This window comes from Phyllobates terribilis, unplaced genomic scaffold, assembly GCF_046119375.1.
Source record: "Phyllobates terribilis strain yellow unplaced genomic scaffold, ASM4611937v1 Scaffold_1__5_contigs__length_1240528914, whole genome shotgun sequence".
Lineage (NCBI taxonomy): Eukaryota > Metazoa > Chordata > Amphibia > Anura > Dendrobatidae > Phyllobates > Phyllobates terribilis.
Genome location: NW_027362761.1, coordinates 922,141,807 through 922,563,166, shown reverse-complemented (window position 1 = coordinate 922,563,166; position 421,360 = coordinate 922,141,807). Strand labels below are relative to the sequence as shown.

The 421,360-nt window shown below is 43.8% G+C and overlaps 2 protein-coding genes across 2 annotated transcripts; one reads left to right on the top strand and one right to left on the bottom strand.

Annotated features, from left to right (window-relative positions):
• Positions 1–20,904: 20,904 nt before the first annotated feature.
• CUNH4orf33 (chromosome unknown C4orf33 homolog) lies at positions 20,905–152,482 on the bottom strand. The gene is made up of 6 exons (XM_073641666.1): positions 152,216–152,482; positions 89,037–89,217; positions 57,962–58,022; positions 36,933–36,984; positions 24,979–25,178; positions 20,905–21,344 (listed from the first exon to the last, which is right to left on the bottom strand). Exons 2-6 carry the CDS (start codon positions 89,215–89,217, stop codon positions 21,254–21,256), a joined length of 585 nt encoding a protein of 194 aa, XP_073497767.1. The 5' UTR covers positions 152,216–152,482; the 3' UTR covers positions 20,905–21,253.
• On the top strand, positions 152,451–359,655 carry SCLT1 (sodium channel and clathrin linker 1). Its single transcript, XM_073641640.1, has 23 exons — positions 152,451–152,589; positions 155,705–155,779; positions 160,860–160,906; positions 174,645–174,712; positions 187,898–187,953; positions 188,182–188,254; positions 188,456–188,511; positions 206,731–206,866; positions 208,050–208,172; positions 210,286–210,351; positions 225,650–225,720; positions 226,071–226,161; positions 231,468–231,559; positions 253,530–253,707; positions 261,176–261,274; positions 268,030–268,101; positions 283,706–283,780; positions 288,335–288,480; positions 303,717–303,909; positions 314,322–314,518; positions 345,028–345,106; positions 357,167–357,262; positions 359,345–359,655. The coding sequence occupies exons 3-23, from the start codon at positions 160,870–160,872 to the stop codon at positions 359,405–359,407; spliced, it is 2,067 nt and encodes a 688-aa protein (XP_073497741.1). The 5' UTR covers positions 152,451–152,589; positions 155,705–155,779; positions 160,860–160,869; the 3' UTR covers positions 359,408–359,655.
• The last annotated feature ends 61,705 nt before the right edge of the window (positions 359,656–421,360 follow it).

The following is a 421,360-nucleotide window of genomic DNA, read 5'->3' as shown; positions in this document are numbered from 1 at the left end:
ACTGTGTACTTACAATTGCTTATTTTGCCTTTCTACCCAGCTAATTCTTCTCTTTTCCATTAGATCTATGACATCATGTGATTAAAAACTGACTAGCTGAATCCTTCTAAGCTCTATGTAGAAACAGGAGGTCAATTTTCCCTGCATGAGTCATAAGTCACTGCAAAAGTCCCTGGCAGGGGATGGGGGTGGTGGGAAGCTGGTTCAGGAGGTGAAGACGAGGATGACTCATACAGGGAAAAGAGACTTCCTATTTCTACATAGAGCAGAGAAAAGAAAAAAACAGAATTAACTGAGTAGAAAGGCAAAATGAGCAATTGTCAGCACACAGTGCTATATAATATGATGATTGCAATATGATAAGAGGATACAAATTTTGATGGGAGTGCTTCTTTAAAGGGGTAGAATGGGACAGGATTTGAGAAATCCCATTCTCAAAAAAAAAGCTACTGGGACCCCCATCCATCAGAAAATCATGGCATATTCCGATGAGAATACCCCGTTAACATCCCCGCACCTGTTTGAGCTGTGCATAATCAGAAACTGTTCAATATATTGAATGGAAGCATGAAAGTTTCCATACATTGACAGCAATTTAAAGAGTGAGTAATAGGAACACAAAGTATATTAGAAACTTGCATGCTATTCATTAGCCAGTGACGGAGATTTCTTTATATAAAACCCTTTAACTTATTAACATACCAGATGCTTGCCGGCGGTTACAATGTCATTGGTCCCTATAGGGGAGGAATGCACCGGTGATAAACACAATGTAATAAGTTATGCCCCTGATATACTAAGAGAGCAGATGTCGTTTTACTACAAACATCAACAAGGGTTTATACGACAACTTATAAACTTCTGCTTAATCTTTTACTTTACTTGATTATATTGTACATTCATTCATGAGGCTGGTAAATGACAAGTACCACAAAAGTGTACATAATAAGAAGACCCAATTATATTCTCATGTCGTGAGGAAAGCGGTTAGTGTGCCACCTGAACAAACATACCGGGTGAATGGTTAACAAGCATTTGGTGAGCGTTCAAGGTAAAAGGTAGAATTTAGCTATATTCTAAAGTAAAAATTGGAAAAAGCCACACCAACCTAAGGAGCATCTGGGTGCTGAGCCTCTTAGGTAGTTACCAAGCTTCTTAAAGGGAATCTGTCAGCAGGTTTTTGCTACCTCATCTGAGAGCAGCCCGATATAGACAAAGAGAAGCTGAACCCAATGATGTATCACTTAGATTACTGGGTGCAGCCGTTCTGACACAATCAGAGTTTTTAGATTTAGCAATGCAGCAGAGCTGAGGAAGCTAACCCCGCCCACACCAGGCTATGTATGTACAATGGCTATAGACAGTGAGGTGCTTATCACAAGAGGACTAGCATACAGGCACTGCTGTGTCCCAGCAATGATAACCTCCTGGTGCTAAAACAATCACTGCAAGCAAATAAAACTATGGAGCTTGATAAGAGAGGTATTGCTAAAATCTGCTTGTTAACCCCTACAGCATGTGGTCTTCAGATTACTTAGCAAAAACCTGCTGACAGATTCCCTTTAAGAAAAAAGGGCAAAATACAGGAAGCACCACTTCAAAAATATGGTGCAATAGTTATAGAACTTTATTGGCCCATGTGGTGATTTTTCGGTTCAGTCTGACCATTTTTCAAGCAGTTTACTGGAGCTACACATCCCATATTTAAGAGAGCATCATTAATTACATACATGCAGTAATTACACATCATGTTCATAATTCACATACATTCATTTAAATACATGCAAATAAACCAATACATAAGCCCCGATTCATCACCAGATTTTTGCCAACTAATCTGAGAGCAGCATAATGTCGAGGAAGAGACCCTGATTCCAGCAATGTGTCACTTACTTGGCTGCTTGCTTTACTTTTGATAAAATCACTGTTTTAGCAGCAGGAGATTATCAGTAGAGGACTTGTAATTTAGTGCATAAATTGATAATAATGGTACCCCTGTGCATGAAGAATTGGGATTGATAGCTCACTTACTCAATTATGGTCAGACAACCTCACATATCGCCGTGTTTGGAGTTCTAACAATCCCACTGTGCATGTCGAAATCCCTATAGTACATGGAAGGAAGAGACAGTCCAGCGGTCAATGACCGTGTCCGCGCACAATGATATTGAGGTTGCAGGCGCCATATTAGTATAGAAAACTTGGATTTCACTGAAAAGCGCACACGCTTTAAACATTAGAAGTCAAGGGCGCCATATTGGTAAAGTAATTTTTCTATCCTAGATAATATATAGTGCATCTGTACAACTTTTAGTTGCATCTCCAAAGTAGTGAGATCCAAGAACACAAAATGGATCAAAAGTTGTCAGAATGGTAGAGACAGATTCAAAGATAATGTTCAGAGTAAAATTCCTTAAACTGACATGATTGGTAAATTGTAAAGTATCAGCGGGAATCTGATCACTGTGTTCTCTGCCAACCGCTAGAGCAGGGGTGAGGAACCTTCTTTCTGCCAAGGGCCATTTGGATATTTATTCCATCCTTTGGGGGCCATACAAATCGCACGCTAATTCCGCCCACAAAGTACATCCTGACGCTGACACTGGTGTCAGGACATTATCTTTCATTGGACGTATCTCAGAGTTTAGTAGTGAATACTGCGTCTGCGTTCTCACAGAGCATCAAGAACTTGAAATGCTGGTGGCCATCAACACACAGCTGCCGGCCCAAACACTGTGGTCCCCAGGAATCTGCCCGGGGGCCGAATAAAAGGTCATTGAGGGGCATAAATGGCCCTAGGGCCCGAGATTCCCCACACCTGCGCTAGAGGGTAGTGGTACAAGGAAAACACTACGCCACTTCATCTCCTGTTGGCGCCACTCTATCTTGCAGCCCTCGAAAAAGCTAAGCTCTTCGCTCTGGCAAATCGCAGCAGTCACAGCCGCCATTGAAAATAATATTCAATAAAAAAATGAGCATGGCCAAAATTCAGTACTTTTTGGATGCCATCTTGAGCACTGCCATGTGGCTCCAAAAAAAGCTAAGTTCTTTGCTGCAGCATATGAAAGAGGCCAGGGCCATTAATAAATGTTTTGAGATAATCCCATCAACAAAACCATATTTAACACAGAAATGAGCACGGTCAAAATTCAATACGTTTTGGATGGTGGTTGTAAATGAATTATCTTAAATCACTATCCTTATATATAAGAAATAAACTGAATTAGAGGGGAAAGGCAAGAGATCCTGACAACTATTGATAGAAGCACCGCTGTGATTGCTGGGCAGGGAAGACTGAGAGGCCTCTTAAAAACACATTAAGCCATAAAGGCATTCTTATTCATCGATTTTGACCAGTCATCAATTAAATTTGTTCATACGTGTAATTACAATTTTGAGCAGATTTCTTTCTAGCTCTGATCATTCAAACAACTAGGGAGCCCCGGTGCACACCATTTATCAAGTACTTGCCCTGTCTATAGCTCAGGATACATGTTAATTATTGATCTTTAAATGGATATTCCATTTTCTATTTTATTTATTCATAAAATAGGAAAAAATGTGATTTTCTAATATTTATAAGCATAAAATAGTTATCACATAGTATTCCTATAACAGCCCCATAGTCCCCTGTCTGTGCACAAGTTACAGCTCTTATATGAGTGCAGTGTAAGGTAGCCACAGGCTACTACATAGGACTAAACAATTTATTACATGGCCTCTAAACATATCGTGAGCCCACCTGGCATTCAGTTAGCAACAGGGTTATATTAGATGTGATGTCAATAATCAGGACCCATGCGCTCGACACATGATAGCAATAATATTAAAATAATGGGGTAGATTTATCAATCCTGTCTAATTTTTAGACAGAGCAAACTTAGCCTGGACCAGATTTATCATAGAGGTTCATGCTGTTTGATAAATGTGGCATATTTTAACACGGTCTAGTCTAAGTTTGCATCAGCTATTATTTGACTTACTTTGTGCCAGAAATTTGCTCAAAAATTTTGGTGCATTTTCTTATATAGTGGGGCACTTTAGGCCACACCACTTTCCACTATGCCATGCCCCTCTTTTCAAGCAAGGCCACGACCATTGTCAGACAAAGTACAGAAAGTGACTAAAGCACATCTATGTAGTGCGAGTCAGGAGAGATATTTTTAGACATTTAGTATAATACATCTCCTTTAATGTGTCAATATTACTTATTGCCACTGTTTGCTTCCTAGTCACCCAGCCCCCCACACTGGCTGCTTGTGACATTGAAGTGAAGCACTGTGAGATGACAACTGCAAATGTGTTTGTAATGAAACAAAGTTCAACTCTGCTGTGCTGTGTTGGTTATAATCAGGCACGGCTCTGCAGCAAAACTGCCAGCACGATGAGAGGAAAACCGTAGACGCAAATGTGTTTGTAATGAGACAAAGTTCAGGTCTGCTTTACTGTATTAGCTCTGCTGTACTGTGTTAGTTCTGATCTCACTGCAGAGCTGTGTGATAATGAGAGCAAACTATTAGTCATTTCATGGTAACACCCGCTTTCATTGAAAATAAGCTTTGGAGGCAGATTCTCAGGGAGATCTGTGACCTACCATTTGCATATAAGAAAATAGTGGATTTCAAAGTATCACTTAATTCAACTTTTTATGACCTGCATGCCCATGTAGATGGCTTAGGAGGCTAGATCTTAGTGGCAGATTCCCTTTAATCCCCAGCCAATGTCCACTCATTGCCTAAGTAATATGGTTTCTAGGTTCCTGATATGTTAAATATATGTATTTTCATATTTGCTATTCTTGGTAAAGACCTGGCTAGTTTCCAGACCATGATCTTATGATAGTTATCTGATTACCATGAGTTGCATGATTTCCACCAGCCCTGAACTACTGCCTGTTAACCATGCTGCTGCTTGTTTGACTTTGAATTATGCCTTCTTACTTGGTACTACACATTGTGACGTCTGTCCATCTCCACGAAACGCAAAGTCATCTGCAGCATACTTAGTCCGATTCATTTTTAGTAGGGATGGAAAATTCATATGGTCCTTAAATCCAAATGGACCAGCAATGACTAATCAAAGTTATGGGATTGCATCCAAGGCGTGTAGAAAATGCATTGCTCTTTTCCTCCAGCACGCCCATAGAATCTATCCATCTTCACATCAGCAGCTGCTAATGTGGACTAACCTTGGAAAGGGACCTACGGATCCCCTATGGAAAAGTCCACATCATAATAATTCAATTTCTTCAGCCCTCCATAGACATTAGGCTTATGTCGGCTGCATCCACCGATGTCAACTGGTTCGGCAAACATGTGTATGGGGTCGTCGACCAACTGATTGTAAGGGGAGGTGTCAATTAAGCTAGTCCGAATTTGGACTGCTGTTCGCGTTGTTTTTCTGGAGATAAGCCACCGCCAATCATGTTTGGAGATGACTGTCTCACAGAGGACACAGGAGTGCTCATCTCGACAACCATCTAATGTGCATGGCAGTCTTCAGATTGTGCTCCCTGGTTTAGCCTATGGCAGCATGGACTATTTTTGGGAGGCCTTGTGTTGTAATAATTATTATTATTATGGTTACTACATTTACTTTAATATGTATGAATTTATTTGTCGTCTAAAGCTAAGCAATTCCCCCATTTGTCTACCCTTGTTGTCTATAGTGGAGATCGACTAATGCTCATCTCCTTCCTTCCCTAGCCTTAGCCATACACCAGGGAAAGTCAGGGAAAGGCACGCGTGCGGCGATTGGTGAAGAGCCAATATAACGACGGTAGTTGAGACAGGGTGACACTAGACCAGACTAGGAGGTCTCCACTCCCCCCTTTCCCTAGTGTCCGGGCTCCCTTTCCCTCTTACCTCCGTGTTGCACTAAGTCTTTCCCACACCTTGCGTGACACTGTCCCTGAGTATTGTATAACAAGGCAGCCTGTCCCCGGGTGTTGTATAACCAGACTGCCTGTCCTCGGGTAATATATAACAAGGCTGCCAGTCTCTGGGTATTGTATAACAAGGCGGCCTGTCTCCAGATACTGTATAACAAGGCTGTCTGTCTCTGGGTATTGTAGAACAAGGCTGCCTGTCCCCGATTCTGTATAACAAGGCTGCCTGTCCCCGGGTGTTGTTTAACAAGGCTGCCTGTATCCTGGTATTGTATAACAAGGCTGCCTGTATCCTGGTATTGTATAACAAGGCTGCCTGTCCCCGGGTGTTGTATAACAAGGCTGCCTGCCTCTGGGTATTGTATAACAAGGCTGCCAGTCGCCAGTTTTGTATACCAAGGCTGCCTGTCCCTGAGTATTAAAACAAGGCTGCCTGTCCCCAGTGTTGTATAACAAGGCTGCCTGTCCCTGAGTATTATAACAAGGCTGCCTGTCCCCGGTGTTGTATACCAAGGCTGCCTGTCTTTGGGTATTGTATAACAAGGGTGCCCGTCTTCGGGTATTGTATAACAAGGCTGCCTGTCCCTGGGAATTGTATAACAAGGCTGCCTGTCCCTGGGTATTGTATAACAAGGCTGCCTGTCCCCAGGTATTGTATAACAAGGCTGCCTCTCCCTGGGTGTTGTATAACAAGGCTGTCTGTCCCCGGGTATTGTATAACAAGGCTGCCTGTCCCTGGGTATTGTATAACAAGGCTGCCTGTCCCCGGGTATTGTATAACAAGGCTGCCTGTATCCTGGTATTGTATAACAAGGCTGCCTGTATCCTGGTATTGTATAACAAGGCTGCCTGTCCCTGGGTGTTGTATAACAAGGCTGCCTGTGCCTGGGTGTTGTATAACAAGGCTGCCTGTCCCCGGGTGTTGTATAACAAGGCTGCCTGTCCCTGGGTGTTGTATAACAAGGCTGCCTGTCCCTGCATGTTGTATAACAAGGCTGCCTTTCACCAGGTATTGTATAACAATGCTGCCTATCCCAGGGTGTTGTATAACAAGGCAGCCTGTCCCCGGGTGTTGTATAACAAGGCTGCCTGTCAGGGCCGGCGTCAGCACCCGGCGCACCCGGGCAAGTGCCGGGGCCCTGAGCAGGCAGAGGGGCCCACTAGCGGTCGCGCACCCCGCCGGGCTATGGGCGGAGGAGAGCGGTGCCAGGGCCCGCTCTCTCCCGCTTGCTCAGGGCCCCGGCAGCCGGATACTTACCTCTCCCCGTGCCTTCGCAGATCCGCTGTCTTCCTGCTCTGCGCTCCCTGTGACGTCTCAGGTCAGAGGGTGCAGTGACGTCTTTCCACCGCGCCCTCCCCTGAGCCGTCACAGGGAGCGCAGAGCGGGAAGATACCGGCGACGCTGGAGTCCGGACCCGAGCAGCCGCAGCAGGTGAGGAGGAGTGAGGTGAGTATTGGATTTTTTTTTTAATGTATGGAGGCATGGGGCATAATATGGGGGGTGACATCCTGCATGGGGCATAATATGGGGGGGTGACATCCTGCATGGGGCATTATAAAGGGGGGGTGACATCCTGCATGGGGCCTTATAAAGAGAGGGGGTGACATCCTGCATGGGGCATTATAAAGAGAGGGGGGGGTGACATCCTGCATGGGGCATTATAAAGAGAGGGGGGGTGACATCCTGCATGGGGCATTATAAAGAGAGGGGGGTGACATCCTGCATGGGACATTATAAAGAGAGGGGGGGTGACATCCTGCATGGGGCATTATAAAGAGAGGGGGGTGACATCCTGCATGGGGCATTATAGAGAGAGTGGGTGACATCCTGCATGGGGCATTATAGAGAGGGGGTGACATCCTGCATGGGGCATTATAGAGAGAGGGGGTGACATCCTGCATGGGGCATTATAAAGAGAGGGGGGGGTGTGACATCCTGCATGGGACATTATAAAGAGAGGGGGGTGACATCCTGCATGGGGCATTATAACGAGAGGGGGTGACATCCTGCATGGGGCATTATAAAGAGAGGGTGGTGACATCCTGCATGGGACATTATAAAGAGAGGGGGGTGACATCCTGCATGGGGCATTATAAAGAGAGGGGGTGACATCCTGCATGGGGCATTATAAAGAGAGGGGGGTGACATCCTGCATGGGGCATTATAAAGAGGGGGGTGACATTCTGCATGGGGCCTTATAAAGAGGGGGGGGTACATCCTGCATGGGGCATTATAAAGAGGAGGGGTGACAGTCTGCATGGGGCATTATAAGGGGGGGAACAGTCTGCATGGGGCATTATAAGGGGGGGCAGCCTGCATAGTGCTTTATGTGGGGGGAACAGCCAGCATGAAGCATTATAAAGGGGGGGGGGCAGCCTGTATGGGGCATTATGTGGGGGGGTAACAGCCGGCATGGAGCATTATAAGGGGGGGACAGCCTGTATGGGGCATTATGTGGGGGGTAACAGCCTGCATGGAGCATTATATGGGGGCCAGTATCCTGTATGGAGCGTTATAAGGGGACCAGTATCCTGTATGGAGCGTTATATGGGGGGGCAGTATCCTGTATGGAGCTTTATAAGGGGACCAGTATCCTGTATGGAGCGTTATATGGGGGCCAGTATCCTGTAAGGAGCTTTATAAGGGGACCAGTATCCTGTATGGAGCGTTATATGGGGGCCAGTATTCCGTATGGAGCCTTATATGGGGGCCAGTATTCCGTATGGAGCCTTATATGGGGGCCAGTATTCCGTATGGAGCCTTAAATGGGGGCCAGTATTCCGTAGGGAGCCTTATATGGGGGCCAGTATTCCGTATGGAGCCTTATATGGGGGCCAGTATTCCGTATGGAGCCTTATATGGGGGCCAGTATTCCGTATGGAGCCTTATATGGGGGCCAGTATTCCGTATGGAGCCTTATATGGGGGCCAGTATTCCGTATGGAGCCTTATATGGGGGCCAGTATTCCGTATGGAGCCTTATATGGGGGCCAGTATTCCGTATGGGGCCTTATATGGGGGCCAGTATTCCGTATGGGGCCTTATATGGGGGCCAGTATTCCGTATGGGGCCTTATATGGGGGCCAGTATTCTGTGTGGAGCGATTCGCCGGTTTCTGAGCTATTGTGGAATTTACAATAGATATCGCTCATGTAATGTAAGAAGTGAAATCTTTGCATTGTACTATATATATATATTTCTCTGCGGTATCTGTGCATCATGAATCGTGGTATGTATTAAAGGGGCCCACTGAGACTCTTTTGCCCGGGGCCCAGAAAAACCTGGAGCCGGCCCTGCTGCCTGTCCTCGGGTGTTGTATAACAAGGCTGCCTGTCCCTGAGTATTGTATAACAAGGCTGCCTGTCCCTGGGTGTTGTATAACAAGGCTGCCTGTCCCTGAGTATTGTATAACAAGGCTGCTTGTCCCCGGGTGTTGTATAACAAGGCTGCCTTTCACCAGGTATTGTATAACAATGCTGCCTATCCCAGGGTGTTGTATAACAATGCTGCCTGTCCCTGGGTGTTGTATAACAAGGCTGCCTTTCACCAGGTATTGTATAACAATGCTGCCTAACCCAGGGTGTTGTATAACAAGGCTGCCTGTCCCTGGGTGTTGTATAACAAGGCTGCCTTTCACCAGGTATTGTATAACAATGCTGCCTATCCCAGGGTGTTGTATAACAAGGCTGCCTGTCCCCGGGTGTTGTATAACAAGGCTGCCTGTCCCCGGGTGTTGTATAACAATGCTGCCTGTCCGAGGGTGTTGTATAACAAGGCTGCCTTTCACCAGGTATTGTATAACAAGGCTGCCTATCCCAGGGTGTTGTATAACAAGGCTGCCTGTCCCCGGGTGTTGTATAACAAGGCTGCCTGTCCCCGGGTATTGTATAACAAGGCTGCCTGTCCCCGGGTGTTGTATAACAAGGCTGCCTGTCCCCGGGTGTTGTATAACAAGGCTGCCTGTCCCCGGGTGTTGTATAACAAGGCTGCCTGTCCCTGGGTGTTGTATAACAAGGCTGCCTGTCCCTGGGTGTTGTATAACAAGGCTGCCTGTCCCCGGGTGTTGCATAACAAGGCTGCCTGTCCCCGGGTGTTGTATAACAAGGCTGCCTGTCCCTGGGTGTTGTATAACAAGGCTGCCTGTCCCCGGGTATTGTATAACAAGACTGCCTGTCACCGGGTGTTGCATAACAAGGCTGCCTGTCCCCGGGTGTTGTATAACAAGGCTGCCTGTCCCTGGGTGTTGTATAACAAGGCTGCCTGTCCCCGGGTATTGTATAACAAGGCTGCCTGTCACCGGGTGTTGTATAACAAGGCTGCCTGTCCCCGGGTGTTGTATAACAAGGCTGCCTGTCCCTGGGTGTTGTATAACAAGGCTGCCTGTCCCCGGGTATTGTATAACAAGGCTGCCTGTCCCCGGGTATTGTATAACAAGGCTGCCTGTCCCCGGGTGTTGTATAACAAGGCTGCCTGTCCCCGGGTGTTGTATAACAACGCTGCCTGTATCCTGGTATTGTATAACAAGGCTGCCTGTCCCCGATACTGTATAACAAGGCTGCCTGTCCCCGGGTGTTGTATAACAAGGCTGCCTGTCCCCGGGTGTTGTATAACAAGGCTGCCTGTCCCCGGGTGTTGTATAACAACGCTGCCTGTATCCTGGTATTGTATAACAAGGCTGCCTGTATCCTGGTATTGTATAACAAGGCTGCCTGTCCCCGGGTGTTGTATAACAAGGCTGCCTGTTCCCGGGTATTGTATAACAACGCTGCCTGTATCCTGGTATTGTATAACAAGGCTGCCTGTCCCCGATACTGTATAACAAGGCTGCCTGTCCCCGATACTGTATAACAAGGCTGCCTGTCCCCGGGTATTGTATAACAAGGCTGCCTGTCCCCGGGTGTTGTATAACAAGGCTGCCTGTATCCTGGTATTGTATAACAAGGCTGCCTGTCCCCGGGTGTTGTATAACAAGGCTGCCTGTCACCGGTGTTGTATAACAAGGTTGCCTGTCCCCGGGTGTTGTATAACAACGCTGCCTGTATCATGGTATTGTATAACAAGGCTGCGTGTCCCCGGGTGTTGTATAACAAGGCTGCCTGTATCCTGGTATTGTATAACAAGGCTGCCTGTCCCCGGGTGTTGTATAACAAGGCTGCCTGTATCCTGGTATTGTATAACAAGGCTGCCTGTCCCCGATACTGTATAACAAGGCTGCCTGTCCCCGATACTGTATAACAAGGCTGCCTGTCCCCGGGTGTTGTATAACAAGGCTGCCTGTCCCCGGGTGTTGTATAACAAGGCTGCCTTTCACCAGGTATTGAATAACAATGCTGCCTAACCCAGGGTGTTGTATAACAAGGCTGCCTGTCCCTGGGTGTTGTATAACAAGGCTGCCTTTCACCAGGTATTGTATAACAATGCTGCCTATCCCAGGGTGTTGTATAACAAGGCTGCCTGTCCCCGGGTGTTGTATAACAAGGCTGCCTGTCCCCGGGTGTTGTATAACAATGCTGCCTGTCCGAGGGTGTTGTATAACAAGGCTGCCTTTCACCAGGTATTGTATAACAAGGCTGCCTATCCCAGGGTGTTGTATAACAAGGCTGCCTGTCCCCGGGTGTTGTATAACAAGGCTGCCTGTCCCCGGGTATTGTATAACAAGGCTGCCTGTCCCCGGGTGTTTTATAACAAGGCCGCCTGTCGCCGGGTGTTGTATAACAAGGCTGCCTGTCCCCGGGTGTTGTATAACAAGGCTGCCTGTCCCCGGGTGTTGTATAACAAGGCTGCCTGTCCCTGGGTGTTGTATAACAAGGCTGCCTGTCCCCGGGTGTTGCATAACAAGGCTGCCTGTCCCCGGGTGTTGTATAACAAGGCTGCCTGTCCCTGGGTGTTGTATAACAAGGCTGCCTGTCCCCGGGTGTTGTATAACAAGGCTGCCTGTCACCGGGTGTTGTATAACAAGGCTGCCTGTCCCCGGGTATTGTATAACAAGGCTGCCTGTCCCCGGGTATTGTATAACAAGGCTGCCTGTCCCCGGGTGTTGTATAACAAGGCTGCCTGTCCCCGGGTATTGTATAACAAGGCTGCCTGTCACCGGGTATTGTATAACAAGGCTGCCTGTCCCTGGGTGTTGTATAACAAGGCTGCCTGTCCCCGGGTGTTGTATAACAAGGCTGCCTGTCCCTGGGTGTTGTATAACAAGGCTGCCTGTCCCCGGGTATTGTATAACAAGGCTGCCTGTCCCCGGGTATTGTATAACAAGGCTGCCTGTCCCCGGGTGTTGTATAACAAGGCTGCCTGTCCCCGGGTGTTGTATAACAACGCTGCCTGTATCCTGGTATTGTATAACAAGGCTGCCTGTCCCCGATACTGTATAACAAGGCTGCCTGTCCCCGGGTGTTGTATAACAAGGCTGCCTGTCCCCGGGTGTTGTATAACAAGGCTGCCTGTCCCCGAGTGTTGTATAACAACGCTGCCTGTATCCTGGTATTGTATAACAAGGCTGCCTGTATCCTGGTATTGTATAACAAGGCTGCCTGTCCCCGGGTGTTGTATAACAAGGCTGCCTGTTCCCGGGTATTGTATAACAACGCTGCCTGTATCCTGGTATTGTATAACAAGGCTGCCTGTCCCCGATACTGTATAACAAGGCTGCCTGTCCCCGATACTGTATAACAAGGCTGCCTGTCCCCGATACTGTATAACAAGGCTGCCTGTCCCCGATACTGTATAACAAGGCTGCCTGTCCCCGGGTATTGTATAACAAGGCTGCCTGTCCCCGGGTGTTGTATAACAAGGCTGCCTGTATCCTGGTATTGTATAACAAGGCTGCCTGTCCCCGGGTGTTGTATAACAAGGCTGCCTGTCACCGGGTGTTGTATAACAAGGTTGCCTGTCCCCGGGTGTTGTATAACAACGCTGCCTGTATCCTGGTATTGTATAACAAGGCTGCCTGTCCCCGGGTGTTGTATAACAAGGCAGCCTGTATCCTGGTATTGTATAACAAGGCTGCCTGTCCCCGATACTGTATAACAAGGCTGCCTGTCCCCGATACTGTATAACAAGGCTGCCTGTCCCCGGGTGTTGTATAACAAGGCTGCCTGTCCCCGGGTGTTGTATAACAACGCTGCCTGTATCCTGGTATTGTATAACAAGGCTGCCTGTCCCCGATACTGTATAACAAGGCTGCCTGTCCCCGATACTGTATAACAAGGCTGCCTGTCCCCGAAACTGTATAACAAGGCTGCCTGTCCCCGATACTGTATAACAAGGCTGCCTGTCCCCGGGTATTGTATAACAAGGCTGCCTGTCCCCGGGTGTTGTATAACAAGGCTGCCTGTCCCCGGGTGTTGTATAACAACGCTGCCTGTATCCTGGTATTGTATAACAAGGCTGCCTGTCCCCGATACTGTATAACAAGGCTGCCTGTCCCCGGGTGTTGTATAACAAGGCTGCCTGTCCCCGGGTGTTGTATAACAAGGCTGCCTGTCCCCGAGTGTTGTATAACAAGGCTGCCTGTATCCTGGTATTGTATAACAAGGCTGCCTGTATCCTGGTATTGTATAACAAGGCTGCCTGTCCCCGGGTGTTGTATAACAAGGCTGCCTGTTCCCGGGTATTGTATAACAACGCTGCCTGTCCCCGATACTGTATAACAAGGCTGCCTGTCCCCGATACTGTATAACAAGGCTGCCTGTCCCCGGGTATTGTATAACAAGGCTGCCTGTCCCCGGGTGTTGTATAACAAGGCTGCCTGTATCCTGGTATTGTATAACAAGGCTGCCTGTCCCCGGGTGTTGTATAACAAGGCTGCCTGTCACCGGGTGTTGTATAACAAGGTTGCCTGTCCCCGGGTGTTGTATAACAACGCTGCCTGTATCCTGGTATTGTATAACAAGGCTGCCTGTCCCCGGGTGTTGTATAACAAGGCTGCCTGTATCCTGGTATTGTATAACAAGGCTGCCTGTCCCCGATACTGTATAACAAGGCTGCCTGTCCCCGATACTGTATAACAAGGCTGCCTGTCCCCGGGTGTTGTATAACAAGGCTGCCTGTCCCCGGGTGTTGTATAACAACGCTGCCTGTATCCTGGTATTGTATAACAAGGCTGCCTGTCCCCGATACTGTATAACAAGGCTCCCTGTCCCCGATACTGTATAACAAGGCTGCCTGTCCCCGATACTGTATAACAAGGCTGCCTGTCCCCGATACTGTATAACAAGGCTGCCTGTCCCCAGGTGTTGTATAACAAGGCTGCCTGTCCCCGGGTGTTGTATAACAAGGCTGCCTGTCCCCGGGTGTTGTATAACAACGCTGCCTGTATCCTGGTATTGTATAACAAGGCTGCCTGTATCCTGGTATTGTATAACAAGGCTGCCTGTCCCCGGGTGTTGCATAACAAGGCTGCCTGTTCCCGGGTATTGTATAACAACGCTGCCTGTATCCTGGTATTGTATAACAAGGCTGCCTGTCCCCGATACTGTATAACAAGGCTGCCTGTCCCCGATACTGTATAACAAGGCTGCCTGTCCCCGGGTATTGTATAACAAGGCTGCCTGTCCCCGGGTGTTGTATAACAAGGCTGCCTGTATCCTGGTATTGTATAACAAGGCTGCCTGTCCCCGGGTGTTGTATAACAAGGCTGCCTGTCACCGGGTGTTGTATAACAAGGCTGCCTGTCCCCGGGTGTTGTATAACAACGCTGCCTGTATCCTGGTATTGTATAACAAGGCTGCGTGTCCCCGGGTGTTGTATAACAACGCTGCCTGTATCCTGGTATTGTATAACAAGGCTGCGTGTCCCCGGGTGTTGTATAACAAGGCTGCCTGTATCCTGGTATTGTATAACAAGGCTGCGTGTCCCCGGGTGTTGTATAACAAGGCTGCCTGTATCCTGGTATTGTATAACAAGGCTGCGTGTCCCCGGGTGTTGTATAACAAGGCTGCCTGTATCCTGGTATTGTATAACAAGGCTGCGTGTCCCCGGGTGTTGTATAACAACGCTGCCTGTATCCTGGTATTGTATAACAAGGCTGCGTGTCCCCGGGTGTTGTATAACAAGGCTGCCTGTATCCTGGTATTGTATAACAAGGCTGCCTGTCCCCGGGTGTTTTATAACAAGGCTGCCTGTATCCTGGTATTGTATAACAAGGCTGCCTGTCCCCGATACTGTATAACAACGATGCCTGTATCCTGGTATTGTATAACAAGGCTGCGTGTCCCCGATACTGTATAACAAGGCTACCTCTCTCTAGTTAATATATAGAATTGATGCCTATTTCTAAGTAATGCGTTTATGAAAAGATAAGCAAGCAGCTTTTTCATCAGATACGGTAATACTTTAAGTGCAATTCCTTTGAGATTAAAAAAAAAAAAGCTAAACATTTCTTATGAACATTTCCTTATTAAAACAATTGTTACATACCCATGCAGCTTAATAGAAATAGAGTTTTTTTCTACTCAGTTGCAGCACAGAAAATGGCTCTCTATGTGTTAGATAAATTCAATAACATTTAGAATAAGGAATGGGTTGACAACTTTTGGCTTACAAATACTGAGGTAAAATACTGAACGAATACTGAACGTGTGCACATAGCTTAAAGTGTGACTATTGCACCTGACAATCTGTAAAAAACTAACAATGGAGGAAAACTCATGGATTCATGTTTTACAGAAGTGTACTTGTATTATTTGAAATGGAAATGCCCTTTAAGTTCTAGAGTTTACAGTTCATATTGACTAAACAGGACCACTTGAAAGCCTAACGTGTGTATCAAGGGAATGTCATCAAGTCTTCTAATGGCAGATTTCATTTCTTTTTTCATTCTATCCCTTTGTTAGTCTCATCTTAGAATGTGCCGCCATTCGCCTCAAATTCTTCAATGCATTTTTTCCACTCTTAAACACTGGAACCTATCATGCACGTTCCAAATTGTTTTCTTTCTTGACGATCATTTTCCGGTTTGTCATTAGCTCACAAATGACATGCTCCATTTCTCCTCTTTCTTCCTATTTCTGTCGATATAATGGAAAAGAAGGCTCAGGGCACCGGCCACATTCACCACATTTCCAGATTTGTGATTAAAGTATGCTGTATTTGATCATGAGAAATGCTTTCCTGGGTGCACAGAAGCTGGCCCATCACAGGCTTGATTATTACTCTGGAAAAACAGAAACAATGTTCCCATTTATCTGCAGTTCCACTCCAACTGTACAAAAAAAAGGCATCATCAACCCTGGTGTCTATAGCTGGAATAGGAAACGCATCCAAAATATCTAGGCATACCCGAGCACTGGCTACTAAGGTAATGGCTGCCATCTTTCCTGACATCAAACCCCGTATCATAAATGAGTACGGAAATTTCTTATCTTCGGTCATGCTTATATTTCTCAGTACAATGTCACCAGAAAAAAAAGTTCCAGCAACATCTCCTTTGTCCAGCACAGATTGGTCATTTACTAGTCAATAGCACTTTCATCCAATCATCTGCTCTACGATTGCTTCACTTTCACACGCAGTCATCTTATTTTTATTTTTTTCCGCTCTGGTTTTCATTCGGCTTTTCTATTTGTAAATGTCATTTCATTCCGTTGATTTCTTATAGTTTCTGCTGATTTGTTTTCAAGGAATATTGTTTAGGGTTTTCTACCCTGACGGTATGATGGCTTCCTTGGTCTACCCATATGTATTCCTGTTAAAGCCAATTTGTTCTTATGTCTGACTGTGATCTATCAACCTCTTTTGACATACCTTTTGTCCATTGTCAAAGAGTTTTATCATTCTATTGTTTTAATTGAGAGGTTTCTTGTTGGAGCCATGGTTTCCTCCAATAAGTCAACAGCTTATTAAAGGGATGACCACTCCCTGATTAACATTGGTTAAAGAGTGCACTAAAGATGGTGGTGGTCAAATGATTTACCCAAAGTGTCCGCTTTCCCAGCTGCATCCTCTTCTGCGGGTCTAAAAGTGTTCAGCGCATGGACATGCAGGTAGCTGAATCTCATGGATTTGCACGTCATGAACACTGCTCGGGCCATCTTGAGTGCAATGGACAAACCATCTATAGATGCCCACTGCTTACATACTGGATTCACCATACAGATCACGGCAGTCGCCTGCCAGCTTAACTCAGGCTTTGCCATTAAATAAAGGCACATGAAGCCTGGTTACTGACACGTCTTGATTGGGTGTACAGTAATACATTATTAGACAAACTGTCTACAAAAAGAGAAAACTTAGGATGGTTGTAGGTCTCCATAAGTGTAAGCATCCTGATAAGATCACACCAAAAAAAAACAATGGACAGTCCAAAAAGAGGTGAGAAATAACGTCAAGTCTAAACTTAGTGCAGGACTAATGGATGTTGCATAATGCTTCTGGGAATATATTCTATGGAGAAACGAGACAATAGTACACTGCCACCTAATACTCCAATGCTGAGCCTGCTGTCAGTCAGTGCCAGCGGCGCGGTTACAACCGCCGATCACTATGTACTGAGCGGTGACAGAAGTCGCGTCGGGCCATTGCTTATGACTGAAATCCGAACGCTGCCAGGAGGAATAACGTTCATGTCCTCTTGGCAGTGGGGCTTTCGGTACAGGCGCCGGGCAGATTCAGAACGGTTCCCTTTAAGTAAAATAAGGCCCATTTAAAGCACCACTTCAGCGTTTTATTTTGTTTTTTTTCAGTGCTGGAGTGGCGCTTTAAATGTAAGCCCCCTGTCACCTGTCATATATTCACCCTCCGGCGTCTTCACCGTTTTTCGGCACCACTCCAGTCCTGCGGCGTCATCTTGTGAGCGCAGCTTCTGATTGGTTGGAAGTCAGAAGCTACATCACAAGTTATCAATGCTAGTCTGTGAGAGCTAGAACAAGGCTGTCATAGACTTGTATTGAAAAATGATCTCCGGCGCGCTCCATGAAACACTAGAGCTGTCGGCAGGTCACTTTTCGACAGAGACCAATGGGAGCGATGCTGGAAACGGATGAAGGCGGCGGCAGTACATGGAAAGCACAACTCCAGTGGTGCAATAAAAAAAACGCTGGAGTGGTGCTTTAATAAAAATTTTAAATAAAAAGAGCAAATATGACAATAAAAAAAAATTCCCACCTATTTTATATTTTAAGGGTTTCAAGGCACTTTAATTACTAATTGTTCTGTAAATGACGAAAAAAACTTGCTATTTTACAGTAAGTCAAGATGCATGTTAGAAAATCCATGATCCGGAAAAAAATGAATTCATAAAAAATAGGAAAGGTTTGCAGAAAAATATGTGAACGGGTGCCAGAAATGTAAATTTTTTTCTATATTAAAATAAAAGATGTTTCTCGTGAATGAAAATTTGCTTACCAGCAAGTCCACTTAAGTATGTAAAACAGATGCATGAAGGAAGGTAAAAGGAGCTAGTGTATGGCATTTTAAATATGATGTAGATATTGTAGCCCTGATTAATCAATTCCACAGTGGTCACCTGCCACTTTTGTGCTGTGAAAAGACCCCCCCTTCCTTCTACCCTATGAACTGTTCATTAAAATAAGACCGCAGCTGAATCTTTTTAGAATGCAGGCATTTGACTTTAAAATAGCAATAAAAATCTACACTTTTTTATGATGAATAACATTCTCTATGTGTCAGTTGAATCCCAGTTATACCAAATACTCATTAATCAAGGTTAAAATAGCAAGCAGAATTTTTTTTTTTTTGTTCTGGGAAAATAATCTCAATATATCATAAATGTAATTTTGTTCTAATGTACAATTGCATCACTAACATTAAAAATTAAGCTGCCAACACTACATATTTTTTTGTCAACTACTGCATTTTTCTAGGTTTATGCATAATGAACATAATTGTAGGGAAACAGAAAATGAGGAATCGGGGACATTGAAAAGATCGTGATTGCTTGGAATAAATTTGCCGGGAAAAGCACCTGAAATTACATACACTGATATATGTAAGATTGTAAGGTAGGACCATAAAGCAGGAGCTCTATAAAAGGAGCCATTTACCGCTATTTAGTGTTTCCCTCCAGCGGAGAAGACAAAATGCTCGGCTTCAAGAAAACTCATATATTGAGATTCTTTATGCACATTTCGTCTTCTACAGTTTTCCTTGGAGGAAAACCACAGCAGAAAGACTGTACACACCAGTAAATGTGATGTTTAAAAATTTAGTGAAGATCACATGGTTTTAGGATTATATATGTGTTTTCCTATCTTTAAAAGATAAATCTCATAACCTTATACCTAATATTTATCTATCTCCCCTCTCTCCGCTTCCAGTAATTCAGGTATTCCACATCTCATCATCTTTCTCTCTACTGCCTCTCCGGAGGGATTGTGTTTCACATGCTGGGCATCAGATCATGTCAATCAGTACCAGCACAGTAGAGCAGGGTCTCAGTAGTAAGCATGTATTATCAGTGAAGATAAACCTACCTCATATGTGCTATGGAGGCAGCTATGAACAAAGGCAGGGTGTGTGAAAATGTGAAGGAATTATGGATATTTGTAGTCCTTTCCATCAGTAATCTTGTCTACATCTAGCCCTGGAGCTCCAGAGTGGTGGGCCTTGTAATGTAAAACACCCCTGGGAAATAGTGGTATTGTTCGGTGAGTATTCTGAGAAATAATGTAGGTACTTTTCTAGATTTTTTTTAAGACCAGTCTAGCCCCTGAAAGCATTTTAAGACCATGTTCAGATGGCCATATTTCAGGGTAGGGGGCCTATGCAAATTGTCTCTTCAGAGAGGAAGAGTACTAGAACTCTAGTGCCACCCATAGGAAATAGCAATTCTAGAAGTCAATATAGACTCTCTAACGAGCCTTGCCGTAATTCAAGGAGTCACCACAAGTCTGAACTTACAAACGCATAGGCATATATGAGAGTATAATTTAAGATTGGGAGACTTATGGTCTGGTCCTATTGTGGTCTGTATACGGCTATCTGAACCTGGACTAAGCCACAGTCTGTCTTATACTTTGTGGCATACAATAAGGTGTATTGACTTCAATAGAGGAAAACCAGTAATCATGGCACTGGCAGTGATTACGGCAGTTCAAGGCAGGTGGCAGCCATCACCCACCATGCAGTGACGAGCTAGTCAGGAGCCATTGCTGAGGAGGAGCTGAGCAGACTGGGGAAAAGATTCAGTACACCTTATATTTTATTCTGCATTGTGCACATAATTTGCAACTATGAAATTGTTTTACAACACTTTTTCTTGTACTTTGATGTATCAGTCCCTTTAGACCCTCAATTCATCAAGACTGGTATTTTGCACGCCATTCGTGATCGCGCTGGAGTAAGATGAGCCAAAATCATTAATAGCCACCAAGATGTTGACAATAATGACGAATTTGTCAGCTGCACTTGGACATGCCCCCACCATGTGAAGCCTCTTTTCAAAAGTGGTGGAGCTGGCCTAGAAAGACGTAAAAATGCCATAAGTTGTAAAATTTCAAGCACGCCATTATATTAGTGTAAACTGGTTAATGAATTTGACCTGTAGGGTGCACACAGACTTGTGACCCATAGCTAATCGGCTACATAAAAGCTGATCGGCAGTTGTTAAGTGGCCTGGCTAGACAGGATGATTGCACTTCCCATGTGCACAGAATGATCTTTCTGTGTGCATAGAATATCATTGTTCTTGGCAGCACATCCTGTTTACACAGGACCATGTGCTGCCGAAAACAATGATTTTTAAGCAAGCTTAAAAATTGTTTCACCCAACGAACTAGTGTTTTTCTCGCACGTCAGATGATTGTTTAGACATTCTGGAGAAATGAGTGTTCCTAGGAATGCCCATTCCCAATAATCGGCCAGTGTTATTGCACCCTTACTGAGGGTAAAATAACTAGAATGTTTTTCTATATAGTCTAATACATAGCGTTTATAGTTACCTACAGCCAGCAGTAGAGAGACAATATTCTTCACTCCAGAATTGCAGAAGGAAATGGATTATCAAAAGTGGTTTATGAATTTCCTTTTTCGAAGAAGAAATAATGGAGCTACAATAATACTTTGCCATAATCAGAGGTTTTTATTGATACACCATTCCTTTAAGTAAACAGGAATATAAAAAGATTATAGAAAAAAAAGTTTCCAAGTAGTAAGTATTAGAGAAATATAACATCAGTTTTATGAATTGGGACAAGAATCTCCCATCTGAAGCAAGGTGATAAGCTGATGTGATTGTTTTTCTACAGCTGGAAGCTTTTAATACAGAACTCTCCCAGACTGTAAGAAAAAGTATCCCAGCATGTGAATGCCATGCTCCGCTGTCATTTTCACTGCTGATATTTAAGAAGGAACCTGATCTGAATAATTAGAAGACATTTACAGTAGAAACGTAGGAGGGCAGACAAGTTACATTTTCCACAGGCTGGATGCAGGCACTTTCCAATCTTCACCCATCAACACATTGAAGTTAAACGGCCTGAAATACTCCAACCGGTGACTATAAAATAAGGAGAAAACGGAGCACATTCTGGTAAATGTAGATGTGATTTGTCTTGTTGCATTCAGCTATTATTTCCCTTACATTGTACATGCGGCTGCTCGGAGAATGTGACACACGAGATCTATTTCATATCACAAATTACCAATTTCACTCACTTTCTACATTACTTTATTTTACCGGAAATTCTTCTTTAACAGTATTTTATCAATAGGTTTTCTTTATGTACAGCAGTGAGCTATCAGCAGGAGATGGGATGCGAAAGTGCGGGATGAAGAGGAACTCCAATGTTACGCACATTATTCATGATCTAGCTTGGTCTATGAATATTTTTAGGGATGTCAGGGGACAATTTATAGAAAAAAAAATAAAATAACACATAACGACGACCCAAGGTGGATGAGAAATATGAAGCTTTTCTATTAGAAATGTTGTCTTTCTACCATTCTGTATAGAAATTCACAGACTGATTTTAAACCCCCTAAGAATAAAGTCTATTTTTTCTCCTTTTGTCACCACATTTCAAGAACTATAACTTTTCTATTTTTCCAATGACGTCTTTTTTTATTTGGGGGGTGGAGGGAGGGACAGATTGTATATTCTTGGGCACAGTATGAAGTGTTATTTAAGTTTTTATCATCTTTTTTTTTATTATGAAGAGCAAATTCCGCCATAGTATTTTGTGTTTTTATCTTTATGGATATAATGGATTAAAAAGTGTTATCCGCTTTCCACGAACTGTTCCAAATGTGACGATACTACATATATATTATTTTAAAAAAATAAAATCTTGATTAGTGAAGAGCGCAAGTGCTCATTACTCGAGTTGGCCTAGGGTGCTCGGGTATGCACCGAGTATCGCGGGTGCTCGAGTGACATGTTCGAGTCCCTGTGGCTGCATGACAGTCACAAAACAAGCGGGGATTGCCTGACAAACACAACCAATCCCCGCATGTTTTGTGGCTGTCTAAAAAAACACAGGGCCGCGAGGATTCGAGCATGGCACTCGAGCACCCTCGATACTTGGTGCATACCCAAGCACCACAGGCAAACTCAAGTAACGAGCACTTGGCCTGATCACTTATCTTGATTTAAGCTTTTTCCCCCAGATTAGGGACTAGAAGCTGTGTATTCCAAAGCATTATTACCTACCATAGCAAAGCATTAATCACATTGCAGGATGTCAAAGGCGATGGCCAGAAATTGGGAGCCCTCTACCTCTGTCAAACTCCTTAGATGCCTTGGGCGCTATTGATCACAGCATCGAGGGAGTTACCAAAGCCGATCTCAACCATCACACACTCCTTTCTCCCTATACTTCATCCATTGCTGCATCAAGAAAGGGTATGTGCACACGGTCTTTCTTTTAGGTGTTTTTGGAGCAGAAACTCCAAGATTTTGAGAAGGATTTGAAGAGTTTCTGTTCAGTTTTTGCATCAAAACTCCTAAACACCCCCAAAAAAACTAAACTCTGTGTGCACAAACTGTAATGAAGTGGTTGAAAAAAATTGAGACGCAGTACTGTGGTCTTAGGGGGGACTTTAAGATGCCTTTTCATGTGTTTTAGGACATAAAATGGCAGTAAGCTGATGGAAGTGTTTAAAGAGGACTTTTGTCCAACATCTGTAGCTAAAATTGATGTGTTCCTATTTTTTTTTAAGTTAGGGGAGCTAGTTTTGATTGATATAACTGTAATTATTAGTGTTTTATAGTTTGAATCTAAAGGATTTAAAAAAAAAACTTTTCAGAGAGAAGCAAAATTTAGAAAATAAAGAAAGAACATTCATTGAATCCTAGGCTGCACCAGCACTTTGTTGGTCCTCACCAATCCTGCCATGATTACATGCTCTACATCAGTCACATGCCAATTACAGCTGATCACTGGCCTCAGTGATGTTTGCATGTAGAGAACTGGACTCCGGAGGCAGGTGATTAGTTGTAGTCGCCATGTGGATGTTGAATGGGACACCATCACTGCAGGACCACCGGGGACCACCAGAGTGGCAACACCTGCAAAGTTTGCAAATGGCAGAAAATCCTTTAAATTCTGTAATGATCTTCTATATTCAGATAATTAATAACCAAGATTTAAAATTTTGATTTCATAAATTAATAGTACACATGAAAATAAGCAACTTTGTAATATATTTTATCAGATAAATCTCCTTCTTTCTCCTCCTGATCTGATCTTTCACTCCCAAAATGTTCAATTCACGGGTACAATTTGTATTAAGTGAAGACAGATTTTCCCATTGCTGAGATAGGAGATGACAATTGGTACAGATAAGATTCTATGTAGACAGGAGGAGAAGGGAGAAGCTACAAAAAGAGAATAAAAACCTATAAAATAGTAAATGGATGCATAGTTTAAAGGGAACCTGTCATGGTAAAAATGGTGTCTGATCTACAGACAGAATGTTATGAAGCAGGAGGAGCTGATCAGGTTGATATACATTTTTTGTGTGAAAAGTATCAGTAAAACTTGCATTTAATCCATTGAAATCTCTGGAGTTTATATACGAGTCCAGTAGGCGGTCCTACTCAGTGATTGACTGTCTTTCCTGTATGATTGTGCATGTAAAAATAACTGTCAATCGCTAGTAGGACCGCCCATTGGACTTAAAGGTATATGAACACCAAGGATTTCAATAAACACAAACTACGGTATATGGAATCTTTTCCAACAAATCTATATATCATTCTGCTCAGTGTCTCCCTCTCTATATCATGCTGTCCCCAGATCGGCTGCATGTACGACATTATGGGTTCCCAAGGCAGCCTGGTTACTAGTACAACCTTCACATTGGCTACTAGGTGGGTAAATGAGGTTACTAGGCAGCACAACTTTAGCATCCAGTCTGGCTCGATTATTCAGGAGTTCATGGATAAATTGGTGATGAGAAAGAGGATCTGCAGTGATCAACCCCAACCTTTTACTATGTGTAAGTATGATGATAATCCAAAGCATAGGAGAACTTCTTTAATGCAGTTTTATGGATGTAACAAATGAAAATCTCTGCAAAGGTGGCAATGCGCATCTGAGATTGACAATATAATGGGGCATCTATTGCAGGGACCTTACCACCTTTTAAGGTCACCCACACAACAGACTAATGTCAACCGAACCTGACGATATTGGTGGGATCGGCCGACAGTCTAATGTGTACGGTATGTGGACTTCCCAACTCTCCCCCGACAGATGGTGTCTGAAGAAAGATTTCCAAGAGCAGATTCTTGCTATCTATTGTGAATGTGGGGCTATAATCCTGCTATGTACCCTAAAACGGGATCCAACCCCCCCTCATGAATATATGTGACGTGGTACAATTATGACATTGCTGTTTTCCAACTTTCCCTACCTGCAATATAAATGTTTCCTAATTCGGCAGCTTGAAAGGTGTTTTACAAATTGCTTTTCCCAGTAAACTATTCTATACACATTGTGACTACTGCAAACAACTTTATCAAATGTTTCCAATTAGTGATCAAAGCCTTCACCGTAGCTGGATTTCTGTTCCTACCATGCCTTTTGTTTCCCTCGTTACTTGTGTTGTCTTCAGCCCATTGTACAGAGATCAATTACTCCTTTTCACATAAGAAAACAGATGTCCGCATCGATATCTGGAGCACTTACAAGTCAGGTTGCTGCTCTTCTTGAACTTCCTTTTCAGGGATGGGATAAAGTGCCTCGTATGTTCTCTTCAGCCCAGAACCATGAATTGCATAAGCATTAAATCGGTCTATGGAAGGGGGAAAGTATTCCCAAGGAATTAGTGCGGTGCCTTCCCAGGTCTCCTGTGACATGGACGCTCGAAAGGACAGTGGTAGACATTCCTGTACAAGGCATTAATAGAGGATATTATCCAGATATCATACACTCAGGGTCACACGAGTGAGTTAGAGAAACAGCGGCATTCATTATTACTACACATGCCCTGAACACGGGAGCGTGAAGGACAAAATCTCAGCCTGACAATGACAAATGTAACATGTTAGCACACGCTGCTGCCCAGTGGACAGCCCCATCCATAGATTTAGTTATGTGCTCATGTCTTCTGGATAAAACATACCCTCCGTGTGCATGCAGATAGATTAGGCTCAGATAGGTGACATAATGCACAAAAAGAGAAATATACACACTACTATTAGGAGTTTACTGGTAACAACAGTGTACAAGAATGTAGATATAGATCAGATCTGCAGACCTTTTGGAAACAATTGCTTTTATTCCCCAAGAAGAAGCAGTTTGTAGAAAGCAATGTTATTTTCATTCTGGGTTTTCTTTTTAGGGAACCTGTCATCGGGATTTTAGACCCCAAACTAATGTCATCTATGTAAATTCCTGAAATGTTGGGAACATGCATACCTTTGTTTTAAAAGTCTGTGCCTTTGTTTTATAGAAATCCATCAGCGAATTTTCATGCAAATGATCTGCAAGTGCAGGGGGCTTGGCCCTTTAATTACAGCTCCCCACCTGATGGCAGCCTCCTGTCAGTCACTGACAGCTCACTCTTCTCTGTGACCGAGATCTTGCACAAGTCATTCCCGAGGGCGACGCATGTGCAGTAAGGTTTTGAGAGCCAGACTATTGATCTGCACATGAGCAACCCCCAGATATGACAGAGCCTGCAAGAAACCTCGGATGTGGAAGAAGGCCACAGAAGAGTGACCTGTAAGTGACCGGAGGTCGAGGGTGGGCAAAGAGGGAGAGAAAAATGAGGAAAAATTCCAGTTCCTAAAATTGCAATATTTATGCGCTTGGAACGCACGCAGGCGTTCTTTATCAGAGCTAAATAATAATGAATGCAGTAAAGCTATATATAAAGGCGTGACCAATGGAATGGTTACATGAAGGTATCTCAGATGTTCTGTGATGGATCCAATACCTGAGACAATGGGTCTCATAGGTGGCGGATTGACTGCTTTGTGTATTTTAGGAAGAGCGTGCAAGATAGGTAAAATCGGATGTTCTACCTTTAAATAGTCTCTTTGAGATTTAGTGAGGATTCCCAGGGAAAGTTCATATCTCTGAACATTTGACTGATATTCTTTGTTCCACCAGTTCACATAGTACCAGGAGAAGGCGTTCTGGATTTATAAACTTAGCACATGCTATCCGCAGGCAAGGAGATCCTGTTTCACTATTGATAGTATCGAATGTTTTTTCAAACATTTTAATTAGGTCAACAATTATGTTGGCTTTAACATGTGACCTTCATGTAACAATTCCACTGGTCACTTCTTTATATATAGCTTTAATGCATTCATTACTATTTAGCTCTAATAAAGAATGCCTGCGAGGGTTCGAAACATGTTGTTCTGCATTGTGTGGATTCATGTTTTTAATATTTTGAAATAAATATTGGAATTTTAGGAGCTGGAATTTTTCCTGCTAACACACGTGTGGTCACACGCTTTCCCTGCTCCTGCACACCTAGGACCAAAGAGGTGGGCTCGTTCCCTAACTTTTTTCTAAAGGGGGAGAGAGGCCAGACAGCTGTAAGTGCAGGCCGAGCCCTCTGCACTTGCAGGCAATTTGTATGAAAATTCGCTGATGGATTTCTTTAAAATGGAGACAAGGACTTCTAAAACTTAGGGGTGGAAGTCATCAAGATTACAGAACTTTACAAAGACGACGATAGGGGTTCCCTTTAAGGTATTTAGTTTAAAACTGTAAAAGTTCTCCAGGAAATCTATTTCACTTCCCTTAGTGAAGTCCAACATGATGGAAAACTCCCCAGGAGTTTTTGTTTATAGGTCTGTAATCTCACTGCTCTTACAGTAAAGAATCTGCGTCTGTGATTATGATTGAATCTTCTTTCCTCTAGACCAGGTCTGCACAACATATGGCCCGCTGAAGTATGTTCTGCTGCCCGGGAGATGCCGCTTCCTCCTTCCTAAATTCAAATGTATTTGCATCTTTTAGATGCAAATACATTTGAAAACTGAGGTGCCATTACTGCGGCAGAGCAGCGCTCATCTGTCCCGACCCCGACGGGCAGTGGCGTGATGAGGTCAGCACGCTGCTTACGTCATCATACTACTGCTGGCGCCAGGCCACAGAGGACGTGGTGGGCACCGGTAAGCACTCCAGGAGCCAAAGATGAAATGTTTGTTTTGTGCTTGGTGTTACTTTCCAGGGGCCATTATGGGGCAGTGGGGAACATTATGGAGGCCATTATGGGGAACATTATGAGTATATGGGGAACACTATGGAGGCGAATATGGGGGACATTATGAGGCAATGGGGAACACTGTGGAGGCCATTATAGGGGACATTATGAGGCAATGGGGAACCTTAAGGAGCAATGGAGGACACTATGGGGCCGCTATGGGGCAATGGGGGACATTATGGGGCAATGGATGACATTATGAAGCAATGGAGGACACTATGGGGCCTTTATGGAGCAATGGGGAACATTATGGGAAAATGGGGGATATTATGGGGCAATTAGGAGGGTTGTGGATGGGATCATTATGCAGAGAGGAAATGTGATGGAGATATTATGGAAAGGTGCAATTTGGGGGTACATTATGGATAGGGGTAGTATGGGGGGATACTATGGAGAAGTGCAGTGTGAGTGGGAAAGTTTGTACAGGAAGCATAGTGAGGGGCAATTATTTATTCAGGGGTGGAGCATGGGAGATATTTATATTTATGGGGCAGTATAATGTTACTTTTAATTCTAAGGTCACAGTGTCAGGGTGTGCAGCTGAAGATAGAGAAGAGGGAAGTCGGCAGGGATGTGCTCTGGGTGTAAAATCTCATCATGGCGTCTGTACTACAAGGAGACAAAAGGGATGGGAATTACTTAAATCAGAGAGGTCATCTATAAGGTACCTAAATACAAACATTTATTAGTGAAACTGACTTCAGTGCTGTGGTTCCTGGTTACCATTAGTAAGGACATAGTGGGAATTGTGGGTTCAAGCAATACAATTATATATAGGGCTGACCTTACATTAGAATTGATCGCTGTACTAAGCTTGGTGCTGTATACATTTACTGATGGTGATTCTGATGCTGCATTCATGTACTGAAGGTAGTTCTGGTGCCGCATACATGTGCTGATAGTGGTTCTGATCTTGTACATGTAGCTATCCATATTGTGCTTCATGGCCATGTTAAAATTTAAAAATTCTCAAAAACTTAAGGAGATTTGAGATTCTGAAGAGGATTTGGCGAGTTTCTGCTGCAAAAAACTCAGTTTAAGTTGGTGTGTATTCATACGTATTTGTCTTTGGAGAAGAAACTCTCCAAATCCACCTCAAATACTGAAAACTTGGTTCTGGTGATGTATTAATGTACTGATGGTGGTTTTAGTGATGTGTTCATGTAAGTAACTCTTAAAAAATTTTTGCGGCCCTTTGGATTAGTTCAGTATGACAATGTGGCCCTTGGACCAAAAAATGTTGTGCACCCCTGCTCTAGATGACCCCCTGTCCCCATCGCTGGTCTAAGTGTAAAAAGATCACTCATATTTCTAAATTGTAATAAGATCACCCCTAAGCCTTCATTTTTCCAAACTGAATAACCCCAAGTATAATAACCTGTCTTGGTATTGCTGTTCACCCATTCCTTTAATAATCTTGGTTGCTCTTCTCTGCACCCGCTCTAGTTCAGCTATGTTCTTCTAATACACCGGAGGCCAAAATTGTACACAGTAGTCTATGTGTAGGCATACTAGTGACTTGTATGAGGACTTGCCGACCTTGGGACCAAATAGCTACATATTCCCCTTCATGGACATGTTCCAGGCTCTGACCACATATTATTTTTGTTTACTGTAATTGCTATAAAGAAGCTATCGGGTGGATGGGGGGGGCAGAGGGAAAACTCGCCCTGGGGCCCCACTCGAAGCTATGATACTTTTAACTGCATCGGCATGCGCAGCGGGTCGATAGTTAAACTCTGCAGCAGAGCAGAGAGACACAACCCTGCACTGTCACGTTGCTGCTATGAGGGGGTTGAACCCAGTGCCAGCAACAGTATACAGTTGAAAGCCGATACAGTTGAAAGCAAGGATGAAAGAAGGAGCGTCAGCTGACGCTCGTTCACCCATCATCCTTCCTCGGCGCAAACATTTTGATGGCCAGAATACTGGATAGAGGACTATGGGGAGCGCATTATACTGTATGGAGGACTATGGGGAGCGCATTATACTGTATGGAGGACTATGGGGAGCGCATTATACTGTATGGAGGCAATGGGGAGAGCATTATACTGTATGCAGGACCATGGGGGGGGCACATTATACTGTATGAATGATTATGGGGAGCACATTATACTGTATGGGTGATTATGAGGAGAGCAGTATAAGGTATGGAGGACTGCGGGGAGAGCAGGATACTGTATGGATGACTATGGGGATCACTTTACATTGTATGGATGACTATGGGGAGAGCATTATACTGTATGGAGGACTATGGGGAGAGCATTATACTGTATGGAGGACTATGGGGAGCGCATTATACTGTATGGAGGCAATGGGGAGCGCATTATACTGTATGCAGGACCATGGGGGGGCGCATTATACTGAATGGGGGGCGCATTATACTGTATGAATGATTATGGGGAGCACATTATACTGTATGGATGATTGTGAGGAGAGCAGTATACTGTATGGAGGACTACGGGGAGCGCAGGATACTGTATGGATAACTATGAGGAGCGCATTATATTGTATGGATGACTGGGGAGCGCATTATGCTGTATGGATGACTATGGGGAGAGCATTTTACTGTATGGAGGACTATAGGGGCACATTATACTGTTTGCAGGACTATGGGGGGTACATGATACTGTATGGAGGACTATGAGGAGTACATTATACTGTATGGAGGACTATGCGGAGTACAGTATACTGTATGGAGGACTATGGGGAGAGCATTATACTGTATGGAGGACTATGAGGAGAGCATTGTACTGTATGGAGGACTATGGGTAGAGAATTATATTGTATGGAGGACTATGGGGAGTGCATCATACTGTATGGAGGACTTTGGGGAGAGCATTATACTGTATGGAGGACTATAGGGTGCATTATGCTATATGGAGGACTATGGGGAGTACATAATACCATATGGAAGGCTATGTGGGGGCTATTATAATATTTGGAGAGTTATGTAGGAGCCTTTATACTGTATACAAGCAATTATACAGTGTGAAGGTTTGTGTGAGGTTCATCATACTGTGTGGAGGGCTGTGTGGGGCCATTATACAGTGTGGAGCGGTGTGGGGCCATTATACTATATGTAGGCCTATTATACTGCATGGAGGGCTGTGTGGGGTCACAGTTGGGGGATCATACTGTGTTCAGGTCACGTTACTTTCTGGGGAAGTTGAGAGGTGGGGTACAGTAGGGTCATCATACTGTGCGTGTGAAGGGTACTGTGAAGGAATTCACTGTCGGGGTATCTTACAGTGTTTGTGGGGAACTTTTGTTGGTACAACCCCTGGCAAAAATTATGGAATCACAGGGCTCAGAGGATGTTCATTCAGTTGTTTAATGTTGTTGAAAAAAAGCAGATCACAGACATGGCACAAAACTAAAGTCATTTCAAATGGCAACTTTAGGGCTTTAAGAAACACTAAAAGAAATCAAGATTAAAAATGTGGTACTCAGTAAGGGTAATTTTTTTCAGACCAAGCAGAGGGAAAAAATTATGGAATCACCCTGGAAATTTTCATTTCCAAAACTAACACCTGCATCAAATTAGATCTGCTCGTTAGTCTGCATCTAAAAAGGAGTGATCACACCTTGGAGAGCTGTTGCACCAAGTGGACTGACATGAATCATGGCTCCAACACGAGAGATGTCAATTAAAACAAAGGAAAGGATTATCAAACTGTTAAAAGACGGTAAATCATCAAGCAATGTTGCAAAAGATGTTGGTTGTTCACAGTCAGCGGTGTCTAAAATCTGGACCAAATACAAGCAACATGGGAAGGTTGTTAAAGGCAAACATACTGGTAGACCAAGGAAGACACCAAAGCGTCAAGACCGGAAACTTAAAGCAATATGTCGCCAAAAAAGGAAATGCACAACAAAACAAATGAGGAACGAATGGGAGGAAACTGGAGTCAATGTCTGTGACCGAACTGTAAGAAACCGCCTAAAGGAAATGAGATTTACATACAGAAAAGCTAAACATAAGCCATCATTAACACCTAAACAGAAAAAAACAAGGTTACACTAGGCTAAGGAAAAGCAATCGTGGACTGTCAATGACTGGATGAAAGTCATATTCAGTGATGAATCGCGAATCTGCATTGGGCAAGGTGATGATGCTGGAACTTTTGTTTGGTGCCGTTCCAATGAGATTTATAAAGATGACTGCATGAAGAGAACATGCAAATTTCCACAGTCATTGACGATAGGGGGCCGCATGGCAGGTAAATAAAATGGACGAATAAGGGGCTGTGTCCTCGAAACGCGTCCAGTTGTTCCCCTCCTAGGGACATGTTGTGATTTTTAATTTTGGAATAAAAGGATTTATTGCATGTGGCACCGGATTTTACCTTCTTTATATATCCTTGCAAGTGTATGCTGGACACTAATCCGTGAGCCTGGGATTCCTGTGAGTATCAGGTGATATGAGCTAATTATCTTTTTTTTATGTCAGGTAAAGGCACTGGGGAGATGGCTGTCATTACATCTTCAATATTTGATATTTTGGACAGTTTTCTTATCCCATCAATTGAAAGGATGTTTGGGGATGATGACATAATTTTTCAAGATGATAATGCATCCTGCCCTAGAGCAAGAACTGTGAAAATATTTATTGAAAGAAGACACATAAGGTTAATGTCATGGCCTGCAAATAGTCCAGATCTCAATCCAATAGAAAATCTTTGGTGGAAGTTGAAGAAAATGGTCCATGACAGGGCTCCAACCTGCAAAGCTGATCTGGCAACAGCAATCAGAGAAAGTTGGAGCCAGATTGATGAAGAGTACTGTTTGTCACTAATTAAGTCCATGCCTCAGAGACTGCAAGCTGTTATTAAAGCCAGAGGTGGTGCAACAAAATACTAGTGATGTATTGGAGTGTTCTTTTGAGTGTTTGTTTTTCATGATTCCATATTTTTTTCCTCAGAATTGAGTGATTCCATAATTTTTTTCCTCTGCTTGGTCTGAAAAAAATTACCCTTACTGAGTACCACATTTTTAATCTTGATTTCTTTTAGTGTTTCTTAAAGCCCTAAAGTTGCCATTTGACATGACTTTAGTTTTGTGCTATGTCTGTGATCTGCTTTTTTTCAACCACATTAAACAACTAAATGAACATCCTCCGAGTCCGGTGATTCCATAATTTTTGCCAGGGGTTGTATCATACTTTGAGTGCAATGAAAGGGAAATCTAGGGCTACAGTATTAGGAAAAATTAGAGGGCACAAAGTAGTAATAAAGTCACATACTGAAGCAGCATTGGGGTATCAGCAGGATAAGGAGTTTGTGCAGGGTGGGGATAGATGGGGACGATGCTGGAAATGTGAGACGTCAAATGTGTCTTTGTTGCAACCTCTGCATCAGAGTCCAGGCTGGAAGAAGTTGACATATCGTTCTGGGCCACATAGAAAAGATGGAAAAAGTGAACGACTCCATCAGAAAGAACGTCAGGTGTAAGTCACAATCTGTAACTGTACAGTAATCTCTTATGTATTCTGCAGTACTGGTATCTACCACTATATGGTCACCATATGGCAGTAATATCAGTGTTGGTCTTTGTATAGAGATTTTTTAGTAACAGTGCGGTCATTTCCTGAGGCTCTCCTACATCCACTATTAGGGTGCACCACCGTAGTTGTAACCAGGGTTACCTGGTTAGAGGGACACTTATAAGTTTCGCCCCCCTTGAACCAAAACCCTAGATACGCCTCTGCATCATTAGTATACATGTTGGGAGTACTTTCTGATGTATATGTTGCAAGATGGCTGCCGGACAGGTCTTTGAGGTGAGATATTTATCACTGAGGTTGGTAGCTTTGGTGATGTAAACCCGGGAAAGCATGCTCCAGTGCATATAGTGCTGAGAGGTTTAATAGGGAGTATCAGGGCCGGTTTTTACGAGCAGTCATAAGAGATGGGAGGGAATGGCTGCTCACATATCCCCACCCCAGGGTGTGTTTTTTGTACATAAAATGGAGACCGAGTGTCTCATTCAGTGTCTGTGGCTGGAGGTGTGGAGACCTCCAGCGTGTCTGTGCTACAGGGCACTGACTGTGAGCGGGCGAACCCGCAGTACTGCATGGACTGTTTATTTTCTGTTTTGTTACTCTGTGCCAGACAAGGCTGTGTTTTGTTTTGCTTATACGGAGCGGTTTATGGAGTTATAATAAACCTGCCTTGGACATTTTTAAACAAACTGCTTCCTGTGCCTACCTCAAAAGCAGCTGAATGAGTAAACCCTACAACATCCAGGGTGCCATATACAATATTGTAATGGTATCCACTGTAAAAATGAAAACAACACACTTTTTTTTTTTTAACTGGATACCTTTGAAATTAAAGTATCATAGAATCATAGAATGGTAGAGTTGGAAGGGACCTCCTAGGTCATCTGGTCCAACCCCCTGCTCAAAGCAGGAGACACATATCAAGTATCAAGTAGACACATATCAACCTGGCATTTTCCTAAAGGACACACTAGACATATGTGTGCATAGATACATTTGTTATATATACTTTTTTGTCAAAAACAGTTACAGGGTTGTCCAGTCACAAGATATTCATGACCTATTCTTCGATAGCTGATGTATAGAAAAAAATACATGCATGCAGAAAGAGGACAAACTCCAGATACAATTAATCAACACTTTATTCAGTATAAAATTAAATAAAAATAACATAACCAAGATCTATACTAATACAAAACATGACAAAAAAGAAACATTAAATGACACACACAAAACTCCTGTCCAAGAAGGCAGGCAAGGGAGATAACCATGCCAATGCCTAGAATATAAATGGAATTAAGGAAATTAATACAAGATAAAGTAAAACCAGATTAAGAGATCTAGCAGACAAAACTGGTCACTAATTAATATAAAAAACATTTAATATATCTTTTATGCCCACTTTTCTGCTACTGTGGATTTTGGTTATGTTGTTATTTGCATCAATTTTGTATTTAAAATGGGTTCTCTGAGAATGTAATAAATGAGCCTCATTATGTAATTCAAATGGCAGGCTTTCCTAGTCGTGTGTGAGAATGGGTTGCATGCTTTAGAAACACGAATGACTGAGGCTGGAGAGAAAAATCCTTGGTGCACAGTCAGCCAAAGAGAAGATTTATTTCTTCTCATGTCACAGCCCTTCTTGACTCATCGATATATTTGTGATTACGAGTCAGCTCTTCTGTGAGTTGAGTGAGACACAGGTCTCGGGAGCTGTGTTTCTCCAGACTGCAGCCAGTCTTGACTTTTGACGAGGACAGGCTGCCGTTTGAATTACGTGACGGGGGCCATTTTATTACATTCTTAGAAAACCCGGCCTCTTTCTGCATGCATGTATATTTTTCTATATACAAGTTAGTGGTTTTTAGTATACTTGACTAGCACTCCACTTTTTCTTTGGTGATGACCATTGTATCACATTTTACAGCTATTCTTTTTGACAGGTCATCAATATTAGATTAATGGGGGATCTAACACTCAATAATCCCATCGAACAGCTTTTTTCAACGCGCAATGGGTAGGGATTAATGTTGAGAGAGTATGTTCTGTTAACCCTTTCGTCGAGTATGCTCGGGCTGAGCTCCGAGTATTTACAGTTTCTCGGTGATATGTTTGAATCGCTCCCGTGTGCATGATTTGCGACTGTTTGACAGTTTTAATACATGTGTGGAATGTCTATTTCTTACACATTCCTCACATGTAATAAAGCTGCCAAACAGTTGCAAATCATGCACATGGGAGCGATTCAAACATATCACCAAGCAGCTGTAAATACTCGGAGCTCAGCCAGAGCATACTCGGTACAGAACATACTCGCTCAACACTAGTAGGGATCGCTGCCGAGTACAGCAGAACATCTCCCTATTCTCTTCAATGAACAGAGTCCTACTTGTAGCAAACACGTTTTTAGATTTAAAATAACTTTATTCTATTTTTTTGGGCCACACATTTTGACTGTCTGGTAAAAAAAACTGCAAACTAAATCAGAAATCTTAAAATGCTATAAGTAAAGCACAAAAATAATTCTGATATCTTCCTGATTAAAAAAAAATAAAAAAATAGGGTGGGTAAACTGTCGGAATTTTATCTAGGAAGTTCTCTACCCTTAACCCTTTCCTACTTGTGCCATAAATATACAACACTGGCAACAGAGTTGTAAAGCCCATGGGTGTACATTTGCATATATTTCAGTAGTACACATGGACATTTCACATGTTTTTTGTGAATGCAGCCTAAGACTTATACTATAGCTCCCAGGGCCTCTGAACATGTACAATAGGTACAAAATGCTTCTAAGAAAAAACAGTGTGTTGACAAAGCACCATACAGTGGTAAGGAGAGTGATATTAGGACCCTAAGACACTGTCAGACAGGATTTGTGGACAATGCAATAAGTGCTATTCTGATTGTATGTAAATTTCCAAAAACCTGTGTATAACAACTTTATCAACAATGATAACAATTAGGAAAATCATTTCCAGGGGGTAAATCTTTTTTTTATCAAAATAAGGTAGACTTTAGGTGACATTTTATTTCGGTACAAGCTGACACGTACAGCAAAGGGCTACGTGGGCCAATTGCGGTGGACAGTTAGATGCTCATCTTAGATTACTTCCCACATGGATCACTAGGAATCTTCCCCTTCAAGTAAATGAAGTTGACCTTAGGCTGAGCTGCAGATAATAGAAATAACGCTGTCAGGAAATACGGCGGCCACATGGGCTAGACCGCCACTATCAATATTATACCCTGGAAAAAAAACATTTAACGGAAAATAAGACCCTTTAAAAAAAAATAGATACCTCTGTGGTGACATGTTTTATTTTATGTTATACGGGCAATGTTTAATTTTCCATCCCTTGTACTTGTCAGCACTGATAGTAGTTGGTATATACAGCCATGCTACACACTTCTATTACATTTCCACCAATGAATGTGAAGCTGCCATTACGTCTGGGGTTATACAGATGCTCTTAACACTCTGTTCAAATTATCAATTAGATCTAATCATCCTGCGATGAAGCCAAGAGCTGCAGAGCGCAGACACATTCTAAATTTGGCAAATCACCACTAATTATTCATGGAGCTAAGAAGAAAGGAGGAAGCTAAAGGTTTCCAAACTGTATTATCCCTAATCTTCGCCCGCCCTCCTGTTTTATAGCGGACAACTGTGTTGTGCAGAATATGCCAGCTTTAATTAGAAATTTCATTTTATTAAATGGCTGTTGGCAGGGAAAGACTAGGAATGAAAGTACGAGGATGGAGAAGGCAGACGATCCTCCAGGTAGCTCATTTGCTCTTCTGCGGTGCCGTGTTGTGGATCTGATTTTCAGCTGTTTTAAATGTTTATGATCCACGTTTCAGGCTGCTCAGCAGGATTGGAGACTCCGCAAAACCATTACCCTCACTTACCTTCCAAATATTCCTGCGTTGTGAGAGAAGCAGCACCAAATGATGCCCGTGCCTGCAAAAATAAAAATGCACAGCAGTCTATACTAGAGTCAATTCTAGGATAAGTACCTTAATTCTACAGCTGAAAAGAGAAACATGTAATACAGGTATGATTGTTTCACACTGCGCACACAGCGGCACCGGCACAACGGCATAATGCTAAGCCAGCGCTGCACCGCTATTTATAAGATTACAGCTCATTCTGATGAAAAGCTACTCTCCTGCAGGAGCCTCCTTTGGTTCTTAACGAGTGGAATAATAGCCTGTACTTTACACTTTTAGGACAAGCTTTGGTTCAATATTTTGTACAAGGAATGAACCTTTATAGGAGGAAAACTCAGGATATTGTAGAAGGAATGAACCTTTATAGGAAGAGAACTCAGGCATTTATATAGCACATTCTTTTGGCCATTTCTAATATAGGTGTATATACACACACACACACACATATATGTCTCTCTTGCTCTCTAATATGCGTGTTTAGAAAAAGAGAGAGACCAAGAAAGATATTTGAACAGTGGCCGAATCTTAGATAGGAATATAAAGATAAATATTTGGACAGTGACAGAATACTTGTGATTTTCAGCTCTGCATGTCACTATTTTGATTTAAAGGGAAACTGTCGCCAGGATTGCCCCATATGAGATATGGCCACCACCTTTCAGACCTCATATACAGCATACTAATATGCGGTGTATATGCCCTCGATCCGGCCTGCAACAAAAGAAAAAAAAAAAAAAAAATACTCACCTGCGGGGCGGTCCGGTCCGAGGGGTGTTGCTGGTCCTGGTCCGGTGCCTCCAGTCTTCTTCTCAATGCCGTCCTCCTTCTTGCTTTGTGTGGATGACGCATGCTACGTCATCCACACAGTCTCCCTGGCATGGCGCTCCTGCGCAGGCATACTTCTCTGCCCTGTTGAGGGGAGAGCAAAGTACTGCAGTGCGCATGCACCAGGAAAGGTCAAAGAGAACCGGCGCATGCGCACTGCAGTACTTTACTTTGCCCTAGTCAGAGCAGAGAAGTACGCCTGTGCAGGAGCGGATGCCAGGGACCCTGTGTGGATGATGTAGGATGCGTTATCCACACGAAGCAGAAGAGAGGAGGATGACATTGAAAGAAGAAGCGCGGCACCAGACCAGGACCAGCAACACCCCTCGGACCCAGAGATGCAACTGAAGTGTAGATTTTTAGGGTTAATTAAAGCACCACTCCAGCATTTTTTTTTCAGCGCTTGAGAGGTGCTTCTAACATAAGGTCCATGCCCCTAGTCTGATACTTACTCGCCGCCGTATTCACTTTTTTCAGCGCCGCTCCAGTCCCGCGGCACCATCTTGTGACAGCAACTTCTGACTGGCCACAAGTCAGAAGTTACGTCACAAGCTCTCAAAGCAAGTCTAAGACAGAACGAGACCCTCATAGACTTAATGAAAAGTGATCTCCAGCTCGATCCAGAAAACACTGGAGTGATCTGGCAGTGGCGATAAGATGGTGAAGACGGCAGCGGGTAATTCTAAGACTGAGGGCTGGGACCTTACATTAGAAGCACCACTCCAGCGCTGCAATAAAAAAAATAAAGCTGGACTGGTGCTTTAATAGGGTAGAATAAAACTATCCTGTGAAACATTTAGAAATTGCAACCATATTTCTACATAGCCACTTCATTTCAGGGATTCAAAAGTAATTGGATTAATTAACTTTACCATAAATAAAATGTTCATTTTTAATACTTTGTAGAGAATCCTTTGCAGGCAATGACTACCTGAAATCTAGAAGCCATGGACGTCACCAAACACTGGGTTTCCTTCTTTGTGATGCTTTGCCCGGCCTTTACGCAGCTGACTTCAGTTGTTGCTTGTTTGTCTTTCTGCCTTAAGTTTTGTCTTAAGCATGTGAAATGCTGCTCGATGGGGTTGAGATCTGGTGACTGACTCGGTCATTGCAGAATATTCCACTTCTTTGCCTTAAAAAACTCCTGCATTACTTTTGCAGGATAATTTGGGTCATTGTCCATCTGGACTATGAAGTGCTGTCCAATCAACCATGCTATCTGAGCAGAGAGTACAGCCCTGTACACTTCAGAATTCATCCGGCTGCTTCTGTCTTCAATCACATCATCAATAAACACTAGTGACCCAGTGCTACTGGAAGACATACATGCCCATGACATCACACTGCCTCCACCATGTTTTACAGAGGATGGGGTGTGCTTTGAACCATTGCAAGCCTTTTCCATACTTTCTTCTTCCCAGCATACCGGTACAAGTTGATCTTAGTTTCATCTGTCCAACAAATGCTTTTCCAGAACAGGGCTGACTTCTTTAGATTTTTTTGGCAAAGTCTAAATCTGGCCTTTCCATTTTTAAGGTTGATTAATGGTTTGCACCTTGTGATGAACCTTCTGTATTTGCTCTCATCAAGTCTTCTCGTTATGTTAGACTTAGATACTGAAACACCTACAGTACAGACCAAAAGTTTGGACACACCTTCTCATTTAAAGATTTTTCTGTATTTTCATGACTATGAAAATTGTACATTCACACTGAAGGCAGCAAAACTATGAATTAACACATGTGGAATTATATACTTAACAAAAAAATGTGAAACAACTGAAAATATGGCTTATAATCTAGGTTCTTCAAAGTAGCCACCTTTTGCTTTGATGACTGCTTTGCACACTCTTGGCATTCTCTTGATGAGCTTCAAGAGGTAGTCACCGGAAATGGTCTTCCAACAATCTTGAAGGAGTTCCCAGAGATGCTTAGCACTTGTTGGCCCTTTTGCCTTCACTCTGAGGTCCAGCTCACCCCAAACCATCTCAATTGGGTTCAGGTCTGGTGACTGTGGAGGCCATGTCATTTGGCGTAGCACCCCATCACTCTCCTTCTTGGTCAAATAGCCCTTACAAAGCTTGGAGGTGTGTTTGGGGTCATTGTCCTGTTGAAAAATAAATGATGGTCCAACTAAATGCAAACCGGATGGAATAGCATGCCGCTGCAAGATGCTGTGGTAGCCATGCTGGTTCAGTATGCCTTCAATTTTGAATAAATCCCCAACAGTGTCACCAGAAAAGCACCCCCACACCATCACACCTGCTCCTCCATGCTTCACGGTGGAAACCAGGCATGTAGAGTCCATCCGTTCACCTTTTCTGCGTCGCACAAAGACATGGTGGTTGAAACCAAAGATCTCAAATTTGGACTCATCAGACCAAAGCACAGATTTCCACTGGTCTAATGTTCATTCCTTGTGTTCTTTAGCCCAAACAAGTCTCTTCTGCTTGTTGCCTGTCCTTAGCAGTGGTTTCCTAGCAGCTATTTTACCATGAAGGCCTGCTGCACAAAGTCTCCTCTTAACAGTTGTTGAAGAGATGTGTCTGCTGCTAGAACTCTGTGTGACATTGACCTGGTCTCTAATCTGAGCTGCTGTTTCTGAGGCTGGTGACTCGGATAATCTTATCCTCAGAAGCAGAGGTGACTCTTGGTCCTCTTTTCCTGGGGCGGTCCTCAAGTGAGCCAGTTTCTTTGTAGCGATTTAAGGTTTTTGCAACTGCACTTGGGGACACTTTCAAAGTTTTCCCAATTTTTCGCATTGACTGACCTTCATTTCTTAAAGTAATGATAGCCACTCGTTTTTCTTTACTTACCTGCTTTTTTCTTGCCATAATACAAATTCTAACAGTCTATTCAGGAGGACTATCAGCTGTGTATCCACCAGACTTCTGCACAACACAACTGATGGTCCCAACCCCATTTATAAGGCAAGAAATCCCACTTATTAAACCTGACAGGGCACACTGTGAAGTGAAATCGATTTCCGGTGACTACCTCTTGAAGCTCATCAAGAGAATGCAAAGAGTGTGCAAAGCAGTTATCAAAGAAAAAGGTGGCTACTTTGAAGAACCTAGAATATAAGACATATTTTCAGTTGTGTCACACTTTTTTGTTAAGTATATAATTCCACATGTGTTAATTCATAGTTTTGATGCCTTCAGTGTGAATGTACAATTTTCAAAGTCATGAAAATACAGAAAAATCTTTAAATGAGAAGGTGTCCAAACTTTTGGTCTGTACTGTACATCCTGGAGAGTGTTCTTCACTTGGATGGATGTTGTGAATGGGTTTGTCTTCATCATGGAAAGGATTCTGTTGTAACCGTGGATGTCCAGGCATTTTTGAGTTCCCAAGCTCACCAGTGCACTCTGTTTTGCAGAATGTAACAAAGGCTATGTGCGCAGATAAGGATTTGAAGCAGAAATTTCCTGAGCATTTCTGCATCTCCTTGGCAGGAAAAGAGCTCCAGAAATGCCGCACATTTTTTGACGCGCGTTTTTGTACATCAATGAATGCTTTTTGGAGTTAAATAAAGTCATTAGTGGGACATTGCTTAAACCCTTGGATTACCATCAGAACTGGGGTGAGTATATTGGTTAATTTAAATGATTAAAGAATGTGTCTGTTGTATTTTGAATAAAGTCTTTGCTCTGTGTCTGTGTGTTTATTTAACTCTTTACTTTACTTTAATTAGGTTTGGTCATGAAGGAAATGTCTGATTGACACCTTGACATCACCAAACAAAAGAGCTGGGTGTCAGCTGATCCCATACACCCAATATTCATTGGCATTTCTATTCATGTACTTTATGCGCCTGCTGTGAGCTGCTATTTTTAGCCTGGGAAGGTGCCATTTGCAAACATGGTCCCTGGCCATTACCAGCAGCTCACAGTTGGTTCGTTAGCCGCTACGTCCCCACAATCAGCACTCAGCAGCGCTTTCGACGCAGCGTATTTTTGTTGCGTCCAAAACACGGTGTGTTCTAATGCCGCACTTTTGTTATCGGTACACGTGAATCCACCGCATATAATGACACTCAAATCGGTCAAAATCTGCAGTGGAGACTAGCGTGTCCGGTACAGAAATTGACATGCTGCGGGTGAGTTTGGGTATGTGGCCACGGTCAGGAGCCGCTGCAGGTTTGACTCTGCGTGTTTATACAGCGTCAAACCCGCAGCGTCCAGACGTTACAGCATAGTTGATGGGATTTCTAGAAATCCCATGTCCACTATGCGTGCATCAGAGGCTGCGAATCACCCGTGGACACTTACATGCGGCGGGTCTTTCAGGACCGTAGCATGTCAAATTCTCTAGCGGAGTCGCTAGTCTCTGCAAGAGAAATTTGACCACTAGAATGTATTGAATGCGGTAATATGCATGGTTCAGTGAACACATGCGGATTTACCTGCGTTCAATAGAATGCAACATTTTGGACGCAGCAATAATACGCGTCCAAAGAGCTGCTACATCCGGATCAAGGGCACAGAGCCTAAAATTGAAATAAAAAAATGGCTTGGGCTCCCGCGTCATTTTTATAACGAGCAGAGGGAAAGCCAACTGTTGGGGGCTGATATTAGTAGCCGGGGAAGGGGCCATTAGCCAAAAATGTTCCCTGGCTATTAATATCAGCACACAGCTGTTTGTTTAGCCTTTACTGGCTAGATTACAGGGGGACCCTAGAAAAAAATTTAAGTGGAGTTCCCCTATAAAATCTAACCAGAAAAGGCTAAACAGACAGCTGTGGGCTGATATTAATAGCCAGGGAAGGGGCCATGAATACTAGCCCCCTCCGCGGCTATTAATATCACTCCTCAGCAGTCCATAAGATGCGCCAAATCTGGCGCTTAGCCTTCGCTCTTCCCACTGCCCTGTAGTGGTGGCGAGTGGGATAATGGGGTTGGGGTTCACGTCAGCCTTGTATTGGCGGCTGACGTGAAGCCCAGGTTCGTAATGTAGGGCGTCTATAAGACGCCTCCATTACTAACCGCGCAGTAAACCGTTCACCGCTTTTTCAATAAATACACGGGCAAAATAAAGTATTTTAATTAAATAAAAAACACACTTTTTAAAAAAAAAAAAAATTATTGTACGGGTCCGTGAAGCCATTGATCTTCTGAAAAAAACATAAAATAGCAAATAACCATATCCCTCACCTGTCCGCCGTCAAAGCCGCCGTCCACATACCGCCAAGGATTGTCCCACGGCGATCTGGGTCACTTCTAGAGCAGTGGATACTGACAGGGGTGTAAAATCACCCGTCTGTGCACATTGCTGTGCAGGAGGTCACTGGGGTTCACCAGCTGAAGATCAGCTGTTCAGCCCTGATGAGCTCTCACCACCAGTACCCTGGGAACATTCTTCAGAGTGTTCCCAGGGTGAGGTCACATGAGCGATCAGCTGATCGCTCACAAGACCGCAGGTCCTGGAAGCACAGTATACTGCGGGAAGCGAGCTCGCTTCCCGCAGTATACCGCCAGCAGGAGAGGATAGCCAGGACCGAGGACCGCCGGACAGGTGAGTATAAGATGGTTTATTTGTTTTTCACTTTTTTTCACTGCCGGTGGTTCCCAGCTCTGCTGAGGAGAACTACTGCTCCCCTCAGCAGCGCCACTATCACTGCTATCAGCGAAAAAAGGCTGTCGGATGAGAGGCGTTATAGTTCTCCTCTCCCGACCTGGGTACAACCCGCACCGCGTTTCTGGAGCGTTTCCCGCTCATTGGCTTTAATTGAAACTCAGCAAATCCGCAGGTATAAATATTAAACCTGTGGATTTGTTGCGTTTCAATTAAAGTCAATGAGTGGGAAATGCTCCGGGAACACTGGGCATAATCGTCCTGCTGCGTTTTTTTCCGCAATGCTAATCCTGAGCGGAAATTTCTGCATCATGTGCACAGCACATCAGGATTAGCATTGCTATAGTTGGCAGACCTATTAACAAGCGTTTTTGCAGCGATTGCGCGGCGGAAAACACGCCACGAAAATGCGTCAAAAACACTTCATGTGCACATAGCCAAACTGTTGATTTCGCCACTCCTAACATTTCTGCTATCTTCTCTTCCATTGACAGATCCTTTGATCGCATGTTGTGGGTTCACAGCAACAGCTTCCAAATGTAAATGCCACATTTAGAATCAGCTACAGACATTTTACCTGCTGAATTGATGCATGCAGCCCATCACAGAGCTTTTGAAAAAATAACTGTCCAGTTACTTTCGGTCCCTTTAAAAAGAGACGGCTACATATTACATAGCAGTAATTCCTAAACCCTTACTCCAATTATCATGTGAATATCCCAAATTAAAGCTGAGAGTCTACACTTTAAGCCCATATTGATTATATAACTGTTTCTTGACTATGTTTTGGTAAACAGCTAAAATGCCAATACTTGTGTCACTGTACAAATATTTCGGAACCTATATATATACCTAAACATACACATGCGAGCGCGCGCACACACGATACTGTTCATAGGTTTTATGCAGTTGTGGAAAAATTTTGCAAAGTAAAAACACTTCCAAAAATAGACATGTTTTAGTTTATTTTTATCAATAAATTGAACATGCGAGAAATCTAAATCAAATCAATATTTGTTGTGAAGATCTTTTGCCTTCAAAGACTAGCACAGTTTTTGTTGAAGGACCATGGCAGAGATGTTGATCTAAACAACTAAACTCTTCTCTTCTGTTGATGTAGGCTTGTGCAAATTCTTCTGTCTCTTAGTGTAATCCCACACAGACTCAAATGATGTTGAGATCAGGGCTCTGTGGGGGCCATATCTTCATTTCCAGGACTTCTTGTTCTTCTTTACGCTGAAGAGAGTTTTTAATGACATTGGCTGTAAAATTGGTGTCATTCTGCAGTAGAATAAATTTATAGCCAATCCTTAACGCCTCCTTGATGGTTTTGTATGATGGATAGGTATCTGCCTGTATTTCTCAACATTGAGGACACCTAGAAATGGACAACCGTGAAGCCAATGGATGCAGTGGTCGGCCAAGAAAACTTAATGAAGCAGATAAAAGACACAACATGCTTACTTTCCTTACAAATTGGAAAACGTCAATCATCAGATCATGTACTGTTCGGCGAAGAAGGTAGACTTGTGGCCAAAAAGCCATACATTTGACTTGCAAATCAGGTCAAGAGACTTGACCATGCATGAAAACATAAGAACTGGGGTGCAGAAAAATGTCAGCAGGTTCTCTGCACTGTTGAATCAAAATGTGAAATATTTGGCTGTAACAGAAGGTAATTTGTTTGCTATAAGACTGGATAGCGAGTGTCTACAGGCAACAGTGAAGCATAGCGGAGGGTCCTCGCAAGTTTGGGTCTGCTATTCAGCAAATGGAGTTGGAAGGAATTATTGGTGTCCTCAATGCTGAGAAATACTATAAATGAAAGAAATGGAGATACTGTTCCATCATGCAATAGCATCAGGCAGGCATCTGATTGGCTCCAAATTTAATCTGCAGCAAAACACTGATAATAACTTTGACTATATGTTTTTTAAGAACTATTTTCAATGCAAAGAACAACAAAGAGTCCTGGAAGTTAGAATATGGGAGACACAGAGCTCTGATCTTAACATCTAGTTTGTGCGGTATTTTGATAAAATCACTATTTTATCATCAGGAGATAATCACTAGCGAGCAAGTAATCCTACTGCCAGGTAGTCAAACACATTCATGAGATCTGTGTAACCCTGCCCCCACCACTGACTGACAGCTTTCTGTGTACACGGTAAGTGGGCAGAAAGCTGCCAGTCAGTGGGTTATAGAGTTCAACTTTCAGATAACTGGTAGATCTATAGCAGATAAAACAATGATTTTTTCAAAATAACAGCAAGCAGCTCAGTAAATGACACATTGCAGGAATCAGGGTCTCTGCCCCTACATTATGCTGCTCTCAGATGGGGTAGCAAGACCTGGTGACAGTTCCCCTTTAAAGGTAACATAGTAACATAGTTTTTAAGGTTGAAGGAAGACTAAGGCTGAGTTCACACGATGCGTATTTCATGCGTTTCCGCGGCGTTTTTGCAGTTGCGTAAACGCCGCGGAAACGCATGAAAAACGCATGGTAGAAGGGAAGCAATGTTCCCCAATTGAAATCCGCATGTGCTGTGCCCATGATGCGGATTTTTCCGCAGTGTAAACGCTGCGCTCAAAAATCCGCAGCATGTCATTTAATTTTGCGGAAACGCGGCGTTTTCGCCGCCATTGACTTGCATTAGAACGTGCCAATTCCGCAAGACTGCATCCGTACTTCCGTTATTGGCGCGTTCTAATGTGCGGATGGTACCCGAGTGTGGAGGAGAGGAGAGTCTCATCCACACCCAGGTACCATTAAAAAAGCTGTAAAAACAAGAATAAAATAAAAAATATATATATACTTACCATCTGTCGGCCCGCGCAGCGCTCCTGCTTGGTTCCCGGCACTTGCAGTGAGTTGTAGGACCTGCGGTGACGTCAGAGTCATGTGACGGGTCACGTGACGCTGACATCGGCAGGTCTTTCAATTCAAAGTTGCCGGCAGCCGGGAGAACGGAGTGAGCAGGACAGCGCGGGCCATCGGAGGTAAGTATATACACTCTCTCGGGTCACACTATATAAATCCATGCCGTTTGCATGGATTTATATAGTGTGACCTAGTTGTCAAGCACTTTCCAGGTGATGCTAAAATCGCCTGGAAAGCGCTTGTCAATCTGCATGCGGAAACGCATGTGAATCTGCATGTGGATCCGCATGTATTCTGCAGGAAAAACGCATGCACAATCTGCATGCGTTTTTTCTGCCAGGGAGATGCAGAAATGATGCAGAAATTTTCTGCTTCATTTCTGCATCGTGTGCACATAGCCTAAGTTCATGTAGTTAAACCCATAGCCTAACATGTTGATCGAGAGGAAGGCAAAAAACCCATGTGGCAAACACTAAGCTCCACATTGGGGAAAAAAATTCCTTCCCGACTCCATACGACAATCAGACTAGTTCCCTGGAACAACGCCCTGTCAAGGAATCGAGTATATATAACCTGTAATATTATACTTTTCAAGAAAGGCATCCATGCCCTTCTTAAATTTTAGTAGTGAATCACTCATTACAACATCATGGGGCAGAGAGTTCCATAGTCTCACTGCTCTTACAGTAAAGAATCCCCGTCTGTGATTATGATTAAACCTTCTTTCCTCCAGACGTAGAAGATGCCCCCTTGTCCCCGTCTCAGGCCTCAGAGTAAAAAGATCAGTAGAAAGGTCTTTGTACTGTCCCCTCATATACTTGTACATAGTAATAAGATCACCCCTAAGCCTTCTTTTTTCCACAGTAAATAACCCCAAGTGTAATAACCTGTCTTGGTATTGCAGACCCCCAGTCCTCTAATAACCTTGGTCGCTCTTCTCTGCACCCACTCTAGTTCAGCTATGTCTTTCTCGTACACCGGAGACCAGAACTGTACACAGTATTCTAAGTGTGGTCGCACTAATGACTTGTATAGAGGTAAAATTATCTTCTCCTCATGAGCATCTATGCCTCTTTTAATGCATCCCATTATTTTATTTGCCTTTGCAGCAGCTGCCTGACACTGGCCACTAAACATGAGCTTGTCGTCCACCAATACACCCAGGTCTTTTTCAGTTACAGTTTTGCCCAGTGTTTTTTTCACTTAAGCATATAATTATACATTTTATTTCCTCTGCCCAAGTGCATTACCTTACATTTATCCCCATTAAAGCTCATTTGCCATTTATCAGCCCAAGCTTCTAGTTTGCATAGATCCTCCTGTAATATAAAATTGTCCTCCTCTGTATTGATTACCCTGCAGAGTTTAGTGTCATCTGCAGATATTGAAATATTACTCTCTATGCCCCCTACAAGGTCATTAATAAATATGTTAAAAAGAAGGGGGCCCAATACTGACCCCTGTGGTACCCCACTGTTAACTGAGACCCAGTCTGAGTGTGTTCCATTAATAACTACCCTTTGTTTCCTATCACTGAGCCAGTTCTTAACCCACTTACATATATTTTCCCCTATCCTCATTGTTCTCATTTTATGTATCAACCTTTTTGTGTGGAACCGTATCAAAAGCTTTTGAAAAGTCTATATACACAACATCCACTACATTTCCTTGGTCCAGTTCAGAACTAGTTTGACAGGAACGGTCCCTTGTAAACCCATGTTGATATTGGGTCATGAGGTTATTCTTCTTCAGATACTCTATTATAGCATCTCTTAGGAAACCCTCCAGGATTTTACCCACAGTAGAGGTTAAGCTTACCGGCCTATAATTTCCAAGTTCGGTTTTTGTCCCCTTTTTGAATATTGGCACCACATTTGCTATACGCCAGTCATGTGGTACAGACCCTGTTATTATGGAATCTTTAAAGATTAAAAATAATGGTCTATCTATGACGTTACTTAATTCCTGCAGTACTCGCGGGTGTATCCCATCTGGGCCCGGGGATTTGTCAACTTTAGTGATTTTTAGACGCCGCCGTACTTCCTGCTGGGTTAAGCAAGTGACATTTAATGGAGAATTTTTGTCATCACTAATCATGTTTTCTGTCATGCGATTTTCTTGTGTAAATACGGTTGAAAAAAAATAATTTAGCATATTGGCTTTTTATTCATCCTCATCCACCATTTCACCCAGACTATTTTTAAGGGGGCCAACACTATCATTTTTTAGTTTTTCTACTATTTATGTAGTTAAAGAATATTTTGGGGTTATTTTTACTTTCTCTGGCAATGATTCTCTCTGCCTCAATCTTTGCTGCCTTGATTTGTTTTTTACAGAATTTATTTCATTTTCTGTATTTATTTAATGCCTCATCACTACCTACTTGCTTTAGTTCTCTAAATGCTTTCTTTTTGTCACTTATTGCGCCCCTTACAGCTCTATTTAGCCATATTGGTTTCCTCCTATTTCTAGCATGTTTATTCCCATAGGGTATATATTGTGCACAGGTCCTATTCAGTATGCTAATAAAGGTCTCCCATTTGCTTTGTGTAGCTTTATGTCTCAGGATATCGTCCCAGTTTATTGCACTAAGATCATCTCTCAACCGTTGGAAATTTGCCTTCCTGAAGTTTAGTGTCCTTGTAACCCCTCTACTACACATCTTATTAAAGGTTACATGAAAACGTATTATTTTGTGATCACTATTACCTAAGTGACCCCCAACTCGTATATATTTGATATGCGGTCTGGCCTATTGGTTAATATTAGGTCTAGCAGTGCCCCCCTTCTTGTTGGGTCCTGAACCAGTTGTGAAAGGTAATTGTCTCTCATAGTTGTCAAAAACCTATTACCTTTGCTTGAACTACATGTTTCTGTCCCCCAATGTATTTCAGGGTAGTTGAAGTCTCCCATAATAATGACTTCTCCTTGAGTCGCTGCTTCATCTATTTGCTTTACGAGGATATTCTCCGCTGCTTCCATTATTTTTGGAGACTTATAACAAACCCCTATCAGTAATTTATTATTTTTTCCCCCTCCCCTTATCTCCACCCACAGGGACTCTACATTTTCATTAGATTCACATATATCCTCCCGCAAGACGGGTTTTAAGGATGATTTTACATATAAACACCCCCCCCCCCTCGCTTGTTTGTACGGTCATTACATAAAGAAGTTATCATGATCCATCAAATAGATATTAACTGTTGAGACCACAATTGATCATGAAAACAGGGGACCACCTGCTTAATAATGTTTAAGTTTAAGTTTCTCTTGGGACAAAAAAAGCCTGACCTGTAAAGGCAGGGTCTTCACAAGACGTTTAAATGTCATTTGGTAACTGGCACTAAAGTGTTAGAATCTGGGTGAACTTGGAGTCTAAGTAAAGACCTTTGTCATGTTCCTCAAACAATTAGGGAATAATTTTGCCATGACATTCTGCATCAAGGGTTTGATAAAAGGTACAATTTAAGTAACATACACTTTTCCATAAAACCCAAAATGATTATCCAGCAAAATACTGTCCACAGTATTACACGGCCTCCATTGAATTGCCATTTTCCAGTAGCGCGGCCATGACACATTGGCTCATTTCAAAATCACTCAGTTCCTTAATTTTGCCTATTTTTCCTGCTTCCAACACAAATTTTAAGAAACTGTTTACGTGCTGCCTGATATACTCTACCTCTTGCCAGTTGCCAATATCACAAGGTAATCAATGTTATTAATGTCACCCTTCGGTGGTAGTAGTGTAATGGCTGATCATTGTATGTAGCATATATATTATATCTTTACATAAATAGATAATGTCACATATATATCTAAAATATTTTTTTTTCCCAAAATACATACATTTTTCATGTAGAAAAATCCAATTTTTTACAATACATTCATAGTCTATGTATGTAAAAAGTACTTAAAAGCTATAATAGAAAGTTCAGATTTTTAGGTTCACGTACAAATACTGACATGTAATGACTTCCTATCTTTATTTCATTTTTTCCTTTCAGCAGGTTTTGGTGAGTTAGCCCTAAGAAAAGTCAGCACATTTCAAAAAATAATTAATATTTCTCCTGTCGAAGAGGATATGCTGCAACCAGCACGCGGTCACCATACCCTCCTGGTCATCTCTTGTGATATCAAAGACTTCAATGGAACTGCTCGTAACTTCTTATATTCTTAAAGGTTTAACCGCTGTTCTAGCAAATTATCAGGACGATACACCAAAATATACATTTTTCAAATGAAAAAATAAAGTTCTGCACCAACATGTCTGTTCGTTCCATTCAACAAACAGTAACATCACAAAATAATGAAAAAGTGATGACCAATATTACATAGTGACCATCATTATTCACTGATCACGAGAATACATGATCAGTGGGGCTGTTGATCAAAGTTATTCCCATTGATCACTAGGCCAGGAGTCACATTGACTAGAGTAGTTTAATAACAGTTCTTTGGAAAAATAAGGCAACCAAAAAGCGCACATAAAAATTACACAGAAAAAAATACTATCAATCATTCAGCTGAACTCAAAATTATTCAAATTGCAAAATTAGGTTTATTAGAAAAATTTACAAACTTTGTGCAATTTGCAATAAACCAAACAAGAGCAATATAAATGGCTTAATAAAATTATTCTCCAGATTCAACAGACACGACACTTTAATGACTATTACAGTTATACACCCCCTTCATGACAAGAGTCTTAAGAACTCAGTAGATCACCTTTGGCTGTTATGACCTGCTGCAGACATGATTTATAGTCAAATACCAGCTTCTGGCAGTATTCCTGAGGAGTCATAGCCCATTCCTTGTGTGTAATGGTCTCCAGGTTGCTAATATTCTTGAGTTTGTGTGCTGCAACAACCTTTTCCAAACCCCATCAAAAACTGACTACAACGTTCAAGTCAGGTGACTGTGACGGCCACTCCTGAATCTTCCTGGACTTCTGAAACACAAGGTGTTGGTAGAATTTGATGCATGCTTGAGATCATAGTCTTGCTGGAAGGTTCAAAGATGTACAAGCTTCAGTTTTCTGCTAGGATTTCTGGCTACTTGATTAAATGCATCTTGCTTCCACATGGTGCAGATTTCCAGTGCACAACAAAGCAAAGCAGTCTCAGAGCATCACAAAGCCACTGTCATGCTTCACTGGAGGCTGGGTGTTCTTTTCAGCAAAAACTTCATAGCTACTCCAGACATATCACTGATCCACAGGCCCAAAATGTTCCAGTTTTGTTTCAATGCTCCGCAGAACAAAATTCCCAAACCCCTCTGGCTTATTGATAAGGTTCTGAGTATATTGTAGCTTTTGATTTTGTGTCCATTAAAGGTATATGTCTTGGATTTCGAGCATGGACACTTTCATAGTTTCTTATGCACCTTAATCAGTGCCTGCTGCCACAAAATCTTGTTGCAGGTCTCATGCAGGCGGTCAAAGGTTTTGTCTCCTCAAGAATCTGGAGGCAGTAGGTGATGGCTTGGCTTCCTCTTTCTCCCACAGAGTGTAGCCAGTGTTCTTTTAGTTTTGAACTTGAGAATTCTGCTTTCAACTGTATCTCTGAGAACATTCAATACCTTTGCTAACTTTTTATATCCTTTTCCTTGATTGTGTAACACAATGATTTCTTCTCTTAATTTTTTGAACCACTCACTTAACCAAGGACTATAAGTGACCTTGAGGCCATTGGAAATGAGTCTTAAGCCCCCGTCTCACATAGCGAGATCGCTGCTGAGTCACGGTTTTGGTGACGCAACAGCGACCTCACCAGCGTCGCTGCTATGTGTGACATTTTGCAGCGATCAGACCTCTGCTGTGAGGTCGCTGATCGCTGCAGAATGTCCTGGACCATTTTTTGGTCGTTGCCTTCCCGCTGGTCAGCACACATCGCTGTGTGTGACCAGCGGGACCAGCGATCAGGCTGGTAACCATGATAAACAGCGGGTTACTAGGGGCACACGCACCTAGTAACCCGCTGTTTATCATGGTTACCACTCTGCTACGTTGAGCGGGAGGTTACGCTCACCGTAGCAGAGTGGTAACCATGATAAACAGCGGGTTACTAAGTGCGCGTGTGCCCCTAGTAACCCGCTGTTTATCATGGTTACCAAGAAGCAGGCTGGTAACCAGGAGCAGGACATCGTAGAAAGATTCTTTCCACGATGTCGCTGCTCCCCTGATCGCTGGTGAGCCTGCCTGTTTGACAGCTCACCAGCGATCACTTAGCGACGCAGCAACGATCCCTGACAGGTCGTATCGTTGTCGGGATCGCTGTAGCGTCGCTAAGTGTGACGGGGCCTTTAGGCTAGGTGCCCACGATGCAGAAATGCTGCATATTTTTTCCGCTTCTCCCTGGCAGGAAAAACGCATGCGGAATTAACATGCGTTTTTCCTGCCAGGTAGAAGCGTTTGTCAAGCGTTTTTGCATGCATTTCTGCATGTGGGTTATCAAGCGCTTTTCCAAGCGATTTTAGCATCACTTGGAAAAGTGCTTGACAACTTGGTCACAATATATAAATCCATGCAACCGGCATATATAGTGTGACCAAGTAATAGTTAAAAAAAAAAGAATAAGAATGGTAAAAAATAAAGCTTATATTTACCTTCCGATGGCCCCCGGTATTTTCTCCGCTCCGTCTGGTCTGTTGGATGGGTCGCGGTGGTGTGAAAAGAAATGAGATGACGTCATTGAGTCATGTGACAGGTCATGCGACCGCCGACGTCAGCGGTCGCGTGACCTGTCACATGACTAAATGACGTCATGGCAGGTCCTCACACCAACGCAACCCATACAACAGACCAGAAGCATCGCTGAGGAGGCCGGGGGCCATCTGAAGGTAAGTATAATCTTTATTTTTTATTTTAAATTCTTTTTTTAATAGGTTCTATGGTACCTGGGTCCAGAGGAGAGTCTCCTCTTCTCCAAACCCGGGTACCATCCGCACATAGAAACGCTTATTATCCGTGTGTGCAAATGTGCTGACACGGATAATATGTGTTTGAATGCAAGTCAATGGCTTCAATTAAGCTGCATGTCCGCAAAATTAATGGACATGCTACATATTTTTCCGCAATGATAATCCGCAGCGGAAATTTCCGCAGCATGTACACAGCACATGCGGATTATCATTGGGGACCATGGGGCATGTATTACCAAGCGTTTTTTAAGCGTTTTCGCTGTGGAAATTCCGCGGCAAAAACGCTTGAAAAACGCACAGTGGGCACGCCGCCTTAGGCTAAGATTTCTCACGAATGAGACCAGAAGCTGTCATCTGGCTATGCATCACATTTGCAGAATGTCATAACAGCCAAACATGTTCTACGGAGTACTAAAGACACTTGTCATGAAGGGTTGAATAATTCTGAGACTGTAGTAGTCAATAAAAGTAACATTTTGGACCCGATACATCAAGACCAGCGTTGTTCACATCGGTCTTGATGAGGAGATGGTCTGGAGTCAGGCTTACCAGACAAGTTGCATGCACCTATGTGCACCTCACTACAAATCTTGCTCAAGTCCCTCCTGAAGTAAGATTTGTGGTATATCGAATTCCACTGCTCGTCATGAATTTGATGAGTGGCGGTTGCCACGACCCTGCTGACTTTGTTGTAGCTGGATGAAAGCAGCTTGAGAAAACTAAAAGTCACATTATCTTAGCGCAGTCTCCAGAATACTGGGGTTAAAGCTTTGATGAATCAGGTCATTTGTATTGAATTTGGTGAAGTCACTTATTATATTAATAAAGTTGAGCTATTAAAGACAATCTATCAGCAGGATTTCACTCCCCAAACTATTTATATGTATCTCTTTCACAGACATGTATAGCAATATCTTTACAAGATCAGTCCATTCATCCATTACTGCGGAATCAGTGTTTGAATTGATATTCAAATGACTATGGTAGATCTGAAGCCTCTGTCATTCCAGCTCTATTCCCCACCCAGTACCGCCTCCTCCTACTGACTGATGGCTACTGATGTCACACAGCATAGAAGAGGTCAGCAAAGGAAGAGGAGGTGGCGCTGGGTGGGGTGACAGAGGCTTCAGATCTATAGCCTTATACAAACACGGATTTCTCAGTAATGGAGGAACGGACTGGCTATGTAAGGATATTGCTTGTCTTGTGACAGAGCTACATGCACATATAAATAGTTTGGGGGTGAAATCCTGCTGACAGGTTCCCCTTAAGGCCACGTTCCCCCAAGATAAGCATTTGTTGCTTTGTTGATGTTGCATAATTTTTCTATCTTACAGCTCCAAAGAAGTGAATGGATTCTATAGAAATCTCATGCCCTCTGTGCTTTTTTTACACTGCATAAACTGACCTGCGGTGCGAATTTAAAATCTGCAACATGTCAATCTTTCTTGCATTAAATATTTGTTTTATTTGAGGATTTTCCACATAGACTTAAATGAGATGAGGAAAATCCGCAGATAAAAAAAAAAAAAGCTTATTCGTTTTTATTGCATTTCTGATTTAGGTGTTTAAGTTTTATCAAAACGGAGTAACAAGAAGCTTCTAAAACAAAATAACTTTATTTAAACACATGACATAGCACAAAGACAAAACACGAAAAAAAATGCACTGAAAAACGCAAGTAAGCTAATATTGCTTGTAGGTGTAGAAAGTCTACAACATCAAAAACGCACAAAATACTCATCGTGGGAACGTAGCCTTAAATTGTTCTTTTTTGATTGGTATATTGCAAAATGCAGAAAGTTTATAATTTTTCTAATCAACCTAATTTCCAATAGAGGTTAAATAATTTTCATTGCAACTGTATACGCGGACAAGAAAAATACCCTACAATACAGATAGCTTGCTTGTACAATAGGGGCTGTGTGAACTGAAAAGAGGTGGGGGGATAGGATTGATCCTTGAGAAAACCTTATAGAAAGGGGAAGGAGAGAAGTGAAGCCAACAAATGAGACATTGAACAAGAATTCAAGGAATCAGGAGTAGAGGTTACCAGAAAGAGCTACGTAAAAAAAGACCACAAAAATTACGCAGGACAATTTTCCATTTAGGCACTTCACAAAGTGGCCAATTTTCTTCTGTGCATATAGGTATGGTTTTCTTTCTGTGTGGACATTCTTTGTTTTTTTAATAGAACAGTCTTTCGGTACCATCTCGCCACTTATGGCACCCTCCCAATTCTTCTTGGGACATCAACTCCACAATACTCCAAAACTCCAGTGATTTTTTTCTACCCCTTTACTAAACTATCTAAATCTGATGATTGCATTTCAGTCTGTGGTAATAAATAATCATTTTATTTACATAGTGCCAACATATTTCACAGAGTAACACATAACTCAACCGTTACAGGAGGAGTGAGGGAGCTGCTTGCAACGCATACAATCTATAAGGTAGGACCATAACTCCGGCCAGCACGCTGGCTTTCTGAAAGGGAGTCTGTGTACTCTTGGCGTGGCAAAACATTTATGTTCTCCTTCCCACATACTTGTTTTCTCTCTATCTCTTCCCTTTTCTGGCTTTAGAAAGCCAGAGCTGTCAATCAAAGAAGGGGGTGGGGGGAAATGGGGGGGGGGATAAGCAGGTGGGAAGGAGGACTTAAATGTTTTGCCCCGCCAAGGGTGCACAAAGCGCCTATACTGGGTTTAAACAGCCATTCTGTGCCGACAAACTCCCTTGAGATGGGCCTATAATCGGGAACGGATGTTTGTAGGTATGATCATTCCCAACTGCTATTGGACCATCTACAACACTTCGACATCATCTAATGAACTAGCAGAACAATTGCTTGTTGGGTGCAGTGATTTTTAAAATCTGTCACCACTTTGGAGTTATCAGACCTCTACTATGGGCATACAGGGTATAGAAAAGTAAATCTATACATACCAGTATGGCCCATAGTAGAGGTTTGATTGCAGAGAAAAGCGCTTTAATCAATTCTATTTTGTACAGGGGACGCCAAGCAATCCCTGCCTATATGCTTATTATTCCCCCAAATCCCCGCCTATATGTTTAATTATCATATTCCCCCCTCCCCTTCACGTCACAGAGCCCTGTGACGTGCACTGTGCTCCCTGACTTCCGGGCATGCGCAAAGCGCCGCTCACATAGAGGGCGCTTTGCTTCATCCTGGCCCCGTCTGCCTGTGCACTGCGCTACAGGGTTCTATTGCGCAGGCGTTGGAAAGTGGTGACAGATTCCCTTTAACCCCTTCACCCCAAAGCCCACTCAATTTGAATTGCCCCCCGGTGTGCGCCAACGTCACATGAATAGGCTTGTTGTGGTCACGCTGATGCTGTGAGTGACCCATGCTTGTGCAATGCGTATTGAACGGAAGCGAGTCGCCGTGCGTGCGCAGTGATGATCGGCCCCAGGGTGCGCGCATGAGAGCCGATCATCGTGGCGACGTGCGGCCGTTCAATACGCATTGCGCAAGTGTGGGTCACAGCATCAGCGTGCCCACAACAAGCCTATTCATGTGATGTTGGCGCACACCGGGGGCAATTCAAATTGAGTAGGCGGGACAAGCCGGACTGAATAAGGAAAGGAACTCCCCTATGATTAAACGAGCAAGTAAGATATAAAGTACATAAAGTGCTTTTTACAAAAGATTATAGCACCAATTTTAATGCAAAAGGCGTTTTAGTGATGCATATTGCATCACTAACAACCACCTTGGGGCACTTTACACTCTCCAACTGACATAACAGGTTCCCTTTAAATTTCTTGTACTTTGGACATGTAGGGGTGTTACCACCCTCTTTGTGGGCTGTGCAGTTTTGTCTATATAGTTTTCCATGGGCATGTGTTGAAAAGGCTAGGTCTATTTTGAGGCCTGCTGGCAAGTAGCTATTTACAAAAGATTACAGCACCGATTTTAATGCAAAAAGCGTATAACAACAACCTGGGGGCAGTTTACACGCTCCAACTGACATGACAGGTTCCCTTTAAGAAAAATTGAAGAAATGGATAGGTACACATGTTGGTATAAGTGCAATGTCTAGGTGCACATTTACACTGTGGCCATTAAAAACAGAACCTAGGATAATGAGCAAATACCCTGCAGTAAGTACATAAAGGGTAGTAGTACAGGTAAATATCATAGGGTACTTAGCTGACGCTATTTGGATCGAAAGAGTGTAAAAGCCATGACACCGTGACAAGGTGAACCCAATCAAGATGGTCAATAACTTGTAGTTCACCTTGTTACATGCCAGCAGGCCTCAAAATAGATGGGGACAGAGAAGGGCCTACACCTGACTGCTTCACTAACTGCCCATGGAAAGCTATATAGAGAAGATGAACAGTCCAAAAATGGAAAGCCAAGCCCCTGTATGTACAAAATACTAGAAACTAAAGCAAAACTGAGGAAATGGACTGACACAACTGTTGGTATAAGTGCAATGTGTAGGTGCACACTCACACTGTGGTCTTGGTCTGTTAATGGCTACAGTGTGAATGTGCACCTACATATTGCACTTCTACCAACAGGTGTGCCGGTCCATTTCTCTTTTTGCTTTCACATTAAGTTTCAAAAGCCTGGTGACAGATTCCCTTTAATGACAATAATGAATGCAGCCAAATAGCAATAAAATTAAAGCTGCTATCAATTCTATCCGCTTCTCTCTTTCTGAACATCATTAGTGCTGTCTGAATACTCCCAACAATTAAATATTTTCAGAATTTCACTAAATGCATTTTTACGAAAAAAATATACTTACGGGCCAAGTTCAACTTCCAAATATTGTTCCTTTTCAGAATTAAGGAAAAAAGCTTCAAGAACTGAAAGAAAAAAAAAGAAAGAATAATATAATATTAGAAAATGGCCAACCCCCGTGCCCTTGTTCACTGTCGCCCTGCTGAACGGAAATATGCTGTTTCAATGCAGTCATATCGATGGCGATTTGTCTTAGCCATGGATGCCCCACTGGGAACATCCGACAACTAAATACAAAAATGGCATTTAAAGCTCCGTGACCCAACACAAAAATTGTAACAGGGTCCCGCCTACATGGTGCCATTTTTGACTCTCGTGCCTTCTCATGGGGCAGAGGCATTTGGGGCTCCTCGGGCACCAGGACCCGATCTCTGCATATTGCTATGAGAAGTTTCTTTACCATTACCTTCATTTGTAATTTGCTTTACAGTAAACAGTGCAATGTATATAGCCACAATTCCCAATTATATTTAGGTTTTTCAACATTTGCAAAATGAACGAGCTGTTATGTTTTTCGGCTTTTATTAGCAAACACGTCACTCTCTACAACATCACTCTTCGCAAGTTGATTCTTAATAAGTTAATACACAGTAATGTAAAATACATCTTGATGTCACATACGTTTGATGCATTTTGTCTAAACTGCCTTTGTAAGACTTGTCTAATTAATTTATAGGAATGGAAAGGTGTTATGTTCTTTACTGCTGGTGTGATAAGGACCCTTTACTATTCAGGGGTGTTTCTGTTAATCGTCGAAATTCAGAGGATTTGTTAACCAGCCCCATTACATCTTACTGCACGGCTGCCTCCGGTGTTAGCCAACTTAAAGCGATAAAGAATGTCTACTACCAATGATCACTGCTGTGATACCAGGAGTTGAGGTCCAATAGCACAAGGTTTTTTTGGACTAGTTAATGTCATCCGTTATAGAACCAAATTCTAATCTAGATTGTTAATAATTCAGAGCAGTCCAAAGACAAGCCCCCAAGAGAATCCTGTGAGCCACGCCCCCTTGGCAAAGTCCATAAAAATCAGCACTAAATAAAATGGCCCTTATCTCTGGGAAAGTATCACTATTTAAAAAAAAAAAAAAAATGGAATAGTCAAGGTGACCAAGTATGGGCCATGAGACTGGCCATCTAGTGCACCCAATCGATCCCGTTGTGAATGCGGTTTGATACGCCCAACTAGTGCACCTGACTGATCTGCGCCAGTATTTAAAAGGGTTTCTGATATTTGTGATGTTGCAATTGCACTATGGGACTTGCCATCAAGGGCACCTGATCGATCCTGGTGGAATTATACATACTATTCTTTTACGCATGGTAAATATTAATTGCGCCACAGAAATTTTATTATATCTGGGTCTTATAGGATATACGGTACTCACCTTGACTCGCTTCAAATTTCATTCACTAAAGCATTTTTCTTGTAAAGCATCTCCCTGTAGATGTATTACGAGATATGGGTAATGTATAGATATGCGTAAAGTATATCTATCTGTGATTGGCCAATGGATTTCTGATGACGCCGATTGTATTCCCCACCACCAGCAATCACTTATCTCATTTAATGGATACTATATAATTCTGGGACTTTATGCATTCCTGCATTTCGCCTGAGGAAGCTGCTTGTTTGCAGCGAAACGCGTAGGGTTCGTTTTCTCTGGCTTACTTGCTAGATTTCTTCTGGTCTCTGGATCCCATACTGCTGAACCCTTAAATGATTGGTATGATATATTTGTCAGGTATTTGCCAGATATTTATGGATGATTCTTCCTCTAATAGGTATAAGGCATAATTACCAGGAATCACATTTGGTTATTGTGGATATTTATTTATCATATGCATAATACATTACCGTAATTTGCGGACTAAGACACACTGGACAATAAGACGCACAACAGATTTTGGGGGAGAAAAATAGGAAAAAAAAGTTATAATAAAATAGTGGTGTGTCTTATAGACAGATTTTATGGTAGTTTATTGGGGGGTGGCGGCGGAGGAGTGGGATCACAGGAGGCAGGGTCGCTGCTGCAGGAAGCTGGTGGGAGTGGGGCGATACTGCGGACCCCAGGCTGGGAGGGAGAGGGTGCCCCGGCGGTATGAGGCTGCGGGCCCTAGGCTCTCAGAAAATGTTGGCGGTGACTGGAGTCCTCACAATCCCCATTGATTTCCCTGCGATGGGCTTCGGAAAAATGGCCACCGGAGGCGGCACATGCGCTGATTGAGATCTCGGAAGCCAAGATCCGTGTTTTTGATTAATATGGATTGGTGTGCTAATCACTTTTCTAATGCTCTTTCTCCTTGTTTTGTTTTTTTTGTGTCAGGCTGATCTGGTGACAAGTGCTAAAGGGAAATCTATATTTCTGCAATAAATCTGTCATGTGTGAATTTACCCACATAGTAATGAACGTCGTTCAGCTAGGCACTATACCAATTCAAGTTGCTTAGATTGGACATAACTGCATCTATCCCTAAGGGTATGTGCCCACGGTCAGGAGCCGCCTGTATCCAAGATGCTGCGGAATAGCTGTGCGGCTTTCACCCCCATTATGCAAATGAGTGGCACCAATTTTTTTTCACATGCGGACTTTCATCACAGATGTTAGTCTATGGGGAAAGTCCACATGCGGACCTGCAAGAGAAATTGACATGCTGCGGGTCTGAAAGACACAAGTACTGTACATGTATGAGCAGTGCTCCAATCACTGTCACTGTCTGTGGGATTTAGGTTAATTCATACAGCAGGATTCTCATGAATGAGGATTCCTAGGAATGATCATTTCAAGATTCCTATCACCTGGCAAACAAGCATATTACTTGTGAAATGATCATTTGTCCTGAACAAAATTGTATTGTTCTCGGCAGCATATTGTTCTGTGTCAACAGGATTCATGCTGCCGAGAACAATGGCAGCCTATGTGAGGTAGTGCCACCCTTTGGTTACTGTAAATGGACCCTAAAGGAGATGGAGCACTGTGTAGGGTTATTTCCATCAGGGCTATGGAGTTGGTAAGACAAACCACTGATTCTGACTCCACAACCCTGCCTCACTACTGAGCATGTACATAAAGTGCAGCACAGATTCATCTCACTGCCTCACTACTGAGCATGTACATAAAGTGCAGCACAGATTCATCTCACTGCCTCACTACTGAGCATGTACATAAAGTGCAGCACAGATTCATCTCACTACTGAGCGTGTACATAAAGTGCAGCACAGATTCATCTCACGGCCGCACTACTGAGCATGTACATAAAGTGCAGCACAGATTCATCTCACTGCCTCACTACTGAGCGTGTACATAAAGTGCAGCACAGATTCATCTCACTGCCTCACTACTGAGCATGTACATAAAGTGCACCACAGATTCATCTCACTACTGAGCGTGTACATAAAGTGCAGCACAGATTCATCTCACTGCCTCACTACTGAGCATGTACATAAAGTGCAGCACAGATTCATCTCACGGCCGCACTACTGAGCATGTACATAAAGTGCAGCACAGATTCATCTCACTGCCTCACTACTGAGCGTGTACATAAAGTGCAGCACAGATTCATCTCACTGCCTCACTACTGAGCGTGTACATAAAGTGCAGCACAGATTCATCTCACTGCCTCACTACTGAGCATGTACATAAAGTGCAGCACAGATTCATCTCACGGCCGCACTACTGAGCATGTACATAAAGTGCAGCACAGATTCATCTCACTGCCTCACTACTGAGCGTGTACATAAAGTGCAGCACAGATTCATCTCACTGCCGCACTACTGAGCATGTACATAAAGTGCAGCACAGATTCATCTCACTGCCTCACTACTGAGCATGTACATAAAGTGCACCACAGATTCATCTCACTACTGAGCGTGTACATAAAGTGCAGCACAGATTCATCTCACTGCCTCACTACTGAGCATGTACATAAAGTGCAGCACAGATTCATCTCACGGCCGCACTACTGAGCATGTACATAAAGTGCAGCACAGATTCATCTCACTGCCTCACTACTGAGCGTGTACATAAAGTGCAGCACAGATTCATCTCACTGCCGCACTACTGAGCATGTACATAAAGTGCAGCACAGATTCATCTCACTGCCTCACTACTGAGCATGTACATAAAGTGCACCACAGATTCATCTCACTACTGAGCATGTACATAAAGTGCAGCACAGATTCATCTCACTACTGAGCATGTACATAAAGTGCAGCACAGATTCATCTCACTGCCTCACTACTGAGCATGTACATAAAGTGCACCACAGATTCATCTCACTACTGAGCATGTACATAAAGTGCAGCACAGATTCATCTCACTACTGAGCATGTACATAAAGTGCAGCACAGATTCATCTCACTACTGAGCATGTACATAAAGTGCAGCACAGATTCATCTCACTACTGAGCATGTACATAAAGTGCAGCACAGATTCATCTCACTGCCTCACTACTGAGCATGTACATAAAGTGCAGCACAGATTCATCTCACTACTGAGCATGTACATAAAGTGCAGCACAGATTCATCTCACTGCCTCACTACTGAGCATGTACATAAAGTGCAGCACAGATTCATCTCACTACTGAGCGTGTACATAAAGTGCAGCACAGATTCATCTCACGGCCTCACTACTGAGCATGTACATAAAGTGCAGCACAGATTCATCTCACTGCCTCACTACTGAGCGTGTACATAAAGTGCAGCCCAGATTCATCTCACTGCCTCACTACTGAGCATGTACATAAAGTGCAGCACAGATTCATCTCACTGCCTCACTACTGAGTATGTACATAAAGTGCAGCACAGATTCATCTCACTGCCTCACTACTGAGCGTGTACATAAAGTGCAGCACAGATTCATCTCACTGCCTCACTACTGAGCATGTACATAAAGTGCAGCACAGATTCATCTCACTGCCTCACTACTGAGCATGTACATAAAGTGCAGCACAGATTCATCTCACTGCCTCACTACTGAGCATGTACATAAAGTGCAGCACAGATTCATCTCACTGCCTCACTACTGAGCATGTACATAAAGTGCAGCACAGATTCATCTCACTGCCTCACTACTGAGCATGTACATAAAGTGCAGCACAGATTCATCTCACTACTGAGCGTGTACATAAAGTGCAGCACAGATTCATCTCACGGCCTCACTACTGAGCATGTACATAAAGTGCAGCACAGATTCATCTCACTGCCTCACTACTGAGCGTGTACATAAAGTGCAGCACAGATTCATCTCACTGCCTCACTACTGAGCGTGTACATAAAGTGCAGCACAGATTCATCTCACTGCCTCACTACTGAGCATGTACATAAAGTGCAGCACAGATTCATCTCACTACTGAGCGTGTACATAAAGTGCAGCACAGATTCATCTCACTGCCTCACTACTCGGCATGTACATAAAGTGCAGCACAGATTCATCTCACTGCCTCACTACTCAGCATGTACATAAAGTGCAGCACAGATTCATCACAACTAAAAGCAGAGACCCTAAGATTAGGAACAGAACAGACATTTATAGGACATTTCATAACTTTCCCAAATTCTTATGAAAACATTTAAAGCACATCCTGCATTGAATTACTGTACCCAATTGTATTATATATTTTAGGAGTCGGTCCATTTTATACCGACTCCAACTCAGAGTCAGCCTCCACCAAACTGGACACCGACTGCACGACTCAGACTACACAGCCCCGATTTCCATACATCCTCTGAACACTGATTACAGGGAGCTGTCCCAGTGGAGGTTGGGGGGGTATGTCCCGGCTTCAGCTGTATCAGTCTTCAGCTGAATATAACCTTGGAGTAGGGAACCATGAGACTGATCGGCCTGTGCTCACAATGGAGATCCTGCCTGGACTCTTTGTTGATTGAGTCCAATGTGAGAAAAGTGCAATACAAATGTTTGCCGTCACGTGGCATTCTCACATGACCGACAGATCCTGGCAAGACATTCAATTTCTGCTTAGACTGAACAGTGGAGGAAAGATCAAATGGCTAGGCAGCAGACAACAGGAGCAGGACACATGCAAGGTGTGTGTATGCGTTGATGTAGCGGAGCCCATCATACTATATGGGAGCAAGTGGGGGCTATGAAAATGGCACCATACTGTGTGGGAACACTAACGGGCTTCACTAGGAGCAATAGGTTTGTGTTGGTACATGTGAAAGAGATTGAGGGCGAGGTTATGATACTGACTTAGCATAACATAAAAATTGCCACACCGCAGTGTTTCCCGCTTTCTTAGGTTTCATAGTTGGGAGCTATGTATATGCCTATGAGGCTGTCGAGTTTGGGATACCCACGGTTTGTCATGGTCCATGAACGTAAAACACGATGTCTGAATGAGACCTTAGGCCTCATTCAGTCGTATCATATCATGCTCTAAAACCATGATTTAAAGACTGAGTTCGGGTCTCCTAACCCGAAGGTACTTACATATGAGCCTATGAGGCTGTTGAGCTAGGGTCAGGAGTCCAGGGGTCAATCACGGTCTGTACTGAGACCACGATATACAAGTTTTTTAAAAGGGACTGTCAGCGCAGACTGACTGTCCAAACCAAGTAGGGGCGTTCGGTGCACCCTTGGGGTGGCCAAACATATACCTACACCTTACTACCTGGTTGTTTTCCCTCTATCTCCACCCCACCCCCTTTGATTGACAGCTCTGGCTTCATAGAGCCAGAGAAGAGGGGATATAGATGGAAAACAAGCAGGTGTGAAGATGTATTTCTATGATTGACCCCGCCATGATGCACAGAGTGCCTGTACCTGGTTTCAACAGGGACAGAGCCCTTTTAATTCAGCCTTAAGGCACAAACTAGCTTACTTTCGGTGCTTGTACTGTTAAATGTTAGCCTAGGTGTGGTGAAATGATTACAGCATGCTGTAGTCAGGTCCGATTTGCAGGCCAAACTAGTGCAAGAATGTGGACAAGCACAAGGAGCCAGTCAATTTCTAAATTTGCAGACATGACTGGCCCAGGTTTTACAACGGTCATCAAAGTATAGCATAAGAAATAGTAGTAGATACACTAGCCCTCTGACCCATATTAACCTGGAATAAGGACGCAATATGGCTATTATGATTTGTGTGCACAGGTTGTGGCTTGCGACCATCTCTCACAGCAGAATGTGACTCAAGGTGAAAACGGTTGGGGACCACTGCAGTACACTCAGTATGCCAATGCAATGGTTTTGCACTGAGGAATGGGTTAAACCCTTAGCATCTGTCTCTACAAAATTGTAAAAAAAAAAAAAAATCTGGTAGCAAACAACAGACATGTTTTTCCAGGAAAAGAAAAATTGATTAATAATTTCAGCCTCATAAAAATTGCAAATGACAGAAGAAAACTCAAATCCGCTGATCAACAAAAGCGGCAAAGGGATTTCTATCTATGAACAATGAATCTGAACCTAATGTCATAAAAATTAAAAAAAATAATCTTAAAATAGTGCATCATGCATTTATTTATTCAGAAGTGTCATGTTTATTGTATGAGGTTTATTCATCACACAAGGCGCACGTCAACGAGAATATGACCCAGAATAAGATATACATTGAACACATCCATCCATGCATATAAGAAAATCCAGCTCTACTGAGATTTCCATTCTCACTCATACTGAAAAAGACTGGGGGCTGAGGAGACTCCCTGTGTAACCCCCCTCGAAGAGGTCAGTTAGCGAGCAATTCTGCAGAGTGAAATTTTAGTATTGCTTAAATTATGCAGAACTTTTCCTAATCCCAAAATTCATAGTAAATAAATGGCCTTTTTTAGGAAAAGAAAAATTCTGGTTTTGATTTCAGCTATATAGCCAATTCTGTGACTACTAGATCACAAGTATTTCAGGCATGGGTATAGGAGGAGGTGAGCAGTAACGCATACATGCTAGCTCATAATAGACTGTCATGTCTACATGAGGAATAACACCATTCCTGGCCATCATACAGTCATGGCCGAAAGTGTTGGCACCCTTGAAATTGTTCCAGAAAATGAAGTATTTTTGCTAGAAAATTATTGCAGTTACATGTTTTGTTATACATGTTTATTTCCTTTGTGTGTATTAGAACAGAAAAAAAACTGAGAAAAGAGGCAAATTGGACATAATTTCACACAGAACCCTATTGTGCAGTTTGCATAGAGTGATTGGAGACTTTATCCCCAAGCCTGGACAACTACTTCATATAATACTCTACATTTTCTTTGTGCCCTCAACTGATCAACTGCTTCAGGCTGTGTGCCCATGATGCGTTTTTCAAGCGTTTTTGATGGGGAATTTTTGCAGCGTAAACGCTTGTAAAACGCTTGGTAAGCCTTCTCCCATGGTCCCCAATGTAAATCCGCAATGTCAATGCCCATGCTGCAGAATTTTCCGCAGCGTTTTTGATGTGCAGAAAATTCTGCAGCATGTCCATTATTTGTGCGTTTACGCATGGGGAATTGCCATCTTCAATGCATTAGAAAAACGCAAGGCAATTCCGCATGTGCAAAACGCTTCAAAAATGCGCAAAAAACACATGTCAAATTCCACACACGTTTTTCCGGGCAAGGACATGCAGAAACTAAGCGGAAATTTTCCGCTTCATTTCTGCATCGTGGGCACATAGCCTAATAGCAATAACATTTTCCAATTCATTGTGTTATAAGTAATACGAGAAGATTTTTTCAGATCTACGTTTTGGAGGAATGTGAATGTAGGTTTAAAAAATGTTCTAACAAAATAACAAATGAGTATACACATACAACTGAGATACCTAGTTTATACGGGATAATAATTGACTCAAGAAATTGACATTTTGAAAAGGTACTGCTATTTAATAAGAGTAAATACACTGCTAAAAAAATAAAGGGAACACTTAAACAACAGAAAATAACTCCAACTAAATCAAACTTCTGTGAAATCAAACTGTCCACTTAGGAAGCAACACTGATTGACAATCAATTTCACATGCTGTTGTGCAAATGGAATAGACAATAGATGGAAATTATTGGCAATTATCAAGACACTCAATAAAGGAGTGGTTCTGCAGGTGGGGACCACAGACCACATCTCAGTACCAATGCTTTCTGGCTGATGTTTTGGTCACTTTTGAATATTGGTTGTGCTTTCACACTCGTGGTAGCATGAGACGCACTCTACAACCCACAGAAGTTGCTCAGGTAGTGCAGCTCATCCAGGATGGCACATCAATGCGAGCTGTGGCAAGAAGGTTTGCAGTGTCTGTCAGCGTAGTGTCCAGAGGCTGGAGGCGCTACCAGGAGACAGGCCAGTAAACCAGGAGACGTGGAGGGGGCCGTAGGAGGGCAACAACCCAGCAGCAGGACAGCTACTCCCGCCTTTGTGCAAGGAGGAACAGGAGGAGCACTGCCAGAGCCCTGCAAAATGACCTCCAACAGGCCACAAATGTGCATGTGTCTGCACAAACGTTTAAAAACCGACTCCATGAGGGTGGTATGAGGGCCCGACATCAACAGATGGGGGTTGTGCTCACAGCCCAACACCGTGCAGGACGCTTGGCATTTGCCACAGAACACCAGCATTGGCAAAGTCGCCACTGGCGCACTATGCTCTTCACAGATGAAAGCAGGTTCACACTGAGCACATGTGACAGACGTGACAGAGTCTGGAGACGACGTGGAGAGCGATCTGCTGCCTGCAACATCCTTCAGCATGACCGGTTTGGAAGTGGGTCAGTAATGGTATGGGGTGGCATTTCTTTGGAGGGCCGCACAGCCCTCAATGTGCTCGCCAGAGGTAGCCTGACTGCCATTAGGTACCGAGATGAGATCCTCAGACCCATTGTGAGACCATATGCTGGTGCGGTTGGCCCTGGGTTCCTCCTAATGCAGGACAATGACATACCTCATGTGGCTGGAGTGTGTCAGCTGTTCCTGCAAGATGAAGGCATTGAAGCTATGGACTGGCCCGCCTGTTCCCCAGAACTGAATCCGGTTGAGCACATCTGGAACATCATGTCTCGCTCCATCCACCAACGTCACGTTGCACCACAGACTGTCCAGGAGTTGGCGGATGCTTTAGTCCAGGTCTGGGAGGAGATCCCACAGGAGACCATCCGCAACCTCATCAGGAGCATGCCCAGGCATTGTAGGGAGGTCATGCAGGCACGTGGAGGCCACACACAATACTGAGCCTCATTTTGACTTGTTTTAAGGACATTACATCAAAGTTGGATCAGCCTGTAGTGTGTTTTTCCACTTTAATTTTGGGGGTGACTCCAAATCCAGGCCTCCATTGGTTAATAAATTTGATTTCCATTGATGATTTTTGTGTGATTTTGTTGTCAGCACATTCAAGTTTGTACAGAACAAAGTATTCAATGAGAATATTTCATTCATTCAGATCTAGGATGTGTTATGTGAGTGTTCCCTTTATTTTTTTGAGCAGTGTATATATACAGGGTGATTATAAAAGATTCATCGGGTTTCAAAAAGGTATATTTCAAAATGTATTACATGCAGAGTAGTGGCCCATGATAACGAACAAACTCTCCAAGCTTAGCACATAATGTTTACAAAAGTTCTATGTGTCCTCCTTTTGTCAGACGACACACATCTATGCGATTATCCAGTTCGATCCAAACACGCCGCAGCATGTCCCCGTCGATGGTCATTAGAGCGGAAGTAATGCGATCCCAGAGCTCATCCAGTGTTGTGGCCAAAGGCGGCACGTAAGCAAAGTCTTTGACATACCCCCAAAACAAGAAGTCACACTGTCAGATCAGGAGACCTGGGGGGCCATCTGAAGCATTCCAAGTATTGATGAGCGAGCACTAAAATGCTCGGGTACTCGTTGTTCGAGTCAAGCAAATTGGAATGCTTGAGTACTCGGTCCGAGTAACGAGCCCAATGTAAGTCTATGGGAAACTCGAGCATTTTTCAGGCGGCTCCCCCCCGGCGGTCTGCAGATTGACAAAAAATTGCCCAAATCGATGGGAGCAGTGCTCAAATGACATGGAATCAGCATGGGGAAGACCCCTGGAAGCATTTCCGACTCCCAAGTCACCGCTCTCAACAACATTGTCAGAGGTATTACGCCACTTTTACGGACTCACAATGAAATATACAAAAACGAAACCAAAATGGATTTTCATGGGAAATATGTTTAGGAACATCCTTTGCAGGGTAATGCCTTGTATATAAGGCAAAATAAATATACAAAAACAAAACTTCTCCTCCACACCTTGGGCTATGTTCACACGTAGCGTTTTTGCATTGCTTTCAACGGTGGAAAATACATTCACTGGTAAATGTCATTTTAACATTTTACCACCTTATCTGGCCATGTGGTGTGTGACACATCATCAGACACATCCTGTTTTATTTATGAAGGAGGGACTCTGAAAGTCACAAACACTATTTTTATAGGGCCATCAGACGGCCCTTACTATTCTTAATAAGCAAGCAGTCGGCCCTCGCTATTGTTAGAGGGCCATCTGTCGGCTATACTTTGTTGTTCCCATTATTAAAGAGTCGGTCTCCCATACTGTTATTGCATATGCAGTGACTGCAAGGGCTGCCAAAAATTTGACCGCACCCCAATAACCTTTTGAAGAGACATAGAGGAGGGTCTCATGAAAATTGTTTTCCCATTATTAGGAAGTGGGTCTCCCATACAGTTATTGCCTATGCAGTGAATGCAACGGCTTTGTGACGGCTTACTCGTGAATCCTCACATCACGCAGGGCGCAATGCAAGTAGAAGGTGCCTCAGCAAGGTAGTCGTGGGCGAGCTGTAGCCCATACTCACTCTGGCACCCTACAAAGTGTGTCTTCCCTCTGATGTGCTGCGGTGTATTTCACTTACTTCTGACCAGCCGTTTTTCTCTTCTGGAACCAGGGCAGCAATGAATTCAGAGGACACAAAGTTCATAATGATAACTGGAACTTTACTTGATAACTGGCAGTATTTACAATATTTAGAGGCAGGTATAAAGAATAAGGCCCAACGGGTTGTCATCTTCCCCACAGGTACTTGATACAACGTCAGCCCTGGTTCCCAATTTAGGTGGAGCATCTCTGTTGCTCTGTTCTCAAGCCCTAGAGAATCTTCCTCACCAGTGACCGTATATCCGGATCTTAGGACTCAAGACTAGTATGTGGAGAGAATTAACTTCTTCAGCAAGCCTGCAGACAGAATGCGCCCCTAGGTCCCCGACAACTCTCTTGAGGTTTCCAGGAGGGCTAAGGGGACTCTTGAGAAGGGATTCTCCTGTTTGATGATCCACGGTCTGCGATACTAGGCCCACGTCTACCCTAGCACCCAGAAATAGAGCCTGTCAATTTTCTGAGGTACTATACACTACTGAACAATTCACTTCCTGTACTCAACATTAACACTGGGTTCCCCCTCCCTCTACTGGGCTGGCTGTTACAGTTAACCCCTTCCTGGTCCAAACTGCAGCCCAGAGATCTAACTTGTGGGAACATGCTTTTAACCCCTTTTTAGTGCCAGATGGAAACTACTTCCTTCACCACTACTACACAAGTATTCTCCAGTGCAGTCTGTGAAACTGAGCGGTCATGTGTCTTCAAGTATGCAATATGCATACTCCTGGCCACATTCCGACTAGACGTTCGTGGCCTCGCTCAATTCACTTGTATTAAACGAGACCGCGCACATCTAGTCGGAATGTGGCCGGAAGAATGCATATCACACACTTGTGATCACATGATCGCTCAGTCTCACTGCCTGCACAAGAGAATCCTCAAAGCGAATAGAGTGACTGCAGACTTGTGAAAAACTTGGACAACCCCTTTAAGATTTGACTAATAAATATTGCAAAAAAAGATTTTAAGTGGAAAGAATCCACCTAAAAACACACAAATCATTATTTTGGTAATTAAAATGCTTTATTATATGAAAAATAAAACAGACCTATAGAAAACTGGCATCACCAGGTCCATAACAAACTTATTAAAAAAATTGGGAAGAAAATTGAAAACAATGCAAGAACTGATGTTTTTGTTTATCCCGTCTCCCAAAAAAGAAGTGAATGCAAGGTAGTTTTCATAATCCTCTTCCAGTCTAACTTAGAAACAAGAAAAAAGAGAGGGGTCGCTCACTGGTCTATTCGGGTGCTCTGAAGAAAAGAGTAATCTCAATAGCAAAAAGAACTTCGGCACTCCATACATGAAAATATAAGAAATATTGTATCTAGACTAATGTCATTTTGAAAAATGAAGGTTTTTTGCGCATAATTTGGCCAATTTATGTGTGCCCATCAACCACGACAAGGTCACCTTCGTATGATGGGAAACTACGCTATGCTACCACTGGATATGCCACTCTTGGGCTGTAAACCTGTATGGACAATATGTCTCTGCTTGGGCTTTTAACCTACAATGTATGGGCTGGTAGAGCTAGTTAAAACCACCTGTGACTGAATGGGAGGGACACATGGTCAGAAAAAAGGCTGTCAAACTTCTAATAGTGTGAACACGTACCTGCTGCAATGCTCCAGGAGCGGGATCCCAAAAATGATTAATAGAAAAAAGAGAGGGGTCGCTCACTGGTCTATTCGGGTGCTCTGAAGAAAAGAGTAATCTCAATAGCAAAAAGAACTTCGGCACTCCATACATGAAAATATAAGAAATATTGTATCTAGACTAATGTCATTTTGAAAAATGAAGGTTTTTTGCGCATAATTTGGCCAATTTATGTGTGCCCATCAACCACGACAAGGTCACCTTCGTATGATGGGAAACTACGCTATGCTACCACTGGATATGCCACTCTTGGGCTGTAAACCTGTATGAGTGGCATATCCAGTGGTAGCATAGCGTAGTTTCCCATCATACGAAGGTGACCTTGTCGTGGTTGATGGGCACACATAAATTGGCCAAATTATGCGCAAAAAACCTTCATTTTTCAAAATGACATTAGTCTAGATACAATATTTCTTATATTTTCATGTATGGAGTGCCGAAGTTCTTTTTGCTATTGAGATTACTCTTTTCTTCAGAGCACCCGAATAGACCAGTGAGCGACCCCTCTCTTTTTTCTATTAATCATTTTTGGGATCCCGCTCCTGGAGCATTGCAGCAGGTACGTGTTCACACTATTAGAAGTTTGACAGCCTTTTTTCTGACCATGTGTCCCTCCCATTCAGTCACAGGTGGTTTTAACTAGCTCTACCAGCCCATACATTGTAGGTTAAAAGCCCAAGCAGAGACATATTGTCCATACAGGTTTACAGCCCAAGAGTGGCATATCCAGTGGTAGCATAGCGTAGTTTCCCATCATACGAAGGTGACCTTGTCATGGTTGATGGGCACACATAAATTGGCCAAATTATGCACAAAAAACCTTCATTTTTCAAAATGACATTAGTCTAGATACAATATTTCTTATATTTTCATGTATGGAGTGCCGAAGTTCTTTTTGCTATTAACTTAGAAACAACACATTTCCCATCATGTGATTATGTTTTGCATAACTTTTCACAACCAGTTTTCGATATAATTAGCAGAAAAAACATAGAAATCAATTTGCACAGTGTTAGAGATTAGTTTCCATTTCAACACATTCAACCTTACTGTGATACATTGTGGCGCAATTTTTTTTGTGTCTAAAAAAAGGTTAATGTTTTAAAATGTAACTCCTTATGAACCGAGCCACTTTGTACGTCAATGACCAAGCCACATTTTTCGAATGTGACAAGTGTTACTGGAATGCTTCTATATATTCCGAGGATTCTGAGATTGTTTTCTCGTGACACATTGTACTTTATATTAGTGGGAAACTTAGGTCGTTAAGGTTTTAAAATATTTTTGTGAAAGTATCTGACATTTGATAAAAATTTCTAAAAATTAGCGATTTTCAAACTTTCAATGTTCATATACTTAAATCAGATAGTTAGGCCGCACAATATAGTCAATAAATAACATCTCCTACATCTTTGTGTCAGCAACATTTTTCAAACGTCCCTTTTATGTTGTTAGAAGGGTTAAAATTTAGCAGCAATTTTTTTCAAGGATATTTACAGATCTAATTATTTTCTACGGACTTATTCAGTTTTGAAGGGACTTTGATGGGCCTATGTAGCGGAAATACCCCAGAAGTGATACCATTTTTAAAACTGTACCCCTAAAATTATTCTAAACTACTGGGAAAAAAAACAACTTGTTGTTAGGCCTTCTTCAGGTGCCACACAGGAATTAAGGCAAAACTAGAGTAGGAAAACTTAAAAAATCGATTTATTCCACTAAAATATTGCTTTACCTGCATATTTTTCATTTTCATAAAAGGAGAAAATGGATGCTACAATGTATTATGCAATTTCTCCCAAATGTTTCAATATCCCATATGTGGTTAAAAACTGCTTTCTGGGCACAAGGCAGGGCTAGAAAGAGAAGAGGCACTGTTATTTGGAGCTAAATTTGGCTGGAAGAGATTGCGGACACCATGTTGAATTTGCAGAGCCCGTAGCAAGTGACAGCAGAAACACCCACAAGTGACCCCGTTTGGAAACTAAACACCTCAAGGAGTTTATCTAAGGGCGTGATGGGCATCTTGCACCCACAGGTGCTTCACAGAATTTTAAAACATTGGACCGTGAAAATTAAAAAGTAAGTTTTTTTCCACAAAACTGCTTTAGCTTCAAATTCAAAGAATAGCAGGAGGAAACGGACCACTCAATTTGTTGTGCAATTTCTCCTGAGTATGGCGATACACCAAGAAAATTAAATATTACGTTTTTTCAATGGAAATGATGCTGAAGGCCCAAATTTTTAATTTTCACAAGGGTAACAAGAGAAAATAGACTCCAATTGTTATGCAATTTATTCCGAGTATAGGGATACCCAACATATGGTCAGAAACTGTTTGGGCAAACAGTAGGGCTCGGGAGGGGGTAAGAAAACTTCTTACGTTTGCAATTTTTGCTAGAATACAGTAGATAAAAGGACGATATGTCACACTGGCAGAGCCCCTGAGATCCCAAGACAGCAGAAACCCCCATTTTGGAAACTACACCTCATGAAGAATTCCTATAGGTGTGTAGTGATAATTTTAAGCCCACAGATCATTACCAGAATTGCATAACATTGGGCTGTGAAAACGAAAAATGTATTTTCTCATTGGTGCTACACTTTAAGTACTGCAGCTGAGCACCTTCAGAATGCTTTGACCCTGCAAATTAACCCTGTGTCTGCAGGTTAATAACATTATCGGACCGGACAGGTTCCCTTTAACATCCAATGGAATAAATAGTTTCTATATGCGATAATGGCATCTAGACACACAAGACACCAACCTCACACGGGAAACTTATTATGTTGCACATATATAATTACTACACGATTTTGTCTGTGAAGAGTTTTGCTCTTTTGCTAGTCTGTATAGTTAGGATAATATATTCTAATTATATCATGCTGGGGGGGAGTGATGGGATGGATTTTGAATATTCATGAAGCATCATTCTGATTAGCAAACAGATGAAATTAACTGGAATTACAATGTAAGCCTTTTAAAGGAAATAGCCCTTTTAATAGTGCAAAATAAATTGTCATTAAAAAAACAATTTGTGCAAAAACATACAAAAAAAACATTTTGATGACATATGCTCTGTAATAAGCATCTGGCAGTGCTTAAAAGTTTTAATGCGTTATCATCTAATTCATTCTTTTGGAGTATTAATTATGATTTCCTACGTTCCTTTTGACTTACTGTCCTACTGCTGGAGATCCCAATCATGGTCCCTGTGGGTCAGCTGGACATCTGAAATTATTCTTACAGTATTGCCATTTGTTTTAGACTTTTCTCATGTGCCACGTGTATGGTCTTATACTGAACCTACAGTGGCATGCAAAAGTTTGGGCACCCTTGGTCAAAATTACGGTTATTGTGAACAATTAAGCAAGTTGAAGATAAAATGATCTCTAAAAGGCCTAGACGTTAAAGGCTCTAAAAGTTAAAGATGACATTTCCTTTGTATTTTAGGCAAAAAAAAGTAAAATAAAACATGAAATATATGTTTTCATCTTTTACATTTTAAAAATTACAAAAAGGAATGGGGCGATGCAAAATTTTGGGAACCCTGCATGGTTAGCACCTAGTAGCACCCCCTTTTGCAAGTATCACAGCTTGTAAACGCTTTTTGCAGCCGGACAAGAGTCTTTGAGAGGATTTCATCCATTCTTCCATGGGAAATTCAGTTCTGTGAGATTCCTGGGTCGTCTTGCATACAGTGCTATTTTGAGGTCTAACCACAGATTTTCAATGATGTCCAGATCAGGGGACTGTGAGGGCCATTCTTAAACCTTCAGCTTGCGCCTTTTTAGGTAGTCTATTGTAGATTTTGACGTGTGTTAAGGATCATTATCCATTTGTAGAAGCCATCCTCTTTTCAACTTCAACTTTTTTACAGATGGTTTATGTTTGCATCAAGAATTTGTTGAAATTTCATTGAATCTATTCTTCCGTCTGCCCTTGAAATGTTCCCGGTGCCATTGGCTGCAACACAACCCCAAAGCATGATTGATCCACCCCATGCTTAATGGTTGGCGAGATGTTCTTTGCTGAAATTCTGTGCCCTTTTTTCTCCACACATACCTTAGATCATTGTGGCCAGAGTTCTATTTTAACCTCATTGGTCTTATTTTCAAAATGCATCAGGCTTGTTTAGATGTTCCTTAGCATACTAATAAGGCTGAATTTTATGGTGAGGACACAGGAGAGTTTTTTTCTGATGACTCCTCCATGCAGTCAATATTTGTGCAGGTGTCTCTGAAAAGTAGAACAATGTACCACAACTGCAGAGTTTGCTAAATCTTTCTGAAGGTCTTTTGCAGTCAAGCGGGGGTTCTGATTTGCCTCTCTAGCAATCCAACGAGCAGATCTCACTGAAATTTCGATTGGTCTTCCAGACCTTATCTTGACTTCCACTGTTCCTGGTAACTGTCATTTCTTAATTACATTTTGAAATGAGGAAAGGGTAACTTGAAAACGCTTTGCTATCTTCTTATAGCCTTCTCCTGCTTTGTGGACCTCCACCATTTTCATTTTCAGAGTGTTAGGCAGCTGCTTAGAAGAACATATGGCTGCAGTTTTTTGGCACATCTCCTGGCCTTTCCTAACGTGAACAAGCCAAAACCCTTACAGGCTAAGGTGGCACACAAATGTCCAAGAGCGCCCAAAACTTTTGCATTGGCCATTTTCCTTTTTGTAATTTTTAAAAATGTAAAAGATGAAAAAAAAAAAATTTAAATACTTATTTTTTTATTTGCCTAAATTACTAAGGAAATGTATCATCTTTAACTGTAGGCCTTTTAGAGATCATTTAATTTTTCACTTGCTTAACTGTTCACAATAACAGTAATTTTGACCAGGGGTGCCCAAACTTTTACATGCCACTGTATATTCTGATATAGTAGAGCCTGTTTGATCGCTCTTCTCTTCAGTGCTTACTCCTCCCCATACAGCCACACAATCTCTGCCATGTACACCCACGTCCCTCTCCCAGCAACTATCTCTAACAATGAAAAAAAGCAGTGGAGAACAGAGAGACCTTACCCAGATAGGAGCAGAATGCCATTGGTTGTATTTCAGATATAGCAGGACAATCGGCTATGTTAAAGAATTGCTCAGTCTCTACAACAGTTAATGGTAAGGAATTTTTAGTGGAGTCTATTTATAAAGTTGCTAATTTTAAGGAAGCGAATGAATAATAAAATACTGAACAGTTGTCCATAGCCTTTAGGAAAAAAAACATAAAATAACTTAAAATGTCAATATTAACACCTTCCCGACATGCACCATATATCTACACATACACGATGCTGTGGGAGCTGTGCTGTATTTTTTGGACTATAAGATGCAACGGACCATAAGATGCACCCCAAATTTTTGGGTGGAAAATAGAAAAAAAATATTTTTTATAAGATGGGGGTCTGAATAGGTACGGTATATAGGTATCTTACCTGGGGGGCGGTGGAGCAAGGGTCACAGGAGGCAGGGTCCCTCAGGAAGCCGGCGGCTGCAGCAGAAGAGGTGAGATGCTGTGGATCCTGTGCCGGGCCAGGGTCTGTGCCTGGCTGGGGCCCTTAGCCTGGTCGGTTCCTGTGGCAGATGCCGAGGCCTGAGGCTGGAGCCGGGACCTGTGGCTGGGGCTGAGGCCGGTTCCTGTACCGGGCTGTGAGCGGCGTCGGGCGGCGAAGCAGTGCGGCCTGCGCAGGTTTCCGGTGTGCGCGGCCATCTTCCTAGAGCTGTGATCTACAGGAAAATGGCCGCCGGAGCACTCCGTCTGCACATGTGTCTGCTCAGGCAGCCATTTTCCTGTAGATCACAGCTCTAGGAAGATGGCCGCGCACACCGGAAGCCTGCGCAGGCCGCTCTGCTTCGCCGCCGCTCACAGCCCGACACCGGCTCTAGCCCCAGTACCGTCCAGGCACAGGTCCCGGCCCCAGCTGCTCTGCCATACCTCTGCTCCTACCACCACCTCGTTCCTGAAGGAGGGAGGGCCCTGCGATCCCGCTTCACCACCACCGCAGGTAACATTCGGAAAATAAGATTCACCCCCCATTTTCCTCCCATGTTTGGGGGAAGAAAAGTGCGTCTTATGGTCCGAAAAATATGGTATATATACGGCTCTGAGATCGCACAGGCTCATGCTGAGCGCCGCTGCGATCAAATGCGGGTGTCAGCTCTATGTGAGAGCTGACACCCAGCGGCAAAGCCCACAATCGATGCTAGCACCGATCGCGGGCATTTAACCCTTGTGATGCCGCTGTGAATCGAACAGCAACCAGGACACATGGTTCCATCAAGAGGGACATAGATTTGACTGTGCAGGATGTCAGTTTAAGAAACCAAGTCCCCAGCTGGAACACACACAAATCTGCTACATTGAATATCACTGAACTCATGGATACATTTGGGGAAGCTAGGATTTTGACCCTCTGGTCACCTGACCCCAGGGATACGTTTGGGGAAACCAGGTTGGGATCCTCCGATCACCTGGTCCCATGAAGATGTTTGGGGTAGCCAGGTTGGGACCTTCTGGTCACCTGGAACCCATGGATATGTTTGGAGAAGCCAGGTTGGGACCCTCCAGACACCTGATCACGTACCTCAATGGACAGTCAGCTTCCTAAGCTTGTCGTTACCTCCTTTCTGTGGGTGCCCGCCAAAAGCGGGGTGTCACTGGTGGGGGTAGTCAACCCTGGAAGCCCCGAAGTCACAGCCGCTTTAATATCGGCGAACAAGCGGAAGGGTGAGACTCTGTCATTTTGCACCATCTTGTGTACATGCTGGGATTGTTCTATATGTTATTGTCTGTTTGGTGGATCAATAAATTATTGCCACACTGTTTTACCCTCACTATGTTGTCTGAGTAGTATTATGCCCATGGGAGACACAGTGTCTCCACAGGATTGAACAGTGCTCTGAGATGTTCAGAGCGATTTTTTTTTTAAATAACCTAACCCTGCTTTACTTTTCTCCACAACTTTATCCCTGACATGTTTGGTGAGTTCCTTGGTTTTCATCACGCAGTTTGATCCCTAATGTTCTTAAACAAGGAACAGCTGTGGTTATACTCAGAATAAATTACGTACAGGTGGACTCAATTTACTAATTATTTTACTTCTAGAGGCAATTGATGACTCAGGATTATAATTTTGTGGACAATGCAAGTCACAATTTTCAGATTTATATTTTAAAATAATTAGAAAGCCCTGCATCATCTCCTTTACACTTCACAAATACTTGCTACTTTGTGTTGGTAAATCACATAAAAGCCCAATAAAATACACTCACAAATGTAAACGTAACGTGAAAAATGTGGAAGAGTTCAAGGGGTATGAATACATTTTCAAGGCACTGTGCATATTTAATTCTCAAAATATTTAAAGGGAACCTGTCACATCCTAGTAGCTATGTAAACTGCCCCCATATTCTTGCTAGTGATGCAATGTGCATCACTAACAAGCTGTTTTTATGAAAATCGGTGGTAGTATAATGATGTTATAACGTTTTATACACTTTGTCCTACCTGCTCGTATTCAGTCATAGGGGTGTGATCCTCTCATTCAGTCAGTGCTGGCACTGCCCATGACATTTGAATACCGCTCTCAGCAAGCGCGATGTTTGAGGGGTGCATGCGCATTTGCACACGTTGAGCCGCTGGTCCGGCACGTGCGCACTGAGGCTGTGTGATTACCACCTTCAGTGTGCATGCGCTGTAACCTGTGGCTCTCGCCGCGTGCGCAGTCATATATATTGCGGTCACCGCTGCAGTGGTACTGCGCATGCGGTGACCACAAGATACATTGACTGCGCACGCGCCGAGAGCCACAGGTTACAGCGCGTGCACACTGAAGGTGGTAATCACACAGCCTCAGTGCGCACGTGCCGGACCAGCGGCTCAACGTGTGCAAATGCGCATGCACCCCTCAAACATTGCGCTTGTAGGGAGCTGTATTCAAATGTCATGGGCGGTGCTAGCACTGACTGAACACGGCGACCGCTCATGACTGAATCTGAGAATCACTCCCCTATGACTGAATAAGAGCAAGTAAGATAAAGTATATAAAATGGTACATTATAATACCACCGATTTTCATAAAAACAGCTTGTTAGTGATGCACATTGCATCACTAACAACACTATGGGGGCAGTTTACATAGCTACTAGGACGTGACAGGTTCCCTTTAAACTAGCATTACAGATTATAAATGCAGATAATTCAAGATAAAAGCACTAGAATAAAAGAGACATCAGAGTTTAAACAGGAAACATACATCTGCAAGGCCATCCACAACAATGCACATACTATCAATCATATGGATTACAATTGTTAGACTTCTAATACTGTTGTATTGCATATAATATAAATTCTAAATGCATCATGCCCGACTACCAGTATTAAAAATGGTCTGCCACCAGCTCCAACACATTATTAATATATATAGAATCCTCAGAGCTTCGATGCCACCTGAGGAAGCCATATATGTGAAACTTACTCAGGGATGGCTGTCAGGCGTTAAAGCCCTTTGAGGAAGCTAACATACAGGTGCATCTCACTAAATTTGATTATCATCAAAAAGTTAATTTATTTCAGTTCTTCAATACGAAAAGTAAAACTCATATTATATAGAGTCATTACAGAGTGATCTATTTCAAGTGCTTATTTCTGTTAATGTTGATGATTATGGCTTACAGCCAATGAAAAAGCAAAAGTCATTATCTCAGTAAATTAAAATAATTAACAAAAAACACCTGCAAAGGCTTCCTAAGCGTTTAAAAAGGTCCCTTAGTCTGTTTCAGTAGGCTCCACAATCATGGGGAAGACTGCTGACTTGACAGATGTCCAGAAGGCAGTCATTGACACACTCCACAAGGTCGCAGAGGTCCAATTTTCATTTGGAAATCAAGGTCCCAGAGTCTGGAGGAAGAGTGGAGAGGCCACAATCCAAGCTGCTTGAGGTCTAGTGTGAAGTTTCCACAATCAGTGATGGGAGCCATGTCATCGGATGGTGTAGGTCCACTGTGTTTTATCAAGACCAAAGTCAGTTCACCCGTCTACCAGGAAATTTTAGAGCACTTCATGCTTCCCTCTCCCGGCAAGCTTTTTGGAGATGGAAATTTCATTCTCCAGCAGGACTTGGCCCCTGTCCACACTGCCAAAAGTACCAACACCTGGTTTAAAAACAACAGTATCACTGTGCTTGATTGGCCAGCAAACTTAAACCCATAGAGAATCTATGGGGTATTGTCAAGAGGAAGATGAGAGACACCAGACCCAACAATGCAGACGAGCTGAAGGCTGCCATCAAACCAACCTGGGCTTCCATAACACCTCAGCAGTGCCACAGGCTGCTCGCCTCCATGCCACGCCACATTGATGCAGTAATTGATGCAAAAGGAGCCCCGACCAAGTATTGAGTGCATTTACTGAACATACATTTCGGATTTTAAAAACATTTTTCAAGCTGGTGTTATAAAGTATTCTAATTTACTGAGATAATGACTTTTGTGTTTTCATTGGATGTAAGCCATAATCATCAACATTAACAGAAATAAAGACTTGAAATAGATCACTCTGTTTGTAATGACTCTACATAATATAGGAGTTTCACTTTTTGTACTGAAGAACTGAAATAAATTAACTTTTTGATGATATTCAAATTTAGTGAAATGCACCTGTACATGAAACATGTGTTGGCCTAATGGCTATCATTAATATTGGTACTCAGGAATGATGCATTTATCACATTAAACCGCTAAGAATAGAATAGTCTATGTCCAACACACTTTAAAAGTCCTACTTCCACAGTCCTTAAGATCTGTGGTGACTTCTTGGACTGCAGATGGAGATGTACCAGGAAGTCTTGCACAAGCCAATGCCACCACGCTCAGGGAGGATAGCAGTAGAACAGATCTGCATAATAATGAAGCTATATCTCTTGGCATATGCAATGTACAAGAAGATCTCAGCCAAGTGACAACATTTTAAGCAGTACAATAGAATAAGCCATGGATTATCACACATCGTGACAAACTATTTCCAGATTTTACATCATTATCATTTGAAAGAGCAGACTTATCAACGAGTAATTTTCTTCTCCTCGTCCCACTTTCCTTAGAACTGCTATCACATGGGAAGAGTTAATTATCTCAAGTTAATTTAATGTCACACAGGCTATAAAAACACTAGCATTCACCGCTAGTTCCGATCTATGGGAAATCTGACATAAGCCGTTAACAGTGTAAGAGACAAGACTGAAGAAGGAAAGGTAGACTTTTAATTTAGATGAGGAATAAAGAAACTCACTTTTTGTTGCTTGGGTCACCCTACTCTAAAAAGGCATTTAACATCAATTAACAATCTCAAGCCAAGATATCATTTAAAAGTACGTGTGAAAAGTAGATAAAATATCTCCTTCTGAAACCAGACAGGATGTTGGGTAAGGAGACTTTGAATTATCGACAAGAATACATTTATGCGCCTGGACAAAAAAAGTGTGCTTTAGTTATTCTATTTTAAAAATCTGTTTCTGGGAAAGCCATGGAGTCATCATGTAGATTTCCAAAGCACCGGAAAGGTACCGTAAATGTGCCTATCACGCTGTGATGCATTATGAAGGCCCATATAAAAAGAAAATGAATACTATTGATGAAACAAAGCCTTCAGGGTGTAACTGACATGTAGACTTTCAGCTTTCATTCAAGGGTTTTTTTTGTTTTTTTTAAATATTACACTAGGAATTACAAATGATGAAAGGGAAGTTGCAGAAACAGTGTAGCTCGATTGTCCTCGTTTGCTTCCGTTGACCCGCCGCCGGTGGTCGGCACACGAATGGATTTATTCCCAGTTCATTTATTAAGGGATGAGATGGGAATAACCCTTTAAGATTAAAATGAAACAATCCTAATCGGAGAGATAGCCGAAACTAAGGACGTAGCCAAAATAAAAAAAAAAGATTCATACTTAAAAACAGGGAATGTACTGACTAGTTCAGCAAATACAAAAAGCCCAAAAAAGAACAGAAGACAGCTAAAGTGGACAAACCCAGAATCATTTCATTGACAGAGGAGACCTTCATAGCATCAAGCACACTCTCAAAAACAAGTATTACTGTCAAAGTCTACAATGAAGAGACACTTTCATGAGTGACAATCCAGAAAGTTCATCTCAGGATGCAACCCCCCATATACTCATTAGATAACGGTCAGCCAAACGATCATTGGACCAAGAGAGGTCTTCTCCTTGATATAGGAAACTCAGGTCAGCAGAGCACTCCTATATTCTCTGAGATGGCCACTGCCAGACTCATCTGATAGCTGCTTATCTCCATGGGAAAAAAGGATCAGCCATTGAAATTGAGCAGGCCAGATTCTTCCATGACAACATTATCTGTATGAGGAATAGTCGAGAGGCCGGAATACACAACATCAGTGAGTCTGGCTGACTTTAGTCTAATGTGTATGGGGTCCTTAAAGCACAAGACCAGATGTTTAATAGACTTTACATGAGACATCTAAATGAGATGCCTAGTTCTAGACCAAGAATTGACAAATAAAATCAAGATCAACTTATACTAGTATGGTGGGAAGAGAAAAATGTGACAAAAAAGGAAGTGCTCACAATCCAACACATACCACAGTGAAGGCAGTGGTAGGTCATGGACATGTATGGTTAACAATGGAAACAAGTCACTGGTGTTTACTGATAATGTAACTGTGGATAAAGAAACAGGATAAATACTGTACTAAACTATACATTCTGCTAAGATTTAATACAATGCTGAGAAAGTGATAGCCCATGCTTCTCAGGACAGAGGGATAATGACCAACACTTTGGCTGGGTTAACATAGTGTTTGTCAGTTTGCCACTATGTTCTGTGACTTCCGTCCTAACCCCCACAAAACAGTATTCAGGCACATGCACAGACAGGGCCATTGACTATAATGATGCAGATGGACTCACAGTGAGCCTTGTCATATGACATTTTTGGCTGTATACACCTATTGCAGGCGGGCAGCAAGTCAGAATGCCCGCTGTCTAGGGGTTATATTTTACGCAGATCTTTCCTTCACTCCCTATAGCCAGTCACTCATGTCACCTGCACCTCAAAAACATCTCTGGAATTCGACCTTTCCTTACCTTTGTCTCCGCAAAAATTCTTCTTGTTACTTTGTTTCATCCTCACCTGGACTACTGAAACCCTTTACTAATCGGTCTCCCTCTTACTAAACTCCCCTATCTCCAAACTACCATGAATGCAGCAGCCAGGATCATATTTCTCTCCAACCATTACACAGATGCCTCCACCCTGTGCCAGTCTTTGCACCAGTTGCCCATCTACTACAGAATTCAATATAAACCTACCACTTTTACACACAAAAGCTTTCCACAGTTCTGTACCTCCCCACATATCCGCCCTCACCTGACTACCATCCTAACAGTCCTCTCTGTTTTGCTAATGAACCAAGCATAAAACTTTCTAATGTAATGTGTACCTCCCACTCCCTTCTCCAGGACTTCTTTCGTGCCGCACCATTTTTCTGGAATGCACTACCCTAGACGATAGAGTTAATTCCCAGTACCCACAGCATCAAGCCTGCTCTACAAACAGATTTCTTTGAACTGGCCCATCACCTCACCTCACTACTGTAACTATTAACTGTTCTCCCTTCCATGTACTCAGCAGCATTATGTATCTGTACAGATACTGCCTCATGACTGGTTCATGCAGCGTTATTTGAATACCCTTATTTATTATAATGATACGTTTGGTTACTATATTAACCCTTCATATTCCTAGGCCTCCTAAAGCCCACTCGGGTGGCTCAACATATTCAGATAGTGCTGTTGTCATGTACAGTATATTCTAAATTCTGATCACTTGACTAATGCAGCTCTGTTATGGCTGGGCAAACACGCCTATACTGTTCCAATGTGCTGTCTATACATTAGGCTGCTAGGTAAATGCCTGCCAACTAGTCTCTGCTATACAAAAAGGTGCACACTGAGCTGTGCTACTACTATGTACCTGTCTTCCAACTAGGATCTGCTATTCCAAGGTGCAGTCCGCACATTTGGTTTTACTACATCAAAGTGCCCGTCTGCCGTCTCGACTCTGCTGTGCCTAACTGTTGACTCAGCTCTGTTGTTCCAAGATACTGTCCACTTTGCTTCTCCAAGGTGCCTAACTGCATGGATCCGCGGCTCTGAGGTACTCACTCTTCTGATTCTGTTCCATGTGCCATTCAGAAAATCCAGATATGCTATCCCACACTGCTTCAGGTGTCGATTGGCTGTTCCAGCGATGATGTTCAGACTATCCAACTACATTGCATCAGCCGGCCGATGCTGCTCACCCTGACCTATGGATTCGAGAATCCACCCTACTAGGTGAGCACACCCATATGGGTTGCAGAATTGCAACTTTTGCAAATAAAGTAATGTGGCTCTACATGGTAACTAGGTCATATTGTTGGAGTTCAATCATGACCAATCTGTTCATTTGAGATTTGTAACCTTGTCTAAATTACTGCTCAGTAATACTTCCCTTGATTACAATAAATCATATATCAGTGACTTTACCAGGTAGGCCTATGAACAATGTAGTCATGTAAATTAAATTCAGTAGTACTTATCTGTACTTTATCTTCAGTTTTTCTTTTAAACCCAGTCGTGTCTCTACGGGCTTGCCCTCTTTTAGCAGAACAGCAGCAGTGATGGTTAGTTATTCTCCACTGTGAGAATCAACAGCACTGATCGCTAAGGTCAGGGCTTCACAACAGACTCCCGCTGAAGCAGAGATGGCTTAATTATTAGTGATGTCAATTGGCACAAGAATGAATGAACCACTAATTAATCCCACTGAGCACAAACCGTGCGTTATCAAATATACAATGCTAGCAGTCAATCAGGAAAATTGTGTCAACTGCCGTGATATGGCAAGAAAGTTACAGGGATGTAGTGGAAAGTATTGTTTGATGGTCAAGCACAGAAGCCTGTATGCAGCTGGACATTGACTAATTATTCGGATTCTTTATTTGTGGCCAGAAACCGTCCTAAAAGGCATTCCAGGTAAAATTGTATTGCTGCATGGATTAAAGGGAATCTGTCAGCCCAACCCGACAATATAAACCAAGCACGCAGGACCCGATTCATTGTTGCATCCCTCCTCCCCGCTGTCTTTTGTAGAGTTTTTAGTGTTTGCACCCTTTTTGTTTGTGCCAGATTCATCTTTCCATTTTAGCCTTTCAGAAGTCTATTTTATATTTGTTCAATTAGAGATGGAGTTTAGGGTTTCCTGATGTTTTCCCATAATTTATCAACTGTGACTTTTCGAAAAGTCACAAAATTTGTTGCAAATGAACTCTAGATCCTTTCTGGAGTGAAATTTGCCACAATTTTTGGGCCACTGTGCAAAATGTTTGACTTTTTGCAGTTAAAAAGTCCCAAAAAAAGATAACAATGACAATTTTTAAATTTGTGTAAAATGCCACAAGACATAAAAAGAAAAAATGGCTTAAAAAAAAACAAATGGTGATAAGGGACTATAGCAAAGCAGAACAAAGCCCCTCTAAAAATCACAGCTTTAGTGTACCAATTGCTGCCGCCGTTCTCTCATGGAGGCTATAGAAGCATGTAAAAAGTGTAATGAAAAATGTGTTTTTAAAAATATAAAAAGTTTACATCACCCCCCTTTAACCCCATTCAAAATAAAACAGTAAAAAAAAAAAAAAAAAAGCATATACACACACATTTGGTACCGCCGCGTTCAGAATCGCCCAATCTATCAAAATAAAAAATGAATTCATCTGATTGGTAAACGGCGTAAAGAGAAAAAAAATCTAAAATGCCAGAATTACTTTTTTTGGTCACTGCAACATTACAATAAAATGCAGTACAGGGCGATCAAAACATCATATCTGCCCCAAAATTATATCAATAAAAACGTCAGCTTGGCGTGCAAAAAATAAGTCCTCACCCGGCCCCAGATCCCGAAAAATGGAGACGCTACGGGTCTCGGAAAATGGCGCTTTTTTTTTTTTCTTTTTTTTTTTTTTTTTTTTACAAAGTTTGGATTTTTTTTTCACCACTTAAATAAAAAAAGAACCTATACATATCTACAAACTTGTAATGACCTGGAGAGTAGTAATAAAGGCAGGTCAGTTTTAGCATTCAGTGAACATGGTGTATTAAAAAAAAAAAAACACAACTGTGGTATTGCACTTTTTTTTTCCATTTCACCGCACTTGGAATTTTTTTCCCATTTTCCAGTACATAATATGGTAAAACCAGTGATGTTGTTCAAAAGTACAACTTGTCCAGCAAACAATAAGCCCTCACATGGCCATTTTGACCGAAAAATAAAAAAAAAGTTATGGCTCTGGGAAGAAGGGGAGCAAAAAACGAAAACGCAAAAATGCTCCGGTCCTGTAGGGGTTAATAGCCGCCGGGGACCAAGCCATGCTGTGCACGAGTTGTACAGGCAAATACCTGGCAGCTTCTCCCAGGCCACCGACAGTGACTGACAAGCCCCTGCCTATGTGCAGCTATTAAAAATATGCCGCAGCATTTCAGAGAACAACATACAGTACATGACTGTGAACGGACAGCCAGTGGCTGATACATGTTGCTTACAGTTTGGGCAGCATGTATCACCTGTCAGGTTTCCTTTAATCAAATATGCTAATGAGGGTTCTCAGTACACCCTTGGTGTGGCCAAGAGGCTCAGTGCACGGTTTCGCATGCCTTCGCCTCCCTCATCAGTGACTGACAGTACGGACTTGCCTGCGCTTTCTCTGTAGACAGTGCTTTCTCCAGTAAGCCAGCAATGCTGAGGGAGTCAGATATATGCAAAATCAGTGAGCGGAACGGAGCACCGAGCCTCTTGTCCAAACCAAAAGTGCACCAATCACCATAGTTAGCATGTTTGATTAAACTTCACATTGATTAAGGCATTGACAGAGGAGAAGGAAGGAGAAAGAATATGCTGTACAGGAAACACACATTGAGCACTGAACTTGCGGCTCCACAAGCAGGCATGTGAGAGAAAGGAGGTCTTTAAAACAAGACAATACAGAAATCAACAACACAATGTATCTTTAACAAGTACAAATCTAAAAAGTATTTTCTACATAACAAAAGGAACTTTTAGGGCTCATTCAGACGTCCGTATTTTACTAGAAAAACTGACAGATTATTCTGATCAGAGCGTGTTCCGATTGTCATCAGTTTTTCTCGTACGTGGGAAAAAAAAAAGAAAGAAGTTTCTCCACCTTCGCCTGACAGTCTGTGAAAATCGGACCACACTCTGGGTCAGGGAAAAAATCTGACCACACTCGAATGACATCAGAGACTAGTATTGCCGATTTTGATCTGACCCTCGGATCAAAATCAGACATGTGCACCGCCCCATAGAATATCCTGGGTGCGAGTGTGATCAGAGAAAACCACGGATAGCACTCGTACAAGAAAATCGAACGAGCCTTAAAGGGGTTGTCCACTACTAGGACAACCCTTTATTCATCTAAATGTTTGGCCCCGATAAAATAAATAAAATAGCTTATACTCGCCTCCCGTGCAGTTGCCATTTCAGCGGTTTCAGCACTACCGTTCCCGGGGCTTTCATGCGGGTGTTGTGACATGTGACCCTGGAGCCCAATCAGCACTGGCAGCACCGTCTCCGCCTGCGGACAAATCGATCATGAAGAGGAAGTCCGGGCTGCGGGGGCTCTCTTCCTCTTCATTTCAACAGGAGGCGGGGGACAGTGACGCCAGCGCTGATTGGGTGCCAGTGTCACGTGTCAAAGCCCCAGGACCCAACATCGTGGGAACAGCGCCAGCAGGGCAGGCGAGTATAAGCTTTTTTTATTTTAACGGTATGGAACAGTTCTCAATCATGAATCATGGCTACAATTAAGTAAAGTACTAAATTAAAAGGTCTCTAGTAAAAATTCATATACATTAGAAGTGTTACCGCTCACTTTTACGGTTGATGGAAACAGATGTGAGGACAGTTCTTACTTCACAGTACTATTACTCATGGAATAGATTAGGTATTGTCGGAGCGGGTTTTGTTTGGGGAATCAATGAATACTACTGTAGGTTTTCAGTATTTTCCATCAGTGAAATCTTCAAGACTCAGAGGAATGTACATGATTTTTACTGAATAAAAGAGTCCATCTTTCTAGATCCTGGTCATGCTCTTCCTTCATTACTATTAACTATGGCAGGTATGTACCTACTGACCTATGTTATTGCTCAAAAAGGACAGAGCATATCCCTGCCCTGAGATGATGGCATGATCAATAAAATCTAAATATAGGAATCAGCAAGACAAGCTGCGCAAATACTGGGCATAGATGAGGTCTTTACACTAACCTTAACCCTGCAAGTAAGGGTCGCTAATATTATACCCGGCACATTAACGCTCATTTCTTTCCTTATCCGGGCTCAGGCCATAGTTGTACCACTGTAAGAGTCATGTGTAATACAAGGTACATAATAAAAATATGACATCCATTTTATACAATGTACATTATACACAAAAAAAAGTATACACTGTATACAAACCTTCATAGTCCCAGAGTGCATTGAAGGGTTCTCCTGCTGGGCCTTGAGGGGCAGGAGGGTCATTAAAAAATGGGGCAGAAACCTCCATCTGCAAGCCTTCAGGCGCTGGCTGTAGACGGACTTTCACTGGCTCATGTGGCACGCGGGCACTATTCCATTCATGTTCAATTGTAAATTCCATCTACACCGAGAAAAACATAATATGATGTTTTAGAAAACTATTAGTATCATTCAGAATTTTAAACCTAATAGAGTAAATGCAGGAATAAAAAGTTCATAGAGGAGTTTCTGGCTGAAAAATGCAAAAGAAACAGTAAAGTGCTAAACTGCTCTGAAGAATTACAAAGCTGCAGGAATTGCAGCTCATTAGGTAGCCCTTGGCATCAGGGCTGTGGAGTCGGTGTCCATTTTGGTGGAGTTGGTATAAAATGGACCAACTCCAACTCTTAAAATATATAATAAATTGGGTTCAGAAGTACAATGCAGTATGTGGTCTAAATGTTTCCATAAGAATTTGGAAACGTTATGAAATGTCATATATTTGTTCTGTTCCTGATCAAAGGATCTCGGCTTTTAGTTCTGATGAATCTGTGCGGCACTTTATGTACACGCTCAGTAGTGAGGCCGTGAGATGAATCTATGCTGCACTTTATGTACATGCTCAGTAGTGAGATGAATCTGTGCTGCACTTTATGTACATGCTCAGTAGTGAGGCAGTGAGATGAATCTGTGCTGCACTTTATGTACATGCTCAGTAGTGAGATGAATCTGTGCTGCACTTTATGTACATGCTCAGTAGTGAGGCAGTGAGATGAATCTGTGCTGCACTTTATGTACATGCTCAGTAGTGAGATGAATCTGTGCTGCACTTTATGTACATGCTCAGTAGTGAGATGAATCTGTGCTGCACTTTATGTACATGCTCAGTAGTGAGGCAGTGAGATGAATCTGTGCTGCACTTTATGTAAATGCTCAGTAGTGAGGCCGTGAGATGAATCTATGCTGCACTTTATGTACATGCTCAGTAGTGAGATGAATCTGTGCTGCACTTTATGTACATGCTCAGTAGTGAGGCAGTGAGATGAATCTGTGCTGCACTTTATGTACACGCTCAGTAGTGAGATGAATCTGTGCTGCACTTTATGTACACGCTCAGTAGTGAGGCCGTGAGATGAATCTGTGCTGCACTTTATGTACACGCTCAGTAGTGAGATGAATCTGTGCTGCACTTTATGTACACGCTCAGTAGTGAGATGAATCTGTGCTGCACTTTATGTACATGCTCAGTAGTGAGGCAGTGAGATGAATCTGTGCTGCACTTTATGTACATGCTCAGTAGTGAGATGAATCTGTGCTGCACTTTATGTACACGCTCAGTAGTGAGATGAATCTGTGCTGCACTTTATGTACATGCTCAGTAGTGAGGCAGTGAGATGAATCTGTGCTGCACTTTATGTACATGCTCAGTAGTGAGATGAATCTGTGCTGCACTTTATGTACATGCTCAGTAGTGAGATGAATCTGTGCTGCACTTTATGTACATGCTCAGTAGTGAGGCAGTGAGATGAATCTGTGCTGCACTTTATGTACACGCTCAGTAGTGAGATGAATCTGTGCTGCACTTTATGTACACGCTCAGTAGTGAGGCCGTGAGATGAATCTGTGCTGCACTTTATGTACACGCTCAGTAGTGAGATGAATCTGTGCTGCACTTTATGTACACGCTCAGTAGTGAGATGAATCTGTGCTGCACTTTATGTACATGCTCAGTAGTGAGGCAGTGAGATGAATCTGTGCTGCACTTTATGTACACGCTCAGTAGTGAGATGAATCTGTGCTGCACTTTATGTACACGCTCAGTAGTGAGATGAATCTGTGCTGCACTTTATGTACATGCTCAGTAGTGAGGCAGTGAGATGAATCTGTGCTGCACTTTATGTACATGCTCAGTAGTGAGATGAATCTGTGCTGCACTTTATGTACATGCTCAGTAGTGAGGCAGTGAGATGAATCTGTGCTGCACTTTATGTACATGCTCAGTAGTGAGGCAGTGAGATGAATCTGTGCTGCACTTTATGTACATGCTCAGTAGTGAGATGAATCTGTGCTGCACTTTATGTACATGCTCAGTAGTGAGGCAGTGAGATGAATCTGTGCTGCACTTTATGTACATGCTCAGTAGTGAGGCAGTGAGTAGAGATGAGCGGTGTTCGACTAGAACTGTTCGCCAATCTCAAATTCGAGCTGTTTTGGGCGGTGTTCGAGTTGTTCGACGAACCCGAACGATTTGCAAAAAATTCGGCTGTTCGAGGTTATGTTCGATAACTGTTCGTGCACCAAAAGCGTGTCCTGCATGTCTGGCGCTATTTAGAGCACCAATCATGCAGGGATTGTCTGCCACTCACTGTAATGCCACAGCCATGGTGGTTGTGGCATTACAGTGATTGCCCAAATCGATGGGAACAGTGCCAACAGTGAAACATGAAAAGCCGGCAATTCAGCAGCGGCATACACCGGTACCCGACAATTTAGAACCGAAAGAATAGAGCTTCACACATAGATTAGATAGATATAAACATGTCAGCCACATATATACGAAGTACAGTGACAGTGTTGCTTACTGTACTTGTCATTTAGCGTAAAGGATTTATCAAAAAAAATAATAGTGTTTTCATGCACTGTCTCTTTAAAAAAGCCGGCCGGCAATTCAGCATCTGTACCCGACAATTTATAACAGACAGAATAGAGCTTCACACATAGATTAGATAGATAGAAACATGTCAGCCACATATATACGAAGTACAGTGACAGTGTTGCTTACTGTACTTGTCATTTAGCGTAAAGGATTTATCAAAAAAAATAATAGTGTTTTCATGCACCGTCTCTTTAAAAAAGCCGGCCGGCAATTCAGCAGCGGTACCCGACAATTTATAACAGACAGAATAGAGCTTCACACATAGATTAGATAGATAGAAACATGTCAGTCACATATATATGAAGTACAGTGATAGTGTTGGTTACTGTACTTGTCATTTAGTATTAAAATAAAGGATTTATTATTAAAAAAATTGGCGTGGGGTTCCCCTTAATTTTAGGCTCTAGCGGAGGTTAAGCAGACGGCTGGGGCAGATGTTTGAAGCCTGGGAAGGGGGCAATACCCACGGAGCTTCCCAGGCTACTAATATCAGCCCCCAGCTGAATACATAGCCTTTACTAGCTATTAAAATGGGGGACACCCCAAAAAAAATGACGTGGGGTCCCCCCTAATTTAATAGCTAGCAAAGGCTAGGCAGACAGCTGGGGGCTGATATTAATAGCCCAGGAAGGGAGCCATGAATATTGGCCCCCTCCCAGGCTAGAAACACCAGCCGTCAGCCGCCCCAGAAATGGCGCATTCATAGGATGCGCCAATTCTGGCACTTAGCCTCGCTCTTCCACGCTGCCCTGGTGCGGTGGCAGGGGGTAATAGGGTTGGGGTTGATGTCAGCTTATAATGCCAGCTGACATCAAGCCCAGGTTAGTAATGGAGAGGCGTCTATAAGACACCCCCATTACTAACCCCATAGTCAAAGTTAAAAAAAACACAAACACCCAGAATAAAGTCCTTTAATTGAAATAAAGACACAATCCTTTATTGTTCTAAATTAAACCATACTTACCGTCACGCCCATTCCAGCTGAAGCCAACGATCTCCTGCAATAAAAGAAAAATAATAAAGCAACCTCATCCTTACCTTTCCATGGTTCCCACGACAGCTTCAGCTCTGCTACATCGAGATGACAGGCTGGACCGCAGCAGAACGCTGCCATCCAGCCTCTCATCCCGCAGACACTGAGAAGCGCAGGCTTGCTTGCGCTGCTCAGCGTCTCTCTGTGACGACATCCAGATGAGCCGAGTTCATGTCCAATGAACTCGGCTCACCTCATGCACGTCACTGACAGCGTGGGAAAATTCTCACGCTGAAGCGGTGAGTGCAGGAGAATTCTCCCACGCTGTCAGTGACGTGCATAAGGTGAGCTCATGTCCAATGAACTCAGCTCACCTCCTGCACGTCACTGACAGCGTGGGAGAATTCTCCTGCACTCAGCGCTTCAGCGTGAGAATTCTCCCACGCTGAAGCGCTGAGTGCAGGAGAATTTTCCCACGCTGTCAGTGACGTGCATAAGGTGAGCTCATGTCCAATGAACTCAGCTCACCTCCTGCACGTCACTGACAGCGTGGGAGAATTCTCCTGCACTCAGCGCTTCAGTGTGAGAATTCTCCCACACTGAAGCGCTGAGTGCAGGAGAATTTTCCCACGCTGTCAGTGACGTGCATGAGGTGAGCCGAGTTCATTGGACATTAACTCGGCTCATCTGGATGCCCTCACAGAGAGACACTGTGGAGCGCAAGCATGCCTGCGCTTCTCAGTGTCTGCGGGATGACAGGCTGGATGGCAGCGTTCTGCTGCGGTCCAGCCTGTCATCTCGATGTAGCAGAGCTGAAGCTGTCATGGGAACCATGGAAAGGTAAGGATGATGTTGCTTTATTATTTTTCTTTTATTTCAGGAGATCGTTGGCTTCAGCTGGAATGGGCGTGATGGTAAGTATGGTTTAATTTAGAACAATAAAGAATTGTGTGTTTATTTCAATTAAAGGACTTTTTTCTGGGTGTTTGTGTTTTTTTTAAATACTTTACTAGAAATTCATGGTGGTCATGTCTAATATTGGCGTGACCCCATGAATTTCGGGCTTAGGGCCAGCTGATAATGCCAAGCTGGCCCTAACCCCTTTATTACCCAGTGAGCCACCGCATCAGGGCCCTGGATGAGTTGGGTACAGCGCCAGAAGATGGCGCTTCTATGAACGCGCCATTTTCCGGGGTGGCTGCGGACTGCAATTTGCAGCGGGGGTGGCCCAGAAAGCTTGGGCCTCCCTGCGCTGCGGATTCCAGCCCCCAGCTGCCTAGTTGTACCTGGCTGGACACAAAAACAGGGCGAAGCCCCACGTCAATTTTCTTTAAATTATTTCATGAAATAATTAAGAAAAAAAGGGCTTCCCTATATTGTTGTGTCCGGCCAGGTACAAATAGGCAGCTGGTGGTTGGGGGCAGCCCGTTCCTGCCTGCTGTACCTGGCTGGACACAAATATAGTGCGAAGCCCCACGTCAATTTTTTTTAAATTATTTCATGAATTTCCTGAAATAATTTAAAAAAATTGAAGTGGGGCTTCGCACTATATTTGTGTCCAGCCAGGTACAGCAGGCAGGAACGGGCTGCCCCCATCCACCAGCTGCCTATTTGTACCTGGCCGGACACAACAATATAGGGAAGCCCTTTTTTTCTTAATTATTTCATGAAATAATTAAAAAAAAAGTACGTGGGGCTTCGCCCTATTTTTGTGTCCAGCCAGGTACAACTAGGCAGCTGGGGGCTGGAATCTGCAGCGCAGGGAGGCCCAAGCTTTCTGGGCCCCCCCCCGCTACAAATTGCAGTCCGCAGCCACCCCGGAAAATGGCGCGTTCATAGAAGCGCCATCTTCTGGCGCTGTACCCAACTCATCCAGGGCCCTGGTGCGGTGGCTCACTGGGTAATAAAGGGGTTAGGGCCAGCTTGGTATTATCAGCTGGCCCCAAGCCCAAAATTCATGGGGTCACGCCAGTATTAGACATGACCGCCATGAATTTCTAGTAAAGTATTTAAAAAAAACACAACACCCAGAATAAAGTCCTTTAATTGAAATAAAGACACAATTCTTTATTGTTCTAAATTAAACCATACTTACCATCACACCCATTCCAGCTGAAGCCAACGATCTCCTGCAATAAAAGAAAAATAATAAACCAACCTCATCCTTACCTTTCCATGGTTCCCACGACATCTTCAGCTCTGCTACATCGAGATGACTGGCTGGACCGCAGCAGAACGCTGCCATCCAGTCTGTCATCCCGCAGACACTGAGAAGCGCAGGCATGCTTGCGCTCCTCACTGTCTCGCTGTGACGGCATCCAGATGAGCCGAGGTCATGTCCAATGAACTCGGCTCACCTCATGCACGTCACTGACAGCGTGGGAAAATTCTCACACTGAAGTGCTGAGTGCAGGAGAATTCTCCCACGCTGTCAGTGATGTGCATGAGGTGAGCTCATGTCCAATGAACTCAGCTCACCTCCTGCACGTCACTGACAGCGTGGGAAAATTCTCCTGCAATCAGCGCTTCAGCGTGAGAATTTTCCCACGCTGTCAGTGACGTGCATGAGGTGAGCCGAGTTCATTGGACATGAACTCGGCTCATCTGGATGTCATCACAGAGAGACGCTGAGCAGCGCAAGCAAGCCTGCGCTTCTCAGTGTCTGCGGGATGACAGGCTGGATGGCAGCGTTCTGCTGCGGTCCAGCCTGTCATCTCGATGTAGCAGAGCTGAAGCTGTCGTGGGAACCATGGAAAGGTAAGGATGAGGTTGCTTTATTATTTTTCTTTTATTGCAGGAGATCGTTGGCTTCAGCTGGAATGGGCGTGATGGTAAGTATGGTTTAATTTAGAACAATAAAGGATTGTGTCTTTATTTCAATTAAAGGACTTTATTCTGGATGTTTGTGTTTTTTTTAACTTTGACTATGGGGTTAGTAATGGGGGTGTCTTATAGACGCCTCTCCATTACTAACCTGGGCTTGATGTCAGCTGGCATTATAAGCTGACATCAACCCCAACCCTATTACCCCCTGCCACCGCACCAGGGCAGCGTGGAAGAGCGAGGCTAAGTGCCAGAATTGGCGCATCCTATGAATGCGCCATTTCTGGGGCGGCTGACGGCTGGTGTTTCTAGCCTGGGAGGGGGCCAATATTCATGGCTCCCTTCCTGGGCTATTAATATCAGCCCCCAGCTGTCTGCCTAGCCTTTGCTAGCTATTAAATTAGGGGGGACCCCACGTCATTTTTTTTGGGGGGTTCCCCATTTTAATAGCTAGTAAAGGCTATGTATTCAGCTGGGGGCTGATATTAGTAGCCTGGGAAGCTCCGTGGGTATTACCCCCTTCCCAGGCTTCAAACATCTGCCCCAGCCGTCTGCTTAACCTCCGCTAGAGCCTAAAATTAAGGGGAACCCCACGCCAATTTTTTTAATAATAAATCCTTTATTTTAATACTAAATGACAAGTACAGTAACCAACACTATCACTGTACTTCATATATATGTGACTGACATGTTTCTATCTATCTAATCTATGTGTGATGCTCTATCTTTCTGTTCTAAATTGTCGGGTACAGATGCTGAATTGCCGGCCGGCTTTTTTAAAGAGACAGTGCATGAAAACACTAATATTTTTTTTAATAAATCCTTTACACTAAATGACAAGTGCAGTAACCAACACTGTCACTGTGCTTCTTATATGTGTGACTGACATGTTTATATCTATCTAATCTATGTGTGATGCTCTATTCCTTCTTGTCTAAATTGTCGGGTACCGGTGTATGCCGCTGCTGAATTTGCCGGCCGGCTTTTTTAAAGAGAGTGTCTTCTGAGCAGTTTGTCAGCTTTTGGACACCTTTGCAGGTGTTTTCTATGTGTTTCTATGTGTTTTTGTTTGCCTGCCATTGGTTTTAACGGTGTTCGACGGTGTTCTAAGGTGTTCGACGAACAGTTCCTCGAACATCCCGGTGTTCGACGAACCGAACCGAACACTACGGGGGTGGCTCAACACTAGCAGTGAGATGAATCTGTGCTGCACTTTATGCACATGCTCAGTAGTGAGGCCGTGAGATGAATCTGTGCTGCACTTTATGTACATGCTCAGTAGTGAGGCAGTGAGATGAATCTGTGCTGCACTTTATGTACACGCTCAGTAGTGAGATGAATCTGTGCTGCACTTTATGTACACGCTCAGTAGTGAGATGAATCTGTGCTGCACTTTATGTACATGCTCAGTAGTGAGGCAGTGAGATGAATCTGTGCTGCACTTTATGTACATGCTCAGTAGTGAGGCAGTGAGATGAATCTGTGCTGCACTTTATGTACACGCTCAGTAGTGAGATGAATCTGTGCTGCACTTTATGTACACGCTCAGTAGTGAGATGAATCTGTGCTGCACTTTATGTACATGCTCAGTAGTGAGGCAGTGAGATGAATCTGTGCTGCACTTTATGTAAATGCTCAGTAGTGAGGCAGTGAGATGAATCTGTGCTGCACTTTATGTAAATGCTCAGTAGTGAGATGAATCTGTGCTGCACTTTATGTACACGCTCAGTAGTGAGATGAATCTGTGCTGCACTTTATGTACACGCTCAGTAGTGAGATGAATCTGTGCTGCACTTTATGTACATGCTCAGTAGTGAGGCAGTGAGATGAATCTGTGCTGCACTTTATGTAAATGCTCAGTAGTGAGGCAGTGAGATGAATCTGTGCTGCACTTTATGTACACGCTCAGTAGTGAGATGAATCTGTGCTGCACTTTATGTACATGCTCAGTAGTGAGGCAGTGAGATGAATCTGTGCTGCACTTTATGTACATGTTTAGTAGTGAGGCAGTGAGATGAATCTGTGCTGCACTTTATGCACATGCTCAGTAGTGAGGCCGTGAGATGAATCTGTGCTGCACTTTATGTACATGCTCAGTAGTGAGGCAGTGAGATGAATCTGTGCTGCACTTTATGTACACGCTCAGTAGTGAGATGAATCTGTGCTGCACTTTATGTACACGCTCAGTAGTGAGATGAATCTGTGCTGCACTTTATGTACATGCTCAGTAGTGAGGCAGTGAGATGAATCTGTGCTGCACTTTATGTACATGCTCAGTAGTGAGGCAGTGAGATGAATCTGTGCTGCACTTTATGTACACGCTCAGTAGTGAGATGAATCTGTGCTGTACTTTATGTACATGCTCAGTAGTGAGGCAGTGAGATGAATCTGTGCTGCACTTTATGTACACGCTCAGTAGTGAGATGAATCTGTGCTGCACTTTATGTACATGCTCAGTAGTGAGGCAGTGAGATGAATCTGTGCTGCATTTTATGTACACGCTCAGTAGTGAGATGAATCTGTGCTGCACTTTATGTACACGCTCAGTAGTGAGATGAATCTGTGCTGCACTTCATGCACACGCTCAGTAGTGAGGCCGTGAGATGAATCTGTGCTGCACTTTATGTACATGCTCAGTAGTGAGGCAGTGAGATGAATCTGTGCTGCATTTTATGTACACGCTCAGTAGTGAGATGAATCTGTGCTGCACTTTATGTACACGCTCAGTAGTGAGATGAATCTGTGCTGCACTTTATGCACACGCTCAGTAGTGAGGCCGTGAGATGAATCTGTGCTGCACTTTATGTACACGCTCAGTAGTGAGGCCGTGAGATGAATCTGTGCTGCACTTTATGTACATGCTCAGTAGTGAGATGAATCTATGCTGCACTTTATGTACACGCTCAGTAGTGAGGCAGTGAGATGAATCTGTGCTGCACTTTATGTACATGCTCAGTAGTGAAGCAGTGAGATGAATCTGTGCTGCACTTTATGTACATGCTCAGTAGTGAAGCAGTGAGATGAATCTGTGCTGCACTTTATGTACACGCTCAGTAGTGAGGCAGTGAGATGAATCTGTGCTGCACTTTATGTACACGCTCAGTAGTGAGGCAGTGAGATGAATCTGTGCTGCACTTTATGTACACGCTCAGTAGTGAAGCAGTGAGATGAATCTGTGCTGCACTTTATGTACACGCTCAGTAGTGAGATGAATCTGTGCTGCACTTTATGTACACGCTCAGTAGTGAGGCAGTGAGATGAATCTGGGCTGCACTTTATGTACACGCTCAGTAGTGAGGCAGTGAGATGAATCTGTGCTGCACTTTATGTACACGCTCAGTAGTGAAGCAGTGAGATGAATCTGTGCTGCACTTTATGTACACGCTCAGTAGTGAGATGAATCTGTGCTGCACTTTATGTACACGCTCAGCAGTGAGATGAATCTGTGCTGCACTTTATGTACACGCTCACTAGTGAGATGAATCTGTGCTGCACTTTATGTACACGCTCAGTAGTGAGATGAATCTGTGCTGCACTTTATGTACACGCTCAGTAGTGAGGCAGTGAGATGAATCTGTGCTGCACTTTATGTACATGCTCAGTAGTGAGGCAGTGAGATGAATCTGCGCTGCACTTTATGTACATGCTCAGTAGTGAAGCAGTGAGATGAATCTGTGCTGCACTTTATGTACACGCTCAGTAGTGAGGCAGTGAGATGAATCTGTGCTGCACTTTATGTAAACGCTCAGTAGTGAGGTAGTGAGATGAATCTGTGCTGCAATTTATGTACATGCTCAGTAGTGAAGCAGTGAGATGAATCTGTGCTGCACTTTATGTACACGCTCAGTAGTGAGATGAATCTGTGCTGCACTTTATGTACACGCTCAGTAGTGAGGCAGTGAGATGAATCTGTGCTGCACTTTATGTACACGCTCAGTAGTGAGGCAGTGAGATGAATCTGGGCTGCACTTTATGTACACGCTCAGTAGTGAGGCAGTGAGATGAATCTGTGCTGCACTTTATGTACACGCTCAGTAGTGAGGCAGTGAGATGAATCTGTGCTGCACTTTATGTACACGCTCAGTAGTGAAGCAGTGAGATGAATCTGTGCTGCACTTTATGTACACGCTCAGTAGTGAGATGAATCTGTGCTGCACTTTATGTACACGCTCAGCAGTGAGATGAATCTGTGCTGCACTTTATGTACACGCTCACTAGTGAGATGAATCTGTGCTGCACTTTATGTACACGCTCAGTAGTGAGATGAATCTGTGCTGCACTTTATGTACACGCTCAGTAGTGAGGCCGTGAGATGAATCTGTGCTGCACTTTACGTACACGCTCAGTAGTGAGGCCGTGAGATAAATCTGTGCTGCACTTTATGTACACGCTCAGTAGTGAGGCAGTGAGATGAATCTGTGCTGCACTTTATGTACATGCTCAGTAGTGAGGCAGTGAGATGAATCTGTGCTGCACTTTATGTAAACGCTCAGTAGTGAGATGAATCTGTGCTGCACTTTATGTACACGCTCAGTAGTGAGGCCGTGAGATGAATCTATGCTGCACTTTATGTACATGCTCAGTAGTGAAGCAGTGAGATGAATCTGTGCTGCACTTTATGTACATGCTCAGTAGTGAGGCAGTGAGATGAATCTGTGCTGCACTTTATGTACACGCGCAGTAGTGAGGCAGTGAGATGAATCTGTGCTGCACTTTATGTACATGCTCAGTAGTGAGGCAGTGAGATGAATCTGTGCTGCACTTTATGTACACGCTCAGTAGTGAGGCCGTGAGATGAATCTGTGCTGCACTTTATGTACACGCTTAGTAGTGAGGCCGTGAGATGAATCTATGCTGCACTTTATGTACATGCTCAGTAGTGAAGCAGTGAGATGAATCTGTGCTGCACTTTATGTACACGCTCAGTAGTGAGATGAATCTGTGCTGCACTTTATATACACGCTCAGTAGTGAGATGAATCTGTGCTGCACTTTATGTACACGCTCAGTAGTGAGATGAATCTGGGCTGCACTTTATGTACATGCTCAGTAGTGAAGCAGTGAGATGAATCTGTGCTGCACTTTATGTACACGCTCAGTAGTGAGGCAGTGAGATGAATCTATGCTGCACTTTATGTACATGCTCAGTAGTGAGGCAGTGAGATGAATCTGTGCTGCACTTTATGTACATGCTCAGTAGTGAGGCAGTGAGATGAATCCGTGCTGCACTTTATGTACATGCTCAGTAGTGAAGCAGTGAGATGAATCTGTGCTGCACTTTATGTACACGCTCAGTAGTGAGATGAATCTGTGCTGCACTTTAGGTACATGCTCAGTAGTGAGATGAATCTGTGCTGCACTTTATGTACATGCTCAGTAGTGAGGCAGTGAGATGAATCTGTGCTGCACATTATGTACATGCTCAGTAGTGAGGCAGTGAGCTGAATCTGTGCTGCACTTTATGTATATGCTCAGTAGTGAAGCAGTGAGATGAATCTGTGCTGCACATTATGTACACGCTCAGTAGTGAGATGAATCTGTGCTGCACTTTATGTACACGCTCAGTAGTGAGATGAATCTGTGCAGCACTTTATGTACATGCTCAGTAGTGAGGCCGTGAGATGAATCTGTGCTGCACTTTATGTACATGCTCAGTAGTGAGATGAATCTGTGCTGCACTTTATGTACATGCTCAGTAGTGAGATGAATCTGTGCTGCACTTTATGTACATGCTCAGTAGTGAGGCAGTGAGATGAATCTGTGCTGCACTTTATGTACACGCTCAGTAGTGAGGCAGTGAGATGAATCTATGCTGCACTTTATGTACATGCTCAGTAGTGAGATGAATCTGTGCTGCACTTTATGGACATGCTCAGAAGTGAGGCAGTGAGATGAATCTATGCTGCACTTTATGTACATGCTCAGTAGTGAGATGAATCTGTGCTGCACTTTATGTACATGCTCAGTAGTGAGGCAGTGAGATGAATCTGTGCTGCACTTTATGTACACGCTCAGTAGTGAGGCCGTGAGATGAATCTGTGCTGCACTTTATGTACACGCTCAGTAGTGAGGCAGTGAGATGAATCTGTGCTGCACTTTATGTACATGCTCAGTAGTGAAGCAGTGAGATGAATCTGTGCTGCACTTTATGTACACGCTCAGTAGTGAGATGAATCTGTGCTGCACTTTATGTACACGCTCAGTAGTGAGATGAATCTGTGCTGCACTTTATGTACACGCTCAGTAGTGAGGCAGTGAGATGAATCTGTGCTGCACTTTATGTACATGCTCAGTAGTGAGGCAGTGAGATGAATCTGGGCTGCACTTTATGTACATGCTCAGTAGTGAGGCAGTGAGATGAACCTGTGCTGCACTTTATGTACACGCTCAGTAGTGAGATGAATCTGTGCTGCACTTTATGTACATGCTCAGTAGTGAAGCAGTGAGATGAACCTGTGCTGCACTTTATGTACACGCTCAGTAGTGAGATGAATCTGTGCTGCACTTTATGTACATGCTCAGTAGTGAAGCAGTGAGATGAATCTGTGCTGCACTTTATGTACACGCTCAGTAGTGAGGTCGTGAGATGAATCTGTGCTGCACTTTATGTACATGCTCAGTAGTGAGATGAATCTGTGCTGCACTTTATGTACACGCTCAGTAGTGAGATGAATCGGTGCTGCACTTTATGTACATGCTCAGTAGTGAGGCCGTGAGATGAATCTGTGCTGCACTTTATGTACACGCTCAGTAGTGAGATGAATCCGTGCTGCACTTTATGTACACGCTCAGTAGTGAGGCAGTGAGATGAATCTGTGCTGCACTTTATGTACATGCTCAGTAGTGAGGCAGTGAGATGAATCTGTGCTGCACTTTATGTACACGCTCAGTAGTGAGGCCGTGAGATGAATCTGTGCTACACTTTATGTACATGCTCAGTAGTGTGATGAATCTGTGCTGCACTTTATGTACATGCTCAGTAGTGAGATGAATCTGTGCTGCACTTTATGTACATGCTCAGTAGTGAGATGAATCTGTGCTGCACTTTATGTACATGCTCAGTAGTGAGGCCGTGAGATGAATCTGTGCTGCACTTTATGTACACGCTCAGTAGTGAGATGAATCTGTGCTGCACTTTATGTACACGCTCAGTAGTGAGATGAATCTGTGCTGCACTTTATGTACATGTTCAGTAGTGAGGCAGTGAGATGAATCTGTGCTGTACTTTTTGTACACGCTCAGTAGTGAGATGAATCTGTGCTGCACTTTATGTACACGCTCAGTAGTGAGGCAGTGAGATGAATCTGTGCTTCACTTTATGTACACGCTCAGTAGGGAGATGAATCTGTGCTGTACTTTATGTACATGCTCAGTAGTGAGGCAGTGAGATGAATCTGTGCTGCACACTATGTACACGCTCAGTAGTGAGGCAGTGAGATGAATCTGTGCTGCACTTTATGTAAATGCTCAGTAGTGAGATGAATCTGTGCTGCACTTTATGTACATGCTCAGTAGTGAGGCAGTGAGATGAATCTGTGCTGCACTTTATGTACACGCTCAGCAGTGAGATGAATCTGTGCTGCACTTTATGTACACGCTCAGCAGTGAGATGAATCTGTGCTGCACTTTATGTACATGCTCAGTAGTGAGGCCGTGAGATGAATCTGTGCTGCACTTTATGTACATGCTCAGTAGTGAGGCAGTGAGATGAATCTGTGGTGCACTTTATGTACACGCTCAGTAGTGAGATGAATCTGTGCTGTACTTTATGTACATGTTCAGTAGTGAGGCAGTGAGATGAATCTGTGCTGCACTTTATGTACATGTTCAGTAGTGAGGCAGTGAGATGAATCTGTGCTGTACTTTTTGTACACGCTCAGTAGTGAGGCAGTGAGATGAATCTGTGCTGCACTTTATGTACACGCTCAGTAGTGAGGCAGTGAGATGAATCTGTGCTGCACTTTATGTACACGCTCAGTAGGGAGATGAATCTGTGCTGTACTTTATGTACATGCTCAGTAGTGAGGCAGTGAGATGAATCTGTGGTGCACTTTATGTACACGCTCAGTAGTGAGATGAATCTGTGCTGCACTTTATGTACATGTTCAGTAGTGAGGCAGTGAGATGAATCTGTGCTGTACTTTTTGTACACGCTCAGTAGTGAGGCAGTGAGATGAATCTGTGCTGCACTTTATGTACACGCTCAGTAGTGAGGCAGTGAGATGAATCTGTGCTGCACTTTATGTAAATGCTCAGTAGTGAGATGAATCTGTGCTGCACTTTATGTACATGCTCAGTAGTGAGGCAGTGAGATGAATCTGTGCTGCACTTTATGTACATGCTCAGTAGTGAGATGAATCTGTGCTGCACTTTATGTACACGCTCAGCAGTGAGATGAATCTGTGCTGCACTTTATGTACATGCTCAGTAGTGAGGCCGTGAGATGAATCTGTGCTGTACTTTATGTACATGCTCAGTAGTGAGGCAGTGAGATGAATCTGTGGTGCACTTTATGTACACGCTCAGTAGTGAGATGAATCTGTGCTGCACTTTATGTACACGCTCAGTAGTGAGGCAGTGAGATGAATCTGTGCTGCACTTTATGTAAATGCTCAGTAGTGAGATGAATCTGTGCTGCACTTTATGTACATGCTCAGTAGTGAGGCAGTGAGATGAATCTGTGCTGCACTTTATGTACATGCTCAGTAGTGAGGCAGTGAGATGAATCTGTGCTGCACTTTATGTACACGCTCAGTAGTGAGATGAATCTGTGCTGCACTTTATGTACATGCTCAGTAGTGAGGCAGTGAGATGAATCTGTGTTGCACTTTATGTACATGCTCAGTAGTGAGGCAGTGAGATGAATCTGTGCTGCACTTTATGTACACGCTCAGTAGTGAGATGAATCTGTGCTGCACTTTATATACATGCTCAGTAGTGAGGCAGTGAGATGAATCTGTGCTGCACGTTATGTACACGCTCAGTAGTGAGATGAATCTGTGCTGCACTTTATGTACATGCTCAGTAGTGAGGCAGTGAGATGAATCTGTGCTGCACTTTATGTACATGCTCAGTAGTGAGGCAGTGAGATGAATCTGTGCTGCATTTTATGCACATGCTCAGTAGTGAGGCCGTGAGATGAATCTGTGCTGCACTTTATGTACATGCTCAGTAGTGAGGCAGTGAGATGAATCTGTGCTGCACTTTATGTACACGCTCAGTAGTGAGATGAATCTGTGCTGCACTTTATGTACACGCTCAGTAGTGAGAAGAATTTGTGCTGCACTTTATGTACATGCTCAGTAGTGAGGCAGTGAGATGAATCTGTGCTGCACTTTATGTACATGCTCAGTAGTGAGATGAATCTGTGCTGCACTTTATGTACACGCTCAGCAGTGAGATGAATCTGTGCTGCAATTTATGTACATGCTCAGTAGTGAGGCAGTGAGATGAATCTGTGCTGCACTTTATGTACATGCTCAGTAGTGAGATGAATCTGTGCTGCACTTTATGTACATGCTCAGTAGTGGGGCAGTGAGATGAATCTGTGCTGCACTTTATGTACATGCTCAGTAGTGGGGCAGTGAGATGAATCTGTTCTGCACTTTATGTACACGCTCAGTAGTGAGATGAATCTGTGGTGCACTTTATGTACATGCTCAGTATTGAGATGAATCTGTGGTGCACTTTATGTACACGCTCAGTAGTGAGATGAATCTGTGGTGCACTTTATGTACACGCTCAGCAGTGAGATGAATCTGTGCTGCACTTTATGTACACGCTCAGTAGTGAGATGAATCTGTACTGCACTTTATGTACATGCTCAGTAGTGAGATGAATCTGTACTGCACTTTATGTACACGCTCAGTAGTGAGATGAATCTGTGCTGCACTTTATGTACATGCTCAGTAGTGAGGCAGTGAGATGAATCTGTGCTGCACTTTATGTAAATGCTCAGTAGTGAGGCAGTGAGATGAATCTGTGCTGCACTTTATGTACATGCTCAGAAGTGAGGCAGTGAGATGAATCTATGCTGCACTTTATGTACATGCTCAGTAGTGAGGCCGTGAGATGAATCTGTGCTGCACTTTATGTACATGCTCAGTAGTGGGGCAGTGAGATGAATCTGTGCTGCACTTTATGTACACGCTCAGTAGTGAGATGAATCTGTGCTGCACTTTATGTACATGCTCAGTAGTGAGGCAGAGATGAATCTGTTCTGCACTTTATGTACACGCTCAGTAGTGAGGCAGAGAGATGAATCTGTGCTGCACTTTATGTACACGCTCAGCAGTGAGATGAATCTGTGCTGCACTTTATGTACACGCTCAGTAGTGAGATGAATCTGTACTGCACTTTATGTACATGCTCAGTAGTGAGATGAATCTGTGCTGCACTTTATGTACACGCTCAGTAGTGAGATGAATCTGTGCTGCACTTTATGTACACGCTCAGTAGTGAGATGAATCTGTGCTGCACTTTATGTACATGCTCAGTAGTGAGGCAGTGAGATGAATCTGTGCTGCACTTTATGTAAATGCTCAGTAGTGAGGCAGTGAGATGAATCTGTGCTGCACTTTATGTACATGCTCAGAAGTGAGGCAGTGAGATGAATCTATGCTGCACTTTATGTACATGCTCAGTAGTGAGGCCGTGAGATGAATCTGTGCTGCACTTTATGTACATGCTCAGTAGTGGGGCAGTGAGATGAATCTGTGCTGCACTTTATGTACATGCTCAGTAGTGAGGCAGAGATGAATCTGTTCTGCACTTTATGTACACGCTCAGTAGTGAGGCAGTGAGATGAATCTGTGCTGCACTTTATGTACATGCTCAGTAGTGAGGCAGAGATGAATCTGTGCTGCACTTTATGTACACGCTCAGTAGTGAGGCAGTGAGATGAATCTGTGCTGCACACTATGTACACGCTCAGTAGTGAGATGAATCTGTGCTGCACTTTATGTACATGCTCAGTAGTGAGGCCGTGAGATGAATCTGTGCTGCACTTTATGTACATGCTCAGTAGTGAGGCAGTGAGATGAATCTGTGCTGCACTTTATGTACACGCTCAGTAGTGAGATGAATCTGTGCTGCACTTTATGTACATGCTCAGTAGTGAGATGAATCTGTGCTGCACTTTATGTACATGCTCAGTAGTGAGGTAGTGAGATGAATCTGTGCTGCACTTTATGTAAATGCTCAGTAGTGAGGCAGTGAGATGAATCTGTGCTGCACTTTATGTACATGCTCAGTAGTGAGATGAATCTGTGCTGCACTTTATGTACATGCTCAGAAGTGAGGCAGTGAGATGAATCTATGCTGCACTTTATGTACATGCTCAGTAGTGAGGCAGTGAGATGAATCTGTGCTGCACTTTATGTACATGCTCAGTAGTGAGGCAGTGAGATGAATCTGTGCTGCACTTTATGTACACGCTCAGTAGTGAGGCCGTGAGATGAATCTGTGCTGCACTTTATGTACATGCTCAGTAGTGAGGCCGTGAGATGAATCTGTGCTGCACTTTATGTACACGCTCAGTAGTGAGATGAATCTGTGCTGCACTTTATGTACACGCTCAGTAGTGAGATGAATCTGTGCTGCACTTTATGTACATGCTCAGTAGTGAGGCAGTGAGATGAATCTGTGCTGCACTTTATGTACATGCTCAGTAGTGCGGCAGTGAGATGAATCTGTGCTGCACTTTATGTACATGCTCAGCAGTGAGGCAGTGAGATGAATCTGTGCTGCACTTTATGTACATGCTCAGTAGTGAGGCCGTGAGATGAATCTGTGCTGTACTTTATGTACACGCTCAGTAGTGAGGCAGTGAGATGAATCTGTGCTGCACTTTATGTACACGCTCAGTAGTGAGATGAATCTGTGCTGCACTTTATGTACATGCACAGTATTGAGGCAGTGAGATGAATCTGTGCTGCACTTTATGTACACGCTCAGTAGTGAGGCAGTGAGATGAATCTGTGCTGCACTTTATGTACACGCTCAGTAGTGAGATGAATCTGTGCTGCACTTTATGTACACGCTCAGTAGTGAGATGAATCTGTGCTGCACTTTATGTACACGCTCAGTAGTGAGATGAATCTGTGCTGCACTTTATGTACACGCTCAGTAGTGAGATGAATCTGTGCTGCACTTTATGTACATGCTCAGTAGTGAGGCAGTGAGATGAATCTGTGCTGCACTTTATGTACACGCTCAGTAGTGAGGCCGTGAGATGAATCTGTGCTGCACTTTATGTACATGCTCAGTAGTGAGGCCGTGAGATGAATCTGTGCTGCACTTTATGTACACGCTCAGTAGTGAGATGAATCTGTGCTGCACTTTATGTACACGCTCAGTAGTGAGATGAATCTGTGCTGCACTTTATGTACATGCTCAGTAGTGAGGCAGTGAGATGAATCTGTGCTGCACTTTATGTACATGCTCAGTAGTGCGGCAGTGAGATGAATCTGTGCTGCACTTTATGTACATGCTCAGTAGTGAGGCAGTGAGATGAATCTGTGCTGCACTTTATGTACATGCTCAGTAGTGAGGCCGTGAGATGAATCTGTGCTGTACTTTATGTACACGCTCAGTAGTGAGGCAGTGAGATGAATCTGTGCTGCACTTTATGTACACGCTCAGTAGTGAGATGAATCTGTGCTGCACTTTATGTACATGCTCAGTATTGAGGCAGTGAGATGAATCTGTGCTGCACTTTATGTACACGCTCAGTAGTGAGGCAGTGAGATGAATCTGTGCTGCACTTTATGTACACGCTCAGTAGTGAGATGAATCTGTGCTGCACTTTATGTACACGCTCAGTAGTGAGATGAATCTGTGCTGCACTTTATGTACACGCTCAGTAGTGAGATGAATCTGTGCTGCACTTTATGTACACGCTCAGTAGTGAGATGAATCTGTGCTGCACTTTATGTACACGCTCAGTAGTGAGATGAATCTGTGCTGCACTTTATGTACATGCTCAGTAGTGAGGCAGTGAGATGAATCTATGCTGCACACTATGTACACGCTCAGTAGTGAGGCAGTGAGATGAATCTGTGCTGCACTTTATGTACATGCTCAGTAGTGAGGCAGTGAGATGAATCTGTGCTGCACTTTATGTACACGCTCAGTAGTGAGATGAATCTGTGCTGCACTTTATGTACACGCTCAGTAGTGAGGCAGTGAGATGAATCTGTGCTGCACTTTATGTACATGCTCAGTAGTGAGATGAATCTGTGCTGCACTTTATGTACATGCTCAGTAGTGAGGCAGTGAGATGAATCTGTGCTGCACTTTATGTACATGCTCAGTAGTGAGATGAATCTGAGCTGCACTTTATGTACATGCTCAGTAGTGAGATGAATCTGTGCTGCACTTTATGTACATGCTCAGTAGTGAGGCAGTGAGATGAATCTGTGCTGCACTTTATGTAAATGCTCAGTAGTGAGGCAGTGAGATGAATCTGTGCTGCACTTTATGTACACGCTCAGTAGTGAGATGAATCTGTGCTGCACTTTATGTACACGCTCAGTAGTGAGATGAATCTGTGCTGCACTTTATGTACACGCTCAGTAGTGAGATGAATCTGTGCTGCACTTTATGTACATGCTCAGTAGTGAGATGAATCTGTGCTGCACTTTATGTACATGCTCAGTAGTGAGGCAGTGAGATGAATCTGTGCTGCACTTTATGTACACGCTCAGTAGTGAGATGAATCTGTGCTGCACTTTATGTACATGCTCAGTAGTGAGATGAATCTGTGCTGCACTTTATGTACATGCTCAGTAGTGAGGCCGTGAGATGAATCTGTGCTGCACTTTATGTACATGCTCAGTAGTGAGGCAGTGAGATGAATCTGTGCTGCACTTTATGTACATGCTCAGTAGTGAGGCAGTGAGATGAATCTGTGCTGCACTTTATGTACATGCTCAGAAGTGAGGCAGTGAGATGAATCTATGCTGCACTTTATGTACATGCTCAGTAGTGAGGCCGTGAGATGAATCTGTGCTGCACTTTATGTACATGCTCAGTAGTGGGGCAGTGAGATGAATCTGTGCTGCACTTTATGTACATGCTCAGTAGTGAGGCAGAGATGAATCTGTTCTGCACTTTATGTACACGCTCAGTAGTGAGGCAGTGAGATGAATCAGTGCTGCACACTATGTACACGCTCAGTAGTGAGATGAATCTGTGCTGCACTTTATGTACATGCTCAGTAGTGAGGCCGTGAGATGAATCTGTGCTGCACTTTATGTACATGCTCAGTAGTGAGGCAGTGAGATGAATCTGTGCTGCACTTTATGTACACGCTCAGTAGTGAGATGAATCTGTGCTGCACTTTATGTACATGCTCAGTAGTGAGATGAATCTGTGCTGCACTTTATGTACATGCTCAGTAGTGAGGCAGTGAGATGAATCTGTGCTGCACTTTATGTACATGCTCAGTAGTGAGATGAATCTGGGCTGCACTTTATGTACACGCTCAGTAGTGAGATGAATCTGTGGTGCACTTTATGTACATGCTCAGTATTGAGATGAATCTGTGGTGCACTTTATGTACATGCTCAGCAGTGAGATGAATCTGTGCTGCACTTTATGTACACGCTCAGTAGTGAGATGAATCTGTGCTGCACTTTATGTACATGCTCAGTAGTGAGATGAATCTGTGCTGCACTTTATGTACATGCTCAGTAGTGAGGCAGTGAGATGAATCTGTGCTGCACTTTATGTACACGCTCAGCAGTGAGATGAATCTGTGCTGCACTTTATGTACACGCTCAGTAGTGAGATGAATCTGTACTGCACTTTATGTACATGCTCAGTAGTGAGATGAATCTGTACTGCACTTTATGTACACGCTAAGTAGTGAGATGAATCTGTGCTGCACTTTATGTACACGCTCAGTAGTGAGATGAATCTGTGCTGCACTTTATGTACATGCTCAGTAGTGAGGCAGTGAGATGAATCTGTGCTGCACTTTATGTAAATGCTCAGTAGTGAGGCAGTGAGATGAATCTGTGCTGCACTTTATGTACATGCTCAGTAGTGAGGCAGTGAGATGAATCTGTTCTGCACTTTATGTACACGCTCAGTAGTGAGGCAGTGAGATGAATCTGTGCTGCACTTTATGTACATGCTCAGTAGTGAGGCAGAGATGAATCTGTGCTGCACTTTATGTACACGCTCAGTAGTGAGGCAGTGAGATGAATCTGTGCTGCACACTATGTACACGCTCAGTAGTGAGATGAATCTGTGCTGCACTTTATGTACATGCTCAGTAGTGAGGCCGTGAGATGAATCTGTGCTGCACTTTATGTACATGCTCAGTAGTGAGGCAGTGAGATGAATCTGTGCTGCACTTTATGTACACGCTCAGTAGTGAGATGAATCTGTGCTGCACTTTATGTACACGCTCAGTAGTGAGATGAATCTGTGCTGCACTTTATGTACATGCTCAGTAGTGAGATGAATCTGTGCTGCACTTTATGTACATGCTCAGTAGTGAGGCAGTGAGATGAATCTGTGCTGCACTTTATATACATGCTCAGTAGTGAGATGAATCTGGGCTGCACTTTATGTACATGCTCAGTAGTGAGATGAATCTGTGCTGCACTTTATGTACATGCTCAGTAGTGAGGCAGTGAGATGAATCTGTGCTGCACTTTATGTAAATGCTCAGTAGTGAGGCAGTGAGATGAATCTGTGCTGCACTTTATGTACATGCTCAGTAGTGAGATGAATCTGTGCTGCACTTTATGTACATGCTCAGAAGTGAGGCAGTGAGATGAATCTATGCTGCACTTTATGTACATGCTAAGTAGTGAGGCAGTGAGATGAATCTGTGCTGCACTTTATGTACATGCTCAGTAGTGAGGCAGTGAGATGAATCTGTGCTGCACTTTATGTACATGCTCAGTAGTGAGGCAGTGAGATGAATCTGTGCTGCACTTTATGTACATGCTCAGTAGTGAGGCCGTGAGATGAATCTGTGCTGTACTTTATGTACACGCTCAGTAGTGAGGCAGTGAGATGAATCTGTGCTGCACTTTATGTACACGCTCAGTAGTGAGATGAATCTGTGCTGCACTTTATGTACATGCACAGTATTGAGGCAGTGAGATGAATCTGTGCTGCACTTTATGTACACGCTCAGTAGTGAGGCAGTGAGATGAATCTGTGCTGCACTTTATGTACACGCTCAGTAGTGAGATGAATCTGTGCTGCACTTTATGTACACGCTCAGTAGTGAGATGAATCTGTGCTGCACTTTATGTACACGCTCAGTAGTGAGATGAATCTGTGCTGCACTTTATGTACACGCTCAGTAGTGAGATGAATCTGTGCTGCACTTTATGTACATGCTCAGTAGTGAGGCAGTGAGATGAATCTGTGCTGCACTTTATGTACACGCTCAGTAGTGAGGCCGTGAGATGAATCTGTGCTGCACTTTATGTACATGCTCAGTAGTGAGGCCGTGAGATGAATCTGTGCTGCACTTTATGTACACGCTCAGTAGTGAGATGAATCTGTGCTGCACTTTATGTACACGCTCAGTAGTGAGATGAATCTGTGCTGCACTTTATGTACATGCTCAGTAGTGAGGCAGTGAGATGAATCTGTGCTGCACTTTATGTACATGCTCAGTAGTGCGGCAGTGAGATGAATCTGTGCTGCACTTTATGTACATGCTCAGTAGTGAGGCAGTGAGATGAATCTGTGCTGCACTTTATGTACATGCTCAGTAGTGAGGCCGTGAGATGAATCTGTGCTGTACTTTATGTACACGCTCAGTAGTGAGGCAGTGAGATGAATCTGTGCTGCACTTTATGTACACGCTCAGTAGTGAGATGAATCTGTGCTGCACTTTATGTACATGCTCAGTATTGAGGCAGTGAGATGAATCTGTGCTGCACTTTATGTACACGCTCAGTAGTGAGATGAATCTGTGCTGCACTTTATGTACACGCTCAGTAGTGAGATGAATCTGTGCTGCACTTTATGTACACGCTCAGTAGTGAGATGAATCTGTGCTGCACTTTATGTACACGCTCAGTAGTGAGATGAATCTGTGCTGCACTTTATGTACACGCTCAGTAGTGAGATGAATCTGTGCTGCACTTTATGTACATGCTCAGTAGTGAGGCAGTGAGATGAATCTGTGCTGCACACTATGTACACGCTCAGTAGTGAGGCAGTGAGATGAATCTGTGCTGCACTTTATGTACATGCTCAGTAGTGAGGCAGTGAGATGAATCTGTGCTGCACTTTATGTACACGCTCAGTAGTGAGATGAATCTGTGCTGCACTTTATGTACATGCTCAGTAGTGAGATGAATCTGTGCTGCACTTTATGTACATGCTCAGTAGTGAGGCAGTGAGATGAATCTGTGCTGCACTTTATGTACATGCTCAGTAGTGAGATGAATCTGTGCTGCACTTTATGTACATGCTCAGTAGTGAGGCAGTGAGATGAATCTGTGCTGCACTTTATGTACATGCTCAGTAGTGAGATGAATCTGAGCTGCACTTTATGTACATGCTCAGTAGTGAGATGAATCTGTGCTGCACTTTATGTACATGCTCAGTAGTGAGGCAGTGAGATGAATCTGTGCTGCACTTTATGTAAATGCTCAGTAGTGAGGCAGTGAGATGAATCTGTGCTGCACTTTATGTACACGCTCAGTAGTGAGATGAATCTGTGCTGCACTTTATGTACACGCTCAGTAGTGAGATGAATCTGTGCTGCACTTTATGTACACGCTCAGTAGTGAGATGAATCTGTGCTGCACTTTATGTACATGCTCAGTAGTGAGATGAATCTGTGCTGCACTTTATGTACATGCTCAGTAGTGAGGCAGTGAGATGAATCTGTGCTGCACTTTATGTACATGCTCAGTAGTGAGATGAATCTGTGCTGCACTTTATGTACATGCTCAGTAGTGAGATGAATCTGTGCTGCACTTTATGTACATGCTCAGTAGTGAGGCCGTGAGATGAATCTGTGCTGCACTTTATGTACATGCTCAGTAGTGAGGCAGTGAGATGAATCTGTGCTGCACTTTATGTACACGCTCAGTAGTGAGATGAATCTGTGCTGCACTTTATGTACATGCTCAGTAGTGAGGCAGTGAGATGAATCTGTGCTGCACTTTATGCACATGCTCAGTAGTGAGGCCGTGAGATGAATCTGTGCTGCACTTTATGTACATGCTCAGTAGTGAGGCAGTGAGATGAATCTGTGCTGCACTTTATGTACACGCTCAGTAGTGAGATGAATCTGTGCTGCACTTTATGTACATGCTCAGTAGTGAGGCAGTGAGATGAATCTGTGCTGCACTTTATGTACACGCTCAGTAGTGAGATGAATCTGTGCTGCACTTTATGTACATGCTCAGTAGTGAGGCAGTGAGATGAATCTGTGCTGCACTTTATGTACACGCTCAGTAGTGAGATGAATCTGTGCTGTACTTTATGTACATGCTCAGTAGTGAGGCAGTGAGATGAATCTGTGCTGCACTTTATGTACATGCTTAGTAGTGAGGCAGTGAGATGAATCTGTGCTGCACTTTATGCACATGCTCAGTAGTGAGGCCGTGAGATGAATCTGTGCTGCACTTTATGTACATGCTCAGTAGTGAGGCAGTGAGATGAATCTGTGCTGCACTTTATGTACACGCTCAGTAGTGAGATGAATCTGTGCTGCACTTTATGTACACGCTCAGTAGTGAGATGAATCTGTGCTGCACTTTATGTACATGCTCAGTAGTGAGGCAGTGAGATGAATCTGTGCTGCACTTTATGTACATGCTCAGTAGTGAGGCAGTGAGATGAATCTGTGCTGCACTTTATGTACACGCTCAGTAGTGAGATGAATCTGTGCTGCACTTTATGTACACGCTCAGCAGTGAGATGAATCTGTGCTGCACTTTATGTACATGCTCAGTAGTGAGATGAATCTGTGCGGCACTTTATGTACACGCTCAGTAGTGAGGCAGTGAGATGAATCTGTGCGGCACTTTATGTACACGCTCAGTAGTGAGGCAGTGAGATGAATCTGTGCTGCACTTTATGTACACGCTCAGTAGTGAGATGAATCTGTGCTGTACTTTATGTACATGCTCAGTAGTGAGGCAGTGAGATGAATCTGTGCTGCACTTTATGTACACGCTCAGTAGTGAGATGAATCTGTGCTGCACTTTATGTACATGCTCAGTAGTGAGGCAGTGAGATGAATCTGTGCTGCACTTTATGCACATGCTCAGTAGTGAGGCCGTGAGATGAATCTGTGCTGCACTTTATGTACATGCTCAGTAGTGAGGCAGTGAGATGAATCTGTGCTGCACTTTATGTACACGCTCAGTAGGGAGATGAATCTGTGCTGTACTTTATGTACATGCTCAGTAGTGAGGCAGTGAGATGAATCTGTGCTGCACTTTATGTACACGCTCAGTAGTGAGATGAATCTGTGCTGCACTTTATGTACATGCTCAGTAGTGAGGCAGTGAGATGAATCTGTGCTGCACTTTATGTACACGCTCAGTAGTGAGATGAATCTGTGCTGCACTTTATGTACATGCTCAGTAGTGAGGCAGTGAGATGAATCTGTGCTGCACTTTATGTACATGCTCAGTAGTGAGGCAGTGAGATGAATCTGTGCTGCACTTTATGTACACGCTCAGCAGTGAGATGAATCTGTGCTGCACTTTATGTACATGCTCAGTAGTGAGATGAATCTGTGCGGCACTTTATGTACACGCTCAGTAGTGAGGCAGTGAGATGAATCTGTGCTGCACTTTATGTACACGCTCAGTAGTGAGATGAATCTGTGCTGTACTTTATGTACATGCTCAGTAGTGAGGCAGTGAGATGAATCTGTGCTGCACTTTATGTACACGCTCAGTAGTGAGATGAATCTGTGCTGCACTTTATGTACATGCTCAGTAGTGAGATGAATCTGTGCTGCACTTTATGTACATGCTCAGTAGTGAGGCAGTGAGATGAATCTGTGCTGCACTTTATGTACATGCTCAGTAGTGAGGCAGTGAGATGAATCTGTGCTGCACTTTATGTACACGCTCAGCAGTGAGATGAATCTGTGCTGCACTTTATGTACACGCTCAGTAGTGAGATGAATCTGTGCTGCACTTTATGTACACGCTCAGCAGTGAGATGAATCTGTGCGGCACTTTATGTACACGCTCAGTAGTGAGATGAATCTGTGCTGCACTTTATGTACATGCTGAGTAGTGAGGCAGTGAGATGAATCTATGCTGCACTTTATGTACATGCTGAGTAGTGAGGCAGTGAGATGAATCTGTGCTGCACTTTATGTACATGCTGAGTAGTGAGGCAGTGAGATGAATCTGTGCTGCACTTTATGTACACGCTCAGCAGTGAGATGAATCTGTGCTGCACTTTATGTACATGCTCAGTAGTGAGATGAATCTGTGCGGCACTTTATGTACACGCTCAGTAGTGAGGCCGTGAGATGAATCTGTGCTGCACTTTATGTACACGCTCAGTAGTGAGATGAATCTGTGCTGCACTTTATGTACATGCTGAGTAGTGAGGCAGTGAGATGAATCTGTGCTGCACTTTATGTACATGCTGAGTAGTGAGGCAGTGAGATGAATCTATGCTGCACTTTATGTACATGCTGAGTAGTGAGGCAGTGAGATGAATCTGTGCTGCACTTTATGTACATGCTCAGTAGTGAGGCAGTGAGATGAATCTGTGCTGCACTTTATGTACACGCTCAGTAGTGAGGCAGGGCTGTGGAGTCTGAGTCGCTGGTTTGTCTTACCGACTCCACAGGCCTCTCCAATAGTCTGCTGCATTTAAGCGTAACCACAATGCAGGTGTGAACAGAACCTAAAGCCACTGTGGTAAAAGCCTTCCTTTCTGACCTTGGCACCCACACTGCATTTTGTGTCATCCATTAGTTAATACTGTGCTTGATGGATATCTCCTGAAGAGACAATTTAGAATTGAGGGCAAAAAGAGTCCTCCGTATACATTTCAAAGTGTGAAAACTGTTTTTTAGTGCTTTATATGCTAAAATATGATTGCTTCAAGGTGAAGGCTCAAAGCCTCAGTCTTCTGCTGGGATTGTGATGACACTTTTGGCCTGCTTTCAGTGGTGTTCGTCGTTTTTACGGGACCCAATAGCATGATAGACTATTGCTGGGTGTATGTCTAAATTGTAGTTTAATAGTTTTTCCAAAATTGTAGCAAAACTGGTTTTGCCTCGATTTTAAGAAAAAAACAACCCACAATATAACTGCAAGTATACATCCTTATTATATAAGAGCTGAGCAGCAAAGCAGTAGGGAAAGGTGATGATTTGTTGAATAGCTGCGATGTCCAGTAGATTTTCCGAGGATTTTCTGCAGTTGGATATTTTCTGGGTTCTTGTAAGACGGCACTTTGTCACTTTTCATTCTGTAACATTTACTTTCAGAGAAGCCTTATACATCTTTAGCGTCAATGTTTGTCAAAGGGCAGTTGAATCTTACTGACAGCTGTCAGGGTAGATGTAGCTGGGGATTGATGAGCTGTTCAGTGCATCTATGCAAAGGCACAGAGCAGGCGTGTATATAACTAGTATGGATGATGCATACAGCATAAAAGCCTGGGACTGGTAGAAAAAATGCAGAGTACAGTGTGAAATAATACATCTATAATTGCGACACAAGGTGTAGGAAAGACTTAGGCTATGTGCCCACAATGCAGAAATGCTCCGGATTTTTTCCTGAGCGTTTCTGCATCTCCCTGGCAGAAAAAACGCATGCGGATTGTACATGCGTTTTTCCTGCCAGGGACATGCGGATGTGAAGCGTTCTTCACATGCATTTCCGCATGCGGGTTGACAAGCGTTTTCCAATCGATTTTAGCATCACTTGGAAAGTGCTTGACAACTTGGTCACACTATATAAATCCATGCAAACAGCATGGATTTATATAGTGTGACCCGAGAGAATGTCAAAAAATAAAAAATAAATCTATACTTACCTTCCGATGGCCCCCGCAGTCTTGCTTCGCTCGGTCCTGGCTGCCGGCAGATCGCGGTACACTGAAGGACCTGCCGACCTCAGCGTCGCGTGACCTGTCACATGACAATGATGTCAGCGCAGGTCCTCCAGTCCATCGCGATCTGCCGGCAAGGTAGGACGAGCGCACCGGGGGCGTCAGAAGTTAAGTATAACATTTATTTTTTATTTTATTCTTTTTTTTTTTTTTTTTTACAGTTTTCTATGGTACCCAGGTCCGGAGGAGAGAGTCTCCTGTCCTCCACACCCGGGTACCATCCGCACATTGGAACGCATGGAATGCACATCTACATATACAGTGATGAGTAATCCATGCGATCTAATGCAAGTCAATGGTGGCAAAAACGTAGCGCTTCCGCAAAATAATTGGTAGTGCTGCGTTTTTTTCCGCAATGATAATCCGCAGCGGAAATTTCCGCAGCATGTGCACAGCACATGCGGATTATCATTGGGGGACATGGCAGGCCTTCTACCATGCGTTTTTTAAGCGTTTCCGCAGCGTTTTTGCAGCTGCGGGAATGCTTAAAAAACGCATCATGGGCACACAGCCTTAGTGCAACACAAAGGGAAGAGGGAAAGGGAGCCTAGACTCTAGGGAAAGGGGAGAGTGGAGACCTCCTAGGTAGATCTAATCTCACCCTGTGTCCACTAACGTCCCTATATTGGTTCTTCGTCGCACACGTACCTCCCCTGTCTTTCTCTGGCATTGGGCTCTGGCTAGGGAAAGGAGGAGATGAGCACTAGTTGATCCCTACTGACCACTACAGACAACAAGGGGGGACAAACAAGGTAAAATTGCTTGGCTTTAGATTACTCCAGACAAATGCGCACACGTCCTCTAGCACCAGAGAGGTAGAAGTACTGCTCTTGCTAAAGCCTTCACAAGGGATAATGTGAATATCGCTGGCTCCTCCCTCTGGCACACAGGAGGTGTAATCTACATACACTGTCAGGTGGGCGCTGTTACACTGAGTAAAATGATACCTATGTTGATGAACTCCGTCCAGTGGTTCTTTTATAATCTTTTTTTTTTTCATTTTTGCCATTATGATATGCTCATTCTTCAGGGCGGCCTTCGGGGAGGGGCTGTAACTGGTACTCTCATTATGTATTCATATTTCTGCCTTCTGACAGGCCGCTGTGCTTTCAGTGACCTGCCTACTATTTTACATACTGCCTGTGCAATTTGTGTGCCACACATGCCTGCACCAAAATGGCCCCGCCGCCCGCGCATGTGCAGTAGCATTTCTCGGTTGCCGATAGATGCCACTACGCAAGCACCGCCATTTTGCTGGAGGAAAAAGAAATTTGCCCGCAGCAATATGGCCAACGCCGCCCGCGCAGTAGCATTTCTCAGTTGCCGAGAGATGCTACTGCGCATGCGCGGCACGAGGCGCCATATAGCTGCAGGCAAATTCTTTTTCCTCCAGCAAAATGGCTCCCGCGCGCCTGCAATAGGATCTCTCGGCAACCGAGAGATGCTACTGCACATGCGCAGGCAGTGGAGGCCATTTTGGTGCAGGCAAATCTCATGTGTGGCACACAGGCAGTATTTAAAAAAGTAGGCAGGTCACTGAAAGCACAGTGACCTGTCAGAAGGCAGAAATATGAATGCATAAGCAGAGCACCAGTTAAAGCCCCTCCCCAAAGGCCGCCCTGAAGGACGAGCATCTCATTATGTCAGAAATGAAAATAAAGATTATAAAAGAACCACGGGACGGATTTAATCAACAAAGGTATCATTTTACCCAGTGTAACAGCGCCCACCAGGCAGTGTATGTGGTTTAGTAAGCACAATCCTGCTGAGAGGTGCGCTTTAAGGGGAAAAAGAAATACAAACCTAGGGCCCTGTGTGAAAAAGGGATAGCCCCTTAAACCTAATAACTGGTTGGGCCACCCTTAGCAGCAACAACAGCCATGAAGTGTTTGCGATAACTGGCAATGAGTCTTTTACAAAGCTCTAGAGGAATTTTGGCTCACTCATCTTTGCAAAATTGTTGTAATTCAGCCACATTGGAGAGTTTCCGAGCATGAACCACCTTTTTAAGGTCATGCCACAGCATCTCAATCGGCTTAAGGTCCGGACTTTGACTAGGCCACTCCAAAGTTTTAATTTTGTTTTTCTTAATCCATTCAGAGGTGGACTTGCTGGTGTGTTTTGGATCATTGTCCAGCTACATAACCCAAGTGCGCTTCAGCTTGAGATCACGAACAGATGGCTGGACATTCTCCTTCAGGATTTTTTGGTAGACAGCAGAATTCATAGTTCCATTTACCACAGCAAGTCTTACAGGTCCTGAAGCAGCAAAACCGCCCCAGACCACCACCATCATATTTTACTGTTGGTATGATGTTCCTTTTCTGAAATGCTGTGTTACTTCTACTCCAAATGTAATGGGACATACACCTTTCAAAAAGTTCAACTTTTGTCTTATCAGATCACAGAGTATTCTCCCAAAAGTATTGGCGATCATCAAGATGTTTTCTGGCAAAACTAAGACGAGCCTTTATGTTATTTTTTATGTTATTTTTGCTCAGCAGTGGTTTTCGTCTTGCAACTCTGCAATGCATGCCATTTTTGCCCAGTCTCTTTCTTATGGTGGAGTCATGAACACGGACCTTAACTAAGGCAAGTGAGGCCTGCAGTTCTTTGGATGTTGTTGTGGGGTCTTTTGTGACCTCTTGGATGAGTCGTCGCTGCCCTCTTGGGGTAATTTTTGGTCGGCGGGTCAAACCTGGGAAGGGTCAACACTGTTGCATGTTTTCGCCATTTGTGTGTAATGGCTCTCACTGTGGTTCGCTGGAGTACCAAAGCTTTAGAAATGGCTTTATAACCTTTTCCAGACTGATAGATCTCAATTACTTTGTTTCTCATTTGTTCCTAAATTCCTTTGGATCGCAGCATGACGTCATCTAGCTTTTGAGCATCTTTTGGTCTACTTCACTTTGTCATGCAGGTCATATTTAAGTGATTTTTTGATTGAGAACCGGTGTGGCAGTAATCATGCGTGTGTGACTGGGGAAATTGAAATCAGCTTTCCAAAGGTGGTAAACCACAGTAAATTTATTTTTTAAAGGGGGGGGGCAATCTCTTTTTCACACAGGGCTCTGTAGGTTTGGATTTCTTTTTCCCTTAATAAAGACCTGCTTTTAAAAACTGCATTTTGTGTTTACTTGTGTTATCTTTGTCTAATATTTAAATTTGTGTTGTGATCTGAAACATTTCAGTGTGACAAACATGCAAAAGAATAAGAAATCAGGAAGGGGGGAAATACTTTTTCACACCACTGTATTAGTTCAACTTTAAAGGCAACCAGCAGATTCATGCTGCAATAATCAAGAGCAGCAAGCAACAGACTCCCTCAATATACTAAGTCTACTGTAGAATTTCAGAGATCTGTCATTCAAGCCAAGCTGGGTGGTCAGAAGGTAATGCAGAGCTGCCCGGCATACACTTTTCTCTCGGGTTCTGGGATTTTCTAAAGGGAGAAAATAAGAACAGAAACCCCGATTTTATCGCAATGTCTCTTAATGGGCTTCTTGCTGCAGTTTTTAAATGTTTTATCTGTTGCAGCTCTACCAATCTTCTCAATGATGGGTTCTGTCTAACCCCGCATGCATCATTAATTAACAGCTTTCTAATTACACTGACAGGACTGCATGCTTGGTGCTCATCACTGAGAACTGCACAAATAAAGCCGTTCGTTGTTAAAACTACAGAAAGAAGCCCAGTAAGTGATACACTACTGGAATCTACCCTCTAATAGGATGTAGAGTCTCTTTAAATAGGTTTTCTCTGCGTTCCGCACAGTTCTTTACCATTAGGGAGCCTATAGATACTGCACACTCCCCGTGGATAGGGAAGAATGATTTGGCTTACTGGTTTCTATTAAAGGCTAGTAGTCTTGGGGAACTACATTGTCCTCTTTCTATTACCTGCTTCCCGTGTGAACACGGTGATTCAGAATAAATGCAAACAGCGGCTCATATCCAGCTGTCGCCAGGTGACACCGCATGCGATTCCTCTGCTAGCTGTGCGCTATTAAGATCCAGTTCTACTGAGGGACACCGCAAGTCTTTCCCATCCTTCAGGTATAGAATAAATTGCTAACGGCAGAAGGAAACAGATGGAAAAAAATTACTGTTCCATAAACGTGAAAGCCAAACGCAATCGTTCTTAAAGGGCCGACCAACTAAAAGATTACTTATACATTCAAATGCCTTATAGACCTCTCAAAGCTGAAGGAAATCTAAAGGTTGGGAACGGCTGCTTTATTCCGAGGAGAATGCCATGTAAAACTAAAAACGACCTGACTTTCCTATGATAATAAAGCAACAATGGCTTAGTAATGTATGCCGGATTTAACATTTTACACAGATAAGAAGTAAGAACTCTATAGGGCACATTTATAAAAAAAAGTGTTTCTTTTGTATCAGCAAAAATTGAGTGACATCCACCAAATCCACAAAAAATATATACTGGTACAAGAGCAAGACAGAAAATAAGCGAAGGATGGATAATGATACCACACCTCCGAGCTAATAGAGCTATGACGTCCAAAAATATAACATACCAAGCCGGATTCACACCAACGTTGTTCTTGGTAGTGTGATGTCCGCGTGCGCACAGTGATGCAGGAGGACAGATGACTGACCAACGTTAGTAAATGTACAGATGTGCGAATGGATACACAGACGCAGTATGCACTATTCTCCGCAATGCCAGGCAGCCCGTCCACCTGCCAACACTGTAGACAAGCTGTAATGGGCAGGGTGGTGGAACCACTGTGCCAAGACCCGAGGAGAGCCTGGATAGGCGTGACTAAGCGTCACACCAAAGCTGACCCCGGATGGAGAGGCAAGACCAGGTGCTACACGGCAACTGACCCTCAAGGGACTGGTAGCAGGAAAGGCCCAATAGCAGAGTACAGCTGATACAGGCAGGCATGGTAGGAACACAGGAACCATAGATAAAGAGGGATCCGGATGATACACAGACTGGCAAGACTGGTGCCGGCAGATCCGTCTGATATACAGACTTGTTCGGCGAGTGGCAATGGGTCCAGCTGAAAAGCAGATTGGCACGGCAGGTGCAGGTGGGTCTGGCAGATATACCGATGGGCACTGAAAGCGCGGACGGGACCGGCTGGTTTACAGACAGGCAGGTGCTGACGGGCACGCGAGAAATACGAGCAAGCAAGTGCTGGTGGACAAGGCTAGTCTACAGACAGGTAGATGATCTGAAAGATGTGACTGTTACACAGGTAGGCATGGCAGCCATGGATATACTGGGATACGAGCATGGGGATCTGAGAACAAGTCAGCATGCAAGACTAAACTAACACGTTGCTCAGGCACCTCTCATCAGGTGGAGGTGCCTTGAATAATAAGTGCCTCCCAGACATTGGCTGGGGACACTTTAGGACGGCGGGCGCTGTCCCTTTAAGAGGGCGGAACCGCTCGTGCGCACCCCAAGCACAGTGCCCAGGGATCTGCGAGCCGGGCAGTAGCAGCAGAAGGAGGATGAAGTGCGGGGCCACGGGGGTGAGTGAGTCGGTGTCTCTGCCGGGTGAGAAAGAGTGAAGACGCTGGCGTTACACAAGCGCACAGGGCTGCACATCGACTGGTCCAAGTATCAATCAACTCGGCCTAATTGTGTACCATACTACACACATATTCCAACAGCCCTCCTTATCAATGTGCACCCTTATCATTCAAGGGTATATGCCTACTACTACTTTTTTTCTCAGCAGGGAAAGCAACAGCAAAACACACAGCGACATCTGCATATTCTACAGATATTCTCCGCAGCATTAACATGCGTTAAAATCTCATTCACAATGTTGCTCATTTAAATGGGTTATCCAGGACTATTTGCTAAGTACCTGCCTGCTCTGCCTGGTGCCGATTCAGAGCAATCACAGACAGCTCCTGCCGGCGATTCTGCTGCTTTATGTCAACAGAGCAACTTTTCCTCTTCTGAGCTGCTTTGTCAATGGGGCGTCTGCCGATGTCATGCTGATTGACAGCCGGTTACCTGCAGTTAAACTGTCAGATTTGTAAAGTGAGTAGAAGACTTTGTTCTTCGGGTCGGTGCGATTATAGCGATGAAAGTTTTTGCATTGCCATATTTTGAGAGATATAATTTTTCCATATTTCGGCCAACAGAGTCATGTGATGGCTTGTTTTTTGCGGGACAAGTTGACGTTCTTATTGGTATCATTTTCGGGCACGTGACATTTTTTGATCGCTTTCTATTCTGATTTTTGGGAGGCAGAATAAACAAAAACCAACAATTCAGGAATTGTGTTTTTTTACATTTTTTTTTATCCTGTTCCGCGTGTGGTAAAATTGATAAGGCAGCTTTATTCTTCGGGTCAGTACGTTTACAGCGGTACCACATTTATATATTTTTTTTATGTTTTGGCACTTTTACACAATAAAACCTATTTTATAGAAAAAATAATTGTTTTTGCTTTAAGTAATTGTTAATTCGCTTTATTAAGGGAGCTATAACTTTATTTTTTGGCCGATGGAGCTGTATTCCATTTTTTGTTTGGCGGTATGATGACAAAGCATCATTTTTTGCTTAGTTTTTTTTTTCTTTGCCATGTTCACTAAAGGGGTTAACTAGTGGGATAGTTTTATAGGTCAGGTCGTTCCAGGCGCGGCGATACCAAAAAATGTGTACGGTACTTTTATTGATTTGCTTTTTTTTCATAATAATATTTATTTATGGATACAGTATATATATTTTTTTTATATTTTTGCATTTTTGTTTTCACTTTCTGACACTCTTTCACTTTTATACTTTGTCCCACTATGGGACTTTCATTTTTTGCAGGCTTATGGCTTGTATAGCATAGGGATGCAGCAGCATCCTTAAGCTAGGCAGGCTGTCAGCTCTGCACTAGCACAAGTTAGATCGTGCATTGCGTACCATTTATCTAACTTCCTGATGCCTGGTGACCTGGATGTCGTCATCGGGTCACCATGGCAATGATCAGGACCCCGCTCACACAGCGCGGAGTCTCCGATCCAAGGTAAGAGGGCCGCGCTTACCTCTGCCTGCTACCGCAATGCTATCGACTTAGATCATAGCATTTCGGGGGTTAATGTACCAGAAGCATTGCGGGACCGCTCCTGGCACATAGTACTGGGTGTTAGCTATCAAAATCAGCCGACACCCGGCGGCGATAGTGCCCGTACAGCTTTTGTGCTGGCGCGATCGCCAAGGCGTAATAATACAAACCTGGTCAATAAAACCCAGGGCACAGGTACATATTATTGCGCCCAACGTCAGAAAGGGGTTAACAGTTAGGAGCTTTTCAAAAATCTGCTGCATATACGCCCTAAGTGCACTTACTCTAAAGGGCAAGTTTCTATAAAATATCACAATTGTTTTATTTTTTCACATATAACAAGAAAACAACCACAAACAAAATGACAGCTCAACAGGTCATATGCACCCACAGCACAAGCCAATGCGGCCCCTTCTACCAACAATTGTCCCACTTATGGTCCCAAATCAATTGGAGACGATCGACTGAAGTATCGCAGAAGTGAATTCTAGTAATTGTTAGGAAATGCAATTTACACACACACACACACACACACTTGTGCTGAAACAGAGGGGGAGACTGATAGTGCCATTTTCCAGTCTTCATCTATCCATTCAGTCAAGGTGGGCACATTAAAACTCAACTCAGCATCTGTCATCAGGGGTCTGTCAGTCGGATCTTAGCCACCATAGATTGGTGAGCCTAAACTAATGATAGGTTTGTTTCACTTGATAGAAATTATTCTTGATGGCAGAATATGTCGGTGCTTGGAAATGAAAAATTATTATTACTATAAATGAGAGTTTTCAAGTTAAAGGGATGTAGGTAGCTGATACAAGCGGTCCAAACCACAGGTCATGTATCAGACACTGGCGCTGTCATTTCAGCCAGGTAAGTTTCACTCTGGAATGCTGTGCCCCGCTCCCCTTGAGTGACAGGTCTCTCCTAATACACACACAAATATGGGGAGAAACCTCACTCAAAACTCTTTCCTGAGAGGCTAAAAAAAAGACACCCTGGATGACTTTTACAGGCGGGCATGGCCACACTCCTGTCCCATGACTCCTCTCTAGCTTCGCCCATTTACTTGAAGCGGATTCAAACTGGCGTGAAAATGCCAAAAGTTACAACATTTTTCACAACTCTCAACTTGCGCAATTTTGCAACTTTTCAAAGTCGTACCACCGGTTTTCTGGCATAAAAGCTTTGATGAATTGGCCCCAATGTCTCTGTAGGGGAAAGAACAATCCTACTTTTGGGGGTTTCAGGCTGAACTCCCCATGGGGTCTGGAACATGGATGTCGTAGTCTGAACCTGGCCTAACCAATGACAGTACTCTCTAGCAGCCATTATCATGCTGTATTTGGCGGCTTTTGCATTGTGCTCCTATCTTTGGGTGTATGTATACTCATAACATGAGCCTGGTGGAAAGTTAGCAAAACAAAAGTGTAAATTCTAATCGAATAGTCTGACCACGCTGTATGCAGGAGGCCAAGCTCATTGGCATGCCAGGCCTGTGCTGCCACTACAGTTAGTCTGATTCTACAAAGTCGGCTCTGGCTGAGAACAATATAAAACCATGGATTTAAGCAAGTACTGTAGTTCATGAATGATGGATGGATAAATATTAGTAGAAAGTGATATAGCACAGAGGGAAGTGAAGAATTCCTTTGTTTAATTTCATGCTGAGATGTGCTTATGCTAACAACCAAATCTCTATATTATGATGGGAAAGGTCAGGAAGAAATGTCACAGTGAATTTACATGAGCGTACTTCGCTAAATAGTAGAAGGTAGGGGCATTAATGTTCATGTGATCTGTCAAATATTTGAGATTTTCACAGCTTTACTGAGTGGTTTCAAGGTGAATTGCAGAAATATTGAGAGTGTAAAGATGGGCTACTAATGGCTTCTGCACCTAGAGCCATCACGGTTCCATGGCTGAGGATCAGGCTACACGCTGGAGCACTACTGTATATTACAGCTGGTCTCAGGCTTTGTAGCTGGATACAAAATGCATCATTTTCTATAGGCTCATCCTTTCCAATGTATCAAAACATCACCACAGTTTTTCAATCTTTTGAATCTTCAAATCTGCATTGAACTGTGTCTTAAAGGGAATGTGTCAGCAGGTTTTTGCTATGTAATCTGAGAGCATCATGATATTGTGGCAGAGACCAGGGTTGCAGTCATGCATCACTTACTGAGCTGTGTGTTACTGTTTCAATACAATCATTGTTTTATCAGCAGGAGATTATCACTATAGGACAAGCTTCCTCGTGCCTCGTAGTCCAGCCACGCCCCCACCACTGATTGGCAGCTTTCTATGTACACTGTATATTGACAGAAAACAGCCAATCAGGGCTGTGGGCGGAGTTATACACAAACTCAACATCTGAGCTCTGCTAAATCTGCAGCAGAGAAAACAGGGATTCTGTCATAACCGGAGAACCCAGTAACGTTGTAATACCTCGCTGGAATCAGGGTCTCTGTCCCTACATCAAGCAGCTGTTAGATTACATAGCAAAAACCTGACAACAGATTCCCTTTAACGGCGGCACTACTGGACCCCATATGAAAAAGGGTTAGGGTGAAACTTACAGGTTTGTTTTTTTACGAGGTTTTCAGTTTTGATGCATTTTTTTTAAGCCTTTTTTAAAGGGTTATCCGGGACATTGGGTTTTTATTCTTATGGGGCTAAGAACTTACAGGCAGCTGGTTGCTACATACCAGCCTGTTCTGCCCAGTGCCGATTTCTGTCAGCGATTCTCCAGCTTCCTTTGACCTCAGTTCAACAGAGCAGTTTTTCCTCTTCCGTTGATGGAGCATCACTGCCGGCACCATGCTGACTGACAGCAGCCTCCTCATAGTCAGGCAGTGGTGAGCCGGCTGTCAGTCAGCGTGACATCAGCAGGGATTTCCTGTCAAAAGAGCAGAACGGAAAAGGAGTCACTCTGTCGTTGTGATGTCCCTGAGAGCGGGGGAAGCAGCCCGGGACCACTCTGGGCCAGAGAGGATAATCGCAGGGCAAGACAGGCAGGCAGTTAGGAAATACCTGCCGGTAACTTCACAGCCAAATAGCGGAGAGAAGAAAAAAGTCCCAGATAGCCTCTTAAAGCCCATACAACTCTGATGCACTATTTGGAAGAAATCGGATCCATTAAATTGCTAATATTATGAAGTCTGACAAGCTACTAGTCATTTAAAGCTGCTTGTCTGGTGCACATGACTGCTGCCTTTATGATATAAAAGTGACACACTAATTAGTCTCCATTAGCAAAGATGCCCTCATTGCCCAAACAAAGGAGCAATCACATCACCTTGAAAGTCATCAGAGTTGTCACCACTTCTGTTGTCATTAGCATGCTGCCCTTTCTATTTCAGCTTTTTAACCAGCCCCTGCACCCACCACTGAAATATGCAGTCCAGCCTGTATTCCACACATGACCACTGATGCACCAAAATGGCTCCTTTCACCTGTACGACCAGTGACACGCTAACAATATGGGAGAGTAACATACGGCTGTGACGATACATCACAGAAGAACGACCACACTCATGACCACGCCACCATTCAAACGAGGGCATTTCAGCTGTGCGTGGGGCCTCCAGACAACCCCTATAAGGCCTCGGCCCCACTATCAGTATTCGGTCAGTACTTTTTGTCAGGAGTCAGGGCCAAACCAGGTGAGGAACAATCAGAGGAAAAGTATAATAGAAACAAGTCACCAATTCTGCATTTATCACCCACTCCTGGTTTTGGCTCCCACTCCTGAGAAAAAATACTGACCGAATACTGATAGTGGGGCCGTTGCCTAAATCAGATATCAGCGATCCTAAGCTGCCTCTCAGCTCCGATATATCATTAACTGCATTGGAGATGTCTACTATAAGGAGCGTGGGTTGGTGATCAAGGCTTTTATCTCAGCCAGATTGATCTGTCATACCTTTACATTACATAGGCAGACCACGTCATCGTAAGAGGACTGAATACGTGGACGTCTGCATTCAGTATATGGTCGTTAATGGATTAATCCAGTGGATCCATGGGCTTAAACTTCTGGACTCATGGACAGAACATGGCCTCTCTACCCATAAGCACTGAGTGATGACTTTCCCCTACTAAAGGTTGTAACACTATACGCTAATATGCCATAAGTATACAGTTAGCGAGGCCGAGCCGTGATCTCCTACATTACAGTACACAGCCTAACTGAACAACATGGGTCCTAGTGCTGACCGTGTCGTGTGTTTTTCATGGACAGTATTCTTAGGGAAAACATGGCTGTGTGAACGTAGCCCGAACTGTTCTGTACGGTATGTACCCGCTGCTTCCAGCTCATTGACAGCTGCCTTTGACTACAAGGCTCTGGAGGATTGGAGCTTATTTTACATCCCTTACAAGCAGAGTTGCTACTGTGCATTTCTGATGCCTCATGAATGACCTTTAGATACTAATACAATCCTTCTGCTTCACCGGCCACATCAAATACATTTTGTATTAGGTACATGCTCATATTAAGATTTTGTACAAGTTACAACCATATATTGTACACAAAGTTTGGACTTAAAGGGGTTTTCTATTATCTGTTTGTCGTCCACTTTCCTGAAAGTGGAAAACTGCTTAAATGGCCAGGAACTAGATTGCACGTTAAGGGCTGTTCTCACAGTGTTTCTTCAGGAACGCACCGCTCCTCTGAAGGACGCCATTCTGGTTGCCAGGGATGGTGCACATCTAAAGATTAACAGTTCCAACCAGCGGCCCTCATAGACTTACAGTCAGTCAGAAGTTAAGTTGGGGGAAGGGGGGTCACAAGATGGCGGATCATGATTGGAGTGGCGCTGGGAAGAGCTGAAAACTAGGGGAGGGGGATCTTACATTTGTGCCACCCCTTCAGCACTGAAATGGAAAAAAAAAAACACTGGAGTGGTGCTTTAATAAAATCACTCATCTCTGCTGCAGATCTACCAGCTCTCTGAATGCGGAGCTTTGTATAACACCGCCCACACCACTGATTGCCAGCTTTCTGTGCACACTGTGCATAGGCAGAAAGCTGCCAATCAGTGATAGTGGTGGTTATACAGAGCGCAAGAATATGATTGACTGCATGGCAGCAGGTTTACTAGTCCTCAAGTAATAATCTCACTGATAAAACTGATTATATAAAAACCACAGCAAGCAGCCCAGTAAGTGAGACATGGCTGGAATCAGGGTCTCTGTCTCTACATCATGCTGCTCTCAGATTAGGTGGCAAAAATCTGTTGACAGACTCCCAATAGATTGTAAAACAATACATTTAACATAAAACCCTGATTTAAACAATAATCCCAAATAAATCTATGCATAGGAGCGGGATAAGCAGATAGCCTACAACACACTGCAGCTCTGTATGTAGCAAGGTGGCAGCGCTGGTGTATTTATCGCTTAGGATTTAAAGCGCACCTGTCAGCAGGATTGTGCTCAGTAATCTACATACACTGTCAGGTGGGCGACATTACACAGATTAATATGATACCTTGGTTGATGAAATCCGTCCTGTTGTTCTTGTGTAATCTTTACTTTCAGTTTGGAGATGATATGCTCGTGCTTCGGGGCGGCCGCTCTATCTGGTGCTCTGCTTACATATTCATCTGTATGCTCTTATGGCAGGTCACTGAGCCCTCACTGACCTGCCTCCTATTTTACCTCAACCCGCACTACTAGATGCATTATGTAAAACAGGAGGCAGGTCAGTGAAGGCACAGTGAGCTGACATAAGAGCATACAGATGAATATGTAACCAGAGCACCAGATAGACAATTCCATTTGTCTGTTAAATGGAACTTTACTTTAGGCCTCTTTCACACATCCAGATATTTCCGGCACTGGAAAAACCAGTACCGGAGATATCCGTGTACGTGTGTACGATACGTGTGGCAACCGTGTGGCGCATCAGTATCACAAGAATCAGCACCAGGGAATCAGGGGTACAGTTAACTCTGTTCCCGGGTGCTGAACGCTGCCCTCATCTTTATCCCCTGCTGGCGCTGCAATCAGCACCAGCAAGGGACAATGTTGAGAGTAGTATTCTGCTCCTGCTGTGTCCTGGTGTAAAAATATGAATAAAATAAAGTCCTTATACTCATCTGTCCTAAGTGTCCCCCGCTGTAATCCATCAGACCGTTCACGCTGAGGAGCCGGGGAGAATGACTCGTTGCAGTGAGCAGGCCCCTGCTCTGCGGTGAGCTCACTGACTGACAGGACAGCGCTCGGTGAGCTTAGTGTGGCACCCCAGGGGTCCGGTTGCCACGGTGACACTGCCTCCCTCAAAAGAGGTAATGCCATGCCTGGAAGCAAGCGGGGATCCCCTAGTCAGGTATACTAAACATGCAACACTTTCCTGGCTCCAGACCAGCAAGGGGAGCCACTCCCCTTGGCAACTGGGATCTGGGGGCGGGGTTAGTTAGTCTTAGTGTGAGAAGTTGAAGAGAGGACGTAGAGGAGAAAGGAGCTGGGGACTGGAGCTGCGCGGCAGCTCACCCCAGAGAGACACAGAAGAACCGGACACCGGGGTCCGAGACTGTGGGGCACCGAAAGGCCCAGCAGTAGAAACCGGAGGGCAGGAGATTGCAGGTCTCCTGGCCCCATCAGACGCCCGGAGGCTCAGCAGCACCGCAGGGTCCAGCACCGCCACGAGGGAGAGACGCAACAGCAAGGCCCGAGCTGCCTGCCATACGGGTGAGCACAGACACACCGCACTCAGGGACGAGGGCCACCGCATCGCTACAAGTAGCAGGGCCAAAGAGTTTAGTGGAAAGGGAAGGCCTCCAACTTCACCTGACAAGGAGGATTCTTTACTTGCTTCCAGGCTGCCCGGACTTCCACTTCTAGCCAGTACCCTAGTCCCGGCTTGTCTAATCAGCACCAGTAAAGACCCTGGGACTGCACTTCCTTGTCTCTGTGTTTCTTGCTGCGCCGTCAACCCCTGTACTACAACGCCCAGCACAACCTGCAACATCTTCTACACTGCACTGCCCTGGAGCTAGCTCTTCCTGTGGAGAGCCACACCATCCCTGCTGCAGTAACATCAGCTTCAGAGGACTGCTCCGCAGCGGCGGCTCCCTTTAGCCGCATTCCACAAGTGGCGTCACAAACTCTATAAATCCCCTATACATAATCCCTTTTATTGACCGCCCTGGGTCACGGACCGGGTCAAAGCCACTGACATTCCCCCAGCATCTACCGGCCTGGCACCGGGTACCCCACGGCCCAGGGGGCGCGTCAACTTGGCGGTTTGATCACGTGGTTTGCCGCCCGCCGAGGGGAAGAAAGAAGCCCAGATCCGGAACCGCCGGGTAAGAGATCCTTCCGCCTGCAGAGCAGCATACTGGTACGTCAGGAGACGCCCAGGACCTGGCTGAGGTTCACTAGGGGGGGAGGAAGATGCCCAACATGGAGGAGGGTTCAGCCGCAGGCACGGCCACTGCCACTGTAATGCCGTTATCAATGCCATATATGCCGGGGGCGTGGTTGCCCTAGTACTCAGGGGAGTCGCACACCCTGAATGACTTTGAGGAAAGATAGCGCAGTTTGTTTAAAGTATACCCCCCTGTCTGAGGAGCAAAAAGTCAGCATCCTCATAGGACAGCTAATCGGTGCAGCCCAGAGAGAAGTGAAGTCCTGGCCAGGCAGAGACAAAGGCACTGTTAAGGAGATACTGGCCCGGTTGAAGGATACCTTTGACACCCGCACCGAAGCAGAAATAAAGATGAAGTTTTACGGGTGCAAACAAAGGGTGCAGGACAGTGTACGGGACTATGCTCTAAACCTGCAGAAGGCGCTGCGGGCCATCAAACAGGTAGACCCTGACAGTATGCATGATGAGAACAGATTGCTGACTGAGCAGTTTATTGAGGGGCTCCTGTCCAGTGCTCACAGGACACAGCTGCGCATTATGGCTCTGCAAAACCCTGATCTGGACTTTGCACAATTTAAAGACAGAGCCTTCCGGGTGCTGCGGGAATCAACACCAGGAGGCGCTGCATCCCACCGGCGCCCAGCTATCACCTACCACAAGGAGGTGGCCTCCTTTTCCCCAGAACCTGTGGAGGCAGATGCGCAGACTCTGGACAATGACCCGTCTGCCGACCTGCGCCTTCAGGTCCAGGAGCTGACCAAAAGTGTGGCTACACTAACCAAAAAAGTGCAGGCCATGCAAGTGTCTCCCAAGGAAAAGATCCAGCTGGCTTCCAGTCCAGATGACGTCCCGTGGCGGCAACAGAAGAGAATTCCACCGATCAGAGGGAGGAACAGCGATCGCGATGACCAGGACGGACAACCCATCTGCTGCCGCTGTCAAAAGGCGGGGCACTTTGCAAGATTCTGCGGTTTAAAAAGAGCAACCCCTGGGGCAGAGGGCCAACCCCCAGGAGTAAGACGACCAGGCCCACGAAGTTGGCGAGACAAGTACATGGGAGGACGGCCGGTCCTACCTGTCATGCTTGATGGCATCCCAATGAACGCGTTGCTGGACACTGGGTCCCAGGTGACCACGATGCCATATATCCTTTATAAGCAATACTGGACTGATTCAGACATTACCCACAGTCCAGATGAACATCTTAAATCTATGCCAGCAATGGTCAGCACTTGCCTCAGGTGGGGTATAAAGAGGTGACCATAAAAGTTGGCAAAGTAGAATTGCCATCACAAGGAATGATTATTGTTGATATTGATCGCCGAGAAAATCATCCCATGATAACCTTAGGCACTAATGTGATAGAAAATTGTCTTGGAGAGATTATTGATTTGTTACAACAGGTCGCAGAGACTGCCAGTTCCAGTCAGCAGCGGGTTCTACAGAAAAAAATCAGAGCCCTGATGAAAAGACAACAGGTAGAACTGTCTGGTGGAGAAATTGACAGTGTAAGGAGTGATCCGTTCCCCATTGCAATGCCCCCTAGGAGTGAAATGTTGATATGGTGTCGAGCAGCAATTGGTCTCAGGGATCAAGATTATCAGGCCCTGGTGGAACCCGTATACTCTGACAGTAGGCTCACCATCTTGACAGCCAGGGGGGTGGTTGATGTCCGAAAGGGGAGAGTGCCGATCCGCATCCTGAATTGTGGGGAGAAAGAGGTCCATTTACCCCGGTAGGCTACCCTTGCTAAGTTATTCACTGTCCGTAACAACTCAATAAAGACAGTGGAACCCTTGCCTCCATCCAAACCGGCGGAGGATAATGGCTCCAAGGGGCAGATGGAGGATTGGTGTCAGAAGCTACAAGTGGGCACTGACTCCACCCCTTTGCACCAAAAGCATGAAGTATAGCGGGTGGTCCAAGAGTATGAGCGGGTCTTCAGTAAACACCCATTACACTTTGGGCAGGTAAAAGGGGTCCAACATCATATCCCCATGGGAGATCATCCACCCAATAAAGAGAGGTACCAGCCTGTACCTCCAGCTCACTATCAATGTGCCAAAGGAATGTTACGGGAGATGAAGGAGGCTGGGGTGATCAGAGATAGTTGTAGCCCCTGGGCAGCTCCATTAGTTTTTGTGAGAAAGAAGGATGGTACAATGAGGATGTGTGTTGATTACAGGCAGATTAACCGCATTACACATAAGGATGCCTACCCATTACCCAGAATTGAGGAGTCATTAGCTGCATTAAGATCTCCTAATTATTTCTCCACTTTGGATCTCACCAGTGGGTATTGGCAGGTTCCTGTGGCAGAGGCGGACAAAGAAAAACTGCGTTTACAACACCAATGGGCCTCAGCGAGTTTAACTGCATGCCATTTGGGCTCTGCAACACCCCAAGAACCTTCCAGCGGTTAATGGAGTGCTGCCTAGGACACAAGAACTTCGAAACTGTCCAGCTGTACCTGGACGACGTAATTGTCTACTCGAAGACATATGAAGACCACCTGGAGCACCTGGCCGAGGTGTTTGAAGCCCTATCTGGTTTTGGCCTGAAGGTAAAGCCGTCCAAATGCCACCTGCTGAAGCCCAAGGTGCAGTACCTAGGTCATGTGGTAAGCGCCGAAAGTGTAGCGCCAGACCCTGAAAAAGTCACTGTAATCAAGGGCTGGCCAAGACCCTCCACTATCAAGGAAGTGCGGCAGTTCCTCGGGCTGGTAGGCTACTACAGAAGATTTATCAAGGGCTTCACCAAGATAGCAGCACCCATGCAGGATCTCCTGGTAGGCCAGTCCAAGAAGGCCAAGAACCTGAAACCTCCTTTCAAATGGGGTAAACCAGAAGACGAATCTTTCACCCGACTGAAGATGGCTCTAACCGGAGACGAAGTCCTGGCCTACCCCGACTATGGCCAACCCTTTATACTCCATACAAATGCCAGCAACGTGGGATTGGGAGTGGTGCTGTCCCAGGTACAGCAAGGCAGAGAGAGAGTGATTGCCTACGCCAGCAGGAAGCTCCGACCCACGGAAAGGAACCCCGACAACTAGAGTTCCTTCAAGTTGGAGTTTCTCGCCATAGTCTGGGCTGTAACAGAAAGCTTCAAGCACTATCTCGCCTCCTCCAAATTTACAGTCTTCATGGACAATAACCCTCCGATGCACCTGGAGACTGCGAAGCTTGGTGCCCTAGAGCAACGATGGATGGCCCGACTGTCTAACTAAGAGTTCACCATCAAGTATCGGGCGGGGTATAAAAATGCAAATGCTGATGCGCTGTCCAGGATGCCAAACTTGCCAGATGGGGGAGAATACCCGGAAGAGCTGGAGGAGATAGAGATACCCGCTTTCCGTCGTCATGGGGTGATCCAGTGCTCCCACTGTGTGAGGGACAAGCGCTCCGCCAACAGAGAGGCCACGTTCAACCGATTGCCCCACCATGGATGGGCAGAAACGCAGGATAGCGACCCGGCTGTCCACCTAGTCAAGGAGTTGCTGAAGCAAGCTGACTCGTACCCTGATCCAGATGCTCCACAGGAGACACAAAAGTTGTGGAAGGAGAAGGGCAAACTGTTCATCTACGAAGGAAAGCTGTGTCGACGAAGCATCAACTCCCGGACACATGAACTGGTCTGGCAGGTGGTAGTCAAGAGGCGGGATGCATCAATGGTCTTAGAAGCGTACCATGATGGAGCAGGACACTTCGGGTGGAAGAAGTTGGAAGTCCTGCTACGTGAGCGATTCTACTGGGCTGGAATGAGGAAAGCAATAGAGAGATGGTGTCGAGAATGTGGTCCATGCAACCTGAGACGAAAAGACCGAGATAGCCAGAGGGCTCCCCTGCAGCCCATCATCACCAAACAGCCACTAGAACTGGTAGCCTTGGACCACATGAAGCTAGATCCAAGCCAGTCAGGCCATGTCTACGCTCTCACCATAGTAGACCACTACTCCCGGTTCTTGGTAGTAGTGCCAGTGAAAGACCAGAAGGCTCAGACGGCAGCCAAAGCGTTCCAACAGCACTTTTGTCGCCCGCACGGTTACCCTGAACAGGTGCTTACCGACCAAGGTCCAGCCTTTGAAGCAGAGGTGTTCCAGGAATTCTGCAACTTGTACGGCTGCAAGAAAATCAGGACGACGCCGTATCATCCCCAGACCAACGGGTTGTGTGAGAAGATTAACAAGGTGGTAATAGACCTGTTGAAGACGTTGCCCCTTGAAGAACCTAGCCTGTGGCCAGAGAAGTTACCAGATTTGGTGGACCTATATAATCACCTCCCGGTGTACTCCACCAACTGTACACCAGCTTACCTGATGAGAGCAAGACCTGGTAAGCTACCCATTGACTTAGACAAGGGAGTCCTAACACCAGAGACGACTTCACCACATGCGGATTGGGATACCGAGCGGCAGCAACAATACCGCAAAGTGCAAGATTGTGTTGAAAGAAGTTTGTCCCAGGCAAGATAGAAGCAAGAGAAAACTTATAATCAGCACGCACCTGCCGTTCCCTTGTCACCTGGAGAACAGGTCCTTAAGAGAAAGAGATGACTCCACAAGTTAGATGACCAGTGGGAGGTTGAGCCATACACCGTCTTACCCTCGAATTACGATAACACCAAAGTGTGCCTCATCAGTAAAGATGGAGGGGAAACTTCAGCGGCAGTCTCAAGAGACCACTTGAAGATCTGTCCTGAACGGTTGAAACACCCAGAAGAAAATCAAGACAACTCTCAGCCCACAGAAGGAGTGGAGGAAGTGGTCCAAACAGTACTCGGAGAATTTCCCCGGTTTTGGACGCAGGTGAAAAATGCGATTGTAGTACCGGTCCTTACCTTTCTCCAAGCAGCCTCACCGGAAGCTGCAGAAGTCCCAAAACAGCTGGAAGACCAGTCGGCCCCAGAGACAGAGGTTTCATCATCAGCAGACCAGGAGAATCTACCCTCTGCTAGCAGTGAACCTGTCGTACCCATGGTGAGCCAAAGAATTCGTAGGAGGTTACCCAGCCTACCAGTGTTACCTCAGACTACCCGTAGAGTAGTTCACACTGAACCCACCACACCAGGGGTAGACACAAGGGACCAGGGTAGAGCAGTAACTACCAATGTACTTACGTAGATCGACCAGGAGTACAAAAGGTCAGCTCCCTGCCCGTTGGAGAAACTAAAATGTAAAGAATTAAAGTATAAGAGAACTAAAATGTATGCTGTATATAGTTACCAGTAAGGGTAAAGCAGAAAAGTTGTGTTTTCAAAGTGAATTGCAAAAGTTGGTCATGTGAGCATTTATGTCACCCTGGCCTGGATGCCACAAATATAATAAAGCTGTGTCTGAGAGCAAGGGGGAGGTTCTCTAGTCAGGGGAACATTAGCATGCAATACCTCCTGTCTCAGGCCAGTAGGGGGAGCAGGCTGCCCCTATAAAAGCTGGAACTGGGGGCAGGGTTAGGGAGAACTGGACGACCTGTCTCTGGACTGAGACGTGTCCCAGAGCAGTGAGGGACAGTTGTATTGCACCCTAAGAGGAAGTGTGGCAGTAGGAGAGCCACAAGCCAGGGACAAGAGGCGAAGTGAGCCTGTCTTGGCAGACAAAGAACTCCATTTTACCAGACTTTGGTGTCTGAGGCTGTGAGGATTCCACGTCCTGCAGCAGATAACCAGTCCGCAGGGGACTGTGTATGTTCCTTGGCCTGAGAAGTCCGGAGGCTCTGCCACAACAGAAGGGACCAGCAAAGCCGTACCAGGCCGGGAGTAGAAAGGGACCCACGTTGCAGGCCATACAGGCGAGAATACACGGTGAGCTCGGACCGTGGGCTGTTACCCTATCAGGAGGAGATAGCCAGAAGGAGCGCAGAGAGCACGGTAGGCCTACACCCTCACCCTGACCAGGGCCAATTTCCCAATTGGTCTCAGACATCCAGGTCCCCTCCTAGCCGGGACTGTTTGTGGGTCAGTTCACCTGTTCTAGTAAAGACCCTGGACTGCAACCTGTTGTCTGCGTGCTCCTTGCTCCTCCAGCACGAACGGTACTGGGACGCCCTACACCATCACCCCCATCTTCCATTATACTGCCCTGGGGCCGCACTCTTCCAGTGGGGAGTCACACTATCCCAGCTGCATACATCATCAGCCCCAGCGGTCTGCCTTGCAGCGGCGGTTCCTAATAACCGCAATCCACGGGTGGCGTAGTCGGACATCACTTAAAACTTATAAAGGTACTACCACTGGTCTGACCACCCTGAGCCATGGACCGGGTCGCCACTACTACCCCCATCGTTCCCCTATTGCCCGGATCAGAGTGCCCCACGGCCCAGGGGGCGAGTCACATTTAGTTACCCGGTAAGGGTATAAAGACTTGTAGGTTATGGACGGTGAACCAAAGAACTTTCCATTGTAAATAGTTGCACTTATTAGAGTGCCCCCTATTGGTTTTATGATTACAACAAATGACCTCAGAACAAAAACGCGTTGTGTGGCCGAAGACGTGGTCCAACACCTGGATCATCTATGCCCTGCAGCCACGCCCAGGGCCTACGTTGAGGGTTTTCGGACGGGTCCCTCATGTTGCTAAAAATTGCACCTGACTAAAGAAGAATGTTATTAACAGTGTTTTATAATGTTTTGATAACCAGTAACGTTCAAGAAATGTTAAATTCATAATCTTATAATGTGAATTGTTATTGTTAATTTTGAAAAGAATCCTCAGTCCGGGAGTACTGAAGTTAGCTAGGGAGGAATGTGGCACCCCAGGGGTCCGGTTGCCACAGTGACACTGCCTCCCTCAAAAGAGGTAATGCCATGCCTGGAAGCAAGTGGGGATCCCCTAGTCAGGTAACACTTTCCTGGCTCCAGACCAGCAAGGGGAGCCACTCCCCTTGGCAACTGGGATCTGGGGGTGGGGTTAGTTAGTCTTAGTGTGAGAAGTTGAAGAGAGGACGTCGAGGAGAAAGGAGCTGGGGACTGGAGCTGCGCGGCAGCTCACCCCAGAGAGACACAGAAGAACTGGACACCGGAGTCCGAGACTGTGGGGCACCGAAAGGCCCAGCAGTAGAAACCGGAGGGCAGGAGATTGCAGGTCTCCTGGCCCCATCAGACGCCTGGAGGCTCAGCAGCACCGCAGGGTCCAGCACCGCCACGAGGGAGAGACGCAACAGCAAGGCCCGAGCTGCCTGCCATACGGGTGAGCACAGACACGCCGCACTCAGGGACGAGGGCCACCGCATCGCTACAAGTAGCAGGGCCAAAGAGTTTAGTGGAAAGGGAAGGCCTCCAACTTCACCAAGGAGGATTCTTTACTTGCTTCCAGGCTGCCCGGACTTCCACTTCTAGCCAGTACCCTAGTCCCGGCTTGTCTAATCAGCACCAGTAAAGACCCTAGGACTGCACTTCCTTGTCTCGGTGTTTCTTGCTGCGCCATCAACCCCTGCCCAGCACAACCGGCAACATCTTCTACACTGCACTGCCCTGGAGCTAGCTCTTCCTGTGGAGAGCCACACCATCCCTGCTGCAGTAACATCAGCTTCAGAGGACTGCTCCGCAGCGGCGGCTCCCTTTAGCCGCATTCCACAGGTGGTGTCACAAACTCTATAAATCCCCTATACATAACCCCTTTTATTGACCGCCCTGGGTCATGGACCGGGTCACCGCCACTGACATTCCCCCAGCATCTACCGGCCCGGCACTGGGAACCCCACGGCCCAGGGGGCGCGTCACTTAGCGAAGGTCAAGGGCCCGCTCACTGTAGCAAGTCATTCTCTCAGGCTCCTCAAAGTGTGTGGTCAGATGGGTTACAGCGGGGGACACTTAGGACAGATGAGTATACGGACTTTATTTTATTCTTATTTTAACAAGTTTTGGACACAGCAGGAGCAGAATACTACTCTCAACATTGTTCCCTGCTGGTGCTGATCGCAGCGCCGGCAGGGGGACAATGATGACAGATGACTGCATCACCCGGCGCCAGTGACAGATAACTGTAGCGCTGATTCATAGGCACCAGTGCGTGTCACACTGATGACACAGATGTCATCTGTGTGGACATTTTGCGACTCATGCTGCGGGTAAAAAAAGACATGTCAGCATGTTTTGCACACGGACACACGGTCCGTGAAAACACACTGACATGCGCACAGACCTATTGATATGAATGGGTCTACGTGTGTCAGTGTCTCCGGTACGTGTGGGAACGTACAGCACACGTACTCGAAAAAAGAACTTGTGAAAGAGGCCTTAAACAAACTATATAATAATAATAATATAAGTCAATGGTACAGGCTGGTATAATAAACTTTGTAATGTATCTTAGTGAAAACTGCTTCTTTCTCCACTTACTAGCCACTTGTCCCATCCCCCCTGCTTCCTGAACTCACAATTCACTCTATAAAAAAAAAAACAGTTCAACTCAGTCTGGCATAAAACAAGTAGTACTTCCAGAACAGTGAGGCGTCAGGTTGCACCTTCCATTATATTCTATGGAGAGGCGAGCAGGAAAGAGGAGTGAGGAGCAGCATAAGGAAACAGATGTGCTGAGCTCTCTAAGGCCTCATTCAGACATCAGTTTTTCATGTACGAGTGCTATCTGTGGTTTTCACGAATGGCACTTGTGTCTACAATTCATACAATTCTACATTCATATGTCCATGATTTTCTGCGGACCAAATGGTCTATGGAAAATTGAGGAGACAAGTCCGATCTCGATTCAAGGATCGGATCAAAATTGGCAATGCAAGACTATGGGTCCATGAAAAAAATCAGACCGCACTCAAATGACTGTCAGAAAGGATAAGGAGGAGAAACTTTTTTCTCTTCACGTATGAGAAAAACTGACGACACTTAGACCACAAACAAAAAGAGTCAGTCTGTTTTTCTCGTAAGTAAAAAAAATCAGACATCTGAATGAAGCCTCAGCCTGCATTTACACTGGCTGACTGACGTGAACGCTTATTCGCTGGGTGAAATATTTGAAGGGAATCTGTCAGCAGGTTTTTGCTACATTATCGGAGAGCAGCATAATGTAGAGAAACAGACCACGATTCCAACGATGTATCACTTAGTTTACTGAATGCAGCGGTTCTGACACAATTTGTAGATTTAGCAATGCAGCAGAGCTCAGAAAGCTAACACCACCCACACCAGGCTCCGTATGTACAACCCCTGGCAAAAATGATGGAATCACCGGGCTCGGAGGATGTTCATTCAGTTGTTTAATGTTGTTGTAAAAAAAACAGATCACAGACATGGCACAAAGCTAAAGTCATTTCAAATGGCAACTGTAGGGCTTTAAGAAACACTAAAAGAAATAAAGATAAAAAATGTGGTATTCAGTAAGGCTAATTTTTTTCAGACCAAGCAGAGGGAAAAAATTATGGAATCACCCTGTAAATTTTCATTTCCAAAACTAACACCTGCATCAAATTAGATCTGCTCGTTAGTCTGCATCTAAAAAGGAGTGATAACACCTTGGAGAGCTGTTGCACCAACTGTGGATGATTGGATGAAAGTCATATTCAGTGATGAATCGTGAATCTGCATTGGGCAAGGTGATGATGCCGGAACTTTTGTTTGGTGTCATTCCAGTGAGATTTATATAGATGACTGCATGAAGAGAACATGCACATTTCCACAGTCATTGATGATATGGGGCTACATGTCAGGTAAAGGCACTGGGGAGATGGCTGTCATTACATCTTCAATAAATGCCCAAGTTTACATTGATATTTTGGACAGTTTTCTTATCCCATCAATTGAAAGGATGTTTGTGGATGATGATGACGACATCATTTTTTAAGATGATAATGCATCCTGCCATAGAGCAAAAACTGTGAAAACATTCCTTGAAAGAAGACACATAAGGTCAATGTCATAGCCTGCAAATAGTCCGGATCTCAATCCAATTGAAAATCTTTGGTGGAAGTTGAAGAAAATGGTCCATGACAAGGCTCCAACCTGCAAAGCTGATCTGGCAACAGCAATCAGAGAAAGTTGGAGCTAGATTGAAGAAGAGTACTGTTTGTCACTCATTAAGTCCATGCCTCAGAGACTGAAAGCTGTTATTAAAGCCAGAGGTGGTGCAACAAAATACTAGTGATGTATTGGAGTGTTCTTTTGTGTGCTTGTTTTTCATGATTCCATAATTTTTTCCTCAGAATTGAGTGATTCCATAATTTTTTCCCTCTGCTTGGTCTGAAAAAAATTAGCCTTACTGAGTACCACATTTTTAATCTTGATTTCTTTCAGTGTTTCTTAAAGCCCTAAAGTTGCCATTTGAAATGACTTTAGTTTTGTGCCATGTCTGTGATCTGCTTTTTTTCAACAACATTAAACAACTGAATGAACATCCTTCGAGCCCGGTGATTCCATAATTTTTGCCAGGGGTTGTACATTGTCCACAGACAGTGAGCTGCTTATCAGAAGAGGGAGAGGAGTCAGACAAGCAGCAGTCACAGTAATGGTAATCACAAGGTGGTAAAACCTTCAGTCTAAGTCAGGAGTGAGGAACCTTCTTTCTGCCAAGGCCCTTTTGGATATTTATTCCATCCTTCGGGGGCCATACAAATCGCACACTAAATCCGCCCACAAAGTACATCCTGACGCTGACACTGGTGTCAGGACGTAATCTTCCATTGCTCGTGCCTCAGCTTTCAGTAGGGAACACTGCGTGTGCGTGCTCACAGAGCAAGAAGCAATTAATGGTCCGGTTGCCATCAACACACAGCTGCCGGCCCAAGCACTGTGGTCCCCAGGAATCTGCCCAGAGGTCGGAAAAAAGGTCTTCGAGGGCTGTAAATGGCCCTAAGGCCTGAGGTTCCCCACCCATGGCCTAAGTAAACAACAGCACATAGCCGGACATGTGACACATCGTTGAATTCTGTGTTTTAACCCCTACCTCATGCTGTCCTTAGATTACATAGCAAAAACCTACTAAAAGATTCCCTTGAAAGGGAATTATATCAGATGAGCTATTAACATGCAGCTATAGGGTTATCTGCAGGTTAATAGCATTATGAAGGTGCCCAGCTGCTGTACTGAAAGTGCAGCACCTGAGAGAAATTAACTTTATTCCTCCTAGGAGCCACCAGCCTTCAGTCGTACCGAAGCATCTATAGTCATCGCTCACTATGCTGAGAGCACACCACAGCACCTAGACAGCTGGCTCTGCAGTGCACAAGTACACAGTTTACTGTCTATCCAAGTGCCGAGGCATGAATATAGCTGCTGCTCACTATGTACTGAGTGGTGACATTGGTCACCGACCCGCCTTCATGACTGAAAGCCGGCGGCTCACAGTTAATTCTTGACTGGCTCCATTTCTGACTGAGCACTCGTCCCATCAGCCCAAGGCTGTTTTTAGTTAGTGCTGGATCCTACCTGTCCTTTAAATTTGTAGGCTAAGGCTATGTGCCCACGATGCAGAAATGCTCAGGATTTTTTCCTGAGCATTTCTGCATCTCCCTGGCAGGAAAAAAAGCATACGGATTTTACATGCGGATTGTACATGCGTTTTTCCTGCCAGGGACATGCGGATGTGAAGCGTTCTTCACATGCATTTCCGCATGTGGGTTGACAAGCGATTTTAGCATCACTTGGAAAGTGCTTGTCAACTTGGTCACACTATATAAATCCATGCAACCGGCATGTATTTATATAGTGTGACCCGAGAGAATGTCAAAAAATAAAAAATAAATCTATACTTACCTTCCGATTGCCCCCGCAGTCTTGCTTCGCTCGGTCCTGGCTGCCGGCAGATCGCATTACACTGAAGGACCTGCCGATGTCAGCATCGCGTGACCCGTCACATGACTATGACGTCAGCGCAGGTCCTTCAGTCCATCGCGAACTGCCGGCAAGTGAAAAGAAGGAGAGCGGGGGCCGCCAGAAGGTAAGTATATATTTATTTTTTATTTTATTCTTTTTTTTACAGTTTCTGCAGCGCTTCTGCAAAATAATTGGTAGTGCTGCGTTTTATTCCGCAATGATAATTTGCAGCGGAAATTTCCGCAGCATGTGCACAACACATGCGGATTATCATTGGGGAACATGGCAGGCCTTCTACCATGCGTTTTTTAAGCATTTCTGCAGCGTTTTTGCCGCTGTGGAAATGCTTAAAAAACGCATCGTGGGCACACAGCTCAGGAAAAAATCCGGAGCATTTCTGCATCATGGGCACATAGCCTTAATCCTGACCAAATCCCCAGCTCCAACTACTGAAATGCAGCCTGTAACGATTCCACCCCTCAGTGCAGCGCTGTCTGTGCAGCGACTGACAGCTCATGAGTCCAGTCTGTTGCAGGGCCGTGCTGAGCTGTCTGTATTTTGATTGACAGCTCGGCCGTCCAATCTGAGACCGGGAAGTGCTGAGCTCTCGTCAGGTGCTCAGAGTTCCCATTATTGCTCAGCTATTTAAATAAGCTGGCAGTCCCAGATAGCTGTCAGCCGTAACTTCAGCTAAGTGTGGCTGGTTTACTCTGTGCCTTGTATATTGCTTATTGATCTATCGATGTTTGATCTTGGACCTCGTTCTGACCCTCCATCTGTTTAACCCCTTTTCTCTGATCCGCTATCTCCCTGGTATTTTGACCCCAGACCGTTACCTGACTACGACTTTGTCTCTTCCCTGTTTATGACGTACCCTCCTAGCTATTGACCTTGGACTCCTCGATTATCCCGACTCACGGCTTGTCTGTGAGAAGTGACTCAGCAAAACACAGCCCAAACTTATAGATTTTGAGCCCCCCCATGCCTCACGGTTGCCTGCAGACACACTTTGTACCACCCTCCAACTCTTTGGCCAACAAAATGCCTTTTGTAAGGCTGTGTGCCCACGATGCGTTTTTTAAGTGTTTCCGCAGCGGCAATTCCGCCGCAGAAACACTTAAAAAAAGCTTGGTAGAAGGTCTGCCATGTTCCCCAAAGATAATCCGCATGTGCTGTGGATTATCATTGCGGAAAAATCCGCAGCACTACCAATTATTTTGCATAATCGCAGCGTTTTTTGCTGCCATTGACTTGCATTGAATCGCTTAATATCCGCATGATTACATGTACACATGCGGATATTAAGCGATTCAATGTGCGGATGGTACCGGGGTCTGGAGAAGAGGAGACGCTACTACAGACCCGGGTACCATAGTACCTGTAAAAAAAAGAATTTAAAATGAAAAAAACCTTATACTCATCTTCTGATGGTCCCCGGTGTCCTTATCCGATGCGTCCTGGCTCCCGGCGGCTTGCGATGGTCTAAAAGGACCTTCCATGACGTCATTTAGTCATATGACGGGTCACGCGACCGCTGATGTCGGCGGTCATGTGACCTGTCACATGACTAAATGACGTCATGGAAGGTCCTTTTACATCACCACGAGACCCCGGGGAGAACAGACGCATCGGATAAGGAGACCGGGGGCCATTGGAAGGTGAGTATAATGTTTTTTTTGTTTGTTTTTTTTACCATTTTTATTATTTTTTTTAACTAAATTGGTCACACTATATAAAATCCATGCCGGTTGCATGGATTTATATAGTGTGACCAAGTTGTCAAGCACTTTCCAAGTGATGCTAAAATCGTTTGGAAAGCGCTTGACAACCCGCATGCAGAAATCGCATGTGCAAAACGCGTGATAAACGCTTGTCTCTGGCTGAAAAAACGCATGCACAATCCGCATGTGTTTTTTCTGCCAGGAGATGCAGAAACGCTTAGGAAAAATCCAGAGCATTTCTGCATCGTGGGCACATAGCCTTACAGGGAAATAATTAAAGTTTTGACCGGGTCCCTCTAGTTGCTGCCAGTTCTGAGCTCATGGCACTGCTGGACATCTTCCAACTTCGAAGTGAAATAAGATGAGATGTTTTTCACCTGCTGCACTAAGTTCAAAAATAAAAAACACACAAAAAAATACTTTATTCAAATAAACACTCCCCAAACACTTTCACCACTTTATAAAAAAAAAAAAAAAAAGATCCGGCTACTCTGATGAGCAGTAACGTTACTGATGTCACCAATGTTCAGAGCCACCGGGTCTCGCGCAGCATGACCCCGGCAGTGGCCGTTTGCATAAGAGGCTCCATAGCACGGAGGATTCAATGGACTATGTCTGATTCGGTGGACCAGCATGGGATTTTTTTTTGCAATAAATTAGTGAACCAGGGAAAGTAACATAGTTTTTAAGGTTGAAGGAAGACTAAGTCCATCTAGTTCAACCCATAGCCTAACATGTTGATCCAGAGGAAGGCAAAAAAAAAACACATGTGGCAAACACTAAGCTCCACATTGGGGAAAAACATTCCTTTCCGACTCCATACGACAATCAGACTAGCTCCCTGGATCAACGCCCTATCAAGGAATCTAGTATATATAACCTGTAATATTATACTTTTCAAGAAAGGCATTCACGCCCTTCTTAAATTTTAATAGTGAATCACTCATTACAACATCATGGGGCAGAGAGTTCCATAGTCTCACTGCTCTTACAGTAAAGAATACCCGTCTGTGATTATGATTAAACCTTCTTTCCTCCAGACGTAGAAGATGCCCCCTTGTCCCCGTCTCAGGCCTCAGAGTAAAAAGATTAGTAGAAAGGTCTTTGTACTGTCCCCTCATATACTTGTACATAGTAATAAGATCACCCCTAAGCCTTCGTTTTTCCACAGTAAATAACCCCAAGTGTAATAACCTGTCTTGGTATTGCAGACCCCCAGTCCTCTAATAACCTTGGTCGCTCTTCTCTGCACCCGCTCCAGTTCAGCTATGTCTTTCTCGTACACCGGAGACCAGAACTGTACACAGTATTCTAAGTGTGGTCGCACTAATGACTTGTATAGAGGTAAAATTATGTTCTCTTCATGAGCATCTATGCCTCTTTTAATGCATCCCATTATTCTATTTGCCTTTGCAGCAGCTGCCTGACACTGACCACCAAACGTGAGCTTGTCGTCCACCAATACATGCATGTCTTTTTCAGTGACAGTTTTTCCCAGTGTTTTACAATTAAGCATATAATTATACATTTTATTTCCTCTGCCAAAGTGCATAACCTTATATTTATCCCCATTAAAGCTCATTTGCCATTTATCAGCCCAAGCTTCTAGTTTACATAGATCCTCCTGTAATATAAAATTACCCTCCTCTGTATTGATTACCCTGCAGAGTTTAGTGTCATCTGCAAATATTGAAATATTACTCTGTATGCCCCCTACAAGGTCATTAATAAATATGTTAAAAAGAAGGGGGCCCAATACTGACCCCTGTGGTACCCCACTGTTAACTGAGTCCCAGTCTGAGTGTTTTCCATTAATAACCACCCTTTGTTTCCTATCACTGAGCCAATTCTTAACCCACTTACAAATATTTTCCCCTATCCCCATTGTTCTCATTTTATGTATCAACCTTTTTGTGTGGAACCGTATCAAAAGCTTTTGAAAAGTCCATATACACAACATCCACTGCATTTCCTTGGTCCAGTTCAGAACTTGCCTCCTCATAAAAACTGATCAGATTAGTTTGACAGGAACGGTCCCTTGTAAACCCATGTTGATATTGGGTCATGAGGTTATTCTTCTTCAGATACTCTATTATAGCATCTCTTAGGAAACCCTCCAGGATTTTACCCACAGTAGAGGTTAAGCTTACCGGCCTATAATTTCCAAGTTCAGTTTTTGTCCCCTTTTTGAATATTGGCACCACATTTGCTATACGCCAGTCCTGTGGTACAGACCCTGTTATTATGGAAGATTAAAAATAATGGTCTATCTATGACGTTACTTAATTCCTGCAGTACTCGCGGGTGTATCCCATCCGGGCCCGGGGATTTGTCAACTTTAGTGATTTTTAGACGCCGCCGTTCTTCCTGCTGGGTTAAGCAAGTGACATTTAATGGAGAATTTTTGTTATCACTAATCATGTTTTCTGTCATGCGATTTTCTTGTGCAAATACTGTTGAAAAATCATTTAACATATTGGCTTTTTCCTCATCCTCATCCACCATTTCACCCAGACTATTTTTAAGGGGGTAAACACTATCATTTTTTAGTTTTTTACTATTTATGCAGTTAAAGAATATTTTGAGATTATTTTTAGTTTCTCTGGCAATGAGTCTCTCTGTCTCAATCTTTGTTGCCCTGATTTGGTTTTTACAGAATTTATTTAATTTTCTATATTTATTTAATGCCTCATCACTACCTACTTGCTTTAGTTTTTGTCACTTATTTCGCCCCTTACAGCTCTATTTAGGTATAGTGGTTTCCTCCTATTTCTAGCATATTTATTCCCATAGGGTATATATTGTGCACAGGTCCTATTCAGCATGCTAATAAATGTCTCCCATTTGCTTTGTGTAGTTTTATGTCTCAGGATATCGTCCCAGTTTATTGCACCAAGATCATCTCTCAACCATTGGAAATTTGCCTTCCTGAAGTTTAGTGTCCTTGTAACCCCTCTACTACACATCTTATTAAAGGTTACATGAAAACGTATTATTTTGTGATCACTATTACCCAAGTGACCCCCAACTCGTATATTTGATATGCGGTCTGGCCTGTTGGTTAATATTAGGTCTAGCAGTGCCCCCCTTCTTGTTGGGTCCTGAACCAGTTGTGAAAGGTAATTGTCTCTCAAAGTTGTCAAAAACCTATTACCTTTGCTTGAACTACAGGTTTCTGTCCCCCAATGTATTTCAGGGTAGTTGAAGTCTCCCATAATAATGACTTCTCCTTTAGTAGCTGCTTCATCTATTTCCTTTATGAGGATATTCTCCGCTGCTTCCATTATTTTTGGAGACTTATAACAAACCCCTATCAGTAATTTATTATTTTATCCCCTTCCCCTTATCTCCACCCACAGGGACTCTACATTTCCATTAGATTCACATATATTCTCACACAAGACGGGTTTTAAGGATGATTTTACATATAAACACCCCCCCCCCTCGCTTGTTTGTACGGTCATTTCTGAACAGACTATCGCCCTGTAAATTGACTGCCCAGTCATGGCTCTCGTGTCGGGAGTGTTTATTTGAATAAAGTATTTTTGTGTGTTTTTTACTTTTTATTACTGGGTTAATAATGGGGGTGTCTGATAGACACCTCTCTATTTTTAACACCAGGGCTTAATGCCAGCTGTGTTTTTGAACAATTCACAGCTGTCATCAACCCCAAGCCCCATTACCCCCGCACCAGGGCAATCGGGAAAAGCAAAGACAAAGAGCCAGAATTGGAGCATCTCATGTGATTCGCCACTTCTGGGGTGACTGAGGGCTGGTATTTTTAGGCTGGGAAGGACCCAATAACCAGGGACCTTCCCAGCCTGATAATATCTGCTCAGAGCTGTCTGCTTTACCTTTGCTGGTTAACAAAAATAGGGGGTCCCACTTCATTTTTTTTTCATTTATTAGGTTAATCCATGCACAGTAAACTACACACACTACACTAATTATATATCTCACAGATATCTATCTCTTTGCCCATCTAACACCTAAAAATCTGTAATTTCTATTCTGTATTCTATTCCGGTCCGTGTTACACAGACGGCACACATTATGTCATCTGTGTGCAAGTGGTACGCATTGTCATCTGTGTTGCTGGAAAAAATGGACATGTCCTCTTGTGTGTCACATAGACACACTGTCCATGTGAAAACATGAGACATGTGAGCAGCCCCATAGATTATAAAGGGTGTGCATGTGTAAGTGTCTCCTGTAAGTGTGAAAACAGACGCCACATGTACTGGACAAATGGACATATGAAGGGGGCCAAAGAACAACAAAGACACTTGGAAGTGATGATATGGCTCCACAGAGCCCTGATCTCTACATAGTCAAGTCTGTCTGGAATTACGTGAAGAGAAAAAAGGATTTGCAGAAGCCTCCATCCATAGAAATATGCGGTTATTAGCCGAGATGTTTGGAACAACCTCCTGCCAAGTTCCTTCATAAACTGTGTACAAGTGTACCTAGGGTATACATGTCAAACTCTGGCCCACGGGGGGATTATATTTGGCCCACGACACCAGAACCACCACTTCTATGTGGGGCCCCAGTATTCTGCATGGAGGACTACGTGGGGCCCCAGTATTCTGCATGGAGGACTACGTGGGGCCCAGTATTCTACATGGAGGACTACGTGGGGCCCAGTATTCTACATGGAGGACTACGTGGGGCCCAGTATTCTGCATGGAGGACTACGTGGGGCCCAGTATTCTGCATGGAGGACTACGTGGGGCCCAGTATTCTGCATGGAGGACTACGTGGGGCCCAGTATTCTGCATGGAGGACTACGTGGGGCCCAGTATTCTGCATGGAGGACTACGTGGGGCCCAGTATTCTGCATGGAGGACTACGTGGGGCCCAGTATTCTGTATGGAGGACTACGTGGGGCCCAGTATTCTGTATGGAGGACTACGTGGGGCCCAGTATTCTGTATGGAGGACTATGTGGGGCCCATTATACTGTATGGAGGACTATGTGGGGCCCATTATACTGTATGGAGGACTATGTGGGGCCCAGTATTCTGTATGGAGGACTATGTGGGGCCCAGTATTCTGTATGGAGGACTATGTGGGGCCCAGTATTCTGTATGGAGGACTATGTGGGGCCCAGTATTCTGTATGGAGGACTATGTGGGGCCCAGTATTCTGTATGGAGGACTATGTGGGGCCCAGTATTCTGTATGGAGGACTATGTGGGGCCCAGTATTCTGCATGGAGGACTATGTGGGGCCCAGTATTCTGTATGGAGGACTATGTGGGGCCCAGTATTCTGTATGGAGGACTATGTGGGGCCCAGTATTCTGTATGGAGGACTATGTGGGGCCCAGTATTCTGTATGGAGGACTATGTGGGGCCCAGTATTCTGTATGGAGGACTAGGTGGGGCCCCGTATTCTGTATGGAGGACTAGGTGGGGCCCAGTATTCTGTATGGAGGACTAGGTGGGGCCCAGTATTCTGTATGGAGGACTAGGTGGGGCCCAGTATTCTGTATGGAGGACTAGGTGGGGCCCCGTATTCTGCATGGAGGACTATGTGGGGCCCAGTATTCTGCATGGAGGACTATGTGGGGCCCAGTATTCTGCATGGAGGACTATGTGGGGCCCAGTATTCTGCATGGAGGACTATGTGGGGCCCAGTATTCTGCATGGAGGACTATGTGGGGCCCAGTATTCTGCATGGAGGACTATGTGGGGCCAAGTATTCTGCATGGAGGACTATGTGGGGCCCAGTATTCTGCATGGAGGACTATGTGGGGCCCAGTATTCTGCATGGAGGACTATGTGGGGCCCAGTATTCTGCATGGAGGACTATGTGGGGCCCAGTATTCTGCATGGAGGACTATGTGGGGCCCAGTATTCTGCATGGAGGACTATGTGGGGCCCAGTATTCTGCATGGAGGACTATGTGGGGCCCAGTATTCTGCATGGAGGACTATGTGGGGCCCAGTATTCTGCATGGAGGACTATGTGGGGCCCAGTATTCTGCATGGAGGACTATGTGGGGCCCAGTATTCTGCATGGAGGACTATGTGGGGCCCAGTATTCTGTATGGAGGACTATGTGTGGCCCAGTATTCTGTATACTGGTTGGTCCATGACTTGGTCCAAGTTTTTTTATTTTGGCCTTCTGTGTGCTTGAGTTTGACATCCCTGGTCTAGAGGATCTGATGCTGATTTGGAGGTAAGGGGTGGTCCCACCGGATAGAGATGGGATTTAGCTTTCTCTTTTCTTCATTCACTTTGTATTTTGTTAATTAATAAAAAAAAAAATCTATTAACACTTATTTATGAAAGCGTTCTTACTTTACTTCATAGCATTTTATGCACACAAGCCTTTGCCCAGTACTGTATACACACAGGATGGCTTATTCTGCCAGGTTAGGGGGTCTGTATACAAGTAGGGGTCTGTACTTAGGTAGAGGGTCTGGACTGGGGTCTCTTTAGGCTGGGGCTCAGGTTTGTTATCTGTAATTAGGTAGGGGTCTGTATTTAGATAGGGGTCTGATTTGGGGGGGGGTCGGTATTCAGTTAATGGTGAGCTGAAGGGGGTGATACACATTATTAGTGGCCCCACTACAGGACTATAGGTGGGTTTCCCATATAAATGTCCAGCACGTGATAAAGCCCAGCCCTGATACATTTCTGTCTATTCCCGGCCTCAGTGCGGCCCCGGGACCCGGTACCGCGCTGTCTGACCGTACCTCACAGGAGCCGCTGCAGTTCCCGTCAGGAGGCTCTGCCACTTCCTAGTTCAGCAGGCTGGTGACGCGGCAGGACAGGCACCGGGCTGAGGGTCCCCGAGACACCGCTCATCAGCTCCTGTCAGATCACAGGACACCGGCCTCACACACACACCCTATGTCGCCGACAGGAGCGGCTGATCACGCTTATCTCCGACATGAGAAGTGAAGCGCTCACAGCAGGAGCAGCGATGTGATTGGTTGTTTCAAAACAGTTGGTTCGATTGGCTGTTACTGCAGGGAAGCTTGTGGTTACCAAGGAGACGAGCGCTTCCGGTTTCCAGAGCGGTTCAGTTACCGGATTGTCTGACAGAGCCTCTGTACCGGGGAGGGAGGTAGGTGCCCTGAATACATCAGGTGGGTGCCCTGTACACAGGAGGGAGGTAGGTGCCCTGAATACATCAGGTGGGTGCCCTGTACACAGGAGGGAGGTAGGTGCCCTGAATATATCAGGTGGGTGCCCTGTACACAGGAGGGAGGTAGGTGTCCTTCACCCTGAATACTGGAGGTGGGTGCCCTGCACACAGGAGGGAGGTAGGTGCCCTTCACCCTGAATACAGGAGGTGGGTGCCCTGTACACAGGAGGGAGGTAGGTGCCCTTCACCCTTAATACAGGAGGTAGGTGCCCTGTACACAGGAGGGAGGTAGGTGTCCTTCACCCTGAATACTGGAGGTGGGTGCCCTGCACACAGGAGGGAGGTAGGTGCCCTGCACCCTGAATACAGGAGGTAGGTGCCCTGCACACAGGAGGGAGGTAGGTGCCCTGCACCCTGAATACAGGAGGTAGGTGCCCTGCACACAGGAGGGAGGTAGGTGCCCTGCACCCTGAATACAGGAGGTAGGTGCCCTGCACACAGGAGGGAGGTAGGTGCCCTTCACCCTGAATACAGCAGGTGGGTGCCCTGCACACAGGAGGTAGGTGACCTGCACCCTGAATACTGCAGGTGGGTGCCCTGTACACAGGAGGGAGGTAGGTGCCCTTCACCCTTAATACAGGAGGTAGGTGCCCTGAATACAGCAGGTGGGTGCCCTTCACCCTTAATACAGGAGGTGGGTGCCCTGTACACAGGAGGGAGGTAGGTGTCCTTCACCCTGAATACAGGAGGTGGGTGCCCTGTACACAGGAAGAAGGTAGGTACCCTGAATACAGCAGCTGGGTGCCCTGCACCCTGAGTACAGGAGGTGGGTGCCCTGTACACAGGAGGAAGGTAGGTACCCTGAATACAGCAGCTGAGTGCCCTGCACCCTGAGTACAGGAGGTAGGTGCCCTGTACACAGGAGGAAGGTAGGTACCCTGAATACAGCAGCTGGGTGCCCTGCACCCTGAGTACAGGAGGTAGGTGCCCTGTACACAGGAGGAAGGTAGGTACCCTGAATACAGCAGCTGGGTGCCCTGCACCCTGAGTACAGGAGGTGGGTGCCCTGTACACAGGAGGAAGGTAGGTACCCTGAATACAGCAGCTGGGTGCCCTGCACCCTGAGTACAGGAGGTGGGTGCCCTGTACACAGCAGGAAGGTAGGTACCCTGAATACAGCAGGTGGGTGCCCTGCACCCTGAGTACAGGAGGTAGGTGCCCTGAATACAGCAGGTGGGTGCCCTGTACCCTGAGTACAGGAGGTGGGTGCCCTGTACACAGGAGGGAGGTAGGTGCCCTTCACCCTGAATACAGGAGGTGGGTGCCCTGTACACAGGAGGGAGGTAGGTGCCCTTCACCCTGAATACAGGAGGTGGGTGCCCTGTACACAGGAGGGAGGTTGGTGCCCTGAATACAGCAGGTGGGTGCCCTGTACCCTGAGTACAGGAGGTGGGTGCCCTGTACACAGGAGGAAGGTAGGTACCCTGAATACAGCAGGTGGGTGCCCTGCACCCTGAGTACAGGAGGTGGGTGCCCTGTACACAGGAGGAAGGTAGGTACCCTGAATACAGCAGCTGGGTGCCCTGCACCCTGAGTACAGGAGGTGGGTGCCCTGTACACAGGAGGAAGGTAGGTACCCTGAATACAGCAGGTGGGTGCCCTGCACCCTGAGTACAGGAGGTAGGTGCCCTGAATACAGCAGGTGGGTGCCCTGTACCCTGAGTACAGGAGGTGGGTGCCCTGTACACAGGAGGGAGGTTGGTGCCCTGAATACAGCAGGTGGGTGCCCTGCACCCTGAGTACAGGAGGTGGGTGCCCTGTACACAGGAGGAAGGTAGGTACCCTGAGTACAGGAGGTGGGTGCCCTGTACACAGGAGGAAGGTAGGTACCCTGAATACAGCAGGTGGGTGCCCTGCACCCTGAGTACAGGAGGTAGGTACCCTGAATACAGCAGGTGGGTGCCCTGCACTCTGAATACAGCAGGTGGGTGTCCTGTACACAGGAGGAAGGTAGGTACCCTGAATACAGCAGGTGGGTGCCCTGCACTCTGAATACAGCAGGTGGGTGTCCTGTACACAGGAGGAAGGTAGGTACCCTGAATACAGCAGGTGGGTGCCCTGCACTCTGAATACAGCAGGTGGGTGTCCTGTACACAGGAGGAAGGTAGGTGCCCTGCACTCTGAATACAGAAGGTGGGTGGCCTGCACACTGAGTAGAGTACAGGAGGTGAGTGCCCTGCCCCCTGAGTACAGGAGGTAGACTCTGCTTATGGAGGCTAGCTGTGTGTGGGCACTGCTGTAGAATCACTATGGGGCTCCCCTGACTGACACCATATAGGGCCACTCTGACTGGTGGGCGGCATGTATGTGGCCCCTGCCCAGTGCGCTGTATGAGGCCTTTCTCTGGGTGGCAGTAGGAGTTGGCACATGCTGTTTATGGATGCACTGGGCCAGGGACATTCTCTGGGGGAGCAAATTTTTACCCCGGCACCAACTCCCAATGTAACATGATTGGTGTCTGCAAGCATTACTTGGAGGTTCAGTGAGTGCCCGCCTGGCGTAGAGCATAGCGGGGGACATAACTTTGTCACTGGATACTACACTCTGCATAGGCAGAAACCCGGAATGACAAAGCTCAGCTTAAAAAGCGCTCTCTAACTTTTTTACATGCATGTTCAAACACATGTAATGAATAAAAACAAGTCAGTGGAAGTGCAGAATGCAGCAGCTGATGACAAGCCCTCTCCATCAGCAGCGCCCGAGATGACCGCATGAGCAGCTGGTCACTGACAGTGAGAGTCAGTACTGTCTTCATTCATTACTATGAACTGGTTTTATACTTTTTTTTCCAAACAATTAGGGTTAGATCTAGGGTTATAACATTTATACTTTATGTAATAAAAAACAAAAATCTAATAACATATGTTTTTAAAATTTCGTCTGATTTTAGAGCTAGAATTGCATTAGAATTTCTCATATTTCAAAACAAGAGTGTTCACCTTCATGTGTTAAGGGGAGCAGAATGCTTGTCCCAGGCCCTGGCAGCCAATGCTGTACTACTGTCTGCATCTTAACACCTGTCTTTTCTTCACAGCTCGTTGCCTTGGAGACCGACCGCTGCTGCTGTCTTGCTTGTAAGCCCTACGCTGACACTGACCAGGATTAGGAGGTAACAGCACGTGCCAGCAATCCTGCCCAGCTTCAAAACTCAATAGAAAAGAGCTTTTAAAGCACTGCACTTCTGTTGTCTAGTCGCAGTGGAAGGTGTGAAGATCTAATGTTGTGGGTTGTAATAATCACTTAGGCAGGTTAACGATACAACTATTTTTTATTCCTTACATCTATGGTCTTACAGCAAGTCTGGGTAGATGGTCACAATGCAATGTCCCCAGTCCACAAGATCCCATCCCTGGACCAATACTTCCACTGACCCTCTACCAGGAGATACCCACTGTCTCCCAACTTTTTGTTGGCCCACAGGTTTTGTATCTCCCTCCAGTATAGTCTATAGTGACAGTCCATGCTCCTCCAAACAACGGATATCACGACCGTAGCACATATATCCTACTTCAGCCAGCAACAACAGTCCTTAGGATAGTCCCTCAAATCCAGTCGACAGATCCCAGAACCTTAGCACTTGTAACCAGCTCTAGCCGGCAACCAATCTCCATAGGCACCAGGACCTCAGGAAAAGATCCTCTCCCCTCAACGCCACTGCACCAACTCCCCCACTAAATATGTAGCTTATTGTTCTCCCTCTCCTGGGATCAGCCCCCTGGATGAGCAGAAGTGTTCACACCCTCCCCTTTAAACAATTGCTGAAGAATGTTCCAGAAGCCCAGTCTCCAGCCTATCTGCAAGGTTGTGTGTTAGGCATGCCCACTGCAGAGAGGAACAAAGACACATGCCCCCACCAGATGCAGGACGGACAAAATTGCTAATGTAGGCCATGTGTAAACAGTCTTCCTCAGCCCAGTCTTCCTCTGCTTACTGTCACTGAATGGAAACCTTGATTCGTGAGGCTGAACACTTTCCAGGAGAGATTTGTGGCCCTTAAACTGCCGAGCTAGCAAATCTCTAATAAAACACAGCAATAAAATCGACAGTCAGTATCCAAAACAACAAGCTGTAAACGAAAGTGTTAATATCTCAAGAACAGCCAAAAATTGCTAATAACTACAGGCGCTATCTGACATTACCGATTATGAAGAGCCCTCTTCCCGCATTGGTACATCTAACATCGGGTCTTTGTTGTAGTCTCAGGAGCTGAGCCTGCATTATTGCTGCATTAAAGCGCAGCTGTCAGCAGGATTGTGCTCAGTAAACTACATACACTGTCAGGTGGGTGCCAATACACTGATTAATATGACACCTTTGATGATGAAAACCGTCCTGTGGTTCTTTTATAATGTTTATTTTCGGTTCATCCATAATAATATGCCTGTGCTTCGGGGCGGCCTGTGGGGGGAGCTGTAACTGGTGCTCTCATTATGTATGCCTATCTCTGGCCTCTGACAGGTCACTGTGGTTTCAGTGACCTGCCTACTGTTTTAAATACTGACTGTGTAATTTGTGTGCCATAGTGAAATTTACATGCAGCAAAATGGCCGCCGCCGCCCGCGCAGTAGCATTTTTCGTTTGCCAGACTTTTTTTTTTTTAAAATACAAAATATGTAGTTTTTCTATCTCTAATTATACTGACCTGGAAAGTTAGGAGGTTATTTTTACAGCATAATAAACACCATAAAAACTATTGTGGAATTGCATTTTTTTTTACGCTGTGTTCCTCCACTTGGAATTTTTTTCCTTTACATTGAATGTAGTTTCGTCTGTAAAAAAAACAAGCCCTTTATACTTCTATATCAGCAAAAAAGTTATGACTCTTGCAAAAAGGGAGGATAAAATGAAAAAAAAAATCCCAGTGTTGTACTTTGTACAGATCCTTTGGATTGCACTGCTGAGTATAGACGGCCCCTTCGGGCATGTGTCATCAGAGGCATCAGGAAGCGCCTGTTTTGTTTATTGGGGGGGCTGTAGGTGAAAGAGCATTATGTTAAAACAAAATTTTAGAAAAATGCTGTTAATGCTTTTTCCCCCCATATCACAGTCTGTATTAAAAAATCTAGAAATCTTTCAGTTTTGACACTGGCTGCTTGTTCTATTCTAGACTCAAGTCTTGTATATTAGCGGCAGTAGACGGACTGACCATAGCTTTTGTATGGAGCATCTAATGAGCTTGTGCCAAGGTTATTTGTGAACACAAAAACCTGATTTAAAGGGAACCTGTCACCAGAAATAACGCTATTAACCTGTAGATATGCGATTAATCTGCAGGTTCATAGCGTTCTTATGCTGCCCGGTGCCTGCACGCATCTGAATGCAGCGGGGAGAAAATTAACTTTATTCTTCACGATTGATAGCATTTGGTTTCAGTCATGGACTCGGGGGTGACGTTGGTTCAATCATCGCTCTGAGAACACAGAGCGGCGGCTGTCACCGCGCCTGTGGCCCTGACTGATAGCTGAGCCCCAATGCAGAGGGAGTGCTAGTTACCAGCATTATTTCTGGTGACAGGTTCCCTTTAAATAAAGGTAATTTCTGATGACACATTACCTTTAAGAGGGGGACATGACCAGCCACGGCAGGGGGTGCAGACATCTTACAGGCACATGCCAGGCTTCCTCTTGCACCCAGACAGCTGTTATATGTCTGCCCCTCCTAAGTGGGGTCTACCTTGTAGCTCTCAAAGCTTATGGCAACCAGCTGTCCAGAATGGACGCCCTGCGCTCCAGTCACAGCTCCCTCATGTATCCTCTCTTTGCTGTAGTTACACCACCCCTCACATTCTTCTTCATCACTTTAGCATCTTTCTCAGCATCGCTGCTACCCATTCTATCTTCTGCGGTCACGAGCAGCATGGTCATCATTGGTATTTTCCCCTTAAAGGGACTGCACCCAATTACCGTATGTCCTGGGTACACCCAATACACCAACCAAAGGGATGTTTGCTGGGGGTGCTGGAGCCTGACGCAAGGCAACTAGCTATTCACCCCGGCAGCCGCATATTAAGGGCTGTTGTCTCTGATTAGACAACCCCTTAAAACTTACTGGTATAAAACAATCCATTTCACCAGCATCAGGTTTATTGGGGGTTAATGCTTTGACACCAGTAAATCAGAAGCAGGGCTGTGGAGTCGGAGTCGGTATGAAATGGACCGACTCCAACTCCTAAAATATATAATAAATTGGGTACAGTAGTTCAATGCAGTTTGAATTTGGGAAAGTTATAAAGTCCTATAAATGTCTGTCCTATTCCTGATCTAAGGGTCTAGACTTTTAGTGGAGATGAATCTGTGCTACAGTAAATTTATCACTTAAACATGAGCCATGTATGAGGGAGTCGGAGTCATGGAGTCGGAGATTTGGCTTACCGACTCCACAGCCCTGATCAGAAGGATATGAAATATGGTAGTAGTAGGTCATCTTTGAGATGTGCATTTGTGGCTGAAAAGTGTTTCTACAATAGGGTTTTATTGACCCTGCCATTTCTTTTGGCTTCTGCAGGTTGTGTGTATCACCGTACATAGCAGACAGTTCTGTGATCAATCCAACTGAGAGCTCATCTGACAGTCTGTTCTGTGGCCATTGCCTCCACTCGCATGTACAAACCTTTATGCTGATTAAAGGGAATCTATCACTAGGTTTTGCTGCCCCATCTCAGAGCAGCATGATGTAGAGAAAGAGACCCTGATTCCAGTGATGTGTCACTGAGCTGCTGTGTATTTTTTTATATTATCGCAGTTTTCTCTGCTGCAGATCTAGTAGTTCTTTGAATGCTGAGCTCTAACTCCGCCCACACCTCTGATTGGCAGTTGTGTACACTGCATAGGCAGAAAGCTACTAATCACTAGTGGGGGCAGGGGTATATTGAGCTCATAAATATGGACTATATGACAGCAGGTTTACTAGTTATCTAGTGCTAATGTCATGCTGGGATTTTATCAAAACTACAGCAAGCAGCCCAGTAAGTGACACATCGGTGGAATCAGGGGATCTGCCACTACATTATACTGCTCTCAGATTAGGTGGTAACAGGTGCCATTTAAGTCTGATTCCATCATCTGCCCTGCGGTTGCATCAGGCAGTAATATCACACAGTATGTTAATGGCTACAGATATTTCTCAGCTTAGTTCAGCATCCAGAAAAGTGTGCTTTATACCCAAGGGTCCCTCTAAAACTAAACGGCAGCCATTTTCTTGAAGCCTCGAGCTCGTCTAGCTCTGTATCAACTGTACTCTTTGGTCCTCTAGCTCGTCTAGCTCTGTATCCGCTGCACTCTTTGGTCCTTGAGCTCGTCTAGCTCTGTATCCGCTGCACTCTTTGGTCCTCGAGCTCGTCTAGCTCTGCGTCCGCTGCACTCCTTGGTCCTCGAGCTCGTCTAGCTCTGTATCCGCTGCACTCTTTGGTCTTCGAGCTCGTCTAGCTCTGTATCCGCTGCACTCTGTGGTCCTCGAGCTCGTCTAGCTCTGTATCCGCTGCACTTTTTGGTCCTCGAGCTCGTCTAGCTCTGTATCCGCTGCACTCTTCGGTCCTCTAGCTCGTCTAGCTCTGTATCCGCTGCACTCTTTGGTCTTCGAGCTCGTCTAGCTCTGCGTCCGCTACACTCTTTTGTCTTCGAGCTCGTCTAGCTCTGTATCCGCTGCACTCTTTGGTCCTTGAGCTCGTCTAGCTCCGTATCTGCGGCACTCTTTGGTCCGAGGTGTCTGATCTCCTACCTTGGTCATCTCTATACCTCAGTAGTATAATACTTGTTTTGGACCATGCCGGTAATTGCAGCCACCCCCATCGTGCAGAGAAACTCTATAAAGGAGGGGGCTGATCTGTCTCCATAAAGCCCCGTAGTTACTTTTTACTAATTGTATCCTTCTATAAAGGGACATGTCATGGTAATGCCTGTAAATATTAATGCACAGACGAGGCAGATAGTAGAGGGTGTGACAAATCTGGTGGAGCCTATAATTAGAGCTGGATGGGAGCTGTTATTATATTGCCTTGAGCTGCACAAATCCCCTGAACAAGCACTGGGCCTTTATTGTACGGCCTGGTATTGGATGTGTGTTATACTGTTTATTCACTATCGATCCATCTTTTCTGGTTGTCATTATTTTATTTTAATAGCCATTGTAGGGAAACGTGTCATTTCTGAATTATTCACCTGGTAACATGGGAAATGCTTTTGTGTTTTTAGGGGCAGTGAAATGGCAAACGCAGAAGCGGAGTTCCTTCGAGACCAAGGTGAGTAACATATTGATACCAACAGGAGGAATAATACTTGGCTGCAAATCTCATTGTATTTCTAAGTGTCCTTGGTACAAATCTTTTTAAAGGAACTTTACGTAATACAGAAAAAAAAGTAACCTGAAAGCTGCCTATGGAGCAACATAACAAATGCGCCTGTACTGTCCTTTTAAATCCTGTCGCTCCAGTACCTACTGTTCCAACTTCTCAGAGTACCTGTCATTTCACCCCAAGCCAGAGTTCAAGATTGGTTTTGCTGTCCTTATCCCTGGAATCAAATTTAAAGGAATTGTCCACTTTTGGAGGCTTTATTTTTTTTTTACTTAAATGCATGTATTTGGGGATAAAAATCATTTTGCAATTGAGTTTCATTAAAAATGTTGCAGCGTTTGGCTTTTCAATGCTCATTGTTTTCCTGAACAGTCAACTTTATAGGGGATGTTCATATAAAAGCATTGATGCCAAAGCTCTTGGAGTTTACATATCATTATTATCCCACTTGAGCGCTGCAGCTAATCTTCTGCTTGGCTCACACTTCCTTCAGATGAACCTTGGACGTCCGAAGGGAGTGTGAGAACTGCAGCATATTAGCGGCTGCCGATTGGCTGCAGATATCAAATCACACAATATCACAGGAGACCCGTGCCGGATTTATGTGCCTGTTATTTTTATTTTACACTGGAGAATATGGCATAATTTTTTTGCCTTGTAAACTGTACTTTCCTGCACATAGCAGCAGGAATGTAGAACTAAAAATTTTTTATTTTTTTTATTATTATTATTTTCCACTCCATTGTGACACTGAAATTACTGGGGCCAAATATATTAATGATCCTTTTCAACAGGGCAGTTCATTTCGTTCAGCGCTGTCATTGTTTAGGTAGGAAGACGTAAATGTCCACATGGACAAAATGAAATGCCCACTGAGGTCATGAAAAAAAATCGGAAATTTGGTGAAAATTTCACAATTTTCAAACTTTGAATTTTCATTCCTTTAAGTCAGAGAGATATGTCACACAAAATAATTAATAAATAACATTTTGTCACACTGTCACAGAATACTGGAGGTAGGGGGCCTAAGCTGACCCTAAGCTGGGGCCCTGACTAATCCCTCATCCTGGAGGTACTGTTAAAGGTACAGAGGTCCAGGCCGCCAGCGTAACCCCTACCTCCTGAGGATCCCTGCACCACAGTAATCTAGTCCTGAGAAGGACCCTGATCACAACAATTGGGAACCAGCAATAATATGCCCACACACAGTATATAGACGAACGAGACAGTACAAGGGAAAAACCAAAACCACCTTGCATACAACTTCAACAAAACTACAACAGAGGGAACACCAACGGGAAAGGAGATAAATGATAAAGCGAGGAAAGGGAAATAACACTTTCAAATACACTTATCTCAGCAACTCCAAACACCACGATCCGCTCTGTAAGTCTGAATGAAAAGCTTTCACCGACACCTCACAAACAGACCTGCAGGAATATAAAGGAGTCTCACTAACGAAGCATTGATTGCAGCTGGGCGAGGCTGGACCTCAGCTAGCCCAGAGAGAGAGAGAATTAACTCCTTCACTGCCGAGAAAACACAAAGCACCAACAAGTCAGCTGCGAGAAGTCAGGCTGTGTACTCGTGACGATCTTCGTGGCAACACACCCGTGACAGTACCCCCCCTTCTACGAGGGGCCTCCGGACCCTCAGGGCCAGGTTTATCCGGGTGAGTCGTGTGGAAGGCCCGAACTAATCGGTCTGCGTTAATATCCGACGCAGGAACCCACATCCTCTCCTCAGGACCATACCCCTTCCAATGAACCAAGTACTGAAGGGACCGGCGATTAAAGCGTGAATCAATGACCCTCGATACCTGGAACTCCAAGTTACCATTGACAACCACAGGAGGGGGAGGTAAAGGTGACGGTACCACCGGCGCCACATACCTCTTAAGCAATGATCTGTGAAACACGTTGTGAATTTTAAACGTAGGGGGGAGGTCAAGACGGAATGCCACCGGATTAATAACAGAACTGATTCTGTACGGCCCGATGAACCTGGGACCCAGTTTCCAGGAGGGAACCTTAAGTTTAATATTCCTGGTAGACAACCATACCTGATCGTTCACACTTAAGTCCGGACCAGACACTCTCCTCCTATCAGCCATACGTTTGTATCGGTTCCCCATAGTATTCAGATTCTTCAGCACCCCTCTCCATACTGAAGCGAGAGATGAGGAAAATCGTTCCTCCTCCGGAACCCCCGAAGAGCCCCCCCTACTGAAAGTACAAAACTGGGGGTGAAAACCATATGCCCCAAAAAACGGGGACTTACCAGTGGACAAACCAAAACCACCTTGCATACAACTTCAACAAAACTACAACAGAGGGAACACCAACGGGAAAGGAGATAAATGATAAAGCGAGGAAAGGGAAATAACACTTTCAAATACACTTATCTCAGCAACTCCAAACACCACGATCCGCTCTGTAAGTCTGAATGAAAAGCTTTCACCGACACCTCACAAACAGACCTGCAGGAATATAAAGGAGTCTCACTAACGAAGCATTGATTGCAGCTGGGCGAGGCTGGACCTCAGCTAGCCCAGAGAGAGAGAGAATTAACTCCTTCACTGCCGAGAAAACACAAAGCACCAACAAGTCAGCTGCGAGAAGTCAGGCTGTGTACTCGTGACGATCTTCGTGGCAACACACCCGTGACACATTTCCCACATGTCTACTTTACATCAGCACAATTTTGGGACAATTTTTTTTTTTGTTGTTAAGTTATAAGGGTTAAGAGTTGACCAGCGAATTTCTAAATTTACAAAACTATTTTTTTAGGGACCATATCACATTTGAAGTGACTTTGAGGGGCCTTTATGACAGAAAATACCCAAAAGTTACACCATTCTAAAAACTGTACCCCTCAAGGTGCTCAAAGCCACATTCAAGAAGTTTGTTAACCCATCAGGTGCTTCACAGGTATTTTTGGAATGTGAAATAAAACAATGAACATTTAACTTTTTTTCACAAAAATTTTAATTTTCACCCAAATTTTATTTTTGCAATGTAACAGGAAAAAAACGGACTACAAAATTTGTTGTGCAATTTCTTCTGAGCACGTCGATACCCCGTATATGGGGGAAAACCACTGTATGGGCGCACGGCAGAGCTCTGAAGGCAGGAGCACCATTTGACTTTTTGAATGTTAAATTTACTTGAATAATTAGCGGACGCCATGTTGCATTTGGGGAGCCCCTGATGTGCCTAAACAGTGGAAACCCCCCCCACAAGTGACACCATTTTGGAAACTAGACCCCCTCAGGGAACTTATCTAGATGTGTGGTGATCACCTTGAACCCCCAGGTGCTTCACAGAAGTTTATAACATGGAGCCATGAAAATAAAAAACAATCCCATTTTTCCCACAAAAAAATGTTTTAGCCCCAATTTTTTTATTTTCAAAAGGGTAACAGGAGAAAATGGACCTGAAAATTTGTTGTGCAATTTCTCCTGAGCACGCAGATACCCCATATGTGGGGGAAAACTATGGTTTGGGCACACGGAAACTTTGATGAAATGGTCTGTGGGTGTCATATCGTGTTTGGAGAGCCCCTGATGTGCCTAAACAGTGGAAATCCTCCACAAGTGACCCCATTTTGGAAACTAGACCCCTCAAGGAATTTTAGATGCGTGTTGAGCACTTTGAACCCACAGGTGCTTCACATAAATTTACAACATGGATCTGTAAAAATGAAAAAAAAAAATTCACACAAAAATGTTGTTTTAGCCCCCAATATTTTAATTTAAACAAGGACAGCAGGAGAAAATGGATCCCAAAACTTGTTGTGCAATTTTTCCTGAGTACACAGATACCCAATATGTGGTCGAAAAATACTTTTGAGGCACAGTGCAAAGCTCAGAAGGGAAGAAGCGCCATTTTGGAGTTCATATTTTGCTGGGTTGCTTTGACGATGCCATGTAACATTGGCAGAGCCCCTAAGGTGCCAAAACAGCAGATCCCCCCCCCCACTCCGCATAAGAGACCCCATTTCACAAACTACACCTCTCAATGAACTCATCTAGGGGTGCAGTGAGCATGTTGACACCACATGTGCCTCACAGAATTTTACACCATTGGGCGGTGAAGAAATAATAATTACATTTTTACCACCAAAGTTTTGTTTTAGCCCCAGATTTTACATTTTCACACTGGGAAATGGGTAAAAATGGACCAAAATTTGTCACACAATTTTTGCTGAATGTAGAAATGCCTCATATGTGGTTGTACAGTATTGCTTAGCCACACGGCGAGACTCGGGAGTAACGGAGCGCTATTTGCCTCCTGCAGCGCATCCGCCTCCTACTCAATTGACCTATTCAAAGGACTTCTGGCCGCCGGCACCGATAACAGCTGATTGGCGGGGATGCCTCGTTCGGGACCCCTTCCGATCATACATTGATTCCCTATCCTATGGATAGGGCATCAATGTGAAAGTAGTGGATAACTTCTTTAAGTCCCCAAAAGCAACTATAAAAGTTAAAATGAAAAAAAAAAATAATGATATTAATAAAATAAAGTTTAAAAATAAATAAACATATGTTGTATTGCTGCGTCTGATCTTCAAAAATATAAAATTAATTAGCCCGTATGGAAAATGCAAAAAAAAAAATATAGAAATGCCAGATGCTATTTTTCGCTTCCCCAAATACTGTGATAAAAAGCGATCAAAACACTGTATGTAAACCAAAATTGTATTAATATAAACTAAAGCTCGTCATGCAAAAAAAGACGTCCTCACACAGCTCCATCCAAGAAATAATCTATATATAAAAAAAAAAGTAATGGGTCTCAAATTGCCTAACTGGTAATGGGTTAAATCCATGTCTGGGAGCCGGTCTTCCCTGGCACACCGTCTCCTGTACAGACACTTACCAGACTACCTCTATCTGGTGTGTATTTCTTCTAATGATCTTTTTTTATTTTTTCCCTTAAAGGGATTGTCTCAGGAGGTCTCATTTTAAAGCGTTCTCTCTCATACAGGCAGACATTTCCACAGCGTGACTTCATGGCATTAACATATTTCATGGGAGAAATTCTTTGTTTTCGGTGTCACTCACTGTACATTTGATAAATGAGATGATAAAGGCCTATCATCATTATTATTGTTGGTATTAATCGGAGTCTCATTACACTACTGCACATACAATAAATGTATTTGACATTTTAAAGCACACATTTAAGACATGGCTAATGAGTTTCTGCCTGTCACCTTGCACATCTGCTGCGCTCCCCAAGTGCGTGCTTGTTGGCAGTAGAGATGTTTACGAGCTTCACTCCCGCAATCCTCCGGTGAATAAGTCACTTCTAGAGATCTCTGCGCGCATTGTGCCATTTGTACTGAGAACGAGAGGTTTTACATAAGAAATTGCTGACTTTGTGGGAAGCTATTAGGGTGTGTAATATTATCCTGTTTTTACTCTGTGAATAAAGATTTGTAAGTTAAAATTGTAGGGCCATGTTCACATTATGCAGTTTTCTGAAAATATGGTACAGCTGACAAACTCTTTTACCACGTTTTTAGAAAATGACAGCAAAAAATAAACGCATCATGTGAACAGGGCCTTAGACTTCAGGATTTAGCGACTTTAGTGTGTCTGAATTTTTTGTCATTTACTTTTGTTATTGGCATGTTAATTCCAATATGCGCATGAGCGTCAAACAAATGGTTTATGACAGACCTGGGAAAAGTGCGGCCCGCGGGCTACATCCAGCTCTCTAGCTGATCCGACCCGCGGACTGAGACAGCGGAAGGGCTGAAAGAGTGGCCCACGGGCCGCACAGTGCTCACCCCTGCCCGCGGGCCATAGCCCACCTGCTGCCCACTGTCACCGCTGTCCGCATCGTTGAGATGCAGACAGTGGTGAATAGATTTTTGATAGAAAGGGCTGCCGGCCCCTCCTCCACCAATCAGAGTGTGAGACAGCTGACGTGATGATGTCATTTCATTGTGTCAGCTGTACTCTGTGGAGTGCGTGCGTCGGAGACCAGAGCAAAGCACGGAGGGAACGGGAGTGAGGTGAGTATGTTGTGGTTTTTTTTCATGTTTATGAGATGTTTTTATGTACATAGTAGGTTATGTGGGGGCTCATTCTGTATATAGGGGTCTGTGTGGGGGCTCATGCTGTATATAGGAGGTCTGTGTTTGGGCTCATATGGTATATAGGGGATGTCAGCATACTTAATATTGAGCAGAATTAAGTGATACAATTGTGGCACCCCAGGGGTCTGGTTTCCACAGTAACAGCGATGTTATGTCTGAGAGCAGGTGGGAGGTCTCTTGGTCAGGGATCCTATGCATGCCACACCTCCTGCCCAGTCCTGGGAGGGGAAGAACTTCCCCTATATAAACCTAGGGCTGAGGCAGGGTTAGTGAGTAGAGAAGAAATAGAGACAGAGAAGAGCAGCAGATATAGGAGAAGAACATCAGGAGCTCTGTGGGAGCAGTGCTATAAGGAGTCAGGGGCTGGCAGCTGCAGAGCTCGCCCTGACTGAGAAGCTATCACCGGACCCGGAGTCCGAGGCTGTGGGGACTAATCTTTACCCAGCAGCAGAAACCGCCCGGCAGGGGATTTCAGGTCCTCTGGCCAAGAAACCCGAAGGCACGGTCACACGCGTGGGACCAGCACCGCCGTCGTGGAGCGGACGCCACTAGAAGGCCCCGAGTCACCGGCCATACGGGTGAGCACCACACGGTACACTCAGGGACGTGGGCTACTTATACCCGCCTCTAGCAAGGTAGCCAGAAGAGTACAGTCAGTTTGGGAGGCCTACAACTCCGCCTGGCCAGGGGAGATCCCATCTGCTCAAGGACTGACCAGGCCCCGATCGCTAGCCAGTACTCCGGGAGGGTCTATCTTTATCACCAGTAAAGACCCTGAACTACCCCGCATCGTCTGAGTGATTCCTGATACCCCCATCATCCACGTCGGCTGCCCTGAGGCCATACCCCTCCCGTTGGGGGTGATACTACCACGCTGCCCAATCCTACCACCGGCCTCAGCGGTCTGCCCTGCAGCGGCAGCTCCTTCGCTGCATTCAACGGGTGGCGTAGTCGTCCAACATCTACCGCTAATACAACGCCACTTAGTCTGACTCCCTGGGCACGGACCGGGTCACCGCCACGAGACTACAACCCTCAACAGATCCGGCTCCGGGTAAGCTCCTGCATGCGCAACGCTGTGCGACACAGGCCCAGGGGTGCGTCACAATCATTATAAAATAATTATAATTAATGTTATTAATATTGAGCAGAATTAATTTCAGCCTATTGGTTTGGCCCTCCACAACAGTCACGGTCTCAGATGTGGCCCCTTGGGAAAATTAATTTCCCACCTCTGGTTTACCTCATAATCTCCTCTCCTCCACTCCAATCTTTGGTGGAATAAACGTCATTTGATTACATCTTTTAGGTAGCTTTCAGTTGTTTCAATGCAAGCCGCCATGAGGTTTTCAGCCACAATGCATTTCAACTGTATAAACTACGTGGCTAAAAACAGCAACTCAAAATTGTAATTTGAAGCTAAGCGGGAAAAAAATGCTAAATGTTCGGACACCATTAAAGAATTACTCTCATTATTGATCTTCAGGAGCGCAATTCCACCCTGCCTCCAGGCTTCCCACTTGCCAGTGGTTGGTGAGCTCCTGATATTTGAGCATTGTCCCCTGGTCACGCTGATCTGAGGGAGAACAGGCGACAATGATGTGGCTGCACTCAGCATCCAGCCCCTGTCCGGCACTAGCGCTACCATGAGACCCGGTGGCTTGAACTCAGGTAACCTTTCACCAGAGTTCAAAGCCATCGGGTCTCCCGGCAGCTGCGAGACCTAGGAAACCTCATGGGAAACTTTGAGGTACGTTTTAAAGGGGTTGTCCGGTCTAAACCGATAAGACTGCAGGCACACAGAATCCCCCTCAGTGCACACATTGTGTGCTGCGGGGATTCGCCGGTTTGTGACCGGGACCGGAGGGTACGTGTGTGTGACCTCCATAGACTTGTATTGAGCCGAGGCCACGCCCCATCTTGTGGGCGTGGCCGACTAGAGGGCGCAGCCTCGCTCCATACTAGTGTATAAATATATATCTTATACATACCCTCCGGTCCCAAGTCTGAAACCGGCGAATCCCCCCAGCGCACAGTGGGTGTGCTGGGGGGGATTCATAAGACTGCAGTCACACAGAGTGACTGCAGACTTATCAGTTTTGACTAGACAACCCCTTTTAAGATTACTGGCTTTTCCAGCTGCTGGAACACCTGGAGGCTGTGAACTAATGTTACCTTGGGTGTATATTTTAGTGTACTTGTTAATAAAAAAAAACAAAAAAAAGCAGAAAAAAATATGGCATGGGGTACCCCATAATTTTCATAATCACTAATAGCCCTAAAGGTTCCTAGGCTATTAATATCAGCTGACAGCTGTTTACTTAGACTTTATTGGTTATTATAGGGGAGACCCCCCCCAACAAAAAAAAAATTGACGTGGGGGTCCCCCCTATACTCACTAACCAGCAAAGGCTAAACAGCCACTGTGGGCTGATATTAATAGCCTAGGAAGGGCTACTTTCTCATGCAGTGCCGTAAGTGATATTACCGGGCCTCATCAGCTGATTAAAGCGCAGTTGTCAGCAGGATTGTGCTCAGTAAACTACATACACTGTCAGGTGGGCGACATTACACTGATTAATATGATACCTTGGTTGATGAAAGCCGTCCTGTGTGCCCTCACTGACCTGCCTCCTATTTTATCTAGCCCCGCACTACTAGATGCATTATGTAAAATAGGAGGCAGATCAGTGAACCATTAGTGACCTGTCATAAGAGCATACAGATGAACATGTAAGAGCACCAGAAAGAGTGCCCGCCACAGGCCGCCCCGAACCACGAGCATATCATTATCTCCAAACTGAAAGTAAGGATTACACAAGAACCACAGGACGGATTTCATAAACCAAGGTATCATTTTAATCAGTGTAATGTCACCCACCTGACAGTGTATGTAGTTTACTGAGCACAATCCTGCTGACAGGTGCGTTGTAACTCCTGTGTACTTTCTTAAGGCAGCTCAGCCCTACACACTTGCCTGTGTCAGTGTATAGCCGTCTGCCGGGTAGATGTGACTACTCTACAAGTGATCCGGATTGTCGTGGGACTGTATGGGTTACAGCGGATAGGTGAGTATTATGGTGTTTTTTTATTTTTGATTTTTTTTTACAGGGGACAAGGGCATTGGGGATTAGGGGTTTTCCACTACGTTTTCACCCCACATTATATATCATAGGTCTTCAAAACAATACCTTTTTGGAATATACTTGTATTAGATGTATAGCTTCTATGAACGGATTTTAGCAGGGATCACATGGTACTGGATTGTTATGGAGAGTCTTCTTCCTCCTCTGTTTTGTCTGATACTTCCTTTTCTGCCACAGGAATTGTACAAAATGAAAGGAAGTCGTCACTGTGTTCCTGGTGGTGGGTGTAGACGTTTTGGATTAAATGACCTCTTGCCTGAGCATGCTTCCTGAAGAGGGAGGGAAGAGTCTGGGTGGAGAATGGAGAGGCTGTGATAAGTGCTGGCTCACAGGCCACTGCAATGCATGATGGAACCTGTAGTATTAGAACATGGTAAACCTGGGGAGAGGAAGTGATTGATATAAGCATCAGAGCTGCCGCGGGCAGACACCAAGTGATGCTATCTGCAGGATAAAGGAATATATAACTATAATAAATGTATGGATGCATTTACTGGCACATAATAGAAAGATTGATGAATAAAAAATGAAATGAGTTAATGTAGTGGATAACTTCCTGAAAGGTGAGTATAAATTTGTTTATGTTTAAAGTGAAAAAAAAATAAAAAGTTGAGTACAGGCATCGGCTGATGACTGCTGTAATACTTTTTCCTGTATGACTTGACCAATCATAAGCCGGCAGCACCACAGCAGAAAAAAATAAATAAATAACACGCCCCCGACCATAACTTAGTTTTCCCAGTGTGTAAAATATAATACTACAGCTCTGATCTGGTCCGGCCTCCTGTCATTCAAGAAAGTGCAGCAGAGCTTAGCTGTATCTCATTACAAATCTTTCTATCAGCTCTCCTAGTACTATCAGCTCTGTTGTACTACATCTCTCCCCACACTCCCTGTCCAGAGATGAGTAACACTTAAGTCTGTTGTGCTCACAGCAGCTTGTAATCACTCTGCAGCAAGAGCAGGGTGTTGTTACATCTCACACAGGAGTAGCTTATTGTGCTTTCACTGCAGAGCAGTTACAAGTTGCCCTTAGCACAACAGACCTAAAGCCCCCGTCTCAAATAGCGAGATCGCTAGCGAGATCGCTGCTGTGTCGCGATTTTGGTGACGCAACAGCGACCTCACCAGCGATGTCGCTATGTGTGACACTTTGCAACGTCAGGCCCCTGCTGTGAGGTCGCTGATCGCTGCAAAGTGTCCTGGACCATTTTTTGGTCGTTGCTCTCCCGCTGGTCAGCACACATCGCTGTGTGTGACCAGCGGGAGCAGCGATCAGGCTGGTAACCATGATAAACATCGGGTTACTAGGGGCACACGCGCACCTAGTAACACGTTGTTTATCATGGTTATGAGCCTGCTAAAGTGAGCGGTAACCTCCCGCTCACTGTAGCAGAGTGGTAACCATGATAAACAACGGGTTACTAGGAGCGCGTGTGCCCCTAGTAACCCGATGTTTACCATAGTTACCAGCCTGCTCCTGCTTCAGCAGGCTGGTAACCAGGAGCAGGACATCGTGGAAAGATTCTTTCCATGATGTCGCTGCTCCCCTGATCGTTGGTGAGCCTGCCTGTTTGACAGCTCACCAGCGACCACATAGCGACGCAGCAACGATCGCTGACAGGTCGTATCGTTGTCGGGATCGTTGCAACGTCGCTAAGTGACGGGGCCTTAAGTGTGACACATCTCTGAATAGGCAGTGTGGGGAGAGGGGCAGTACAGCAAAGCTGATAGTGCTAGGAGAAGAAGAGATATGATAGAAGGGTATGTAATGTGACAAAGCTAGCTAACTCAGTTGTGCTGCCCCTCCCGCCTCAGGGACCTTATCTGAAAGGTGTGAGTCTTTTGTGCTCTCATTGCTCAGCACTCTCTAATCACGCAGGAGGTAGACCGGGAGATCGGTGCTGTATATTTACATCTCATGTCTTCTGTGTTGCTACAGGGAGAAGTACACCCCCCCCCCCCCCCCCTTTTGAAAACTCTGATAACTTTTGTTTAGGCTAAGTGCCCATGATGCAGAAATGCTGAATATTTTTTATGCTCCCTGGCAGGAAAAACGCATGCGGATTTTACATGCGTTTTTCCCGCCAGGTACAAGCGTTTGTCAAGTGTTTTTGGTGTTTTTGCATGCATTTCTGCATGTGTGGTTATCAAGCGCTTTTCCAGGCGATTTTAGCATCACTTGGAAAAGTGCTTGACAACTTGGTCACACTATATAAATCCATGCAACCGGCATATATAGTGTGACCAAGTAATAGTTAAAAAAAAGAATAAGAATGGTGAAAAATAAAGATTATACTTACCTTCCGATGGCCCCCGGTCTCCTTCTCTGCTCCGTCCTGTCTCCCCGGTGTCTCGTGGTGGTGTGAAGGACCTGCGATGACGTCATTGAGTCATGTGACAGGTCACGCGACCGCCGACGTCAGCGGTCCTCACACCACTGCGAGCCGCCGAACACATCGCTGAGGAGACCGGGGGCCATCGGAAGCTAAGTATAATCTTTTTTATTTTAAATTCTTTTTTTTACAGGTACTATGGTACCCAGGTCTAGATGAGAGTCTCTTCTCCTCCAGAACTGGGTACCATCCGCACATTGAACCGTGTGATATCCGCATGTGCAGATGCAGTGATGCGGATGTCACGCAGTCCAATGCAAGTCAATGGCGGCGATTACACTTCGTGTCCGCAAAATTAATGGACATGCTGCGTATTGTTCTGCAATGATAATCCGCAGCGGAAATTTCCGCAGCATGTACACAGCACATGCGGATTATCATTGGGGACCATGGGGCACGTATTACCAAGCGTTTTTTAAGCGTTTTTGCTGCGGAAATTCCGCGGCAGAAACGCTTGAAAAACGCATAGTGGGCACGCAGCCATAGGTCAAGTTGGTGTTTGCTATCAAAGTATTTGTCACCTAATTATTTAATATATCCACAACAGAGAGGAAAGATTAAAAATACAGTTTTATTCCGCTCTGCTGCCTCTATTACATTGGGTGTCCATTTTAACATGAAAAATTTAGTGAAAAGTTCTCTTTAGGCTGCGTGCCCACGATGCGTTTTTTAAGCGTTTCCGCTTATTGCTGAAAAATCCGTAGCACTACCATTAATTTTGCGTAATCGAGGCATTTTCGCCGCCATTGACTTGCATTGAATCGCTTAATATCTGCAGAGACTCTCCTTCAGACCCGGGTACCATAGTACCTGTAAAAAAAAAAAAAAGAATTTAAAATAAAAAATAAACATTATACTCACCTTCTGATGGCCCGCGGTCTTCTCTCCGGTGCGTCCTGGCTCCCCGGCGGCTCGCAATGATGTAAAAGGACCTTCCATGATTTCATTTAGTTATGTGACAGGTCACGTGACCGCTGACAACAAAAGTGCGGCATTAGAACACCGCGTTTTGGATGCAGCAAAAATGTGCTATGTCCAAAGCGCTGCTGAGTGCTGATCGGGGGGACATAGCAGCTAACGAAACAGCTGTGAGCTGTTTGCAAATGGAACCTTCTAATACTAAAGATAGCAGCTCACAGCTGCCGTATAAATTACATGAATGGAAATGCTAATGAGATTGGGCGAATGGGATTAGCTGACACCTAGCTCTTTTGTTTGGTGATGACAAGGTGTCAATCAGACACTTTTATGACCAAACCTAATTAAAGTAAAGTAAAGAGATTAAATAAACACACAGACAGAGAGCAAACACTTTATTTGAAATACAACAGACACATTATTTAATCATTTAAATTAACCAATATACTCACCCCAGTTCTGATAGTAATCCAAGAGTTTAAGCAATGCCCCACCAAATAACTTTATTTAGCTCCAAAAAGCCTTCATTGATGGTACATGGATGAAAATTACCCAGGAAACTCGGACGATTTTTCACACACTTATCTGATCCTGGGCTGTGAGACAAGCACTTTGCAATCATCTGTCACCAACTAAAATATTCAGAGAAACCTCTTCAGAGATCTCCAATGTATGACCAATGCTCTAGGAAAGTAACGAAACCCCTGGGGGGAGGTCCGCCAGAGCGGAGGAGCGCAGTGGCACTGGAGCTGGCCGGATCGGCTTACAATGCGCTCCAGTGATCTGGTCAGCTTCAGAGCAGGGCTTACAACTTGCCAGCAGTGCACATGTTCGCCCACCACAGGTAGACCATAGCCGTTGCCCATGACTCAATGTTCTTGAGAATGTAGAGAAATAAAAAAAAACTTGCAATTTTACCTATTTGAGGTGATGAAAATAACAATTTAAATGTTAAAGTACTTCACACTCATTTTGCTCAGGACACCTGTGTGAAAAGTGTTTATTATGTAAGAAGGTGTAATGTATAGGTACTAATGAATAAACCTAAGATATTAACCTCTGGGTGCACATTATTCCAACGTTTTTCACACTTTTTTTTTTGTTCATTTCTAGTTCAAAAATTAAGAGAGAAATTAAAGCATTATGAAGAAAAGGACTTTTCTGAACACGAGTTTCTACAGGTACGTGTTACAAGAATATGTTTAAATTTTAAAGAGGGGTCATCATCAGAAAGTGACCCATTGGTTGAATTCGGTTTTTGTGTTACATGTATTTTTTAGAACATATTTGGCAATTTATTTTTTCATATCACGATCTTTATTAGCAAAACAAAGTTAGTAATCTTACAACTTCTTTCACACTGACCACTGGGGCTTTTATTTTTTTTTTTTTACTTTAAATTCCAGTGGTTTTAAGAAAACACAAGAACAGAGTCTGACCCTGTCTTTTGTATTGGAGCATCTAATGAGCACGTGTAAAGGTCATTGTGAAGTGAGGGTGGAGCAGGGTCAGCGGTGACATCGCCTATTGTGATTGGTGGAACCTGTGTTATCAGTTGTGTATAGAGGTGTTACCTGTCATAGTAATCCTGTCTCTGGTGATAAAGAGCCTGGTGAAAAACTTATCTGGAGTCTAAAAAAGCACAGTGGCCATTGAGAAAATCACAAGATTACTCATTTACTTTTTTAATCTACAGGGTGGGCCATTTATATGGATACACCTAAATTAAATGGGAATGGTTTGTTTTATCAACTTCCTGTTTGTGGCACATTAGTATATGGGAGGGGGAAAACTTTTCCAGATGGGTGGTGACCATGGCGGCCATTTTGTAGTCGGCCATTTTGGATCCAACTTAATTTTTTTCAATGGGAAGAGGGTCATGTGACACGTCAAACTATCAGTGTGTCAGGAGTGGGAGAAGAGGGTTGCATTGACAATCCAACACAATGGGCAGCACTTTGAACACATTTTATCAGTGGTCATAAACTTGTAAAAAACTCATAAAACATAGGGTAAGGTGCCATGTCTGGTCCTTCAGCAAATATAAATATATATAGTGCATGGCGCCTTGTTTGTTGAGTGCCCCCACTGCTATTTTTTATATCCCTCCTACACACGTCTGTTTTATGTCTATACCTGTATGTATTTATTGACTCAAGTATTTGTTCTAATAAAGTCATGTTAACTTTTTTCACAAACCTGAAAAACTCTGTTTTTTCTTTGTTGTTTTATGTCTTTGGAGTGGTTTTCTTGGCGACACACACCCGCTGTATATTTATTGATGTGTCTACAAGTAATATGTTTTTGGGATCTTTTGTGTGTGTGTGTGTGTTTGTGTTTATGTATATATATATATTCACTGGTATGATATATGAGGGGAGGTATGTGTCATGTAGGTTGCTAGCCTGTGTGAACTGAAACCAATAAACTTTCTGCCTGCATGTTATATGCTGGGGGTTAACTCACTTAAAGGGTGTGGTTTTATGGGAATAGCAGAGGGTGGGAGGCCATTCCCCTACCTCCCCTCAGGGTGTGGCTGAGCAAGGTTTAACCCCTTAAGGACCTTGGGTTTTTCCGTTTTTGCATTTACGTTTTTTGCTCCCCTTCTTTCCAGAGGCAGAACATTTTTATTATCCTATCACCCATGACAGCACCTACAACGAGAGGGGGGATCCGCCCTTCCAGGACAGGAAACCTACAGAATAAAAGGGCGGCGCCTCTCCACCACCTCAGTTGGTTTCCTGTCCTTGAGGGGGAACCTTGTTAATAAGCACCTCCTATAAAGAGGAAGAGAATTGCAAGTGGACCTTTTTAGCCGTAGACTACTAGAACAGTGTCCAACCTTCATTGAATAAGCAAGGATTGTGAAAGTGAGCTTTGGATCTAGGCCCATTTTCAGTCCAAAGATGGCACCCTGGGATGTGAATCCAGTGCTTACGGCTATAACAAGCCTTCGCTTGAACCCATGGATTCAGGGTCTTCACATTGAAGACTATTATCCCGATGGCCCTGACTTCAGCATGGTAAGTTAGTGACATTCAAGCTTTTTCGGTTAATCCTTTGTTTATACAGATCCTAGAAGATGGGTCGGTTCGGGAGCTACTTTATCTTCTGAAGATAGCTTCCAGTTTCCATAAAAGTCAGGAAGTTATGCACCCTACTTTCTGTGCTAATCCGGGGAATCCATGGCAGAACAATAAGAAAGCGGATGTCCCCATCAAGCATTATGTAAGGTTGCGATTCAGTCTTCACCTTGCACCTTCTATAGACACTATAGGCTTGACCTGGGATCTTCTGCTGTCCTTTCCTTTAGGAAAACTGTTCTACAGGCTGTGGTCCCACCCTAACTTTAGAATTTTTTCTCTGTAAATCTCTCGTTGTAGGTGCTGTCATGGGTGATAGGATAACACTAAATTACTTACCGGTAATGTGTTTTTCCTGAACCCATGACAGCACCCTTATATTCCCTCCCATCACTGGTAGAAGTTCATCACTTCTTTTCCTTCATGGTGTTTGATTCACGTGGTGTGTAGAAGAAAAAATCATGGGATATATAACTATTAAGTAGTGTCCTCTCATGCTCTGTAAACAACTGAGGTGGTGGAGAGGCGCCGCCCTTTTATTCTGTAGGTTTCCTGTCCCGGAAGGGCGGATCCCCTCTCTCGTTGTAGGTGCTGTCATGGGTTCAGGCAAAACACATTACCGGTAAGTAATTTAGTGTTTTTCGGTCAATATGGCCATGTGAGAGCTTATTTTTTGCAGGACGAGTTGTACTTTTAAACGTCATCACTGGTTTTACCATATCGTATACTGGAAAACGGGAAAAAAATTCCAAGTTCGGTGAAATTGCAAAAAAAATGCAGTTCCACAATTGTTTTTTGTTTGTTTTTGTTTTTTACCACGTTCAGTGAATGCTAAAAATGACCTGCCAATATTATTCTCCAGGTCATTATGAGTTCATAGACACCAAACATATATAGGTTATTTTTTATTTAAGTGGTCAAAAAAAACAAAGTTTGCTAAAAAAAAAAAATGGCGGCATTTTCCGAGACCTGTAGCGTCTCCATTTGTCGGCATCTGGGGCCGGGTGAGGGCTTATTTTTTGCGTGCCGAGCTGACGTTTTTATTGATACCATTTTGGGATAAATCCAATGTTTTGATCGCCCATTATTGCATTTTATTGCAATGTTGTGACGACCAAAAAAACGTAATTCTGGCGTTTAGAATTTTTTTCTCGTTATGCCGTTTACCGATCGGATTAATTCTTTTTTTATATTGATAGATCGGGTGATTCTGAACGTAGTGTTACCAAATATGTGTATGTGGGAATTTTTTTATTTATTTTATTTTGAATGGGGTGAAAGGGGAGTGATTTTAAACTTTTTATATTTTTTTTTATATTTTTAAAAATTTTTTTTATACTTTCTGCATGCTTCAATAGTCTCCATAGGAGACTAGAAGCTGCAGTTTCCTGATCGTTTCTACTGCATATAGGCGATGAGCAGATGGCCTGAATGTAGGAGAAATCCTCCTGTGCTATGAGCGCCGACCACTAAGTGGCGCTCATAGCTAGCGAGACATGACAACCACTGGTGTCTGCTGCAGACCCCGGGTTGCCATGCCCGCCCATCAGTGAACCACGATCACGTGACGGGGTCACTGATGGGCGGGGCTAAGGCCGTGCTTCCGGCGCGGTGCTGTTAAATGCAGCTGTCAGAGATTGACAGCGGCGTTTAACTGATTAACAGCCGCGGGTGGATCATGATTCCACCCGCAGCTGTTGCGGGCACATGTCAGCTGTAAAAATCAGCTGACATGTGCCCGGTTCAGTGCGGACTCACTGCCGGGGCCCTCACTGAACCGGGGGTGATGGCCTGGGGCGTACTAATACGCCCCAGGCTTTAAAGGGGTTAAATGCTCAGTCAGGTTTTTTTCTCTGTGTAGTGTGTGGCCTGGAGAGGGAAGTCTCCAGGCTGTGTTGGGCTGAAGCCAGAGAGCAACACCGGAGGATGGGTGTTGCTGAAGACTTCGCTGTGCTACCTGGAGCGGGCCAAACCTTGCTTGCCAATAGACTCTGTTGTACTTTCTCTTTTGTTTTCCCGTTAACCCCCGAGAGGGCTTATTTATTTTTATGGGACACTGTATATATACAGTACAGACCAAAAGTTTGGACACGCATTCTCATTTAAAGATTTTTCTGTATTTTCTTGACTATGAAAATTGTACATTCACACTGAAGGCATCAAAACTATGAATTAACACATGTGGAATTATATACTTAACAAAAAAGTGTGAAACAACTGAAAATATGTCTTATATTCTAGGTTCTTCAAAGTAGCCACCTTTTGCTTTGATGACTGCTTTGCACACTCTTGGCATTCTCTTGATGAGCTTCAAGAGGTAGTCACCGGAAATGGTCTTCCAACAATCTTGAAGGAGTTCCCAGAGATGCTTAGCACTTGTTGGCCCTTTTGACTTCACTCTGCGGTCCAGCTCACCCCAAAACCATCTCGATTGGGTTCAGGTCTGGTGACTGTGGAGGCCAGGTCATCTGGCGTAGCACCCCATCACTCTCCTTCTTGGTCAAATAGCCCTTACACAGCCTGGAGGTGTGTTTGGGGTCATTGTCCTGTTGAAAAATAAATGATGGTACAACTAAGCGCAAACCGGATGGAATAGCATGCCTCTGCAAGATGCTGTGGTAGCCATTCTGGTTCAGTATGCCTTCAATTTTGAATAAATCCCCAACAGTGTCACCAGCAAAGCCCCCCCACACCATCACACCTCCTCCTCCATGCTTCACGGTGGAAACCAGGCATGTAGAGTCCATCTGTTCACCTTTTCTGCGTCGCACAAAGACACGGTGGTTGGAACCAAAGATCTCAAATTTGGACTTATCAGACCAAAGCACAGATTTCCACTGGTCTAATGTCCATTCCTTGTGTTCTTTAGCCCAAACAAGTCTCTTCTGCTTGTTGCCTGTCCTTAGCAGTGGTTTCCTAGCAGCTATTTTACCATGAAGGCCTGCTGCACCAAGTCTCCTCTTAACAGTTGTTGAAGAGATGTGTCTGCTGCTAGAACTCTGTGTGGCATTGACCTGGTCTCTAATCTGAGCTGCTGTTCACCTGCGATTTCTGAGGCTGGTGACTCATATAAACGTATCCTCAGAAGCAGAGGTGACTCTTGGTCTTCCTTTCCTGGGGCGGTCCTCATGTGAGCCAGTTTCTTTGTAGCGCTTAATGGTTTTTGCAACTGCACTTGGGGACACTTCCAAAGTTTTCCCAATTTTTCGCACTGACTGACCTTCATTTCTTCAAGTAATGATGTCCACTCGTTTTTCTTTACTTAACTGCTTTTTTCTTGCCATAATACAAATTCTAACAGTCTATTCAGTAGGACTCTCAGCTATGTATCCACCAGACTTCTGCACAACACAACTGATGGTCCCAACCCCATTTATAAGGCAAGAAATCCCACTTATTAAACCTGACAGGGCACACCTGTGAAGTGAAAACCATTTCCGGTGACTACCTCTTGAATCTCATCAAGAGAATGCCAAGAGTGTACAAAGCAGTCATCAAAGCAATAGGTGGCTACTTTGAAGAACCTAGAATATAAGACATATTTTCATTTGTTTCACACTTTTTTGTTAACTATATAATTCCACATGTGTTAATTCATAGTTTTGATGCCTTCGGTGTGAATGTACAATTTTCATAGTCATGAAAATACAGAAAAATCTTTAAATGAGAAGGTGTGTCCAAACTTTTGGTCTGTACTGTGTGAGATATATATATATATATATATATATATATATATATATATATATATATATATATATATATATATATATATATATATATATATATATATATATGTGTGTGTGTGTGTGTATATTTCTGTGACAATGGTCACAGAAATAACTTGAATCAGACAAAAGTAATAATAAAATTAAAAATCTATGAAAATGAACAATTGAAAGTCAGACATTGCTTTTCCACCCTGCTCCCACAGAATTTAAAAAAAAAGATTAAACTCATGAAATAGGCCTGGACAGAAATGATGGTACCCCTGAAAATAATGTGACAAAAGGGACATATTAAATCAAGTTGTGTCCACTAATTCGCATCACAGGTGTCTACAATCTTGTAATCAGTCAGTGGGCCTGTATATAGGGCTACAGATACTCACTGTGCTGTTTAGTGACATGGTGTGTACCACACTCAACATGGACCAGAGGAAGCAAAGGAAAGAGTTGTCTCAGGAGATTAGAAAGAAAATTATAGACAAGCATGTTAAAGGTAAAGGTTATAAGACCATCTCCAAGCGGCTTGATGTTCCTGGGACTACAGTTGCACATATTATTCAGAAATTTATGATCCATGGGACTGTAGCCAACCTCCCTGGACGTGGCTGCAGGAGGAAAATTGATGGCAAATCAAAAAGACGGATAATACGAATGGTAACAAAAGAGCCCAGGATAACTTCTAAAGAGATTAAAGGTGAACTTTAAGCTCAAGGGGAACATCAGTGTCAGATCGCACCATCCGTCGTTGTTTGATCCAAAGTGGACTTCATGGGAGACGACCAAGGAGAACACCATTGTTGAAAAAAATCATAAAAAAGCCTGACTGGAATTTGTCAAACTACATGTTGACAAGCCACAGAGCTTCTGGGAGAATGTCCTATAGACAGATGAGACTAAAGTGGAAGTTTTTGGCAAGGCACATGAGCTCTATGTTCACAGACGGAAAAATGAAGCATATCATGAAAAGAACACTGTCCCTACTGTGAAACATGGAGGAGGCTCTGTTATGTTCTGGGGCTGCTTTGCTGCATCTGGCACAGGGTGTCTTGAATCTGTGCAGGGTACAATGAAATCTCAAGACTATCAAGGGATTCTAGAGAGAAATGTGCTGCCCAGTGTCAGAAAGCTTTGTCTCAGTCGCAGGTCATGGGTCTTGCAACAGGATAATGACCCAAAACACAAGGCTAAAAATACCCAAGAATGGCTAAGAGGAAAGCATTGGACTATTCTGAAGTGGCCTTCTATGAGCCCTGACCTAAATCCTATTGAGCATCTTTGGAAAGAGCTGAAACATGCCGTCTGGAAAAGGCAACCTTCAAACACGAGACAACTGGAGCAGTTTGCTCATGAGGAGTGGGCCAAAATACCTGTCAAGAGGTGCAGAAGTCTTAGTTACAGGAATCGTTTGATTGCAGTGATTGCCTCAAAAGGTTGTTCAACAAAATATTAAGTTAAGAGTACCATCATTTCTGTCCGCCTATTTCATCAGTTTAATTTTTTTGAAAATTCTGTGGAAGCATGGTTGAAAAGCAATGTCTGACTTTCATTTGTTCATTTTCATAGATTTTTAATTATTATTTTGTCAGATTCAAGTTATTTCTGTGACCATTGTGGGTTATTCTTTCATTAAACGAGGGGTACCAACAATTTTGACCGTGTGTGTGTGTGTGTGCGCGTGCGTGCGTGTATATACAGTACAGACTAAAAGTTTGGACACACCTTCTCATTTAAAGATTTTTCTGTATTTTCATGACTATGAAAATTGTACATTCACTCTGTAGGCATCAAAACTATGAATTAACACATGTGGAATTATATACTTAACAAAAAAGTGTGAAACAACTGAAAATATGTCTTATATTCTAGGTTCTTCAAAGTAGCCACCTTTTGCTTTGATGACTGCTTTGCACACTCTTGGCATTCTCTTGATGAGCTTCAAGAGGTAGTCACCGGAAATGGTTTTCACTTCACAGGTGTGCCCTTTCAGGTTTAATAAGTGGGATTTCTTTCCTTATAAATGGGGTTGGGACCGTCAGTTGTGTTGTGCAGATGTCAGGTGGATACACAGCAGATAGTCCTACTGAATAGACTGTTAGCTGCTTTTTTCTTGCCATAATACAAATTCTAAGTAAAGAAAAACGATTGGCCATCATTGCTTTAAGAAATGAAGGTCAGTCAGTGCGAAAAATTGGGCAAACTTTGAAACTGTCCCCAAGTGCAGTTGCAAAAACCATCAAGCGCTACAAAGAAACTGGCTCACATGAGGACCGCCCCAGGAAAGGAAGACCAAGAGTCACCTCTGCTTCTGAGGATAAGTTTATCCGAGTCACCAGCCTCAGAAATCACAGGTTAACAGCAGCTCAGATTAGAGACCAGGTCAATGCCACACAGAGTTCTAGCAGCAGACACATCTCTTCAACAACTGTTAAGAGGAGACTTTGTGCAGTAGGCCTTCATGGTAAAATAGCTGCTAGGAAACCACTGCTAAGGACAGACAACATGCAGAAGAGACTTGTTTGGGCTAAAGAACACAAGGAATGGACATTAGACCAGTGGAAATCTGTGCTTTGGTCTGATGAGTCCAAATTTGAGATCTTTGGTTCCAACCACTGTCTTTGTGCGACGCCGAAAAGGTGAACGGATGGACTTTACATGCCTGGTTCCCACCGTGAAGCATGGAGGAGGAGGTGTGATGGTGTGGGGGGGCTTTGCTGGTGACACTGTTGGGGATTTATTCAAAATTGAAGGCATACTGAACCGGCATGGCTACCACAGCATCTTGCAGCGGCATGCTATTCCATCCAGTTTGCGTTTAGTTGGACCATCATTTATTTTTCAACAGGACAATGACCCCAAACACACCTCCAGGCTGTGTAAAAGCTATTTAACCAAGAAGGAGAGTGATGGGGTGCTACGCCAGATGACCTGGCCTCCACAGTCACCAGACCTGAACCCAATCGAGATGGTTTGGGGTGAGCTGGACCGCAGAGTGAAGGCAAAAGTGCCAACAAGTGCTAAGCATCTCTGGGAACTCCTTCAAGATTGTTGGAAGACCATTTCCGGTGACTACCTCTTGAAGCTCATCAAGAGAATGCCAAGAGTGTGCAAAGCAGTCATCAAAGCAAAAGGTGGCTACTTTGAAGAACCTAGAATATAACATATTTTCAGTTGTTTCACACTTTTTTGTTAAGTATATAATTCCACATGTGTTAATTCATAGTTTTGATGCCTTCAGTGTGAATGTACAATTTTCATAGTCATGAAAATACAGAGAAATCTTTAAATGAGAAGGCGTGTCCAAACTTTTGGTCTGTACTGTATGTATGTATATATATGTATGTATGTGTGTATATATATATATATATATATATAATATATATATATATATATATATATACATACATATACACGTACATACGTTCTTTTGTTTTCATGCAAGTGTCAACTCTTGTGTTAAAATATTAAAGAAAACTTGACCTACTTTATATTAATTCAGTTTAATGTATTCTTTAAATCTGATCGTTGAAAATTAAAAAAACGTGTTAAAAAAGATATTAAGAGATTTATATAGATCATTCTGGAATGAGTTACAAAACTGAGGTTCTTGGATGCCATGAAACCTCAGTGAGACTCATTATCTCCATATGGAAACGAATTGGAACGGTGAATTTTCCCAGGAGTAGCTGGACTGCCAAAAGTACTCTAAGGGCTCAACAAATGTAAAAAAATATCCAGAAAGAACATCCACACAACACCAGGCTCCTGTCCAACTATGATATCATTTTGTTTTTAGGTCTTCATTTATGTGCTGATTATTTTTGTAATCTCTCTATATAATAACTGGCACTCAGTTTTTCTAATGTACAGCTACAAATCCACAGCTTCCCTTCAAACACAGCTAATGTTAAATGATAGGACTCTGTGTGCCTGTGGGGACAGCTTATTGCATATATAATCACTTAAAAAATAAAGCAGTCTTCAGTAAACTCCTTGGCACCTCATAGTGGTGTCTGTAAGGAGCCGTAATGTTATTTCATTAGTTTTAGTATGTGAAACTGGCCACATCATGGAATAATGGCTGCAGGAATTAATAAAACTTTGTTTTTGTGTGTGTTTTAATTTCTTTTCATTGTTGAGGAGATGTTAGTTATTTTATGGAAAATATTATGCGAATTTCCATTGTAGCCAAGTATTAGCATAGATAGGGGTATTTATTTTCCCTTGCATGACATTGAGCAATTAAAATCAGGCAGCATCATGCACAAAATAAAATAAGAAAACGCGCCCAGAGAAAATCAGACCTGCCCGAAGGGCAGAGCTGTGTGTTATTACAAACACTTATCCGCATCCATCTATTCCATGCATCTGGAAATAATTCCCTAATAGCTGGCACAGATCCAGATTGATATGTGTGACACACTGCATCTTTGATCTTACAGCACTGTTGGATCTACGTCCCTCCCTTTCCCCCACACTGTGCCGTGGGATGAGAGCTGAAACATAAATGTCACATACACCACTGTGGATATGTGCCAGCTTCAGGGCATTTTTTCCTTTGCTTGGAATAGATGCAGAGCAATGTTTGTAATGATACTTAGCTCTCCGCTCCTTCCTCCTCCGCCGTCACCTTGGTCATCATCATGCAAGGTAAAAAATTAAACGCCCCCGGAGAAGATTCTCTGCTAACACCCCTTATAGTAGTGGAAATCAGATTTTAAACTTTACCATGATGTGACCAGTTTAAAGGGAATCTATCAGGTTCATAGAAATTTAAATTAATTGATACCTTGATATCTGCAATCCGATGTCTTAGGTTATGTGCAAACAGTGCATTTTTTGTGTGTTTTTTTCAGCACGGAAATGGGCCAAAAACGCATTGCATACCTTATCCCGTGACTTCCTATGACATTTTGTAAGTTCTGTGCACATCCTGAGCGGATTTCATGTGTGGAAAAAACCCCAGTATGTCCATTGTTTGTGCGTTTACGCATGCGGTTTTGCCTATGCAATGCATTGGAATAAACGCATGGAAAATCTGCAGGCAAAAGCACATCAAAAGCGCATGTAAAACGCTGCAGATTTTCCACAGCGATATTTCTGCCAGGAGGTGCAGAAACGCTACAGAAATTTCTGCAAGCAATTCCTGAACGTGCGCACACAGCCTTAATCCAGAATAATCCACGTTTGTCTTAATATGTAAGTGACCTGTTAAGATCTATGGGCCGGACATAGATCTCCCCAGCGTTATCCGTGAGATACAGTTGTGCTCAAAAGTTTACATACCCCAGCGGAATTTTTCCTTTCTTGGCCTTGTTTCAGAGAATATGAATGATAACAAAAAACTTTTTCTCCACTCATGGTTATTGGTTGGGTGAAGGCATTTATTGTCAAACTACTGTGTTTTCTCTTTTTACATCTTAATGGCAACCAAAAACATCCAAATGACCCCGATCAAAAGTTCACATACCCCATTTCTTAATACCGTGTATTGCCCCCTCTAACATCAATGACAGCTTGAAGTCTTTTGTGGTAGTTATGGATGAGCTTCTTTAATTTTCTCAGATGGTAAAGTTGCCCATTCTTCTTGGCAAAAAGCATCCAGTTTCTGTAAATTCCTGGGATGTCTATCATGAACTGCGCGCTTGAGATCTCCCCAGAGTGGCTTAGTGATATTGAGGTCAGGAGACTGAGATGGCCACTCCAGAACCTTCACTTTGTTCTGCTGTAGCCAATGACAGGTCGACTTGGCCTTGTGTTTTGAATCGTTGTCATGTTGGAATGCCAAGTGCGTTCCATGTGCATCTTCTGGGCTGATGAGTGCAAATTTGCCTCCAGTCTTTGCTGATAACGTGCTGCATTCATCTTTCCTTCAACTTTCACCAAGTTTCCTGTGCCTTTTGTAGCTCACACATCCCCAAAACATCAGCAATCCACCTTCATGCTTTACAGTAGGAATGGTGTTCCTTTCATCATAGGCCTTGCTGACCTCTCTCCAAATCTAACGTTTATGGTTGTGGCCAAAAAGTAAATTTTGGTCTCATCACTCCAAATTACCTTGTTCCAGAAGTTTTGAGGCTTGTCTCTATACTGTTTGGCGTTTTGTAGGCGAGATACTTTGTGGCATTTGCACAGTAAGGGCTTTCTTCTGGCGACTCTACCATGCAGCCCATTTTTCTTCAAGTGCCTCCTTATTGGGCATCTTGAAACAGCCACACCGCTAGTTTTCAGAGAGTCCTGAATTTCAGCTGATGTTATTTGTGGGTTTTTCTTTGCATCCCGAACAATTTTCCTGGCAGTTGTGGCCGAAATTTTTGTTGGTCTACCTGACTGTGGTTTGCTTTTTACAGAGCCCCTGATTTTCCATTTGTTAATCACAGTTTGAACGCTGCTGATTGGCTTTATCAATTCCTTAGATATTTTTTTGTATGCCTTTCCTGTGTTATACTGTTCAACTACCTTTTCCCGTAGATCTGTTGACAATTCTTTTGCTTTCCCCATGACACACAATCCAGAAACGTCAGTGGCTGGATGAAAGATGCAAGAGTCTGTCTGGATCCCAGAAACGTACTCAGCTTTTATACACACACACTGATTACAAGCAAACAGGTCACAGGTGAGGATGTTACCTTTAGTAGTCATTCAATCCCATTTGTGTCAAATTCTGTGCATGTTATCAGGTCAAAATCACCTGCGTATGTGAACTTTTGATCAGAGCCATTTGGATGTTTTTGGTTGTCATTAAGATTTAAAAAGAGAAAACACTGTAGTTTGACAATAAATGGCTTCACCCAATCAATAACCATGAGTGAAGAAAGTTTTTTTAGTTATCATTCATATTCTCTGAAACAAGGCCAAGAAAGGAAAAATTCTGATGGGGTATATAAACTTTTGAGCACAACTGTATGTTGATCAACATGTATACAGACCTGCCCACCAGTGTCCTTCACTAGAACAACACTGCACTTGGGAAAGCGGTTTTCCATTTGTAGGAGGCTGATGGACATTTCTGGTCACATGCTCCTCCATCATTGGACATTTTGAGAAGAGGAGCGCTGTGCAATCTGCGAGGAAAGCTTCACTAATACATTGAAGAGGAAAGCCTGTGATACTTGTATACTATTAAGTGCCACAAAATCATGTCCCCAACAGATTGGTTAAAACAAAGATCAAAGTGAACCATCTTTTTAGCTCTGCAAATAGTTATGGATGGAGCTATCCATGAGTAAGATGTTTTATATTTGTCAACTCTTCTGGAACGTCCCTGAGGATTTCAGAAGAGTTTGTAAATCTCCTGTGAACTGCAGAAGGCTCCTTGAACATCTCGGAAAGCAGCATCAGAAGCAGCCTACACATCCAGATGCAGATGTTGGGGGCGTTGAAGGTGGAGGACCTGTAAAGTGGCATGATTATACAGCGGCATTTCAGAACTTGCCAAGTGTGGGCTAATGTGACTAGAACATGACTTGAGCTTGGAGGAGACGTTCATGTGGTAGGGCTCAATGAAATAAAATGTAAAGTGCACTGCCCCCTAATAACGTCCATTATTTTATTTTTATAGACTCCTGGTAGTGTAAGACATCCTGAGACTGCCTCATCCAGTCAAGCTGAGAAAAGGTAATCTGCTTTTTATCACTTCCACCAGTAGATTGGTTATTTGTAGGACACTGGAGTTTCTCATTACTAGATTGTTGGAGTGACCATTTAGCAAAAGTGGCGTAGACTAGATAATAAAAATCTGACAACGTGAACAAGCGCTGTATAATCCACAGGTCATGCCAAAATGTATCAAGTCTGTTGTGAGAAACCTCTCTTTATATTATGCAAAACTGTTTCTTCCTTTAGAAATGCAGATTTTCTAATTGGAGAATTTGGCAAATACAGTGAGGAAATGAGTAACCAACTCCATATATATCAGGTATCTATTTATCTATCTATATCTATGTATCTATATCTATCTTCCTATAAATCTCTCCATCCATGTTTGTTAATCTATCAGTCTATTTATCTACATGAAAGACAGTGTGAAGCTTTGAATGACTTTCATGCTATTCATTTTTGTTGATTTCTTTTTTTCTGTCCTTTTACACTTTTTCTTTTCTCTTATGCTTTTGAAAAGGCTGAGATGGCTGAAATGAGATTAAAGCTAGAAAGCATTGTAAAGGAAAATGAGACGTAAGTAAACTGTCATTGTCTCATCATATTATCCAGTCCATTGCTATACTGTTTAGTCCCGCTTAGTCCTGCATAATCAATATTACGCTGTTCACATGTTATAAAGTGGTCCAGTCGTTGGATGCCACATTTCTTTGATAGGTTTCTTAACAATTTTCAGTTGAAGTTATTCAAAAAAAATGTCCTATGTCTGGATATTGCTGTTACATGTGGGGCATGTCATGTCCACCTAGCATGTTTAGTCCAACATATTGGGTGAAGAATGCTACTGGCCCTCTGGTAAGCACGGATAAAAAACACATCTACAACTTTTATTTTTGAGAGGTATTGTGCACCTAACTTTCTGTATGGATCAGGCTTTTATTGAAATGTATGAATTTATGGCTTCATACTTTGCACACACAGATGCCTTCATGCAATTTTGCCGAGTGGCATTTTGACAATGTGCCACATGTCAGCTTTTTTGAAAATTGTTTTATTATTATTTTTATTATTATTTCAGAATTTAGGAGGGGAGGGGTTGTACATGTCAAAAGTATGAAAGGTGTAGACTGTCCAAATACCACTGACAGCGAAAGGGTTAAAGTAAAAACATTCCTAGCAAATCCTTAAAGCGCACCTGTCAGCAGGATTGTGCTTTAGTAAACCACATACACTGTCAGGTGGGCGCCGTTATACTGAGTAAAATGATACCTTTGTTGATGAAATCCGTCCTGTGGTTCTTTTATAATCTTTACTTTCATTTCTGCCATAATGATATGCTCGTGCTCTGGTGCCCTCATTATGTATTCATGTATTCCTATCTCTGCCTTGTGACAGGTCGTTGTGCTTTCAGTGATCTGCCTACTATTTTACATACTGACTGTGTAATTTGTGTCACAAAGTGAAATTTACATGCCCCCAAAATGGCCGCAGCCAGCGCATGCGCAGTAGCATCTGCGCACGTACGGGGGCCATATTGCTGCAGGCAAATTTATTTTTCCTGTAGCCAAGAGTCTGTGTGGCGCCATATTGCTGCACCCAAATTCTTTTTCCAAAAGCAAAATGGCCCCTGCGCGTGCACAGCAGCATCTCTTGGCAAACGAGAGATGCTATTGCGCATGCGCTGGCTGCGGCCATTTTGGGGGGAATGTAAATTTCACTTTGTGACATAGATTACACAGTCAGTATGTAAAATAGTAGGCAGGTCACTGATAGCACAGCGACCTGTCACAAGGCAGAGATAGGAATACATGAATACAGAAGCAGAGCACATGCATATCATTATGGCAGAAATTAAAGTAAAGATTATTAAAGAATCACTGGACGGATTTAATCAACAAAGTTAGCATTTTACTCAGTATAACGGCACCCACTTGACAGTGTATGTGGGTTATTAAGCACAATCCTGCTGACAGGTGCGCTTTAAACTTGACAGTCAATGTTTGATGGTTGAGTTTCTGACTCCTGCAATCAGAAAGAACAGCTGAGGTACTTAAAGGGGTCTTCCCACGAACAAAGTTCATTTTAATCAATAAATCTTTGAATAATATTAAATTCCACAATTGGTTGTGTTTACAAAAAATTTTCTGGTGCTGAGATGGTCTTTTTTAAATGTGCCCGTACTGAGTAATGGCTGTGTCTGACCGTAAAGGAACATGGTCTTATCGTACCACAGCTTCTGGGCGGGGGGGGGGGGGGGAACAAAGAGTATACCTTCATGATTGCAGCTGATTCTTTATTTTAGGTAAAACATTGCTTAAAAACAGGCAGTGAAATGTTTTGCCTCACAAAAAGAATCAGCTGTGATCCCATGCTGTAATATATGTATTCTCTTTTGCTTCCTCCCCTGCCCAGGAGCTGTGGTATGATCAGACCATGTCCCTGTACGGTCAGACACAGCCATTACACAGTACACAGCAGGGGCACATTTATATGATTATCTCAGCACAGGAACATTTTATTTAAACACATCCACATTTTATTTTTATTCCAAGATCTATTAATTAAAAAATACATTGTTTGGGGGAAACCCCTTTAAAGAGAATCTGTCACCAGGTTTTTGCCACCTATCCTGAAAGCAGCAATGTAGAGATAGAAACCCTGATTCCAACGATGTGTCACTTACTGGGTTATTGCTGTAGTTTCGATTAAAATTACTGTTTTATCAGCTGGAGATTATAACTAGAGGACTAGTAGACCTTCTGCCATGTAGTCTTCTATATTCATGAGCTCTGACTAAACACGCTTCATTCACTGATTGGCAGCTTTTTGCCTATGCACAGTGTACACAGATAAAAAAAATAATAATTTTATCAAAACTGAAGCAAGCAGCCAAGTAAGTGACGGATTGCTAAAATCAAGGTCCCTGCCCCTACATCATACTGCTCTCAGATTACATAGCAAAAACCTGGTGACAGATTCCCTTTAACAGGAATATATGGTTCTGTTTTTCTTCATTCTTCCTTTACATATGCGTAGCTTATGTTGTTATATATTTTTTTCTTTTTCCTTACTTAACTCTTAATTTTACTTGTTGGTTTCCTCTACATGGCTTTACAGCTATAGTTTTACTTTGCTCTAATGGTCACCTAATGGAGCTGGTTTTCTTACACAGGTTTTGAGTTCTATCCTTTGGTTATCTAATCTCACGTCCCTTTTCAGCTGTTTTCTTTGATTTAGTGTCATTATGTAATGTCCTAGATATTATTATCTTAAGAAAATGAATATTCACTCTTCTCCACGCCCATGGGAGTGGAGAAGAGAGAATATTCATTTTCTTTAATAGCGCGCACTGCAGCCGCCCGCTTCCTGCTGCGGCTCAGCGATCCTCTGTGTCCACTACTAAAGAGAATGAATATTCACTCTTCTCCACTCCCATGGGCGTGGAGAAGAGTGAATATTCATTCTCTTTAGTAGCGGGCACACAGGATCGCTAAGCCGCAGCAGGAAGCCGGTGGCTGCGGCTACAGTGTGCACTATTAAAGAGAATGACTGTTCACTCTTCTCCATGCCCATAGTCCCAGCATGGAGAGGAGTGAATATCCTCGCAGCTCACCTCAGCATCTGAGGGCACATGGCAGTGACGTCATGCGCTGCTCAGATGCTGAGGGAGCTGCTGGCAGAACAGGATGCAGCACTGGAACAGAGGGTAGGAAGGTGAGTATAATTGTTTATTTTTTTCATGTGTGCAATGATGGTGGGCCATGCATACCAGAATTGGGATGAGGGGTGCTATGCATACCAGGATTGGGATGAGGGGTGCCATGCATACCAGGATTGGGGATGATGGGGCCATGCATACCAGGATTGGGATGAGGGGGCCATGCATACCAGGATTGGGGATGAGGGGGCCATGCATTCCAGGATTAGGATGAGGCGTGCCATGCATACTAGGATTGGGGATGATGGGTGCCATGCATACTAGTATTGGGGATGATGGGTGCCATGCATGCCAGGATTGGGGATGAGGGGTGCCATGCATACCAGGATTGGGGATGAGGGGTGCCATGCATACCAGGATTGGGGATGAGGGGTGCCATGCATACCAGGATTGGGGATGAGGGGTGCCATGCATACCAGGATTGGGGATGAGGGGTGCCATGCATACCAGGATTGGGGATGAGGGGTGCCATGCATACCAGGATTGGGGATGAGGGGTGCCATGCATACCAGGATTGGGGATGAGGGGCGCCATGCATACCAGGATTGAGGATGAGGGGGACATGCATACCAGGATTGGGGATGAGGGGGCCATGCATACCAGGATTGGGGATGAGGATGATGGGGCCATGCATACCAGGATTGGGGATGAGGGGGCCATGCATGCCAGGATTGGGGATGAGGATGATGGGGCCATGTATACCAGGATTGGGGATGAGGATGATAGGGCCATGCATACCAGGATTGGGGATGATGAGGTTATGCATACCAGGATTGGGGATGAGGGGTGCCATGCATACCAGGATTGGTTATGAGGGGGGCATGCATACCAGGATTGAGAATGAGGGGGCCATGCATACCAGGATTGGGGATGATGAGGTTATGCATACCAGGATTGGGGATGAGGGGTGCCATGCATACCAGGATTGGGGATGATGGGAGCCATGCATACCAGGATTGAGAATGAGGGGGCCATGCATACCAGGATTGGGGATGAGTGGACAATACTTACCAGGATGGGGAAATTTACCAGTAGCTGCTGCATTTCCCACCCTAGGCTTATACTCGAGTCAATAAGTTTTCCCAGTTTTTTGTGGTAAAATTAGGTACCTCTGCTTATATTCGGGTCGGTTTATGCTCGAGTATATACGGTAATTGCTTGTTACTGTTCTTATTGTCCTTTATTCATTTGTAAAAAGGAAAAAAAATAGTATTCGATTTTAAAAATACCATTGCAAATAAAAGCAGAATAAAGAGAACTATATAGGTTAAAGGGGTTGTCCGGTCTAAAACTCACATGTTGAGTATTTGGAGCAGATTTGCTGGTACTTTAAAGTACAAGTTCAATTTTTCTGCTGCAAAAACACAGTGTGTGAACAGGGCCTCCGTGTCCATGGGGTGTGTTGTAACAGTGTAATAATGGAAACATCTTATTTGTGTGAATGACCAGTTTATGTAGTTATATGCCTGTAACTGTGTGACATCCACCTGCCCTCTGCTCTGACAGCGCTTCTGTATTCCTACATTGTGCCTTATACCAACCACTCAGATCTCTGCTTTCTTTCTGTTACCTTTGCTAGAAAAATGAAAATGTGTTTCTGATTGATTCCTATGAAGCCAGTTGTCTCCCATTTTAATACTGGACAGCCAGAGCACATGGTGGAAATTGCTGCTATAAATGACAACCAGAAATGCTCTGTAATGTAAAATCAGGACTCGGAACCCCTATTTACTCATGGATGGGGTCAAAATTGTCCCTAAAGATTAACTTCCTGTAGATCTGCACATAAACTTCCACAAAACTCTGTCATAGTCTTCAAATTTACTATAAGAGCGGAGTACTGTGGCTCTGTATGTGTCATAAGGTTTATATAATGACAGCAATATGGAATATACTTCTTAGTGGCCACCTTTATCTGCTGATGTCTGGCTTTACCAGCCGTTCTCACATGAACAAATCCCTCAAAGTCTAAGCCATTTAGCTAAGAGAGACATCAGTGAGTCTAACTCGTATTCCGTAAGTCTTCTGTATAGTTACATCAGTAGTCTCTCCGTATTTACAAAACTATAGATGACAAGACAAGCATAAAGGGAGTCTGTCCCCAGGCCGCATAATGTAGAGACAGAGACCCTGATTTCAGCGATGTGTCACTTACTGAGCTGCTTAATGTAGTTTCGGTAATCTCCTGCTGATAAAACTGATTTGTATCATTAGAGGACTAGTAAACCTGCTGCCAGGTAGTCAAGCATATTCATGAGCTTTGTATAATCCCTCCCCCACCACTGATTGGCTAATTTCTGTGCACACTCTGCATGGGCAGAAACCTGCCAATCTAACCCATCTCATGGCTCATTTCATGTTATGATCAGTTTGTATGTTTCTGTGTTATATGTGCATCGCATGTAACAATAACTATCTACACTTATTCTGTAATAGGTCACCAGTCTGTTGGCCATTTACCATGTTTGGATTTTCATATCCTATATTACTGTACTTTTAAAGAGGTTGTCTCAGAAACAAAGTACATTTAATCAATAGATCTTAGAATATTAAGAAGTTCCCCAATTTGATGTGTTAAAAAAATGTTCCTGTGCTGAGATAATCTTATAAATGTGCCCCTGCTGTGTATCTTATTGGCTGTGTCCGACCATGTAGAGCTACTGTAGTTTATGGCAGCGCATACACAGCTTCTGGCCAGGGGAGAAAGCATAGCTGAATATACTGGTGACACACAGCAGGGACTCTCAACTATTTGTTTCTGAGGGAACACATTTCTCTGCCTGTTTTATCACAGGAGCAAGTGTTTCTTCCATGTCAGCACCTCTTACAGCATCATAAATCAAGTCAGTGAAGTACGAGCCCCGGGGCTGCTTTAGCACTTATGTCACTGACTTTATTTATCATGAGCTTACGGGGATGGTGCCATGGGAGAAAAGGTCGCTCATATGATAAAACAGGCAGGGAAATGTGTTCCCTCACAAACAAGCTGCTAAGAGTCCCTGCCATGTCACCAGTATATTCACCTCTGCTTTCAGTTGAATAAAATGTACTTTGTTTGTGGGACATCCCCTTTAATTCCAATTCTTACTTAATTAGTTTGTATTTCATTGCTTCCTGCTATTGTATTAATAATACAGACAGGCTTAGATTAAAAAAGGATGCTATTTTATTTATTTTATTTTTTTTATATGGGCATATTCAATTAATTATGTAAAGTGCAAAATAAAGTGGAAAAAAAAACTAGACTAAGGCCCTCATACACATTATATTGAAATCGTCCAAGCAGCCAATTTTCAAAAGGGATCTTTTAAGGACCATCTAATGTCTATAAGGGCCTCCTGGCTTATACAGATGATATGAGGGAGGGAATAATCGGGCAGTGTGGATTTAAATGTTATTCCCTCTCCATAATCTATAGGACTGTCTGAGAAAGCCAAACGCAGTGCTCAGCTATTTCCGGCAGTCCCATAGATGATGAATGTTGTGGATGTGCATGTCTATGGAACTCTACAGTGCCCTATTCTCAGGATCGCTGGGGGTCTAAATACCATCCTATGGTTAGGGGATAAGGGGATAACTTACTCTCTTGGGAATAACCCTTTAAACTTCTGATCATTTTTGTCTCCACCTTCTACTTCTGTCTTGTTACCCATTCATCAAACGTTTGCCCAGATGATGGACAATAGCTAAATCTAGTATCAGCAGTAGTCTGCAGATCTTCTTACTGATGTGACATAGCAGGAACAAGTCCTTCTGCCAATGCCTGTAATTGTCCTGTTATCGGTAGCTGACAGGCTGCTATTACATGTCCTCGTACGTCTTGCATAAAAGCTGCTTTCACATTGTCGGCCTTCAGTTAGTTCATTACTGTTAAAACAAAAGATCAAGGTCAACTATTCAGAATTTTGTAAAATACTTATACTTGGATTCTTAGAAAATGTGCATACTACCTAGTTATAGGAAAATCGTTTTACATTTCCGTGCTGAATAAAGGTTACATAGTAAACCAAGCGAAAAAAAAAAAAGATTTAAAGGAATCCCCTATTTGTATGTGCAGCAATTAATGCAATCTTCTGAAAGTGCTCCTCCAGATATACAGAAAGCTGATTTTAGTGCTGGAGACTGCTCTTATAAGGCCATGTTCCCACAGAGCGTACACACAGCATTTTTCCCCACTGCATTTTTTTGTGCAGAAAATCAGCTTCTGTAAAGAGTTCAAGCAAAGTGGATGTGATTTTATGAAGACTCATGTCCTTTTTTAAAGGTAGTGAGCTGTTTTGTTTTTGTTTTGTTTTTTTGTGCTATTTTTGCTAAAGGCTTCTATGGAAAGCCAGATAAAGTGCATGTAAAAAATGCAATTGCATTTTTAAAGGGAACCGGTCACCATGAAAAATGCGATTAACCTGCAGATATAAGGTTAATCTGCTGGTTAATAGCATTATTATGTTGCCCGGCGCCTGCACTTAGCCTAACGCTCCAGGGAGAAAATTAACTTTTATTGCCGTTCCGGTTTCAGTCACAGGGGCGGCGCCGGTTCAGTTATCACTCTGTGTATACAGGACGGAGGCTCTAACCGCTACCCCATTTCAGACTGACACTCCCTCTGCATTTGGGCCGGCTGTCAGTCAGGGCCGAGGCGCGGTTACATCCGTAGTCCTGTATACTCAGAGCGATGACTGAACCGACGTCACCCCTGTGACTGATACTGGAACGCTGCCGGGGTGATTAAAGTTAATTTTCTTCCCGCAGCGTTCGGCTAAGTGCAGGCTCCGGGCAGGTTAATAACGCTATTAACCTGCAGATTAACCCCATATCTGCAGGTTAATAGCTTTTTTTCTGGTAACAGGTTCCCTTTTAAAAGCTTTTTTTTCTTTCATCCCTATCATCCACTTATGCTAAAAGGGGGGTGTCCAGCTTGATACAGAAAACCATCTGCCCATACTTTGAAGCTCTGGCTCAGGGGGCCGAGGTGTCAGGAATAATGTTCTCTGTAGTCCCAGCAAATACCCCCTTTGATTTGGAGCTCCTGTTAGCCTTCTAGTCTGTAAAATGGGTTGACAGATTTTATGGCACTTTTTAATCATGTTAATCATGTGAATGTCAGATTTATCATAATATTATATTCCTAATATTATACTTTGCCTTGCAAATTGTTTTTATGGCAGATCTGCAGCAGAATCCACTACGTTTTATTTGTCATGTGTAAACATACCCTAAAACGAAGAATTTCCTGGATTATAAATATGGTATACCTAGACGAGTAGCACACATGGAAGACAGAGTTAGTAGATGTAGCTCAGGATCACTGTAATTGTTGCTATTAGGGTATGTTCACACTAGGCATTTTTTTAGCCTTTTTTTATGCAAATTTTCTGCTGCATTTTACAGTACCAGCAAAGTCTGAGATTTCAGAAATCTCATGCACACATATTGTGTCATCAGTATTTTGTGCTTTGCATGTTTTTTTGCACAATAGAGTATGTCACTTCTTTCACCTTTTTCTTTTTTTTTTTAGTGTTTTTTTTCAGCGTTTTTCACCCATTGAAAGTAATGGGTGGTGAAAAAAACGCCTGTTGTGAACATGGCCATCAGCTTTCGCTGCGTTTTTAGTGAAAAAAAAAAAAGCAATTACAGCAGTATGTGAAACTCCTCATTGATTTTTGTGATTTTCCCAAGTTTACCATCTTATCTTGGTCACCTGAGATAACAGTTAGGATTAGTACAGTTTAATTCAATTAGTGATGTGTAAAAAAGTAAACATTGGCTACCCAAGGTGTGAGATTGAACAATACATGTGGCCATCGAAAGTGTGAAATTGGTCGGCCATTGAGTTGCTCAGGCAAGTGTGAACGTAAACATTGTCCTACAAACTTAATGCACTGCCAGTGTCTTAGATAATCTATTCCTGAACAATTCACCTCCCCCCACTGTTGTATTTGTAGTTCTGGTTAATATGGTTTCACATATGTCTTGCATTGGTGACCTGTGTTCATACTTCTGTGGTGGAAGCAAAGCTGAACTTTGGGATCCTGAAAAACACATCAAAAACGCACCAAAACCTGTGTTTTTTGCTGCAGCTTCTTTCCTTCTAAGAGATCAGGTTTTGATGCAGAAAACGACACTGAAAAAGATCTAGTGTGAATATACCCTTAGGCTATGTGCCCACGATGCAGAAATGCTCTGGATTTTTCCTGAGCATTTCTGCATCTCCCTGGCAGAAAAAACGCATGCGGATTGTACATGTGGATTGTACATGCGTTTTTCCTGCCAGGGACAAGCGGATGTGAAGCGTTCTTCACATACATTTCCGCATGCGGGTTGACAAGCGCTTTCTAAGCTTTTTTAGCATCACTTGGAAAGTGCTTGTCAACTTGATCACACTATATAAATCCATGCAACCGGCATGGATATCCTGTAGAATGTAAGCCCCTGTAGAATGTAAGCCCCCATGGCAGGGTCCTCTTCCCTCCGTACCGTTCTAACATTGTAAGTTTGTTTACTGTAAGTGATATCTGTATTTGGTATGTAACCCCTTCCATGGAATCAATGGCGCTATATATATTACTAATAATAATAATAATATGTTGCCCAGTCATTGTAGTAGATCCTCTACAATATTGTGATTGCATCACACTCCTGATCTACTCACTACAAGGATCAAAAGCCACATTGCAAGAATGTTAAAGGGGTTATCCGGGACTATTTGATTTTTTTAGTAAGGGCTTAAGAAATAACAGGCAGGTACTTCCTAACTAACTGTTCTGCACAGCTCAGATCTCTGCAGGCACAGAGCAGTCACAGACCGCTCCTACCAGCAATTCTACTGCTTCACTTCAACAGAGCAACTCTTCTTCTTCCGCTCTGTTCTGTGGACGGGGCTTGACTACCGATGTCATGCTGATGGACAGCCATCTCCTCAGCGTTGGGCAGGGAGGAGTCTGCTGTCAATCAGCATGACGTCTCCAATCACGCCCTTTTAACAGAGCAAAGTGGAAGAGAAACTGCTGCTCTGTCAACGTGACGTCAGTGGAAGCCGCAGAATTGCCAGCAAGAGCGGTCTGTGACTTCTCTGAGCCAGCAGTGGTCTGCACTGGGCAGAACAGGCAGGTAGTTAGCAGCAACTATCTGCCTGTTAACTCTTAGGCCCATTGTAAAAAATCAAATAGTTTTAGACACCTGTTTTAATGCATGAATTGCTATTGGCCATTGTGAATCAGTGGGAAACATATTTCACTATCATTTAATTTTGTGTTTTTTCTTTCTTTCTTTCTGTGTTTGTGCTTTACACATACTCATGGCTATTTCGACTCTTCATTTGCTCCTTATTTCATTTTAAAGAGTACCTGTCACTTGAGTTAAATACTTGGAATAAATCCCTGATCTCGTCTGATTCTGAAGCTTTTTTTTTCCCATTTTGCACTACCTCACTCCATTGCGGAGATATTCACATTTGTTGCTTAGAGTGCAGTATGTGAGATCTCTGAAAAAAAGAGAGGGTGTGCGCTCTCAACCCACCCTCCCTGAGACTGCTAGACAGCTAAATCAGCTGCTGAGCTGTGATTGGCAGCATCTGGGAGGGAGGAGTCACAGCCCTTTCCTCCACAGAAGACTCTGACTCTGAAGAAAACCCTAGTTGGACTATAAGCAGAGATGTCACATACTGTGCTCCAGAAGACACAAATATGAAATATGAATATCTCTGCAATGAAGCGACGCAGCATAAACCAAAAAAAAAACGGCAGAATCAGGGAACCTGGGGATTTTTACAAGATGTTTAACTCCATTTTTTGGAGCAAGTGTCAAGTCTTCTTTAAAGAGAAAAATTTCATCAACTCATGGCCATCTTCCACTCCAAAACGCCGGTACAGTATTCCATTAAAAAATTGTGTTCTTTATTATTGCATTTGCAGTGCATTAATAACCTGTGCAAAGTTAGATTGTAGAAAAGAAAACACATTACTGCCGATACAGTCTTACTCAAAACCAATAATATGTAACATTTATATACATTCCCTTTAAAACCTTTATGCTGAGTATAGACAGACCCCTCTACCTCCTGTATATGATGCGAATATTCTATAAAACTCACAAAATTCATTGCAAAAAATACAAAGTCACAACTATATAAATATTAAAAAAACACAGGAGGGAATTAGTAATGCAATATTAAATCTGATCGATAGCTCAAACCTGTGTGCGGGAGGAATTCCACATCAGACTCCAAAACACTTTTCTATTTAGAAAATCTCCACCCCAAACCAGTCTGTTAACTCTTTAGATACCTGAAAACGAGAAGCCAGTTAAATCAGTTCTGTGGACCGCAAACAAATATTTGGCTACAGTTGGGTGCTGTCAGCCTGTAAATTGCTGGATTCTCTAATATTTTCATGGATCCGCCTTCATTTTCTTGTGGTGCTGCTCACATAGGTCATATTGCATATAGTGCGTTCTATTTTATATACTACATATGTGGTGTCAGAATGAATGGTCATATTTTATATACACAAGAGTATTATCAATAGTGTGTGTCTTTTTAATATATCTCCATCACGAGAACTTATGTCCACCACATTCATAAAACTTTTTGTGTTTAACAATTGTCATTTGCTTGTTTCCTTATCAGACTAGGAGATTGTAGACTATATAATAATGGAGGTTTCTGGGTAGTAAAATTACAACCCTGATCCACAAAAGCTTTAAAGGGAATAATGAAGAGGTACAATTCAAGTGTGAGAAACAGAATCTTAAAAAAATCTAGAAAATCACATTGAATGATTTTTGCATAATTAAGTTGCATTTTATTACATGAAATAAGTATTTGATACAATATGAAAACAGAACTTGGTATTTGGTGCAGAAACCTTTGTTTGCTATTAGAGAGGTCAGACGTTTCCTGTAGTTCTTGACCAAGTTTGCACACACTGCCGCAGGGATTTTGTCCCACTCCTCCCTACAGTCATGGCCAAAAGTATTGAGAATGAGACAAATAGTCATTTTTCCAAAGTTTACTGCTTCATTTTTTGTAATGGCAATTTGCATATACTCCTGAATGTCAAAGAGTGATCAGCTTAACAGCAATTACTGTACTTGCAATGTCAATATTTGCCCAGAAAATGAACTTTAACCCCCAAAACACATTTCAACATCATTGCAGTCCTGCCTTAAAAGGAGCAGCTAACATCGTTTTAGTGATTGATCCATTAACACAGGTGTGGGTGTTGATGAGGACAGGGCTGGCGATCAATCAGTCATGATTAAGTAAGAATGACATCACTGGACACTTTAAAAGGAGGCTGGTTCTTGGTATCATTGTTTCTCTTCAGTTAACCATGGTTATCTCTAAAGAAACACGTGCAGCCATCATTGCACTGCACAAAAATGGCCTAACAGGGAAGAGTATCGCAGCTACAAAGATTGCACCTCAGTCAACAATCTATCGCATCATCAAGAACTTCAAGGAGAGAGCTTCCATTGTTGTCAAAAAAGCTCCAGGGCGCCCAAGAAAGACCAGCAAGCACCAGGACCGTATCTTAAAACTGTTTCAGCTGCGGGATCGGACTACCAGCAGTGCCGAGCTTGCTCAGGAATGGCAGGAGGCTGGTGTGAGTGCTTCTGCACACACTGTGAGGCGGAGACTCTTTGAGTAAGGGCTGGTTTCAAGGAGGGCAGCAAAGAAGCCACTTCTCTCCAGAAAAAACATCAGGGACCGACTGATATTCTGCAAAAGGTACAGGGAGTGGACTGCTGAGGACTGGGGCAAAGTCATTTTCTCTGATGAATCCCCTTTTCGATTGTTTGGGACATCTGGAAAACAGCTTATTCGGAGAAGAAGAGGTGAGCGCTACCACCAGTCTTGTCTCATGCCAACTGTAAAGCATCCTGAAACCATTCATGTGTGGGGTTGCTTCTCAGCCAAGGGAATCGGCTCACTCACAGTCTTGCCTAAAAACACAGCCATGAATAAAGAATGGTACCAGAATGTCCTCCAAGAGCAACTTCTCCCAACCGTCCAAGAGCAGTTTGGTGCCCAACAATGCCTTTTCCAGCATGATGGAGCACCTTGCCATAAAGCAAAGGTGATAACTAAATGGCTCATGGAACAAAACATAGAGATTTTGGGTCCATGGCCTGGAAACTCCCCAGATCTTAATCCCATTGAGAACTTGTGGTCAATCATCAAGAGACGGGTGGACAAACAAAAACCAACAAATTCTGGCAAAATGCAAGCATTGATTATGCAAGAATGGACTGCTATCAGTCAGGATTTGGTCCAAAAGTTGATTGAGAGCATGCCAGGGAGAATTACAGAGGTCTTGAAGAAGAAGGGGCAACACTGCAAATATTGACTTGCTGCATTAACTCATTCTAACTGTCAATATAACCTATTGGTACTCCTAATATGATTGCAATTATATTTCTGTATGTGATATAAACATCAGACAAACGCTAATAAAAACCAGAGGCCAGCAGATCATGTGAAAATATAATTTTGGTGTCATTCTCAAAACTTTTGGCCATGACTGTACAGATGTTCTCCAGATCTTTCGGGTTTCGGGTGTTTTAACTGGGCAACATTGAGTTTCAGCTCCCTCCAAAGATTTTCTATTGGGTTCAGGTCTGGAGACTGGCTAGGCTACTGCAGAACTTTGAAATGCTTCTTAATGAGCCACTCCTTAGTTGCCCTGCTTCTGTGTTTCGGGTCATTGTCATGCTGGAAGACCCAGCCACGACCCATCTTCAATGCTCTTACTGAGGGACGGAGGTTGTTGGCCAAAATCTCCCGATACATGACCCCATCCATCCTCCTTTCAATACGATGCAGTCGTACTGTGCCCTTTGCCGAAAAGCACCCCCAAAGTCTGATGTTTCACCCACCATGCTTCATGGTTGGGACGGTGTTCTTGGGGTTGTACTCATCCTTCTTCCTCCTAACACGGTGAGTGGATTTGATACCAAAAATTTATATTTTTGTCTCATTTAACAACATGACCTTCTCCCATGCCTCCTCTGGATCATCCAGATGGTCATTGGTGAACTTCGAACGGACTTGGACACGTGAACAGGGGGACCTTGTCTTACGCTCTCGCCTGCACTGTTTGGCTTGAGCGTAGTTTGTGGACCCACTGGGCCAGGAATCAAGTAGTGCCTGGAGGGGCGTGACTAGGGGCCTCGCCAGATCCGACCCTGGCTCATACGGCGGCTTAGTCGACTCCATGAACCAAGAAGGGATGAGGGAGGTGGCTCAGGTGCTACTCCAGGGCAGACTTCGGTCACGGAGCAAAGCAGAGCCGCAGGTGCGGATGGGAAGCGGGGCAGAGCAGCTCCACAGGTGCGGACGGGAAGCAGAGCAGAGTCGCAGGTGCGGACGGGAAGCAGGGCAGAGCTGAGCCACAGGTGCGGACGGGAAGCAGAGCAGAGCCGCAGGTGCTGATGGGAAGCAGAGCCGCAGGAGCGGGTGGGAAGCAGAGCAGAGCTGCAAGTGCAGACGGGAAGCGGGGCAGAGCAGAGCCGCAGGTGCGGACGGGAAGCAGAGCAGAGCTGCAGGTACGGACGGGAAGCAGAGCAGAGCCGCAGGTGCGGATGGGAAGCAGAGCAGAGCCGGAGGTGCAGACTGGAAGCAGAGCAGAGCTGCAATTGCAGACGGGAAGTGGAGCAGAGCAGAGCCGCAGGTGCAGACGGGAAGCAGAGCCGCAGGTGCGGACAGGAAGCGGAGCAGAGCCGCAGGTGCGGCCAGCCGGGAATGCCGCAGGTGCGGCCAGGCGGGACAGGGCTCTGTTCATGTGGAACAGACAGGGAAACAGGACCAGCAGAGCCAGATACACACAAGGTACTTGCTATGAAGTAGTGAGTGGACACAGAACTCACAAACAGAAGTACAGAGACAATGAGTTGGAGTTAGGTACTGGTACAGACACTGCAGGCAAAGGTAAGGATTGGACATAGAGACAAACAGTTAACAGGCCAGGACACAGTCCAGACAGGAACGAGACACAGGCACAAGCCTGGGCACTCAGCCCCCAGGGTGGCGGAAATAGACCAGAAGTCACAGGTACAGGTAACGGGCCTGGGTACTCAGCCCCCAGTGTGGCAGAAACAGGCAAGATACAGGACAGGACCTGGCAACTCAAAGTTGCACAGAACACACTGAAAGATAGTGTTGATCAGGCACCTCCTACTGGGCGGGTGTGCCTTAAGTACCCAGTGACTCAGAGCAATAGGCTGGGGACAGAATAGGACTGCGCGCACTGTTCCTTTTAAGATTCAGGAAGTTCTAGCGCCGCCGCCCTAAGCTAGCAGAAAAGAGACATGCACACAGCAAGTAGAGGAGCATAATGCGCAGCCTGGACTGGATTATCGCAGCACAGGAACATTTTTTTAAACACATCCAATTGTGGAACTTATTATTATTATTATTATTATTATTAAAAGATTTAGTAATTAAAATAAACTTTGTTTTGTAGAAAACTCCCTTTAATACAGGTAATGAGTGCAGAGTAGGAGGGCTTCTTAAAGAAAAACTAACAGGTCTGTGAGAGCCAGACTTCTTGTTGGTAGGTGATCAAATACTTAATTAAATTGCATTTTATTGCATTAAATATGTAAAAATCATACAATGTGATTTTTTTGGGGGGTTTATTTTTAGATTCTGTCTCTCACAGTTGAAGTGTACCTATGCTAAAAATTACAGACCTCTCCATTCTTTGTAGGTGGGAAAACTTGCAAAATCGGCATTGTATCAAATACTTACAGTGGGGAAAATATGTGCAACATGGATGTTTGAATGAAGCCTAAATTATTGTTTATGAGATGAGCTTTCTATGTTTAAAAAAATAAATAAAAAACATTAAGCAGGTGATTTGCCATGTCGGAGGAGATAAGGGAGACTTTTCCATGTCGGAGGAGATCAGGGAGACTTTGCCATGTAGGAGGAGATCAGAAAGACTTTGCTATGTCGGAGGAGATCAGGAAAACTTTGCCTTGTCGGAGGAGATCAGGGAGACTTTGCCATGTCGGAGGAGATCAGGAAAACTTTGCCTTGTCGGAGGAGATCAGGGAGACTTTGCCATGTCGGAGGAGATCAGGAAAACTTTGCCTTGTCGGAGGAGATCAGGGTGACTTTGCCATGTCGGAGGAGATCAGGGAGACTTTGCCATGTAGGAGGAGATCAGAAAGACTTTGCCATGCCGGAGGAGATCAGGGAGACTTTGCCTTGTCGGAGGAGATCAGGGAGACTTTGCCATGTCGGAGAAGATCAGGGAGACTTTGCCATGTCGGAGGAGATCAGGGAGACTTTGCCATGTCGGAGGAGATCAGGGAGACTTTGCCATGTCGGAGGAGATCAGGAAAACTTTGCCATGTCGGAGAAGATCAGGGAGACTTTGCCATGTCGGAGAAGATCAGGGAGACTTTGCCATGTCGGAGAAGATCAGGGAGACTTTGCCATGTCAGAGGAGATCAGGGAGACTTTGCCATGTCGGAGGAGATCAGGGAGACTTTGCCATGTCGGAGGAGATCAGGGAGACTTTGCCATGTCGGAGGAGATCAGGGAGACTTTGCCATGTCGGAGAAGATCAGGGAGACTTTGCCATGTCGGAGGAGATCAGGAAAACTTTGCCTTGTCAGAGGAGATCAGGGAGACTTTGCCATGTCGGAGGAGATCAGGAAAACTTTGCCTTGTCAGAGGAGATCAGGGAGACTTTGCCTTGTCGGAGGAGATCAGGGTGACTTTGCCATGTCGGAGGAGATCAGGGAGACTTTGCCATGTAGGAGGAGATCAGAAAGACTTTGCCATGCCGGAGGAGATCAGGGAGACTTTGCCTTGTCGGAGGAGATCAGGGAGACTTTGCCATGTCGGAGAAGATCAGGGAGACTTTGCCATGTCGGAGGAGATCAGGGAGACTTTGCCATGTCGGAGGAGATCAGGGAGACTTTGCCATGTCGGAGGAGATCAGGAAAACTTTGCCATGTCGGAGAAGATCAGGGAGACTTTGCCATGTCGGAGAAGATCAGGGAGACTTTGCCATGTCGGAGGAGATCAGGGAGACTTTGCCATGTCGGAGGAGATCAGGGAGACTTTGCCATGTCGGAGGAGATCAGGGAGACTTTGCCATGTCGGAGGAGATCAGGGAGACTTTGCCATGTCGGAGAAGATCAGGGAGACTTTGCCATGTCGGAGAAGATCAGGGAGACTTTGCCATGTCGGAGGAGATCAGGGAGACTTTGCCATGTCGGAGGAGATCAGGGAGACTTTGCCATGTCGGAGGAGATCAGGGAGACTTTGCCATGTCGGAGAAGATCAGGGAGACTTTGCCATGTCGTAGGAGATCAGGGAGACTTTGCCATGTCGGAGGAGATCAGGGAGACTTTGCCATGTCGGAGGAGATCAGGGAGACTTTGCCATGTCGGAGGAGATCAGGGAGACTTTTCCAGATGATATCTGCGTGACAGCGTGGCAAATCAGGAATGTTCATGGAACACAAATTTGAAATGCCGAACAAATTTGCTCAACACTAATCCTGATAACAAGGTCTCAATGCCGAGGATTGAGGAGCCCGCTGGTTACATGTATAGTCGAGTCTCCGAAGTTACAGTGAGATCATTATTAGACTATTATAGGACCCTTTTTGATCTCCAATCCCAGTTGTTAGGCTCAGTTCACCTGCCCGGCTCATTTCTTTTTACGTCATCATATTTCTATGTATACAGCTTACACATAATGTCGACTGTTTCATAGTTTTCAAGAATGCACAAAGAAATGTTTTCTACCCATTTGGCCGAGTGCTTTATAATTGGCACGTTCCCTGCTACCATCCTTGACGCCAACTTTTGAGACTCACTGCATTAACATGAGGTTTCCACTAATAGAGCCATCATACACATCGCATATAACATGGGATACGGCTGATAATGTGAATAATGTCATTGTGTAATTCCCCTTCAGATCTTGTAGCTGTGGAAAGTTAATTAGAGGTTCAGTTGCACAGACAGCAACAAAACTCTACATGTAAAGTGACAGGAGGGAAAGGGAGGTGGCATCACGTGAAGAACTCTAAGGAGAATGCCTTTATTTCTCATAGGCTTCACCAACAATTAAGAGAGTCCCTGGAGAATCAGCTGGAATCGCTCCCTACGAGCGCTGCTCTGGCCAGCGAAGCTTCTACGGAGCAAGAATTCATTAAAAACCTACAGGAACAATTGCAACTTGCTAATCAAGTAAGCTGGAAAGCTCTCATTATTCTGCAATCTCTTCCTATGGAAGGAGTGCACTGTCCTGATGGTATCACACCTATGTGTATTTCCTTTTCCCATAAAGCCGTGCCAGGATAAACTTAAAAAAAAAATAACAATGAAGAAATAAAGCTTTTATGACTTTGGTAAGAGCTATTTAGCTCTGCTGGCACAGCTTTCTTAAACTACACAGATGTACAGTAACTCACGAAACATCTGTGACCTATTAAATTAGCTCTTCATATATGGTGTTAGAATAGAAATCCTATCTGGAGTACACAAGGTGCCGCAATATACTGCTCGGTCTATCAGCCTCGGATGGTGCGTACATTGTGAGATAGGTGAAGCAACAGTGCCCCCTGCCTGATAGGAATGGACCTTCTACTTCACCTTCATTATAATGAAAGATTTTTAGTCTAGTTTCAGAAATCACTGCAGCTCACTGATGAAGAAAATACACCACAAATTGTTCTTCTGCCCTTATTCCTGCATGTATACATGCACTGTATGTATAACATATGCATATATGTATATGCATGTGTCATAGATATATACAATGTATATAAATATGTATAATTATAATATACACGCATATATAAATAATATATATATTTAAAGGGAATCTGTCAGCAGGTTTTTGCTACCTCATCTGATTATAGCATGATGTAGAGCGCGAGACGCTAAATCCAACAATGTATCACTTAGATTACTGGGTGCAGTCGTTCTGACACAATCAGATTTTTTAGATTTAGCAATGCAGCAGAGCTGAGAAAGCTAACACCACCCACACCAGGCTCTGAGTACACTGTCTATTGACAGTGAGCTGCTTATCACAGGAGGGGGTGGAGTCGGACTAGCATGCATGTGCTGTTGTAGTCCAGGCAATAATAATCACCAGATGATAATACCTTCAGTGTAGGTGAGCAACAGCACACATCTTGACCTGTGACACATCATTGAAATCTGTGTTTTAACTCCTACCTCATGCTGTTCTCAAATTATAAATCAACAAGCTGCTGACAGATTTCCTATAATGTTTTTATATAATATACATCATATACATATATAATAAACACACACATAAATGTCTCTCTCTCTCTCTGTGTATCCATGTTCGTCATAATCCCTACATTCAAGTTAAACCTTACTATTGGCTTTCTTTTTCTAGGAAAGGGACAGTGCATTACAGCTGTGGCAGACAGTCGCACAGGAAATGGATCGCTTGCAAGTCGTGTACCAGAAACATATGACTGATGCACACATACATGTGGCAGAGAGACAGAAGCAGACGGTAATCTGCTGCACAGGCTGGAGCATTATTCACAATTTATCCCCTTAATGACCACTAATACATATTTTTGCTGACCTGCTAAATAAGAGAATAGCGCCCCCCAAACACCCGATGAGTGAAAATGCAGTATCAGCTGTATAGTAAAGTGAAGAGAAAAGAGGTATGCCCAAACAGATGTATACTGTAGCTGACATCCTGCTCTATTGGCCACGCTCAGTCTTAACACTGATTATGGCCGTTTAATCCTTTAGATGTTGCTATCAATAACCACAGTGGAACTCAGACAATACTTTCACAATTGCTATATTCCCCCCTTATAAAAAGAAACAACCCATGCTCAGATCCGATGCTGACGCTATTCCAGCAATGACAGCACTGGCTCTCCCAGGGCTTGCATGACCTTGTTATGTCATGTGAGCCCTGCAGCTAATCAGTAGCCACTTGACTTTCTCTTCCTTCAGAGGGAACTGACATTCGGAGCAAGTCAGAGCATCTGCATCTGGGTGTATGTTTTGTTTGTAAAAAGTGAGAGTCAACTGGCTGCTGATTGGCTGCAGTGCTCGTGCAACATAACAACTGGAACAGCGCCATCACCAGATGTGAGTATAACCTGCTTTTATTTTATAAGGGAGAATGTAGCAATTGAGAAGGGGTTGTCCAAGCAGTGGATGGCCCCTTTAAATTTTAGGCCATGAGTATAAGATCCCTAATACTGGATACAATTACATATTTTTAAACAGTTTGGCTAAAGTGCCGTCTGAAAGTATCTTTATGACGCCCCTGCTGAGCAATTTGGATGGTTCTTGAGTGGATTGCAGTTGTAGCCACAGATATGGAATGAAGCCAATATTTTGATCAGGAATGGCTACCCATTGCAGAAAATAGGTGCACTTTAAATAATAGCAAGCCAAATAAGTATTTCCATCTCAGACATTTCTAGTATATCCACAGGATATGCCACAAATGTGTCCAACACCCTCCCCTATCTCTGGAATAGAGGTCCCTCCATCCCTCCCAATGAAGGGGCTACTAGCCTCATCATCTGGCGTGGAAAAGAATACAGCTGGAATCTGCTCCTATCTGACATTTATGGCATATTATGGGGACTTGCCGTGAATGTGTGAGATAAGAATACCTGTTTCACTAGCGGAGTTCTATGTGAAGGCTGGAGGGTTGCAATAATGTCCATGTGCAAGTGCCGTAACTTGCTAGCAGGAAGCAGGAAAACAATGTTAAAGAGGTTGTCCACTTCATTTTTACCAATTGTGTTGAGCACATGATTTTATGGCACTTACTCGTATAGAAGTATTATGGCAGGTGCAAGCGACCGTATTTTCGGTTCGAGTGTGATCGAACAAAACATCAGATCACATTCGGACCAATGTTATTCTATGGGGCCGTGCACATGTCCAATTTTTTTCCTCTGACAGAGTCTCGCCGAGGAAAAAAATCACAGCATGCTCGATTTGCATCTGATATTTGGATAGCACGCAGCCATGCAAGTCAATGAGTCAGAGGAATTCTTCTCATCCGAGAGAATTGGATCACACTCTGATCGCACTCTGATCGCACTCTGATCGCACTCTGATCGCACTCTGATCGCACTCTGATCGCACTCTGATTGCACTCTGATTGCACTCTGATTGCACTCTGATTGCACTCTGATTGCACTCTGATTGCACTCTGATTGCACTCTGATCGCACTCTGATTACACTCTGATTACACTCTGATCAGAGTATGATTAGCATAATTCTGTCAGATGAGAGAGAATACGGTGATGTGACTCTAGCCCTACAGGTTCTCCTCCTGCACTTGTTTGTACATGTGTTTAATATGATCAGATGTTTCTTGTATTGACCAGGTGGCTCGTCTGTGGTCAGGGTTAGGAACACTTATGTGACTTGCGATTACTGGAATAGTGCTACCATAGTCTTCATACCCTGTGTAGCCATTCAGAGGCACATCTGTGTCTTAGGTTTGCAATCTGTTTGACCTTGGAATCAGCTTGTGCAGTTTTTTCCTTTTATGTTAATTTATTCTGAAAATACAGTTTGCATTACACTATAACAACTCCAAGATTAGTAATGGGGCATGTCTTAATTTATTTCTTAGGAAGAGCTAGCAAATCTTCAGCAGCTAACCAAACAACTTCATGGTGCACATGTAAAGGTAGAACAGGTAGGTGAAATAACCATAAAGACAGTATTGACCGTGATGTGTGAAATGTAATGGAAAGGGTGAGCGAGCAGTGCGAAACCTTCAGTGACGTTACTGAAGTATGAACGGTGCATATTTAAGGGCCTATTACAGACTCCTCATAAGGTAAGGCTAATGGTGTGTTAAAATCACCGCTTCAGTCCATTTTACACTAAATATACTTTTTATCTGTGTGTATTTAAATGACCAATGCATAGTGCCATAAAGAATAAAGGATAGCAAGTTACGTTTCTGTGGGCCTTGTAATTGTACAAACACACACAGGGAAAATATATATTCTTGTACCGTGTTAGCCAGTAGATAGAAAAATATTTAGATTTGAGAGTCCTCAGTGGTTGATACCTTTTAATGGCTAACTGAAAAGATGGTAACAGGTTGCAAGCTTTCGAGGCTACTCAGGCCTCTTCATCAGGCTAATATAACACAATTATACCAGCCTGATGAAGAGGCCTGTGAAGTCTTGAAAACTTGCAACTTGTTACCATCTTCTCAGTTAGCCATTAAAAAGGTATCAACCACTGAGGACTCTCAAATCTAAATATTTTACAAACACACACAAACTCAAACACACATGCACACATACAAGCATAGGCAAACAGACACACACTCATAGGACGCCTATACACACATATATACATACATGCACACACGCTGCTCAAAAAAATGAAGGAAACCCTTAAATCACTCATCAGATCTCAATGAGCAAAAGATTCAACTTGGAAATCTTTATTGGTATAAATTGCATAATTTGTTGAAAACAAGATGATGATAAAATGATCAGTGGTCTGTGTAAAAAAAAAAAAACACTCCAGCCACTCCAGAGTATTTGTGGCCACCACCTGGAAAAGCGTTCCCTTTTTGGGGATTGTCTTGCTGTTGCCTCTAAAGTGAGCCTGATGTTGCGTTAATTCGCACTATAGCAGGTAAATTTGATTCAGTCTCGTACGCTTCCTAACTGGACAGACTGATATCCCTGAAATGTAATTGATTTTGGGTTATGCTGTGATTCTGAAGTGTTCCCTTAACCCTATAATTCTCCATTACGGATATACTGTATATGTTGTGGAGCGGGCTCAAAAGCTGAGCCTGTCCCACACAGAACAGATGTGTTATATAGACGGCATTTACCTATCACAGCAGCAATCTGCACTTGCTCCAGTCGCTTCTGTTAACTATTTAAATGTCACTGTTAATCACTGATAGTGGCATTTAAAGGGACTCTGTCAGCATGTTTTTCTTCCTCATCAGAGAGCAGAATGATGTCGACCCTGAATCCAACAATGTATCTCTCAGTTTACTTGATGCAGTGCAATACAGCAGAGCTGAGAAGGCTAACCTCACCCACACCAGGGTCTCTATGTACATAGTCTATAGACAGTGAGCTGCTTATCACATAAGGGAGGAGTTGGACTAGCATGCATGTGCTGCTGTAGTCCAAACATTGATAATCACAAGGTAATAAAACCTTCAGAATAAGTAAACAACAGCACACTGCTTGACATGTGACACATCTTTGAAATCTGTGTTTTAACCCCTACCTCAAACTGTCCTCAGATTACATAGCAAAAACCTGACAGATTCCCTTTAAGCGAACCTGTCTGAGTGTCCTTTCAGGCATCTATTGGAGCCACCACGATACAATAGCAGTCTGCATTTGGGTTGCTAAGGCAGTTTAGGGGCCTGCCATGTTCATTTTCCTGTGGAGTCCAGCCACAAGCTGGCATTCATAGGATACTGAGATTTTCACTACTACAATACTGTGTAGGCTCAAGTTCCCTGTGGGGACTGAAAAAACAAAAATAGTAATAATTTGAATACCCCCATTTTCCTCAGTTAAATATAAAGAAATCTAAAAAATAAAACCGAATACATATTTGGTATTACCTTGTCTGTAAAAATGTGGCCTATCAAAATATAAAATTGTTTAACCCGTACGGTAAATGTCATAAAGGAAAAAATCCAAATGGCAAAATTGACAGTTTTTTTTTTATTGCTGCTCCTTCCAGTAAATAAAATGCGATCAAAATGTAGTACGTACCTCAAAATGGTGTCAATAATAGTAATAAATGTCACGTCATCACACAAAAAAGCAAGCCCCTGTCAGATGCCAAAAGTAAAGTTCTGGCAAATGGCGACACACACCAATTTTTTAATTTTTTTTAAAAAAATTCTCTTTAAAGAAGCCCTTCCGTTATTATTCTTATTCCCTAACAGTGTAAACGGTAGTGTATTTTAGTATAGATTTGTTATTTTTCTCACCGATCCCCGTCGTCTCCCGTATCCAGCGCTGTTCCACTCCTCTTCGGTGAGCATATTAACACATTAACCGTATTCTGGTTCAGGGAATAAAAAAAATGAATGAGAAAGTTTCTTCCAGTCACTAAAATAGTAAAAATTCTACACTTTTGGTATCGCCGTAATCGTACTGACCTGAAGAATCATGTTGTCAAGTGTTTCTGCACAATTAAAGCTGTAAACAGAAAATCTTAAAAACCAATGGTGAGATTGCGTTTTTATTTTCACGATTTCACCGCAATTGGAATTTTTTCCCCATTTAATAAGGGGAAAAATAAGGTAAAATAAATGGTGTATTTTACAGTTTCAACTCGTCCTGAAAAAACAAGCTTGTATGGCTATGTTGACAAAAAAAATGTTATGGCCCCTTTAAAAGGGGAAGGAAAAAATGAAAAATTAAATTTGGCTGCGTCTTAAAGGAGTTACATTTTTTTGAGCATTGTATATTATTTTCCTTTTATTCTACTTTGACCCCAATAGCACATATGGTACAGATACCTTATACCCAATGTACATTTGCAAATAAACTGGCCAGAATATTTCTGAACCTGTTTTATATATGCTGCCAAGTCTGTATACATTTTTATAGGTTTGTATGGACCATACATACATACCTGTGTTTTTATATTATGCTACCTACCATCTAGTAATGATTTTCGAAATCACACCAAGCATCAATCCATGCAAATATGTCCACGATTCTCAGCCTCAGAAGAGACTTACAGAACATAATCTGTAACAAATTTGCTTGAATATATTGTCTTTAAATTAAATCATTATTAGAAATCGAGTCGTGTGATCTTAGATCTGCAGCACCCAACTTGACTCCTACTTCTGAAATGTTCATCAAGGTGTAGCCCCCCATAGGTGGTCACATGTACTTTGCAGGAATCAATTTCTGACTGTAATCCAATTATTCATTCATTATTGTGTATCTCCACAGTAGCCGTTAAAGGGGTGGTCCGAAGGCCAAAGAAATTTTCATTTGATCTCAGATCAGTAGTAACGAGCCGGCAACACAGAGGAGAGTGCACTGTCAGAAAACAGTGTAAGGGTACCTGGCGTGCAGAGAATTGTTCTCTTCATGCCGTCTGTATTCGGACACCACGCTCTGGTGCACTCTCTTCTGTGTTGCCGGCTCGTTACAACTGATCTGCGCCGGCATCACAGAGTGCGCGCTGTCATTGTGCACAGCGCTCTGGGACAGATCAGAGACTATCCCAGCCCCTGAAACGAGAGTGATGATGATGCTTCTTTTCAGGGAGGGAGCAGAGGCTGCAGCATTGACCGCAGCTTCTGCCCTCTGATGTTGCTTCTTTTGAGCATCCCAGCATGCACTGGGATTCTCAAACAAAGCGTCATCATGCAGGAAATAGGGGAAAAATACAGTAACAGTTAGATAGTGTAGTAAGGGAAACGGTAGGGGATTTTTTAATGTGATTACGTCACTAAATAGATAGTGATTTAGATGAAAATTTATTTGGCCTTCGGACCACCCCTTTAACTCAAGTCTTTTATGCTCCCACCTATCTTCTATTCTATTTTGCTGGCTGCAGTAACATGACCGCTGCAGCCAATCACTGCCCTCAAACTATAATATCTTAAATATATGGTGCATACATTTATCCTTATTAGCTGTATTGGTAGTATTTTAGGTGTTATCTGCTGTAGTATTTCTCTTGGCCAGAGTAGAGTCATTACCAACAAAAACATATTTTCTAGGGGTTCTTGATTCCACTTGGGACATGGTCATTAGAAAGAGGGGGAGACACCAAGCGTAATAGTGGAGAAATTGGTCTAGATGAGAGTTAAAGGAATTGCTCACCTTTTGGGGTTGTTTAACCTACAGCTGAGGAATCAAGGTGTGACCGCTGCTGCAGTACCCTCAGGTCGGGAAATCGTGTAGACCAATTGGTGGAGGATAGGAATAGTTGTGTGCGCTGCTGTGCTAGATTCAAGAAATATGGAAGACGTGAGGAGGGATTAGATCATGCGGTTTATTCTCAACGCGCTTGAATCAACCTCTTCATTAGGAGAACCACAATCTACATCAGTCAATACTCCACCAAGTTTGACATGGTCATGTCATCATTTCCAATATTATCGGGAGAGTAAACCACATGTTAAAAGTTTCTTTTTTAAAAGATGATTCATTTGTGGCCATCATTTAGAAGTGTTGTTGTCACAGGCCAGACAATCGTGTGAGTGACACCATGAAATCAGCCTTCGGTTTGCTAAAAATCCATTTCTAATGTAGTATACAAGTTTCAGTCCTGATTCATCTCCTGCATGTGTTATGTGGTCACTGGGCGTTGTGAGAACATGCAGGACATTGACTCATAATCCACCGCCGAGATCAGAATACACGATCAGCTACTGAGCAGCAACAAATGCTAGAAAGGGAATCGTAAATGTTTAGTCATCTGTGGGTGTCATACTAGTGTAGGATAAATGGGAAGAGAAAATCAGCCTTTCCGAGGCCCTGCACTATGAAATCACATCAGACGGAGCCTAGTAGGGAGCGCACAGTGTCCTGTGTAACGTATGAACGGTAGATAAAAGAATAGAACTCCTTCCATGCCCATCGTGTTTTTCTGGCTTTATTCACTTTATCTGTTTAGAATAAAAATATCAGCCATCCAGGTATTAATGATTCATGTGCTTAGTCCATATAAAAGAAGTCTTCATGGATTACTACATATGGGGGTGAGGCTGCATAAGGTTTGTATTTTCATGTCTGAGGTAGTGACAGGACAAGTCCAGGATTGCTGGAGCTCCCCAAGGTTCCTCTCATATGCATCCTGGTTTTTTATGGAATCGTAGGCAGGTGCTAGACCCCATTTTGGGAGAGGTAACGCAAGACCTTTTAGCAAAGTGATAGTATTTTATGTCCTAGCCTCACTTTCTAGGACTGGAATAACTAGTTGATACTTTGGTGACTTGTGACTCCTCTTTTCTCTCTTTCTCAAACTTCATACAATTTAATAATGACATTCACTACATGCTTCCTATCATTGCTGGAGAAAGATGGATGAGCCTCATTGAATTCTTTTAGTTCAATGATCTTTCAGTAGAAATTATTGTGCAAAGATTTGCCCGAATGTGTATGTAAGGCCGTATTTTGTTCACATATGCATAAAAAGAAAAATGGTATCATTGTTTTTCATCAGATATTCATCAGTGTTTGGTCCATGTGTCAGTTTTTACCATCAGTGTTTCATCAGAAATGTTAGCTTACAGATAAATGAATTACAATACTTCCCTATCCTTTACAATGTTAATCATGGAAAACACATGGACTGAACACTGATGCCATCCGTATGCCGTCCGTGATTTTCACTGACCCATAGATTTGTATGGTAATTTTCATTAGTAATGCTGGTAAAAACAGACTTGTCACCATGATTTTTGTATGGACACACAGCCTGCAAAAGCACGGATATGTGAACAACAGCATAGACCAGGGGGCAATTAATTTTCCCGAGGGGCCACATGAGAGACTGTGACTGTTGTAGAGGCCAAACCTATAGGCTGAAATTAATTCTGCTCAATATTAATACTAACGTACATACTGTGGCTTACAAAAGCTCCCTTGGATTTTTACCTGTTTTGTTACATTACACCTCTGTGTTTAAATATTTTTGTAATCCGATTTGTGTGTGATGCATCAGCACGTCAGTGAAAAAAATATAGGCATAAATTACATTTATAGGATCAAATAACTAAAAATTGTCATGTGCATATGTATTCACCCCTTTTGCTATGAAGCACTTAAAAATGTCTGGTGCAAGTAATTACCTTCATAAGTCACGTGCTTAGAGAAAGAAAGTCCACCTGTGTACAATCTAAGGGCTCTTTCACACCCGGACCTCCGCTGCGCTCAGTGAGTGACAGGAAACCGCTCGCTGAGCACAGCTCCAGGGCTCGCTGGCTGCAGGAGTCATTCTCCTCGGCTCCTTGACTTGACTTGAATAGGTCAGTGTGATCCGTGCTGCCAGCCAAAACTGACATGTCTACGTGTGGATCACACGGACACACGGTCCGTGGAAACACCCTGACATGTGCGCAGACCAATTCATTTGAAACTATCACCACACGTACATGACACACTGATGTGTGAAAGAGCACTAAGTGTTACATGGTCTGTCAGTATATGCACACCTTTTCTGAAAGGCCACAGAAGCTGCAACACCTTTAAACAAAAGGCACCACTAGCCAAACACCATGAAGACCAATGAGATTTCCAAACAAGTCAGGGACAAAGTTGTTGAGAAGAACAAGTCAGGGTTAGGTTATAAACAAGAAAAAAAATGTCCCAATTCCTGATGATCCCCCGGAGCACAATCAAATCCATTATCATCAAATGGAAAGAAGATGGTACCACAACAAACCTGCCAAGAGAGGGCCGGTCACCAAAACTCTCAACCCGGGCAAGGAGAGCATCAATCAGAGAGACAGCACAGAGATCAAAGGTAACCCTGAAGGAGCTGTACACTCCATACAGGTGGCCTTTATGGAAGAGTAGGCTGATAAAAAGCCTTTACTTACAAAATTTGTGAGACTCATTTTTTGTTTGCCAAAGGACATGTTGGAAACTCCCAAATGTATGGAGGAAGGTGATGTGGTCAGATGAGACCAAAATTGAAAACTTTGGCCACCAAGGTAAATGCTATGTCTGATGCCAAACCAACACACCTCATCACCCCAAGAACACCATCCCTACAGTAAAACATAGTGGTAGCAGCTTCATGCTTTGGGGATGTTTTTCAGCAGCAAGGACAGGGAAAATGGTCCAAGTCGAAGGGAAGATGGATGGTTCGAAATACAGGGATGTTCTTGAGCAAAGCCTGTTTCAGTCTGTCAGTGATTTGAGACTGGGACAGAGGTTCACCTTCCAATAAGACAATGACCCAAAGCATACTAAAGCAGCACTCGAGTGGTTTAAAGGGAAATGTGTAAATGTTTTAGAGTGGTCTAGTCAAAGCCCAGACCTTAATCCAATTGAGAATCTTTGGTCAGACTTGAAGATTGCTGTTCACCAGAGGAAACCATCTAACTTGAAGGAGCTGGAGTAGTTTTGCGTTGAGGAATGGGCAAAAATCCCAGTGGCAAGATGTAGAAAGCTCATTTTATCCAAACTTATCCAAAGCGACTTGGAAACATGCAAAATGCCAGGGGGGATGCATACTTTTGCAATCCGCCGTATTAATTATAATTATTATTTTATATTAATATTAATTGTTTCACTTAATATTTAGCAGAATTATGTATGCTGACATCCCCCTATAAACCGTATGAGCCCACACACAGCCCCCTATATAGAGTATGAGCCCTCACATAGCTCCCTATATATACTGAGCTCCCTATATATAGTGTGTACCTCCACATAGCCGCCTATATACATTGATTCCCCACTTAACCCCCTATATACAGTATGATATCCCACATAACACCCTATATACACACGTGGTCAAAATTGTTGGTACCCCTCGTTTAATGAAAGAAAAACCCACAATGGTCACAGAAATAACTTGAATCTGACAAAAGTGATAATAAATTAAAAATCTATGAAAATGAACAAATGAAAGTCAGACATTGCTTTTCAACCCTGCTTCCACATAATTTTTTAAACAATTAAACTCATGAAATAGGCCTGGACAGAAATAATGGTACCCCTGAAAATAATATGACAAAAGGGACATATTAAATCAAGTTGTGTCCACTAATTAGCATCACAGGTGTCTACAATCTTGTAATCAGTCAGTGGGCGTGTATATAGGGCTACAGATACTCACTGTGCTTTTTGATGACATGGTGTGTACCACACTCAACATGGACCAGAGGAAGCAAAGGAAAGAATTGTCTCCGGAGATTAGAAAGAAAATTATAGACAAGCATGTTAAAGGTAAAGGTTATAAGACAATCTCCAAGCAGCTTAATATTCCTGTGACTACAGTTGCACATATTATTCAGAAATTTAAGATCCATGGGACTGTAGCCAACCTCCCTGGACATGGCCGCAGGAGGAAAATTGATGACAAATCAAAGAGACGGATGATACGAATGGTAACAAAAGAGCCCAGGAAAACCTCTAAAGCGATTAAAGGTGAACTTCAAGCTCAAGGAACATCAGTGTCAGATCACACCATCCGTCATTGTTTAATCCAAAGTGGACTTCATGGGAGACGACCAAGGCGAACACCATTGTTGAAAAAGAATCATAAAAAAGCCTGACTGGAATTTGCCAAACTACATGTTGACAAGCCAGAAAGCTTCTGGAAGAATGTCCTATAGACAGATGAGACAAAATTGGAAGTTTTTGGCAAGGCACATCAGCTCTATGTTCACAGATGGAAAAATGAAGCATATCAAGAAAAGAACACTGTCCCTACTGTGAAACATGAAGGAGGCTCTGTTTGTCCCGGGGCTGCTTTGCTGCATCTGGCACAGGGTGTCTTGAATCTGTGCAGGGTATAATGAAATCTCAAGACTATCAATGGCTTCTAGAGAGAAATGTGCTGCCCAGTGTCAGAAAGCTTGGTCTCGGTCGCAGGTCATGGGTCTTGCAACAGGATAATTAACCAAAACACACAGCTAAAAACACCAAAAAATGGCCAAGAGGAAATCATTGGACTATTCTGAAGTGGCCTTCTATGAGCCCTGACCTAAATCCTATTGAGCATCTTTGGAAAGAGCTGAAACATGCTGTCTGGAAAAGGCTACCTTCAAACACGAGACAACTGGAGCAGTTTGCTCATGAGGAATGCGCCAAAATACCTGTCGAGAGGTGCAGAAGTCTCATTGACAGTTACAGGAATCGTTTGATTGCAGTGATTGCCTCAAAAGGTTGTTCAACAAAATATTAAGTTAAGAGTACCATCATTTCTGTCCAGGCCTATTTCATGAGTTTAATTTTTTTTTAAATTCTGTGGAAGCAAGGTTGAAAAGCAATGTCTGACTTTCATTTGTTCATTTTCATAGATTTTTAATTTCTTATTACTTTTGTCAGATTCAAGTTATTTCTGTGACCACTGTGGGTTTTTCTTTCATTAAACGAGGGGTAACAACAATTTTGACCACGTGTGTACAATATGAGCCCCCACATAGCTTCTCTATTTACAATATGAGTCCTCACCATAGCCCCCTATACACAGTGTGAGCCCCCATATAGTCCCCTATATATAGTGTGAGCCACCACAAACCCTCTCTATATACAATATGAGCCCTCATATAGCCTCCTAAATACAGTATGAGCCAACACATAGCCTCCTATATACATGCAAACATCCCATACACACATATGAAGAAAAAAAAATCATACCTGACTCCCATTCCCCCGTCACTCTGTTCCGGTCTCCACTGCACTGAATCTCCGCACAGCTGACGCAGTGTAGTGACGTAATCACATCTGCTATCTCAGTCGCACACGCTGATTGGTGGGAGGAGACGGCAGCATCCTGAGGATGTGGATAGCAGTGACATCGGGAAGCGGGCGGCAGGCGAGGGCATGGTTGGACTGGAACAGCCAGATCACCAGATGTGGCCTGCCGGCCACACTTTGCCCAGCTCTGCCGCAGGCTATAATGGATAGGTGTTCTATCCATGAAAAGCACAGCTAGAACAAGTATGTGAAGCACTGAAGTCTGAATGAGGCCTTAAGGGTATGTGAACATGTTTTGTAACTGAATTTTTGAAGCAGAATACGCTTCAGAAAAATGCTGGCAGTGTTTTTTTGTAAAGCATCTTTTTTTTGCATCTCACTAGTCGTGTAGTAAGATGTCTAGTGTGTATATAAACTAGTGAGCGGCTTCCAAGCGGAAGCCCACTGAAGAAAGGACAGGTCACTTCTTTTAACTCCTTCACGGCTTTCAAAGCCTGAAGCAATTAAAAGAAGCTCAGAAAGGCTGGAATCACACCAGCGTACAGCATCTGATGCGCGAGCATTGGAAGCGATATGCTAATGATCCTCGGCTTCTGCTCTGCTGGAGCAGGAGCAGAGTGTCATGCTACTGTGCTCTGATCCTCTCGCTTGAAAAAATCGCAGCACAGCTGCGGAGGAGATGGAGAAAGTAGTTTCTCCATCCCCTCCATGGCCTGACTCTGCGTATATCGCACTGCACTGGGATGACATCAGAGTGCAGTCCGATGTTTCGCACGCCCCCACAGACTTGTATGGGTGCGAGTGAGCCGAGTCTCGGTGCTAATCCCAGAATGCTGTGGTTATTCTCTCATGCCCAATCGGCATGAGAAAATAATCACAGATGTGACCTACCCCATAGTATAACACTGGGTCAAGTGCTATGCAATGTTTTATCGCATAGCACTCGGCTGTGTTATACACTCATGTGACCCCTGCCAAAGACTGAACATGTGCACAGCAAGTCGTTTTGACATTGTTGTGCACATGTTTATTCGCGTTTTTTAATGGCTTCTTCTGGGGATTTTATGCAGAATCTGCATGAAAAACACATATTGGGCACATACCTTAAAGGGTTTTTTTCAGGTTTAGGTGGGATCTGCAGTGTCTGGATGTAAATAGTGAATGGATAGAAAGAGCACAGCGCCGTTCACATTGTAGTGGCCATTTTCAGGTACTGCAGCACTTCAATAGAAGCTAAGCTGCAGTACCTGAAAACAGCCACAACACTGTGAATGGAGCTGGGCTATTTGGCTTCATTCACTGTTTACATTCAACTTCCATTGAAGATGAAAACAAGTGATTGGTGGGGGTGTCAGACCCTCACCAATCTGATATTGATGACCTGTCCTAAGGATAGGTGATCAGTATACTAAGCATGGAAAAATCTTTAAGGCTGCATTTCTGTAGCATGTAGTCCACACATGACTTTATTGGTAAAGTTTTATCAAAACCAAGTAACAAGAAGTTTCCAAAACAAATAAGTTTTATTTAAAATATGAAAGTAAAACCACGGCAGAAAAAATATATAATAAAACAAGTGGTGTTGTTTTTTTTGTGAGGGTTTTTTTTTTTTTTTTTTTTACACGTAACCTAATTCATCTAATGTAGTGTAGTCTTATCATGCCGTCATTCTCCACCTTGTCTGTTCACAACTTCTTGCTTATCTACAAAATATACTGTAGTTGGAGGAATTGGAATAGATTGACTGAGTATGACGGTAGGATGAGGCCGCTCATGGTGGGCCAAATTCATCAAAACTTTCACTCCGGAATTGTGACGTTAGAGCGTTGAAAAGTTGCAAAATTTTGGTGCAACTTTTGATATTTTTGCGCCAGTTCCTCCATGCTCCAACAAATTGGACAGAGCTGGGCAGGAAGCAGGACCTCACATCTTGTCTAATTTATGACAAGCTGTGACGTTCCCAATGGCACAGATCTCACTCCAGTATCTGACTGGAATAAGCTTTCTGATTTGGTGCACACCACTCATCAGACACTCCAGATTCATGAATCAAGAGTGTCTGACTCCAGCACGCTCCTTCATCAAGACTGGTGTGAACAACGCCAGTCTTGATGAATCGGGCCCTGTTTGTTGTCTGCTACCATGCAGTTACATATAGTTGAAACCAGAAGTTTACATACACTATATAAAAAGACACATATGCGTCTTTTTCTCAATATCTGACATGAAATCAGAATAAACCTTTCCTGTTTTAGGTCAATTAGGATTACCATCATTTTTAATATTTGCCAAATGCCAGAACAATGAGAGAGAGAATGTTTTAAGACATGTTTTATTACTTATTGCAAAGTCAAAAGTTTACATACACTAAGATTACTATTCTGGACTGCCCATATGAAGATGTCATGTGTTTGGAAGCTTCTGATAGTTTTTTGGCAACATCTGAGTTAATTAGAGACACACCTGGAGATGTATTTTAATGCACAACTGAAACACACTACTTCTTTATGTAGCATCATGGGAAAGTCTAAAGAAATCAGTCAAGATATCAGGAAGAGAATTGTGGACTTGCACAAGTCTGGCTCATCCTTGGTTACAATTTCAGGATATCTGGAGGTGCCTCATTCATCTGTACAAACAATTATACGCAAGTACAAACAAGATGGGAATGTCCAGCCATCATACCAATCAGGAAGGAGACAGATTCTGTGTCCCAGAGATGAACATGCTTTGGTCCGACATGTGCATATCAACCCAAAGACAAAAGCAAAAGGCCTTGCGAAGAAGATGGCGTAAGTTGGTAAGATTGTGTCAATAACCATAGTGAAACAAGTACTCTATCAACATGAACTGAAAGGGCACTCTGCCAGGAAGAAGCCATTACTCCAAAAGAAACGTAAAAAAGCCAGATTAATGTTTGCAAATGCACACAGGAACAAAGGCTTTAATTTTTGGAGACATGTCCTGTGGTCTGATGAAATTAAAATTGAACTTTTTGGGCATAATGACCATGGTTACCTTTTGAAGGAAAAAGGGAGAAGCTTGGAAGCCTAAGAACACCATCCCAACTGTGAAACACGGGGGTGGCAGCATCATGTTGTGGGGTTGTTTTGCTGCAGGAGGGATTGGTGCACTTCACAAAATAGATGGCATCATGAGAAAAGAAGATCATGTGGCAATACTGAAGCAACACCACAAGACATCAGCCAGGAAGTTAACGCTTGGGCGGAAATGGATCTTCCAAATGGACAATGACCCGAAGCATACTGCCAAAATGGTAACAAAGTGGCTTAAGGATAATAAAGTCAATGTTTTGAAGTGGCCATCACAAAGCCCTGATCTCAATCCTATTGAAAATGTATGGGCAAAGCTGAAAAGGCAGGTGCGAGCAAGGCAACCTACAAACCTGTATCAGTTACCCCATTTTTGTCAGCAGGAATGGGCCCAAATTCCGACCAACTATTGTGAGAAGCTTGTGGAAGGATATCCCAAACGTTTGACCCAAGTCATTCAGTTTAAGGGCAATGGTACCAAATACTAATGAAATGTATGTAAACTTTTGACTTTGCAGTAAGTAATAAAAATGCCTTAAAACATTATCTCTCTCTCATTCTGGCATTTGGCAAATATTGAAAATGATGGTAATCCTAATTGACCTTAAATGGGAAAGGTTTATTCTGATTTCATGTCAGATATTGAGAAAAACATGCATATGTGTCTTTTTATATAGTGTATGTAAACTTCTGGTTTCAACTGTAGGTCTGCACGTGAGTTGTAAACAGAGCACCATAGACACCATTGCATTCTTTAGAACTGATCAGAGGATAAGTAATGCCTGGTTATGTACTGGTGCTTCTCACAAAATTAGAATATCATCAAAAATTTAATTTATTTCAGTTCTTCAATACAAAAAGTGAAACTCATATATTATATAGAGTCATTACAAACAGAGTGATCTATTTCAAGTGTTTATTTCTGTTAATGTTGATGATTATGGATTACAGCCAATGAAAACACAAAATTCATTCTCAGTAAATTAGAATAATTAACAAAAAACACCTGCAAAGGCTTCCTAAGCGCTTAAAAAGGTCCCTCAGTCTGTTTCAGTAGGCTCCACAATCACGGGTAAGACTGCTGACTTGACATATGTCCAGAAGGCAGTCATTGACACACTCCACAAGGAGGGTAAGCCACAAAAGGTAATTTCTAAAGAAGCTGGCTGTTCACAGAGTGCTGTACTCCAGCATATTAATGGAAAGTTGAGTGGAAGGAAAAAGTGTGGTAGAAAAAGGTGCACAAGCAACCGGGATAACCGCAGTCTTGAAAGGATTGTTAAGAAAAGGCCATTCAAAAATTTGGGGGAGATTCACTAGGAGTGGACTGCTGCTGGAGTCATTGCTTCAAGAGCCACTACACACAGACGTATCCAGTACATGCACTACAAATGTCGCATTCCTTGTGTCAAGAAGTGTCTTACCTGGGCCAAGGAGAAAAAGACTTGGACTGTTGCTCAGTGCTCCAAGGTGTTGTTTTCAGATGAACGTAAATTTTGCATTTCTTTTGGAAATCAAGGTCCCAGAGTCTGGAGGAAGAGTGGAGAGGCCACAATCCAAGTTGCTTGAGGTCTAGTGTGACGTTTCCACAATCAGTGATGGTTTGGGGAGCCATGTCATCTGCTGGTGTAGGTCCACTGTGCTTTATCAAGACCAAAGTCAGTGCAGCCGTCTACCAGAAAATTGTAGAGCTCCTCATGCTTCCCTCTGCCAACAAGCTTTTTGGAGATGGAAATGTCATTCTCCAGCAGGACTTGGCACCTGTCCACACTGCCAAAAGTACCAATACCTGGTATAAAAACAACAATATCACTGTGCTTGATTGGCCAGCAAACTCGCCTGACCTAATCCCCATAGAGAATCTATGGTGTATTGTCAAGAGGAAGATGAGAGACACCAGACCCAACAATGCAGACGAGCTGAAGGCTGCTATCAAAGCAACCTGGGCTTCCATAACACCTCAGCAGTGCCACAGGCTGATCACCTCCATGCCACGCCACATTGATGCAGTAATTGATGCAAAAGGAGCCCCGACCAAGTATTGAGGGCATTTACTGAACATACATTTCAGTAGGCCAACATTTCGGATTTTAAAACCTTTTTTCAAGCGGGTGTTATAAAGTATTCTAATTTACTGAGATAATGACTTTTGCTTTTTCATTGGCTGTAAGCCATAATCATCAACATTAACAGAAATAAACCCTTGAAATAGATCACTCTGTTTGTAATGACTCTATATAATATATGAGTTTCACTTTTTGTATTGAAGAACTGAAATAAATTAACTTTTTGATGATATTCTAATTTTACGAGAAGCACCTGTATGTACCTCTACCCACTCTTATATCCAATGCTTTTGCAGACAAAATGTCTAGAAATGAGGGGGAACCACCAGACGGCCTCTTTCCCACCCTGTAGTGGATGCTGATTATACACAACTAATGTATTCTCTATGTTGATACATTGCACTTGTAACCTTATTTACCCAAATATTTGTATTGTTCATTTACAATGTTTGTTGTTTTTTTAGGCCAATCAACAGTTTGTTCACACAGTAGGCGAGCAACAAATGGAGATCGACCAGCTTCAGAAACATCTAAGGTGAGAATGCGCGTAGAATTGTATTTGTAAAGTGGTATTTTGTAAAATTGTCTGTAGATATTGCAGTATTCTGCAGCCTGAAACATGGATAGCAGTAGAAAATGGCAAATCGAAGTACTCCTGTAAACTGTCTTCGATAGATTTAACAATGTAATAATTTACTAATGCGATCCCAAACTTTCCCTGCGTTTGTGACTATTTTGTTGTCAACAGAAGTGCATTTTCCACATGTACTGTAGATTTCTCCGATTATTTTACTTTGAGCTTGTAAGTACCAACTGTGAAAATGCTTTTTCACAGTATGTGGGTGTCGTAATAGCCTCTTTATTTGGTCCAATTTATATTAACAGGCAAGCAAAATTGGATGTAAAAGTAGCAAATATGAAAGCCGAAGAAATGGCTACAGTCGTAAAAACGCTGGAAGACCAGATGACGAGAAAGGTAAGTTATTTTTTGAAAGTTGAGTTATTTTTTTTTTAAAGTTGTCATAAATAAGAAGGAGGTGAATCTGCTACTGAAGTCAGGTCAAAATGAATCCTGGAGGTCGCGTGGTGGGTCCATCAATTCCCCCATATCATAGGTAAGCAACGCATTTCTCATTAATTCCTATACCACTCTCTGTTAGATTTTAGGATATGGCAGTAGCTGCAGTGATTTGTTTCATCCTTATGGATTTTTCCTTGCATCATTATAAAAATCAAATTTAATGTGGTTTATGCTTTATCTCTGTATAGTATTGGATATTGATGTTCTTCCACCACTTTCTCCTTATTAGACCTTTATGCAGTGTCTAATTTTAATATATCTAAATAAATAATTATTTTATACCATTTGACTGGTGGTTTGTGTCTACTCCAACCTTGGTCTCTTTTCAAGTTCAGTTATTAGATGGGAGTACTGCACCGTATTACCTTACCTCCTTTTTTTTATTTAAAGTGGGAGCTTTTTTCCATGTTCCCATCCTGGATATGTTTTATGTGATATATGAATGTTGTTATAGTTTTGCAGAGTACAATATTGAAGGATGGGTCTAGTAAAGCTGAAGGCATTAGATGTAATTTAAAGAGGACCTTTCACCAAATTTTTTCCATTTTAAACTGGACACACGATGTAATGGCTGCAGAGTGGCATAAAAGGACCTTTTGTTTTAATTGCGCCTCTCTGTTGCGGAGATATTAGCAAACAAAATATTTAGTCCCTAATGAGTTAATTTTCGTTAAGTCTGAGTGGGTGTTATCAGATAGTTTTTTTTTTTTCTCCCTGTATGATGCTGACCAATCATAAGCAGGCAGCAACACCACAAGGAAAGAAGAACACACCCCCACCATTGCTCAGTGTGTGAGATGTATGTTCAGACAGCCCTGATCTCCTGGTCCAACCTCCTGCATAAGTCTGTGTGGGAAGGGAAAGTGCAGCTGAGTTTAGCTGTGTCACATAACAAACACTTCTATCAATTCTCTTCCTATCCCTAACACTGTCAGCTCTTCTGTACTGCCTCTCCTCCCATATTGCCTGTCCAGTGATGTGTAAGTAATCACACTTATGTCTGCTGTGCTCAACTTGTGCTCACTATTCAATGAGAGCAGATGGTCATTACCTGTCACACAGGATTATTCTGCCCATTATGCACTACTCCTGTGTGAGACATTATGACCCCCTGCTCTGATCTCACTTCGGAGTGATTACAAGTTGAGCACATCAGACATAAATGTGATACTGAGCTCTCAGATAGTGTGGGGGGAAGGGCAGTACAGCAGAGGGGACCATACTTTGAATTGATTTGTGCATCTTAACTCCTGTGCCATTTTCCATTTTTGTGCTTTTGTTTTTTGCTCCCCTTCCTCCCAGAGCAATAACTTTTTTTATTTTTCCTTCAATATGGCCATGTGAGGGCTTATTTTTTGCGGGACAAGTTGTACTTTTGAACGACACCATTGATTTTACCATATTGTGTACTGGAAAACGGGGAAAAAATTCTAAGTGTGGTGAAATTGTAAAAAAAAAAAGTGCAATTCCATAGTTGTTTTTTATTTTTTTTACCATGTTCACAAAATTCTAAAACTGACCTGCCATTATGGTTCCCCAGGTCATTATGAGTTCTTGGATACCAAACATGTATAGTTTCTTTTTTATTTACGTGGTGAAAAAAAATCCAAAGTTTTTGTTATAAATTTTTTTTTAAAAAGTCACCATTTTCCAAGACCCATAGCATCTCCATTTTTCGGCATCTGGGGATGGGTGAGAGCTTATTTTTTGCGTGCTGAGCTGAAGTTTTTATTGATACTATTTTGGAGTACATACAATGTTTTGATCGCCTGTTATTGTATTTTATTGCAATGTTGCCGCGACCAAAAAAACATAATTCTGGCACTTTGATTTTTTTCTCTTTACGCCGTTTACCAATCGGATTAATTCTTTTTATATATTGATAGATCGGGCGATTCTGAACTCAGCGAAACCAAATTTGTGTATATTTGATATTTTTTATTGTTTTATTTTGAATGGGGCAAAAGGGGGGGTGACTTAAACTTTTTATTTTTTTTATATTTTTATAAACTTTATTTTTTTTTTTTTACCTTTTACTGGCTTCAGTAGTCTTCATGGGAGACTAGAAGCTGGGATCATCTGATCGTCTGTGTGTAGCAGAATTGCTCACTTGCTATGAGTGCCAGCCACTGGGCAGCGCTCATAGCCTCCCGGCAATGACAACCACAGGGGTCTCCTGCAGACCTCGGGTTGTCATGCCGACTCATCGACGACCTGCGGTCATGTGACACGGGCGCCGATGGGTGGACTTATAACGTCCTTCCACCACTGCCATGTTAAATGCTGCTGTCAGATTGACAGCACCATTTAACATGTTAACAGTCGCAGGTGTATCACGATTCCACCCGCGGCTGTTTGGGGCACATGACAGCCGTCATGTCCCCGGAAAGGTGCGGGCTTGTCGCCGGAGCCCGCACTAAAGGGAGAGACCCGTCCTGTGCCGTACGCATACGGTACATGTCGGAAAGGAGTTGTCCGGTCCACTTTGTGTGACTGCAGACTTTATGAATCCCCCCCAACGAATGACTATGCTCTGTAGAGATTCGCCGGTTTCTGAGTCGGGACCCGAGGGTATGTATGAGTTTTACATACCCCCAGCGGTGGGTGCGGTCTCGCTCACTTGTTTGGAGTGAGACTGCACCCTCTAGTCGGCCACACGCTCTGGTCGACCGCATCAGTAGACAGGAAGCGGCTTCGACTCAATACAAGTGTATGGAGCGATGCCACACCCACTGACTGGTAATATGTATAACTCGTACATACCCTCCAGTCCCAGCTCAGAAACAGGCAAATCCTCGCAGTGCACAATTTCTGTGCTGGGGGGATTCATAAGTCTGCAGTCACACAGGGTGGCTGCAGACTTATCACTTTGGATCGGACAACTCCTTTAACAAGTCTCTCAGTTTAAAGGGCGTCATCATGGGCCTTCCTGTTTTGAGCTGTGTGAGTCTAACCTCTGGACACAATGGATGTCACATTGGACTTCTGCAGACGCTGCCTCCTCTTTACCAGTTTACCCTCATGCAGTGGCATCTTGCCTATATTGGCAGCCACGCTTCCTATTCACTAGAATATGGCATTTGCAGTATTAGAAGAACATGTAAACTTTATGGCCATCCAGAGTCATTATGCTGATTAGCAGGGACACTAAAGGTGTTACTCACTCCAATCAAACATGGCAGCTGCTACTGATAAGATTCTATGTAGATTGAGGAGGGAGGAGCTGTAGGCAGTCTACATAGAAGATGGCTGCTTCTATTATAGAATACAGATTTTACCTCAGAGTTGAGAATTTTGATAATGTCTGATCAATTCTGGCAGAGAAAGAAGCAGATTTCTTTGATATGATATATTACAAAGTTGTTTTTTTTTCATGTGTACTAACAATTTATTAAGTTAAAATGACGGTTACGCTTTAAAGTATGCTTATCAATTTGTTATGCGTGCTCTGGGACCCCACAAATTTCTTAAAATAACAGCCCGTGCACTTTTTTTCCATTGAGCCTGTACACTGCTCTGGGTGGGCGCTGCATACAGGACCTGAGGTTTTCAGACTCCTGAGCACTGGACTTTAAAAGCTTCTTTTTTTTTTGAGTTATCAGTGGGGGTCTCTGGACTTCAACCCCTCACCAATCAGGGAGCATAATATATCTATATAAGAGAAATTGAGTACCCTTTATAGGGGTTGTCCAGCCTTAGGCTACAAGTCTGCCGTCACTTTATGTGACTACACTGCTCACACTGTGAGGATTCTCCGGTACCAGTGCCATGAGTAGCGGGTGCCGGACTGCAAGTATGGGATTTGCATACACGCAGTCGCGTTCCGATTAGATCACATATTTGCAGTCACTTTACCACCCGCTCCCAGCGACTCCTCACAGTGTGCAGTGCGCGTAATGTGAGGATTCACCAGTCTACAGTCACAGAGAGTGACTGCAGACTTGTAGCCTATGGTCAGTGTCACGTTATTGCCAAGGACAGTGGGCACCTACCCTGTCCCTCTAGCTAGGGGAACCCTAGGCTATCCCTGTCCTCCGGATTACTCCTGATGGTGGAGATTCTGGGGTCTTGTACCTTGCTATGCTCCTATAATAACACTTATCTGTTCCCTTCCCCACCCAGGGAGGTATGAGACAAGGGTATAGGATAACACAAACAAGACAGGTGTAAACAGACAGGGATAAAAGAAAACTACAATCATACAAAAACACTCACAAAACAACCAAGTGGGAAACATGGAAAGAATAGGTGGGAAAAAGACAAATGAGATGAGGATTAGGAGGAATCACACAAACCAAATCCACGCAGAAATCTCCTTAATACAACTCCAATCGCCTGCTGCAAACTGTACACTCTGACAACTCCAAACCAGGAAGCGGTAAAACTATCACTGGCAAGGTCAGAAGCAAGGAGGAGGGTTCTTATACCTGTCCTAATGTACTCAGAACAGCTGATACAACCCAAGAAAGAGACTCCAGTAGTCCAAATAAGCAGTTTAACCCTTGCAGCACCAGAGCAAAGAAAGCCAGAATAGCCAATAGGACGGCGAAGCCATTCTAACTACCCCAGGTGTATGTGTCATCAGATGCTGTGATCGTCTGACCCCACTCTGTTGCGACATCCCACTAACAGCCAGACAACCCCTTTAAGCCATCAATGTTTTAGTATAGGAGAGCACCATAAGTAATATAATAGGTTAATACAGTGCAAAGCCCATCAGCAGTCCTATGTGAACCGCAGATAAGTGATATATCATATGTTAGCTGTGTATATTAGTATTATTTTGTATGTTATCAGTATAAAATGGCTATACCGCATCCTCTAATTCCACTGTGAAGCTTTTTTTGCTGAGCTGAATTGCACTTCATAGAGAGAATAACCTCCGTAATAGCAGATCTGTGATATCCTAATCCAGCATCTACCCTATCTCATTACTGAGACGATCTTGAATGTTTCACTTCAAGCAATAGCCCCCAAAGGGGTAGCAAAAATGGAAGAGCTATGCCTATCTCTGCGTTAATGGCTGAAGCCATAATTGAGACACAGCTAAGAAATCAATAACTAAACATTGCGAGCGATGAAAATGTATATGTAATGATGTTTCTACGCAATCTCTCCAGCTCATAATGAGCAGAAAGAGATCCAGGTGCTTTTGTTAGTGCTGAAAATGGCTTATGCTGAAATTGTTCCGTGCTCTGTAGGAAGAAGAGGTGTTGGCAGCCCGGAGCAAGGAAGACGCGTCAGACAAACGGGTGCAACAGCTTCAGACTGCAGTAACACAATTAGAAACCAGGTAATGACTGCTATGCTGAATGTGAATCATTTTCCTTCCATGCATGTAGGCAATGATGCCATCTAATTAATGAGTTCGCCTTGTGTCAGTAATTGGTTTCATGGTGATCTATTGTAAGCATGCCATCTTTTCATTATAAGAAGATGCCGCCTAGAATACTGTACAGCAGATCAAAAAGATAATGCATTGATAAGGGTACATTACCACTGATTATTAATGTGTTAGCTTTTGCCTTACAGTACATTGAGGCTATGTGATGATGAACATGTGTATACAAAGTCAATATACAGAATAACCTTTGTTATTTTAAAGTGGAACTAAACTTTTTGATATGGAAATATCCTGTCGATCATTCATGGTCTGGATCAGTTTGTGGGCTCAGTAGAAAGTCCATGGTTCTGTATACCACTGTGTTCACATCGCTGAACTAACAGTTTTGCAAGGTGGTTTGAAAAATTGGTGGGGGTCTTAGTGGAGGAACCACGTCCCCACTTATCTACAGGGAGCCACAATCCAAAAAAATCTTAGAACTTTAGTCATGCTTTAAAGGGAACCTGTCACCAGTGAACACAGTGGTAATGCTGGTGTGGAGAATAAAGTTCATTTTCTCCCCGCTGCATTCGGCTGTGTGCAGGCGCCGGGCAGCATAATAATGTTGTTAACCTGCAGATTAACCACATATCTGCAGGTTAACAGCGTTCTTTCTGGTTACAGGTTCCCTTTAAAGCGTAACTGTCAATTTATTGTTTTTTTCACAATTCAATAATATACATGAAAATTAGCAGCTTTGTAATATATCCTATAAAAGAAATATGCCTCTTTCTACGCAAGGACTGATCTTCCATTTTCAAAATTCTCAATTTACGGATAAAATCTGTATTCAGTGAAGACAGATTTTACCATTACAGAGATAGGAGACAGCACTTACTAGATTTTATACACGCAGGAGGGGTGAGTAGGAGGGAGGAGCTCTGCCTCTAGTTCCTCCCGTCTTCCGAACCCTTCCTAACTGTATAGTCTAATCAGTAGTAGCTGCCATCTTCTATCTCGGGAATGTAAAAATTTGTCTTTGCTGAATACGGATTATACCCGTAAATTGAGAATTTTGGAAATAGATGAGCAGTCCTGGAGGAGAAAAAAGTAGATTTCTCTGATAAGATATATTACAAAGTTGCTTATTTTTATGTGCACTATTGATTTCTAAAATAAGAATTAAAACGACAGGCTTAGCTTTTTTCGAAAGTGTGATTAATAAAACTTGAACTTTTAAACATTTGTCCAGGACTTTGTTAAAATCACTGTGAGATTTTTATTTGGACAAAGAAGTGGACTTGTAATTACCTTGTTTACTGGTGCGTGCCTATCCTAGGTCTCTTGACCACCACGTTCTGAAGTATATCCATTGTCTATGAAGCCTTGTCTTTCTGTCTGAGCTGTGTATAGGATCTCACCACTGTCGTGGACGCTCCTGGCGCATGCACATTCCCACGCTAGTGGGAGGAAGGGGTGGAATTACTGCAATAAGGCCACTTGAATGCACAGAAATACACGTTATGGCCACTATGGTCCAGAGATCCAAAAGCTATGGAGGGACAACACATCAGCTCTAGACAGGCATGGGATGAGGAAAATGGGGAGACAACTAAGAAAAGGGTATAGGGCAAAAAAACATTTGGCACATTAGGGAGTGTTGAAATATTGCCAATATTGGTGCTGGAAAACCCTTTTAAATTCGCACCATGTGTTTTACAAAGTAATTATTACAAGCATGGGATAAAGAATAGAAAATGCTTAGTAAGTGCAGGCAATGTACTTCAACAATATATTATATTGCTACAGTGGCTTGCAAAAGTATTCAGCCCCCTTGGCTTTTTACCTGTTTTGTTACATTACAACCTGTGTTTAAATATTTTTGTAATCTGGTTTGTGTGTGATGCATCAGCACTAAATAGTCTAAATTAGCGAAGTGAGAAAAATATAGGCATAAATTAAATTTATGGGATCAAATAACTAAAAACTGGCATGTGCATATTTATTCACCCCTTTTGCTATGAAGCCCCTAAAATTTGTTGGATCAAGCAATTACCTTCATAAGTCACATGCTTAGTGAAAGGAAGTCCAACTGTGTGCAATCTAAGTGTCACATGGTCAGTCAGTATAGAGACACCTTTTCTGTAAGGCCACAAAGGCTGCAACACCATTAAGCAAGCGGCACCACTAACCAAACAACACTGAGGAGATCTCTAATCAAGTCAGGGACAAAGTTGTTCAGAAGTACAAGTAAGGGTTCGGTTATAAAAAATATATATATATATATATATATATCTATCCCAATCTCTGATGATCCCCAGAGCACCCTAAAATCCATCTTCATCAAAGTGAAAGTATATCTATCCCAATCTCTGATGATCCCCAGAGCACCCTAAAATCCATCTTCATCAAAGTGAAAGTATACGGTACCACAACAAACCTGCCAAGAGAGGGCCGTCCACCAAAACTCTCAGCCCGGGCAAGGAGGGTATAAATCTGAGAGGCAGCACAGAGACCAAAGGTAACCCTGAAGGAGCTGCAGAGTTCCCAAGCAGAGACTGGAGTATCTGTCCATACAACCACAATAAGCCGTACACTCCATAGAGGAGGCCTTTATGGAAGAGTGGGCAGAAAAAAGCCTTTACTTACACACAAAAATTGTACGGCTCGTTTTGAGTTTGCCAAAAGACGTGTGGTAGACTCCCAAAATTTATGGAGGAAGGTGCTGTGGTCAGATGAAGTCAAAATTTAACTTTTTAGCCACCAAGGTAAACTCTATGTCTGGCGCCAAAACAACATAGCTCATACCATCAAGAATACCATCTCCAAAGTGAAACATGGTGGTGACAACACATTATGAGGGGTTGTTTTTCAGCTGCACGGAAAGGGAAAATGGTCCGAGTCGAGAGGACAATGGTTGGCATGAACCAGGGCTTTTCAGGGTCCCTACTTGCATAATTTTCAGACCCCCGTTAGACTCCGCCCAGGCTCCATCACAGCTCTTCCTCCACCCTTTGAACTTTTCACAGTCCCACCTCCCACTCTTTGAAAAACTCCACTTCTACACCATGTCCTCACCAATCACACATTACCAGTTCCCATTGTGCACCATATCACATACATAGGCAGCAGCTTTTGTTTTGGCTGAAAGATTTTTTTTTTAAGTGTACCACCACGTCAGGGTAGACTCTTTTGGAAGGGCCCTAGTTTACTCTAACCTATTAAACATTTCTTAAAATATCAAAAACTCTTTTTAGGTATATTTTTATTTATTTTTCTTTAAGGGAATGTGTCACATACATTTTTTAAAATTACAAATAATACCACATGCAAGGGACAAATACCGCATACCATGGCCGGACCACATATTGCCACCACATAGTGACCGAATAATACCACATACAAGGAACAAATACAGTCATACCATGACAAGACCACATATTACCACCACATAGTGACCGAATAATACCACATACAAGGAACAGATACTGAATACTACAATACTGATCATTAATAAAAAAACACAATACTAATAATATCATAAGTGCCATTGTACACAGGAGCTCTGTACATAGTATACAGTGTATAGTGTCAGTGTACAGGTAGTACAAGAATCACCAGTGACATTATACACAGGAGCTCTGTATATAGTGTCAGTGTACAGGTAATACGGTGATCACTTGTGACATTATACTCAGGAGCTCTGTATATAGTGTCAGTGTACAGGTAATACAGTGATCACCAGTGACATTATACACAGGAGCTCTGTATATAGTGTACCGGTAATACAATGATCACCGGTGACATTATACACAGGTACTCCATATATTGTGTCAGTGTACAGGTAATGCAGGGATCACCAGTGACATTATACACAGGAGCCCTGTTTATAGTTCAGTGTACAGGTAATACTGGGATCACAGGAGCTCTATACATAGTACACAGTGTACAGTGCCAATGTACAGGTACAACACTGCCTCACCAGTGACGTCTCTATTTGAACTCCTTCATCTTCGCTTTTATTCTTCATCCAGCACAGATCGCCATCACTTCTTCCAGCCAGGACTCTTTTCTGCAGAAAGTAACACACAGTTATCTAGAGCACCGCTTTTAGAGCACATTCCCCACTTTTTCCCCAACTTCTACACTACGTCAGATGAAGAAAAAAGCGTCATAGTGCCCCCTGCACAGTATCAGGACCCCCCTCACCTTCTACTCATCGTCATTTGCTCTTCCCCACCCTCAAGTCATAACCATTTGCTTTTCCCCCACCCTAATACATTATCATTTTCCCTCCCCAACCTTCAATACAGCATCATTTTCCCTCCCCAACCTTGAATACATAATCCTTTACTCTTCCCACCCTCAATTCATCATTTACCTACCCTCAATTCATCAACATTTTCTCTCTTCCACCCTCAATTCATCATTATCTGCTCTCATCCACCCTCAATTCTTCATTATATATTCTCCTGCACTCTCAATTCATCATCATTTGCTTTGCCCACCCCCCACCTGTAATTCATCATTTTACTGTCCCCTGTCCCCCACCCTCAATTCATCATCATTTGCTGATTGTCCCCCATCCTCCCATCCTCAATTTATCATCATTTGCTAACAGTCCCCCACCCTCAATTCATCATTTGCTCACCCCCCATCCTCAATTCATCATCATTTACTGACTGTCCCCCACACTCAATACATCATCATTTGCTGACTGTCCCCGTCATCCACCCACAATTCATCATCATTTGCTGTCCCCGCCCCCCACCCTCAAGTCATCATTTGCTCACCCCCCCACCCACAATACATCATAATTTGCTCTCCCCACCCCCACCTTCAATTCATCATTTGTTGTCCCCCATTTCCCACTTTCAATTCATCATTTGCTCTCTTCCACCCTCAATACATCATTTGCTGACTGTTCCTCACCCTCAATACATCATTTGCTCTCCCCACCCCCCACCTTCAATTCATCATTTGCTGTACCCATCCCCCACCCTCAATTCATCATTTGCTGACTGTACCCCGCCCTCAATACATCATCATTTGCTGACCATCTCCCACCATCAATACATACCTAATCATTTGCTCCTTGCCACACCCATTTAATTAATTTTGTTTAAAAAAAAAGGTTTTCATACTTACCTCTCATACCATCCCCTGCTACTCCACATCTGGTAGTCAGCGGCGTGATGACATCATTGCGTAGGCGCTGTCACAGCATGTCACAGAAGAAGCGGAGGGAGCTTCCTTGGATCTGCGCTGCCATTCTGTTTTGACGGCCGTGGAGCTCCAGGAAAGCTCCCTGCACCGACGAGATTGCGCCGCAACATACCCCTGCCACTGGGAACCCCTTCATACTGCTAAAGCAACACTCAAATGGTTTAAGAGGAAACATGTAAATGTTTTGGAGTGGTCTAGTCAAAGCCCAGACCTTAATCCAATTGAGAATCTGTGGTCAGACTTGAAGATTGCTGTTCAACGGAGGAAACCATCTAAGTTGAAGGAGCTTGAGCAGTTTTGGTTTGAGGAATTGGCAAAAATCCCAGTGGCAAAATGTGGAAAACTCATAGAGACTTATCCAAAATGACTTGCAGCTGTAATTGTCACAAAAGGAGGCTCTACAAAGTACTGATTTTAAGTGGGTGAATAGTTATGCACACTGAAGTTTTCAGTTATTTTGTCTTATTTGTTGTTTGATTCACAATAAAAAGAAAACCAAATGTTCACAGTTGTAGGCATGTTGTTTACATGAACCAATGCAAACCCTCAAAAAAAAACTGTGAAATTCCAAGTTGTGAGGTTAGCAAAACACCAAAAATGCAAGGAAGTTGAATACTTTCGCAAGCCACTGTATGTGTTTCCTCATTTTGCAGATAAAGGCTACTTGCTGGTAATAAAAATAAACAAATTACAAAATTTTGGGTTGTGTATATTTGTACCATTTGTGAAGATGACTGTATTGTGAACTCCACCATTTACCTTTTTTCACAGATAGTAGATAATTATACAGTAGATGAGGACATTGCTCAGAAGAATAATGTAAAGAAAAATGTATTCTGTTATAAAGTACCTTATTTTTCGGACTATAAGACGTACCTAGGTTTTAGAGGAGGAAAATAGAAAAAAAAATTAAGCAAAAATGTGGTCATTATGCCCTGTTAAGGGGGAGGCTGTCTGCTGCTGACAACTGTTATAGGGGTAATGTTCCCCAATTCTGTTAATATCCCCCATCCTGGCATATATGGCCCCCTCCTTCCTGTTATACGTGGCCCTCATCCCCATCCTGATATGCATGGCACCCCTTATCCCCATCCTGGTATGCATGGCACCCCTCATCCCCATCCTGCTATGCATGGCACCCCTCATCCCCATTCTGGTATGCATGGCACCCTTCATCTCATCCTGGTATGTATGGCACCCTTCATCCCTCATCTTGGCATGTATGGCCCTCCTCATCCCTCTTCCTGGTATGTATAGTATCCTTCGTCCCTGTTCCTGGTATGTATGGTACCCCTCATTCCTCTTCCTGGTATATATGGCACCCTTCATCCCTCATCCTGGTATGTATGGCACCCTTCGTCCCTCATCCTGGTATGTATGGCCCCCCTCATTCAGGAAGAGGGATGAGGGGGGACCATACATACCACCAAGAGGGATGAGGGGTGCCATACATACCAGTAAGAAGGATGAGGGGTGCCATACTTACCAGGAGCTGCACTGCAGGTACAGTGTGCGGGCTATTAAGGCGTGGGGAGCAGTGAATATTCATTTTCTTTAGTAGCGGGCACAGTGTAGACTGCAGCAGGCGGCTCCTGCTTCCTGTGCCCCGCTCCGCTGCCACTCCCCCCACACCCTCCACCACCCACAGCCACAGTATATATATATATATATATATATGTCGGACTATAAGACGCACCCCCCACTTTCCTCCCAAATTTTCCAAAATAGTCTGAAAAATACGGTAATAAAAAATAACGTAATAGGAAGCATTGGATGAACAAATCTTGAATCGCTTAGCTCTGTGATGTCGCTGGCTTTTACAGTGTGGAATGGGCTGAGATCTTTATCTTTGCCCTGAGGTCATGCCCAGCACTGTGCTGGGAGATCACTGAGTATGAGATCACTGGGCATAGCCGGCGTCCTTTTTAAGACAGACATATCTGTGCTGTGGGCTTATATGAACTTTAACCACTTCGCGCCAGAGCCTGTTTTTGCCTTCGTGACCGGGCCAATTTTTTCAATTCTGACCACTGTCACTTTATGAGGTAATTACTCTGGAACGCTTCAACGGATCCCCCTGATTCTGAGATTGTTTTTTTGTGACATATTGTACTTCATGATAGTGGTAAAATTTCTTCGATATCACTTGCGTTTATTTGTGAAAAAATCGGAAATTTGGCGAAAATTTTGAAAATTTTGCAATTTTCAAACTTTGAATTTTCATGCCCTTTAATCAGAGAGATATGTCACACAAAATAGTTAATGAATAACATTTCCCACATGTCTACTTCACATCAGCACAATTTTGGAACCAAAATTTTTTTCTGTTAGGAAGCTATAAGGGTTAAAAGTTGACCAGCGATTTCTCATTTTTACAACAAAATTTACAAAAACATTTTTTTAGGGACCACATCATATTTGAAGTGACTTTGAGGAGCCTTTATGACAGAAAATACCCAAAAGTGATACCATTCTAAAAACTGCACCCCTCAAGGTGCTCAAAACCACATTCAAGAAGTTTATTAACCCTTCAGGTGCTTCACAGGAATTTTTGGAATGTGGAAGAAAACAATGAACATTTAACTTTTTTTCACAAAACTGCTACTTTAGCCTCAAATTTTTAATTTTCACAAGGGCAGCCAGAAAAAATGGACCCCAAAATGTGTTGTGCAATTTCTCCTGAGCACGCTGATACCCCATATGTGGTGCAAAGCCACTGTTTGGGCGCACGGCATGGCTCGGAAGGTAAGGAGCGCCATTTGACTTTTGGAATGGAAATTTGACTGGAATCGATAGCGGACGCCATGTTGCATTTGGAGAGCCCCTGAGGTGCCTAAACAGAGGAAACCCACAACAAGTGACCGAATTTTACAATCTACTCCTCTGTATAAATTAATCTAGTGGTGGGAAAATAAGTAGGTAAATGGTCACTAAACCCATAGATGAATTCCCACAGAGGTGTCATTTCCATAATGGGGTCACTTCAGGGGGGATTATGCTGTTCTGGCACTTTTCAGAGTACCAGAGCTAAAGAATCCCCCCTGAAGTGACCCCATTTTGGAAATGACACCCCTCTGGGAATTCATCTATGGGTTTAGTGACCATTTTAACTCGATGGATGATTTCCAGAAACAAGCACGCAATGGAAGGTTTAGATTCTGGAGAACCCCCCCTGGAAATTAAGTGAGCTCTACTCGAATGTGTCATTCACTAAATGAACCAAATGTTTGAATGACAAATTGGGATACATTTTTACAGTTTAAAAACGTGGTTCTGTGTGGTAGATTTTAAAGCAGTCAGTGACGCATAAGGCTGGCAATGATGGGCATTGTGGGCAATAGTAGCGGGTATCACGCCTCATTCCTCTCTTAGTACATACACGACATCTTTTCTGGGGGTTCCTTCTTGTTTCCGTTGCTGGAATAAGTGCAATAAAATGTCGCTCAGTGAGTCTTTTCACATCCTCAGATTCTAATGGATGAGCGGGGCTAACACTTTGAAAGACAAGATTTTCAATGACCTTTTCTTGATAATCAAGAAAAGGATCTGAATTTCCTGCTTTTTTGTACAACACAAAAGAATTGTATGTGGCCACCTGAAACAAATAGATAACCAACTTTTTATACCAGGTATAGGACTTTCTTGATACCTGGTATGGCTGTAGAACCTGGTCTGCAAGGTCCACACCCCCCATGTGTTTGTTGTAGTCAATGACTGACACAGGTTTTTGCTTCGGAGTGGTGGATCCTAGTTCTACAGTGGCCCTTGTGGCATCTGTGTGGATCGAGCTGAGGACAAAAATATCCCTCTTATCCCTATATTTCAGGGCAAGCAGCTCTCCGTTGCGTACAGCCCCTGACTGCCCCTTTTGGAACTTTTGGTTGACCAATGGTTGTGGAAACCCCTGACGGTTTTTACGGATGGTCCCACAAGCCCCGATGTTGTGTTCAACCAGACTTTTAAATAGGGGTATGCTGGTGTAATAATTGTCCACATATAGATTGTAGCCTTTTTGAAAAAATGGACTTATCAGCTCCCAAACAATTTTTCCAGATGTCCCCAGATAAGTAGGGCATCCTGGTGGGTTTAGTTGGCTGTCTTTCCCCTCATATATGCGGAAAGCGGATGTGTATCCGGTTGAACTTTCGCACATTTTATAGATCTTTATTCCAAACCTTGCCCTTTTAGATGGGATAAATTGCTTGAGGTGCAGTCTTCCTTTGAATTTTACAAGGGACTCATCTATAGAAATATTTTGTGTTGGGGTGTAGAGGCTTAAGAATTTTTCTGACAAATTTTCAATGATGGGTCTAATTTTATATAACCTGTCATGTTCTGGGGCATTTCTGGGCAGGCATTGACTATTGTCGTTAAAATGCCAAAACCGCATGAGCATTTCATAACGGGTCCTAGGCAGAATGACTGAAAACATAGGGGTGGCTTGAACAGGGTGGTTGGACCAGTAGGATCGAATGCTCGGTTTTTTAACAAGCCCCATGGCAAATGTAAGTCCTAAAAATTTTTTTATTTCCGGGACATTAGTTGGTGTCCATAAATTTGCCCTAGCATAGTAAGATCGGGGATTCTGGCTTATGAATTGGGATGCATATAAATTTGTTTGCACGACAATATGCTCTAGCAAGCTGTCTGTAAAAAACAAATTAAAAAAATGAATTGGTCCAAAATCTTCCACCTCCACATTTATACCAGGAGTGGCGTTGAAATCAGGGCTGAATGGAGCAGCCGAATCCGAAGCCTCCCATCTGGGAAATGCTAGATCATGTGGCAAAGCCCCTTGTACACTGGCGTGCGCCAATTCACTAGTAGCAGGGACAGCGCTTGTACTGGGCAGTGTTCCCTGATTTGGAGACGTTTCTCCAGTAGCGCTATTTGCCCCTATTGTTGTACTGGTCCTTGGGCTTGAGGATGGACCAGAATCACTGCTCATTTCTGAGCTCTCAGTGTCACCGCTACTAAAGCCCTCAAAATCCACATCGCCATCTGAGATTGCGCTGTCATCAGTGTCAGAACACAGCAGGGCATACACCTCCTCTGCGGTATAAGTCTGACGGGCCATTTTATTTTTAGATTTTTTTGACTGGACTGAACGGACCGGACTGAACGGACCTGACTGACCTGACAGGACTGACTGACTGATCTGACAGGACTGACTGACTGATCTGACAGGACTGACTGACTGATCTGACAGGACTGACTGACTGACAGGTCTGACAGGACTGACTGACTGACAGATCTGACAGGACTGACTGACTGGACTGATCTGACAGGACTGACTGACTGGACTGATCTGACAGGACTGACTGACAGGACTGACTGACTGACAGATCTGACAGGACTGACTGACTGACAGATCTGACAGGACTGACTGACTGACAGATCTGACAGGACTGACAGATCTGACAGGACTGACTGATCTGACAGGACTGACTGATCTGACAGGACTGACTGACTGATCTGACAGGACTGACTGACTGATAGATCTGACAGGACTGACTGACTGATCTGACAGGACTGACTGACTGACTGATAGATCTGACAGGACTGACTGACTGATAGATCTGACAGGACTGACTGACTGATAGATCTGACAGGACTGACTGACTGATAGATCTGACAGGACTGACTGACTGATAGATCTGACAGGACTGATCTGACAGGACTGACTGATCTGACAGACTCACTAACCCTAACTCTTACTTTCTTTTTTATTTTATTTTTTTTACTTTCACAGTGGCAAGGCTGACACAGCTCTTGTCACACTGTTTCTCCTCTGCTCTCTCACTGAGATCGGAGGAGAAACAGTGTATTTATCAGGCAGATCGCCCGGGAAAGTTTGTTGCTAAAACAAACTTCCCTGGTGATCTCTCTGATTGGCTGGTGTGACGCTGACATCATCGAGACCTGAGCCAATCAGGTCTCAGTGATGTCAGAGGTCACAGCAGCGGGATCCCCGCCGCTCCTGAGGTATGTGGGGGGTCCCGATCGCCGACCACCAGCTGTTACTATCTTTTAAATGCCGCGATCGCTATGGATCGCGGCATCTAGAAGATAGGAACAGGTTAACATCATGGGGACCTGATCCATTCAGGTCCCCATGATGCCACATGTCAGAGCTATCGCTCTGAACCGGTACCGCAGCGCTAGCAGGACCCTGGGGGTCCTGAGCACTGCGGGACCACCCACCGTTTTTAAACGTCGGCGCTGCACAGAGCCCGGGCAGCGCCGACGTTTATGTACAGTGGGCGGTCCTGAACCGGTTAAAGCAAATCTGTCAGCAGGATTAAACCCTAGAAATAGTGATGAGCGAACGTGCTCGCCACTACTCGGTACTCGCCCGAGCATCATGGTGCTCGGCGAGTATTTCTGGGTTGCTCGGGCGGGAACTCGGGTCCCCTCCCTGCATGTTTGGCGCTCTTTAGAGAGCCAATGAACATGCAGGGATTGCCTGCCATGCACTATAATGCCATAGCCATGTTGTTTGTGGGCATTACAGTGATTGGCTGGCCGCACAGCGCCATCAGGTGTATATCAGACCTAGCGGCGCCATGCTTGTCACAGTCACTCCGGATCAGACAGTGTAGGGAGAGGTGCTGCTGCTGAGCTAGGGAGAGATTTGCTTGTGTATTAGGTAGTGTAGGGAGAAAAAATGTACATTACACATATCCATCTTAACAAACAGGCCTTTTGAGGACTAACTAATCCATCTGCAGAGATATCAGGCAGGCAGTGTATATAGGCAGGCTGGCAGAGTATGTAACAGACTGCAGCCAGGTCCTTTCCATATTACAACGCTAAAAATCCAGCTATTTAAAACTGTGTTTTCTCCGTCACACGGATCACATACACGTTTTCAGAAAATACTGCCATTTCTGGCCTCCATTAAAATTTTTTTCCAGTGTGTCAGCAAAGTTTTTGACACTGGTTTGCTGTTCAAAACAGTTACCTACAGGCCAGATATTTAAAACTGTGTTTTCCTCGTCACACGGATTACATATACGTTTTCAGAAAATACTGCCATTTCTGGCCCCCATTAAAAAAAAATTTCAGTGTGTCAGCAAAGTTTTTGACACTGGTTTGCTGTTCAAAACAGTTACCTACAGGCCAGGTATTCAAAACTGTGTTTTCTTGGTCACACGGATTACATATACGTTTTCCGAAAATACTGCCATTTCTGGCCTCCATTAAAAAAAAAATTTCAGTGTGTCAGTGAAGCAATTGACACCAGATTGCTGTTCAAAATAGTTACCTACAGGCCAGGTATTCAAAACTGTGTTTTCTCCGTCACACGGCTCACTTATACGATGTCAGAAAATACTGCCATTTCTGGCCTCCATTAAAAATTTCTTTCAGTGTGTCAGTGAAGCAATTCACAGCAGTTTGCTGGTCAAAATAGTTACCTACAGGCCAGGTATTTAAAACTCTGTTTTCTCCGTCACACGGATCACATATAAATTCGCTCCAAACTCAGTCATTTGTAGTGAGCGTGGAAGATACTGTCCTCCATTTAAAATGGGCAAGGGACGGGGAATTGGACGTGATGGTAATGGTGCATGCAGAGGCCGTGGGCAAGCCGAAATTGTGCCACAACAAACACCTACATCTTCTCGCCTGACCTTCCTGTCCCAATTTCTAGGGGACCGCGGCACACCACTATTGAACCCAGAGCAGTGTCAAAAGGTTGTTGGTTGGATAGCGGATAATGCTTCCAGTCACTTAGCAACCACCCTGTCTTCCACACGGTCAAGTTTCAGTAGCCGTGAGTCTGGACCGCATATTCCTCACCCTGATCCTCCTTCCTCCCACCATGCCGAGCACCCAGAGACAACTGATTCCACACTTGGACACTCTGAAGAGCTGTTCACTTTGCCATTTATAGATTCGGGCCTCTCGCCCGGTCCACTTGAAGCGGGGCAAGAGGAGATTGCGTGTAGCGATGCCCAAATATTTGAGCAGCCACAGTCACACGAAGGCGACGGTGGGAAAGTGTCACAAGAGGTGACGATGATGAGACACAATTGCCATAAAGTGAGCAGGAGGACCAGGGTGCGGAAGTGGAAGACGAGGTGGTGGATGATATAGTAACGGACCCAACCTGGCAGGAGGATATGCAGAGCGAGGACAGCAGCACACAGGGGGAGGAAGGCAGAGCACTCCAACAGGCAGGAAGAAGCAGTGTGGTGGCCGCAGACAGAAGGCTGGCAACCGTTCCCCGTAACACCAACACGAAGGAAGTTGCCAGTACAACTGTTAGGTCTTCCCAAGTCTGGTTGTTTTTTAAAGACTCTGCCGATAACCCCAAAAAGGCCATTTGCAACACCTGCCAGGCCATCATCAGCAGGGGCGGCAAAATGACCAGCCTGACCACCACCAGCATGATCAGGCACATGGCAGCAAAGCACCCGACTTGGGGGCCGAACCCCAGGGTCCAGGAACAGTGTTTGCGGGTGGCACCATTGCTTCTTCCACTGTTGTGCATGCAAGCCAAATCCCTGTCCATGGTGCATGCGAAGATGCCTCCTGCCCTGCACCTGTCGTTGCACACTCTCAAGTAGCAGCATCAGGAAGCATGTCCTTGTCCCAGTGCAGCGTTCAGTTGTCCATACCCTAGTCCTTGGAACGCAAGCGCGAATATGCAGCCAACGCCCCACAGGCCACACTACTAAATTCTCACATTTCACAACTGCTTGCGCTCGAAATGTTGCCTTTTAGGCTCGTGGAGACGGAAGCATTCCCCAACCTGATGTCGGTGGCCGTCCCTCGGTACTCGGTCCCCAGCCGCCACTATTTCTCCCGGTGTGCCGTCCCCGCATTACACAAGCACGTGTCCCAAAACATTAGCCGTGCTCTCAACAACGCAGTTACCGGTAAAGTCCACCTAACCACAGACATGTGGACAAGTACTTGTGGGCAGGGACGATACATCTCGCTGACGGCACACTGGGTTAACATAGTGGAAGCCGGGACCCAGTCGGACCTTGGGACGGAACACGTCCTCCCGACGCCAAGGATTGCGGGCCCTAGGTCAATCAGGGTTGCCCCCACGGTCTACAGCTCCTGCACCTCATCCTCCTCAGCCTCCTCCTCCTCTTCAGCCTCCATCTCCGAAATGACCACATCAGTCACAAGCTGGAAGCACTGCCTCGGCCAAGCGGCAACAGGCTGTGCTGAAGCTAATATGCTTAGGTGAAAAACCGCACAATGCTGAAGAGTTGTGGACAGCTCTAAAAGAGCAGGCAGATCTGTGGCTAACACCGCTGAACCTACAGCCAGGCATGGTCGTGTGTGACAATGGCCGGAACCTAGTGGCGACTCTGAGGCGAGGCGAGCTCACACACGTACCATGCCTGGCCCATGTGCTTAACCTCGTGGTTCAGCGGTTTCTCAAATCCTACCTGGAGCTGCCGGATCTGCTTGTTAAAGTACGCCACCTGTGTGCCCATTTTAGAAAGTCAGCTGCAGCTTCCGCCGCCCTTGCCGTGTTTCAGCAGCGTTTGCAGCTTCTGGCTCACAGACTGGTGTGTGATGTCCCCACGCTTTGGAACTCTACACTGCAGATGTTGGGAAGGATTTGTGAGCAGAAGAGGGCAGTTGTTGAGTACCATCATCAACAAGGCCGTCGGTATTCAGTTCAAACTCCACGCATAAGACCTCAGGAGTGGACATGGATGTCAGACATATGTACCATCCTCCAAAACTTTGTGGACTCCACCAAAATGGTGAGCGGCGAAGACGCCATAATTAGCGTCACCATCCCTCTTCTCTGTCTTCTGAAACACTTTCTGCTCACAATCAAAGAGGATGCATTGCAGGCGGAGCACGATGAGATGGAGCAAGGAACCATACAGAGTGATTATACACAGCCAAGCCTCATCTCATCCCAACGTGGATTGGGTGACAATGAGGAAGAGGAGGAAGGACAGGAGCTAGTTTCATGCACTATAGACGGTACTACCTGCACAGCTGTCATACCGTCTGTTCAGCGTGGATGGCCAGAGGACAGAGAGGAGGAGGAGAGCATGGTCAGTCATCCTCTTGGTGAGGACACGGAAGTCTTTCCTGTTAGTAGTCTGACACACATGGCCGAGTTTATGTTATTCTGCCTTTCCCATGACCCTCGCGTTCTCAAAATTTTGGGTGACTGTTATTACTGGTTGGTGACACTTCTAGACCCACGCTACAAGGAGAACTTTATATCTCTTATTCCTGAGGCGGACAGGTCTGCAAAAATGGGGCTGTACCAGAAGGCCCTTGTTGCGGAACTATTAAAAAATTCCCATCTGAAAACGCTGGCGGCAGAGGGCACACTTCGTTGGACAACCAAGGAGTACAAGCGAGAGAGACACAACTTCAGTCCAGCAGAGGCAGGGGAACACTGTCAAAGTTCTGGGAGAGTTTTCTCAGACCCTCCCATCGGACAGGCCCTGAGGCGCGGGGTACTCTCAAAGGAGTGCAAAGTTTGGGAAGATGCTGAGGGAGTACCTTGCCGACCTTTACCAACGTCCTCCGTGATTCCGCTGTGCCTTATAATTATTGGGTATCCAAGCTGGATACGTGGAATGAACTGGCTCTCAATGCCTTGAAGGTCCTTGCCTGCCCTACCGCCAGCGTTTTATCAGAGCGGGTTTTTAGTGCCGCTGGTAGAATTATAACTGATAAGCGCATCCGCCTGTCAACTGAAAATGCTGACAGGCTGACTCTTATAAAAATGAACAAGGGCTCGATTGGCCCAGACTTCTCAACACCACCGAATGATAGCAGCGTAACATAAACTCCAATCCAGTGTCTTTTCTTGAGAGGTGTATTCCCATGCACCTTTTCACACCCACACATGGGTATACGCTTCCTGATTTTGGCTATTTGCTCTTGTCCTCCTCCTTCTCCTCATCCTCCCACCATATCACCAGGATGACCTTGGTCCGTGATGCAACACCCACCTAAATTTTTTTAAAGGATGTTTATGATGCCCGTAAAAAAAATTTTTATACAGTATGTTCATGTATACCCCCCAGGGGTAAATGTTTGTCAGCCCATACACTTAGTGCATGGGCATTACAAGTAAAGGAGGCCCTCTCCTTTCTAATGAGAACATTTTTTTATGAGGCCCTCCTCCACGTCTCTTCCAAGGGGCATTGAAGTGCCTCCAAATTTTTGGCAGCCCTTGCATTCACTGCATAGGCCAACACTATGGGAGACTCTTTCCTTTCTAATGGGAATTTGTAGTTACTGTGGCCCTGCTCTCTGTCTTTAAATTCTTAGTGGGGTTTTTCCTAAAATTGGTCAGCCGTTGGACTCACTGCATACCCTTAAACTGTATAGCAGACCCTCTCCTTTCTAATGGGAACATGTCGTACCTTGTTACTGTGGCCTTGCCCTGTGTGTCTTTAAATTCTTAGTGGGGTTTTTCCTAAAATTGTCAGCCATTGGACTCACTGCATACCCTATAACTGTATAGCAGACTCTCTCCTTTCTAATGGGAACATGTCGTACCTTGTTACTGTGGCCCTGCTCTATGTGTCTTTAAATTCTTCGTGGGGTTTTTCCCAAATTTTGGCAGCCCTTGCAGTCACAGCATTGGCATTACCACTATAGGAGACCCGCTCCTTTATAATGGGAACATTTTTTTTACTGAGACCCTCCTCTTTGTCTCTTCAAAGGGGTATTGGGTTGCGTCCAAATTTTTGGCAGCTCTTGCTGTCACTGGATACGCAATAACAGTATAGGAGACCCACTTGTTAATAATGGGAACAACAAAGCATAGCCGGCTGATGGCTCTCTAACAATAGCTAGGGCCGACTGCTGGCCTTTTAAGAATAATAAGGGCCGTCTGATGTCCCTTTGAAAATAGGCTTTATGACTTTCAGAGTCCCTTCATCCTAAATAAAACAGGATGTGTCTGATGATGTGTCACACACCACATTGCCAGATAAGGTTGTAAAATGTTAAAATGACATTTCCCGGTGAATGCATTTGTCGTAAAAAAACAATAGGATCTTTCTTTAGTATAAAAAACAGCGTCAGCAATTTAACAACAATGTAATCACATTGTTCAGCTCATGCACCTCCTCCTCCATCTCCAAAATGACCACATTAGTCACAAGCTGACAGCATTGCCTTGGCCAAGCGACAACAGGCTGTGCTGAAGATAACATGCTTAAGTGACAATGGACGGAGAAATGACAGCCGGGGTAGATACGGTTTCCCTCTATGCCAGTGCTTTCACCGAGCTAAAGAATATGGCTGTGGTGAAATACAACTCTCACTGAGAAGCTGTTTCAGATTGAAAAACATTGTGCCCACCAGAGGATTTGATTCTGAGGGCTAACCTTTCTCCCCCCGCTCAAGAGCCCCATAGCAGCTGCAAAGTTAGCGCTATCATGAACTCTCCTGAGGTAGAAGCCAAGGCACACCAGAGAATTCTTTGGTGGGACCGTCCAACCCTGCCAGGAAGCAGTCCTGGCTAAGAAAAGTATGTGGAAAGGTTCCCGGACACTCTATGGCTGCTTTTTTACTGAGGAGGAAACACACGCACACACGGGGAGAACATACAAAGTCCTTGCAGATGTTGTCCTTGCTGGGATTTGAACCCAGGATCCCAGCGCTGCAAGTCTTCAGTGCTAACCACTGATCCAATGTGCTGCCGTTCACCCTCTAATATCTAACATGCTGGAGAAACTTGCACCTACTGCCACTCTATCTTCAGCTCCTTTGTGAGAAAATGTATTTGGGCAGCCACTTAGTCTACCAAATAAAATTCCTGAGAAGGAAATTGGGGATGGCTTCGCTACTGGTACTGGGTGCAGTGCTAATACAATGGCGTCGTACCATAGTTTGCTGGAAATATTCCAGGCTGGTAGGAGGCAAGCAAATTCCCACAGAAAAGTATCAGCAGTAATGTTCAGGGATCCGCGCTTGTAGAAGACTGAGACAATACCGGGAGAAATAGTGATGGCTGGGGACCGAGTATGAACATGAGGCATGTGGTTGTGAAAAGCTTCCGCCTCCACGAGCCTAAAAGGCCACATTTCAAATGAAAGCAGCTTTGCAGGACTTCCTGTGAGAAATGACACGCACGGTAGATAGGGTTTCTCTCTATGCCAGTCCTTTCACCGAGCTAAATACAACTGTCAGCAAAAAAAGTTGTGGACTGGCTCCGTACTGTCCCTGGCCACATTCACCTGTCCACGTGTTTGTGGTTAGGCGGTCGTTTCCAGTAAGTGCACTGGGGAGGGCACGGATAATGTTGTGGGACCCGTGCTTGTGGAAGGCGGAGGCGATACCGGGAAATATAGTGGCGGCTCGGGACCGAGTATGGACACCCGGCCGCCGCCGGCATGAGGTTGTGAAAAGCTTCCACCTCCACGAGCTTAAAAGGCCATATTTCAAGTGCAAAAAGCTGCCCAGAAATCTGGCAGTTTAGTGTTGCGGCCTGTGGGTGGGTGGGTGGCTGGCTGCATACTTACACTTGCATTCCAAGTAACAGAAAACTAAGCAGATGGTGGCCTCTATCGTCATGGCCTCACCTCAGCACTATGAACTCTCATGAAAGAGAAGCCAGGGCCCGACGGAGGAGTCTCCGGTTCTCTGGTGGGCCCCTCCAACCCTGTCAAAAAGCAGCCCTGACTAAGAAAAGTGTGGGGGAAGGTTCCCGGACACTCTATGGCTGCTTTTTTAATGGGGATCGGACATGCTTATGCATGTTATTTCTCAAACCGCATTACAGATCAGGCCATTGTCCAACTCTGTATTCAAGAAATTAAATGCGCAAAGAAAGATGTGTGTGTGTCAAAGCACCACCGACAAGGGCGAGTTGATGTTGGACGGGCTGCCATTGCTTCTGCAACAAGCTGCATTACAGGACTTCCTGTGAGAAATGACATGCAGGGTAGATAGGGTTTCCCTCTATGCCAGTCCTTTCACCGAGCTAAATACAACTGTCAGCAAAAAAAGTTTTGGACTGGCTCCGTACTGTTCCTGGCCACATTCACCTGTCCACGTGTTTGTGGTTAGGCGGTCCTTCCCAGTAAGTGCACTGGGGAGGGCACGGGTAATGTTGTGGGACCCGCACGAAGGCGATACCGGGAAATATAGTGGCGGCTGGGGACCGGGTATGGACACCCGGCTGCCGCCGGCATGAGGTTATGAAAAGCTTCCGCCTCCACGAGCCTAAAAGGCCACATTTCAATTGCAAGCAGCTGTCAAATATTTGGCAGTATAGTATTGCAGCCTGTGGGTGGGTGGCTGCCTGCATACTTGCGCTTGCATTCCAAGGAATGGGGTAGGGACAACTGAACGCTACAGTGGGACAAGGACGTGGACGGTGATTGTTGCAAGTCTGCAACGACAGGTGCATGGCGGGAGGCATCTTCGCATGCGCCAAGGATCACTCATAATGGGCACACTTTTAGGCAGTGACCTGGAAGTCAGAGATGCTACCAGAGGTCTTCCCCATGCTGTTCCCATGACTTTTCAGCACTGTATGCATGTGTCTGATGATGTGTCACACACCACATGGCCACATAAGGTTGTAAAATGTTAAAATTACATTTCCTGGTGAATGCATTTGTCTTGGTTGAATGCAATGCAAAAGTGCAAAAACGCTACGTGTGAACATAGCCCAAGGTGTGGAGGAGTATTTTTGTTTTTGGTTATTTATTTTGCTTTATATACATTGTACATGTCATGGAAAGGATGTTCCTTAACATATTTCCCAGGAAAATCCATTTTGGTTTCTTTTTGGTATGTTTTATTGTGAGTCCGTAAAAGTGGCGTAATACTCTGACCACGTTGTTGACAGAAGTGACCTGAGAGTCAGAAATGCTTCCAGGGATCTTCCCCATGCCATTTGAGCACTGTTCCCATCGATTTGGGCAATTTGTAGGCCCTCTGCAGACCGCCGGGGGGCGCCGCCTGAAAAATGCTCGAGTTTCCCGTAGACTTACATTGGGCTCGTTGCTCGGGTCGAGCACCCGAGTATTCCCATTTACTTGACCCGAGCAACGTGTACCCGAGCATTTTAGTGCTCGCTCATCACTACCTATAAACTAAAGGCATGCCTATAATGGCGCTGTGATGCTGATTAATATGATACCTGATGTGAAGGGATCCGCTCAGTGGTTGCTGATTACTCACCGTATGAAGTTTTCAGAAAATGAGGTCTTGTGTTCTTCGGGGCGGGCCTTGGCGCAGGGTCTTCTTCTCGTTCTCTGCCCCCCCCCACCACCACCACCAGCATCCTCAGATTATTCAGTAACATGCCTCCTTTTTAAAATTCCGCGCTGCCAGCCACCATCATTGTGTGGGCTGTACGTGCACGGTCCTGTGTGCAGGACTTCAATAAATTGGCTCTGAATTGAGCTGAAATCTCGATCTGCGCATGCGCAGCCGTCGGTGCCATTTTATTGAAGTTCTGCTCACAGGTCGCCTGCTCTGACTGCGCACGCGCCGCCTAGAAAATGATGACAGCGCAGAAGTTTAAAAAGGAGGCGTATCACTGAATAACAGAGGAGGTTGGTGGGGAGAGCAGAGAACAAGACGACCCTACCTCCACATCCCACCCTAAAGCATTCTGGAGTACAGAAGACTTCATTTTCTGAAAGCTTCATAAAGTGAGTGTTCAGCTGCCACTGAGTGGATCCCTTCACACCAGGTATCAGATTAATCAGCATCACAGCTCCATTCTAGCCATTTCTTCAGTTTATAGGGCTAAATCCTGCAGACAGGTTCGCTTTAAGGAGAATATGGAAAGACACCCCTAATACAGAGCAGGTGCTATATTATAGTGCTATGCACACATCCATATTTGTGTACAGACAAGCTTCTACATGGTATCCTTCAACATGCAGCATACAAAAATTGGGCATATTTTATATCCATTTGATGTCTATATTTTAGATCTGAGTATGATATTTCCTAAAGAATGCTGATATGAAAGTTACACAAAACAAATATAATCAGGCTGTATTGGACACAGGCTGTGTGCAATTTAATGGTTGTCCCATAAATAACCTATATTACCCTTGTCATAGGATAGGTGATAAATATATGATTACTGGGGTAAAACCACTGGGACTTCCACCAATCACAAGAATGGGGGTCCAAAAGTCGCCTATGAAATGGAGCAGTAGTGAGCATGTGCAACCTCTGCTTCACTCACTATAGGAGTGGTGGTTGCACATGCTCACCACTTCTCTCTTCATACAGTTTACTTTGGGCCCCTCGTTCTCGGGAACCATGAAAGTCTTAGAAGACAATCCCACAGCAATCATACATATATCATGTATACTATTGTATATGGGGTTCCTTTATCAGCAGACAATATATAATAAGAGAAATCTACGCACATCTCTATTACAAACCAGATAATAAACCTGAATGAAGAAACAGTGCAGATATCCATTTGTAATGCTCATTATCTGCTGTCTATCAAACTTCTTTACTAAGTGAACACCTTTTTACTTCTGACCTTTTCTCTGCACTTTTGCTGCTAATAGATCTGTACTGTGAATAACATAGTTAATTCCATATGGGAAAAAAAATAATAAGATCTGGTATGATAAAAATGGTTGTAAGCTACAGGTATTATACTGGTCATAAAGAAATCAATGGACCATCGTGTACTTGACCTTTTATGACCTGTTCCGTCATACTATTGCTTTTTGTTCATCAACCTTAATGCTTTATTTTCAATACAAAGGCTGAAAGCAGCAGTGCAAGATGTGGAACAGTTAAAAGGGGAAAAAACACGATTAGAAAAGCACCTTGCGGAGCTACAGACAAAATCTTCTGAACTAGAAGAAGAGAAGTATGAAGCGGTTTCCAGAGTGCGAGATAGTCTACAGATCATAGAGGAAGCCAACCTACAGAAGGACCAGGTAAAACCATGCAATGTAGTCACTGACATAGTGTGTCTTTGATTGCACATTATTAAACACTAGAACAACGGTAATTGTAGGATAAAGCCATATAAACTGACCGGTAGGCAAAGCAGCCTTATGGGGAAGCGAACATAGAAGCGAATGCTGAGTCTGCTACTACATACAGTCCTGCTCATCGTTATTGGCACCCATGAAGATTGAGTACATAATGTGGAATATCTCCTGAAAAAAATTAATCAAGTGAAACCGTTTTTTTGTATAGAGCACTCGTGTTAAATACAAAAGAGCAAATGATAAGCAATAATTTAAAACACAAAACAATGGGAGGGAAAAATAAAAAAGCCTAAAGCTTACTGTGTCACTGATATTGGCACTCTTTTCATTAATTTAGTATGAAAACACATTTTGACTCACCTGTTGTAAATCACAAAAGAGATCCACCTGTGATTAATTGTCGGTGCTCATGTGACATGAATTAGCCAATGAATGATGACTTCAGTGTTTTAAAAAGCCACATGGCTGACACTGTTCCTTTGTCACAATGGTGGAGACAAAGGAGGTGTCTGAGGACATCAGAACTGCTATTATTAGCAAACACAAGACTTCCAAAGGGTGTAAGGCCATCTCCAAAGATCTTGGTATACCAGTTTCAACAATGCACAATGTTATTAAGAAGTTTGCCAAGCATGGAACCGTCAAGAACCTCCCTGGACATGGGTGAAAGAGGAAAATTGACGAGAGGTCTTCGAAGGTTGGTGCGAATGGTGGAAAAAACACCATATCAAGCATCCAATGACCTGAAGGCCAACCTGGAACAGTCTGGGGTCCTGGTTTCAACAAGTACTATATGCCGCACACTAAACAAAGCAGAGCTTTATGGGCAAAGGCCAAGGAAGAAACCATTGCTGAAGAAAAGACGTAAAAAGGAACGACTGATCTTTGCCAAAGAGTACCTTAACAAACCACAATCCTCCTTGGAAAATGTTGTGGACAGATGAAACAAAAATAGAGCTTTTTGGCAATGCAAAGCAACAGTTTGTTTACAGACGGCGCAATGAAGCTTATGAGGTAAAGCAGGACTAGGAATTTCAGGGCCCCATACTGTCAAAATTTTTGGGCCCCCTTGAGACTCCGCCCAGGCTCCACTCGTCACAGATGAGGCGCAGGGACTCTCTTGGAGCTGCACGGCCGTTTGGCTGTAAAAGCTCTAAGGCTGAAGGTCCCTGCGCTGAGATGTACGCCGCCGCTGGTGGCACGCCAGCATGCGATACCCTGGGGCCTGGTGAGCAGAAACACAAGAGGGGGGCCCCAGGCCCCCGCTCTTTACTGCAGTTCACCAGGCCCCATACAGCAGTAAGGGCAGTAATGCCCTGATGGCAACCCTGAGGTAAAGAACACCTTACCAACAGTTACGCATGGTGAAGGATCCATAATGCTGTGGGGTTGCTTTGCTTCGTCTGGTACTGGAGGCCTTGACCGTATCACAAGAATCATGAAATCAGAGAATTATCAAGAGATTTTAGAGCGAAATGTTCTACCCAGTGTAAAAAACTTGATTTGAGTTGAAGATCATGGGTCCTCCAGCAAAACAATGACCCCAAGCACAGATCCAAAAGTACACAGGAATAGTTGAAAAAGAAAAAATGGACTGTTTTAAAATGGCCAGCAATGAGCCCTGACCTCAATCCCATTGAAAATCCTTGGGGTGAGCTGAAATCTGCCATTGGGAAAAAGAACCCTACCAAATATTCAAGAGCTTGAACAAACTGCAAAGAAAGAGTGGGAGAAAATTCCAGCTGAGAAGTGCCAGAAGCTTATAGATGGCTACAGGAAACGTTTGGAGGCTGTCAGCAGTGCCAAAGGGTGTGCAACCAAGTATTAATTAGGGGTGCCTTTATTGCTGCACATGCTGTTTATTCTCTTTTTTTCTTTGAAATTGCAACATGGAAATTGAAAAACAAAACAACGTTTTATTGTTCTATTACTTTGGACCACTAATTAAATAATCCTGAGGATATAACTTTGGCACATTTCCATTTATTTCTGAAGATATTGTACAGTCTATGAAAAAAAATGAAGGGGTACCAATAATGGTGAGCAACACTGTATCTCAGGAGTCCATCAACTCAAAAAGATATTCATGGACATACTCTGCCATTCCACTTAGCAGGTCCCAGGAGCACATCTTTTTATTCCTATTAGAAATTATTTTTTTGCTTTAGGTGCCCCCTGGCTGCTTCCACATATTAACTTCCACCCGGTGGTGCAAGTTGAGGGAAAAATGTAAATGCACCAAGACAAGGACCAAATCTGATCCAGGTGCTAAGTTGAGTCGAATACTTATGACGCTGAGTCGCTACTCGCGGACAAGCCGTGAGACCGGGTAGTTAGGAGGTCCAAGGTCAAGGAGGGCTCGTAGTACAGATGCGTAATGCAAAAGCGTGGTCAAGTAACAGTCCGAGTCCGAATGCCAGGAGGGTACGACAATATAAGGGGATAAGACAAACGACTAGTCAGAGGCCAAGTCCGAGTTCAGGTATCTGAGGTCAGAGTGTGTCAAGAGCAAAAGGGATAACACACGTGCGTAGTCACAACAAATCCTAGGTTTGGCAACAAGATAAGGGAATCAGACACATAGCAAAGCACACGCCTCCCAAAACAAAGACAAGAGGCAGACAGCCAGCTAAATAGCCTGGAATCATTCTGAACAGGAGACACCTGTCTATCACAATACTGACAACTCAGCACACCCGTGCCCCGGATCGGACGGCTGAGCTGCCACTCACCACACTGAGAGGAGGATTCGTGGCAGTAGTGAGTTTTGCGTCCCCAATTTGCAGATGTGGCTGGCTCCTTGTGCAGCTCAATGTACTCGTCTGCATAGCTGATGTGTACAGGAGCAGCCAATATTAAATCCAGCCAGACTAGTGTATGCTATGATTTTTTTTTTTCCCCACATTGACCTGAGATCAATGCAGAAAATCACACATCTGCAGTAATATATATTCTAACATTGGACTAAAAATACATTTGTGTGAATATACCCACAAGCTTAGTCACTTAGGCACTTCTTCAGAACTACTTAATTAACACCTCAGTTTATGAAATGTACAGATTATTCATGGATAACCCCACAAAACAGATCACATGTACTGGGAAATGCATAGGATTGATACTTTAGTAAATCAAGTTAATGTGTTTACCACTGATCTCCATTTTGACTTTTATATATGCCTCTGGTGTACAAGATAACATTAGAGCAAATATGACTTTTGTAGGTTTCTTTGCACTTTAGAACTAGAATTTTTTTTCACCGTAGCATTGGAAAGAAATCACCCCCCCCACACCCCTGAGAAATCTTGACTTTTCAGATCACCGTTTCTAAAAGCCTGTCATAGCTAAGGAAATGTGAGTTAAACAGACCATGATGAAGCATATTTTGCATCTGTAATTGCAGGACCTGTTTGTTAATCTATTTCATATAGACATTATGTCACTTTGTTTGTGCATTAGCTGATGCCTGCCGACACTCGGGCGTTAATTAAATAATTAATGTGTTTCCTAGCATGGGATCTTATGTTAGTGTCACTCCAATTTACGTAATTGCTACCCAGTCTACTGTAGAACACCAGACTTTTGGCTCTCGCCCAATAGTAAATGAAACCTTCTTGTTCAAGGGAGGTCAAAAATTGCAAACTGCGGGAAGTTTGTTGCTGACCTAAGTTGTAGTCATATTTTTCTTTCTTTAAATGTGCAGCCTTGTCCTCTATTGCACGCAGTCTAACACTTACTATATTGTAGTAGCTGAGAGAAGTGCTTCTATTAGGCCTATACCTCCCAAATGTTATAGACTGGAAAGAGAGACCCGAATCGCTGTGTGCAATTTCTTAAAGGGAATCTGTCAGTAGCATCAACCCTTCGAAGCCGTCTATATGGGCATGTAGGTCATAGAAAGTTGAATAAACTGATACCTTGATATCTGTGATCCGATGTTTTATTCCAGAGAAATCCACATTTTTGTTAATATGTAAATGAGCTGTTAAGATCTATGGCCCGGACATAGATCTCCCGGAGAATCTGCCTCCAGAGCTTAATTTAAATGAAAAGGTGTCAGACATGTAGATTAGGAGTATCCAGTTGGATATAACTCGTAACGTGGGCTGCGCTTCTAGAGCAATCCAATTCTTTAACAATGATGATGATAAAAAGGTTTCTTATTCGTAACGCGTTTCAGCGCCGTACCAGTATCTTTATCAATTGAAATAAAACAAATTAATAGTAATAATCTTTATATAGCGCCAACATATTCCGCAGCTCTTTACAATTCAGAGGTTCATGTACAACAGTCATAAGTAACATAGCTAAAGATAATACAATAATTAAAGCAAAAATAATAACGACCCTGCTCGTAAGAGCTTACAATCTACAATGAGTTGGGGGTGACACAAAGTACAGGTACATATTTACAGTGATGGTCTAGCCATATTGAGGGGATGGAAAAACATGACAACAGATGGGTTTTTAACCCTTTTATGACGTGGTACGTAATAGTACACACCACGTCATAAGCCCTTGTTTAGCGCAGGCTCCGGCACTGAGCCCGTGCTAAACCGGGCACATGTCAGCTGATCTGTGCAGCTGACATGTGCCCGCAGCAGCCGCGGGTGGAATTGCGATCCACCCGCAGCTGTTAACCAGTTAAATGACACTGTCAATCTCTGACATTTAACATCGCCGCCCCGGAAGCGTGTCACTTACCACGCCCATCGGTGACCCCGTCACATGATTGCAGGTCACCGATAGGTTGGCATGGCAACCCGGGGTCTGCAGCAGACCCCTGTGGATGTTATGGCCAGATTGTTATGAGCGCTGCCCAGTGGTCGGCGCTCATAGCAAGTGAGCAAATCTGCTGCATACAGGCGATCTGCTCGTCGCCTTTATGCTGCAAAGCCAATCAGGCAAGTGCTGCTTCTAGTTTCCCGAGGAGACTATTGAAGCATGCAAAACGGAAAAAAAAATGTTTTTAAAAATATATAAACGTTTAAATCACCCCCCTTTCGCCCCATTCAAAATAAAACAATAAAAAAAAAAAACACATACACATATTTAGTATCGCCGCGCACAGAATCGCCCGATCTATCAATATAAATAAAGAATTAATCCGATCAGTAAACGGCGCAACGAGAAAAAAATTCTAAACGCCAGAATTACATTTTTTTGGTTGCCGCAACATTGCAATAAAATGCAATAATGGGCGATCAAAACATCGGATCTACCCCAAAATGGTATCAATAAAAACGTCAGCTCGGCACGCAAAAAATAAGCCCTCAACCGGCCTCAGATCACGAGAAGTGGAGACGCTGCAGGTCTCTGACTATGGCAACTTTTTTTTTTTTTTTTAAGAAAACTTTGGATTTTTTTTCACCACTTAAATAAAAAAGAAGCTATACATGTTTGGTGTCTACAGACTCGTAATGACCTGGAGATTCATAATAGCAGGACAGTTTTAGCATTCAGTGCATGTGGTAAAAAAACAACTGTGGAATTGCACTTTTTTGTAATTTCACCGCACTTGGAATTTTTTTCCCATTTTCCAGTACACTGTATGGTAAAACCAGTGATGTCATTAAAAAGTACAACTTGTCCCGCAAAAAATAAGCCCTCACACGGCCATATTGACCGAAAAATAAAAAATTTATGGCTCTGGGAAGAAGGGGAGCAAAAAACGAAACCGCAAAAACAGAAAATGCTCCGGTCATGAAGGGGTTAAAGGCCAAAAATGGATGCCAATAACCTATGGAAATGCCCACAGGGATGTTTAAACCAATAAGGAAGGAAATTCCTATCTCCTGGAGGATTTATCCACCAGCCCTGGGGCAGCAGCTGTTTTCCTTCATTCCTGCATAGGAGTTGTGCCTGTCACCACCAGGTGAGTGTAACCAGCACTCTCCTACTCTCCCTCCGTAGGGGATCATCCTATTGTGAGCTCTGGTCCCCACATCTAGATTTATTCATGTAAAATAAGCTCCGGAGGCAGATTCTCAGGTAGTTCTGTGTCCGCCCAGCCCATAGATCTTAACAGCTCATTTACATATTAAGAAAAATGTGGATTTCTTGGGAATAAGACAACAGATCACAGATTCAAGGTATCATTTTAATCAATGTTCTATGACCTGAATGTCCATATAGACGGTTTAGGAGGGTTGATCCTACTGACAGATTCCCTTTAAGCTAAGCTACAACCCTAATCCCGGCCAGTCCTTTTTATGTGTCCACACAGAAGTAGTAGCCTAAATGAAATTCTTTAATGTTTCTATGTAGAACAATACACCTTACATGGCCCCCATACAGTATGATGCTCCCCCACATAGTATGCCTTAAAGATGCCCCACACATGCATACAGTATGATATGATACCCCTACAGTGCCCCACACACTCACACAGTATGATACCCCCAAAGAGCCTTCCCTCCTACAGTGCTCCTCATACATTATATTTTCCCCACAGTATGATTTCTCCACAGTGCCCCACACTTTATGATGCCCCCCATAGTGCCCCACACATTATTAGGTCCCCACAGTGTCTCCACACATTATGAAGCCCCCATAGCTCCCCACCACACATTATGATTCCTCCCCAGTGCCACTTGCAGTATAGTGTTCCTGTGCAGTACGATGACCTTTCCTGGCTGCCGCACAGTATGATCCCCCCCATAGTGCTCCCACTCATTATAGTACACACACTTTATGATGACCCCCCAGTGCTCTCAACACAGTAAGAGTGCCCTCGCACAAAGTATGATGCCCTTTACACACTCAATATGTCACGTCATCACACCTGCTCCGCCGAGACTCAAACAGATGATCTAAATGGTGGAGCAGAGAACTGATGGCACTCTGCTGAAAGAGGACATGCCACCGACCTCCTGGGACAGCTTCCCAAATCTAGGAAAGTCCCACAGGATCCAATGAGTGCTTGCCAGCCTTTCCTGTATGAGTGCACGCTGAGGTGTCGGGCACTGGGTAGGCCTCTGTGACTGCTGAGCCCACAATGAGCAGAGCAGATATAGGAAGCCTTTTTAGACCAACCTATATATGAACCTGTTCAGCTACTCCAGCTCTATAACATGATGCTGTCAGGTGAGGATGCGTTTCAGTGCCTGTCATGTTAAAAGGAATGAGTGTCCATTATTCCCACAAGGAGTTCAGATTGTAATGCCCATCCCCCACATGGTTTATAAGCTTCAGCTATGGAAATGGAAAGCCCTTTTCAGATCTTAATCCAGACATGCACTTTTTTGAGTCTGTAATAGCTTCTTAGCATGAAGTAATCATTACTTCCCTGCATTTCTTCTTCAGCACAGTATACAGTATACATCCATAAGACTACTCTGATAAAACCATGCTTGGGGCACTGTGTAATATTTGGTGTGACTTACCACATGAATGTCCATGTCGTTTGCAGGCACTTCTTCGAGACAAGCAAAAGGAGGAAGAAATTCAAACTATGCAACATGCGATCTCTAAGATAATTCACGAAGCTGCTGCAAGAACAAGGAAAGAGGTAGCGATGTCTTAACCAGCATGGGTGACTCGCAGTGCCATTTTGAATTTATAATAATTGAGATCAGTAAGGACTGAAATAATAAAATGTAAGAATAACCGCTGTCTTAATTTTTATTCCATAAATGAATAGTACACGTGAAAATAAGAATCGTTGTAATATATTTTATCAGGGAATTCTGCTCTTTTCTCCTCCAGGACTCATCAGTCATTTTCAAAATTCTCAATTCAACCTTAAAATCTGTATTCAGTGAAGACAGATTTAGACATTATTGAGATAGGAGATGGCAGCTGCTACTGATAAGATTCTTATTGTCATGTGTTCTACTGATTTATAGAATAAAAATTATTACTGATTAAAGTTTAAGTTCCAAATCAGTCCTACAGGGGGGACAGTGCTTCTTTATTCTATCAGTCAATGGGGGGGGCGACAGCTATCCCCAAACAATTACTTTTAATGTGTCAGAAGACATTCTTTTATGCACGGTTTTTCATTTTATAGGCTTTTTTTTACAATTATACATGCACATTGTACTGCACTTGGTAAAGGAGATGTCTTCTCAAACAGCATGCGTATGTTAAAGGACAGCTGGAGCGACAGTGCATCTGCCTATTAGTCACGCTGCTGTTGCCCTACATTATATGCAATGTAAAGGGAATCTGTCAGCAGATTTCCTTCCTATAAGCTCTCAACACTGCTAAATAGGTGCCAAGGAAACAACTTTAGATATTTCCTTGTTTGCTTTCATAACTTAAACATACCTAAAAAACAACAACCTGATTTTATTTTTTTGCTACTCAATCATTAAGGGGGACGTCCATGACTTTGGTAGGTTACCAATATTTGAATGGTGGGGATCTGCCATCGGGCACCGAATCAGCTGTTATCAGGTCTTTGCCACTTGTGGCCAAAAGTTTTGAGACTGACAGTAATTTTGTTTTTCCGTTTGCTGCTTCAGTGTTTTTAGATCTGTTAGTGAAATGTTTCTGTGGTTACTGAAGTACAATTATAAGTATTTCATAAGTTTTTATACTTTTATTGAGAAATACATCAAGTTTATGTAAAATCTTTATTGGAGTCCTCTGCATTATTTGACAACTTTAAGAGATGTCAATTAATAGCAGAGGAGATGGGTTTGAGATGGGTTGCCACCAATAATTTAGGACACTTTACTGTAGAATGAATGTGTATCAGAAACTTAATGAGAATTTGTGAGCTCAATTCACCCTCTTAAATTGTTTATATGGTTTTGTTCCTCTTTGAAACATAAATGTCATCCGCACCTTTACTGATGCAGTCTGTTACTCACTGATTATTATTGTTTTAATTGATATGCAAATGAACTTAAGTGCTGCCTCCCTAGCTCTATTCCATGCCCAGCCTCATCTTCTTCTGATTGACTGTGTAATCAAGCCAGTGAACTGTCAGTCAAGCCAAGAAAGGTGAGGCTGGGCTGGAAATAGCCAGGGGGGCGGCAGAGGCTTGGGAAGTGCGTTAACACTCCCAGAGCACAGAAGCCTTATGTGCATATGGATTATAACAGCGATTTTTCAGTAAGAGCAACAGATTGAAAGATAATGTCATCTACACCCTTACTGTTGCAGAGATCGACATGACCACATAACCAGTTTGACAGTATGGATTGTGCAAAACAGATTCCCTTTAACTCTTCATTAGCATATTTGTGACTGAGATCACTATATCAGGAATGCTTGATTTATTATGGGAAAATATGGAGATGTTTGAGCTTCTGTTCCCCATACCCGTTTAGTGCTGCTATTGATTATAGATTCCTCCCTATCTGTGAACCACTAATGTCATGTTACTGCTGACAGTTCACCATAATAACATAGAATGCTGATATATCCCGTTTAGTGATGAGGGAGCATGCTTGTTACTCGAGATTTACAAGCTCGGGTGCTCGCTGAGTATCTTCAGTGTGCTCGGGTGTTATGTTTGAGTCACTCCGTGTGCATGATTTGCGACTGTTTGACAGCTTTAATACATGTGAGGAATGCCTGTTTGCTAGGCATTCCTCACCTGTATTAAAGCTGTCAAACAGTCGCAAATCATGCACATGGAAAGACTTAAACATAACATTCGAGCACGCTGAAGATACTAGGCGAGCACCCGAGCATGCTCGCCGAAAGGGTTGGCAGAACATGCTCGCTCATCACTAATTCCGATACTTCTTCCATCGGTCTGTAAGGTTGGTGCCGGACAGGTCGTGGACGGGATGTATGTGTCCCTGAAGTACCAAGCTTCGGTGATGTAGAACCCGGAGAAGCAGGCTCCAGCACACATAGTGCTGAGAGGGAGTTAATGGGCCCGGATAAAAGGGCCGGGTTTTACGAGCAGCTGAAAGAGCTGGGGGGGATCAGCTACTCACTTACCTCCAGTCCAGGTCTTGGAAGGCTGATATAAGACAGCTGCGCCTGTCTCAGTCTGTCTGTGTGTGGTAGAAGATGAGCAGGCTTACATGTGCTGCTCAGACCTTGATGAAGGCAGAGAAAAGCACCTGCATTTAAATGGCTGAAGCCGTGCTGTGTGGACTGGTTATTTTGTCTTTTGTTATACCTTTTTGGAACCTGAAAGAGGCTGTGTTATTTTTGTTTCCTGCGTGGTTTATGGACACGTAATAAACCATCAGTTTGTTTTGAACCATTGGACTGCATCCCTGTGTGAATCCGCGCCTATCACAGAGCTGACCCCCTCACAGGTCTCAGAGTAGCCCATGAGCTCGGCTTTCAGAGGGTCATCTGCATTGTTGTAACCGATGTACCTTCTAATCATAATGAAGCCGAGATTTACCCAAATCCCTTGGAGAGGGGAACTCTGCCAGTGTGCAGATTCTGCTGTCTGCAGCCATCTCATTAAATATTAAAGCTACAAAGTACTGCACGCAGGGCTGGCGATGATGAGAAAAGTTCATTTTATGTTTTGTGCAGGACAAATATTTTTACAATGAGTCCATTTTCCTGTAGTGGTGCCCTGAGACGCCAAAGTGCAGATGCCCACAATTGGAAAATGTACACAATCAGCACTTGTAAAGCTAGTTACTTCCACATTGTATTTCATTCATTATTTATACATCGTTTTAGAAGTGCAAAAATTATAAATACTATTTTTCTTTTTCATCTATATCATAGGACACAGAAGTAGAACATTTCTACTATCTGGGGTAATAGGAAATGCTGATTCTGAAAGCACAGTTCACTTTTTTATTCACGCAGTTATGTATTTTGATGATAAAACCATTAAGATATTAGCCGTTGCATGAAAAGTACATCAAATATAAGGCAATTTTCCTGGAACAACTTTTGAATCCCTCGACGAACAATTGGTGGTTGTTGTGCTATGATGATCTGATGTTGAAGTACAGATTTCCCTCCAGAGACAGCGCCACCTCTGTCCACAGGTTGCATTGGGATTAGAGCTCAGCTCTATTGAAGTGATTGGCGGTGAAATGCAATACCACACACAATCTATGGACGGTTGTGGTGCTGTTTCTGGAGGACAGCAGCCATGTTCTTCATATCATGTGCAACTCCTAGATGACAAATCATCATCCATTGACAGAATAGGTAATAACTCGCTGATCACCGTGGTCCCAACCCTGGAGCCCTCAATGTTCTTAAGAACAGGGGTCAAGAGTCCTATGTTTAAATGGAGAGTTGCAAGGACACTATGTTCTATTCATAGTCTATGGGACTGATGGTGATCTGCAAGTCATAGCCATCGCCTTCATCTTCCACCAGCATGCCCTCGCTGAGAGGTCACCGCACCATCCAATGAGTAGAATTTTCGCCTTGCCACCCGCTTACCAGAATGGCATTCTAGGCTGCAATTCCTATAATATAAAAGTATATGCGCTTTAAGTTTCACAGTGGCACAATAAATGATAGTCAATGCTGTTTGGTCAGTAATCGTTATTCACACTGTTCAATTATCAATATGATTTGTCAGAAATTAGCAAGTTGTAAAGGTAACTTGCCAGGTTTCCACTAGAAAACGTTGCAGTTTTTATCGCCTCAAAAAATTGCGTGTACGTATACCCCAAAGGGAATCGCTAGGTTTTGGCTACCCCATCTGAGAGCAGCATTATGAGACCCTGATTCCAACGATGTGTCACTTACTGGGATATTTGCTGCAATTTTGATAAAATCACAATTGTATCTGCTGCGGATCTACCAGTTCTCTAATGCTGAGCTCTGTATAACCCTGGTCCACACCACTGTGTACACTGTGCATAGGCAGAAAACTGCCAATTAGTAGTGGGTAACAGGGTTATATAGAGCTTATGAATATGTTTGACTACCTGGCAGAAGGTTTTCTGGACCTCTAGTGATAATCTCCTGCTGATAGGACAGTGATTTTAGCAAAATCACAGCAAGAAACCAGTAAGTGACACATCACTGGAATCAGAGTCTCTATCTTTGTATTATGCTGCTCTCAGATTTGGTGGCAAACATTAGTTACAGATTCCCTTTAAATACATAAAGTGGTTAATGTAGTCACAGTAATATATCTTGCATGTAGCATACATACCCTTCAGGTATCACAGGGAGATGTGGCCGCTAATATAACAAAATGTGGCTTAGTAGCCCAAACACATACTATCAGATGTTATTTTACACGTTACCTGGAAATAGACACAATTCCCTGCCAATGTGTTTATTACCATGGCCTGTGGTCCTTAAAGGCAGAAAAATGGTCTTTTTTAAACTCTTCTATAAAACTTTTTTACTGCTTTCAGTGGTTGAGCATTTTACAGTCCAGAGCCTGTGGGCTACGTAATATTTTGGCAGTTTCAGAAGATCACCCAATGTGTAGATGTAACTGCTAAAGATTAAAATAATCCCACCCTGCATCAAATAAACGAAGATCTGCTCATTATTTCAATGCTTCGACCTTGTGTATGGGCTCGACACCTGTCCACACAATCTAGGGGTATAGAAGGCCAATAGCTTCCAGAGTATGTAAAGTTTTCATTGTAGACCATTTTCTTTAACACTTACATTGTGTCTTCCTCTGCTGCTTGTTTGTATTAATATTATAATCCTTTTTAATCCTTTTATCTGGGCTTAAACTTAAAAAGAGAAAATATTTCTCTGTACACAACAATTTAATAAAATGCTTCGGTTAAACAACAAAATGGACTTTAGAGATATGTAAGCCGCTTCTTAGAGGAAATGTGCAAATAAGTGATTTCATTGCAGAGAGAACTGCTGTAAGGTACATTGAAGCCTATTGGGCCTCACGCCTTGTACTATCAGTGCAGCGGTCAGTATATACTATATACCTGCTATGTAATAAAGCATATCACATTAGCAGTCTATATACAGAGACCGCTACCCTGAATTTATGCAGTATACAACCTCATGGCAGGCAATGACCTCTCCTCCCAGTGCTTAAAGCGTAGGAGGTAACTACCCCCCAATATCTGGACCCCTCATGCAGCTAGGCAATGTGACCGCTTGCTTCCTCTTAATGGAGAGCTAATTTGCACACTTCCATATATCTGCAGAAGCCAGCTTAGCTAGAAGAAACATATTATTATTATGGCAGCACGCCACAGAGTACCCAGATGAAGATACTGTTACCCCCAAATATGTCTCAGTTTCTCATCTGAGTAAGAACCCATGTAAGATGGAGGATTGCCTATGTGCCATCACACCTACTACCCATTGTTCTTGAATTTTTGATTGGCATGTTCTCATTTACCATCTAAAATTCAGTGTATTAATTATTTCTTTCATTGTGTTTTTCTTAAAGGGAACATGTCCTCAGGATTTTGTACTCCAAATGAATGGCAGCTGTAGTGATGACGTAATCCTTACCTTGCTTGTAGAAATCCGTTTTTGTGTATTCGAGAAATCCATCGTTGAAAGTGTATGCTAATGAGCCACAAGTGCAGCGGGGAGGGACATTGCACTTGCAGCTCTCCTGCCTCTTTCTCTGATTGTTTCAGTGAGCTGTTGACCTGCTTTGTCTATTGAGATCTCTCCTCGATGGCATCAGTGCCTGGGACGGTGTATGCTCCACGGCTGTGGAGTCAGTAAGCTAAACCTCCGACTCCTCAATTTCCATGACTCCGACTCCCTCATACATGGCTCACGTTTAAGTGATGAATTTACTGTAGCACAGATTCATCTCAGCTAAAAGTCTAGACCCTTAGATCAGGAATAGGACAGACATTTATAGCACATTTCAGAACTTTTCCAAATTCTTATGAAAAAAATATTCCCCACAAACTGCATTGAACTACTGTACCCAATTTATTATATATTTTAGGAGTTGGAGTTGGTCCATTTTATACCGACTCCGACTTCACCGAAATGGGCTCCGACTCCACGACTCCGACTTCACAGCCCTGGTATGCGCAGTACTGTACCTCATCATGTCACAAAACCGAGTGTATCATTTGGCACATATACGGTCTCAGGTACTGAGAGCGCTGATGTGAGATCTCTGTAAGGAATAGGGAGAGAGGCAGGAGAGCTGCAAGTGCATTGTCCTAATTGCTGCACTTGTGGATCATTACCATACAATGTCAATGATAGATTTCTCTAACATGGCAAAACAGATTTCTGTAATAAAGGTAAGAATTTCATCATCATCACCGCCTTTACATACATGCCATTAGTTTAGGATATAAAATCCGATGACATGTTCCCTATAATGTATTTCTTTTCTGTTGCCTGTACATGTTTGATGCCTTGTGGATCTTCATTCTATACAACTTTCTATTTCAGGTAGATAGTGCCAAAAAGTTGTGTAATGTGAAGATTTCGCAGTTGACTAGCGACATCTCAGTGCTACAAAGGGTACGTACCTGTGTTTTACATGTGAACCTTGGTTCTCCATTTATTAAATGTATGCACTGAATTGTTAAATGCCTGAACCATGAGCAGCATGAATCCGAGGCCAGCTCCAGTATTACAAACTTCTATGCTTTACTCTGAAGCATTGTGGCGATTCAAAAACATACATAATTAAAAATTAGTCCAGGGACAAGGTGACTAGTCCAATAGGCAGGCCCCTCTCTGCTCAGCTAGACTGAAAGTACTCCTTGTGTAAATCTACCTGGATGGGCAAAGAGAAGCCTGGTGGGACTTACCTATTCAATTAGCCACCTTGACCCCCGCTGCCCATTCGGATTTAAATATAGATGTGGTTCAGGCAGGATGAACTTACATGTTCCCTTTATAAAGGTTGTCTGAAATGAAAAAAAAAAAGTGTGTGTATATTTGTGTATATGTATATACATGTAAATGTGTGTGTGTGTATAACAGAGCTATTGTTGTCCATTGTTTCTTTTAAGGGGCTATTTTAATTAAGACTGGCATTGAGCATGCTAGTCTTAATGATGGGCAGGCAGGAGTAAGATGGTCCTAATTTATTAAAAGGTACATGCCACTCCTTGCGTACTCCTCCGTTCACCTCTCTAGAAATGTTACTCCAGTCAGTGATTGGAGTACATTTCTGGCGTCCCGACTATGCTCTGCCCACTTTGGAGGATCTGGCCGGGACTGGCATAAAAACGCCAAAAGTTGCAAAATTTTTCCACATCTTCAAGTTATGCAAATGACAGAAGAGTACCCAAAAGTGACACCATTTTAAAAATTACACCTCTCAAAGTGCTCAAAACCACATTTAAGTAGATTATTAACCCTTTAGGTTTAGGGGCTCCACTAGAATTAAAGCAATGTGGAAGGAAAAAATTAACATTTTACTTTTTCCCACAAAGATATTGCTTTAGCCCTACATTTTGCATTCTTAAAAGGGTAATAAATGGACCATACAATTTGTTGTTGAGTTTCTCCTGAGTACACCGATACCCCATATGTGGTGGAAAACTACTGTTTGGACTCTCGGATGGGAAGGAGCACCATTCAACTTTTGGAGCGCAAAATTGGTCATGTTGAGTTTGCAGAGACCCTGACGTGTGTAGAAAATGGAATCCCCGCTCAAATTACCCCATTTAGGAAACTACACCCCTCAATTAATTTATCTAAAGGTGTGGTGAGCACACACAGAGAATTTTATAACATTAAGCCTGAAATTAAAAATCAATTTTTTTTCCCACAAAAATATTGCTTTAGCTCCAAATTTTTCATTTTCATAAGGGTAACAGGAGAAATTGGACCATACAATTTGTTGTGCAATTTCTCGTGAGTATGCTATATCCCATATGTGGTCAAATACTACTGTTAGGGCGGACATCAGGACTAGGAAGGGAAGAAGCACCATTTGACTTTTAGAGTGCAAAATTGGCAGACACCATGTACCATTTGCAGACCCCCTGATGTGCCTAAACAAGGACATAGGGCCTAAAAGTGACCCTATTTTGGAAACTACACCCCTGAATGAACTTATCTAGAGGTGAGGTGAGCACCTTGAACCCACAGGTGTTGCACAGAATTTTATTTTGTTGAGCCGTGAAAATGAAATAATTTTTTCCCACAGAAATCTTGCAAAAATGGAGCATATAATTTGTTGTGTAATTTTTCAGGAATACACAGATACCCCATGTGTGGTGGAAAACTACTGTTTGGGCGCACGACAGGACTTGTAAGGGAAGGGGGACTATTTGGCTTTTGAAGTGCAAAATTCACTGGAATAGATAGCAGGGCTGTGGAGTCGGAGTTAGTTTTGGTTGGAGTCGGAGTCGGTAGAAATGTACCGACTCCAGCTTTAAAAAAAAATGTATTAATATTTCGTAATTGAACTTTCATATGAATTTTATAAATGTTACTCAAATATATATGTTCTATCAAACTATAAACAACAGTGATAAGCAGTTCTGCTGGAGATAGAGACATTTCTTACTTCTTGTGTGTCACTGTTCTCCACTGCCCTTATCTAATCTTATACTTGGTTAACCTCATGCTGCCCCAACCCCCCTACTTACAATGTATGAAACTGAAAGTGAAAATGTGTTGCAAATTCTTAGTAGTAAAGCTTCTCCTCTAGACTAGATGTTTACTAGGTGTGCGTCTTCCAAGCATCTCACAGCTGCTACTCAGAAGAGGAAGACTGTAAGAAGTATTATCCTTTCAACAAACTTTGCATCAGTTAACTGTGAGTACATGATGAATAACAGTATTACTGACCACTATATCAGTTGTACGACCTGGCAATAATTTTGTACAATTGTTTTTAGGAAAAACAATTGTCATTTGGATTGTGAATGCAGAATTAAAAACCTGAGAATGTCAAAGAAGCGTCACATTAAATCAGCTGTATTTGAACATTTCACCATCACTCAAGATAGAAAACATTATGTCTGTCAGTGTATGACAAATGATCCAGACGAAAACAAATACTGTGAAGCCAAGATCAGTGCATATTCAGGCAAAGATAAAAATGCTCCTACCAGAGCTTCTAATCTAAAGAGACATTTACAGCGCTTTCATCCAGAAGTACTGAAAGCAGTGGATGAGAAAGACTGCATCCAAACCAATGAACCAGTGCCCAGCTCTTCCAGCCAAACAAAGGAGCAGAGAACTTTGCAGCCATCAGTTGCAAGATATTTTGTCAGTGACAAAGTTACTGTGACAATGACAGTAGATACATTTAAAAAACAGATCATACAGCTTGTTGTAAAGGATAGTGTGCCTATTTCATTATTTTCACGACCAGCTTTTATGTGTCTGAATGGGGAAATGGCCAGCAAGCTTGGTGTTTCTCTGGAGAGAGAGAGTATTAGAAAATTAGTAATCGAAGAAGCTTTTAAACAAAAGGAAGAACTTAAAAAAACTCTCAAGGGACGCTTTCTGTTTCTTAAAATGGATGCCTGCACACGTCACAGAGTGAACTATTTTGCCATCAATGTCTGATTTGTTTGTGACAAAAATGAAATAGTTACCAAGACATTGGCAGTAAAAGACACCAAAGCTCATCACACCAGTGAGTTTCTCCAGGTCTTGGTGGAAAAGGTTCTTCAAGACTATGAACTTAAAAAAGAGCAAGTTCTTTCTGTCGTAACTGATAATGCTTCAAATATGATAAGTACTATTAAGCTAATGAATGAGAGTAATGATGGTGACCAGCAGCTAGAATGACATTCTGGGTCCACAGACACAGAAATGTTTGAAATAGAGGAACACAGTATTGTAACTGAGGAGCAAACTGAAGTTGCTTCAGATGAACAGCAACATGATAGTTTAGATGATCTTGTTGAAACTGTGTCAATATGTTCTTTCATTCATCACATGCGCTGTGTTGTGCATACGCTACAGCTGGCTATAAGAGACAGTCTGCAAGAAGGACATGCTGCTGCACTGATTGGCTACTGTTGCCAGAACCCCTAAAGTTGACTCAATTTTGAAGAAACGTGCTGGAAAAGGGTCAATTATTGATCAAGCCACACGATTGGGCAGTACTTACTTAATGATTCAGCGCTTGGTTGAACTGAAAACCTTTCTTGTAGACATGGCTAACCCTCAACTGACGCTAAATGAAAGTCAGTGGAATCAGGTGACTGAGCTGGAAAATTGCTAGAGCACCCATTTACAGTGACTAAAAAATTACAAGCAGAGGAATTAACTCCAGGTATTTTCTTAAAGGAGTGGAAGAACCTGATGTTTCGTCTGTCCCAAAGAGGAGGGTTAATTGCAAGTGGCATTGCTACATCAATGAAATGGAGAGAGGAGCTACTATTACAAAATAACATTCTTTTGGCAGCTGTTTATGTAGACCCAATGCATCGGATTCTTCTAGATGATCAACAGCTAACTAAAGGAAAAGAAGCTCTGTTTGAAATAGCAGTAAGGATGAAAGGGTTGCAGAACAGTCAGGAGGAACAAGAAGAATTTGGTCGTCCTGCCACATCTTCACCCTCATCATCAACTGATGAAGAATTTAATTTCGAAAAATATTTGGATCACAAGGACCGTGCAAAGCGTTCCCGCATAGAAGAAGAGTCATCCCCATCAAAGAACACAGCCAGAACATTTCAGCAGAATTTTTCATGTGCACTAAAAGAAATTGAGAAATTTGACCGTTCATCAAAAATAACAGTGCAACAAGCGATTCCTCTGTATCCTGACATTGTCAGAGATGTTGCCCGAGTGGTTACTGCTTTGCCACCAACCCAAGTTAGTGTAGAGAGGTTGTTCTCTGCTCTCAAAATAATTAGTCAGATTTGAGGGCATCCATGAAGGAGGATCTGACAGAGGCAATACTTTTTCTGAGGACAAATTTATAGATTTCTTCTTATTAACTGCATAACAGTGTTTATTGCATATTTACTTACAAGAGTTTAGAAAAGTTTATAAAAGTTATTTGCTATATTCTAATTGTATTCTAATAAATATAGTTTTTGCTCTAAGTGGTCTGATTACTTATATGATGGTGAGAAACTGAATAAGCACGATGTTAATATTTTACAACAGTAAATTTATTGTTACCAATTGGCCATTTATGAAGGAGTCGGAGCCGGAGTCGGAGTCGGAACCTGATAAAATCCAGGAGTCAGAGTCGCAACTGTGGCTTACCGACTCCACAGCCCTGATAGATAGCGGGCACCATGCCGCATTTGCAGAGCCCCTGATGTTTCTAATTAGCAGAAACCTCCACAAATTACCTCATTTTGGAAACTGTACTTCTTGAGTAAAACATCTAGGGGTGTAGTGAGCATTTTTAACCTTCAGGCGTTTCACGAAATTGTATAACATTGGGCTGAGTCAATGGAAAATTACCAATTTTTCCACTAAAATGTTGATTTGGCCCCATGTTTTCTGTTTTCAAAAGCGAAAATCGGAGAAAATGAACAGTGAAATTTATCCTGAGTACGCCAATGAGCTCCAGCAGCCCTAGCTCAGTGTTCTTTTCCCTGGGAGGTCGTAACGACACATCGTGTGGGAGAAGTCCTGCAACAAAGGGGACCACTAGCCTCCCTTGTGTCCCCTCCCCCACAAGCCAGGCCTTCCATCTGACTGAAAACTGACTCTTAATAACTGCTTATACCTTTTGTATCACTACTGTTGTGTTTGCGTCTCTGACCATTATGTATGTATAACCCTTATGTATATAGTGTATTGTCTAGTGTGCCCTTAAGGCAATTAAATATATAATTTAACCTTGGGCTGCTCTTTTATCTCGATCCACGAACTCTCACGTCCATTGTTGGTCCATCGAACACGCTACCGGGGCTGGTTCCTGGTTCGATATAATCTCCTTAGCGTGAATTATATTAAATAGGAACTGGTGGTAGCTCTACCAGGCCGACAAGGTTCTGCTTCACTGAGGCTAGTAAAGGGGCCTCTCAGCCTGTCAGGGGTGTTAGTGAGTGTGGTGCCACGTCAGTGACTGAGTGGGCCACCTCTTCTCACTCCCGGTGCCTTCCTGTACCCATGTGGACAAGGGGTGTCTGTGTAGAACTGTACCAATCTGACCTTTCGCGTCCCCAAGGAGGTGTGGAACGTCACGTTGGTGCAAAGGGCAGATCCTTATCACGTGATCCGTTGGACGTAATTGTGACATCAGGCGGGTGGCGAGGTGTTGATCCGTCACGTGGTGGCAGCGGTGGGATTCTGCGGGGTCTCTCTGGTGCCATTCTTCACACTGAGTGAAAAATGCAAATCTGACATCGCAGCCCCATACATTGTAGTGGACATACATTATGCCCAACTCGTGCTTGTGGAGTCATGCACCTCGTAAATTAAACGGGCTCTCATCACTGCAAAGATGCTAAACATGTGCATGCTAACTGCGATTGAGGCACACTGGGGCTCAGAAGGAAGGGGGTCATTTGGATTTGGGAGTGCAAAATTAGCTGGATTTCTTTTGTTGGGGGGGTAAGGAGCCATAGTGCTTTTCCAGAGGCTTTGTGCTACAAGTAACGTGGAAGCCCCCTATATTTCTATTAACAGATGACGGACCTGAGTGGAGACTTGCTTTTTTGTTGTGGATTGAGTTGAAACTTTTATTGGGAACATTTTACATAACGTTTGGGATCACATTTATCTGGTGCTCTAATGCTGAGCACTTACAGTGGGTACGGAAAGTATTCAGACCCCTTTAAATTTTTTACTCTTTGTTTCATTGCAGCCATTTGGTAAATTCTAAAAAGTTCATTTTTTTTCTCATTAAAGTACACTCTGCACCCCATCTTGACAGAAAAAAACAGAAATGTAGAAATTTTTGCAAATGTATTAAAAAAGAAAAACTGAAATATCACATGGTCATAAGTATTCAGACCCTTTGCTCAGTATTGAGTAGAAGCACCCTTTTGAGCTAGTACAGCCATGAGTCTTCTTGGGAATGATGCAACAAGTTTTTCACACCTGGATTTGGGGATCCTCTGCCATTCTTCCTTGCAGACCCTCTCCAGTTCCGTCAGGTTGGATGGTGAACGTTGGTGGACAGCCATTTTCTGGTCTCTCCAGAGATGCTCAATTGGGTTTAGGTCAGGGCTCTGGCTGGGCCTGTCAGGAATGGTCACAGAGTTGTTCTGAAGCCACTTCTTTGTTATTTTAGCTGTGTGCTTAGGGTCACTGTCTTGTTGGAAGGTGAACCTTCGACTCATTCTGAGGTCCAGAGCTCTCTGGAAGAGGTTTTCATCCAGGATATCTCTGTACTTGGCCGCATTCATGTGTCCTTCAATTGCAACCAGTCGTCCTGTCCCTGCAGCTGAAAAACACCCCCATAGCATGATGCTCCCACCACCATGTTTCACTCTTGGGATTGTATTGGGCAGGTGATGAGCTGTGCCTGGCTTTCTCCACACATACCACTTAGAATTATCACCAAAAAGTTCTATCTTCGTCTCATCAGACCAGAGAATCTTATTTCTCATAGTCTGGGAGTCCTTCATGTGTTTTTGAGCAAACTCTATGCGTGCTTTCATATGCCTTGCACTGAGGAGAGGCTTCCGTCGGGCCACTCTGCCATAAAGGCCCGACTGGTGGAGAACTGCAATGATAGTTGACTTTGTGGAACTTTCTCCCATCTCCCTACTGCATCTCTGGAGCTCAGCCACAGTGATCTTGGGGTTCTTCTTTCCCTCTCACCAAGGCTCTTCTCCCACGATTGCTCAGTTTGGCTGGACGGCCAGGTCTAGGAAGACTTCTGGTGGTCCCAAACTTCTTCCATTTAAGGATTATGGAGGCCACTGTGCTCTTAGGAACCTTGAGTAAGGCAGAAATTCTTTTGTAACCTTGGCTAGATCTGTGTTTTGCCACAATTGTCTCTGAGCTCCTTGGGCAGTTCCTTTGAGCTCATGATTCTCATTTGGTCTGACATGCACTGTGAGCTGTGAGGTCTTATATAGACAGGGGTGTGCCTTTCCAAATCAAGTCCTATCAGTTTAATTAAACACAGCTGGACGCCAATGAAGGAGTAGAACCATCTCAAGGAGGATCACAAGGAAATGGACAGCATGTGACTTAAAGGGATTGTCCAGTACTTTTAAAAATATGCCAATGTGTTTTAATGAGAAATAGAAGCTTCTTTCTAATTACCTCCTGGTGCTCCTCTCACAGGCAGCACTTGACCCCCGGCTGCAGCCGGCCCTGACATCACGACAAGTCCAGGCTGCAGCCGAGGGTCCCTCTTCCGTGTTCCACTGGTAGCTGCTGGGTTGTGGGTGGGGTTACCCTGCGCATCATACCTGGCATCCACTGCGCGCTCTCCCTGTCCCCATTCATTGGGGAAGCACGCGGTGGATGCTGGGTGTGACGCGGGGAAGAGGAATAACCCCGCCCACAACCCAGCAGCCACCGCGGGGACCCCAGCGCTGAGTCACACCTCACTTGACGTGACTTCAGCAGGGGGTCACGTGCTGCCTGTGAGCGGCCACTGATAGCGCCGCTCACAGGCAGAAACAGCACTAGGGGGTAATTAGAAAGAAGCTTCTATTTATCATTAAAACGCATTGGCATATTTTTAAAAGTACTGGACAACCCTTTTAAATACGAGTGTTTGAGCAAAGGGTCTGAATACTTATGACCATGTGATATTTCAGTTTTTCTTTTTTAATAAATTTTCAAAAATGTCTACATTTCTGTTTTTGTTCAGTCAAGATGGGGTGCAGAGTATACTTTAATGAGAAAAAATAAATAAACTTTTTAGAATTTACCAAATGGCTGCGATGAAACAAAGAGTGAAAAATTTAAAGGGGTCTGAATACTTTGCGTACCCACTGTATATCGGGGTTTCCATCTAAATCTCCGAATGATGTGATTCAGATGAAACCCCTGAGGGATCCATTCACTATAATGAGGCAGCAGAGTTACTCTGGACTCCGTCTGACCTCTGTTCAGCGTCCTTCTTTTCAGAGGTGCACAAAACTGTCACTGATCGCACTTTTATGCACGCCTAATAAAAAGAGGGACTCTGCTGGATCACAGGTCGTACGGCGTACAGAGTGCCCCCATCTGCCTTATTATAGGAAATCTTCCACCTAGGGTTCTGTCTGAATCACGTATTTCAGAGATTTACATCGAAACGTCGGTGTAAGGGCTCAGTGTAGAGCGCAGGATAAATGTGAGCCGAGCCTTACTGCGATCTTTGAGAGACAGAATGAATAAATTAACAACAGGTGAAGAATTGGTTTTATTTCTTTTTTCCGCTGTTCCTCGTGCGGTATAAGTGATTAGTCGACTTTATTCTTCGGGTCGGTGTGATCACAGCGATACCAGATTTATATTGTGTTTTTATGTTTGGCTGCTGTCACACACTAAAAGATGCTTTTTTTTTTTGCAAAGACAAGATCTTGCATATTTTGAGAGCTATAATTTTTCCAAATTTCTGCCGACAGAGTTATGTGAAGGCTTATTATTTCCGGGCCGAGTTGACGTTTTTATTGGCACCATTTTCAGGCACATAAAATGTTTTGATTGTTTTCTATTCCAATTTTTGGGAGGCAGAATAAACAAAAAACAGTAATTCAGGAATTGTTTGTTTTTTTTTATGCTGTTCCGCTTGTGTTAAAAGCGATAAGGTAGTTATATTCTTCAGGTCAGTATGATCACAGCGATACCACATTTGTATCATTTTTTTAAACATTTTTGCCGCTTTTACACAATGAAAACGATTTTCCAGAAAAAAGAATTGTTTTTGCATCACAATACTTTAGAAAGCTCTAGCTTTTTGTATTTCTCTGCTGATGGAGCTGTATGTTTTTTCAGCAATAACATTTTTATTTCCATTTGACTTTTTGATCGCGTTTTATTCCATTTTTTGTTCGGCAGCTTGATGAAAAAGCATCATTTTTTGCCTTTTCTTTTTTTTTTTTACGGTGTTCACTGAAGGGGTTAACTAGTGGGACCGTTTTATAGATCGGGTCGTTCCAGACTTGGCGATACCAAAATATGTGTATGTTTAGTCGCCACTGTATAGCACTACAGTGATATACCTGATGGGGGTCTGTGCTGTTTCTGCGGTGTTGCTGCCTGCTCATAATTGGGCAATTCATACAGGGAGAAGATGGACATATTCCCCAGTGAAAACTATCTATAGAGACACACTTGGACCTAACAAAAGTTAACCCATTACGTGCCAAGTGCTTTGATTGCTAATATCTCCACATCAGAGAGGCAAAATTACAACAACAACTAAAAATCCTGTGTCCAGCTTAACATGGAAAATTGGGTGAAAAGTCCTCTTTAAGCAAGAACATGCCGTCTGTTGCCTTCAAATGAAGCTTTTTCCCTTAAAATATTACAGGAGTATGTTAATGTTTTCTAACTTGTGTCAAGTAATACCAGATTTAATCATTGCAGCTCTTCTATGGAGTCACATTGCAGATCCTGCCTTTTGAAATTGGCGAATTTACTATTTAAATTAAGTGTGATTACCAGTACATTATGATTTTTGTAAATGATGGCATGGCGCTCTGCAGTGCACGCGGAATGATTCTATAGCCAGTGAAAGCCCTGATCATTCAGTAGCATTTAGTGCTCATTAAATGCAAATAGTAGCATTTAACACTTAAGGGATAATTTGAGAAATGTCGGTAAAATCTTTGGATGAATGTGCTTTCCTTTTTTTCTTTCATTTACTATGGTGTGAATAGAGCTAGACTATTAAGAATTCTGCAAGATAATTTCTTTCAGCTTCCAAAAATCTCGGCAACTGAATTAAAAAAGTCATTACGTAAAGACATGAAGTTTTACTGGCTGTTAATATGTAGCCCATACGACAAGCAGAAGATAATCTGGTTAGTTGTTGGCTGTAATACAGTCATATTCTCCTCTGCTAAGATAACACTTCACTTCTTCTATTTACTTAGCAAATTATTTTCTTGTTATATTGCTTAGGAAATCAGAAAATTCTCGCTGTGGTCCTGCTCAATATGTTGTGTTTATATCTTGAAACATTAATTTCACATCTTATATGTAATTTGCACATTGTCTGATAAAAGCTTCATGTATAAGTCTATCTGTAAAAATCTAGTGTGACGATTAAGTGTGAAAGTATCGCACTATGTCATGAAGAGGCAATTCTTGACGAGATTATTGGAAGAGCTTTTAACAGTTTTCCCTCACCTACCTTCTGTCGTAGTCCATATCAGTTTCTGCTGTAATCATTTTCTTATAAAAATGCTCTTAAAGGGGATGTCCCCTTTCAAGAAATCTTCATTTCTTGGCTCAGTTTAGTATAAAAAACAACCACGCTATAATCACCGTCCACCGTTGAGTCTCCGCCGCTACTCCCAGTGTCAGGCATTGGTTACGACGCTGAGGTTACATCGACAGCATGGCAGTCAATTAGTGAGCTCAGCGGCTCTGAACTTGGCTTTCCATCTACACGGGCCGAGCCGCTGAGCTCACTGATGGATCGGGGGATGAAGATTTCTTGAAAGGGGACAAACCCTTTAATAATCGTTTCAATACAGAGTATTTTGATGATTTATATTTTGTACATTCCTTACGTTTAATATTCATTTTACTTAAATGTATTGCTATAATTATTACTGTTATATTTGGATTATATATAATATGTAGATAATATAAAGATAGAGGCTCCGATTCATCAAGACCAACCTTTTTCAGGCCGGACTTCACGAGGTGGCGGGGTGTAGGGGGAGGTGTCTTATCATTATGAGATTCTTGCCCTTTAATGAATGAGGCGCGAAGTAGCATCTACATCTGTGTTTGTCTCATCATAAATCTACTCCAGTCACAGACTGGAGTAAGTTTTGTGGCTTAGAGAACGCCACCACTCGTCAGGAAACTGACAAGTGGAAATCGCAATGCCCTGTCACCCCTCCCAACTCAGCTTCATCCACTTTGTGGGAGCTGGGAAAAAATGGTGACAGAAATCTTTGTGTGTGGTATAGCAGTACTATTCATGTGTATGATATAGCTGTATTATTTATTTGCATGGTATAGTGATAATATTTATTTATACAGTATAGCGTGTAAGAAAGCAGGAGGTAAGGTCCTGGATTGCAGATATGTGCTACTGAGGTGGTTGGCCTCGGTAATGTAAGAATCTGTACCAGTAACATTAGGTTACTGAGAGGGTTAATTTGACTTGATTTTGGGTCTTGCATTTACAAGCAACCAAAAGAGCCTGGGTGAAAAAAGTTGTTCCCATAATCCAGCCGGATCTTTACCTACCTAATAAGAGCAGCTGGTTTAGCTCAGCAGAGTGGAGTTGGGCAGGAGCTAAACAGAGGTGTTTGTTTGGTGACCACTTTTAATACTACTTGGGCTAATCCTGCCTGAAAAACCAAGATTGGTGATGCTGCTACATTTACTTTGTTCATTGTACCTGAAGAAAGGACTATTTATGTTATGCATTTGTACTGAAGGAAGGTTATTTTCATTTTGGACCTGTAAAGTTTTTATGATGGACAATAAACCTTATGCTGTTTTGATATACAAACCCTGTGCATATGCATATCCAAGTGGCTACCAGAGAGATGAAACCCTACAATTGGTATTTGAATGCGATCATGAAGTATGAAAGAGCACGGGAGATTACAATTTAAAGACTGAATGTCCTGGGTAAAGGCAGTTACAGCATTGCAAACACTGTCTGAAAGCATGGAGGAGCTTATTAAGCAAATATTCCAGACCTATCTACAGCAGCAGTTTTAGCAGAAACAGCAGATGACTCTCCTGAAAGAAATTATCTGGGCCAGTGATAATGCACCTCCCACCAGCCAAAGTGATGGTACCCTTGTGAGGCGAACAGTATAGGAGACCTTGCAGAAAATGACTCTGGAAGTTGACATCGAGGCTTTCCTGACTGTCTTTGAGAGAGTGACAGACAGGATAAAACTGCCCCCAAATCAATAGGCAGAGATCCAAGCTCCATAACATATGGGGAACCATAGAAAGTGTACTACTACCTTGCCCTGCAGGATGCCAAGGAATTTGGCAAGTTGAATGCTGAGTTTAAGGCACTTTTGGGCTTAACCCTGGCAATCCGTGCGCAACAGGTGCACCTCTTGTGCTACCACAGGGATAAGCTTCTCAGGTCCCAGATGTTCGACCTGCTACACGTGGTGAAAAAATGGCTGCAGCCTGAGAGTTGCTCTCCATCAAAGATGGTAGAAAGAGTGGTGATGGACCGATTTATCCACTCACTTCCTAGGTCCTATTGCATGCAGTTATTATCGGAAGAAATTTTCCGTTCTGGGACTTGTGGGCTAAAGCTGCAGCGCCCGGTAGTGTGGTCTGCAACCAGGATGACACATGATATAACTGGTGAATTTCCTTTCATTGTACTGGCTGGAGATGAAGATGAGGAAGCATTCCCTGAAAGGACTGCCCAGCTCAGGGACTCATCACTGAAAGGTTCTCTCAAAAATGTAACTGTGTTGAATGGTGTTCCTCAGGAGCTGGGAGGCCAGATCAGTTCCCTTATTTTGCCATGAATAATGATTTGTTGTATAGAGTGACCAAAGTGAGGGGCGAGGTAATAGAGCAACTCCTTGTGAGTCAACCCTAGAGACGCATAGTGGATTATTGTCGTTTTTTTCCTATATGCCAGTATGACCTACCTAGTTGCCAATTATTGATGTCCCATTTGAACGGATAACCATGGATCTGATGGGACCTCTTGTAAAGTCTGCCAGAGGACATCAGTACATATTAGTGGTTTTAGATTATGGTACCTGGAGGGGGTACCTTTAAGAAACTCCTCTTCTAAGTGTATTGTTCTTGAGTTATTTTATATATTCTTTCGGACTGGTCTTCCCAAGGAGATATTAACAGATCAGGGGACAACATTCATGTGGAAAATCATGAGGGAATTGTGTAAAACCCTACAAATTTCACCACTATGTACCTCTGTGTACCATCCACAGACAGATGGCCTGATAGAGGGGTTTAAAAAAACCTTGAAGGCCATGTTAAAGAAAGAAGTAGAGAAAGACTATCGGGATTAGGATGGCCTTTTACCCAACCTATTGTTCTCGATCAGGGAAGTTCCACAAGCCTTAACTGGGTTTTCACCATTTGAGGTACTGTATGGACGACGCCCCTTACCAAATGAGATGTGGGAAACTGAGACCATACCCTACAAAAGCGTAATACAACATGTGGCTCAGATGCAGGAGAAGATTGCCAAAGTTATACCTATTGTAAAAGATCACCTCCTCAAGGTACAAAAGGCACAATCCAGGGTGTATAATACATTGGCTCGAGTAAGACAGTTTAAGCCTGGAGATCGTGTACTTGTGCTAGTGCCACAGTGGAGAGCAAGTTCCTTGCCAAGTGGTAGGAAACCCATGAAATGGTGGAAAAAGTGGGAGAAGTCAATTATAAAATTCACCAACCAGCAAAAAGGAAGCCTTCCCAAATATATTAACCTAATAAAACCCTGGAAGGGTAGGGTGTCTCTTGAAACCCCTTGTATCTTGTTGCCAATATTGAGGATGTTAAAGTTGCAGAAACTTCTCACCCTCCCACAAACAGCAGTGCCGGGAGTTGTTACACCAAAATAAGAACATGTTCTCAGAGTTACCAGGTCTCACACAAATCATTAAGCATGAGATACTCACTGAGCCTCATGTTCAGGTCAATTTAAAAACCTATAGGATTCATGAGGCTTGACGGTAGGTAATCTCAAGGTGTGTTAAACTGATGTTTAACCTGGGGGAGATTGAGGAGTTAAAGAGTGGGTGGCCAAGCCCCATAATATTAGTGCCAAAGCCAGATGGGGAATGGCGATTCTTTAATGACTACCGAAAACTTAATGAGGTCTCTTAAAGGGAATTTGTCACACCCCTGGGCGATATCAGACCTCTACTATGGGCATACAGGGTATAGAAAAGTAAATCTAGACTTACCCATAGCAGAGGTCTGATTGCAGAGAAATCTGGTTTTATAAAGTCTGTTTTCAGTGGCTTGGCGTCCGGAGGACACCAAGCAAACCCCTCCTATCTGCTTATCATTCCCCTAAATCACTGCCTCTGTGCTAAATTACCATATTCCCGCCCTCCCCTGCACGTCACAGGGCCCTGTGACGTGCCCTGTGACGTGCCCTGCTCTTCCTCCCCTCCTGCGCATGTGCAAAACGCCGCTCCCATGGAGCGCTCTTTGTTTCCCTCCGGCCCTGTTTGGCTGCGTACTGCCGGCGGAGCGGAGGTCTCAGTGACTCACCGTCGCTTGCGCAATACAAGGCTGCGGCACAGTACGCAGCCAAACGGGTGTGTCTGATGTCTGGCTAGGGGCTGTTGTGTCCCAGGAGATCAATGGGGAGGAACACCTGATAATGTACTTGAGTAGAAAGTTTTCCCATGGGATTTGGCTCTACAGGATTTAAATTTTTGTGTAGAAATCACAAGCCCCATATCGGCCACTGAGGGGGCCCCCCGTTTGCCCAGCACATGCCTGGGTGTGCCAGGTGGTGATGCCAGCCCTGCGCACAACTTTAGGACGCTATTAGCTGCAGATTAACCCAATATCTGCATGTTAATGGCATTTTTTTCACATGACAGATTTGATTTGAGTTCTGTGGGTGAGAGCCCCCTCTGAATCTTTAACTCGGGTAAAGGAGAGTCAAAGTGTAGCTTGGAATAAAAAGCAGATACGCTAGAGCATCTAAATAAAAAATAATAGTGTCATCCAACAAATTATCAGTTTTTTGGGGTTTTTTTACACCCACCCCCATCACCCAAAAAAACAAAGATCCTGTACTTGAGTGACCACCCCGAGCTCCACACCCCTTCATAGCTGCAATAGTTATCACTTTTATACCACAAGAATTGTTCTGAAAAACAGAACAAAAAATCTGCATTTTTTGCCTACTAAAACGGTAATTATGTTTCCTAAATTCCATGTTAGCCTCTTATGTTGTCTGTTAATACTGTGTGTATGTGAAGAATATAGGCTTTTCTGATAAATATTAAATAATATGATCATTTTATAACCCAGTTGGGCCGGTGTGTAGAACACATAAAAGTGCATTCGCTATGCTGTATGTTATACTAGTCGTTGAAATGACGCTTATTTCCTTTCTCCGCAGGAATGTGCTGAGAAGCAGAGCCTTATTGAACGGGCCATAAGGGACAAGCGAGCAGCAGAGGAAGAACTGGAAAAGGTAAAAAAAAGAAGATTTTATTCTAGAAAAGTATTTATTTCTATATATGTGTTAAACTTTTTAAGGTACTAATTTTTGATCACTTAACTTTGCAAGCATGGTGAGAGAGACTGGGGAATGTAATTAGAGTAATTCATTAATGTCAATCAGGGGTTTAAAGCCATTCATACATGTTAGGGCTATTACTTGATGTCATTTGTTCCACAAAAAAAAGGGTTGCAGGTGTTCCTTGTTTTGGACTTTGCCATTGTGCCACAGATATACAAATATATTCATACTGTGTTTTTACCACCCCAAACTGTTAAAATGGGCATATAGCTGTAAGAAGAGGAGTTCAATGTTTGCAGTCCATTGCCAAAAAATTGCCTTTTTAATACATATACAAATGATGGGAAGTGCACTGGGCGTGATGATGCACTTCCAGAGCTACAGCCTTCCAGCTATATTCCCCATTAAGCACTGCCCTCTTCTGATTGGCTGACACCCATTGGTTCTGTGAATGTCATGTGACTGTGAAAGAAATCTTGTGCATGCAGCATACTTTCTTCTAATCGCACCTACGCAGTGCTTTTCCAGTTATGGACACAGGCATCTTTTTTGCATGTGCCAACAAGTTTTTATTCACAGTGAAATGACGTTAAAGAACCTGCAAAGTGTCTGTCCATCAAGCAGAAGAGTGTGGCACTTGATGGGTATATAGCTAGGCGGTGATGGGGTACAAAGGCTCTGGAAGAGCATTGGATTGCCAACGAAAAGTTATTGATTGGCTTATCTTAAAGGGAATATGTCAGCAGGGTTTTGTTATGTAATTTGAGGACAGCATGAGGTAGGGGTTAAAACACAGATTTCAGCTATGGGTTACTTGTCAGTCTGTGTACTGTTGTTTACTTACAATGAAGGTTTTATCACTAGGTGATTATCACTGCTGGGACTAGGTATCACAGGACTGCTAGACCGACCATGCCCCCTCCTCTGATAAGCATCTCACTGTCTATAGACAATGTACATATAATGCCTGGTGTAGACGGGGCTTGCTTTCTCAGCTCTGCTGTATTCTACATCTAAGAACTGTGATTGTGTCACAGCCATAGAGTTAAATTGTAAGAGCCACCTTCAGGTCACGCAGAGCACAGTGCCACCCGCATAGTCTGCAGAGCGGTGATGTCACAGAGAAGAACGGCGCTGAATCCTGGAGAAAGCGGCGGTAGGTGAGTATATTAATACACTCAAACTACATTAGATGCACATATACATACATTTAATTAAGAAATATAGATGGGGGTTCTTCTTTAAGTTCTTAGCGCTAGTCTTCAAAATTTGCCTTACGGTTTGCACCATCAACACTCAACCCCATTTACAATCAGGAGTCATCAGGGTTTCATCAGAGTATTAGTTATTTTGATGGGAAGACATTAGTTTATCAGCCCCTAAGTGGAGTAAAGTATTATAGCTGTGCAACCTGAGCCAATACTTGTAGACCACTGACTAATGGGAGAAGGGCTGGTTATATACCAGCTGCCACAGGCCCAGTTATAGAGGCTGTTATAGCTGTAGGCACACACAATTTGCACTCTGTGGAATATCTGCAAAACACACTTTGCATTTTCTTATTTTTGGCCAAAGTGTCACTTGAACACCTAAAGAATTTTTCCCTTACATTCTTGACCTTCAACATCAGCACTGAGAAGCTAAATTACAGCACTTAGTGGGGTATTATCAAGGATTTTGTGCTAGCATTAAGCTATGTGCTCACGTTCAGTATTTGATTGCAGAAATTTCTGCAAGGTTTCTGCATCTCTTGGCAGCAAAAACGCCCATTTTGCCGTGATTTTGTTGCGTTTTTTCATGCGTTTTTGTACAGCAATGAATGCTTTTTGGAGCCAAATAAAGATATTTGAAAAAAGAAACATGGGACAATGCTTAAACTCTTGGATTACCGCCAGACCTGGGGTAAGTATATTGGTTCATTTAAATGATTAAAGAATGTGTCTGTTTTATTTCAAATAAAGTGTTTTAGTCTCTGTGTGTGTTTATTTAACTCTTTACGTAGTAATGACTGTGTCTGGCTGACACATCTTCATTACTAAAGTTAGGGATAGGTGTCAGCGACACCTAATCCCAGTAACCCTAATGTCGCACTTGTGTTGTCAGTACATGCGAATCCACCGAATGTGATGACATTTCAATCAGTCAAAATCTGCAGCGTAGACTAGCGTCTCTGCTACAGAAATTGGCACACTGCGGGTGAGTTTGGGTACGTGCCCACGATCAGGAAATGCTGCAGGTTTAACGCTGCATATCTTTGCAGCGTCAAACCCGCAGCGGCCAGATGTTACAGAATAGTGGACGGTATTTCTAGAAATCCCTTGTCCGCTATGCGTGCATCTGAGGCTGCGGATCACCCACGGACACTGACATGCATCACGTCTTTCAGGACCGCAGCTTGTAAATTTCTCTTGCACAGTCGCTAGTCACTAGTTCAGTGAACACATGCAGATTTACCTGTGTTCAATAGAACGCAGCGCTTTGGACGCAGTTAAAATATGCTGCTTCCAAAGCGCTGCTGCATCCGGATTGTGGGCACATACCCTTAAATTTAAAAAAATGTTGTGGGCTCCCATGTCATTTTCATAACCAGCAGAGGGAAAGCCAACCACTGGGGGCTGATATTACTAGCCGGGGAAGAGGCCATTAGCCAAAAATGTTCCCTGGCTATTAATAACAGCCCACAGCTATTTACTTAGCCTTTACTGGCTAGATTACAGGGGGACCCCAGAAAAAAATTGACATAGAGTCCCCCCATAAGTTCGAACCAGCAAAGGCTAGGCAGACAGCTGCGGGCTGATATGAATAGCCAGGGAAGGGACCATGGATCCTGGCCACCTCCAAGGCTAATAATATCATCTCTCAGCCGCCCCAGAACTGACGCATCCATAAGATGAAGCCCAGGTTAGTAATGGAGGGCGTCTGTAAGACGCCCCCATTACTAACCCTGTAGTAAAGTTTATTAAATAAAGACAGTCAGAATAAAATCTTTTATTTTAAATAAAATTACACACAGATTTAATCATTTATTTACAAATAAGGGAGTATAACGTGTTTTTAACAGCCATTCTGCTGAAGCCATTGTCACCTGTAAAAAATAAATAAATAAATGAAAAACAGCTATATCCCTCACCTGTCCACCGTAATGACATTATCCAGTATCCCACGACGATCTGGGTCACTTTTAGTGCAGTAACACCAGCAATCACTGATGTGACTGTTCTAGAGGACAGCAGGCTATACACTGACAAGAGTGTAATCACTCCTGTTAGTGTATAACGCTGAGCTGCTGAGAGTAAGGTCACCGGAGTTCAATCAGCTGATGTTCAGCTGATGAGCTCCAGTGACCTCATTTACTGCACCAGTGTTGCGTGAGAAAATTCTCACGCAGCATTGGTCAGTGTACAGAGTGCTGCCGAGTGATCGGATCGTCGTGGGACACTTGTAATAGCAACTTATTTTAACTTTTTTTTTTTTTTTTTTTATTTTTACACGGAGCACAGACACCAGCTGAAGAGACTACTTCTCCCCTCAGCCACTCCTGCTCTCGCTGTTATCAGTGGGAGCGGCCGTAGGATGATGGGAGGAGTAGTCTCCCTTGGGCAATTATTTGTGTTTTTTTGTCGCTTTTTTGACTCATTGACTTGAATTGAGTCAGTCAAATACGCAGCAAGAATGCACAGAAAATATTTTCATACCGGAGTTTTTGCTGCGGATTTGACTGACTCAGTTGAAGTCAATGGGAGAAAGACGCTGCAAAAATGCCCAAAGAATTGACATGCTGCAGATTTAAACGCAATGACAATCCTGACAGGAAAGTTCTTGATCTTGTGCACAGCACTTCAGGATTGTCATTGCATTCGCTGGCACAAGGATTCCCTAGCGTTTTTGGCCCCTCTCAAACCGGAAAAAAATGCTATCAAAACTCACAGTGTGCACACAGCCTAAAAAGTCACAAGTGTTGTTGCCCATCGTTTTGTGATTTTAAGCTACTTTTGATACGTGGGTGGGAAAGCGGGCATGGTTCATCAGGTGCATAGATTGCTACTTTTAAAAAATTGCACTTCTCACTTCAGTAGGGGAGGTGGCTTACAAACTGAGGAGACGTCTCTAGACAAAAGTGTTGTTTTTAATGAAAGTTTACAAAACTTTTTTCAACACATTGTTCAATAAATTTGGTGCAAATGAGCAAAGAGCAGACTTCAGCACTACTGACTCCCTTCATGATAAATCTCCTCGTTAGTGTATTAGGCTCTTCTGAAACAAAACAATTTCTTTTCTTCATAGTAGTAATATTCACTTCTATAGGTTTGTGTATTAGATGGCGTTTAGGCCCCTAAAGGAATGACTCTGACGGAACGACACAAGAAAGCACACATTTCCTCTGATATCCTACATATGAAGTTGTTTCTTTCTGCTTTGGATTTTCTGACTTGGCCCCTATCCAGTGACTACATTTCAATCCTTCATAGTAATCTATTGCCAGCCTGATCCAATCTCTTGTTGCAGGTGTATCGAGAAGGCCGGGGAAATGAGAAAGATTATAGGAAGCTGGAGGAACTACAGCAGCGCTGCCTGATTGCAGAACGCACAAAAGATGACCTCAAGATAAGTCTGAGTGCAGTGCAAAAGAAAATGAAACAACTGGAACTAAAGTGAGCAAACCCTTTTAATCATCAATTATATCTGGGGAAAGTCAAGTGCTGTTGAAGGTTTCCAAGATGACTATGTAGATTAGCGGGCTCTGGGGAATTGTACATCATTATGAGATAAGGCCACACATTGTTGCCCATTTATTCTACTGCGCTTTCAGCATGAAAGAAATGTCTTTAAAATGCAAACTGTAAATTCTGCAATTTGGTAGAATTGCACTTCCAGGATGCTTTTTTTCTTCTTATCATGAGGTTATTGTGAGACATCACCTGAGCTGCCGTGATTTATGTCAGTCTATGCTTCTTATGTATTCTAGAAATAGGCCTGTAAATCTTACTACACAGAAAGATTGTGCTAACCACCATTCTGTATATTTGCCATTCTCTTTATTATTTCCTCACAATGTCCTTGGTGACTGTCACCATTATAATCATGAGTCACATCTAACAAGAAAGTTTTTCGGGACAGAAAAGTGTTGGAAGACTCCTAGTATAGTTAAACTTCTGATCTGGAGGACATGAGATCAGATGTGGATAGATGCTCCTGCACGCTTGGGTGTATGGCAACTGTACCACCAACTGGTGTACCATCTCCTTCTGAGAAGGCTTCTTACAGTTTTGGAGTATGTCTGTGGGAACTTATGCCAATTCATCCAGAAGGGCGTTTGTGCACTGATGTAAGATTAGAGAATCTGACTCGCATTTTCCTTTCTAGTTCATAACAAAAGTGTTCATGGGGTTGAGGTCAGGGGTCTCTGCGGCCAGTCAAGTTCTTCCACGCCAAACTCACCCAACCATGCATCTTGCTTTGTGCACTGGGGCACAATCCTGTGGAACAGAAAAGGGTCTTCCCCCAAAGCATACAACTGTCCAAAATATCTTGGTGTTCTGAAGTATTGAAGGGGTCTTACCATGATGATAAATCCATTCTGTTTAAAAGATTTAGAAAACAATAAACTTTTCAAATACAATTAATTTTCATAACGGAGTCACTTTTCTATTGCAGGTTTATCTATACAATCTGATCGCTTGTCTTCTTATTTACTGCTAATGATAAATGTGTCCAGTATCCGACCCCTGCTTCACTGGTCGAACATGCGCTGATGTTTTCTGTAGTAAATGGGTTATGTGTGTGGAGATGGGGAGCATGTATAACCCATACCGAGTAGCACTCATAATACTACGCAGAAGGTGAATTGAAACATTCATATGAAGGAGACAGACAGCGGAGCGACGGCCAGCTTGTATTGCACACCCCGACAGCTACAGTGACAATCAGCTTGTACTGCACACCCCGACAGCTACAGCGACGGCCATCATGTACTGCACACCCCGACAGCTACAGCAACGGCCATCATGTACTGCACACCCCGACAGCTACAGTGACGGCCATCATGTACTGCACACCCAGACAGCTATAGCGATGGCCATCATGTACTGCACAGCCCGACAGCTACAGCGACGGCCATCATGTACTGCACACCCAGGCAGCTACAGCGACGGCCATCATGTACTGCACACCCTGACAGCCACAGCGACGGCCATCATGTACTGCACACCCCGACAGCTACAGCGACGGCCATCATGTACTGCACACCCAGACAGCTACAGCCATCATGTGCTGCACACCCCGACAGCTACAGCGACGGCCATCATGTACTGCACTCCCCGACAGCTACAGCGACGGCCATCATGTACTGCACACCCTGACAGCTACAGTGACGACCATCATGTACTGCACACCCCGACAGCTACAGTGACGGCCATCATGTACTGCACACACCGACAGCTACAGCGACGGCCATCATGTACTGCACACCCCGACAGCTACAGCGACGGCCATCATGTACTGCACACCCTGACAGCTACAGTGACTGCCATCATGTACTGCACACCCCGACAGCTACAGCGATGGCCAGCTTGTATTGCACACCCCGACAGCTACTGTGACGATCAGCTTGTACTGCACACCCTGACAGCTACAGCGATGGCCATCATGTACTGCACACCCCGACAGCTACAGCAACGGCCATCATGTACTGCACACCCCGACAGCTACAGCAACGGCCATCATGTACTGCACACCCTGACAGCTACAGCGATGGCCATCATGTACTGCACACCCCGACAGCTACAGCAACGGCCATCATGTACTGCACACCCCGACAGCTACAGCAACGGCCATCATGTACTGCACACACCGACAGCTACAGCGACGGCCATCATGTACTGCACACCCTGACAGCTACAGCGACGGCCATCATGTACTGCACACACCGACAGCTACAGCGACGGCCATCATGTACTGCACACCCTGACAGCTACAGCGACGGCCATCATGTACTGCACACCCTGACAGCTACAGTGACTGCCATCATGTACTGCACACCCCGACAGCTACAGCGATGGCCAGCTTGTATTGCACACCCCGACAGCTACTGTGACGATCAGCTTGTACTGCACACCCTGACAGCTACAGCGATGGCCATCATGTACTGCACACCCCGACAGCTACAGCGATGGCCAGCTTGTATTGCACACCCCGACAGCTACTGTGACGATCAGCTTGTACTGCACACCCCGACAGCTACAGCGATGGCCATCATGTACTGCACACCCCGACAGCAACGGCCATCATGTACTGCACACCCTGACAGCTACAGCGATGGCCATCATGTACTGCACACCCCGACAGCTACAGCAACGGCCATCATGTACTGCACACCCCGACAGCTACAGCAACGGCCATCATGTACTGCACACACCGACAGCTACAGCGACGGCCATCATGTACTGCACACCCTGACAGCTACAGTGACGGCCATCATGTACTGTACACCCAGACAGCTACAGCGACGGCCATCATGTACTTCACACCCCGACAGCTACAACGACGGCCATCATGTACTGAACACCCCGACAGCTACAACAACGGCCAGCTTGTACTGCACACCCTGACAGTTTTATAGAACAATGCTGTCTGACTTGCACATAATAAGCAGTCACAGCCCCAGAAGAAAGTGCTCACCCTGCATTCTCAGCCATAATACAGACAGATAGCTACGTAGAGCAACACTGTCTGTCTCCCTTGTATGAACTTTCCAGTTTTTCCCTCTGCGCAGTGTTATGTGCGCTCCCTTGTTTTACAGCACACAACCCATTTACAGAAAACATCTACACATGGCCGACCAGAGCAGAAGACTGAAGAGTACTGGACAAACTACATCATTGTATATCGTTAGCAGCAATTAACACAAGAAATCAGGCTGTATAGGTAAGCCCGCAATAGAAAAGTACTGCATTTTCTTAAATTAAATTTTATTTGAAAAGTTAACTGTTTTTATAAAATCTTTTCAACAGAATAGATTTATTATCTTGGTAAAACCCCTTTAAATGGAACATATATTCAGGAAAGGAACAGTATTTGCCTGCAGCCATAGCGCTTATCTCCAGATAAATACTGTTCTAAACATATTCCTCAGTCTAACTGGGTGTTTTGCTCCAGGGAGAAAATTAGGTGTTCTACCTGCAGCTGCTCACTACCAGTCAAGTGGGCAGGGCCTGAGGCTGTGAACAGTCAGTGCTCACTACACAGTGAGAGCACTGTAATCTGATCCTTCAGTGACAACCTGCTCAGCAGAGGGTACTCCCATTTGACTGGGAGTGAAGTACTGCAGGGAGAATATTACTTCATTTTCTCCATGTAGCAAAACATCCAGTTTTTGTACAGTATTTACTTCTTAGATTAGCACTAAATTTGCAGGTAAACAACATTTTTTTATGACAGGTTTCCTTTAAGATTTTCACTGGAATTTACCAGCCTAGGCCAACCCCTGAAAAACAACCCCATAGCATTATCCCTCCTCCACCAAACTTTTCAGTTAGCACAATGCACTCGGGCAGGTAATGTTCTCCTGTCATTCAGAAAACACAAGACTTGTCCATGAGAAGTGCGATTGGTCACTCCACAGAACATACTGCCACTGCTCCAGTAGTGACATGCTTTACACAGTCCTGCACAGACGCACTTCGCTCTCCCCGATGACCCGGAAGTGAAGCCGGTACATGTGCATTATAGGACTTTGCTTTGCCCTCAGCAGGGCAGACTGAAGTGCGCCTTTGCAGGTCTCTTCTTCAACTGCACAGGCTCAAGATTTGCATCGCTGGATGGAAGGCATAGGAAACGTCACCCACATCCATCAAAGCAGGTAGTCCATCAATTACAGGGAGAGAGGAGGCGCCGAGCACAGACCAGCAATGCCCATCGTACTGGACAGCAGTGATGAGCATGAGATCAAATGACAGAGGAAGAAATAGGCCGTGCACATAGTCAGTTGTTCTGATTCATTATTTGCGATTTAGTGAAGTCACTATTCCTTTTTTTCTCTTGTATTCGCTGACCTTTTTTTGCGTCAACTTCTTAAAAGGTGCACATGTGGTTCACGAATGGGGCACAATATCAAAAATATCCCTCTTTCTTTTCGTTAACCAGTTTTTGTAACATTTTAGCACCAAAACTCACAAATCCTTTAGAATGTCACTAAGCTTTCACCAGATTGAAAAGCTTTCTAGAATCCTTACTTCAGGGGGATGTAACATTTGGTTCAAATAGCATTATAGGAATCTGTTTAAACCATCTGGATATGGACAGTTGTCAAGGTAAGATTAAAAAAAAAGTTAGTGTGCTTTCACATTGCATTCCAACACCCGATCGGTGACTCCTTCGGGTCATAAGTCCGAATCCCCCCTTGCAAAACGGGATTCTGACGTATGCACCAGCGGGGCCATAGACTATAATGGTACCGGCAGAGCGAACGTGAACTCTGCTGTGCAGCATTTTTGAGCATGTAATCCTACTGGAGGCGGACACCCTGACGTAATAGACTGCATCTGAGTGTCCGCCTCCAGTAGACGTATATACTTGGAAACGATGCACGGCAGAGCGCACAGTTGCTCTGCCCGCACCATTATAGTCTATGGCCCCATTGGCGCTTAGCTCCGAATCCCATTTTACAGGGGGTTCGGATGTATGCCCCGAAGGGGCCACCGAGCGTATACTAAGCATAATGTGAAAGCAACAGTAAAGAGAAAGGCAACTTAAAAAATGGCTTAAAACCTATAGAGAATAAGGTGAAAATACTGTCATGTAAAGGATTATGCAATTGTACATGACCCCTGTTTATGACAAAATATTGTTTGGAAGTACAGCAATAAATAAAGTGGACTCACCATAGAATTATATGGAAACTAGGACTGTGAACCCATTTCGGGGACCATGTTTGGTAATTTCTGATCAAAGTTCTGGGGAATGAATTTTCTCCTCCATAAATACTATTATCAGCACTGACAAGTTGTTATATTGTTTTTGTTTTGTTTTTTTTAGAAACCCTCAGTCTTTCCTGTAGTTTCTTAGTGTGTAATGCTCTGATGGATTTATATAGTCTATTAAGAGTTGTAAAAAGTTTTTATTTTGTTTAGCGGTGCATAGAGGATGCCCATGGGAGCAGGGGATTGGTATTTGCAAATTCTCAGCATAGCAGTCATGTCAGAAGCGTAGATAAATAAATGGTAGAGTATTTGAGTCTCTTTAGTTTGTGTGGCCCCCAAAGCTATGTTCCCACATGTGTTTTTTTCTGCTGCAAATCTGACAATTTTTTTCTGGCAGGAAAACAGCTGCATCAAAAAAACAGGTTTTCCTGCGTTTTTTGCAGCATTTTTTCACTGTTCTTTTGTCTCTATTTAGGCATGTACATAAAGTTCTGTGAAAAAAAGAACCCCATTCTATTTTGCCATCAAAAACGCTGCAAATACGCAGCAAAAAACGCAGGTTCCGCTTTTTTTTCACCACACATTACTTCCTGTGGGTGAAAAAACGCTGAAAGAAGTGATCTGCTCTATTTTCCAAATACACAAGCAAGGCAAAAAATACGCAGCAAACTAAAAGCAGCAGGTGTGAACAGAGATTTCTGGTTTCTCATACACTTTGCTGGTACTGCATGAAGCAGCTGAAAATTTGCATAAAAATCTGCTGCAAAATACACAGCAAAACACAACGTGTGTGAACTTAGTCTTAGGCTATGTTCACTCATGTTGTGTTTTGCTGCGTATTTTGCATGCCACTTCTTTCAGCGTTTTTTCACTCATAGGACTTAATGGGTGGTTAAAAAACGCATCAAAAAACGCAGCTAAATTTTTTTCAGCACTTTTTATGGCAAAATATGGGTTCTATTTTGTGATTTAACCATCTTGTCTTGGTTACTGAGATGGCTGTTTGCATTAGGAGAGTTTAAATAAATTAGTGATGTGTAGAGTATAAACATTAGCTGATCTATGTGTGAGATTGAACAATACCTGTGGCCCAGTGAGGTGTGAAATTGAACAATGCATGTGTAAACTGAATGGGAGACCCCATAGCATAAAAGCAAATAATGTCATACAAACTCAATGCATTGCCAGTGTCTAAACTATTCCTGAAAAATTCACCTCCCCCACTATGCCAAAACCAGAATGAGATTTTTTTTCACAGAATTTTATGTACATGCGTGAATAGAGACAGAAGGACAGTGCGTTTTTGACGCAGCTATTTTCCTGCCAGAGTAAAGTTGTCAACAGATTTGCAGCAGATTTAGCTTCAGAAAAAAACATGTGTGCACATAGCCTTAAAGCTACATATCCTTATGTTTTAAAACTGAGGTAAGAAGCAATATTTTTTTGCATGGTATATTATCTCTCCAGCACAAATTATAACAATTTATTTTATTTGTCAACATTTATCAACTGTTAGTACAACTTAAAGCAAACTGTATTAGTGAAAAGTTTGAATACACCTGCTCATTGGTTTTCCTTGTGATTGTTGGAATGTAAACATTGTAGATTTAGACTGATGGGAGCAAAACCATGATGGGACAATAAGTAAAGATAGACTTGTGAAGAATCCAAGGTTTACCACATATTGTGGATGGTTTCAAAGTATCCCCCTTTACTCTGCTGATACGCTTACACAGCTTTGGCATTTTCGCAAGTAGCTTTATCAGATGTTCACCTGGAATCACTTTCTATCAGTCCTGAAGGAGATCCCAGAAGTGCTAGGCCCTTGTTGGCTGCTATAACTTCACTCTTCAGGTTAACTTATTCCAGACTATCCTATCACAAGTGGATTAAAGGTAACCTATTAACCTGCAGTTAAGGGGTTAATCTGCAGGTTAATAGCTGTCAGAAAAATCTTAAGAAAATATTAAGAATTTCTCCCTCCCAGACCCCTCTTCATCCCCCCTCCCCTATAGTATTTGTCAAAAGAGAAGAGCTGACACTTTGGCCAGTGGCGTCTATGCAAAGTAGCCCACACAGCAGAAGTAGCTTGTAAGCAAATGCTAGCACAAAAGGTGCTACTGACCCAATTAACATGCGAGTGTTTTCCAGTGACACGGGTTTGTGAGAAATTTACAGCTAGATGAGGAAAATGTACTCCCAGGCTTCACAGGGAATTCAACAGAAAACTTTAGCCGGGCAGGCGCCGTCACAGAATATGGAATATCTAAAGTTGTATACCTCCAATAATAATGGGACCCATATTTTTAGCGGCAGGGGCAGCTAAGGAACAATATGCTTATTTTTCTGTAGCTGTGAGCCCCTCTGGGGAGCTGTTGCGGAAAAGTACCAGAATAGCGGACAGAAGCTACGCCATGTGTGGTCTCTTCGGAAAGGTAAATTCATAATAAAAAATATGGTGTCACTTTCGGACTTCTGCACTCAATCAGCAATAAGTTATCCCAGAAGTTAGAGATTCTAATAAAAATATGAAGGTTGGAGCCCAGCCCACAAGATGTCAGCACAAGGGGCATGCGGGCCGCTCTCCCCCTTTGGCATAAAAGACCCAGCCAAAGGTGGATCAGTACTCATGTTAGATTTACATATTGATGTGTAACATGGGTCACATTCGCTGAACGGTCCAATAGGAGCGCTTTCCTCCAACTATACTGAGTCGTCTCTGCGAACTTTATAGTAAGTTTCTACTTTAATCCTGTTTATTTTATGTAACTGTCTATTCTGTACTGTAAATGTCCTCATTGTAAAACCTTTTGTATATTTTTCATAAACACTGCCTCCCTTTTGGATTAAATATAAAATTTAATAGTCCTGTTTCTTTTGTCCTGTAATCGTTCCTCCCCCACAGCCATATACACTACCAGAAAGCAGGCGTCTGAACCGGCCTGTATTAGATTTCAAATTGGGTCGGTGGTGGCAGCGAATAATCATAAGTGGGCTATCGTGAAGCTGGCAGTAACCATATGGGGCGTATACACATATTCCATGCGTTGGATTCTGGAGGTGTACACGCCATATGCTTTCTGATTGCTTGCCGATAGCTACGTAGTGAGTAATCGGTATCGTGTGTGCGCTAATCCCTGCTCAATCCTGACAGAGTGACGGCAGCGGTGAGATATTGTGTGATCTCCCCAGTGTCGTCTTTGTGAATCCCTGACAATAGAGTTACTAACTCGCCCGGCATCTGCACTTAGCCGGACGCTGCAGGAAGAAATTGAACTTTATTCTCCCCAGCAGTGTTCCAGTTTCAGTCACAGCAGCCAACCGTAATGCAGTGCCAGTGTCAGTCAGGGACGCGGTTATAGCCGCCACTCTTTATACTCAGAGCAGTGACTGAAACCAGAACGCTGCTGGGGAGAGTAAAGTTCATTTTCTCCCCGCCGCATTCGGCTAAGTGCAGGAGCCGGGCAGGTTAATAACGCTATTAACCTGCTGATTAAACCCCATATCTGCAGGTTAATAGCGTTTTTTCTAGTGACACATTCCCTTTAAGGTTGGGTGATAGTGGAGGCCATGTCATCTGATACAGCACTCCATCCCTCTCCTTCTTGATCGTATAACCCTTACATAGCTTGGAGATGTGTTATGTGTCATTGTCCTGTTGCAACCTAAATAATGGTACCACGAAGTGCAAACCGGATGGGATGGCATGTCATGTCATTGCAGAATGCTGTGGTAGCCATTATGGTTAATTGTGCCTTGAATTTAGAATCAGTCACCAACAGTGTCAGTAGCAAAGCCCCCTATGTCATCACACCCTCCCCTCCATGTTTCATAGTGGGCGCCACAGATGTAGAAACCATCAACTTGCCTTTTCTGCGTCTCACAAAGACATAACTCATCAGACCACAGTACAGATTTCCACTGATCTAATCTCCAGTCCTTGTGTTTCTTGATGCAAACAAGTTTCTTGTTTGCAGTCCTCAGTTGTGGATTTTTTTCAGCAATTAAACCATCAAGCAATGAAGGCCTGTTTTTTACAGTTTCATCTGTACAGTTGATGTTGAGATTTGTCTTTGCCTTATTCATGAGGACTGTTACCTGAGGTGCAGTCATATTGCAGTTTTTGAGGCTGGTAACTCTGATGAACTTATCCTCTGCAGCAGGAATAACTTTGTCTTCTGATCCTGGAGTAGTCCTCATAAAAGCCAGATAAACAATAGCGATTAATGGTTTTCATGACTGCACACCTTCAAGGTGCTAGCAGTTTTCCAGATTGACTGACCTACTTGTCTTAAAGTGATGATGAACTATCGTGTCTCTTTACTTAATTGAGTGGTTCTTGCCATAATCTACCTTAGAACAGTTGTGGTACTTGACTCAGCACTGTATGGGATTGTGTACCAACATTGCCCATTCAAGACACACCTAATGGTCCCATACACTTTGTGCCGGCCAGTGATTCCACGAATTAACTTTCTGACGAGGCAAACCTGTTCATTGGAAGCCATTGCAAGTGACTACTTAAAGGGGTATTCCCATCTCCAAGATCCTATCCCAATATGTAGTAGGTGTAATAATAATAATATTAGCAAATACCTCCAATTAGAAATGTAGTATAGCTTTTCTGATTAGCTATGTCTCTTTCCTCATGTGCAGGCATTGCAGGACCTTAGGTATCCATGGTTACGACCACTAGCAACTAGCTAACTTTCATTATATCAGTGGTCGTAACCATGGATGCCGAAGGTCCTGCAATGCCTGCACATGAGGAAAGAGACCTAGTGAATCAGAAAAGCTATACTACATTTCTAATTGGAGATATTTGCTAATATTATTATTATTATTACACCTACTACATGTTGGGATAGGATCTTGGAGATGGGAATACCCCTTTAATGAAGCTGCTTGAGTGAATGCAAAGGTGTTTAAAGCGGTCATCAGAAATAAAGGGGGGTACTTAGATTAATTTAAGAATTAACTCACACATTCTTGTTGTGTTTCTATGTGTATGTGTTTCTTTACTACGTATTCCATATATGTTCCTTCGTGGTTTTGCTGTTTTCAGTCTGCATCCAGAATTTGCACATTCCCATAAGAACAAGGAAAAACATTGCACGAGCAGGTGTGTCCAAACATTTGACCTTTGACTATATATACATACACTGTGCTGTGCATAAGTTTTAGATAGGCGTGGAAAAAACACTGCAAAGTAAGAATACTTTCGCAAAAAAGTGTTAATCGTTTTCATTTTATTAATTGATCAAAATAAAGTGAATAGACGAGAAGTCTTAATCAAATCACTTACCCCACCCATTGATGACCTCGTCACGTGAGCGCGGGTCACCGATGGATTGGCATGACAACCCGGGGTCAGCAGCAGACCCCTGTGGTTGTCATGTCCAGATTGCCATGAGCGCCACCCAATGGTCGGCGCTCATAGCAAGTGAGCAAATACAGGCTCATCACCTGTATGTAGCAGAGCCGATCGGGCAACTGCAGCTTCTAGTTTTAAAAAAAAAATGTTTTTAAAAAAATATAAAAATTTAAATCACCTCCCTTTCGCCCCATTTAAAATAGAACAATTAAAAAAACACATACACATATTTGGTATCGCCGCGTTCACAATCGCCCGATCTATCAATATAAAAAAGAATTAATCCGATCGGTAAACGGCGTAACGAAAAAAAAAAATCTGAACTCCAGAATTATGTTTTTTTTGGTCGTCGCAACATTGCAATAAACTTCAATAACGGGCGATCAAAACATCGGATCTACCCCAAAATGGTATCAATAAAAACGTCAGCTCGGTGTGCAAAAAATAAGCCCTCACCCGGCCCCAGATCCTGAAAAATGGAGACGCTACAGGTCTCTGAAAATGGTGCCATTTTTTTTTTTTAAGCTAAGTTTGGTTTTTTTTTCACCACTTAAATAAAAAAGAACCTATACATGTTTGGTGTCTACGAACTCGTAATGACCTGGAGAATAATAATAGCAGGACAGTTTTAGCATTCAGTGAACGTGGTAAAAACAAAAACTGTGGAATTGCACTTTTTTTGCAATTTCACCGCACTTGAAATTTGTTCCCCGTTTTCCAGTACACGATATGGTAAAACCAGTGATGTCGTTCAAAAGTACAACTCGTCATGCAAAAAATAAGCCCTCACATGGCCATATTGACTGAAAAATAAAAAAAATTATGGCTCTAGGAACGAGGAGAGCAAAAAAGGAAAAAGCAAAAATGAAGGGGTTAAGATCTCTGCCCAGGTGTACAATGGGATTTACAAACAGAAAAACTGACCAGCACATCCTAACTAGTGTGTACAGGTACCAGCTAAGACAACAATTCTAAGAAAAATATATAGCTGCACTCTAAGATGTTAGAATAATAAAGAAAATTGGAGCTGCATTACTGCCATGAATAATAGATAAGTTCTACACTTTGTACATATGGAATATTGGAAAGATTGTAACTGCAATATTGCTCTAGAAATTTTTTTTAGTAAAAAGAAGATACTTGGCACATAAATTGGCGAATGTATTTGAGCCTAACGGCTAATATCAAAGTGTACTGTGTTCTTTTCTTTGTAGGCTTCATTTAACAAAACATGTGTAATTGCAATAATTTTCTGGGCGAAATACTTCATTTTCTGGAACAATTTCAAGGGTGCCAACACTTTCAGCCATGACTGTATATAATCACATGGCAAGCTTCTGGGAACTACAGAACTTTATTTTCTCTTAAGAAGTCACCATCTCAATCTATAAAAGCTCTATGGTACAGTTCATATAATTGCCCTGAACTGTACCACAGATGCTTCTATCACAGTTTATAATGATGACTGCACAGCTCTTATCACACAATTATAATGCAGGAAATTACTATTCAGCCTCCCTAACTGGATAATGATAGTATATTTACTTAATTAGGAAAATTAAGAGGAACAGATAATCACAATGTCATATCAGAGATTGGCTGGCTGTAACTGGTCATGTGATGCTCTACTGATCAATAGCAGAGCATAGATGAATAAAATGCTGGACAAGAGCTGGTAAGTAAGGTGGAAGCTTTAGAGAAGAAAACAAGGCTGAAGTACAAGGAAGTAAGTGCAGGGTGTGACATGCAGTAAAGTGGGGGTGCAGTTCACGAAAAAAGTGCTTCTTTAAGACTTAGAACGTTTGCTATTTTTTATTATTTATGAAGTATAATTTTTGAAGTAATCTTCAGCAATATATTCAGAATGCTAAAACTGCCGTATGACTGTATAATGATGCTTCACGCAGCCATGGCTTATTTGAATAAAACTTTGGTGTTGAAACAAGTGTCTGGAGCGCTGTTATATTTTAGGAAAGCACTTGAAATACCAGCCCGCCGAGCTTCCCCCAGGGAGCAGATATGATGTGCTTCTCATGTTCTTTCATTTCTGAGGTCTCCAGTTCTCTGAATAGGATCGTCTATACATTTGCTCAACACTTTGAGATTTTGGTAAAGCGTCTTCTTACACCATCTCAGCACCCTGTAATATTTTATTTACTAAAAATAATGTGTTTAGTCATAGAAGAAAAATATTATGAGGCCATAACTTCCAGCTTGCCTTTTTTTTATGGCCACTATCCATTTTTATGTGATTCTTTCTTCCCGTTTTTTATACTCTAGTTTTTTTATGAGCACTTTTAGCTTTCAAGCTGCATAAATCTATATGTAATACGTTTTTCTGAAAAGTTGTGATTACTGTTACAATTGTAATTCTCCAAAGGGCATATTTTTCTGTCTGGATTCAGACTACCTAAAGAGCTCCGCTGTTCGGATCTGATGCAAATCAAAGCTCACCCACTTTAAGCTATTGTTCCATGTCCTGAATTAGTAACTGCAGGATGACAATATTATATTCTGATTTTCCCCGCAGTCACTTTTGATTAGCACATTATTCCTAGGTAGAACACATGGATCACAGCCTGCTGATCTGTGGCATTTGGGAGAATGGCTTCACCCTGCATTTTGTCTTATTTCTTAGCAAAATGGAAAGTTCTGTAAAATAAACGTTTTCCTCTAGTTTGCTGGCTGTATAAAATGACTATTGCCTTGTCATAGGCACTCTTCACTCCTATTCATATAGATAAACTCGACTTCTCCTTTCATTCGTCAGACTGACCTGACCTGTAAAGTGTAAGATTGTGCTTAGGTGGGCATCGTATAGCGTATCTGTCTATATCCCACCATGCAGATTGTGCTGTGGATTCCCTGTGGACATCACTAAAGAATTAAACTAGAAAGGGTGAAATCCACAATAGAAATTGGTAGGCTACAGATTATAACAATAGCACCACAGGTCAGTTTCATGTGGATGAAAATTGTAAAATCCACTTGCCTGCTTCTCCATTCTAATGTGAATTTTACTTTAATTTTATCTGCATGATTCTACTTTTAAAGGGGTTTTCCATTTTATTTTTAAACTTTACAGTGGGAAACCATCATAAAAGGAAATAATAAGAAGGTATAGTTATCACCAGAATTCAGCTTCCTCTCTGCCAATTTCCTCCAAACCAGTAGCACTGATATCACAACCACAAGTGACCTGACTGCTGAGCTCACTGATTGGCTGCAAGGTCAGGTGACTGGAGGTCAGAACATCATCACTTATGGTCAGCAGAGACCATCGGAGTGGCAGCAATGGAGAGGTTGGGGCAGATTCTGGTAGAAGGATTTCCATGGTGGATTCCCACTGCTAAGGTTGAAAATATCACTGAAATCCCCATTAAAGGCATAACCGAAGAACAGGTAAAAAAGAGAAGGTAATTTGAAGAAAATATTGTCCTGTATTTATTAAAATTGGTGGTGTGACAAATTTATGATGGCATGTGTCACTCTTGATCAAGCCATGCAATACCAGTGTATGTGGAATAGGGATGCAGCTTTCTTGTTATTTCCGCTGCAAATTGACATGCAAGTGTAAACGGGAAAAAATTCTAGTGCAAACAGTTAAAGAGGTCGTCCACTGCTAGAATGTCCTCAATGTGCTGCATAAAATGAAAAAACAAGCATACATACCTGTTGGACCGGCACCGCTCCTCCGCTCTGAGTGCTTGTGACCTAAACAATATAAACCAAACAAAGAATGAAAAGGTGAATTCTGCGCTGCCAGCAAAACGCATTTCCAAGTTCAAAACGTCTTCAATGGGACAAACCACAATGTGCAGTACAGAGAAACAATGCGGATACAGTTGACAATTGAACTTCGAAACGCGTTGACAAGTAAACCGCATTTCTGGATACCAATCATCCCTCATCTTTGTTTCACTGGCAGCGCAGTATTAACCCTTTCATTCCTTTTTTGTTTATATTGCTTTGTGGATATGCAGCAGCCATAAGCTTAATAGTGGTTGTGGTCACACAACCTTACCAGGTGAGTACCATTACTACTGTTACTTGGATAAAACCCTATTGCGCTTAATGTTATTTCAGTTTTATTCACCTCATCTGTGACCTAAACAATGTCACATGACCGCTGCTGATCGTCTGCAGTCTTCACAGTTCCGTCAAAGCAGATATCAGCTCAACTGACATTGTTTATGCCACAAAATCACCGAAGGACATAGTTCAGAGCAAAGAAGCGCATTGGTCCGGCCTGTAAATATAGATATTGTAACATTGGAGACCTCCAAAATGGATTGTCCAGTAGTGGATAGCCCCTTTAATGTGTATCACAACCAATAATGTACTATTTTTAAGTAAAATGCAGAGTAGAGCCCAGATACATTGATAAATGTGGAATCGTTATTCAACCAAGACACGTATCCAAACAAAAGTTTGAAATGCTGAGAAGATCGTCTTGTGGTTTCCAGGTTTTTAATATCCCAGTAGCAGAGATTTTCTTTTTTTTTACACTCTTCTTCTTAAAGGTTGAGTGAATTTACGGAGTGTTATTTGTGATTAGCTGATAAATATTTCATGTAGAAATATCTTGTATTTTCAGTTCTGAGGAGGAGCTGTCAAGGTGCCGTGAAACTATTCTCAAACTAAATGAGGTTTTGGAGTCAGAAAGAAAAGAGGGGAGGTCTGTGAGCGAGGAAAGGTTAAAACTCGTACAGGAAAATGAACAGTTACGGAAAGATGTGGAAGAGTGGAAAAAGTCCACTACAGAGGCGCAGCAAAAAGTCACATTTCAGGTAATGTTCAGTGTAAGGTTGTGTGCTCAGTACTGTTATTTGTCTCCGTCTTTGCCATAGATGAGTTTGTGGAGAAATATAAAATATTCAACCAATGGACCTTTGCTAAATTTTTTATGAAAAAGCAATAGCCTAGTATGATGTTACTGGAAAAACACATTTCTGTTTCATACATTATCATTATCCAGTCAAACTTCATGCATAAATATTATCTTTTTTCAGTGTTTTCCCACTTATAGATATTCATAGAATGTTAGAGTTGGAACGGACCTCCAGGGTCATCGTGTCCAACCCCCCGATCAATGCGGGATTCACTGAACCATCTCAGACAGATGTCTGTCCAGCCTCTGTTTGAAGACTTCCATTGAAGGAGAACTCGCTACCTCTCGTGGCAGCCTGTTCCACTCATTGATCACCCTCACTGTCAAAAAGTTTTTTCTATATCTAATCTGTATCTTCTCCCATTCAGTTTCATTCCATTGCTTCTCATATTTCCATGTGCTTATGAGAATAATGATGATTCCCCTACACTGTCACATCCCTTGAAATAGGCAGCTCTTGGTCACAAAAAGGCACTAAACATGGCACTTAAAGGGAATCTGTCACAATGTTTTTCCTACCTCATCTGAGAGAAACATAATGTAGGGGCAGAGATCCTGATTCCAGTGATGTGTCACTTACTTTACTGGGTGCAGCAGTTGTGAAACAATGAGTGTTTTTAGATTTAGCATAGCCCCGTCCACACCCCTGATTAGCATATTTCTATGTATATTGACAGTAAGCTGTTAATTAGTGCTGGGGGCGTGGTTGGACCAGGATGCACATGGGCAGTAGTCTAGCTGTGATCATCTCCTGCTGATAAAACACTCATTGTATTGAAACAACAGCACACAGCCTAATAAGTGACACATTGCTGAAATCAGTGTCTCATTCCCTACCTCATGCTGCCCTGAGAATAAACAGCAAAAACCTGTTGACAGCCTTTAAACTAAGCGTTACTTTTACCATTGTGACCCCAATGGAATAAGTTTCCTTTCTACATTCAGACAGTTGCCAACATACTGATATGTTGAATCATATTAAATCACAATAACATATGAAATCACAAAAGCATCACAATCCTAGAGAAGAATGCTTAGAGGGCACTAATGTGAGCCCCCCACCAACCCAACACCATGTCTGTACTATATGCAGGTTACTGCTTTTAGCGTTCTTACGGCAATGTAGTTTTATTATGCAAAATATGTAGCACTGAATTTTTAGCAGTCATGTATTTTTGGCTCTTGTGCTCTTGTCCTTATCTGCTTTACCACCTGCAATGAATCATACCGCACTGATACTAAAGCCCCCGTCACACTAAGCGATATCGCTAGCGAGATTGCTGCTGAGTCACAAGTTTTGTGACGCAACAGCGACCTCAGTAGCGATCTGGCTACGTTTGACATTTAGCAGCGACCAGGCCCCTGCTGTGAGGTCGCTGGTCATGTCGGAATGGTCTGGACATTTCTTTGATCGTTGAGGTCCCGCTGCGTAGCATGCAACGACCTTGTTGACGTCTCAGACACAGAAACACATAGGCGTGCATCGTTATACAGATCGTTACGGGTTGCCGCATCGTTGCTGCGTCGTTGGGAAAGATCTGACTGTTTGACATCTCAACAGCGACCACATAGCGACGCAGCAACGATCCCTGACAGGTCGTATCGTTGTCGGGATCGCTGTAGCGTCGCTTAGTGTGACAGGGCCTTTAGTGCCAATTTACCGATCTAATATGCCAGCTACGCATATTGGACAAGTTGGAATTAATATGGAAACCTTTTTACATAGGCATCATAGAAACAGATAATATATATATATAAGAAAAATCAGTTTGCAAAAATAAAATTGCTAAAGTGTAAATGTAATAAATATTCACCCTTACTTCACATTCCAGAGTGTTAATACAGAATCACGGTGGGTCAGTGGTTAGCACTTTTAGCACTGGGATCCTGCATTTTAATCCCATCAAGTGTAACATCTGCATGGAGTTTATAGATTCTGGCCATCTTTGCCTCTATTTACTCCGGGTTCTTAAAGGGGTGTTCCAACAAACAAAAGTTGATTTTAATCAATAGATCTTGGAATAATAATAACTTCCATAATTGGATGTGTATTAAATAAAATGTCCCTGTGCTGAGATAATCTTATAAATGTGCCCCTGCTGTGTACTGTGTAATGGCTGTGTCTGACCGCACAGGAACATGGTCTGATCATACCACATCTCCTGGGCAGGATAAGAGAAAAAAAGTATAGAGACAGGACAGCACGGGATCGCTAATGATTCTTTCTTTGAAGTAAAACATTGCTTAAAACAGGCAGGGAAATGTTTTACCTCATAGAAAGAATCAGCTGGGATCACATGCTGTAATGTCTGTATACTCTTTTGCATCCTTCCCTTCCCGGGAGCTGTGGTATGATCAGACCATGTCCCGGTCAGACACAGCCATTACACAGTACACAGCAGGGGCACATTTATAAGATTATCTCAGCACAGGAACATTTTATTTAAACACATCCAATTGTGGAAGTTATTATTATTCCAAGATCTATTGATTAAAATCAACTTTTGTTCATGGGAAAACCCCTTTAAAGGGAATCTGTCAGTAGGATCAACCATCCTGAGCTGTCTATATGAGCATGTAGGTCACATAATCTGAATAAAATGATACTTGGATATCTGCAATATGATGACTTACAGAGAAATCCACGTTTTTCTTATATGTAAATGATCTCTTCCAGGCTCTGGGGACGACACTGCCTGGAAGATAACTCTGCCTCCATGGATTAATATAAATAAAAAAGGGGAGTTACCAGTGTGAGACAAGTAACTAACACAGAACAGGAGAACTGAAATCTGTCTTCTTGCCAACACAGCTCTCTGAGCTCTGCTGTATTGTAACAATATTGCAGCCCTGTCTGCCTGTGAGCGGGAAGCTGAAGCTGAGAGGAACCTGTAGATGTGTCAGTTATAATCACACACAGCTCTGCAGCGAGATCAGGAGAGCAGAGAGCGGCCATTATACATCACACTGATAACTCCCCCTTCATGTAAAACAGGCTCTGGATGCAGAGGTATCTTCCAGGCAGCGTCCTCCCCATAGCCTGGAAGAGGTAATTTATATAAAGTGAGAAAAGATGATTTATTCACAACAAGGCTTCTGATATGAGACATACAGGTATGAAGTTTTTCAGCTGTCTATAACCTGTATGCCCATATTAATAGTTTAGATGTGGTGACAGATCCCCTTTAACTGCATCAGGACCGCCCAGTGACCCTAAACTTCCGTGCAGTCCCGCTCCTTTTATGCAGTGATGTTCTAAAACTTCACTGCGTAGTAAGGCAGCTACTCGTGATCGCAAGCCGGAATCCCCATAGTGAAGGCAGAGACGGTTTATTATTAAACAAGCGTTGTGTATGCAGTAATAGGAAACGCAGAAAGCGCTTCCTACTCCATATATTGCGGTCATGTGGTTGCTGGATAGGGAGGAAGCAGTAGCTGCTGGGTCATAGGAGAACCAAACAGATCTACAGGTTGCACTTTCCCTGTAACTGGAATAAATGTACCAGTCCCGGATACAGTGGAAATAAGATGAAAATAAAAATATTTCAATATTTAAATACCTCTCCAAAGGAATTTTATGGTCTGATGGGAAGGGGGGAGCAATTTGTAAAATACAAGAAACCTAAATAAAATAGTATGTAAAAAATAAATAAATAAAAATACCACTATCAGTTCAAATTGTTGTTACAAGCCCTGTGTAGCCCCCGCCCCCCAAAGAAAAGAAACCAATCTGATATATAAAAAAGGGGAACACATTTTAAATGTACTTTAGTAATTCTTTGTGGTCATAAAAAAATGGGAAAAATAGCCACATATTTCCTTTATTTTTTCCACCAATGTTGCCCGATATCAGCATAAAAAAGAGACTATATGACAGTGACATAAAAATTAAGCTCCACATAACATGAAAAATAGAAGCAACATTTACTTGAATATCTGAACAAGGAAAAAATGTTGCAGCTCTTTAAAAAACACGAAAATGTGCCTGGTCAGAAATGGGGGTAAACTGTCTTGAACTGGTTAAATTTCCTACCACACTTCAATAATGTACTAGATTTCCTTCAAAATAAGTCCCAGTGTGTCAGTGAGAGGGAGAAATCAGTCTGGGAGCCTAAAGGAGCCTGGCATTGATGTGGTGCTGGCAATGTTTCTACAGCACGGTAGAACCTGGTGGAGTTGTAGAAAATGATCATCCACCATGGTTGTTTGATGAGCAGTCTTTTCGGGAAGCTATTGTTCTCCGTTCCATGAATTTCTCTCTCGATGAAACTTTGGGATGATACTTTAGTTTGTCACAGCTGCAAATCCAAAAGTTACCCACCCTACGCCAGCTTTTTATGCTAAAAACAAAAGTGGAAAGAAAACACTGGTTTTCTTTCTGGTCTGAGAAGGCCACGCAAAGATTTATTTATGTATTTTCCAGTACAGTAATTAGAATCTGAGCACTTTCCATAAATTACAATTCAAAACACCAAATCTATCCATGCAAATTACCGCAACAGACAGATGGCAAATTGAACAATGCAAACACTTGGAGCACTCTGAGAGCAATTATTATATATTGTAATCTTATTAACATGAATGGTATTTCTTCTTATGCGCTTTTTGTATAATTCTGTAAAAAAGATCCACTTCTGCATCTATAACTGATATTAGAAAGAAAAAGAAATAAATCAGAATATCGAGATACAGTAGACATTTGTTACATTACTCAAAATGTCTTACACAGGCAGTAACTAACATGCTGACTTTATAAAACTAGTTTATGGGGAGCATGAGTTCTTCAGTATATTGCAGAGTTGTATAAACTGTCAGATAATATACTTTTGCCATATTTGTGTATATATACCTCCCCAGAGTATTTTTTGGGTTAATTTACCATAACATAGACTTGAGATGGAAATCATCCATCAGATGGAAGACCTGTTGGTTGTGAAGCCAGACTTTTGTCAGCTAGCACAAACATCACGGACCATCCAGCATGCGTTCGAGTTCTAACTGTGCCAGCAGAACAGACAGGAAGATAAGTCTTTGGCACTGTTTAATTCAGGTGCATTTCTCTGACCATGAGGCGGGGGTGCACAACATTTTTTGGTCCAAGGACCACATTGCCATACTGGACCAATCCCAAGGGCCGCAAAAAGATTTAAAAGGGTACTTACATGAATACATCACTAGAAGCACCATCAGTACATTAATACATCACCAGAACCAAGGTTTCAGTATTTGAGGGGGATTTGGAGAGTTTCTACTCCAAGAACAATCAGTATGAATGCACACTAACAAACTGAGTTTTTGCAGCAGAGACTCGCAAAATCCTCCTCATAATCTCAAATCTCTAAGTTTTGACCAATAAGCAAGATGATAAAATTTTACTTTTAATAACTATATAGATAAAATGTAATGAACATAGAAGGGAAAAGCCAACAAAAACAAAGTACACTGTGCACAAATAGACAAACTCTTAGTTAAATAGTTTGACCAGATAGCCTGAACCCCCTCTATTCTGCCTTACTGATGGAATAGAGCACATTTAGAACTAACAAGATGACCAAGGCACTATAGAGTCCTAGTGTCTGGGTGACCAGTCTTGCACACAAGTTAGGAGGACAAGTACACATTCATGTCCTCAACCACTCGACTAATGATAGACCGCAGGCGTCTCCACGCCCACCTGTGTCTTGCAATCGCCTTCACAATGGACAGGTTCTATGAATCACTGCCCAGTAGTGTGCTTAATTATCAGTCGGCAATATGGTAAACCACAGGATATCTCACCCATCGTCCAGAAGGTGGTGCACATTAGTACACTTGCTGCCCCTACTATTCAGATGGCATAATTGTGGATGTTTCCCCTTGTAGAGACTCCCCACTCCTGACGCGTTTGGTGGTAAACACTCATCAGGGGAGTAAGTGGGTAGGTGTAAAAAGCTGCAAGCAGCAAGTGTACTAATGTGCACCACCTTCTGGACGATGGATGAGATTGTTTCATCTCTGTAATTTGTTATCCTGCCTATTTCTGCAGTGACTTTGGTGGATAAATATTAAGTGACATATCCTATTACACATAGCATACACATGGTATATATCGCATGAATTTTATTATTGGTGGATATATACACTGAGAGGCATTGCACTTTGGGATATGCGTCTATTCCAATAATCATCAAAAAATATGTTGCAGACTATTGTGATTTATGCTGGGGCTATGGTATACAGTATAACCACTGGTCGTGATACATGTACACCAGTGTATGCCAGGTAATGCAACATATTCCTCTTTTGCTATGCAGGCGATACCATCAATGTTGAATGGATGACCGTGTTTTTATGATTAATCTAATTATGAGTTTACTATAGGGTGTCAGCGGGCATATATATGTTGAAACCTAGATATCCTGTGGTTGACAATATTATCCACCGATAATTAAGCACACTACTGGTCAGTTATTCATAGAGCTTGTCCGTTGTGAAGGCGATTGCAAGACACAGGTGGGCGTGGAAACGCCTGCGGTCTATCATTAGTCGAGTGGTTGAGGACATGAATTTGTACCTTGATCACCTTGTTAGTTCTAAATGTGCTCTATTCCATCAGTAGGGTAGAATAGATGGGATTCTGTCTATCTGGTCAAACCATTTAACAAAGAGTTTGTCTATTTCTGCACAGTGCACTTTGTTTTTTTGGCTTTTACCTTATATGTTCATTACTTTTTATGTATATAGTTATTAAAAGTTAAATGTTATCCTCTTGCTTATTGGACTAGATCATTTTTGAGGTTACCACAATTTTTCTCTCAGTTTTGAGGATTTTTAAATTTCAACATAGCCATGAAACACAATATGGCTAGCTTTGTGTACAAGATCGGAATCACTGTCATCACATGTATGCAGAGCCAGAACACCATTAGTACATGAATGCTGTATCAGAACCACCATCATTACATGAATGCAGCGCCAGAACCAAAGTCAGTACATGAGTGAAGCGCCAGAACCATCGTCAGCAAATGTATACAGCACCAAGCTTAGTACAGTGATCAATTGTAATATCAGGTCATCCCCATATATAATTGTATTTCTTGAACCTACAGTTCCGAGTATGTCCTTAACAATGATAAGGAGATGCTGGGAGTTGTTGTTACCAGCCATAATCAGACTGCTGACTATACAAGAACCACAGCACTGAAGAGGCGTAGTCCGTATCACAAATATATGTTTGCATCCAGGTACCTTTATAGGTGTCATCTTCTAAGATTCAAGTCGTTCCCATCCATTTTGTCTCCACGTAGTACAGACGCCATAATGAGATTTTACACCCAGAGCACATCTCTGCAGACTTCCCTCTTCTCCGTCTTTAGCAGCACATCCTGGCACTGTCACCTTAGAAATAAAAGTAACATTATACTGCCCCATAAATATAAATATCTCCCATGCTCATGCTGCACCCTTAATAAATTGCCCTTCACGGTGTTTCCTATGCAAAACATCACCCTCACACTGCCCTTCTCCATAGTTCCCCCATACTACCCCTCTCCATATTGTCCCCCCAAATTGCACCTTTCCATAATATCTCCCCCACACTGCCTAACTGTGTAAAGTCCCCTCCACCATTCACTATACTAAGACCCCATTAACAACACCAACAATGTCCCAAATTGCCCCTTAATGTCCCCCATGCTCCATAATGCACCCCATTGCCCCATAATGTCCCCATTGTCCCATACTGCCCCACCATATTGTACCCCATAATGTTCCCCATAATGGCCTCCATAGTGTTCCACATTGACTCATAATGTCCTCCATAGTGTTCCCAATTGCGTCATAATGTCCCCTATAATGGCATCTATAGTGTCCTCCATTGCTCCATAATGTCACCCATTACCCCATAATGTCTCCCATTGCTCCATAAGGCACCCCATACTCTTTAATGGCTGATGCTGTTTGTACGTGTTCCCTCTGAATATGTTGTCAGTGGATAAATAGCAATTATTTTTCCCTCCATGTTGTGGGCAAGTTTAGTGACAGGGAAAGTACCGTAATCCTTCAGTGCAGGGACCCTGCAAATAATACACAATGCATGTCTGAACTTTTTGGACCCCTATATGGCATAAAGCAGCTAGGTCATACTATATGTATTCTGTTACTGGAGTCCTCTTTAATACTATATTATTAAAATTTCAGCTACCGGACCCAGGTCTTACAGTGGCTTGCAAAAGTATTCACCCCCCTTGGCTTTTTACCTATTTCATTATATTACAACCTGCGTTTAAATATTTTTGTAATCTGATTTGTGTGTGATGCATCAGCACTAAATAGTTTAAGATGGTGAAGTGAGAAAATATAGGCATAAATTAAATTTCTGGGATCAAATAACTAAAAATTGACATGTGCATATGTATTCACCCCTTTTGCTATGAAGCCCCTAAAAATTTGTTGGAGCAAGCAATTGCCTTCATAAGTCTCATGCTTAGTGAAAGAAAGTCCACCTATGTGCAATCTAAGTGTCACATGGTCTGTCAGTATATACACATCTTTTTTGAAAGACCAAAGAGTCTGCAACACCATTAAGCAAGAAGCACCACTAACCAAACAACACCATGAAGACTAAGGAGTTCTCCAAACAAGTCACGGACTAAGTTGTTGAGAAGTACAAGTCAGGGTTGGGTTATAAAAAAATAAATAAATAAATATCCCAATATTTGATGATTACCCGGAGCACCATCAAATCCATTATCATCAAATGGAAAGAACATGGTACCACAACAAACCTGCCAAGAGAGGGCCGCTCACCAAAACTCTCAACCTGGGCAAGGAGGGCATTAATCAGAGGAGCAGCAAAGAGACCAAAGGTAACCTTGAAGGAGCTGCAGAGCTCCCAAACAGAGACTGGAGTATCTGTCCATATGACCACAATAAGCCGTACAGTCCACAGAGGTGGGCAGGAAAAAATCCTTTACTTAAACACAAAAATTGTAAGGCTCATTTCGAGTTTGCCAAAAGATATGTGGGAGACTCCCCAAATGTATGGAGGAAGGTGCTGCGGTCAGATGTGACCAAGATTTAACTTTTTGACCACCAAGGTAAACGCTATGTTTGGCGCCAAGCCAACACAGCTCATTACCTCAAGAACACCATCCCCATAGTGAAACATGGTGGTGGCAGCATCATGCTGTGGGGATGTATTTCATCAACAGTGACAGAGAAAATGGTCTGAGTTAAGGGGAAGATGGATGGTGTGAAATACAGGGATATTCTTGATCAAAACCTGTTTCAGTCTGTCAGTGTTTTGAGACTGGGACAGAGGCTCACATTCCAATAAGACAATGACGCAAACCTTACTGTTAAAGCAACACTCGAGTGGTTTAAGGGGAAACGTATAAATGTTTTGGAGGGGCCTAATCAAAGCTCAGACCTTAATCCAATTGAGAATCTTTGGTCAGACTTGAAGATTGCTGATCACCAGAGGAAACCATATAACTTGAAGGAGCTGGAGCAGTTTTGCTTTGAGGAATGGGCAAGAATCCCAGTGGCACAATGTGGAAAGCCCATAGAGCCTTATCCAAAGCGACTTGCAGCTGTAATTGCCTCAAAGGAGGCTCTATAAAGTACTGACTGTAGGGGGGTGAATAGCTATGCACACTGGAGTCTTCAGTTATTTTGTTCTATTTGTTTGCTTCACAATAAAAAGAAAACCAAATTTTCACAGTTGTAGGCATGTTCTTTACATGAACTGACGCAAATCATCAAAAAACACAGTGAAATTCCAGTTTGTGAGGTAGCAAAACACAAAAAATGCCAAGGGGGGATATTAATACTTTTGCAAGCCACTGTAGATTGGGCCACAATGGGTAAGTCAGAACTGTGAAGAAAACTTAAAGCTGTGAAAATAATCTTGGCTTTTGGCCACCATTGATCTATATTAAAGGGGTCGGCCACTTTCTCTTGTTAGTGCAACTTTCCTCGTTAACTGATCAGCACTTCTTTCCATATAATGGCAGTTGGTGGAGAAGATGTGACCAGATCTGTCCATTAGCCTCCTCTAATAGAAAAGCAGGTTTCCAATGTGAGGTGTTTTTCTATTGGAGGAGTCTGGTCAATGCTCTTCCAGCAGAAGCCATTTTTTGAACAGAAGTGCTAGTCAGTCTGTGAAGAAAACTGCACTAACAAGAGAATGGCTGACCCTTTAACATTTGACTGTTAATAATCCACCACGAGTAATAGTTTCCGTTGTGGGTGGAAACATTGCATACGTACTATTGCGGTAACTGTTTTCTGTGGGTTGTCTTTGTCAGTGTATATTACTTATTCTCACAGATAAGCACTTTAGGACATGAATTTTCGGTAAAGGAGCAAGGCTTCAAGGTGCAGTTACAGGAAATGGAGGATGGAAATCGAAAGTCTATAGAGGAATTAATGAAGCTACTGATGGCTCAGCAGAAAGCAAGCTACAAGTGGAAAGAAGAGACCACCAACCTTACTAAAAGCACAGAGACCAGGCTGAGAAAATTGCGGTATGTATACAGCATGTCACTTGTGAATTATATGACACGATTTTCATGTAAAATTCCTCTTCTCCCCATAGAGTATAATAGTCACATGTTCTCCACACTCCCATCTTGTTATCTCACACATGGTGCCATTCAATGGCAGTCCATGGATGGTAACGGTTACACGGCCAGTTGGCATTCTACACCCTATTATATGGTTGCAGGTCTTTGTGGTGTCCTTTAAGTTTATGAATAGGCAAAAGAAGCTACTAGGTGCAAATCACAGACCTCTTGTTCTCTACTCGTTGAATTTTCTTTTCATGACCATCAATTTCTGTGTTCTTATTGTACAGTTTAAAGGCTAGATGTGGATATGTAGTGTTTTATAGAAAAAAGCTACTTTGCAATTTACTGTTTACCGCTCAATACCAAGGGGACTGACCACTGCTGCTGTCTTGGAGCAGTGGCTGAACATGCGCAGTGCTTACTACCACTTTCTTGTTGAGCTTGTAAGCGCTGCAAGGTTGACCAGGATCACTGCAGCACAGGATTAGCTCCTGGCCACCTTTCTGTAGCCCCTGGGCTCTTATATAGAAGCATCGAGAGCTCATACTGTTAAGGCCATTAACCCAACAATAATACTGACCGGAACTGTCACTCAAGCGGAACAGTGTACCCACCCAGCAACCAGAAAGTCAAGAGGCCGGGGAGCTGTGTGCTCCTGCTTCAGAATATGAGAAGAACCCTTTCACATTTATAGGCAGATAATTTTTAAAAATCTATTTTTATTTAAACATATTTTTGCATCTGAAGCTTTACCTCTACAGAAAGCACTCACTGCTCCCTAACCCATTACCTCCAAATTGTCCTGCCAATTTCACAAAAGGCCAGCCTTTAGCAAGTAACCCCTTCCGTCAAGTCGTTAATCATAGTGGATTACCAGCCCCAACATTTCATACACTAAAGCTACTTGACACGGTCGACTTGACATTTACTAGATTTTTATCTTTTATTGAATTTGCTCCGTTTGCGGTCTTTTATATTTCAGAGAATTAAACCACAATATGTATAATGTAAATGTTGTTGAATACAGTACCAGTGGTTACTTTCCCGTCCTACTGCCTGTTATAAAGAATATTGGACTACATACAGGTGCATCTCACTAAATTAGAATATCATCAAAAAGTTAATTTATTTCAGTTCTTCAATACAAAAAGTGAAACTCCTATATTATATAGAGTCATTACAAGCAGAGTGATCTATTTCAAGTGCTTATTTCTGTTAATGTTGATGATTATGGTGTGCTTACCACGATTCCGCTTAAGCTTCTGTTTCTAACATCGTGATTAAAATAGCTACAAGGGGGTGTTGTAATTCATCCGACATTCATGCTACATTTGTGGTTGTTTTGTAGTGAGTGAACAACAAAGGAACATTATGGACTTCGTTAGAAAAGTGTATTCTGTGTACTTTGGTGTAAAACTAGGTGATCAGGACAAGTCGTGGGCTCCACATGTAGTGTGTTCTGTTTGTATAGAAGAACAACGACAGAGGTCTAAAGGGGAAGAAAGAGAGATTTTATTTTGGCATGCCTATGATCTGGAGGGAACCGCAAAATCATAGTGATTACTGCTACTTTTGTATGTGCAACGTGGAGGGATTCAACCTTAAAGATAAGAAGGAAATTATATACCCTGACCATCCATCAGCTGTTTGCCCTGTGCCTCACAGTCCAGGAATACTTGTCCCTTGAGAGAAACTTGAAGATACACCTGCTTCAGAAGATTCAGAACAAGAAGACTTTTGCGTTAGTTCCAACGAGCCACAGCTTTTTTTCAAAGCTCAAATTAAATGATTTAGTCAGGGACTTGGACCTTCCTAAACATTCTGCAGAACTTTTAGGCTCTAGACTAAAGGAAAAGAACCTGCTAGCTCCTGGTACCTGTATTTCATGGTACATAAGCAGAGAACAGGAATTCCTTCCATACTTTTGTCAAGACAGTGCTCTTATGTATTGCAGTGATGTTCCTGGGCTTATGGAAAAATTTAACATTGCGTATAATGTAAGCGAGTGGAGAATCTTTATTGATTCATCCAAAAAAAAGTCTGAAAGCTGTGCTACTGCACAATGGCAGTAAGTATGCTTCAGTGCCTGTAGGTCAGGGATGTCAAATTCAAACACACAGAGGTCAAAATGAAAATCTTGGACAAAGTTGCCGGCCAACCAGTATACAGTACATGGGCCCCACATAGTCATCCATACAGAATAATGGGTCCCACATAGTCCTCCATACAGAATAATAGGCCTCACATAGTCCTCCATACAGTATAATGGCACCAATTAGGAGTGGCAGTTCTGGTGTCATGGGCCAAATATAACCACCCTGCGGGCCAGATTTTGCCCACGGGCCAGAGTTTGACATGTATGCTGTAGGGCATTCTGTGCACTTGAAGGAAAGCCATGAAAATTTAGTCTTTATTCTCAAGAAACTTAAGTACAAGGATCAAGGATGGTCAATTTGTTGCTGATCTGAAAGTTCTCTCTTTGCTCCTTGGGCAGCAAGGAGGATCCATAAAGTACTCATGTTTTTTGTGTGAATGGGACATCCGGGATAGGACTCATTACTGGAGCCAAAAAAATTGGCCAATGAGCACATCTTTGCAACCTAGACTCAAGAACATAGTTGCAGAAATTGTAGTTAATCCCACTAAACTTCTCCTGCCACCACTCCACATTAAACTTGAACTGGTGAAGCAGTTTGTGAAAGCTCTCCCGAATGAAGGAGAGACTTTTAAATACCTGTGTAACCAAGTTTCAGGGACTGGGTGAAGCAAAACTGAAGGAAGGCATTTTTGTGGGTCCAGATATTCGGAAACTCCTGAATGACTACGTGTGTGAAACAAAAATGAAAGTTGTTGAGAAAAGGACTTGACATTCCTTTAAAGAAGTCGTAAAGAAATTTCTAGGTAACAGCAAAGATCCAAAATTGAAAACTCCATCGTAGAGAACATGCTGAAACGTTTCAGAGCCCTCTGCCCCCATTCTTATATTCACCTTCCGGCGGCTTCACCTTTTACCAACACCGCTCCGTTCCTGCGGCGCCATCTTGTGCCCGTAACTTCTGACTGGCTGGAAGTCAGAAGCTATTTCAAGAGAGCTTAATGCAACTCTATGAGAACCTGAACGAGGCTCTCATAGAGATGTTGTAGTATCAGCGTCTCTGCCCCCTGACAGGCAGAGATGCCGTCCCTCTTACCGCCGCGCTCCCGGCCCGGCGTCTTTTGGCTCTCCTGCTGCCGCCGGCGCACGCAGCTTCCCGGGCACTGTGCTTAGGGCGCGCTCCCTCCCTCTTAAAGGGGCCATGCGCGCTTTCCTAAGGAGTCCCCGGCCAATGGCCGGAGGACCTCTCATATAAAAGGCACCTCCTCCAAAATGGAGGTGCCCGTGCAAGGTTGTAGCTTTGTGTCCTAAACTCTGCATCAGCCCTCAGGTCCCGCTGCTAGTCTGACTACCAGTCCAGTCCTCCAGCCTGACTACCAGTCCAGTCCTCCAGCCTGACTACCAGTCCAGTCCTCCAGCCTGACTACCAGTCCAGTCCGCCAGCCTGACTACCAGTCCAGTCCGCCAGCCTGACTACCAGTCCAGTCCGCCAGCCTGACTACCAGTCCAGTCCGCCAGCCTGACTACCAGTCCAGTCCGCCAGCCTGACGTCCAGTCCGCCAGCCTGACTACCAGTCCTGTCCGCCAGCCTGACTATCTGTCTCCGCCATTCAGGTGTACTCTCCAGCCCGACGGTCTGCCTACGATCCAAATCCGCCAGTCTGTCTATGGGCCTGGCTTGCCTGCCTACCCGGAGAACGTACCAGTTACCTGCCGTGCCTATCAGCCAGTCTACCTGGAGGCTCCTACCAGTTACCTGCCGTGCCTACCTGGAGGCTCCTGCCAGTTACCCGTGGGAGTCACCTGCTCTCATACAAGGACAGGCCCAGAGTGGCACCTGGTCCCTCTGCTCGGTCCTTCCCTGGTTCACGGAGTCGATTGAGCCGCCGTGCGACATTGGTCAGTCCGAGTTGATACCTAGTTATGCCCCTCTGGTCCCTCCTTGCTCCGCAACACAGAGGTTCCACCACCCGGATCCGTAACAGTTTGCACGGGCCATGGAACCCGGTGGCCCTCAGGCTCCTTCACTTGCTGACCTGTACCAGGAGGTTTCTCGTCAGAGATCCCAACAGGAAACCATCCTGACCTACCTGCGGTCTGTCAACTCTCGCCTGGACACGCTGTCTGTCCCACCTGTGCCTGCTTCGAGCCGAGCGACACCCGCTCTGGTGGCGCAGCTGCCTGCCAATAACACGGCATCCAGCCTAGGACCCCAGATTTCTGCGCCTCCTCGTTTTGGGGGTGACCCTGTCTTATGTGGGGGATTTCTGAACCAGTGCACGCTGCACTTTGAACTTCTGGCACATCAGTTTCCCTCCGACCGGGCCAAGGTGGCGTTCATCAAGTCTCACCTGACCGGGGAAGCATTGGCATGGCTAAACCCTCTATGGGAGAGAGGGGATTCCCTGGTGTCCGATCTTCGGGCTTTCCTCACTGCCTTACGGAGGGTCTTCGATGAGCTCGGACGAAGGATTTCTACTGCCTTCTTATTGCTCCGTCTCTGCCAAGGGAGTCTCACCGTGGGCCAGTATGCCATACAGTTCCTTACCCTCGCTTCTGAGCTTGCCTGGGACAACGAGGCCCTGGTGTTCACCTTCTGGGAGGGTCTTTCCGGTCGGATTAAGGACGAGCTAGCCAGCCGGGACATTCCTACCACCCTGGATGACCTGGTGTCACTAGCTACCCGGATTGACATCCGCTTCCTAGAACATGCTAAGGAGACTACTCGGGAGAGAAGATTTCCTCATCTTGCTCCTGTTTTCCAGAAACCTGCCTCCCAACCAGCAACTCCCCTGGCACGCTCGTCCGAACCTATGCAGATCGACCAGACCAAGATGGTCAAGTGTCGCCAAGAAACACGCCGAGCATAGGGGAGCTGTTTCTACTGTGGTAATAAGGAGAACCTGATCCGTTCCTGTCCGGTGAAGCCCGGAAACTCCAGTGTCTAGGACCGCTTGGAGAGGTCGTCCTAGGCAAGAGTAAATCCTCTCCGTTCTTGACTTTATCCGTCTCTATTTCCTGTGGAGAGAACCACTTCTTTTAAACCGCCCATCTGGATTCCGGAGCCACTGGGAATCTCATTTCCCAGTCCTTTGTAGAGAAGTATCCGATTCCTACCAAACCTCTGGCTGAACCATTGGCAGTCTCTTCCGTGGATGGAAGACTCCTTCTGGTGACCATCTTGCTCGTCACTGAGCCCGTAACCCTTCAGATGGGAATGCTGCACTCAGAGAGGATCTCCTTCCATGTGCTTTCCGGACTCTCTCACTCCCTTTTGCTAGGTCTACCCTGGCTACAGAGACATGAACCCATTCTGAATTGGCAATCCGGTGAGGTGCTCCGTTGGGTGCAGGATTGCCATGAGACCTGCCTAGTCCCTTTTCGCCCGGCTCGACTCCGGCACCTTACTGGTCCAATGCAGATGTCTTCGACAAGAAGGAAGCAGAGACACTGCCACCTCATAGGCCATATGATTGCCCTATCGACTTGGTACCCGGTGCCACTCCACCCCGTGGGCGTATTTACCCATTGTCGTTGGCCGAAACCCAGGCCATGTTGGAGTACATAGAAGAAAATGTGGCTAGGGGATTCATCCAGAAATCTACCTCCCCGGCTGGAGCCGGATTCTTCTTCGTAAAAAAGAGACTGTTCACTACGCCCCTGTAACGATTATAGAGGACTCAACCAGATTACTATCAAAAAGAAATACTCCCTACCGCTCATCTCTGAGCTGTTCGACTACCTTAAAGGCACAAAGATCGTCACCAAGCTCCATCTTCGTGGGGCGTATAACTTGGTCCGGATCCGCCAAGGAGACGAGTGGAAGACGGCATTCAATACCCGGGACGGCCACAATGAATACCGTGTGATGCCCTTCGTCTTCCAAGAATTAGTTAACGACATCTTCTGTGACCTCTTATATTCTTGAGTGGTGGTGTACCTGGACGACATCTTGGTCTTCTCGCTGGATCTTCCCACACACCGGAGGGATGTTTGTCAGGTCCTGCTTAGGCTCAGGCAGAATCACCTATACGCAAAATTTGAGAAATGCCTCTTCGAGCAGACCTCTCTTCCTTTCCTGGGCTATATTATCTCTAAGACTGGTCTACGGATGGACCCCGAGAAGGTCTCTGCCGTCTTAAAGTGGCCCCGTCCGGAGGGGTTGAAGGCGATTCAGCGATTCCTGGGCTTCGCCAACTATTACCGTCTCTTCATCCCACATTTCTCTTCCCGGACTGCTCCCATCTCTGCGCTCACCCGTAATGGAGCAAATCCTAAGGAATGGCCGCCCTAAGCGGAGGAGACCTTCCTCTCCTTAAAACAAGCCTTCTCTTCAGCCCCAGTGCTGCACTGTCCGGATTGCAACAAACAGTTCTTTCTGGAGGTTGATGTTTCCTCTTATGGAGCCGGAGCGGTGCTCACCCAGAAATCTCCGTCCGGGAGAATGGTAACCCCGCGGCTTCTTCTCCAAGCTCTTCTCCTCGTCCGAGCGCAACTACTCCATAGGAGACCGAGAACTGCTAGCCATCAAATTGGCGCTGGAGAAGTGGCGTTACCTGCTTGAGGGGGCTCTGCACCTGGTGGTCATCTACACTGACCACAAAAACCTGCCATATCTACAGAATGCCCAAAGACTCAATCCGCGTCAGGCCCGGTGGTCTTTGTTCTTCGCCCGCTTCAACTTTTCCCTACATTACCGCCCTGCGGACAAGAACTTTAAAGCCGGCGCCTTGTCCCGATCCTTCCTGTCTTCCGATCAAGAGGAGGAGCCTATGCATATCATCGATCCCTCCAAAGTGATGAATGTGGCCCCCTTGGACCTGTCTCGTCTCCCACCCGGTAAGACGTTGTAGCTTTTATGGATTGTAAGAAGGTTCTTCACTGGGGTCATTCATCTAAACTAGCCGGACATGCTGGCCAGAAGAAGACCTTCCAGCTCATTACCCGGCATTACTGGTGGCCTACCCTGAGCAAGGATGTGGTAGACTTCGTCACGGCCTGTTCATCCTGTGCCCGCAACAAGGTTCCCAGACATCTTCCAGCCGGCCGTCTCCTGCCTCTTCCCGTACCTGCTGCCCCGTGGCAACACATTGCTATGGACTTTATTACTTATCTCCCTATTTCTGCTAGTTGTACTGTCATTTGGGTGGTCGCTGACCACTTTTCTAAAATGGCCCACTTCATCCCTCTGCCTGGTCTCCCATCTGCATGTGTGCTGGCTAAGGACTTCATCCATCACATCTTTTGTCTCCACGGCCTACCCCTCCACATTGTGTCTGATCACGGGGTCCAGTTTACTTCGCTTTTCTGGAGAGCTACATGTAAGCTGCTGGATGTCACCCTGGATTTCTCCTCTGCTTACCATTCCGCAGTCTGATGGCCAAGTGGAACGTATCAACCAGATCCTTACCAGCTTCCTTCGGCACTTCGTCAACGCTCACCATACCGATTGGGTAGTGCTCCTACCATGGGCCGAGTTCTCCTATAACAACCATGAGAGCGAATCTTCTTCCAAGTCCCCGTTATTTGTGGTCTACGGTCAACATCCCCGGATTCCGTTTCCCGTTTCCGCTTCAGTGGACAACCCTGCCGCGGAGTCTCTGGTCAGCGAATTTTCCACCATTTGGGAGGACACTTGGTCCGCAATTCTTCAAACCTCCGAGCGGATGAAGAAACATGCTGATAAGAGACGCCTGGACCCACCTCAATTCCGTCCGGGAGACAAGGTTTGGCTCTCCTCCAAACATGTTCATCTCAAAATACCCTCCTATAAGTTAGGTCCACGGTTCATCGGTCCATTTGAAGTCCTCAAGCAAATCAACCCAGTAGCCTACAAGTTAAAACTCCCGGCCACCTTACTGATTCCCAACTCCTTCCACGTATCTCTCCTCAAACCAGTTGTGCTTAATTCTTTTTCCGACAATCCAGGTACCTCCCCAGCTCCGGTCTCCGCTGAGGACGTATATGAGGTAGAGAAAATTCTGGCCACCAAGAGGGTAAGAGGAAAAACCTTTTTTCTGGTGGATTGGAAGAGATTTGGCCCAGAGGAGAGAACTTGGGAACTCAGGGAGAGCATCCTCGCTCCGCTTCTCCTTAAAAAATTTCTTTCCGACCTAAAAAAGAGGGGGCATAAAGGGGAGGTACTGTAGTATCGGCGTCTCTGCCCCCTGACAGGCAGAGACGCGTCCCTCTTACCGCCGCGCTCCTGGCCCGGCATCTTCCGGCTCTCCTGCTGCTGCTGCCGGCGCGCGCAGCTTCCCAGACACTGTGCTTAGGGGGCGCGCACGCTCCCTCCCTCTTAAAGGGGCCACGCGCGCTGTCCTAAGGAGTCCCCGGCCAATGGCCGGAGGACCTCTCATATAAAAGGCACCTCCTCCAAAATGGAGGTGCCCGTGCAAGGTTGTAGTTTTGTGTCCTAAACTCTGCTTCAGCCCTCAGGTCCCGCTGCTAGTCTGAAGTGCAGTCCAGTCCGCCAGCCTGACTACCAGTCCAGTCCGCCAGCCTGACTACCAGTCCAGTCCGCCAGCCTGACTACCAGTCCAGTCCGCCAGCCTGACTACCAGTCCAGTCCGCCAGCCTGACTACCAGTCCAGTCCGCCAGCCTGACTACCTGTCTCCGCCATCCAAGTGTACTCTCCAGCCCGACGGTCTGCCTATGATCCAAACCCGCCAGTTTGTCTATGGGTCTGGCTTGCCTGCCTACCCTGAGTCTACCTGGAGGCTCCTACCAGTTACCTGCCGTGCCTACCCGGAGGCTCCTGCCAGTTACCCGTGGGAGTCACCTGCTCCCATACAAGGACAGGCCCAGAGTAGCACCTGGTCCCTCTGCTCGGTCCTTCCCTGGTTCACGGAGTCGATTGAGCCGCCGTGCGACCTTGGTCAGTCCGAGTTGATACCTAGTTACGCCCCTCTGGTCCCTCCTTGCTCCGCAGCACTGAGGTTCCACCACCCGGATCCGTAACAGATGTATTGAAAGATGACCGCCGACACGCGCCATGAAACACTGGAGCTGCTGGCAGGTCACCTTTCACCTCAGATCGATGGGAGCAACTGTGGACAAGGATAAAGGCGGCAGGTGAGTATAAGACAGGAGGCTGGGGAACTACATTTAAAGCTCCATTCCAGTGGTGCAATAAAAAAAAATGCTGGAGTGGTGCTTTAAAAATAAAAGTGTTTTTTTTTTTTTTTTTTTTAAATCAGGGCATAAGAAAACATAAGAATCAGTTATTGGATTTGAAAAAAAAATTAATAAATCTAAATTTTGCATACCTGTGTTACCATGTTCTACACACATATGGACGCCTTTTGTAGTGGCCCTCTAAGTGGCTCGCAAGCAGCAGTTATAATACATGCCCCATTTTCATCTGGACTCGGTGATGAAGTGCCTCTGGTGTGGAATGAGTAGGAAGATTTATAAGACTTTTTGTCACGTGTCTACCTGTTCATTCCGTTTATTAGACTGTTGACGTGTAATTATAGATTCATCACATTATGATGCATATAAGCTATGGGGCAGATTTTTCAATACTGTCTAATTCTCAGACTAGACGGTCTTAAAATGTGCCAGATTATTTACAAGTGGTTCATGCTGTTTGGTAAATCTGTCTAATGAAAGGTGTTGTCTGGTCTTTTACTAAAAGTCTGCACTCACTCTATGTGACGGCAGAATTCTGAATCGTCACAGCTTGTCCTTTTCCTATGCAAACTATTAGGATTCTCCAATGAAACCAGGCAGTTACCCGTCGTTATGTGACCGGAAGTATGCAAATTCCATACTTACAGTCACATGACAACCCAATCCTGCTGCCGTCACCAGGGAATCCTGACCGCACGCTGCGAGGATTCAAGAATACAGTGACTGCAATCTATTGAAGTCACTTTTCTGTCTTGTGGTACTTACTGACTTTTTTTGCGCCAATTTAATCAAAATGGTGCAGGCGGTAAATGAATTTGGTGTGAAATCAAATACACTTCTTATTTTTGTCTCTGAACCGTTTTTGCAACTTTCAAACACTAATGCTTTAAAAAGTCGCAAAAATGTGCCAAAATGAAAACTCCTCGAGTAAACTTATTCCACAGGAGAGATGCCAAGACGTAAGATGTGCCCAAAAAATACGACATTTGAATAAGTAAAGTTGTTGAGCAAAAATAAAAAGAAGCTTTAAAAAATGAAAGACATCTTAAAAAGCGGCGCAAAACTTATAGAGAACAAGGCGCAAATAAATAAAAAATAAGCAAATTACAAAAGAAAACTGGAGAAACCGCAATGATGAATCAGGCCAACTTGTGCACCACCTAGTACTTGGCTTACTTTGTGCCATCAGAAATGTCACATCCCTTTCTGTAAAAAAAAAAAAAAAACACCCCTTTCTGCAAGGTTACACCTCATTTATTGAGCCAGGCGCTAAAAGTGTCCTAAACACATGATAAATATGATGCTAGTCAAAAAAGTGAGTATTTTTGGTGGAAATGATGGCAGAATTCTGGTGCATGCATTCAGCTTGATTACTGTGCCACAGGCTCTTTATCTTCTAGCAGTGAAGTCTGGAGGCCATACTAACCATTCTTCACCATGTCAGCCTGTGGAATTGCAGGCGCTTGTGTGATTTTTGGATCATCAGGACTGAATGTAACTATTCAAAGTCTTTAATTTTATTGGAAGCTGCGCTCACAGCTATAGAGTCACTTTAATATCCATATAGTTAGACAGAGCCGACTGCTGCTCTTTGTATAACTGAACCACCTTCAACGAGATGGAGAAGTAGAAAAATTTTCTGAAAAGCAACTCGGGCTATTTATTGCGTTAGTGGATAATCTAGAAGCACATCAAGAAGAGTCCCCGTACTGTCAGGCCTTCGAGAAGTGATGTGTGTAACCGATGCTTCATATTTCCCCTATTAATACATTGTGTTTTGACACGTCAGCTATTTTACCATGAGCTTAATTTTAGCCGAGTGAAAACCGTCCTACTCCAGAATATGTCACCATGAAATAGCGAATTCTATTTTTATTTTGCCCCGGAACTAAGGTGAAGCAAATAATGAGCAGCGTGGCCGGAGCATGCACGCCCTCCTTCTGTATTTACAATTATGCATGGCATACACATTTCTTTCATTCTCTGTGCCCTTTAACTGACATTTTTGCTGAGACTTGAAGCTCATCCAAGTGCTTTGCTTTTTCCAAGGTATGCTAATTAAAAACTTGCTCAGCAGAATTTAATGTTGCAGTGTTATTTATACTGCTTGAGAATGGCTTCAGCAAATAGTGACCCCGAATGGTGCCGCTAGTTTAAGGAAAATACAGCTGTTATGTGTTTAAACTGGATCATTATTCAGAATGGAGCCAGAGCCGCATTTGGCATTTGTAGTTTTGTTTTCCGCTGGATATAGTATTTGAATATAAGTGTACGTCTGTCTCTTTTTTTTTTTTATTATTTCCTTGTTTGTGTGCTGATAGAAGATCTGTAAATCTTTCAGAGACTACGCTGGAACGGTGCCCAGATTTTTAAATTGGTATGGGAGAGGCAGTCACTCTGAAGAGTTAGCAGTCTAATAGAAGCCGTATCTGCAGAACAGTGAGGCAGACCGAGCAATCTATTGTCACTGGCTGCTTCTGTGCCATCAGCTCCTTGGCAGATTGCAAATTGAGGCACCTCTTCCTACATCAAAGTGATGATTACATGGGTGTTAATGTACATGATATTTCAAGTCGTCATGCTAAGCTTACGGACTGTAGGTCATATTCACAACGAAGTCTATTAATTTAGACTCCGGCATCAGTTATGTACTGTACATGGGTACATGGAAAAAGATTAATTACTGTCATACCGAGTACAACTAGAGAACAATGCTCATCCTTGTAATAAAGTGTTGTAAGTGCAAGTAGATTGTACGTTAAAGACTGAGAGCCAGCGTCAAATTTTTAAAAAAATGTTTCAATCATCGCTCCCTCTTTTTTTTGTTCATCCATATTAATTAGATATTACATATTAAGCACTTTTTTAAAAGCATTTTAATATGAATTTACAAATATTTGTATATATCACCCATGATGTGTTACAAGCTGTTCTCTTTGTTTAGTGCAAACTGATCCAGGCTGTTTCACTTGGCCGTGATTTGGGGCAATTCAAACTATCTAATCTGGTTTAGGATTGTCAGGGGCGGGCTGCCGAGGGCTGACTTTATGCCGACATTGCATTGTAGTCCAGTGCTGCACTTACATTTCCGAAGGATTCAGAAATTAATATGGCTTTGGTCATAACATTTGGAATTTTTGGGCAGTAACGATGTTAGGGTAAATCATATTTTTCTTTGAAGAATGTAAACAAAAACATATTGAAAGAATTGCGTAAAAGGCAATTTAATGTCTACTGAAATACAAAAAAAAAAGGCAACTTTAATTACTCATTCTTGTGCTAACATGTAATTGCTTCAAGTTACACACCCATTTTCAAAAGACAAGATTGTGCTGGTATAGCGGTTCCCTTTTGATGAGAAGTGTAGTGATGCCATGAGACAGGGTTTTATATAAATTCACGTCACAAAATATATCCTTGTGTGTAATTATACTCCTACATCTGCCACCATATCACCAAATACTAAAATTACACGCTTGTAACAACCACTATATCACCAAATACATCCATATGTACAATTACACGCATGTAACTGCCACTATATCACCAAATACATCCATAGGTACAATTACACGCATGTAACTGCCACTATATCACCAAATACATCCATATGTACAATAACACGCATGTAACTGCCACTATATCACCAAATACATCCATAGGTACAATTACACGCATGTAACTGCCACTATATCACCAAATACATCCATATGTACAATTACACGCATGTAACTGCCACTATATCACCAAATACATCCATATGAACAATTACACGCTTGTAACAACCACTGTATCACCAAATACAACCATGTGTACAATTACACGCATGTAACAACCACTGTATCACCAAATACAACCATGTGTACAATTACACGCATGTAACTGCCACTATATCACCTATATACAGCAAGGAAAATAAATTGATACACTGCCGATTTTGCAAGTTTTCCCACCTACAAAGAATAGACAGGTCTATAATTTTTATCATAGGTACACTTCACCTGTGAGAGACAGAATCTAAAAATAAAAACAGAAAATCACATTGTATGATTTTTATCTAATTAAATTTCATTTTATTGCATTAAATAAGTATTTTTTCACCTACCAACCGGCAAGAATTCTGTCTCTCACAGACCTGTTAGTTTTTCTTTAAGAATCCCTCCTACTCTTCACTCATTACCTGTATTAATTACACCTGTTTGAACTAGTTACCTTTATAAAAGACTCCTGTCCACACACTCAATAAATCACACTTCAACCTCTCCAACATGGTCAAGACTAAAGAGCTGTCTAAGGACACGAGGGACAAAATTGTAGACCTGCACAAAGCTGGGATGGGCTCCAGGACAATAGCCAAGCAGCTTGGTGAGAAGGCAACAACTGTTGGCACAATTATTAGAAAATGGAAGAAACACAAGATGACTGTCATTCTTCCTTGGTCTGGGGCTCCATGCAAGATCTCGCCTCTTGGAGTAAGGATAATTCTGAGAAAGGGCAGGAATCAGCTCAGAACTACACAGGAGGACATGGTCAATGACCTTAAGAGAGCTGGGACCATTGTTTCAAATATTGCCATTAGAAACACACTACGCCGTCATGGATTAAAATTCCGCAGGGCATGCAAGATCCCCTGCTGACGCCAGCACATCTCCACACCCGTTCGCCAGTGACCATCTGGATGATCCAGAAGGCATGGGAAAATTTCATGTGGCTAGATGAGACCAAAATAGAATTTTTTTTATATCAACTCCACTCGCTGTGTTTGGAGGAAGAAGAAGGATGAGTAGAACCCCAAAGAAAACCGTCCCAACCGTGAAGCATGGTGGGGGAAACATTATACTTTGGGGGCGCCTTTCTGCAAAGGAGAAAGGACGACTGCACCATATTGAAGGGAAGATGGATGGGGTAATGTATCGCGAGATTTTGGCCAGCAACCTCCTTCTTTTATTAAGAGTGTTGAAGATGGGTCGTGGCTGAGTCTTCCAGCATGACAATGACCTGAAACACACAGCCGCGGCAACTAAGTAGTGGTTCCGTAAGAAGCATTTCAAGGTCCTGGAGTGGCCTACCCAGTCTCCAGACCTGAATCCAATAGAAAATCTTTAGAGGGAGCTGAAACTCAATGTTGCCCTGAAACCTGAAAGATCTGAAGAAGATCTGTATGGAGAAGTGGGGCAAAAATCCCTGCTGCAGTGTGTGCAAACTTGGTCAAGAACTACAAGAAACGTCTGACCTCTCTAATTGCAAACAAAGATTTTTGTACCAAATATTAAGTTCTGTTTTTTTTTTGCTGTATCAAATACTTATTTCATGCAATAAAATGCCAATTAATTGTGTAAAAATCATACAATGTGATTTTCTGGATTTTTTTTAAGATTCTGTCTCTCACAGTTGAAGTGTACCTACGATAAAAATTACAGACCTCTCTATTCTTTTTTCTTTTTAAGGTGGGAAAGCTTGCAAAAATCGGCAGTGTATCAAATACTTATTTTCCCCACAGTATCTATATGTGCAATTACATGCATGCAGCTGCCACTAAATCAAGAAATACATCCATATGTACGATTACACACATGTAACTGCCCGTATATCAATAAATATATCCTTGTGTACAATTACATGCATGTCACCAAATACATCCATGTGTACCATTACACGCTTTTAACTACCACTGTTCAAAACAGACAAGATGTAGATTTTGATGTGCTTGTTGATTGACATTTACACCTGGTCTCCTGAATGTGAATAGAAAGTGTAGCCTCAGTAATGCAGCCTCCATTTTTTACCCTGTAGAGGAGGACATGACATCTAATTGTTTATACTGTAGAGGACACTGCTGAGGGATAGGGGTTGTGAGAGAACAATTCCTTCTCACCCACTCACCAGTGTAGCAGAGAGTGGCTCCTGCCACACTCACAATCAACACCCACATTGAAGCATTGTACAGGAATGTGCAGTGCAATGTGGGGGATGGATGGAAGCCATCTCATCCAAGCTCACACCACTGGACCCTGTGCTCTGCACGCAAAATTGTGTGTGGAGAGTGGCTCCCGCCACACTAACTGTGCATTTGGCTCACTTGCTCCTGCTTCATCAACCTGTGGCTGGCCGTTCCTGCTGCATTCACCACACACATCAAAGTGCTTTTATTGTCACTGTCCTGGGACGGGCTATATACCAGTGTTCTATACATTTGTATTGTTTTAGATTTACAGTGGCATGTAAAAGTTTGGATACCCCTTGTCAAATTTACTGTTATTGTGAATAGTTAAGCAAGTTGAAGATGAAATGATCTCTAAAAGGCCTAAAGTTAAAGATGACACATTTCCTTTGTATTTTAGGGAAAAAAAATATATTTATATGGTTATCTTTTACATTTTAAAAATTACAAAAAAAAAAGGAAAATGGGCCAAGGCAAAAGTTTAGGCACCCTTTGAAGATTTGTGTGCTCAGATAACTTTGACCAAGGTTTCATGCCTTAATTAGCCTGTTAGGGTTATGGCTTGTTCACCATTATCACTTGGAAAGGCCAGGTGATGCAAATTTCCCAGCTTTATTAAAGCCCAGCTTCCTCTAACATTGTGCCAAAAAACAGCAGCTATGGGTTCTTCTAAGCAGCTGCCTAGCACTCTGAAAATGAAAATGGTGGAGGCCGATAAAGCAATGGAAGGCCATAAGAAGATAGCAAAGCGTTTTTCAAGTTGCCCTTTCCTTAGTTCGAAATGTAATTAAGAAATGGCAACGAACAGAAACAGTGGAGGTCAAGATAAGGTATAGAAGACCAAGCAAAATTTCAGTGAGAGTAGCTCAAAGGATTGCTACAGAAGCAAATCAGAACCCCCGCTTGACTGCCGAAGACCTTCAGAAAGATTTAGCAGACTCTGGAGTTATTGGAGTGGTACATTGTTTTACTGTTTAGAGACACCTGCACAAATATGGCTTTCATGGAAGAGTCATCAGAAGAAATCCTCTTGTGCGTCCTCATCATAAAATTCAGCCTCAGAAGTATGCAAAAGAACATCTAAACAAGCCTGATGCATTTTGGAAACCAGTCCTGTGGACCGATGAGGTTAAAATAAAACTCTTTGACCACAATGATCAAAGGTATGTGTTGAGAGAAAAGGACACAGAATTTCAGGAAATGAACATCTCGCCAACCTATACGCATGGGGATGGATCAATCATGCTTTGGGGTTGTGTTGCAGCCAATGGCACGCGGAACATTTCACGGGTAGAGGGAAGAATGGATTCAATTAAACTTCAACAAATTCTAACACAATAGACTACCTCAAAAGGCGCAAGCTGAAGGTTTTACAATGTCCCTCGCAGTCCTATGATCTGAACATCATTGAAAATATATGGCTAGACCTCAAAATAGCAGTGCAAGACGACCCAGGAATCTCACAGATCTTGAAGAAGTTTCCAAGGAAGAATGGATGAAAATTCCTCAAACAAGAATTGAAAGACCCTTGGCTGGCTACAAAAAGCATTTACAAGCTGTGATAGGCTGTGTGCCCACGATGCGTTTTTTAAGCATTTCCGTAGCGGCAATTCCGCTGCAGAAACACTTAAAAAAAGCTTGGTAGAAGGTCTGCAATGGTCCCCAATGATAATTCGCATGTGCTGTGCACATGCTGCGGAAATTTCCACTGCGGATTATCATTGCGGAAATTAACGCAGCACTACCAATTATTTTGCGGAAGCGCTGCGTTTTCGCCGCCATTGACTTGCATTGGAATGCATGTAATCCGCATCACTGGATCTGTAGATGTGCATTCCATGCGTTTCAATGTGCGGGTGGTACCCAGGTTTGGAGAAGAGGAGCCTCTTCTCCAGACCCGGGTACCATAGAACCTGTAAAAAAAAAAAATAAATAAATATTATACTGACCTTCTGATACCCCCGGTGTGCTTGTCTCTGCTTGCCGGCAGCTCGCGGTAGACTAAACGTCTTGCGCTGACGTCATTTAATCATGTGACGGGTCACGCGACCGCTGACGTCGGCAGGTCCTTCAGTGTACCGCGAGCTACCGGCAAGCTGAGACGCATCGAATAAAGACTCCGGGGGCCATCAGAAGGTACAGTAAGTATATATTTATTTTTTATTTTTTACCATTCTTTCGGTCACACTATATAAATCCATGCCGGTTGCATGGATTTATATAGTGTGACCAAGTTGTCAAGCACTTTCCAAGTGATGCTAAAATCGCTTGGAAAAGCGCTTGATAACCCGCATGCGGAAATGCATGTGAAGAACGCTTCACATCTGCTTGTCCCTGGCAGGAAAAACGCATGTATAATCCGCATGTACAATCCGCATGTACAATCCGCATGTTTTTTTTATCCCAGGGAGATGCAGAAATGCTCAGGAAAAAAAACGGAGCATTTCCGCATTGTGGGCACATAGCCATACTTTCAAAAGGGGGTGCTACTAGGTACTAACCATACAGGGTGCCCAAACTTTTGCATCGGACCATTTTCCTTTTTGTAATTTTTAAAATGTAAGAGATGACAATATATATATATTTTGCCTAAAATACAAAGGAAATATGTAATCTTTAACTTTAGCCTTGTAGAGATCTGTTCACAATAACAGTAATTTTGACCAGGGGTGCCTAAACTTTTACATGCCACTGTACTTTCACATTTAGTTCAAATCTTCATAAAAATGACTGCCTTATCTAGTTCTAGGATAATCAGTCATTACTTGCAAGGTTCACAGTTAGTATAAAACTTACCCTAATAGTGATATGTTCAGACAAAATTTTTCTCTAAGTCTTTTGGAGAGGGTTAGCGCCAAAAAAATTACTGAAACAGTGATCCAAAAATGAGAGAAATACTTGCATGCTGTCCGTATGTTCAGTCTTTTGATTGATTTTAAAGGATCCAGCCCAATAATTTTTTTATTATCTAAACCTGTGTGAATGTGTGTAATGTAATGTAAGTGCTTTGATATATTTACAAATCGCTGTTTTCTCTGATTTACAGTGCAGCTCCAGTCCTCTTCTCACTCACTGACTTCTATGTCGACTTATGGCTCTATTTGTAAGACGGAAGTCACTTTTACAATGTAGATCTGTGCTGCGTTAGAGCGAGGTTCCATTAACTTACATTGTAAAAGCCACTTCAAGATCAAAGGTATGTGACCCAGTGAGTGGAAATAGAAGTCACGAGAGTCAGAAGAGGACCGGAGCGGTGCAGGAATCAGGAGAAGACTCAGATTACGTATATTAGCTAACTTAACACTATATTAGATACACATTTACACAGGTTTAGCTAATCCAAAAATTATTAGGAGTGCTTCTTTAATTAGCTCCAGGTTTTCAAAATGAGTGACCTGGCAATATTGCAGGTGTTTTCCGCTATGAAGCCGCTCCATATATTACAGTAGAAGTAAATGGGAAAACTACTAAAACACCAGAAAGACGCCATAGCTTCTTTTTCAACAGAATGTACAGTATGTGTTATTGAGGCATTTTTATCTTATAAAATGCTAGCATTTAATGTGTAGCTTAGTGGATTTCAAAAACATAAGAAAAGCGGCCACAAAAAGCATTAAGGGTATGTGCACACGTTCAGGATTTGAAGCAGAAATTTTCCTGAGCGGTTTTCCCTCTCCCAGGCAGAAAAAACTCATGCGGTTTTTAGGCTATGTGCGCACGATGCGTATTTGAAGCAGAAATTTTCTGTGCGTTTCTGCTTCTCCTTGGCAGGGAAAACGTATACCTTTTTACATGTGTTTTATATGCGTTTTTTTTAAGCGTTTTTGTACATCAATGAATGATTTTTGGAGCTAAATAAAGTTATTTGATGGGACATTGCTTAAACCTTTGGATTACCATAGAACTGGGGTGAGTATATTGATTCATTTAAATGATTAAAGAATGTGTCTGCTGTAATGCAAATAAAGTGTTTACACTGTGTCTGTGTGTTTATTTAACTCTTTAGTTTACTTAAGTTTGGTCATGAAAAAGTCTGACACCTTGACATAACCAAACAAAAGAGCTGGGTGTCAGCTAGTCCCATTCACCCAATCTTCATTAGCATTTCTATTCATGTAATTTATGCGACTCCTGTGAGCTGTTAATTTTAGCCTGGGAAGGTGCCATTAAGCAAACATTTTCCCTGGCCATAATTAACATTTCACGGCTGGTTCATTAGCTGCTATGTCCCCCCCCAATCAGCACTCAGCAGCTTTTTGGACACAACGTATTTATGTTGCGTCCACAACGCGGTGTTCTAATGCCACACTTTTGTTGTCGGTACATGTGAATCCACCACATATAATGACACTTCAGTCGGTCAAAATCTGCAGCAGAGACTAGCGTGTCCGCTACAGAAATTGACATGCTCTGGGTGAGTTTGGGTACGTGGCCAAGGTCAGGAGCCGCTGCAGGTTTGATGCTGCGTGTTTATACAGCATCAAACCCGCAGCGTCCAGATGTTACAGCATAGTGGATGGGATATCTAGAAATCCCATGTCCACTATGCGTGCATCAGAGGCTACAAATCACCCGTGGACTGCAGCATGTCAAATTCTCTTGCGGAGTCGCTAGTCTGCGCAACAGAAATTTGATCACTAGAAAGTATTGAATGCGGTAAATACTGATGGTTCAGTGAACACATCTGGATTTACCTGATTTAAATAGAATGCAACGTTTTGGACGCAGAAAAAATTTGCATCCAAAGCGCTGCTATGTCCGGATCGTGGGCACAGAGCCTAAAATTAAAAAAAAAATGGCGTGGGCTCCCGCGTCATTTTTATAACCAGCAGAGGGAAAGCCGACCGCTGAGGGCTGATATTAGTAGCCGTGGAAGGGGCCATTAGCCAGAAATGTTCCCTGGCTATTAATATCAGCCCACAGCTGTTTGTTTAGCCTTTACGGGCTAGATTACAGGCGACCCCAGAAAAAAAATGACGTGGGGTCCCCTTATAAAATCTAATCTGGCGCTTAGCCTCCGCTCTTCCCACTGCCCTGTAGCAGTGGGGTAATGGGGTTGGGGTTCACGTCAGCCTTGTATTGGCGGCTGACATGAAGCCCAGGTCAGTAATGGAGGGCGTCTATAAGACGCCCCCATTACTAACCGCATAGTAAAATAGTCGCCGCCTTTTCAATAAAAGACACGGCCAGATTAAAGTATTTTAATGAAATAAAACACACACGGTTCTACAATTTTTTTTATTACACGCCTCCTCGAAGCCCTCGATCTCCTGAAAAAAAGTGTATTAAAACAATCCACCATATTCCTCACCTGTCCGCCGTCAACGACGCAGTCCAGGGACCGCCAACGAGTGTTCCACGAGGATCTGGGTCACTTCTACAGCAGTGACATCAGCCATCACTGATGTCAGTGCTGTAGAAGACAGCAATGTATACTGACAGGGGTGTAAAATCACTCCCTGTCAGTATACAGGCTGCAGGAAGTCACTGGGGTTGATCAGCTGACCAGCCAGTGAGCTAACCACCGTGGGAACATTCTTGCAAATATTCCCAGGTTGACCATCAGCTGATCGCTGCCGGCACTTATCAGCTGATTCTTGACATCACTGAAGGTCCTGGCAGCTCGGTACACTGCGGGGCGCGAGCCCGCTTCCTGCAGTGTACCGCTGGCCACCGGGGAGACAGCATCGCCGCCGGGGTCCAGGAGGACACTGGGGGCCACTGGACAGGTGGGTATAAAGGTTTATTTTTACTTTTTTATTCTTTTTTTTTTCTTTTCTACCACAGGCACGCGGGCTGGAAAGAGCAGACTGCAGCTCCTTCCATCCACGCTGCTCTCGCTATTATCAGCCAGAGCAGCGGTCGGATGAGAGGAGTAGCGGCCTCCTCCCCCGACCCGGGTACCACCCGCAGCGCGATTCCGCGCCTATTGATTTTCATCAAAACGCAGTTATTCCCCAGGTATAGATATTCTACCTGTGGGTTTACTTCGATTCAATGCAAGTCAATGGGCGCAAATTCGCTGCGGAATCGCGTTAGAAATGGTAATGCTGCGGATTTTATCGCAATGGTAATCCGGAGCATCACGGCACAAGCGGATTATCATTGCTGTACACGGCAGACCTATTAACATGCGGTTTTAATGCGTTTCCATGGTGGAAAAAACGCCGCGGAAACGCATAAAAACTGCATCGTGTGCACATAGCCTAAAAAAAACTTTCTTGATATGTTTACAGAAAATGCTTCAGGAAAACACAAACAAAACTCTTCAGGAAAAAGTTAACAAAATGCTATAAAAGTCTGTTTTATGACAGGTACTCTTTGGGAAAGAGCAGTCATTCCTTTTTATGTCTTTACTTCATCAATGGTTTCTGCAGTTCCGATGTCCTCAGACAGCTCATTTGTCTTCACCATTGTGACCTTGGGTCAGGGCCTACCATGTGGCTTTTTAAAACACTGAAGTCATCATTCATTGGCTAATTCATGTCACATGGGCACCTACAATTAATCACAGGAGAACCTCTTTTGTGATTAACCACAGGTGAGTCAAAATGTGTTTCCATACTAAATGTAAAGGGTGTCAATAGCAGAGACACAGCAAGCTTTAGGCTTTTTCTATTTTTCCCTCCCATTGTTTTTGTTTTAAACTGTTGTTTATCATTCGCTCTTTTGTATTTAACACGAGTCTCTATACAAAAAAAACTGTTTCACTTGATTCTTTTTTTTTTCAGGCCTAACAAGACAGTTTTATAAAATAATTCGATTTTTTTTCAAATTCTCACTCACTTGCCTTTAATATTTGACAGCAGTGTTTTGTTTTTCATAGCTACAAACGGCTTATAGGGAATTGGTCTCCAGGCTTTTACTATGTAACCTGAGAGCAGCATGTTGTAGGGGCCGAGAACTTCATTCCAGAGATGTGTCAATTGCTGGTCTGTCATTTTAATACAATCACTGTTTTCTCTGCTTCAAATTCAGCAGTGCTCAGAGTGCTGTGCCCTGTATTACCCACCCCAACACTGATTGGCTGCTTTCTGTGTACAAAGCTGCTAATCAGTGGTGGGGGCGTGGTTACAGTTGACTAGGAGGCACAAGACACCTAGTCCTGTTGTGATAAAACACTGATTTTATTGAAACCACAACACAAAGCCTAGTAAGTGACACATCACTGGAATCAGTCTTTTACCCCCTACATCATGCTGCTCTTAGATTACATAGCAAACACCTGCTGACAGATTCCCTTGAACGTTTATTCACATCTGGTTATGTGAAATTGTCCACATAAAGCTTCCCTTACTTACGCCAAACATAACTACAGACTGCTTTTGATCTGACGGAGGCCAGGAGTTTTTCATTTTGACCTCTGCTAGGATAGAATATCACAATATGCCCTTTTTACTGTTTTGTAGGTGCAGACTGCACTATCTTGTACAAAGGGCCACAAAAAAACCATATAATGCACAGTATCATTTTTTTTTGTCATTGTGGACAATAGCCAACATAGTCTACTATATGACTATACAGTGACATATGTCCAAGGCTGGGAATGCTTCTATTAACCCTGAACGAGATATCAACAGAGTCTTACTTCTACTATGTAACTGTCATCAGAGCCCCCATGATGCTTTGCTCTGTACTAGAAAAAGGTTGTGGTTAGCCTTAGATGTGAATAGAGAAAGAAAACTCCTGTAACCTAGGATCAGTCCTAGGTTATATTTTTTGTGGATGTACTAATAAATGTAAAATTCACCTTCAGAGCTAGATATCCTTATGCACAAGGTGTGCCCATGTCTCGTAATTTGCCTCTTTACAGTACCTTTAATTATTTGTAGGGCAAAGAAGAGTTGCCACCACCATAAAACAGAATGAGATTATTCTTCCTGCTAGTAGTTTATTGCCTTGTATTCCACAGCCGATTCCCAATGCCCCGATATAAGGTGCGTACTAATGCTGAGCACTCCTTTCTGGACTTGCTTCTGAAAGTATGACTTTTTTATATTCCCGATCTGCATGTGTGTTTTGCTTGGCAGCTGTCCTATCTTGACAAAAGAATATCATTAAAGACTCTTTTTTTTTTTTTTTTTTTCCGCTGGTTGAGTAAGACAGCTGCAGGTACTGGCACAATACAGAAATCCATAATCACGCAGAGTAACTAAAGCATATTGCCGTTTTTTCACTAGAACAAAACACATCTGGCACAAGCTCTGATAATTTGTTATCTGTGCATCATGAATAATGCACCAGCTACAGCTGGCACATCCTAAACCTATTTGCCAAGCTATGAAATAGAGCACATTTTATTTCTCAATACTTTTGTCTGTGTTTTAATTATCTAGCTGTTCAAAACTGCTTAATCAGTATCATCCACATCTCCACTGACGCCGCGTGCTCCAGGTTCATTTTTACTTTCAAGTAGCTTTTTGTATTACTACTTTTAAGCAGCTTTATAAGTATTCTGTGTACCTTTCAGAAAGCAGCAATATTTGCTGCTACTTATTTTGGAAATTTTGAACATTTTACGGCCTCTCTGGCTTTTTAAAGGTTGATCACTGTAATGCGTTTCAATCTAGGTTTCACAGCCATATAAAACAACATATAAAGCACAAAGTGTTGTAGCAAGCAGCGCCGCTCATATTGCTACCTAAGCAGGATCTTTCCAAAAACACGCTAGCCAAGAATTGTTCAACAATATTTTGGTCACATTCATTCGTTGACCATTTTAGTTCAGAAGTCCACATTTTCTTGTGTAAAAAGTGCAGCTAAATGAAATCTGAAGTGCACCTCTTAAAAATGCATAGAAAAAGCTTAAATCTATATACAAGTTTGTACTGCAAACATCCCATATCTTTCTCTTCTCTTCCTCTGTGTAATGTGTTTGTATATTGCAGTTTATCTGCCGCTCGAAATTGTGTCCCAAAAGGCAAATACTATAATCATGCTATAACTATTAGTTTGCTGGGAAAATTAATATAGACACAAAGGCTTCAGAGGAAATCCACTACCCACATTGGGACTCGTTAGATCACAATATCACTGAGGCTAAGGAGATAATAACCCATCATGTCTATATAATCCACGGCCATGCCGTGTCTTCTAGAGGTGAGTGATTTCTTGTAGCTGCCTTCCACTTTATCTGTTAGACGGGAACCTGAGTGGACCCTACCTCTGTATTCCCTAATAGGTTATTTGCAAGTGGATGGATGCTCAATAAAAGGCCACCTCTTCAATGAAATCTCCATCTTCTTGAAACATGGGCATGTTAAACTGTGCATTGAAATACACCGGATTCATGAAATTGTTTGCTAAGAAACAACATAAGGTTAGAATTCTCAGTTTGCAAAAGCAATATTGCTTTGTTCCATTTGTGATGTTTCTGGAAATACACACACTTCATGAACTAAAGTTTTGGAACAAGGGGATCTGCTACCTTGGATCTAATTCTTGCTAACGGGGAGGAAATGGTTGAGGAAGTAAAGGTGGCTGGGAATTTAGGAGGCAGCGATAATGCTATCATAGAATTTTGGATAACAAGAGGATAAAGACCTGTGAAGAGTCAGACTTCAAGGTTGGATTTCAGAAAGGCAGATTGTAAGGGACTCAGAAAGAGGATAGAAGGGATCCAAAGGCTGGATATTCTTAAGGACAGAAATGTCCAGGAAGAATGGGAAATTTTGAAATATTAGATTCTCAAAGCCCAATTGTTAACAATCCCTAAAAGAGGGAAGGATAGGAAGCCTTTAAGGAAACCAGGATGGATGAACACAGAATTTAAACACATGCTAAAAAGGAAGAAAGAAATGTTTATCAAATGGAAAGAGGAAGGCATATCTAAAGAAGAATGTCTACAGGGCATGTATCAGAATAGCTAAAGCTGATAATGAATTAAGGCTTGCAAGAGATGTCAAAAACAATAAGGCTATGTGCCCACGATGCAGAAATGCTGCATATTTTTTACGCTTCTCCCTGGCAGGAAAAACGCATGCTTTTTTTACATACGTTTTTCCCGCTAGGTAGAAGCGTTTGTCAAGGGTTTTTGCATGCATTCCTGCATGCGGGTTATCAAGCGCTTTTCCAAGCGATTTTAGCATCACTTGGGAAGTGCTTGACAACTTGTTCACACTATATAAATCCATGCAACCGGCATGGATTTATAGTAGTGTGACCACGTTAGTTAAAAAAAAGAATAAGAATGGTAAAAAATAAAAAAATAAAGTTTATACTCACCTTCCGTTGTCCTCCCGGTGTTCTCTCTGCCGCGTCCAGTGTGTTGGGCGGCTCGCGGTGGTGTGAAGGACCTGCGGTGACGTCATTGAGTCATGTGATGGGTCACATGAGTCAATGACGTCATGGCAGGTCCTTCACAACAGCGCGAGCAATGCAAGAGACCGGACGGAACAGACAAAACACCGGGAGGACATCAAAAGGTGAGTATAAGCTTTATTTTTTATTTTAAATTCTTTTTTTAACAGGTTCTATGGTACCCAGGTCTGGATGAGAGTCTGCTCTCCTCCAGACTTGGGTACCATCGCACATGGAAACTCATAATATCCGTGTGTACAAATGTACTGACACGGATATTATGCTTTTCAATGCAAGTCAATGGCGGCGATTACGCTGCGTGTCCGCAAAATTAATGGACATGCTGCGGATTTTTGAGCGCAGCATAAATGCTGCGGAAAAATCCGCAGCATGGGCATTGACATTGCGGCTTGTCATTGGGGACCATGGGGGACGGATTACCAAGCGTTTCCCAAGCGTTTATGCTGCGGAAATTCCGCAGCATAAAAGCTTGGAAAACGCATAGTGGGCACACAGCCTTAGAAAGGATTTGGGGGTATGTCAAAAGTAAAAGAAAAGTCAAAAGTGCTTTAGTATTTTTACAGGATGAAAATGGTAAAGTGGTGAAAAATTATGCTGAGAAGACTGAACTTTTAAATTCCTATTTTGCTTCTGTTTTCTCCCAGAAAGTAAATGTAACATCAACTGATCTTCACTGTACTATTGAAGGAATAGAATAGTCCACACTTTCTATAAACAGAGAGATAGTGAGGGAAAACTTAGCTAACATAAATGAATTCAAGTCTCCAGCTCCAGATGAATTACATCCTAAGGTATTGAAGGAGATAACAGAGGAAATTATTGAACCACTCTCCATAATCTTTGAAAATTCTTGGAGAACAGGAGAAGTCCCAGAAGTCTGGAGAAGAGCGAATGTTTTTCCTATCTTCAAAAAGGGGAAGAAGGTGGACCCAGGGAACTATAGGCCTGTGAGCCTTACTTCTATACCGTGAAAGATTTTTTAACAAATTATTAAACATGTATGCAAGTACCTTTATAAGAATGAAGTGATTAACCAGAGCCAGCATGGGTTTATAACTATTAAGTCATGTCAGAATAACTTAATTTCCTTCTATGACAGAATCACTGACTGGGTGGATCAGGGAAACGCAGTAGATATAATATATCTTGACTTCAGCAAAGCATTTGACAAAGTATCTCATACCATCCTTATTGAAAAAATGACCAGCTATGGAATGGACAAGGCAACTGTTAGATGGATTCATAACTGACTTAGTAATCGGACCCAAAGAGTGGTCAGAAATGGTTGTACATACAGTTGGAAGAATGGCTCTATTGGGGTTCCACAAGGCTCTGTCCAGGGCTATATGTTGTTCAACATCTTTATCGATGATTTAGATGAAGGAATTGAGGGTAAACTGATTAAATTTGCTGATCACACAAAGCTAGGAGGGATAGCTAATACTAGAGAAGAGAGAGAGAGGATTCAAAAAGATCTAAACAAACTGGCACTGTGGGCAGCAACTAACAGAATGAATTTCTCCCTGTTAAAAACCAAAGTCCTACATCTGGGCAAGAAAATAAAAAAAAGCATATACAGAATGGGAGGAATAGAGCTAAGCAACAGCACAAGTGAAAATGACATGCGTATACTAATAGATCACAGAATGAACATGAGTCAACAGTGTCATGCAGCCGCAAAAAAAGGCAAATACAATTCTGGGTTGCAATAACAGAAGCATACAGTCTAGATCACGCGAAGTAATTATCCCCCTCTACTCCTCTTTGGTCAGACCTCATCTGGAATACTGTGTCCAGTTCTGGGCACCACATTTTAAAAAAGACATTGAAAAACTGGAGCAAGTTCAGAGAAGAACGACCAGAATGGTGACCGGTTAGAGGATTTGGGAACGTTTAGCTTGCAAAAGAGAAGACTGAGAAGAGACTTAATAGCTGTCTACAAATATCTCAAGGGCTGTCACACTGTAGAGGGATCAGCTTTATTGTCATTTGCACAAAGAAAGACTTGAAGCAATGGGATGAAACTGAAAGGGAGAAGATTCGGATTAGATATTAGAAAAAACTTTTTGACAATGAGGGTGATCAATGAGTGGAACAGGCTGCCACGAGAGTTGGTGAGTTCTCCTTCAATGGAAGTCTTCAAATAGAGGCTGGACAGACATCTGTCTGAGATGGTTCAGTGAATCCCGCATTGAGCAGGGGGTTGGACACGATGACTCTGGAGGTCCCTTCCAACTCTAACATTCTATGATTTTAACATGCCCCTTAATCATTGAATTTAGGTTTTTCATTCAGTCCAAATGCACAAGTGTATGAAGTCAAGCCCCTAGCCACGCAGCCTGCTTTTACAAACGTGTGAAAGAATGGGTCATCCTAAAGAGTTGACTGAATTCAAGCATGGTATTACAATAGGGTGCCACCATTGTAACAAGTCAGTTCACAAAATGTCTTCCCTTCTAAATATTCCGCTTTTAACCATTATTGAAAAGTGGAAGTTTAAGAACCATAGCATCATAATGAATAAAAGTCGCCAACACTCTTCTGACTACATAACTGCTGCATTCTAATCCTCCTCTGGTTAGCACAAAAGCTGTGGAACTTCATGGCATGGGTTTCCATAGCCAAGCAACTGCATGCAAGCCTTACATCACCTAGCACAATTCCAAGCATCGGATGTAAAGCATGCCCACACTGGACTCTGGTGCAGTGGAAACGTGTTCTGTGGAGTGACTAATCACACTTATGTATCTAGTAATCTGATGGACCAGTCTGGGTTTGGTTACTGCCAGGAGAACATTACCTATCTACCTGCATTGTGCCATCTGTAAAGCTTGGTGGAGTAGGGATAATGTGATGAGGTTAGTTCAAGTGAAGGAAAATCTTAATACTTCTTCATAATAGATAATTTTAGACAATCCTGTGCTTCCAATTTTGTGGGAACAATTATGGGAAGGCCTTATTCTGTTCAAACATCTTTGTGCCTTAGTGGAAGAAGCAAGGTCCATTAAGCCATGGTTGGATGAGTTTGGTGTGGAATAACCACAGAGTTCCTGATCTAAACCACATAAATACCCTTTCTGACGAAATATAGCAGAAATTGCAAGCCAAGTCCTCTCATACAACGTCAATGTCTGACCTCACACATGCTCTTTTAGATGAATGGGCCAATATTCCCAAATATACACTACAAAATATTGTAGAAAGTCTTTCCAGGGGAGTTTTAGCTGCAAAGGGAGGAACAACTTGATATTGATACTTACACAGTGTGAACAATTATTAGGCTAGTCAGTATTTTGACCATATCAACATTTGTATGCATATTTTCCATCTCCAAGCTGTATAAACATGAATGCTTTTTGGTTTGAAGTAGATCAGGTGATGTGTATTTGTGTAATGAGGAAGGGTATGTCCTAAGGATATCAACACCCTTTATCAAGTTGTGCAGAATTATTAGGTCACTTGTTTTGCTCATGCAAATGGGCCAAAAAAAAGTGATTTAACTGACTCTGAAAAATCAAAAATTGTTAAAAGTCTTAAAGAGTGATGCGCACACAAGATATTTGGGTGGGGTCAGTCAGTGCCGGGGGCATGGCTACAGCTACCGCTCATCATCCATGCAGTGTCCCCCATCATGCTTCTGCGCAGGCACACTTCTCTCTGCTCTGATGAGGGCAGAACAAAGTACTGTAGTGTGTTTGTGCCGGCTTTACCTACTTATCACCAGCGCTCTTTGGTCTCTTCTCGCGCATGTGCACTGCAGTACTTTGCTCTGCCCTCAGCAGTGCAGAGAGAATTGTGCCTGCGCAGGAGGGTGATGGAGCACACTGTGTGGAGGACGCAAGATGCATCATGCACATGAGATTAGATTTGCAAAAAATAAGTTGTCCGGCACCATTTCCAACACTGGTTAAGCATCAAAGCACATCTCTCTCTTTTTATTATTCTCTCTATTTTGCTCTCATTCTCTCTTTTCCATTACTGAAATCCACACAAATTTACTAGCTGCAAATTTAATTTTTGGAGGAAATTCAGTGGAGCCAGCAAATTCAAATTTCCAAAGATCCGCTCATCTGTAGTGTTGAGGCACCAATATATGGAGAACGTTAACACGTAAGACAATATGTCTGGTGGTAAGTGGCAGTAGTTACATTGTATAAAACCATGGTGTGGTGGTATGTCATGGAGACCTACTTGTATTACTAAGCCTGAGACTTTTTATTAAGAACATATTAATATTATACAATCCATCCTCTTTTCTTGTAAAGGCTGCCACTATGTGGTAAGATGTGATTTTTTTTTTCTGTATGGAAGTTTTAAAGAAATTCCAACCACATGGACTTATGTAATTAAACTTCAAATTAGATTCATTTTCACTTATATTATGGCTGATACATTTTGACTTCCGTGCACTTCAGGGCATTTACCAAAGTACACTATAAAAATGCTGTCACCAATAATATACACCACGTCTTGCTCCACAGATTTATAAATGAAGGTTATCCTTGTTTCAGCATTATAAAGTAATTCTCAGTTTTCATTATTTTGCGACTCATTTAGGCAAAATGGACTTGGCATTTGATTAAACCCGTGTCTGCTTTCCACCAAAGAACCATTTAAATAGTTTGTTCTAGAATGAATTGCTTTTATTGCTGCTCTGCTAAGTGGGATTATAATCATCAAGTGACCTCGAAATGAATCTGCAAACTTTATCCTCATGAGTCTTCACTCGCCGAGGGTAAAATACTGGGGGATCAAGAAGCATTACAGAAGATTTACACTACAGCTGCGTGCACAATATAGGTTGTATGACTTCAATATCCTAATGATATTATTAGCACTTGAAATTATTGTATCCAAGTAGATTTAGTGGTTGATTAATGAGTAATAGTTGAAGGCTTCAGCACTTCTGAAGAAATAAGGGTTAACATATCAACTCTATAATAAATAATTTCTTACGTTTGCGTTTTCCTTTACAGAAGTCAACTGAATGATCAGAAGAGACACAATCAAGAATTAGTCTCTAAGCTACAAACCTCCCATGAGAAAAATTTGGAGGTTAGTAGACACCACTGTGAGCTTACAGGAATCTTGTCAGCCCGAATGACATCTTACAGACAAGTGCCCAAGTCATTTGTAAGCATTAATAGGATGTAGAAACATAACTTATAAATCAGCCTCCAGCGCTCCTTTTAGTCAAATAGGCTCTGCTGCACCCAGGACTAGTCATGGTGTCCTCTTTGCTAGCACGCCCACTGAGCAGTGATAGATGTCCTATCAAACATTAAAGGTGCTCTAAAACAAAACAATTCTTTTAAAAAAATAATTACATATATATTGATACATTTAATTATTTATTTATGCTCCTGTTGTCTTAAGGTTTTTCAAAATGGCTGACATCACTGAACAGAAAACCCATCCTAAGCACACAGCAGCAGCAGGGCAGGTTTTGTCAGTAGAGAAAGCTCTACTGCATAGCTGTCAACCTCAAGGCCCATGTCATTCTATGCGGCACGCGAGGTCAGAACATACTTGAACACTGCTCCCATCAGCTCTCCGTACGGGGAAAGTGGAGAGCCGGTCAGAGCTGTGTTGAAGTGTGCACCGGAGCTCAAAACCTAAGATGGCAGCCACCTCCTGTGATGGTCCAACTCCCTCTACTAAGTACTAGCTGGGTTCTACGTCAACACAACCAGTGCTTAGCAGAGGGGACGGAGCCGGCACAGGGAGCTGATGAGATCTTCGAATCTGAGCAGATGCAATCAGATCTGAAGCAGAAAATAGAGGGGGCGGGGTGTGGCCTAGCACTCCATGTGAGCGGACTGCTTTCAGGACTCATCCGCTGTAATCCTGATTTTATCCGGTTAAAAGTACCTCCAGAGTACCTATACCGCCCTATACCGGTGGCAGAAGATCACAGGAACCGGCCTTGACATGCGGTGTAACTGAGGACTGTGGCAATGGTGAGAAGAAGGCAGAGGGACGCGGGAGTAGGGAGCCAGGTCCATGATGGCGCCGACAGTGCGGAGGCAGTGAAGAAATCCGGTGCAGCTAATGCAGCATACACAAAGCGGCTTGAAATTGCTGCTAAACTTGAAAGATTTGCATGGGTGGACGGAGCAGCACAGGAGGTGGCCGCAGGGGATGAGGAGGACACTGGGGAGAAACTGGATGAAGAATATCTGGAGGACTATGCAGTACAGGAGGGGCCAGAGGGAGAGGAGAGACAACAGGAGCAGGAAAGCATGATGCAGGAGACTTCTGAGGAACCTGTAGTAGGGGAGCCCACAATGAGGGACATATATGATCTGGTTAAGTTTTGCAAAACTGCATTAACTACCCTTACAAAGAGAGTGGACGGTATAAAGGAGGAAATGATCAATATGAAGGCAGCCATTAACAAGGCTGATACCAGAGTGGGGGTGGTGGAAGAAAGAGTGAGCACGCTCGAGGACAAGCTCTCTAAGCTGCAGAAGTCCCATACTCAATGCCTGCAGCAGTGTGCCATTCTGGCTGATATAAATGATGATTTAGAAAACCGCTCCAGGCGGAACAGTGTGCGGCTGGTGGGTATCCCTGAAAAGGCTGGAGGTACTGATCCTACAGCATTTGTTGAGGACTGGATCCGCAATAAAATTGGCGCTAACAATCTGACCAAACTGTTTGCAGTGGAGAGAGCACACCATGTTCCCATGAGGCGCCTCCATCCTTGTTGCTCCCCCCGTACCATCCTGGCCAGGATTCTTAACTATAGGGATAGATACATTATCCTACGAAAGGCAAGAACTTCTAAGGATATGAGTATTAATGGCCAAACAGTGTCCATATACCCCGATTACTCGGCTGAGGTTCTGAAGCAAAGAATGCCCTATGGTGGGGTGAAGAAAAGGTTGAGAGATATGGAACTGGCGTACTCTACTTTGTATCCTGCTAAGCTCAGGGTTGTGGCCCTGGGATATGTTCATTTTTTTCCAACTCCGGAGGAGGCCACCAAGTGGATGGACTTGAACGAGAAAAAGATCAGAGCTAGTAAAGGAAGGGAGAAGAGAGAAGGCGCGCTGAGAGACTTGTCGGGCCGTATACTTGTGAAGGAGGAAAGATGGATGATGCTGTTATATAGAGACTTTTTGTTCCTGCGTTCTAGTTATCATGGACAATGGAGGGACTGTAGATGATAGCACATATAAGCGGAGGAGAAATGGAGGTATTGAAAGTAGTTCACGTTTTTTAGATAACGTTTGTAAGTTTGCTAGGTATAGAGTCACCCACTCTCTAGTTTAGAGGGGAGAAACACATTGGGAGGCTTTGGTAATGGTTTGTTATGTTCAACAACAGTGGGGAGGGAGGGCGGTGGGAGGGGAAAGGCCCTTCATACTATGGGTTGGTTCTAGGGGTTCTTGGGAGAAGTAGTGTCCTTTATGGGATTGGGAATGGATACGTATAGGGAAATATGGTGGGTGATCAGATTAAAATTCTTAATTGGAATGTGAGGGGATTGTCTGATAGATCACGAAGAGCGGAGATTATGGACTACATTAGGAAGGAGGTACCGGATGTGATGTGCCTTCAAGAAACACATTTGATTAAGGAGAAAGTGGAGGTGTTGAACATAAGATGGATCGGGAGGGCATATCACTCCACGTACTCCTCATATGCCAGGGGGGGTCTCGTTGGTGGGAGCGTCCACACCCTTTGAGGAAATTGAAAACCATATCGACAGTGAAGGCAAATATATTTTTGTAATCTGTAAAATTTATGAACAATTGTTATGTACAGTGGCCATGGACATACCACCTCTGTACTCGGGGAAGAAGATCCAGGAGGTGATAGAGTTGCACAAAAGGGATATGAGACTACCGTTATTAATTATTGGCGATTTTAATAATGTGAGGGATGGGATAGGCATAAACAGGGAATAGGAAAAGGTGGCCGGAAATTGACATAATTTGGGAACTATGTGAAAGAGCTTGGAATGGTAGACCTGTGGAGGGTAAGGAATGAGGATGTGGTGTGTTACTCCTGCTACTCATGGATCTCTCTTGCAAATTGATTTGGCGCTGGGTAATAAATTGTTGACACAATTGATTTGTGGAGTGGAATATCTCCCGAGAGTGTTCTCGAACCATAAACCTCTGGAGCTGCTTATTAAAAAGACAGGGGGGGGGAGATCTAGACAGGGGTGCGGGTGGAGGCTTCATCCACTATGGCTAGAACATATTAATATGGAAGCAATAAAGGGGGAGTTAGACGAATATTGGCAGATCAATGAAGGTAGTGCTGATAGGCGAGTGGTGTGGGATGCTATGAAGGCATATTTGAGGGGTCTTCTGTTTTGAGAAATTTCTAGATGTAAGTCTAAAACTAGATCGGAAGACAGGGCAGTGATGGAGGCTTTAGAAAGGGAACTGATAGTGAACCCATCAGTGGAGAGTCAGAACGGGCTCAAGGAAGCTCAGAAGGGAGTCAATGAACTATATATAAAGAGAGTCGAGAGGAAAAGAGCTTTCCAGAAGACACAATTCTACGATAAAGGTGAAAGGGTGGGGCATTATGGCCAAATGATTGGTGAGTGTGGTGCAAGATCTTATCCACCCCGATCAATCCGGATTTATGGTGGATAGGTCTACAGCAATAAACATACTTAGACTCTTCCTAAATCTGCAGCTGCCGTCGGATAACGGGGGTCGCAGGGTGGTAGTGTCGTTGGATGCACGTAAAGCATTCGACAGCGTCGAATGGAGCTATCTTTGGAAGGTGTTGGAGTGCTTGGGATTTGGACCAACCTTCATATCGTTGATACGGCTGTTGTAACCCCCAACTGCTAGGGTTATTGGGCTGACATCCAGACAATTCGCTCTTCATAGGGGGACCAGACAGGGGTGTTCGCTGTCTCTGCTGCTTTTTGCGTTGGCAGTGGAGCCCTTGGTGCAGACAATTAGAAAGGCAGCCTCTGTCAAGGGGTATAAATATGGATCTATAGAGGAAAAAATAGCGTTATACACAGATGATGTGCTGCTTTTCCTGGAAGACTCTGATGAGTCCTTGCGGGGTGTGATGAGAATCTTTGGGAGATTTGGGGCTATGTTGGGCCTGGAAATTAAGTGGGAGAAATCCAAAATTCTAGCTGTGGACGGTAGTGGTGAAGACCTTAGGATAGAGGGGGGTGGTAGTAGGTTGGCGGTTGTGCGGCAGTTCAAGTACCTGGGCATTCAGGTATTGCTCCCGCTATCGAGCTATATAAACCTGAATCTGATCCCATTACAGGGTAAGTTCTGAAGCAAAGTGGGGGCGTGGTGTAGATTACATCTATCAGTGGTGGGAAGGACAATTCTGATTAAAATGGTGCTGATACCCCAGGTGCTGTATGTGCTGCACAATGCCCCCATACGGTTACCTAAACGGTGATTCCGTACAATCAATTCTATATTTAGGGATCTTGTATGGGGGAAAAAACAACCGAGGATTAGATTGGAAATATTACAGAGGCCCAAAGATGAGGGGAGGCTGGCACTCTCGAGCCCGTGGATTTACTATCTAGCCGCTCAGGGTCAACAGCTGAGGGGATGGAGAGAGACAGAGGGCACGTGTTCGGTGTGGCGGATATTGACTCGGGTACTGGGGAGAGATCCATTGATTCAAGGACTGGAGGCAGGTAGTTTTAGGAAACTGGGACTGTCATGCCCCACTCTGGCCCTGATACACAAGGTATGGGAGGAGATTAAAAGGATTAGGGGAGTGGACGCCCTGACTAATTATTCCCCTATATGGCAAAATGAAAAACTGCCGGAGTTTGACAAAATGGAGGAATTTAAAAACTGGACGAGGAAAGGAATTCAATACATGGCCAAATTACGGGACTCGCGTGGACTAGTGACTTTTGAGAAACTACAAGAGGAATATGAGTTATCTGAGATCTGTAGATTCCAGTATAGACAGTTCTGTCACGCTTACATAGCGCAGGGTAAGACGGTTTCTATGAGGGTCCAAAAAGACATATTGGTGAACTATATGTGTAGTGATGGTGGAACAAAAGGAGTTATTTCAGGTATTTATAAGGACTTAATGCACACCTTTTTAAACAATTACCCGATTAAGGCTAAAGGAAAGTGGGAAGATGAATTGGGACCAATGGAAGAGGATAAGTGGGAGGCGATTATGGAATACATACCCCAATTGTCACTGAGTGAGCCAGGTAGACTCTCACAAATATATGTGCTCCATAGAGTATACAGGACCCCTGAAAGACTATATAGGGCAGGACTGAGACAGACTTCTGAATGCCCTTGTTGTCAGGCTGATGGGGCCGGGATCTTACATATGTTGTGGCAGTGCTCCAGACTGGACTCATACTGGACAGCGGTTATTAACACTATAGAGGGAGTGTATGATTGTAGAATTGAGAGGGATCCTGTGGTTTGTAGTTTAGGTTATGTGGAGGAGATCCAGGTTCAAAATCAGTTCAAATTGGCGATTGCTAGGATGTTATACATTGCACGTAAATTAATAGCCATGCATTGGATAAATGAAGAACCGCCGACTATACAAGAATTTTTTAGACAATCAGACTTTATTGTAAATATGGAAAAAGGTATTTATGCCAAAAGAAAAAGGGAAAAAATGTTCAATGCATTGTGGACACCGTGGGTGGAGAGACGATGATCCCGAAAGGAGGAAGTACTTCTGAGTATTTGTTGTTGATGTTTTTATAAGGGAGGGGAGGGAGGGGATGCGCTGTAATTGAAAATATGTGACCTTGTTGGACATTGTAATGTCTGGACTCTGTTTCTTTGTTTGAATTTCGTTAATAAAAATGTATCTGATTTAAAAAAAAAAAGAAAATAGAGGGGGCGGCGCCAGCACAAGGAGCAGGTGCCATCTTTGTGAGTGAATAGTGACACTGTGAACACAGGTAGCCTGCACAAACGGTGAACACAGTTATCGCAGTCAGCCAGCACAAACCGTGAACCCAGTGATTGCAACCACAGATGGTGAACATAATGATTGCAGTCAGCCTGCACAAACTGATCGCAGTCAACTTGCACAAACCGTGAAAGCAGAGAACGCAGTCAGCCAACGCAAAGAATGAAGGCCATAAACGCAGTCAGCCAGCACACACAGTGAATGCAGTTATCGCAGTCAGTCTGCACAAACAGTGAACGCAGTGATTGCAACCACAGATGGTGAACATAATGATCGCAGTCAGCCAGCACAAACTGTGATCGCAGTCAGCCAGCACACACCTTGAAGGCAGAGAATGCAGCCAGCCATCACAAAAGTGAATGCAGTCAGCCAACACCAAGAGTGAATGCCATAAACGCAGTAAGCCAGCAGAAACAGAAAACGCTGTGAATGCAATCAGCCTGCACAGAGAACGCAGTTAACCAGCACGAACAGTGAACACAGTCAGCCACCCCAAAAAGTGAAACCAGTCAGTCAGCACAAAAAGTGAACACAAAGAATGCAGTCAGCCAGCACTTTTGTGTGGTTCCATTTTTGAATCAGAACAGACGCAGTCAGTACTTTACCAGTACTTCGCATAAGGAGCAGTCCATTTTGGACTCTAAGGCACAGCTCTGTTAGTCCTACTACCCAGGAACATCTCTGTCAGCCCTACTATCCAGGAAAATCTTTCTTAGTCCTATTACTCATGGACCGCTTTCTTAGCCCTACTACCCAGGAACATCTCTCTTAGCCCTACTACCCAGGGATAGCTCTCTTGCCCTACTAACCAGGAGTAGCTCTCTTAGCCCTACTACTCTGGGACCGCATTTTTAGCCCTACTTCCCAGCAAAAGCTATTTTACAGCCCTACTACCCAGGGACAGCTATCTTGTAGCCTTACTACCCAGAGACAGACCATTACTTCTAACCTGTCTATTCTTCAGTTGAGATGTTATCTCAGCTTTGGCATACACACATTCCTTCCTGTCTGTTTTCATAGCTTATGGCCAGAGTAGGAAGAAGGGCTTTCAGTACTCACACAACCTGTCTTGCTATATGTTTAAGACTGTTTTCTTTATTTTTGTGTTCAATGATTTGAATGCAGCCATTTTAAAAACCTTACAATTACTCTGTAGACAAGACCAGCGTAAATAACTAATTTAAAAAAAATAAAAGTATTTATCAATTTATAGTAATTGATTGATTTTTTTGTGGGGCAGGGTAGATCATTCTTTTTTTTTCTGTGGAACCCTTTTAAAGTAAAGTCTCTGAATTGGACAGTACCAGTGGGACTGAAGAATCCCATCTATAAGCATGCCGGGCCTGAAAATTGTCTCTAAGGAAAAGAGGTTATTCGGTCCACAGCAGCCAGTCCTGTTTCATATTTTCAAGCACCTTAGAGAATAAATCTTTTCTCTATGGACCTCTTCTGTGATGCTTTCTTGAATAAAGTTGGAGCAGTGGAGACTTTAAGGTCAGAAATAGTGTCTGCTGAGATCAGGGGCTTGTACACATAGTAGAACAAATCCTTGGAAAGTCAGTCATTAATAGCTTACATTTTCTTGTGTGTGTGACTTCATCAGCAAAGCTCAGGAAATGTTCCCACATTGCGAAAAGTGAGAAGGACGTGCCACGTTTGTGTTGTCAGCCAACTATGACAAGTTGTGGATGGAAATGAAAATCCCTACCAGCTGATTTTAGTTTGTTGTTTTTTTCACATACTGTCTAACAGAATTTGATGTTTTCATTTTTCAAGTGTTATCATTTTCATAGACATTCTAATAAAACTGATAAACAACTTGTAAATGTGTTACAGATGAAAGTGCGTGTTGTTAGGAATTTACAGGGGAATTATACCCATTCACTGGGACTGTATATTGGCATTTATTGGATAAGATCTACTCAGGCTGGAATTATAATAATCATGATCTATAATGTTATATCCATACATGAATATAAGATAAATAGTATTAATAAATAATAAGGCACTATAATATATATACAGTCAAGGTCGAAATTGTTGGCACCCTTGAAATTGTTCCAGAAAATGAAGTATTTCTCCCAGAAATTTATTGCAATTACACGTGTTTTGTTATAATTTCCTTTGTGTGTATTGGAACGACACAAAAAAACGTGGGGAAAAAAAGGCAAATTGGACATAATTTCACACAAAACCCCAAAAAAGGGCTAGACAAAATTGTTGGCGCCCCAATATTTGGCACACCCTTTGGAATAAATAATTGCAATCAATTGTTTGCTATAACTATGAATAAGCTTCTTACACTTCTGAACTGGAATTTTGGAGCACTCTTCTTTTGCAAACTGCTCCAGGTCTCTCATATCTGAAGCATGCCTTCTCCCAACAACAATTTTAAGATCTCTCCATAGGTGCTCAATGGGATTTAGATCTTGACTCATTGCTAGCCACTTCAGAACTCTCCAGTGCTTTGTTTCCATCTATTTCTGGGTGCTTCTTGAAGTATGTTTGAGGTCATTGTCCTGCTGCAAGACCCATAACCTAGGACGCAAACCCAACTTTCTGACACTATGCACTACATTGCGACCCAAAATCCTTTGGTAATCTTCAGATTTCATGATGCCTTGCACACAGTCAGTGCACCCAGTGCCAGAGGTAGCCAAACAACCCCAAAACATCTTTGAACCTCCACCATATTTGACTGTAGGTACTGTGTTCTTTTCTTTGTGTGCCTCATTCCATTTTCAGTAAACAGTAGAATAATGTGCTTAGCTAAAAAGCTCTATCGTGGTCTCATCTGTCCACAAGACGCTTTCCCAGAAGGATTTTGGCTTACGTACATTTTGGCAAACTACAGTCTAGCTTTTTTATATCTCTTTGTCAGCAGTGGGGTCCTTCTGGGTCTCCTGCCATACCGTTTCATTTAATTCAAATGTCAACGAATAGATTGCACTGGCACTGATGAACCTTGAGTCTGCAGGACAGCTGGAATTTTTTTAGAACTTGATTGGGGCTGCTTATCCACCATCCAAACTATCCTGCGTTGCAACCTTTCATCAATTTTTCTCTGTCGTCCACTTCCAGGTAGATTAGCTACAGTGCCATAGGTTGTAAACTTTTTGATTATGTTGCACACCGTGGACAAAGGAACATCAAGTTCTCTGGAGATAGACTTGTAACCTTGAGATTGTTGATATTTTGCAAACAATTTGGGTTCTCAAGTCCTCAAACAGTTCTCTTCTCCTTTTTCTATTCACCATGCTTAGTGTGGCACACACAGACACAATGCAAAGATTGAGTCAATGTCTCCCCTTTTACCTGGTTTCAGGTGTGATTTCCATATTGCCCACAATATTTAATTGCCACAGGTGAGTTTGAACGAGCATCCCATGCTTAAAACAAAGTTATTTACCCACATTTTTTGAAAAGTGGCAACAATTTTGTCCGGCCCATTTTGGGGCTTTAGTGTGAAATTATGTCCAATTTGACTTTTTTTCTCAGTTTTTTTCTTTTCTTCCAATACACACAAAGGAAATAAACATGTGTATAAAAAAAACAACATGTAATTGCAATAATTTTCTGGGAGAAATACTTAATTTTCTGGAACAATTTCAAGGGTGCCAACACTTTCGGCCATGACTATATATATATGTATATATATATATATATATATATATATATATATATATATATATATATATATATATGGTCATGGCCAAAAGTGTTGGCACCCTTGAAATATATACAGGGTGGTCCAAAAGTAGGTGGACAGAAAGTGTAATAAGGTTATGAAGGGGGAGATTTATCAAACACTAAATTGCAGCCGCCTGTCTGGATCATCCTCCAATAAACCATGAATTAGACGTGGACGATAACCTTTCCACCCAATAGATTTCAGGATTCGCATGATAGAAGCTCATGAAATTCCCAATTCCAAAGAGGCTCTTCTGATGGACTTTTTTGGAGTCTGAACAAATGTTTCAGCAACAAGTTGTTTATTATCTTCTGTACAGACTGTTTTCGGTCGACCAGTTTTTGGAGCATTAAGGATTGAGCCACTGCATTGAATATGTCACGAATGCAGTAAATGGTTTGTCTCTTTGGGGCTTGAGTACCAAATGTTTCAATCCAATTTGCTCTAACGGTTTCAGCATTTTGAGATTTCCAATACTCTGTTAAAATCCATTTTCTTTGATCTGTATTTAAATTATTTGCCATTATGTGTTATCTGAATTATCTGAAAAGAAAACCAATTTGGGGGAGATCTATCTGTGAAAACTAGATCTGTGAAACTGGCTCAGTTGCCCTTAGCAACCAATCAGATTCCACCTTTCATTTTCCGACGAGTCTGTGAGGAATGAAAAGTGGAATCTGATTGGTTGCTAAGGGCAACTGAGCCAGTTTCTATTTACACCATGTTTGATAAATCTCCCCCTTCATAACCTTATTACACTTTCTGTCCACCTACTTTTGGACCACCCTGTATATGCACATACATTGGCACTATATATTTATGGCCTAGATTGTTCTATACCTTATAGAAGTTGTCACCTTTTCAGATAATGTTCGGCCTCCCCTACAGTTTGTTAAAAAAATAACCAACCACACTGTCCTACCCCTAGTCTACTGCTTCTGGTGTCTGGCATTGGCGCTGATGTCATGTTGACAGCATGGCAGTGAATCGGTAAGTTCTGGGAGCTTTCAGTCTACACTGGCAGAGCCGATGAGTTGCCACTAGTGATGAGCGAGTATGTTTTGTTAACCCTTTCGCTGAGTATGCTCGGCCGAGCACCGAGTATTTATAACATGCTCGGGCTTTAAGTTTTCGTCGCTCCGTGAACATGATTTGCGACTGTTTGACAGATTTACTACATGTAAGGAATGCTGGAAAAACAGGTATTCCTCACATGTATTAAATCTGTCAAACAGTCGCAAATCATGTTCACGGAGCGAAGAAAACTTAAAGCCCGAGCACGTTATAAATACTCGGTGCTCGGCCGAGCATACTCCGCGAAAGGGTTAACAAAACATACTCGCTCATCACTAGTTGCCACATTGTCAACAGTGACATCAGTGCCATAGCCACTCCCCAATGAAATGGGGGAAGGTGTGAACAGTGTGGTTTGTTAATTATTTTTACAAACTGCAGCCAGAGCCGAACATTATCTGAAAGGGAACAACCCCTTCAAGTACATAGCAGTTGAGTGCTGCAGTTTTTCATCCTTGTAAATCCCATTGAGTGGCAAAGTTGAACAAACCAACATGTGCTCAGATTGCTGTGAACTCTACTGCACGCTGGCTCCTCAATGTCGCAGTTTGTGTCAGATAGATGTTTGTATTGTGGCCTTTCTGGTCATTTAACATGGCTCCACTTTAGTGTCATGTGTAGATATATTTCTTAGCTATATAGTCTCCATTTCTGACTGTATATTCCCAAGTTATTACCCATACATTAAGGAAGACAGATAATGTATTTTGGTTAGGGTACATTTATTTAAAGGGAACCTGTCAGGTCTCCCGTGCCCCCAGAACCACCAGCAGGTGTGTCTGCATATATAAACACCCTGCCTAACATTACACACATAACCAAAAAAAGTATTTCTAAAGTCCGTCTATGATATGTAAATGAGGGCTTTGTCTAGTCGAGGGGGAGTTGTGTCCCCAGACTAGTCAGCAAACTTATCATATTATCAATCCCCTGTAGGTGTGATAACATGACTTACAAGCGCTGACGTTATCGCTAGGGCTATACATACCTCGCGCATGCGCGCTGCTTCTTCCACTCTCATCATTGATCCTCTGAGGCCGGCTTCAGAGAGGCGCACTGCGCATGATCGGAAGTCTCTTCTGAGGTAAGTATAGCGATGATGCCGACACTTGTAATTTATGTTATCACCCCCACGGGGACTTGATAACATGCCAAGTGGGCCGACTAGTCTGGGGACACTAACTCCCCCTTGACTAGTCAAAGTCCGAATTTACATATCATAAATGGACCTTAGAAATACTTCTTCGAAAAGATCTGTTTTTGTGTGTAATGTAATACAGGGACTGTTAGGCAGGGTGTTTATATATGCAGACTCACCTGCTGGTGGTTCTGGGGGCACGGGGGATCTGACAGGTTCCCTTTTAACTATAAAACTTTTCTTTTGAATGAAAAATTTCCAATACTTTCAACTAACTTATCTTTTTATTAATTAGTTTGAAAGTGTGGTAGCAGATTTACAGGAAAAAAGCATGAGGCTTCAGAAACGCCTGGACCAAGCAGAGGAGCGAGCAGTAGAGGCTTCAAAACAGGTATCACCAAATAAGAAGAATTCTTGTTATGTCTTCAGATGAGCATTTATTCCACGTAATATCAAGCTCCTTATGAAGGCCAATGTAAGATGCCTGCTCTGTCTTCTGCGCTGAAACCGCAAATTCCGCTTCTAACAAACTTCTGCCCTGAAACTTTCATGTCTCAAAGCCTTTATTGCACGTTGGTAAAGCTGGTGCATGAGCCTTTCCTCCAGGTTGTCATGATCACGCGGAGGAGATATTCACCCTGTTACATAACATAGCAAATTGAGCTTTTTGCTCAGAATTACACTTAAAATCAAACCTGACATAAATATTAATATGGTACCATAAAACTAACAGTTCAGCGTATTTTTCTTACTGTTCATGTACAAGTTAAAAGTAAAGTGTCAGAATCTAAAATTTAAGTGTACATTTTGGTCCAGTGATCTGAATGTAGATTTGGTCTTTTGACATATGTTAAATTGAAGAACCAGATACATTCAGGTATGATCAAGTTAGACGATTTGTCATAGTCAGCATGGTTCACTGTGACGGTATTATTCTGCCTTAAGTCTCACTGAAATTGAATGAATTAGGAGTTGATGTGTTAGGTTATTGTAAAGAGAAGAGAAGTCTTCATTACCGGTCACAAAACCAATGCACAGTAATAATAGTGGCCAAGGCAACCAGCCATACATTTTCCTCAATTTTCTAATCCTACATTTATTACCGGACGGTTTATTCATAATTGTTCTGGGGCAACTTCTGGGTCACTGTCTAATCCTATTCACTTTGTGTCACATTGGGAAAAGGCTCTACATTGTCATCTTTGTAGTGTCTCTCTGCATCTGGTGCGACCTGGGATTAGCTTTTGGATATTATGATGTTTTTCTGATTATGGCATATCAGATCAGATCTGGAAGCATCATGGTTGCATTGGGTGTTTATGTGGTGGTACTCGAAGCTGCAGGAGTATTGAGATGTTAAAAAGCCAATAACTGCCACAGCGCATTCACAGCAAGAAAACGCAATGTACTAAATAAAGACACTTAATGAGAATCAGCAGCAGCTTCTTGGTAGTTTCCACATAACAGGACATCTTTTTCCAAACCAGATAAAAATAAAAAAATAATGAAAATCACAAACAATATGGTATAATATATTAAAGATGCTAGTTGTAACATTTCTATAAGCCAGTGTTCAAAAATGTGGATATTCATAAACACGGGGGCTTCAGAGTCGCACCCTTCCTTTATTAACAATTTTTTCCATTATAAAAGATGTGCCGGTGTTATTAGGCCACCCCTTATGTGCCAATCGCTTCATTGGGAAGAGAAATGTGAGCATACTGCTCAGTATTATTATCCCATTGTTTAATGCTCACATGTTTCTTGCCTCTTCTAGGCTCGTAATTGGGCTTCACATATGGAAGTAGAGGCATAGATGCATACGCAATTGTCCAGCATTAAAAATTATACGTTTTTTTTCTGTACCAGTCATGAGAAATTTTCTGTAATAGTCATATGCAAATCAGACTAGCGTTGCACTGGGGGCGTGTCATTGAACTTGAAAGCTAAGTGCACTGACACGCCCCCAGGGCACTTCCAGGCTGATTTGATCATGGTTTTTATGCTAGATTTCTCATGACCCGGATCTCTACAAAAATGGTATAATTTTTATTAGGTGACAAATGTTTGTACACCCATTCCATGACTTCCAGATGTAAAACATCTAACAGATGACATGTTCACTTTAAGAAGCTCAAGACTTCAAAACCATATTTTTCGCTGGTAGCCTCTCATTAATAAATACGGAAGTGACGGTCGTCCTTCTCGTCTATTCTGGACCCTACAGGATCTAATGCCGCACTCTTGGGAAATCCTGTTTTATTGAACAAAGTTCTGCGCAGAATTAGAGTCAGCTTGTGCTTTATTTGTAGATCTAGAACTTTGATAGTCTTGTCCAATTACCCCGAAACATTCTTACATGATTACAAAAATCTCCTGGCAAGAATTGGCGCTTTATTACTGTATGTGAAATTGTTATTCTGTCACTCAGACACATTTTCTTTCTTTTAACCATTTGCATATATTTTTGCAGCTCAGCCGTGTTGTTTCCCAGAGGAGAAAAACAACTCATGAACTGGACCTTGAGAAAATCTAAAAATATAAGTACAACTGTTATAATTGGGATTATATAACCTGCAGTAAAACATGGAAGAGCATAAAGAATTAATGACTTCTTGTCAACGCTGCGGAGAACAGCAATATAAACCTTTCAGTTATGGACAATCTATGATGCTTTTATAATGAGAAAAAAAATCAACATTTGCACAAATATATTTTTGTTTTTTACCTAAAATTGTATATGTTTAGTAATGTAATTTTGTAAATTAAACCATTTATACTAAATGAACTTACTGTTATTAATTGCTTATAATATCACTCATGAATTGCTTTATTTCCACAGTAGTGAGCGCCTATCCTCCTTTGTTCCACCTAGTTGCTTCTCAAAATCTTTGTAAACCCTTTCACGGTTCCAAGAGGGTTTTGAAGGATTTAAGAAGAGCAGGAAATGTACTACAAAAAAGAAAAAGTGTTCCTTCCCTCACAACTCTGGTGGTCCCTAATTGAGATGACTTCCCGTGCATCAGCCACATGACCACTGCTACCAATCACTAGCCACAGTGTGTACGTGCCGTAAAATAAAGGCCAAAGGAGAAAAGGTCAGGTCAGCTCACCCATTCTGAAGTCCAAGGCACAGAACACCGGAAGTGCAGCAGGAAAAGCAATCGATAGCAGAAGAGATCCAGCCTCCGAAATCCATTAAAATCAGCAGTCTTTATTCCACATGTATTAAAAAGTATATAAATCACAGCATATTAGTCACAACCCCAGGGAGGAAGGGGAGAAGAATATTAGGGCAGACGCATTTCAGACCGTAGGGCCTTTAGTCATTGCAATCTCAATGGCTGGAGGCTGGATCTCTTCTGCTATCGTATAGGAAAGGCATTGCAATTTAATGGGTAAGTGATGCTCCATTCTTCATTTTAGAACATCCCCTACTCTTTTTTTTTATTTTTATTTTTTTTTAATCCCAGAAAATCTCTTAAATGATTAGTTTGCATTTGTCAATACAAGCCTATTGACAGGATCATCCTGCAATGGTGGAGTATATATTGCTCAACTAACAAAATCGCGCAGTACCCAATACAGTTATTGTAAAGGGCAGCACGGTGGCTCAGTGGTTAGCACTGTTTCTTTGCAGCGCTGGGGTCCTGGGTTCAAATCCCACCAAGGACAACATCTGCAAGGAGTTTGTATGTTCTGCACGTGTTTGCGTGGGTCTCCTCCGGGTTCTCCGGTTTCCTCCCACACTCGAGAGACATACTGATAGGGAATGTAGATTGTGAGCCCCAATGGGGAGAGGGCCGATTAAAGTCTGTAAATTGTTGAATTGTAAAGCGCTGCAGAATACGTTGGCGCTATATACACTGCTCAAAAAAATAAAGGGAACACTCAAATAACACATCCTAGATCTGAATGAATGAAATATTCTCATTGAATACTTTGTTCTGTACAAAGTTGAATGTGCTGACAACAAAATCACACAAAAATCATCTATGGAAATCAAATTTATTAACCAATGGAGGCCTGGATTTGGAGTCACCCCCAAAATTAAAGTGGAAAAACACACTACAGGCTGATCCAACTTTGATGTAATGTCCTTAAAACAAGTCAAAATGAGGCTCAGTATTGTGTGTGGCCTCCACGTGCCTGTATGACCTCCCTACAACGCCTGGGCATGCTCCTGATGAGGTTGCGGATGGTCTCCTGTGGGATCTCCTCCCAGACCTGGACTAAAGCATCCGCCAACTCCTGGACAGACTGTGGTGCAACGTGACGTTGGTGGATGGAGCGAGACATGATGTCCCAGATGTGTTCAATCGGATTCAGGTCTGGGGAACAGGGGGGCCAGTCCATAGCTTCAATGCCTTCATCTTGCAGGAACTGCTGACACACTCCAGCCACATGAGGTCTGGCATTGTCCTGCATTAGGAGGAACCCAGGGCCAACCGCACCAGCATATGGTCTCACAAGGGGTATGAGGATCTCATCTCGGTACCTAATGGCAGTCAGGCTACCTCTGGCGAGCACATGGAGGGCTGAAGGATGTTGCAGGCAGTAGATCGCTCTCCACGGCGTCTCCAGACTCTGTCACGTCTGTCACATGTGCTCAGTGTGAACCTGCTTTCATCTGTGAAGAGCACAGGGCACCAGTGGCGACTTTGCCAATCCTGGTGTTCTGTGGCAAATGCCAAGCGCCCTGCATGGTGTTGAGCTGTGAGCACAACCCGCATCTGTGGACGTTGGGCCCTCATACCACCCTCATGGAGTCGGTTTCTAACCGTTTGTGCAGACACATGCACATTTGTGGCTTGCTGGAGGTCATTTTGCAGGGCTCGGGCAGTGCTTCTCCTGTTCCTCCTTGAAAAAAGGCGGAGGTAGCGGTCCTGCTGCTGGGTTGTTGCCCTCCTATGGCCCCCTCCACATCTCCTGGTTTACTGGCCTGTCTCCTGGTAGCGCCTCCAGCCTCTGGACACTACGCTGACAAACACAGCAATCCTTCTTGCCACAGCTCGCATTGATGTGCCATCCTGGATGAGCTGCGCTACCTGAGCAACTTCTGTGGGTTGTAGAGTCCGTCTCATGCTACCACGAGTGTGAAAGCACAACCAACATTCAAAAGTGACCAAAACATCAGCCAGAAAGCATTGGTACTGAGATGTGGTCTGTGGTCCTCACCTGCAGAACTACTCCTTTATTGAGGATGTTTTGATAATTGCCAATAATTTCCATCTATTGTCTGTTCCATTTGCACAACAGCATGTGACATTGATTGTCAATCAGTGTTGCTTCCTAAGTGGACAGTTTGATTTCACAGAAGTTTGACTTACTTGGAGTTATATTCTGTTGTTTAAGTGTTCCCTTTATTTTTTTGAGCAGTATAAATAAAATGATTATTATTATAAAGTGCTAATCTGCCTCAATAAATTAGAGAATGTGGCTGCCTCTCTTTTGGTTTGGACAACAAGTGTAGCATGTAGGCTGCAATCTCCAGGTCCTTAGGCCATCAAGGGCAGTTGCGCCATGAACCCAAATCTTTCCATATTACAACTCAGTGTTGTATGGGTCTTTAGTGGGGCTCTCCTAGAGGTGCATGTCTCCTACACTGTATCTCCCTTTATGTCACAAATTGTTTTACAGAGGTTTTTTTCTGTACAAAACTGTCAGGAGAACCCTTGACATCGTATAATTGGTTTAAGGTTGAAGGTACACTTACTGTAAGTCCATAGAGTTGAACCTACAGACTATCATGTTGATCCAGAGGAAGAGGAAAACCCCATGGGGAAGACATTAATAGCTCCATATTAGGGGAAAAATTCCTTCCCGACTCCACATATGGCAATCAGACTAGTTCCCTGGATCAATGCCCCATCCCAGAATCTAGTGCCCATAACATGTAATATTATATTTATCAAGAAAAGCATCAAGACTTCTCTTTGAATTTTAGTAGTGAATCAACTATTACAACATTATGCGGCAGAGAGTTCCATAGTATCACTGCTCTTACAGTAAAGAATTTGCATCTGTGTATATGATTAAACCTTTCTTCTAGAGGTAGAGGATGCCCTCTTGTCACTGTCGACAGTGTAAAAAGATCATTAGAAAGGTCTCTGTACTGTCCCCCCATATAGAGTAGTGTTTAAAATAATAGCAGTCCAATATGACTAACCAGATTAATCACTGTTTTTGGTATAAATGATATTACCACATGTCAATTTACCAGTTGGTGCAGTAGACTCCGCAAAACCAACAGACTCAGCATTCATGATCTGCATGTTTTTGAGTCTGTGTATTTGAATAATTAATTGAAAGGGGGTGTGTTCAAAATAATAGCAGTGTGGGGTTCAATTAGTGAGGTCAATCATTCTGTGCAGAAACTGGTCTGAATCAGGTGGCCCTTATTTAAGGGTAAAGCCAGCGCATGTTGTACGTGCATTTCTCCTTGAAAGCCTGAGAAATATGGGTCGTTCGAGACATTGATCAGAAGAACAGTGTACTTTCATTAAAAATTTAATTGGAGAGGGTAAAGCTTATGAATCGCAGACAATGATAGGCTGTTCAGCTAAAATGATCTCTAATGCTTTAAAATGGAAAGCAAAACCAGAGAGACGTGGAAGAAAACTGAAGACTACCATTCCAATGGATCGAAGAATAACCAGAATGGCAAAGGCTCAGCCAATGATCAGCTCCAGGATGTTCAAAGACAGTCTCAAGTTATCTGTGAGTACTGTGACAGTTAAAAGACGCCTGTGTGAAGCTAATCTCTTAGCAAGAAGTCCCCGCAAAATCCCACTGTTAAAAAAAAGACGTACTAAAGCGGATACAATTTGCCAAAGAACACATCAACTGGCCTAAAGAGAAACAGAGAGACATTTTGTGGAGTGATGAAAGTAAAATTGTTCTTTTGGGGTCCAAGGGCTGCAGACAGTTCATCATACGACCCCTAAACTCTGCATTCAAGACACAGTACACTCTGAAGACAGTGAAGCATGGTGGTGGAAGCATCATGATATGGCATGTTTCTCTTACTATTGTGTCGGACCTATTTAACACATATCAGGGATCATATACTAGTTTGCATGTATTACAATACTTGAAGAGGTCATGTTGCCTTATGCTGAAGAGAATATGCCCTTAAAATGAGTGTTTCAACAAAACAACGACCCTAAACACACCAGTAAATAAGCAAAATCTTTGGTTCCAGTCCAAGAAAATTGAGGTTATGGAGTGGCCAGCCCAATCCCCGGACCTTAATCTGATAGAACACTTGTGGGGTGACATCAAAAATGCCATTTCTGAGGCAAAGCCAACAAATGCCAAGAAATTGTGGGATAAAGTCAAAGCATCCTGGGCTGGAATAACAGTTGACAGGTGCCAGAGGTTGGTTGACTCTATGCCACATAGATGTGAAGCAGTACTAAAAAACTGTGGGTATACAACTAAATATTGGGTTAGTGATTCACAGGAATGCTGAATCCTCAAAAAAAGTTCATATTGTGAGTTTGTGAAGACAAATGCAGACACTGCTATTTTTTAGAACTGCCCAATGTTCATTTTTTGTTATTTTCTGTAAAGTAGTTTAAAATTATATACATTTTTCTTCATGTTTTGAATTAGAAAACAGTGTGCAATGTTCCCAATGCATGGAAATAAAAGCTAGTATAAAGATTTTGTGCATAACTCATGTTTTTGAACACACTGCTATTATTTTGAACACTACTGTCTTTGTACATTGTAAGGGTATGTGCACACGATGCAGAAATGCTCAGGATTTTTTCCTGAGCGTTTCTGCATCTCTCTGGCAGGAAAAAACGCATGCGGAGTGTACATGCGGATTGTACATGCGGTTTCCTGCCAGGGACATGCGGAAATGAAGCGGTCTTCACTTTCATTTCCGCATGCGGGTTGACAAGCGCTTCCCAAGCGATTTTAGCATCACTTGGAAAGTGCTTGTCAACTTTACACTATATAAATCCATGCAACCGGCATGGATTTATATAGTGGGTGAATGTCAAAAAATAAATATATACTTTACCCTCTGATGGCCCCCGGTGTCCTGCTTCGCTCGGTCCCGGCTGCCGGCAGTGAAGACTTTAGGACCTTCCGACGTCAGCGTCACGTGACCCGTCACATGACTCTGACGTCAGCGAAGGTCCTTCTTCATTCAACCCCGAAGTGCCGGGAACCAAGCAGGAGCGCTGCGCGGGCCGTCAGAAGGTGAGAATATATATATTTTTTATTTTATTCTTTTTTTTTAATGGTACCTGGGTCTGGATGAGAGTCCTCTCATCCACACCCGGGTACCATCCGCACATTAGACCGCATGGAATGCGCATCAACATATACAGTGATGCGGATTCCATGCGGTCTAATGCAAGTCAATGGCGGCAAAAGAGCAGCGTTTCCGCAAAATTAAATTACATGCTGCGGATTTTTGACTGCAGCGTTTACGCTGCGGAAAAATCCGCATCATGGGCACAGCACATGCGGATTTCAATTGGGGAACATTGCTGCCCTTCTACCATGCGTTTTTAATGCGTTTCCGTGGCGTTTACGCAACTGCAAAAACGCCGCGGAAACGCATGAAAAACGCATCGTGTGAACTCAGCCTAATAAGAATGTCCCTAAGCCTTAGTTTTTCCAAATTGACTAACCCTAAGTTTAATAACCTATCTTGGTATTGCAGTCCACCTATTCCCTTAAAGGGAACCTGTCACCAGTTTTTGAGCCTATGAACAAATAGCAGGTGACAGGTTCCCTATAATAACCTTTGTTGCTCTTCTCTACACCCATTATAGTTCATCTGTATCCTTCTTATACACTGGAGACCAAAATTGTACACAGTATTCTAAGTTTGGCTGCACTACTGACTTGTATTGAGGCTGTTAGAACCCTCCTGTTTGTTTTTTCCATCTTGTGTTTTGCGGTCACGTGACCATCTGCCTTTATATTCCAGCCCCGCCCTTTTGGCTTTGCTGGACTTCAGTGTTTGTCTGTTTCTCTAGCCAGGTGCTTCTGTGCCTTTCTCTGTCAGTTCTTGGTACTTCTGGGACCTCTAGTACCTTTTTGTCAGTTTGTCTTTTTGTGTTCTGCAACTACTTCTCAGTTTAGGAGGTGTCTCATTTTTTTGTCCCAGTCCTTAGTTCTTTTAGGGACCCCTCCCTTTATGCTATAGGTCTTTCTTTCAGACTAGCCGAGGACTAAGGCGGGTCTGTTCGCTAGGAACAGGCAGCCCGCTACATCGTAGGGATTCAGCTTAGTCTTAATGTAGGGACAGCTTTCCCCTATCTTTCCTTAGTTCATGTTGCAGATCATAACAGTAAATCCAGCCCAAAAAACTAAAAGGAAAGAAATTCGGGGATCAGTATGGTTTCCGCCCAGGATTTGGCTCAACGCCTGCAGGGATTGTCTCTGAAGGTGGCCGAGCTTCAGCAACACGTGAGTAGCTGTTCTGGAGCGCATTTTGTCAAACCCAAGGTAGGACTGCCTGATGTTTTTTATGGTAAACCGCAAGATTTTTTTTCCTTTAAAAATGCTTGTTTGTTATATTTTTGTTTGAGACCAAGGTCCTCTGGGAATGAATCACAGCACATTGGTTTTATTATGTCACTTTTGCACAATGAACCACAGGGGTGGGCCTTTTCTCTCCAATCTAATGATCCGTGTTTAAGGTCTGTTGAAGAATTTTTTTCGGCTATGGGGCTATTATATGACGATCCTGATTGAATCTCATCTGCTGAGGCAGAACTCAGGCGTTTGAATCAGGGGTCAGGTGATGTTGAAAATTATTGCACACACTTCAGGAGATGGGCCTCAGAAGTTAAATGGAATGATCCTGCGCTGAAATGTTTATTTCTTGCTGGTCTGAGTGAAAGGGTTAAGGATCTGCTAATTGCATTCCCTGCACCTGAGACTTTGCAGGATGCCATGCAATTAGCTGTTCATGTGGACAGGAGACTGAGGTCCAGGGTGAATGAGGTAAAGACTCCTGTAATGTCAGTTCCTAGTCCCCAGAAAATCTGCTCAGACGGCGGAGAACCGATTGAGGTTGGGGTGATGTCACTCCGCTCTCAGGAAAGAGACCGGAGGTTCGCCGAGGGATTGTGTCTTTATTGTGGTAAAGCTGACCATTTGATTAAGTATTGTGAGCTTCGTTTAAGTAAAGAAAAAAAAAGGTCAGTTACGCCCGTATCGCTTGTTTACGCTCTGCAGGAGTATTTCTTTCAGGGAGTACTACTTTGCAGGGAGACTTGATTGAATTTCAGGTATTTGTGAATTGTGGTTCAACACTTAATGTGATTGATAAAGGGTTTTTGGAAAACCTTAAATTGGAATCCAAACCTTTGTCATCACCTATTTCTGTGATTGCAATTGATAACACTCCCTTGAAATGTATTACTCACAAAGTTGCTGCATTTCCCATCACTATCTATGGAGTTTACCAAGAAATTTTGGACTTGGTTGTTTTAGATAATTTACCCTCTCCGGTTGTTCTAAGATTGCCTTGGTTAAAACTGCACAACCTTTTACTGAACTGGTCTACTAATGTGATTAAGTCTTGGAGTCCGAAGTGCTATGATAAATGTTGTAATGGTCGCATTGCGGCTGTGGTAAAAGGGGAATTACCTGTACCTATTCAAGATTTTTGGAGGGGTTTTTCGGAGGAGGAGTCGCAAGTTTTACCTCCTCATAGGGATTATGATTGCGCCATTGAGTTTGTTCCGGGAGCTACTCTTCCCAAGAGTCGCTTGTTTAATCTGACTATCCCTGAAAGAAAGGCCTTGGAGGAATACATGCAGACTAGTCTGGCTGCTGATCACATTAGACCTTCTAAGTCGCCTGTGGCAGTTGGATTTTTCTTTGTTAAAAAAAAGGACGGGGATTTACGTCCATGTCTGGATTGTCATGAAATTAATAAGATTACCGTACGCAATTCCTACCCATTGCCGTTAATTCCTGACTTGTTTAACCAGTTAGTGGGGGCCAAGTGGTTCTCTAAAATTGATCCCCGGGGGGCATACAATTTGTTACGAGTGAAGGAGGGTGATGAATGGAAAACTGCTTTTAACTCTCCGGTAGGTCATTTTGAGAATCTGGTGATGCCTTTTGGTCTTACCAATGCACCTGCATTTTGTCAGAACCTTATTAATGCCTTCCTGAGATCTTTGATTGGTAAGAATGTGGTTGTGTATTTGGATGACATTTTGATTTATTCACCAGATCTAGAGTCCCATTGGCAGAGTGTACGTGAAGTTTTGCAGTTATTGAGTGATAATTCACTCTTTGCTAAGCTGGAGAAATGTGAGTTTGCTGTGCAGAAAATTAGTTTTTTGGGCTACATTGTCTCCAGCGAGGGCTTTGAGATGGACCCTGTGAAGGTTCAGGCTGTGCAGGAATGGCCTAGGCCTATTGGTTTGAAATCTATACAGATATTTTTGGGTTTTGCCAATTATTACAGGAAATTCATTAAGAATTTTTCTGTAATTCTTAAACCTCTAACCGATCTCACCAGGAAAGGTGCGATTCGGCCCACTGGACTACTGAGGATATTGAAGCGTTTGAGTATCTCAAAGAGAGGTTCAGTTCTGCCCCTATCCTTATGCAGCCTGATGAGACCAAGCCTTTTTTGGTCGAGGTCTATGCTTCATCGGTGGGGGTCGGAGCAGTTTTGTCTCAGGAGAACAAGGGTGGAGTACATCCTTGTGCCTTCTTTTCGAAAAAAAAATTTGGAAACCGAACTGAATTATGATGTTGGAAATCGGGAGTTGCTGGCTATTAAGCTCGCGTTTGAACATTGGCGTCATTTTTTGGAAGGCGCTAGATTTCCTATTCAGGTATTCACAGATCATAAGAATTTGATCTATCTGGATGCTGCCAAGCGCTTGAATGCCCGTCAAGCTAGGTGGGCACTTTTTTTTTCTCGGTTTCATTTTTCTGTTACTTATATCCCTGGTACTAAGAATGTTAAAGCCGATGCTTTATCTCGCAGCTTCTCTCCTACGGTCGGTGCCGAGGAGGAGGAGAGCATTTTACAGAAAGGAGTTGTGGTGGCGGCTTTGGACTCCGTTTTGGAGAATGGGATTCTGAAAGCTCAAGATGATGCTCCATCTAATACTCCCCATGGGAGGTTGTTTGTGCATAGAGCCTTTAGGAGAGATTTGTTTGTGGAGTGTCATGAGTCTCGGTTGACAGGTCATCCAGGAATTTCGGAGACTAAGAGACTTATCAGTCGCAGTTTTTAGTGGCCTGGATGGCAGAAGGAAGTCATCAAGTGGGTGCGTCAATGTACTGTGTGTGCTAGGTCATAGGCTTCACATACTCCTGCTGCGGGGTTGCTTTGCCCTCTGGAGGTTCTTAGTGCGCCTTGGACGCACCTCACAATGGATTTTATTACGGATCTTCCTGTGTCCGAGGGTTTTACTGTCATCTGGGTGGTCATGGACCGTTTTAGTAAGATGTGTCATTTGGTTCCATTCATTAAGTTGCCCTGTGCCAAGACACTCGCTAAGGCGTTTGTTAAGGAGATTGTCAAGCTCCATGGCGTTCCCACGGATATTGTTTCTGATAGAGGACCTCAGTTTGTGGCTCGCTTTTGGCGTGCTTTTTGTGACAGGTTGGGAGTCCATTTGTCATTTTCATCTGGTTATCATCCTGAGTCTAATGGACAGACTGAAAGAAAGAACCAGGATGTTGAACAGTTTTTGCGTTGTTTTGTGGCGGACTATCAAGAGATGTGGTATGAGTTTCTGCCTCGCAGAATTTGCTCTTAACAATCATACATCCTCCTCTGCTGGGTGTTCTCCTTTTTTAGGTTGTACTAGGAGACATCCGTCTTTTGGTTCGTTCTCCAAATTGGGGTCGGCGGTGCCGGAGGAGGAGAATTTTTCCGGTGATTTGGAGAGAGTTTGGGCTAATGTACGTTGCAACCTTCAAGAGGCTAACAAGAAGTCCAAGAAGTATTTTGACAGGAAACGTAAGGAGGTTTTGTTTCCTCCTGTGGTGGAAGACTGCGAATATGAAATTTCTCGTATCTTGAATTCTAGATGGCATAGAGGGAGATTACAGTATCTCGTCTCCTGGAAGGGTTTCGGTCCCGAAGACATCTCCTGGGTAAGGACGGATGATGCCTCTGCTCCTAGGCTTGTTAAAGCTTTCCACAAGAGGTTTCCGGATAGGCCTGGGCCTAGAGGATCTGGAGGATCCTCATAAAAGAGGGGGTACTGTTAGAACCCTCCTGTTTGTTTTTTCCATCTTGTGTTTTGCGGTCCCGTGACCCTCTGCCTTTATATTCCAGCTCCGCCCTTTTGGCTGTGCTGGACTTCAGTGTTTGTCTGTTTCTCTAGCCAGGTGCTTCTGTGCCTTTCTCTGTCAGTTCTTGGTCCTTCTGGGACCTCTAGTACCTTTTTGTCAGTTTGTCTTTTTGTGTTCTGCAACTACTTCTCTGTTTAGGAGGTGTCCCATTTTTTTGTCCCAGTCCTTAGTTCTTTTAGGGACCCCTCCCTTTATGCTATAGGTCTTCGTTCAGACTAGGCGAGGACTAAGGCGGGTCTGTTCGCTAGGAACAGGCAGCCCGCTACATCGTAGGGATTCAGCTTAGTCTTACTGTAGGGACAGCTTTCCCCTATCTTTCCTTAGTTCATGTTGCAGATCATAACAGAGGCAAAACTATGTTTTCATCTATGCCTCTTTTAATGCATCCCATTATTGTATTTGCCTTGGCAGCAGCTGCCTGACACTGATCACTAAAGTGGAGTTTTCTATACACCCAAGTCTTTTTCAACAACAGTTTTGCCCAATGTATTACAATTTAGTACATAATTATATATTTCATTTCCTCTGCCCAAGTGCGTAAACTTACATTTATCTACATTAAATTTCAATTGCCATTTCGGAGCCCAAGCCTCCAGCTTACATAAATCCTTATGAAATATAAAATTATCCTCCTCTGTATTGATTACTCTGCAGAGTTTAGTATCACCTGCAAATATTGTAATTCTACTCTATATGCCCCCTATAAGGTCATTAAAGGAAACCTGTCAGCAAGAATATCCATGTTAAACTGAAGGTATAGGCGGTATGGCGCTGTCATACCGATTAAATTCATAACTTTAGTGTAAAAATCTGCAGCCTGTTTTTTGGTAAATCATAATGTTAAATTTTGGTTTCCTCGGTGCTTTGGGGCGAGACTTGTGAGTGGGACTGTAGATAGGGTCTTCGGCTCAGAGGGCTCAGCCATGGCCCCTCCGCTGCCTCTGTTGCATTCATTTAAATTTTGGGCTGACGCCGTCTGTAAGCAGCGCTCTCACTGGAGGCGGTCTTCATGAAAATGGCGCATGCGCAGATCGATTTTCGGCGGTCTTCAGGAAAATGGCACCGAAGGAGGCACATGCGCAGAATGAGATCTCTCAGTTCATCTTACGGTGTACCTTCTCTTGTCACAAGAATCACAATACTTGTCAGTTACGTGGGCAAAGCTGTCTTAGGTTATATTTACACTGTCATCATTCCGATAATGTAAAAAATATTTGAAGCTCTTATCATGAGGAATAGTCTTATTTTCCTACAGAGGTCATATATTTAGTTTACAGGCTTTGGAGGGCGGGTTTTAATATTAAATATTACACTGATATATAAAGATATATGTAACATAATAAATATGTTAAAAATAAGAGGGCCCAATACTGTCCCATGTGGTACCCCATTGTAAACTGTGACCCAATACGAGTGTGTTCCATTAATAACCACCATTTGTTTCCTATCACTGAGCCAGTTGTTAACTCAGTTACACATATTTTCCCCTCCTACCATTTTTCTCATTTTTATATATACCAACCTTTTGTGTGCCACTGTATCAAACGTCTTTGAAAAGTTCATATAGACAACATCCACTGGTTTTCCCTGGTCCAGTCTAGAACTTACCTCCTCATAGAAGCTGATCAAATTAGTTTGACAGGACCGATCCCTCATAAACCATATTGACGCTGGGTAATGAGGTTATTCTTATTGAGATACTCCAGGATGGCATCTCTTAGGAAACCCTCAAGGATTTTACCCACATTGGAGGTTAAATTTACTGGCCTATAATTTCCAGACTCAGATTTTGTCCCCTTTTTGAATATTGGCATCACATTTGCTATACGCCAGTCCACTCTTACAGACTCTCTTATTATGGAATCTGTGAATATTTAAAATAACGGTCTGTCTATCACGGTGTTTAATTCCTGCAATACTCGGAAGTGTATGCCATTCAAGTGCAGGGATTTGTCTACTTTAGTGATTTTGAGGCAGCGCTGTACTTCCTGCAAGGTTAAGCAGATGACGGTTGGTAGAGAATTTCTAGCATCTCTGATCATGTCTTCCATCATGGGATTTTCTTGTATAAATATTATAGAGATAAAGGCCTTTAGCAGATTGGCCTTTCCCTCATCCTCTTCCACAATTTCACCCTGACTAATTTTGAGTGGGCCAACACTATAATTTTTCACTCTTGATGTAGTTGAAGAATACTTTTGAATTATTTTTACTTTCTTTGGCAATGAGTCTCTCTCTCTCAAGTCTTTGCTGCTTTGATTTTGATTTTTATACAATTTAATTTTTTCTATAATTGTTTAATGCCTCGTCACTCCCCTCTTTCTTTAGTTCTCGAAACACTTTCTTTTTGTCAATAATTGCGCCTTTTACAGCTCTATTTAGCCATAGTGGTTTCCTCCTATTTCTAGCTTTTTTATTCCCATAGGTTATATATTGGACTTGGGTCATATTGAGGATGCTTATAAAAGTGTCCCAATTGCTTTCTGTACTTTTATTTCTCAGGACATTGTCCCTGTTTATGACACCAAGTTCATCTCTCAGCCATTGGAAATTTGCCTTCCTGAAGTTTAGTGCCCTTGTAGCTCCTCTACTACACATCTTATTAAAGGATACATGAAAATGTATTATTTTGTGATCACTATTACCCAAGTTATCCCCAACCCGTATATTTGAAATGCGGTCCGGCCTATTGGTCAATTTTGGGTCATAGCGCTCATCCAGCCATGTCTCTGTTATTCCCATTATATCATAATTTTCTTTCAACAATATTAATCGAATTCCTCCATATTGTTGGTGAGGCTTCTGGCATTGGTGTACATGCACTTTATGTATTTCTCTGTACCTCTATTCCTGCTTAGTGCATCAACTGTCCTAACCCCTCCCCCATGCCACCCCCAATTTCATTACTTAGGCCCAGGTCAGTATCTACACTATCTTCCCCAGCTGTACAGTAATTGACCACCCCCCAGTCCCTAGTTTAGACACTTCTCCAACTTTCTAGCCATTCCCCCCCCCAGCACAGCTGCACCCGCCTCATGCTCTATCAGACTCATTATTTACAGTGGAATTGTCTCCTACAAGCAATAAGTCAATACTAAAGTAGCCATGGAGGCCCTATGTCCATGTGCATCTACGTATGTCAATGAGACCTCCAGCGAACCTCATTTAAAACCTATGTGGAGCACAGCAAAGGTGGACAGCCATAGGGGAAATGAGTTGAGACCGGCCTAGTGCACCTATCTCCACTAGGCCGGTCTCAACTCATTTCCCCTATGGCTGTCCACCTTTGCTGTGCTCCACATAGGTTTTAAATGTGTTTCAGTGATATACAGTTAGGTCCATATATATTTGGACAGAGACAACATTTTTCTAATTTTGGTTCTAGACATTACCACAATTAATTTTAAACAAAACAATTCAGATGCAGTTGAAGTTCAGACTTTCAGCTTTCATTTGAGAGTATCCACATTAAAATTGGATGAAGGGTTTAGGAGTTTCAGCTCCTTAAAATGTGCCACCCTGTTTTTAAAGGGACCAAAAGTAATTGGACAATTGACTCCAAGGCTATTTCATGGACAGGTGTGGGCAATCCCTTCGTTAGGTCATTCTCAATTAAGCAGATAAAAGGCCTGGAGTTGATTTGAGGTGTGGTGCTTGCATTTGGAAGGTTTTGGTGTGAAGTAAACATGCGGTCAAAGGAGCTCTCCATGCAGGTGAAACAAGCCATCCTTAAGCTGTAAAAACAGAAAAAAACATCCGAGAATTTGCTACAATATTAGGAGTGGCAAAATCTACAGTTTGGTACATCCTGAGAAAGAAAGAAAGCACTGGTGAACTCATCAATGCAAAAAGACCTGGGCGCCCACGGAAGACAACAGTGGTGGATGATCGCAGAATAATCTCCATGGTGAAGAGAAACCCCTTCACAACAGCCAACCAAGTGAACAACACTCTCCAGGAGGTAGGCGTATCAATATACAAATCTACCATAAAGAGAAGACTGCATGAAAGTAAATACAGAGGGTTCACTGCACGGTGCAAGCCTAGACTGGACTTTGCTAAAAAAAACATCTAAAAAAGCCAGCACAGTTCTGGAAGAACATTCTTTGGACAGATGAAACCAAGATCAACCTCTACCAGAATGATGGCAAAAGAAAAGTATGGCGAAGGCATGGTACAGATCATGATCCAAAGCATACCACATCATCTGTAAAACACGGCGGAGGCAGTGTGATGGCTTGTGCATGCATGGCTGCCAGTGGCACTGGGTCACTAGTGCTTATTGATGATGTGACACAGGACAGAAGCAGCCGAATGAATTCTGATGTATTCAGAGCCATACTGTGTGCTCAGATCCAGCCAAATGCAGCCAAACTGATTGGTCGTCGTTTCATACTACAGATGGACAATGACCCAAAACATAAAGCCAAAGCAACCCAGGAGTTTATTAAAGCAAAGAAGTGGAATATTCTTGAATGGCTAAATCAGTCACCTGATCTCAACCAAATTGAGCATGCATTTCACTTGTTAAAGACTAAACTTCAGACAGAAAGGCCCACAAACAAACAGCAACTGAAAACCACCGCAGTGAAGGCCTGGCAGAGCATCAAAAAGGAGGAAACCCAGCATTTGGTGATGTCCATGAGTTCAAGACTTCAGGCAGTCATTGCCAACAAAGGGTTTTCAACCAAGTACTAGAAATGAACATTTTATTTACAATTATTTAATCTGTCCAATTACTTTTGGTCCCTTTAAAAACAGAGTGGCACATGTTAAGGAGCTGAAACTCCTAAACCATTCATCCAATTTTAATGTAGATACCCTCAAATTAAAGCTGAAAGTCTGAACTTCAACTGCATCTGAATTGTTTTGTTTAAAATTCATTGTGGTAATGTCTAGAACCAAAATTAGAAAAATGTTGTCTCTGTCCAAATATATATGGACCCAACGGTAATTTCCCTAGTCCGCTTAAAGCTCTTAAAGCTCAGTTAGAAACATGTCCATGTCTTAGGATTGAGACTCTGGTCTTCAGTTATTGTTTTCCGTGCTCCTCCATTCGTTCACACTACAGTCACCTTGCAGTACTCCTCTGATTCCTGCATGCCTTCACTCCTGACAGTTAACCCTCTGCTAACCACCTTCTGGATTAACCCATTGGTTGCAGTAAATCACAAACTTATTGTTTATATTGTAGATTCATCTTTGCAAAACTCCTTGGCTCTTCTGCCTGTGTGCTGCCTCAGAATTGTCGTTTCCCCCTTCATCTGCCCTCCTTGTTCTGTGGTTTCCAGTTTGTCCTCCAGCCTGCTCTGCCGACGCCACTAACCACTATGCAATCAAATCAAGTTATGGTATCAGAGCTGTCACATCAAGTCTCATTTATATTCAATGGAAAATATCAATGCTGCTACCTGGCCGGTAAAAGTAGGGCCTCAGTCTGGACCAGCTTGTTCTTACGGTTGGGTGGTGTTCTCTGTCAGCTCCCACCAATGAAATAGCAGAGCTAAACCATTTTATAATCATAAAGCAGCATTTTCCTTTTCCCTATAGAGATTAATGAAATGTTATTAAAGGGAATCACAAACCATCTACCTAAACTTCTTTAAACCATGCTATTTTCAGTTCTTCCCCATCAGTTTCTAAATAAATATACCATATATATATATATATCAGTGTAATATTTAATATTAAAACCCGCACTCCGAAGCCTGTAAACTAAATATATGACATCAGTGGGAAAATAAGACTATTCCTCATGATAAGCGCTTCAAATATTTTTACATTATCAGAATGATGATGGTGTAAATTTAACCTAGGACAGCTTTGCCCACGTAACAACTGACAAGTATTGTGATTCTTGTCACAAGAGAAGGTACACTCCGAGATAAATCTGTAAAAATAACCACCTTTGTGCTGTACATTCTCCACTAAATGACTGGCCTGTCAGAGCTTATAGCCCTGAGGATTTCTCCCAGCAACTAAGTCTCTTGCATTAGTTTAGAACAGGAAAATATATAATTTTGCATTAGTCACCAAGCATAATTTATATAGTAAATTTACACTTCAAAGGGAATTCAAATGACAAGAATTCTTCATTTAATTAAGGACATGTTTTCTTCGCATTTGCATATTTCACTAGAAAACATTTTTTTAATAGTTTTTTTCTGTATTTATAAGATAAAAGGCAATGCGTATGAAATTTACATGAAGATTTATGCAGAAAAATACTTCATATTTAGGATAAAGTGATTTTATCAACCAGCATTTAGTCTGAACACTGTAGAAGCTGGGTTAAAAAGGGCAGATAAAGGGTCTCCTATTTAATATAAGTAACTTTACATATTTGAGGCCTGTATAGTACTCATCTAATAATCTCAAAATCTATCAATTCTGACAATTTGGTCGTCTGCAGCTGTCTTGTTTAAGTGATTTATTTTGGTTTCCAATGGAGATGACCATGGTGTTACGTGCTCCATATAAAGCTCTCTTAATAATGTTTCTAGCAAAAGGGGTTTTATATAAGCCCACTGTAAAAAAAAAAAAAAAAAAAGTCTGAAACTGTGGGTCATTGGGCAGCACGGTGGCTCAGTGGTTAGCACTGTTGTTTTGCTGCTCTGGTATCTTGGGTTCAAATCCCACCAGGGATAACATCTGCCAGAAGTTTGTTCTCGCTGTATTTGCGTGAGTTTCCTTCGGGTACTCCAGTTTCCTCCCACACTGCAAAGACATAATAATAGGGAATTTAGATTGTGAGTCCCATTGGGGACAGTGATGTCAATTTCTGTAAAGTGCTGCAGAATATGATAGCACTATATCAGTAAGCATAATATATAAATAATCATCTCAGTGATCATTAGTTCTTGCATGGTGAAATTTCATTGATTGTATCACACACACTTTCTCCACAGGGGACAACAATATTTAAGTTATCATAGTTAATGATGATGACTGTACAGTTCTTCTACCGTCATCATACAATTTAGCAGATGACAATTCAGCTTAAGAGAATATAGAGAGAAGGATAATCATAGTGTCCTCAGCAGACAGAGATGGTACTAACTGGTCATGTGATGCTGTCCATCAAGAAATTTATATCAGAGCATAGGAAAATATACAGGATGAAAGTTAATAATTAAGATGGAGACTGGAGGGAAATAAGTACCCTATGTATAAGTGAAGTGCACTGTGATAAGCAATCAGGTGGGGGTGACATAATAGAAGAAAAAAGACTTGACAGTTTTTTAACCTCTTCATGACCTTAGACGTATCCATATGTCCAAGTTGGGAAGGACTTCCCGACCTTGAACGATCGCCACCGAGTGTTCAGTGAATCTGAAAGCTGACACCCGGCTCTCTTTTCCAGGAATGGTGCCCGCATCGCTCCCGGCAGTTTAACCCCCTAAAGGCTTCCTCTCCCTTCCAATTGACGCCCCCACGACATCATCGAGAGAAACCGATCATTGCCATGGTGACCCGACGTCAGGATGACATCTAGGTCACCAGGGCTAGCAAGCTAGTTAAACCATGCGCAGAGCATGGTCTAACAAGCTTGTGTAAGTGCAGCACTGACAGTTTATAAAGCATTGCAATGCTTTATAACAGTGATCAGACTGCAAAAAGTGAAAGTCCCATAGAGAGACTAAGTAAAAGAAAATGTAAAAATATTGAAAATAAAAATCCCAAAATAATAATAAATAAATATATATTGTACCCATAAATAAATATTTTTATGAATAAAAAAAGGAAACATATTTGGTATCACCGTGTCCAGAACGACCCGACCTATAAAACTATCTCACTAGTTAATCCCTTCAGTGAACACCGTAAAAAAATGAGGCAAAAAACTATGCTTTTTCATAATACCACCATACAAAAAGTGGAATAAGAAACAATAAAAAAGGCGAATGTAAATAAAAATAGTATCGCTGAAAACGTCATCTTGTCATGCAAAAACAAGCAATGATACAACTCCGTAAGCAGAATAATAAAAAAGTTATAGGTTCCAAAATAAAGCAATGCAAAAATAATTATTTTTTCTATGAAATAGTTTTATTGTGTTAAAACGCCAAAACATAAAAAAAAGATATAAATGTGGTATAGCTGTAATCGTACAGACCCGAAGAGTAATGTGGAATGACATAAAAAAAAACAATTCCTGAATTGTTGGTTTTTATTCATTCTGCCTCTCAAAAATCGGAATAGAAAGCGATCAAAAAATGTCATGTGCCAAAAATGGTACCAATAAAAATGTCAACTTGACCCGCAAAAAACAAACCCTCACATGACTCTGTCGGCTGAAATATGGAAAAATTACAGCTCTCAAAATATGGCGATGAAAATCACACCTACCTGAAGAATAAAGTCGTCTAATCACTTATACTGCACGTTCACAAAGATCCGAGTCAAGTAAAGCTCGGCTCATATTTATTCTGCACTCAAGGCTGGGCTTTTCCCTATAAATCTCTGAAATATGTGATTCAGACTGAACCGACTTAAGATTCCCTATAATGAGGCAGATGGAGTAACTTTTTAGACATGTCTGGCCTATGAATTGGTGGTGTCCATCTTTTTAAGCATACATAAAAGTGCGGTCGGACACTGTTTTTTACCACTTCTGAAAAGAAGGACAACGCTGAACAGAGGCCTGATGTAGTCCATACTGCTGTCTCATTTAGTGAATGGATCCCTTGGGGGTTTGATTTGAATCAAGTCATTTCGATATTTAGATGGAAACCTTGATGTAAGTGCTCAGCGTAGTATGCAGAATAAATGTTATCCCAAACATAATGTAAAATGTTCCTAATAAAAGCTTCAACTCAATCCACAAAAAAAGCAAGTTCCCACTCAGGTCCATCATCTGTTAACTAAAATATAGGGGGTTTCCACGTTACAGGTAGTCCAAAGGTTCTGGAAAAGCGCTATGATTCCTCACCCACCAAAAGAAATCCAGCAAATTCTGCACTCCCAAATCCAAAAGCCACCCTTTTGTTCTGAGTCCCACAATGTGCCTATACCACATTTAGCATCCACATGTTTGGCATTTCTATAGCAATGAGAGCCTACTTAATTTACAGGTTCATGTCTTCAGAAGCACGAGCTGGGCATAACATACTGGGAACTACAACGTACTGGGCACTACAATAGCAGATTTGCAATTTTCATTCGGCAACATCCACTACTGCTTGTTTCTGGAAAACACCCATGGAGTCAAAATTACTACACCTGTAGAGGAATTCCCAGAGGAGGTATAATTTCCAAAATGGGGTCACTTGAGGGGGCGTATTCTGCTCTTCTATCACTTAAGGGCTATGTATATGGAGTCTGAAAACTATTCTAGGAATATCTGCGCTCCAGGAGGGAAATAACACTCCGTCTCTCCTGCGTCTCACCATGTGGCTAAGCAGTACTGTACAGCCACATATGGGGTATTTCCACATTCAGCAGAAATTTTGGGACAAATTTTGGTGCCATTTTTACCCATTTTTCCTTGTCAAAATGTAAAATCTGGGGCTAAAACAACATTTTTGTGGTGAAAATGTATTTTTTCTTCACTGTCCAATGGTATACAATTCTGTGACACACCCATGGTGTCACTATGATCACTGCACCCTTAGATTAATTCAATAAGAGGTATAGTTTGTAAAATGGGATCACTTATCGGGGGTTCTGCTGTTCTGGCACCTCACCTCATGGACTCTCCCAGTGAGTCATGGCACCCACAAACCATAACCGTAAAATCTGCACTAAATTATGGCGCTCCTTCCCTTCCGAGCTTTGCTCTGTGCCTTCCGATTACATGTAGGGTATTGGCGTACTCAGGAGAAATTGCACAACAAACTGAGAGACGCATTTTTTCCTAGTAGCCCTTATAAAAATTAAAAATTTGAGGCTAAAACAACATTTTAGCAGTAAAAATGTCACTATTCTTTCTTCACCGCCTAATGGTATAAATTTCTGTGAGGCACATGTGGTGTCAACATACTAACTGTACCCCTAGATAAATTCATTGAGGGGTTTAGTTTCCAAAATGTCATCACTTGTCGGGAGTTTCCACCGTTTAGGCACATCAGGGGCTCTCCAAAAGCAACATGGCATCCGCTAACGATTCCAAACAATTTTTCTTTCAAAAAGTTAAATGGGGTTCCTTTCCCTGCCATGTGTTTTTTTTTTATTTTCAAAGGTTAACATTATAAACTTCTGTGAAGCACCTGAGGGTTCAAGGTGCTCACCACACATGAACATACATTTCTTGAGGGCTATAGTTTCCAAAATGTGGCCACTTTTGGGAGTTTGCACTGTTTAGGCACATCAGGGGCTCTACAAACGTGACATGGTGTCCGCTAATGATTCTGGCAATTTTTGAGTTAAAAAAGTCAATGGAGCTTCTTCTGAGCCCTGCCGTGCATCCAAACAGTAGTTTTCCTCCACATATTGGGTATTGGCTTACTCAGGAAAAATTGCACAATAAATTGTACTGTGCATTTTCTCCTGTCACCCTTGTGAAAATGCAAAATTTGGGCTAAAAACATTTTTGTGGGAAAATTGTGACTCTTTATTTTCACGGCTCTACGTTATAAACGTCTTAGAAGCATCTGGGGGTTGAAAGTGCTCACCACACATCTACATACATTCCTTGAGGGGTCTAGTTTCCAAAATAGGGTCACTTGTTGGGCTTTCCACTGTTTAAGCACATCAGGCGCTTTCCAAACATGACATGGTGTCTGCTCTCGATTACATCCATTTTGAGGTCAAGCAAACGGTGCTCCTTCTCTTCCGAGCCCTGCCGTGCGTCAAAATAATAGTTTTCCCCCACATATGGCGTATTGGCGTACTCAGGAGAAATCGCACAACAAATTTTGGGGTCCAATTTCTCCTGTTACCCTTGTGAAAAAAAAAATGGGGCTAGATTAAATTGTTTGTGCAAAAAAGTTAAATGTTAATTTTTCCTTCCACATTCCATTAATTCCTGTGAAGCACCCGAAGAGTTAATAGAGTATGTTCTGTCCGAGTATCGTGTGCATGATTTGCAACTGTTTGACAGTTTTATTACATGTGAGGAATGTGTAAGAAATAGACATTCCTCACATGTAATAAAGCTGTCAAACAGTCGCAAATCATGCACACGGAAGCGATTCAACCATATCACCGAGCAGCTATAAATACTTGGAGCTCGGCCCGAGCATACTCGGCGAAAGGGTTAATAGAACATACTCACTCAACACTACTTATAAACTTGCATGTGGTTTTCAGGACTTTGAGGGGTGCAGTTTTTAGAATGGTGTCACTTTTGGGTATTTTCTGTCATATAGGCCCCCCAAAGTCACTTCAGATATCATGTGCTCCCTAAAAAATGGTTTTGTCAATTTTTTGGGAAAAAATGAAAAATCGCTGGTCAACTTCTAAGCCTTCTAACTTCCTAAAAATGAAATTATGTTTCAAAATTTTGCTGATGTAAAGTAGACATGTGACAAATGTTATTTATTAATTAATTTTGTGTGACATAACTCTCTGTTTTAAGGGCAAAAAAATTTAAAGTTTGAAAAAGGCACATTTTTTAAAAAAATTTTGCCAAATTTCGTTTTTTTTCACAAATAGACGCAAATCATATCAAATAAATTTTACCACTATCATGAATTACAAGGTGCCATGAAAAAATAATCTCAGAATCAGTGGGATCCGTTGACGCTTTATTACCACATAAATTGACACCCGTCAGAACTGTAAAATTTGGCCTGCTCATGAAGGTGTGGTCACTGCATTCTGAGTCTTCTATCCTTTGGATTACGAGCTCGGAGAGATGAGACACAGGACAGGATGTGTGTCAAACAAACTAAACTTTATTACAAAGCATGGGTTTTATATCCATCCTGAAGGCAGGAAACAAATTTACCATATATGGTTTGATTATACAATTTTAGCACACAAAGACTGATTTCTATTCTCATGCTTGTGTTGAAACATTCAATCGGACACATTTGATTAGACACATTTAATCAGATACATTCTGATGACTAGCAAGGACGCATTATTGATTCAAGAAGGAACATTCACTGCTGGTGTTATTTTGACCTAAAGTAACTTTCAGACTTATATAGCATAGATGGGGTCTTTGAATTTGAGAGGCCTCATCTTCTGCTATAACATTCCATCCTTTTGTTCCTTCATTTATCAATATGTTTCTCTATATTTTCTTTTAGTACACCGCTGAATACACATTAGAAAAAGCTTAAAAACCAAATAAACCGCAAGACACATTAGCAAAACCTGTAAAATAGCTTGCACTATACCAGCCAACCACCCACCGATACCTTTAAACCAATTAGCAGGATTTAGAAAGGAAAAGGTGTTTGCCCACCAGGAATCCTGGTTCTTAAGGTTGGCCTCATCATAAAGCTTCCTTAGTTTTACAACGTCCTCTAACTTATGTTTCAGCGTCAATACACTAGAATTGTCTATATAATGACAGCATGCGAGCCCTATTATCTGGCACATCCCTCTTTGTGCTGCTGTTAAATAATCTAGTACAAGGGTATGTTGGTTCGTGACAATAATCAATTGATTCTGTACTGCAAGAGATCCGTTAACTACTTCTAAAATATCCCAAATCTGATCATCAAGATAGTCCGTAGCTTCTACTAATTTATCCCACATTTGTGTCAACATAGGGTATATAAACAATGCACTGAAAAATTTGTTTACCCCTCCCATTTGAACTATATGGGGTCTCCCACTTGGTCTTTCTTTATTGTCTGCTGATCGCTTATGCAGTGTATGTTTTGGGATAGACAAAGGATCTAGCTGGTCTGGAGAAACAATATAAGTTGCGGGTGTCAATCTGGCTAAAGTACAAGTTCCTGTTACTCCTACTGGGAGCCACTTGAAAGCCTTGTCTCCACATACCCAATACATGGATAAGGGGAGATTCCATAATGCTGAATGTTGCAGTATTAGACGGTGAACTAAATCAACAAGCTTAGAAACATTTGACATCATACACCACCCAGGCACTTGACCTATAGGGGAACAATAGCCAGCATCAGGATTGCCACACGTAGGTGCACCTCTCTGATAACTTGAGCTTTCATTACACTGTAGATTGCCAGGTATTTTGGCACAGGTATCACTTGTCCCGTTTTTAAAATAAACATTATTCACCCAATTAGAAGTGTGTAGATATCTTTCCAACAGGGAAGGTTTAAAGGCATCACTGCTTCCTGAAGTGGCATTAAAGCTTATTTTCGATCCTTGTTCAGGTATTTTCCCTAGATCAGTAATTTTTGTTTTGTTACGAGGTACCCACTCCCCTCCTTTAAATGCTATATACAACCTGGGAATTATTTGACCCGTCAGGTTCCCTTGCCACCAGGGAAATTTTGTCCATCCTACTACGGGAATCCCAACAGTGGTATTCCACAGTCTCTGTGTGGCATTATTGGCCCAAGTATCTGAACAGTTCACCCAAAAGTTTATCTCTTCCCATGAGACTGGGACACCGAGAAAGGGTATGCTAGTGGATGTCACAGGGGCATGTGTACATATCCAACAATTAGCAATGGTCTGATTTTGCTCCTTTAGTCCATCGATTAGAGCAAGATGGTGTTTAATGAATCTATTGTCTTTTCCATCTGTGGTGCTCAACCTAGTCCATGCACCTGTGGTCGCAAGGATGCAGGTAAGTATAAACAATGTCTTCATTCTTTGTCTGCTGGTTCTCCTAGTATCTTTTTGCAATGGGACGCGTGGATCCAGGCCTCCTTTCCCTCTAGCTTAACGGCTGTGCTTGTGGCCAGCAGAACTTGAAAGGGTCCGTCAAACCGTGGATCTAGGCTTTTCCTCACGTGTCTTTTTATAACCACCCAGTCTCCAGGTTGCAGCGTATGGCTGCTAGAGTCTTGATCTGGATCTGGAAGAGAACTGAAGACATCATCATGTACTTGCTTAATCTTTTTGTGTACAGTCCTCACGTAGGAACTTAGCACATGGTTATTCATTTCTAATGCTTGCGGATAGAAACACCCTAGGCTGGGTACGTTGCCAAACAATATCTCATATGGAGAGAGTCCAGTCTTTTTATTAGGCGTGTATCTTACTGAAAACAGAGCAAGTGGTAAACAGTCCGGCCATGGTTTTCCTGTCTCAGCCATGGCTTTCTGAATTTTTAATTTCAATGTCCCATTCAGTCTTTGCACTTTACCACTACTTTGCGGGTGATATGGGGTGTGGAATGCTTGTTGAATTCCTAGAGCTGACATGACTTCATTCATTATTTCACCTGTTAAGTGTGTACCTCTGTCACTCTCAATTACCTCTGGTACCCCGTACCTGCAGACCACCTCCGCAAGCAGTTTCTTTGCGGTTGCCGCAGCCGTGGCTTTGGCAATCGGGAAAGCCTCTGGCCACCCTGAGAACAAATCAATAGAGACCAACACATATTCCCATAATCCTGACTTTGGCAGCTGAATATAATCAATTTGCAGTCTCTGGAATGGATAGAGGGGCCGGGGGTGTGTTTGGGTGGTGTTTTAACTACTCTACCCTGATTATGTGTAGCACATATCATGCACCCTTGTACCAGGTTTTCTATACAGGTGGAGAATCCTGGTGCCACCCAATGTTTCTGCATCACACTCATCACAGCCGTTTTAGATTGGTGTGTCGGCTCATGTAGCATCTGGGCAGCTGCTGGGTACAGTGCCCTTGGAAGGCATCGTCATGTCCCTTCCCCCATACCCCATTTGCTTCATTCAGGCATGCACCTTCCTTCAACCACTTATCAACCTCCTCCTTTTGAGCCTGAGCCTGCATTTGGGATAAGATGTCCTCCGACACAAAGGGGTTTTTAGGGGCACTTAACTGACGTACTGTTGACCCTTGTTGCGGCTTACAGGCTGCTGTTTTTGCCGCTGCATCTGCCATCGCGTTACCTCTGCTTACCTGGTCGGTGCGTCTGGTATGTGCTCTTACCTTTATGACAGCTACCTTTTTGGGCAGTTGTAGTGCATCAATTAACTGCTAGACCGCATCAGCATTCTTAATGGGGTGTCCTGCTGCCGTCAGGAAACCTCTTGACTTCCATATGGGACCAAAATCATGCGCTATACCGAATGCGTACCTAGAAGAATCCGTGTAAATGTTAACAATACTACCTTCTGCTAGTTTACAGGCCTCGCTTAGGGCCCTAAGTTCAGCTTCTTGAGCCGATTGGTGTGGGAGCATTGGTTCTGCCTTGATTACTGCATTGAGGGAGACAACTGCATATCCAGTATGGAAAGTACCTGAATCGTACTGATGACGGGATCCATCTACAAAAAATTCAAAATCTGCATTTTGTAATTCATGTTCAAATACAGTAGGTAAACCTGCCGTTTCTTGTGCCATTATTTGTACAATCATGGCCAAAAGTATTGAGAATGAGACAAATAGTAATTTTTCCAGAGTTTACTGCTTCATTTTTTGTAATGGCAATTTGCATATACTCCTGAATGTCAAAGAGTGATCAGCTTAACAGCAATTACTGTACTTGCAAAGTCAATATTTGCCCAGAAAATGAACTTTAACCCCCAAAACACATTTCAACATCATTGCAGTCCTGTCTTAAAAGGAGCATCTAAGATCGTTTTAGTGATTGATCCATTAACACAGGTGTGGGTGTTGATGAGGACAGGGCTGGCGATCAATCAGTCATGATTAAGTAAGAATGACATCACTGGACACTTTAAAAGGAGGCTGGTTCTTGGTATCATTGTTTCTCTTCAGTTAACCATGGTTATCTCTAAAGAAACACGTGCAGCCATCATTGCACTGCACAAAAATGACCTAACAGGGAAGAGTATCGCAGCTACAAAGATTGCACCTCAGTCAACAATCTATCGCATCATAAAGAGCTTCAAGGAGAGAGCTTCCATTGTTGTCAAAAAGGCTCCAGGGCGCCCAAGAAAGACCAGCAAGCGCCAGGACCGTATCTTTAAACTGTTTCAGCTGCGGGATCGGACAACCAGCAGTGCCAAGCTTGCTCAGGAATGGCAGCAGGCTGGTGTGAGTGCTTCTGCACGCACTGTGAGGCGGAGACTCTTTGAGCAAGGGCTGGTTTCAAGGAGGGCAGCAAAGAAGCCACTTCTCTCCAGAAAAAACATCAGGGACCGACTGATATTCTGCAAAAGGTACAGGGAGTGGACTGCTGAGGACTGGGGCAAAGTCATTTTCTCTCATGAATCCCCTTTTCGATTGTTTGGGACATCTGGAAAACAGCTTATTCGGAGAAGAAGAGGTGAGCGCTACCACCAGTCTTGTCTCATGCCAACTGTAAAGCATCCTGAAACTATTCATGTGTGGGGTTGCTTCTCAGCCAAGGGAATCGGCTCACTCACAGTCTTGCCTAAAAACACAGCCATGAATAAAGAATGGTAGCAGAATGTCCTCCAAGAGCAACTTCTCCCAACTGTCCAAGAGCAGTTTGGCGCCCAACAATGCCTTTTCCAGCATGATGGAGCACCTTGCCATAAAGCAAAGGTGATAACTAAATGGCTCATGGAACAAAACATAGAGATTTTGGGTCCATGGCCTGGAAACTCCCCAGATCTTAATCCCATTGAGAACTTGTGGTCAATCATCAAGAGACGGGTGGACAAACAAAAACCAACAAATTCTGGCAAAATGCAAGCATTGATTATGCAAGAATGGACTGCTATCAGTCAGGATTTGGTCCAAAAGTTGATTGAGAGCATGCCAGGGAGAATTACAGAGGTCTTGAAGAAGAAGGGGCAACACTGCAAATATTGACTTGCTGCATTAACTCATTCTAACTGTCAATATAACCTATTGGTACTCATAATATGATTGCAATTATATTTCTGTATGTGATATAAACATCAGACAAACACTATTAAAACCAGAGGCCAGCAGATCATGTGAAAATATAATTTTGGTGTCATTCTCAAAACTTTTGCCCATGACTGTACACAGTCATGAGGAACTTCCTCTCTTGGATCTTCCTTAAAAAGCACAGTACCTGACCCCTCCTTTAGATCCAAGAGAGGTAACAAAGTTGCTGGATTCAGGGTAGTACACCTCTGTAAAGAAACATTGGGAGGCATTAACAGTGCACATTGTAACCTAAGATGACGTGCTGCTGAGAGGTGAGCGGGTTGCACTTGGTTCAATATAGTGTAGACATCATGAGGTGTTAGAACGGTGAGCGGGTGGTCAAGAACAATGTCTGCGGATTTATGGAGTAATAGTCCAACAGCATGCAGAGCACGTACACAGGATGGTGCACCTCTGGCTACCGCGTCTAATCTGCCACTAAAATATGCAACAGGTCTCTGATTATCACCGTGTGTTTGAGTTAAAACTCCTGCTGCATGTCCGGCTTGTTCATGAAGATACAGAGTAAATGGGAGCTCATAATTAGGGGTACCCAAAGCTGGAGCAGCCAAAATATGTTTTTTGAGAGCATAAAAACAGTCTATTGCCTCTGGTGTTAGTACAAAAGGTGTTAAAGTAAGACAGTCATAGAGGGGCTGCATCAAAATAGAGACGGCATGAATCCACTGTCTGCAATAGGAAACAAGTCCAAGAAAAGTTCTGAGGGCTGCAACATTAATGGGGACAGTGAATGCCTGTACTGCTTGTTTGCGTGCATTTGTTAAATGACGAGCTCCTGGTGTAATGCAATGTCCCAAAAAGGTGACTGAAGATTTACAAAACTGAAGCTTATCTTTCGATGCCTTGCAGCCAGCGTGATAGAGAAACAACATAAGCGATATAGTTGCACTATGTCATTGTTTCCTGGAGGGGGCACAAATGAGCAGGTCATCGACATATTGCAAAACAACGATATGTGGTTCAGACCATCCCTCCAGTATTTCCTGCAGACTTGCAGTGTATATTGTGGGTGAATTCTGGGCACCCTGTGGCAACACTGTCCATGTATATTGACTACCCTGGAATGTGAAAGCAAACAAGTACTGGCAGTCAGGATGTAATGGTACACTGAAAAATGCATTTGCCAAATCGACCACTGAAAAACAAAGAGAGTTAGAAGGCATCTGTGACAGAAGAGTATGCGGGTTGGGCATAACTGGTGTTAGAAGTTCTGTGGCTTTGTTAACCAACCGGAGGTCATGGACCATTCTATATGCGGCTGGTTGTCCTGGCATGCTCTTTTTCTTTACTGGGAACAGGGGAGTGTTGCAAGGGGACTGGGTTTTGACTAGGACTCCCCTCTGTAGTAATTTTTGGACTTGCTGGGCTATGGCATTCTCCTGAGCCGAGCTGAGGGGATACTGCTTCTGTTGAGGCAAAATTGCTCCTGGTTTTAATTTTACCATTACTGGTTGAACTCTTAACCTACCAACATCTGTTTTGTCTGAGGCCCAAAAATCATGTGGTACAGCATGCTCCAATATCGGGGGAAACTCATTTTTCTCTTCTATGCTGGCAATATCTAGTGACATAATTTTGCAAAGGGTACTTGGTTTTAAACCTGGGGTCATGGTGACAGTGCCATCTGGATGATACTCAATATGTGCTTGTAATTGGGACAACACATCATTTCCCAATAGATTACATTGGCCTCGGGGCGATACCATGAGCTGGCTATGTACAGTAGCTCCTTGAATTTGCAGGGGAATTCTCTTAGTGACAGGGAGCAGGACAGACGGGGAATTGAAGGGGGTGGCAATGACATGATGTGAAAAATCAGTGTCAGTGTATGGCCAATCACCTTGTGTAATTACTGAATTGTCGGCCCCCGTATCTACTTGGAAATCGATTTCATGTCCCCCTGGTAGGTTCACCTGCACTATACAATTGGGAGTTGGGGGTAAGGAGATGAGGGGGTTCATGTGCAAGCTACCCTCATCCTATGGGGGCGTTGTTTGGTCGGCTGGAGGACCCGTACTCTGAGCATTTGGATACGGGTTGGTCCTACAGTCCTTTCTAAAATGTCCTGGCTTTTTACATCCGTAACACAGTTTCTGTCCTCCTCCTTCAGTCCGTCCTCTGCCTCTGTTGTTTCTGGGGGTCGTCTCTACTATGTGTATTTTGGCAGCTCTTTTTGCCTGCGCTATGTCATGCTGTGCCCCCTGAGCTATTCTAGCTAAATCTTCTGCCTTCACTGATCTCCAGTCTGGTCTACTTGCTTTTACCTTCTCTGCAATCTCCTTCTTTAGTCCATTCATGAAAGCACTTGCTAATACCCTCTCACTAGTCTTATTTCCGGGGTTGAACCCCATTTCTGACCAGGTTTTCTTTAATGCATAGAAATAATCCTTAGGATCGTCCTCCTTCCCCTGCACTCTATCTTCTAGTGTAACTTGCTTTTCTGCTTGCCTGTCTTTACATGCTTTTACCAACGCTTTTACGTACAGAACCCCGGCTGCTGCATCATTAGCCTCCGCTACATCAGGGCCCGTTCTACTGTCATATTGTTTATAAGTTTTGTCCGTCAGTCTGTCATACCGAGCTTCATCTGCCAATTTCCCCTTAATTACCCCTTGCAGATCTATTCTAGTGGCATGGTACGTATCCTGTATGGTGGTGATCATTCTAGCGAAACCCATAGGGGACTGGGATGGGTCTGGCAGCTGGGAGATCAACGCCAACTGCTCTGAAGGACTCCATAGTCTATACATTAACATTGTGCGAGCTTCCTGACCTGGAACAACTGCGTCCCCCCCCCCGCTGCTACTGCTGCTGCTGCTCCCGGTGCTCCTGGCACAACTACCGTCCTCATTGGGAATAGACTAGCTGGGTGGGGTCTCGGTCCTCCACATGCCACACAGATGTCTACTGTCACGGGGTTCTGCTGTCCACACCTGGGGCAAACCCAACAATTGGGTTCCTGAGAATTCTGGTACTGGGGTGTGGGTGAGCTGGGTGACGTCGGGAGCGGACAGAGAGAAAAATCTGTCATTCCGGTTTTTGTCAGTCTGTAATGTCCGTCTCCTAATTCTTCAATTTTTCCTTTAAAATGAGCACATTCATTCATCCATACATCCACTGTCTTCAACAGACCCTTATCTTTCAGCCATCCATGATAGCAGTTAAAGAAGGATTTCCATTTCTCTCCATTCATCTCTCCATTCTCATTCATTCCCGCTTTACACAATATTTTGTCAATTCCAATCAGTGCCTGTTTGCCTTCTCTGCGTACCACTAAGTCTTTGGCTATAATGCCTTCCTTGGCATTTTGGTTCCCCATTTTTTCGGTTCTCCTCACTTAGAGTAGACTCCTCAGTCACTTAGACAATGGGCCACAAAGGTTTCTGAACCATTCCACTACTAGCCTTCCAGGACTTATACGCCAACCAGAAAAACAGACCAAAAACACCAATCCCAATACACACCCACAACACAATCATCGGATCCATACTTTCATTCTTAAGTTTTTCCAAAGGATAGAAGGCAGGACTGACAATTTATCTGAGGGAATTCTACTGGTTCAAAGGGACCTAAGCCAGACAACAATCTGTGAATTACCTGGGGAGCCGACCGCTCGGGGGGTGAGGGAGTCTCTTCTATGCAGTGATATAATTAGGTAGAATATAACAGTTATTCTTACTTCAGCGCTGTATATATCACCAACAGAGAGCTTCACTCGTCCCACGTCTCGGACCGGTCGAGCACCCTTGGGTAGATTAACTCAAGGTCCCTGTTCGAGGCGCCAGCTGTGGTCACTGCATTCTGAGTCTTCTATCCTTTGGATTACGAGCTCGGCGAGATGAGACACAGGACAGGATGTGTGTCAAACAAACTCTAAACTTTATTACAAAGCATGGGTTTTATATCCACCCTGAAGGCAGGAAACGGATTTACCATATATGGTTTGATTATACAATTTTAGCACACAAAGACTGATTTCTATTCTCGTGCTTGTGTTGAAACATTCAATCGGACACATTTGATTAGACACATTTAATCAGATACATTCTGATGACTAGCAAGGACGCATTATTGATTCAAGAAGGAACATTCACTGCTGGTGTTATTTTGACCTAAAGTAACTTTCAGACTTATATAGCATAGATGGGGTTTTTGAATTTGAGAGGCTTCATCTTCTGCTATAACAAAGGTGAAAACAGACTTAACGGGTGAAGGGGTTAATGAATCACCCAATAAATGTAAAAAAAAACTAAAATCCCTATACACCATTTGATGGCTGTTGGCCGAAAGATGCTTCGTGAATTGTTTGGTTGACAGTCATCTTGGCCATCGCTCTCATACACAAAAGCGCTCTGCTGAGTACTCTTTTATATGAGAAACACGTATATTACTTACCGGAAATGTGTTTTTTTCGGAACCCATGATGGCACAACGAGAGAAGGGATCCGCCCTTCAAGGACAGGAAACCTTCAAGATAAAAAGGGCGGCGCCTCTCTCCGCCTCAGTGGATTACAGAGCATGAGAGGACTCTGGTTAGAGCACATAATTTTATTAACCATAAACGAATTTCACCCATGTGAGTACTCATCACCCACCAACTGGAGGGTGAACACCATAGTGATACGGAGGGAATGTAAAGGTGCCGTCATGGGTTCCGAAAAAACACATTACCGGTAAGTAATATACGTGTTTTTCTGTCACCCATGACGGTACAACGAGAGAATTACAGATAACTAGGTATGTAAGGGAGGGACCACAGCAGCCTGCAGAACCCTTCTCCCAAATGTGAGATCAGATGAGGCAGAAAGGTCAAGTCTATAGTGATTATAGAAAGTGGACGGAGATGACCACATGGCCGCCTTACATGTTTGCTCAATGGGCACGTCCGCTCTTTCTGCCCAGGAAGCAGCCATGCCCTGTGTAGAGTGGGCCTTCAGATTGTTTGGAGGATCTCTGCCGGATCCCGTATAGGCCATCGTGATGGCTTCCCGGATCCACCTTGATACAGTGCCTTTTGAGACCTTTGATCCCTTTCGGGAGCCCTGAAAGGAGACAAATAGAGCCCTATCCTTCCTCCATGAGCTTGTGGATGCTAAATAATGTATAAGGCATCTCCTGACATCCAAGGTATGAAATCTTTCCTCCTTGCTATTTTTTGGTTCAGGACAGAAGGAAGGTAGGGCTATCTCCTGAGATATATGAAATTTAGAAACAATTTTAGGAAGGAAAGCAGGGTCTGGTCTCAAAACTACCCTATCGTCTAGCACTAAGGTAAAAAGTGGATCTGCAGACAAAGCCTGTAACTCACTAACCCTCCGTGCTGATGTTAAGGCCACCAGAAGTATTGTTTTGAGGGTGGGCAATTTTATGGACCCAGAGGTAAGGGGCTCAAAGGGAGAACCTGTTAACGTGTTTAGAACTAAGTTTAAATCCCAACAAGGGACCCTTATTATAGGGGCTGGATTGGCTCTACTGCATGTCCTCACGAACCTGGAAATCCATTTGTTACCGACCAGATTACAACTATACAAGGCCCCTAAGACAAAGATTTGGACCTTTAAGGTGCTAACCGCTAGGCCTTTCCCCAGCCCCCCCCCCCCCCCAGGGAGAATCCCTGAGATGACAAGAACTTTTTCCAGACTCTACTGTAAATTTTAGTAGTGATTGGTTTCCTACTACCTAGAAGAGTAGTAACTAGATTCGATGAGAAACCTGACCCTCTAGCAACGACCTCTCAAGTTCCAGGCCGCTAAGTGCAATCCTTTCACCTGAGGATGGAATATAGGACCTTGAGCAAGAAGGTCGGGAATCTCTGGAAGAATCCAGGGGTTTGTGACTGACATGCTCCTTAACCAAAAGAACCATGGTCTCTTGGGCCAGAAAGGGGCTATGAGGACCACTCGAGCCTGATCCTCCCAGAACTTCCTCAACACTGCTGGGATTAGGCACGTTGGGGGAAAGGCATAGGCCAGACTGAAATCCCATCTACACTGGAAAGCGTCTACTACTAAAGGGTTTTCCATGGGATTCAGGGAGCAGAATTTAATTTGCTGTTCTGACGGGTCGCAAACAGGTCGACCTCTGGAGACCCCCACATGGCCACTAGCTAGCGGAAGACTGAGTGATTTAGAGTCCATTCTCCCTGCAATAATGGCCTGCCACTTAGAAAGTCTGCCTTTGTGTTGTCCTCTCCTTTGATATGAAGGGCCTTTAAAGAGAGAATTTTTCCTTCCACTAGAGAAAATATCCTCCCCGCAATCTGCATTAGTGATTTTGAGCGAGTTCCCCCCTGGCCAGTGATCTACCCTTAAGTATCCTTATTGTGCCAGGGAGATCACTGGCCGGTGTCCCCGCAGCTTTTGATACCTCCCCCGAAAATTACATCCGGGGGTCAGAGGTCCAGGCGCGCGTCATCGGGGCGCGACTTCCGGTTTCATCACTTTTGGTCGCACCCCGTGACGTCACATCCGGGTAGCGGGGTTTGCAGGCTACCATGCTGTGTAGGTGCCGCAAACCCCCGCCCGCACGCGGGGAGATCACATGTCGGCACCCCCCACGGCGCTCCCAGGAACCACGGGACCGGCCGCAGCAGAGACTGTGCCTGGCCACTACCGACCAGCCCCGGCCCAGGTAAGCTTGAACTTGCTGCTGTTGCCGCCGATGAGAAGGAAGGTCCCCCATCAAGGACAGGAAACCACTGAGGCAGAGAGAGGCGCCACCCTTTTTATCTTGAAGGGCGGATCCCCTCTCTCTTTGTGCAGTCATGGGTGACAGAAAAAGTTCTCTATGAGAATGTTACCCCCAGACAACTCTTCCAGCAGCTTATCTCAGAGAGAACAAAGCGATCGGCAGTCTGAAATTTAACATGTCAGATCAACATTTCCCTCGATAATCAGTTGGCCGGCACTTCCTTACACATTAGAATATCGGTCAAAACCGTCAATATTGGCACGTGCAGCCGATATTCGTCTAGTAAGTATGGGGGACTTTTGCATACAGTGTTTATGGGGGCTGAATAAAAGTGCTTCTGTATGGGTTTATATTATGGAGTAATCTCTAGAACACGGATGTCAAACTCAAGCACACAGAGGGACAAAATGAAAGACTTGGACAAAGTCGCGGGCCAAGCAGTATACACTATAATGGGCCCCACATTGCTTTCCCACATAGTCCTCCGTACAGTATAATGGGCCCCACATATTCCTCCTTATAGTATTATGGGCCCCACATTGCCTTCTATTCAGTATAATGGGCCACAAAGTCCTCCATACAGAATAATGGCCCCACATAGGGGTGGTGGTTCTGTAGTCTCGGGCCAAATATAATCACCCTGCGGGCCAGATTTGGCCCACAGGCCAGAGATTGACATGTATGCCCTAGAAGAAGGAGAATAGTTCTTTATGATGGACTTCAGTGTAACATGCTATGATTTTTTTTCTACCTGCTGTATGAAACATCTTGTGTATGGAGATACAGTTGGACTCCATAGAATTTTAGGAGTACAACTCATACAATCAAGTGCATGAAGTTTTAAGTAAATGACAACAAGAAAACAGTAGTGTTTCCTCTGGTGACAAACATTTAACAATTGTATGAAATAGCATCATTCTGCTGCTGGGAAGCCTACTAAGGCAGTCATCTCCAAATCTGTAATGGGGACATCGTGACAGTCTGACAGCAGATAATATCTCAAATATATGGTAAATACAGCTCCAATGTGCGACTGCAAGAAAAAACACTGTGAGGAAAAAAGGTAACGCAAGTGAACATCTGTAGCTATCAATCATAGATTTAAGCCTCAAACACAGCAAAAAGTAAAAAAAAAAATTGCAAATTCTGTTTTCAAGGTAATATGTATTTAATGGGACTGTATAAAATTTACAATCATTTCAGAATTGCGCATAAAATGCAATATGTCTCTGTGATATAATCCGGGATAGATGTAAGCAAAGTCACTACTTAGCCGCAGTTACTCAAAAATGTGGCCTTTCCTAATAGACAATTAGGAATTAAATATGTAAATCCTAATTAATATTATTTGCGTCTACACTATATAAATGTAGACACAAACTGGTGTTCTATTTCTATTACTTGGAAACATAGAAATGTACGAGGATAAAGGTTAATTGGCCAATTGAGTGTCCCAGAGTCGTAAATTAACTATTCATTATTAGGGATGACCTGGCTTATCCAAAGCATATGCAGCATAGTTTCAATACAGTGATGGGAAAAGTCGAATATCTAGAGTTAAATGTGGGTTTTTTTCTTGTTCTTCTGGTACAAATCTAACAATATTTTACTTTTGAGTTCTGAATTAATATTGAATTAATATTCTAAATTGTTCTAGCGTAATTTATTTGTATTTCAACCTTAAGTGTTTCAAGGACTCAACTTCTGTGCACATGTAAACCAACAAGGGTCAATGGAAAGCTAATCATTCCATGAATATTCATGAGATATGCTAATATTGAATTCCCCCTTCACCTGATTACTAACAAATCATGTCTCATAACAGATATAGGTTGACACCAAGAAAAACATCAGGTTTTATTGGGCATATTGTCACCTGCCATCTCCCAGTAACAATGTATTCTTGCAGGCAGATGTGTGAAGCTCAGTTGTGACACCAGATTTTTAAGGCTCAATAAGTAAATGATGAGATTTGACATTCCTGTCACAAAAGCTGCTAGCTTTCTTTTGCAAAAGATATTTTTAGGCTTAATAGCTCAGAATGTCGTTGTGTGCCGCTTGTTGTGATTGCCTTTAGAGTAACTACAGGAAATAAGCACTTGAGTCTATACTGCTGGTCAGACATCAGCAAGTGCAAGCAAGAAAGGCAAGTAACAAGGGAACAAGAGTTTCTTTAGACCATGGCAAATCTGGTCCAGTATTCTTTCATTGTGATAAAAGAGAAACTATCACTATTCTGTTTAACATTTCGTAAATTCCCATTTATTGAAACTATCTAGATTGACCACGTTGTATCTTTACCTTACTTATTCTTGCTCTTTCTAGTATAGAGATTTTTCTTTAGGGCATTTTTGCTTTTAAAATTTCGAGTAGGTGCCATATGGTTCAATCTCTGCTGCTAGGAATGGGTTTAAAAAAATCCCCCAAGTATGGTCAATTAGAAACATTGTAGTCTACAAACAGTTTATGATGGAACATATTCGTAGGGGACTTAGCCACTTAATGGCAGAATGTTTATCAATAGATTGAAGGATGCAAGAATACATGGATCCACACAATGACTAAATTAAATAATACAGTTTACTAAAGTTATAATGACACTAAAACATATAAGTATTAGAAGATATACAACATAGCAAAATATATAATCAACAAGAACATAGAAAACAAGTACATAGAAAACAATGACACACAAAAAAAAGTATTATACTCAGCCTCCATATCTGTACAGCAGGCTGAAACTGACATAGAAGTAGTTAGTCTTCCTAAAGTATTCTGAAGATTCACCTTGCCTCAACAGTTCTTTGTCGCTTTGTTTTATACCTAGGGATGGGCGGACCCGTTGATGTTAGGGTCTGTCGGGTTTGGCTGAACTTTATAAAAAAGTATGGTTCGGCTACTCGAACTTGATCTTGAACCAATTGGGGGCTCGAACATCTGGCGGTTCTCATGCTGCCTTCTGTGTGTGTCCTCAGTGGCTCAGGCTGGTGGTAACCTTACTGAAGTCATTGACAGTGACAGCCGCCGGGTACTGCGGTTCCCACGCTGTCATACAGAGGACAGCATGTGAGCCAGCAGCTGTCAAGGATACAGCCGGTCAGGCGCTGGCTGATGACTACTACTGTCATCAACATCTCCTGCTCTCGCTGATAGCAGTGAGAGCAGGCAATGCTGATGAGAGTATTCACCAGCCGACACCTGTGCATAGCGGTAGCTTTACTGCTATCCACAGGTGCTGAAGACAAACAAGAAGATGAACGTGGATTACCTTGTGGGGTCATTTTATTAATAAATGGGTAAATGAGGGCCAGTGTGAAGGAGTCTTTATTCAAATAAAGTTTTTTTTCTTTGTGTGTTTATTTTTACTACTGGGTTAGTAATGGGTCTGTCTGACTAACACCTGTCCATTACTAACCCCAAAAACAATTACCCCAATTGTAATCAATCTTGCTGAAGGTAAACACACATAGAAAAAAACTTTATTTGAATAAAGACCCCCACACTGGCCCTCGTTCACCCATTTATTAATAAAATGATCCCACAAAGTAATCCACGTTGATCTTCTTCTTTGTCTCCGGCGCCTTTAGATAGCAGTGAAGCTACCAGGTGCCGGCTGGTGAATAGGCATGAGCGAACATTTCAATGTTCGGTTCGGAAAAGTTCGCAGAACAAATTGATATTCGCCGAATTTATTTGCCGAATGTTCGTCGAACATTTCCGAATCCCATAGGAGTCAATGGGGGGACCAAAAAAATGCATATACAACATCTAGAAATGGGACCAAAAGCTGCCAAAACACATCAAATTAGGTGTAGACACCAGGCAAGTGCCATCAATTGACCCAGAGTAAAAGTACTATAATTATCATTACTGTGACATTTATTCAGTTGCGCTTTACATGTCAAAAGAGATCACCGACTGGTACAACAGGAGAGAGGACCCTGCCTGTGAGGGCGCACTGTCACGGACGTGGTTTTTGGAACCACTGTGCCACGGACCCCGGAGAACCTGGAGGGGCGTGACTAAGCGAGCACCGGACTGTTCACTAGAGCCCCTGATGGTGAGGTTAGACTTGGCTTCCGATGAACGCCAGGTGCCACTCCAGGACAAACCAACGGATGCGCAGCAGCTGAACCCAGTAGGACAGACTAGATGGTGCAGCAGGCAGAGTCTGTATCAGGAGTGCAGCAGGCAGAGTCTGTATCAGGAGTGCAGCAGGCAGAGTCTGTATCAGGAGTGCAGCAGGCAGAGTCTGTATCAGGAGTGCAACAGGCAGAGTCTGTATCAGGAGTGCAGCAGGCAGAGTCTGTATCAGGAGTGCAGCAGGCAGAGTCTGTATCAGGAGTGCAGCAGGCAGAGTCTGTATCAGGAGTGCAACAGGCAGAGTCTGTATCAGGAGTGCAACAGGCAGAGTCTGTATCAGGAGTGCAGCAGGCAGAGTCTGTATCAGGAGTGCAGAAGGCAGAGTCTGTATCAGGAGTGCAGAAGGTAGAGTCTGTATCAGGAGTGCAGAAGGTAGAGTCTGTATCAGGAGTGCAGCAGGCAGAGTCTGTATTAGGAATGCAGCAAGGACTGGTACGCAACTTTACACAACTTAAACTGCAGTACAGGAAGGTTCCACTACAGCCAACCCGATAGATGGAGACCCAATCAGGATTCCCCACATTTAAAAAAATTAGTGGCAGACTGCCAGCAAAGTGGCATCAATTTCACTACTGTAGAAATAGTGTAAATAAGACCCACACTTCTTCCAGTAAAGCCAACACTGGAGATGGAGACCTAACCAGGAGTGTTCACATTGCCCTAAATGAGGGCCTAACACCACCAAAGTGGCATCAATGTCATCAGACTACAAGTAGTTTAACGCAGACCCATACCTGTCCCACTACAGCCAACCCAGGAGATGCAGACTCAATCGGAAGTGTTTACATTTTAAAAAATAGGGCCTAAGACCACCATTTCTGTGGCCAACAGATTGGAGATGGTGGAGTTCAACCTTTTAGCTTTGTCATGTGTAGGATGAAACAATCTTTTACGTGACCCCAACAACAAGATTGAGAGCTGGCTGCAGTGCTGAGAGAAGGCAGAGTACAGTGAAATGGACAAACCGCAACACCGTGAGTGAGGTGCAGGCGGAGATGTTACAGTGGATTGAGAAACGTGTGGTGTTCTCAGAGGAACGAACACAGCAGGCATGTCCACTTCACTTACAGCTGACGGGCTGTCACTCAGCCTAACTGCAGCGGGTATACAGCTGGTTCTGTCAGACACCTGCGTGACACACCTTGGCACGGTAACAGAGAAGTAGGATGAAGCAGCAGAGGTGTTTGATGGGGTGGCTGATAGTTGTTTATTGAAAATCAATTTAGAGTTTATCATGTTTGTGTACCCGTTTGGAGAGAACAATATCTGCACCAAATGCTCAATTTCACTACAGTATAACTATAGAAATGCATGGAGACAAAAACCTCTTCCACTACAGTCAACCCAATGGATGAAGACCCATTCAGGATTCCCCACATTTCCAAAAATTAGCGGCAGACGCCAGCAAAGTTTAATCAATTTCACTACAGTAGAAATAGTGTAAATGAGACCCACATCTCTTCCAGTACAGACAACCGAAGAGATGGAGACTTAGCAGGAGTGTTCACATTGCCCTAAATGAGGGCCTAAAAAACACCACCGAAGTGGCATCAATTTCACTATAAGTGAAAGTATAAGTATTGCAAAGGAGGTCAAAACCAGTTCCTCTACAGCCAACCCAACAGATGGAGACCCAATCACGATTCTCCACATTTCAAAAAATTAGTGGCAGACACTAGCAATGTCTAATCAATTTCACTACAGTAGAAATGGTATAAAGAAGACCCACACCTCTTCCAGTACAGCCAACTCAGGAGATGGAGTTTTAACCAGGAGTGTTCACATTGCCCTAAATGAGGGCCTAACACCACCGAAGTGGCATTAATTTCACTAGAGTATAAGTATTGCAAAGGAGGCCTAAACCAGTTCCACTACAGCCAACCCAATAGATGGAGACCAAATCAGGATTCCCCACATTTAAAAAAAATAGTGGCAGACACCAGCAAAGTGGCATCAATTTCACTACTGTACAAATAGTGTAAATAAGACCCACACCTCTTCCAGTACAGCCAACCCAGGAGATGGAGACCTAACTAGGAGTATTCACATTGCCCTAAATGAGGGCCTAACACCACCAAAGTGGCATCAATGTCATCAGACTACAAGTAGTTTAACGCAGACCCAAACCTGTCCCACTACAGCCAACCCAATAGATGGAGACACAATCAGAATTCTCCACATTTCCCAAAATTAGGGCCTAAAATCTGCAGCAGTAAGAGCAGGCAACAGAAGCCATATCACAGACCAAGAGATCAATGCAGCACACTCAAAACGACAACATCGCCTACTCTGTACAGTCTGCAATTGGGGTGCAAAAGTCCATGGAGATCCATGACTTGTTCATCTTGATGAAAGTTAGGCGGTCTACACTTTCAGGGGACAGCCGGGTGCGCTTATCCATCAAGACACTACCAGCAGTGCTGAAGACACGTTCAGAGAGAACGCTGGCTATCGGGCATGATAAAACCTCCAAGGCGTGAGAGGAGAGCTCAGGCCATTCATCCATTTTTGAAGACCAAAATGTAAAAGGGTCCAAACCAAAAAGGGTATTGATATTGAACTCTAGATACTCCTTCACCATCCTCTCCAGCCGTTCACTGCGAGTCAGACTTGTACTCTGTTGTGCTGGTGTAACACAGGTACTTTAGATGCAGTGACACAGAAGCACAGAGCAGCCAATACAGGGTTAATAAACAGGGAAAGTTTATGATAAGATGAATCTCCACGCAGGGAGTACAGGGGAAAATATGGGGAAATAGCAGGTATTAGTCTGTAACTGACAGTTTACAGTTTAACTAGATGTAGCAGAGTCAAACCGGTAACAAAAGAGTTTTTTCACTTAGCTAACTTGTATCCTCTACGAGGCAGTTGCCAGCTGGTGCTGGTGACGCTGTCTTCAGGCTTCCCTGCCCAAACAATGCTCCGTCTTCTGGCGGCAACGGGCGGTCTCCGGTTTTACCCGCTGAGCCCCTAGTCCATAACATGGCACCTCACGTGCTCAGCTCCACGGACCCTGCGTCTCTTCTCCCTACAGTCAGCTTGACTTCTCCGGTCCACTGCACTCGGATCCCTTGCTCCAAGTCCTGTAGCCAGGAGCCTGGACCCTCTCACACTGCTCTGCGCCGCAGGACTCAGCTCCGCTTTCTCGCGCAAACGTCCTCATCTCTCCCTCTCTCTTGTCACACCAGGAGTCCCTCTGTCACCTGACCTCCCAGCTCTGTCACTCGACACACCCCCTGCTTCCCTGTCACATGACTCCTCTGCTTGCAGTCTGTCTTCCCCCTGCAACAAGAGGTACGGCCCCGGCAGTTCCGGATCCCTTGCTCTGAAAGTACTTACACCCCGGTCTTCCCCCTTACACTCCCGCTCTCCTTTAATTCGCCATTCCACGGGCGCGAGTTCCTTCATCAAAGTTCACATTCTTGGACTTCCTTAACGATGCGGTACCATATGAATTGATCTTGTTCGTAACAGTGAGGAGGCACTGCTGCTGTTGTCCGTTCTGACCGGCGTAACTGAGTTTGACCGATGGGGGCTGCAGGGTCACTTGGATTTCCAATCTCTGCCTGCCCGGTGGCTTCAACCGATGTTGTTCCCTCGCTGCCTGCACTGGGGACTGCAGGTAATCGAGTGCTGTGGCTCGGAGGTAGAATCAACAACTCTTCTTCGTCCACATCGTGGCTTGGGGCAACTGTGACAGGACCCTCTCTAGAAGCAGGTGATTCTTCTCCACCCTCGACATCTTTAGACAGACAGGGTCACAGCATACTATGATGAACCACTCTGGTAGGGGCTCCTTCAGCCCCCTCGGGTTGAACTTCATACACAGGTTCTTCAGCGCCAATCCTGCGCTTCACTCGGTGCGGGGTCCGTTCCCACTGCCTACTCAATTTGCCCTGGGGCCGCCTGTCCCAAACCAACAACCGCTCCCCGGGACTCAGAGCTGTCTCTCGAAGATGCAATGTCTCATGATGTTTGAGCTCCTGAAACTTTTGTTGTACCAACCGTCGGAAGGTCTGCAGTCGATGCCGATATTCTCGGACCCAGCAAGACACCCCCGTCCGTGGGTAGTCCTCCTCGGGGTCCAGCTCTAACTCGGTGATCTCTCGCCCCTTTCTTCCGAACAGCAAGGTATAAGTGTGGCGCCCCTGAGGGTTCAGTCGCCACAGAGGTACTGCATCTCACCCAGAGGTGTGGTATCTCACCCTCAGGTAAGGAAGGAGTACAACTCGGGTCCCTAACATCTGCATTCACTACACCACATTTCAGAGGGCAGGGCGAGATTGCTCCTACGGGAGAGCACAGTCCCTGATCCCTAGCAGGAGTGGGGGGAACCACAGTAAGGGGGAACCATGTAGTGGGTGTGGGTGTAGGACGTAGATCAGGGGAGCACTTAACAGGAAGCTGTATAAAAGAGGGAACCATTTTAGTTCAGTGTTCAGTCAGAGGAGGAAAGTGACAGGAGCAGAGGCTCTGTATGAGCTCTGCTCCAGAGGCGGGCCTAGCCAGTGAGGCCCAAGTCTGGAAGAAGGAGAGAGGAAAGGGAGCAGGAAGGCTCCAGGAAGAAGGGATCCCAGGGGTATGGGCAGTGCTGGAAGCCACCCGTATGCCCGAATCTGCCGGGAGGTGGAGGGGTCAGGTCAGAAGAAGGGAACCGGGTCCCTCAACTAGTGAAAGATTGCAAGTCTTAGCTAGAAACCGGAGGCTGCAGTACTTTAAGTCCTGTAGCCACAAGTCCACGCCAGCGCCAGTCTCACCGAGAAGGTAGCCACATAGGACCCAGGGGACGGAACATACGTCGCCCGCCAAGGCCCGCGGGTACCGGATTGGAGTCACTAGGTGTGAGGTGCAGGGAAGAGGCCAGAGAAAGGACACAGAAGGGGGTCCTGATAAGTACTCCGGAGCTATCTGGGGGTGGACTGAGCCCCTCACTGAGTACGCACAGCACGACGGGGGAGATTGCTCTGGTACCTGTAATCTGGACTGCAACAACTGTGAGTAAAGACCCTGGGACTGAACTATCTTGTCTCTGTGTTCCTTGCTGCACCATCCCTCACTGCACTACAACGCCTAGCACAACCAGCACAACTACCATCATCCACACACTGCCCTGAAGCTAACTCTTCTTGTGGGGAGTTATACCACCCTTGCTGCAAAACCACCAGCTTCAGAGGACTGTTCCGCAGCGGTGGTCTCCATTGGCCGCATTCCACAGGTGGCGTAGTCGGACATTAACACCTATACATATAAATTCTCCTTGGATTGACCGCCCTGGGTCACGGACCGGGTCACCGCCACAGCGACTACAACCCCCAGCATCTACCGGCCCGGCACCGGGTGCGTCAACTTTGGCGTAGTCGGCAGGATACGGAACCAACCCGTTATCATCGGGTATTGTGCGCCTAGAGACTGTTTTTCTATAACTGAATGTGGCGCCCGCCCCAGAAGAACGGACGCCATTATGTGCGTGATCAAAAACAACAATACAGAGCCTACCATCGTGGGCCGGGTCCCAGAATGGCGCCAAAAGCGCAGCCAGCCCCCTGCAGCTGTGGCCATGCACATAGATGTGTCCATCAAGGTGGGGAAGATGCCCCCAGGTGTGACCGACAGCAAGCAGCCATGGGACCGCCCCAGAAAGGAGAGGAGAAACAAAAACTGGGAAACAGGGTGTGGTCTCCAGCAGACCAAATAGAACACACCCCGCAGGCAAGATGGAGGGAGGTGAGCCTGAAACCCCGACCCGAGGTCTGCAGCCAGGCGAGACACCTCTTACCCTGACGGAGGTGATCTACAAGCTGTCCCTGGAGTATGCGGAGTTCTTCCACGCCGAGATGCAAGAACTAGGTCGGCGGATAGAGGAGGCCCAGCAAGGTGCTATCGCTGCCTGGAGAGCGGAGCTCCTGGAGAAAATGCTAACCCGGCAGCAGTCGGCGCTGTATGCGATCAGCGGCGCCCCAGTCCCGGCGAAGCTGCGTAAGGACCGGGAGGTGTCAGGCCGAGCTGAAGCAGTCGCGGGAGCAGGTAGGAGTGAAGTCCCTGTCCCGGTCGCGGCCGGCGCTGCTCCATCCCTGGCCCCCTGCAGCCTGAGGCTGATGACCCGGCTGGGTCAGCCTGCAGAAACCAGGGGTTCCCCCGGGGGGGGCCCCACTGTTAAACTGTTTTAGTTAACTGAACTGTACATAGTTACCCAAAAGGGTACAGCAGAGACACTGCAAGTTGAAAGGTTCTGTGTGTATGTTTATCCAGTTACCCGGTAAGGGTACCAGAACTTATAGGCTGAGGACTGTGAGCAGCCAAAAACTCTCCATTGTAAATAGTTGCACTTCCTAAAGTGTCCCTTATTGGTTTTATATCTGTACAACAAATGACCTCAGAACAAAAACCCATTTGGCGTGGCAGAAGACGTGGTCCAACGCCGCCACACCCAGGGCCTACGTTGAGGGTTTTCGGATGGGTCCCTCATGTTCGTGTTTACCAGTTAGCACTTTATTAAAGAAAATGGACGCCTGGTTGCAGATCGCACTGTAACCTGTGTGGCAAGACGACTCGCTTGGCTCTCCTGGAGGCAGACTCAGGACACACGTTCTCAGGTTTCCTTTCTGCTGGTTTATTATCAGCCATAAACTCATGCAGATTTCACAGGAAAAACAAACATGACCCCTCTGGGTTAAACGGAAAAAAAAACAAAACAAAGTATAACTCAGTCCATAGATGAGCGGGTACCGCCCGCTCTCGGTAGCATAAACTGCACTGCTGAAGTCCATGTGAAAAGCTCTGCAGCTTCCACAATACTGTCTGGAGACTTCCCTCTCCAGACCACACTCCAGAGAAAAAAGAAGGGACTGAGCTTTTACACATTGCTCAGCCACACCCTGAGGGGAGGTAGGGGGAATGGCGTCCCGCCCTCTTTGCCATTCCCATAAAACCGCACACCCTTTAACAGAGTAAGCCTACCAGCATATAACACGCTGGCAGAAAAATAAAGTAGGTCTTAGTTCACACAGGAGAGCATCCTGAGTGACACATACCTCCCCTCACATATAAAACCAGTGACACTGTCACATATTCCCCCCCTCTGCCCAAAGCCGGCGGTTTGGGCACCTTCTGACACCAGGCAGGGAATCCTAGAGAGGGCATCTGCATTCCCATGTAACTTCCCGGGCCTATGCTCCACGTGAAAGTTAAACTCTTGAAGTCCTAGAAACCATCTAGTTACCCTGGCATTTTTACCCCTCTTCTCCCTCAACCATCTCAACGGGGCATGGTCTGATACTAATCTAAACTTCCGGCCTAGTAGGTAATATTTCAGTGTATCCACGGCCCATTTTATGGCTAAACACTCTTTCTCTACTATGGCGTAGTTCTTCTCGCAGGAGGACAGCTTTCGGCTTAGATAGAGAATGGGATGTTCTTCCCCATTTATCTCTTGGGAGAGTACAGCCCCTAGACCAACCTCTGAAGCGTCCTTCTTGACCACAAATTCTTTCTTGAAGTCTGGCGCGACCAGGACCGGCTGCTTGCACAATGTTAGCTTCAACTGTTGAAATGCGGTCTCCGTTTCTTCCGTCCATTTCACCATGGTTGATTTGGTGCCTTTTAGAAGATCCTTTAGTGGCGCGGCAATCATGGCAAAATTCGGGATAAACCGCCGGTAGTATCCTACCATTCCTAGGAATGCTCTCACCTGCTTCTTCGAGAGTGGTTGCGGCCAGGTTTGAATTGCCTCCACTTTCTTGATTTGCGGCTTTATTTCGCCTCTCCCAACAACATATCCCAGGTACTTGGCCTCCTCCTTCCCGATGGCACACTTTCTTGGATTTATGGTAAATCCTGCCTTCCTTAGTGCGTCCAGAACGGCCTGTAGTTTAGGTAGGTGACTAGCCCAGTCTGGGCTAAAGACCACAATGTCGTCGAGGTAGGCTGCGGCATACTTCTTATGTGGGGCTAGGATCCGATCCATAGCCCTCTGGAAAGTGGCTGGGGCCCCCTGTAGTCCGAACGGCATCCGCGTGTATTGAAAACACCCATCAGGTGTTGAGAAAGCTGTCTTCTCCTTAGCCATCTGGGACATGGGGATCTGCCAGTAGCCCTTCGTCAGGTCGAGAGTGGTGATGTACCTCGCCGATCCAAGCCTCTCGATGAGTTCGTCGACGCGGGGCATCGGGTACGCGTCACACTTGGATACCTCATTCAGCCGGTGGTAGTCATTACAAAACCTCCACTCTCCATTGGGTTTCGGCACGAGGACGATTGGGCTCGACCACCCACTCTTTGACTCCTCTATTAGGAGGTCTAACATCCTCTTCACCTCAGCCGAGATCACCTCCCGGCGTGCTTCCGGAATCCGATACGGCTTCAGATTCACTCGTACGTGCGGCTCTGTCAGCACATCATGCTCTACCACTTGAGTATGCCCCGGCAACTCTGAGAACTGCTCCCGATTCCGCTGTAGTAATTCTCGACACTGTTGCTTCTGGGCCGATGATAGAGTCTCTGCAATAGTGACCTCCTCCACCTTGCCTTCTGGTGCGGCTCCCAGGCAAGGAGTTTCCACAGGTTCACGGTCCCGCCACGGCTTGAGCAAATTTACATGATATATTTGATGCGGCTTTCTTCGGCCAGGCTGGTGGACTTTATAATTAACCTCGCTGACTTTCTCCACCACCTCGTATGGACCTTGCCACTTGGCGAGGAACTTGCTCTCGATGGTAGGGATCAGCACCAAAACACGGTCCCCGGGCTGGAACTGTCTTAGTCTCGCCGACCGGTTATAGACCCTCGCCTGGGCTTCCTGCGCCTGGAGGAGATGTTCCTTCACGATGGGCATCATCTTTGACATTCTCTCCTGTAACTGGGCGACATGTTCGATGATACTCCGGTGTGGTGTGACTTCAGCCTCCCAAGTTTCCTTGGCGATGTCTAGGAGACCTCTTGGATGCCGCCCATATAGGAGCTCAAATGGAGAGAAGCCAGTGGAGGCTTGAGGAACTTCTCTGACCGAGAAAAGCAGAAATGGGAGCAGGTAGTCCCAGTCTCGCCCATCCTTTTCAACGACCTTCTTGAGCATCGCCTTTAAGGTCTTGTTGAAGCGTTCCACTAGGCCGTCCGTCTGTGGATGATAAACCGAGGTCCGAAGCGGAGTTATCTGAAGGACTCTGCAAAGCTCCTTCATCACCTTGCTCATGAAGGGGGTTCCTTGGTCTGTCAGAATCTCTTTTGGTAGACCTGTCCGAGCAAAAATATGGACCAGCTCTCGGGCTATACTTTTACTGGACATGTTCCTTAGGGGAACCGCTTCCGGATACCGAGTCGCATAGTCCAGGATGACCAGGATATATTGGTGGCCCTGAGCTGATTTAACTAAGGGGCCCACGAGGTCCATGGCAATCCTCTCAAAGGGAACCTCTATCACAGGTAGTGGGACTAAGGGGCTACGGAAGTGGGAGCGGTTATTTGGCAGGTGGGGCAGGACCTACAATAGTTTTGAACTTCTCGATAACACCCTGGCCAATAAAACCTTCTCAATATCCTCTCCTGAGTTTTCTCGACCCCTAGGTGTCCCCCCAGAACATGTGAATGGGCCATATCTAGCACCCGCCGTCTGTATGGCCCCGGCACAAACAGCTGTTCCACTATCTCACCGCCCCTCAGTTTGGCCACCCGCTATAGCAACTCCCCCTGCACTGCAAAGTGGGGGAATCTGGTTTCGGCCCCCGGCTCTTGGGCAACCCCATTACATACAGTAACCTGGTCGAACGCCCCTTTTAAGGTCAGGACTCGAACTTGAGCAGTCCCAAAGTTCTCTTTGGACATATCTAACGCAGGGAGGTCGGCCTCCTCGGTCACCGTCTCACCCTCATCACCGACAAGGACGCACAGTGGGAACTCCTCCATCTGAGACTTCGTCGGGGGTTCTTCTTCAAGGACCTGGCTTTTCCCCATACTACTTAGTCCAGTTCCCTTCCCCCACAAGTCCCAGAATAAGGAAAAATCGCAGCCCAATATGACGGGATGTATCAGGTCCTTTACTACCCCGACTTCATGGGACTGGGCACCACAGTCTGTCCCCACTGTTACTGTGGCCACGGGATAGTCCTTGGTGTCACCATGGATGCACCGAACGCCCAGGGTTTTGGAAGGGATCAACTGGTGGGGAAGGGATGCTCTGATCAAGGTCACCAGACTCCCGGAGTCCAACAGCCCAAGCACTTTTACTCCATTAATGGACACTGCACACGCCTGCGGCCCCTCGCCGGGTTGACAGTCCACGCTACAGGCTGGATAGGCATAATAGGAGACCCGTCTTCCTAGGCTACAGTCCATGGGCTCAGGGGATATTTGACACCTGGCGGCTACATGTCCAGGGTTGTGACACCGCCAGCAAACTATATCTTTACCAACTGTTCTAAAAGCACCTTCAGTAGGAGTGGGACGTCCCCCAGTGGTGGCTCTAGACCCCTTCCGTGGTGAACCCGCCCCCTTTTGGGTATCCCAGTAGGGAGAAGTGACTGCATCCGGTTTCCCAAGAGATCTCTCGACTACCTGGTACCTCTCTACCAGGCCGATGAAGTCATCTGCGTTCTGGGGATCACCCTGGACAACCCAGGTCTGTACTGGCTTGAGAAGGGAATGCATGAACCTGTCAATCACCACCCGCTCAACCATCTGGGCTGGAGTGGAGGACTCCGGTTGTAGCCACTTCTGAACAAGATGCAGGAGGTCAAACATCTGCGAGGGAGGGGGTTTGTTGCTAGCATACACCCAGTGATGAACTCGCTGGGCTCTTACCGCCATATTTACTCCTAGACGTGCTAAGATCTCTGTCTTTAGTTTGGCATATTCCTTAGCATCTTGCAGCGCCAAGTCAAAATACGCCTTCTGGGGTTCACCCGATAAATATGGCGCCAGAACCTCTGCCCACTGTGCTGGAGGAAATCTCTCACGATCAGCCACCCTCTCAAAAACAGTCAGAAATGCTTCTACATCATCCCCAGGGGTCATCTTCTGCATGGCCCGCCTTACCGCCTTCCTGACGTGAGAATCATCAGTCGGCCCTGGGGGTGGGGCGGCTGCCCTGCTCTGGATGGCGTCCGCCAAAAGCTGTATCTGCTGTTGCGCCTCCTGCTGGTGCTGCTGCTGTGACTTTTGCTGCAACTGGATCTGCTGAAGCAACAGTTTGGTCGCCTCCTGGTGCTGCTGCTGCATGCTCTGCTGGGCCTGCTGCATACTCTCCTGGTGCTGCTGCTGCATGCTCCGCTGGGCTTGCTGCATACTCTCCTGGTGCTGCTGCTGCATGCTCTGCTGGGCCTGGACCAGGTGCTTAACGAGCTCCTCCATGCTGCTGGACTTCCCTGGCTGGCTGGCGGCCTTCACCAAGGACATCCACCGGTCTTTGTAGCAGGTACACATGTTCCTGGAATCCTGCACGCACTCTCACTCCAACTGTGGCAAGACGACTCGCTCGGCTCTCCTGGAGGCAGACGCAGGACACACGTTCTCAGGTTTCCTTTCTGCTGGTTTATTATCAGCCATAAACTCATGCAGATTTCACAGGAAAAACAAACATGACCCCTCTGGGTTAAACGGAAAAAAAAACAAAACAAAGTATAACTCAGTCCAAAGATGAGCGGGTTCCGCCCGCTCTCGGTAGCATAAACTGCACTGCTGAAGTCCATGTGAAAAGCTCTGCAGCTTCCACAATACTGTCTGGAGACTTCCCTCTCCAGACCACACTCCAGAGAAAAAAAAAGGGACTGAGCTTTTACACATTGCTCAGCCACACCCTGAGGGGAGGTAGGGGGAATGGCGTCCCGCCCTCTTTGCCATTCCCATAAAACCGCACACCCTTTAACAGAGTAAGCCTACCAGCATATAACACGCTGGCAGAAAAATAAAGTAGGTCTTAGTTCACACAGGAGAGCATCCTGAGTGACACATACCTCCCCTCACATATAAAACCAGTGACACTGTCACACCTGTTAATGAATGTTTAATAAGAAGAATGTTTTGAGTATGAAGAAAAATGTTATTAACAGTGTTCTTAAAAAAAAAAAAGCCTCCCATAAAGGGAAGAAATGTTGTGTTTGTAATCTTCTATGAGAATGCATTCAAAAATTTTGCATGTCTTTAAAATTGTCTTTTACTCTGTTCCAGCCCGCGGACGTGCTGTGTTTTACCAGGGGGGGGTGTGGCGCCCCTGAGGGTTCAGTCGCCACAGAGGTACTGCATCTCACCCAGAGGTGTGGTATCTCACCCTCAGTTAAGGAAGGGGTACAGCTCGGGACCCTAACATCTGCATTCACTACACCACATTTCAGAGGGCAGGGCGAGATTGCTCCTACAGGAGAGCACAGTCCCTGATCCCTGGCTGGAGTGGGGGGGAACCACAGTAAGGGGGAACCATGTAGTGGGTGTGGGTGTAGGACGTAGATCAGGGGAGCACTTAACAGGAAGCTGTATAAAAGAGGGAACCATTTTAGTTCAGTGTTCAGTCAGAGGAGGAAAGTGACAGGAGCAGAGGCTCTGTATGAGCTCTGCTCCAGAGGCAGGCCTAGCCAGTGAGGCCCAAGTCTGGAAGAAGGAGAGAGGAGAGGGAGCAGGAAGGCTCCAGGAAGAAGGGATCCCAGGGGTACGGGCAGTGCTGGAAGCCACCCGTACGCCCGAATCTGCCGGGAGGTGGAGGGGTCAGGCCAGAAGAAGGGAACCGGGTCCCTCAACTAGTGAAAGATTGCAAGTCTTAGCTAGAAACCGGAGGCTGCAGTACTTTAAGTCCTGTAGCTACAAGTCCACGCCAGTCTCACCGAGAAGGTAGCCACATAGGACCCAGGGGACGGAACATACGTCGCCCGCCAAGGCCCGCAGGTACCGGATTGGAGTCACTAGGTGTGAGGTGCAGGGAAGAGGCCAGAGAAAGGTCACAGAAGGGGGTCCTGATAAGTACTCCGGAGCTATCTGGGGGTGGACTGAGCCCCTCACTGAGTACGCACAGCACGACGGGGGAGATTGCTCTGGTACCTGTAATCTGGACTGCAACAACTGTGAGTAAAGACCCTGGGACTGCTCTATCTTGTGTCTGAGTTCCTTGTTGCGCCATCCCTCACTGCACTACAACGCCCAGCACAACCTGCACAACCACCATTATCCACACACTGCCCTGAAGCTAACTCTTCCTGTGGGGAGTTATACCACCCTTGCTGCAAAACCACCAGCTTCAGAGGACTGTTCCGCAGCGGCGGTCTCCATTGGCCGCATTCCACAGGTGGCGTAGTCGGACATTAACACCTATACATATAAATTCTCCTTGGATTGACCGCCCTGGGTCATGGACCGGGTCACTGCCACAGCAACTACAACCCCCAGCATCTACCAGCCCGGTAACGGGTACCCCACGGCCCAGGGGGCGCGTCATAAGGAGTGAACCCCGTCGTACTGTTATGCACACGCCCAGGCTGAGCGGCGTGTGAGTGTGATTGTAGTGATTCCACTGGACCATGAACCGGAGAGTGCCTGGAGGGGCGTGACTAAGTATCTGGCCGATCCGACCAAGATGGCACGACGGCATACGACGCCAGTGCACCAGGGAGAAACCGGGCAGAGGGACCAGGTGCTACTCCAGGTCAAACTCCGGACACGGGGGTTGACCCACACAGGGATTACTGGATCAGGCTGGTTAGGCTGGCGCACAGACTGGAGGGTATAGGCAGGCACGACTGGTATGCAGGCAGGCGGGTAAAGGCAAGCGCAGCTAGAGTGCAGACAGGGAGGCACTAGCAGGTAGGAACACAGGCGGGATAGGACCAAGTACACACTGGGACTCAGGAACAATACAGGTAGAGGGGTACAGGCAAGCACAGCTAGAGTGCAGACAGGGAGGCACTAGCAGGTAGGAACACAGGCGGGATAGGACCCAGTACACACTGGGACTCAGGAACAGGCAGGTTAGGCTGGCACAGACTGGTGGATATAAGCAAACACGGCAGGTATGCAGATGGGTGGATACAGGCGAGTATGCAGGCAGGGAGGTACTGGCCGAAAGGACGGGCTGGAGCACAGAAAGGTTAAGACCCAGTACAGACTGGGTCACAGAACCGCAGATGCGGTAGACAACCACAGCAGAGAGGGAACGCCCGAAGCGGTGGGCAAGAACAGAGCAGGACGGGGCTGCAGGAGCAGCGAGCACAAGCAGGGCAGGACAGGACTGCCGGAGCAGCGGGCAGAAGCAGGGCAGGACAGGACTGCCGGAGCAGCGGGCAGAAGCAGGGCAGGACAGGACTGCCGGAGCAGCGGGCAGAAGCAGGGCAGGACAGGACTGCCGGAGCAGCGGGCAGAAGCAGGGCAGGACAGGACTGCCGGAGCAGCGGGCAGAAGCAGGGCAGGACAGGACTGCCGGAGCAGCGGGCAGAAGCAGGGCAGGACAAGACTGCCGGAGCAGCGGGCAGAAGCAGGGCAGGACAGGACTGCCGGAGCAGCGGGCAGAAGCAGGGCAGGACAGGACTGCCGGAGCAGCGGGCAGAAGCAGGGCAGGACAGGACTGCCGGAGCAGCGGGCAGAAGCAGGGCAGGACAGGACTGCCGGAGCAGCGGGCAGAAGCAGGGCAGGACAGGACTGCCGGAGCAGTGGGCAGAAGCAGGGCAGGACAGGACTGCCGGAGCAGTGGGCAGAAGCAGGGCAGGACAGGACTGCCGGAGCAGTGGGCAGAAGCAGGGCAGGCTAGAACCGCCGGAGCGGTAAGCAAAGGAGTCAGAGCAGACTAGAACCGCCGGAGCGGTGAGCAAAGGAGTCAGAGCAGGCTAGAACCACCGGAGCGGTGAGCAAAGGAGTCAGAGCAGGCTAGGCTGAGTAGGGGGGACAGGGCTCTGTTCACACGGAACAGACAGGAAGGGAAAGGCAGAGCCAGACACCCACAGGGTACTAGCAGAGAAGTAGCGAGTGGACCACAAACTCACAAACGGGAGTACAGAGACAACAAGCAGGAGTTAGGTACGAGTTCAGACTCTGCAGAAAAAGGAAGGGAACGGACATAGAGGCAAAACAGGTAAAGGATAGGAGAGAGTTCAGACTGGAACTGAGTGTACGGAGGAGACCGACACTGCAGCGGAATACAGGAGCGGGTCTGGGAATACGGCCCCCAGAGAGGCAGGACGAACAGGCAAGGTGCGTCTTCAGACAGGACAGACAAGATACAGGAGCAGGTCTAGGTAATCGGCCCCTAGAAGGCAGGAGGAACAGGCTAGGAGCGTGTTCAGACAGGTCAGACAAGATACAGGAACGGGTCTAGGTAATCGGCCCCTAGAAGGCAGGAGGAACAGGCTAGGAGAGTGTTCAGACAGGCCTGGAAATACAGCCTCCAGGATAGGCAGACAAGAGAACACAGAACGGGACCTGGCACCTTCAGAGTGCAAGCACACACTGAATGAAACACTATGCTCAGGCAGGGATAGATGGGAGCAGCTGAGCTATATACCAGGTGACAGACAGCAATAGGCTGAGGACGCACAAGGGGTGTGACCCACAGCAGGTACAAAAAGCAGGAAGTGATCGGGCGCCGCCCTTAAGCAGCAGAAACAGACACAAACAGACAGCATGGAGGGAAGCCAGAGAGACGTTCTGGACAGGAGATCAAGTGCGCGCTCTTGCACAGTGGGAGATGGACCACTATGCAAGGACGCCGCCAGGTATGTTACACGTACTATTCACTCGGTTGTTGTAGACCCACACCAGCTCGGCCACAAACTCAGGCCATCGTACCTTCCGATCTTCCTCCAACGTGCGGAGCATTTGGATCAGTGTCCGATTAAAGCGTTCACAGGCCCCATTTCTTTGAGGGTGGTAAGGAGTAATCCGCGACTTCTCAATCTTGTACAACCGATGCAGCTCTTCCATCACCCAGCCTTGGAAGCAGGAGCCTTGATCGGAATGAATCCTCTTTGGGCAGCCGTACACCCGAATGAAGTCTCGGCAGATGGCCTGCGCAGCTGACTCGGCGGTCTGGTTTCTGGTTGGGGTCACTACCGCAAACTTGGTGAAGTGGTCTGTCATTACCAGGCAATGTTCATACCCGAGATGCGCCGGTCCAACAGTCAAATAGTCGATCATCAGCACCTCCAAGGGGGCAGAAGTCACAATATTTTGTATGGGGACCCGCTGCTCCGGGGGGCTTTACCAGCTCACAGCTCTGACATCTTTGATAAGTGTCTTCTATTGTTGCTTGCAGTCGGGGATGATACACAAGCCTCTGCAACCACTGAAACGTCTTCTCTGGTCCGAAGTGAGCCCCTCGTTCATGAGCCTCCTTAGCCACTACTCCGACCAACTTCTCTGGGATCACCACTTGCCAGGTGCTCCCGAACTCTCGCAGTAGCTGCACCCGTCGGTACAGCAGCCCGTCTCACAAACACAGTCTCTCCCATTGTCCCAGCATTTTCAGTGCTCCCGAAGACAGGGTACTCCTCTCTTCTCGACTGGGGACTTGCCGCAAAGCCACCCATTGACGTAATTGAGCAACTTCTCTGTCAGTCTGTTGAAGTCGGATCCAGTCATCTCTTGGCCATCCTAGCACTTGTTCTTCCGACGTCTCTCCGATTTGTCCCTGCGCCGCAGCCAGCGGTCCCACAAAACTTCGGAAGCTAGGGGTCTCATCCACCTCCAAATCTTCATCGCGGTCATGATCAGGCCATTCATATGTCACTCTGGAGAGGGCGTTGGCGTGAGTATTCTCTGCCTTAGGCCGGTAGGCGATCTTATACCGGTACCTGGCCATGCGGGCCACCCACCGCTGCTCCAGGGCCCCCAATTTCGACTTCTCCAGGTGGGCCAGCGGGTTGTTATCTGTTCTCACAAGTACTTCGGACCCGGACAAATACTCCGCAAACTTCTCGGTCATTGCCCAAACCAGATCCAGCAACTCTAATTTGAAAGAGCTATAATTATCTGGGTTACTCTCGGAGTCGTGAAGGGAGCGGCTGGCGTATGCAATCACGCGCTCTTTCCCCTCCTGTACTTGGGATAACACGGCTCCCAGACCATGTAGGCTCCCATCAGTGTGGAGTATGAAGGGTTGGGAGAAATCCGCATAGGCAAGTATTGGGGCCTTGGTCAGGGCCATTTTTAGGGCACGGAAGGCCTCTTCCTGGCTGCTTCCCCACCGAATCGCCTGATTCTTGGAGCCCGCCGGCACTCCTTTAAGTAGCTTCAGCAATGGGTTGGCTATGCTGGTGAAGTTCTTCACGAATCTTCGGTAGTACCCGGCAAGTCCCAGGAAGGCCCGAACGTCCTTCACTGTATTCAGGGTAGGCCACTCCTGTACGGCGGCCACCTTTTCCTGGGTGGGCCTGACTCCTTCACCGGACACAGTATGACCGAGATATTCGATCTGTTTGCGGAACAGGTGGCACTTCTGGGGCTTCACCTTTAGGCCATGACTCTGTAGGCGACTCAGTACTTGCTCCAGTCGCTGGAGGTGCTCCTCGAAGGTGGCGGCATAGACAATTATGTCGTCAAGGTAAATCAGTGTCGCCTCGAAGTTCAAATCGCCCAGGCACCTCTCCATCAGACGTTGGAACGTCCCGGGGGCGTTAGTCAGGCCGAAGGGCATCCAATTGAACTCGAACAGTCCCATGGGTAATATGAACGCCGTCTTCACACGGTCATGTTCGGCCACGGGCACCTGCCAGTACCCACTGGCCAGATCCAAGGGGAGAAGTATCTTGCCTTCCCTAAGGCCGACAGGGACTCTTCGATTCAGGGTAGTGGGTAAGAGTCCCATACTGTACAGGCATTCAGTCGTCTATAGTCCACACAGAACCGCAGGGTCCCATCTTTCTTCCGGACCAGGACAATCGGGGCCGCCCACGGACTCTGACTCTCCCGTATCACACCATTCTGTAACATATGGGCTAGCATCTCCTTAACCTCTTTGTACATCTGGGGAGGTATCTGCCGGTATCTCTCCCACACTGGGGCAGTGCTCAGAGTAGGAATCTCGTGGATAATGGCTTTGGTGCAACCAAAATCATCATCATGGCGAGCAAAGACTTCCTGGTACCGCTCCAGCACATCCTCAACCTGCTGCACATGTCGAGGTGTAAGTCCCGTCCATTCAGCCCGCATTCGTTCTAGGATTCTTCGTCCCCCCTTCGCACTAGCCCGGTGGGGTTCCGGCGGCACGGTGACCGCCAGAGTCCAGGGGTCTCCTCGTACAACGGACAGCTGTACCACATCAGGTCGCACCAACCTCTCTGGCATTCCCAGAATCTGGGCTATTTCCGCCCTGGGAAGTAGTGTGAGATCATCTTCGCCAAGATTAACACACCGCATTATAACATTGCCACCCTGGACGGTGGCCAGTGTCCGAGCCACCAAGAGTCCAGGGGGTACTTTGTCCATCGTTGTTGGTTCTATCTGAACTTTGACCCCCTCAAGAGGTGTGCAGGCCCGTGCGAGTAATGTGAGTACAGTTTGTCCGGGCGGTAAGGTGAGCGCCGTAGCTGCTGGCACTATTATTTTCCCCAGGATCTTCCCTTCACTCGACGTCTCCTGAGCCTGGGCAGCTTGGATTAGTTGTTGAAAGACCCTCCTTTGGGGAGTTCGCGGGTCCCACTGGTCTAGAGGAATCTCCTTCGGCTCACTAAGCAGGATTTGCCCGATCTCTTTCAGCACATTCATTCCGAGGGTCACCGGGGGTCCACTTCCGGTTCCCCCTGCGACCAGGACAACTCCTTTTTTCCCCACATCTTTTCCACATACTCAGATCTTCATCTACACCACCCCTGTGACCGGGATGGGTAATTGATTAGCTGCCGTGAGTCTAATTACTGGTCCCCATTCAGGCCGCGCTATCTCTGGGAATCGCTGTTGGAAGTAGGCTTCTGTCATCGTAGTCACCTGGGATCCCGTGTCAATCAAGCAGTGAATAGCCCGACCGCTTATTTCGGCCCAGACAGTCGGGCTGGTGGAAACCAGGTCCTTGGGACTTCCTTTTCTTCTTTCCACTTCCTCAGGCTCCGGGTTGCGTCCCCCGAACACAGAGCCCGCTAGTTTAACGGCTGTCGCGACAGGGGCCGCCCTCGGCTCGCACAGCCCCTGGCATAATGTCCTGCGCCTCCACACTTCCAGCAGGTCGTGTCTCTGTCTGTGTAGGGCTGCCTCTCTCCTCTATGGAACTCTCCTGCAGGGGGGCTCCTGAATTCAATTCTTTCCATAACTGGGGCAATCGATCTGGGTATCTCTGGTGTCGGGGCAGGGGTCTTCTTGAGACTGGACCATTCATCCCGCATCTCCTGTATCTCCTTCCGCATCTCTCGAGCCCATTCCGGTTCAGCTGCAGACGGGCTGGGTACCTCATTACTCTGGACCATCCTTGCCAGGGCCGTCACCCCCATCTCCTGCTCTCTCACACGTGCCTCCGCCCCCACTTCTAGAAAAGTCATACGTGGGTGTGCGCAGGCGCTCACCAAGGCCTGCTTCAGCTGCACTTCCCTGAGGCCTGACACAAACTGGTCCCTTAAGATCACGTCAGGGGGGCTCATTCCCAAATTCCCCATGTCGTCTTTTCTAGTGATATAGGCATACACCCTCTGTAAGGCATTAACATACTGCATCACAGTCTCCCCCTCCTGCTGCACTTCGTGAAACAGTCGTATCCTCAGCTCTCCTACATTGGTGGGATCCCCATGCATTTCCTCCAGTATCCGCACCACTTTTTCTACAGTATCCCAGTCATGGGGAGGGCGGTACATCACGGACTGTCGGGCCTTGCCGTCCAGGGCCAGTAAGGCTATTTCGGCTTGCATAGCTGGGGTCATCGGATGCATACGTAACATACTCCTAACTCGCTCAACCCAGTCCCACAGCATCATATTGTCCCCAGTGAACTTTGGGAGATTGCTGAACATGGCCCCCAGCGGCAAGCTAGATTTAGGGGCTCCCAGGATGGACTGCTCTGCAGTGTCTGTGTCTAACGACTGCATCCTGACGACTACGCCAAATGTAACACAGGTACTTTAGCTGCAGTGACACAGAAGCACAGAGCAGCCAATACAGGGTTAATAAACAGGGAAAGTTTATGATAAGATGAATCTCCACGCAGGGACTAACAGGGGAAAATATGGGGAAATAGCAGGTATTAGTCTGTAACTGACAGTTTACAGTTTAACTAGATGTAGCAGAGTCAAACCTATAACAAACGACAGTTTTTTCACTTAGCTGACTTGCATCCTCTACGAGGCAGTTGCCAGCTGGTGCTGGTGACGCTGTCTTCAGGCTTCCCCGCCCAAACAATGCTCCGTCTTCTGGCGGCAGCGGGCGGTCTCCGGTTTTACCCGCTGAGCCACTAGTCCATAACACGGCACCTCACATGCTCAGCTCCACGGACCCTGCGTCTCTTCTCCCTACAGTCAGCTTGACTCCTCCGGTCCACTGCACTCGGATCCCTTGCTCCAAGTCCTGTAGCCAGGAGCCTGGACCCTCTCGCACTGCTCTGCTCCGCAGGACTCAGCTCCGCTTTCCCGCGCAAACATCCTCGTCTCTCCCTCTCTCTTGTCACACCAGGAGTCCCTCTATCCCTGTCACATGACTCCTCTGCTTGCAGTCTGTCTTCCCCCTGCAACAAGAGGTACGGCCCCAGCAGTTCCGGATCCCTTACTCTGAAAGTACTTACACCCCAGTCTTCCCCCTTACACTGGTGCGCGAGCTGGTGCAAAAAATGTGTGAAAGGACTCCCAGAAATTGCTTCTGTGACTTACTCTGCTGCTGCTAATGTTTTGGCATTGACAAACTGACGTGCCAGAGGTGGAAAGACTACAGTTGCCATGCACACTGTGTGTCTCACTGTTATCTTGGGGAAAACCTCTATTAAGGTTACTTAAAAGCTTGCTTTGATACTCCAACATAAGCGGGTCCCTTTCCAGGGCGAGAAGCATGTGGAAAAATTGACTCTTAGATCCACGTTATAACAGAATGGCAACCCAGTAGTCAGCATTATTTCGAATCCTAACTATACAGGGATCATATTACAGATAGTGCATCAAGAAGGCACTCATATGTCGGTCTCTTCCAGGAGGTCCAAAGCCAGGCTGTATTGTGGGCAGCATAACACTGATGTTTGTTTCCCCCATCCCCTCCTGCCAACCACGTTCAAAAGAGAAGGGATGAATATCCTCTTCATCCTCTGACAGCTGCTCGCCCATCACCTTTTCCTCCTCCATTAGTTCCTCGGCTCTTGCACCTTCACTAACAGTTTCACCAAACCCTGTCGATCGCTGTAATCCACTGTCACTTGGTATCCGCCTGTGTGACGACAGTCTGGAAATTTGAGACATTGGTATCCCTTCCGCATCCTCCTCTTCTTCTGGGGCCACCACCTCCTGCCACAGGTTATTCAAAGTTTGCTCCAGCATGTGTATGACCGGAATAGTGATGCTGATGACAGTTTAGTAGCCATTTCCAAACCGTGCAGAAAGGTGCAGAGGTCCTTAATCTGTTCCCACTCCGCAAACGTGATATGCCCCAAGTCCATACTGCGTTGCCCCAAGCTATACGTCATGACATACTGCGTCAGAACTCGTTGCTGCTGGCTCAGTCACTGCAATATGTGCTGAGTGGAATTCCACTGCGTCGGCACATCGCAAATCAACCTGTTAACTGGCACGGATAAAGACCTCTGTATCGATGCAAGTCGATGACATGAGGGGTGCGAACGGTGGAAGTGAGCACACAGCTTCCATACTTTGTGAAGCAGCTCATCCAGGCCAGGATAGTGGCGGAGAAATCGCTGTACCACCAGGTTGAGGACGTAAGCCATGCAATGCACATGTGCGAGCCTGCCTCGGCCTAGGGCCGCTAAAAGGCTCGCACTTATCTCACACGGCCTTCCCTGGCTCTAGGTTCAGCGGAGACAGCCATTGCTCAAACTGAGCCTGGACAGCTGTCCACAACTCTTCACCTGTATGACTGCGATCTCCAAGGCATATTAATTTGAAGACTGCCTGATTACGGTGAGCCCTGACTGCGCAGTACGGAGGTGGTGTGTATTCACTCCGCACCCTTAGAATGCATGTCTCGTTAAGGCAGAGGTTGAGTGCGCATGTGGAGGCCCTAGAGGAGGTGGAGGACGCAGAAGCAGCAGAGGAAGTGGGAAATACAGAGGTTTCTTCTGAAAGCCATGGGGATTCCAAGATTTGTGGAGCAGCCCCTTCTAAGCCTGCCCCCACAGCCACCAGAGTCACCCAGTGCCCAGTCAGCAAGATGTAACGCCCTTGGCCATGCTTACTCGTCCAGGTGTCTGTGGTGAAATGCACCCTGGCACACGTAGATTTAGACAAGGAACGGGTGATGTTGTCTGTGACATGATGGTGTAGTGCAGGCACAGCTTTCTTAAAGAAGTAATGGCGACTGGGCAACTGGTACTGGGGGACTGTGACGGCCATCAGTTTTCGGTAACTGTCTGTATCTACCAGGCGGAAAGGCAGCAATTCCGTGGCTAACAGATTGGAGATGGTGGAGTTCAACCTCTTAGCTTTGTCATGCGTAGGATGAAACAATCTTTTACGTGACCACCACTGCAGGACCAAGGGCTGGCTAAGGTGCTGAGAGAGGGCAGAGTATGGTGAACCGGAAAAACTGGTGGAGCGTGAGTGAGGTGCAGATGTTACAGTGGATTGAGAAACATGCCGTGTGCTCGGTGAAACAAACACAGCAGGCATGTCCGCTTCCATTACAGCTGACGGGCCATCACTCAGCCTGACTGGAGCGGCCAAAGAACCGGAGTTTCTGCGATGGGAGACCTGCATGACAATACTTGGCACGGTAACAGAGGAGGAGGAAGAAGCAGCGGATGCGTTTCATGGGACAGCTGATGGTTGTTGAAGTGAACCGGTCCGCATTTCAGTGTGGTAAGATTCCCAGCGTAAAGAATGTTGTTTGAGCATGTGAACGTTCATGCATGTAGTAGTCAAATTATTGCAGTTTTCCCCTCTACTAAGTTTTTTATCGCAAAGTTTGCAAATAACGTGAGTTGGCTCATCCTTTGCTGTGACAAAAAAGGTCCATGCTAGGCAACCCTTGCTGCTCCTGCGAGCTTCAGACACGTGACCGCTGCTGGCCACAGCCACGGTTGTGGCTAAGGATGCAGTGCTCCTCGTACTTGCATCACTCCGTGTCTGCGACGTAGGACGAAATGTAACCTCGTCTTCCTCCTCCACCTCCTCAGATGATCTACTCGGCTCCGTGACTCTGGGTTCACACCAAGTAGGATCTTCAACCTCGTCATCATCCAATGTGTTATCCCATTCCTCGCCCTCAGAGTGACCCTCTCCTCTTGTTGCCCTGACAGCACAGTACAGTCCGCATGAGCCTCAGGTATCCGAGTCTCATCAGGATCACCTCCCTCCCCTGCGGTTAACGTATGGTGAACACTCTCATCAGCATTGCCTGCTCTCACTGATGTCAGCGAGAGCAGGAG

Bases quoted from the DNA above. Each gene is read 5' to 3' on its own strand.
- CUNH4orf33 (XM_073641666.1), bottom strand. From the start codon at position 89,217: ATGGAATTTACAATTGAACATGAATGGAATAGTGCCCGCGTGCCACAT. The intron at 58,023-89,036 runs GTTTGTATACAG...TTTTTCTTTCAG, and splicing joins TGCACTCTGGGACTATGAAG to TTCTTGAAGCTTTTTTCCTT. The intron at 21,345-24,978 runs GTAAGTGCTCCA...CTTATTTTATAG, and splicing joins GAAGAGCAGCAACCTGACTT to TCACCGGTTGGAGTATTTCA.
- SCLT1 (XM_073641640.1), top strand. From the start codon at position 160,870: ATGGCAAACGCAGAAGCGGAGTTCCTTCGAGACCAAG. The intron at 188,255-188,455 runs GTATCTATTTAT...GCTTTTGAAAAG, and splicing joins ACCAACTCCATATATATCAG to GCTGAGATGGCTGAAATGAG. The intron at 225,721-226,070 runs GTGAGAATGCGC...TTATATTAACAG, and splicing joins CAGCTTCAGAAACATCTAAG to GCAAGCAAAATTGGATGTAA.